The 550,718-nt window shown below is 41.0% G+C and overlaps 7 protein-coding genes and 1 long non-coding RNA gene across 12 annotated transcripts; 3 read left to right on the top strand and 5 right to left on the bottom strand.

Annotated features, from left to right (window-relative positions):
- Positions 1-66,930: 66,930 nt before the first annotated feature.
- On the bottom strand, positions 66,931-71,679 carry CD24 (CD24 molecule). The gene is made up of 2 exons (XM_083856321.1): positions 71,528-71,679; positions 66,931-68,967 (listed from the first exon to the last, which is right to left on the bottom strand). Exons 1-2 carry the CDS (start codon positions 71,600-71,602, stop codon positions 68,782-68,784), a joined length of 261 nt encoding a protein of 86 aa, XP_083712447.1. The 5' UTR covers positions 71,603-71,679; the 3' UTR covers positions 66,931-68,781.
- An 11,933-nt stretch (positions 71,680-83,612) lies between these two features.
- On the top strand, positions 83,613-88,529 carry MTRES1 (mitochondrial transcription rescue factor 1). The gene is made up of 4 exons (XM_083858535.1): positions 83,613-83,698; positions 85,683-86,115; positions 86,926-86,998; positions 88,019-88,529. The coding sequence occupies exons 2-4, from the start codon at positions 85,691-85,693 to the stop codon at positions 88,193-88,195; spliced, it is 675 nt and encodes a 224-aa protein (XP_083714661.1). The 5' UTR covers positions 83,613-83,698; positions 85,683-85,690; the 3' UTR covers positions 88,196-88,529.
- Positions 88,530-94,893: 6,364 nt separating this feature from the next.
- On the bottom strand, positions 94,894-115,214 carry BEND3 (BEN domain containing 3). Of its 2 annotated transcripts, none has more exons than XM_083856289.1 (4): positions 115,168-115,214; positions 106,433-106,477; positions 105,753-105,973; positions 94,894-100,869 (listed from the first exon to the last, which is right to left on the bottom strand). In XM_083856289.1, exons 2-4 carry the CDS (start codon positions 106,464-106,466, stop codon positions 98,599-98,601), a joined length of 2,526 nt encoding a protein of 841 aa, XP_083712415.1. In that variant the 5' UTR covers positions 106,467-106,477; positions 115,168-115,214; the 3' UTR covers positions 94,894-98,598. The 2 variants fall into 2 exon arrangements, with proteins under 2 accessions (XP_083712415.1, XP_083712414.1); XM_083856288.1 differs by lacking the exon at positions 115,168-115,214 and adding an exon at positions 113,612-113,717.
- An 11,908-nt stretch (positions 115,215-127,122) lies between these two features.
- PDSS2 (decaprenyl diphosphate synthase subunit 2) lies at positions 127,123-240,527 on the bottom strand (the record flags this gene model as incomplete). Its single annotated transcript, XM_083857722.1, has 8 exons — positions 127,123-130,362; positions 139,250-139,285; positions 142,855-142,986; positions 145,094-145,267; positions 153,657-153,731; positions 170,567-170,765; positions 193,657-193,788; positions 240,301-240,527. The coding sequence occupies 8 exons, from the start codon at positions 240,525-240,527 to the stop codon at positions 130,204-130,206; spliced, it is 1,134 nt and encodes a 377-aa protein (XP_083713848.1). The 3' UTR covers positions 127,123-130,203.
- Positions 240,528-240,662: 135 nt separating this feature from the next.
- On the top strand, positions 240,663-253,888 carry LOC310906853. 2 transcript variants are annotated; one of them, XR_014589492.1, is made up of 6 exons: positions 240,663-240,991; positions 242,041-242,229; positions 247,884-247,977; positions 252,580-252,810; positions 253,186-253,283; positions 253,701-253,888. It is a non-coding gene; the product is annotated as an uncharacterized lncRNA (long non-coding RNA). The 2 variants fall into 2 exon arrangements; XR_014589493.1 differs by lacking the exon at positions 253,701-253,888 and having other exon boundaries at positions 253,186-253,526.
- Positions 253,889-257,803: 3,915 nt separating this feature from the next.
- On the top strand, positions 257,804-370,447 carry SOBP (sine oculis binding protein homolog). Of its 3 annotated transcripts, none has more exons than XM_083856452.1 (7): positions 257,804-257,964; positions 267,110-267,248; positions 269,075-269,260; positions 281,367-281,518; positions 321,231-321,326; positions 355,821-357,775; positions 370,335-370,447. In XM_083856452.1, exons 1-6 carry the CDS (start codon positions 257,869-257,871, stop codon positions 357,771-357,773), a joined length of 2,622 nt encoding a protein of 873 aa, XP_083712578.1. In that variant the 5' UTR covers positions 257,804-257,868; the 3' UTR covers positions 357,774-357,775; positions 370,335-370,447. The 3 variants fall into 3 exon arrangements, with proteins under 3 accessions (XP_083712578.1, XP_083712579.1, XP_083712580.1); XM_083856454.1 differs by lacking the exon at positions 257,804-257,964 and adding an exon at positions 260,202-260,260; XM_083856453.1 differs by lacking the exon at positions 321,231-321,326.
- A 38,590-nt stretch (positions 370,448-409,037) lies between these two features.
- SCML4 (Scm polycomb group protein like 4) lies at positions 409,038-451,589 on the bottom strand (the record flags this gene model as incomplete). Its single annotated transcript, XM_083857789.1, has 7 exons — positions 451,356-451,589; positions 442,842-442,971; positions 440,108-440,308; positions 436,795-436,992; positions 422,256-422,522; positions 413,534-413,679; positions 409,038-409,163 (listed from the first exon to the last, which is right to left on the bottom strand). Exons 1-7 carry the CDS (start codon positions 451,554-451,556, stop codon positions 409,038-409,040), a joined length of 1,269 nt encoding a protein of 422 aa, XP_083713915.1. The 5' UTR covers positions 451,557-451,589.
- Positions 451,590-487,831: 36,242 nt separating this feature from the next.
- SEC63 (SEC63 homolog, protein translocation regulator) lies at positions 487,832-545,956 on the bottom strand. Its single transcript, XM_083856287.1, has 21 exons — positions 545,815-545,956; positions 528,901-529,000; positions 527,987-528,101; positions 524,271-524,383; positions 521,920-521,981; positions 518,591-518,649; positions 517,740-517,790; positions 515,150-515,258; positions 512,589-512,683; positions 509,884-510,016; positions 508,624-508,716; positions 503,753-503,907; positions 501,776-501,923; positions 499,918-500,000; positions 498,238-498,297; positions 497,854-498,012; positions 496,872-497,030; positions 495,953-496,054; positions 490,963-491,061; positions 490,049-490,153; positions 487,832-489,488 (listed from the first exon to the last, which is right to left on the bottom strand). Exons 1-21 carry the CDS (start codon positions 545,936-545,938, stop codon positions 489,345-489,347), a joined length of 2,268 nt encoding a protein of 755 aa, XP_083712413.1. The 5' UTR covers positions 545,939-545,956; the 3' UTR covers positions 487,832-489,344.
- Positions 545,957-550,718: the final 4,762 nt, after the last annotated feature.

Genomic DNA, 550,718 nt, shown 5'->3' with positions numbered 1-550,718 from the left:
AGAGCCGAGTGGGTGGTGAGATGATGGGAAAGAATGAAAAACAGAAAGAAAGCTAAAAGTATCCCAGGAAATAATTTACCACCTCTCTTCCAGAGTTCAACTCAGTACATGCATTTAATTAGTGATACTTGTTGAATCTGCTAGAAAGAAACTTTGTTGGAAAGCTTTTGTTGTTGCTGAAATTTACTGTGAGGTGAGATGTCCTTCTTGTCATATCCACCCCAGTCACAATAAACTATTCATTCCCCTACAAAAATCTATTTCATTGACAAAGTTTAATTTAAGAGGGTTTTTAGGAAAATGTTTCCCAACAAGTCAGGTACTTTTCTGGCAAATGCAAGTTTTATACACTCAAATGCAATTATCTATTACTCAAAGAAACTTTTACCTATTTTAGATTTAAAAATAATTCATTCCTCAGACATGTAATATAAATGAAAGTAATAAATTATTATTGTACTTATTCTAAGTTTTCCACGGATTGTCCAAGTCAGTTTACTCAAGGGAAGTAGTCTTTCAGCTATTACAGCAGTAGATACCAGTGTAGTACTTGTAGACTTTGAATAATTAAGAAAATAAGGTTTTACAGGTCAGAAAATTATATATTTTCTGAAACCAATACTCTCACAGCATGTAAACACATTCTCCTTGGTCTCTCAGGGCAGAGCACTGGTCAGACAAATACAGTGGCCAACCTCCATTGAACCGGTAAGCTCCAGTAAACAGTAAAATTGCCTGAAGTGTGCACTGTTTTCTCAAGGAAAGTAGTTAAATTAGCCTATCGTGTTTGTCTTCTGAAATCAGAAGGAAGTGAGCTATTCCAGAGGTAGTACAGATATGGAAAATAATGTGTTTGTGCATAGGTACACTTGCAACCAAAATATTAATCATCAGTTTTTTAATCATCTAACATATTTATAGAAGTTCTCCCAACGTATCACAGTCAGGATGTGACTAATTTAAGACTATCAGAAAAGATACTATATGCTGTTGAAGAGAAGCATTATGCAACCACTGAAAGAGTCTCTTCTTCACCCTTAATAAACAAAATTAAACAAAGTTTAATTACTGAACCCTCACCTAATGGACAGAAATAACTTATAGGAGCTGTAAAATACTTCCTGATCCTGTTCACTGTAAGTTAAACATCTTTCTTACTATGGAGTACCTGAACATTTACATGTTTTGAGAGCTGACAGAATTATTTCCAAATCTTTTATTTATTTTTTTTTTCAAATCTGCAGGAAAAACAAGCAAAAGGTTTTGCCAAATCTACTTCAGGAATATGTTTATCCTCTGATTTTAAATTACTGTGATCTAGAAGAGCAGCTAAAAGCAAGTCTTGCTTCTTACTGTCCACAAATTCACAGGAAAATGGTGTACTCTAAACAGCAGCATTAGCTGTAGCAACTGCAAGCAGAAGTAGGTCAGGTTAAGCCCCAGTCAGCTGTTTGTAGTGCATTTGTTATGTTTTTGTATATTTGTAATGATGTTTAAATGAGGCCTTAAAAATATTCTTGCAGAGACAAAATTACTCTCTTCTACCTACCCAACAATAAATTATGGAAATATTTCCAAGGTTTTGAGTAGCCGCTATCTTTAATTGTTTTCTAAATTGAAACAGGATCATGTTATTCACAGTAAATGGAATTCTCAATCTAAAATCTTAGCTGATTCAGAAATGAGTAAAAAATTACATTGAATTTGGCATCATAGTAAAGATATTTATGTGAATGGCTGCAGAGAGTATGATTCCTGTTTGCCACTTTTACAACACTAATTTTCATTGTTCTCTGCAAAAACCTATTGAGTTTTTATTGCACAAGTTATATTTAAATTATTTTTTCTTATCTATTCTGCTTTGCCTGCTATTTTGCATCTGACATTACCCCATTGGTCAAAGAAATATTCTGTGCATGTGCTGATAAGCCTTATGTCCTCATACCTAAACTGATCTGTGCAAAGTCATTCCTCCTCTCAAGAAGGTGAGAAAGAGCATTTCTTCCAACACAGGTAAGAGCAGATATACTTGGGGAAATGCGACATTTGTACTCATGGTCCTGATCCGTGGACACCAGTCAAACCAGTAACACATCACTGGTTTGAAATACTAGTGATCTGGTCTCGTTTCACAACCAGCCATGGGTGTACTCTATTTAGTTAATATTTAAGTTATGAAAAATATAATTAAAGTCACTCCCAAATCCCAAAAGATTGACCAGTTAAGCATAATCACAGGTTCTTGTATTTTACACAGGCTATAGGTATTTTAGAAATCAAAGTAGATGTAAAGTGTATTTCAGTGTGGAACTAATGATGTTTCAGATCCTTTGCAATGTAAACTCTTGTTTGATCAAAGTCAAGACTTGGTGTCTCAACAAGTAGAAGGCACCCAATCTTCTAGCATTGTCTATGACAGGAACTCAGAGACCCTTTCTGGAGGAGTAAAATCTTTCTCAGCTGTTTGTTCATCTGGGCTCTCCAGCCATAAGGCAAAAGCCTTCAGACAACACCCATGGAGCCTCCACTCCTGCTCTTCTGGACGATTCTGCTCCTCATGTCTTTTCTGAGTTCTCACTCAGTTCTCCTCCTCAGTTCTGAATGCAGTGTTTTTCTCTTTCCAGTTCCACAACCAAGTAGTGAAATCCTCATTTTATGACTTCCCTGCCTGCCCAGAAAGTGGCAGCAACCTAGTAACCCTTTGCAGGGCTGGTGGTCTCCCCTATTTATAGGCTGCGAAATGAATGTTTCCAGAGGGTCTGGTTATGACTTCTGCACAGAAATTTCCATGCCATGCCCAAGTGAAATGGCATTCCATCACTCTCTTGCACAGCACACTTTGTGAAATCCTGAACTGATTTTCCCAATAAAGCACATTATATTTACATAGTCATTAAGTTTTCAGAAGGTCTCCTCCTCACCTCTTTACCTGGGGTAGAGGTACAGCACTTAATGCATAGTGCAATACAGTGATTTCATGGGTAAAGCCTGTCATCCTCAGCTGTGGCTTAACACCTTTTTCTTTAGAAGACAGACTTTCTTGTTCTTATCCAAAGCCTAAGGCTCCTCACACTAAAGATGAGTGCCTACAGAGAAAAGAGATCCTACTGAAGATAGATCCTTAAACCGTAACTGCGACACACACACCACAAGGCAAGTGGAGCAAGAGATGCTCCTGAAAATAAGCAGTAGCTGATCACACCCCATCAGTACACAGAAGTACAGACCCCAGCCCTTCCAGCCACGTTCTCCTGATCTGCTCTCTCTACCACAGCAATAAATGCTGTCCATGTCCTGGGCTGGAGACACACAAACAAGCACTTTGTTCAGCAACTCTTCTTCTGTGGGCAAAGAAGGAATGGTGCTACATAAAGAAAGAAAAAGACAGGAGAAGAAAAATTAATCAGTTTTTCAAAAGTTATGAGAAAGTGAGACTCCAGGTTTTCAAAGTTTTTAAATTTTTAATTATTTCTGAAAAACACAGCTGAACTCCTATAAAAGAGTCATGCAGAATCAAAAGAACGTATTTGATTACCTTAATTCAATGAAGTGTTAATCTAAGAGTTAATTTATCAGGGTATTAGGGACACTTGAAAGTAGGAGAATCTGGATTTTATGACCTGTTATTTGGAACATTAAAGCAATGTACATCAGACCCTATGAGTCAATGTCAGTAACACTTACCACAAGTAATTATTCACAATACTTTTTAATAGATTTTAAGTCCCAGAGCAACCTTTATATGAATTCCAGCCTTTCCTAAACAGCAAATATTTTACTAAATTAAAGGCTTTTTATAACCGAATAACCACACATGCTTGTGTAAGCATTCTCAATGACCTTATGCATTTTATTTCTGGTATAGTTCTTCTAGTTTCAGCACTAAATTTTCTTACGACCACCTTCTAAGATGAGGAGCTGTAATATAACAACTCATGCCTCCACAAGGTAATGGAAGTTTCTGGACAACACACTTGTTTAAAGTGTGCCAGCATGCCAGGTGCAATGCCACCAGTAACATCGCCAGTAATAATGAATTGCTGGGTTTTGACCAACTTTAGCAACATTATATTCTAGTTTCATTCAGTTTTTGTTTCACTGCCTCCATTCTCCAAGAATGGGGGTTCTGTTACACTGTGGAATCTGTGACTATTCCTGTCTTTTGAGAAAGAAGGTACTGAAAAAAAAAGTGTATATATATATATATATATATATATATAAAGAAAGCTCCACAGGTGAGTAGAATGGTCTAATAATTGCAGAGCATTCTTCAAGATGTTTGTGCATGAGGCAGAAGACAGGGTTAAAAGTGTATCACACCAATGTACCCTGCAGGTATGAAAAGATCCAGCTTTGTAAGAAAGTCCTCAGTAACTGAGAACACACATAAAAAGTTAATACAGGTTTGGTATTACTTAGTCATCTCCTTTTCTAGCTTAAAATAAGATTCATAACACTGAACAAACATTTTTCTGACATCTTGGCACATAAGACAAACTATTCTAAGAGAAAAATACATTACGAACAAAGTGAAAAAATAGAGATATAATCAATCATACTCAGTTATAATTTAATTCTCTAGCATTCAGTCTTCTTCTTTCCCTCTCCCCCAATGTTGGCATGATTATAAAAATCTGCAGCACATTTAAAATCAACAGGAGATACTTTGGGTTTTATCTGACCAAATTGGGGTCAGGGAACAAACCTAATGCACAGAATATTGTTGTTGAAATTCTAACTACTCCTCCTTTCTCAGGCAACATTGGATCTCTAATAGAAAATCCAGCAAACGGATTTCTTGCCCATCAAAATCCCCTTATTCTTCCTGTTATTCCTTACTCTCTCCTGGCCAACTGATTTGAAATCAACAAATGTTGTTTCAGAGAGTATACAAAACCCTAATTAATAGGGACATAAAACAAGAATTGGAAAAAGGAATTAGCAAAGACAAAAAAATTAAGTAAGATCACATTTTATGAAAACTATAAAATTAGGAGACTAATAGATTTCCTTAGGTTACATCATTTAATGGTTTTAAACACAGAGTGAAAGCACAGTTCTTTCTGCAATTCTTTACAAGATTTCAGTAATTTTACCTCAGAACTCATAAATTTTCCAGATTTCAAAATCTGAATATCTAATCTTTTGAATTACTGCAACCAGTGAAAAACTTGAGGATAAAATCATCTTCTGCTGGCCATATTTGTGATATACTACTTCCTTCATATAGAAGCCATATGGTCCCATACAACCACAGCGTGGGAGACCCACTGCCCTACTGGCGCAACACAGGAAGGCTCTGTATTTCAAACACTCTTCAGTAATAAAGAAATTGAGAGGTGTCATAATGTATTACCAGCCATTTCATGGCAAACTGGTTTTCCATTCAATTCTTTGCCCCAAAGTTTTTGGGAAGGTTTTGGGAAGATTACTGCATGCTGAACCTTTCTCTTCCTACTTCAGAGAGGTAACAAGGGAAGAAGAGGGGTGACAGAGGGTACCAGAAAAACCCATAAGATTTTCCAAAGCTTGCTGAAATTAGTTTTCCCTGAAGAGGATTTCCAAACTCATTTCACCACCCTTCCAGTTTCCTACAACACTATGTCTGCTAAGTAGAATTGCCTATTTTGCACAAGAACCACCTTTATATCTCAGCTTCCAGCACTTTTTTGAGCCTGCCATTTTGTGCACTTTCAGTCAAAATGCCATTTTAATTTCAAAACAGTCAGAGACATCTTGGGAGATCAGGCTTGTCTGTGCAGAAGATTCAGTCTTTTGAAACATTTTTGTCTCCAGCACAAATTCAAAACTCTATCAGTATAAAAAATATTTAGTATTTCCACCAAAGAACCTCTGCTTGGCCCAGAGATGTGGGGCTTAGAAAGTCCCAAGGTGTAACACTGGGTACCTGACAGATGAACCAGTGAAACAAATTGTCTGTAGTCCAAATAAAGACAAAAGCAAAGCTGATTCATGGACACCCATGTGTCACAGGCACTCAGGCTTCTGAGTTTTCTCTCCAAGTCCAGCCATACAGGGAAAGAAGATACTGTTTCCTGGGATTTTCCTACCTGAGCACTCCCTCATTCCTCTAAACAACCAAGCTTATTCCCCATCCACCCCTTTGATTTACCAGGATTGATTTTGCAGGACAGGCCTTAGGGATCAGGAGCTCAGCTGGGACAGCAGCCTCTGGCAGAGGAGCTGCATCAACCCTTTAATCAAGTACAGTGGTCTCAGGAGAAAAAAAAAAATCTATTTGTGGCTTCCACTGAATCAGAACCATCTCTGCATAACATTTTAGTTTTGACTAAAAATCAATAAATTCTGCTGAGTAGGTGTTATATTGATTATTTTTCCCCTAACCAGCTGTACAATTGCTAAGAAACTGATGCACTATCAGACATTTCGGTGACTAAGTAATGAATAATTGGCATTTAATTCAAGCAACTGTCACACCAGACAGTCTCTGAAAGCCTGCTCACAGTAAATACTGGGTTTGAGTGGGAAGTTGCAGGTACAAATATTCCCAGTGTGAGTTTCTTGATTCTTTCTGCTTCAACTACTGCCTCCAAAAAGCTCACCTCTCCTTTACCTGTATTGCAGCATTTTAGTACTGTGACATTTAAATCCTATCAGGTTTTCAGCCTAAGATTTTAAATCCCACCTGCAGAGGTCTTTATAACAATACTTAAATATTTGATTCTGCCTAGAGAAACATCTAGTAATAAGCTTATCATCTGATAAATGACTACCTGTCAGCTCTCCTCAGATCAAGTTCCATATGCTATAGCCATTGATTTTTTCCACAGCTATTGCCCACAACCAAATTTGTGGCTTCATTTGAAACTCTGAAGAAGAGCAAAGAGACAGAGAATTAGAATTCTGGGTCTCTGAAGCCTTCAAATTCACTTTCCCAGGATTATATTGGTTTTAATATTCCTTTCCCTGAGTGCACCAGAAAAACTCTTTCATGACAAAAAAAAAAAAGTAGTATTGTATTGAAATATGAGTCCAAATAATTATATGAATTATCTCTCCAGTTATGTCTTGCATGAAAGAATATATGGAGCAGTAAAGAAAAAAAAAACAAAAACAAAACCACCAAAACCAATAGCTCATATTCATGTAAAATATTTAGAATGAAATAGTCCTTGTATACAACAGAGCAAACCTGATAAGGAAGAAGACTCTCCAAGTTTCTTAAGTTGAGACAGCTGGCTGCCACATATATCCAATGTATCTTACAGCATAAAATTTGCCCCTCTCCAGTTTCTCTGAGAATGGACAAACCTCTCTACTTAGAGCAAGACACTGCTCTCACTCCACAGACACCTCCTCATCTCCATTATTTTTAGTGCCTATGTTTGCAGCAGTTCATTGTAGAGAAAGCTATTAAGGAACAACTGCTCATTTCCTTTAAGCTTGCAAGGTAATTAGACTGGCAAAGCAGTTAGAGTGTTAATTTATCCCTGGCAGATAAATTAACTGCTTCTTTGCAGACACTGGAGGAATGACTCACATCATGAACACAAGTTTATTAACCAGAGTCTTTCCCTCTTTCCTGCCTCCCACCTTCTCCGTTGGGCATAAAATTGAGACTGGAAGGTCAGTTTCACCGTGTTTCATAGCATTCTCACTGATTATCTCTGTTTTCTATCCCCAGTCCCAGAGTTCAGCCTCAAAAACATTTGGGAACGACGTCTGCTCCCAGTGCAATTGGATCAGCTCCACTGAGAGCCTTAATCTGTTCATCACTTTCCACAGTCATAGCCATCAGCTAAATATCAGCAATACCTTCTACACCACAGCAGCAAGTCTGCCAGGAACGTTATTTAGGATCTGATTTTTAGGTGTTTTTACACAAAACACAGCTAGGAAAGTTCCCTACAGACTGAAATTAGAGGGCTGGGTCCTTTGAGCAGTCATTCACACAAGCAGCCCTTACCTGCAAGCTTCATCAATGGCACTATTCACGTGAGATTTTATGGTTTAGAGGATTAGACACTGTATGTAATGTCTCAGGCTGAGACGCAGCCCCATAGCCACATGAGGCTGAAAACAGGCCACACAGCACAGTTCTTCTACCTGCTCTCCATCAGCAGCTGAGAGATTCAGAAATACAAATATATTTTTGAAAGTTGCCCTTTAAATCCTCAATTTCATCATCGCTCAGAAAAATCCAACTGCTTGGGATATGTTTGTAGACTCTCTTTAAGCCCACCATGATGAATTCAGCCATCAAACAGGCCTGTGTTGTAAATTGTGGTAAATGAATTGCTGCTAGCCCTATATAACCAGTGAATTCATTTTCTAGGCTTGCCAACCTGACTTGTTTCAACAAGACTTACATTCAGTTTTTCCAGGTATCGTGTTAATATGCTTGTATAATTTTTTTCTTATATGATTCCCAGCATATTTAAAAACCTCCATCATTGCAAATTGCCTCTTTATCTTTGTCACGGGATCCTTCTTTTATCTACAGGCCTTTTGGCTCAGGAAAATTAACCTCTTGCCACATCAAGAAAATTTCAGGTTCTGTTGTTTTTTAGGTTAAACAAGATGCTATGGCAACTCCAAGTAGAACCTGTTGTGCTGGCTCAGGTCTGCTGGCAAGGTATGCAAGTTTCAGGTGCTCACTTAAATTAACAGGGATGATGAAGGAGGCACTTGTACTTTAACTCTCTCTAATCCTTGTGGGAATAAAACTCTTAGAGCTTGCATTTTGCTGGTGATGTTACCATGGAATAAAGATTAATTCTCAGTAAGTTAAAATATTGATTACCATGTCTGTTGAATGATGTCTGCACTTCATCTGCTCTTGGACAAGCTTCTGTAATAAAGTGAGATTTTCTCAGTCCATACACTGCTCACTGACGCCAGTGCTGTGCCAGGTGCAGCAGATGTCTGACCAAACTGCCACACCCTAAATTAGGCCAAGGGAATGAAACATAAAATCCCCTTCATTACTTACAGAAGAGCACAGGGTGCTGGTGTGGGCAGTATCCTTGCTGGGAGAGCCCTGTGTGGGCTGTCTGGGGTGCAGCAGCAAACCAATCTCTTCAACACCTAACAGCCTAACTGCAAATCCAAGCTCTCTAATACTCTCATCACTGCCCAGAGACAGTGGTACAACAGTCTCAAAGACAAAGCTTTCTGCCCTACTCTGACACCTAATTCCACGCACAAATTCTAGTTCTGTTGACCTGGAATGCTAAATAACCCCAACCCTTAGTCCCTGCTGTTAGCATAATCTGACTGCTAACTCAGCCTACATGTGCTTTTTATTTGCCCATTAGCATCAACAAGAGAATTGGCAACAAATGAGAAAAGAAATGACACTGACTATAATGACCTGCAGTTCAATTAAGAAAAAAAAAACCCAAACCATTAAGCAACAGGCTCCAAAAAGTCACAGTCATTTGGCATACCAAATCATGCTGAGGTAACAGGATTACTACTCCCACTGAGATTAAGGATAGGTTAAGATTTATTATTTAGGAAAGTGGAGAGTAAAGAGTTTGATTTGTGCTAAAGAGAAGGTCATACAAGTATGGCATGGTTTAAAAAGCTTTACTTTAGCTTTTAGGTTGAGGAGGATTTAAGGTTACTGCCAGTAAGGTCTAAACTTTGCAGGTGGCTCTGAAAATTGCAAGGACCAGTGTAAGATCTGTATGTGAGGACTAAAGCTTAACTCAGATATAAGCAGGTCTCATTGTGCTGGCAGGAGGTAACAGGGGCTGGACAACGGGGACAAAGACAGGATGAGAAGCACAGGGAAACCTGCTGCTGTTCCCAGGAGGGATGAGAGAGCTCCCCGCTGGCTAATGAATTAGCAAAGGTTCAAAACCTGGTGTGGAAATGGGCAAGGTGGTGTATTGCCTGGTGCCCTAAAGTGGCAGGAATATTAGGGTAAAGAATTGTTGATATTTGTGTTGGTCCAAGTGGAATTTACTGGAGTAGTTCTAAGGATGCTACTGTGTAATTCTACAACAGCTTGTTAAATCAGAGCTACAATATGCTTTTAAAGTTCATCCAGTAATCATTCCCACATACCATGCACTGAGCTGCACTGTAGGCAGCTGTGGTGCACACAAACAGACTCCTTTCAGTCAAAACAGACCTGGAAGGGCCTCTCCAAGTGTACTTCCACCCTTACAGGGGCTTTTGGGTCTGTAGGTCTGTTTTGCTAATGCCCCGAGGTCTGCAGGACAGCCTGTTCTTGGAGATTCCTGAGCAGCTGGTTGCCAGCTGCAATGGGAGGCATTGTTATTCACGTGGTATTGTGGGTCCCAAAACAACCTGGCTAGATAAACTGCTCTGCAAGGACCTGAGAAAAAACTGACCTTGTAGGAGAAAAGGTCTTGCTTGTATTTAATCTAGCTCAGTAGGAACATAAACTGGACAGAGGCAGTTCAGAGACTGTAGCAAGTTTAAAAAAAAAAATCAATCAGAGCAAGATATCCATAGTAGATGCGATAAAACCTCTGACCAGTATAAAAAACAGTTTTGGATAATACAAAGGAACTTGTAAAGAGAAATTGATGAGAAAAGATGAGTGGTTAAGAAAACTAAAGATAGATTATCAACATCCAACTTCATGGAGCACTGCCAGAGCCTGAGGAACAGCACTAGAACCTCTGATATTCTGTGAGGACTCAAAAAATCTGATCAGCCGGCATTTATCCGCAGTTTGCCAGGGTTCTAACAGATACAAAGTTAATCTAACATAGTTGTTGGTAATAAAGTTGCCCCTAGGTGACAGGTGGCTGTATGACACTGTATTTGCACTTTGAAGTGCTCCAGCTCTTCCTCCCTCTAGGGATTCTCTTGCCCCCTCTCCAAAGAGTTGGCAGCTCTTGGCTCATCTGCCTGGCCCGGCTGCTGAGGCACAGAGGCTGCAGCACACACGGGCATGGGGGTAGCTCTGCTTGCCCCCAGCCAGGCACCAACTGGACTGGATTCCACAAAAAGCACCATTATTTTCAAAGAACTCAAGGAAAGCAAATACCTGCATAAGTTCTTACTAATTTTCTGCTTTTGCTACCCAGAACTAGAGAGTTTGAACAACAGCTTCAGGGATCTTTAACACAAAGACTACCAGTAACTCATTGTTACTGTTAGTGCTTGTCTTCTTTCTGAAACAAAAGGATGTCCAGGAGATCTGTAAGCAGTTAATCTTGGCTGTTTTCTTGCAACAGCTGCTGTGTTTAAAGGACTGAGTCCACCATGCTCTCACACCTTTGGCCAAGGAAAAACTCAGAGGAAGGGAAACAACCATGGTGTCACATGTAGGGCAGGAAAAGAATGAGCTGGAACAGAGATAAGGCATGAACATATGCAGCAATAGAGGCAAGGCTCATTTCTGCATGGTCCACTGATATGGAAAACAAATGTGGTCAAGCAAAGAACAGAATAACTTCCACTTTTTTTTCTCGTCCAGGTAGATATTTCTGCATTATTGTTAGGTTTACAGCCAGAACTAGTGCTGCAGAGAGGGTTGCAAAGTGGAGGCAATTAATGGTTAAAGTAAACTAGAAGGCACTCTGAGTTGGAATAAGGGTGAATACTGAAATCAGATTGTTGTTGCTGTTGCAGGAATCTATCTGGTCCTAAGCAAGTCTAAGCTCAGGACAGGCTTAGATGTAGAGCTCTGAACTGGAAGGATCAAAATCTTAGGACATTTGCTTTAGTTTTTCCCTTATTTTCCAATTTCTAGAACATTTGTGAAAAAAGTTTAGGCTACTTCATATGGTTGTAGTTACTGAGAGCAGAGGCAACTTTGTCATGTCACATGCAGAGGATTGGGATAGAATTCACATTGGAAAGAAACTGGCTTAAGTTTAGTCAGAAGTTCATCTCTGTGGCTAACGTGGTCTTTATATCTCTTGAAAAATTATTTACACCTAGGATTAAGACTGGAGAGGGGATGAGAGTTATGGAAAAGGGGCTGAAGATCTCTAGTTAGTGATGCAAGGGCCACTGCTGAGGATGAGATGTGGGGCCATGTGTGGTTTCTTTGTTACTCCAAATTCAAGGGAACTGCAGAGAAGCAGCTCTGGGCTGTATAATTAAGACAAGATTCAATTGAAGAGCTAGTTGGCTTCACAGATAGTGAAATGCCTGTGGACTGGACTGCTACCAATAGGAAAATATGCCCTTTCTTCTTGTTTGGAGAAGTTGTTTATTATTATTAAGCCTATGGCTAGGGTTTGTGGTTAAGGTTAATTTACCGAGTCCTCATTTACTGAAGGGCTAGGATCTTGTCAGGGCTGGCAGATTAGGATGAGGACTGACACCAAAAAGAAGCAAACTCCTTATACTCCTTATCCATCTGCTACTGGGGTCTCTTGGTAAAACTACTGTCAGGAGTGTGTTTACTGCACAACAGTGGTGGGGAAATTATTCCTCTCTGCTGTTCACTGTAAAAGACTTGCTGACAAGACTTTGTCTTAGACTAGTCCTGCACATTAAATGTATTGAATTTGACATACCAAAACTTTTGACTTTATTCCCAACCCATAAAGTTAGGCTTTAGTCTTAATACAGAGAGGCCTAGCTGGAAACAAATAAACAAGATATTCCTCCCTTCTAGCAATGGTTCTTGCTATAAGAGATTAAGCCTTAAAGACTGTAGCCATAAAACCTGAAATCTTCAGGACCTGCTGTCAATAACTGTAGGGGCATCCGTGGATGGCAGGGAGAAGGAACTCTGTAGAGCTGAGATATTCTAGAAACACGTGGGTGTATTGCAAGGGTCGTGGGTAAAAAGGGCTTTGTCTTCAGCCACCAGCCTCGGCTGAAGGGAAGCCCCAAAGAGAAAGGGAGAGAGAGAGGGTATGAGGTAAAGGAGGTAAAAAAGCTAAGAGAGGTAAGAGCAAGAGAGAGCTAAGAGCGAGGTAAGAGAGAGGTAAGAGCAAGAGAGTAAGAGAGAGAGTACCTTATTACAATACATTACATCTCCTTTTGTGTTGAATATTCTAATTTACAGTGACCAACCGGTGCAAGATACAAAACCTACAAACTTTGCATGCAGCCTATGAGAACTACTATATTACCATATCATCCTATATTCTAAACTCTAAAGACTACTTTCCTTATCTACTTTTTCCTTGATGCCTTGGCAGGGTGGAGAGGGGCTACATTCTTGGGTCCTTTCGTTTTCTGTCCTTCAACCTATCTCCAGCTAATCACCGTCTTCCTGCCTGCCATGATCACATCTCAAAGCTGGCTTTCATTTCTATTTCACTGTCAGGTTTTACATCTCCAGTATTTCTTACTAGGCAATCATACCCGCAAGCCCTTCCTGTCCCATCTTTCCCAACAAATAACTGTCCCAGTCCTAGCACAAGGCAGATTATTAACTCTTTCCACAAACACAGAAAATCAATTAATAAAGTATATACACACACATATCACTTATATATGCGTGTATAGTCTTCTGAAGAAATCACAGTAATATGAAGACCATTCAAAACCATCAAGATTTTGCACAGCCCTTTGTCCTAGACAGAGTCTTTGTGTTCTCAGATTAAGCCAAACTTGTAAGGGCCTGGTAGACAAAAATCCTAAATACAGTTGGAATAGTTGTAGACTGGATTATGAGGCTACGAAGCCAATATCTGCTTGATTCCTAGACACGGCACCTCTAAGGAGACAAATAGCAAACCAGTATTTCAGGATCTGCTGTTTCCAACTGTAAAATTGATTATATCTTCGAAACCTTTCTATAGACTGTAGAGAGGTATGAAATATTCTTGCCTCCTGGCACAAGCCTGTATCTTAGCCCACAGTGCCTTCTGTATTGCACCTTTAAACACTGGTCTTCTGGCCCTGCTATTTCCCTAATATGACAGCTGGCCATATTTAGAGTTAGGTTCTTATCATAGCTTGAAAAGAGAATGAGCTCTTACCCTCTGGCTACCAGACCCAACCCTAAACTGCCACAAAAATATCTACTTTCCATCAGGCCCCGCTAGCCATAACCTCTGCCTTAGCTGAAGGCCACAAAAAGGCACAAAATAGGTTTCTCTTTTGCAACCAGCCCTAACCAAGGCCAGAGCAACATTCCTTCTGCAGATTAAAGCCTGTCCAACCCAGTTGTCCATTGCCTTAAGGGGAAGCTAAACTTAACTACAACCCCTGAAACTGCTGTTGCAGCCCCACCCCAGTCTCCCTTCAAAAGTAGTTTTTGACACCCAGAAATACCTAGCATTTGTATCTCTGATGGATCTAAACAGTAAACAAACCCAAAGCAAAACCTCAACTACACCCCAAGTGAACACTACCCCACAGATAGTTTACATCATTAATATGTCCTTTTCGGGCACCATTCCTTAGTTCCAAACATGAGCACTTGGCCAGACCTAGTGATAAAATAATGTCTTCAACACTCATCTTCCAATCCCAGACCCTGGTCTCAGTCCAGTGCTGGCACCAAACAAAGCTCAGTGACTGCCAACACCTTCATAAGGGTTTTTTTGTATCTGCTGCCTCCCAGAACCAGCCATATATACAGCACTGTAAGCCTTGAAAAGTCTATCAGTGGAAACAAATTACTCTGCCTCATACATCCAGAGTCATAGACTGGCAGTATTTTTAGATTATGAAGATGCTATAAACTATATTATGAAAGCCAGCAGATTCTAACTTGCATCAAAACCAAGTGTAAATCTGTGATTCTCTCAGCATCACCTTCAGCAATAGTTCAGTGACTTTTGCAGGGTAAGCAATAAAGTTGAGTATTTGGTTCTTTATAGTTAAAAACCTCAAACCCAATATTTATATTGATGAATTCAGAGACCCCTCACAACAGATATGCTCTAAATGAGGTCTCCTGGAATAAAAGGCTTCTTGTGGGGGATGATGAGGAAACAGATGTCCAAGCAAAGAAAACTCAACACAGCTGCCTGCTAAAGGGATTCTTCGCACTTACATGTGGTTGACATTGACTTGGCATATGAGGGAGAAGGGGTGTTGCAGGGTTTCACAAACTGGCTTTGCTTCTCTTGAGTTTGCAGTGCAAATATAGGCAGTATCACAGGGCATCTCAGCACTCAGCACAACACAATTTAGGTTGTTTTGGTATTTGAACCCAAAGTGATTCCCAAACATTTTTGTTATTGTGGTTGCAGGCAAAAATGTGAAGTCACAGAAGATGAGGCACAATTCACTTTAAGTCTGATCTAAATAATTATGCTGCAGATGTCTAAATACTCTGGAACTCTTTTGTATCTGATGGAGGGCAACAGGTAGTCAGAAGGAGAAATTCCTCTTGAAGTAAATTTAAAAATCTACTCCAAGATGGCATGAATCATATTCATCATGAACCTATTACATATTCAACTGTATCTCTGTGAAGACAGCTGAAGGTGAGTAATTCATATATAGACATCTACATTTGGTCAGATAAATCTTTTAAACTTTCTTACTAACCTGGAAGATCACGTTCTTGAATAATAAGCAAATTTCCATACATGCTGCCTTTATAGCATTATGATTTATTGCGTCATAAAAAGGATTTTAAAGGGTATAGCATGACATGGGATTTCTTGTATCTGTTCTAAGAAATTTCTTTTATTATTATTATTACCTTTACTTCAGATTTAAATCCACCTGTGAACGGAAGGAGAATTCTGTCTATTTAAATGTTTGCAATATTTTAAAAATTTGTTTAGGTCCATTGGTCAGGTGGCAAAGACTGGCCTAGCAAGGGTAAAACTGAGCAAAACAGTGAAAACTTATAGTGTAAGAGCATCTGGCCTGGCTCTGTTTCCTCCCACCTCCCACAAACTAGAGGTAGGAAACTGGGAGATCACCATTACCAGGAGTGGTTACATTTCTTAAAATCACCTTTGGGGAATGCTCCAGCATCTGGGAATTGTAAAATTGTTCCTCTACTCTTCATTAGGGCTTAGTCAATTGCTGTATGTAATACACACTTCTTGCACATTACACTTAATTACTTAGCTGAAAAGAGCCATCTGCAACACCAAGATCAGGGCTTCTCAGCTGATTACAGAAAGTAATTTCTTTATGCTCATCCTTTCCCAGACATGGTTGATTAAATGATGAGATTCAATATAATGTATGGTGGGAGCACTGACTGCTCCTCCTTGCAGAGTGTCTGATTACAGGACACACAGCTGTAAGAGTGAGCAGTTTCTGAATATAAACTTGGTGCCTATTCATTTGCCATGGACCATTCAAGAGGCTGATTTACAGAAATAAGTACAAGTAACACAGCGATATTTCAATTCCATTATTCTACCAATGGCATGTAATTTCGCTGCCAGTGACAATTAAACTAGCCAACTGTAGTTTTATTTAGTCTCTAGTACCCCAGCACAGCTTTTTCCTTGCTTTGCCACCAACTCAAAATCCACATCCTCTCCAAAGATTATATTAATATCATTGTACACAGCACTCCAAGCCATACTATTTTACTGAATATTCAAGGGGGGAGGGTGTTTGTGTGAGTGATTACCTCTCACTGAAGCCATGACTTACACTCCATTTAATATCTAGGAAGCAGAATTAGCTCCCAATGAATATTCAAAATGCTACCCATAAAACAAATGTTATGACTATGTGAGTTGCTCAAGTGCAGCTTGAGCAGAGGTGCCTAAGCTAGCTGGATCAAGCAGGTGCCACATGTAAAACCCCTGAAGTGATACTGAGGACAGCACAGGCTGCAAAACCTTCTTAGGCCAGGGATAAATGACTTTACTTCAATTCCATGCTGCCTCAGTCATATTATCAGCTATGCCCAATTAACTACCTTGAAGCTGAATTTATCTTATATCTGCCTTCCCATCCCAACCTTCTCTTTTTTTTTTCCTAGTTTAAATTGATTAAATGAAGAAAATGTGAACTAAAATAATTGAACCATTGCACTGTTAAATCAGGGCCAATGGTCATTGAGGAACTGATGTCCTCTATTCTAAATACCCATGTTTTTCCCTTCAGAGGAGAAATCAATCAAATAAGGAGAAATTCAAAGTACCCTTGCAGATAAGTTGAGCTTCTCCATGTTCGCTACATATGAGAGAACTTTTCTGGCTGACGATGAAAAGCAGGAAACATTTCCTTTTCCCAAACCATTATTAACCAATTTTAAACTACTCTCAAAAGATAGGTAAAACCAGAGCCACTTAGAGATAACCTGTGGAGTACAGTATGGGGCTTGTGGACCAGAAAAACAGCCATTATCTTATCTTTTAAGTTTGCCAGAAGGATTTTAAGTGATAATTACTTTAAAATCACTCTGAGGAAAGCGAGATTAAAAATAAAAGCAAACAAAATCAAATAAAGTCATCTGTTTACAAAATACAAACAAACAGTACAGCTGAACAATTTGTAGGCAAAGGTACAAAGGAAGACAATAATGGAAATAACCATCTAGAGATTGGATGATGCTTAAGGATGCCAGGCCCTCCTGGAGCTGTATGACAGCAATCAGTGATGGGCAAGGAGAGGAGCCAGAGCACTTCTTCTACAGGCCAGAGAATGAAGTGTAAGCAAAGAGAGGAAAAGACTAGAACACAAGGAGCTGGCAAAGGTCTGGGCTGCAGAAGGAAATCTTGCTTCCCTTCTATAAATGGATACTGACTGATGTCAGAGTACTGAGTACTCCTCAGATGGAGCTGGTGTGAAGCAACCTCCAGATTGTCTACCATGTTACAGAGACTGTGAGACCTTTAGCATTAGGTCCAAGTACATTGAGATGTTACACTAGTTATTTAGACTGGGATTTTTCTCTGTGTTCAAAACCCATTAGCAAACCACCTCTCTGTTTTGTTCTATGCATAATGGAAATTAAATTACCATAGTCAGGTCCTGGTAACAAACATTTTGGTTTACAGCAAGTGCTGAGGTAGCAGGTTACTACCTTCTCCAAGACAGAGTTCCACAAACATTTATTTACAACACATTGATAATAATTTTTTAAGGAAGTGCTGATTACAGGTTCAGCAGGTTCTCTTTATTTAATGTTGTGCTCTGAAGAGACACCTTCTATTAAATCTCCATGCAACCAGCTTTCAAACAGTCTGCCAACCTCTTTAGTGAATACATCCCATTTCAGTTTCCCTGCTTTGAGTAAAAGTACTGAATTGCCAGGGTCCTTGTGTGCTTCAGAGATTATTGTGATAACCATGAAATAACCGTATGCTAACTAATATCTCAAAATCACTCTTAGCACTGGCCAGGATAAATGCTTTCATTTTCTTTTATGGTTATTTGCAGAAGCCAAAAGCAATAAGGCAGTTCAAAGGTTTGTTAAGTCAGACATGAAAGAAACACATGCTTAACTTGATTAATGTCTATATATCTATCAGATGAGCTGTACCTGAGTATTTGTCATTCTCTTGCATCCCTCAAGATATGAGCTCAGGAGGGACTCTCAGGTTCTTGAGCCTATTATTTCTTTTCCTTTCAATTTCCAGGTCCTTTCTTGAGTTCCCCTGAAATTCTGTATGCAAATCTCACCCTTGCCCTGGAATGATACTATTCTGCACTTCATTCAAGAGGTAGTTTTGGTAATGTGTCTCCCAAACCTTGCCTTGATGATAATCAGAGAAACAGTTATTTACAGCCTGATTCAAGATATATTTTCACAGTCATATGAGGGGACACTATTACTGGATGGTTGTGTAACCACTCATCCTGCAATGTCTCTGTTGCCAGTTACTTGGATAAGCACAGCAACCCATTTCCTCACATCAGTCAGGACCATTTCTGCTGGGCCACACTTCAGGTCCCTTACTCATATTTTTTCTTGGCCTCTGCAGCCATGGTAGGATCTTCTCTCATGTAAAAGTATTTCACCCACTTTACTGTGAGCTTTATCATAGCTATTCATCTAGGTATTTTTTACATATCATTTTAATTTAAAAAAACTTAGTAAGTAGTATCATTTTAAAATTCAAGAAGGGTGTTGATAGAGAAAAAGCAGCGCTTAAAGGCAAAGTGGCAAACTGCCATTAAAAGTTAGAATTTGCATTTACTTTCTAGAGAATTTAATTTTTTAACTATACAGTTTTAGACCCTACTTTAAAATCCCTTAAAATATGTTGGCTTTTAAATTCTCTCTATGCTTCATTGTCTTATTTGAAGTTTAAAAACTAAAAGTATTTTAATTTGTGGAAACACTAACAATATTAATTTTCTTTTTTTCCCCCTATGCACTACATCATTCACATTTAAATATGAGCTTTAAACAAAAATGCCTAGGAAGTGAAACATAGCTGAGCATTCACCCTTGAAAACTGAACAGAACTGCTTATAGATAATTTAAGAGCACATGCATATTATGTTTGGCTTCCTTGGGAGTTATCAGAGAGATGCCAGCTCGTTTGCCAACTATTTCAAAGTAATTCAATACATAATGCATTCTAAATGTATGACACAGTGTGTGGGAAAATTGGCATTTCTGTAGTAAGTTCTTATCTAAAGGAAGAGGAAAAAGAAATTATGACAACTGCTTGTCAAGACATTTATTCCAGTGGCATCTGCCAATGTGGAAATGAAAAAAGAGCAGCATCAATGAGGTGTTCTTAAGATGTGATTTAGAGTGTGGGAAGTGATGACAAGTAGTAGAAGAAATTTTCTGCCATTAATATTCCTAGTAATTTTTTAAATACCCATGATGCACTGACTTTTACTTTAAGCTTGAATATATTTTATTGGATAAAGCTTTCTGCAGGCTTCAGATGAGATTTTCAGTCTTGCTGAAACTGTCCTGACCAGCTGGCCCGACTCACTCCACAGAGATTGCTTGATAGGAATTTTCCAGCACAGGGCAAAAAATATCACAAATGTTTCTGCACCATTAAGGAAAAAGACACAGTCCCACAGTATCTCTTGCCTTGTCCCTGCTGGGTGTCTGTGCTGGTCCTGCTGATGGCAATGACAGTGAAGAAGACTCTACCTGAAGAGGTGTTCAGGAAGTGATTGGAATCACTTGTCAAAACCTAGAATATTCAACTGCAAAAGTAAAAAGCAAATGGAATATACCAGCCTCTGCATGGCAAATACAAGAACTGACCTCTAGAAAATGATAGATGGGTGAGAGCTTTGAATGAAGTGACTGGCAGGTATGAAGAGTGCAGCAGTCCATGGTGCACAGAGCCAAATCTGGCATTAGCTATGCTGTTTATTGTGTGAGAGTGAATGCAAGTCAGCAGATAAAATGCCAAGGTAGAGGGAAATGAGAAAAATTGGACCTGTTCCTATTTCTTACTCTGTGCAAGTTCATCAGCCTTCGTGCCACAATTTCTTATCACATCAAAATGGGGGAAAAGGAAAAAAAGAAAAAAAAAAATCTTCCCTTATGCTTCTTTATAAACCAATGAAATTTACATAGGATTGTAGCAGTCAGCTCAGGGTAAGAATCATAAGAATCATCTCATATAAAACATAGAAAAAGAAGAAAGAAAGAAAGGCAGGGAAAAAAGGAAAAAATACAACCCAAATGGATCTGTAGCAAGTTGTTTTTCCAGCACTGCCTCTGACTATCATTTACAGATGACAGCTTTGTATCAGGATTCAAAATCCCCATTCTCAGTTGTTTTCTGCAATCTTCCTAGGTTTCTAGAAATTATGAAAACATTTGTAGTGAAAACCCTTTTTGCTTTTGCATGGAAAACTGCACTTAACACCTAACTCGTAGTCCTCTTTTGTTATTCCAACAGGAAAATGAGCCAGACCTCCAGTCCTGCTGTACTGTACCAAGAATTCTCCTTTTAATTCTGCAGCAGTTATCTGATCCATCTGCCACAGCCACTGAAAATTGTGGCTCTATCATGAACATCATTTAAATCCCAGGCTGCTCTTCCTGCAGCAAAGCTTGGCTGTACATGAGGACACTGAAGGGGAAAGCCTGCAGTTTTCCCCAGAATATGGCTTTCATTTACAGTTATGGAGTGCTCCTTTCAGGTTTGCTTTTCAGCCTATGTTTCAGGCTTCCAAGAAACACATGCCCAAGGAAGTCATGTGGATGTAGCTTGTGTGTACAGCGAGTCACTACAGTGAACTTCATGCTGCTGCCCTCAGAGAGTGTCTGCTGAAGAGGAAATGCTCATTTAGGAACTTGTAAACAGCCACCTTAGTTGCAGAGGCTGCTCCACAGGAAGAACTCCCACACATAGGATGGTGACATGTCAATGTGCAGTTTTAAGTGCAGCTTGAGTACTGGTTGCCACAGCTCAAAACTGGTTTAACATAATACACAGGTCTGAGGATAAGTTTTTAAAAAGCTGCTGAATTTTTCATTCTTCCACAGCTCAATGTATAAGAAGGCAGATCACCATAGATTTGGTAGGTAAGAATAAGGTAAGGTGGGGGAGGGGGAAAAACCTTCATTTATTATAACATTTCTTTATTATTTGGCTTCACATATTACCTTCTTGTACACTTTCCCATGAGGCACTTATCAGTTCAATTTGTACGCTGTGACCTTTCAACTTTAGCAGGGAGAAAAACAAAAGCTCTGGGCTTTCTCTGGCTCAGCCTGTGAAAACTGGTGGACATTTAAGCTTAATATACTAAAATTTCAGTTCCAGAGACATGCTGCACAGTACTTGCCAAATAGAATGCCAAGACAGTCACAGGGAAATTGTCTTTCTGACAGCACACTGTATAATGTCTGCTGGGGTGACTCCAGTTCCAGCAAGTCATAACTAGAGGTCACACAGTCTGGATGCACTCCTGTGTCCAATGTCTGTTTTCCACCAGGCCTAATCTCCAATGAGAAACAAAGGCAAAACACAGACATTTCATTATCTGAAGATTGAAAGAATGTTAATATAAGAACAGAAAAACAGTCACACTTGGGGAGCTCACAGGTTCATATTTTTCCTTGCTGTCTCCATCAGTGACCCACACTGATGTCCAAGAGGAGCTGTGTTTGCACTGAGCTTCCTTGGTGCATATCCCAGTCCACTATGCAAGGGTCTCTGGGGTCAAACCTGGCACCTCTGTATCCTTTTCTTTCAAGAATTTATCCAGTTGCATTTTGAAGAGTTATAAGCTTCAGACTTCCACAAATTCCTTTGTCAAAAGTTCCCCAATTTATTTGCGTGTTTCCTAAAAGTTATTTGTTTTGTTTGTTTGGAATGTGCTGAGTACAAGTTTTGATTGAGGACTCCCAGGTATAGTGCTGCAAGGTACAATAAGCATTTTTCCCTAGACTTGCTCTTCATACCCACTAGCAATATTATAATATCTGCCAGACTCAGTCACCTTGCTCACAGGTTGAAAAGTGGCTATTTAGTCATTCCTTGTTTGCTTTCAGCCCTTCGCTCCCTCTTCTCTGCCTTTCCCAGTTCTATTATACCTTTTCTAGGAGCTGGAAAGGGGTTGATGGAATACAGCAGGAGTATGCAACAAGATGATGGCAAAAATCCACCCTAATCTGTTTTGTTCCCCCTTCCTAAGTTTCTGACAATGTCTGCAATAACCCCAGTGTTTCTTTTCAAAAAGGGCAGCTCAGATTCCAACACTGTAAAATTAGAAGTGGGTTTTGCCTCCCTTGATATTAATCTATGCTGAATTTTACCTGCTATTTCATCACACAGAATTTGGAGATCCTTCACATTTAGCACTTATCTTTGCTATCCTGAGTACCTTACTGTTCATTTGATCACTTTGTTCAGAGCTTTCACTGACCTTGAGCACCACTCTCTCCCAAGATAAAGCTATATTAATCTCTGCTGGCTGGAATTCAGTGTGAAAACTCTCCAGGACTCCTAACTTCTCTTTCCTCTTCATCTAGCTAGTCATACATCTCAAAGATGAATGTCCACAGCAGCCTGGTTTAAAACCTTGTTGCATGCCTTTTGTTGGCTGAGCAGCTGGATCTCCTATATCAGTATCCCTGCTGAACTCTTCAGGAAAGCAGCTCTGACATGTTTCTGAGGAAAAAGCTTTGGCAGTGTTTGCTCATCCCCTATATATCATATTTACCCATGTGTATACTTTTCTTTGGTACAGGTCCTAATGATTTTCCTGCTACAGACATAGCAGATGTATTTATCTATTTATCCATTGTATCCAGATCTCTTCTGAAGCACTTTCAAAAATTGGTGTCATAGTTGAAACCTTCAACTCTCCAAATGCATAAACAAGAGGCTGTGGATCACAGTTAATTCAGTTCTGAGCTCCTTCAGAAAACAGTGTGTTATTAATAAACATAAGATCCCAAGTTCCCAAGACTTCTTGGAAAGTTTCAAAGGAATTTTAAGTTCCTACTTTTGCCTTACCAAACACCATTTCTATCACCGTAGATGCCTTTCATTTGTTGTTCTTCACTCTCTGCCACTTTCACATTGGACTACTTCATGCTCCTATTTGACCAGGGTATTTTTTCTAAGAAATTCACTTGCATTAGGGGAATTTGAATACTGATACTTCTGTCTTGTGCTGCCTCATGCTTTTAGTTTCTTTTCTGCTTTACTCTTTTTTTGGCGAAAACTCAATTAAAACATTAAAAAATATTTAGTGCTTTTGAAAACTGTCTGGCTAAGAACACTCACAATATTTATCCACCAACAAAGACTGCATGGGCAGCACCAGTAAATCATAACTTGACCTGAAGGAACCTGGAGTGGAAAGTGAAATCCATGAAGATTTTTAAAGCTAGCATTGTAAGTATCAAGTCAAACTCCTAGCATAACTGATGTCAGCTGGGGTTCTGGTTCACTACAATCTTTTAATCTGAATTTCTGCATTTAAATGACATTTTGCAGCACCAGGATTATGCCAATCAATCTGCCCTTCCTATTCTGTGCAGTCCTTGCTCTGATTCAGCAGCCACACTTTTAAGTGGGACTGTGTATTTCCCCATGTAAAGATATTGCGTCATGTTTTTTTAAAAGACACTTTTTCAGTCCTAGTTCTCATTTCCTAACCCCGGGGGATTATCTGGTATTCAGGGTTGGTGTCTGGGTTGTTACAACCTTAAAATCAAAAGCGAGGTGTAACTCTAGTAAGACCAGTGGAGATGACAACCATACAGAGCACCTGTAAGTATGCAGAGACTATGTTGCCCAAAAAAGATCCACACTTCTCATCCCAAGAAATTCTAATTTCCCTCTTCCAAGCTTCAAACCCACTGGCTACTTTGTCTGCACACCTGATCAATAGGACTGGATTCTGAAAATACCATTAGAGAAAAACAAATGTCAACAACAGAATTAGGGCCCTTTCATTTCTCCCCAGAAAATAGAAAACAAACATTGTAAATTGCCCATCAATCACTCAAATGCAAATGCTAGAAGTTCTTTTCCCTGTTGCAATTATAGAAGCTCCATGCAATAAAAGGTTATTAAGGCAATACTTAATGGCCTTATTCATAATTCTGAGCAAGCTTCATTTAAAATTTAAACCTACCAGGCTGTTTGAATGTAAATCACAATGCTCTAGAGTAAAAAAAAAAAGAAGTGAGAACACCATAAATTTCAAGTATTTTCAGACATGTCTCTTCCCATCATTTCTGTTACATCAGCTTTACCGCTCACTCTTTCTCTCTCAATTAGACCATTCAATATTCTTCTCGCAATGCTCTCAGTGTGTTTTTCCCATTCTTGGTTGAATGACTCTCCAAACACTGCCATAGCAGTGGAGGAGGGGTTGCCTTCCTGGAATCTGCTTACTTATCAGAATGGACATCTAAATGGTCTCAGAGCAAAAATTAATGCTATCAGGCCATTACAAGAGAGCCTTCTGAGATCATTAGGCAAAGCCTGACCGCAGCTCTGCGTGCACAGAAGCACTTGGTTGTACAGCCACTCTCAGTACAAGCACCCTTAGTCCTTTCCTGTTGAAACTTTGGTCGGAATTACAAAAGGTGTTTTTGTTGGTTTTGGGTTGTTTTATTTTTTTAACATTGTTGTGAAAGGCAGAACTCAGTTTATGATTAACTTAGCCAGACTGTAGACCTTATCTCAACTCATAATTAGCATGGCTACTTTTTGGAATACAGCCTGGTAGCAAACCTGCATACACAAGTAAATAATTTTTCCCACTCTGAAGACTTTGCCAACTTCACTTAGGAAGCATCTAAATTATTTGAGCTAAGAGATAACAGCATGTGAAAAGGACATGAAAATAATGAACTCCTTAATTTTTTCTTTTGGTCTCAGAAGCAGAAAGGTTTCCAGGAATAGGGCATGATAGGGTTCACCAGTTTCAGTCTGACATACAGCACATCTATAGTTGGAAAACGTCTTTTGATAGGTTCCATGACAAATCAATAAGAATTGCTCCACAGGAGGTTCAGCAAGTACTGGAATAAATCCAATTAGTTGCTAGGTAAATGCATTTATCTTTGTCTTCTAAACCAGTTTTTTCTTTCCTGAATGGTCTTTCTGGACAAGGAGCAACGTGAATGAACAAATGAATGCTATTGCAGCCAGGGCAATCTTTTGATTAAGGTAAATGTGGGCTTCTCACCTCTGCTGCTACATACTGATGGTGTGAACTGCGCTGTAAATATCAGTTCAAAATTACTTTTTGTCTCTTCTGTCCATTTCAAATTAAAGACAGAAACTGAAGACTGACTGCAGAGTATCTCTACTGTGCACGTGAAGAGAACAAAGCTATTTTACTGAGGGACCCCACGTTCAAGGCTCAGCCTCTAAAAGAAAGGCCTCAAGAATCCTGAGATGTGGTTCTTTCTTCCCTATTTATTAACCAGCACAAACATACAAACAGACAGAGAACAAAAACTATACCCCACAAAGAAAAAAAAAAAAAAAAAAAAGGACTGCATTATTTTTTACTACTTAGAATAGTTTTTATGCTGTATCATAGAAAAATACTATTTTTGACAAGTTAGCTATTACTATTTTTACATGTAGGACCCAAATTAATTTAGTTTATCTCTAGACCAAAAACAATACCTTAAAAATAGTTTAAGAAAGTTATTCTAATTCCCAAAGCAAGTACCATGAGGTTAGGTTTGGGTACAGAGATAAATATCTGCTCCTTTTGAATCATTCTACACTGAACCACAAAAGGGATGTGGATTGCAGGGGGGTTTTTGCCTGCCATAGTACTGCTACTGCAATCATGTTATTCCTTTTGAAAAATGAAGAACTTAATTCAGTTTATATGAAGAAGGTACAACTGGAAGCAAGCACTACATGAACAAGAACATACTTTGCTTAGGATTTTATTTTTCCCCTTAATGATCCATGAGATCCACACACATGTCCAAATGATTTTGAAAACTAATTGAAATCAGTTGTCCGGCAGCGGCCACAGAGATGATGAGAGGTCTGGATCATCTCTCTTATCAGGAAATACCACAGGAGCCAGGCCTGTTCAGTCTGGAGAAGAGAAGACTGACAGAGGATCCCATTAACGCATGTAAACATCACATGGCAAGTATCAAGAGGATGTTGTCAGATTCTTTTTGGTCTTGCCCAGTGACAGGACAAAGAACTCAAGGAACTCCACCTCAACATGAGGAAAAATTTCTTTACACTTAGGGTGGCAGAGCACTGGAACAGGCTGCCCAGGGAGGTTCTGCATTCTCCCTCTTTGGAGATATTCAAAACCCCACCTGGATGCATTCCTGTGTCACCTGCCCTAGGAAACTCCACTGTGGACTACATGATCTCCAGATGTCCCTCACAACTGTTCTGTGATTCTGTGTTTCTGTAAAATGAGTGAACTCAGTCAAAAAAATGCCCTATGGAAGAGGAAAAGAACTTTCAGGATGCTACAACCACTGTGCTACAAACCTTATGTCTTACCTTCAAGAGTTTAAGAAGCCATTTTTCAGATGCAAAATTAATGGATATTCAGTTCTATAGAGGGATTAAGAACATTACACAGAGAGCTTTTCTAGTGAAATTTTGCATTTCACAAAGGAAGACCTCTAAGGGCTATGTTCCATTTGCCGGTCGAAATGCAGCCCCAGAGATGCATGAAGTGTTGTCCAGCACATATATGATGTAGCCTCACTCTTCTCAATTCTTTCTAAGATTCAGGCAAGTTTCAGAGCTCTGTGACTCACTGTCCTCAGAGAGGCATGTTTATGTCACCTCACTCCCTGACTCCTTCAAAGGGCATTGCCACACGGGCATTGGTTTCAAAGCTCTCATTTTCAAACTCCTCCACATGCACTTCAAATACCACCTTCATGTCACCTTGTGAGATGATGGCATTATGAGAAACAGAGCCAGAAGACAGAAAATGGAGTAACGCTCTTCCTTCCTTCCTGTGATGCTCCCTTTCCTGGCTGCTGCGTACAGTGGGCGAAACTGAGAGACCTGCATGGTCAGTGTGGGGATGACACTTCTGGGAAGGTAATGTTCTCTAAAGTACCAGAAATGGTTTTTACCTTATTACACATGCACTGGAAGATGTTACAAATCAGACACTCTAGACGCAAGTTTTAAATCATGGTATATACTGGACGTGACAGCAAAGCTGAAGATTATGGCAACTTTCACAGCTGACGTATTTGCTGACTTGTGACAGTTCTCACTGGAGGAGGAGGAGGGTTCCAGGACATAACAGGAGACCTATCTCATGCCAGGTTGTTTCAGTATGGATTTTCTTCTTGGCTATTATGAAAATCCTTCTGTTAACTTGTCAGAGACACGATACCTGTGTGGAGGTGGTCAGAGCAGAGTTTGCCTCTGCACCAGAAGCATCTTCAAGATTTAGCAATTAGAGCATCCTTGCTGTCATTTATCCCAATTACAGGACTACCTGTCCAAAGGGTAGCATGTCTGGCAAGCTAGGTAACAGTCTCACTGCCATCAGCATGGGCTGCATTTTGGAAAGAGTGCTGTACTACATCATTCATGACAATTCGAAGGTCTAGTGGGCTCACTACACACACCAGGACAGAGGAAAGAAGTACAAATGGCTCCTCCACCTCTGTGTCCCTGGATGTGGGTAGGTAAGTCCTGGAAATTTCCTTGTTTGCAGGAGAAATTTTACCAGAACTTGCCTCCAACTATTACTTACGCCACAGCTTTAATTACTCAGTTTTGCCATTAAGCCATGGGCCATCAAGTTTTAATGCAATCTTACATTGTTGATTAAAACATTGTGTTATTTCCTGAATGTCAAACAACATATGACAATAAAGTAGACATAAAAGATCAGGAAAACAAATGTTCAGCTACTTCAGCACTGAATGCAAAGCATAAATAACTGATCTTTGAATGCTTTTGTATTTGCTTGAAGCTTTATAACAATAAAATTGACAATAGTAATTAGTTTGCCTTTCAGAAAAATGAAATTTGAATATTCCTGGATTCTCCAGAGCCCAACAGCTTGTAGCCAAAACATATTAACTTGCTTCCATTGGCTCTCCTATTACTGTTGGTGACGAATTTTTTTTTAAAATCAAAGACTGAAATAGCCCCAAAACTCTTACTATTTCTTAAAGCAAGTTCAGATCTGCTGATGAACAGTTGTTTTATCTAACATGAACATGAAGTTATCCACATCATCCTAATCTTCACATATACACAACAGAGAACTACAGATACCTCAAGAGAATGACTCACAAAGTGATGTAAATTAAGTGGGTCTGATGAATTACCTTCTCGAGGGGCCTATTTCTCTCAACTGATATAAATAAATCTTAGGCTGCCTAACTTGGGTTTAGCAAGGTGATGACATTCAGATAGACACATTAAATTATATCTATTTTCCAATTTTCTTAAAATATGTAGGGTTTATACATTAGAGCACTTCAAATTAGAAAAGATCTTCAAAAGCATAGGAGAGCTATCTGGCTTCAAATTTATTATCTCAGTCTCTTTAAATATTTAAAGAATATAGTTATCTTTGCTCCTGATACTCTTGCAGTCATGTCTGCCCCCAGCTGAATCCCTAGGTCTAGGAGGAATCAGAGGCACAGAAGAAACACAAATGGCATTGATCTCTTTGACTTTGATGAATTTCTGGTTATCATCCATAACCAAGATTGAGAAAATAACCCCCCAAAGAACAGAGCAACTCAGGTGTTCCGAAATGAAAACATCTCTGGAAAGGGAGGCTTACGTCATACCTCTCATTTTGTGCCTGCAAGCAGCAGTCAGCAAAAAGAAAGACCACCAGAAAGACTCACCATCTCACAGCAGCAGCTTTCTTCAAGTTTTGCTATATACCATCATATATGCTACCATCAGCTTGTCAGAAACACTGCTGTCATTAAGAATCCTAATTCTCCCCCTCCCATTTCTCACATCCCTGAGGTTATTTCTCATCTACAGCCAGGTTATTTACTCTGAGCAACCACTGACCTTCCCAGAACTGAGGAAGATCTGTCAATTGTTGAAACTAGGAGAGCCTGTCTGAGACATCACCCAGCCTTTCCCTAGGTGGTTGGTTTTACATGAGCATATTTCACTATAATATATCATGCCAACAAAACCTCAAATCACCACCAGTTATTTTCGATACTGTGTGGAAGAGAGGAGAGGTCTGCAGAAGGCAAATTTTATACAAAGAAGGAGATTGGAATGCCAGAACAGACTGACTGGTAGCCCAGCAAAACAAGGGAACAATCAGTCCACATGTGCCCACAAGGTGACAAAGGGATCAAGCAAAAAACCCAAATAGTTCTGTTTTGCCAAAAACTTACACCAGATGAGTCTAGTGTCCTTTTCTGACAAGGTAACCAGCCTGGTGGCTGAGGGGAAAGTTATATACATGACTGACAATCATCTCACATGACACTCTCATAAACAAGCTTTAGCAACATGGTCTAGCTGTAACCAGCCTCAGGTATGGGCAAAAGGAGTTGAAAACCTGCTTTCATCACAGGGGCTATTGGTGAGTCACTGTCAGATGGGGAGAGAGAGGCTGGCAGCTCTCTTTCACTCAGTGTTTTTATCAACAGCTAAATGATGGTACACAGAGTGCATAACAACAAACTGTAAGTTGCAAATGCCTTGAAGGGCAGGATTAGAGCTAAAAGAGATCAATAATAGCTTGGAGGGAGGGCATGAAAACACTATGAAGAAATTCAGCAAGGACAAGTGCTAATGCTACACTGCAGAAAGAGAGAAATCAAGTACAAAATAAGGATTGAAAGAAGATGTGAGCTGTAAAATGGGTCCAAACTTTCCCATGTATGAGTAGCATGAAGCTTTGCCTGGGGCACACTTGAGAGGGCTGCCACTTGTGAGAGACAGGAGACATAATTTCACTCTTTCCAGCACTCTTTTAAGTCCTTTTGGAGTGTTGCACTTAAAGGCCAAAGGGGAAGCCCATCTGGAGAGATTTAAGAGGGTAATAACTAGTGCTGAGAACATCTGTTCCATGAGGAAGGTGGATGGTGAGGCTTCTTCACCCCATGAGAGCCCTGTCTCAGGCTGCTGCAGCTGCTTGTGCCCTCAGGGACTGTCTCCTTCCACAAGGCTCGGGCTCTTTCTTTACAATTCACCTTTCCACACTGTTCCCAACTTTTAAATTGTTCCTTTTTCTCATTTGGCAAGGAAGGACACACTATATCTTCCTCCTGAATAAGGGTTTCTAGCCCCATTTGGTGTTCTCTCATCTGGGCTTCCCACTGGCCTTTCCTTGCTCTTCTCACCCTTTGCTGGAGCACCCCACTGCCCGGAGTGAGCTCAGGTCACCTTTCATCATGTTCTTGCATCTCTACTTCTAGGTCACCCATCACTTCTCATGTTTCCATGCCCCTCTTCTTCTCTTTTGGTATATGAAAAAAAGGGTCAGCAAGCCTGTGGCAAAAGCTGGGTAAGGAAAAATATCAGCCAAAGTAACTGATGACTTGGCTGATGGCCTTAAAAAATGTTTCAATATTTGTGTGGGCATGGCTCCAACAGCATCCACAAGAACTATTAGGAAAGGGGATGGATTTCCCACTCAAGAGAGCGCACGGAGGACTTTTGCCTCTCAAGTGACCTATATGCTTTTGGATATTACATCTTTCTAGTCAACTTCACAAATATATTAATGTTTCTAAACTGTGCAGTAGGGATTTTGCTCCCGTGGTGCTCTGGATCCATAGCTCATTGACACTTCTTCCTGCACCACCTCAGGGGCAAGGGGACATCAGGGGGCACCACCCTGAGCAGCAGCTGACTCACAGCTATGCTCCTCCCTCACCTGGCCCCAAAGGAGACCCAAACAGAGCCCTGGCAAGCCCTGTGCCAAGGACATACTGGAGGCATGAGAATTCATCCTGCCTGTGTACAGCACTGCCTAGAGATCACTGCTTGCTGTCATGCCACCAATGGTTTGCATTCCTTGACAGGGAGAGCCAGGCATTAGAAGTCTCTAAATGTGGCTGCATTGTTGTTTGTAATCCATGGCCAAATCCACCTCAGTTCCTGCACTCCACACAGGCTGCACATGAGGCAGGTTCCCACACCTATCCCCCAGGGCTGACACCTCTGTGCCATCCTAAGTAGCCATGGCACTGCACTTAGTGGAGTCCTGCCTGTGATGGCTGTGCCAGAACAGAGATGTTGGGGCTGCAGGAGGCATGACACAAAGCAGAGGCAGCAAGAGGGTGACAGGTAATGGTCAGTTTTCCTTAATGGACATTAACTACTACTGTAGTTTTCTTTTTGTCAGCTTGTACTTTCAGAAATTCACAGAGCTTCCTCATTTCCAAGGCCACTTTATCTTGGGGACAGGACAGAAATGAAAACAGACTCACGTGTTTGTCACTCACAGGCACCTTTACACAATGTTCCTCATACTCAGTGCATGCGTCAAGTGCTGCTCCTGGGCTGGAGCCTAAACGTCCTGTTCACGCAGCTGAGCGGGGTAATGGCATCCAAGTGGGGAAGGAAAGAATGAATCATTATTCCCTACACAAGTCCTGACCCCACCACCTCCCTGGCAAATGAATGCAATGCTTTCCAGGGCTCTTACAGTGATACTTTTGTGAGCCATCAATTATTTATGTACCTAGTCAATAATTTAAATGTCCTGGAATGTGCATATTACAAAATAAATGCCTTCATTCTTTAAATTTGCAAGGATACCCTGCTGGCACTAGCACAATTAATGACTTTATTAAGTCTTAACAGCAACATTGAAATACTGGATTCTACTGCTTTGATGGTAACTCAGCTGCATTCTACACTTTAGAAAAGTTATCCTTGAAAGAACACACATTAGACATGTGCAGAAGTTTTAGTAAATTAGGGGTAAGGTACCTGAGGGTTTGAAAGAAGCTGTTACATTAAAAAAAAAAAAACAAAAAAAAAAAACCAAAAACCAGTCACTTTCCCTTAATATAAATTACACAGAGAGTAAGAAAATACTTCTAATAGGGCTCTTGCTACCATACCCATTTGCATATGAACCTCAGTGACAGTGGAGATGCAACAAGTGTGATGTGACCAAAAATGATGCTATTCCAATGAGGCAGCATCTGCAGCAGGTGCAGGATTGCAGTAGGCTTGGGCTCAGCCCTGAGCAGGGCACAGCCCTTGTGAAGGCTTCCTGCAGCCCCCTCTTTCCTCCTCTCACATCCCCAGCTGGATATAGGAGGTGTTCATCTGATATTGGCAATTCACACCAATTCACTTCCTCTAAAAAGGTGTCCAGGTGACCATGCTGTCATTTTAACAAGGCACCTGGACAAAGGGTGGCTTCTGTTTGCTCACAAGTCTTCTATAACTGTTCCATTATGATGTATTACAAATCAGAGTTTCAATATAATTGAAGAATTAAACCTAGATAAGCATTTGCCCTAGAAAATGAATCAGTTTGTCTTCTTGAGGGTGTTTTGGGACTGTGATTCTTGTGATCTGAACTCCTTTTTTTTTCAGGGATGCTAATGAATACTAGAAAAGGAACTGCAAGCCATTTGTAACAGCATCTTTTCTAAAATCTTGCAGATGGTAGATGAGCTTTTGATCAGTAAAAACAATCCTCCCACCCTTCATCTCAAAAAAAGTTATCAATGGAGCAGATGAGTGACCAGCCCCCCTTCCCAAGAGCATTTCAGGGTAGAATGCTGTAGCATGAGTATCAACAAGCACCAAAAATGTTTACAGACAAACTACACCCTTTCAGAAATGTTTATCAATAAAATTTCTTCTGTAATGAAAAAGGGTCAGTACAATTTTATGTTCAGGTCCAGGTAATGATGTAAATCAAGGAACAAACAGGAAATTGGTCCATCATTAATGTGTTTCATTAAGAACCATAGGATGTGGAATAAACAGAGCAAGAGGTAGGAGTTCTGTGAGGTACATGGGAACCCAATGTACTGCGCATCATGAAGGTAAACAACAGCATGGACTTTCTGATGGCTAACAAGGACTGTGCCTGTGCTGCAGCTTCCACCAGACCCGTGATGGTTGCTCACAGCAACTCTTTTGACAAAGTCAGAAGGAACCTAATTCTTCAAATCTTCCTGTCAGACAAGGTTGGAATTGGTCAATATGTTTAAATTAGCTGGGGCAAGAGGAGGACAGGGCTGGTTTCCAGAAGTCTAATTTCCTGTTTTCTGAATTTCTTTGTAAAACCATTTTTTTATTACAAAATCTTTATTCCACTAGTATGCTGTTCCTGGGTAGAAAACACAAAACTGCTCTTCTCTGTTTTGTTACCTAGGTAAGGAAGATGAGATGCCATATGAGGAAGATAGCAAACCATAAAGGATCTTCTCTCTCTCTCTTCCTCACCATCTATTTATCCCTCTAAACTCTACACTTGACTAACAAGAAACACATCTAAGGGCTTGGGAAAGAGACCTGCAGAGTGACATTATTCCCCTCCAGGTGCTGTGCGGTTTCATTTTTGTGTGTTTGTCACAATGAATTCGTGGCAGTAGCACAGTTCCTACCCTGCTGATCCAGAGGACTGCAGGCTGCAATGCACCCTGAGGGCCTCTTGGTACTTGCAATACCATTATTCACCTTCTTTTGCAAACCTGGTGGTTCATGCCACCTGCCTCTCAGTGGGAAGCCAACCACAAAGTTGGGGTATTTCCTTATCTCCTCTCATTCCTGTCCATCAGTGCTGGGTAGGTTCCCCAGGAGTCCTTTCCCTTCCAGGCAGGAAACACTGAAGCTTCTAAACTCAAGTGCAAACTCTACCACTCTCACTGGCACTTTTCTCCCTCTCACACAGCAAAGAATCTCTCTGCCTTAATCCACATTTGTTATAAAGCAAGTGGGGTATTTTGTATTTCCACTAACGTGATGAGGATCTTTCTGACATATAAGGCCATGTTTAAGTCTTTTTTAAGGATATACAAGCAGATTTCTGCTAGACGACTTTGAAAGTACAGGACTTTTGGATACTCATTATCCCTCTGTGAGTTTATACAAATATTCTTTTTCTGTGTTCTAATCAGGTAACTTTATTTGACTTACATCTCAATTTTTTATCTTGGTTTTAAAATAGTTTTGTATCTTTTATTTAGGAAGTTAGAGTACAAAAGCTCCTTGCTGAGTTTCAATTTGAAAAAAAAAAAGAAGCCAGATGGTACATTTAAACCAGAGGCTGGTAAGAAACTTCTATTTCATCTGTAACTGAGAAGGAAAATAAATAGTTAAATCTAAACAAAACTTAAATGTTTTTAAAAAAATTCTATACCTGAAGTAATGTATCCAAATATTAAAAAGTGTTGGTCAAGAAATTATACAGATCAGACAATATATCAGTTATCAATACTTCATTGAATATTAGAGAAGTTCAAAAGGTTGGAAAGAGTCCTAAAATTGTGCCAAGATTTACCTAAGAAAATTAAAATAAATAAAGACTGCATCAGTTGGGCAACAATCCAAGACAATATAACTGATAACCTGACAGAAGAGACAGTTATTAGGATGTAAAAGTAGATGAGACAAGTAATGCCAGTAATACAGATTTAAGGAAAATCAATTTTACCAAAGAAATTTGATTACCTTTTTGTGATATTACAAGTTTGGTTGTTAAATTAATAGCACTGATATATTAACTTCAGGTATTTTAATATAGTAAAAAGTATTGGAGGAAAAAAGAGTCAACACTGAACATCAGATTGAAAATTACAAGCACAGGTTCTATAAACAAGATACCATAACTGAAGGGGCGGGTTTCTAACAGGTTCATGAAGACATTAAATCTGCAAAATGTTCAGTGGTGAAATGGAGTTATAAAACTGATACTGACCCAAGTATGCAAATGACCTGAAGAACAGAGAAAGGGAGCAACTGGAGTGACATAGCAAAAGGGTAGAGAGGAGAAGATACAAATATTAAGATAGTGAAAGTTGACATCCTTGATGCAGCCCGTTTACAATGCACACAGCAAGTTGCTCTTCACAGAGAATTTGACAGAAATATTTTCTTTCTCTCCTCACATACACACACACACACACAAATAGTGAACTCTGCAGGACTATGCTTGCAGTCTCATCAAATTGCTTAATTGGGTTTTCTAAAACTAACTACTGCCAGTCTCCTAGCTCTGTGATTAGTAATGTATCTAAATCCTCTTTGGAACCTTGTGAATCTATTAATCTTCCCAAGAAAGTATATAAAGCTGATTAAACAACATTGAAATGTTCCATGAAAAACATAGCAGTAAGACAAAAAACCCTCTGAAAACTTATGATATGTATATACTCACATGTTCAGCCTCCTAGAGAAGAGAGCTAATTCTGGTACACTGAATATCTTAAGAGATTATTTCTCTCTAAAGTTCCTTTTTCATCACAGCATTTTTGTTTAACTAGTTAAGATAAAACCTATCAGTCATGGAAGAGCAGAATGGAAACGGCTTCATTAAGGCGAACCCTCTGATAGCTCCCTTATTTCTGAAAGTTAAAATCTCTTGAAAAATTAATCACAGTGAATCTGGAAGAACTAATTTTAAAATGCGAGAACATGAGAGATGCTCTACTTCTAGCCTCGAGTGAGATGAGATCAATATGTTAAATTAAGTCTACATAAAACCATACAGGAGAATTTGTATAGGCAACACTTATTCCCATTTGGGAGAGTAATTGCAGTTTAGACAGTGAAGAGAAATGCAGTGAAGAGAGATTTGGCAAAAATATCACTGGCTAAAAGTAATGACAGAAAAGAACTGCACTGAACTCATTCATTGCCAGTCAGAAGTCAGTATCTGTTATATTAACTTTTAATCTTCTGAAAAAAACCACACAAATACACAAAAAAACAGAGCTGTGAAATGTGAGCTGGCAAATACATGAAGAAAAGTTCCCCAAACCGTGATGCTGATTCTAATTCCTAGAAAATTTCTACCTATATCCAAAAGGAAAATAATCAAAGCTGCAGATATTTGGGAAAAAGATTACAGAATTGATCACGAATCATTAAATTTTGATTTGATTATCATCCACCTTGTATACAAATTTTATAATTTAATACACACAAACACACAAAGGGTATACATATGCACTATTTAGGCTTTCAAATAATCAAGGAGAAACTAATGGCTTGCATTATTGTTTTGTTGGGAGTGGAAAGAACAAGCAGAGTCATTATGCTGTTTTTCCCTACTGCAGTTTTACTCACAATAATTAACTACTAATTGAGCACAAGTAGCATTAACAGCAAAAATAACTCACACTGCTGCAGAAAGCAGTGGTGCTCAGGCTTCCAAGAATTTCTCTTATATCAGTGGTTCAGATATTTTGATGCTTTAACCTCTTCCCAACTGCAGTGTCTGGACAAAATTCCCAAGCTTCCTGTTTAGCTCACTTTTCCTCCCTTGTCTTAGTTTGAAAAGACAGGAGTCTGTAAAGGAAGGCAAAAGCCTCCTGTGAAGTGGGAAAGGTAAACCCCCTCCCTCCTTCCGAATTACCACAATTTCAAAATAAAAAAAAAACAGCTCTCAGGCAAAGGTATGGGAATGGGAATAATAGTTATTTACTAGAAAAAACTAAAATAGAAAAAAAAGAACAACAAATGTAATTAGTACAAACAAAACTACTGATACAGTCAGAAAACTTGACACCCTGAGGAGTCAGGGTGTTGGTAAAAGTCCAGTTGGATGGTGGCTGTGCCTCCTGCAGTGGCAGATGAAATGCTGCTGAAGCAGAGATCTTGTAGAAGGGTATAGTTTTCTGTGAAGGTCTGGTGATAGAGTAGATGGGCTTGGTCCTCTTCTGGGAATCCAGCAGGGAAGAAGCTGCTTCTCTGGGAATCCAGCGAAGATGGCTGCTCCTCTGGGAATCCAGTGAAGAAAACTGGGGGCCGATGGCTTAGACCAAGCTTATTTTATGCAGGTAGGAATGCTTGGTTCCTCCTTCTGGGTGGAGCATCTCACAATGGGATGATGTACCTTATCAGTCATGCAGTGAGTCACTTAATGGCCCATTAGCAGGAGACATCTCCCCGGAGGGAGACATTGTTCTTGGAAGAGATAAAATAACTGCCCCCCACCTCCAACAGATGGCAAATAGAATACATTCTTATCTCACAAATCCAAGACATCCCTGAATCCAAGTTCCTGAAATAAATTGGAGACTATGCCATGATCTGTGCCCCCCGCTAGTTAACACATGAATTACACAGAATAACCCTACCTGGGCTGTGCACCCACCCCTGTGCCAAGGGCAGGTTTGTGTAGCTAAGGGAATTGCTGCATTACAGCTCTGACCAGATTGGATCCATACTGACAGGGCAAAAATTCACTTCACCCGAGGCAGCAGAAAACCCCAGCTTCACATTGGACTGTGTGTACACTGCCTTGGTCACCAACAGGAGACCCCAAAAGGATGCTACTGATAATCTGTAGTCTGTAAAAGGTAGTTTTAAGAGGATTTTTTATGTGCTGTCAACAGATCTTTTTTTCATCAAGTAGTTCATCATTCTGTTAGTTAGCTATACTTGAAATATTCAGATCACTGTAACTAGAATTGGTCATTATCTGCATACAAAATATTTAAATGGAAGTCAATACAGGAAACAAGCATTTCACCAGTATCTTCTGCTGCTGCTGGTGATATGGTATTAAACAATAGTAACAGCAGAATAAGGTGGCCACAGTCATTCTCCCTTCATTAACTCCATGGAAGATGATAATTACGTTTCATAGACTACTTTTTCTCTAAAGGTCTGATATTTTTAGTAATAACATTTGTAAAAAACCACTCCCTCTCTGGTTTCTAGCAAGCAAGCCAGAACTGTATCTCTATTGTGTCTCCACTGAGGACCATGCCAAGAGGGCTGTTGCTGCCCATGCCACAAGTGCAGCATTTCCGCAGCCTGCAGCCACCTGTGCCAGCAGCCTTCAGCTACCAAAAAAATCTAGCTACAAAATCCCTACTAGTGGCTTCATGGTGCTCACTTAGAAAAGTAAGTCTATGTATGCCATGCACTAGTCCATGTGCAAGGTATTTCCAGCTGATTTTGCACCTCAGAAGGCTTTAGGGGATCTAAGCAAACCAAAACACAGGTGGGAAAAGTGAGCTACCAGGCATCAACCCCTTATTTTGCAAGAGAATTTTCTTAGGGAAATGTTCTTTAAAAGGACAGACAGCTTTGTTTTGAGAGAAAGTTGGAATGTAAACACTCTCTTTAGAAGTAGCATCTGCTCTTTTTGGTTTTTTTAGCATATGCTCTTTTCATTTACAAAAGGGTTTGTGAAACTTTTCCAGGCTTTTAAAATTTGTATATTCAAAACTTTCAAGACAACCATCAAAATCAGAACAGGTTGACTTTTGTTTACTTTTTGATTGTTTTCTTCTTTTTTCACAGAAAAAAAAAATTCTTTTATTCTAGACAATTTAGTAACAAAGAGCAGGTTTGGGAACCCTTGGAATTTCTCATGAGAGGAATAATCAAACTCCTGCCAAAGTCATTCCCAAAGAGTGCAGCCTTCAGCACAGGGGATATAAAAGACTGAAAAAACGTTTGGTACTCATGGTTTCAGGCTTCATTCTGGGTTGACAGATGATATCTGTACTTTCATGACACAAACCTTCACTTGAAACTGGATGTAAAGACAACACAGAGGACACTGCAGTCAATCCTATATCTCATTCTGAAAAAAATTAAAATACCAGCCCCCCTAAAATAACACGAATTTCTGAGCTTAGTGAAGTCAGTGAGAACATTGGCTTTTATTTTGGTGATGAATAACAGCATAAACCAGTGATGATATGCCTGGCCTTTCTTGTGAGGAAGAGGGCTGGAAAGGGAAGGAGGCAGGCAGTGCACAGGCTGAGCTCCAAGGCAGGCAGGACAGCAGGGGGGCAGGTTTATTGCTCTCAGGAGAACAAAAGCTCTCCTACCCCACATGAAGAAAATCAATACAGGAGGAGGGGCAGGGCGAAGTAGAACGTGCTGAGTATGATTTAATCCATGCAACAGTTACATAGACCTAAACAAGGCACTGTATTTACCCAGGCCCTGTCTTCAGCCTCTCTATCCTTCAAAGCAGTAAGAGGGTTGCATTGGGAAGCAGTGCAGCAGCAGGCCTCTAGCTGTGTTACATTTCTAACAGGTTTTCCAGAAATCTCCATGCTTTCTCTGGGAAAAAACTTGGGGCCCTTAATCATTCATGATGCCCATAGATGTTTATGGCTTCCTAGCACCACCACTTCCCACCTGTATGTTCATGGATAAAACTTACACATGATGCCAGAGGAAGAGCTTTCTGGTGGAGTAGCTCAGTCCATTGGTGTTTGCAGGCTGCTTGAAATGGCTGGAAGGAGGGGAAAAAAAAATCTCTTTGTTTTATAAAATGCAGCTGTTCCAGGGAGAGGAGCAATAGTTACTGCTCACATGAGAGCAGATGCCACAGTAAGAACCGGTAGCTTATTTTCAAAAAGATAAAGTACAGATAGTTCAGTGAAAAGCAACAAAAATTGTGTAATGCCCTAGAGAGGCTGATTTAACAGGAAAAAAAATCGAGAAAAACTCTTAGGAGTGTATGAGCAAGGACTGATAACACTACAAATATGGGAGCAAAACAACCTTTGTCAACACTTAGGCCCTAGTTGAGGAAAGACTATTTACATGCACACAAACACACAAGCAGGCAGCTCTGACTTACTGCTGTTGGCATTTTCCTAACATTTGATCATCTGGTTGCTAAGCGCACTGCTACATTACCACTTGACATTTATGCTTTATTTCCAGTTTATTACTAAAGGTAGGAAATGAAGCACTCTCCTACTCTCTTAAATTATAGTCATCTTGCTAATAATACTGCTAAAAGCCCCATTCCATTTCATTTAATGAATTTAGAATACCTGATAAACATTCAGATACTGACAAGCAAACCTATTGTCTTCTGCCTGAAGAGGCAGGCCCTGCTGAGAGCGTTTTCTCGTTACAGAAAAGGGTTCCTGAAGTAATCCTGCTCTTGTGATCTGCATGGAAACTCACTAGAGCCTTCCAGAAGAGTTAAAAACATACAGTAAAGCAAACCTACAATAGCCTCAAGTTGCAACATCAAAGAACTCAGCTACTGTAATCCTAAAGAACAGGTAGGGTGTTGTACAACTGAGGAAACAAAAGCAGAAATCACCATGTGTTTTCTCTGCCATCAGTCAGCAGGGCAGTAAATAGCAGAAGCAGTTTAATGTAATGCAGTCCTGAGCATCTGACTGTGAGGCCAGCCTTCCCTGCAAAGGTAGTTTATCAGTCTGATGAAATATCAAATGTAAATTTTGCCAGACTCATCATCTCTGGAAGATTTTGACTCACTGGTGGCTGCAGTATAAATCACTTAACAGCTGAACTACCCGGGTCTTCTGTGCCAGAGGAAAACATGTGAAATGAGAGCTTTATCTTATGTATAAATAAGTGACTAGGGTGACCAGCTCAGTTTCAGATGTCTGACTTCCAGACTGCCTAGTTAAGCATCCCACACCTCAGGGTCCATCTAGAGCAGTGCTGAGTATCTCCAAACTCCTCCTGATTACAGTGGCAACTATAATTTTCCAGGTACTGCCAGCAGTGAGAAAAACATTATACTCTGATAAAGGCCTCAGAAATATAGTTGAAATCTTATTCCTAACTCCAAGCAGACAGGAGAGGTGGCAAGGATAAGTCTTGTACCCTGGAAACTCCCACTGTAATGGGCAGCCAAAGCCAGAATATAAGCATGTGCCCATCCCCAGGAGAACACAAAGGCACCAACTCTTCCACACATTTGAGTGGGAAACAGGCAGCAGGGGCAGCCCAAGAGCCATGGAGACTTCTGTAGCTCTCCCCTTGCCTGGCAGAGGTGAGCACACAGCTGTAAGGATGGGTGCAGGAGACTGGGAGGCAGTTGTGGTGTGGTTCGAGCCTTCTTCCAAGCACAGAGGAGGAGATCCAGGAGCAGGGCCAGTTCAGGGCAGGGCTGGAAATTATATTGTAGAACAGGGAGTTTGCCTATCCTCTGTTCCCCTTTAGTCTCTCCACACTGGTTTACCCAAATCAACACATAATTTTTCTACCCCCCCTCCTTATCTGTCTCACAAATCCTCACAGTCCTGCATGTCCCGAGTGCACAACCACAGCCCTCATTCATCCTTGCCCACTCCCCTTCTTTCCCCTGACAGCCTCTGGTTCTCACAGGTCTGACTGTCACCCTGTTCCTGCAGGCAAGCCCAGCCTAGGAGCTGCTGGGGTAGCAGGGAAAGCTTAGGAGCTGCTCTCTTTCTTCCAGATAAACAAGTTACCACCTGCCAGATGCTCTGCTGTGACACACGCAGCAGCCCACACACAGGTTCTTCTCTTCTGCAGAGGAAAAACAGAGTTTAGCCCTACACACAAAAATAAACCTGCAGGAGAAAAGCCTGCAGATGGGGCACACTCCTGTTGCAGCTGGGGCTTGGCACTGCCACTGTGCTGTGGGAGCTGGAGCATGAGGGACTGCTGGGTCACAAACATTCCCTTGGATGGCAAGGAGTGACCAGAGATGTTTAGAAGAGGACAAGTGGGAGCATCAGCAGAAAGCAACAGCACAGAGACAAGGATTTCTCTGAGTGGGTGGATGATTCTGGAAGAAAATATTCATGTATTTTCCAAAATAATTAGAGTTCTCCCGAAGAACAATTTCTTTTCTGGTAGAAAATATCACTGCTATTTAGTATTAGTGTGCCTTGCTGAAAATCTACCTAGTTTTACCTCTTCCAGCTTTACAATGTATAAACAGCTTAAGCTGTTAAGGAGGCTTTGGAAAGTAGAACAACAGGTCTGTGCTCAGAACTGTGACAGAGTGAGCCATTGCCATCAGCACAGCGAGCCAGGGAGGCTGCTCTGATACCGCACAGGTGCACAGAACTGGCATTCACAGGTTTCAGCAGGTAAAGCTGCAGATCACTCCAAGTTTAAGCCCTGCAGAGACCTGAAAATTGTCATGTCACTCCTCCTGCCTGTGTTGGTCAGTGTACAAGCACAGTGTGAAGCACTCGTGTGAGCTGTGCAGAGTTGTAAGCACAGTCCAGTACCTCGTGGTCCCAAAGAGGTGCTGCAGCCATTCTGATTTTCCTGGTATCCACATGAATTACAACTATGGCCTGACAACCAATTTTTTAAAAAAGTTATTGATAATAAACATTAAAGAATAAATAAAAGAATAAACGTTACATCAGTGACTAAACTGCCAAAAACTTCTATATGTCTATAAACAAGGCCATGTCAAGATCTCTAATTTTATCTTTTGGAGCTTTAACACAAAAAAAAAAAAAAAAAAAGGATTTTTCTTCTTTATTATATGAGGTAGTTTTATTGTTTGGGAAGGGACAGCTGTCAATCAGCTGCAGTTTTGGTCTGTATGGAAATGCCTGGTAATACTCAAATGTGCAACTCTGGTTATTTATGGGCTAATAATCCAATATGTGTTGCAGTTAGTCCTCATAAACACTAAGTTTTAAGAAAAAAAGAAATAGTATAAGGTTCCAATATCAGTGTGTATCAATAACATTGCTTTTGCCTATGTGAAAAGCTGGTACCTGAAAATTTCTTATCTAAAGCAAAGAAATCAAATATTCAAAGTCCAGAATTTTTTCTTAGATTTTTATCTCATGGCCTGAAATACAGATGGCAGATGTGACAGCAATTTCCATCCTTCATCCTTTCTATCTAGGGCTTTCTAAATATCTCTTAATTATATGGCACACTTTGGATTGTCAGATTAAAAAAAGGTTTTGTTCATGATTTTTCTACATTTCTGCCTAATTAGATCTGCATGCCAGAGGAATCTCTGCACTTTGCCACTGCACTAAAGCTAACAGCAAAACTTAGACCAAATCCCAGAAGAACTGTGAAGAATATGCGCTTATTTTGCAGCTTTCTAAGGGCTTCAACACGCTTGTGTGACTCCTGGTTCCTGTCAAGGAGTGGTACTTGGCAGGCCCCTCCAGACTGCACTTTGCTAAGTGAAGCAGGTGTATTGATTCCTGCAACAGTAGCCCAACTTTTCCCCAGTAAATGTTTAATCTAAGAGGAATGTACTGTATCGTACAGTGGCAGGTGCAGAGAGCCTCCTCTACACTCCCACAAGTTTTACCAGTCCAGCTACCACTGTAAAAGGCAGCAGAGCACTGGGCAGTGCCTTACAGGCAACTCACCCGTGCTGAGGAGACACAGCTTAGACACAGGAGAAGGGAGTGTATCTAGCATCTGTTTGAAGAAAGAAAATAACAAATAATTAGGGAAGAAAGTGAAACTTCACTGAAGCCAGGAAGTAAGTTCAGCTCCACATGTACTGACTCCCGAGGCAAAAGGTTTCTAATTAAAAATTTTGTTGTGGGAATGCATCGCCAGGCACCAGCTGGAGGGAGGAGAGAATCCCTGTGTGTTCAGTGAGCTCTCATCACTCTTCAGCCTTCCCTCACCACATCCCAAAATAATCACGGGTGGTGGGTGTGGGGCCTCCTGGGAGTAGAGCTCCAGCACATACACAGGATCTGCAGTCAAATGGAAAGTGGTACCTCTTTCACAGCTACTTTTGCCCAGTGATTGCCCATGGGCAACCTGGAAACCAGTATTTTTCTAAATTAAGGTCTCATTTCAATTGCAAGGTGGCATTTTCCAAATGGAAATGTCTTACATCAGAGGAACATGATGGTGCACTACGGGAAGGGATAGCTTCCTTCATTTCCACACTGCCTCCATCTCAGGGACAGGAACACCCTGTGTGAGTATCACGCCCCAGCAGTTGTGTCTATCGTGTACCATCTACAGCTTTAACCAGACCATGACCAAATTGTGGCCAGGTGTGGTACGAATATAAATGAGATCCAGCATTCCTGGGATGCCCTAAACAGTGACTCCAGAACAGAGGCAGTTTTTAACCCTTGTTTAGTATAATGCAGAGAGGCAGAACTAAAGGAACTAGGTCTAAAGGAAAAGGAGCACAGTTGGCAGAAGCCAAGTAAATATACAAAGGTTTTGTATTATCCTTGGTTTTGCCTTACCCACTTCTTCCTCATTCTCTTGTTCCCTGGGATAGCAGAGGAACAGGTGGAGGTTAAGAAGAGTCAACAGAGACTCACATGTTGTCTAACACATACAAATTTTACATCAGTGTTGTTAGGAACAGACTGAATACTTCAAGCTCATGTTTAAGAGCTGTAAGGAAGAAATTACCCTTACAAACCTGAGTGAGAAAATATTCTAGATGTATTCAAGCACATTACTGGGCAGCAATAGCATTTTTGGGCAGCACCAACAGAATCCCCTAAGTAGGGAGCAGGAGTGGGTCAAAGGAGGGGACAGTTCTCTTACAAAAGGGTAAGAGCCAATAGTTTTAAGAGAGATGACCACATCCATGGAATATTGTTCAGAGAAAACCCGAAATGAAAGTGATCCCTCAACTGCAATAACAGATGGACTTTTCATCTACAGAAGTAAAAGCCAGAGTGCTTGCTGACTTCCCATAATGGAGTGTTCCAGGAAGGAGGACAACAGAAAACACTGCTGTGTATAGCAGAGGAATGACACTCAGCTCTTCTTTGTTACAACAACAATTCTACCAGCTCTTCATTGTTACAACATCTGGCCAGCATGGATCCTCTCACCCACCCAACATCCACACCTGAAATCTGCACAATCACATCACAAGCTTTATCAAACCATGCTGCCTTTTCCAGCGTCTCCAGGATATTGATCCCATTATGGAGGCCCCAAAATTCTCACTCAAGAAGAGTTTTTATTCATGAAAGCCCTTACAGACACATACAAACACACACATTCACTCTTTCCTGCTTCAATAGGGTCTCCTTTCCTCTTTCAGGTCAGCCATGGAGATCTGAGCCATTGAAGTGGCCCAGGTGAAGAAGAAGGTTGTGAAAATTCTCGTGTTCCATTGACTGAGATTTTTGCTTACATTTCCACCTCTAAAATTTCAGACATTTCATTTTCATAGAATGCTTTGAGAATGGACCATAAAGATTGTCTAGTTCCAACCCTGCTGCCATGCACAGGGACACTTTCCATTAGACCATGTTGTTCAAAGCCCTGTCCAAACTCAACTTGAACAGTTCTCCATCCAGATTTCTTTTAGACCCCCTTTAAGTGCTGGAAGGCTGCTGCAAGGTCTCCCAGGAGCTTTTTCTTCTCCAGGATGAAGAACCCTGTGTCTCTCAGGTTGGCTTCAGATCAGAGCCCCCGATCATCTTCATGGTCCTCCTCTCAACCCTCTAGTTCAAAGACTCTCTTAGATTTTACTCTTCTGGATTTTATGTTGGGAGCTGCAGCTCCCTATAACCCCACAGAAATCTCCCTCTTTCTCAGTCAAGCTGTCTTTTGTCACTGAGACTGCTGAGCACGCATATCAATTGTCAGTGATGTTTTCTCTTCACAAACTCAGCATAACTTTGGATCTTGGATGGGAATCATGTGTCTTCTTCATCAGCATCATGTGCTTCATCTCCTCCATCATCAACTCCTTTTTTTGTTTGTTCGTTTTAGTGATTGTCTGTATTTCAAGATCAATCGACACTATTAAATGATCAGTTCCTCTTTTTTGGATGGTCACCCTCCTCATTAAACTGTTCGTGCTCTAGGTGGTTTTTTGGGGAATATTTGAGCACTCCTTCAGAAAATCTACACATCTCTCTCTGCACTCCACAGTTGCCTCCAGTATCATGTCTCTAATCCTCTAATCCTTATTTTCAAGACATGCAGAAGGCTAAATTTTATCAGTAAGTAGATTTTGGCAGAAACTCACTCTAAGGTAGTACATGGCAGAACGTCTGCTTACACAAGTACTTCTGGCTGCCCCTGGTCACTGTCTCCCATTAGTCTGCTATTCCTAGCCCGTGGCCCTAAAAAAGAAGAGGACAGAAATCCCACCAGACTTCCTAGGTTTCCCTCTTCCTTTCTCAGAAGACATGTAGGCACAAAAGAAAAAAAAAAAAAGAAAAAGAAAAAGAGTGGCTTACTTATCTGAGTGTGCATCGTATTACAGAAACCTAATAAGAAACACTGTCCCAGGCTTCCCTGATCGCTGACATATGAGCCTGGTGCAAGAAAGGTGTCAGCATTACCTTTTCTCCCTGCTGCCTAAAGGATACTGCCACCTTTGGAGTCCTTTCTGTAACCATCTTCTTTGCAGAGTTTTGCTCAGGCCAGGCTTTCAGGTAACTAGAACATTGCCAGAGCAAACAGACATAATTTTAAGAAGTAAAATAAAAACAAAATTTTGGTCATGTTTTCTTGTTTTATACAAGCATAAAACCAACCAAACAAATCAACTACAAGTACAATAACAAATTCCAAACCAATTATTCTTCAAAATTTTAACAATAGCTTTTTATTCCCACCTTTCAGAAGGTGCTTTTTTGGTCATTTTCACATGCAGCAGCTTCATTTAGTTTAGTTTTAAATTGACAGCCAAGATTGCCTGTAAATTCCTGGTTGAGAAAGCTGTGCTGCCAAAACAGCAGACTGACTCCTGTGTCCATCTGTCCCAGGCACCTGGATCTTTTCTTCCTCTTTACAGCTGGCTTAGAATTATTTTCAGTCCCATATGATTACAATGAGCTAACAATGTTTTGGTGTCTTCAGTTCATAGTTATGAAAAAAAAAATGGATCTCTTTGAAATTTGGAGGCTGGGAAGGAAGGATATTATCATTTTACTTCCAAGTTGTTCTCATACTTTCACCTGAGACTTCTCTATGGAGCAAATTAGCTTGTATTGAATACCCTGTACAATACTGTTCAGCAAGGCCTCAAAAATATGGTTGATAGACACTTTTCTTGGTGCTTTGCTAATAATCTTCTCCTTTAACTTTCCTCAACAGCTCAGATCTAATCCCTCATTATTTCTGATGCAACTAACATGCTATGTCATACTTTTCATGATTTTGTCTCCTCACCCATTTTTTGCAAATAAAAATTCAAGTAGAAAATGGGCACTGAGTATTTTCTTCCCTCTTACTTTTTCCATTTACTTTTCTGGTTAGTGCTTTGGAGAAAATGTAGAAACCTATTTATATTTAGGAATGATGGCCTGTTCAAAGTACTGAAATGCAGTCACCATCCCTGGATGTGTTTAAAGGAAGACTGGATGTGGCACTCGGGGCCATGGTTTAGCTAAGGTGTTTAGGGCTGGGTTGGACTCCATGATCTTAAAGGTCTCTTCCAACCTAGTGATTCTGTGTGATCCTGTGTGTGATTCTAGGCACAATTACTTCCACCCCCTTTTGCAGCATTCAAACCTTCATATTCCCTCTCTGCCTTATCAGTTCTCCAGCCTGGATGATGGACAGTACATATTCTGACAAATCTTGCCCCAAGTAGCCACCACACCTCAGAGTACCCTTCTCATCCATACCAAACAAACAAACAAACAAACAACCCATCCAAACAAAAATTAAAAAAACCCCAACAGGTCAACAGGTAAGCTCTCAGACTTTTGCATATCAAAATAAATCTTCAGTTCCGCTCTCCCTCTCAAATTGAATTTTCAGTCCTTAATTCAATCAGTGGAGGAAATGGACTACCCTCCTCTGGGCAGAGGAGAGGGAGGGCAAATGGGAGAGCTTTCTTTCAGTAGTAGTTAAGGGCATTCCAGTAAGAGTTGTTGCACAATAGCAAATGGCATTTTGTTCTTCAGATGCTGACAGTTTTCCAGATACTTGGATTAAATTAGAAAGGCGTAGTAGGTCTGTACAACAGTGCAGGGCTTGAAAGTTTAGTTCGGTTTTGCAGCAGGCTGTTAACTAAAGTCATAAGCAAAGCAGCAATAATTATTTAGCTGGAATGATACTTATTACACACACATTTAGCAGTTTTTAGTCAAAATAGCAGTGGCAGAGGCCTGGTTTACAGGCACCATTTGGGATAATGCATTCTGAAGGGATGTTGTCAACATTTTGCTCCTTGCAGAGAGGCTGAGTAAAAGGGTTTAGCCATTTCAGTTGGGCTGTAAAAAGATTTTCTTTGAAGAAATGAAGAAAGTCCCATTAGCTCTTTGCAATACCTGTGGTGTCTCAGTCTTTCTTTAAGCCTCCCTTAATCTTCTGTGGCACTCCATGGATACACTGACAACAAGGATAACAGTAAGTTGTTTGGAAAGTATTTCAGTGACAAAGAAAATGCTGTGTAAGGGTGGCAAACAGAAAATCTGTGCCATAGCTACTGTTAGCTACAACAAGGTTTTCTACACACACCCATGTGCTGGGATTACCCTCAGACCCCCCCAGGTGCCATTCCATCTTTTGTCATTCTGAAATGCTGGCATGAAAACCAGGAGTTTGCTCAGTCAACCCCTTGCAGGCATCTCCATGGAGCACAAACAGACACTATTGGGGAGTGAATTCTGGTACTGAATCAGGCCTTTGCTGAGAGTCCTGCAGGGAGCAGAGCTGGAGATATATTTCACCAAAAATCTTCCAGTTCTTCCAGAGATTTCAGGTGGGTTCCCCCACCTGATGTTTGATTCCCCCTGAGATGTTCAACAATTCATAAAGCATGTTCCACTGCCTTTTGAAAAGGACACTGGTGAGGACAAACGTGTCCCACTGCCCCACAAAAAATTCCCAGTTCTGTGTCTGAAGTCCTGGCAAGAGCCTCTCAGGGCAGGCACCCAAATGTCCCACAATTGTGTCAGCAGTTGCACACTGGCAACAAAGTTACATCTACAAGCAGTTTGAATGCACAAAGCATTTTTTTGAACTGTCAATAGTCTTTGATAAATAATAAAAATAAAATAAATCAAATCAAAACAGCCAATCAAACCAAAACAAGACAAAAACCCAGCAGGAGCACTTAGATAATGATTTTTGCAGACAGGCACCAAGCGTGCTAATATAAGGGCTGAGAAAAGGCAGACAAGGCTGATTCTCAGAAAAAGCTTTAATCAAAAGCTTTGGAGCCGAATTCTGTCTCTCTCTGCTCTCAGCTTGGATGGTTTAGTCTCTTCTCCCTTTCTCAAAGTGCAGGTTTCTTTTTCCTTAGACTGGCTTAGAAAATGCCCTTTTCAACCAGCAGCTATCCATGTATTTTCATAGCCGTAGAAAACTCTGTTCTAGTAATTCAAGAAAACAACCTGCATGGGTTTACAGCTTATTTTTTTTACATTCAGATTTCATCTGCTCTCTTTGTTGTTTTTTAGTTTACATCATCACCTTTTCCAGTTTTACTTTTCTTCCAGTCTTCATCCTCAGCAAGAAAAGGTCCAAACCTTTTCTTCCTCTTCCAAAGCAGAGTGCTCAGAAACAGGCACTCAGGACTTTCCTTTCTTACTTTAAACGAGTAATTATTTTCCAGGACACTCACTGAACTTATAGGCAGAAAGAGAGCAGTCAGCAATGTGCAGGAGAGCTTGTTTCCCTTCTTGCAGCAGAGCACTCCCAGGCAAGTAGATGCAACATTTGCATCTCCATCCTGCCCTGAAACACGTTAATCTGCCCGTTCCCAAGGCACCATTTGCATAAAGAGCAATCTACAGGAGAGCCACCCAAACAATCTTGCCTCTGCATCAGCAGTATAGCTTTTTTTTTTTCTCAAAGGAGCAAAGCACCTTTATGTGTTAAACCATTTCAAGTAGGAGGTATCCCAATAAAACATTAAAGGTATTTTAATGGGAGGGCAGCCCACTGGAATTTTAACTACTATTCACAGAGCAAAGTGTGTGCAGAGAAGCAAAATATACAGAAGCACAGGGCAGAATATTCAGTCAGCTTTTTAAAGGTGTCAGTGAGATCCGAAAACCTTACATGACCTGCTCTTATGATAATAGCGTAAAAAATAAGAACAGGAAGAAGCACCCACGAACCATCATCAAGAGATTTAAACATAACACTATGCATAAAAAATAGCATTGCTGTATGTTTTATTCTTACTCTTTCTTTTGTTGGGGTTTTATTTAACTGTCACTCCCCCTTAATTCTTTCTTTGACAGTCTCTGTCCATCTGCCTCCCACTCTTCCTTTTGCTTGTGCAGGAGCAAACCCTGGATGGTGCAGTAAATCCTTCTCACATTTCCTTCGTCACACTGGAGACCAGAAACTGACCCCGAGCGCCAGCCTTACAAACACTGGCTGTGGTTAAACGGGGAGGAATTTGGAACACCCTGATACAGCCATGGCACTAACAGCATGTAGAAACGCAAATAAAGGGCAGGATAAAACTCACAGGGGAAATACCCCTTTGCATATTTTCTAACAGCCAAACAACTGTCTCTGTGCCCTCGATACAACTTTGGTAACATTTATATAGGATGAACTGGGGGTTTCTTCTCTCTGTCAATCTACCCTGTGCTTAGGATACAATTTGTGAACTGACTGCATCAATCAAACAAAACATTAGTGGGGCCAAAGTAAGTCCAGCACCAAATAGTTCCTCAAACTGTCCACTATTTATTTATTCTGTTTGCAGCCAAGAAAACTTAGAAACCCATTCTCATTTGTGGTTTTGGATGGCTACTCTGCATCACCAGTGGCAGTTTCAAAATCCAATGTTATTCCCTGAGGTTCAGACCTTGACCTGGCATGAACAATCCATACTTGTGCTGTTGTTTTCCTGTATCAAACTTAGGAAGTGTGTGAACAAGAGGTTATTTCTTTGGTGGGAGCAAATGCCAGGACTGGTTTCTACTATACATGAAGTGTTTTAACCCATTTCAGCTGAACAACTGTGCAACAAAAATTGCCTTGCTGTGCATTCCAAGATAATACTTTAGCCATCTGAACTTTATTGTACCCCGAGCTGCAAAATTAAGGGCATGTAGGAATTACCTGTTGTGGCACACAAGTAGCATCTGCCTTTATTAAGTTCAGGACAATACACCTCTCCAAAGTGCCCCTCTGTGACACCTCATCATTTCTCTTGGCACAGTAACCTATATAAACGTGTACAGAGCCTGGTTTACCTCCCCCCAGCCAAACCACCTTCAGTGTATGAATGAAGAATAAATACTTTCTGCTTTCTCCTACTATCGAGATCAAGTGAAACATCGCTTTGGTTTTCCAAACAGTGCGAGTGCTTTTTTTTTTTTTTTTTTTTTTTTTTTTTTTTTTTTTTTTTTTTTTCACATTTTCTTGGCAAATTTACTTCTAAAGAGCTCTAAAGAGCTTTCTCTCTTTCTCTCTCTCTCTCTCTGTCCTACGCTCAGCACTGGCTGCAGCCCTGTGGGCAGGACGTGGCGGTGGCCCTGCCTTCCACCTTGGCAGCCCTCCCTCCCCTCCCCACGGCATCCTCCACACCGAGCTGCTCCTTCCCACCACGGGGGACAAAGGAGCCATTGTGTCCTCACCGAGCAGCAGCAGGGTTTGTTTTCGAGCCCTCCGTCCCCCGGACGATGCAGCCAGTCCCTCCCGGCTCCACACAGAGCGGCCCCAGAGACACCCACGGCCCATTTCCCTCCCTGCTTCCCCAGGGCCGCCCACCACATCCCACCACACAGTCACTGGGATTTGGCTCTAAACTGGCAGCTCTCCAGGGGCACGAGCTGCCCTGGAGCCAAGTGATTTCCCTGCACACCTGAGAACACGATTTTGTGCTTGTGAGCACATCAAGTGTCTCTGTCAAGCTTTAGCACCTGTACAAAAACAGGGAAAATACAGGAGAAGAAGAAGCCATGACAAGGTATTCTCTTGAATAATGATATTTCTCCCTTCCAAACATTATCACCTCTAGATATGTCTAGGTATGAAGGGATTTCCTTTTTTACAAAATGCTTCCTGTCTAGGTTTTGCTCCTGACTGATGATAAAATTGCGAGGAGTTTGTCAGGCATCAGTGTAGCTTCAGCCTCCCATGTGCACCACAGAGAGAATACACAGCAGTGTGCTGGAGCAAGAACATTTTCTTCTGATGAAATATAACTGCAGGAGCACTTCAGCCAAGGACAGGCTCTTTGATACAACCCTGTGTACTCCTATGGGCTGGCCAGAACCCTGTGTCTCTGGGTACAGCAGGTGATTCTTTGCTCTTTGCTCTTGGTTTCTATTGATGCTGCTCAAATGCTTTCTCTCCTGCATATATTTTCTTAGACCATATTTCCAGTTTTACTGTTCTGTGTCTCTCTCACCTGCTGTTTGGTCACTGCAAAACTCTGCGTGCACATGGTTAAACAATACCCTGGGAAATCCCACCAAAGCTCCATGCTTTCAACTCCTCTGTGAGCAGTCTAAATCCAGAGCTCACATACTGAACAAGTCCTTTTTTCTTTTTCTTTCTTTTTTTTTTTTTTTCTGCCCAGCTCTGTGTTTATTGCATTTATTCATAACAGAAGGGCAGCCATTTCACTCACCAGCTCCAGTCAGTTTAACCCAACCCATAATACCATGATTGTAGTCAGCTTGCTGAGAGCTGGAAAAATTAGACATACCTGTTTGTAATGAATGCTGATAATTACACAACAAACAAACAACAAAGCAGTCTGCTAGATCCTATCACTTCCTCAATTTGGACACATTAACATTGATAATTGCATACTGTGGAGGCTCAGAGGCACTAAACGAGATTTCATCCTCCATACTCATCATAAAAGACATCACCAGAGCAGAGAAACTTACACTCTAGGAAGGAAAGGACACATGGCATTGCTTCTGCAGATGCACAGAACCAACCACTCAGCCAAAGATGTAACACAGGTAGAGCTGGAACCAAGTTAACTGAGTGCCATAAATACCTGCCACTAGCTTTGGCACCAAGCCAGCCTTCTAAGACAACTCCTGGACAAAACCAAAAGATCTTGTGAGAATGTACAGGATCCACAAATCCCATTTCTATGTGTAACAATTTTTTAAAATTTCCTATTTTTCTATATATGAACCATCAAGACTAATGGAGCTTTTATATCTCACTGTTCATGTGATGAAAATGAAATATTTTTAGTCTTTATGGGGAAGGATGTACCATAGACAGTGACCTTTACATCCAGATGCTCCATTTGTGTATAAATGGTCCAAAATCCTCAATAAGCTTATTTCTAGATTCCTGATTTTCTGTTATCATCAGTACCTGAAAGTGTGATTCATAGAGAGATGCTTTGCTATATAGATTATCATACCTGGAACAAATCCATGAATTTCCAAACTTCACCAACTTTGACCTTCTTTTTTCCCTTTTCCATAATACTGAACAGTTATTGTAATTGCACTAGATCAGAATATGAAAATTCTCCTGACCAGCATTTAATTCTGGTGAAGACAGACTGATAGAGCAGGGGTTGCTAAGCCTGTAGAGGAGACAAAGGTCTCCTGGTACCTAAAGGGTGCTTGCAAAGAAGGTTGGAGAGGGGCTTTTCATGAGGACATGTATGATAGGACAAGGGGGAATGGCCTGAAACTGAAAAGGGCATGTTTAGAATAGGTATTAGGGAAAATTTCTTGACTGTGGGGGTGGTGAGACACTGGAAAAAGTTGCTCAGAGAGCTTGTAGACTCCCTGTCCTGGGAGGTATTTAAGACCAGGCTGGATGGGGTTGTGAGTAACCTTATGCAGAAGATGATCCTTAAGGTCCTTTCCAACACAAACCACTCCATGATTCCATGATTAATTTGATTTATGCTTCCATCTCCAAAGACTGCACTCTCTCAAGTCCTTTTTATTCGTATAATACAAAAATAATGCAATCTACACAAGTACAGATACCTTTTAAAGCCATCACTGCTTTCCACAGCTTGCACTTGCAGTGGGATGAAGTCTCATTTGCCCTGCATTTCACATCAGCTACAATTATGAAGACACATCAGCATGCTTGCAAGGCAGCAGCATACAAAAAGCCTGATCTTACAACCACTGATGCTGGAGGCTGAAGAATATAGAAACAGATTTGTAATAAAGGGCTGTAATAAATACTTGATTTCAGTGCTCATTTTACACACTGTCATGAAAAAATCCCATGTGCTTTAGATCCCTCAGCAGGACACTGGCAAACTCACCACATGCCCAGGAACTTTTCAGGCACAGTACAGAGGTGCCTTGCAGTGCAAGACGCAGACAGTCTGAGCCTTGGGCTTTGGGCTCTTAAGTCTCAATTTAAGCAGGATGGATTCTGCACAGAGCTAACACCTTATTATATGTTCATGTTCCTTTTCCAGGTCATTCATAATTCTTCACCTATCAGGTCTCCCTACTTCAGTTCCTCTCATCTTGGCACATTGGCACCAAAAACATAGATCACTTTAAAAGTGGTATTTAGCCAAATATCCCACTACATCAAAGATGAAGCATCTCAGAAGAACATGAACATTTCAAGAGAGTTTTGCTTGTGACCAAAATGAAACCTTCCAATTGGATATCTGAGGGCTTTGATCTCAAACTAGGCATGTCAATGAGGGCATTCTTTCACAAAGGCATTTGAAAGGCTCTGCTTTGTATTTTGTTCCCACAAAAGATATAGAAAGACTTCAGAAACCTCAAGAACTTTCCATGGGATGGAATGACTGTTCTTCATCCATTCCTGCTGTAACACTTCACAGGGGAGGGGGTCAGGGAAGGATGCTCATGTCAGCCATGTTGGTCATTCAGAAAAAAGAGTGACTGGAAATATATTACAGGTTCTCCTCACTTTCCTTTAAAAAAAAAAAAAAAAAAGAAAAAAGAAAAAAGCACTGAAATTATATCAGAAATCACTAAATGTTTTGCCTAATTCTCCTAAAAAAGCCAAATGAAGAAAGAAATCACTGTATTAAAGTCAGGTTCATGATTACAAAGTATCTGGGAACCTCTTGTATCAATTTTTTCTTTCTACACTGTGTCCAATTAGTCCTTAGTTTGCTTCAATCTTTTATATAAGGAATAGGGTAGCTTGGTTCTTGTCTTTTTAAAAGACACTTGGTAGACATTTTGTGCAAGTAATTACCGAAGTTGCAATAGGGAAAAAAAAAAGAAAAAATAAAAGAAGGCTATTTCCTACTCCATTACTGTACATTAATATATCTTCTCTGACATTTACTGTCAGGACTCAGTTTTTCTTACCATCAATCTACTTCACAGAATTTAGTCGCTTATTGGATGGAAAATTTTGAGACTAAGAATATCCCACAGTCCTTCTGTTGCATGATGATTCCTACCACTTTAGGTGTCTTTTTTATCAATCACAAGAACTAGAGACTTTTCTGAACAATAAAATCAAAAGTGTGAATAAGATTCAGAAAATGTTGCCTTTGCAAGACGTGCCCTCTCAGGGACAAAGAATTCCCATTTACTATCTACCTTTTGGCCTTTCACATTTCTTGAGTGTAAATTGAGTTTGAAATCAGGGCAGAATACAGGTTGAAGCCCCAATTTTTTTTCATTTTAAACAGATCACAAGTTATTCTTCTGCCAGGTAGACTCTTGTATTACTCTCCCACTTCCTCATTACATTGCAGACAGTTTATATGGTCACATGAAATTACTATCAGGATAAAAAAAGTGTTTTGTTCCTAGTCTTCTGAACTTACTCATCAATAGCTTTCTGCTTTGCATGTATCCAAATGACTCTTTAATGGGAATGAAGCACAAACTGGATTATTTCAGCCCAGAAGGGTGAAGCCAGATTACAGGAGAAAATCACTGCTGACAGAAGGTCATGCAGCTCAGGTACCACTGCACTGGGTCAAAGAGGCCTCTCAGCCTGCTGGGCAGACTCAGACCAAGCTGCAGGGATGGCTCTCACACTTGCCCCACACCCAGAGCTGTGCCAGTGCAGAAGGATCATTTCCACATCCCCCTTCATCTCAGATAACATATTTATGTATCTGCACACAACCAAAAGGGGTTACAATGAATTATGCTCAGAAAACGCCTGAGAGGAGCTGTCAGATAAAGGCTCCATCATTTTTAGCATCCTCAAACAGTTTTCAATAAAGAAAGAAATGGATGGATGTCACTGGTTGAAGGGCTCACTTCCAGCAGTGAAATATAAGAAGGTAGCAACTGAGAGGGTGCTGAAAGTTTCTGATATTTTTCATGCCACCCAAAGATAAGAAGGATACAGTTTTCAAAGCAAAGTTATAATTCCTATTCACAATATCAGGAAAAATCAAGAATACTCATTTGATAATTCTGACAGAATAATCTGTCAAATGTGAGGGATTGAGATTAAAACTGAAGAGTGAAAATTAACAATGCAGTGCAAAAAGGCAGGGATCTGTCCCAAAGCAGCAACAGCAAATGGTAGCTTCTTCAGGAGTAAGGTCTTTGCAGCAGGGGCATCTTGCTTGTTGCTTATGCAAGAGGTAGCAGGGTTATAATCCATGTGCAGTGCTGCTAGTGCCACTTGTCACATTGACTAGTGACAAAATGGGCTGCACAACTGGCAAGTCTGGAAGGTGAAAGAAATTGCTAGGTTCCACAAAAGATTGTCCAATTCCTCTAGAACACTTCCAAGCCCATGAGAAAGGCTGCTTGTTATCTCACCTGATCAAAGGACCTTGCATTCCATAGGAAATAGCAGGTGAATAATAATAACCCACCTGAAGAGGAGGGACTCCATCAGCAACCACGAGATTTCTCCTCTTCCAAAAGGTGCAAAGTGGGATTCCTGTGAGGAAAGGAGCTTAAATGTTGTGATGTCTCCTTTGCTTAAGCTCCAGCATCAGAGGCAAGCTGCTCTAACATGATGAATCAAAGAGAAAAACAAAAAACAACCCCCCTAAAAAAACCCAAAACAAAACAAAAAAAAAGCCCCAAACCAACACCCCCCACACAGGGTTCCAGTTTAGAAGGTGCAAAAAGCAACTGCACCAAATGAAGAATTTTATATCCTTGATTCAAGTATCAGTGCCTGACTTCTTGGTGTCATCCAGGATATCACCACCACTCACCTCCTCCTCTCCCTCTCTATCCCCCAAAAAAGGCCAGAAAAAGTCTCTGCACTGCAAGGAAATACTATGGACAGAAGCTTAATCTGTCCATTAGTGAGGTGCAATATCTAATAGGTAACTTGGCCTTCCCTCATACTCCCACAGATCAATGCAAACTTCTGGTTATTTGTAAGATAAAACATCATGCCATTAGCAGAAGCAACTCATGACAAACAGCTCAGGCGTTTAACTTCCACAGAAGAGTAGATGTTGATTTTCGCTCTAGCTCCAGCAAAATAGTGATTAATTGGAAGCTATTCAGTGTTCCAGTGCCAAGGTGGATAAAAAGCACCAAACAACATCTTGTGAACATCTTTGCTCTCTGTTATTAAAAGAAAAAACTGCACATGCAAGATAGCTGTCATGGTCAGTTCTGGTGACTTCATTTCTGTCTCTCTTTTTGAGGCACAGGCTAGAGGCATTTGATATAACACCACAGTGCATGTTTCTCTATTCAAGAGTGTCAAAGAGTGCTGCCAAAGCAGAGATAGATATGCCATGGGCTTAGACTCAGGAGGAAATTCAGGTGCATTTTCAAGTAGAGCTGTCAGCTTCCAGAAGTTTTTTCTCAAGGAATGGAGCAAAAGAAGCCCCAGAGCACAGCCTCATGCTAAGCACAAGCCCCTATGACCCCAGAAGCAGCAGCTGACCAGAGAAATCCCCACTTTTCCTGTTCTCCAGCTATCTCATTCTCCCCTGGGCAATGCTTGTGACACAGAGAGATGTAGATAAAGCTCTTTCAAAATTGCACCAAAAAAAAAAACAACTGGAAGGTTGGAAGGTACAGGGGAGAAAAGAAGTCAGACCACATTAGAATTATTCAGTCTTCTGACCTGGCCCACAACAACTCCTCTCTTGTGAGCAGCCTTCACTTACTGCTCTTCTTGCACACACGTAGACAAGCCTGAGAACTCATTTGTCTTCCAGGGATGTCTTAAGCTGTAATGAATGTTTTACAATAGAGCACCATAAGTCTTTAGAATGAAAGGAGCAACATAAACTCAAATAATTTGCTAATGAAAACCATTAATAATAAATGTAATTGCAGAGCTTTTGTAATGACTCAAGATCTTCAGAATATTTCAACATCTGCATTATCCATTTATGATTTTAAAACAGAGGAAGATAATAGAATTTTCACAGAAATCTTTAAAAGGGATGAATTCTACATAATTATTTAAAAAGTAAGAGTTTCTCCTGGAGGAGAAAAAGTCCAGGGAATGGAGAAAAAAGGAAAGGGAACAAGTCTTCAAAAAATTGTATCAGTTTCTAGGCCATAGAAGTATACGCACAATTTAAGATTGGGTGGGAGGAACATTATGACTAACTTGAATAGAGTCAAGACCAACCATGGATTATGGCAGTGAAGATCACCATGGGGAAAAAAAAATCATCAAAATTTAAAGCAAAAAAGTAGCTAATAAAATGGGTGAAAAAAACAAAAGGAGGCTGTTTCCAAAGAAAAAAAAAAAAAAAAAAGAAAATAAGAAAGGTCACATAAACCAAATAACATATAATCAGAGAATCTTATATCCCATTTATATTCCTCCTTATGTCATCACATTTTCCTTACATGATTATGTTGAATGTTACACAATATAAACATGTGCAGTGGTGTCGCTCCTCCTTAGAAAACTTCCAGGACTTTTCCAAATTATTTCTTTCTTCAAGACGAAGAGGTTTTTGATTTTTTAACCACTGCACACATCATGAGTCAAGACTTATTAAATAAGCATCCAGCAGTACCAGACACCAGAACTGAACAATTAACTGGTCCATTTCTTCTCTCCATCACCTTTTCTAGCACTACAGTCTTTACATACTGGCTGATAAATCAGAGCTTTTTTATAGAATAAGAGCCACCCCCCAAAGAGAGTTTCCTCATAATAAATTTTTATGATACCAGGTTTTTATGGTATCTTCCCTGCCTCTCTTTTCAGGACCCAGCATATATTCTAAGTAGACTTTTCCTCTCTGTTGATGCATTCTAAAAGTGTTAGTAAAATGTAAGCAAAAACAAGATTAAGGGGAGGAGCCACAAAAGCTTTAATCAACCCCTACACATTGCAAATAATTAAACAATTGCTTCAAACAGAATTCCATGCTGCCATCTTTGACCTCAACAAAAACCTGAGTCAAAATTACAAAGCCAGGCCTCAGTAATACCAAATCTTCAGCAATGTTATTTATCACTAGAAATCCAACAGGTATTATTTTAGTTTGAAAAAACAAACAATCACCCCCCCCCACCCCAAAACAAATCAACCCACCAAAAACCCCAACACCCTCCCCCCCCCAAAAAAAAAAAAAAGAAAAACAAACCCAAAAAAACCCAAAACACCCCAAAATTATTTTGCCCCATTTAATTTTTGGAAGGTTTTAAAATTACCACTAGTATATAATGATTGCCACAAGATTTTATGAAAAGTCGTGGTCTGTTGCTTGTATTCAACACAAGTATTTTCTAGAGAAATGCAAGTTGATATGCCTGCTAGATGTTCACAAATCATTTTGAAGATGAAAAGTAAGAAGTGCTAAACATTAAGCTAGTCTGACCATCTTCTCATTACAATACAGATAGACAATCTCTCAGAACAAGAAAAACGAGACACAAAGCTGGTCTAGTGAGGATCCTGTTTTGCCTTTGAAAAATGTTAAAGTAATTGATAGTTTCAATAATACATAGTTTCAAAGTATTAAGCATTCCTTTGCTCAGTGCTTCAAAGGGGTCCCCAAATGCCTAGAAATGCAACTATTTTCCTTTTCATGTTTGATAGGAAAAAGTATTAAAAAGACTCTTAAAAATACAAATAAAGAGATCTATCTACTTTTTGATCCACCTTTATCTGAAATTAAAAAAGAAATTCGAGTGCTTTACATGTCCCCCTGTAACGAAAAGCCTCACAAAAAGACTCTGATGTGGAACTAATTTGCATTCTGAATGTGCTGAATGGACTACAGAGACTATAGTAACCTTTAGAGAATCTTTGCTGCATTAAAGAAAGCAATTCATATTCTACCTCCTTCTACAGAAAATAAAAGGTTGAAAGATGTAAATTAGACAAAACAAACAAACCTTTCATAGTATATTATGAGCTCCAGGTTTCCTGTGCACCTACAAAAATTTCAGTAACTCCTCTTCCAATTTCAAGCAGAGTAAATTTGAGCTATTTGACAAATGCCTTATCACCATTTGATTTAAGTGTTGCTACATACAGAAGCTTATTTCAAGAAATAAAGCTTTAAGAAACAACTTCTTTGAACTTCCTGACTGTCTCACTTATGCCATCAAAGGGATGATAGCTTTTTTATTGCTTAAAGCTCCCATAATGTCTAGCCTGTCTAACTGACTTTAAGCTTACATGACCACACAGTGCATGTACATCTTCACATTTCCTTAATTCAAGTGTTGGAACCCGCTGACCCATGCCTACAGATTTTAACAGGGTGGTCAAAGCCATAAACAGAATTAAATTCCTGCTCATCCCATGAAAAAAGAGGGTTAAGGAAAAGAAAAGCACCTTCTAAAAGCCTTAATTAAGAGATTGGAAACAATATACACTCGTCCCGTGTGAGAGACAGTGAGCCTTTCTGAAGACTCAGCTCACTCAGAAAGTGTGTGTTAGACACCAGGGTTCCCTTGGCTTCAGTGTTCGTGGGGTTGTCCACTAAGGAGCAATCAAGTTAACTTCAAAAGTAGTGAAATAGTGATTTGATAGCAATTCCTTATCCCCCCCATGCAGCATCATTGAAATTATCTTTCATCCACACAATTGTTCTTTCCTTGTTTACCCCTGTCCTTATAACAACTCTGGCAGTCCTACATAACGAGGCCACATTGCTTCTCCAGATGCCCCAAATCCTTGCATCAACACTACTATCTTGGAACCAGATGGGAAAGGCGGGTTGTGAGAGGCCCTCCAGCCTTCCTCTTGCCCAAAGGTATGATCAGCTAGATCTGAATTGTTTCCAAACGGTGTTTATCTAACCTGCTTTCAAAGCATCCTCAACCTTCCCCAGTAACCTCAGTCAATGCTTATGAACGTGACTCTTATCTTCAGAGCACACAGGAAGGACAGGCTCTGTCCCTCCACCTCAGCAACTCTCTTTTACCTACAGGTTTCAATATGCTTCCTACTTTTCTTTTTGTTTCTAAATACGCTCTACTCTTTCTACTTTTTTTCCATCTACAGCTGTTGTGATTTTCATTGCTCTACTCCTGAATATTAGCAGTTGATATCTATTAATTGCAGTGCCCAAAACTGGACACAGCACTTCTTATTTGAAGCTTGCAAGATTTCTTTTGAAGGGGTTGCTTTAAGCATTTTTCAGAAGTTGCTTTATTTTTTGCAGTGTCTTTTTCCCCAGCAAATCCATTACCTGCTAAGCCAAGCCTTGCCCTCTCCCCAGTCGCCCAGATGCCCCACCCTGTCATGTGCGGGACAGCAATTAAACTCCATTTGTTTCCTCCCTTCCTCAGATGGAACAAACCCAGCAAGACTGCAAGCTCTTCAGGGCTGAAACCATCTTAAAAGGCACTTAGCTAGAAACTATTAGCTATAATTTGCTATACTATCTATATAAAAATATATTAATATGGATATATCATATATGTATATATTAACTATAATTAGCTATACTCAGCTGATAATTAAGAGTAAATACAGTATTTCAGTGTCACTGGAAATCACATTTGAAGGGTCTGGAAAAGGATGCAATTTCCCATATTGTCAGTTTATCAGCCTCTCACTCAGCCCCTCCTTCTTCTTTTGTCAGAGATCGATATAAACCCATCATTCTGCTCTTCAGTGCAATGATTGGCTCAAGCCCAAAACTGAGGCTTGACTGGGGCCCTCAGCTGTCCCTGGGCTGAAGTGCCAGAGGAGTGTGGCTGCAAAAGAAGCAGGCACACAAAACAGAAGAGAAAAATAAGGAGAGATCCCACGAGGATCCCATAAGAGCTTTCAGCATAATACACCGATTTTACACAGAAGGCCACCAGACTACAACGTGCAAGTACACTGATCTGAACAGGAATTCAAGTCAGGCACCAAATTACCTTTGAAGACCTGGGCTTTAATTACTGCTGTTACAGAAAATGGTGTAAAACCTGCTGACAAATGGCTAATGTCTACCAGGAGTTTTGCAAGTTCTCAGCACAGACTGCCTCTGCTCTGAGGAACACTTCTATCAGACTGGAGGGAAAGAAAAAAGAATGAAGCAGAATTTGAGCAGTGTCAGCCTGAATTGCTGAGTAAGAACAGACCTGCTAAATGCAAAGACACTGAAATACTAATTAAAGTCACAGACCCCCCATTAGCTGCCTAGCAAAATGCACCAAATCCCTAGTGGAATGAATCACACATTTTGGGATCAAAGCTGACATCTCAGTCAGGTCACAGGAGTATGTGTGGCTGCTTTACCTCTCATCCTGTTCCTCCACCATGCTGGCAATGTGCTTTTGCTTACAGTAAAACTGTGTCAGAGGCCTAAGGTCAGTGCCAGATGAACAGGGCTAAATTACTGTGGAGCTTGTCTTCTGAAAATGTTCTTTTGATATTTTAATTTCAGTAAAAGCACAAACTAGCAGGGAAGAAAATATCCTGTCTGTCGTCCTGGTAATGCTCATTTACTGATGGCACTTTGCAAGAGGACACACCTTACCTCTCAGGACCGCCTGAAAATTTTGGAATGGAGGCTAATTCCAATGTGAAAAAATCGCTGTGTTGCATGTAATTTTGTGTTAGTTTCTTGAAACAGGAAAGACAACAAAATCAGAGTAGTGACAACAGCCTTAAAAAATTAAGTTGAAGATACCATTGGAAATATAAAAAGACACAAAACGCCAGCAAGTTTTAGAAAAAATATTTTAAAAAATGTAGATAGCAGATACGTGACAGTAAATGTCATTGTCTTGTCTCAGAATAATGATGCCATCTCTTCTTTGCATTACTCACACAGCCCTGCCAAAGGACTTCCCTTCTTCATTGTTCAAAAACTTATTTGTACTTAAGCATTAAAACACTGAAACTGCCATGTTTGAGCAAAGATTCAATCAAATCTATATTCTAGATCATGTTTTATGATTCAATGAAGTCCATTTTCATTCTGCTAACATGCCTTAGACTGTTTGTAATTGAACAGCTACCAGATAATCTGCTTTCAGAGGAAATTCTTCCTGACTCCTAAAACAAGGAAGGTTCTCACAACATGCTTTCTACCCATTTTAATATTTATTTTTTAATTCTTGCTATTATGGTTTTAATTGCTATAATGAGTTGTATGTACTCAGTTTTGAATCCTACCAGTCCAAGCAATCACACGACATGCATTTGTTATTGTACTCGGGTGTATCTATCGCTCTGAACTCAAGGTTCAGTCTTACCCCTCAAAAACCATCTGTGAAAAAAAACTATACAGTTTTTATCATGTGAAGTTTACATATTTCAGCATAATGAACATGGACTTTAAGTCCAGGTTATGCACGCTAAGCAATCTGAAAAAAAGTCCACGCTGTGCTTTCAGTGAGAGTGGCTGAAAAGCGGGAAACAGAACAATTGCTTTACAGAGGCGTTGCTTCCTTTAATAATTTGTGCCACATAAAGAATACTTTTCATGCTAGGTCATTCAAGAGAGATTTTGGTGGAATGCAATCATTCAGTTTATGCAGCAAAACCAAGCTACCACGATTTAATTCTGCTGTGTGCTCAAATTTTATATTGTACAGCCATCAGTTGTTGAAGCATAGCTCCTGCTAAGCTGAAAGCATAAAAGAAAGAGTCTCGTTTCACTTCTGAAAAGCCTGAAAATGTTTTATTCATGTATTTGTAGCACATACATTGCAGGGAGTATTACTGGATTCAAGAGAGAATTGAATGACCCTTCACAGATGAGATTCTATTAGGTTAGGATTTTGACTGGGCAGTAAAGAATCTATCAGGTTTTTTCTTCAGCTCCAGGTCATTCATTCTGGACATTTTGATGAAGTCTAAACCAGAGCAATTATGCATTCATGAGCAGGATGCTGAGGGTTTCACTTGGAAAACTGAAGGCTGATAACCAAAGTAAGGATCAAGTATCTTTCCTGAGGCTACTGCATAATGATGAAAAGACCACGTCTCAAAGCACGTATTGCAGAAAGCCTAGTGCTGCTGCTGAAGCTGTTGTAGATAAACTGATGGATTTAAAATAACCAGCCCCTTCATCTGTTGGGGCTCAGTGGACCTGTACAGTGCATCAAACATAATGTGCATTCTAGAATGAAGAGCTTTGTGCTGCTACGAGGCAGAGCTGACAGCTCCTGTTTCAAAGTTATCTTTAATGCAAAAACAAGAAACGTTCCCAATTGTATCCATTACAATAAAGATACTGGATGATATAGTCTGCTATCTAAATCATTTCAGTCATGTATGGGAAATCAAATCTCTATAAGCCTGAATGCACACAAAATGCAAATCACTCTGAACTGCCTCTAATACAAGCACATTCACATCCATCCTCAATTTCAGATACAAGGTGTTATTGTGAGCTCACTGCAGAGCCTGGTGTAACCCGAGTCCAGGGAAATGCTGACTTGGAAAGATGTGTGACAAAGAGCCCAGCCCTGCAAGTGTTTGTTCCCATGAGCCCTTCGAGAGGCCAACAGGCTGCATAAGAACGACTCTGGGGAGAAATTACTCCATACTAAACATCGTACTAATAACATTAGAGAGCAGGCTGCTGTCTCCAGCTAGCTTGAGAATATTTGCGTTGTACAGGCAAACCCTAATTTGATGGATTCGGCTAAAAGCTGGGAATGGCTTGTCAAAATAACCCTGAGTTCATTTATTGAGACATTAACAATGTCCCATCCCCACGTGGACAAAGGGGGACTGCCTTTGATACAACACAGCATTGCCTGCACGCTTTTCTTGTGTGGAGAAAGGCTCAGGGGACAGGACTGCATCTTGCTGAAAACAAGGAGGCCACTAGCAGTGGTGTTGGATCTGGCCCAAAATACTTCACCTTGTAGAGATTTTTGCTGAATGGAAGTTGTTCATTCAGAGTCCCTGTGGATTTCTAAACTAGCTGAAAACTGCAATTTGGAAAAATTTAAGGGCTATTCAGAGTATGATGTTGAGAAGGAAGGAATAGTAAGCTGCACACAAAATATAAGTGCTCACTTTAGGTATTTTCATTCAAATAATAACACTATACTTTATTCAGGACCTATGTGGCTATAGCATATGTTTACAACGAAAGCAGTGCCATGCATCAAACAGAGCAGTATTGTTTCAGAGTCATTGCAATATACACTATCCAGACACACTTCAGCTGGACAGATCTGTGAAAGCAAGAGGCAGAGGTAAGAGCTGGCTCTAGTTATTGTAGGTGCCGTTTAAAAAAATTAAATAGTTGTGAAGTGCGTAGGCTCCATTCTCCTCCCTCCCCTTCCACCCTCCCTGCTTTGTTAAATACATCCATCACATCCTCTTTCCCTGGGTGGATTTCTTTATCACTGATTCCATTGTCCTGTGATGGAATGGAACAGAACAAAGGTTACGAGATCATTTTTCTCAATCACTCATCTGGTCTGGTGAAAACTCTAAAACTGAAGAAAATTTAAATAACTTAAATGCTATTAAAGAGCAATCTGGCTCTATTTCTCAAATTAAAAAAAAAATAATAATTTGAAAAAAGCATGGTACCAATTAAGTCAAGCATCTCATTTTGTCTGAATATTTCACAAAAACTTCAAACACATTCCTTTACTTCTTTTATTGTGCTGACATATCATAGAATTAAGGCCCCCTTGCTGCAGCCTTTTTCCTTGTTTGCCTGTCTTTGGACAGAAGTTATTTCTAGTTTTATGTTTAAAAAAAAAAAAGGTACACAGCTGGGTTGGTTGGTTTGTCTTCCTGCTTTCTCCTGGAGCATTTGGAGAAAAGCTAAACAAAGGAACAATGTGCTTTGATACTCCCTGCACGTTCCAAGATTTAGTTGAACAGTGAGCTTTGATAAACTTATCCTGCTCCTTGGGTTTGCTCAGCCTACTGGAAAAGCAAAGGAACAGAAGCAAAGGAACAGAAGCAAAAGCCTGCCACGCCACATTCCCTCTAGAGCCTTGGGAGGCCTCTCCAGGGGCCTCTTTCCCACTGACAAATGCAGGTCCATGTGCAGCATGCCTAAGTGCTTAGGCACTTGTAAATGCGTTTCTCCGCATGTAGGGAGTGAAGATAACCACACAGAACAACCTTGGGCCTTTAAAGGATATTAGAAAGGAACATACCTGAAAACAACACAGACCCAGTTTTGGAATGTCACAATCTACAGCTATTTGTTACTGAATGCTCATCTGGTTAATTTTTGCTTTGCAGCCAAGTTTTGCATAAATTCCTACCTCTTCCAGCCTCTGTCCTTCATCAAGCATGGTTCAACTTGTATTATTGGGATATACCTACTGTGATAGTGTTGTCTGTGGGAGTCAGAAACCTTAAGCAGCTAATTCACATTGCTTGATAACCAGAAGCTGAGAAACAGTTTTTGCATTATGGGAAAATTGTGCATTGCCACCAAAAGAAATAAAGGAAAACTCTGTCTAAGCACTATTTGCCTAACATGAAAACATGGTCATACTTTAAAAGGGAAAAGGCTGTAATAAGTATGGAAAACTTACTACATTTAGTAGAGGTGCTAATCAAATCTCACTCCCTGGTTTCAAAGCGAAATCCAGACTCCCAGTGGCACAAAACCTTCCAGAGAAATAAAACTAATTACACTTCAGCATTTCTAGACCTTGAGGTTTTTAATCACATATACCATCTTGCTTAACAGTTCATTCACTTAACACAGGCAAGGTACAAGTTTTTGTAGAAGTATCTGGAAGTGCATGTAGAATGCATTGCCTGTCCACTGTTTTATTTACAGGTTTTTTCAATGAAAATCAGTAGCTAATAAACCAAAGCATTATTACACAAACACAAAATACAATCATTAACATTTTACTGGATACAAATGATAAGCATAAGGAAATGTCCATGTACGCTCACTGACATGAATTTGTGTTAGCTTGCTAATAATATATGATACTGTGAATTGGTGAAAGACAGATGTGTATTAAAAAAAAAAATTAGAGAGCCACTCATGTTTGACATGATCTTATACTGAGATAAATATCTACAGACAGTGGTATGATCGTGTACACTCACATGTGATCATATCAACATAGTTAAATTTTTTTCTGACAAGGTATCATCATCAAGGTAGTTGAACCTCCTCAACAAAGCTTACTTTGATCAAGTACCAGATACTATTTTCTAAAATGTTGGATGATACAGAAACAATCTGTGCAAGTATAGCAATTTTGATTCAGAAAAAAATTTTAAAAAGTTGTATTTACAAAGGTAACTTTTAAATTCAGTGATTAAATTAAGACTCCAGTCTTCATTTTCCAAACACCTGTTCATTTGATTTTTTTTTTTGGCGATTTGCTCTCCTCTCCCCATTCCTTCTCCCCACCACAAATATGAGCCCAGGTTTTAAGTAGACTATCACAATTAAAACTCTTCAAAAAACAGTAAGTTATTCACCTTGTGCCAAAAAAAAAAAAAAAAAAAGGAAAAAAGAAATGCAGCACTATAATAACATTACTCATAAGATCTCATAAATCCTTCATAATTAAGGAAAGTTCCAGGAGCAAAAACACTTACTCAACTTATAGAACTTGGGAGGAGAAATAAAGGAAAGAGGAGACATACATCCATTGACTTTCTTTGTTTGTTCTTTTCTGAATTTCATTTACAAAAAGCTCCTGGTACTTTTTTCTAATGTTTCCACACCTCCTTTCGCTGGCACATATGGTTTAATATACAAACAATTTAAATAAAATGTCAAATTCAAATTCCCACCATAAATTATTCAACTCTTATGAAAACTGATGGGGTTTTAGCTATTTCAAAACTAGCCCTGCCTGGCTAACCATTTGGTCAGGAATCAGGCATTAAATAAGAGGCTTCTTACAAAAATTTGTTATTCTATTTTAGCCTTGTAACAATTTCATACAAATGAAATCTAGAAGAAACCCTTCTCACTGATGTTGTTTCTTTTTCATACATCCTAATACCCACAAGTTATGACCATATAGGCTCTGCAAGAAACAGAACTATTTGAGATTTTCTGTGTTTTCTAGGGGTTTTCTGAGCCTGTTGATGTTTTTGAACTTAAACAAAAAATAAAAACTCTTGAAGACCTTATTCTAAATGGTGGATAAACTCTCTGGCCTTTTTTCTTCACAGAGTGTTATTATCCATTCTTATCATAAGATACTGTGTTTCTTCTCAGCTTTAAATTGGGTTTGTCGGTACAGTCTCTTTTTGTTTCCATCTTGTTTTTCAGATTCCAGCTCATAATTTTACCTCCTTGCTGAAGCTGGTCTTTTCACACTGGTCAGCTTTGAAAGTCAGAATACTGAGTGCTCCTCTAGGTCAAACTGGTGCTAATTTGAGTATGGAGTGGAACCAAGCTGGTTTTATGTGGTGTTTGGATTGATTTCTTGTCATGCTGGGTTGGAGATTGAGCCATCTCAAGTGGTTCAGGAAACAGGGTGGGGAGTGGTAGCCATTTCCATGCCAGAGTCTCTTAACAGCAAAAATACAGAAGAGAAACAGAGAGAATGAAAAAAAGACTTGTGGTTGAGTGAAGAGAATTCCCATGTCCGTGAGTGGTGGTATTGTTCACTGAATTTGTGACAGCTGACAGAGAAGTGGAACTTGCTGAAGAATTGTTTGAAGGTGTTGGACTTGTTTCATTGACACCACAGTAGATCTAGAATGTGGAGAAGAGGGGAAGTAACAAAAAAGGGTTATATTGTCTCTTGTTAAAAATCAGAATACATATTAGTAGCAATGAACACTGAGTCCCACTCAGTCACAGCACTCAGATGATGCACACAAATGCTCACGCCTTTCATTGTGCAGTTAAGGACAAAGACATTTTGAATGCACATGTGGGATTTGTTAAATAAATAAATCTAATATTTTTCTAAATGCATTTACATAACTATTACTTTATGGAAATCCTTCCCTAAATTAGAAGATATATAGGTTTCAAAAAACCTCACCAAAAAAAAAAAAAAAAAAAAAAAGTGCAAATGTAGAGCTCTGTAAAGGCAAACCTTAGGATAAGAAAGATTTTCAAACAACTGCATGAATTGCAGTCTGCGTTTGCCACAACAAAAATGAAGAAACAATGATCAAGAATCTACTGATACTGTTTCTGGGGCTGGTTTGCTGTTTCCTTTGAAGCAATGGTGGGGTTTTATGCGAGTGGATTTAATACTTCACCCTCTCTTATCTTGCTGTGGCAGCACTGAACTGCAGAAGTTAGAACAATGAAACCATACTGACTAAATCACAACCTATTGGTATCCTAGAACATACCAAAAAAAAAAAAAAAAAAAAAAAAAAAAAAGGTGCAGTGAAAAGACCATATATCAGCAAATTTTAAAAATGCTCACAGAAAGCAGGATAAAAAAACCCCCACCTTTTTCCTCTCATAACTCTGCATTATAGGGACAGAACAAAACCTTGCACTCTGTTGAACCTCAATATCAAGTGATTCCCTACATATGCACAGGAAAACTTTCAAAGATAACCTCAAGCATTTTTATTTCAGTGAAAAAAGAGCATGTGAAACACAAGGATGAAAACAAACTAAGAATCACATTATCTCATCCCCAAAAAAGAGCATAATACAGAAAGCTTAGCTTCAACTCCATGGCATCAAACTTGTATTCTACCAGAGCACTCCTGTAAGCTCTTAAGAGTTGATTCAAGTAAAAACATAAATATTTTAAAAGAGGTTAGTTAGTTTAGTAAGTAATTCTGTCCATAAAAGGTGTTTTTATTTTCTCATGTTTCTAATGCTGCTGAGAAAACAGACTAGCAGGAAAAAAAAAACCCCAAAAAATCCATCCCTCAATATTGAAGCAATGAAGTCTATGCTAAATTAATTGGAAAACTGCATAAGCACTTTCTTTCAGTATTTCCTACTAAAAAAAGCATATAATAGAAAAACATAAGAATGGTGTAAGGCTTCTGGTAGTTAGCATTTCTGGCAATCGGCACCGTGCTGGAAGCAATTTAGGACTGCAGGATAAAAATCTCTGTGTTGAAGTTTCTGTTAAAACCGGTCTGAAAGTGATCAATAGTGAATTGCTGAGTTAATAACCTACAAGGCAAGTCTTAACCTGCCCTGGAATTTTTTTTTTTCAGTCTTCATACAAAGACTCCACCACAATTCCACTCTTGGTTATGTGTTTTTTAGGCTTTCTTAAGTTCTCTTGGTTTAAAACAAAAAAAAAAAACAACCCTAGTCTCTCTCCTCTTTTTTTTTTTTTTTTTTTTTTTTTTTTTTGGTGGAAGACAATGGGCTTATGTCCAAATTCCCCAACGCCACGATATATGGGACCCCAGAGATTTTCTCAGCGTGAATGTGACAAATGCCGGTAACCCAAAGGGTCTGATCCTGCTCTCACCACTGCCAAGGGCACGACTCCACTGAGCACAAAGGAGAAGGGATAATGCCCTTCCTTGCAAACAAAGAGGAGAGGAGGAGGGAAGACGATCCAGCGACGCCGTCGCTGTTTATTTTTCTGATCCCATGTTACCCACCCTTTGGGAGAGGTGGTCCCTAGGAACAACAAACACAGCGATGGGCCCGGGGGTGCCCCGCTCGGCCGGGCCGCTCAAAGAGCAGCGGATGGCTCCTGCATCCATTACCTTTGTGCCAAGGGCAGGGCTCGGGCAGCGCAGCAGCCAGGGGCTGCCGCCTTTGCTTCCAGCCCCCAATCTCCCACTCCTGCCGGGAACCGAGCCCAGGACGGGACACAAAGCCCCGCAGCTCCGCTGTGAGGAGGGTCAGCCCCGGGTGCCCCGCTAAACTCCCGCCTTCCCGGAGCTCCCTGGTTTGGAGGAATCCTTCTCCCTCTAACCAGCGGGGGAATGAGCGCTCAGCTGCCGCTCACACCGCGGGGCCGCGGCTTCCCCTCGAGGATCCCACGGGAAAACGGAAACAAAAAAAGAACCGAAAAAGCGGCGAACTCCAACTTGGTCTTTTTTGCTTTGAGCGGGATAATGCACGGCCCCGGCACGGCGGTCCCAGGGCTCCGGGCTCGCCCCGCCGCCCGCTCCCGCCCATCCCCGCCCGCCCCACGCCGGGGCTGCCCGGGCTCGTCCGTCCCGCCCGCCACCCGCGGCCCGGGGGAGAGCCCGCCGCCCGCGGGGCTCCGGGACGGCACACACCAGGAGGGTCCTCTCGGGAGAAACCCGCCCCTCCCCAGGGTCTCGCCCTGCGGGGGAAGGCGCCCGGCCGTTCCGGGGCTCACCTGCGTGGGGAGGAGGAGGGCAAGGAGCAGGAGCCCCAGGCCGAGCCGCGCCGCCAGCGCCGTCCCCATGCCCATCTGATGCTGCCCCGCCGCGATGCTGCTGCTGCTGCTGCTGCTCCTGCCGCTGTGGCTGCGGGCGAGAGAGATGTGCGGTGCCGCCGCGCCCGGCCCTTTATAGCAGCGCGGGCTGCCGTGCCGCCCCGCCGCCGCCTTCCCCCTCCTCCTCCTCCGCCCCACACACCGCTCCCGCCCTCCGTGCCCGCCGGGCCCTCGCCCCGCTCTGCCGCCGCTCCGCTCCCCGCCCGGGCTGTCCCGGGGCCGCCCCTCTCCACAGAGCCCAGAGCTCCCCTCGGGGTCTCACGGGCGCTGGCCCCTCTCTGGTGCCGCCGTCGTGTTCTGGTGTGGAGGGACTGGCACGGGGCTGTGGCGCCCGAGCTGCAGTTACTCCAGGGAAACGCCCATGTTTATAAAAACACCAAGCTTTTTCCATTAAAAAAAAAAAACCAAACATGAGTGAGAGAAGGAACGGTAAAAACGGCTGTAAGTATTTCTAAATGGCAGGAGCAGTGGAAGAAAAGCTGGGAGGTAAGATCCCATCTTGTTTGGAGCTGCCTTACGGTTAGTGCTCAGGCTTCAGACCACAGGTTGCAATTTCAAGCACTCTTTGGATCTAAATATTTTATTATTACCATTATTCTTTAAAGAAACCTGTGTAACAAGTGGAACACAAAGTTCTTTCAACTGTAGCCTCTGTGTGGGTGAGGCTCCACTTTCTGGCACAGTAAATGCTGTACTTGAATCACCCCCCTTGACTGACTGAAGATTGATTTGGTGAGGCCCTGGCACAACCTTTCAGAGGTCTCAGTGTATGGACAACTGAACAAAAATCATCTGCATCCACTTTATAAACTACAAAAAAGGGACACCAATGTGCTGATTCTATTGTCTCAAAGCAGCTACTTCTATTTAAAAGAAAAGCAAGATTTTCTGTTGGCTCAGATGAATCAACAGTTTTCAAAACTGGATAGATTTGTGTTTATCTCAGAACAAAGTGCGAGGAGATACCCAAGTTCACTCATTGGCCATTGTCAGGGGCTGGATTGCTTTTGAAGATCTTCCAAGGGCACTGCTAGAACTCAGTCCAAAAGCACAGGATATGTGGAGAGATGCACTGTAGAACCAGGTGCTGGGACTTGTGTTGGACAAGAATATTTTGTTCCAAACTAAGCCTTACATTGATTCCTCTAGAATGCCTGACAAAGCTATAGTTATTTCATTTTTTCCAGAAATAAAGGCTGTACCTTAATTTTTGTAAGCTGTACCACCCAAGACATCAATCCTTATTCTATAACAGGATGAGAGAACTGTTGAGAGCTATGCTGTCTGAAGCACTTTTGAAGCAACATTTCCCTCATTCTGATCATAGTCATAGTCTAGTTCTTAACTATAAGAGACACAGTCTATCAACAGAGTAACTATGGGAACAGCCATCAAATTGATGGTCTTATGTCTCTGAATATTCACTGGTTGTCTGCTGAAAGCTGGATGCCAGAAGATGAGTTTTCATGATTATGGAGATACAAGGAGAGAAAAAAGAGGATCGTGGTGGACTTACAATGACAGAGTGACAAAGCTGAAAACATTTCTGTCACTACTTTCCCTTGCCAACAGTTAGTTTTGGTTGTCATAGTTAAATGAATGACAAGGGGGGGGGGGGTGGGGGGGAAGGTCACCTTTTCATTCAGAAGATAAGCCTAACACTACAGAAAAGTGAAATTCCCTGTGAGAGAAGTCACGTGAATCACAGTAATAAAGTCAGGGCTCACATGATTCTGACACCAGGTTCCCTGGAGGAGATGAAAAATGAAGGGAATCCAGACAGGGCTCTACAATAGCTAAAGCAAAGAATATTCTAGTGTAAAGCTGACAGAGATGGTTTCCATTATTATCTCTCCCATCTTGTTTGGGAGAAAAGGAAGTGATACAGCTGTTGCATGATCCCATAGGGATCATAACTGGCTGTTCCAGGTTGGAGCAGCAGCTGAGACACTTAAATGTCAACACCAGGACAGATGAGAATGAGAAAATAACAGTCAGATGGCCTTTCCCATTCTCTCTACCTGTGCATCTTACCTGAGGTCTGTAACTGTAAAAAAAGAGGATGATGAACAGTTCTTGTAAGAACCAATACAGCATGATACAACTGACAATTATTTTTATTATAATTATTATACAGTGTATTGTACTTCTGGTGTTTTAACAAGTTTCAGTGAAAATTAGGGTGTCTTTCTTTTTGCTAAAAATATTGTAAAGTCTGTGTCTCTATTTAAAAACAAAGAAAAATGCCGAGGTTTAAAAACATTTGGCAGAAATTATAAATTTTAGAAATAGTAAAACTCTGTAAAGCTTATGTTTGGATGCCAAAAAAATGCCTTTCTGAAATATTCCTGAAATACTAATATAAATAAGGAAATGTACTGTCAGCAAGGGAGAAATGCTAAAAGTATTTTAAGGCTAAGCTTTTCATTAAAACTTTTGTCATTGGAAATTATAATGCCTAACAATCCACTAGATTTATACAACCAACTTTCCCCATTCAGGAAAGCTGCACTATTCTTGATTCCTCCTGAACACATAAATCACCTGCACTCCTAATCCCAAAATCTTTTTGTTACAGCTGAAGTCTGTCATGAAGTCTACAACAGATATATCAGAGCAATAGTCCAGAATCCAATATATGGATTTTTCGACAAGGCAAGGAATGCTGTGAGCTGAGAACCGTATGAAGTGAAGTACTGCTATCTGGTGGCCAAAAGGAACCTCAGATAATTTTTCTTTCAGAAAAAACAATACTCTCCCTCAATCAAACACCCTTTGGGAGCAGTGCGTTCTTAGAGTTCTCATCATATTGAGATACAGTGTTAAATATTGTTAAATCCTCATTGTTTTGCTTCCCCCTTTTTTTTTTTTCCATAGGTCAGCACCTCTCCCAGTTAAATACATAATATTTGATAAGAAAGACTAGCAAAGGGAAGGGAAAAAATGACCTTGATCTTTTGAGTTAAATGTAGGTTCACATGTATATTCCACCAGTGACTTTTAAGTTGATTGAACTTTGCAATAGGCATAGCTCTCCTCAGTTCAGTGAGCAGAAGCAGAACTTGTGCTGCTTTGCATAATGCATTGGAAAACAAGATCAGCTAAAATGACTGGCAGAAAACCCCAACAGCTGTCTATAAAAGGAGGTAGAGAAGTCTACAAGACACATAACTAATTTATTCAAATACATTACATTTAAATGAAAAGCCTTAGCAAAGTAAGTGTAGACAGAACATTAAATGGAATTAATGAGAAATAATTTTGATTTAACAATTTATTTAACTCTTACCTTTTAGATGCTAATCTTGATCCATCTAAAATATTTTAGGAGCATCAATTGCCAATGAGAACCACTGGATCCTGTGCTCTCCTAAGCAGCTCTTCCCTCTCCTAGGCTGTGCATGGACTAAAACTTGTTACTTATGTATTAGAACTTACTACACCTTGTGGATCCTCTCTGTGTCTTCATCCATTTCAAGCTCAGGCTAATGTAGCTCTCACTACTCACCTGAGTTATATTATGAGTAATTTTAGTTAATACTCACCTGTGAACTTGTGTATTTATGTATTAGAACCTGATGTTTTTTTCAGAAGACAGATTTGGAGAAATCTATTTTTGCAGTGTTCATCAGCTAGCCCACGTAAGCTGATCTAAGTTGACATCATCTGGTAATGTTTCCTTGATATCCATTTTTAGCATATGTTATACCTTGAGAAATTCACAGGACAATATTTGCTAATATTTACCAATATTTCCTAAATTTCCTAATATTTTCTAATATTTCATTAGTTCGGCTGGCCCTTCTCTTGCTGCTTGTTTAGTGGAAAGAACCTGTGTTGCAGCAGCTCCAGCCATATAATCAAAATTTGCCAGATATTTTGAAGCACCCTTCCTTACAGTTGCATCTTCACTATCATTGCAGAACAAGACTGAAATACTGGTGGGACTGGTTGAAACTGATTTTAGACAACTGGACAAAGCTGTTTGGCATGTGTCTTGGATAAGAACTTGGAATAGATGTTGAGGATTGCATTTCTTCTTCCAGTGTAGGGTTCATATTAAATTTTTATTAGTAAAGCTTTTAATGGAAGGCATGATTTGTGGTAGTGTAAATCTTCATTTATTGGTAATAAATGTTCATTAGATTCAACTATACATGTCTTCAAATACAGGCCTTGCTGCCATGATGCAGAGCCGGGATTCCAGCAGTGGCACTGTTTCCCTCCTGTGTTGATCTGAGACAAAGGTATTGGGCTGGTTAGTTTATATAGTTATGGGAGTAAGCAAAACCATGATTTCCAGTCCTGGAATCATAAGCCTGGACGTTTGAGCAGAAGGGAAATTGTGATTCCAGAAACAGTCTCAAGAAGAAATGTGTAAGCGTTGCTGCTTTAATGTCTGTGGATCTTTTGACTTCAAGGGATGGTGTCAGCCTACACAATTAGGTGTGGCTTCAGATCTGCTTGAAAGCACACCTTTCTCCCTAAGTCAAACAAACTCTTGGGTGACATCAATACAAACAAATTAAATGGTAGCAGAGCCTGTTCTTTGGCCTTCAGGCCAACTGACATGTCTAACCCTGTCCACACTATTAAACTTTCCCAGTCTCCAGAAAATGGAGGCTAAGTCTAAACTGCCTATTGGTAGGTGGCTGTCCCTGGCCTGAGCCAACCCCTGAATCATGGTCAGGAATTGTTTGGGATCATGCTACTTGGAATAGGATGAAACCAAGACAGAGCTTTCCTTCACTCATGAGGCATAATGTCAGTTAACAGGTCTACAGACATGAAGAAGTAAAAAATGACCAAAGGTTATTTATTCCATCTTCTGATTTGAGGGAATTTTAAACATTATACTCAGAAAAAAAAAAAAAAATCAGTGAAGGGTATTCCACAGCCTACAGACCTTCCGTTTGTTTGCCAAACGATCTTTGCATAATATTTCTCTTATGTCTTCTTTGCTGCAAGTTTGCATTGCATTGCAACAATTTATTGCATTGCATATTAAAGTACACAGATAATAATGATGACCAGATTTGTAACAAAGTGTTTACTGGTTGAAAACATATCAGACACTTTGCACTGAGAGAAGGAAGAGTTGCACGACAGTAGCCATCTACATCTAAGTGAGTCTCCCTGGAAACCCCTGATGGATGATGAAAGGAAACAAGTGCTTCATGACGTAATTAATCTCATTTCAACACACACATCTGAAATAGATTAATCACTTCCTGGAGATGCTGACATCTCTTCACTGGCTCCTAAAAGAGTATAGATGAGTCACTCTGACATTTGCCACTATATTTTCCTGTAGTTTGAGGAACTGATTCAGTTCCTTCAAGCAAGCTTTCTTCACAGGATTTTAATGGGTTTTTTGTCACTTTCCTTTATACTCTCTCAAATCTGTCTTAACTAGATCTTGTTTTCCAAAGTAGCACACTCTACTCAAGAGGAATCTTCAGCATGCAACAACTCCATTGATGCAGCTTAGAAAGAATAATTTTTCCCACCTGTTTTGTTTTGTTTGTGATTTGCTGCAGTTTTGAGATTATCTCACTCCAGTTCTTGAGCAACAGTGCAATGTTAGCACTTTTTCCATTTCCCCGAATTTTCCTTCCATGATAAGAATTATTAGTAATTGCAATTATTGCAGCCAAGTTCTTCTTACATTATCTTGAGCACTAGCTGTGATTTCTTCTACTGGATTTGATATTCCACATTACCTCTCTTACCTGAGGTTATATCTTCATACTATACTGCTACTTCACTGTGATTCTTTTCAAACAAATGAAAATATATACACTGAAAATCTCACATCCTTATTAGTAATTTTAATCACCATCATTAGTTTATGACTGCTGGGATTTCTTCTATCCCTGACTCTTCACAAGACCTATGTTTTCAGCCCTGTATATGAAGCATTTTTTCTGATAGCAGTGGAAGTCTTTGTCTTCTTTTGAGAAATGTTGAATATTTGTACCTTGCAATTGAATCTTGTATTCTTTTTTTTTTAATTTTTTTTTTAATTTTTATTTTATTTTTATTTTTATTTTTTTGGTTTTGTTTTGTTTGCTATTGTTTTCTTGGTTTTGTGGTTTGGTTTTTTGTTGTTGCTGTTTATTTACTGCCTTCTCTTTGCCAGTTAAGAGGGCAGATTTTTTACCCATAGTTTTCAAGAAGATAGTCTGTGTAAAAAGAGAGCTGTCTTATGGAGTACTCAGGTGCAGAGTTCAGACTGCTGCATGGCATCCTGAAGGGGTTATTCTTTTGTAACCTTTTCTGGGTAATTTCTAGTTTGAGTAGAGGACAGGCAGAGATAATAAAGAAATGAGAATGAACCATAGAAAAATCTGATAAACAGGAAGATCTAAAGGTGGATGGGAAGACACAAAATTATAAACCAAAATAAGAACAACTAGGATTAAAACATGTGTGAAGTAGATCAGCTCTACTTCCCATTTCATAATAGAAAAAGGGACTCGTCTAGAATTTGAGAATATGAACTGCTGAAAGGAAACATGTATCATGTATCACTAGGAGTGTTAAGACTTCATGTATCTTTTAAATGGTGAATACTTTATCTCAGGGTATCATTATGCAAGGTGCAGAGAAGGAGTGGTCACACAGTGATGACAACACCCAGAGTTTAAACAACTAGTGTTGCAAGGACACGCTTCCCTGGGAGATAAATCATCCTGGATCTTCCTACTGTGTGATTTACACATCTTTTACACTTCTGGAGCTGGACATTGTGAAAGGGCAGGACAGCCATGACACCAAGTATTCTGACATTCTATCCCTCCTTATTGCACATTTATTGATATTATTTCTTTATGTGTCTGTGTCTGTGTGTATCTCAAAAGTGCATTGAAACAGATACATTTTTCTGTTTATGGATGTTAATCAAGAAAACTTGGTCCCTGAGTCACACTGGAAACTGAAGTACTTTGCTCAGCCTTTTTTCTGCTTTTAAAGGCAAACTTGACACAAAACATTGTTGGTTTGGTTTGGTTTGGGGCTTTTAGTTTGCTTGTTTTAAGGAAACTAATTATACACACTAATTATATGGAGGAACAATTGAAATTTCCCACTGGAAATTAATAATGCTAAATTTGCATGTGGATATCTTGACTTAGTTGCTATCAATTTGAAAAGAGAACATTATTTTCTAGTAACTAAAGACATTAATCTGAGCAGAATACAGAGGAAACACGGAAGTAAACAAATAATTCAATCTACTTAACATTTGCTCATGGACTATGTTGTTTTATGGCTAATAAATAAGGTTCAAATAATGAATGCTTAATTGATTGGTTTTGTTTTTTATTGCATTTGCCACCCACTGTTAGTGTAGCTAGATAAATCTTAGAGCAGCAACCAACACCAGGAGGACCTGAACACGTTCACTACAGAATGAATGAAAGTCTCAAAGCCTGTCTTAGGAAACAGCACAATAACTTTTCCTACCAAAAAATTACTGTGTTTTAGACAATTACTGTGTTTTAGACAATTAGCAAACAAGAAAGTGAGGGTGAAAGAACAAAACAAATCTCATTGCAAACCTCTTTTTAAACTGGGAAATTAAAGAATTAGCAGTGAAACTGCAGAGTTTTTAATGCTGGTGTAGCTGGATTTAATATCAGACTGGCTGAAGGAAGTTACTCACTGCTCTCCTCCCATTTGCTTAACCACTGATGTAACACCAGTTTTCACTGGCAAGGCAGTTGTGTATTTCTGGTTTAGGTGGTTCACTATGCTCTGACTGATGGAGTGGCCTGATCACTTTTTCAGTGCTGGTCAGAACAATCTCCACTATCCACCTCCATCTTCTTTCTTATTAAGGCTCAATGTGGCCTCCTACTTTAAAAGACAATAGGAAGACAAAAGCCAAATTAGTCAGGCAGTGAACAGGATGGGGAAAAAAGAGAGAATGCTACATTAACAAGTGGCTGTATCTCCATTACTTAAAGAAATACAAAACAATACCTGAAATTCATCCACCTTCCTCTACTCCCCCTAATTACCCATCTTTAATGTCTAAAGTGGGTTTTCAAGGAATAAGTAAATTAAAAGTAAAGGTGCTTTGTGAAACCTTGCTCACTTGTGGAAAAGAGTTCTCTGTGCAGGACACCAGTGTGGCTGCAGGAAAAAATGGACAGAAGTTCATAATGCAGTTGTTACCATAAAAGATAAAATGGCAACACAAAGAGTTGGTAAGTCAAGAGAATCAGAAGTTTCAGTGTGCTGGGATAGGAGCTGAATACATTAAAAGTGTCCTAAAGAGAATGAACACAATGTTTTATAGTAAAAGACAGCACACTGGGTTTAATGGGCAAATGCATGAGAAAATGAAGTTTAGAGCAGTGTGTCAACTGAAAAGGCAGCACAGGAATGGCTAGAAAGGGAGCTTCTGCTGCATGAAAGGTTATTTTTCAGAGGGGGCTTTAGAGAAAGAGATGATAGGATTGTTTGGTCACAGATTGCAAGTACCAAGCTAGAGGAATTGTCTCTAGGCTATGGATTAAGAAAAAATAACACCTAAGCAGTTACAATAGGTGTGACACTGGAAGAGGTGAATTAGCAGTCAGGAAGCTCATTATTCAAATGAATATGGACAAACTTAAAGGTGATGCTCATATGGGAACACTCTGTTCAGCCAGGCAGCATAAATATGCATAGAACACTGTCCAGTCACCTCCTCACCTTGAAATAAGAAGTATAACTTAAAAGTGTGAGGTCTCCACAAAGCAATGCTGAAGCCAAATCCGTAGAGACAAGTAATCTGATGAGATGTGCATTGCAGAATGTTAGTCAGAGCTACTCACAGCACTCAAATGGCAGCATGGGGCTCTTCATTTTGAGATGCAATGAGTGTCAGCCGATCCAGCACTGTCACTTGACTCACCTTGCAGGAAAACAAAGGTAACAAAAACCCCTAGACAGTGGAGAGGGAATTCCCAGTTACAGATTCAAACATACAGGTCAAAAGCTATTGAGAATTTTCTCTTTGAGCTACCAAACCTAAAAGAATAACCTCCTTGTGAGTGAATGGCATAGGGAGTATATTGAAATACACAAAATGAAAATCAAACAAGAGAATAATTACCCTTCCTAGAGAGGAGGGGTAACTCCACTGGAAAAAAAAATCAATTTTATGAGAATAGCCATGGGAAGAACACATCTTGGTCAGACTAATTAAAAAAAAAAGTTAGACCACCATGAATCTGCCAGAGATGAATGATCACTTTCTTACCAAAACTGAAACTTCTGACTGCATGTTGCTGAGGTGTCGTATTTAAAAAAAAATAAAAATAATAAAAAAAAAAATCATCTGAAAGGAGCTTAAAGAACATCCTGCTCAGAGACAGGTATGACTGATCCGTGCTTGAGCAAAGCCTCTTGTGCGGGAAGCCCGAGCCCGTGGCAGCTTTGAGAGGAGCTTTTCGCTGCCATCTAACGGTAAACTGGGAGAAGAGAAAAATCACGCTGTGGTCTTCACCCCCTCTGAACGCTGTGGTTAGAATTAGAGTTCCATATAATTAAAGCAGAATTAATCGTTCTAAGCTTCATTTTTGCATTTTTTTTAATTTAAAAAATTCATATACTGACCCAGGCTGGGAGTTCGCTTTCACGGCCCTTCAGCTCTCTGGCACAGAGAGAGTCTGACAACAAGACCTGGGAGACACTGAAGTTCCTCTACAGTCGAGGGCTGAATGAATCCTGGGGGGTGGGGGGGAAACCCAAAAAGCCTTGGTAGGCATCTGCTTTCATGACTGAGATGTAATAATAATATGATGTGCCTTCCAACAAGTACAACTGGAACAGTTGCCCTCATAGTTGGAGTAGGAAATTGAGCAAGTGTAACAGAGGTGATGTCTCTGTTTGGGATTGCGAAATGATGAGATAAATCAGATTCATGATGTCTGTTCATGCCAACCAAGTCACATTTCCTCTGCATCTGATTAATTTCTGCTTCTGCAAGATGGAACTGTATCATCATATTTTAAAATATAAAAGATGGGGTGACTTGAGGCACACTCTTTACCTTGCCTCTCAATATGAAGGTGTAATAAGGATGTGTGATACCTGAATAACATACAAAGGCACTAATAATTATATTTTTGTTTACCAAGAGTAAGTTAACTTCACTCTCAGCAATGTTAGATCATGACTTTAATCCTACATGAGACAAATCAAATTCCAAAAGATTTGAAGAGAATGGGGTGTATGGAAACATAGGCTTGAGATGGTTTTTGTTAGGTTTTGGCTGTGAGTTTTTTTCCTCCTTAGAGAAGGTAGCATTTCTGCTTAGGGAATCCACACTGCTCTTCACATTCTTTTCTGCTCTGACTCATTATGTGCCACTATGAACGCAAGAAAGTTACTCTCACTAATCTTTTTTTTCCCCTCAGTACGTATGTATGTATATCTTACAATATATAGGGGGAAAGTGCTTCAAGAGTTAGAGTCAGTATTCTCAACTGAAATTGGACAGAATCGCACAGAACTCGGCACTGGAACATTCAAAATACACAAAGACACAAAGGTGTTCAGAGATTTCTTCCTAGCGAAGTTTCTAATAGCTTTGCCCATGGAAATAGAATTGCTCCATTAGCAAATATCCCTGACACAAAAACCTTCCATTCAAACATTTTGTGACAAAGTTTATACAGGTGTAAAATTAAGCAAACACTTAAAATGCCCATGCTACTTGCACAGCTGGTCTTCAGCAGTAGTTCAGCAATTATATCACTTTTCAGTATTTTTCCAAGGGACGACTGGTCTGTCAGGTGAGGTGGCTGGCATTTTAAAGCAGAACTGTAAAGCTGAAGAGCTTTTCCATCTGTCAAAATTGCCCTGAACCTTGTGCAGCCACTTACAACAGAGCAAGATGTTACTAATCTGGTTGCATTCCATGCCTGTTCTGTATGGATACAGAGAATTCCCCAAATGCTGAGAAATCGGAGCATTCGGAAGCACCAAGAGATTGGTGCACAGCATAGAGAAATCTGGGAGAAGGCAGAAGAGGGAATGAACCTCTCCCAGTTTCTGAGCTCCAAAAAGAAGGAGTTATGAATTACCACCAGTAATGGAGATGCAGAGTAAAAGAGGGAGATGTAATGTGAAGGAAAGTAAGACAAATAAGGGGAAACGTCGGCCACAGATGGGTTTGGATTAGATTGTCATGGTGACCAAGCCCTTCAAGTCAAATCTGTGGTTGGAAAACTTGCACATCTACTGGTGTGATTTCCCAAGTGAGAGATTTTCATGTTTTTCTGTTTTGGGCATGTGGTCAGAGCATGAGGGGCTGAAAACACAGAAAAAAACTTCCCTAGAAAGCCGGGGAAATTACAGTGGGAAACAGTTCCAGCATATCTTGGTGGGGTGGGAGACCATCGGTGGCGAGGCCAATCTCCCAGCAGAGCCCAGGGTGAGGCTGGACAAGCACAGAGGGCTCCTCCCGTGAACAGCCCGGTTTGCTGAGGAGGGATGGGCAGGAGAACCCCTCCACCCGCTCCCTTCGGCCTCTCCCGGCTCCCTCCAGCTGCTCCCAGCCTGGCGGGCACAGTGCAAGGAAGGGCACAGGCAGCCCCAGGTATCCAGAGGGAGGATGCCAAGAGGATGGAGCCAGGCTTTCCTCGGCCGTGCCACCTATTAGGACACGAAACAACAGGCAGAGAATGATGCGCAGGAAGTTTCACCGGCACACGAGGAAGAACTTCTTTACTGCTCGGGTAACCGAGCCCTGGCAGAGGCTGCTCAGAGAGCGGGTGGAGCGTCCTTCACGGGAGATGCTCAACAGCTGCCCGGACACAACCCTGCACCTTGCGTTCCGGGATGACCCTGCTCCAGCAGGCCCAGAGGAGCCACTGACCCCTGCGGTGCCCTCCAGCCTTGCCCGTTCTGTGTTCTGTGGTTCTGCCGGCGGGGCCCGGGCGGGGCGGGGAACGAGCGGGTCCGCCGGGCCCGGCAGAGGGCGCCGAGCGGGGCTGTGGCGGCTCCGGCTCCGCCTCCGGCGGGCGGGACAGCGGCGGGGACACGGCCCGGGCCCGAGGCGCCCGCGGCCCTCAGGTAACGCCGCGCCCGGGGCCGCCCCTGAGGCCGGGCTGAGGCTCCGAGGTGGCGGGGCCGGGTGGCGGCGGCGGGAGAGCGGCGGGCGGGCCCTGCGGCCTCCCGGGGCAGCCGCCAGCCAAGGCGGGGCCGCCCCGTCCCGCCGCCACCGAGCGCCGCACGGCGGGTCAGGGCCGGGCTGAGGGCCGAGCTCTGCCCGCCCCGGGGGGGACGCGCCTCCCGAGCGGGCTGGAATCGATCACGGCTCTCCCGGGCCGGGATCACTCAGGGCTCTCCCGGGCCGGGATCGCTCACGGCTCTCCCGGGCCGGGATCACTCAGGGCTCTCCCGGGCCGGGATCACTCTCGGCTCTCCCGGGCCGGGATCACTCAGGGCTCTCCAGGGCCGGGATCGCTCACGGCTCTCCAGGGCCGGGATCTCTCACGGCTCTCCCGGGCCGGGATCACTCTCGGCTCTCTGGGCCGGGATCACTCTCGGCTCTCTGGGCCGGGATCACTCATGGCTCTCCCGGGCCGGGATCACTCATGGCTCTCTGGGCCGGGATCACTCTCGGCTCTCCAGGGCCGGGATCACTCTCGGCTCTCTGGGCCGGGATCACTCATGGCTCTCCAGGGCCGGGATCACTCTCGGCTCTCCAGGGCCGGGATCACTCTCGGCTCTCCAGGGCCGGGATCACTCTCGGCTCTCTGGGCCGGGATCACTCTCGGCTCTCCAGGGCCGGGATCACTCACGGCTCTCTGGGCCGCTCGGACCCGCCGGTCAGCGCCGAACAAACTGAGGTCGAGCGCTAAAAAGAAGCGATAATATTTGTTTACACGTTGGAATAACTGTTGGAATTTGCCCCCGAACTGAAGAGAGGCCTGTGTCCTCTGCGGTCGCTGTACCGTCCTGCAATTCAAACTATATGTCGTGTGTTTAAGTTCACATATTTAGATATTTTTTAAAAAGCCAGCGGAGGTATGGTTATTTTTATTTGGCCAGAAATTGGCCTCATTGATCAGGGCTTTTCTCTCAGCCGCAGACACCGGCTCATTCACCTTCCGGCGGGGTCGCTCTGGGTGCGGGAACCAAACCAATCCATGGGGAAACACGTGTTTCCATGGATGTGAGATCACGGTAAAGGCAGCGCAGCGCCCAGCTACAGGGACTGTACATCGGTTCCTGAGAGCACTGAGAGACGTCTGGGGTGTTTTGCGGGTGTTTCCACCTGTTTGTCCCGGGTTAGAGCGAGGAGCAGCAGCGCCGGGCGCTCACCCGGTACCTGCTGTCCCTGGTGTCACTGCTGGGGTCACTCCTGCTGTCCCTGGTGTCACTGCTGGGGTCACTCCTGCTGTCCCTGGTGTCACTGCTGGGGTCACTCCTGCTGTCCCCGGTGTCACTGCTGGGGTCACTCCTGGGGCGGTGCACGGAGCCTGGTACTTCCCCCGAGCACCAACACGGGCCAGTTCCCATTTGGAGAAACAGGGGGGGACATTGTGCAGCGTTTTGCCAGGAGTGTTGTGGTCCAAGCGGAAACTGAGGTTAAGCAGCTTTCGGCTTTTCTGGATTTGCTTGCTTGCAGCGTTCAGCAACTTGCTTGTATTGACAGTGACTCATGATAAATAGAGATCTGCCTGCGCGTTTTATGACCCAGAATAGCGGCGTTTCTATGTATTTTGTGAATTGTGTTTCAGAGATAGAGAGGAAAGTGCCACAAGTATGTTTGGACAGTTAATGTTGAACACCAGGAAAGGAACTACAAACAGAGTATTCCGCTGGGCTTTTCTGCGTTAGTTTCTTATCTGGTGTCTTAGCTCATTGTGGTGTTGGGCAGTGTATGAGAAAGTCAGATCATAAAGCCACCTAAAGCCTTGTGCATCGCTCTATGGGGAACTGGGTACTCATCTTTTTGTAGTAACTGTTATGCCATATGTGGGGAAATCCTTCCAATCCATCAAAGCAGTTGCTCATTTTTACATATGAATGTTTTTGGGGTTTTTTTTAGGTTATGCTATGACTGGCTTCAGACTCCCCATCAGCACTTTCAGAAAACTAAATGCCTGGTTTGGACTGTGGGAGAAATTTCCCTCAAATAAACTGTATCCTGCTTGGAGCAGAAGCTTATTCTGTAGCTGTCAAGCAAGCACAGTAAACTATAGAAGATGTTTCATTTTTTCCCCAGTCAGACTCAGTGCACTAAGACTCTCCCCAGAGTATATCTCAGCACTTTCTCTGCGTAACAAAAGCAGCAAAAGCTCTAAAAGGAGCAGACAAAGCGTACAAGAAGAGGAGGAAGAAGAGGATGAAGATGAAAGTAGTTTGGAAGATGAATTTGAGAATGACCCCTATGTAGTAAAAGATTACAAGGATCTTGAAAAAGTTGTGCAGTCTCTTCGATATGATGTGATTTTGAAAGCTGGTCTAGACATGGCAAGAAAGTAAGTACAGAAGAAACAGCTTGCTAGTGAGAAGGATGTCATGCATCTAAAATTTGACTTTTGATAACCTTTTATTGCTGGAATAACTCAGTATTTGTGGGGGTTATTTTTTGGTGTAGTTTTTTTGAGTCTCTAAATATATGTTTTGGATGTATGGATGTTCCTGTTTATTTCACCCTACCTCCCCAGCCTGATTTTGCTTTTCCCTGTCTGCAGTATTTCTAAGATTGCTGAGGAGGCATTTTGTATCACTTACTATTTATTTAAAATTAAGAAAATGCAAAATACTGAGTAATATGAAAAGGTCTAATTGGAGATTGAGGGAGTAAAATAATGCACTACTTAATTAATGGAGAAGTAGGGGATGGTAGGTATAAACTTCACAGGTCCATCAGGTAAACGTGCAGTCTATAAATGTATCACACTGTTTGATCTAATGCAACCTGCAGAAGTCTGATATCATTATGTTGTTAAAACAGAATATTAGTATAAATTGATCACTTACAAATTATTAAACTGGCTGGTGCAGGAAAGGGGACATTATTCATTGGATATTCAGGAGGCAGATCTCTAGAAACAGCTTTTCTGGTACAGAGCAGCTTTATGCTATTATTTCATTTATTATCTGTGAAAGACCTTTACTTCCAGTTCAAGTCTGTCCTGACCTTAAGTGAAGGTGTCCTTTACACACAAATTAGAGTTGTGGAAATGTGCCTTGCCCATGAATGGTGGTGTTGTGTTTCTGCAAAGAAACAATCGCATTTTGTTTGCTGCACACCGTAACTGCAATAAAACCTTGTTTTTCTTCAGTAAAGTAGAAGATGCATTCTACAATAATGAACTCAGGCTGAATGGAGAAAAACTGTGGAAGAAAAGTAGAACTGTAAGACTTTTTAATTATTTTTATTTTTTTTTAATATAGTGCAAGCAAATAGCTAAGGCATGATCTTCTCCCTCTAGATCACTGCAAAGGTGAATGCACAGCATTGCTAACGCTACTTCCACCTGGGGTGACTATGGTTGCCTGGGTAAAACGTTATTCCCTAAGGCAGACAAGAAACTGGTGTGGTTGGAGAGTCAAATCTAAGGCTGAAAATCAGGAGAAGGCAGCAAGGACAGAACAATTTAAATTGCTGAAGGAAGCGATGATATGTATGCAAGGTTGATGAAGTAGCAGTGATTAAATCTGAGATATTGGTGGAGCAGGCACATGATTAAAGAAAAAGAGGAAGTTTGATGATAGAAAGGGGTTGAAACTGGGGTAGCAGAGGGAAGGTTGTCGTACCTGTAATAGAGCACACAAGACCAGTTAGGAGAGAGCCAGAAGGGTCACCAGATATGTCTGCCAACCCTTTCTTTATGTGAGGGTGATCCTCGGTGGTGGCTACTGTCATCAAAGGGCAATATGATGAGAAGTTTTGATTCCTGATCCCATAGAGTTAAGGCTGGTTTATGAGAAGTGTACTGCATCTGTGACCTTTGAGAGGAGCACAGGCAGTTGCTGAGCACTCTGTTCTTTGAAACACTTCAAACTGTTTTAAAGGCACGAGGAGGAACTTTGCATTTTGCTGTTTTGTGTCTGTGTTGACAGAAAAAGATTGGTGGGAAGCACACTTCAGGAAAAAAAGACATACATGAAACCTTTTTCAGAGAGTTAGGTGTTGGTTGTATAACACGGAGGGCGAAGCTCTTGGCAGGGAAGGTCATGAGACAAGTAATTAATTGCGTATTGCCACGGGTTTCCTAGAAGTTCATAGCTGGAGGATCTATAATAGGTCTGGTACTGGCTGCCTTCCTCCTCTCCTGTGAGATAAGAATATTAAGTGGAAAGAAAGGAAGATTGCGGGCATTTGTTTTCCCCAGGGTATGTTTATAATCTCTCATCTTCTCTTTCTGTTTCCAGGTGAAACTTGGTGACACACTGGATCTCATAATAGGTGAAGATAAAGAAACAGGAACTGCTGTAGTTATGCGGGTAGTCTTAAAAAAATTATCTGACAAAACTGAAAGTGAAAAATACAAAGTCATTTTGAGGCGCTGGAAAAACTTAAAAGTGCCCAAACAGGATGTACTTAAGTAACAAGAGGTTGCATGTGGCAGCATAAGATTTTTGCAGAGAAACATATTTTTTTGTTAAATATGAATTTTGGTTGAACAAAATTACAGTACCCTTTTTTAAGGGCTTGTGTCAGAATGTTGTCTCGCTCTCCTGCATACATCAATAATCATGCAATAAAGCCCGTCACTTTTTGCTGTTAGCTTTGTTTTGTGGTACTGTAAGTTAAAAGATCCAACACTTATATTTCCAGGAAGTTTCTTATAAATAATGAACCAATAAAGACTGATTTGATCACTATTTAATTGCTGTCAAATTGTGTTAATCAGAAAGGTTACATTAAAGCTGACATCATATGAAGCAAAATGGCTTTTTTTTGTCTTATTTCTATATTCATTATATAGTTAGGGCTAAAGCCCTCAATTATGTAAAATTGCTTCCTTTTTCATTATTTAATCTTGATTAAAGGTTAACAGTACCAACTTCATGCTTACATATGCTGCTGCTATACCAATAATACAGCAGGATACTGACTGAAGTGGTATATTTCTAAGCAGGAAAACTTCATGATGACAGAGGATCATAGAATAGTTTATCTTGAAAAGACAAGATCATTGAGTTCCAGCTATTAACCCAGTACTGCCAAGCCCATCACTAAATTGTGTCTCTAAGTGCCACATCTACATGCCATTTAAATATCTCCAGGGATGGTGACTCCACCACTTCCCTGGGCAGCCTGTTCAATTGCTTGACAACCCTTTCAGCATGCCCGCTGCGTCCCTGGCAGAAGCTGAGCTCCTCTCCTGAGCTGATGTGGGAGATGAGTCTGTGCCTAAAGGTGTGTGAAGTCCAGTGGTGTGCACCCCAGGCAGTCTCACCTGGACTGGTCTTGGAAGATGACTCCTTTCACTGGAAAGCATTAATATATATTATCTGTGCAAAAGATTGTGTTGACATGGGTTCCACACTGGAGGTGACTGGGATTTAGTATTTAATGCAGTGATGCAGTCCCTCATGAAGAAACCTTTCCTAATGTCCAATCTGAAACTCACCTAGTGCAACTTGAGGCTATTTCCCCTTGTCAAATCACTTGTCTGGGAGAAGAGACCATCCCCGTTCCCCATCACTCTCTGGGTCCAGCCATCCAGACAGGTTTTTTTACCCAGTGAACAGTGCACCTGTCCAAGCTATAAGCAGACAGTTTCTCAAGAAGAATGCTGTGGAAAATGTTGTCAAAACCTTTACTTCTGTCCAAGTAGACAACATCCACAGCCTTTCCCTCAACCATTAAGGAGGTTGCTTTATCACAGATGGAGAGTTCCAGCCAAAGTTCTCTGTTCAGCCAGGCTAGTCTCCTCAGGTGTGTCAGGAAGCTATGAATAAATCATGGCAGTGATACTCTGCTCTCATGGAGAAGACAGATCATTGTGGAGCTCTTTGTAGTACCACTGATTTTTACTGTTCACTAACCACACAGAGAAAGATGAAATCTCAGACTGTCATAATTTCATTGTGGCATTTAGGTGTTTATTTAATACTTAGGCATTGTAAGGAGCTGAGTGAAAGTCAGACCATACTGGGGTGAGAAACTGACATCTGTATTAATTCAGGAAAATACTGTCACTTAGGATAGGCATCTCAGGAATAACCACTTGCACTGGTGACATTAAACATGTGCTTCCTCTAACAGAACCTGTTGGATGAAGTGTGAAACACACAGATTTTTTGTTTATACATGTTTAGACAGTCACACACAGGTGTGTGTCAGCAATAAAGCTGGCCAGTAGGAGCAGGTAACTACTGTTCATTCAGTCTGGGTTCATCCCAATCTAATCTGGAAAGTCCAGAAGAACAAAGATAGCCTTGAAGAGGCAGTAAGAGCATTTTCCAGGATATTTTTTCTCTCATGGCAACAGCTACTTAATAGTTGTGTTTAAGCAGGTTTAAGTTGTGTATTAAGCTATATTTGTGTTTAAGACACCTCTCCATACCCTCAAAGTGATGGCTGCTGAGTGAAGGATTTAAAATAATTTCTTGCTTTCTTCAGGCATAGCTGAAATGTCTGCTGTTTTGGTTTTGTTTGTTGGTTTGGTTTTTGGTTTTGGGGTCTGCCATGGTCCAGTGTGTCTCGGGACCCCTGTCCGCGTTTCCTGGCCAGCCCTGGCACTGGAGCCACAGTGACAGGTACGGTTCTGTGTGCTGAGATACATCCCTGATCCTGTGGGTTCTTGCCTTCAGCAGAAGTGTGAACAGTGGCGAAGAATAAGGGAGGACTCTTGTGAGAAATTCAACTGGAATTTATTAAGCCCATGCAGACTTGTACACACCCAGAGAGAGCCCACAAAAGTGGGTTTTTCTCTCTGTACAGCACCTTAAGTAAGGAGGCAGGGAAAGGGGAAGGGGACAGCCTGGAACCAATCCAATGGGTGAGGGGAGTGGCTCAGAACATAAATGACAGTCAACAGAAAAAATCAACAAATCAAGGGCAGGAAGAACCGGGGACCCTGCCAATCACTCGACATCCTCACTAGAATCTTCTAGACATCAGGGCGACACTGTAAAGTGATGGACAGGACCCATAATTGTGATTGACACCTGACAATCACTCGGGGGAAACATGGGGGTATGGGACAAACCATTGTAAAGCAAAGAACAGATGCATACAGAAACTGGTAAAACCCAAAACCACACGACAACAGGGGTTCTTGGTTTGTTTGTTTTTGTTTTTAGTTTGGCTGGGTTTTAGCTTTTCATTTTGTTTTGCTTAGTCTGGGGCTTTTTTTCCTGATTGTGTAGATGTTTAAAGATGGAGATCCTGGAAAGCTTCCCTAAGGGATTTTGGTGATCCTTATTCTGCAGAAGTGAAAGGACTCTGCAGAACAAGCACCCAGAGGAAGACAGCAGGCTGTACTTTCATTGTGGGCATTGCTGTCACCACCCTATTGGAGCTTGCACCAGCTGCTATGGAAATAAATGAGATGCAGCCTCTGTTCCCCAATACCACTTTTTCTTGCCATTCTAAGTGGCTGCCATAATCTCCAGGGGTGCTGAGAGAAGCAAGTAGAAAGGTGTGTTGTAATATGTCAGTGAGCTCCAGCTGCTGGTCAGCAACCTGTCAAATGCTTGTCAGCATGTACACACTACCTGTCACCTCCACCAGTAGCAGCTGACACCTAAGCATGCAGGACCAGGGGAAGACCCTACTCAAAAAATGCCAGGAATGCTCTGGGGCTTGGAAATAGCTAAGGCATGGATCTGAAGAAATTCACTTTCTGAAAGGGTCTGTTCTGTCCAGGAAACAACAAAAAAGTCAACACCTTCCTGGCATCCAAGATGATCAGGGAAGCTGCATCCCAGAGAGCCATTAACATAAAAAAGAGCACTTAGCAAGGTAATTTCTTGAATTGGACAGAATATAAATACAGTATTACACCAAAAAGTTAAATTTTTGACTTCTGGAAAAGCCTTTTGGAAACTAAAGACAAGAGCACAAGCAATCAAGACCTACCCTGCTCCTAATGATGACAGAGACTTTTCATTAGAGCCTGTAGTGACAAGGGGCACTGGTTTTAAACTGAAAGAGGATAGATTTACGTTGGCTATAGGAATTTCATTATTATTGTTGTTGTTGCTGCTACTGTTCGTTTGTTTGTTTATTATGTTGAAGGTGGTGAGACCTTGAAACAAGTTGTCCAAAGACATTTGGGATCCCCCATCCCTGGAAGTCTTCCAGGCCAGGTTGGATGGGGTTTTTAGCAACCTGGTCTGGTGGAAGATGTCCCTGCCTATGGCACGGAGTTGGAACTAGATGATCTTTAAAGGTCCTGTCCAGCTCAAATCATTCTGTGATTATGACTGCCACCAAAACCGCGTCCTCACTGACAGTGGAAGGTAGAAACAGGCTTTCCGAAATTTTAAGAGTTAATCCACCAGTGGTATGAGCTAAGGAAAAGAAAGGCAGACTTCCTAAGGAGTCTTGTGATGCGTGAGACAGCCCTCTGTGGTTTCAGGACTGAAACAGTTGGAGAGGGAACTGTACCCGTGTGCTTCAAAATAGAAAGCTTCAGTCACAAGGCAGGGTGATCTCAGAGGACAACTATGACAGCAGGAAGGTGAGTAGTGGTTCCGCTTGGCTACATTGATCTGTCCTGGATAAAAGCTTCTCTACTGATCAGACCTTTTTATTGGGGTCAGACACTGTTAAGCAGGTTGCACTTGTTTCTGCAGCCTTTAAACATCATGTGAGCTAAAACTGTGACCCAAAGAAGGGTCAGCAGCGGCAGCACGTTTTCTGGGAGGTGTAGTAACAGGCAAGTCACATCCAGTTTTTGCTGGACTTTCAGGGGACATGTAAAGTACACATAAACTGATCTGAGAATCAACCACTCTGTGTGGTAGAGGAACTATATGAAAGGGCTTCCTCATGGAGATATTGCTGAGAAGTGGAAAGGGGAGGCGTGGACAGCTTTAGAAGTCACTGACAAGTTCACAGGAGGCTGCCCAGATGACGGTGCTGTCCAAGCCACCTCTGTATTAATCACAGGCAAACCCAACTTCATGCTGGATGTCAAGGCATGGACCTGCAATGTCCAGCCTGCCTGCCCTTGCACAGATGGATGATCTGACCCAGATGACTTTGCCTGGTCCCATAAGAGGCAGGCACTGCGAGACTGTTGGTGGAGAACCCCGTTGTCCCTGGCACAGCCTGCAGCATTACCTGGCAGCTTTGTGTGTCTCACCTGCTGCAGGAGCAGTGCTACACAGCTGCAGAATCTGCTGCACATGGGCCAGCCCACATTATGGAGCAGGGCATGTGACATAGAACCCTGTGAAGGAATAGTGGGGAATTGCTCCCACAGGAGTTGTACTTGGGTCTAGAAGCCTGGTTATCTAAAGCAGGCATATACTGACACTCCTGAAAGGGTTCTGAGTAGTGCTGCCCACAGACTGACAGAGAGAGGCAGGGTGTATTTCCCAACCCCTCAGGCCACACATAATAAACAATTCTTCTAACAGAAAAGCACTGAAATGTTTCTGGTGGGGAGTTGGGTTTGGGGGTTTGTTAGTTGGTTGGTTTGATTTTTTTGTTGTTGTTTTATTTCTTGGAGTTGGTTGGTTTTTTTCCTGTAATGGCATGTCAGAACAGGACAGTTTGCCTTTGTCACCTACCAAATTACAGCACTCAGCATGGAAGGGAAAGGAATGCAAAGGGATGCATGTGAGCCATGCACATCTGAGAACTTGTGAAGCTAAAATTCACTGGTTTCCAGTGCTTTTGCATACAGACAAGCACTACAGGGAGCATGACTCTCCTTTGTTTGAACTCTTGGAACAAGGAGAGATAGGGATCAAGAGACAACAGACAACATTAAATGACAAAACACCTAACTCTTGGTTTTATACAGATTTCAAATCTAAGATGCAATCCTACCAAGTGACTCATTCCCAGTACTGACAGTTACCTTAGGATTTTCTTCTCACAGGAAACATCTGTGGACCTCGCTAGCACACCACCATGTGAGCTAACCTAAGTGGAACATTCCTGAAAGGGTAGCAATTACAGAAATATTTTGCCTTCCAGAGAAGTGAGCACTAACACACAAGACTACAAAATGCCTCTGGAAACAAGGACAAACAGTTGCTTTGCTATAATGAAATTTGTGAAGGAAATTGGGAGTGATTACTTGACACGTGTGTGTGTGTTCTGTGTGTATAGATAATAATTAGCTGATCTTCCTCCGATATCCACTAATAATTTGTTTCCATCTATTAAAATCAATTTTAGTGTGATTGGACATGTTATTTCAACCATTTTATGACTGGGAAGTCAGTTTCATTTAATTTTAAAACAGAAATTAAGGAAACATAGCTAAAAATTGCTTGATTAAATTTCATTTTGGGATGTGAGAAGTGGGAAAAGAACAGTTTTATTTCTCTTCCTTTCCCACGGGAATCAAAGTTCTTCCTTCTGAATTGTTAATCGAAGAAAAATGTTCAGTGAGGACCAGAGTCCCATGATGGAGTAGACGAGGAAATGGAGAAAGCAAGTGTTCTGCTCATGTCACAGGCTTTCGTGACTATTAGCTAGAAATTACAACATCCAGAAAATTACAAAAATGAAAAGGAATACAGTGGATAAAAAGAATACAGTGTAAGGGCTAATCTCCTGCCAGTCAGATGAGGTACGAGGAAAATGTGAATGTGGTGGAGGTTTGGTTTTGTTAGGAGTCATCTGCTTCCAGCACTGGAACTGGCAAAGCCAGGGCAGCTCCTTCAGCTGGCAATCTGCTGCAGGAGAGGTGACCTCTCGGAACAAGGTTTATGTGAGCTCTGACAAAGACAGGTATTATATATTCTGTGAGACACTTCTCTAAGAAATTAAGATTATTACTGCCAGTGAGAGGTTTAGATGAATGAATTTTAGAACAAAACGAGGATTTGAAAGCACTATTACCATTAGAAATGTATCCGTCTTAACATTTACTACAACAAAAAAAGTAGGTAAGAAAGGATGAAGACAAATGTGTATTTCTTGCTTGTTCTGCCTTTCTTAGCAAAGTCAATTTTAAGACAGAATTAGGAGGAAACTAAACCATCACTTCATCTATTCATTTTTATCAACTTCAGGCACATTAAAAAAGGTATTTTTCAGAACGTTTCTGAGGAAAAATCTGTAACTCTATTGGTGCTAACTTGCAATAATAATGGAAAAAAATCACGAAGTCAAACCAAGGCAGTAAAGAAATATTTGCAATGACACTGATGGAGTTTGTTTCCTTTACTCAGAAAAACCTGCTACATTTGTTCTTCCATAAATTCTAAGTGCAATCAACTAAAATGTACTTTTCTAAGTAAGAACACTTGTCAATTTATGCCCTGTCCTCAAGGGAGGTTTAAGACACTGAATTTTTCAGCTGTTCCACATTGCTTTAATCAGCGAAACAAAATCTGTATGAAAATAAATTATAAATAAAACCTGCACATTATTTTCTGGGCTTCTTGGGGTGTAGAAATCATCTTAGCCCCCTTCCAGCATGCAACTGGACCTGGTGTGCCTTTGTAGAGCATTGAGCACACAATTCTGTTTCTCACTGCTATAATATAAACATCAAACAATAATTGAAAAGAGACGAACAACAGGTTTTAAAAATGTACCTAGAAATAAATTATATGCATTCTGAAGATAATTTTAAAAGTGACAAACATTTCTTAGAACATGAAACACTGTTGGCTGTGCTGCATCAGCTTAACAAGGTGATTTCAAGTAAAGATTTTTCTCATTTGCCAACACATTTGTTGTTGATTCTATCACCTGTATACACTTAACAAGCAATAAACTGAGGTATACTTCACCTCCCTTTTGATGTGCTGTTCTAAGGAAATGTTTAAGTTGTAGAAAATGCATAAGATGCAAAAATAAAGAATTATGATACATACTACACTGCGTCTTTTAGAAAGCTTAGAAATGGGCTATTCAATACTTATTGAAAGCTGATCTATTTACACTGTAAGAAGCAGAGACATTTGATACTCACCTTAACTGGGTAGGTAGAAAGTAATGATCATCCACAGGAAGTCAGTGTGCATGGCTACGTATGTGTCCAACACTTCAATAAATATCTAGCAACCCTCCTATCACAGTTTCACTTTCAAAATTTTAAGTTTATGCCTTTAAACAGAAGAAGTCTGAACGACAGAATAATATTTTTAAATGGCTGCAGCAAACAGGGGTGTTTTCCTTTATGTATTTGTCTGAATAGCTAAGGTTATCTCAGACCTTAGCAAGAGATTTTATAGGAAAAAAATCCTGCTTGTACCTGAACAATCACCAGACAACATTCCTCTTGTATGAAAATAATATACCTTTAATATATTTACAAGACTGACCAACTGGATGAAGCAGCTGTACTTCAGATGCACTGCAAGAGCTTTTGTTAGTGAACTATGCCACTATTTATATGTCTGTATTTTCTTGATATCAGTTATAAATCATACAATCAAATGAATCATGAAAGGGTTGTGAAGAGTTGGACAAAAGCAATGTACACAGCAATAAGAAGAGAAAAAAAACACAACAAAAATATTTTTATACCCAGTTTCAAAAATGATCATCTTTATGGTAAAGTTGTCAAACTGTTTTTTTCACTAATTTTTAGGTAATATCAATTGACTGATCTTTTGACTTAATATCAACATCTACAGTAAAAGCCAGTATGTCTCAAACTTGCATGCTAGCTAGTAACACCTATCCCTTGTAAAAAAGTTCAATATATATCAAATTCTTCTGGGAGCCTTGACATCACTAAGTGGTGAAATGTATGACATTAAGATAAGAAAATAAAATTGTATTTCTTACCTTTTGGCCAGCCATTTGCAACCACAAATTAAACAGCTGTTAAGATCTTCTGTAATTTTATATATCCCATAAAAGTGCATGTAAAAAAAATTCACAGAGTTTCTAGGTAGCAACAAGAGTCTTGGTTTTTGATACATTCAATTTGATAAATTTATGCACTAAAATGAACAGATGCAGACATTGTGGTATCAGTTCTTTATCTTTGGTAAAATGATTTCGATTTATTATAGCCGTATTTGCTCTGATATCCATTTTGAGTATGGTCTGGTATTACTTAAACCAACAGGAAACATTTAAATGGATATAAACAGTATCAGTGTGTTATTTAGTACATTCATGACTTTTTTCATACATTCTCTGAGAATGTTCCTAGCATATGGGCAAAATGAGCAAATGCTACTAACTATGATTTACTCCCAGTTTAACACAATACATTTACTAGTTCTTGCCATCAGGAAAAACCACACTGTTTTCCTTTTAAAGGGATCAATATGAGCCTAAGAACAATAAATTCTAAAAATCTGAAGTAAAAATATCAAATATTTTGTACTTCCTTACAAATGCTAAAATAGAAAATTACACTGGAACTGACTTAAAATTTGCTATGATCCATCTAAGAAAAAACAGAAAAGGACCACAGAGAACATCAACAATTGCTCCAAGGTATTCCAGTGATGCTCTGTAGGCAACCACTGTCTTTACTGTATTAAGAATCCATATTTGACTCTCTCTCACCATTTCTATCAGTATTAATTTTTTTTAAAAAAAAGAAAGAGAAAACTAGTTTTAAAGTCGCACTCTCCAGTGACAAGTCATACACCAAGTTCGTATTGGGGTCTGGGTGGTCTTTGTTACACCTGAACATATTGATGCAAACTTGACCATACGAACCTAAGTTATACATACACAGAGTTATGTCTCCAAATAGCTACTAATTACACAAAAACAATTTGGCAAAGTGAGGGAGTTCAGTATCCCTACACCTAAAATATCCAGACGCTGCTGCATTCATGGAGAGAATGAGTTACATTACCACAGCTCATATGCTGGGACCCTGAAACACTGGATTTCACCACAAAACCAATCTTTGCACACACTTCTTATATATGCAATTCAATATCAACACTGGAAACCTTTGGAATCATGATTTTGATAGAAAGTAAGGTCTAAAAATTTTTAAAGTTCTTGTTTCAGGTCTTTTTGATGTTGCTACTGCTTTTACTATTTTACAAACAGGGTGGCAGGCAGGTGATGGGAAGACATTCCACGGGTATAGGCTCGGGTCTGTTCTGCTGGCTTTACTCAAGATGAGCAATTCTCAGTCACTCCAGCAGTTACACTGGACAAAACAATAACAGAACTCACAGGGGCAGGATAAAGCTTGGGGTGTCAATACAAAAAAACCCATCCACAGAGTGTCTATGCTCATGTCTCAATTCTTCAACAGGAAATTCCTGATTCTAGAAATAAAACCAATGTAACAGTCAAAAATGCAAATGACACCATTCTGACCCACTCTTTGACACAGTATTATAACATTCAGTACCTCAATATCATGAAGAACAAAACAAGTGTGAAGCTGCAGTTACTGTAGAAGCAAAGTCTAATATTCTGATGATTTCCAATGAAAATGGCACTTTCAAATTTAAATTAAACTTAGTCTACACATTTCAAAATCCAAATTAATTAAAAATACTGTTTATAACGGTATAATGAAAAACTGCTCCTGAAGAGCACAACCATTAAAAAAAAAATTCTTTATTATTAGAAAGTGATAGAAAAGAAAGATGCAGAAATGGGGAGTGGAGCAATAGTTTCAATACATGTATTTGCACCAGTGAGTATCATGCTCTTGGCGAGTCATTGATAGCTGTCACTGATGGTTTTTATCCATGTACAAATGTAGTCAGCCACTTCCCACTGCTGCGGTGCCAACAGAAACGCAACACACACACTGAAACGCAACAAATTTAGTGCCTGACTGTCCTACGTGCTGAGAACCCTCAGCTCCCAACAGGCCCTTCAGTCTAAACCAAAGCATACCCTTGACAATAATTTAGTGGTCAAAGTCTTAGCAGTTTAAAGAGCCTGTCACTTTTTTTGCTTTCTTAGCTTTTTTCAGTATATCACACTTTTTTCTGTTAGGACGCCGGCACCTTTCATCGATGCTCGGTATACATTCATAATGCCACACTTCTTCCATTTTCTCCACAGGATAAACTGCCTCCACATAATGACGGATCAGTCTCAGTCTGATGGGATCAAGCTGTTTTTTATTACAAGCACCTGAATGGTTGTACTGCAGTCTCAGATTCTCCGGAGTAAAGAGTTCAGGAAAGAGTCTCACGAGAAGCCTGGCAGCAAAGTTGCCAACTGACAGGCTCTGCTGCACTATCTCTCTTATCTCCTTATCCGACAGCAAATACAGAGAAGGCACAGGGAAGTCTGGATTAGGAACAACAAGTTCATCGAGTGGTATCTTGCAAAAATCCTTGCTACTTCTTTCCGGTGGCAGTGGCGGCCCTTCAAATTCTTCCCGAAATCTCTCAGGGTTTATTGCATAGGTGAGAAATTCCCTCCTGTCGGGCCCTGGCACGTGGATTTTCCGTTGCTGTTGGTACGAGCGCCTTTGCTCCGTGTCTCTGCGTCGACACCTCTCATCAAGCTTCCCAACAAACTCCAATGTCCACACTCTGTCATTCTTTGCTCTGGGGTACAGTATCTGCACATAATGTCGAATTAATTTAATTCTAGTGGGGTCGAGCTGTTTCTTGCCTAAAGAGCCGCTACAGTTGTATTGCTTACGTAAGTTTTCATGAGTAAATAGTTCTGGAAATAAGAGAACAAGCAATCGAGAGGCAAAGTTGCCTATGGAAAGACTGCTTTCATATATGCTTTTAATCTGTTCTTTGTTCAACAGGTAATCCGGGACAGGGACATCAAAATCAGGAGGGGGAAAGTCAAGTTTGTCAAAATCTATGGGTACAAGCCAAATTTTTTTTGACCGTCTGCCAGGCTTTTCATATTCAAAACTGTCTTCCACTTTTATGATTGATACATCATCTGGTAAACTAGAAGAATCGTAACAGTCATCTCTCATCTGGTCACATTCACTTCCATCCATATACGTACTTTCAAGCTCATCATTTATTCGCTGAACACACTGCTGCAACCAGGCTTCTTCTTCTTGCACATCTGGAAAGTAAATTTCAGTGTACCTACGGATTATTTGAAGCCGATGAGGATCCAGCAGTTGTTTTCCAGAGTCTCCAAAGCAGCTGTACCTTTCAGCTAATTTTCTGTGGTCAAAGAGTTCTGGAAACAGTCTGTGTAACAAAAAAACAGAAAACTCCCCTGGTGAAGAAGCTTCATCTAAAAATTCATTGAGATCCTGAGCATCCAGCATGTAATCTGAGGCAATGACATTACTCCTGTCCAAGGACAGAGCTTCTTCCTGCTCTTTATCCTCGATAAAATGAGAGGATTCGACCTGCCCAGTCTCATAGAAACTGGATGATTGCACATTCTGCTGACTGTTTTCCATTTCCCTTTGAGCCCAAAATCTATTGAAAAAATCATTGACTTGAGGCAAACACTCCAACTGCCACACAGCTGTATTCTTCACAGAAGGATAACAAACTTCCACATAGTTACGAATAAGCTGCAGATGAAGAGATTCAAGTTTCCTTTTGTTGAGAAAGCCACACGCACTGCAGCTCCTGCCAAACTCATCATCACTGAAGAGCTCTGGAAAGAGCTGCACGAGCAACCGGCAAGCCAGGTCTCCGCCTGATGTGCTTTGATCCATGATTTGTTTGAGTTCTGCAGAAGTCAGCTGGTACTCCGGGGGCGGCTTGAAGTCAGCAACGGACTCTGCTGGACTGACTTGCTTTTTAATTCTGCTAACCTCCAGAGACAACAGGTCAACTTTACTGTGAAGCTGAGTCATATTGGTATTGAGGGTGTTCAGCGTGTAAAACATTTTCTGTATCAAAGAATATATATTTGATTCTGAATCTGCTGTGGCTGCTACTGCAATGGCTGTGGCCGAGTCTCTTTTGCGTTGATCGTTCAAAGTCCGAATTTGCGAGGGACTGCTGGGGTTGATTTTTTCAAACAATTCGTAAGAAGCAAACTGCTCTGCTCCTGGTGGGTTCTTCTTCTCTGTGATTTTATGTGAGATGCCATAGAGAGGTTTTTTGTAAGATGGAGTGATTATGTCACTGAAGGATTCTTCTTCACAGAGCCATGTTACATTAGAATTCTTGTTCTTGTTTGGCTGCTCTGCATTTACCTGAGTGGGTGAGCCAGCATCTCTGTTCCTCATGTTTGAAAGGGAGCCCTTCAAATGAATAAATATTGTATTAGTAAGACTGCCTTAAAGATATTAGCTATAAATATGTGCTCCTTAAGCAGGCATTGTTACATAAATATGCAAAGTCAAATTTTCTCCAGAGGATTTGTGTTAAATAATAAAAAAATATTAAATTCACTAAGAAAAATAAAAATACAGTAAAGTATTATTTAGGTTTCCTTTTTATTTTCCTTTTTTTTTTTGGCTCATGGTTTTCTCCATGGAATAGAAATGCAATAATAATTCCTAGTACTCTACCCACAGAGCTCTAATTACTCCCTCAAATTAAGTATCATTAGGCTTCACCTTGCATATGAGGATCTTGAGCTGTAGAGAATTTGGGTGGCAACAAGTCAGCAACAGAGCCAAGAATAGCATCTAGATTTTCTGACTCCTAGTCCTGTGACCTTGCCATTGCCTCCAACAACTGCATTTAACATTCCAGCACTCTCTTTAGGTTAGCTTTTGAAAATGTCACAAAGGCTATAAACCACAAAAAATATGCTTATTCTTTTTTTTCTGATGTGAAAGGTTTATATACATGTTTTTAAAAAAATCTTTATAATGGTGCTACTAAACAAATCCTAGAAATTACTTGATTTTTAAAAGGTATTCTATTTAAATAATAAAAAAGTGTAAAGTACCTCGGTACTATATCTTTTTAAAAAGGAAGCCTAGCAGACGATTTCTTTATTTCTGAAAGGCAAGAAAGTTTAGACTCATGGATTTCTAACTTTCTAAATTATTTAAACTATATAAACTTATATGTAATATAAAAGCAGTAGTGAATTCTTAAGGACTTCATGTTCTCAATTATTTGTAATTATTTGTTATTGCTTGAAATTGGAACCAAGCATTTTCATCATCTCACAGCAGATATGCAGGGCCTGGGTGATTTGGGGGTTTTTTTGAGAACACGTGGATATTGCAAATAATTTTTAAAAGTTAAGCAGATACAACAGAATCAAAATCCAACACACAGAATTCAAACATGAGAAAACACTCCCAGATTTGTAAATGTTTCCATACTGAAACAATTTTCTTGGCTTGTTCTATAGAACATCAATTAGATAAGAAAACTAGCGAATTTGTATTCAAGTAATAAAACAAATGAAACACAGACTTCAGGTCTGAGCTGAGAGCCACAAGAAATTTGAAATTCTAGTGAAGACTCCATTACGTCCTAGAGTGAGGAACTTGAATTAAGGTTTCTTTCTTAAGAAACAGAACTATAACTCATGAAATCAATGTGGTCCCTATGTGTACTCACACTTGGCATCTGCTTACTGCAGTGACAAATTTAATCTAATTATTTTTTAATTTCTGATGCAATGTATACTCAAAGGAGACTCAGAAAGAACAAGCTGGTCTCCACTTCAAGTTTAGAAACCAGCATTCAATTAAACTGAAGCTGTTTCCAAGTTCTGCTCTCACTCACATCACTTTACAGTACATACAAAACCTTGTGTTTGCACATCCAAAGCTGTGTGGAGAGAAGATGAAATGAAAATGCAATGCCAAGGTGATGCATTTCTGTGTGCAGAATCCCTGGCTGTCATGGTCCCTAGGATACCTAACTTCCAGGTCCCATTTAGAAGACTGTCCCACTCCAGTCCTACTCATTAAAAAGCCAGAACAGAGGCTGTGACAGAACTGTGAGCGGACTGAAATCTACATTGTCCCCACCTAACTGCAGCTCTTAAGCTGGGACTGAAGTCCTCATGTGCCACCTGGACCTGTCAGTGAAGAAACAGAGGTAGTTCCAGGTGGTAACAGAGCTCTCTGCCACACAGACATCACCTGAAAGCAGGCCATGAAAATCTCCACTGACAGTAAGCACAATACTGCTCCCCAGTCAGGCACCCAACGTGAATTACAAAGCTTTTTACTATTTTAGATCTAAAGAAAAAAATCATAACATTTCTTAATACAATGCCTGAGACCTACCACCTAAGTCACTTTTTCATTAACACTCCTGTTAACTGAGTATACCAAATATTCCTTCAGGAACAGCATATGACTCTTTCCTTCTCTACTACTAAAATACCTTGCTACTAAATAGCTTGCCATGGGCCACCAGGTATCTGTCAGTTCTCATCTGACTTCCTGCTGTTTATCTTCCCTAATTAAGTATATAATAAAACTTGGCAATATGAGGGTAACATCTATTAATGTGCACCCCACACACAAAGTCAGGTGAAATCAATATTAGAACGTGTATTAAAGAACATGAATTCATTATTTTGATAGTAAGATCATAAAAGTTTGCAGTCTCAGTTTGGGACATGGTGCTCTGGAGCTCATGCTAAGAACTACAGCAGATTTTCAATACAACGACAACTGAACTTCTGCCTTTACTGATGCAGCTCCCAGTGGCTGCATCTGGCTGCAGGATGGATTTGCATTTCAGAAACACATAGCCAGTGTTCTCCTAGCAGATGACAAAACATTTGGGCCTTAAAAATATTTAACAACAATTTAGTTCAGATGCATTCTCATTTTCTTTTATTTTGCTTTTAATTATTTTGTCTATAGTTTCCATCTGGGAACAGCACTATCCACACCATAAATACACGGCTTTTGTAAATTCTCCAATTTAATTAATTACTTTTCTGTAACACTAATCTTTAAACATCCATGAATTTCAGATAATACTGCACCCATTGAAGATGAGCAGTTCCAAAGTACTATCAAAAAAGAAGCAAAGATATTGTTCTATGAGACTCAATGTATTAACAATAATGCTGTTTTTTATATCTTTTATACTACAGTTGCACAGCAAGTTTTTATGTTCTAAACATTTCATGAATATTTGCAAAGTCCAGTATTTTGCAAAACATGGACCAATACAAGAAATTGTGAAATAGGCTCTCTCATTCTCTCTTGGAATCCTAAGCCAAGTTTTAAAAGTTGTTTAGTTATTGTTCTGTTCAATGCTTGAGTCTATTTATGACCTTTGTTATGCTTAATAAACAAAGTCTAAATATCTGTAAGAATACAGTGCATAGTATTCAAACACAGGAGTAAAGAATAAATAAATACATTAGCAAGAGACATAGATTCTTTCAGACACATAATATGGAAAAGTCCTGTACATAACTTTTTTAAAACTTACAATCTTCTACACTTTGTTTTTTCAATGAAAATCACGTAAAATTAATCCCTGATTATGAAGTGGCATTCAATTTTTTTTAAAAAAGTGAAGTCTTCAGATAAAAAGTAATTTAGTAATATAATTGTCATCCCAAAAGAAATATAACTCTGTTTATATCATAGATAGATGCCTATGTGACGTGCAGTAAAAATATACAAGCACAACATTCTTTAAAATAATTAAGATTTTCCCACCGTTTAAACAAAAATAGTTAATAAAGTCATCAATTAAAACAACATATTGGTTGTTTTAGAGAAGTAATTAACTTTAAAAAATGCTGTTAAGATTGAAGACTATTTCTGGTTGGTTATTTAACTAAACATGCTGATTCATTGAGGTCAGCCAAGAATGAATTTCCATCATTATTACTGGGTCAACTTCTGATATTATAAATCCAAAGTTATAATTAATTTCAAATTAAATTTTAAAATTTATTAATGGCAAACAGGAAAATGCAAAGCAAGCACAGTTCAGAGACCATTATAAAGCTCTTTTAAGAATCTGAATGTAAGGAGAACAATTGTAAAAAGAAAAAGAGAAAGGAAAAGAAACAAACCGTGTAATAAGATTAAAACCTACCTACCACAGGCATTCAGGGGAAAAAAACAGCCCTAAGAAGTCAGAGAGATGATAGTCAAGAAAAAGAATCACAGAGAACTATGGCTATAAAGGAGACAAGAAATGTGCAAATACAACATGAAGTAACTGGCTAGGTAGCAGAAGAGCAGAAAAGGATACGTGCATTAGGATAGGTCACAAACTAAATATAACCCAGGGCCTGAAGTTATTCAAAAGAGGATGAATTTGAATCTAGGTTATTTTAATAAAGTGCTGAGTGTGAAAAACAGGAGGTCATTATACTGCTCTAGAGGGTGGCAGGAGAGATGTGACTATCCAACACCAGACAGTAGTCTTTCTGGACTCTCAAATGGAGCAACAAAAATGTAAGGTGACTCCTGAAGAAGAGCTGAAAAAAAGAATTTTAATCTCAGAAAGGAAGGACTAAGTGTGGACAACATCACATGAATTTTCCCACATGCGGAAGATTTTTATAGGAAGAGATGATCATTGCTCTCCCTACTGAAAAGAACAAGGACAAAAAGAAACTTGCTCCATTTCAGCATATTGAGCCATTGCCAGAGAGGTGAAACACAAGATCAGGTAAAGGAAAAAGACTGGGCATCTCCTTCACTGGCTAAAGAAACATCTGGATTGTCCCAAGTGAGATGCCACAGCAGATGCTATAATACATTCCACACTTGATACGGCTGAAATCTCCTGCATCCCTGAGTTTTCATCCTTCAAATAATACACTAATTTATACTGGTCTCACTGACATTAAATCTTTATCCCAGAAGAAAGAATTACAGCCCTGATTCTACCACTCAGGATCCAACTGAAGGACTGTGTGACATGAGAGGGACTGTAATCAGTCATGCCCAGTTACTCCAAATCATTGCCCTTTCCTATATCATCTGCTGAACAACAAAAATATAATTCACATAAAAGAATTAACCTATAACTGTATTTCATAAATATGATCACTCCCATGTCATTTAGAGAATACCCAGCTGTGTACAAATGCCTTAAGATTAGCCACACCAAACTCATTACCAATACAAATTTACTTAAAAGACTTGTATTCTACTTATATCAGCAGTGAATTTAGCCTAGGAAACATGAACCAAAAAATCAGAGTCATGTATAGAGAAGTCACCTCTTGCGTAAAGCGCCTCTTCTTCACGCTGGGTAAGGCATCCTGCTGGCCTCCTGACCCATCACAGCCAAGGGAGGTCTGCTTCCGTTTGTTGGAATCCTGTAGGCAAGTCACTGCACCATCCAGTGAGTGTTTCTCAGCAGATCTGGAAGTTACTGAGCAGTCTAGAGCTTCATCTTCATTTTCTGTTTCTACTTTCACGGTTTTTTTAGGAATTTTTACTGAAAAAAGGAAAGGATTAGAAAGGTAAAGCACCCTCTCCGGAAAGCCATGACATCTTTACTGTAATGTTCTGTGGTTTGTTTCTTTTTATGAAAAATTGTTTTGAAGAACTTCATTATTTTTTATTACTTTTATGGCAAGTGTATACTGGGGTCACCTCAAAGTCAAATCATTCAGTTTACCAGCAAATTATAGTTTCTTCTCCAAAGAAGAATCTAAACTATAAACAAATAATGTTACAGGAGGATGATTTTTTTGGAAGGGAGGAAGGATGCAGAGCAGAAATAACTAAGGATGTAGAGCAGACTAACAAAGATAATGCCCTATTTTAAATAACTTTAAAAAAAAATTAGTGTAATTTGTTTTGATCCAACTGCAATCTTTATTATGTGACAAATGCTTTAAATCAACAAGTATTTTTGCCTGATGAAAAAATAATACAAAGTATAGTATTTTACCTTCATCATCATCAGTGATTTCAGCTGAATTCATCTTCTATCTCACTAAAGAACAAAACAAAAATACAAAAATAAATACCAGCACCTTCTGGAATCAGGAAATATCTCCTCCTGCAATTACTTTTCATCTGGAAATATTGAGTTAACAGCCCACAGAAAACTCCCAGTCTTTCCAGTCTGTGTGTTTGTAATAACTAGTTATTGTCAATAACCTTCATGGCCATCTATAGACCCATCAACATACAAACTACATTGTTGATAACATACAGCAGGCAGAGAACTATTTAAGACTCTATGTCTTTTTCTGGTACAGAAAAAAGTAAAAATCATTCTAACCTTCTCTGTAAAGTGTCTTGGCAGTATATAAATGGAAGTTAACTGTATTAAAGTCTTCACTCTGTACAAAACCACTATTATTACAGTCAAATGTGTTCATATTGTCTTTGTGGTTCACACAAAGTCATCACAGAAAGAAAACTCATCATAAATAGTAACATACATGCTGGAGTAAGTTTTTATTTAAAAATCTCTGCTCTTTTGATATAAACTGCATCAATTCAAGCAGAATAATGCACAAAGATCTACAGTAAGTCCTTTTTCTTTGTCAGCCTCTAAATAATGTGGGTTTTGTAGGGAAAAGCAAATATATATATTATGCTAGCATGAATTCAGTGTTACTTCTCATGTGAAAAACTCAGCTATATTTCTGTTTACTTGAAAACATCAGCCTCTGGATATGTTCCTAAAATATATTCTAAATCTTTGGAGATCTACAAAGTGAACAACTTAATCAGATATCCCTGGCCCTTACAGGGCACGCAGCTGCAAACTGACACTCTCAAGTGGTGAGTGGGTGACTGGCAAACCGTCACGCTCTGCTCTGCTCCTCTACACACAGCACTGCGCTCACCTGGCCATACATTATTGCTTTACAACTGCAAGTCAATAAAACCAGTCAATCAAAAGTGTACATACAGCCCAGAAGTGGGAATGATAATGGAATTAATGAGAAAGATGAGGAAAGACAGAGAATCTGTTGTGGGGGGAAAAACAGTCTGTACCTTTCTCCTGAATAACGCTGAATAATAATATTTTTTTTTACATCTCAAAATACTGTTAAAAACTCTGTAAACACTTGAATGCTGTGTAGATATGAATGATATGAATTTCAATTTCTAGGCAATTTGATTGCTGTAATGGTAACTATGAGGTTCCACTCTGGATTAGATTTTGTATGATTTACAATGGGTGGCACCCAAACAAAAGATGCACAGATTTATAAAATCAGCTTATACTGGGCCACCCTTGAAGCCAAGAGACTCTTTGATGTGCTGATCTTCCACAGGGCCCCTGTATACAGCCTTGTAAAGGGCATCCTCAAGGGGACAACACAAGATTGTCTTCATCATCACATATAAAAATAAGTCTCTCTCAGTTGGACATAGAGCTACTACAAACCTCTCAGATACCTACTCCTTTTACCGACCATAATTTGCTACATCAGGACTTGCATTTATTAATTGATCCATATAGCAATTATATCAGTCTAACACTACTATAATCATGTCACTTAAATTTTTGCGAACTCTATAGAGACATAACAACATGAAACTAAGTGGCCCACACTGACTTCTAAACCACCTGGTAAGCCCTGATATGGGTTAATTCCAGGTCTTACTAACTCAACAGTATTTATAGATTTAGACAAAGCCACTACGGCTCTTCATGAAAAATCCTACAGCAGCCTACTTCTCACAGTACCATCAAAAAGCTCCCCTGGACGTTAAGAAAATCCCATAGTACTAATGGTCATTGTTTTGCCCTGATATCCCACATACACTGATAGTCACTGCCTGGATATTCCTTGCACTTTTCCATTCCAAGCACCAGGCTTGGCTCTGAGGGCTGTGCTACAAGACTAACATGTGCCAGTGCTGAAGGAGAGTGCGACAGTCTTTTTGTGAGGGCCTGAGGTGACAGTAAGCAAATCTATCAATACCACTACTGAATATTCTAAAACAGAGGTCAAAACGATTTTTCAGAAAATCCTAAACTGCTGTACCAGAGCAAAACAGTTAACCACAAAGCCAGAAGAGAAAACTAAAAGGTGGCAGTGGATGGAATAATACAAAATATTTAGAAGGGAATAGTCCAGAATTATATATTTTTAAATTCCTTCTGTTACTACTATTCAAATAGGAAGAATGCTTTAAAATAATTCCTATCAGAGAATAAAATGAAACTGAAGGGAGAAGATAAATGGGATAATTATCTGAAGAGTGAAAATTAAAGCAAAGCAACAGTTTTCTGAAGGAAACAACATCAGGAAGGCCAAAGCTATCCTGAATTCAGGTCAAATAATATTGAGTCAAAACATTGTTTCACAAATTCAAAATAGAGTGCTAACTTTCGATTTTTTTAAAATTTGAAATCGGCCAGAATACGATTAAAAGTGAATAGTCAAAACCAGTGTCAAAACCAATGAAGCCTAGAAAGACTGTGTTTCATACCTGAGCTTTCTGGTGCCAAAGAAAGCATGAGCTCCAATTTTTTTCATTTTTGGGAGCCCTAGTGATAATCTCTTTCCTTATCTAGCTTTCTGTCTTCTTTGTGAGATTTGTAAGAACTCTGGTATGATAAGAAAATGAAGCACATTTAACATGTAACAGCTTCTGTTGAGAGACAGGATTCAATTGTCCCTTTGATTTCCTGCCTCACAGCCCCACCTGCTCCCTTGGTCAAGCATGGGTGCCCACCTTAACCTTCCATCTTGATAAACTGTCAGAGAACAACTCACTTCTTTTTTTTTTTTCAGGTTACTTTCCTTGTAATTCAGAGGTAAAGGGCCTAGCTCAGGAGTACGCGCAAGGTTTGGGCTGGAAAGGATGAACTAGAATCTCCCCTCATACCAGCAAGCTACTGGTTTGGTTCAGCTGTTTAATGATACCTTATTTATTCCACTATCTTGCTTCAAATTTGGGTCACAGTGGACCCACTAGTGACCAGTGAGCCAACAGGGAGGCTCCAACAGAACAATTGCATCATTGCTTCCATAGGAAATTATTAGGATTTATGGAAAGGGCCAAAGTCTGTATCTGTTCCCTGAGTATGTCTGTACATGCATGCCTTTATATGTAAGATTAATAACAATTTTGTTGCTCGTTTCAAGTCCACTAAATATAAAATATTTCATATTCATTAAAATACTGTTTTCTGTGCATCAGCTTTTACGAATAGTAATTATTTTCTCTTTAAAAGAGGTAGCAGTGTCAAAGTCTTTTTTAAGGTAGCAGTATCAAAGTCTGTTTTAAGGTAGCATTCTGGCCCAGACTGCGAAAATAAGCAAAGCTGGGGTAAAAAAAAAAATCTAGAAGATCTTGGGGGAAAATACAGCAAAAAGCAATTGAGTAAGAAATACATACAGCAAAGCACACATCCAACAGTTGTTTCTTGCCATGCTGAGTATACAAAATGTATTTCAATCTTATATGTACTTTTTTCAAAACGTAAGATAAATATACTTATCATCCTCAGCCTAATAATTACTCAATACTATCTAGAGGACAGCTGTTAGCAAGTTCTAGGAAAGAGTGAACACTCTGTACTGAAGCTGGGAGCCCACACCTGCAACTGTGACTGGCAGAGAAACCAGTCTTGGCAGCTTTATCTTGCTGGGATACAGACAGATGCTGCACTACATCCTGTTTTCCAGTGAATCCTCTGGAAGAAAGATTCCAAAACAAACCAAACACCTACAGCAGCAGCTACGTCAATAGCCAGATCCAAGGGAGTAGGGAAAGAAGGGGGGTGCTGGCACACCTTGTCTGTCACTATTGGACAAATTCCCTTCCCACAGATGCAGATGCACTTCTCTCTCTCCCTTCTCATCAGACTAGGCAATGAACAAGACAGTTCAGTCAAGGGACTTTACACTCCCTACTTCTATTACTCTCACTTAGACATCTACCTCTATCCCAAAAATGTACCAGCTCGTGACACTTAACTGCACTGGTGTTTTACTTTGGTAACAACATTCCACATTGAAATGGTATTGCCCACGGTTAACCGAGAAGCTCAATGCATAGGGCAGTGCTGGCAGTTCCAAGGTATGGAAGAACAACTTAAAAACAAGGTTTTGGAATGTTTCTCTGTGCATTTAGTGTTAATGAACACCCTGATGCTGCTTTTGCACGTAGAATGAACCATGCAATCCATTTACCAAAAATGCACCAACCCAAAATATGCACTGAAGCCTTATGGATCTAAAGCACTGGGTACAGCAGATTTTATGAGCAACAGAGTAAACTGCAGCTCTTACTCAGAATGTATTTCAGTCTCATACCATCTAGTATAATGCATATCGTTACTTAGAAGTAGCATAAAGGTGTGTCTAGTTATTGATACACAAAACAAAACTGAATCCTAAGTGATTCATAAGTTAAATCTTCCCACATGTGCATTCTCCTCCTCCTGTTTACCACCTAACAATCACTCACGGGTTTGCCTTGTAGGATGCTTTCCTGACTCCTCTAATGATTTTGACCACTATAAAAGCACAATGCAGGGAGAAAAGATTCTGCTCATAATGTAAGATAAAGTTCTCTGCCTTTGCAATCATTCTTAAGAAAGTCTGACTGATCACTTTCACATCCTAACTTTAAAATGGAATGAAAAAATTCCACCAGAAAAAAATACGTCTGTTCTGCTGTTTGTAACTAAAGAAGTAACTCTATACTCTTTGAACTCCCATTTCAAATATACTAAGTTCTGACAAATAAAAAAATAGTGTGAAAACCACATAGGAAAGTGTACAACTGTACACATGCTGCATGTGGAAAGCAATTTGGATTTCATCACACTTCTTAGTGCTAATCATAAATAAAAATTAACCACTACCTTAAACAAGATACTAAATAATAAAACAACAATAATTATGTTATCAATTTTGTAGAAGCTTGCTGTTTAGAATTAACTCCTTGCATAACACTGTACTGTTCAGTTCACTAATGCATGGTATTGTGTAGAAGTTGCTTCTTGGATGCGCATCGTCCCACTACATATTTTAGCTTCTTTGTGTAAATTGGAGGAATGTCCCTAATTCTTCATTATTGACTACAAGAATATTATTAAAAACACATCAACTGAGATATTGTGTATTACGTTTATTCCCTTTAAAGCCTCATGGTGGTACATTGCTTCATATATAAAACTCAGGTCATAATGGGAAGTGTTCTTAAGTGTTGTTTCTCAAGAGGTCAACTGTTCTTTTACATTTTGGGCAAACATTAGGACATACATGTTTGCTAGTAACATTAAATATGTGTTTGATAACATATGTGGAATAAACTGCTCAGTTTCCTCAGCTTTCAGCATGTGGTGAAAGATACAACACCCCTCTTACAGCATACATATCCTAATAAAGTTAAATAAATGAGAGCCAAAAAAAGAGCTGACCTTTTAAGGAGATGACACTAGCAAAATTTTACAAGATGTGTACAACAGCCAAAATTACTACCTCCTCTTACACATACCATCCTCTAACAGGACTTTATCACAAAATTGCAATAGTATTACACTACGAGCCAATCAAAACCACTGTACATATATTCTCAGCAAGTGACAATGATTAATCAATTAATCTCAGAGAACACTCCAGTGTGAGATCCTGCTCCCTGTGTCTGAGTCTCTCCCTGTATTTCATAACATACACTGGGTGAACCACAGAAAACAACCAATGCTTCCCATGGGAAGTCCAGAGCCTTGAAGGCTGCTGTGGGTAGGTGGAAGCAGTCCCGTTCCACGCAGCAGGTGAGCAGAGGGCTGCTCTGAGTGCCTGGCAACAGTGGGGAACTCTGTCCCTTGTGACATTTTAGAAGAATGATTCCTACAGAACAGTTGGAAATAATGAGAGGAAACAACAATTCTCAACACTCAGCCCCACAGTCCCAGAGTCAAAAAGGACTGGAGGCGTGTGCCCTCTGCTCAGGCTGCCCAGGAGCTGCCTCCTGTTCAGGGTATGTGCTGCTTTCCAGGCTGTCTCTTGGAAAGTTCTCCTGCTGGGATGAGAAACAAACCTAGAGAACTGTGAGTTCTGCGGTCTGCTTTGGGTGCCAAGTAATCTGCATCTTTTATTTCCTAGCTGTAGCACTGGGTTCAATAATTTCAATATTGCAATTATCCTCAGGGTAGATTTGATTCCTCCAATTTGTAAAAAACAATGCAACTGAAATTCAATTGAACTAAATTAGACATAAATATCGCTCCAAGACTGAGACGGAAAATATATTTCTTAGAGGCAATGTTTGCCTTTTGTTTAGATCTATGGGCCAGTGATTCGATTTTACCTTTTATAATTTTGACAAGGCCTTATAAATTTTGAAGAAGCAGAGGGTTGAAGAAGTCAAATACCTGAAACCACCTTAATAAAAAAACCCTACCAAACAAAAACCAGGTAACTTACTTGAAACTAGCCACCCATCTTAAAGAAACTGAGATCTGAATTTTGCCTCATTTGACTGAGAGAAGAGCAAAATGCAAGTAGACAGTATATCAAATACTAAAAGTGAATGCTTTCTCTTCTATTCATTTTGAGGTAGTAGGGTGCTGCAGCGTTATTTCTCAATAAAGTCTGTCCTTCATATCCAATACTGACATTTGTAATACTAAGTGCCGTAGAAAACAGTATTCCAACATTACAAGCATGCTGACTACAAAGACACAAATAGTGAGTTCTAAAACTACAAAGAAAAAGATTTTAAGGAACCAGTAGATGTTGTTGGAAGTACTACTCTAATGGACAATAAAAATCCCTATACTTAACACAGTTTGAAAACCTCTTTTGCTGCCCTGTGCAGGACACGAAGCCTCAAGTCTCCACTGAAGGCAGCCTGCAATAAGGGTGTTTTTCCAGTAGCACTTAGAGGGCATGTTCTTAATTTGGGTCTTTCATATTTTGTCTTAATTAAGTTGAATATGTAGATTAAATAATTAAAAAAAAAAAAAAAAAAAACACACAAAAAAAAAAAAAAAAAAAAAAAAAAAAAAAAAAAAACAACCACCCCACAAAATCAGTCTTCTCAGTTTTCTCACAATTTGCCTAAAACTGAAGTTTTCTCAATCTGTCCTCTGTACTTTTCTCAAACAGCAATTTAATCTTGCAGGGGTCAGCAAAACACTAACCTGGTTTATTTCCAGCAGTAATGCATGAATTTGTCTTTTCTTCAATCACGTGTTTTCCACTGGTCTATTAAAAACATTTTGCTTTCCTCTCTCCCCTCTCACTCTGCTTTTATTGTAAAATATTATTCCATCTGAACTTTGTGCAGACAATTTAAATTCTCCTCCAAACTGCATTCAACTTACGTTTATTTTTATCCACTGAACTTACCCAAACTATGAAAATACTTAGCAAAGATAAAACTTCAGTTGATCCAATGCTGAATTTGATTTAGCAGGGGAGAAAAAAAATGTACCAGCATATAAGGGGTAATTACTTGTTTTATGAGATGTAAATCATTCAAGCTGGAAACAGTGAAAAGGTTTCTCTTCCCCTGCTCAGATGTCTCTGCCCCATGGGTCAGGCATACACTGTGTTTATAGGTGGCAGCGGCAAACCCTACTCACACTTCAACCCAAAAAAACTCTGGGACTGCGTCAAAGCTATGTGGGAGCCGTCACATGGCTGTTGGCCTGCGGCCGGCTCGCATTCTGCTGGTTCAGAGTTTGTTCCCTTCTATTTACAAAGGGCTGTGTGGACACACCGCAGGGAAAAGTAGGGTAGAGGCAGCGGGCGCCCGGGGCAGGGGCAGCGGGCGGTGATGGGGGCAGGGGCGGTGAGCGGCGGCCCGGGCGGGGGCAGCGCGGGGAAGCCGCGGGTGACCCGGGGGAGATGATGGGGGCAGGGGCGGCCCGTTCCCCCGCAGTGCCCTTCACCGGGCCCCTCTGAGCGCGACCCGGCAAGGACCGGCACCAATTCCAGCGCGACCGCCCGCTCCTCCCGCCGCGTACGATAGGACGGGCGGGACCCTGACCCCGGCCGCGGTTCCCGGCGGACGCGTGGCCCCGCGGAGCCCCGGGGCGGTGCCCGGGCGGGCCCGTGGCGGGGAGGGCCGGGATGGGGCCGGGGCCGGGGCCGGGGCTCCCCCCGCGCGCTCCGAGGGGCGGCGGAGCGGCGCCACGTGGGAGCGGCGCGCGCGGCGGCGGCGGCGCGAGGCCCCGCCCGGGGGCGGGCGCTGAGGAGAGGGACGGCCCGCGCGCCCCGCACGCGGCGCGGCCGCGGCCGCTTCCGCGGTCAGACCCACGAGCCCGAGGCGGAGGCGGCGGTCGGTGCTTCCGGTCCGAACCCTGCCCGGGCGGATCTGTGTGGCCGGCGCGCGGGGGAGGGGAGGGGGGAAGGGGTTAAGGTGAGGCTGGAGGTGACGGCGGCGTGACCGTTCCACCGTCCCCCCTCTGCTCCCCGTTGTCCCTCTCCCCGAGCCCCGCGGATGGAGGCGGCCGGGCCGGGCGCGCGCCACCCGCGCCGCCGCAGCGCCGTTGGGAGCGGCGAACAAAGAGCCCCCTGCCCGCGCGGCCCCGGCCCCGGCCCGCGGGCGGCCGGAGGAGGGGCCGGCCCCGCGCCTCCCCCGCTCGCCCCCCCCCCCTTCGTTCCTCCCCCACCCGCCGGGGCGGCGCTCCCCGCTCGCCGTGGGGTGCGTGGAACGGCGCCCGTCCCCGCCAGCGGCGGCGGCGAGGCTTACCTCTGCTCCGCGCGGGGCCACGGCAGCCCCGGGGCGGCGGGGGCGGCTGGAGCGGCCGCCGCTGGAGCCCGCGCTTCCCCCCCGCTCTTTGTGTGCGAGGGTCCGCGCGCTGCGCTCTCGCGTGACGTGACGGGACCGTGTGTCATTTCCGCACAAGGACACCGAGCCCCGACCCGCCGCGGCCAGCGCCACCCGCCGCCCCGGGGCAGGGGCAGGGGAGGGAGGGAGCGGGGGTGGGGGCGAGAGCGGCCCGCTCCTCCCCCGTCCCCTGGCTCCCCACCCCCCGCCCTCCCCGCCGCTGCCACTGGGAACGCGCGCGGTTCCCACTGGAGACCCCGCGCGCCCCCGCTCCGCGCGCGCCCCGCCGCCCACTCGGTGCCGCGCGGGCAGAGGCCCCGCCGCCGGGGGCTCCGCGCGCCCGCCCCGCGACACGCCCTCCCCGGGACCCCGGGGCCACCGCCGCTCAGGGACACGGCCCCGCGTGACGGGCCGGCCCCGGGGCGCGCTCGCTGGCGGCGGCCCCCGCCGCACGGAAAACGCGCTCCCCCTCCCCACACCGCCCTCCCCGGCCCTCACGCGGCCGGGCCGCCCCGCGCGGTCTCGCGTGGACCCGGCGCCCGCGAGCCCCGCAGAGCCGGGCGCGGGCCGCGCACGTGCGCGCGCGGGGCGGGGGGGGGCGCGTGCCCACGGCAGGTGGCGGCGAGCACGTGGCCGCGCGCGGGCACACGGTCCCGCATCCCCCCGCGCGCGCCTGCCCAACACCCACCCGCCACGCGCGTCCCGCCGCCACCGCCGCCTGCGACACAACCGGGGCAGAGCCGGGCAGAGCCGGGCCCCGGCGGAGGGACCGCCCGGCAGTTCCCAAGCCCCCGGCCGCGGGCGCACCGATCCCGTCAATCCGTCCCCACGGCGGCGGGTCAGCCCGGGGCAGCGCTGCGGGCGGAGCCGGGGACGCGCCGAGAGCTGCTCGCACACGGGCTGTGACACCCGCCCGCAGCCCCCGCCCGGCCCGGCAGGCCCCGGCCCCCGCGCTGCCCGGAGCCGCAGGCACCCGTGGGTGTGTGAGGAGCGCTGCCCCCCGCCTTTATGTGACCTTAACGCGGGGTTCTGTGCATAGCGCCAAGTAGGAAACGCCGGTGTTTGGTGCTGCGTTAGGCTTAAGCCCGTACTTTGAAAAAAAAAAAAAAAAGTTACTAAAGTAAGTTGGTTTAATTCATATCCAGGGTTTTTCCCACGCTGGTTAAACACAAGACCGCTTCCGTGCTCCGCGTTTGGGGGGCAGATGGCAGCAGTGATTTATAAAACAGACATTGCATTCTTTTTTAATTAAGTATCCTTGTAGATTTTATCTTCCCTGAAATTGACAGGAGCGCATAAGACATTACATTAGTCTGCCAAATCGTACGTGCCCTTTCCACTAACAGCTTGTAGAAAACCAAACCGTTTCCCAAAGATCAGAAAATAAAATGTGGGAGAGCAAAATCTGGTTTTGTAACCTATGGCCAGTTCTGGCAGTTATGTTTTTTGGCTGTATGTAACATACCTTTGGAACTTGGCAGCTTTGCGTGGAGTGTTGTACTTACACAATGAACCCGGCCAGTGCTGCCGTTCCCAATAAATAGATTAATTTTGCTGCTAATAAAAGTACCCAGCCAAGTGCTCTAATTATATTGTAATTGCTTTACTTTTTTTCCCCCTCCAGAGTAAAAGAAGTTCAGTCTAGAGATGTTTATAAAAGGTGTTTATTATGAAATAAGAAGGTGAGGGCTGATGGTGGACTCTGTGTAGCATGAAGGATGTATCCGGTAGAGGTTACAAGGCGAATACACACCATGCAAGTGGCAAGTCAATGTGGAGTTAGAACTCGTGAGCTCTGAGCAGTGCTGTGAATGTAACAGATAAATAAAGCTTTCGTTTGTTATTTCAAACTTTCTTTTTTAATTCAAAAGCAAGACAAAGACATGTAAGTCAACTGAGAAATAACTGTAAAAAACATTTCAGATAAGTCTTGTGCCCCATAAATAGCTCAGTACTTTCCTAGTCACATGCTGTTTCCTCCGAACTGAACAATACAGAGTGCCTCTTAAAATGAAAAATTCTCACCATTTCAGATTTTTGGCGCTTTCTTTAGAAACAGTTCTCTAAAATTCTGTTCTTCCACTTATGTCGCTCTTCTAAATTTAGCATTTGGGACTTTTGGTATGTTTACAGTGTCATATTCCATGAATAATCCTAACAGATAATAGTTTGTTGATTTTAACTTTGACTGCTCCTTTTATTATTGCGGTTGATAGACAGCTGTTAAGGAGCCCTTAAAAGTGGGAACTACCAGCATTGTAACTCTTGGATGAATCAGGATACATTTATTAACAAGACAAGTGTTCTGCAGTTAGTGCATCATTCTCTCTTTGGAGATAAAGAGCACTTCCCGAGAACTTTTCCGAGCCTGTTAGCGCTATGAACACGCAAGTTTGCAGTATAGTTTGCCCCCTCCCTTTACTGTAAGAATAATTGGGGCTTTTCTTAAAGGGTACCATGTTTTACCACCTGGCCCAGCTGCTAAGGAGCGCTAGAGCTCAGCTGGATTTTATTTAACGCTTTACTTAGTGGCACTAAGGAAAGGCAACCATAAGGCAAGAGCAAGCCAGTGGAATCCCAAACTCAAATTCAGAGCCCTTGAGAAAATACTTTGCGAGTTTGAACTCCACCTCATTTCTGCTCTATAGTGCTGGCCTGAGGCATTGTAGCTACTAGGGACTCAAGCCCAGGAGGAGACCTGAAGGGCCTCAGCTAAGCATAAAGTAGCACGAGCATATTGTTGCAATAACAGTATTCAATGGAAAGAGAGCGAGCCAAGTTGTCTCCAGGCAATGCAGGTAGCAAGCTTAGATTGGCTTCCCAGCCAGACAAGTCCTATTTCTTTTCACCATTTGAACTTGTGCTACACACGTCATTTATTGAAATGTTCATCTTCCCCCCACTTTGTGCCTTTGGCTCAAAAGCCACTCTGTGACACTGCGGCAATCTCTGAAAAATTCCAGGTCACCGGGGAGGGGAGTAGTGGTGCTCTAGCAAGAGAATTCTTCAGTAAGAAAATCACCACTGCTCTCGAATACAATGGGCCATTACTGACTTGACCAAACTGCATGGAGACTTCAGTCATGCCATCAACGCCGATGTGCTCAGAAACCCAGGGAAGCTGAAAGCACTGTCGGTTCTTGTATGGGGTTCTCTACGGGTGGACTATGGCGGGTCCCTAGACCTTTACTTGTAGAAACTCTAATGTGCCAGCCCTCCCCGGAGAATGCCTTCTCTGAGTTAGTTCAAAGGATCTAGTCGGTTTGAGATTCCCCTGGGCAGGGGCGAGGAAGCACCACGGTGGCTGGCAGGGGGGTGGCAGTGCTTGTCCCTGAGCTAGGACTCAAAACGGCTCCGTGTGCCTGGTGCTTGGTATGACGACAAGGAACAGAAGAATGAACCTAAATTTAGAAGCCTTTTTGCTTGCTGTGCTGCAAACATTTGGGATAAGCAAGAATCCAACTTGAAACCTTCGGCAAGGTTTCTTTCTTGTAGATCTTTGCAATAACCTACAGAACTCAGTAGGCATGAGATGTCAAAAGCACTTTCAGCAGGAACTAATTTTGGCAATTTCATTCTGTAAAAAGAAAAAAATACCATACATTGCTATGGTACTAGTATATCGTCTGTCACTTCACCACATCTTGAAACTAGGCTGAGGCATAGATTTAGAAGAATTAAAGATTGTAGTCAAAATAGATAGTGCTGAGATAATGTAGCTAGAACTTCCCTTTTGCTAACAGAAGCCAGACTGAAAGAACTGATAATCCTTGGAAGGAACCGATCAATCAGAGGAGCTGTCAAACTAGGGCTTCTGCATCCTGAATAATCAATAGACCCCATGAATACAATACAATCATAAATCAAACAGTCCTGGGAAAAACAGGATTTAGCTGTCACGAAGACAATCTTACTTCATCATTTTGGGACCCCACCCCATTAAAAAGACCACCGACCCATTTCAAAGAACAAACTACGCATGCTTGGTGGCTTTTTGGGCTAATTACCATACGAAGCGGGGAATGGGAGGTATCAGAGCTATGAATATGCATTTGTAGTTTGTGTATTCAATACTTCTGTAGATGAAAGGCCCTGTGATGATCTGTAAATTGCGCGTGTGTTTCTGGGAGCGATCCCGCACGCTGCCCGGCGTCGTAATAAACATACACTTTCTAACTTTAAACTGTTAGAGAGTCTTTGTCCGTCATAGTTGGATATTGGTATTAGATCAATGTCCATAGTTTTTTAATAAATCAAGGCCACCTTGTAGCCAGTCATGGAGCTTGGAAGGAAAGGAGATGAGAAACAGTGGGGTGTGGAGCTAGTTCCTAGAAACTTACGTTCATTTTATGTTAAGACTCTAATCAGAAAACAAGCCCCTTGTGCAAAAAGACAAGCTCACACCTGTAACCAGACTTCCTTCTGCTCTTGGGCTGACTTTTAGAGATTCCTGGCCCAAGCTTCTGGCCACACTGCGTGCAGCCGGCAGGGGAGGTGCCCCTTCTTGCAAGGCAGCCCGGAGCCATGCTGCTGTTTTCTGGAATACAGTGCCATTTCTTAACCTGAGGGTGGTTCCAGCCTTTGCTGGAAGGGTGCTTGTCCCTGGGGAGAGCCGGGTGGATGGAGTCTCATATTTACTGCGGGTTCCTGCGGGCTGGCTCGGGCTCAGCTGGGCTGGATGGAAGGGGCAGGATTGCCCTCTAGAGGGACCTCAGGGGGCCCGCGGAGCTCCAGCGGTGCCAGGAGCCAGGCACTGACTCACCCAAATCGGGCAGATACTTAAATTAGGCAGCTTGGAACTCACCTTAAATTATTTAGGCATGTATTCGATATAAATAAACTTCAAAGAGACGAAATTAATTAGGGGAGGAAAAAAAAATGTAGGTTCCAAAATCTTCTGCCTTGAATTAAATGGGTCTGAAAAAAAAAAATCAGTCAAACTAACTCATCTGATTTGCAGTAAAATATGTTCTGCGGTTCAAAGTTTATAACTAAAATATTTAATGACAAATAAAGGAACCTGATAAGAAACTTAGCATACCTCCATGCTCTTCACAGCCAGTCCAACTGAAAGGACATGTATGGACACATTGCACAGGAATATTTGGAGCCTCTTTTGGCCCACAGGCAACAATACTGAACAAGTAACATGCTGCAGGCAATATCCATACATTGCTGTAACCCAGGCAGAGATGAACAGTGGCAGACAGCTGAACTTTATTTATATTTTTAAACTTCCTGTGGCTGCAAGCAGTGTTGGAGGGTTCTGCCAGCAAAATACTACACTAGTTGGGAAACACTGGTTTCAAGTGCCAGTTAATATAATTGCCTTTTTTTTTTTTTTTTTTTTTCTTCTTCTTCTTCCCTCAAGAAACAGAATTGTTACATGATACTCTGGGGTCTGGGTTGTTTTTTTTTTTAAATTTTACAGCAATTTTTGATAATTTTATGTACTGCTTCTCGTTCTTAGCTACAATGATAGATGCCGCTGGAAACTTCAAAATTTGCAGTTCAGCTAGACTTCATAGAGATGGGCAAGATGTGTAATTGTGTTACTTGCTGAATCAAGGATATCAAAGTAGAGAATATAAATGGCATCTGTGGATTTTAAAAACAAGTCGGTTCATTTCCAAGTGCATGTGGGTTGGAAAGCTTAAGAGTTTACCTCACAGAGAAAAAGTTTTTAAAAAATGAACACTCATTATAAGAAAACCCTTCTCTAGCCTAAGTAGCACGAGAGTGTACTGACAAGACAGCAGATATATAACACTTGAGCACTAAAGGAAGAAGAATTTTATATAAAAGCTTAAAATAAAAATCAGATTGAAGCCAAAGTGGAAGAGCAGAACAGAAATGTAAAGGAGGGTCAAGAACAGAGTAACTCAACCCAGTGAGCAACCTAAATTCTTCCGTGCTGCAGCAGTTTACTTAGACATCAGTTGCATCCATAACTGTTTAAAAACTGACAAATCTGAGCAACTTCACTCTTAGAAGCATAAGGCTCTTTTAATCCCTTGGAAATGAAATTGCAGTTCTCTTCACTCTGTGTTAGTTCAGCCAAGAACTGCACCATGGTGCGCTATTTCACAGCTTTGCATTTAAGAAGAAGTAATGCCCACTTAATGCACAGTCATCCTATTATCAACACCACAACTAACTCTGAATGATCAAAGATTTATCCCATAAAGGTCTCTTAGCCAAGTTCTGTTTTACATCCAGAAGAAGTAAATACAGCCTGGAAAGTCCTTTCTCCCAAAGACATTTTTGTTTGGGTTTCTTTTTGTCCATAAACATCTATTTTTCTTAAAGTAGCAATATTCAGATTGTAGGAATCCTCTTTGTTTCAGGTCCCAAAGCTGAAACAGCCTTTCTAGGTTTTTCAAGGTCCAGCTGCTTCTGTCATGGCCAATGTGTTATATAGTCCTTTTCACAAAAAAAGGGCACTGTCTTAGAAGCAGCTAAGGATCCTCCCTTCTTGGTCTTTACCTTCGCTACTGTTGGGAAGCTACTCCCGAACCTTGCTCTTTGGGTGGTTAGGAAACTTCCCTTCTGAATTTGCATTAACATGGATCTCTGGCTCATGGCTGCTTGATGCCGTAATCCACCTAGTTATTACTCATCTAGTATAACCTAGTCATACCCTACAGTAGTGCCTTAGAGAACAGTCATGAATTTAAAAGGTGAATGCATATTATCCAACAGGAATTTCCCTTTGATATTCATGAAAATTCAATCTGGACTGAATTTTCAATTAAAATTGTAGGTGTGGGGACCTGGGTTTACAAGATGAAAAAACCCACCTGCTTAGTGGTTATTATTACTACAATAGAATGTGATTGAAAGCAATAAATTTTCACAAAAGTTTATGTAAGAAATACTTCTAATCATTAATAATGTGACCACTTTTAGCAGCAGCAGTCATCTTTAAGAAATACTAGATATTTAAACCCTGTTTATTTTTCTGCAAAGATATCTTAGCATATTCCATCTAAAAGCCATGTATATTGTTTGTGATCTTACATAATGTGAGGAGAGGTAGGGACATTGACAGTTTTTGTACTTTGGATATAAATAAAATTGTTTGATTAAAAATAAACCTTACTAATACAGACTTTTTTTTCTGTAATGTTCTCCCGCTAAACCCATTTTTATGAAAATAATGATGCAAGCAACTAAGTGTAATTGTAGAAAATTATTGCTAGTGATTTGCATATGAAATACACACCTTTTACAGCCTCTAGTAGCATTGTTCTACGAGCTTATAAATAGTACAGCTGAAATGCTGCAAACAGAAAACAGTTTTCGATGGGCACATGCTATGAATGAAGAAATGTTCAGACACAATGTGCAACTTGGAGAGCTTTCATCAAAACTAGCCAAGAGGGAAAAATGCCTCATTTCCTAACCACGCTGTGTTTCGGATAAACTGGTCACATAGAAAAACCATCACGCTTCTCTGCAGAGAGTAAAGCTTTTTAAAATAAGGGTTTGTATTTTTTTTCTGGGGAAAAAAAAATCTAATATATTGGTACTTGTTGAGATTTTTCTAATGGCTTCTGCATAACATTTAATTTCCATAATTTGACATTTAATAACTACTAAGATTTGAACCTTGCAATTGAGGCCAGTCATTTCCTGTAGTCGTTGAAGGCATAAAAAGTCTAGTTTTAAGATATTGTTTCTGTTGCAAGTAAAATACTTTTGTGTACAATTTTAAAACTAAAAATGATGAGCGCTGTTCTAATAATAGAGTATTTTGTGTCTTTGATATTTGGGGCAAGGAGTGAAGGGAGGAAGACGAAGTGGAATTGGGTAAAGAAGGAATTGTCAAAGTAAGATTTTTTTATAATGTTGCTGCAAAATTGCAGTTTTCACACACAATATATCAAAATATGCCTCAAATGGAATTTAATATAGAAATTTCTTAAAAACCAGATAGATCTGAGAACTACAGTTTTAGTTATCAGTGGGACACCTGCCTGTCAGTATTAGCCAAAAGGAATATTCTTGTGTGATGTTCTTGCGTCTCTTTTCACCTGCAGACAGACTTGCAATTTCACCATGCCAAGTCGGTAGAACTCTGCTTTCCAGTTTAGTAGGGAAACCGTCTTGTTGCTTTGTTTTGGAGAAAAAGGTTGCCTTTCCTCAAGAGATGCACACTGACTAAAGCATTTTGCAATGAATTTGAGTCAACTTCACGCACTGCAGAGAAGGAATCTCCTACACAGGGGGGAGCCCGAGCATTCTCCGGCTGCAGTCGGGGGCTGGGAATTCGGCAGCAAGGCCGGGAGCTGCGGGCAGAGCCACGCACAAGTGCAAGTGCGTGAAGGGCTGGACAAAGGTGACTGCACGACGCTTTGGTGCATTGATGCCAATTTGTTTGTCACCCTCTTCTCCCCTTCACAACTCAGAGCAAGCTCCGTACTTTTTGTTTATTTTAAAGGCATTTGCTGTAAGAATTTTAGCTTAACGGCAATTTTCTCTTAGCTTTAGAAAACCGGGCTTAGCCTAAAAGAGAAACACGTGAATGCTAATTACGTAAATAATTAATGCATTTGAGGGATTGGTTTCCGAAAGGTGGAAAAAAAAAAGAGGATAATTTAATTCAAAGACCGTCAGAACAGATGACTTTCAGAACTGGAAATATTCTTTTCTTTGAACTGCTTTGAGAGACTGAAAAGCTTTAGCTCTTTATTTTTTTTAAGACACTGTGCAGGTAAAAGACTTTGAAGACTACAAAGAATAAAAAAAGTTTGATGCCTCACTTCTCTGTGAGATTGAAGTAGCTGACAAGAGTAGTGACAGCCAGTGCTCTGACCCAAAAGCCACTTCCTTGACAAACCTGCAGCATGGCACAGTTGCCTGAGTTAGCCTTTTGTGCTGATGAAAATTCAAATACTGCTCAGAAGAAAAAGCCACGGGGAGATCTCACCAGCAGATGTACCCCTGAGAACACTGGTCTGGCATCCTTAGCACCGTTTGGGGCAAGAAGCACCCCCCAGCAGCTCCAGAGAATGCTTCCTTAATGTTTCCATTACGCCAAAAAGAGCTTTTCAATCTTTTAGCTACTTCTGTCAAATTCAAGACTAAGTCAAACATGGGCCACGTGTACATTCTTTCTTGCCAATAAGGCAAGGCACATGGAGGGTTACATTAAGAGAAGTAGAGGCAGCTGATCAGGTGTGCCAGGCAATCAAATCCATGCAGTCAAATCAACCTGGTAATCCCTTTCCTTCTCCTGGCCAGAGGCAGAGTGCCTCAATTCCTGGATGGTGTATTCATTACCTGATCCATTTTCTGCTAACCAGAAGTTCCACACTGGGGTCAAAGGCAGTATTGGTCCTTCTGCACTGTCTGGGGAACTGCTCAATAGCAACCAGACTGGTAATTCTCCTGTAAGGGCCCTTTTTGGCCACCAAATTCCTCACAATTCACACACCCCAGCTGCTCCATTTGAGGCATCCCACTGCCCTGTGCTCTCCTCATGGTAATGCAGACAGAACCACAGGGTGGCACACAAATGTGCACATGGTACCCTCCCCTCTGGGAAGAAAACAGCTCCCTTGTCAGCCTAGATGGTGGCTGGTAGGGAGAAGGAGGAAGACACATCGTCATTGAATAGCTGGAAATGTTGGGACAGTCTCTCCTCAGCTGAGGCACAGACCTGCAGGGGAGGGTGGGAGAGAAATTCTCTGAATTGCTGGAGTAGACTGGCCAATCTACCCACAGCTGGGGCCTTGATGTCTGCCCAAGTCACCAGCACCAGGTGCTGGCATACGATGACTGTGCTCCATACAAACTTCCACTGCATGAATCACAGGCACTGGATTTCATCCGGGTCTTTAGATGCCTGCTTGTTTTCCAGGCTGCTGTAGATCACCTCTACCACTGCTAATTCCCTCAGAGACTGGATACTCTCAGTAGCTCTCCACTCTTTTGTTACTAGTTTACAAGACCTTCTTCAAGGGGATATTTCTTCACACTCAACACAAGCTGCCTCCAGAGGCTGCTGATTTTTGCTCCTTTTCCAATCCTTTTGTTGATACCCCATTTCCTTGTAAGGGATCCCAGCTGCTGGGCTTCCTTGCTCTCTAATTCCTAACTATTGGCTCCAGTAGCACAGCACTGCAGCAGCCAGCTGATAATTAGCTCACCAGGTTGATGGCTATAATATTTATGTGTGTCTTGAAGCTTACTCAGGGATAAGGAATTGATGATTTCTGCCTTGTACATGATTTCTGTCTCTTTCCCCTCATGCTCTTGTGGCTGTTCTGCTGCACAACAAGATGCCTCTCCAAATCCTCCTGTTCTCTCTTGGGAGAAGCTTTCTTCCTGATTGAGGCAATTGACTTCTGCTTCCTTTGTTTCTTCATGGCTATAGGGCTAACCGATAGAGTTAGGTGGATGTCCGGCTTAGCCATGGTGCTTTTTGTGTGTCTTCAGACAGAGAGACCATCTCTGTCCTCTAAGGGTGCTGAAGAGTTCTTACCAGAGTCAGGCCAGCCCCAGCACAGTGAGAGAATTTGCAACCTTTTAGCACAGCCAGGGCACCCTTTTCTCAAGCGTACTATCACGTTTTCAGGACTCTGCACTTGTTTGGCAGTCAAGTCCCACACCATCAGAGGTAAAAAAACTGTTCTGTTCATACCTTACCACCCATGACTGCACAACCTCAGGGCACATCCCTGTGTGATATTCCTAAATACTCAGTTAATCCTAGGAAAAGCTGGACACAGATTCTTGAGACACACTGATGTGAACATTCTGATTACCCAGGAGTCTTCAAAATGCTGAAGTCATAGTAACAAGGTGGAAAGCAACTACCCTGCAGGAGGCAAAGGGGAAGGTGCTGTTGTTTCCTCCACAAACTGTCAGACAAAAAGAGAGAAAAGGTGTAATTGTTAATTATCTCCACAAGATGGTTCCCAAAGTACTGTGGGACAGCAGCAACGCAGAGCCCAAATACCAGATTAGGCTCAGGGCCAGTGGTTTCATCACAGTTCTCCAAAGGAAAACACAACCAAATGCTACACAGCACAACAAACTGCAGAAGACAAACCCAGCCCTCAACAAGCTCTCAAACCATCATGTTTACTGTTGAGCATGACAGGGAGTGAGTAAGGGAACCAAGAGACCTGCATTGAGAATGAGTAAGTCAACATCACAACCAGTAATAGCTAAACAGGCATAAAAGGTTCCCTCTAGCACACTCTGGTAAAACATCTTATTATCATGAGCCCTATGTGTCCCATCCTGGGTAGCAAAAAGAATTGTGTTGGATGGCAGCTAAGCACCTCAGAGCTGCCCAATCAGTGCCCCCCACCACGGGATGTACTGTGGGTTTTTAGTGCTGTATAGACAAAGGATGGATACAGCCCCTTATAGAGATATTTTCTGGGCTGAGATGAAGCACATCTGGGGTTAGATATGCCCAACCAAGTTCAATGTGGTACATCCCAGCCCCTGTGCCCAGCACAGAGGAACAGGAAGCAGCATTCCTCTTTATCCAGTGTGAGGCCAGAGGCAGGCAAACAAGGGATTTTTGTATTTGCATGACTTGCTGCTTTACTAAAAGTAAATGCAAAATTAAAGAGTGTTTACAAGCAGGTGATGGGGATCTGAAGAGTATAAAGGTAGTCCACTAAAGTGCCTTATGATCAAGGCCTATTTCCCCTTGGTATTTGCTGGTGCTTCAGCTCAGTGAGCATGAGTGGGGGCAAGGAGACTCAGACCAGAAGAGAAAGAGCTTTGTACTGAATTTACTTCCATTTCCAGAACAATTTAAGGCTACAATCCTAAAGGTCAAAAATATTGTGGGAAACTGATGCCACCAATAAAAGATACATTTTTAGTAGATTCTTCTAAAAATCCCTAACCATTAACAGATAGAGAAGTGTCTCCACACTCTATCCCAGAGAAGGGCAACAGTGAGAAAATTTGTGGGTTGAGTTAAAAACACTTTCATAGATAAAAGGGAAAAAATGGAAACAAACCCATGAAAAACAAGCAAGGAAAAAGCAATCACTACCAGTTAATAGATGCCCAGACAGTCTCCAAGCAACAGACCCCTGGAACATCCCCATCCCCAGTTTTATTGCTGAGCAGGATCCTGTACAAGCATAGACACTCTCTGAGGTCAGCTGTCCCAGCTGTGCCCCTTCCTGCCCCATGCCCACGACCAATCCCTCACTGGATGTTGGAGTGAGGAGCAGAGAAAGCCTTGGCACCATGGAAGCACTGCTGAGCTCAGTGGGTGAGAAATGCTGCTTTAATTACACATCCAAAACATGGGACTGTATAGGATACTATGACAAACATTAACTCCATCACATATGGTCTGCAGTAGATCAGGATAACTTTTTTATTTTAATTTGGTTTAAAAAGCAGCTGGGACCTTGTCCTGTATTCTGTGCATCTGTGGAATGGTGCAGCAATTCCATACTGGTGATAAGTTCAGAGGAGCAGCCACCAGGAATGTCTGCTTGAGTAGCTGGGTGACTGAAGTAAATGGTGTGAATGCCTTCCTCAGACCACAGGCCTCCTTCTCTCTGACCTGCTTTAGAGGTAGGTGGGGACAAGGAACCAAGGAGACAAAAATAAGACTGTGACTGGACCAGAACAGCCCTAAGGTTACACGTTGCTCAGAAACTGTATGAGGTATGACAAGTACATTCGTACACAGCAATGACTAATTCACCCAGAGTCTGACAAAGGGGTACAATAATTTGCTTGTAGTTTACCTGGAGGACACAAGACAACAAAAATTTCTGAAGAATTACAGGCAAAGACATTAAATATAAGATTACTTGATAATATTGATAAGGGACAATTCACATTGTTCGGTATTTTTTTAAATTAAGGTTGAATTATTTAAGAGCAATCAGAACATTCTGGTGATAAAAAAGTAATTAATTTTTGGAGATTCCCCTTTATTGGTAACAAGTACAAATAAAAACTTGTACTTGTGTGAAAAAATAAACAAGGTGTACATAGTTTTGCAGTATGTTTGGTATTTCTCTCACACAGCTGAGGTGAAGTGACTCAGAATAGCTCCAGCAGCCCAAGCTTCTTGCAGCCCTAAATAATTATGAACCAATTAGCATAGATGTAAGACAAAGAAAAGATGATGAATGGCTCTTACTTTATGTAATATGTAAAAACAAGAGCCAAAGAAAGCTGAAATATGACTCTGATGGAACTTGGGTAGTTCTTTCAAAGCACATTTTATATTAGGAGAACTTCAGGGAACTTCATGGGTAACTGCCTGGAATAAACCATGCTTCTCAGTGTTTCTCTTCTGTCTTCAGCCTTCCTGGTGCAGTAACAACAGTAACTCAAGGAGAAGTGCCAGAGTCTTGGGAAGAGGGAAAATGCCAGGGCAGGCAAGAGAGAATGTGCAAGTAAGAAGGGGTCTGCTGTTGAAGCCATTCTCCAGAACAGAGTCCTGAGTTGTGGATGCTGCTCCTAAACAAAGATTGTGACTAAAGGTTGCTTATTATACATAAAATAGCATGGTATAATGTGGGCAGAATGTTCACAGAATATTATATACCTTAGACAGGATGTATTTTCAGTATATTTTTAGAGGATAGAGTTTTTATTTATATTTTGCATTTGGTGGAATGCAACACGCTGATCTATGATAAACAAGCTGTGTGACGGGGAGGGAGTGCAGGGAGAAAAGGAGGGAGGAGAGAATTTAACAGAAATAACTCCACTTAGTGTTTGAGTGAGGGATGTAATGAAATCTGTTTGCTGTGCTAGCTGTCTCCAGATTGGGCTGTAATTACACCACAGAAGGAAGAAAGGTAGCTGAGTCTCAATCTAGATCATTTATGTAAACTCAGCCTTCTTGTCAACGGCATTCTCAGATTGCACGCGTGCAAACCACAAAAATCATCTCCTATGAACAAAACAGAGACGGTCTCAAATTGCAGGCTTCTGATACACCTTATAAGCTGTCTGTAATTGGACTTGAAAATCCAACACACTAAGGTTCAAAGCTTCTCCAGTATTTTCTGCATTTTATTCAGTGAAGTGACTACTCACAGAGGAGCATTCCTGCTACCTTTCTGCCAAAGGCTCATGTCTAGCCTTACAAATTAACATTTATTTGGCTTAAATTAACACAAGTGTCACGAACATAGGAAATTATTTTGTGTAAGACTGTTGAAACAAACTGCTGGATCTGAGGGAGGGATATTCCCTCCCCCAGAAGAGTTGGAAAAACCTCATCCTTTGACCCAGAGCAACATTTTACATAGGCGCAGTATAAACTCCAGGCACTCAGTTCCCTTAACAGAGCCAAATTAATATTTGATTAAATATTTTAAAGCTCCTACTTACCATGCTTGACACATTTTCTCAGCAAGTTTCTCAAATACAGAACTCATTAGGCACAGGGTAATTTTACATTTGAATACATAAAAATAATGGGAGGAGACATAACTGCATGAAGACGGAGAGGGATTTTCCCCCATTAATCCCCCAAGCCGCCTTTCCCCTTGGATAAGGGTACATTCATTCCCGGCTTCGGCAGCTCACTCTTTCTGGGCAGGTTTGAGCGTGTTTCTCATGACACCTGGATCTTCACACCCTTCCATCCCTCCCTCCCTCTATCCCTCCCTCTGGTAGGAAAACCACCGGCCTCCGCCCTGGCGCCGTCCCCGCTGGTGCCCAATCAATACCGACTTATTTCCTGTCCATTTGCTGAGGTCACGGAAACGGGACTCATTAATTATTTCTACCGGTGCAGCCTCAAGTGCGCTTCTGGCACGACAAGCGAAAACCGTCTGTGACCTTTTTTCTTTCCTCTCCCGAATTTTGCTGGTGGCGGCGGCGAGCACGCCTTCCTCTGCTGGGATGGGATGAAGTGATCGGAGGTGTGAGGCAGCATCGGTGTCCCTGCCGGGTCGCTTCCACCTGTGGAGGGAGAGATGCTCCTCCCGGAGCGGCAGGTCAGGGAAATCTGGTCACGGCATAGACAATGTTGGCCAAGGCGTCCCTGGCCTCCGAGGGAGGGAATCGCTCCAGGGCTGCCAGTGCTCTGTTTCCGTGGCAGCGGCAGAGGTCGATGGCAGAAGTCACACCTTTGCCAGCCTTGATTGCTTCCTGCAGCTGTTGGAAAACACAGGCACATTGGTGTGAGGGGGTTTCAGCCATGCACAATTATCTCTGGGAGCACAGGGCTTCTACCGCCTCTTCCCGAGGTAAAGGCAAAGCCAAAGCCATCAGACAAAGCCCTTAAATCCTCTCAGCTGCTCTGCTTAGCTCCCCACTACAGTGAAACTGTGTGTAATGTAAACTGCATCACCTGTTACTTCATCACCTGAAAGATGCTGGCTCGACAAAGGGCATACTTAAACTAAACTAAAAAATAAATTAGATTTTTAAATATCTGAACATCTCATACCTCAGTGCTCAGTCACTGCCTGAGAGCTTTTGTTCAGAACTGGCAAACCAGCCATTCTCTCACACTCCCGTTTTCTACAGTGAAATCCTGCATTTTATGAACACTCATTCCATCTCCTGCTTTCAGAAACCCACATAGGATGATACGGGTGGAATGACTGCATTTTGTAATAGGGGTTTCTATTTATAGACAATGTGATTACATTGGTCACAGTGGACAAAAGCAAATTTTGTCAGTAAAATGGTAAACTATCACACTGAACTCATGCAAACTCCATCTTATCAGTAAGGCTATGGAATTTGACAAAGGCTTGGTGATACACCACATGAGAAAGAAAATACTTTTATGGAATAACTGACATTTCACAGCAAGTTGCTGAAAAGATTTGGCATCTATAAAACTTGGGCAAATGATGGGTTAAATTTCCTATTAAATAATACAAGCAAAATTGACAAAATAAAACATGTTATTTTACCCATACCTGAACTTAGCAGAAGCTCTAAACAGCTTTTTTATTTTAATCAGTATTATTTCTTTTAACAGCATCATGAGACTGTCATGAAACACTATTATATTTTCTACTCTAAAATACAGATGTTCCCAGGCCAACTCCAGCCTGATGCCAGAGCCTGGAAACAAAGGCCAGGTGGATCTTTTGGATTTGATTTTTCCAAAACCATTACAGCACTTCATGATCTTTACCATGCCCCACACGGCTTTCACAAACGTCTTACATCACCAGCTTTTTAAAATGGCTTTTCTTAGACACAGGTACCTAAAGTAACAAACTATATAGGGCTTCCTAAGTCATGTTTTTCATCAATATACAGGTCAGTGCCCAAGTTATTAAAAAAATACATCAGCATGACCTTACATATCCAGTTTAAATCATATATATAGAAACAAATATCTTTAAAAAAATCCTAGATATGACCAAACTGTAAGTCACCCACTTTCTATACATACTTGGATTCATACAGAATGAATGATGCTTCTTATCTGAAAGTGGATTCATTATCTGTAGTTAAAGATGAAATTAGCTGAAAGCATATTACAGCACTTGAGTGTTCAAGTCCCAGTTCATAAAAATTTTATTCTCCTCTTCAGTTGGAACCTTCCTGCACTGTGTGCTAGAAAGGAACTTGCCCCGAGGCATAAATGCATCACATAGCTAATTCAACATGTCTTCTAATGAGTGGGAATCAGCCATATTTCCAGAGCTGTGCAGCAAAGGTGAAGATAGGTGAGATGAGGGGCTCTAGCAGTGTGCAAAGGTGTCCCTTCCTCTTCTTTGAGACACAACCTTGTGGGACAGTAGAACCCACACATCTTGAAGCAAACTCTGCTAATTTTCTAAAGCTTATTAAAAAGGATTAGGATAACTACTAATAGTCATGGAAGTATATACTGGGATGTAAACCGGAAAGAAAATAGCTCCTAAAAAGTCTTCAAATTGGTCAAAATCCACAGAAGCTTAGCTTAGGCATATATATGCTCACACATACATACCATGACTTAGTTGAAAGCACAGAGTCTGGAAAGGGGGAGAATCCCAACACAAGGACACAATCCATTTACACGCCTGTCTTGTGTAAGCCCTCAGACACATGCACTGCTTTGAAGCCAATACAATCACAAAGCTCGTGTCAAACTATAGGCAGAGGAATCACTACACAAAAATCAGACTAATCTGCTGTTGAATGTTTCCCAGCAAAGTTCAAGGAACATCCAAATGGAAAATACCTGCTTATATGGCAAGCTTTTCAGTTAGAGACCATCCTATGTAATGAACAATTTATAGCCCTCAAAAACTTACCTGTTTTACATTCCATTTGCAGAAGTAGCTGGTCAACTCAAATGAGCATACACAGAGGAAAAGCAGCCTGAACTAACCAGACTGCATGCTAGCTCTATCTCAGCTGGGGTTGCAAAAGAGAAAAAAGAAGTACAAATCTGGCTTTTTGTAGTGGGATAGTTCTTAAAGAAATACAGGAAATAACTCTGTAACAAACCAGGCTTCAGCAGCCCTGCTGTATGTAAAAGCCCCCCAGTTTAAGACTTTAGCTGTATTCTTTGTTATATTACAATTACATTTTCAGACTCTCTCAAATTTTGAGCTTCAATAATTTTATGTAATGAACTTAACAAACTAAGTGCACAGAAGAAAAAAAAATCAGTGTATCCAGTATGGATGCATTATTTTTAAATTTGGATAGGAGCAGCTAATTTTTGCAGCAAATTAACAGAAAAGTAAAATTAACTGCTTTTATTTTTTACTTTACAAACTTTATTTAAGCTGCCTCATTAATTTCTTCTAAATATAAGAATCTGCTCTTTTAGTCTCTACTTATATGGCATATTTAATTTTGTGCGTATTTCCACTCGTAGGAACAATTTAATCCACACATCCTTCTTCAGAATGATATTCAGTAATTAAAACTGAATACAAGTCAAAACACAGATTGCTTAGCTACACTTTTCTCCAGTTGAACTGCTAGATATGCTGGAATACTGCATTTTTATTTTTAAGCTTTTGTTCAGACCATTGGCATTAAAGACTTACTTCATTCTAGAAGTGCCAAGACTCTGAAAAAAATCACCAACTGGGTTTTGCTAATTTAAATTCAGCTTAAAGAATAGTCTTGCAGTAGCACAGCCAAGCTGAGGCTCAGATGAGATGTGATCTCCTCCACAACATATCTGCACTGTTTTGCAATCTGTGCCCTTGCAGACCCTCAAAACTTTACTGAGCAAACCCATACTGGCTCTGCTTTGAGTGAGAGGCTGGACCAGACATCCCCCAGAGGTCCCTTTCAACTTCCATTACTGTATGATTCTGTGAGTAGAGTTTAAAGTACCATGTTTCTCAGTCTGTTTTTTTAAAAAAGGCAAAGAGAGGATTTCTCATCCATACCACAGAAGTGAAGGATTTGCCTTTCAGACCAACTGGTCTGGATTGTTGTTGGACAGAACAGCTGGTCTGAGGGCACCAAGAGGTCAAAGAGGAAAGCTATGAACTGCTGGATTTTGGAGACTGAAGAACTAAAGGAGTCAAAAACTAAGCAGGTGTTCAAGTACAAAGTCAACTAATTTCAAATCTTCTCTGCTGAGACATTTCTGCTCCATGAACCAAAGGAAAGAAGATTCCTTTCACATAGTGCTACCTGTAGGGAGCAACAAATTGGGGGCAGGGTGGGGTGGGAAGACTCACTGAATATATGGTGAATATTTTAGCTATAATAGACTTTATATGCAATGGCAGAAAGAGAGCACTGAAATGCTTGATTTTTTTTTTTTCCACGCTCCAACCTAGGATTAATTATTTCAGAGGGAAAATATCAAAAGTAACTTCAGATTTTTTTTTAATTTTGTTTTAGAAGGATGCTCCTATACCAGATATTTTGTTATCTAGTGAAATCTTTGAATATCATGCATCCTCTCTGATCCTAAAGTGAGCTAAAATATTCTACGTTTCTGAAGTGCACAGTACTTGCTGAAACAAAAAGAAACCCTCAAACCCAAAATCTAAATTTATCTGTGGCCAAGTGATGGAATAATGCTCATAATGTCTGCAGTGTTCTGCACTGGGTTTCCTAAATCTGTTTTCCCTTTTGTGGAAACAGCATGCTTAATAAGCACTGGTGTTTTAGACTGCTGTAATGTTAACCTTAAAAAAGTATCAACATATTTCATAGGTGGTAGATCAATTCTGTTGATTTTTTCCTTTATTTGCTGAAGAAGTACTTTGGAATGTTTCAGCATCCATTCTTGTGGCTGGGTGTAGGGTTGAGCTCTTCTTTCTCAAAAAACCCCCTGGACAACCACTTATTTGCATCACTTCACAACATCATAGGAATTTTTTTTTTTTTTTAAGTTTTTGTTGGCTATATGCAGCAGGATATGCCAGCTGAAACTGGAGCACAATTTATCAAATATTTTATGAGAAACTTTTTCTCTACCAAAGGTAAAGAAATGCATCTTCAAAGTGCCCAAAAGCCCTGCAGAAGCCTCCATCAGTAGAGTAGAATTTATTTTCTTTATTCGTCTGACAAACAGAAAAATTTTCTTTTTACTTCAAACTGAAACCTACCCTACAAGTAGGATGAGACCAAATGTGGGGAGGGTCATCCCCAACAGGAGAGGAAAGATGGCTGGCTTACAGGGAACACTGCTGTTACACAGCTCTTATAATACTCTGCCAAAAAATAACAAGCCATCCCGAGACACTGATTGATTGTACAGATTCATTATTATCTTACAAGGGACACCAAAGCCTTTCTATGTCTTTCACAATGAACATAACAAGACCCACTAGCTTTTAAATCTAAACAATGGCAGTTGTGAAGACCCTTTACCCAAAAGCATAATTTTCTTAAATCCCATGAATGTAAATAGTCATTGTTAATTGCCATCTTAGCACACAGAAGCAATCAACTTCATATTTATGTCAAAACATGTGATGATTATTCGCTTTAATGAAACAAAAGTTATGCTGGATTCTCACCCCAAAGAAGTGGGAAAATACCCACTGATTACAAAGAAAGATGCAACTGATTGTTGGTACTGGATGTACACCTTGATAATTCAGGTATTAATTTTTTTAAAAAAAAGAAAACTGCTTCATCTGAATGGTTTTGGATGCTTTTGTAGTACTACAAACACATCTAAAAAGCCCCATTTTCATTAAATCACTGACTATGCTGTGCTTTTTATCATACATAACAAAAGGCAGTGGTTGCTCCAAAACAAACAAGATAAATCATGCAAAACCAACACTGGTCATAAGCATCCACAAACAACAACTTTCTATTTTTAACTCTTTGCTGCATTTCAGGAGCAAGAGGGTGAACAGCCTGTGGCCTACAGTCCCATAACACACATCATGATGAGTCCCTAGCACGTTAACAAAGCCATGGGATGACTGTCCCTTACACTACGGGGCTGCAGACCTGCAGTCAGCACTGCACAGGATGGCTGCACTCGCCGTGGCAGTGGGCAAGGGCAGTCTGCATCTCTGGCTGGCACTGTGCTATTGTTATTTATTAGCAGCATGGCAGTAGGCTACCACTGAGAAACCTTCTTGTAGCCAAATGTGACCTTTCCCATTTTTCTTCTCTCTTTCCTACCATATGGGAAGTCAAGAGTTTAGTGCCACGCAGTGTATGAACAGCTGGATCTACCCCATCCTCACTCATCCCTTTCAGCACTGTACAAACTCAGCTCCCAGTGTTGATGTAGTGCACAATATTTCATATACAAACCAAGAAAGTATGTCACAGCATACTATGGCAGACTATGCCATGCTTTCAATGCCAGATTAGATGAAAGGCCTCTATAACAGACAGCTGAGCAAATGGACAGGGCTACAGTAAAAAAAAAAAGTTTTGCTATGTCCTCTCTCACTTGACTTAATTTATCTTTTCTGAATATTGCTTTAGAAAAGTAACAAATCATTGCAGAGCACAGTCATCGGCTGCAAAATAAATGATTTATTTTTTTATTTAGTATTATAATTTTTCTAGAGCCTTGGCCAGAAAACAAGAATTATTCCCAGCTTGCTCATTTCTGCTGCTAGATGGGCCTTTGTTACACTCCTTTAACAAGCCTGTATAATGCCAAGCACCATTAAGGCCTCAACTTCAGCAGAGAGTTTTTAATCAATATTATCAAGTGGTAGCAATTAAATTGAGAATCTCAATTTGTTGTTTGAGAATTACAGAGCTTATCTTGCATGCAAGGTATATGTAACATGAATAAAAGCTTCTTGATTTTAAGAAGTCTGAGATTTTTGCCACATACAAATGAGGAGGACAGGAAAGTTGCTGTTTCTTTCAATGGCATACATGAAATTTGTCACTCACATGCATTGATACTTTCCCTTTTGTTATCTGAGAAACACCACAAAAACAGCTGAAACAATTCTTTCATCTCTGGAAGAGACTTTCAAACATTACTATGATGGATCAATAATTTGTCTGGATGCAGTGTGATAGCATAGGAAAAGAGAGTGAAACACTCAGATACTAAAGTGAGAAAATATATTCAGAACACAGACCTTACTGCTTTTGTGATATAAAAATCCTTCTGATAAAAAGATGGAGCAAAGCTGGGATGAAAAATCCCTAAAAAATTTTGCAGAACATAGTGACCTTACTGACATGACAGTATCAGACCTAAACAAATTAATAGAAAGCATTTAATTTCTATATTTGTGTCAGAGACCTCACTAAACTTGCTAGTACAATGCAGGTATTTTTTTGCCAGTGAAAAAAATCAGGGCTACCATTTTAATATAACATGCATCAAAAGAACAATTCAAAATTCTTAAGTAGTCTCAAAACTGAAATAAGACTTTTGCCTTTTGAGAAGGCATGTAAATAAGTGGATCTCCATTTCTCAAATTTATCTTCATTATTTGAATTGAAAGTACAGCAAGCAAGGTAAAACTTTCTTAAGTAGGCTAACAGCTTTTGTATACATATATTTATGAATTTAACTAAAGGAATAATATCTTTATCTCAATTAAGTGGCACACTAAAGTTCATAATAAAAACTAAGAGAAGAAAAATAATTGAAACTTTCAAAAGTTCTACAGCTAGTTTTGGTGATCTATTATTAAATTAAAGGGGAGTTATTTCAAAGAGAAACAAGCTCCCAGATTTGATCAGGAATGTGAAAGTAACTGTATCAACTGAATTGAAAGATGAGAAGGGACTGTGATGGTGAGAAGAAAAGACTGAGCAACATGCAAAGCACTAGTGATGCAAGAGAAAAGACAACACAGCAAAAAGCAAAACAATAAATACAAATTTGTACAGCACAAGATCCCCTCTAATTGGCTGTGTGCGTGTGCTGGTCAAGTTATTCTGCTGGGGACAGCTACAGGTTCCTGAGTTCATTCAGCATAAATATAACTAATGACCACTTTTACTTAAATCCAAGAGAAAAGAGGAACGTGGTAGCCTCGGTTTTTGAAACTGACTTCTAAAAAAAAAACCCAAAAGCTACTGTTGTTTGAACTCACAAAAATCATGCACAATTTTTCACTATCATTCACCTCATAATATCTGTGCTTGTGCAAGAGATAATTACTCAAAGCCAGCAAAAATCATGAGCCTTCTGGCAGAAGTCAATTGCTCAAAATACAAAACTTGAAGGGCTTTCTCTTCTCCTTTACCTTTTATTCAAGTGTCCAAGTTGCTTAAGCATAATGTAAGTTTTAAAATGTCATGAGAAGGATCCAAGATCTGAAATAATTTCAGTCAAAGTACAGAATACTCTTGAAAAATATTTGATTTAGTAAAGCAAATTTAGATGCTTTTCTTTCCCCTTTGCTTTTTTTTTTTTTTTTTTAAAGTATGGAAATGACACTGTGTGGATCACAATTTTAACAATTAAAAGGAGAAAACTCATTCTGGACTTGCCAAAGTAAGCAACCTAGCTTAAACAGTCACAAGAATGTCCCTGAGACACATCTGAAGAATAAATTTGGTGCTCTCAGTGGTGAAAGAAAAAAAAGTGAAGAAAGAAAACTGATACAAGTGTGACTGGTGTAGAGAGCAACCTAAAAGCATAATGATTTTAAATAGCAAAGTAAGTTGAGATCCTTCTGACGTTCTAAGAGGAAGGAAGGGCGGAGAGGTTTTTTAATAATCCAAATTGCAATTTTTAAAAAATACAGAATAATTACAATAATCTGACCCATACTTGTGTGTTAGCCTTCCATATGAGCAGCAATCAGTCAGAGCTGTAACACTCTTCAGGCCCCACTTCAAGAAGCAATTCCCAATCATGCATTTGGCTCAGTAATTTATATATTATTTCCCACTGATGCTGAAGAAAACTGACTGGACCTCATGATCTGCTTAAGACTCAGAACAAGTCAGGCTCATGCTCAGTGTCCTGGGGACACAGTGTCATCTCTCTTCACCACAAGTGTGCTGTGTTCCAATATTTAACCAGGGGAACCTTGCCAGCCATCTCCTGCAGCCCTTTAAGAGTTTTAAGGTGTCCCAGCTACTTCCAGTAAAGCTACTTAGTTCAGGTCTGCCTTTATTATAGAGAAGTAGCAAATACAGTGCTGTAAAGCTAGAAGTTGTCATGGGGACTGGAAGAAACCAAATTATTGTATGTGTATATTTTTTAATAAATGATATGGGACTAAGGAGAGATTTAAAAAAAAATTAGTAGTGTACTCTACCAAGAGAGAGAGGCCACTGACAGGATCTAACCTGCAAATGACTCCAGGAAAAAAATAAATAAACCAGCAAAAGCCATCAGAAGCCTGGTCTGAAAATCAAGTTTGGGAAAGTAAATGGGAGAAATTACAGTAAAAATGATTATTCAATAACTACATTATTAAATTACTATTATTAGATACATTATCAAAATACTATTATTAAATAGCTACATTGTATTGTTACAGTACTGCTGTCTATTAGTAGCTTTTTAAAATCAAGAAATTGCATGAGCCACTCCCCCTTCCTTCATATACACACACACAACTTACAACCTAGGTTTAATAAGTTTCTCTCAACTGCCAAGAATATTCTTGAAAATATTAAAAATGAGATATAAATGAAATTTACCAACCTTCTTATAGTCCACAATGTTTCCTTTTCCTTGTGCCTTAAAAAGAAAGAGATTTTATATCAGACACTACATACTACAAACTAGAGTTGCAAGAATAAAGAATGCAATTAAATGAGCTACTACTTTAAACATAACTTACTTTCTTTAGGAATCTGATACAGAAAACCCTAAAATACAACCAAATGTGTTACCAGCTTACACTACATAGTTCTGTTTCAGATGAGAGCTGCAGATACTCAGTGTAATTTTTAGTCTTTTTTATTATGACTTGTAGTTAAACATTTGGTGAATCCAAAATGTTTTGGTCTTAAGAAATCTTGCTGTTTGCATTAATTAATCTCTCCCATGAGATTCTGAAATAAACTATGCTTCCTATCAGCAATAACAGGATTTACGTTCTTTAAAGAGAACTCTCTGTATAGCTACAGAGACAGCAGTCTAAAGCTCCCAAAAGGAGCTGTTGGACTCTGTCAGAGCTGTTACACCCAGGTTAGAGGCGTCTTTGATTTAAGTACCAGCATCACCTTTTCAGTAAGCGACAGATAAATACGACCTGTAACTCTCAAAACATCCAGAAAGAAATACAAATAATTTTTAAATTTCTTCTTGCCCAGATGTAGGCAAATATGTAGCCCAACTTCCTGAATTTTGTCACAGAATAATATAGAAGATGTCTTTCTCACTTGCTGGCAATGCTCTGACAGAACCAGAGCATTAGCGCTTAACTAACCTGAAAACTCTTCCCTGAGATCCGATCTGGGTGGGCCATTATCCAAATTCATCCAACTCCAGCTCTTCTCTTTCCAGGTTCATTGAGAGAAAAAAAAAATCTCCTGTTTCTTTCTCTCTAGCTTCCTCAAGGGAAGACCCCAAACCTCAGTTCTTCTGCAATGTGTCTCCTCAAAAGATGTAGATTAGGACCACTACTTCTCCATGTCCTCTGGGGGCTTCAGAGATCAGCCCAAAGGAACAGACCAACTGGGATAACAAGAAGAGCTGAGACCTGCCCTGAAGAGGAACTGTGTGGCAAGTACAGCTTCAGAGAGATGTTGCCAAGATGGCCCAGACTTGAAAAATTAATTAATTTTTGTAAAGGAGGAAAAATGAAATAGAGAAAAGAACTGATGAGAGACTAAACAAACTGAACATGAAGGAGAACAGTAGATAACAGAACTGATTCCTCTAAAGGAGAAAGGGGATTGATCCACAAAACTCTGTTGCTTCTCTCTTTAGTCTTCTCAGAGCAAGCTTTTCTGGAATGCATGTTAAGACAGCCTGACAGCATTTGGGAGTAGCAAAACCACTGCCAATCACTGTTTCCTTATTTGTATAGTCCCATCTTTGATTTGTTAACTTTTATTCACCTGATTGGATCTTATAGCTTCTTCAAAATATATCTAGTAGTTGTATTGTATATTAGAACAACAGAAACATGTTACTTAACAAGTGATTGCCTATATGCAGATTCACACTGCAGCAGAGAATCTGACAACATGTTTGAGGAAGATGCTTTTCAGCTGCAGCAATACCAGGAAAGGTGTGCTCAGTGTGCCTCCTCCTGTGCTTATTCTCATTACCAACAGCAAGAATATTTTCTCATGATCTGCTCCTGTCAAGCATTCAAGTCAGTGGTTGTTGTGCTCCTCCAGGAAGCAACCTCATCCAATCTGACTCCTAAGCCTTTTTTACTACAGCTACACCATTGTTTGTTGTTTTTTTTTTTTTTTTTTTTTTTTTTTTTTTAATCCTCACAGTAGTACTTTGCCTCTCTAACTTTTTCTAACCCTCATCTCATTCACACAGATGGGGTTTTTTTACCTTTTACATCAGACTTGCTCAACTGGTTAAGCTTCTGACGGCCTGAGTGCATTGCAAGTACTTTACCTATTAAAACCATACAAATGACACTGCACAAGGAGGTGGCTTATGAGTACACCCTTATGAGCACTGCCAGCGTGAGGAAGTCTCTGGTTTAAGTGCTTGGCCTACACTGGATGTCACATAGTGAAAGTGACTGTGCATGATATCACAAAGAGCTTGTAGTTAATCAAAGATAACTTTCCTCTCTATACCAACACAAGCCAAGAAAGGCCCCTGGACTAGGTGTTCCATACTGTAGTTGGTACTAGTGGTAGCATAATAAATACCATGTATAAAGTATACATATAATAAAAAAAATGTATGAGGTACAATAGTTCTAGTAGATAGCAAATAGTTTTGCATAGTACATGTCACTTGGCACCTCCACTCTGTTCACACAGAACTGCGTCATTGTTTCTATAATGCCCACTTTTGGTATGAAAATCTAGTAAGCAGACAGACGGCACTCCTGGAGTCCTGCAACCTCTTCTAGATTCTGCAGATGGGAAATTGTTTCAAAGCTTTTATACACTGTGCTGTGGAAATGCCATTATTCTCCAACTGCAATCATCCAAATCCATTTACATTCAACTCACAAATGAGCCTTGTGTTGTGACTGTTGAGTTCCAAAAATCCTCATCATGCTTTATGAACTACCAGTCCCTAATTCCAAAGTGACAATAGGTTTGCTTCATTTTAAGCAAAGGAAGTTTATACCCCTCCTCTCTACTACTGTAGGACTGTAGATTCTGCATACACCTCCCAAGATTTCATGGCTGTAGAGACCATGCCTCTTGCTTGCAATATGTGAAGGCAGGTTAGAGTGCAGAACTAGGCAGAGGTTTAGACTCCACATCCTGTACCTGATTCCTCTGCTTTCAAATCAGCAGAGAAAGGAGCCACCAGCAAGCACATCTTGAATGAATATGCCTGCACATAGCCAGCTTCTTATTGAAGGCAGCAGCCTTTCTAACAAACTGTATAACAACAAGCATGAATTTCCAAATGGCAGTCATCACTGCTGTTTAGACAGACAAAACATGTCCAACTGATGTGGGAACTCAACAGAATGCTTAATTTTGGCCATTTTGGTGCTTCCCCCTCCCCCTTGCTGTCTTCTACAGTTATCTATTTGTGCTTCAGCAACATCCAGGAAGCTATTCATGGACCTGAATCTTGCTGTGGTACCTGATAGTTACCACACAGTTATTTTATTCTTACTGCCTTCCTCATGTAAAAATTAGAGGAAAAGAGTAGGTAAATAAGAGAATTAAGAACAAGGGTATCAGACAGCTAGATCTCAAAACTATTTTGTGGTGGCCAGAAAGCCAAGCCTCACAGATCTTTCCTCTTCCACTGAAAATTACTACTCCCAATGTTGTGTTGGCAGAAGGAAATGTGTGCCTACCTTTCAACCATTGTGATGGTTGAAGTTCTCTGCTTTAAACTGCCAGTGAAAGTAGCTTTACTAAGACGTGGGATTGCACAAGCAGTGCAGAGAAACACACATATGCTCCACACAAATGAATCTGCCTGTTACATTGATATACAAAAGTCTGACAGAGCTTGACTGTCAGGTCCCTCAGCTTCCCCTTGTTTAAGTGTGGATGAAAGAGGTATTAAGCAATGGAGAGCATAGGGAAACCTCTTGTTAATTTTTAAGTTCCTTTGCAGATTGAAAGTATAGATAGGAAGAAATGAACACATGGCAAAACCAGGAAATTATGAACAGTGCTTTATTTTACCTCTCTAATCTGTTTAAGCCATGCCTCCCTTCCACGGAATTCCTGATGAAGGATTGCAGGAGCAGAATTCAAACTGAAGGCTATGGTGTCACTAGAACTTTCTCTAACAAATGGCTGCAGGTCCGAATGTAGCTGAAAAAGAAGAACACACACAATTCAGTTCCCAGGAACAGTTGATGCATATCCACCCACTTCTCAAATTGAGGTCCACATCCTGATTCTACACCTACTCGCCACTTCCTACTTTGACACTTGCACTGTAGTTGCACTTTTTCAAGTTTGGGGGAGGGATAGAAAGATATTGAAAGCCTTGCAGTGGTGGAAAGATGTGGCAAAGAGAAGCATGTACAGAGTCTGCAAAGATACAGATAAAGGACAGCTTGCAGAACTGGGCAAGCCATGGGACACAGCCAGGTAGGAGACTGGAGTGGCAAGAAACAGACAAAATATAAAGGAGAGAATGATCCAGTCTCTGGTGGGAAGAAGATCAGGTTTAAATCTGTGCAGAGTACTACATTCTACTTTTGAGTACCTGAGGAAGCAGATACAGTATGACCTTCCTTCTGACAAAGTTAATGCTACATAGCTAGGAGCTCTCTATGAAAATTATGCAATCCTTAATACACAACTATGTGTCAATGGTGAATATATTAATATTAAAGCATACACAAAATATTAAGGATATAACTGCACTTGAAGTAATTTACTGGTAGAATTGTACCTAGTAATAGCATATAGTAGCATTTCTGTGGCAGTAAAACTGTGCTTTATAAAACCACTTCCTTCTCCTGTAGGAACTAGAAACTGCATAAATCAACTCAGCTGAAGCAGATGGGAGGTCTGTCTGCCTGTCTCAAGCTACATCTAACCTTACAAGTGATGCAATACAGCAGAAGCAGATCTGTATTTTCCTCTGGACTAACTCTAGCTGCAGACCCAATGTCTTCTAGTGGAGGTCAGAGACCTTGTCCAGGAAATGCTACTGCTGTAGAGGTGTAGGATGCTCCTGTCCAGATGTGGTGACCTCCCTCCTTATCTTCTAGGTGCCCTCTATGGAAGTTCCCTCCACAGCAGTTTATTCAGAGGGTATATGGCTCAGCCCATGCTGCTGCAGACAATTGAGCCTCACAGTACAAATCTCTGCATGGCAGCAGCCAAGACCCAACACATGTACAGACTGGGGAACGAGAGGCTGGAAAGCAGTGCTGCAGAAAGGGACCTGGGCATCCTGGCTGATGACAAGTTGAACATGAATCAGCAGTGCCCTGGCAGCCAGGAGGGCCAACTGTGTCCTGAGGGGCAGCAGGCACAACATCACCAGCTGGGCAAGGGAGGGGATTGTCCCACTCTACTCTGCACTGGGGCAGCCTCACCTCCAGTGCTGGGGGCAGTTCTGGGTGCCACAATATAAACAAAGGCACTAAGTCATTAGAGAGTGTCCAAAGGAGGCTACAAAGATGATGAAGGGTCTTGAGGGGAAGCTGTATGAGGAGCAGCTGAGGTCATTTGGTTTGTTCAGCCTGGAGGAGACTGAGGGGAGACCTCACTGCGGTTTTCAACATCCTTGAGGAGATGTGAGGAGAAGAGGAGCAGCAGGCACTGATCTCTTCTCTGTGTGCCCAGTGACAAGACCCAAGGGAATGGCTTGAAGTTGTGCCAGAGAAGGTTTAGGTTGGATATTAGAAAAAGATTCTTCACCCAGAGAGGGGTTTGGCACTGGAACAAGCTCCCCAGGAAGTTGTCACAGCACCAAGCCTGAGAGAGTTCAGAAGTGTTTGGACAATGTTCTCAGGCACAGGGTGTGACTGTTGGGGATGGTCCTGTGCAGGCCCAAGAGTTGGGTTTGATGATCCTTGTGGATCCCTTCCAATTCAACACACTCTATGACATGTTTCCTCCTGCAACTCCTGTTAATGGGACATTTGATTTAGGAATAATGTAGGAGCAGAGAAGGTAAAGTTTTAAGCTGCTGCAGAAAGATGTGCTAGAAGGACGTTAACAGAGCCTTTAATGTAATGAGCTCCATTGCTCATTACATTTTGGTGGTTCACAAGCTCTGTTCATACCAACAGTTTCTGCAAACATCTCACTTCATACAGCAGTCAAATTTCTCAATACTCACCGGCTGGCTAAAGTCTACATCATAAGTCATACAGTATACAACAGAGCTCACGAGCAACACGTCTTACAAGCCTTTCCTTCTATGCTTAAGCTCCCAGAACAAAAGGAAAAGGTGTACCTTATGACTCATAGACATATGCTTCCCATACTGGAATGCCATGTCCTGGATCTCAGCGCTGTGCTTTGCTAGCTCCATTGCAGCCTGGCAGCTCTTTGCCAGCAAGGCACTGTGTGACAGGAAAACCTGCTCCTTCCACCTAGATATGCCAATATCATCTGTGAGGCAGTTCTCCTGAAAATGAAACAAAGGCTAACATGAAAACACCAGAACTACACATGTCAGCTCACAGAAGTTAATAGTGTGGCACAGGTGAGTAATGGGTGGTAAGTAACAAAACAAAAAGAACACTGGGCGCCATGGTGCCAAATAAATTCTTTTAGGGATGAATAGAGGAAAAGTATCAGAATAAATATATTAGCAACTTCAAACAAAAACCTTTTCCATTCTCTTCTCAAAAAGTACAATGCAAAATATGTGGAGCTGTCAACAGATTCAACACAAATCTTTTTTTAATTACTGCAGCATCACACTGAACATTAACAGCCAACGATAGCCCTCATGAGGGACTGGGGAGAAAACCCCTCACAACCAAAACTTCAAAACAACTCCAAAAAGCAACCACCCCCCTGCTCTGCCCCAGAGTACACCTGCACTTCAGCCCTTTCCCAGTTACCAAGAACCAACAATCCCAAACAAACTTGAGAAGTCCCTACAATTTGTCCTTTGTAGTCAAGGGAAAAACTCTAACAGGTGTTGAAAATTACAGACTGCACTGAAAAAATGAAGGGCTGTGAGAGAGGACTTGTAGCTCTTCTGCTCCCACATTAAGGGTGAGGAGTGACTGAAAGTGTTAAAAAAATAGAATTGTGATTTAGAAGTGTCAGGGATTAATTAACTTTCTCAGAGGCTGATAGAGGCATCTCAGTTATGCCTCTACTGAACTTTACCACCTTGACTGTAAGGTCAGAGATGCTCAACCCATCTCAAAATCTTTTGTATCCAAAGTATTTATTTGGATTACTTTCCACAGTGTTTTAATTAACACAAATCAAATACTTTCTCCCAAAATCCAAATTCAGCTGTCATTCCTTTGGCTCATAAGGTGTTAATATGCCACTAATTCACTCATGTCTTCAAAGCTAGACATTACTTTAATCTGTCTCACATACTGTCATGCCTTTAGGTACTCTCTAAGGAGGGGGAGAAACATCCCCAAAATCAGAAAAGATCTCAGCAGTTTTGCTTAGAAAAAATAAAATCAATAACGAAAAGATACAGAGAAAAAAATAAAGCACAAAAATGTTAAAAATTTTGTAATTTCTCAATTCAGCTAAATCTGTAACATACAGTAAGCCAAAAGATATTCTTTAAAAGAGTAATATAAAAACCTCTCTCATAAAACAAACCTTTTCCCTCAAAGTGATGTCAATTAAATTACTTAGAAATGAGCAAGTAATACTGTGTGACCCTATAGTTTTCTAGCAAGGTATTATCTGTCATGAAATCAGTAACAAATGAAATAGAATCCATCCGTTCAGCTCTAATTTTCCTCCCTTATGGATATCACCCAGAAGTGCTGTGTTACAAGGGAGAGGATAATTTGAGACTAATGGAAAAAGTAGGAGAATTCTGCAATGCCAAGTAACACAGAGCTGTATCAAAATGCCTTTGCTTTCAGACATACTATTAAGTTATACAAGGAAAGTGAAGAACAGAGAAACCACATGTTTGCTGTTATGCATACGACAACTTACAAAGTCAAGCCTAAACTTTCCTCTCTTTCTGTATTTTTGTTTTAATATCTTAATTCAGCCCAGAGCATGTGCAAATTCCCATGACTGGCAAAATGTCAAAATGAGCATTTAATTCAAGTAGTTTCCCATATATCAAGTCTCTTTTTTTTTTTTCATTTAGATATAGGTCAATTTATTTTAAATTTAAGATCAGGAGCTGTCGGAAGATGAAACACAATCTTTTCCTTAACAACCAATCTGCTCAGTGAAAAAACAGTATTTACTAAAATTCGCTGGATGATACTGAAAATTGGCAGTGATTTTTATAATCATTTGTTTTACATCCAAATAAGAAAAAAATACTCTAAAAAGGTATCCCAAAACAATTTTGAGGTTAACGAAATCTTTCAGAAGATCCATGTTGAAAATTATTGCTTTCTGGAGCCTTTGCGCAGCAAGAGCAATGCAGACATTATCCAATATCAACTGAAGGAACTGAAGAAGCTTAAACAGTCACTGCAATTCAAGGTATAGAAGAAAATTAATTCTATGATTTGTTACAAAAATATATTCCTAAACAAGTTTGAATTCCATTAACAGGATTGAAAATGATGGCAGAAAAAGTTACTGCCCACTACGTGAACATTATGTAAAAGCTTCAAGCACCTAAAATGAGCATCTAATGTCAAAAAACCCACAAGAACTGAACACATATTTGGAGACTGAAATCTTGAAAACATAAGTATTGTAAATCTCTGGGCTACAGAAACAAGCCAGTCGTAAAAAGGCTTTATGTCCATATGGATATGCTTTAGCATACGAACTTGCAAATGCCAGAATATAGCTGATTTTAATCACAGAACTTCTTATGACCACATACCCCTAAAGCTTCTGCTGCTTAAGACAGAGGCAGACACATCCTTTCTCCAGCAAAATTTTCCAACAATGCCATTTTTTCCCAAGCTTAACTCTCATGTTATACATAAAGTGCCTGCCAACCACACTGCATTCTTACAAGGGTATGTAGGACAATATCTAAACACTATTTTACAAACATCAAGGGAAAACCCAAACTAGTTCTAGATTGCAAAGGCCATAAAATCTGATATCATGACAACTCTTACTACTTCTAGAGAAATTTTCCCTGCTTTGTAAGCTTTGTTTTGTTTTGTCAGCAGTGGGTATAAAAGTGGACATTAGCTGGCCCAGAAGGAGCCAGCTAAAAGTCTTTTTATAAGACTTTCTTATAAAAAACTCTCTAAAGTCAAATGAATTCTAGTTGTAGTTGACAGTGCTCAGACATTTGATTAACTAATGCCTGTGAACTGACGTCATTCACAAACTCTGTCACCAAGAAATGGGTGCAGATCACAAGCACTCCTGATGCTGTCACTGTGGAAGGTGGTGGTGGATGAAGAGAGCTGAACCCCTCACCATCACTGGAAGAAAATAGACAACTCCAGACAGTTTGCATAATGTCAGCATGAGAGCACAGGGAAAATATCCAAATCCAGCTCTGTCAATCATCATTTTCAATGAGGAATGAAGAACAGCTGAGGGTGCTCCCATTTTACTATTGGCAAGGTGAATTACTGTCTTGTTAGAGATTGTCTAGTTGAGATTTTTTTTTTTTTAATTAAACTACTTCCATAATTTAAACTGTGTTTAAAACAATCACCTCAGGAAACAAAAAACTTCTAGAAAATGAAACTGTGGGACAAAATATGTGATCATAACCATCAGGAAGGGCAGCCCTTAGTGATAGTACCAAGGATCCCCAGTACAAAAGCAACACTTAAAATAGCACAGTTTGAATTATCTCACTAAAGAAGATTCTTAGATGAGGCCCAGCCAAAAATGTATTAAGGAAATATGACTGAAAAACATGTCTTAAAAGTGTACTAACCCATTTGCAAAACCAAGAAGAAGCAGAAGTCGGAGACTTTAAACTTTAGCTATAGTTTGTAACAGAGCCCTTCATTTATATCCATACCATGGCAGCTCTTTCTTAATCATCTGCTGTTGCACAAAATGATCCAAACATCTGAATCATTTATATCAAACATTAGTTCAGTTCTCAATGGGCAAAAAATCCACAGACTAACACAGAAATAATTTCATATTGCATATTCAAAGTTTTAAATTAGGTAGTTCAAGAACTTCTATCTTACATTAATAAAATCCAATGCAACTGTGAATCACTCTACCAGTAGCAAGACTCTGTAAAACATTTCACACATGGTTCACATAAGCTTTCAGCAGATGTATTCATACTTGCTGAACATGACAGGGCATGTTTTATTGGTCTATTAATACCTGTCTTCACTGCTTTTGGAGGAACAAGGGTGTCTGGAAATGGGTCAATAAAGCAAGCTACTGACTACTTTTATCATGACACTGTAAAAAAACAACACCCGGGTTTAAAAGAAAAAGTTTGTAAACTTATCATAAAGATTAATATCTCTTCACATCTGTTACTTTTAAATCTCTCAGGAAAAAATTAGTATTTAAAAGAACAAAAGCAGTAAATAAATAACACTGGCCTTCTTTCTAGCTATGCTCCTTTTCCCCCAACACATTTTCCTGCTCTTTTCACAGATGCTCTTTACTCAAATTCCTTATTTTATGTTTTTCTTTTGTCTTGCAACAAAAACATTTGTTTAAAAAAAGTGAAAACTCTGGCTCTGCTGCCCTGCTAAAAGGTGGTTTACATGACCCAAAATATATTTGATTTACCTCTTATAATAAAATTACAAACAAATCCCTTACTTATAATACAGACTCATAGCAGTCCAGTTGAGGGACATGTGCAGTATTCCAAAAATAACCCACAAAGCAGGGCCAGGACCAAACATCAAAGAAGCATAGGCACAACTCACTGTATGCAGCCCATCCTTTCCCAGAAAATAAACTAATTTTCATTTAAAAACCCTACAGTGGTCTAAAATAAATACCTGTTAATTCACTGCTTGATACAATGAGTACTTGCTATTAATGCCTTTATTGTTTAAACATGTTTTATATATTATGCACAGCTTTCACAAAAATGCATCAAAAATTCCTAACAGCTCTTCTGGCCATCAGTGGAACATGTTGGGAATGATCCTGTCTTACATAATAGCCCCACTTTAACACTATAATGAGCTTTGCTAATGCACATTTATCATCAGTTAGATATTCTGAAGAGAAGAAAAAATCACCAAAACCCTACCAAGTTATTTCCCCTCGAAGTCCCTCATGCTTTAAGATTACAAGAGCATTCTGGAAGGTTAAGCACAAGAGCCAACACACTGAAGTCCCTCTCTTGACTCTGCTGTTTGACCTTGAGCTTCCTTGTGTCTCTTACTCCTGTTCAGTGAATTGCCAGGAATACTAAAGTAACCCCCCCTTAGTATTTGTTAAATGATCTGGAATATTAAAAGAGAGGGGGTTTATAAATATGACAGTATTCTCTGAGTTGGTAAACATGTTAGAAGCCTTCAGCCTCCTAAAAGTTGAAAACAGAGACTCAGAGCAATGATTTTTTTCTGTTAAAACAGATAACTATGATCCACAACTGAAGGCCAGACTAGACAATTTTCACCTGCTTTTTACTCCCAAATTAGACCTAGATTTAGGGAAGGCAAATGGAACTGGGAAGAATGTCCTTCACTTGCAGAATTTTGGGCTGAGAGGGGATTTAGCACAGAAAACTGCATTAGTTTATCATATGACCCTTTTCAGCTCCAGGTTATAGTCCAGCATATAAGCTTAATATTGCTAATGCAGTATCTTAAAACACAGTAGCTGTTTGTTACTTTGAACATGAGTGACAAGGCTTAACCTTCAGGCTGTGTCAAAGCCTACACTTCGTAGTTTGGTTTGTCCCTTCAAATAATGATGTAAAGTTAAACATTAGCTTTTTCTTTCCTGGTTTCACACAGATCTAATGACTTACCTATGCAGAAGAGATGAAGAATGATCAAACAGAATGCACTAAAATGGGACAGCTGTAGGATTGCACATCACTGTGCAGAGGAAAAAAAACAGTAATGGAGCTGTCAAATAATTACATTCATTATATGTATTAAAGAGTAAATCAGGTCAGTCTTGTTAGGTCAAATGATTCTTTGAACTTTCCTACTGGGTTATCCAAATGAAGAAGACTGAAACTTTTTTTTAAATTCATGAACTTACGGTCTCAGAGAAGAAAGGTTAGCTTTGCAGAGATATTTTTGTATTTTTTTTTTCTGCCTACCATTCAGGTAGACATTCAGCAAAGTTCAAAACAACTTGGTGCTAAGTTAGTTTATTTTATGGTACTAAAGAGCTTTAAAACAACTGCATTAAGGACATTTAACATATAAAGTACAGTTTTCTTGCCTCAGAGAAAAAAAACCAAAAAAACAAGGTGAGAAGATATCCTTTTGCTTTTCCAAAAATTAAGACATTTCCAGCAATGAAAATGCCATTACTAGCATCCATATGCCCTATTCTTAAAAAGAAAAATAAGTTTGACATTTGAGATTTAGATGTGGAGCAGATTAAAGCATTTGTCTTACCTCTGGAAAATGTCGTTCACAATTTTGTTTCAATCAAATTGCAATTAGGGAACGAGAGAGGATGCACAAAGGACACAAATAAGACAGACCAACAACTGAACGAGTCTGTTTGCCAATCTTTGCCAAAGAAATGTGCAGGACATGAATGGGACACTGCCTGGGCAGAACAGTGCGAGGAGAGCAGCAGGGATATGTCTCAGCACAAGGAACTGAATTTCTCAGAGAACTAGACAGAAAAAATTAAAGCATATGCTACACCTTGTTGTAGGTCTCATCAGAAGCCACACATTACCCATTATAAAGGCTGAACTTCAGACACTGTCATGTAAATTACTCTATTACACCACCACACTAATTGTGTTTTGAGTTAACTGGGCTCCCCTTAGGAAGGGTACAGTGTACTTTCAACTCTCCTTAGACAGAAATAGTCACTGAAACAAAATAAGTCTTTGCTATTTGTAACTGGGCCAGGGCAGGGTAAATGTCATGCAGCTGTGCTTAGTTTATCTCACACTTCCCCTTGCAATCCACACGTGTGGAGGGCTTCAGTAAAAAGAATGACTAAGAAAGAAAAGATTAAGATCTTCTGCAGTGGCAGGAACCCAAATGAGTCCACAAGATTTCTCATTTACAGAGGGGCCATGGTTTCAATAAAATGCAGTTCCATTGCTGAGATGAACCTGTAGAGCTTTACCTCTATACATGACAAAGTAGAAAGTGGATGAATGTTTTTTTAATATATCTGGAATCTACTTGTACTTAGAAACCTGCTGGAATATGGAAAACAACATTTCAACTATTCTTGTCAAAAATCTCAAAGATGTCATCTGTTTTAGCATATAACCCTGAGCACAGTCCTTGGGAGCAACACTGAAGGCTGAGGTCAGTTTATGGATGGGTTAAACACAGCAGGTGCAGAAGCACCGCCAAGTTCTCAACGTCGCCTTCCTGCCACGCTTCCACCCAGGATCCACTCCTGAAAGGTGCCAGAGGACACTCCAGGCATGCCATCCTTTCTGTGCATGCCAGGGAGCCACGGGCCCCAGGCAGCTCCTGAGTGTGCCATTACTGCTGTCCTGCTGGAGGCTCTCACTCAGCTCAGCAGTGTGATCATTCCCTTCCTAACTGGTTTCAGTCAAAGTGACAGGGATACACCTCAGCAAGGTTAGTTTTAGTGACACGAGTTAGCTGCTGCAGAGCAGGAGAGACAGAGTGTCCAAGGGAGGAGCACCCTCAGAACCTGCTGTTATCCAGTGGCACTCTCCACTTGCCCACTGTGGTTTGCTTGGGCAGGAAGGCATCTACTGTAGCAGCAGCCCATGAGAATAGCATTTTAGCATGGTATCAGTTTTGTTACATATGACAACACAGCAATAGCAAACCAGAGCTGCAGTTTCAGTACACAACACCTGCTGAACCATAAGACTCAGGTCTCCAAGGCACATGAGACAATGCCACTAGAAGTGGATCTATCTGCCTCAATGGATTGCAAGATCAATACTCACATATACACAGTGTTCATCAGTGACTGAAAACTTGCTATGATAAAACCTGCAGAGGTTATGGCAACTTTAAATCACTGATTTTATTGCACGTGTTAAGACACAGTCATAGTAAACGAAAAATACTCTTTTTTGCTCCAACATGCAAGCCTACTTCAAGAATGGCCTCTAGAAATTTCCTTAAATATTCTAGTAAAAATACCGACATCTAAATTGACCAATTTTCATTACCGTTCTTGCCAAACAATAACACAGAATATCTGCAACTGCCTTTGATGAAATGCAAGATTATTTGCTGTAAAATGCTGGCAGCTATTATCTTGGCCCAGGCTGACTTCTGAAATATGTGCACAGTGACTTCTGAAGGAGAAGAACACAGTGCTATACTCCTAGCACTCCAGGACAAAACTCAGAAAAAAGGACCCGTTTTGAGTTTGGGAAGAAGCATTTTGTAAACTTCTTTGGGCTTGGAAACAACAGGTTTGACATGAAAATATTAATGATGTTGACAACACTGTAATGAATACCTCTAACAGAACCTTGACTAGGAACTTCTGGAAGCATTTGGAAAGCCTGTAGTAAGATGTGCCGAGAGCTCCTGGTAATTACACATGGTAATATTTTATTAAGCACAAAAATGAAATAGTTCCTCCTCGAGCATTTCTAGAACCTTCTATCAGAGCTTCCAGGTGTCACAGTGATGTTACTGCTGAAACCCATTAGGACTAACAAGTCTTCCTCCCTCTCCCTGCTTTTAAACAGGTGAAAAAGTAATTGTATTTACTGTAGTCACACATTAATATCACCAAATGCCTTAGGTACATACATCCAGTGAAATTCTTACCTCAGATGATTTTGAGTTTTCATAATATATCCCTTGAACTAAGTCACCAATAGCACTTGAAATGAGTTCCACAACCTGTAAAAGAAAAGGAAAAAAGCCTCACATCTTTGATTATCACCAAATTGACTAACAAAGCTACTGCCAGATTTCCAGAGAGATAAACTATGCAAAAAGCTAATTGTGAAACACTTCAGGATTTACTGAGATATATTCTGTGATACATCTCTGCTAAAACCTCTACTATGGTAACTCTTCTATCAAAGTTTTAATACAAATGAAAAACAAGACTTGTTTTTCCTATAGTGTGAACTATAGAGTGTATTCTCACAAGGACGTTCACAGAACTAATAAATCCCAGTTCATGAATATGAGACAGTACCTCATCTGGGCTTTGTTTTGTTTTGTTTTTTTCCTGCCAAGTAAATACTTCACAATACCTCTCCTTGGGAGCTGTTAAAATTCTAATCTTCGTGGATAATACAGAAAAGTCAGAATCCATAGAAAGGTAACCTTTCAAACGTGATCATTTGGTATTCAGGTGCCCTGGGAATGCACTGTGGATGTATTTAGTGCATGGCCTGAGGCTCAGCTGTACCACATACACTGAAAGTCTGCAACACGGGAATGTTTAAATCAGATTTATCAATCTGTATTATCTTCAGGGTTCAGACTTTTTATTTTATTGAAGCGAAGCCTAAAAATCTGAACTTGATCCAGAATGTAAAACAAGTAGTCCATGGTCTCTCTGGAACTACTGTAAAATTTGAAGTTGTGCACATGAACTGTCTTAATTGGAACAAAATACTCAGAGTCATTGTAAAATTAAATGCAGGCATTTCAAATAAGCACACCTTAAGGCTACCTCTTTAGTTGCTCACAAAGTTTTAATTTCTTGAATGTTTAATTTCCTATGCATATGAATCTGTATCTGATTCCTCTTTTTGCTTCCTAAAATTCAATGTAATTCTTATTGAATTAAAAGATTTCGTTTCAATTTTTATCATTCTTGTAACTGAAGACAAGAAGTCAAATGATAAAAGCCCTAATGGAAAGATATTCTAACATTTAGGCATGCCTTATTTGATAATAAAACCACATTTGTATGCTAGTTTTGAGTACTAGCAGAAAGGTTGTGTTTTCTTTTTTTTTAAACACTGCTTCATATACATATTCATATACACACAGCAAGCACTAACTTTAGAAATGGTGCTGATTAAAAGTCATGGTTTTTCTTGCAATACATATGGGTTAATTTGCAAGACCTACAAAAACAGCCTGGAAAAAAAAAATCACATTGCCCTTTAGGAAACTAGACACCGAAGAAATATTGTAGGCAATATGAGCTTTGAAGGAACTGAAAGGACAATGATCCTACAGTGTTACCAGATGTGTTGAGTTATTTAAGGGGGGAACAGAGAAAATGAGGGGCTCTTTTTTTTTTTTCTTTTTTTTAAGCAACAACCCTCCCCACCCCCCCTTTATTTTAAGGTATCAGATAAGCCTTATTCCCAAATCCAGGAGGACTGAGTATCGCCAATAGGTCTATGAAAGTCTGTAACTAAATGCCCAGGATCAGATTGTATTACAGTTTATACAAGCAACATCCCAAGATTCTTCTGATGGCTAGGACACATAATACAGATCAATCACTCACTCAAAAATGTTATGGTTTGTGAAATGGTCTGAGTTCAGAGACCTACACTGGTAATACGAAGAGGAATTTACAAAGACACAGAGTCCTACTCTAAATGTCAAAGTGATAGTATGAACTTTTAACAATGCAGCTGGCTCTGGATAACTAGACCTTTTCCTCTCTTGCCTGAAATTCTAGACTGAGCAGGACCCTGTTTTGGGGTTTCTTTTTTCCATCTCTCCTCCGTCTTTTTAGTGCAACTCTACTCTCAAAGGCAATTTTAACTGACTTAAAACAAGCTTGGTGAAACATTTGTGAACAATTGTACCTCTTCCTCTTCAAGTTTATAAAACATCTTAGGAGAATTACACATTGACTATTTAGAAAAATCCTTATTATATTAAATACCATTTAGTGACATATTTAGCAGTATTTTTAGTGAGAATTTAGTATTAATATTACTCCCCTTCTTTCCAAATATATATATAAAGAATACTTTTAAGATAAATGTAACACTATACACATCACTAGAAGGAATGAAATTCCAGTTTCAAGAGCACAGTGGGATGCTTGCATGAGGCTCTGTTACCTCACCAACCCTTAATCAGATCTATGAAAAGCATCTCCTGCTTAACATCAGTGGCCTGGGGTCCTGAGCACTGGGGAAAGAAATGAGAAACGAGGAAACCAGGCAATTTTCCTCTGCATCCCAAAACGACAGAGGAAGAAAAATTATTACAGATTCAGTAGAACTCATGAAATGATACACTGTCTAGCTCTTATGTAGCACTTTTCATCAGAAAATTTGAAAGCAATCAACATCTGTTAAATTTATTCCCTACTGTTTTATATAAGGGGAAAACTGCAACAGTGAACTGATTTTCCAGAAAATCATGCAGTATGCCAGTGTAAGAGCAGAAAACAGTATCCGAGCTGTCTTCATTCTCATTGCTGCCTTTCTGCCTGACCAGTGCTGACATTTCTGAGATGTAAGTCTGAGGAGAAAGAAAGTTAGATGAAAAATGAAGTGCTTTCAACTGCTTCTTTTCTCATTTGACAGTTGAGCTTCATATTTTAAAATGGTTCAGAGATGAGGAAAGAGAAGAAAGGATTAGTGAAAGGATTAGAAGAAAAAAAAAAAACAGAATTAGTGCTTGAAAAGAGTATCTCAAAAGAGACCCAAGGCAGCCTATTCATAACCTCTCTTCCCACTGTTTTTTACTCTTCAATATGTTTTTGGGAAGTCTGGTCCCTTATAGGTACTTGGGATGAGCAGGAGCAACCACATATTTAGAGAAAACAAACTTCCACTCTGTTTTTCATTTTCCACTCTGCATCAGCATCTCCCAAAGTGCTGTTTTATGCTCCTCCAGTATCCCCACGACTGGGTAGGCCCAGGGGATGACCCATTACTTGCAGGTGACAAATGCACATGCAAGTGATTTCATGCCCTTTAAATACGTTTTGCAATAGTTGTGCCAGTGTTTTGTGGGTGTTTTTTTTTTTTTTTTTTTTTTTTTTGTTTGTTTGTTTGTTTTGTTTTGTTTTTTGTTTTGTTTTGTTTTTTTTTGTTTTCCCCCGTAAGGAGGTATTAATTCAACATTTTTTGTAGGGATGTGATCTCTTCTGCTTTTAAAAAGTCAACACAAAGGCCATCCATTTAGGAAGAATCCAGAGAAAAGAGAAGGACTGTTAAAGCTAAAATCTCTCCATCTCTCCTACAATTTACGCAGGAGACCAAATAGACTACACACTATTAAGTGTATAACATGAAGTAAATTTGATTGCTCATTCCACAGTAAGGTAGAACACATGCTCTGACCTCTCAAATTCATTTAAATATGAAATAGTCCAAAAGACCATGCTGTATTTCAGTCCTAGAAGAGTTCTGTTGGGTTAAAGATTAGAAATTTAGTGAAACTTAATGTACCCTTTTCTGGTGTAGTAACTTGTTTATCAAAAAGGCACAGCTTTAGCCCTTCAAGACTCTTTAAATTTACTTTGAGTCTAATTACTCAAGCTTAAAGTTTCTACATATTACCTGAAGAAATAAATAAAAATGTTGGTAATTCACTTAGTTCAGAAAATTACTCAGGACATCCAATCAATCACTTAATGAATGCCCTCCCTAATGTTCCTGAAATCATAATTTTGTGTAGTTTCCTGAGGACTCAGAATTCCCAAGTCATCACATGTGGTGTCACAGAATAGGGCCGCATGTCCACTGTTTCAAGTAGCCCAGTTCATGACTGCAGTTGACTGTCGTGAAAGATTCAACTCTGTCTATAGAAAAAGAGGTATATTTTAATGGAAGTGAAACTATATGCTAGAAGGAATGCAGGGAAATCACAGAATAGAAGACATTTTGGTAGAATACTTTCTCCAGAGTTTAAAGATACGATTCAGACTATCAAGCACAGTAAAAAGAATGGATTCTAAGCCCCACTCATCCTTCACAAGGCTTTTAAACAACCTGGATGAAAACACAATATTGGTGCCATCAATTCAGCAACTCAAACACTTTGGTCTCTTCACTTGTCTTCAAAATACTTTGTTTAAAGTTTACTGCAACATAACACCACTTGATGGTTTTTTCCCTGGTTTTTCTTCCAGTTTACAAAAGGAATGACTCTTAGCTCCATTCAAAGAATGGTCATTTTATTTCAAATTCAGCAGCTGAAATAGAATTGATTACACAGATCACTCTGTTTCAGAGTAGTAACGTGGTACCTCTCCAGACTCTATTGGATATTTTCAATGGAAACACCACAGAAAGGATGAAGCTCTTGTGGGAAGACAGGAAACAGCACTCGGAGGAACACAGCAATGGCTATATCCTTTGTTCTTCATTCCTCACAATTTCTATTTGACAAACTTCCTTTCCTTTGCCAAATTCCTTCCAAGAAGGACCACAAGTAATTCCTTCCATCCTTATGCTGAAACAATATCCTTTCCTCACACATCTGCTATGACAGACCCTAATCCTTGTTGCTGATGTGCAGATTTGAAAATGTAGCAGGACTTCTCCACACAAATAAAGAAGAAAATTAGATGGTTAGGAACCATTAAATACACAGATAAAAAATCCTTCAGCTTGCAGTTCCCTTCCCCAAAAACCACTAATATAGGAAATACTACAACACTCAAAAATTCCACTGAAAGCCCTTAAATATCCTCCTGCCTTTGACCCAGCAACATTAGGACGCTAAAGACAAAATTCAGCAAAGAGTCGATTTTGGATTTTGATAGTTCAACAATGACTAAAAAAAAAAAAAAAAGGAGGCAAGCAAAAACTGTAAGGAGTGCCAAGAACAGTGAAATTCAATTTTCTTTCTTGGTAATCTCCTCAAACATCATTAGTCATAGAGGTAACCAAGTGTGCCAGCCCACAGAATTTTTTTTTAATCTAATGTTTACTGAATCCTATTGGATTTATTGTTTGAAATCATCTTGAGCTTTACTGCTTTTTGGCTCTGGCTCTCTCTTAGTAGTAAACACACAGGAAGGACAGTGATTTGCCTTTCTAGCAGGCATAGTGGTCTTGGAAAACACAGTTATGGTTTTCTTCCTTCTGTTAATGATGAATTAGTAGCAAACTACAATATAACAATACAGTGTAAACACAGCACTCAACTCCATTACTTGTTAAAAAGGTCTTTTTAAGCCATAAAAAATAATCAGCAGCCGTCAATTTGAAAATTGCTAATATTGTTAAATGTCTATCTTAAGGTCAGTCTGCCTTAGGGATTTTCACTGGTGTTAAGTTACTCTTTTTATGCTGATGCAGCAATATCTACAGAATTGGATTTCATCAGTGTAAAGACTTAGTGCATAATTCACTCATTTTCCTTAAGGACAATGTAACCAACAGAAGAATTATAATTTTCCTTGTCTATTTCCACATGATACCTTACATGGTTTCTAAATACCTCTGCAGATCCATGGCAGCAGATCCTTGCACTGAAGAGTACTCAACAACTGTTGCTGAGTGACCCAGCTTAGAGAAATACCTGATTGCTTCAGCTTGACCCTTTTGGATGGGTAATTTCACTACAACTTTCTTCTTTATGAAAGAGTGAACAAAGAAGGTATTGTGACTACAGGGCTCTGTGGTTATAAACTCCTCCCCATCCATAAGTGATACAGGAGAGCATGGCTACAAAACCCTACTCCCAGCCATGCTGCTGCAGACAAACATCAAACTGGGATATGTTCACACATGAATTGAAGATTAAAGTGAATAAAAAAAATTGTACCTGCAAGGAGCATTTCCTATTTTGAACAGTCTGTACCTGAAAAAATGTGAATTAGAAGTAAGACCATTTAGCTGAGATGGAATCAACTTAACAAAGCTGTGGATGTTTGTTAAACTAACAAATCAACAATCTCCTTTACCAGGGGTGGCAGCAATCAGATTCTAGACTCCAAGTGAAATGCTGTTGAATTTCAAAACACTAATATTAACAAGCAGTTACAGTCCATCCAGGAATTCAATATTCCTGCTAGCCAACAAGAAGTCAAATACATCAGCACTTTGATTAAAAATACAATTAACTCATTTTTATTACTCTAAAATTTTATGCATTTTACCATATAATTACACTGAAACCACTCCAGATGTTAAGGCACTTTTACAAAAAACTTTACCATAGAAAGGTGCATTCTAAAGACAAGCTCTATAGTAGTGAAAAGAGAGGGGAAGATATATTGCCCTATTTACATGGTACATCTATTTTAGCCTCTCCTACAGTACAATGGGTATGAACACCTGATGGGAAGGAATGCAGAAGAGGGAGCCAAATTCTCCTCAACAGTGCCCAGTGACAGGATGAGGCAACAGGAACAAATGAAAACACGAAATGCGATCTGGATACAGGGAAACAGTATTGTGAGGGCATCCAACAATGGATCAGGTTGCCCAAAGGGGTTGCAAAGTCTCCATTTCTGGTGATATTTAAAATCTGTTTGGACATACTCCTGCCTGGGTAACTGTCTCTAGCTGACCCTGCTTGAACAGGGGCTTTGGACTACATGATCTCCAGAGATCTCTGTCAATCTCAACCGTTCTGTGACACCAGCAGCTGCTGGAGGAGGACCACAGCTGATTTTACATATTTACATCTGCAGCACCAATAACAACTTTGCTCATCTTTGAAATAATACAGTCAAGGTTACAGAGCTGGTGACAAATATTCTCTTAGGTAAGAGTTAAGTTTACTGATTGTACTAGGAATAGATTTCCCTATTATAAATAATTACATTCTTGGGAGACTAAGAAAGGTCATGCAGACTAATTTAGATTGTTGTCGCTATTGCTAACAGCTTTGAATTGGAAACAAATCATCACAAAAATATATTTTCACTTTTAAAAACTATTTTGTCTGTTGAAGCCATACTAAGGTGGACAGCTGACTATATACTAACCACTGTAACCCCCAGTCCTGCAAAACTGTGTATTAACTGCCTTGTCATGAAAATATGCCTCTAGAGCCAAATATCCCGTGCATCCAAAGCTGAAAGTTAGTATATATTAAATACTCACACACACACACAAGAAGGTCTGTTTCAGATAATACTGGGACGGCATTTCACCCAATATAGATCTGATAGCTTTTTATCCTTCTGTGCACTCTCAATAGGAATCCTACTCTGTTTGAGAAACAGATTTCAAATAAAGCCATGAAAACAAAACTTGTGATCTTCCACTCCAGCTATAAAGAGAATGAAGCTGACATTGCAAATATCACTTCTGGAGGACATCACCATAGAATCAGAATCATTAGGCTAGAAAAGACATTTAAAATCATCATTAAGTCCAAACTAAACCCAGGACTGTCAAGTCCACTGCTAAACCATGTCTCTAAGTGTCACATTTACATATCTTTCAAAGATCTCCAGGATGGTGACTCAACCACTTCACCCTGCAGCCTCTTCCAGTGCTTTGCTGAAGAAATTTCACCAGTACTCTCATTTCTTGTGCCTGTTATGTGAAAATTCATTTTCATTTTATAATTTGTGTAAAGGCTAGAGCTATTGAGCAACAAATTCCTCCGTGATGATTATCACGGCTGGGAAAAAAAAGAAGCTGTAACAAACATCTCTGTTTAAGAAACACAGGCAGTGCCAATACCTATTCTAATTTAGTGGTGAATGAAGTAACAAGAACTGCTGGCTCTTGAGAGCCCTTTCCCACAGTATGCATCTCATGGTGAATGAAATATCATATCTCCAAAGTTTTCATCACTTCAATTTCTTAGAATAAATTTTGCTTTGTTTTGGATATCTATTTGCTATATATTCTGGAACTGATTTTGGATACATATTCTTGTTAAGAGTCACAGAAATATTAAATACAGACACTTTTTAATGTTTGTCTTAAATCTTTCAAAGGCAATTTCTCTGAAAAGTAAGGGGGTTTGACTTTAAAAAACAGAAAAAAAATCTTTCTTCCAAAATTTGGCTTTAACATTCAATTAAATTTATACACACACACACGCATATATATATACACACTAGACACACATATATATACACACACACACATGTAATATGCAAATCTCAAGGCTGTAAATATTTTTGACTCTTGAAGTATTTGTGTTCACCACAGATAACTGCCAATTCAGTGCTGTACATTAAGGGAGCAAATATAAGAGGAACAGACCCCAACTACCCAGAACTCATTTGTCAGGTAAAGTGATTGTCTTGAGATGATGAATGACCTTTGACTTTCACCAAATTCAGCCTTTCTTCAGTTTCTTTAGTTTTTAACTTCTCCTTCACTGATGTTTAGTCATCTCTGAAAAGCTCTCTCTTTTATGCAGATGGCAGATCTGTATTTTCCAGACCATTCTGTTAATCATGAGGCAAACAGCAGTTCTATAAGAAAAAGAATTACTAAACCAGGTGTTAGAAGCAGCTGTGCAGTTTACCTCTGAGGAAGACAGTATTTACCTGGAATAATGACAGGTATTTGGTTCATGAACTCAAGCAGTAAACATTGACTTCGGTCTGCTGGGCAGACCAGAGAAGCAGAAAGATGTCTGATTGCTACTATGAGGAAGGTGAATTCAGATGCAAGTTGATGAAATTGTTACTGAGATGATTCAGAGGCAAGAATATTGCATGGACTTTGTGCAAAATGGCGTAAAGATCTTTGGTAGGCCACTGAAAATCCATCAGAACTGAATGGAAAACTTCCTGAGACTGTCAGTTGCTTGGTCAACATGACATTGAGGCGGAATCTCAAACACTCACAATTCTGTTCTCAACAGCACCATGCTTTGGGGCTTTAAAAATATTATTGCAGTGTATTTTTGGGAAAGACTTTAATCTAGACTTGATGATACAACCATACCTATGATGACATAATCTGCTATCAGTCTCAATTTTAGTCTTTCCATGTTCTGCAGCAATCGTTCTGCTACAAGGTACTGTTTGTAAGTCACAGACATCCACAAGGGAAGTGGCAGAAATCACTCTTTCTTTTTAGAAGTATTTTTTCATGCAGAAGTGGGAGGACAGAAAACAGATTGAAATCTAAACATAAAATTTTCCAATAGTGCCATGGCCAAGAATCAAAGAAAAAAATACTCTTTCCATGCAGACGTATACTAACCCCCATGGAGTCTAACTTTGGGAAAGCCTTTTAAAGCATCAGCTTTAAAAATCAGTACAGGTGCAAAAGGCCACTAAGGTAAAAGATAAACCTATTTGAGGAATGCACTGATTAGGGAATGAAGGCAAAGTTAAGCAGTTTTAATCTCAAAACTGACATTCACTGCAGTGCAACAGGACTCTTACTGATCTAAAATGAGCTGGTTTCTAACATCATCACAATTACAGATTAAGCCTAATTTTTAGAATTTTAAATGAATTAATAAGTTAATAAGCTGTGTCACCTAATCCTCTAATTTAACTTCTCTAAAAGATTACTTTTCAAACGTATAACCACAGCCATTAAGGTAATGAAATTTTACAAATATTCAATTATATCACTGGTTTTACATAGCAAAAATGAAACAGAAAAAATCCTGTGAAATATTCAGAAAACTGAATGCTTCATTTGCTCAGGTGTTATTTTAGGGGCTATTTCTTGTGAACAATGACAAAAGATGCACTTGCTAAGAAACTGTTCCACAGACACAAGCATCAAAAGAGACAACAGGAAGAGTACAATGCAGTAATCATCTAGCATCATTCTACAGTTTTATTGTCATCATCAATATCATAATGATGCCTTAAGTTTTAACTTTCATGTTTTTCAGATTCTGTGCTGCCTCGGGGTGTAGTTCTGAGCCTCATATTAAGTGTTGGTAAGTTCTGTCCACAGAGTAGGCAGACAAAACCAATCCTTTCCCAGATGGAGACTATGGACAATGGTTACAAGTTTTCAGGCCTAAAAGCATAAACAATGGTGAACTGAAGAGAGAAAACAAGAAGGATGAGACTCTATAACCTGAAGCTATAATTGGACAATTAAACTCAATATGCAAATGGACCAAAACTTATAAAACTGTGAGACCACGTGATCGGTTGTACATTTTGTGACTATTTTGGGTCCATCCTAGGTGTAGCCCTTGTCAGGCACTGTCCTGCCCAAGGTGTACCCTTAAAGGCCTTTTAATAAATATCTACTTTATTATCTTAGCTCTGTCCAGTCTCTGTTCCAGGTCAGCCTCCCCAAGGCATCAATAAAAGCTGTTGCCCCTAATGACAGCAGAAATTCTAGTCAAAAGTTTTACTGCAGTTGTATGGGAAAAATTTAATTACCAGGTACTGATTCCAATGGACTTTAACCTTTTATCTCTAACATACGAGATTTTTTTTTCCCCCCTAATGCTTCAATTCTTTTACCAACAATTACAAAAATTGTCTTTTTCCTACCAAAGGAATTTCACATGATTACCAATAAAACTTCAGTAAATAAATCTTATTAAAAATCCAGTGTTCAAGAACATTTGGAAGAAAAATCAATATATGTACATAAAATGATCATAAAGTTTGTTTCAATTACCATCTCTCGTTTTACTTTACAGTAAACGAAACCTAATTTTACCTTTCAAAGGGTATGTAAATTAGTACATTTTGGTGCCATCTAAATATAATAATTATAACAAATAACTCTTCTCTTCATTATGATTCATACATAATTATTTATGTATTTCTCAGGACTTAAGAGTGTACTCCAATAAAAGCTATGGTAAATTGTATGACAATATTCAGTACGCATCTCAATATTTTAAGATGCAGAACTGCTTATTTAGGGTTGCCTAAGGAAGAGCTTTATTATGTAATAATACAATCGTGTTAGCTATGTTGTCGTGCCATCTCCCATTAGTCTAAACATTCAAAAACATCAGACTTCTCACTTGGTTTTCTTCTCCTCCAGTATCCAGACAAAGCAGTGTTTCTTAAGCATACTTTTCCATAAATCAGAACTCTTTAACTTATCTATATTTTTCAGTAGTGTCTGGTTTTGAGATGCCCCTGTGGCACACTAAAATACTAAATTAAAACAAAAATACTCAACAATATAGATACTATCCTACTCCCTACCTTGTCCAGTACATCATCATCAAACAGTGCCTCAGGGGAAGGTATAGCAAGAGACACATGATAAAATGCTTCAGAAAAACGCTGTATTCAGCTCTCTACATAAAAATTTGAAGGCTTTTCTTTTTTTTTTCCCTAAAGAAGATAAGATCACTATCAAAACTTAATCTAATTTGATCTAATCTGATTCCTGCTTCTTACCAAATTCCTGTCACCTAGCTGCTCTGTAAGTTGATAATTTTACAGATACTCATCTCCAGCAGCAGCTTGTATTAGGGAAGAAAAAGAAAGTCAATATGCGAGCAAAGGCAGAGTTAAAAATAATTAAAAATACATAAAAATTTTGAGAAAGGTTTTATCACCAGCTTCAGTTTTCTACATGAATGAATACTGTAACTGGGACCAAACATGTTACTTCTGGTTCTCAACGTTTCTCCATGATTTTTTCATCACGCTTTTTTTGACCAATAAAGTTACTGAATCCCAGTAGGAAAATTCAGATTATGAAGGTCTCTCTTTACATAAAAGATAATAAAAATATATGCTGTCAATATACTTAGCAGATATTTATGGTTCATATATTCCATCAGAGATAACAAAGAAGAATATCTTTGAAAATAACTTTCATTTCTCTGAAAATAACTCATCTCAACTAGATTTATGAAGGAGGACCTTCTACTTACCTCTCACAAAATGAGGCACTGTTCTGAGGGATGGTAATTTGAATCTATTACAACTCAGTAGCTGCTAATGGTTGCCTTTACACTGGCAACTATTAACATTTAGTTTCCATTAAAAGAGGGTATTTCTTGGCAGATTCGTGATGGGTCTTTTTTACAAGTTTATGTTCTTCTCTTGAAATTTTCAGGGAAAGAAAAAGTTTGATACAAGTAACACCTTTGTTAAATGACATGTAAAAACTAAAATTGTAAATTCTACCTGACTTGTTTGTCAATGCCCCAAAATGTCAATTTACATCAAAAGAGCAACTGGTGTAATTTCAGAAAGAGGATATTCTCTGTATCCTTCACTGGACACCAAGGAACCAAGTTGCCTAAATTCCAAACTGAGCCTTCCCCATAGGACCACAACTGACGCTACAGAAGTAGAAACCATAACTCATGATAAAGTTTTTATGTGAAGTGCAGGGCACTTTCCGGTGGGTGCAACAGGAAGACGGAGGAAGACTTAAATGAGTAACTTATTGATGTTTATGTAAACACAAGGCTTATTTGATAAACAACACACTTATGCCTTTAGGAATACATAAACTTAACATAAGGAAATTGAACCACTATATAAGTACTACATCTGTGCTACTGTTTATTTATGAACAAATAATACTTAATAAAACAATGTTCTACAATGTGGTCTTCTGGCAGAGCTCTGCATTGACAGACAAGATTCTTAAATCCAATTCCAAGCTTTCAGCCTGTAGATTTTGAAGTGTTTCTGTGAAGAGTTTAATCATTTCAAGAAGAATTTACTGAATTACAGTGGGGAAAATTGAGTCAATTCTTAAGATTTCAGTAAGTACTAGAGAGAACACTTCCATAACACGTACTTCAGGTTTTTGGGATAAGATTTTCTTCTTTTGGAGAGGTTTATTTTTTGTTCTGTATATGTTCGGGTTTGGTGATTTTGTTTTGGTTATTTGGCTGGTTTGTGTATTTTCTTTCTTTAAATGCAAAGGGATGCCTTCTAATCAGTTTATGAAGTTGCAAGAAATGCATTTGCAGTTTATTTTATAATTTTCTAGTCATTACACTAAAATGCATAATTTCAGTCTTCTGAAGTTCTATGTATCACTCTCTTTAGAGTGTAAGAGCATCAAAACTGGTTTTAATTATGTCTTTTAAGCACTTGCTCTATAGTTTCGTAAGACAACTGATGATTCAGATGCTCAAGGAAGCAACAGCTTTAATGCTGTGACAGACTTCTTCCAACTTCTCTGTTATAAACACTGAAAAAGCACATTAGTTGATAATATCATGGTCAGTATCCCTACTTCACTTGTGTAAAATGCCCATATCCCACACCCACATGGCAGGTGACAAAAATGCCAATTAATGTCAGTTACTTTTGCTATGTTTGCATCTGAATGCCAGCCTAAAAATATTACAGGAAGTGCAGGTTACTCAGCAGAAATCAAAGACAAAGCTAACACTTTTTGCTACCAGAGTCAAAGAAAGACTTTCATTCAAAAGACTTGCTTTTAGCAGTTTCATTCCCACATCTTTGGCTCGGCAAACAAGATAACAATTGTTAAAGACACACTGTCTTCAGATGGCAACAAAGAACCACCCATTAAACAGATTGTTTTACACTTCTTAATAATTTATTAGCACATTTATTTAAAACTGCTTATGGTCACATATCCCACAGGATAGTTGGGAGGTACCCTATTTTGTTAGGCAAACATGATTTACTTTTCCTTCACTCCCACATCTACATATTTACAATTCCACATATATATTACATATATCTTATCACGATCCTAGTATCAGAGCATTGCAACCTCAAAATGAGAAAACCTACCAAAATAACCTTGCCATCCCATATAAATACCCTCCAACCCAATAAGTCACCACATTACCACACGCAACTGCACTGTTAGCTAAGTAGCAAAACACAAACATCCCCTTCCTTGCCAAAGATTCACCATACCACTGTTGATAAAACAACTACTAAAAGATCCTAAACCAATTCATCTTTGAGCTCAGTTCTGTTCTAAAATCCATGCATTAGCAATAAACAACCTGCTACAGGATGCAGCTCTGAAGTAAAATTTTATCCATATAATTTTCAATCAACAACATAATTCATCACTGCAATCAGCAGGCCAAGAAGAGCCACCAAAAGGTTAGTTTATATAAGGTGATCAAAAAGTTAACATGAATGTACGAAAGAATTGTTAACACATGTGAACTGATCAATCTAATGTACTATAAAGGCATTTGAATAAATTAGTGTTCATTCTCAACAGTTTGTATTAACATAAAAAATGTAGAACTTTGCCATGATTACAAAACTGTAGCACACACATGCGTCTGCCCTTCAACATTTTAAGCCTCAGTTGATACCAACTTTGTATTCATAATTAATGTGTCATGATTTCACAAAGCAGAAAATGGGAATGCTTTCCTCTGCATTGTTATGTGTTCAAAAAACAAAATTTGCAATGATTTTGTAATAGCACAACAGCAGAGTTTACCTTACAGGAGGCTTTCTAACTGACATTTCAAGAGCTCTAGAGTCCTTGCACCTCAGAGATAAAAAGCCATAAAACCCAAAACACCATCCCGAAACCTTCTTTGGCATAACTTTAGCAAACTTATGAGAGGTATGAGCACTAGTTTAAAAGAAAACCCCAAAAACACAAACCCTGAGCCTTGATTCCTGTTAACATCATTACAGTTATATTCTATAACAGTAGTAAGAAGAAGAAAATTACTATGAATTAACAACAACAATTCCTATATTTAATGTTATTTAAAAATCAAAGTGTTACCTAAGGCAATTACCTTGCAGCCTTTTAATATCTACAGGGAAAAGCCTAAGGGAAAATAATTGACTTTGCTAATTTTACCCTTGGCAATTATAAAATAGCTCTGCATTTCATTATGACTACAGAATTTCACGTCTAATTGTCAGCCCCGAGAGAAGCAGAGAGATAAATGCATCATACACAAGCTCAGACAAGAATTTAACAGCACAATAAAATTATCCTGGTAGCAGTGAGTTCAGTTATGTTAAAACCCCTTTTAATTTAAATTCTGGTCTATACAATAGCCATGCATGTCTATGGAGGTTATAGCTACCACGGTCAGTACCATGCACGATAAAATGCTGCTCATTTCATTAGCCAATTTGCTAAATGCCAGCAAAAAAAGCAGTACTGTGATTTTTACTTTTTACATCAAAGAACACAAAACATTATGAAGAAAAAAAGTCACAGTTATTTCACACTGCTAAAAAACAGATGCCAGATTTGAAAATTCATCATTTACAAAAGAATAAATACAGTATGTTTAAATCATTGCACCTGTCAAGAGATTTCTATAGCTAGTACTTCGATTTTTCTAACTTTGCTAGTACGGTTAGATGTATGAAAAAGAATAATTTACTAAGTCAATCAGTTTCCATAATGGCATCCCACTTATCGTATGTAGAAGCTATGAAAGTATTTAGATGTCAGAAAAATGAAAAAAAGTGCTAAAATGTTTTGGCAGAATTTTCCAACATGCAGTATAATGATTGCTTTAAAAAAAAAGTATTTCTTTGCACTTGTGCTTCATTTCTCTGTAGGCTTGTTTCCTGGCAAGTCTTCAGGGATTATACATTCCTGCTGCAATACTTAATGATGTACTAAATACAAAGTAATAGTTGCTACATTTTGTAAAAGTTTCCTCTTATGTTGAAACAGAAAATTGATGCAGGGTTAAATCCTTTGGTCTGTCTTGAGAAACTTCCAGGGTACTAAAAAAATGAACCAATACAAATTTATAAAAATTACTAAAATCAATTACACCCCATTTTGGTTATGGTATGCACTATTTAATTTTTTTTTCTAATACTTACTACAAGTTAGCCCCATAATGGCTTAACCCACTACTCCAGTAGATTGACATCTAATTTTCTGTCTCTTCTCTTGAATCTCAGCTCTGTGTTAGAAAATGACACCACTTCTGAGAGAAACTGTCATACTTATGATCAAAGGAGTACAGAAATACTCAGCTACCACCAGGAGAAAAAGCAGACTCCTTAGGCTCCTAATTACAATTATGCTGATTATTGACAATTGCACATGACAAACATTTATTTTACATTACAACATGGCAGCAATCTTCAAATGTATGAAAAGCACCTCTGCAAGAGTACTTTTTCCTGTTTCCACTGGAATGGCACACTTAGCTCATCAGCCATACATGCAGTTAGGTGTTAGACTGGGTTGGCACAGGGATGCCCAGGAATCTCTCTCCACCACAGGAGGTTTTAAGAACAAGCTTGATAAATGCGGGTCAAGAATGATTTTGTGTAGCTCATCCTATCTGGCTAAAAGAAGAAATCGCTAGAGAGAGGATCTCTTAATGTCTCCATCAGTCTCATTTTCTAAGATAATACATATACACAACTTGTTTCTCATTAAAAACATCTCCCTGTAAAGTTTCAAACAGTTTGGCTAAGCAGCTGGATTGCAGCTGTCCTTTAGAAGTCAGTTTATTCATGTTAGTAAGACAATCCAGTATTCAGGCACATACAAATTCCTAACAATATTAAAAGCAAAAAGTCACCTGAGACAAAGCAGTAAAGCCTTTTGCTCCCCAAACTAAGACAGAAAACCTTTCACAAAGTACAAAATAAAAGAAAATAATAGACAGAACATGTCCTTAGCTGGCAGTTTATCAGAGGTGTTGTAGCCTGACATGTCATGAAGATGCCACTGCATATGCCTTAAAGTCACCAAATTAACCACCCATCCATTACTACAGTGCTTCAGAATGTGTACAAAAGACCCCACCACCGTAATTCCATAGTAGAGTGGTAAACATGTTCACAGCAGCAGCAGCCTTTCAAATATACAGCTATAACGTAAGCATGCCAATTTTTAAATGATGCTCCATACATACATATATAACTGCTGATTTTTTTTAGGGGGCCTCTCTTTCAAAATACTTGCTAATATTTATTCACTTTGGCAGTAGAGGAATTTTTTTCTTTTTACCTTGGTATTTTGCAATTGTGCAAGGCTTGTGCAAGCATTTGCTAGAAGAAAATCTCCACTCAAAACAGCCATTTTATTCCCAAACTGCATATCCTTCAGTGGGCCATCACAGGACTTGAGCTCACCAATGTTTACTATGCCACGGTGCACCAGAAAGGCAGTATGGATCAGCTCTGTAATCTCAGCCAGACTTCTTTGACTGAAAGAAAGAAAAAGCACAATTATGTTTGATGCTATGAACAGAACAGAGATTGTTAGTGGAAATAAACAAACAACCACATATGTTAAGCAGGTATTTTATTAATTATCATGTAGTTCTTCTATGTACTTCTAGAAGTACACAACCAGGAGGTGTTAAACACAGAGAACTGTCACTAAGTATTTCCAGGCAAGCCACAGGTACCACAAGTTCCACCTGGGAGAATGCTGCCCTTTGTTTGAATTCTTTCACAAAATAAAGCAAAACAATCAATATAGTCCTCATGGTGCTTTCTTTTTCTATTTTGTCTACCAGAAGCTTGAGGGACAGTGACATGAAGAAAATGTCAAGTAGAAAGTAATGATGGAAAGAAACAAAGGACATATAAGCAGGGGAGTCTTGAGCAAGCCAATCCAAACAACGTAAGAATGTTGCAGTCAATGACTGCTCAAATTAGAGTTAAATTGATAACAGAACACCTTGCAGCTCAATACTACCAAAAGAGAAGGGTTCAGGCAGGAGAGGAAAAACAGTTGAATGTTTTAGAACTGTGTACTAATGGTATTTCACTGGTGGTTTTAGTCAGAAGCAGCAAAGGTGACTGTCTAGCAAAGGGGTCAATTTTATTGGATGGTTTTACAAGTCACTTCTTACTTCAAGACATAGTGTGTGATACATTCTGGGTTTGGGGGTTACGAATCCCTACGAGAGGCTTACCACAGAGGTTATTCCATAGAGGCTTGCTCTCTATTTTAATTTTTTGGAAAAGGCAAGAAAAGTATAGCCTTCTCCTCCCTCCCTTCTCCCACAATTCAACCCTGTAGCCCCCAACAGTGACTGTCACTCCAAGGAGCCCAGAGATGTCACCTTAGCTCAGAACGACAATGGGGTGTTGGACAGACATAACAACTGAGCAGGGACAAGGGGATGGGAAATACAGCAATGTATTTAGCATCTTTTTAACGCTAACAACACACAGGATTCATTCTTACAAAATCTTCAGGACATTCACATCTTTTCTGACTCAAGCAGTTCCCTTTATGCCATGGAGATTTCACGTATGAACAAAAATGCAATCCATGCCCTCAACTGAACAGATGACCAAAGGTCTTAAGTTCTAATTAATTACAACATAGTACAAAGGCATGTTATGTTCTCTGTGCTAATTCAGAAGTGGCCAAGCACTGATTGATTGAGTAATCAATCTCTTCCATACCTTCGTGTACAAATACACCTGCTGATACATGCTCAGATTAGATTCTGCTTCAGTACTAGCACTGTGCTGAGCAAATGAATTCTGTTTCCTCTGCACACTGCACTTCTGTTCCAACTGCCCCAAACCATATTAATCTAAAGTCACCTTCTGCCCCAAATATATGCGACCTGTGAACAGCCCTAGCACCACCTGTTTCAGGGCAGAGGTCTGTGCTAAATAGCAAGGGAGAAGAGCTGGGATAGTCATACGACCTGGGCAGGCACACAAAAGGCAGATGAGCTGGAGAGAGAGGATAAATAGAGGTTCCCGAGGTATTTTGCCACGCACAAAAAACCTAAGCTGTTTTAAAAGCTGCCTTTATAATTCACAAATTGTTGGCTCCATGCAGACAAAACCAATCCAAAAAGCAAACAGTCATTCTCCAAGAAGACAATAAATTTGAAGGCTGAGGCTGCTTTTCAAAGATGAGAGAGAGAAATTCACACAACCCAGTCACAGTATTGTAATCATGCTTGGCTCGGCTCTAACAAAGGGTTAATAAATTTTCAAGCTCGGAGAAAAAGACTAGCAAGACATCCCGATGCTCCTGCTGTCATTGTCAGGGCAGCCCTCGGAGGAAATGTCCGTATCAATTCGGTTTATCAGATGGACAGCTGATCAACATTAAACAGACTTGCTCTGGGCAGATTGAGCCGAGCTACCTGTTATGAATAGCAATGAGAGCCCTCTGCTCCCCGCTGCTGAGCTCTGCCATTTCTGACTGCCGCAGATCCCAGGACATATGGGGATCCCTAGTGACGAGCACATAAAGCTGCAGCTAACTCAGGGACGGCTCATTTCCCCCAGCTGAAAGCAGGCATTAATATCCTGAGGAGACCAGGCCTGCCTCTGTGACCCCCAACTATTGAAGCAAAACAACGACTGTCCTATTTCTTCATTTAATAAGCTTTTAATGAAGGAAATCAAAATCCCCTCTTCGACTTCAGCATCGCTCTTCGTGAAAAGGTTACACAAATACATCAGTGTCATGCTTTCCAAATGCTTGGGATCTGGATGTTTTCATTTCTTTTTCTATAATCCGTTTGTTCTTCAAATAATATTCACATTATTTGTGCTAACAAGAACCATATTAGGCAGATAATCTATGTCTAATTCTGGTCTTACATACTGCTCTTCCACTCTCTCTCCCTAGCAGACTAAAAATACAAGAATCAATGCTATTGCAGAAATCTCAGACAATCCATTTTTTAATGCTTTTTGTGATGATCTCTAGAACACCCAGGAACAATAACAAGTCCACAGTGCTGCAGATACAGGAGGGCCTCTGATGTGATCCTCCCTGTAAAGACCAGTATCCAACAAATAAACACTGCTGTTATGAAGTTACTGCTAAGTGGCTGAAGAAATACTATGCACAGCTTTCTCCATCTGGAACACAATTCAGATTAAATAATTTTGTATTTGAAAGCAGCCGATCTCAACATGCAAAAAATAATGTTTTAGCACTACTGGACTTAGAAACAGGGCAATGGGATGACAAACTGACTGCTTCCATCCTGTTTTCACTCCAGAGCCCACAGTCACAAAAAAAAGAGAAGTGTCTGCCTCAAAAATTACCTGCACTTACCTTGGTACAAGGTAGTACTGAGAAAAGAGTCAACATATCTAAACACACAGAGTTTTTAAAAGGAAGTGTGCTAATAATCAGGAAAGCTTTATCACCAAATGCTAATACACTTCCAACGGCTTTCACCTCTGAAGCAGGAACTCCCTGCAAACCACCACCAAAGTTCCTAATTTCAAGTCCTACTCTAAAAAGAAATAAGAGAATTCTGTAAAACATATGATAAATGAGACATATTAAACAGTATAGATGTATTGAACTTGAGTTAGTTTACCTTTCTTCACCAGCTAACCATCAGAACTACACTGTGCTTCTCAAGGGATGACAGGTTATGCAAAGAAATATATAATAATTAAAATGTCATTTTTAGGCATGATATTTCACAGAAATGGGCCAAAGACTTAAATTAGCCATTAAAAACCATATTTGAAAATTTCTGAAGCAACTGCAATGAACAAAGATAATGAAACTGATAGATCAAGAATTCTTTAAGAACTCTTATCATTGAAGCTTTGAATTAAAATGACTAACAGTACACACCCAAGATTTGAACATTTTCTTTGTGATTGTCAATTCAATAGTTTCCCTTCAATACAAAAAGGATTAATTTCAATGAAAAGACTTACATTCAGGATAAAAAAAAATTAAAAATATCAGCATCCATTCCATTTCAGTGACAACTATAATAATCTTTATATACATACACCTATGAATTTGAAATAAAAAGAAATAGTGTCTTTAATGGAAAATTACATATGAGAAAGCTTTAACCAAAGAATCAAAGTAATTATTTCAGGTACTGACTATTTATTTGGGCAGCACTTGGTATCTGATTTTACTTTTTTTGTGAACAGTGAACACAAAGAAAAGTTCTATGAAGACAAGAAGGTACTTAAATTACATTCAAGTTGATCCTGTATGCTCTGAGTACTGGGTGGTGCTGCACCAAGACCATTCACTTAGTTACACAGCAAGAAAGGACAGTGATTTTTACAGTGCTTTTTCCTATTCACCTGTCAAAGTCAATGCCATGGTTAATAAACCATGATTAGAGGAACAATGCAGTGAGTAACAAATAGCATCATGGTGACGGGAAGCCTCATTTCCATCTTCTGTGTACAGCCTCTTTTATAAGAAATTAAATGGCAGGGGTGCAGGTGGTTAAGCCACTCAACATGTGTGGCAGATGCTGTGATTTCACTAACAGGGAAAATTTTCAGGGTAAAGCAGCAGATTTGAGGAGAGCACCAAATATTCACCACATTACCTGACTCATGTATCTGTTAATCAGCAGAAAATATCTACCCACTCCTATCCTTTAATAAGGTTAAAGACCAAGACTTCTGTGGTTCCTTCTATCTTGGTTTTAAGACATAGGAATGTCTTCCACCTGAGGGATAAATCAAGCTGAAAGACATCAGGTCTATAAAGTTTTTTGAGTGTGCTGTTTAACTGCATTCCTAACAACCAGTTTATTTTAAAACTGACTACATATCCTACCTCTTTAATCACCTTCCCTTTCTAGTATCACAAAGTTTTTGAAGCAAAATTTCTACCAGTGTTCCTTAATGAATTTTTCTTTATTTATTTTTGAAAATATCTTAAATTTTCACTCTCCGTCGCCCCTACCACTGATTATTGCTTAGGTTCTTTTCTGTATTTTGTCTTAGTGAGGTCTTCCCTCAGCCCATTATGGGATTTGAAAATGTTTTCTGATTTTTAGTGGGCAGACATTCACTTGAACTTGGCAAGCCAATTTCCCTAAGCATTGTAGGTAGCTGGCAGTGGAGAGTGAGAAGCTTGACTTGAAGTCAGGGTCCTGTTCCCTTCTTTAGTGCAGGAATTTTTAGAAGAAGCATTTTTGCAGGTCTTGGCTTTACTGTTAGGGTTACTCCAGAACAACCAATTCCACTTTGTACTCCAGCAACATAGAAGTGAACCAACTTGTATCAGTTTCTGACTGGTGCCACCAATGTGCCAACACGGCCACCACGGTGTCACCATGGCATAGCCAGGAGCCCTCCAGCCTGAGAGCCAGCTACCCATACCAGATGGCAAGAATCTACATTTGCACCATCATCCCTAAAAAAACAAAGCTCTAAGTGCTGAACTTGTGTCTGGCTTACTCCTACAATCAGCATCAGTGACCAAAGAACAGTGATCACAACCTATAGCACATTTTTCTTGGGTTGGATGGCCTTATCATGGCATACTTCAAGTCACACAGCCTAAAAGAAAAACAGTCCCAGCCTGGAAACAAAAGCATCAATTATGGAAAATAGGTGAGAGAATCCAGACAGATCCTGGTATGGATCACTACCTCAAGCTCAGTTTAAAAGGAAGAAGTGTTAATCTGAAAAGCCAGGAGAATACCACCTGAATCACTAAGTCAAAGAGATGTTTTCCAGTTCCCAGAGGCAGGCACGCAGGCTGGGTCCAATAAAGAAGGGAATATCAAGAGGAAATCTGCTCAGTAAGAAGTACCCAGCTACTGTAAGATCCAGTGACAGTGCAGCTGTGTGAACAATGAGGAACAAGCAGGCTGGGCTGACATGGTAAGAATCCAGATACACTTGCTATACAGACAGATCTTGTCATGTTGGGACTTTGTTAGCAAGAAGAATACAAAGGACATTTTGCAAGGGACAGGTATTAAAAGAACAGTGATACGGGGTGGCAGGCCTAGGTATGTTTTTTAATGCCCACAAACCAGGATATGTGAAGCTTAAATAGTTTCGGATCTTATTTCAGTTATTACAGATTTCATAAGCGCTAGAAACTGTTAAAAAGGGAGGTATCAATTACTTTTCCTGTTCTCAGAGATCCTTCCTACACTGCTAGAGAAGAAACAGACTTGAGACATGAGCTAGTACTTACATAAGTATTGTAAAAAAAACCCCAGCTTTATAGCTTAGGTTTTATGGCTTTTTTTATTTTTTAAAGGAAGGATGGCTAGCTTAACCTAACTGATCAAGCCAAAGGAAAAAAAAGTGAGTATTCACCTAAAGATAGAAAGAAAAAGTTATCTGGAAAAAGACTTCTTGGATTACTTGAACACTGATGCCAAAAATCAATAATAAAATTTAGAGCTACTAATTTATAAGCATATTGTCAAATTTATAAAATCACATATCATAATCACATTTTAAAATCACTGGTTATCCCTATGGGAGGATTCACATTTCCAAAATGAAGTAAAGCTGTCAAATGCAATATTGTGTTTTTATAAGGCAATTATCAAGATTTAAACTTCTAATAAAAGGCAGGTTGAAATTCCAGTTGGTATCTGCTATAATATGAACAGCTATGTAGACTATATTAAGTACTTCATCAAGTAATAGCACAAGCTAAGATGTTTACTTTTTCAAAGACCTACTTCTCCCATTTTGTAAATAATGATACAGACATTCAGTGTTCAATATGCTCATGCAATAATGTATATTGGGAATACCTGGGTATAATGACAATGTATTGACACTAGATTGAATTTCTAAAAGGAATTTTGCTAGCTCAAGAAATGTTGCATTTAGCCTAAATTCTCTATATGAAAGATTCAATTTGCTACAAAGACCTCATATCATAAAAATTTAGGTACAAGTGAATGTGAGTTCAAGACATTTGTTACATGAAAACAATATAATCCAAACCAGTATACAAACATTCTTTACAAATATGACAGATTATATTCACAGGCATATATTATACATGAGTAATATTTTCAATGATAAAACAAGCTGAATCAGTTAGATAAATTAAAAAGAAAAATGTGAATACTTTTTGGAAACTCCTTATGAATATTTTGCTATATGACCAAAAAGCCACAAATCCCCAATTAAAAAGACTAAGCTGATTAAACAAAAAGCAAAAAAATTTTGGTTTAGACAAAGCTGAATCGGCTATAATTCCTTCCCTATCGAGCTCAGACAAACTGAAAAACTGATAGGAACAAATACAAATCAGAGAAACTAGACAAGGAAGAAAATTGATAAAGGACTGAGTGAGAAAATGCAGAGATGGACAGGGAGCTGAGCAAAGGCAATTTAAAAAGATATACTAAAAAAGCCTCAAAATCAAGAACAACTTTTAAGAACTGCATTGATCCATTATGTAAGGTTAGGCAGAAACAAAATCGCATAAAGGCAAGGCACTGCAGAAAGCCCGTTGTATTTTAGGCAACATATTTACACAAGCAGGTGTTTATATCTCTTAGCCCAGAAGTGAATACTGGTCATGAACAGCAGCAGTGGGTAAGATTTTGCAGTTAGCAGGTCCAGAGAACTTACACTCAGGAGAGAAGGTGACAGAAAAGGAAAAACACAGTTAATAAACAGCAAAGAGAGCAAATCATCCTTAATACAGAGTCAACTGAGCTGGTTCAATACACTTTACTCAAGTTAAAATATGCAATGCAAAAAAAAAGATCAATCAAAAGCTCTCAATGCAGACCACATACATACAGGACTACAGACTCTTTCAAGAAGAAAGCACCCAAAGTTTGGAAAAGGGTGGAAGGAAGGTAAAAGAACAAATCATCTGAGATAATCAGCTAAAATACAGAATGCAACTGTGGTCAAATAGACCAGTGGGATCCACAGATGATTTAAGCAAATATTGGCAAAAGTAGTGTTTCTGTAAACCCTGAGTTTCTGATACCAGTAAAAATTATCACCTGAAAACTTCTCAAGAGGAGTTTGAGAAAGTATGACTCTTTTCAACATTTTTGTCCTAACAGTCAAAGCAAAGAAAACAGGTGAAGTGAGGAACAAAAGTAATTTTATGCATGGAGAAGGCTGATATTGAATCAGTATATTTGGTCACAGATATTTAAAGAAAGTTTAAGCATCTATACTACAGAAAACAAATTCAACAGAATATGCTGCTTATCAAGCAAACATAAAATAAGACCAGTAGCCTGAACCTAAGGAAATCCAAAAAGAATAAAATGGAAGGCACTTTCCAAAATCTCTTACAAAGAGCAACAGTGGACTCTCCATCAACACTGCCATTGAAGGTAACACCTGATGAACACCCATTGCAAAAATATTAAAATTTCTTCAAGTTGGGGAAATCCTATGTTTTGTAATACCAGAATGATATGTCTTTGTTATTTATATATGAATGAACAGTAAAGGCAAGGAAAGGAAACTTTTCAGATAATAAACATAAGCTGATTTAGCAGCATATGTTCGTCCCTCTATCTGAAAACTTACCATTGGCCAGAAGCCCATTTTTCTGTAAGGAGGTATAAATACCTACAGCCCTGAGATTTACAAATGCATTTATTTCAGCCATGTTCTTCAGGAGAAACACCAAAACCAGAGTCATTCAGCCCATTAGAGTTACCTCGCATTCCCAGTGCAGGAGCACAGAAAACCACCATCAGGCAGGGAACTTGTTCTATTACAACAGGTGTATTAATTCTATCTTACTGTGCATAGAAAATAAATATTTCAAAATGTATTTGAAGCAAGTTCCGCAAAAGGAAACAACCTACATTCAAGATTCATGTCTGTCTTTGCATATTTAAGTGTCCACACTGGTAATGCAGTACTAACCTGGGAATACATACAAATATTCCCACTAAAAACAGGAGATAAAGAAAAGCAGAGACCTTCTACAAAATTATTTTATGGATATAAGGGTGTGTATTTTACATAAGCATACATATTTTATTTAATTACAGTTTTCCATATAACCATTAGGAGGTTCTAGCCATGCAAGTCACATTTATTAAAGGCAGCATGTCAAATAAGAGTTGACAATTACAGGCTATATCAATACACATTATGCCAGATGGTAATGAGCCGTACACAGAGGGCCAGCCATCCAAAATAATCACACCATTTTCCACAGAAATGTTGAAGAGGTTATGGTTTATTACACAGTGCTCATTAGATATACAGTGGCAGCATTAGCAATTTTTCCTTCATTTTTGTCTCATTTAAGACTCTGCCCCCACAAGCCCATTCAAATTAGTACACAAGGTTATAATCATTATGGTCAGTGGGAAAAAAAAATAAGTTTTATTTTTATTTTACAGTAATGGTAGATCAAAGGTCCCCAGAATCTATTATTCTCTCAACTATTATCTAACACAGGATATAAAAGGAATGAAATTCATTGTCATTTGCTGTGAAGAAAGACAACCAATTTTAAATGGATAAATTTGGTATTTCTTAATTAATAACTGAGAACAACAGTTAGGTTGTGACACAAAGTAACAAGTCAGAAAACTAAAAGTTGAAACTGAACTTTCAGCCTTGGCTTTGAACTTTCTCATCTGCTTTTCAATCTGCTGCTTTAACAGCACGGAAATATTTAAGTGTCCAAAAGGCAACTCATCCTTCACAGCAGGTGGAAAAAACAGTTGTCTCAAATAACTAGAGTGTCATCTCTGAGAAAACACCTATAAGATGATTTAAAGTACCTTTCTAGTCAGCTGCATATGTTGACTTCCAGTTAGAAAATTACTGTTGCAGACATTTATTTTCCTGCCTTCTTGTGTTTATAGATGGTACAGGAGTGAAAAGATGTAATGAGGCAAAAGCAAAAATTTATCAGCACAAGCAAGGATACATTTATTGCTTAGAAACAGGCCACTGTCCCCCAAACCCCAAGCGACATCCAGCATTTGGAAATCATGAAACTGTGAAAGAGAGGAAGAACTTAGGTACTGGACGTGCCACCTGACAACCTGATTGCAGAGAATTGTCTTTCCAGTCCAAGTCCCTCTTTTGAAGCACCCGGTGCATCACTTGGAAATCTGGGTGTCCCATTGGGCAGCCACTCAGCTCTCCAGGCCAGGGCATCTCCACACCTCCTACCTAGGCCACTCCTGCTGAATTGCTCTGCTATTACACAAAACCTTGAATTATTCATTCAGCCAGATGGCAAAAGAGTGAAAAAAGTTAGTATGCCGGAGATTATGGGAGAGAAAGGTGGGACACCTGGACTCCAGATCCTGCTCTGCTAAGTAAGTTACCAGGAGGGGAACAACATTACAAACTCAGGCATTCCTAACCCAGATGTCCTTTATATCCCTGTGTTTAGAGAAATTTTCTGAAAATTCAGACAGAGGAGTAGTTTTGCATCCTTTCAAATTCTCAAGAAAGCCAAACCTGGACTTCTTGTATCCTCTCAGTGAATGCTTAGCCAGTGGCTAAAGAATACAAACCAATGTTAATAGCACACTCCAAATCTGACAATCCACTTAAAAAATTCCTAGTTAAACTGACCAACAAATTCTATCTGTGTTTTGAAATAATTTGAAAGACAAAAAGCAAATTTTATTTAATAAAGTCTTAAAAAACGGTTTACAAAATTAAAAAGACTTTCATTAATTCCAGGCAAAGCCAGTCTTATGACAACTGAACAGATACTCTGGTAAAAAAATGGTTTGCTACATTTAGTTAACAACAATATTTTGCAAAAAGGTCATCCTATTACCTGCCCTTTGTACAATTCATTTTATTACTGACAAAACCATTTACCCTAACAAAATGGCACTTTTTCAGGCAAACACCAGCAAATATGAAACCTGTGCAATGTAAAACAAAGCTCTGATTCATTATACAACACAAAGAGCATCAGGCTAATTTAAAGGTCTAAACAGAACACAGCAAACATCATACAGAAGTTTTATAGAGTTATTTCCACACTAAGTTTCCAGGCAATTCAGGCTACATTTAAATTCTGCAATGTTAATTCAAAAATGAACACCAGCAGCCAACTCCAAAAAAACTGCTCACAAGAAAGCCCACCTCTGCACAACTGCAACTGGTTTAGAAACAACAAAACAACCGCTGTTTCCTTAAAACAAATGTGTTATATTTCTAATAGTCAAAGATAAAAATAGGACATTTAAAACTGATGGGGTGAAAGAAGAGCAAGCCAAAAGAAGAGGTTGCAATGGAGTTAGCACGAAAGCTTTCCTTTTGGCTTACTGAAGTGGGCAAGTTTTAGGTATCGTAAACAAGAGTCAAAACACGGCAAGACAGGAGGTGATCAAAAGCTTTGGCAGCAGGTACTGTAGCATGGCTTTGGGAAAATGTGATGGTAGGATACACAATGCAAAGATAGACAGTAAGACTCAGAATTGAATAATGCATGCTGACCAAACCCTCAAAAGATGAAGTATGAACCAAAGGATTCATTTGTAGACTGGATGGATGACCTTGCTATCACCACAGCAGAAATCATGAGCAACATGATTATAGAGAAAATCACGTATTTTGTTATGGAAATGATCAACCTTCCTTCCCATATGATGGTAGCATGTGTCAGCCAGACTACTTGTGGGCAACATCCAGGGTGCCCATCCATCCAGAATTACCCATATTTGCTCCATAGCCCCTCAACAACATGTATCCTCATAACAGCTCATGCATATATTCCATAAGAAATTTCACATCATGGTTTAAAAATAGTTTTGACTACTCTGTGGTTTATTTATGTGGAAAATATTTAAACACTTGCACTAAAAACAGCTAAAAAGATACAAAGGGGAAAAAATAGGTCTCACAGGTAAATGCAAGAAACAAGCTACTAACAATTAATTTTATGAACATACTTTTTCCTACATTTTATTAGTTGCTTCTCAGCCCTGCAAGACTGAAGCATGTCTATAATTTTATTTGTAATGACTATGGGAGACAGTTTGAACCACTATTAACAAAAATTCCCACTCCTGTGCACTCTCAGCTATTCTGAGACCACTAGCTTGACTTATTACTTCCAGTTTTTCTCTGAAATCTCTCTGAAGAGTTTGTCTGTAATTGTATTCAATGTAGCTGAAAGATAAGGTGCACTAACCTTGACATTAAATCTCTAGTACTAATGACACCTGAAATACATGGAACCTTTTTATGTGAGAGCAAAAAGAAGGTAACCTTTTTATGCCATGAAGAATGAACAGTTGATAAATGAGCAGTCCTGTTAAGAGAATAGATTGTTCATATCTAACTGCATGAGAAAAAGGCATTAAAAAATAAAATGTGAATTACCAGAATGCAGTGTACCAGATAGGGTTGAGGTTTATTTTATAACTATATATATATTATATCATACTTATATATCAATTACTGTGTATTCTGAAATACTCATAAATATCCAAAATACAGAGGGGATAAAAAAAAAAAAATCCAAACATACTGGTTGCACACAGATAGCTCATTCTATGAAATAAACCTGTCATATTCTGAACAGCTGTAACTACATTTCTGTTAGTGAGCAATTAAAAGTATGGTTATCACAGGTGCTCTTCTCTCCCCTCCTGAACCCACAATGTTCAGAATTGGATAGGGACATTAATACCATACATTAAAATGGTTTTTTATAGGAATACTTTTGCTTTTCACAAAGCAGAAGTATGCAGCAGATGGATATTGCCTGCCATGTACAAGGAAAGAGACTAATAGCTAAAGGGAGACAGCAGACTTCTCAGAGACCTTGTCCCTTACACCAGGTGTGTTGACAGAATTGCCAGCAGGGAAAGGATAATAAACCTTTTGGAGCAAGGCAACGACTGCTGCTTCTGGGACCATACCAGCATAGTAACAAGCATTTGGTGCTGTTGAGGTCTGCAAAGTTTTGTCATTATTATTCATATACACTTTATGCAAATGGCATACGGTGTGATACTGAGAAAAATGCGTTCTTTAATTAAAAGAAGACTTATTATTATACCATTGGAACAATTTTCATCTATTTTTACCTTATTAAAATATAAGGTGTCTAGAAATTTCATTCTTTCTTCCCAGAATGAGTCAATCTACACATTTTAAGAAGGGATAAAATGACATCAACCAATTCAAGCAACATTAACCCCAAGCAAGTGATGATGGAGAGACAGCTTTATGCTAATAAGACATCTTCAAGAACAAACTTGATTTCTGCAGAATTCCTACCAGAGTCCACAAAACAGGATTCTTTCCTGACTGCACCTAATTCTGGAGCTTTGCTAAAATTTATTTTGTCTACTGGAACAGCTATGAATGTAGCTGAACTTTTTGCACTGGTTTTGTTGCATAGATATCAAAAGCCAGAATGAAATTTCAGCTGTAAGAGACTGAAGCAAGCTGTCCATGCAACAGTGTCTAGGTGAAACAGCAATTATGAGAAAGAAATCAGAAATACTATACAGTATAAAATAGAACTTGTTTATGTATCTTCCCTTTCTGGCAATAACAGATGCATAATTTATTTGGCTGCATCTTCTCTTTCCACAGAAAATGTACACAAATTTGGCCAAGTCTTTGGAAAAATTAAAAACTACAATTCCAAATACTTAAATGGACTTCAGGAACCAGGCAATCAAGCTCATGAAATCTCACATGTACCAAACGTGCTCCATAATCATGCTGGCACTGCTGATCATAAGTTTTCAATTGCTGCAAACCCTATGAAAAAACCACTGTCTTTCTGATTTCTCTTTTGACTGCATAAGCACCTTCTCAAATACAACACAGTGAGAATACCATATTGCATTCATATTCTTGAAATATTTATCCCTAGTTCTCCAGCTCCTTATTTCTCTTCTCAAATCATCAATCACTCTTACCTATGCACTCATACACCCACCTTTATACTGAAATATAATAAAAATAACCAAGTTTTGCTGTCCTGGAACACAGTGCCCTGTCTACACTGCCAGCATATTATTGCTGCCTTTCTTTTTTATTATTGTTTGCTCTAGAAGCATCTCAGAGCTGTCAAATTGCACATGAAAATCCACTGAAGGTTAAAGGCCAGATACCAATGAAGCCACAAGAAATATTCATTCACTTAAAGTGATTAGGGTCCAGAACATGTCATTATTTCAAGTGGAAGAGAAAGAACATTGCATAATCTTTATACAGTCTCATGTTTTCATATACATATACTCACACAGTTCTCAACTCCAGCCCAGCAGATGAAAAAAGTTGTAATTTCTTCAGTTACATTATATCAGAGTACCGACTGAATCATACTAAGAAAATAAATTAATTGGTGCACTATGCCCTGTAATACTTAATTTCATATTGCTACAATTTGCCAAGAACTGCAGAAATTTGTATTGAAACTGGATAACAGCATTGTAAAATATGTCAAGGGAGACATTAATAGGACAGAAAGAGGACAGGTGGTACTTCAGCAAGTAGAAAAGCAAGGGAAATATTTTGGGACTGTAGGACAAATAAATTATATAGACAGTTATTTAAGAACTGGAGTGAAGCAATTGGTCACATTGATGTTATAGTTCTGATGGATAAGCTGTTGTGTGCTTTCATCACAGCACTGGACTGCACTTAGGTGATGGTTGGAAATTCCTCTTCACAAATACTACTATATTTTTCATAAAGGAAACGTGCAAGTTCCTAAGTAAGAAAACTGTTGCAAGGCTTTACAGCAAAAACAGTTCTGGTGAAGAGCTCTGGTGTGTGGCCATGCCATGTCTCAGGAAGGCTGTGCCAGACCTTGTTACCCACAGGTCACCTGGCCTTTCTTTGAAAAGCTCCCACTGGGGTGAAAGCAGGGCTTTGTTGTTCCCACAACTGCTCCTGACTCACTGCAGAATTCCACCAGTGCTGCTGTGGTTTTGTATGCTATGCTGCAGTCCAGTTCTCACTTCACAAACAGTGGGAGGAAGAAGCTCCAAGAAAAGGGAGGGCTGGACAGACAGACAGAGGCGACATTACAATTTCTCCAAGGTAAACCATCCCTACCACGCTTTCTCTGATACTGAAAATTACTTATTTTTTAAAATGAAAATCAAACACACTTTGTGCTGTACATGCTGAGTTTACCTTGCTTAGCTATCTAGTGCTATAAAGACTTATTTAGAGCAAGATTTGAGCCCATATCTCTGAACAGCCTTTGATCAGCTCTAATGCAGTGCCTTTTTATTTATTCTACAATGTAAGGAGAAGACCTTTTCTTATTCAACATATAATTGCTGTATTTGCACATGCTAAGTATGCTGAAAACAATAAAAGTTAATGAAGAAAAGTACTGGTAGTAATGAATTAGTAATATTGTTAGATTTGTATTTGGAGATGATTTTTATTGTTGTGGATGGAAGATGATCAATAGGAATATGTAATCAAGTTGTATGTGCTTTTCATCTCCTGAGACTCATCTCATAAATGAGATGATGAATCTCACAGGATTTATCCTGGAGAGAAAAAACTAAATAGAATAATTTAGAATAACTACTTGGATTTCCTCTCACTAAAAGCTATGGGAAAGCTACCAAGGACTGGGAGACAAAATTATGTACTTCTTAAAGATTATAAAAGACATCATTGCTCATATTTTGACATACTTTTCCCATTATCTTTCAAACAATTTTGTCAAGAGCATTGTACTTCTTAATGTACTGAGATACTGAATATTTTAGGACTATGCATTTTCTCTACCAGTTAATTAGCTAAGCTTCCAAAGTACTTGTTAGTTGGGATACTGTACCTTTGCTGAAAGCCAGCCTTCCATAAGATAGAAATAAGAACAGTAAGTCCCAAAGGAAATCATTTTTATGATAAAGAGTCCTAATGTGCCCCAGTAAAGGTGAGGATTGATTGTTATGGCCTATTGTTACTATAATTAGAAGTCAAACACCAATTAGCAGTTCCATTAATAAGATGAATCTCTGCAATATCTGCAGCTGAGACCCAGGGCTTGTGTGCAATAAGCCAGTGTGAATTTAAAGTGCAACAGCTACACTATACTAAAACTCCCAGACTGAATACTTACATCACACAAAAGGTAACACTTCTGTTTTCTTCGAGTTTTGAGTTCCTACATACACTATTGGTCTTGCTACATTTTTCTCATTTGTTACTTTTAATTTTGTTTAAACATGTTCTACCATGATTTAATAGTCATTGATGGGGATAGGTGCAATGGAGCATGAGGTCTTCCAAACTTTGGTTCATAGCCACTTCCTCTGTATTGCACCAGGTCAAGGTAAATTTAATTTAGTTTCCATTACTAGTAAACTAGAAAAGTAGTAATGGAAAAATCCCCCAACTTCTTACAAATATGAAAGTACTCCTCACATGACAGAAGTCCATTGTAGAGTTAGGAATCATTTTTTTATTTGAAAATATGAAGGTAAGAAACAGTCAAATCCAATCTCTGAAGTTAACACCCTATGCAGTTCAGAGTACAGAAATTGAAAGAAGGGCAAGATCTGAAATGAGGTGAAGAGTCACACACTTGTGCTCTTTGTATTTTTGTAGGTACCAAAATCGTAATTGATATGGTCTTTCTCTGGTTTTATTTCATTTGTGTTTTACCTTTTACAATAACTCTCAAAGAGAATTTATCCCCAGATATACCTACACCATGAGTTTATCCCCAGATATACCTACACCATGCAAGGTAAAAAGAAGGCTTTTGTAAAATTTAATAGCAAACAGGTCAAAGCAATCTCTAAGTGTCATTTACACTCTAGCAATACAATAAACCTCACCACCTTCACCAAACTTTACTTTGTTTCCCATGGCTAATTAGCCAGGAGGCCTTGTAATGGATTTGCTTTTTCCTTTATTTCTTTTAAAGGGGGACTATCTAATTTCTTTCCATAGATTCCTTTGATAATCAAATATAGATTAATGCAGAGACACATTCCAGTTGGAAAGCATTTAAACAACTATTTAAAATTACAAACATCTTTAAACTTGTCTACAGTATAAAACTTTACGGGTGAGCTGATCAAGTGAAGATCCAGTTTACACAGTAAAAGACCTGTTTTGCAGAGAGCATTGACCTGTTCCTAAAGTAGAAGGCAGCCCTTTGCTACTGTAGCCATCTACTCTGAGTGGAGATGTGACAGTCACCTGAGCATTATCATCTCTCAGCTGTTTGGCTGCATTCACAAGAACAGGACAGAAGCTACTTGCCAAAAACTGGAGCTCTCAGGGAACACAGGGCCAAAGGTGCATGTCCTCATGCAGTACTTATTCTGTTTTTCACTCAACGTGGAACACCTTTTACATTTTCTCAATTTCCAGAGATGTGCTCACACCTCACATGCTGTTATGCTAAATACATAAAGCAGAGTATTGCTATCTGAGATCCTTCTCATCCATAAAATCCCAGTCCTACAGCAGTCCAGACCATGGCCGTAAGTAAAGTCAACCAACCAATATTCATTACTGCTTATTGTTGCAAACTGCAAGTCTCAAAAGCATACTATAATCAGCATATTACCTCTGAGCTTTTGACTACACTAGCCCATATTTATCTTTGCTGACTGAAGTTGTCCAAGGATCATCATTCACATAAGCTTGGATTCCCTAGACACAGCCTGAGTGCTCCTCGTGCATACAGCAATTAAAGACTACTCTAACAAGCACAGCATCACCTCTGCTACGGCTGCCATGGCAAGGGTTTTGGAGAAGAACAGATAGAGCTGCAGATGGTGAGCTGTCACCTGTGAGAAATAGAAGAGACTCCTAGTGTCCCCATTAATGCACAGCAATTTGTCCCTAATACACAGTGGCATATCCATAAGACATACAAGACCTTTACACTTGTGTTCTTAAAGCTGGCTTTGGCACAATCACGATTTCTAAATCCAAAAATCCTGGGATGGAAAGTTCTTTGGATACTTCAGCTTTCAAATGACCATAAAGACACATAACAAGCTAAATTATGCCAACATCATCATAGCCTCTTGTGAGCTCCATAGTCATTAATGCACACCAATGACAGCATTAGATATAGAGCTGAGGCTACAGGCTGGGGGTAGAATTCTCACTCATTTGTTTAAAACACATCTTAAATATCACCTTGTGAAGAAGACTCTGTTTTTGAAAGACCTGACCTTCATGAAGAAAGCTAGATGAGTCTGACCTCATTGCTAACTCTGCTTTCAGGAGGAGAGTCTACAGACCTCCTGATATCCCTTCCAACTTGAATTATCCTGGGAACCTAGATGTACTATCAGCATCATCTGGTTAACCTTAAAGAAGGTTAATTAACGGAAGGTCAAACTCTCTTTGAAGATCACATAAAGCTCTTTGGGATACAGGGAAAGGAAATTAAGTTAAGGCAAAGCTTTGTATATCTAGCAAGAAGCTGGGAGAAAGCTAGATAGAACTGCAAAGGGACAGAGCAGTATGTTCTCTGTCCTTACAGTCCTGAGAAAGACATCTACCCCCTCTGACTTCTTTACAATCACAGAAACATTCAGAGAAAAATAAACCCAAGGGTGAATAAATTCTCTGGTTAAAATCTGGATTTAAGTGTTCCTTATAGTAGGTTAGAACAAGATGACTGTGATAATGGCCACAATGACAAAGAGCATGTTAAATCACTCTGTGACCCATGTGTGCCTCCAAAAATGGATACTCAGGCAACTTAGTATTGGAACATGACAAGCAAAAGACCAACCACCATAACAAGGAGTTGGCATCTGCTGCCAACTTACTCTTAAACTGGGTTTTTATTGGCAGCAGCATCAATGCTGGTTCCAAAATAATTACCAAAACACTAAGGAAAAGGAATCTATGTTCATGATTCCTGTCACTACAGTATTGCCACCACTCTTCCAAGCAGCAGGCATGATTCTGATTTTGAGACAAGTTTATCCAGTGAGTACATTCTTTTAGTAAAGCACGTTCATCTTGCAAAGTAATGAATTTCTGGAGCCATAAAGGTCAGCTGCATCATCCTGAAGAAGAAGGTGCAAAGACAGAGCCCAGTATCCATAGCCCAAACCCAACCATCTGCCTGATCTACCAGGTTTTAGTAGAACTGAAACAGTATTTTCTGTATTCCAGTTTCAATATTCCATACTGATTAAAAGGTCTTTGCTTGTCAATGACCATAGGATTCACCAGTGTGAATACACAGGCAGATTTGTCTGGAAAAAGGATTGTTTTAAACCTCTGACAAGCATCCAAGGAAATCTGCAGAGCTGACTCAATGGATGTCAATACTAGAGGGTTATTTTTAAAATTGGTGCTAATAGGGAAAAAAAAAAAAAAAAAAAAAAAAAACCCAGAAGAAAAAAGGCAAAACAGAGAAGAAAATAACTTACTGTGTTAGAGCCAAGGATACTGAGAGCTGAAGAAATGGCCCAAGTTTGTTTTTTGGCATCACTTGCATTTTAAGCTGCAATACAGAGGCTATGTCAGGTATTCATTACTCAATATAAAGCCAAGGAGATCCCTCAGTCCCCAGGCAGTAGTGTCTGGCAGTGCCAGACGTGAACAGAAAAAGATACCCCTTTGGGTACTTTGATGGAGGACCCAAGCCAGTCTTGGTATCTTCAACTGTGAGAATGTAGCTCCACCATGAAGCATAAAGCTGTCAAGTGTTTAGAAACCACATAATCCTGGAGTTTCAATTACAAACCTCACTTCTAGCAGCAGAGTAAAATAACAGCAAGCTGTATATTCCATATTTCATATATCCAAGTGAGTTTTGCTCTGAGAGAAGGCAATGCAGTGTCAGACTCCAGGATAATCACCGGTTAGGAAATGGATCTCAAAGCCCTTACTAAGTTCTAGCCTCCTGTGTCACATCTGAGGTTCTCTCTGATAGTATTAGCATGATAAATTGTTAACTCGATTCTGTCTAAACTCAAATGTGACTTCTGCTTTCTCTTTAGCACAGGAGTAAGGAGTTTCAAGGGAATATGGGATGCATGCTTTGCCTGAGTACAGGCAATGACATCAACTCTTACATGATACTGTTTGCATACTCTGTAGCGAGCACCACAATTGATCCTTATATTTGCAACGCTGCTGCAGCCAAGGAAATATTTTCTTTAATGCTAAGAGACCAGCAGAAAGTTGTAACTTAGGAAATCTGTCCAGCAGCTGAAATTGAGCTGTTTATCATGCTGCTACTTCTCTTCATCCTCTTTTGGGATCACTGGTGCTGAGCTGGAAGTAAAGCCAGGTTCTTTTCCTCGCCAATAGGAATGAAGTCAGGTTGCTGCCAACACGACAGGGAGGTGGCTGTAAAAGCATGAGTAAAGCATGCCAGGCAGGCTTTTATAACATTTCCTCCCTTATCTTCAGCATGGCTCATAAGGCAACCAGCAGTTACTATGATACTCTTGCACACAATGACCCCCACGGCCCCAGATTAATGCAGGCAGATCACGACTCTTGCAAATTATGAAGTGCTAAAGCTGAAGGCAGTGCTGGCCAGAGGCAGCACCATTTAACTACACTAGCCCTGCTCCTGTAACTACCTAAATTGCAATCCTCATTATTCTGGAAAAGATTGTTCTCTGGTAGCAGGCGTTGGTTTTGTTCCATTGTGTACCAGTAAAAAGCAGATGTTAGTTAGGAAGATAGATTATCTATTTTTGTACATTTAGGTCAATTGTCCCTTGAATTGACATATCTAGACAACAAGAGACTAAGATATTTTTTTTTCTATTCCAAATTCAACTCTCAGTATCTTTCTGTTTTAATTTTAATTTTTGTATTGCTTTATTGTGATTTAAGAATATGAAATAATGATAAGAAGTTATGCAGAACATGCCAAATTCCAGGATGAAAAAGTCCACCATGGTTTTTTGTGGTTTTTTAAAATTAAATGGTTATCACAGTGTTACATCTTCCTGGTCACAGATTATACATTTCATGTAGTACCAGTTACAGAGGACTGATGTAACTGGGCTATCTACTGCAGGACTGAATATTTAAATACAGCACAAAAACTGGTTCCAACACAAACACTGGGAAAAGAAAGACTGGGCTGGTGCAGTCGCTGACAAGTACTGGAACAACTTAGCTCATGCTCAGATTTCAGAAATGCAATTAATTAATCACTACTAAGTATCCTAAAATCAAGTGAGCCATATCCCAGCTAATAGTCCACAATATAATGTTCACAGCACGTAAGTATCAGGCAGTGAAGATGCTCATTACAGTGCCAGAAATAATATTTCCAGCAAAACATTATATATAAAGATGAAGTAATTATATGGCATGGCAACAAAAAGAGCTGTATAGATTACAGCTGAGCTGAAAATCTGTAAGAATCTATTTCCAAAAAATACTATCCAAAGCTGGAGACATACAAGCAATAAAGGATTAAGCATATTTCTTCACTTCATATCACTGAGGGATATACTTTGCCTTTGATATATGTGTCCAATATACACAAACCATACATAATTACATTGCAACCAAGACAGCAGCCAAAAATGCACTAATGGAAAACAACATCCTTTTGTTCGCCTTCAGGAGAGGGCAGTTTGTAAAATGCTACTTGTAATACATGTTAAAAATATCACAAAAACCCTCTAAGACCACAACTTTACAAGCTGCCTATTCTCTTAGCTATATACAACGGAGAAATGGAAGCCAGAAATTAGACTCACATTTAAATAACTGTAGTTGGAAAAGTACCTTAAATAAAGAAAGAACTCCAAAGTCAAAGTCCACAGCGACTTCAGCAGAAGCCAAGAACTGACCATTATGACACAAAATTAAACAATGCAGTGGCATATTTGCTTGTATTTACACCATGCTGCAGGACTTAAAGTGTCATTGAAAATCCATTTAAATTAACAACTCCACAGTCATCACTTTCGCAGACCATAATGAACCTTAAGTGAACCTGTGTGGGCGTATTCAAAACTGCTTTGTTTTTGGCACACCTTTGTAACTCCGAACTAGATATTATAATGGCTATTGACTTGCTCAAACTTAGATTATTAGGCTAGATTTTCAGCTGGTTGAACTGGCATCGTTCCAATGATGTCCATTTACACCAAATGGCTCATTATTAATTCAAGGTCTTATTTGCTCCTTAATGAATACTTCCACTAGTCACCTTCCCAATGGCAGCTTTAAATGCTCAAACTTTACCTCCGTGGTCAGAATCATCATACTCAAGAACTTAGTTATCAAAAAAATAATGCCTTTTCTCTCCTTTTATGAGGCATACTTAAGGTAAACTTTTTTAATCATTTACAAAACAAACTAAAATACCTCCTGTGCCATAATTAACTAACTAGAATTATGCTTTCATACAGCACCATTTGCATATAAATATAAAAATTTTACAACCCTAAGGGGATGTTATGGATGAAACAAAATAAGAATGGAATTCAACAGCTAAAGGGACAATACAGCTCTCCATAACAAGCCTGCTTTACAGCCTTGCCCTTATTCTTATTTACTGTAATTTCTGCCTGTACTAACTCATATATATTTTCCTTCTCTGCTATTTAAGATACTACATAGATTTTAAAAATTTTATTTGTTTGGTCTTTCCAGTTCTATGATACTACCTCTGCATTTTGAAACAAATCAGGATGCAAACATGTCTCTAAGCTCGTGCATCTTCATTTAGTATATTACAGAGGTCAGAAACACAATTAACAAAAAATACAACAGGCTTGTTTCCTCAATCAAGCAACACACAGTTTTTCAAAAATATTTTTAAAAATTCAAATTTTACGATTTTTCAACAGACCTCATTACTTCAATGGAATAGTTCACTATCAAATATACAAAGGAGAGCAACCACTGATTTTCATTACTGTTGTTACTAGAATTAAGAAATTTAGTTTAAAAGATTAAAAAATATTTAGGAACTCAAGGAAGCTGAAATATCTCAGTAAAAACCTAAGGAACCATAAAGGCAGATTCAGTAAATCTGCTGTGACATGTGGGAGATAAAAACTTCATTCTACACTGCTGCTGCATGGGAAAACACCCTTCAAACAGGCTACACAAAAACTTCTGTGCTCAGTGAGACCAACTGATGTCCCACAAGGCTGCCATCTCACTCCCAAATTTCTAGTAAACAGGTGTACCCAAATAACATTGGAGGAAATCAAAATGAAAATACTTTATTTAAAAATATTAAATAAGAGTAGATTGAGATACACAATTAAGATACAATAAGAGCTGCACAAAGAATAGGAAATGGTTTTCACTGTGGAAAGCTTATAAAAAAGAGAATAAGCTGGAGAACAAAGCTTTGTGATTAGGTAAGTTCTGATTTTCCTTAACAGGTGAACAGGCCACTTACGATGCTTTGAGACCACCAAGAAATTGCCCATCAAATATACCTTAGCATATCATTCTACATACCTGGAATAAATTCCACTGACCATGTCATGCTGGAACGAGAGATCTGCTGTGCTGGGTCCAGCAGCTTTGGAAATCAGCAGCACGACCAAACCTCGCATCTGTAAATTGTTTCGGCTATCGGACACAAAACCCCTAAAACGGGAAGAAGAAGAAAACAAAGAGCATATTTTCACAATTCATGTTTACTGGTTGTACCAAAATGGAAAAAAATACTTAGACCTCAGGCTGCCATCCATTCATTATGTCTTTAATATTCATGTTATCAGGGATATAAGTTGCAATTATGAATCATGATCTTTGTCATCCTTTACCTGACACTTACAATGAAATCCTACTATTCCAGAGAAAAACAACTATTCAGGATTGAATTAAATCTTGATTATTTTCAAGGAGCAGCATGTCTCTTGCATTTCATGTCATGTGACGACAGGAATATTTCAGAATAATTCAATGTAATCTACTGTAACAGGAACATAAGAGCTTTCAGTTTCTTGTCTGAAGTGCAAAAAAACAGCCAAAAGAAGCCTCCTACTTCATGAGCAGAAAGGCAAAGGAGGAAAGGTACAGCCAAAATCTATAACCTGCTGGAAGAAAACTGTTTAGTGGTTGTGAGCAGAGGGCAGAGTACATAAAACAGGTCGAACTATAGCAGGAAAATAATGAAAATGCAGAAACTGTTGGAAGATGTACAATAAAAGTTAGAGATAAATGAAGTAGAGATGAGCTGGTTTAAACAAACAAACAAACAAAACTGTTTCAAATACTACAACTTCAAATTTGGGGGCAGAAGGAAACTTCCCCCAAAATCATACTTATCGAGAGCAATTCCAAATGATCATGTAGATATAACACCTCAGAAGTTAATTTGTTTTAAAGTGAGCTTAGATTTCCTTTTTGACTGCAATGTCTCAAATTGTATTCTTCCTGTCCTTGTCAAACTTGCTTTCTACTTCCTATATTCATCAATACAGCTAATTAGCTAGACAAAAGGATAATACACTCCAGATGCTACTAAATTTGTAAACTAATTTCCAATAAATAAGACCCAATATCTCTGATATCATCTAAATATTTTAAAGTAAATTACATGAACTACATCACAAATTACTAAGCACTTAAATTCATTTTATTCCAGAGTATGATTTTAGTCCTAATAAATGAAGAAAATCAAAACAGAAATGTCTTTAAGTCAGCTGAACGGAAGCGACTTAGATGTTGATCTTGTAAGTATGTTTGAACAAAGAAAACAGTGGATGCAATCTAAAGTTTCATTTGGACTTTTGTCATTACATGTACACTTCACAATGCAAGTGTACCTTCTGTACACTACTTCATTAACACAGACACATAAACATGAAGAAGAAGCATTTAAATAGCACCTTTCTCTGTGAAAGATCCTGTGTTACTGCAAATAAATTACTCCTTGAGTCTTTAAATCCTGTTTTACAGTGATGAGGAAATGGTCTGAACTATGTTCAGAGAAGAATGAGCAGGACCACCCAGGCAGCTGGTGCTAATCAACTTCTGGGATCGATCTTCACATCCACACTCACACATCCAATTCCAGGCTAATGCTCCTCCCTCTAGAGATCCCACTCAGTGCAGCTACACCCTACAAACGCCACGATCAATTAAGATAAGAGGAGGCCAGTATGGCTTTTTACCACAACCCGCAACACTTTTAGCTCTGGTGAGATCTAACTGGCCAAATGAGGCCGTGACTTCTGTGCCTTTATAATCTGTCCACATCCTATTTGCTTCACCTGCAGGCTGGCAAGCTGGCCCACCCTGCACAAGTCAGGTGTGCCCAGTGAGCCTGGCAGCTCAGGATACCCCATGCTCACAGCAACCCTGACCAGAACAACATAAAAAGCAGGAGAAGGGAGCAGAAATTCTATCTTTTTTTTGTTGTTGTTGTTTTTTTTTTGTTGTTGTTGTTGTTGTTGTTGTTGTTGTTGTTGTTGTTGTTGTTGTTGTTGTTCAGTCCCCCAGTACTTCCCAGCCACTCAAACCCATGAAAGATTGCACTGCTCCGATCTCTGCTCAAGGGCACATGCACTGTGGTCTGAGACATGCACCTTTATTTTGTTTACTGGGTACAGGGGTAATGTAGTGAGGGATTTTAAAGACCTGCTTGCCTTCAGCATTCTTCAGTAAATTCATAACCTGCATATTTGTATTCTCACCAAACACACAAATATATAATTTGTTTCTTACCATGCTCCAGTACACAATGCAGAACTCAGCTGAGGCAGTTATACACTTAAAACTCTATAGATTTCCAAAGTCAGAGCCACAATGAACATTAGACTACCCAGGAAAAAGACAGAAAATACATATAATAAATAATATATAGTGTGTGTGCATCCTGTACACAGAATTAATAATTGTTTGTGGTGGTGTAAGTACTTCACTGCCTTCAACTTCAGTTGACCACATTACTCACAACCACAGAAGTTCTACAGATGATGCAACTGAATTAAAATATACACTCAACACTATTTAAAACTCCAACACTATTTAAAACCCCATAATTTTAAAAGAAAAGTGGTTTTAGGAAAAGAATTGCTTTTTTCCACATATGCATGTGGTAAAATCAGAATGTATTACTAAAGACAGAGATATCATGAGAAATTAATAATGCTTTTAAAAAATAGCAAATTATAGTGATGCTCTGAGCAATCAGAACACTTTGCTTTTTATGCCCAGTACTCTACAGCTTGTCAAGTGACAGGATGTTACAAAAGTAAACATACAAAGTGCCCATCACAGGAACGTGGAGCACTGGCCTGTAAATAAACCACTGCATAGACAGACACTAGAAGTGAAGCACTTTCACCTGATCCAGACTAGGTGAGGAACAGCAGAAGAATATTACCTGTGTTGAAAATACTGTCTGTAGCAATAGCACAAGCAAGTGTCATGGGATGTTCAGGGGATTTGAAACAGCACTAGCAATAAATACCTTACATTCTTAGCAGAAGACTGTTAATGAAAAGTGCAGCTGTTGGGGGCGGGGGTGAAGAACAGAACATAAAAATCAAGTAATAAGGAGCAATATGTCCAACATTGCTACACCTAATCATACAGTCTCTACATTACATATGGTTTGGATGTAATTTTAGATAGGATTTTCTATGAATTACCAAACCAGTAGTCAAAGTTGAACTCCATTTTCAAAACATGTTGTGTTACTGACATGTAACATATCCACACGAAAGCAAACCGCATTAGACTTGAAACAAATAGAGCCTCCGGTGATTATCCTTTAGTCACTAGAAACTACTGCAGCTACTTGACATGGCTTCAGGGGTCACATTCACATTCTGAATTAAGCTCCCCAGAGATACCCGGCACAAGTAACAGCAACACAAAAGTCTTCCAGATGGTGCAATTAGTCTTGATGGGTATGTGGCAGGAGACAGGTGCCTCCAGGGAAAAAAGTGAACTAAAAGCAACCCAAGTGAAATTGCAAAAGATACATCAAGCTGACACTCTCTTGGAAAACCTCTGCTTAACAACACGAGTGCATGCATAGGGTACCCAAAAAAACCCCTCAGTCATTAGCACAATTTTGCTTCCTCTTAAGTTTACAGGCTGGGTATCTGCAAACGACATACTTCGTCCTCGGGGGACTGCACACCAGAAAAAGGTTTGGAAAGTCAGACACCTCTGCGATTCCGTTTTGGAATTCAGCATTTTGGGGAGGGAAAGGCATTTACTCTAGATATTATTCCATGTGACAGAGTAACCCAGTTGAAAACTGGCAGATTCACAGTTTTAAATACAGCACAGTGTTCACCAAAAAAAAAAAAAAAAAAAAAAAAAAAAAAAAAAAAAAAAAGTCCATCTTGCAGCGCAGGGGAGAAGCGCCCGGCTCCGACACATGCGCGCTGTGACACCGCACACGCACAGAGACTCACACCACCCACTCAGGCAGTGACACTGGCTAATAGCTAATGTGCTGCAAATTACACCTCCTACTACCAGGGGCCGTCTGCTGCACGGAATAAATCAAGCAAACGTTTCGCTCAGTGCTTTGTGTATTGCTCCGCACGTGCAGACATTTCAGTAGAATGTCCGATGGTTTAATTCCATCGGTAATTTACACTTTTATTAAAACAAAAATCTGCTATTCATTGCAAGTGCCATTTGTATTAAAATATTTAAATACCACAAAATTTTAAAATTATTTGCATAAGACAAAACCACGTTCATTGCACTTTTTTTCATTATATTAAACTGTGAAAATAAACAATAGAGAGGAATTATGGCAACTATAACAGTTGCTGTAAGGAAGAGCTGAACATAGGGGTAATTTCACGGTACCAAAAGGCAGCAAAAAAACCCCTGCACAGGCAACTGTAAAGCCAACTGACCCTGCAGGTGGGTGTAGCAGAAGAGACCATACTTATGGGTACTAGTGCTACTTCAAATTTAATTATGAAAAATGCAGAACAAATTTCCCAACAAAACTGATGTGATAAGGTATTTTGGGAAGGACAAAAGTGGATGTTTAGATAAATGTTGTTAGTATTTCCCAAATGCTCTCTTCATGACCCAAGCAAGTAGGAGCTGTGGGGCACACAGCCCTTTCATCAGTTCCCCCACAGGAGCCTCTCCAGCCCCAGCCAGGCGTATTTGGTGGCCACAGGACTGCTGGTAGGGGCTGAAGTGGACAGATCACTGTCTTCACCTCCTCTGGTCACTGTCCTCCTCCTTTTCCCTTCCCTTTCCATGCATTCTATTGAAGGTGTCCCACTGACAAGATCAATCGTTTCGTTTCAGGCCATACACAAGCCCCGTGTAGTTAACAAGAGGAAGGAAAACAGAGAGGAATTCCATTCCTCTACCTTCCCTGTTCAGCTGTCAAACAAAAGGAGGAGAAAAAAATGATCTGTTCACACAGCTCTAATAAAAAGCAGCTGGGAAAGTCTATCATGCAACCAAAATCAATTACACTGATGAAGAAGATTTATAAGCATAGAATAGTGTCATTGAAAGCCCAGGCTAGTTTTAGGCTAAATTACAAACTATTCTGAAAAGGAAACCCCTCAATTCAAACTGACAATCCCAGATGTGACAATATAAACAGAGTTTTCAGTCAGTAACATCTCAGGAAAGTACCTTCCATTTTGCTCAATATATAAGGGTTATCAGGATGCACTCATAGTTACAGGTGCAGGTACCTTTTAAAAATAACACAACCCATTTTTTTGAAATTTATTATAACAGACAATTCTATAACAATCACTAGAGGTAAGGCATGGAGCTACTTGGCAAGATTCTTGGCTTCCTTATTAGAATGTAAGAAATACCAGCCTCAGGGCTTTTATCCAATTTGCTTTATTAATGACTTGTCAGAAGTAAATAAGAGAAAACTCTCTGACATACTCATTTTTAAAATGGATGTTAAACCACTGTATTATTGATGTGCATATCTGAATCATAGGATTCACCATCTGACCATATGATTGCACTGAAATATTTAAATACTGAGAACATTCAAAGTTATACATTTGGTATATACTAACAGCAATCTATAGCAACTTGTTTTCACTTGCTACTCAAGTTTCAAGTATTTATTAAATATCCTTCTGCATATCTTTCAGGACACATTAAAAACCTTGGCCCATTCCAACTTCCACAGTCAGATATGTAGAGGAGAATCAGCCTTGTCATGACATGTGCTTTGAGCATGATTCAGAAGGGGAGAGGAGACAAACTTACTTCACATGGAGAGAGCAGAATTAAAAAATGGGATTCAAATTAAATACACAGCTGACAGAAAGTGACAGAAGGGGAGATGCTCTGCAACCCACATGCCATCTCAACTGAAAAGCCCACTAGAGGCTGCAGATGAGAATGTTTTAGAAACTTATTCTTGGATTTAGACAACTAAGTATCTCTTTGCACATGGAAAATCAGTATTGAGGTTTGGGGAATTTCCTTACCTGAAAAACAGTCTTGTGAAAAATAGGATGGGGCTCATCACCATTATGTAACTGCCTGGTGATTAAAGGGTTTATCCAGTAAGAGCAGTCTTGTATAGTGAGTCACACCAGGCTTGGAGGAATTGCAACTTTGCAATATGCTCTTAGACCAGGTTACAAGGGAGTCTTTAACAGTCCCCCCTGCTCCACCTGCATCTGAGAAATAAGGTGTCTCACCCCATTAGCTTTGTGAAGCCAACCACAAAGAAACACAAGATTTCACAGAAAAAAACACCAAACAAAACTCTGGAGTAAAGAAGACAAGGGCCTGTCTCTGCACTAGCTTTTCATCCAAAGGCAAAAAAAAATTAAAAAGGTAATTTAGAAGTGTGGTTTTCACTTATGACACAAGGAAACTTTTTAATAACTTCAACCATTATGTGGTGTGATGCTTGGAGAGTTAAAATTAAGCCAAAGCAGTAACTTGGTCATGTGCAAAAAAGAATGGTTGTGGTCGAGTGAGAAGTATTGAAATTTATGGGTTCATATCTACACATCTACAGGCAGAGTCATGAAAAAGTAATACAGAAAATGTTGTATCTGTGCTTTCACTTGGCTACTCTTAGACTTAGGAGTACTTGGGAGTGAATTGCAACCAAGGTCTTCAGTAAAAAACAGACCTCAAAATGCTCAGTTCCACAAAAGTTGCAGCATTTTTTGAGATGCAAAGAACTGTATAAATTTGGGTACCTTTTCTTCCATTTATGAAGTCTCAGACACCTATTTGTCTGGAGAGAGTGAATAAAGATTATTTAAAATACAGCTTGTACAAAATTCAGGTGTCTAAGAGTTCCAGAAATCCACATAAAGTGTGTCATTAAAATATTAAATATATTTTTCACAAACTGAACAGAAACATAACAAAGATGAGCTTTGTTGCTTCATGAAGGATTGCAAAAACACAGTTTCTAGAACAGAAAACTCCTAGAAGAAAACTCCTACGGTCCTTTCCAACTCCAGTGACTCCAACTGCTCAATTTTCATGGGATATACAAGGAGAAATATTTCTTTAATAATGGTGAAAAATCCCATCTAAAGTTTCATCGCTCTATTGTCTATTAAATGTGATCTTCAGAGGGACTGGGAGTGTGGAAAACTTCAGTCACAGGCAGGAGGCACACTGAATCTGGGGTCAATTGCATCATTCCCAGAAACACTTTATCACAAGATAAAGATTTGCACATAACTTTTTCAAGACTCTCAAGAAAAAGCCACAGAACCCTCCAAGACTGGAAGAGAAACTGATCTCTTTCTAGAGCTGCTACATGCAATCATTTCTTCAGGCTTTAGTAACTATCCCAAATATTGCACTACTTTCAAGAAGAAAATTCCAACAGCTGCTAAAACACAACAGTGATCACAACAGATGGAGCCTTCCAGGAAACGACAAAAGTCAAAAGGTTAAATAAAATTGTGGAGGTTCAAATGGGCAAGATCCCACAAAACCCAAATCTTATTCTTAAGTTTAAGAAACTACAGGGTTTTGATCAGGCACAAAAATACAGGTACTTGGCCGTGGTAACTTGGAGTTAATTGTAATTGAGCACTTGCAGCTCCTAGAAATCAATACAGGGTTCGAATTCTTGAAATAAGAAACCACAAAGTTTCCCCTGGAGTCTGTAGAACCCTATTTAGACACTTGTATCAGTCTACCGTTGAGTGCTACTAGGTTTATTTGATTTCCCAAAAAGGCAGAGGTTATTTGAATCATTCCCCCATGAAGATTAGCTACACAGATGCATATTATTTTCAGGGGTTTTGATGCACTTATTTCCTTGAGAGTAGGATATTCCTGAGGATCAATGGGAAGAGCTACTTTTAGAAACAGAAACAATAAACAAAGAAATAAAACCAATCAACTAAAAAAACCAAACCAAACCAAAAAAGCCAAAAAAACAACAAACAAAAACCCCCAACATCAACAAAAAAAGCCCACACTTTAACAACTCCCATTTTTCTGCAAAACTTACGACCAGATGAAGACAGAGAGGAAAAAGATTTGCTTGATGAGAAGAAGAGAACAAAATGCACAGGAACGTTGGACACTTAAGTGTGAAAAAGGCTGTTTTGAGGTTGCATGGTCATCTAAGATCTGAAAAATACCTACTGTGGACACTGCAAAAACCACACTGTAAAAATAAAAGGCAGCTATAATCAGACATTTGTCTCAAAGACATTGATTATTCAGTAAAATAATTATTTACTACTATTATTAGTTTAAGTAACTCTACCTTCCACCCATGAGATCCTATGAGTGCTAAAGGCAGGGGAAAAAGGACCACTTTAAGGATGACAATAAAGGCACCACACAGGAAACAAACCACCAAAAATGTATTTTTAAACCAACTGCCAGTCTCCACTGTTTTTCCTGGTCAGTGACTTGATTTGGAATGTGATGTGGGTAGCAGGCAAGCTAACATCAAAAAATGCAGTTAGTATCTGAGTGCAATTACTTTGACCAGGAGTAGCTTGCAGGTCTGGCACCCTTATTTTTCTGACCACAAATACTTAGACAGAAGCTTAAATCTTGTGTGTCTGATTTCTCCATCAATATTTGCTTTATTTAAACCTTGTGGGAGGTCTAACACCCCACTGCCAACCAGTATCAACAGGTGGACTCAAGCACAAGACTACCTTTCTGGGAAAAGGCTCTCTCAGACGCAGGAATAATCTGCTAAGTGAAAGGAGTAAAAATATTTTGCAAGAGTTCAGTGAGTGACAGACAGATGATTAGTTCAGAAAGCTAATGAATTCAGACACCTCTGGAGGTCCAGTGTCACTTCAGCAATATTGTAATTGTAGAGCCTGTCATAAAAATGTATTTTGCATTAAATAAACTTTACTAGGAAAATGTAACAATGAAATAGGTCAACTCCGGGCCATTATTTCAGACTGCAAATGCTCACAGCATGCTTTACAAATGGATGAAACATAAAAAGGCAAAAATGATAGGTTATGTATTGCCGTGACAGAATGATATAAAAAGTTCTTTTAACCTTCCATACTGAATAAGATTTCTAGATAAGAACTTCACTGATTTTCAGCACTATTCAGATGAATTAATTTCAAATATTTCTTCCCTAAATACACTGAAGACTCTTTACTAGTAGTGAGAAAGAGGTTCCAAATTTTGTGCTTCAATAGATGGTTCTCCCTTCAAGTAACTCAAGCCAAATGCATGCCAAGAGCACAATAAATGAAAAGCTTTCTTCTAGATAGAAATAGAAATTAGGTGGTTGAAACCCAACCAACAGCATTACTCCAAATGGAGCACCTCTACAATGTCACTACCTAGTAGTTAGGTGGTTATAGACAGCAGAAGCCCGTGGGGGGAAAAAGCACCTAAAAGTACAGCAGATTATTACACAAAGGGCAAGGCAGCCATATGAACATAGTCTCAAATGAGAAAAAAAAAATACTACTAGATTCTACAATAAATGTATATACTTCTAAATACTATACCTGAGAGTTTTTCAATAGTTCCAAGTAATCAAAGTAAACCAAGTAAAAAAAACCAAAACAATTTCAAGCCCAGAGTAGAGACCACAGACACACTTAGACTGTAACTCTTAACAGGATTATCTCCATTTGCAGTTTTTGTTCAGATTTTTGATTCTAGAGAATCTTTTGTTTTTCAGTGAGATCCAAGTGACCAACTCTGATAATTGAGATGAATCTGGGTTTTACTTAGGTTAAGGAGTATTTTCAATGTGACCTCCACGCAAATTCCATAGTTGTCACTCCACTGTGTCAATACCACAATTGGGCTTTTTCATCTGAACTAAAATCCCTCCTTTTACAAAGATCAATCTAAACCCCAAAAAATATCTGTCACCCTTTCATGGATGATTGCTAAGTATCAAATAAGCTCATTAAGTTACCAGCAGCATGCTATAAATTTCTCAAGTCTTGAAAAAAGATACAGCGCAAAAATACTGGAAGTATTTTACAGCAAAACAACTGTTAGGAAATATAAATCACTGGAAAACTTTAGATATTTTCAATTCTTTTTTTCTCCTCAGAAAATGCAAGACTTTAGAAGGCCTGAGATTTTAAGCAAACACTTGTGGTTTTGGAAATGCTGGTTTCCATGGCAACCAGTAAGGTCTTCTTTATATAGCATTATAAACAGATGGTAAAGACCGGTCATGTTTGCTTCTTTGCCAACATATCAATAGAAGTGCTGTACTACTCTATCTCTTGTATTAGAGTTATTAAGTAACTTGGGTATTTGAGCAAGAAAATCTACAAATCAGACTTGCTCAACTAGTATGAGTTTTTTCCATAAACACATGAAGATTCTCAACAGTAAAGTCACTGTAGTCTATATAGGCAGATTTCTTTGGCAAAGCTTTTTATAAATGTTTTCTCAGCACTCGCCACGTAGGGTACATTACTACCACAAATATGAATCTGACGGGGATTAAAATAATGAATTCAAACAAGAAATAGAAATCTGACTGTTTACATCCACTGGTGTTAAAGTGTACTTCAGACTTGTTGTATTGCATTTGGAATTATTCAGAGAAGACATAGCAAACTGTAAACTCATCTTCATTATGTCATAATAAGCAGAGGTTATTCTTGTGGGTGATTTGTAAATGAAAGAAAATTTCTTTGCATTTAAATCTTTCAGTTATAGCCAAGGCACATGACATACAAGTGGTTTCTTTTCCACAGATGGTTTGTAGTATCAAGAGAATTTGATTTGGTACATTATCCAGTTTGGTACCTCTCTGAAAAAGTCTGAAGTACCAACTGCTGGCAGTGCAAGCTAACATAGATTTTTGTGACAGAATTCAGCTGATTCCTCCAGTGGTTTAGCTGTTTAATATGTTTCATGCCAAAAATGAGGGGGAAAAAGAAAAAAGTAAGAAGAAAGGTAGAAGCAGAACTCACATCAGGTTTTTGACTGCATGTCAGGAGCCCAAATCACACATTTCAGATCAAACTATTCCCCTGTATTTTAACCAGATTAGAAATTATTTTATTATCAAAACACTATAAAAATATCAGTATTTCTAACCCAACTTCCACTGTAATTCATGTCCTTTCCATGAGGGCTGGCACATAAATTCTCTATTGCTTATTTTTGTTAACTACTTTGTGGGAACTTTGTGGTTTAGTGGGGTTTTTTCACTGAACAGCAACATCTCAAGGACAAATGTAGTATCTAAAAACTTATCTTTATAGCAAGTACAAATTTCCAGGTCCACTCTTATCCAATCTGCTCCCAGTATCACACCAGTTATCACTAATAAGCAAGATTCAAAAAAATCACCACACAACCCAAAGTTTTCAAAACCCACTCAACTTCATAAAACAACCAATAGTACATTTTGGAAATGTGTGAACTCCAAAGATGTGAATATGTTTGGCAAAGATCAAGAGGATAACAAGCATTCAGTATGCAGAGAGAAGCCTGAAATGTGCTAGGGTATGGAAGAGAAGTCTTCCTGCACATCAAATGAGACTGCATTAAGCAACAAGTTCTACAGATGGATAATCACACACAGTTTTTGTGTTGGTAGTTGTAAGTTTTTCTGTTTGGTGCCAGGCAAATGATACACAAATACAATCTAACAGTGGGGTCCATTCCACCAAAATCCCAATAGTTTCCAATAGTGCTTAAACTGTAGATACCTAACACTACTTAGCATAAAATTCCAAGGGCAGTTTGGTTGCACAGCCTGTTCAGAAGCACACATTCAGATGACAAGAAGTCCCTACTGTTGTCTATGTCTTCAAGGATCAATCCACTGGCCACTGGCCATCAACATTCCAGCAATCCCAATGCACCTTCGTCATTTTAGGATACTGTTGTTCACCTGCTGGCTACACCAAATCTCACCATTTCCATGTTCCACATGATTTAGGTTCATAAAACATAAATCTAGTTTGATCTTTGTTATAGAAACTTGGTCAATAGCAGGTGAATGAGGGTAAGGTTAGTGAACTTACAAACAAGTCAGATGTGCACCTACAAGCGCTGAAGAAACTACCTAACATTATTGCCAGGGCACTCCATGATCTTTAAAAAGTCATGGTAATCAGGGGAGGTTCCCAAGGACTGGAAGAAAGCATCACTCTTCTCAGAAAGCATCATTATGTTCAAGAAGGACAAGAAAGAAGCTGGAAATCTACAAAGACAACGCAAAGTACACACGTAGGGTAAAACCTTTAATTAGTATTCCAAATAAATCAGGTTACAATTTAACAGAGCCCTTTTAAAGGGGATGGCACTGCAGAACAAGCATTGAGTAAAGGATCTGAACTTCAGTTTAGCAAGTATATGGAACCATGTTGAATTCAGAATGGGGTGGGAAGTGAAAGGCAAAGCCATGTTTTTATCACTCAAAAGGACTGGAGGCTTCACCTGTAACACAAGACAACTCAGCCCTCACACCAACTGCTTTATTTGCATTGGACATAACACAAAAAGATGGGTCCCAATTCTAAGACAGAACACCAACACAAGGAAAGAGGGAGCTGCTTTACTGAAGTTGCAAAGTTGTACGAGAAAGGTGTTAGTGGTACTGACCACCCCAGTTTTTCCTAGACTGCCTGGTGCCAGAGTCTGAAAGGCAAATTAAGAAACTTAAATCTGTAGGAATATCTGGAGTCCTCGAGAAAAACCTGGCAAGAAGAAGTAGTGCTGGAATGTGAAGCAGGAACCTAATTTCTCCCCACAACTCTCAACGATTTTGACAGCATGGCAAACAAGTAGAAGGCAGCACTGCTAACAGAGGCGTAAAAAGAGCCACTCCAGAACTGCCAAAAGAGAGCACCTTACTAAAATGTCATTCTTGGAGTAGAAGCAAGAGTGAGAAGAAAAATGAAAAATGGATGCCATGCCACCCTTCATCAATTCGCTTTGAAGAAGCAAATCTACCACGTCAGGTACCTACAGTACAAGGAAAACTGTTATTCACTATACATGTCAGGCAACCTTGGAAAAACTTCAAGTAACCATTGTAATAGGAGAGGTGAAAATAAAGGAATCTTCTTTAGCTGATCTGAAAATAAAGGATTTCCAAGGTCCACCACCTAGGGAAAGCTAGAGAGCCCAAGGTGAAACTGCCAGAAGCAAAACTGTCCCAGAATTAAGAGTCACAAGGAAGGAAATTCAAGTCACAGATCTGATCCTGCCTCTAAGAGATATAGAAACAAATAAAAACGAACTGGCAGGTCCTGACAAAGGAATACAGCACTGATATTAAACATTTACTGAGACAAAGTGCAACAGGAGTGAGCAGAGAGAAACTTGAGACATGCATGAAGATAACAATTTTTTTTTTTTTACATTTAGTTTACATGTGGGATTTTTATTATTATATAGATTATCCAAGTATTTTACTCTAACCTGGCACACATCTCGCCATGTAGCTCACAAGAGTAACAGTTTCTGCAGACTGTAACTCAGAATAGCACCTGCATTTTCAGCTTAAACAAATCTTAAATGATGATCGAATTTGTTATATTAAAAATGTCAACTCAAACTACTACAGAAGTCCACCTTATTTTGAAGAGTATCTATTTCTTCTTTAAAGACATAAAAGCATCTTTATGCTTAGTATTAATAATCTTAACTCTTAGAATCTTAAATCTTAAAATATTTCTAATTTTCCTTAATGAAGATCAACAAAATGCTGCTTTCAGTCATGCAATGTAGTATTATCCAAACCAACAACATCCTAACAACAAAAGAATACAAATATTCTGAAAGTAATTTTGTATGTATTTTACATATTCTTTAGCTATACCAAAAGCACACCGTTATTATTGTCAATGGCAAAAGGCATCCATGTAAAGCTGTAACTCACTTGAAACTATGACAATTTCCAGGCTTTTTGTTCTCCTGGGTGTACTGACATTTCAAGAGAAAAAACGAGCAAAAGCAATGATAAAAAAAAGAGACAATGATTTCCAGTGTCCCATTATTTCATCTTTTAGTTTTCCAGATATATAAGCTACCTCTGGAATGAAATACAAACACTCTTTTATGACCACTTCTTGCAATACTCTCAAAAAATTAAAGCAGAACCTTAAAATAAAAATAAATAACAAGGGGGTTCAGATAAATCACCACCACCCTCTGAAAAACCAGACGTGTTTGTTCCAAAAAACATGTAACAACTATGGTGCAGATCTGGCAGTGCTACATCTCATCTGAGGAAAAAATTACACAAATGTCAGATTTCAGTATCTTTTTTAAACTTCCATCCCAAATTTATCAGGTACTATGAAACAGTTTTTCCCAAATGATACTTTGTCAATATTAATAGAGTGCTGACTTAGAGAAACAAGTTACCTGTTAAAATCGGTTTTTCCTCCACCAGTTTTCCAGCTGTTCTTTTAGCTAAACACCAACTATGCCTGACCTCACTTAGTTCACATGAGACTATGGAAAAGAAGACAAAATCCAATACACACATTGCCTGATGTGCCGTGACTTGATCAATCGCCACAACGATGCTAACGACATTCTGCTTATGACACGCAACTACAAATGTTCCCATAAGTAAATGTGAATGAATTTAAGACAACAATCATCTCAGCAGAACCACACAGCCTTGAAGCTCCTGTTTCAATTTCTACATCATTCTATAAGATTTCAGCAACAGCCATTTTGTGCTGCTTACACATAAAATCATTTGCTTGAGTTTATGCTTGATATGATGAACGAAAACCTCTATACATAATTTCAGTCTGGGAAAAAAACATTGATTGTATGCTCAAGATTTTAAATTTATGATGGGTGCCAGTCTGTTCCATTCTTCTATTTGGCTATCCTTGGTCAAAACAATATCATGCATTCAAATAAAATTTTCTTAGCGCTACACTTCTTGCAATAGTGCTGTTTATTAGCTCTAATGTGTGGATGTCTAATTACTAAGTTTATTTTAGAACACAAACAGCAGAGCAAATACTTCAGAAATACTTCTGATAAACTTGACTTTTAAAAATAAGATACTTTTTAAAAATTTAGAGAGAGAGCATGACAAAAGTGGTAAAGAACTTTTTTCGTTTGTTTACCTCACATCTGAAGGACGGAACTTAACTTTGGACCACAGCCAAAGAACTTCTAGCAAAGTTGCTAAGCTTTCACCACAAATCCAATAGTCCAGTTATATCTTTCCTGCAGTTTGCTGGCAAGTTCTTGAATATGGTAACTGTGCTCCCTACCATGCCAACAGCGGGATACATTTTAATACTTGGAGGAACCATATGCACTTTCCTTGGGATATGTTAGCACAAGAAAAAATGAAAAAGGTCGTTCTCATAAGTGAGCCTAATTTGCACATACAAGCTTGCAGCCAAGGAATATGTTTGTGTGCTACAACATTTTTTCCTCAATCCCACTAAACATTTTTTTCTTTACTCAAGCGCACTTCATCTGTGATTTCAATTTGCCATTGAAAAAAGCGTATGTAAGATGAGCTGTAAAATTACAGGATCGTAAATTTAAATGTCAAAATGTAAATGAAAAATGTACAGATATCCAAGAAGCATGCCGCTGGAATTACACAGAGCTTTAAAAAAACCCCACCTAATCCAGTACCACTACCATTATACAGTGCTCTCAACAATTTTCTTTGCCTATCAACTTTGCTTTTGCTAGTTGGCAAATACTGCTTTTTAGCATTGTTAGATGCCAGTCCAAAAAAATCTCAGAGATCTCATTTTCTCTCCTCACCAGACTAGGAGGTAGCCAGCTAGAATGCTAGAACCTTTCTGTGCCTCCAGGTCTGTGCTCAAACATCTTCTTCCTGCCGATGAGGCCAGCCACAGCGGATCCTGAGGTTTCTAAAATGAAACCTGATTAGTATTTTGTGGTGAAGTATGAGTGATCAGAAATAAAGAATAGGCAGAAAGTGAAGATATTAAGTTCTCTGCTAAAGCCCAGTATCTGTTTCTATGCTTTATTGTATTTTCACTACTCATTCCTCTAGAAAAAAAAATTATAAATGTCCTTCCTTTCACAACAAACTTCTGCAGAGACATGCAAGCCTGCTGCGAGGAAACTGAAGACACTTTGACTTCATTGAAGAAAGTAGGAACTGTAAAAAAAAAGTCTCCAGACACAATGAACAGTCTGACCCAGAGCAAGATATAAGTCACAAAAATGCGTGTATATTCACTTCTGCCCCTCTACATTCTTCTTTAACACTTGAGCCTCTGGAGAGGTCCTTATGTGGAAAGACAAGTATGGATCAGCAGCCTCCTGCCACAAACATTATTCAGTCTCTTAGAAGGTAAAAAATACCCAAGAACACACACAGACAACTGTTTTCTATAATCCAGGTAATTCTTTAGATACACCTGCAAAAGTCAGAGAAAAAAAAGGCTATTCACTATATACTGAGGCTTAGCCTGACTTTTCTGTGTAACCAGCAAGGCGAGCTTTCAGTTCAACCCCAATAAAAGTAACTTAGTACTACTTTAATGAGAGGCTGGTAACACCATTGCAAACTTTATTCTGGATTTCACTATTACCACCCTCCTTAACTTTCCCAAAACTTACAAATTCAAAGAACAAACCTGGTTCTTTGCACACATGTTCGCTCCAAATGGTCTCCACTCCCAAAACAAACTTACAAGAGCTTTATTTTATCAGCAGACCAGAGGCCAGGCAGTGCCTCCTCAGCTTCGACAAGCTCCCCAGCTTACTTCCTCTTTCACCACATAACAAAATACTGAAGAGCAGGCTTTTAGTAGCGAGCCACAAGGCAAAAAACCACAAAACAAAACACCAAACCTCAACCCCTGAAACCCTGAAATCAGTTACTAGTCAGGTCTCCTACTCTTTCAGGACTGGAGCAAGACAATAAAGCAGATAAAAATCAAATGATCCTTCGGGCCAGTTGTGGGGTTTGCACATTTTGCAAGACAAACATCCTCACTACAGAAACAGACTTCTGCTGAGTAGTGCTACAGAACAGAATGATAGTACCGTTGGTGACACTTTTCAATAACCAGCAAAACTCCCAATAAGAACATCTTTGAAGAGAGTGACAGTTTTGCCCATTTTGGACAAAGAACAAACTTCAATTTATTGACAGTCTGTAATATCACAGGGAAGACTACATGGTTATATTAACTTACACAGAGTGAATATACAGAGAACGATATCCTTAAGCAAAAATATTTCACATTCTCAACCACCACAAATACATATATAGAATCATCCATTGCTTTGAAAATAAAGTAACTTCTGAGAGTACTTTAATATTGTAGTACGATCTAGAACAACAGTAAATGCTAACTAAATTTAAGGACAACAGTGGTTACTAGTTCTATTCACTGAGCAGAATTTAGGATCAAATTAAATAGTGTACTCTTTAAGTAATCCGATTCTTGCTTTAGACTTAATGACTGCAAATGAAAATTCAACTGTCAAGGGTGCATCTGACAGCTATAGGTAAGTCAGCCATCTGAAAATAAGAACTTGCAAATGTTAATAGACTGTATAGAAAATGTCAATCCTGGTGCAAACTCTCAACAAGTAAAGTTTAATTAACTCCCCTTATTGACCTTCACAGAACTGACTCCATAGAGCCTATCTTTTGATGAAAGAACAAAAGCAGTATATTCGTCCTTCATTAGACTGAAATTGTGTGCCTGTGTTGAGAGGAAATTTCTAATGCCATCTAGAGACTCAAATGACAATGTCCTGATTTAATGTACATGATTCTTCCAGGCAGCAAAAGAGGACATGCTAATTCCTGGTGTGTTACATCTGCTAATTTTAACATTAAATTGTCTAAAATATACTACCCTCGACCACAATTACAGCGCACCCTCATGCATTAGGACAAACTCTCTTTCCAAGACTTCCTATTGAGATAAACCAAATATCCCACCATCTTTAACCTGTATTTGCAAATACCACGAGTGACAATGATTTTGTAGAACTGGTGTTCTTATCAGGTCTATAATACTTGCAGCAGTACCAGAACCACAAAATTTTAAAATACTCTTTCTGTAAAATAATGCAAGAAGCATAGGACAGCATTTATATGATAACATCTAAATATGGAACATTTCAATTCTTTTTTTATCAGTCAATATTGCTGCATGAAATTTACCTCACCCATCTTCAAAATCCATAAAAACAAAGACTTTGGAATTTGTAACATTTAGAGTTCACTCTGAAGCAGAGAAGCATTTGAGACACCACATCAAGCAGAAAATTCAAATGAGCTGGTATAAATGACAAGTAACATACATAATATGTAATTCCAGGTATATCCAGAGTCATCAAAATGTCAGACTCTGATGACTTAAATTACTTCAACAATTTATAAAACAGCACAAAGTCTTTCTTTTTACATAATTTCCCATTTTCATCATATAGAATTTATGTAGTATTTTTATACCTACATAGACTATGCTTGTTATAGTCAACTATAATAGTAGCCATAAACATAAACACTTAGAATAGAATTTTACTCTTGCCCTATATTCTGTTATTAAAACCACTGTAGTAAATATACAGTGTGGTAATGGAAAAATAACTCATCCAGGGACTTTAATTCTTCCTTTGAGTCAGTGATCTTCTTTCAGCTTCACACAAAAAATGGTTTATAGTCATACTAGCTTTCCAGTTTCAGGCTGAAGTGCTTGTGACAGTCTCCTAGAAGTCTCTCTTTTTAAGGAAGTTTTCAATGTAACTTACAAGATAAGCAGAGACGTGAACAAATCCTCCCTTGCTAACCTTTTAATTCCTTCCGATTTTGCAGAGACAGTAGCCGCATCCTGTAACTCTAACACAGTGATTTAACTACACATCAACAGGACACTGTTCTCGTAAATAACATGTAGTAAAGCACACAGCAACTCAAATTAGATCTTTCCCAACACAACTTAAATCTCTCTCCTGCCTCTAGGAAAGTGCCTTTTATAACCAAGGGTTATGAATAGCCAAGGATGTTGGCTCATGTTACAAGCCACTGCAGGTCAGTGATCAGCAATCCTATTTCTGAGCAAAATAATTAAAATGTTAATGATGGGCAGCAAGTAAGTGTGTTGTTAAGTCCTACTGGTGATGTAGGATGTCACATCATCCACACTAACGAATCAGGGAAAGATTTTTTTTTTCAAGGGGACCAAAACATCCATTACACATAGGCACAGCTGATGTTCCACTGGCTTTCCTCCTAAACCCTATTCACAAAATTTTCTATTTATCAGGGAACATGAATACACTGGAACATATACAGAAGGGATTCATTCAGTTAGGCATAGGGAACCACATACCACATCCTGAGCATCATCAGGCATCAACTGAAAAAATGAAAACTGTTTTCTCTTACAAGAAAATGGAGTAAACTGAAAGATTAAGTTTATCACCAATAGATAAAGAGCAGTGATACAAAACATTTGCTGACCCAGGAAAAATGTTCAGCAAGCTGGCCTGCAAAGTGTTATCACAGTAACTTGCTCTCCATATCAGTATAGCAGTGGCAGCATCAGTTTTGACTTTTTCTTTCCCAGGGATACAAAGAATCACAAAGGCAAGATGTTCACAAGATGCTTCTTTGAGGACCACAGCTACAGGTCTTTAAACTATTCATGTCTGCAGCTACAGGCAAACACCACTTAAGAGAGCAATTTTAAGTAATTGGTCTGTTCAGCAAGGACAAGAATTGGTCCAGAATAAAACCACTTTTACTCTGTAGGAGAGTTTACACCCTACTCCAAAATAGCTGCTTGCCCTAAAGTTATGCCAAGCAATTGTTGTGCGTAGATAACGTGCCACCACTATGGAGGTTCCTATTAAAAACCCACCAAAATTCTACTGCCAGCAAAACATGTTCAAGGTCTTGTGTGTTGGTTTTATGTGGAGAGTGGGGGTTTTGAATAGGTTATTTTTTCATTTAAGCAATGGATAGCAATGATCCTTCTGTCTTGTAGGCCAAGGGCAAAATACTGTGTATTACTGGATGTACTGTACAGTGTTACATCAGCTACAGAGTACAACAAAAATTCTTCCTGATGTAAAAAACAATGAGCAGAATTTGGATAAAAAATTATTATTGGAAGTATCGATGAATACAACAGAGAGGCAAAAGCTCAATTAGAACTAAAACTGACCACTTCTGTAAAGGATAATAAAAAATGTTTTTATAAATACATTTATAGCAAAAGGAGGGGCAAGGAAAGCTTCCATTTTTTTACTGGATATAGTGGAGAGTGTAGTTATCAAGGATGAGGAAAAGGCTCAGGTACTTAACACCTTCTTTTCCTCAGTTTTCAACAATAAGCCAGGTCATCCTCAGGACAATTGGCCTCCTGAGCTAGTAGATGGAGATGGAGAGCAGAATAGCCACCCCCGTAATCCAGGAGGAAGCAGTCAGCAATCTGCTAAGCCATTTGGATGCTCAGAAGTCTATGAGACTAGATGGGATCCATCCTAGAGTGATGAGAGAGGTGGTGGAAGAGCTCACCAAGCTGCTCTCCATGATTTATCACCAGTCCCAGCCCACGGGGAAGGTCCCAGACGACTGGAAGCTGTCCAGTGTGATGTCCATCCACAAAGGCCAGAAGGAGGATCTGGGAAAACTACAGTCCTGTCAGCCTGACCTTGGTGCCCAGCAAGATTCTGGAACATATCATCTTGAGTGATCAAACAGACAGGACCTAAAGGACAGCTCTTGGATCAGGCTGAGCCAGCACAGATTTAGGAGAGGTAGTCCTGCCTGACCAACCTGATCTCCTTTTATGACCAGGTGACCCTCTGGTGGGTAAGAGGAAGGCTGTGGATGTTGTTTACCTGGACTTCAGCAAGGCATTTGACACTGTCTCCCACAGCACACTCCTGGAAAAGCTGGCAGCTCACAACTTGGACAGGAGCACTCTGCTGGGTAAAGAACTGACAGAATGGCTGGGCCCAGACAGTGCTGCATCCAGTTGGTGGCCAGTCACCAGTTGTGTCCCCCAGGGATCTGTGTTGGGCCCTCTCTTGTTTAACATCTCTACTGATGATCTGGATGAGGGGATCAAGGGTATCATCAGTAAAGCTGCAGATGACACCAAGTTGGGTTTGACTGTCAATTTGCTGGGTAGGAGGGCTCTGCAAAGGGACCTGGACAGGCTGGACTGATGGGCTGAATCCAACAACATGAGGTTTAACAGGACCAAGCACCAGGTCTTGCACTTTGGCTGCAACAACCCCCTGCAGCACTCCAGGCTGGGGACAAAGTGGCTGGAAAATGGCCAGGCAGAAAGAGACCTCAGGATGCTGACTAACTGCAGACTGAACATGAGCCAGCACTGGGCCCTGGTGGCCAAGAAGGCCCAAGGCATCCTGGCCTGGATCAGGAATGGTGTGGCCAGCAGGAGCAGGGAGGTCATTCTTTCCCTGTACTTGGCACTGGTGAGGCCAGACCTTGACTGCTGTGTCCAGTTCTGGGCCCCTCAATTTGGGAAGCATGTTGAGATGCTGTAGGTGGCCAAAGGAGGGCGACAAGGCTTGTGGAAAGACCTGGAGCACAAGTCCTGTGAGGAGTGGCTGAGGGAGCTTGGAGTTGTTGAACCTGGAGAAAAGGAGGTTTCAGGGGTGACTTATTGCTCTCTACAACCACCTGAATGGAGGGTGTAGCCAGGTGGGCTTAGTCTCTTCTCCCAGGCAACCAGTGACAAGATAAGAGGACACAGACTTAAGCTGTGCCAGGGGAGGTTTAGGCTGGACATTAGGAAGAAGTTCTTCACAGAAAGAGTGATTTAGCATTGAAATGGGCTGCCCATCACCACCAAGGAGGTGATGGAGTCACTGTCCCTGGAGGTATTTAAAAGACTGGATGTGGCACTCAATGCCATGGTCTAGTTCACGTGGGGCTGTTCAGTCATAGGTTGGACTCAATCTCAAAGGTATTTTCCAACCTAGCTGATTCTGTTACTCTGTGAATGGGCTTACACTGCTTTTTCTTCAGCTAGAGACCCTACATAAGTCTCAAGAGGTGTTGAAAAACAAGTAAAGCTGTTTCAGAAGAAAAAGAAGGCTGCCTTTTTTGAGCTAAAAGGGGAAAAAAAACTGCAACAAAACTACAAGTGTTCTGTAGTTCAGATTTCACCTACAATTTTACAGAAACATGTTTCTTCAGAGTAAAACTGGTTATTTTCCAGGCCAAAACTATGTTTTCAAAGCAAAGTCAAGGAGCAGGAGAACATGGATGGGATTCTGGAAATAATATTAAAAAGGAAAAAAAAAAAAAAAAAAAAAACAACCCACAACAAAAAAGCCCCAAGACTAAAAAAACAACCCAACAACCAAAAACGACTGTTTCTTCACAGTAAAGCTAGAATGCTTTCCTGAATCTTTCAATAATTCCCCAGGGATGCTGCACACATAAAAGTGTATCATTAAATCATCCATAACACATTATGAAATATCTCATATGTCCAGAGATACAAAGAATTTTCAAATAATTCGTGGCTAACTTGCTAACATAGTTTTGAAGTCCAGTTACCAGTGAAGACTTTCTTACCTCACTTTTTACTTTGTCATGTCTGCATGAAAAACTATGGCATAAATCCATTCCCATTTGAAAGCAATTTACTTGGTGTATTTATTCCTAGCTACAAAAACTAGACTGAAGTGTTGGAGATTTTGAAACACAATCAAAGGCATAAACACACTGAGACTACCTGGCACATACCCCCACTAGCTAAACTGAGTTATTTGCAAGTGTGGGGTTTAAAGCTTCACACAAGGAATTTTCTAATAACTTGTGAAACTAATTTTCATGCTAGCTACATGTCATTTTGCAAATTTAGAATGTAGCAGTATAATTCTTAGTCTCATTATGTTACACATTATTTGAAACAAGGTAGTGAAATTCCTGCTTTTCAGCTACACTGGTGAAAAAATGAACTTCAAAAATTTGCATGAACTTCCGGATGTGACTTGACAGTATAAGCTACAAATTTTTCAACTGGTATCTCAAGCTGCAATGACCTCTCACTGCAGAACACACAGTAAGGAAAGCACATACCATAAAAAAAAAGAAAAAAAGAAAAAAAGCTGCTACTCACATTTTGAAAAGGAAAGTTCCAGAAGCGCATTGCCACAACAACTACCTCAGCATACAAACTGACAGTTTACTTCTTAAGCCTATCTAGAATACTTTCCGAGGAAATTAGCAAATCTATGAATTTACAGAGCACAGAAAAAACAAGTGTCTCAAAACTGGATATTTCTTTGTTCTAAACGTTAAGCCTTGAGTACTGAATCCCCAGTTCAGTGACCTTATTTGGAGTCAGTGAAGGAAACAGACTTATGAATTGAACTAACTTTCATAATGCCCAATAAAAATTACACGAGTTTAAAGAAATAGATGTGATATTTAAGATGTAGTTCACCCAATACCACAAAGGCAAACAAAACTTGAGAACTTCACTTTAGGCACTAGTATAAAGTTTTGACCCTGCACATTTAAAATTCGGCATCATTTTCCCACATTATCAAAAAGGGGAAAAGGCAAAAAAGCTCCCAGTGCTACTGATACAAAGTTACTTATCTGTTTTTAGTTTGGGGATTGTTCCTAGAACTGTTTGGACTGTAAATTACTGAAGCCTCTGCACAACACCGAGCAGATGCTTAGTGCTGAACTTCAGATTTCTAGCAGGTGACTACCACTGCTGCCACAAGCACTTTTGGTTTGTAATCCTTTGTTCTACCCCCAGTTCCTTGCTTCCCCACTAATAACACAGGATGTAACCACAAAAGCAAGTTACAAAGAATTAAAAAGTTATTACTCAGCCAAGCTGTGATTCCCGTCCACTTTTAGCCTGAGGCAAACCTCGGCTAATTATACTCAGGTTAACCTGCAATGAGAAAAGGTCAAGCTACATTGCATTATTTTGCATTTGCTTTGGGCTACGTGAATGCACATTATTCAGTGTTCACAGCTCATCTTATGAGCAGTCACCTCACTGCATGCCCTTTATAAACAATTCTGGTTTTAAGACTCAATCCCATGTGTTGAGATAAAATACAGTTACAGTACACTACCACTGGCCATACAATGGCCAGAACCTGAAAATTTAGCACACAGTTTTGCTTTCCTGGTCCTTAAAAAAACCCCAAACAAAAAACCAAAAAAACCCAAACCAAACCACAAAACAAAACAAAAACAAAACAAAACAAAACAAAAATAAAAACAAAAACAAAAAAAACAACAACAACAACCACACCAACAGCACTATTGTGCAGCTATAAAACATGCTAAAACCATGGAAGGAATAAACAGAATTTTCACTGTAAGCACCACTGGGAGACCATTTAACATCTGCCCACCTCTTCTCATGTAGGATTTAAATTTACTTTGTTGTTGAATTGGTAGAAAAATGACACTGTTTTTGTAACTGTAGATTATCATTTCAAGTGAGATACTCCTACAATCTGCACCCAAATGAACACTGAAATTAATTTCATGACAATTTGGAAAGTTCCACTTACTTAAAGAGAACAGACTTTTTCCATTAAAGCATCCTTCAACTCTGCCAGATTTAAATGTCCATTTTATAAATATTTTATTCTATATGAATCCACACGCGTCTTTGGAGGTCCAAAGACCTCAATAAGCTCAATAGTCCACAACCAGGAAAAATCTCCTCTGCTCCTGGTCAGAGCTCTTCATTTTTTCCTTTTGGAAAGCTGTTGCAGAAACCTTTTGAACAATATGCAACTGTTGAACAGCAGAATGTGCTGGAGAAAAAAAAGAAGAAAGAATGGGGGGGGGGGGGGGGGGGGCGGGGAGTGAAGTGTAAAAAGTGTCTTAAGGGAGTTAGTTCTTTGTTTCTTTGTGTCCAAAAGAGATACCTCTTTTTACAAAAATGCATCAAAACATCATCCCATCAGGTCACGGTTCCCTATACAGGACCTCTTAGAGGGTTCTAGAGAAAGTAAGAGGAAATGAGAGTGGCTCAATTTACATTTTAACTAGGAATCTACACAAGGAAAGCCCCCTGTCTCTCTGGCTCCAGGGCTTGCTTGACTCCTGCTCACAGAGCAATCTTCCTCTTTTATCAGCTGGTGCTTCTCTCTTTGGCTGAGTGAAAGCTGTGTGTCAAGAGAGTGGCCATACACTAGAAAAACAAACTCAGTTTTAGGACATTCACTACTAGCAGGATTCCTGCAGACATGAACAGAGTTAGAATAACAATTAAATATATATATATATATATATATATATATATATGAGAAAAGATAATAAAAAAGGCACTTCACCTAGTTAATTCTTTCTTTTACAGGAAAAGACAAAGAGCAGAATAAAGACACAAAGAAGCTAGGAGATGAAACCAAAACCCTGAACTCAATCCAGGTAGTCTCTTTCACAGCTATGAAAGGAAGAATAATTCTTTTTTGTCAAATTATCTTACCAGAGTTGAAGAGAAAAATCTTTTATCTCCCTCTATGCTCTTGCTTTGGAAGAAAAGTATCAAAATGTTGACTAAGTTGCTACAAAAGGACCCTACTGCTTGGCTTTTTAAAATATCACTTCACTCATTGCAATCCAAGCACAGCACAGAACAAGTAGCGACTATATATGTATAGCTCACTTACAAAACTAATTACTGGTCCTAATAATGTCTAGAGCAACCCTCTGAAATTCTCACAGTTTGCCCAGTAGGTTCATCCTTTAATAACTGACAGAATGTGACAGACATTCAGCACCAACACGTGAGGACTTGACTACACCATTCCCACTATGAACACTAACTCGCTGCTGCACTCTTGCAGGCTGCACTGAAAACCTTCCCCACCTTGTCATTGTGAAGGACTAAATTACGTCACTTAAGACTGAGAGGAAAACTCTTCTAATCAAGGATCAACTTTGGCATCTGCTTTTACCTTCATACTAACCTCACTTTTCAGTCTGCACACATTCATAGGCAAATTCTTTTCAAAGAAAATAATTCAAATTAGAGGAGAACTTGAGCCAGAAGTACATCTGTTTTCATTACAAGAACTTGCCTAATGGAATTAATCTCTTCTCCACAAGCCCTTGGAAATTAATTGAGAGAGAGCTTATATACACACATAAAGCTAAAGAACAGTAAAGAATAGTACGCATATCCTTAAACAGTGCAACAACTTCTGCTATGCCCAAACTGCTTTACTGATCTGAAACCATTTATGATTTCTACTTAGATCTATTAACAACAAATAAGTACTGATTTCTTTCAGACTTTTAAAATATTTGAAAGGACTTTTATTTCTATAATGAAGCAGCACAGATGTCACATACAACAACCTACTGTTTGAGACTGTTCTTAATCCCTGTATGCTCTTTAAAAAACCAATAATAGTCTAAACTATAAAGATGTCATCAAAACAAACAGGACACAAGTGACAATGAGAGTCAGCATTATCCTGCAGATTAAAATACACAATCACAAGAAATGGACTGGTGCTTCCATGTGGAAACATCATTCCTGGTCTCTGCTTTTCAAATGTGAAGAATGATAAAGAACCCAATGGCAACATTCCTGTAATTAGTCCATTTAGCATCAGCACCATTTCTACACATTCTTGCTTTGTGATAATGCTTGATCTATGTCAGAAATTCACTTTCACATTTTATCATGTTGTATTCTATATTAAATAAAAATGGGCAAAATAAAAATGCATAGCATTCCTTGGAGAACTCAAAGCCAGGAGCATACTACTTCAATATGCATTATGTACAAAGACTGCACGTACAATACAGCTAAGATTTCTATTTGTTTACTTTCCTCTGGTGGCTGTTAGGACCAATAATTCACTTCAGAACTTCATTTTTAGTTTGGTCCAAGCAAAAGAACTGCGGCAGAATTGCAAAATTCTTAGAATTATGAAACATAATACTAGGTTAATCAGGCCAGAGAAGCATAGTTTTTCAATAACATGCACATGTAGTTGTACTACAGTTTTTTTTCTTTCTTCTAAACAAGCAAAAGCTTACTTCAGAAAGAAATTCCTACAAAGTAAGGCCTTTCCCTCTCCCTGGTCTTGCTACCTTTCTGACTTTCATCATCAGAATAGCCTCATGAGTAAAGATACTCTTTCAGTGCTGAAACCACTTTACTAACCCAGCTTCTGTTGTGCAGGTCTTGGTATCCCTTCTGTGGTGGTGCATATATCTGGGGGAAAAAAAAGTATTCTCTTTTTTTAAGGTAAAGATCAAGAGAATCCCTCAAATTCAAGTTCTCTAGACCAACCGTGTATGCCTGACTTATGTCTGATCTCAACTTCTATAGCAACTGTCTTCGATGGACTTCTGGTATTTCCCTCCCACATCCACTTCCCTACACTGATCCAAAATGATCCACTCATACAAATAAAGTGACTACTGAACTTAAGATTCAGTAGTGATGCCTGTAGACCTGAAACACCTAAAACCTGAAACATGGATCCTCCATTTCCCTCCTGCATAGCTCCTCAAAAGGCAACCACTGAACTTACATAGCACAGGATGCCATGGTTCTCTCTGAAGCATTCATTTCCCTGTGCTCATTAGGAACTGCCCACAGCAATGAGCTCTGATACAGACATTTACATAGTAAAAATGTAACTCCTGACAGACATGTAAACACACAGGCTGAAGTTTTTGTTCCAAGTCCATAATACTCCAAACATCTACATGACTCGTTTTCCACGTACAACAGATACCTACCAGAAAAGTCTTTAGGCCCAAAGGGACCTGCCTCTTTGGTGAGACCAGTCCTGGAGAAAGTTCTGCTATGTATGACTTTCACTCCAAAGGGCTCCAGTGTGCAAGAAAGCACAGCAAGCAGCCACAGCTTTCCCTCTGCAGCTTCCTCCAGCCCTTTAACACATGCTGAACCCCACAGGTTCAGGCACACGGCAGATTAAGAACAGACACCTTAGCTTGGTGTTTTGCAGAAAGTCAACATAGAAAGATTAGATTCAACTTGTGGCAGCCAGTGCTGCCGGCATGACACACAACGAGACCCTAAACCAGCTGGCGCTCCAGAGGAACTGCAGGCTTTGTGCCCAGGAGTATCACATTACAATAGTCAGGAGAAAAGTGATGAATAGATAAGTAATTGAGGTCAGGTCAGCCTCTGACAAGGGAGAGTTTTCTGTCAGCGATAGGCAAGAGAAGAGACTCTTTGTGAATGCTAAGCTCTTGTAGAGCAGATGGGGACGCTCCTGACAAAGCCACATGCAAAGCACACGGCAACTTTGTAGGGCTTAACAATTTTCCAGATACCATCACCATTATCACCTCCATCTTACTCACATTTGGTTTCATTTTACACTCCCTCTTTCCCGAAACCTCAATTTTGATTCTTCTTGGTTGTTATTTATCTTATCCTTTCATGTATACATCATTTGCCTACTGCCAACACACACACATCTACAGTCAGCCTGCCTACTGGTCTATAGAGGAAAGAATTCCTTTCTAGTACCCGAAACCAAGCAGGAGAGCTGCAGATTTACATCATTATTTCTGTTGTGCACCTTTACACAAATGCCGATGGAGGGAATAATAGAAAAATATTTAGGATCCATCACGCCTCTCTGAAGAGACAGCTTTCGAAAAGCAAGCACAGCCAAAGAGCCAGTCATCCCAAAAACGCTTCCTAATGGATGTGTGTTCTTACATGGCTGATGCTTCTTCCAAGAAACACTTCCAAGAAGTGCAAAGAAAGAAAGCCTGGTTAAGCCACTGGCTACTGCAGAAGCAGAAAACAAAATGTGTGGAGAAACCTCATGACACGACGTATTCCCACCAAACCTAATGCTGCTCACAAGCTGAAAACGAATTGACACATACATTGTTATGTAACTCAGCATGACAAAGAAATTGTATTTCTTCAGGTTTTGTTGGAGGTAACACTTTCTTCTTTTCTTACTAAACACTGCAAACTGTCACTCAAATTTCCGTTCCTCTGGTCTTCCTGCCTGTTCCAGTAGTAATCCTGCAGATGGCACTGGGGACTAAAAAATTTATTTCATTTTTTTTTTGTCGGAGGTCTTTTACTCTGTATTCATTTCTTGTTCATTGAATTGTACCATTAAACTCTTTTAAGCACCTTGATTACCTTCAAATAGATAAAAATTACCCTGTCCTCCTGCTGCACCTTTAAGATCTCTTCAGAAATTTCAAAAAAAACCCCTTTATTCACCAAATATTAGGCAGATACAGAATAATACAGATATTCTATCTGTAATAGACAGTATAAAATAATGAATGGATAACATTAGTAATTTAAGTAAAATGGAATATTTAACAGAGGAAACAAAGCCTATTATTTATACATAAGACTGAATAACAAAAAAACTCACATAGCAGACTTTAAACTTAGGATAGTGCACTGTTGCTCCTTTGAGATACCCAGAAGATGAATTAATTCAAATTTCATCTTTCATGCTTTCTATGAAGCTATTCCTATAAAATTTAAAATTCACAGTTCCCATAATCATCTGTGGCTTGATTATCTCACAGGATGCAGCAGACTCATATGAATTGGAAAGATATGTTTTTTCTTGCTCAGTGCACCTTTTTTAGCTAGACAGATGGTACAGCAGTTTCAGAGCAGAAAGTTAAGTATCTGACAAACAGCTGGAAAATTTTAAGCATCCCACTTAGCCTGTCTGGGAGGGTAGCCATTCTCATCTCAGCTTATCTGAGATTCTTCAGACAAGATATTTAAAAAAGAGCATTGAAATGTGTTCAGGTCCTAAGGCAAATTAAATTTCAGAAAAAATATAGAGGTGACTGACCATGACCCCTGTTATCCTTAAAAACAAAACAGAGCTGTAATCTTGTCTTTTTATGGCCAAGACAAAAACAGTTACTAAAATATTCAAGGCATACTTGGCACCTGTTCACCTCACAAGGCTACACAGCCTGTGAAAGACAAACACTACTTTCCTACTGATCTATCTCTACATTAACACGAAATGATAATGAAATAGAGAAGGATTGCTCCTGGCAGATGCCAAGAGTTGAGCTCCCTTACTGTCCAATCACCGAGTGAGGGGGTAAACAGAGAAAATTTAGACAGAAACCTGAGTTCACTATTTAGAAGTTCTCTTCATTGGCTGTTGCAGAACTACATTCATAAACGAAACCAATGTGTAGTAACAGCAAAGGACAACTACAGTATGTAAGGCCATTCACCCATATTTTGGAATTAAGGAAAGAAACAGAGAACTGTATAAGCTTTTTTCATTTTGGCTAGAAGAGAAACTAGCAGAGAGTTGGAGGAACCTCGGGTGGTGCTGCAGAGTTTAGAAGCTCAGCTGCTACTTCAAACGCCGGGAAAAGGGCGTCCTTACAAACCACCAACACAAAGGAAAGTAGCCACTTCTCCAGAACAAGGCAGCCTCACTAAGGAACCTAAATATGCACAGAGAGTGCACAATAAACCACCTCCATCAGTGAATTAGATCAAACAGAAAACACACCCAAAATGAAGAAAACACCTGGGTTTTTTTCCTTCTGGATTAGGGAGTTACAGTAGTTCACAGAAAGGTCAGACCAACATCACACATAGCCAAAGCACAGGAGAGACAGGCAAGAGCAGGGAAGAAAAGAGCATCACCTCTCCCTTCCAGCAAAGGGCCAGCAGACCAACTCAGCTGCTTGTGAAACCACAACCCAAGACCTCTGGCCAACTCGGCTTCTTGCACTCAACACAATGAGCCTTAAGCCTCTTGTTAAAACTATCCTACTGCATCACTTAAGAGCCAACCAAAACAAAAAGATCTCTTGCATGTTTTCTATGCAGTATTTCCAGAAAGAATTTCAGTTAATAAAACTGTTTATCTACAAGTTCCTCCTGAATCATTAGAAAACAAGCTCACAAAAGTATCATGTTCTTGTAGATGCAATTTTTTTTTTATTCTGCCTTAATTTTTTTTCTTCCCAAAAGAGGCAATTAAAACTCAAAAAACAATAATACAGAAATTATAACAACTACATCCTATGTATTAATCCTATACAGTACAAATGGTCTTGATACTAAACTGAGAAAAGAAAAAAAAATTGGTTTATTTCTGAACTCTAGTGTTTATATGGGTCACTGACACAGTGATAGACACAATGGCCTGACACAAACAACATTTTCCATAATAATCCTCCATTTCCGTACAGCTTTCATTTGTTGTTCACAAGAATCACATTTATTTGTGTTTTTCTTGCTCTCTCCCATTTCTCCTTTTCCACAGAGTTCTTTTGAACCAGAAGACTGATAAGCAAGAATGTAATAACTAAGGCAAATATAAAAAGGAATAAAACTTATCAGAACCCACTATAACCAAGAACTTCCTTTGCTGAAGGAAAAGCTTTGCGAAAATTTTTAAGTGAAATAATTGTTACAAGAACCAATACAAGATTTCAGATGAAGTATTAAATCCCTCAGCAAATCATGAGTCTAAAATTGAAATCACTTCACTACAAAATAGAAAGCCAATACCTTAAATACTTTTAAGTCCCAACCAACTAGGAAAGCACTTCCAATTCCTGCAAAGAAGTGTATATGCAACATGCTAATGCTTGGTCATTTGCATGTTCAGGCACTACCAGGACTTCTGTATTTTTAATTAAAAGGTTCTTCTTCCATATCGTTCTTCTAGCATATTACTCATATTCCTTTTGAATTAAAAAGTTACATTGCATTTCTTTATGTATCATATGTTCTCTGAAGATTAGTATGAAAAACACTAAGTATTTGCAGCTTTACTTGACAGGTACATGCTGATGCTGAAGAAAGGCTGTCAGACTGTATATGCACAATTCAGACATGCACTGCAAGACAAATTAAGTTCATGAACTGCTGTCCATAAGGGGAGCTGCTTGTGCACTGAACTACACCTTTCTGTTGTTTTCAATTTAAAGTTATGAAAAGAGCATGTACGGTTCTTAGCTTTCAACAGCACTATAAAGCCAAAAACCTCTTGGAACCACTGGAACGCTCTGGATGCAAACTGGAATTGTTTCATGCATCTTTAACAAGCTCACTGTGATGAGTCCTCAGTGTGCACACACTCCACCCTGACTCCTCTTCAATCTGACTTCTGTAACATACACCTCTTCCTTTTCCTTCTGAAATCTGTGGGTTTCTTAGCCTCCTTGACTCCTTCCTCCCTCATTAACTGTTTCTCTAATAATTTAGTGGTAACACTCCAACTCCCCACTCGCAAGGAAATCTGTCAGGAAGATTCTCCTTTGCTTGAAAACCTACCTTGCCCCTGGCGTGGCACATTTCATCCAAACTGCCTGATTTTCTTTTTGCCATTATCAAGCAATCAACTGAGTCAATTTTTGCCAAAATTGAGCATCAAACTTCCTTCCCAGGAGACCGTATGCTTTTTTTGTTATTCTGTGTAATATATTTCAGGTGTTAATTGAATGCAATATCATTAATAGCAAAATACATAACTGTCACTTAAAAAAAACTAACACAAAAAACCCCAACCAAACAAAAATAAAACCAAGCACCTTTTCAACACTTTCATCAGCAAACAGAAGTCTGCATCTAGTGCATTCAGACTATTTGCCTCAGGCAAGCAAGACCTCTGCATGGTATGCCATCATTATTTTGTGCTTTAAAAACCATCAGTGGGGCATGCATCCTTAAAATAGCATAGAATATAGTTACCTGGAGATTACCTTCTGCCTCAGTCTGAAAATGTGTTAGGATCACTTGTGCATGAAGCAAAAAAAAAAAAAAAAAAAAAAAAATCAGATTGGATGCAACTTTCTTTACATATGAAATAAACAAATACTTTTTTCTTCTCCTTCTGATATCATAGGATGCCAATAAAAAGTTCCAATTTACTTAGCGTTATGACTTTGAACATCTCCGTAAATAATGTTTCCACTAATTTACATCCCAAACTGCGTTTATATTAGTAACCTAGTAATACTGAGTTTGTAACAGCCAAAGCAATCTTACATCATTTGTAGTGAAAAAAAAAAAAAAAAGCATTTTCCAAGTTAACTGTCAGTAGTATTTGAACAGAGGAATTCACAATAACAGATAGTAAAAATGTAAAAAACAAATCACCAAAACATCACAACAAAACTGAAGTTCACCAGTTGTACAACACCATGGTTGAGTTCCAACCACACGCAATTTTAAGTTTTTCATGAGCTTTCAGTTAATATTTCAGCTCTTGCACCCTGCTAAGCAGAGGCTCCAGGCTAGGACACTGACATCTTTTGGCTCCCCAGGGGGAGTTCCACAACACATGGACTGGGAAGCAGAAGGTGGACACGTGTTGTGACCTCAAGGTATGTGGGGCATTATGCTCCTGCCATGTTCTGAGTCCACTCCTATGTGGTGCTGTGCACATCAGGTTGCCACCATTTGCCCAGGAAAAAGACTTGCCAACAGCCACACAGACAGAATGAAGAACCCAGCCTGGGCCTCTCATGTGGGCAGCCAGCACTTCAACCATGGAATGCTGGGAGAGCACACCAAGTTCAACAACTGAACTCATCTAACTGAACATCCCACTTTAGAAAAATACAAAAAATGAAAATATATGATACAATTTAAATTACAGGATAATTTTGCTCTCTCCCACTGGCTGCGGGCATTGAAATCTGGTATTCTGGAAGATTATTAGGAAACTAAAAAAACTTGTATATTAAAAAAAGTACAAAGATGGGGATTTTAAAAGAGACTCTTCTAGTGATATCTCTCCCATAAGATACTGTAAGAATGTTCTCACAAAAAAGTCTTTGCTAGAGGCAATTTCTCCTCCCTCTTGTTCTTCAACTAGCCTCCAAAAAAATTCTTTCATGTAATTAACACAATTAAAGGCACAACGATGAAAGCTAGCTTAAAAAAAAAAAAAAAAAAAAAAAAAAAAAAGAGGTTTAATGGCTGAACTCTTTACCCTACTTTATTTTGTGAATATATCTTTTACTGTAACTTAAGACACTACAAAATAAATTGCAGCTTGGCTACAATAGTCACACATGGGAAAACACAATTTAGGTTTGTTATTCCCCCTTTTTCATAAATCAGTCCCGGGCTCAGTTTAAACACATGCCAAATATGACCTAAATGTATCACATCTTCAACAAGTAATCATACACGAGAAGAGGAAAATAAGCATTGGTTCAATCCCTGCAGCCCACAAGCCAAGGATTAGGTTACCTTCTTGTAATTGTATCTAGTTATATACATACATGAGAAATAGTTTAAGCAAAGGAACACGTACTGAGATCAGGATATGAAACTAACACTGATAAACCTGGCTCTGTATTTTGTACATTTTCTACAAAATTTCATACATTCAGTTATCAGTGCCTTGTTTGGCTTTACATTAAATTTCTGTGGTCCTCAACAACTTCAGAAAGCAATGTATTTCAATGGGTCCTAATCTTTCTCTTCCACAGCAGTCAGGAAAATATGTTTCTGGTGATATCTTCTAACTGTCCAAGCTGATCCTCAAAATGCTGGACACAAACCAGAAATTAAGAGCAAAATAGCAGACTTGTTCAACAGAGCCTATTAGAGAATTATGCAGCAAATATTATCCCTCTCCACTGCTAACATCGTAAAAGCTCCTCAAGGAACAGCTTAACTCACCTGTAACTTAATTTAAAATTTAAAGATTTAAAGCCTAAAGTAATTAATTAAAATAATTTAGATCTCTTGTGAAAAAATAATTCATCATTCACAGGAGAAGAATTTCAAATTCTTCACATCAACAAATGATAATGTTTTTGAGGTAATTTAATGCAAAATTCAATTTTTAAATAGAATTACATCAGGTATGGAAACACAATAGTCTACCCACGCCATAACAAGCCTGCAGGCTTCTGCCTTTTGTGTCTCAGTAGCAAAAATAAACGAATAGTCAATGTTTTGTGAGTTCATAAAAATAATAAAAGGGGACTTTAAAGCTAAAAGAGAGCTAGTTCACTCTTTCTTTAACTCTGTCTAGAGCTAGATAGCTCTGAAATGTTTATTTAACACACAAATGAGGAAAGAGGTTTCCATTCTTGATATGGAAGAGTAAAAACCATCTCCGAATTACTCATAATAAGGATAAGACTAAACATTTATCAGGTCTGAGTATCTCTTTTCTCTAACAATACACATTTGAAATTATAACTTGCACATCACCCCCTGAAGTGGAAGGGTTTTTTTGGTTGGTTGGGTTTTTTTAAACCATATAATTACACCCTCCCAGATATCAGCAACACCTTCACAAGTTTCACATTTACAGTACACTCCATAACATGGCAACATTAATTCTATGTAGATTTAAACTATTAATTTGTCTTCAAATTTCTTCAACATACTTTCTTGTTTCCCTAATGCTTACATTTATAAGAAGTGCTTGTACCTGTTTGTCTCCAGATTGAACACACAGGGAACAAATCTCGAGAGCAAAGACACTATACAACAGAGACTTTTGCTTTTGAATGTCTTTGAAAAAAAGTAAGATTGAAAATTGTTTCATGAGGATTAATGACAGTAGTTGGTAAGCATTTCAGTTATTCATGAGCTTAAACAGATTTTCTTCACAATGTCAGGACAATGGTTCTTGTCAGTAACGCTCACTGTTACGGTTCCTTGTCTATCACTCCTGTTACCATAGCCAGTGAAAATCAGGACAAAGGCTTAAATGGCAGATTTCCTAAGGCAAACCAGCGTGAACATGCTTCCCAAACTGCTCACTAAGACTTGTTTACCCAGAGCTCCATCACATGAGAACATGAAAACAGCTTTCAATATTTAATACCTACATGCACACCCAGATAATCTGAAGCACTAGTACCACCCAAGGACAATATATTAATCCAGACTAGATATTTCTAGGAAGTAAATCACCTAACAATTATAACAGAAGAAGGAAAGGGAAGGGAACAATTATTGTCATGAAGACACCTCAACTCCTAGTTGCAATACAAGTTTACATCTTAGTAGCTACCTGAAAAAGTGTTTTTTGAAATTAACTATTAGAAAGATGGCATATATGAAACAACACTGGGGACTGAGGATAAGACCTGTGAAAATTAGAAACCAAAACCTTCCAGTGAAAACACATCCAAAGGAGCTAACTGCAGAACATCTGTGCAGGCAGAGCAAGACAGCCCATCCCATTTCTGCATCCATGCTTTGAATGTGACACAGAACTGTGCTGCCGACCACCTGCATTCAGAGTTATGGACAAACACTGTGATTGTGAGCTGCCTCCTTAAGAGAATAAGCCTGGCTCAACCCCAAGGAGCAGCTCCTCCAGGCTTGGATCACCATGCACATGCAAGGAAGTGGAGGGATGAGGGATACACATTCTCCCACTGTGAATCTCACTGTTGCTCTGGGAAGCCTTGGAACATTGTGCTGCAGGATGGCATAAACCAACAATACTATGTTTGTATTAATTAGAAAAAGAAAACCAACCTCTTGAAGCTTCATTCGTGATTTTCGGCTACTAAAATTTTATCATTCCCTGACAAGCCCTGGTAAAAGACTCGGAGAGATTCAGGGGAAGTCTTAAAGTCTTAGAAGTAGAAAAGAAATCAAGAAGGTGAATTTTCGCTTGGTGCTTTATTTGAAAATAAATTCAAACAAGGAAAAATTAACTTCAGCCCTCTCAAACTGTCACAGGAATGAGGATGACAAAAAAAAGCATAACCTCATGCATCTCCTCAAACAAACACGGTGTAGGACATAAACTCCAGCCCTGCTCCCCCACAAAAATCCACCGGCAGAAATGTGATCCCAAGTGATTCACAAACAAACAAATAAGGCCATGTTTCTGTTGCTATAACACAACACACAGTACTTTTTTTTTTCCTCTGATGTAATTTTTATAACATTATTTTGGAATCTGACTATTTTAAAACTTGGTTGCTACGACACGTTATAGTCATTATATGGATTCATTTCCTACTTTCCAACTGGCAAGACTACTTGTTTCAGTTTTATGAAGTTATATCATGGACAAAAGACATATAAAATATACTGTAAATTCTAATAGTAGAAACTCCTTTAATGCCTTCCATTCCTTGAACAAATGAGAATTGGAATTGCCCCCACAATCACTCTAAAGATCTCCATACTTCCAGCCTTCTCAAGTTTTCTGAGCCTTATTTCTGAAAATGGTCTTTTCACATTATTACTCCTACGGAGCAATGACATCTGATTTCTTTCAGAGCCTGTCAATGACTCCCATACTATCTAAACTTACAGATAATCAGAAAGTCACAAGTTCTTCCAGTGGACAATAAAACATGGAATACAAATCCTCCCTGGTATTTCTGGTTTTAACAGCCGGGATGAAGAATAGATGATAAATTGGCCCACTTAATGCTTCAGCTTCACTTCCATGAGGCAACACAGGTTTGGGGAAGACTTGCTTTTTCCTGTAGATTAATTTTTAATTACTGAAATACAGTCATACCAGACAGATCATATTCAGAAGCCAACTTCTAAAAGAAAACCAAATATGAACTTCATAACGTAGCATTAACATCACCAAAATCCTATTAAAATATGCATATAGCATACCTTCTTCTTCACAAACCACATTAAATGGAAAGCATTTGGGAATCAGAGACTGGAAGGTCACTGGGGTAAAAACTTTACCCTTTTATAACTAGCATAAACACAAGATGCACTGATATATCAAAGGAACCTTCAGTTTTTAGCTTATGAAAATATATGAATTTCCATAATAGAAAAACACAGTGGCTCTGCCATATTCAATCTCCAAGTTCAACATCAACACTAATTTAACAGGAAAACAATGGATCTTTTGGAAAAAAACCCACCCACTAACAAATGAATGCTAGCACAGTCATTTTTCAAGTGTGCAAAGGAGGCAATTTTTCCACTTGTGGATTTGCTTGTGTATTTGGCCTAACAATTTTAATTTAGCTCTTAACAAGTTGAACTTTCTGTTAAGTCTGATTAAAAGCAGTCTTACAAATCAGCTAATTATGGTGCTTCTACTACTGGCTAATCATTCATATGCCAACCAGCCACAAAGAGTGTTGGCATGGACCATTTACCCTCCAATTGCCTTAATCTGGCCTATGCACTTGCAGGATGAGTCTACACAAGCACAGCCTGCTACAAACCCAGTCCTACTTTATGACTGAAACACAGAATCTTTCTTCCTATTTTTTTAAGGTGCAATAGGTAAGCTATTTCCAGGAGCAATGACAACATATGGATGTATCGACCCTTTGATTATGATTATTTCATGCAGAGTGCTGTGCTGAACAGGCAGTTAATGAAAAAAACAGTGGTCATACAATTAACTTTGCACCATGAGTGTGAAGATCTAGAAAAGAAATAATGGGAACTGTTAGGGGGAATGATTTTTTTTCTTTAAAGAGCTCAGATTCTATGAAACTAATTAATTGTACATGTTTAGTGGCAGCTATCAAGTCAATCAATTCACGCTTATAGGATCATTTAACCAACAAATTATTAAAACTAATTTCCACTTGCCCTTGAAGAAATCTACTTTTAAAGGCAGTACTTTTTGAAACAAAATGGAGATAAAGACTAATGGGTTTGCCTGCTCATATTTTTCACTAGGAAAATAAACCTGAATCAGTAGTGTCAAGGTGTATGACTTCTTTCTATAGGAGGGAAAAAGTTGGGGAACAAAACAAACTAGATGTAACAAAGCATAAACTTTCATTTTATTAAGAAACAGAGGATTACCTTTACGACTTTCTTTGTTTTTCCCCAAAATGGAAGAGCTGCCATAGGATAGAACCAACTAGTGCTATTTTGAAGAAAGGAAATGAGAACAACCACCACTTGTAATTTATGTGGGAAAGAAATGAGATAGATGAATGCAAAAGCTGGAGCTTCTGATGTTTCTTTAGGAATAGCTGAGGATTGAAGAAAAGATGACTATGGCACACCTAAAGAACCACCAGCAGGCTGAAAAGGTCCTAGAGTTTCTCAGTAAAATGAAGTATTGAGGCAAATTTCTAAACCTTATCTATCATTATAAGTAAAATCTAGGTAGTTCACAGCATGTGTTTGATAAAAGCTCATATATATAATGAGTCTCAACAGTTTTCCTATATGATCAGTTTTTCTTTCCTTAAATGAAATTCTTTCATACAGCAACAGATAAAAAAAATCAAGCTAAAGTGATTGTCAATGTCAGACAACTGGCAGGGACAATTCAAGGACAGCAAAGCAGCTGCTATAGATTTTAAACTTATTTTTTTCTAATAGATCCGATTTTTAAATTCACAGTGTTCCTTTAGTCTGTCAGGTTTGTCTCTAGCAGGAGTTCCTTTAGGGCAAGCACTGCAGACAGTCTGCCTACCCTGAGGGAAACTAAGACCCTCAGATGTGGGGTAAAGGAAAGATATTAATAATTTAAGACAGTGGTCTGCCACACCTAAGACAAAGCAATATTGTTAGTATGGAAACATCTACCTCCTGAGCTTACATTTGTCCTCCCTGAACTTGTATTTTCTTCAATAGATTTACAAAGTGCTGCAGAGGATACAGTGTAACCCATGTTTTTTGGAGGAGCTCTGAACATGGTCATGGTTAATGATACCTCCTGCCACTGCCAGGACCTCCAGAGCAAGGAGAGAAGTCATCTTGGAGGCTGCACCAACAAAAGGCAGCACAGCAGGGAAGAACACTATTTGTAAGCTAGAAACACAGACCTCAGAGAGAGAAAAAGCCCTGGCTAAAGTACTTTTTCCATTATTCCTGTAAGGTAAAGAGGTTAACTTAGCACTGCCAAATAGAAGATTCACTGAGTGAAAACCACTTCCTGTAACCCAAATATTAATTTTGATTACTCTCTGAAATTGGTTCTCATTTTCATTTTATAGAAAGGCATATTTGGCAACTCTCTTCAGTGTTACAGAAGGAATTATTTTGAAACTATTTCCACTCATTCAGTACTCTTTTCCTGCACTGAGCAAACATTGACCTAACAGTCATTCACTAGTACATTAAACTTGGTATTCAATATTCACATGCATTATAAATCAATTGTACTTGAAAGCAGGAAAGAACAGATGTGAACTTTAAAAATTATCTTAATTTTATATTGGACATTATATATTCAGTTTCTTTGTCACATGCTTGAGAACCCAAGCTTAAGAACTCCCCGTCTTTCATTTAATCAGACCGAGTTGTACTGGAAATTCTGTCGAAACCTTCAGACTCCCTATGCAAAATACCAGAAATTATCAATATCACAACAGCATATTCGTTTTCAGTATAAACAATTCCATCAGAAAATCCCAAACATAATCACCACCTACTGAGTAGACTTTGTTTACGAAGACCACTCTACATGCTGAAATAATACATTCTTCATAAGCACAGAAACCTGGATTCAACATAGACATTTAAATGAGAGTCCCTGCAAAAAACCTAATTATTCAAGAGAATTTAATTTGCAGCCTAGCTTTTGCATCTTCATACTGCAAATTTCCTACTCAATCCTACTTTGCTGATTGTGGCAAAATATTCAGCAAAACTAAGTGTTGTAATGTACAATTAAACATCCTTTACATAATTTTTTCCACACAAATACTATGAATGATTGACAAGACAAGAACTCAGCACCACTACAGCTGAAAACCTGACAACGGCTACCTTGACTTCTTGAGCTAGGATTTACTAATAAAATATGTGTGTGTGTGGATAGATAGATAGACAGATAGACAGACAGACAGACACACATGACTGGCTAATATGTTTTACCTTCCAGAATGAGATTATCACTGCCAAACCCAACAAAGTGCAATGTTTTAAAGAACAACAAAAAAAGAAAGATCCCTTAAACATGAACTGTGAACTTGGAACCCAAGTGTACAAATATTGATGCAACTCTCATCTACTGACAGCTCTTTGAAAGAGCAGCAATAACTGACAGATATGAGCATTTAAGTATATGAGTGTAATATTTATTGTTGGTGGAGAAAACTAATAAAAAACATGCACCAGTGAAAGTAATGAAGGATGAGAACTGAAACACAACATTTGTAAGGGAGAACAAAAAGCACATATCTATCCCTCCCATTCTACCTGATTATGGCATAAAGGAAGAGTGGGACCTACAAAAATGGATTCTCTCTTCCTTTTAACTGTACAAGACAATGTTAAGTGGTGGCTGACTGACAAGCATACTGAAGGCCATGGGAACAAGGAATAATATGGAAGTAATCAGAAGGAAATTTCAGTCCATATATGAACCTGCAATGGTTTAATTTCTTTCATGTCTTTTTACCTTCCAAAGTTAACTTTACCACAGTAGCTCTTTGTGAATTCATTCAGCCAAAGTACACAATAAACTGGTTTTGGTATCTAAGAAAGGTTTACTTGATGGTGAGTATGGTAGCAGAAAACCCTAGGGAGTAGCAACATTTCTAAGTTATGTAACATGATGAAGATTTTTCAAGTCTATCACAACTGAAGGGGAGATACTCACAAAAACTAACTTAGCTAAGAGGTGCCAGCATTCCTTGATAGACAAGTATTTCTTGATAGAGTGAGTCAAACCAAAACTTAAATTGATACTTCAATCAGCTAGAGCTCTCCTGAAAAAAAACCCCGTTTCCATCAGCTATACACAATGCTTTGGGAAATAGTCTTCCTGGACAAAGCCAGACTTCCTATAACCACCAGTATATTTTGCAAATAGTATCAAATATATCAAGCAGGAAAAAAATATTTCTGATATTTCTGCATTTCTAAAATCACTATTAATACTTCCTGCAGAAGTGTCCTGAATGCCAGCTGTGGTGGTCAGTTCTCCCAGGAAGTCAAACAGATTTCTGCAGTGAACACAGGAAACAACACTGCTGCCATATCACAGCTAACTTCACAGGCATTCTGACCACAATTATAAAAAATCACATCTCTCTACTGCAAAAATATTTTTTACAAAGTGTTATAGCAGGCTGAAAATAGAATAAAATTTAGTGGAAGCCAATGTGTTTTAACTTCTAATCTGGCAATTGCAGGAGAAGGACTTTATGACCCCACAACCTAATTATAGATTAAGCAACTTGGTAAAACTTAAGTAGTAGAAGCTCAGCTTTGGCCAGACCTTCTGCTTATCACACATCAGTGTCCAGCTGCCTGCTGTTTTCAGAGAAAGGTACCTCATTAACCACTGTCAAGTAAATAGATGCTATCATTTTTTCTGGCTCAGAAAATAAAAATTAATTAACATTTGAAACAAGTTGCTAAAAAGCTACTCGTAGTCACTCACAGCACCTTCAATTATAAAAAAGGGGATGATTTTAAGGTTACCATTCTGTTAAGACAAAATATAAATTGGCAATAACAACTCTATCAAGAACAGGCTGGAGCAAATGCCCACATCTATCTGAAATCGGTCACCTGCATAGGAAGGCAGATGCACACAACACCTGGAGATACAAGATGTGACACCGAACTAAGCTATCTCAAGCTGATAAAGAAACAGAACTATCAGGAAGCAAATATTATCAGACATTTTAAACAAAAAGCATGTCATCTTAAAGTGCTCTGGATCACATTCTTGGGCCTTAAAATGTCTAGAGATCTACACCGAGGGGGCTGCAACAGAACAAAGCCTGGTCTAGCCAGTCTTTTTATTTCTGTAATAATCCAAGAAAACTGTAACCATGTCTACTTAAACATTTATCACCAACAAACAATTCTGACAGAACTAAAATATAATCATTCCTCCCGCAGGCTAATGAGAGAATGGCTGGAGCTAAATGGCATCCCATAATAATTTTACGTGGATGGAGTGTTCCATTTCATTTAGTGATATTATAAAAGTGATGCATTGGCCATAACATTTACTGTTTACAATCTGCAGCAAGCTATACCCTTCTCAAGGGAGATTAAGTAATCAAGTAAATGTTATTCACACTATGTATTTGAGAAAAATAGATCACTGTGCCAATTACAGACTCTTTCCTATACTAAGAAGGATTTATCCTAGCCTAGAAAGGAGATGGGAAAGAGAAAAGACAGGAGATTTGTTTGCTTCTCAAATGGAAAGGAGGTCATACAGTCATGCATTGAAAAAGTTTTGCTTTAGTCCAACAAAGCCTGAAGAGAAAAAACCCAAGAAATGCTAGTTTTGAGTAGCTGCTGAAGACACTTCATTATAGCAAATCTTAAAGCCCTGAAAAAACCATACAGTGACTCACAGGACTACAAACAGAAAGATCCAGAAATAGTCAGATTGCAATTTTGTTTCCAGAGTATCCATTAGAGGCAAATTTTTAAAGTAATAGCATTTCTTTAAAATATTCTTTCTTAATATTGCTTATACACCATTTTCCACTGAAAGATCACAGTGATCGATACAGGCTGCAATGAATGAAGTGCAACATCTCCAGAAAACAGATGCTACATTATTCATTTCACAGATAAGTAAATGCAAGTATGAAAAATTAAGTGACTTGCTCTAGTCAGAGAGCCAAAAGCACAGCTGTGAATCTAATCCAGATACCCCAGCTTCCAATGATCCATTAACCACTAGACATTAGCCTTTCCTAAACGAAATAGAACCTTTTCCTCACATTTCGCCCTCCTTCTAACAAGTCTGGCAAAGCTAGTACAGGGGCTGTTCACTTCACGTGAATGACTTTCAAGAAACCAAAATCTTAGAAATAAAACAGAACTTAATAAAATATAAACTCAGCTTTACTGCATGGATTACAGAACTCCCAAATCCGTCACTGTAGGGCTCAGTAACCCATCTCTGCCCTCCCTAGAGGAGGGTCAGCAACAGCTCTCAGATTTAAAGCTGCTGGCCAGGCACAAGCTTGGTAGGAGGTATCAGGGTCACACATCATCCCAGAAGAACACCTGCTGCAGTCCTGATTCACAGCAGGCACTTACACTCAGGAGCTGCCAGTGCTGCATCCAAACAAGAGGAAGAAATGGATGGGATCATCAGGGAAACGTGTACTGGCCCAACAGCTGTTTCTCCACATGTCCTGTCTCACATGCACAGATACCTTTCAGCTGCCTTCTTCAAGGCTCTCAGCACAGGCACTGCACTGCAACAGCCTAGTGAGCCAAAGCTTGGCAAAATGTTAAAAACACTCATCAACACTCTGGTTCCACTAAAGGCTTTCAGTGTGGTGGCAATTATGTCCTATCCTGTCACAGCTCAGAACTTATTACATGCAGACAAGCATTGGTAGAGAACCCTCTGCTTTAAGAAATCCCTCACGTTCTCAGGAAGACTTCAAAAGCGAGCAAAGCCTTTAGGCAGGAAGGGAGGGTAGACACAAAAATACTGATGACAAAATGCCACCAGCCAATGAAGGTTTAAGAAAATTGTTTAGAACTGACAGCGAGCAATCAATCTGATTGTCACCACTTATAACCTCAAAAACAAATTAGTAGAAACTTGAGAAACAGCACATGCAACTAATCAATTTTACAGCACATATTTTTCAGTTGTTTCCACAAATACAAAAAAGTCCTTAAATGTTGGAGTACTTCTGAGATATATATAGCATTTACTCAGACAGAGTTTCAAAGATTAGAGTCCCAGAACATATCAATCACTTAGGTATTTAAAAAAAAATCGCAAAATAAAATATTTCAGATACCCACGCTTTAAAACATTCGTCTGAACACACAACAGGAAACCTTGGTTACTTTTTAAGGATGAGTAATGAGACAGATTTAAGAGCATTCAAAAAAATCCCATTATTGCAAAATCACAACCTGTTTCCTAAATTGCTATGCTAAGACAGGGCATAGATCTCAGACCCAAAACTAAGATCATTCACATTTACATTGAAACATACAACACTTAAATTTCAGAAATAAATTATCAAGATTATTGAGAAAGAACATGGTCAAGTTTCACCTTATTGCAACATCACACCATAAAACAAGGTGAGCAAGGTACAATTTGCGCATTACTGTGGGTGTACTAAAACCTGTCAGCAGGATATTAACTCTTCTTAAGTCACAAAGGTCAAGGTCATCAGAAATCCCTCAGCAACAAAGCCCTTGGAAATACCAGGGAAACCAAGTAAGAGGATCCAAAGTAAGAGCACAGAGTTTCAGGGTTTTTTATGTGAGTAAATTCTTTTTCTTTCCAGCACAACACATCAATTTAGTAGTGCACTCTGAAACATATATTAATTTTAAAAATGATTGTATTTATTCCTGCTGAGCCTGGGCACAACTATATTTCCTACTGGTGTTCCACAAGCCATAGGTTTCTAGAATTAAGCCTGAAGCAGCCCACTTAAAATAATAAAAAACCCCAACAAATCCTCACATCACAGCTCCGCCACAAAATTTCTAACCATGTCCCAAAATACTGCATTTAAGTTTAATCCACAAACAAACCAGCAACTACCACACATTGAACAGGCACTCTGAAGTTCCACTTTCACACTGCAGGTCTCTGTGACACTTCTGTGACTGCAGTGCAAACTCAAGAGCTCACGAACATTGTGCTTTGCTCCTCCTATTCCCTCCATTCCATCGACTGACCTTACAAAGACAGAACATTTTCTTCTCATCCCTCCTCTTTATCATGATATCACAATCTTCAGCTTTAGGAAGTTCAACAAAATCCCCTCCACCACCATTTTCTAAAGTCAGGTGTTTTCCATTTTTATTAACAGTTTCATTTGTTTCTTCCAGAAAAGTCTACTTAAGGCCAAGGTCCAAATCCCCTTCCTGAAAATCATGTTTCTTTAAAAAAGCTGTTTGTCTCCTGTACTCATTTTGTTCACTCAAGACAACCAGATTTCAAGACGGAGAGCTAGAAAAACAAATCTTGTTTTTATATCATTACAACACTGTGGATTTGCCAAGGATCACTAAAGAGCTACAATTTCCATTTCTTAAAAGAAAAACTGAACATCCACTTTAACCAAATGCTCATTTTTGTCTTACACCTGTTAAAAAATACTGTGCATACTAAACTTGGATTCTATTAATTTTACTATAGCTGCAGTTATAGCAAACACAGATCTAGCAAACAAAACCCACAACCAAAACATTCAAATCCATAACCAAAAGTCTTCGGAAAACTGCATTTTTATTTTTTCCTTCATTTTGGTAAGCGTCTGAAGTTTTATTTTATAAAAACTCACTGCCAATCAGTTCTTGTTTTACAGTCAAAGAAAACCCTGCTCAGCAATCCCAATTTCTGCTTATTGGCAGGAATGCAAGACTTCCATTAGTTTGCCTTAAGAATGAAAAGCGGATAAACAGCTTAGCAACTCTAAAATTCTCAACAATACACAAAAACTGGCATCTCCCAGCTGGATATCCCAAAACACTTGGGAACAAAACACGCGGTTCCGAGCAGCGTCATTTCGAGTTTTTAAACTGAGTAGTCTCTCTTTTTTCCTTGTTTTCTTTGCAATATAGTTCTTAATTACAAAAGAATACATAACTATTAGCGAGGCAGCCGCACTTTCCAAGGGATTCATATTTTTTTCCCCGCACCGCACGGGGGAAGCGCCGCACGTGGCATCACAAGGAAGCAACTTGGGAATGACAGCGGATTAACCGCAGGGAAAACCTGTTGCGGCAAGGGAACGAGGATCCCGGAGCGGAGGCGAAACCTCCCGCCCTCGGGGCAGCCTTTCCCTCACGGCACGAAGCCCAGAACTCCCCAGGAGCCCCGCCAAGGCGGCCGAGGGCTGCGGGCGGCCCCCCCAGCGCTTACCGGGCGGTGTCGAGCAGCGGGTGCTTGGTGCCCACCAGCTTGCGGACCTGCATGGCGATGTTGCTGAGCTCGTCGCTCAGCAGGCACCGCAGGCTCATGAAGGACGTCGGGTAGCCCACGATCTTCTCGGCCTCCGACACCACCTGGCTCCAGGGCGGGCCGCCCGAGGACAGGCACCGGAGCCCGCCGGCGCCGCGCACCCCGCGCCGCACCAGGGCGCCCCACATGCCGCCTCCCCGGGGACGCTCCGCGCGCCCGCTACGAGCCCCGGCGGGGTCCCACACACCGAGTAGTGGCGGACGAGTCCCGCTGCCGGAGGAACGCCCCGGCCGTGCCCCGGCCGGCCCTGCCCGTGCCCCGCGTCCCCCTCGGTGGCGGTGGCCGGAGTGGTCTCATTGTGCCCTGGGGGCGGCCATCTTGGGCGTCGCAAAACGCGGCGCGCCGTAAAGCGAGGGCGACGAGGCGGGGGTGAGGACGCGGGCCCGAGTCCCGCCGGCACCGAACGCTGCCCGCCCTCCTCCGCCCTCGGGGCCGGCGGGGGTAAAGCGCCGCCGCTTCTTCCCCCACCCTGCCCTTGGTGCCTTCCAGAGCCGTGGCGGAGGGTCCTGCTGGGGGAGGAACGCTCCCCGCGCCTGGTCCGGGCTCCCGGCTGGCTGGGGGTGTCCCACAGAACGGGATGTGCTCTGCCAGGGTGAGGTCCCAGCTAAAGTGTTCGGCCTGTAGTCTTTAGCTACACAGTCATGATTTCCTTGCATTTTTTCGGCTGTTGGGATGGTCAGGCATGGGAATAGGTTGCCCAGGGAGGTGGTGGGATCACCAGCCGTGGAGGTGTTCAGGAGGCAGCTGGATCTGGCGCTGGGTGAGGGGGTTTGGGGGCGACAGTCCCGTCTGGTGCTCGGACTGACGGCTGATGGTCTGATCTTGACGGTCTTTTCCAACCCTGATGATCCTATAACGTCTATAATTGCAGCGTATGGTCGTTCTTTTTTGCCTCTTCCCGGGGTTGTCTGGGGCATGGCATGGACAGCCCTTTATTTACTGCATGCTCTGCCTTGCTCGGTAGCTGTGAGCCAGCTGAGAGGGCCAGGAACTACCTCCTTCTGAGCTGAGGAAGTACTTATAACCAAACAGTGAACATCAAAAGAGACTGCTAATTTTGAGTGCCCCAGTGAAGTCTTCAAGGTCCTGGAGTTCTACAGTGTGGTCTGCTGTATATCATGTAGTCTTTCCTTGAGTCTGAGCACATCCATCACCGATGCCTCTTTGCAGGCACCTGCCCCCAAAACTTCTGAATTCAGAGAATAGCCTTAACAGAGGAGAAAAACACTGGCCCATCTTCAGAAATTGGGTTTAAGTGACTTCCTCACACCCACAGATACTTCAGCAAGAATATGATCGGTTCTGTTTTTACAATCACTGACATCCATTCCTTCTATATTTTCAAGGCTTTGTTGCAACAAATCAGGCAAAGTTTTGAGGAGAAATCTGTGTTATTGACTACATTCATGTTGAAAATGAGGGTGTTAACATTTCTTATCTTTGGAAATACAAGATACAGGTGACTATTCTGTTTGCATTATTCCACATGATTAAAGAAAGTTACGTTGAAGGATAATATAAAAGAAGATGCAAATAGAAAACAATCCCATCACAAAGAAAGATGTCCAGGAAAGCACAATATAACTCTTACACTTGCAAGGGAGAAGCTGCTAAAAAGGAACACCCTTCCCTGTTTTTCAGTAACAAGACGAGATGTTTGTTGTTTTGGCACCTGAGACAACTCCAGCACTGTAAAAGGTACTGTCCTAAGGAAGGACTTTGACTGTGGAGTCAACAACACCTGGACATGCCTGTGGCATGTCATAAGTGGCTTCTCCAAATGGAGAGGGGGGAAAACTAGAATAGAGAAAACCTGTGAGAACTGCAAAGGTAACTTAAGAGTTAAGATTCTGGTGTCAAATCCTTGCTTTCTGTGCTGCCTGTCTCAGAGAATAAAGCTTTGCTTTGAAGGAGCAGTTTAGTTATCTGGTGTCACAGAACAAACTGTTGCTAAATAGGGAGTTTCAGCTCATAAACACAGTTTAGAAATGACAGAATGCAGTGGCATGTTTCTGTGCAGAAAGCCTAAGTTAATGAAAATTGCCGGAGGGATGCACTTAAGAGGAGCTACCAAGGCACCTCATCCTGTACCGGTGACAAGTTCCTTGATTCATTTCCTGAGCCATATCCATTCTTGCACTTAATGTGGTTAGTGTTCTGTGAAAAACTTAACATGATTATACAATTAAAGTCTGCTTAAAATAATAAGTATAAACTGGGGAGAATTAGGGTTCTATGGGCAGTAAACCTACCATCTCCTAATGCGTGAGACTTTAACTTTTTTTAATTACTGTTCTTCATGTTTTTCTGAAACACTGAATGCCTCTGTACTCTTTATGTAGAATTCTTCCAAGCCCAAATGGTTTTGAACTCGAACAAGACCCTTGATATCCATAACGCTGCACACTATCACTAGGGCTTCCTCAGGATTCACCAGCACTAGGCTGATGTTCTTTAAAAGCAGCAATCGCTAGAGGAATAAAGAAAATATTTTGTCAGTCATTTTCCAGCCTTTTAAAATTTTTTTTTCTTGACCATAGAGACTCTTTGAGAAGGTTGTACTGTAATACCTAAGGACTTTCTGTCTCTCAATCTCAGCCCAATGCCTTCACCCCTTTCCCTTCTCTTGGCAACCTAAGAGTCTTACTTCAGTAGTTCATTTTTTACTCCTGGTCCAAGTTCATAGTTTCTTTCTCCTAGTCTCCTTACTTCTTTACTTCAATCCCACACACCATCCCTACAGGCTACTGTTCTTTCAATCTTGTCACAGCCTTCTCATTTCACCCTCCAATAACCCTCTTGTCTGCATAGCCTGCATCCTAATCATAGGCTCTTCTTTTCATACACGTTTATGGGTGGGACCCTCCAATTCCTTGGCAAATCCTTTGCCAAATTTCAGGTTTAGAGCATGGAGAGTTTCTCAGTCATGCAACTCAATGATATTTTTTAACACAAGGAGAATGTATTTTTTTTGCTAACCTAATTTTTCAAACTGAGTGAACTATTTTAAAAATCAGCTCCAGGCTGGCACACCAATCACAGGAAAAAATCATTACAAATTAGCTGATATTTGACAGTTACAGGCATCAAAAGCCAGCGTCCTATAATAGGCAATGATGGACTAACTTACCCATAGGCATTGCTGTTTGTACTGCCTGGATCTGAAACAGAGCTTCTCAGTTTTCCTCTCAAAAAAAAACCCCAAACCATCAGAAGCAAAAGTATGATGTACTTACCACATCATAAGTTGTGGACAAAACCACATGCCTTTCTTTTTTCTTTCTTTGCCCATTTCCCCACAGGACTGGAGAGAAAAACCCACACTATTTCAAGAGCTTCAGTGGCTGTACAATAGACGTCTATTTCTTTAGAGTCTTAAGCAAAGAAGAAAACTGACACTCTTTTTTTTCTGTATCAATTGACTTTTAAAAGCCTCCCTAGGAGGAGAAAGAAGCCACTGGACGGGGCCAATATCAAAGTTGAAGAACAAAGAGGACAGGTCAAGAGACACTTCTGTTTACATCAGCATGCTCTGGACCAATGTACCAGAGAATACATCAAAGCCACTACTAATGCCAACTCTGGATCTCTTTTCTAGCACATGAAACGAGGAAATATTTTCCTGACTGCCATCTAAAGTAAAACAATTGCAAAGCACTCTCGTTTGATTGGGAGCATTTGAACTTTCAATTTTTCATAGTTACCCTGGCCTTGTCCAAAATAAATGGTGTCTTATAGGAGAATGATACTAGCAATGTTAATATATTGTAGTAACTATAACCTGTCTACATGACCAAATCTCCTAGACGTCCCTTAATTTTTTAATATGTTAAATCCCAGGTGCACTCTAAGACTGTTTACAAAAATAAAAGTAAAGAAAAATATGTCTGTTCCTTCCAAAGCACCCATGGAGTTGTTCTCACACACACCTATTCCTCCCCTTTTTCCTCCTTCCAAGAATTGATGTACTCCATGGCATCCTGGGAAAGTAGAGAGTTATGATCATTTCCATTTTGGAAGTCAGGAGGTTTAACGGAATGGTTGTGTGATTTGTCCAAGGCTTTGCAAAAGCCCTAAGGCAAACTGAGAAAAGAATCCACTTCTCTTGACCTCCTTGTCTGTGTCTTGTCTGCAAGGCTGCCTGTCTTCCTAGCAGCTGACAGAACTACTGACAGTGGTGAAGGCTGTATTGATCCTGTAGTTAGACACTAAAAAAACACCATCATTTAGCATCAGTTGGTTTCAGTAGGAGTCACGTCCCTTGGACAGAATTTGACACTTAGACGTATTAATTTTTAAGTCTAATTGTACCTACTGTGATACCAATATCAGACCTTGATATGTTGCTGGTTAATAAATGATAACAAATGCAAAAGATTTTTTTCAAAACAAATGAATATAGCTGTGATACACAAGGATCCTTTGACAGAAGGTGTATGTAACTCCACTCTGCACACCAGGGTGAGGGATACAATGTCTTGTCGGTTCTTGGCACGGATGGGAAGCCAAAGATCCTGCTGGGTCTCAGCAGCGCGGCACAGGCAGTGGGACAAGCCCCCCCATGTGCCACATGCCCTCAGAACGCAGCTGCCTCCTCACTGGCTCATCAGTCAGCGCTGCAAAAGAAAGCAAAATCAATTGAAATCCCTCCATTTCAGCAAGCTGCATATGAACAGGAGTAGACGAGTGTGCTGCTGATAACGCGCCCCTTTCGTAGAGTCACCATTTGTTCACCTCCCCACCCAATTTCCATTGTAAGAGCCTCTCAGGCCATCTCCTCTGACGGGCAGTGCTCTGCTCAGGGGAATTTGGACAGAGACTCAGAACAGCAATGTTTGGAGCTGCGTAATCTACAATAGAAGGAGGAGGAAGATAAGCACATTGTTAGTTTCTGCTCATATGCAATCAAAGCAGACAAAACATCCATCATCCTGTACAATATTAGTCTTTAAATATTCAGCTTTATCAGTTCCCCCATTCCTAATCCATCATTAACCACTCCATGAAGTCTCAGCTGATTAGCCCCACCTCTGCAGCACAGCAAACCATTAACTATTTATTATTTGTATTTAATTGAAGATCAGTAGCAGTAGAAAACTCCAACCAGACACATTTCAAAACCAGAACAAAGGAGATGGTCCCCTGCCTGAGGAATTCACGGTTTGGACAAGAGTGAAATGCAGCAAAGAGGAAGTGACAGCCATGCTGAACAAAGGCTTACCCATGTACCCTCTATTAAATTCCCCACGCCACAAATTGCTAGATTTTCTATGGATTTTTTTTTTTCAATTAATTCCATCTCAGTATCCCTTAAAATCAGAGAAGATTATGTGATTTGGGAGGGTCCTGGAGAAAAAAAAAAGAGATTTTTTAATGTTGGGTGAAAAATGGTTTGAAAAACTCTACCTAAATAATGAAATAGTTATCAGGTAGTGATAGAAACCAGGGGTTATAGTCACAGTATGGCCAGGAAACTGGCAGACGTACTCAAGATGCACATTTTATGTGGATTTGGATAAATAAATGGAAACATTTCTCAGTTAAAATGCTTACTTCTCAGGGATTAAATATATGTAATTTACGAAGTGTTACTTATATTTTGCTGCTTGCTCTTCACATGCATAATCAAAACATAGATACGATTCTAATTTTTTTTTTTCTGCTGGTGATCCTGGGTTTTGACACACCTTTCTTTCTCTTTTTACTACTTAGACTGGAAGCTAAGGCTGGCTGCACATTTCCTCTGAAGTAAACTCTGTAGAAACCACTGGTGTCTTTTTTACCTCCACCTGGGTTTCTGTACCTTTCTATTTATGAGTCCCCTTTGAAATGTGCCTGAAAGATCCAGTTCCCAAGAAAGCCACTACCCACTCCCTGAGCAGAGCTGCATAGCACGAGCACACATAGCACACACAGCACACACACGAGCACCAGAGACTCAGCACTGGCTGACTGTTTACTGATCAACTTTAAAGCCCAGAGCACTGGAGGAAACAGTTTTGTGAGGAACTCTTCTACCTCTCTGCCCACTCACTGTCTTGCTACCAGGTGGAGAGTAATGCCAGCCTGGGAACCAAGCTCAGTATATGAAAGTGAACATGGATGATACAGAAAATGTTTTTTCAATTTGAGTTGGAAAACTCAAGTTAAAACCATTTGAATCCATCCTTGTAATTCTGTGTCTGAACAAAATAAAGTATTTTAAGTAGCACTGACTAAATGGCTTTGAGGAAAGTAAAAAGGTATCCGTCTATAATATACTGTGCTACCTATACACTTTACCCCAGTCTAGGTAAACACTTCTGTTAAAAATAGGTATTTTCCAGTACTATTCCCTCTGTTTTTGAATTTATCCTGATGTCAATCTGTTTGTGACAAAGAGTGACGACTCTCAGGGTACAAGGGGTGATGCATTTATATTTACCTAGCACTTGACTCACTTGTATTTGTTCTCCTTTTAATCCCTGTAATTAAAATTCCCGCCTGCCTCTTCAGTACACACTCTAAAATAGTTCATATTTGGACATCACAGCAATCATAGGTACTGCTGCAGAAGGACAAGAGGAAGAACAATTGACTTAGGCCAGCATGGTTAGATAACCTATAGAAGGGAAAAAAGCTACTAATGCAAAATAGAATGTGAGAGCATTGAGTCAGATGGAAGGAACGTTTAAAGTAGTACAGCCTGTCTCCCATAAGAGCCAGAATGAAATTATTAAGGCAATAGAATGAGAAATGACACAAATATGGAGAAATAAGCTCTGTGGTATGTCCACCCAGCTCCCACCTGACTGCACTTTGGAGACTTCTTGAGCCAGATGCTCTGTCAAGTCTATCATGTTTAATAAATGAAAATGGAGCCATTTCTCAGATCTTCCAAATCTGGCTTTTCCAAGTTCTTCTTTGAAGCTGTTTGGACCTTTTTCCCTCTGAACATCCTGTGGACATTGTGTTCCACAGCTTTTTTATGTGTTATGTGGAAGAACCCCACTTCATTTCATTTATTTAAAGTTTCCTATCTGCATTCAGAAGCAATGAGGCAAGCCCAAACTAGCCTAAAATGATCTTGAACAACATGTCCATCCATTTCTGTTTTATTAATTCCCCTCATCTTCCTTCTTTCCTCTCTAATGCCCTCTTTCTTTTATCCCGATTTCTGGAGGGTGTTACAAGCCATAAAGAGATCAAATTTACAAATGCATGCCTATCACATACTGAAATTCAAATGACCGAAAGCACAGCAGTCCTTCAGAGGCAGTGTCTTCTGCAATGATGTCACTTTCTTGTAAGTTTAGTCTTAAACTTTGGCACCTCAGTTGCTTTCTGAGCTCTTGAGTGACAGTGACCTGATTTTCAGAGGTGCTTAGCACCCACCAGCTCTCCGGGGGAGCTGCAGGCACTCCACAAGCACAAGAGAACACTTTCATGCAAAGCATCTGCCTGACTCTGGGCACTCAAGTATTAAATTGTTACTCTGGATTCAGCTTCACAGTGTAGTGACACAGGAAATCGTCAGCCCTGGAGTGAAATTAAGAGCCTTAGGACTGGCAGTGCAACCCTTACTTATGGTGATTTAAGGTAAGTAGTACTCTTTAATTAAATATTACTAAATGTGAATCTTCCCCTTTTTTTTCAGAATCTGTGGCAACTGCTACAGAGGAGAATCATCCTACAGGTTTCACCTACTATAAATGTACAGATTTGCTATATCAGGAGTCCTGCTGGAACATCTGATTTTCAGCTTTGTATCTGTTTCCACAGTAAAACACCAAAATTTCAACTTACATTTTCACCTGCACAATCATCTAATAGATACACTTTCCATCTACCCTATAATTTTTTCTCTTTCGCTGTTCCTCTCTTGGAACTTTTTCAGACCTATTCTCTAGCCAAGAGTGGGTGGGTTTTTTCCCTTCAGTGTACTCCTCTTTGCATTTCTTTTTGCTTTCTCGCCACCTTTCCATGTGTCAGCCTTGTTCCACTTCTTCTCCCTGGTGGCATTCAGAACTCCTGCTACTTTTGTACACTCTCACCATTTTAAGCTGCTTTCCCACATGCTGCCTTTCACAGAACACCTTCCATCCACTGATTTCCAAAGCACAGATGCTTGTTCGCTTTCCGTGATGGCAACAACAGCTCTAAAAGAAACATATCGTTTCCCCTCCTGCAATTCATGCACAAATGCCTGGCATGTGCTGCCTGGAGAAAGCCTTTCAACTTTGAATTTCCTTGCTTTTGTGGAATCTGTGAAAAAGTCTGATAAATTACGGCTTTGGCAGTTATTTCAAATAACTTTATTTGCAGCCAGCTGAGGCAAAATCTGTCAATGATGCCATCCCCGTGTTCTTTCAAAGGTTGTTGGTGTTTCATGAGGGAGCTCAAAGTCAAGCTGGTTCAAAGGGAGGCTCACATTTCATTTTTTTCCAAGAAGCTTAGCTTACATGTTCTAATGGTGACAGGACTGTCTAACAAGACATAAGAGCTGAGTTCTAGTTGAGGCCATGAGTCTCTTCCAGTACATGTGTTTTGTCACTTTATCTCTCTCCTGATGATTTTTCATCTGTGAAATAGCTATAATACTAACCGGTAGTTGTAATATTAGTTAACAATAGACAAGAAGATCCCAACTAATCATGTGGGTGGCAAGTTGGCCTTGGACCTGGTTTAAGTGTTGGCAATTTGAGCAAAGCCAGAACCTCACTTTACAGCTCCTCTCGCCAGGGCTCAAGAGACACCAGCTGTGACACACAGTGTGCAGCAGGCAGCTTCTCATGTTGTCCTGAGGGTCAAGAGGAAGAAATTATACAGAGCCTTGGCTTTGCAAGCCCCTGCTGTCTGAGCCTGCAGGAATGGTGGTGCACCTGGGAATCTCTAGTAATATTCAGAATAAATGCCAGCATGGCAGGGTTTTCTGTGTGTGAGCAAGATTTCATGAAAATAAGCATGGTGTTCATGACCCTCTACTCCCAGAAGTTGTCCAAAGCTGAAGTCTCATGGCAAGTCTTTGCTGAGCCATCTGAGTGGGATGGAAGTTGTATGTGACTGTGTCCCATCTACACCACTCTGAAAATGAGTGGTGAGAACATGTCAATTCTGCTTTAACCAGTAGCACTGTGAAGAGAAATCAATAACCATACTTCACTTCAAGAATCTTGGAGGGAGAAGGATACAAGCACTGATCATGTTTTAAGGCAAAAGATCCTGCCTGTGTAGAGAAGGATTCTCAGAACTGCCTTTGAGCAAAATCTACTTATGGTAAGAGACATAGATTATTATCATTAATGTTACATGCATGATTTAATTAGGAAAAGCCACACAGTTCATGAAAACAAAACATTTCCAGCTAATAGTATTACTAATTACCTAAAAGATCATAAATCAAAACAAATTTAATAAGATGCAGGAGAAAAGGCTGACAAGAATCTCATGAATTTCAGCAAAGAAATGTGAAATCCTGCATGCAGATCAGAACAATGTTTGTAGTAACAAAGCTGTGGAAGCAGCTAAAAAGCAGCTTTGCAGAGGAGGCCCTGGGGACCTTGGTATTCAACAACCTGAACATGAGCCAGCAGTGCAGCCTTGCAGCAAAGATGGCTGGAGTGTGTCAGGAAGAGCACGGCTGGCAGGTTGATGGATGTGATCCTTCCCCTCTACTCAGCTCTGGTGAGACCCACCTGGACTGCTGGGTCAAGATCTGAGCTCCACAATATAAGAGAGACATGGACACACCGGAACAAGGACAGTGGAAGGCCATGGAGATGATAAACGGACTGAAGCATCTGATGTTTGAGAGGCTGAGAGATTTGGGATTGTTTAGCAAGGAGAAGGCCCAGGGAAGAGATGATCAATGTGTATAAATACCTGAATGAGGGGAGGCAAGTGGAAAAGACAGAACCAGGCTTTTTTTAGTAATAGGTCAAAAGGCACATGGGCACAAATTGAAGTGTAAATTCCATATAAACACAAGAGAAAGGTTTTTTTTTTTTACTATGAATATGGTCAAACACTGGAAGAGGCAGCCCAGAGATGCTATGGAGCCTTCACATTTATTCAAGACATGACTGGACACAGAACCAACTTGCTCTGCTTTGAGCAGGGATGTTGGACTGTACACTCTCCAGAGGTCTCCTCCAATCCCAGCTATTCTTTGATGTGCTAAATACGTGCCCGGTTCTAGTCCTGAATATATCTCTGTTATGCATGCTCAAGATACGTTTGGATTTTTTGACAGACTTTTCACCACATCAATGTGAAGGCATTGCCATTATATATTAGGATGTGTAAAATTAATGTAAATATAACTGAGAAGATCAAGAGATTGAATCACATGTCATGTAGGATTCTGGGGAGATGCTGGCAGGAAAACAAGCATTGCAGTAGAAGAGTAATTGTCAAATAATGACATGTCAAAGCCCAACTTTTGCCAACTCTAAATCATTTAGTATATATCAGTATAGATACCTTGACATGTTTCTTTGGGTCCAGGAAAGAAATTAATAACCCACTGGATCTTGTATATGCAATGCAGGGGGTAATTTGGACAAAATGATGTAATGTTTTTGAAAGCATGACAAGAAAATTAAGGATGAAGAAACTCCAGAATGACTTTATGAATGAAAAGAACCTGCAATTGCTTTCCATCCCTTGACAGATGTTACTTAAACTGACATACTATACCATGCAACAGGGGAAATACAGGATTATAAGAAAATGTATAAACCACTATCATTGTTGTAAAAATTTCTTTTATTCTACACAGAAAGACAAAAAGAGGAGGGATACTTTTTAGGAAGAACTTGATGTAGAGCACTGTATCAGTATTTTCAGGAATCAATAAAACTAATCTATTTTAAAAAAAGAGTAAAGTTAAAAAGAAGGGAGAACTTTCTGCTGTATCCTAATCCCACACAATCACTCCCCCTCTTCTCCTGCCATTGTAGTATCTGGCAGACTTGCCTATTTATTAAACTAAATACAAGAAGACTCTCTCCTGCCTTCTGTATGGAGAAGTAAAATAATCGGAAGCAGAGGAAACAGTCATTGTCAAGAAATGGTAGGTGAATAAATGTATATGCCTTGGCTATAAACATTCTCAGTTCACCTCAGAGGGAGGTTTACAGCTTAGGACTGTTCCAGAGAGCACAAGTGTCCACCTCTCACTGGTTTTGCTTCCAACTTTGACAGTTCCCTGCTTTTGATGTGTGTAGGAAATGGGCGCAGCACACACAGAGTTAGGAGGGTCCCTCAGTACTTCAGACCTTTTCCAAAGCAGCCTTTTGAGATCAGCATTTTGGGTGTCAGCCCCAACCAGAGTGGAAACCCTCAAGAAAGTAGGGCTTAGTATATGCTCTTACCAACCTGTGTGACAGAGCAAGTAGAGCACCATTTTGGACCAAATGAAACTTCAAAAGATTCGCAAAATCTCTTTTAAAAAGATTCATTTCATTCTGAGGTACAGACCTTAGCTGTAATGAAGCTGCAAACCCATTGTTTGTCACAGCCAAGTTCAAGTCTGGTATAATGTGTCTAAGTTTTTTGGTCGTCCATAGGTCCTTTATTTTTCTTTACCTGATTTTTGGCATTGTATTCAATATGAAAGCATCACAGAAGCATCACTGAGTAACCAAAGTGGATAGACAGAGTGTAGCAGTAGACACATGATAAAGATTTTTCCCCAAAGTCAATACTGTTGTCCAGGACATATTTTTACTAATTTGTTTTTTAATGCATTGCTACCTTTTAGAAAGGTTTAATATTGATTGATTTTTAATAGCATCGGTGTTGTCTCATGCTAAAGACTTATTCTTGCTTACTTTTGTTGTAAGGAACATGAGAAAAACAAGAAACAAAAAAGCTTTTTAACAGGAGACTTGGAGGTATTTAACAAAGAATCATAGAAACAAGTTAACTTTTCCTTCTGTTTATCAAATCATGTGAGCATTCAGGCCAAAAGAGCAAATGTTATTAATAATTTAGTAAGTTAAATAAAGTTTCTCCTTTTTTGTCAGAAGTTTCAAAAAGCATGAACAGTGTTAAGGCACTGTCTTGCCATTAATTAGTACAGATTTGACATTGATACCCTAAAGCAGCAGCAAAAAAAAAAAAAAAAAAAAAAAAAAAAAAAAAAAAAAAAGAGGAAGAAGTATTCACCAATATTAAAATATCTCCAAACATTTCCAGACCTTTGTATTTGGAAAACCGCCACTACTCCCATTTCAGCTGCCATACTGAGTCTGCTTTGGAAAAGCTACCTCTTGACATTTTGCAGAACAGCCTCTAATCGTCGAAGGAAACTCTGGATTGAGATTAGTATCCAGAGCAGAAAGGAATCTACAGACGCTACTGTGTGCGAGTAATGCTGTGGGCGTTCATCCAAGCTCAGGAACGAGTGGAATGTACCCCTTCTCCAAGGTATGGGTGAAAAAACATCACTGAAGTGGAAGTGGGGTTTGGGTGGAACTGAAGCAAGAGAGAAGCTCATATATATGTTTTCCATGTGTATGAAAATTGCTGTCTACTTATTAAAAAAATATTGGGAGCCAATATTTTAATTATTCACTGCATTTATTTGCTTCTGATGGCATAAATAATCTATCATCTTAGCGTGCCACACAGAAAGTCAGAGGAACATTTCCACTTCAAGTCAAATGAAAAAAAAAAATAAATCAACGTAATGGAACTTTTCTGTGAACTCACATAATGAATTTCTTTGTTTAATTAAACACTTCAGCAAACCAAATACCTGAATTTAAATTGCTGTTTATTATGGCTTCCCCTCGGATACAGGTGAAAGACTGCATAGACATATGTTTTCCACGGTGACTGGCATTACCAAGCAACCTGATGGAGAGCTGACAACACCTTGGCAAGCAGAGAAGAGCACGGTAAATTATCAGCAATATTAAGAGAACCCAGTTACGAGCCTCACCTTTACTTTGGCCTGCGACGTCTGGGGCTGTTACTTGGGAAAATAAAAGAGACAACGGCCTCCCTTTTTACCTTCAGCTTTCCCCGTGTGGGTGGACGTGTGGGTTTATACGTGCATAATCGCACGCAGGCCGGTGCCTAAACACGTTTCGGTGTCCGAGGCTCCATGATGCGTTTCCCACCGTGCTGGGAAGGAGCGGGACAGGAGGGGGAGCTCTCGCCGCAGCCGCCGGCCGGGGATGGGATGCCGCTCCTGGGGCCGGGGGCGGCGGGGCCGCGGCCCCTTCTCCCGCTTCACTCCTCCTTCCCCGCGGCCCCGGGGATGGCCCCGCTTGTCCCGGTTTTGCCTCTGAAAACCGGCACGTTGTTCCCAGAGTGTCCCCAGAGCGCCGTTCTCTTGTTGCTGTTGCCTTCTAAAACCTTTCGCTTTGAAGCCGTCGTGCTGCTTACATATTTAGCAGCTGGAAAAATCAGGCCTGCTTGTTTATCTCGTCCTCCCCAGCAGCAAGAAAACCGAAAAGAAATAGCTCGTTAATAATTTTAAAGAGACTTCTGTATTAATAAAGGCCAAAATTAAGAACTTGGAGGAAAGTGTTTCTTTTGTGTTACCTAAAAAAGCAGCTCTGGTATGTGGGTAGGTCCCCTTCTAAAATATTTAAACACTAATAAATAGGACTATGAACAACAGAATATAAATTAAACCTGGGGTGACTTATTTCAGGCAACTCATTTGTGCATGTGATTTTATGAAGGATACTTATTTTTCAGAAGTCCAAATTACTGTGCTTGCAAAAACCCAAGTGCAAATTCAGAGCTGGAGACAAATCTGTGATAGAACAAAAATATGGAGCTTGGTAAAACATAGAGCCTTGGGTGTAGAGCATGTGCTTGGGCAATGGAAGGAAAAGCTCAGGTTCTTGCCATGGCTTAGAGATGAAATCCTATAGTTTCTTCCCAATTTTAAAAGTGACCAAAAAACCAACCAGCTTCAAACCCTTGAACCATCATGACAGCAAGAGACTTTCTCTGCTGCATTGTAGTTAGAGCACACACTCTAATAGATTGTCTTTAAATCGCCTTGGAAATTGCACAAGGAGTTTTGTCTCATTAAACTCAGGAGTAAAATCTTCACAGATTCCCACAGGATCAGGGTTTCATCTTTGGCTGCAAACTGCTTACTGATACCACATACTCCGGTATCTCTGTCTCATAGAATAAATCTAAGCAGTTCTATTGATCCAATCAGTCACCTTTACTCACCTGTTTAAGATGTTTGCAGAATCCATATTGAGAACTACAGAACCAGGATTCTTTACTGAAAATACAGGGTTTTATACAAAAAATATGTGCTGTTGCCACAGTTCAGTAAATGTGTTTGATGTTAGGGTGCCTGTAATGTAAATAGCAGATTTATTTTCTCGTAACTTTTCGGAGATGTTCAGATCAATGCCATTGTATGGCTGACAAATGCGTGGCTTCCACAGATTCTGATATTCTGCCTCCCCTTATGAATTCACAAGTTACCAGTAAAACCTGAAAGTGTTCCTTTTTGGTAGTCACTACCTCCTCCTTAGTAACAAGTGGAATAATTAGATGGTTTCCAAAACTTATTTCGGTACCTCCGATGTGTGTCAGATAACGTCTGAGCACTCTAAATGCATGAACTTCTGTGTTGACAGTTGATGGTCCTCCATATGCTGTCACTAGAAGAACAACTTCCCAAGAATATGCAGTGTAATAATATGCAATATATAAAGGTAATAAGAGCTCTAGAAAAGTAGGAATCGTGACAGTTGCAGAAATAACCTGCTGTCAGATGGAGATATTATTATTGGGACACAGAGAGGTAGAACTTTTGTGTCTGTCCCAGTCCTACATTAAATATGGAGAAAAACAGGGTATGTTTTAAGACTGTGGCTTTCATCTGGTGGTTGACAAGGTACTGGGGGACTGGAGGTTCTTTTTAAAGAGCTTACCAGAAGTAGCTGAGAAAATGAGCCTACTGTCAGAAGAAATAAGTTCACATCTTCATTCAAAAGCATTCTGAAAAATACTGTGAAGAACCCCAGCTGAATGCCATTACTTTTGGTGATCAAGAAGTGAGAATCAGCATTCAGAACTGGTAGCAAGAGGGGTGGGAAGTGCTTCAATTTGCAGCCAAACCTTCAGATGCTAGTCAGGAAAACCGGAATGACAGACTCGATCCTGAAGAAAATTCATTCTGGTCTACTCACTGTAACCTGCTGTAGTCAATTCACATCACCTAAGCTTGCAAATACCTTCTCCAAAATATCTTCCAACATTAAAGGAAGTTCTGTTTACGCTGGGAGTTTGAGATTAATCTTTTTGTCAGATTGTCAACTCAAACTTGTTAAATTTATGCTGTGCTTAATGAAACAGTGCCAGTGCTTTATTACAATACACATAGTAAGTGTTGAGTAGTAGTCCTCTGATGTTTCACTGAACAAGAACCATTTGAGGCAATACTCTGTTTGGCAGAAGTTTTAAGGTTTTCCTTAAAACTCTTCCATCGACTCTACAGAGAAACTAGCCATATGTCTAACACAAGAACTAGTTTTGTCTTTTTCATTAGAGTGCCTTAATGTATCAGCAAGGTGGCGGCTGTTCAAAGCAGAATAGTCACCTGAGGTTGGCTGGCTCTTTCCAGCCAAAGGTTTCAAAGAGCCATGTGAGATTGTGTTTAAAAGCAACTTCCCCTTGTGCTGTCTTATTCTTATTGTGTGAAAGAATACACTGAGATTCTGGGAATATCTCCTGCACTTAATGAGAGCTCAACTGTACTGATTTGTTTGTAATAGAATACGCTAAGCAAAACAGGTTGCTGGTGGTGGTGGGTGGGGCACAGGAGGAGGGAAACCTCCCTTCTAAGCCCCGTCCTTTGAAGGTTACCTGTAGTCGCAAGTTAGTTTCCACAAGTTTGAGAAATCACTGTATTTTAAAATACTACAAGCAAGAAAAAAAAAAAACCACCTTGGTTTCTTCTCGTGTTTGCTGCTTGGAGGGTCAGGGAACGGACTGAACCCACAGCACAAGCCTCTGTTGTCAGCAGAGCTTTCTCCAGGGTCTCTGCGAGGTCCTGCTCTGCGAAAAACAAGCGATCAGGGCTGGGTTTTTCTCAACATCTGCCTGATTCTTTCAGGCACCGCGAGGAGCGGCAGCACCTTCGCCTGGCAGTGACCTTACCACTGCGGATGTGCTCTAGGATTTTTCAGGGTCAGTCCGGTCGCTATCTCGTCTTTTGATACTCGATGGCTCTGACACCCGAGACCGTGCAAAATCCCCGTTTCTTCTTATTCTCGAAGTCACGGGGGAAATGTGCCCCGTGTCTGCAATGGCTCTGACAGGCAGGCAGGGAAGGCTCATTTTAGTAACGAAACCAGCAAAGTTGTGCTCAACTTTCCATGTGAAAAAGTGCCAGTGATTTAAAGCTTCGGAAACAGAGAATGTAAATTAGGCATTGTTGCACGTAAACCGAGCTTGTCTTAGACAGGCTAAACAGAGATTTTTATGGGGAGCCTGCTCATGCCCACACGGAACGCATTTTATCTTTTTACTGTGGGTTTAGGTGTTTTTACAAAAAACCGTATCATTTTAAGGTGCACCGCAGTCGTGATTTGAAACCCCGTCGTACGATTGCAATTTTGACTATGGGAGAAACGGGCACCCCCGTGCCGTAATGTGTGTACCGGGTAATCAGGGGCCGCCAGGGAAAGCGGGAAAGCAGAGCCGTGGAATAATCAATGTATCGCCCACAGTGTGTGCTGTAATCCGGCACCTCCTCGCCGAAGCGCGTCCCACCGAACCATTCATCCGCACCTCCCCGCCGCAGATAAAGGGAAAAACAGGAGCGATGAGGGAAGAGCCTCGGCTGAGAGCGGCGGGGACGGGACGGGACCGGACGGGACGGCAGCGATCGGACGGGTCGGGTCCGCCGGGCAGAGGGGCACAGGCCGGGCGGACCCCTCGGCTGCTCGTGGGGGCACCGGGCCCCCTCCCCATCCCCATCCTCATCCCCATCCCCATCCCCATGCCGGGCCGGGGGCGGGCGCGCACCGCCCCCTCCTCCCGCCGCGCTCCGCTCCGCCCGGCGCTCGGCGCCGCCCCCTCCCCGGCTCCCATGGCGGGCAGCGGCGGCCCATTCGGTGCCGGCAAGCCCCGCCCGCCGGCGGTCCGGGGCCGGCCTCCCCCTTCCCTCGGCCGCCCCCTCGGCGGCAGCCCGCCAGCAGCGCCACAGCAGGCGCGGGGCCGGCTCGCTCCGCGCTGCCTCCCGCCCGCCCGCCCCGCCGCTCCCATGCGGGCCGGCGGCGAGGCAGAAGATGGCTGACTGGCCGGGGCACCCGCGCCCCGCGCCGCCCGCGCCCCCCGCCCGCCCGCCGCCGCCGCCGCGCTCCCCCCGGGCCCTCCGCGGCGCCGCCCGCCACCGCTGAGAGCCGCCGCCGCCCCCCGCGCCCCTCCCGGCCCCCCCAGAGCACCAGCAGCCATTTCATCTCCACCACCACCACCACCAAGTAGGCGCAAAAAATGGCAGAAATGGAGAAAGAAGGGAGACCTCCCGAAAATAAAAGGAGCAGGAAGCCGGCTCACCCGGTGAAGCGGGAGATCAACGAGGAGATGAAGGTGGGTGCCTGTGATGGGGACGGCAGCGGGGTCCCCCCCGCACCCCCCGCCTCCGAGCCTGGAGATGAAATAAGAAAGGATCTCTTGTCATTTTTTTTTTTTTTGTAGGATGCACTGAATGTGTCTCAACTCCGCCTCCTGGGCTGCAAACAGAGACGAATTCACAGGCTGGAAATCCTGTTCATTGACCAGCTTTATTTATTTTTTTAAAAATAACTCTCTCGTTGGGCTTTTAAGCTCCTCGGGTGCCAACGAAGAGCCTATTTTATTTTTTTAAATTTTTTTTTTTCTGTAACCACCCCCTCAGGTAGCTGGGAAGCCCTTAAAGTTAGGAAAGAAAGGGATCTCTTTTAAACGCTGTATTTCTGTCCTTTTTTCAGTAGCCAGCTGCAACTGTGTAATTAAATTGTCAAAGTGAAACGCTGTGGTGTGAGCCGTGCATCAGTCTCGCACTTGAGCGCGGAGACCCCTTTTCTCTCCCTCCCCTCGCCTCCTCCTGTGCTGCACCGGCGGCTCCCGGCAGCGCACAGGGGTCCCTGGAAGGTGCCTTGTCCGAGGGCTGCTGTTGCTGGAGGTGTATTGACCGCGCGGAGGGCTGTCCTGCCCCATAGGAACCGCTGCCGCTCCAGCTGCGCTCTGGCGGCCGCTCCAGATGTTGGGATGGCACAAAACCGCTATTTTGGAACTTCTTTTATCGTTAGGTCGCTCTTGCGGGCTGGACCGGTCCTATTTTTTAAGCCTGTTTTCCATGTTTGTTTGATGTCTCTAATTCCCCAAAGTTGTTAACAATGTATTGCTAGACTTCGGCTGAACTTATTAAATCTGTTAAATTCGCAGATAAAGTGACTAAAACAGCCTAGTCTGGCTACGAGATAAAGCTGCTGAGATTTAATTTGAATATGTCATTTATTAAAAGGCTGATCGTAAGTGGAAGACAGCCTGGAAAATGTCACTCGTTCACATAGTATGTACACTATATAGGCGAGTGTATAAATATGCAGGATGCCTAGTGAAAATATCTTTGCTTTCTGATTGATCTCCCCATATAGATTTAAACGGGAATGTGCCGTCCCCTCCTCTCTCCCTTCTTTTGCACACCACTAATTTGGATTAGGTGCCCTTTCCTGCCCAAGGCAGGCATTCTTGTTCTTGCTGCCCGTGTAACGAGCCTGTACACGGTTCTGTGTGCACTTCAAGTGTAGATGTGGGTGAGAGTGGTATTAGGGGCACAAACAAAATAATGTGTTGGTGCATCCCTTTGGAAACAAACTGTAGTAGCTTCGAGTCCAAAGGAGCAGGATCTTTCTTTGTGAGATATGTGACACATCCTATTTTCGGAGAGGGCTCTGTGCAGCCAGCGGAGAGTCATTGCTCATTGTAATCCCACATAGTTTTGAGGACTGCAGAGGTCTGTAGTGCAGGGCATTGGCCCCTCAGAGCATCGCCTAATGCCATCTATATGGATTGCAGCTTTTAAGTTTCATAGGTTCTAGAATTACAAATTAGCTAATTTTAATCAAAACATGTGAAATGTTATCCTGGCTGGATATAAAGGCTGACTGTGCTGGATCCTCTGGGTTTGTTTTGTTTACTTTGGCTGCAGGCACACTCAGCGGTTTGGGAGATAGTTGTTCTTCTACAGTATAACAGATGTTTGTCTGAAAGGGTGAGGAAGAAACAAAAACAACATTGTGTGAAGGAGAAAAATTACACAATTTTAAACTAATGCTTTGGTATTAAGCACTGGCATTAACCTTCATGTAGAGGGTTTGTCTTTTTAAATCATGGCTAACTGCTTAACGTTAGGAACCTCAAAATTTGAGCTGACTTAAAAACTCAGTGTGTGTAGAAAGGACATTTTGAACCCATGTAATTTCTGGTTGAGGGTGAGACCGCTGATGGCAGAACCTTCCACAGCCCACCTTTCAGCATAAACTATGCTATATATGCTATGCATTTTTAGGGAGACAGTTGACTGCTGTCATCTAAGAAGGGAAAAAGAGGGGGGAAGAAAAAGAAGTAGTTTGAATTTTTGACTGGGTGAGAAAGTTAAAATCCTGTGGCAATCATTTACCCTTTTTCTTTACTGATGAATTAAGACGTCTAGTTGTTCGTAATAAACTCGGCGAATACAATAATGTAACAAATTGGTTACAGTGTGCAAAATGTTTGCAGTGAAATGACAGAGAGAGCACAATGTGCCCTTGTGTAAGTTTGTATCTGTAATGTTCAAACAGGCTGACTGTTTCCCTTCATCTGAACTGCTTTCATCTGGACCAGTGTAAAATAAGCTCTGGTAAGTAATCACAGCAGAGCAGAAAGAAAGGAATGTATACAGCAATAGACAGCCTAAGCTGTAAAAACTGTAACCTGAGTATCAGCAGCAGATCAGATATCAAGGCTTTAAGGTAGGGGAAATGAAAGAGATGAAGGGGAGGAAAAGAGGAGAGACGGAATGGAAAAGTCAGCTTGGAAAGTAAAGTAGAAGTAGGAGGGCCCCCTCGGGGAAATTTGGCTCAGGGGTTAGGGAATTTTATCATGGTGTACAGTGACCTACTCAGGTTTCAGCCCACGTTGGATCGAATTGCCTCCCTTTGCTAGCAGAAAGAAAAAGGACTGGAGTATATGTGATTTCTTTTTCTCCCCCCTTCAGATAATAAAAAGGCCTTTGGTACAAGTGTCTATTTTAAGTACAGTAAATTCAAGGCACTATGAATGAGCAATAATATTACCTCATCACAGAGACTTCCTTTGAGATTTGCTGTTTGATACAGTCAGATATTTACTCGAGAAGGATCACAACACCTCACTGCTTGCTTTAGTGTTTTCCAACAGTAGTGTCACAGCTTGGTTTTAACATGACTGGATGGATATTCAGGTTGCTCACTCTTTCCTTATGCCAGATATTGAGTTACGTTTCTGTTATCGCCAGCCTAATGTACATGATGGTTATAACAAATTTTAATTTGATACAATGTTGTGTGCAAAAAGTACATGACTCTGCACAGTTTTCTGATATTACGTTTCAATGAAAAATATATTCATGAGGAGCTGTTTTGTTACACTGTGACTTTTACAGCCACTCTTTTGTATTTTCTTGTTGTTTTTTTCTTTTTCTTCCTTCCTCCTTCAGATGAGACTTTCTAGTTTTTCTTCCAGAGGTAGCATTCACCTTGTGCCTTGGAAGAGAAGCAGATAGTTATTCTAAAATTGAGTTTGGTGCCATTTTTCACTTGCTAGTGCATAACAGAACACCTCATAGATCCAAACCTATTGTTATCAGGGAAGCCACTACTATTCTAAGATCAAAATATTCGTAAAAATTTAGTCAATGAAAACACTTGTCTAGGCACAGTGGTGGATCCCCCATCCATCTCTCCTCAGCTTATTTCCATTTGCCATCCTGCTGCCAGGAAGCAGTGCTGCTCAGGAGGAATAGCTAGGTACTCTGCAATGCTGTGAAGGGAGGTTGCGTCCAGTGCTGAATTGCACTGGAAGTTCTCCTGCACAGATGAGGCAATGTATCCATGTGTCTCTAGTAGTTGAAAGGTAAGCAATTAATTTGTGTTGTAATTTCACAGGGCTGGTCCATGTGCCCAAGGAATTTGGTGTCCATAAATATTCTCAATAACTAATTTGTATTTAAAATTGGGCATTGTTCCTGCTGCCTAAAGCTTAGGGCAGACCCATCTGTTATCATTTAATAGTAAACTCATCAGAATATCTTTCAGTTTAGTGTTTAAATAGTCCCTGTTTGGCATTTGAAAGTACTACTGTCAGAAGGAGGAAAGTGGTGAAGCAGACGTAGCAGCGCAGTGCCTGGAGTGAGCCAGTTTGCTCAGAGCACTCGGAAGATTCCAAGGAAACTCCTCCCTTCTCTCCTGAAAAGCAAAAAAAATCTTCTGGAAAGTGGAAAAGCAGACAGACTTTATCAATTGCATTACTTCAGGAGACCAGGGTTTTCTGTGGAGTATGCATGGAAGTTTTGTGGGATGGCTGCAAAGGGGTTGTCCATCTGCACAGGGAGCCCCACCTGGCAGGGCACTGCAGAAATAGTGCTTCCCCAACCAAAGTGGGTTATACAGAATCAGACATACATGGGAGGATAAAGGAAAGTAACGCATCATGGAATTTTGCTTTCTGGTAGCATAAAGGTCTAATCATGGCATTCAGTATGGCGACAACATAAACAAGCAAAGAATGTGAGCGCTGGAAAGAAAGATCCAAGTTTGTGTAGTGCCTCTAGAAACATTTTTATTTCCTTGCTGCAGTGAAAGTGAAAAGTGAATTTGTGAGGCTCTGCACTGAGTGGGTTATGCAGGCAAGGAAGTGGAATGGAGCCACTATGCTTCCTCCCAGATCTGAAATAAACATTCAGCAGTAAAACCTAGAAGAAAATGAGTCTGACAGACTCATTCTCCCCTGTGTTTCCTGCCTCCGTGTTTGCCAGGCCTCATTTGGTGAAGCCAGGCCTTGCCCCCCGTGAATGAGGTTCATCGAGAAGGAAAGTAAAGAGATCTAAGATGGAAAGAGACGCATGGCATAGCTTGAGAATGTATTAATTAGCAAAGATTTGGGGAAATGATGCATTGTAATGTAAAAAATCAAACTGTAGGTGTACTGTTACAATGAAATGAATCCTAAAGTGAGAATAAATGTGATTATATTTTTACTGCCTAGCATATAAGTCAGACTCAGAAAGGAGGGAAACCGCAGTCTAGCGAGTCAATGCACTCTTCTTCATCTTTCTGGGAATAGGGAGCAAATTCAAATAGAAATACCAATGAGCATAACAGTTAGTTATCCTGGCTCTTCCAGGAGGGAAGATGTTTCTGCGTAGAACAAGATTAGAGAAATCATACAGTTAAAACATGCCAATTACACATTGCCCCACAGTGGTGATAAGTGGTTTGGGACTTAGCAATGGGCAAAAGCTGAATTACCATCTATTGGGAAGGAAGGGCTTTGGCTGTGGTGTGTGACTGGGGCCACCGGAGCGTTTTCGTGCCGGTTTCTTTGGTAGGCAAGAGCTGGTTGTGCCACAGCTGTAGTGACTGCTTGGGCAGTCAGCAGCTGTAATGGTGCTCTGTCAGCTGGAGAAGGGCAGGAGGTTTGGCTCCTGTGGGATGTTAACCATCTGAGTGCACTGGCAGCTGCAGAGGGGACTGGTGTTTCCACTGTGGTCGTGAGAGCTTGTCTGCTTGGTGCATGGTGTGGCAGAATGAGCAGGGAGGGACGTGGGACAGGATTTCTGTGGTTTTCTTCTCAGCTGTGATACTGACCCACACTGTGGGTGGCACCAGGGCTCAGTCTCTTGTTTTCGCACAGGGGACTGAGCATTGCCTCCACACCTGGCTGAAGTTAGGTTCCATGGTGTACATTTGCAATGAAATCTGTGGGTCACTGCAGGGGGGCTCCCTTTGGGCTGAGTGGATGTAAGGGTCCCAGCTTAGCACTGTGATTGCTGGCCTGAGATTTTATTGATTATGAGCAAAGTTTTCTCTCTATGCTTGTCTTTCACATCATCCCAGCCCTTTGGCACAGCTGTGGGGTTGGGTGGCAGCCTCATCCTGCAGACACTCCACATCCTTTTGGGGAATGAGTCTGAAAGAAGGCATGGACTACCTTAATGCCTCTGCTGTCCTGTTCCTGCCAAAGCTTTGAATTGCAGCTCCTTGCATATCCTCCATCTGGTCATCCGCACCTACCTTCACATCTTCTCCCTGGTCTTTGGCAGGTCTATTATCTTGCAATTCCTCTGACTCCTGTCGTCGCTGCTGCTTCTGCTTTCGTGCTCCAATGTTGAGTCCACATTGCTGCTTTTCTCACGCCTCAGTGTTATAGTTGTCACCCTTCCTTTCACTAAGCCTTTGAAACTTCTATGTCTTTCAGTGACGTTCAACTCTGCATGTACAGGTTGTGTATTAGTATGCTTTCTTCCTTTCCTTAGGTTCACCAAGAATTGGTCTTTGTCACTCCTATTTTTTTCTTTTTCTTCTTTCCCCTCTCCCCTGCATTCACACAGAGAAAAGTTATCTCATCATTTGTGTTTTGACTATTGCCACCACACTGGTCTTTACAAATCCAATCTTGTTACCATGTCTTGAATCCATGTGTATTGTGTCTATCATTGAAATGGAAGAAGGGAAAATACATGAAAACAATGAATTAATACTGGTCAGCTTCAGGACAGTGGCTTCAATGTGATCTCAGCTGTCAGGGCATTAGACATCTCTGCAAATGGGTGTTGCAGTCAGGAGTCTGAGGGAAGGTGATGTTGTTCTTTGGATACCCATCTCTGCTAGAGAGTCAGTGTGGAAAAAAATATTTCTTAGGTTTGACAGCTTGCTGAAGATGGGGCCGTGCTTTCCTTTTGCTGTGCATAAAGTGTGGTGTAATGGAGCTCTGGCTGTTAGTCACTGTGAGAATGGTATTAAGGGTGACTTGCAGCATTGTAGTAGGTCAGATAAATTATGGAGGAAAAAGGCTTGGGCTTTTGTTTTGTTTTTAATCCAAGTTGCTCTTTTTGGGAAATTAGTGTTAAAAAGGTGCTTACTTTTGTTATTGCTGGGATGCAACCTCATTGTGCTCTCATTGAAGTTAGTAGAAAAGACTCCATTGATTTACTGTTTTATGAAAGTCAGATCTCTATGATGAGTGATTTTGAAATCCAGTGTATTTTTTGTCAGTATGAATGTTCATTTTGGTGCATCATTTATTGTGGGTAGTTTAAATGAGACGTGAAAGCTACTTAAATTTGGTGTCATTACAAACACAACCATCATTTTGACTACATTTCGAAGGGACAGATACATGAATTTTCAGGAAAAAACAAACATATGTGCAACCTTGCTTATGTATTCCTTGACAAGCAATTAGAAATTATTCACTGTCTGAGTTGATCAGCAGTGCAAATAAAACACAAAGCATCCACAGGAGACAAATTTAGAGCTACTCAATTAATTTGGTTGCATGGGGTTTAAATTGGTAAGACTTTGTCAGTTGATCTCTACCTTGCTAGATTAGTCTCTAGGGCTGTATCTCCATAGTTGAAATTTAGCAAAGCAAGGGAAGCTGGAAGACCTTGCCTTCGGGCCTTCAGGGGCCCTTTCAGGTCATTTTGGGTGAGGTGCAATGGCGAGATTTGACTCCCTACATCCAGGTCATTTGGTTATTGGCTTCACATGGGCTACAAACAGGGTTAGTGCATTGGGACTCTTCAAGGCTAAGAGAAAAGTTTTCTAAAAAGCTAAAAAAATCTCTCAAACAAAAAAAAAAAAAAAAAGAGGAACAACCTTTAGATTTTTTTTTTTTCATTTTGCTAGTAATTAAAACACAACACTGCATCATTCAGATGATTTAGGTAGTTGTTAGCCACATTTACACTGCATAGTACTCATTGAAAACTGTTGTAGTGGCATCATTCAGATATCATACTTATAATGCTGAGTCTAGAAGCAGAGATGGGATGATGGAATATTTTCTAGCAATTTGAGGCTGCACAGGACAGCCACAGAATTGTGACTTCTATCAATGGTAAGGTGAAAATGCAAAAGGGAAAACCCAAAAGGAAATTGGTGCTTTGGGGGTCTGCTCTGGTGTTTTGTTTTGGGCTTTCTTTTCCTGGAATGTGTTTGTAGCATAATTGCACAGATGATACTCTTGGAAGAGTACAAATTGCTTGTGTTTATTGCTTATAGCTGCTTTACAGTGCTCCTTGAGTGACAGGAACACCTATGTAATCTGGTGTGATGAATGAGCCAGGAGCAGTGCACCTCTCTGAGGTTCTGGGGCACAGTGCCTGCTCTAGCTTTGAATTCAAAAGCAATTATCATCTGATTAATTTTATTTATTTGTTTAAATGACTGGAGAATTGCTGTGTTCTATCATTAGACTTTCTCCCGCTCAAAAATTAAGCTAGAGCAGTTACTAGACAAAATCTGGCAACCTGCAAATTTGACATTTACCATTTGTCTGAATTGGTGTTGTATTTTCCTTATTCCTTTGCCAAAGTCCTGGGAGACAGTGCCTATCAGAATCATTATTTTAGAAGTCAAGATGTTGGAGGAATATGAAATTTGGAATTTGTTTTAGAAGAGTGTTAATAAAAAAAAATAAAAATGCAGAAACCAAATAGAAAGGCTCTGTGTGTGGCTTTTTTGTTTCAACTTATAGCTGTCATACTACTTTAAACTGATCTTTGCCATTGCAATAATTCATTAGCTGGTTTCCTTTGGTAGTTTCCTAAATCCATAAGCTGTAGAGCTCTGTTGCACTATTTGGTTTCAGAAAGCTTTGTTGCCTGGCTGCAGGTTTCTTAACTTACTCCACTCAATCTCCTGGCCCAGTAATGAGCATTTTCTACAGAAATATTTTTGCCTCATGACCTAGAGGACATATTTTTAATAGAAATTGAGGATTATGACAGTCATGTTCCATACTTTACATTTCCATACAAACATAAAATGTAACCACTCAGCCGCTGGGAAATTGGCTTGAAAATAAATACTGATTTGAAAATTGAGAAAGGTTTTCTTAAAGAAATATAAGAAATGTTTGTGTGAAAAATGATAGTAGAATGCTTTCACTGTGAAGAATCCTTAAGTGTTTCGACTATGGAAGGGCTTATAACTGAGAAAAAACGTCTGCTTTGATTTTATTTGATTTGGTTCATGGGCACCTCGAGGAGCTGTAATTGTGTCAGTGACCTGCTCCAGCTGAAAAGACTGTAACGCAGTAAGATTGATTAACTGCTGGTTGAAAAAAAAAGAAAATCCTGGTTTTCTGTTATTCTCTTGCTGCAGTCTTAAATATTTTATGGCAACACAGAGAAGTTTGTGTGAGGAATGTATGTTAAAATATTTCTGACATTGAATGTCAGAGCAAAAGTCATAAATAACTCTCTTTTTCATTTTCTTTAAATTACAGACATATGAATCTCTGTCATAATTACATGTGCCAGTCGAAGATTTAAATGCATTTCACTTTATGCACTTGAGTTATGAAATGAACATTTGTCTTTGAGGAGGTGGGCCAAACCTGACACTTCCTCATGTAGCACAGATACGGTTCGATTTATGCAGTCCTCCCTTCCTTCCAAATGGATATTGATTACATAAATAAGTAGGTAATTTTTCTCTTTCAGAACTTTGCTGAAAACACTATGAATGAGCTCCTTGGCTGGTATGGTTATGATAAGGTAGAGCTGAAAGATGGAGAAGATATTGAATTCAGGAACTATTCAGCAGATGGGGAAAGCCGCCAGCACATTTCTGTTCTCAAAGGTAACGAGACTTCATGTTTCTATGTTCATGTAAAGAAGGATTAATAGCTCAACCTGTCTGGTTGGTGTTGATTGTGAAGCATGTTCTGCTGCTCGTGTCTTGGTTGCTTTACATAAAAGTATCTGAGAGTACCCTGTGGCACAGGGAAGCCGATAGGCTATGAGGAAAGTCACTTAACAAATTTGCTGTTAGTGTATTGATATATTGATATATATCTTCACAAATAAAGCCTTTTGTGTGTCAGTTGAAAGCTGTGTGCCTGTGGTATCAATAAACAGCTCATAAGTGGAGAAAGGAGGTAGTACTTTTTTAGCAGGGTGGCCTTAAAGGAGCCTTTTGCTTCCCATACTAAGGCTGGTTGGCCTACAACTTTCTAAAATATTGAAAGATTTTAAACTGGAATATTCACACATGTAGGAACAAGAGTGAATGCTCACAAAAGGCTTCTCATCCATGTTTGTACTATACTGTCTTCAGCACAGAGGTTAAAATTTTCCATGGATGGAATTTGCTTGAGACAATTCTGAATCTTTGTGATTCAAAGATTCAGGGAGCCTGTTGGTTTCTTCAGTCATTCAGTTTTTGCCTTCTGACTCCTCAGTCTCAAGGAATGGATAGGGGCTTGTAATCAGAGTGAGAAGAGTAGAAAATTGCTGCGTCTTGACTTATCCAACAGGAGTTCCTCAAAGATGAGGTTTAGAGAAGAAATTCCAGCAGCTTTTATGCACTTGGAGTGCTACTTTTCACTGTGTCATGGACAGCAGTGTTTGGGTTTTCTTTCTGGTAGCCAGCAGCAGCACTATATTCAGTGAGTGTTGCAATGAGTACTGACACCAGAGAGACCAGTGCTGAGGGACAGATGGCTGCTAGAAAAAGGGGAAAAAAATTAGAGGTAGGGTGAAACAGCCTAATTGAGTTAAAATTGAATGTTTGCAGCTTGTTAGTTCTATAACAACATTGGCGATCAATATTTATTTTTCATTGAAAACATAATGTCATTAAGCTACCTTTGAAGAAACTTGTGCCTGTGTAGTAATGCACTTAATTTATTTCTGTTTTAATAAATTTGTCTTTTACTGAATGATTAGTGGCTCCAATCTATGCTTGATGAAATTTGTGGCATACTTTTTTATAGACCCATGATACAAATCATATGTTTTATGTACCATAGATGTTGAATGCTGGTGATAGGTAGAAATTTTTGGTGTACACAGTTTTTGGGAGGGGAAAAAGTACGTGTATTATTCTGAGAGATGGGAGAAGAGGGAATCCCATGGCTGAGATATATTAGAGAAATTCCTACAAATGAGAATCCTGTGGTGATTTGGGATTAAAGAATTAGAATAGTAACTGTCATCATTTTATGCACACTTTGCTGTGATTTCAATATTTTGTTCTTTTTTAAAAATTCCTTTCATTATTAATACTCATATTATTTATAGAGAATAGGAATTATTTTATTCTTCAGTTCATGCTCCTTGTACTGGTGAAGTCACGGCACACTGAGCGTGATCACCATGCAAACAGTAGAAATGAAGTACAAGAGCAGGATGCCATTGACTAAATCAGGCATACTAAGGCTATGCATGACAAAATAATCCCACCTTTCACCTACTGCAAAAAGAAAGTGTGAGTTTGATTTTGAAAAAAATGGAACGCTTCTGTAGATTACTGGAAGGTATCAATTTCTTTAAAAGAGAAAATACCTGGGTGTTTTGTGCACTATTCTTATATTAGGGTAAGTTAATTAATGAAGGTGAAAGTATGTAGGACTATTTAAGAAATTTATGTGTCATACTGTACAATGTGTTCTTTGTGTTTTACAGAAAATTCTTTGCCAAAACCAAAATTACCTGAGGACAGTGTTATTTCACCGTACAATATAAACCCAGGCTACCCAGGGCTTGCCACAGGAAATGGACTATCAGACTCACCAGCAGGGTCGAAGGATCATGGGAATGTACCTATTATTGTCCCATTAATTCCACCACCTTTCATAAAGCCACCAGCAGGTAAATCCCAACAAACATGTAAAAATGGTTACTGTTATTGACAACATCCTGAGGTCACTGGATCACGGTGTCTTAGCAAGAGGACTGATTTCAAAATGATTGAAACCCAGTCACAGGGAACTTTAAAAATGAGTGGGAGAGTAGCTTTAATCACTTTAATGTTCTTGAAAAACTCCTCCAAATGCAATGACAACAAGCTTGCATTGTTTGTGACACTTCTCATGCTGGATTATCCTCTCAGCACTTCAACAGCATTTGCTGGACAAAAAAGTAAAGATTTTGTTATGGTGAATAAAGCCTTTGACTAAATTAATGGAAGATTATTAAATTAAAAATAGGCTGCATGAAGGAAACAGTGAAAGAGACAAAGCCATCAAATCAGTATCATGTCTTTATATCAGGTTAACAAGCTCATATTGGGAAAACTGTCTCTTGATTCCCATTGAAATCCCTGACCGCTGTCTCTCAAGAGTTTAATATGATCTTGACTCTGCCCAGGAGACTGCACTGAGATGTTTTACATTTTCATTAGATTTTTATCAGGAGTGGTTTTCTAACATGCCATTCCTCAGAGTTCACATGAAAAATGATTTATTCCCCTCTGCATGCTGCTTACTGTAATCTGTGAAAGGAGCTCTTATGGCTACACCAGGGTGATTAATTGCTGTGTTATTGTTTACTGCTCCACATGGTGTGAAAATTGGTGAATCCAGATAGGAGCAGGCTGAGTCCTGCTTCCGTGGGCATCCCTGGGTGGTGTTGTGGTTGTTTTTGAGTGACCAAGGCACTGAGGAATACAGGGTGACATGCAACTCCTACCCAGGAACATCAGCTCTCCACACACACGGCTAAAGAGATGCCAGCAGGTGCCAGAACTGCTTGTAGGATCAGGTCCCAGGTGTTGGATGGTCACTTCTGCCCTTTGTTATACTGTCTGAATGTTACTGTAAAATACTGATTGATCCAAGAAAGTATTTGTCTGTTGTTGGGTGTGTAATAGACTACAGTTGCCCCTCCTAAATTATTGTTATGCCATCGAGTTTTATCTCTAAAGAAGTATATAATATGCTATGAATAATTTTCAAATGTTACTCAATACACACTCCTTGCCAAAGACTTTCAATCTATTTTATATGATATTTGCTAATTACCAAAGCTATTTGGGCCCATTCCTGCAGCCTTTACACAGCTAAAGATCTCAGGCCATATGGGCTGGATCCTCAGCTGTTGTTGATTTGGCCCTAAAGCTTTAATCAAGGGCTTGTGCCATCCCAAGCTATTTTCTCCTCCAATCTGAGTCACAAATGAATCCAGAATGCTGAATTTGTGGTATGTGAACACAAGGCTATAGCATGCATTGTGCAAATTGCCACAGTTGCTGGATTTTTATGACACCAAATAAGCAGGAGGAGGTTGAACTATGAAGTAGAAAAACAAATTACTGCAACAGTAGCTAAGTGGACACAAGGGAATCTTGGCCAAGTCAACTGCCTTCTGTTCTTTGCCTGTCCACCTACAACATATGATCCTGTGTTCAAATGTACCTCTAAGGGTAACGTGTAGAGAAAGCTTTTCATAAGTGTTTTCCACCTTTAGGTTTTAATTAATTTATTAACAATAAATATCATTGTTGTACCTGCACAAGAGATATGAACGGATAATCTCTGCCTCCTCTGACTTTATCCCATGATTGGTAATGAGCACTAGATTACCATGACTTCTGAGCAGATGAATCTATTTATCTCACCTTTGCTTTAGAGACCAAAGCTTGGGAGAATTGGAGGGGGAGGAGAATCACCACCTTTGTGGAATTTGCAATAAGCATGGGTAGTAATGGTTTTGTTTTATCTTAGGGCGTAGGTGCCCTAGCCATGACCACCCCAAGGAGCCTGGCAAGAAACAACTGGTAGGAAAGGGAGTACAAAAGCACCAGGGGAGCCAGTGTGCAAGGCAGTGGTCTTGGCACTGCACTTTGACACTGCTTTGTGGGCACTACATCAAAGCAGAAAACTTCAGAGTGATACAAAGCCAGACAAGAGTAACTCTGGGGATGTTTTCTTGGAGTCCCTCGCAAGCATAGGGGATGACTTTGGAAACAGCACAAAGGTGCTTCTTTCACTTGAGCAGGCAAATGATAAAGACTCACATCATTAATTAATTAATAAGGTGAAGGTCAACATTTTCAGCATGGGGGACAGACAGGCTATGACTGATCTGCCACAAACACCAAAGCATTTATCTGAGTTTGAGTGGATAAATAAAGAAGGGGACAGGAGAGGGAGGCAGAAAGAGGCCAAGAGAAAGTTTCAAGGATGGGCAGAAAAAGGGATCTTTGCAGCATGTTTTGTGGGGACACACAGAGGGCAAAGTTACATTACAGGCCAGAGAGAGCACCAGGTAGCAATGCACTGTAGTGACTAGGAGGCTAAGAATTAGTCCAGAGTTTGTGAATGGTTGAGGAAAGCTTTTAGATATCATACAGGAGAAAAATCTACAAGACTTCAGTATAGCTGAAAAGAGAGTGCCCACAGGTGAAAATGATACCTAAATCATGAACCTGAAGGACAGGAAAGATGGTGCAGTCCATCCTTATTGAGCAAATAATATGGAGTGAGCACTAAGGGAGAAATTATTAAGACTTTAATTCTTGCTGTATTGATCTTGAACAGAAGGGTCAGCATGAGTAAAGAGGTCTCAGAGAGACAGGCTGAGGTATTCATTTGGACAGGAGTGTAATGGTCTGAAGAGGATAAGCAGATCCATTGAATTATTAGTTGAATAATATTGCTGATAAGATTCAATAGAGGTAAGAGGAAGGAGAGCAGAGCATGGGGGATGCTCACAAACCTGAAGAGAAACAAGGATACTCAGCAATGTGCACTGACATAGCAATTGCAGAGGTAGAAAAGACACAGTCCGGAAGCCACGGGAAACAGGATTTCTAGGAAGGCAAATATGATTCAAACAGCTATCAGTTTGAAAAAAAGGAGGAAGGAATGCTGATCCTAAACTGTCTAGGAAGCTGTCATTGAAGATTTCAGGGGACTAGGTTTTCCTTGAGCATGCTGGAGAGCTTTGAACAAGTATCCTGTTTGCATTCGTGTTTTGTATGAGCAGGCTAAAACCTTGAAGAGTTAACAAAATTACCTTTCCCACTCTTCATGCCTATTTTATAGTAAAGTGTTTTTTGTTTTGGTGGGGGTTTTCTTCCTTGTTTGTTGAGTTTTTTTTTTTTTTAATTTGAAAACCAAATAATTTTGAGCAGTCTGACTAAAAATTTATTTTCAAGCTGTTCAGATTTCTGTTTTAGTCAAACGAAATGTTAGGTTCCAACTTGCTTACATGATTCTGGAAAATGTTAGGGTACTACTAACCAAATATAAACAGCTTCAATAAAGGCACTCAGTCCTTGTTGTACCTCATAATTAAACCCAAAAAAGGCTGAGTTAAATGCATGGGCCCTCTGTGGTGCACTGAGTGTCTACAGACTCAGGTTATGGTGTGTCAGTGGAGGATGCTAAATCCAGTCATGGGAAGCCTCCACCAGGAGAATGCAAGTTACTCAGATGTGGAGGCTATCAGCAAGAGCACTCCCCTGATCTGCAGCACCTGGCAGATGGACCACGCTGGAGCAGTGCCAAATCAGATGTGAATTTTTAAGTCAACATCAAGCGTCCAACCTGCGTCTGGAAGCATATAAGTAGTCAATGCAGCCTCCAGAGAGCTGCTCTAAGAGTCTCCTTGTGGCTGGTAAGAGTCTATCTTGCCCAGTATGCTGGTAACTACATTTAAATCTGGTAGCAGATTCTGAGTGATCTTCAGGGTTAGTCTTGAGTACACCCTATTGTAACAGAGTGATCCTAAGATTAGTTCTGCTTGGTGTTAGAAAGTTCTTATTTTCTGCACAGCAATGTAAAGAAGGCTGGTGGGGATTTTTTTGTTTGTTTGTTTGGTCATTTTTTCCAACTTAAAAGTCAGATAGAAATAGAGAGGAATAGAAATGCAATGGCCTGAAATGACACAGAACTAAAAATCTCACCACAGTTGTGTGGGGTAGATGGCCTTAGTATGTGGCGTGCAAATCTTCTGTTGTTCTGCTGCCTTTAATGATAGAGTAAATTTGAGAGGGCACTTAGGGTGACTCTGCCCTTTTGCTCAGGCAAGTTTGGACAACTCTTGTTACTGGGATGAAGGAGGGCTGAAATCAAGAGTAGTCAAAGAAGAATGCAAAAAATGCTTTCAATGCGGGTGAGAACAAGCTGCCTCCTTCCCCTGGCACCTGCTGGAGGCTATGGTGTCTCAGTTTTCCCATTTCTTTGAGTGCTCTTTGATTTACTTTATCTTGTGATCCCCATGGCAGTGCCTTGGTAGGGGAGTACAACTGCTGGTTGGTCTGTCCTTTGAGCATGAGGGTTGACAAAATCCTTCCTTTTCCTGCCTCCTTCTATGTACAAGTGATGCACAGAGTGCACCAACTGCTGTGAGCATCCCAAACAAGAACCAGCTTCCTGTGATGCTGTGCTGCAAGGGGAGGTCACTGCCAAGGGACACAGTAGAAGGGGAGGCAGAAAACATGATGTCATGTAGTTGACTGAGCTTCCCACAGAGGAAAAAAGTACAAGGGAAAGATAGTGCTCCCTCCCAAGGTTTCCACAAGATACCGAGTACATTTGGAGAAGGAAAGGGATGTAAATACTACAACCCACAGATGTCTTGACATAATGTTAGGTTCCAAATTATAATGACTGGAGTTGTACCAGAAGTTATCAGAAACTTGTGAAGGTGAAGGAGGACTGGGCTGAAGGAATGGTATCTGATGAGGCAAAATGTCTTAAAGGAAAAGGATTTCCAGTGCTGACTTGTAAAATCAGCCTGTGACCTAGGCTGGCAAAGAAATACCAGATTCAAATACTAAAGTAAGTATTTAGTTATTTTATAGAAAGAAATTAGTGATTTTCTGTTATGGTTTAGCATTGCTTTAGAATTAAAGTTTATAGGAGATAAATACAAGTGCAGATGAGTAAATTTGTGCAACATATGGGAATAAGCAGAGTTCCTGCCCTACAAACATCCTGGAACAGCCTGCTGTAACCTCTCTCAATATTTAAATTGCATTGGAGGAATCTGAAAGCATAAACAATGTTTTAAATGGTATTTAGCATGCCAGTTACAAGGAATTCCAAGATCATCTGTCAAAATTCACTGAGGAATTGGATCTAGAGTAGCAAGAAGTTTGATTCCAGGCAGAACCGAGTGGCAGTTTTTCTTAAGTAAAGAAAGTAAAGACCACTTTATTAGATCTAGTTAAATCTATATATGGAGGAGACTTTCGTTTTACTGTGCTCCAAATCCCTCTTCAGTATTTCACAAATATCTTCTGGTTGCTGAGGAGTGCTACAATTTCTCTAACTGTAAGTTTAGCCCTCTGATTAAAGACCACTGCAACAAATCCTGTAGTTGCTACTCTTCAGATTATTTCTCTTGTTTTCAATTTGAAACATCATCAAATTTACACTGATCATAGGGGTTATTACTGCCTGGGTTTTTAAATGCCAGTGGTTGCCAGGATGCCTGCTCCATCTAGCCCACTTTTGATGTCTTTTGCTCTCTGTGGAAGGCCAAGTGTTTCCTTTGTGCTAAAAAGAAAATCATAAAGTCCATGTGTGCACCTTAATAGCATATATTCAAAGCACACAGGGAGTTCCCTCTCTGTTAGCTGAGAAAAACCTGCCTAAATGCCAGCTTTTGTGTTGTGCATTCAGTCCTTACTGAACTATGCATAAGAATGTGCCTCAGCTTATGCATAGGGAAACGTAGGCAGGCCTGGTTCCTCAAAATGATTTTTTCAAAAGGGGCTGGGACATTTTGCTTTATTGGCAGAGTAGTGAACTTAAAGAGACTGGTCCTTAAAAGGAAATGCATTGTAGAGGCTCTGATATTTCCATAGCGATGGCTGCGGCAAGCTTTCTATTGTCAGCCCTATAATCTTCCTCTGCTAATTACTTTTTTAAGGTACTTTTTTACCTCAAGTTTGTCACATGCCTCATTTGTTTAGAGGATCAGTGCTGAAGGTGATATCACAAGGGGATCTGCAGCAATGTCTCAGGAGTTTTGTTTCTTCACCTTTTTTAGTTTGAGATTAAATTGGTAAAGCATTTCAGGTGTAAGAAAATTGACTGCAATGGTGCTTCTGCCTTGCTTGGGATCAACAACCTCAGGAATTACTTGGGGATGAAAAATCTGAATACATGCTACTTGGTTTTCTTCAATGGCGTTCTGGGATTTCAGGAGCAGCAGGCGGGTAACTTGGAATTATCTAATTCTGAAATCCTGGCAGGTCCCAGTGGAAACAGTGAGCCCTTACTGTTATTGCTGCAGATGCTCAATTCAAGTTAAGATCTAAAGTCTTTAAAAAGGAAGTTTTGCAGCTTTTCATTAGAAAGTAATAGTGAAAGCAGATAAAATATTTAAAGATGTGTATATGCCAGTGGATTGAGCACAGTTCCCAGCTCAAAGTAAAGGGGCTATTACAGCTCCCTACTCAAGAAACCTGGGATCCAAACTGCCTGCGTGAAGGAATGGGATGCAGCAAAGAGAAAAAGAGAGGAAAGTAGATGAGAGTAGTAGTGGAGAGACATGGCTTCTGATAGTGTGATGGAAGGAAACTCATGCCAGAGATGAGTTGGTTGGCTGGGAGACATGGAGAAAGGATGGGATGCCAAAATAGGTTTGGATCAAATCATGGATACAACCACATTCAAGGTATAGGTTTCACAAAGGCTCACTCAGTTCAGGTGCTGTACTTGAGATCTCAATCCAAAACACTCTGTCCTCCTGGACTTCCTTCTCCATAGCAGTACTGTGGTTGGGCACCTTCAGGAGAGATGTTATCCTCCTGCTGGAAAAATTCAGTATCTCCTGCTGAATTTCTTGCAAGGACATATGGAAAATAAGATTTTGAAGTACCTGCCCTTGAATCATCATAATATGCAGGATTAGAGCTGTAGCTGCATTTATTTTCATTGAACGTTTTGAAGCTAGAGTTAAAATTGAAAACATATCTCAGTTCAAAACAGTATTAGTGTTGAGTGTTGCAACCTAAAACTTAGTAAACTGATCAGGATTTAACTCCAGAATTGTAGGGATTTTAGGACCATTGCACTAAACACCATAGATCATGCTGATTTGCTTATATAAAGAGACAAGGCTGTTCCTGATGGATTTACTTCATTGTACTCCTTGCCTTCCTTCACTTCCCCCCACCTCTTTAAATCATGGCTCCATATAAGATCGATTAGTGTAAACTGCTGCTCACTGGGTTAAAGAGGAACAATTTTCTGCAGCTCCTTCACACGGGTTTGAAAGGAAAAAAAATACCAAACATTCTGCTTAATTAAGACCTAAAGAGGCGGTGCAAACTTTTGATGATTAATTGAAGCATGCTTTAGACTGATGCATATTTAGTTATTATAATGTGATAATTTTATCTTGTTATACAAACTACTCCCTTTGGGAACATGATTTAACACTGCAAACACTCCGTGTTTGTTGCATTGTTCATTATGAAAAATACACAGGACGAAAACCACAAGGAGATATAACTGAACAGTATCTGTGTGGTGGGTGCAGGGAGTACTTCTTCCACCTGTAATGACACAACCCAGAGGCAGAAAAACTCAATATTGTAACTCCCACAATATCTCTCTCTGTGAAGAGTTGAGAACTCAGAAAAGTAGAGACTGGAGATCTAAATCTTGTGCCGTATGTTGAAAGAATTTATCTTTCTATTACCTGGTCTAATTACAGAGGGTAGCAATATGTATGTTCTACTGAATGTCCTCCTGTTATTTTTCAGTTGTGTCAGTCCCATCTCTTCTTTGTCTCACCTGTAAGAGTGCCCATGCTACCTATCATAAGTGTGACAGCTATGAGAACATGCTAAACACTTTGCAAAAGCAGGTTGTTAAGGTCCAGGCCCAGATGGAAGGGGAAAAAAAAACAGTTATTAAGAAGTATTTTCTTTCACTTCAAAATTATCTGTGCCAGGACTTTGAAATTATATTTTTGTACTTCATAAACATGTGTCAGCATAGCTATATGAGTCCTAAAAGTGATGGTGAATGATCTTCATCAGAAGAGCTGCTCCAGTGGGAGCTCACATGATGGATGTAGGCATGGTGTCAGGATGAGCTCATGTTACTTTAAGCAGATATGCTAAGCTACACTACCAGCAAAAGTCTGACTATGAGCAAAGGAGACCACTGCCAATGTAATAAACTGATATAATTATTGTGGAGAAGCTTTCTTAGTGCAGTTCTAATCAGGAAAATATTAGAATAAAGACTGAAGACAGCTAACCAGTCTTAAACTACTGGATTTGAAATTGCCTGCTTCCCAGTGATCTCTTAGCAGCAAGTTCTTCTAGCTGAGCGCTCTAGGAACAGGGATTTGATACATTTTCCTGAAAGCAGGGCAGGAATCTGGTAAAGTGATTTTCAAAGAATTTGGCCTTGAAAAACAAAGGTCTGTGAAAAAGTGAGAGGAATTTTATCTTGAATGGAATGCAAGATACGAATTTCTGGTTTCAGATTATTCCACCTTGTGTTTAGCAGATGACAGCACATAAATCCCAAGACTCTGTCTTTTCTTATTTCACACAGTCTTAATATTTTAGGCTACATTTTTGCTTCTCACTGCTGGTAGAAATACATGAAGTAATACTTTCTGCCAATGTTGCAGTCCTGATTTTTGATCACTAAGCTTAATACACTGTAAAAAAACATGTCTATTAGTTCTTTTCACAAGGTCTGTTTAGATCTCTACCACAACCGGCATGAAGAAGGAAAGCACACAGACAGGTTTGGACCTTCATCATTGTCCCCAGCTGTCATCCACACCCATAGGGCACAGTTCTGTACTCTCCCAGGTACCAAGCATGGCTTCCTTTCCCTGCTATTCTTAGCATCACTTGTAGCTGAAAGAAAGGATTTGATTTTAGATCAAGTTTTTCCTCCTGTTAGGCTGGACCTGTTTGATGGTCCATAGAAATGTGATACTGGATGTTTTCTATTTCAGCTGGTGAACTGCTTTACAAAAAGTTAGAGTTGCATCAAAAATTGATTTGGGCGAATGTACACCTGAGGGAGCAAAGATGACTTGAAAAGTGATGTATTAGTGTTCTGTCCCAGGAAGTGTGTACTCTGAATCCCCTTCTGAAGTACTGCTCTTTCCTGGCTGCTTCACATGCCCATACTCAGTTAATCCTTTTGTAGTGTTCCTGAGTCTATTAGATTGATTAGTTCTATTATTGCTGCTATTCTAGTTCTATTATTGCTGTTACTATGAAATGAAAAGGATTACATTTTTTGATGACTAGGATGAGAAAGGAGTAGAATAGAGAAATAGTTTGAGTTCTTTGTGTGTAGCTAGACTATTTCTTTCCCCTTTGCCCTTCTGTCTTTCAAAATGATGAGCATTTTGACTAATATTAATGATGCCTCCTGGATATCACATATCACTTGCTGGAAGTGCATACAGTGGCTGGAAATATTAGTTTGCAGGCCATTCTCTGCTATTTTTTTTGGCCATCAGATCCATGGACCATAAGTGAAGCCATGCTGCTTCAAAGGATTCTCTGTGAGATGGTGGTGAAGTTCTGCTGGACAGGACATGGCAAGGCAGCAACTTGACACAAAAGGGTCCCTCTCCCTCTCCTCCTCTTCCTTTGCCAGGGTGTATCTTAGAGGGTCTCTGGTAAAAAGAGGTGGCTGAACCTGACTGTCCTGCTGTCCTGCATAACTACCTGGAGAAAAGTGCAGAGAAGTGAATCATGTGGCTTTTCCATGTAAACAGCTGCTGCTGGGAGCCTGTGTAATTAGTAATGAACAATTTTGTGTGTCTTTCTTATCATCTATGGAAGACAGTTTGTGTGAATTAGTGAACAGGTATTGAACGACAGCTGAGGTGTTCCCCCTACCAAATCACGCATGAAAGCCCCTAAGAATCCCAGTGGTGCATCTCCGTGTTTCCCCTTAAAAACTATGCCCCAGACAAGCTAACCTGCTTCAAAAAGAGCTACTTCAGCACCTACTTTGTCAATGAACTCTCTTTCATCTCTGTAATATTCTTTTTTCATTTATAAGAGTTCCTCTCACCAGAAATGAAGGCTATTAGAAAGGTATCACTAGTAGATCTTCTCTTTTCTAGAGATAAAATGCTTCTTATCAGTAGGGGAATATATGTTACTGTTATCTGAAACAAGAGTCTGCCTTCTGGTTCCTTTGATTCAGAGGATCTCCTGTTGTCCTGGTACATTCAAAGGGGCAGGTTCGGTCTGTAAGGAATTGGTTTATTATGGTGCAAAAGTAGCTGGATCAGGGTGCCTTTGCAAAAGATAAGTACTTCAAATGGCTCAGGATAAGAATGGGGGGAAGAGCTCTTGGGCTGTGCTGGAGTAGTTGGCATCCTGGACAAGACCAGTCTGCAGAGAAAGTGGTGATGACCCCATGCAAAACCACCAGAGCAGCACCCTGCATGCCTGTGTGCCTGACTGATGTTACAGCCAGTTCAGGGCAAGCTTTTTGACCCTAGAGATTGCTAGTGATAATTTTGGCCAAATTGTTTTGATTTCCCTTCGTGTTCAGTTCAGGCGCTTATAATACCGGCAAATCCCACTCTAAAGGGTAATTGATACAATACATTAAACACAAATCTGTGCTATAACTTGGCCTTAAATATAGGTTTAAAGGTAGACAGTCTGATTAAAACTAAAAGGTCGTTATTTTACATAATAGAAATTTAGAATTTGTAGCTGTAAATCATAACACAATTTGTGGAAGGAAAAAAGTTATTAAACTGGCAATATTTATTCCAATAAGGTGAGTAAAATGCAGCACGTAGTTCTGAGTTATGATAGTCAGGGAAAGGAGCCAAATCACTCTGCTAAAAATTAGTTTGCCAATAATTTTACAGAACGATGACAGCGTAGCTTCAAAAACAAATCCTTTATAGGGAAATAGGATGGCTGCATGACAGAATCTCTAAGCTATGAATTCTCCACAGCTCATGGACCAGGAACTGCTTTAACAATTAGTCTCCAGGGATATTTTTTCCCAGAAATTAGACAATGGCTGCTGTCTGTAACTGAAAGGTCATTCAGTATCATAAACTGGACATAAGAACTGAAGAATCCTGAGTTTTAAGTCAGAAAAATTCCTGCTAAATTATTGACTTGATCTGTTTAGTAGGCTAACTTCTGTTGTCTCTGAAGCTGAGATGAGAATGATGACCACATAAGGATATTGCTGCATTATATTAGTAAATAAGCTTTAGGGTATTCTTACATGGCAGAAGGCACACATGCCACATTTGTAACACATGTTAGAGAAGAGCTCGAAAGAGGCTTGGGAACTCTGCCTGAGTTAAAATATGACCAATGAGTTATAATGATTGAAAAGTTACCTGGCAGATCTTGCTACAGTGCTGCAACTTCTGCCTTGCACAAGTCTATGTTTCTGTGACTGCTGAATTCACACAAAAGCTCCCTGTTTTGTATGCTAGTTATTTCAAAATAATACAGAAAAGGCATGTTTTATGTTCCTTCTTATTTTTAGTAGAGGGCTTTAGTAGAGGGCTTTTAGTAGAGACCTGCCTTGGTGCAGCACTTTCTGGCTGTTTTATCACCAGCTTGCTGAGCAGAGCATCTCAGGGACTCACTGCTGCAGAATGTAAGTAGCAAGAACAAAGTAGCAGTACCCACTAGACCTTCAGCCTTGGTTACTCATTTAATAAAGAGTTGTGTGCTCTTAAGTGTGCTAAAAAGTTCTTGAGATTTCCAGACATTTTCAGCAGTGCACAATTTTTGATGCTAATCATCTTTTCCAGCCATTTTAGAAGCTTTGCCAGTCTGCTGAGTCTGGCTGGCACAGGTCACTGCCTGCCTGAGGACGAAGCTGGTGATCACAGGCAGGCACAGTTCTGCTCTCTGACAGTGAGGGAGTTAGAAATAAGATGAGTTGGTGCTGCTTGTATCTAAGAGTAAGTGTACAGATGTCTGAGGAAGGTGTTTGCATCTCATGTAAACATTGTTCTTATATTTTTGTTGTAGAAGATGATGTGTCAAATGTACAAATAATGTGTGCCTGGTGCCAGAAAGTTGGAATCAAGCGCTATTCCCTGAGTATGGGAAGTGAAGTGAAATGCTTCTGCAGCGAGAAGTGCTTTGCAGCTTGCCGAAGAGCATATTTCAAGAGAAACAAGGTAAGAGAAATAAGGAAAGATGTAACCCACATAGACATGGCTTTAATCAGGCCCAGCCTGGGTCTCATTCAGCATCTAATAGAAACTCTTTTCTTTTGTTTTCTCTGTTTCACCTAGTCCCACCACTTTCCATCTGTATTGTCTGTTGGACTGTCAGCCCTTTACTAACCTTCTTTCTTTCAGTTTCTCTCAGCTTGATACTTGGGCTTTGTGAGAGTCAGGGAATTTAAATTCTAATAAGCATTAACATAAGACTCTGAATTTGGCCTGAGAGTCTCAGGATACTTCCTACACATACACAACTAAGAGGAAAGAAATAGAGTAGAGAAAGGTTGTGTATGACAGTGCCACCAAGTCCCGTGGCATTGGGATCATGGCCAGTGGGTAAATGCTTTTAGGGCCTAAGTCTCAGTCCCATCACAATACTGGACATCTTTTCACTGCTGCTAGTGACCTCTAGTTTCATTCTTTAAAAGTGTATAATTTTTAATAAAAGTTTATAATTTTTAACTTACCATTGCTACAAAATTCAAACACTATACAGTTTTTGGGTTGGGGTAAGCAATGTTAGAACATCTAGAGTAATGTTAAAGGCCCTCCTACTCAATTTAAATTTAACTCCATCTAAAATTAGAAAGCAATCCTAATATTGAATATCTACAAAAATTGCTGTAATCACTGAAGCACAGTGCCTGAAAATGCCCTCTAGGTTACTTCATCAGCTGTTTTCCTGCAGCAGAATTTGTAAAGAAAAATAGAGAAGGAACACCTCAAATTTTTGGTTGTTAAAAAAGTAACCATGTCTTTCTGATGCTTAATAGTGTGAGCCTTTGGGTAATTTCATTGCATTAGAAATGTCTATCATTCATAAAATTCTTCCCATTTTGGTTTCCTAAATGATGCCATTTACCCTCATGCTTCAGAACATTCCAAGCCTGTCAAGTTCAAACTCACTTCAGATCTCTAAATCTGGTCTTTTACATCTGTCATAATAACAAATGAGTACATATGGTTTCTAGAGTCAAGATGCAATGTTATAGCAAATTAACCTCATTTATAAATTTGGGTCACATCATCCTAGGAAAAAAAAAAGAAAAAAAAGCCTGAAGAATTAGGTTGCAAAAATCAGTAGAGTGGAATTTTAGTGGCAGTCTTGGAGAATCAAGCTCGTAGTGTCTACTGGAGCAGACAGGCAAGTAAGTCACATGAGTATTCTGTGAAGAGTGTTGTTTACATTCTTTTTATCTAGAAAAAAGAGTAGAGGAGGGAAATATGTGTTCCTTAGATGCTCCTCATTTGAGAATAAATTGGCATGGATGTGTGTGCAGGTGCACACGTGAACTTCTATCACACGCAGTTCAGTGTGCCTTACAACGTGCCAGGCACAGTCCAGACACCCTGGGCTGACAGGATACAGATCTCTGTCAGCTGATGCTCCTGTGACTTCCAGTCACAAATTTACATGGATAAGATACTTCCTAGTAATGGAGGCATTGTCAGTGATCCTGGTTAGGTGGTCCTGTGTGTCCAGAACTGATGAGTACCAGACAATTTTGGAAACCTTGGAGAGGCAGATGAAAGAACTTGGTGTATTCTTTCTCACCTATAGCTTAGATCCTGAAATAAGAGATTTAGATCCCTGCTAAATGAAAATAAATGCATGTTACCATAATGCATAGGTGTACTTAAACCTTCTGGTAACCCATTAGTAGTAGAATTCAGTAATAGTTTATGACCATGAATTCAATCAGTGAGGCAGTGTATGAAAAAGTTCCCTTTTACCTGACTTACTATAGATTACCCTTGTGCTTTATTGGAGGCCTCCTTGCCCTTGTATTATGCGAAAGGATGAATTAGAGCTTCACATTCCCCTTGGTTCCTTTTCCTACACCTCTGTTAACTACTTCTAGAAGATGCTGAATATTTCCATCCAGAAAGCTCTCTGTATTCATTATTTGTATGTGTGTGAATACAAACACACACACACACACACACACACACACACAGAGGCACATATATACATCTATAAACACAATAGATGTTCCTAGTATTTTCATATACCAGCATATCCCAGTGAAAAGTCCTATTATTCACTAAAGAGGTTTCAAACTAGCAAAATGTCATGTGGGAGGACTTGGCAAAACATGGTGAGAAAACATTATCATGTTGATTGGCTCTGCTTCAAAGCTAAGCCAGTGAGTTAAATTTTCCTTTTGGACCTGTGGAATCTGGAATTTCACAGGATCTAACTGAGCAGAGGAAATCTGTAGCTGCCCCTTGCATGTATGTTTATGGCATTAGATGATCCGTGGACAGAATATTTAGGAAGTGCTGCTGTTAAATTAAGACAAGCATAGTGGAACTCAGCAGACCCTCACGCTTCTGGTTTTGCACTTCACCTGTTAATAACAGAGTGGAGTCTTGAGGAATAAGATCAAAAGAACCAGGATGCAATAGTTTCAGATTTAACTGCTGACCTTTGCTCTGTTACTGCTATTCCAACAGCATACCTGTCTTCTCTATGACTCTAATGCTTATTTATGTATTTTAAGGAATTATGCCACTCTACACTTTCTCATTTTTCAAACAGAGGAGCAAAACAGTCACGTTTCACCTGCCTTATGCATGTTTTAAACAGTGGATCTCTGCCACAATATAGTGTTGTATTACATTAAATATGTACAGCTGCTGCATTTCTGGGAGTGGATAGGACTTTGTGGTCACTTTATTTAAAGCTTGAGTTTCCTAATGGATCACGTTAAGCAGTCTTCCCTCCCTCCCCTAGATAAGAAGTGCTGTAATAAGTGCTTGCCTCAGATGATAGGACTGTTTAAGCAGTAAAGAATTAGTCATCACTAATGCCTCAAAACAGCACTAAGTAATGCTGTGAATTATCCATTCCTGAATGACAATTGCTGTGTTCAGAATCCTCATTAAAAAATCTTTTCCCATACACAGGGCAAGTGCACACTACAGTGCTGTATGCCACTGATTCCCAACTGTGAGAAGGCTTGACATGAGCCCACACTGAAGTGCCCTGAAAGTGCTCCACAAAGCCCAGGTCAGCTGGGCACTGGCTGCTCCCAACTTCTAACTCCTTCCCAGGCCTTCCCTGCATTAGGTTTAGCAAGAGTAGCAACACACTGCAATAAGCTGGTACCTTCCTGGCCTTGGGAGCTTTGAACCCAGGGATTTAAGTCAGAGGTGCCCGTCAGGCTTTCCTGCCTTTTGTCCAGCTGGAGTCGTGTCTATTTTTTGCTCCAGAAGCTGGGTGCCTGTATCCTCTGCATCCATGCATAGCCAGGGTTGTCAGGGAGCTCCATGCCTGGAATGGGAAGTTTGTAAGGAAAAAGACTAGCGGAACCTTAAGTTGCTTTTCTTATAAGAAATGCAAATTTTACTCCAGGTATTTTGAAGTCATGACCATTTAAAATTATGTCAGCCAGCAGCCATGCCTTGCAAGAATAGAAATATATATGTTTTGAAATTATAAAGGCTCTCCCAACAGAATAAATTTGTCTGAATTATCAAAGATAAATGATATATGTTTTGAAATTATAAAGGCTCTCCCAACAGAATAAATTTGTCTGAATTATCAAAGATAAATGAACAAAAATTTGAGGCTTTTACCCCATTAAGCAAAACCCAAAGTATTTAGACAAGATCCAATTTAGAAAGAAACTTAAAAATACCGCCACTGCCACCCCCAAACAAAAATAACCTAGATCTGCATTTCTGCTCCTGTTTTGTCCAGTTTGCCCAGTCAAATACACGTAATGAATACTGTATAATGAGAACCTGTTGTGTATAATAATACCGATTAAAAGGAACCATTGCCAGAAAAGTGAGAATTTGGGACTAATGTTAGTAACCAATGATAAAAGATTTGGATGCTACCTTCTTAGATTTAATTTTATAGTCCAACTAATACAAAGTTAAGTACCAAAGAGTCACATAAGGGCAAAAAGCACTAGACCACCAAGTTTCAGAATATGAAATTTAAAGGGAACAGTTGGACTCATAATTGGATCCAGTGAGTCTGAAGCTTGAAAAGATTAATTTTGAAATTAAGTTGTTTGACTCAATGGGTCAGAAAACAAATTTATTATGAGCAAATAGCCAAATGCAGAACTAGGACTGACTTCACAGAGGTTATAAACTCTGTTCACAGATATATTAAAAAATAATTTACTTGATTTGACTAAGACTTTGGAGACATAGTGACTGCAAGGTTCTTAGGCAGTATTTTATACTTGACCTTGTCCCTGCTTTGCACTGCCTCCCAATTAGGAAGAAAGATAGATGTTTTTGTTTACAGTGCAGTCCAATTTCATTCATACTAATAAACAAAAAGGCATAAATCAAAAAGTAAAGGCAAGCCACTCTTTAGCACCCTAAAGATGTAAACAAGGATGACCCTTTTCTCCCTGTAAAATACAGTGATGGGGAAATACTGTGTATTAGTAGTGCAGACAGGGAGTGTGGTTTAGGGTCATTTATCTCATCTTTGTGGCAAAAATGAATGTGAACTATCAAATAGAGCTGTAAGAAGTCATACACATTAATTTAGTTCTGAGTTCTGTTGCATTAGACAACTCCTCACATTTTCAAGCTATATTTAAAGATGATAAAGACCATGCAACATCATATAGCTCTAGCACTTTTGCTTGCATCATTTTTTTTGTTAATTAATATCTATCACTAAGTGGTAATATGGGCATTTATATACAAACATGTATTATAAACTGGGAGTAAACAGCAGCTATCATTCCTCAGAATTATTACTGAGGATTGTCAGAGAAAGTTCTCTTGATTTCAAGCCTAATTGTGCAGCCTAACAGTGCATGAGAGATATTTAACAATCTCACTGTTAAGTCAATGAGTAATGGCAAAAAAAAAGCCACTTTCATCTCTTTCTTACGCATCTACAAAATTTAATTTGTAAAGCGATCATTATTCATTGAAATTTGGAAAATTGCTTAAAGCAACTTGATGCAAATAATGCCCTGACAAAAAAACCCCCAACTTAGCTGTTCCTTTACACTGCCTTTCCATAGTTGAAACACATGGGGCTCTGAATAGAAAATCTATTTCTCCTAGAGATTTAACTTGCATTAATCAGGTGTTCAGAAAGGTCAGTGCAGAGCAGGTGTCCCACCATCTTTGCATGCAATTGTCCCTATTTGGTTCTGTGGAGCTGTATAGAAAAGCAGGATTTAATAAATGGTTCACAGAGTTGCTTCTGCTGCTGTGGGTTTGCGTAGAACGTGCGTGCGTGTATTTGTGTGTGCACATCTGCGTGTGTGCGTGCGTGCATTTGCCACAGCAGCCAATTAAAAAGGTTTCTTGCAAATGTTTGAAGGTAGAGGAGAAAAAGACAACAAACATCTCCATAGCTGTGATTGCTTTGTTGAGCTATAAATGAGCGCTGATGAGTGAATGCAGATGAGACGCTGAGTCTGCAGGGGAAATAGCTCAAGTGTAGGGCACAATTGCAAACTTCTTTGAGGAACTGGATGGAGAAGGAGAGATAAGGAAAATAACCTCATCCAGAAGACGTTTATAAAGTTTGTGGAGGGTTGAAGGCTGCAGATAGTGACCAAGAATCTGGAACAGAGACCAAAATATTAAAAAATTCCTGAACTGTGAAATAAATGGGTGGCATTGGACATAAAGAAGATCAGCATCATTGTCTTGCTGTCATCAGCTGGCCTTGTTATTTACAGGATGCTAAACCCAGAGATCTCATAGAACTGTATCCCTAAACCAGAGCTAGGATTTTTCGTGATTAGGAGAGGCAAATGAAATTCCAAATTAACCGAAGCCATCAGTCAGAATATCTCACTGCTCACCCACAGCAAAGCAAAATGTATTGCCATTGCTAACAATGAAATGGGCAGCAGCACCTGACTGATGCCACCAGTGACTTAATGAAGGGATCTGGCAAACCCAGCATGCTTGTCGGTTTGCAAACTCGATGGACATTTTAATGTCCATCTGCTGCCATTTAATACTATAAATTTGAATCAAATTCCCATTGTCTGAATTACTAGCAGGTATCCAATCCAATTAAAAGGCGTGTAACCACCGTGTCGCATTACATCAGTCGTGTTGCATTCTGGCTGCTTTGGTTATATCAAGATGAATATGCTAATTACAGCTGCCTCCTGGGGAGGGCAAACATTTGACTCAAACAAAGCTACCAGTTTATGCGAGGTGTCCTCTCATCAGTTTTGGACAGCTTCAACGATTGCACTTTCCCTTTTTCCCAGAAGCTGGTTTTGTTTACATACAGATGGTGCAACAAAAACCACTAATTGTGTTAGGACTTGACTGGAAATGCTTTTAAGTTTTTTGCATACTGGGTGGATGCAGTTTAGAGCAATGATTTGGATTTAAATAGATGTTCTGACACTTGGTATTGGAGAAGTGAAAGAAGTTGCTACCTGCAGAGTGACTGAGGGAGAAATATGGCCAGCAGCCATTTTTCTGGAGGTTACTAAAGAGTTTTACTGAGGTCTTAAATCACTTAGGATGATTTTTTGAAGGGGAGAGGAGGACACTAGACTAGGCAATAAACAGACGCCTTGCTCCTTTAAAAAGTTTGGCAAGATAGACTTCATGGTCTGCATCCACGACATTTTTACATCACCAAGGGATTTTTGATTAATGAGTTTCAATGAATAACAATGATGAATTCAGAAAATGAGCAGATATAATACACACCGATGCTTACTTCACCTCTGAACCCCTATGGTTCCAACCTATGTGAGCTAGCCAATTGCTCAAAAAAAATTTGCTGTCCTTTGTTTCATGTCTCAGCTCAGGTTGCCTTAGATTCACCTTGGCTTTGTATGAAATTAGGCACCTTCCAATTTCGTTTTTACATGCTCAACACAGAATGAGCAAAAGCTTAGGGTAGATCTGCAAAGTGAATCTAATTTGCACAGACTGTATTTGGTGTCATTCTTCCCTTTCCTAATGAACACATCAATCATTAATACTAATATGAGCTGGGCAAATAAAGAAATGCATATTAAATGTTTGTTCAAAAATATCATGACATTTGAATAAATTATTGCCTTAATGGCATCTGTTCATTTATCAGTCAGCTCATTAACTTAGGGAAATATTGAAAAGGAAGTTGAGTATTTTTTTTCACTCTATATATTTTTATTTGAAAACAAAAATTAAGCAAATATGGTTTTCAAAAATGTGTTTGGATTAGGAACAATGTTGTGAGCAACACCATTTGTACACACTTCTGAAAGGGTGTGTGGAATACAGAAATTGGAATTAATGGCATAGTTTAATGGGGCAAAATTCCACCCAGGCAGGGTAGCAGAGCAGGCAGAAGTAAAAAACCTGAGGGGCCCAGCTGAAGGTAGAAGGTGATTTCGAATCCTAAAGTGTCTCAGGAGATGACATTGCTGTCACATTTTGCAAGTGGCAAAGTAATTTGTGCAGGTGAGGCGGCAGTTCAGTGGTGTTGCGACATTTCGTGTCAGCTGACAGTCTGTATTCAATCACTCTGTTACACTCCCAATGTGGTGGCTTTCCTCCCCATCAGCCATAGAAATCTTGCAGTAAATTCAAGGATGAAACTGAGTCAGACCAAGGGAGTAAATCACATTGTCTATCTTTTTGGCCCCTTCTATCCAGGAAAGTTTCGTCCCTTTTAGGTTTGCTTGCAAATGTCTGCTGGTTTATGGGAAGACTGAAGAAACCCTTACACCCATTAACCTTGAGTCTGGCCTTGTGAGTTTAAATGAGGCTAGGAGAGGCCAAATGGATATAACTTATAATCTGCTGGATGAACAGGAAAATGTACTACTGGGGATTGTTAGTTGAAGTCAGTTTCTTGCCATATATCAAGCTGTGCTCGCTGTGCAAGCGTTAAACTTGATGGAAGAATGAGGTGGGTTTTATAGAGCAAAAGTCTGAAAATGTAAAATGTTTTTCCAATAGAAAATAGTTTCTCCAATAATATTTGATCACTTGGTGACCAGATAAATTCAGTGACTGGCTGTGCTCTGTCAAAACCCCAAGCATTTTCAACTCACTGATTTGAATTTAAGTTGAAAGTAAACATATGTTGTGAGCTGTCAGACTTGATGCGATTTTGTATCTAAAATAAATGTACTCATGTGTTTAGTAATATTTAGAAACAGCAATTTGATGGGTTTGGAGGTGGGGGAGCATGTGTCTTCAGGTGGTTTTAGTTTATTTACTCTCCAGCCTAAGAAGCAGGAGGTCAGACCCTGCCTCTGTCACACAGAGGGGCTGCCAGAGATGCTCAGGCAGGAGCCAGTCCTTTGGTTGGCTCACACAGGATGAGAGGGAGACGTGGCTCTGTTGCTGTCCTTTTATTTCAGAAGCAGAGGAGAGCATCTCTCCAGCCCTTCTCTGGGCTCTCTGAGGGAAGGGGTCTTTAGTGGGGCATGGTAGCCTAGTGCAGCTTTACTGGGGAGTGTGAGAAAGCACCAAGGACTCAGCTTCTCCATTAGACTGGCTGAGTGCAGTAATTTTCCTCTTACCCCATAGAGGGATGCAGCACTGCAGTGTCCTGTATGCCTGTGGTCCTTCTTTCCCTTGAGATTCTGAGTCTCAAATGGAAAAGGAAACCTGTTGAGTTAGAAATCAAACAACAACTCAGTCTCAATAACTCTTATTATTTTTAATTTAGCCCCCAGGCTTTTACAGTTATGGTGCACAGTGCTACTAAAAATTAGGTGGAAGAGAGCTCCTAGAACTAAATATAAGTCTTAAAAGATTAATCTAGAGATTAAACCAGAGTAACAACATTTAAATATTTATGGAGAGAATGGTTTGAATTACTTCATTGTGTAGTATTAAAATAATGGTCGACTTTGGCTATTGTTGGATGGTTCAGTCTCACGCCTCCTTTTGCAGAAGCAATTTATCAGTATCACTCCCTTGATAAGGCAACTCCCTGAATTTTGACTAATGTACAAGCATTAAAAGAACTATAGTCAGGAGTAGCTGTACTCTTATATTCAGTGTGTGAAGGTGGTAACTTCATCCTAAAGGAGAAGGACCAGGAGCTGTGAAAGAGGAGGTTCTAAAATACCAAGAAAAAGGGTTAAACAAGCGAAAGTTTAAAAAGGGGGAAAAAAGAAGCATTGATTCTCTCTGGAGGCTATTTAAGAACACCATATTAGATGCACAGATGGTATGTATACCTCTGAGCAAGGAAAAGTAGAAAGGGGAGAGTAAATCTGGCATAGTTAAGTGAAGAAGTGCATAAGCTTAAAGGGACACTGTCAACTTAAAAATCACACTTTTACTGGAAAATTTGTTACCTACTACTGTTACAAACAACACCTATGATTAGTGTAACTGAAAGATGAGACAAAAAACTCCCTCTGCTTTTTTGTCTGCTTTCTTTGGGCCTAATCCAGATTCCATTGGCATCAGTGGGTGACATCCCATTGCTTTTAATGAGCTTTAGATCAGGCCCGGCGCATATTTGCCCTGTATGTTGTGTACATGCAATTCAATTATTTTGCATCTGGTCTGTTTTCCTATTGTTTCTGTGGTTTTTCACACAGCAAGAGAGGAAAAAAAAAAGTTTCTTTCCAAATTGGAAGTGTGGTTTTTAAATGATGGAAATGCCACCAGGGTTTGAGGCATACATGTAGCAGAAATACCAAATGTTTTGCCTTTTAAAGACAAAACATTTCCTTAAAAATTTGAAAACACAATCAATCAATTATAGCTAAAGGTTCCTGAGGTGAAGTGCAGAAATAATCTGAAAGATGCATGTACCAGGCAGTGTAGATTTAGAAAAAGTGGCTCTGTAGAAAACAAAAAGCCACCTGTAAATCCCCTGTGCCTGTAGACCATCCAGCCATGACTCTGACCTCTTCTGAAAAAGTGGAACAGTAGAGAAACTAAATTAAATTTCCTGTGTCCATCTTCACCACAGAGGATGATGAAGAAATTCCTGTCCCAAGGACACTATCCACAGGAAATCAGAGTGTGGCCTTATAACAGAAATTGAAGTCTCTCAGGACGAAGTTGCAGAACAACTTCAGCAACTCGAGAGCAGTAAATCACCAGGAGCAGATGGTACTTAGCCGAGTGTTCCTAAGGAAATAAAAGTGTGAAGCAGCAGAGATATTGACAAGGATCTGCAATATATCATTAAAACCAGCAACTGTTCCTGAAAATTTGGAAGTCTTTTGTATGGTGCTTAAAAAAACAACAAAAACAGAAAAAGAAATGGACACCTAAGAAGGTTACTTTCTTCTTGAGCACAGGAAATGAGAGTTCCTGAACAATTTTTATTTAATCTGCTTAACAGCAGAATAAAGTAACATCCGTTAGGCATGATCTGGCAGGTAGTAACACTGTAAAGAACAGCTGGGATATAATTTTTATACATAACAGCTTTTAGACAGAGATATTTAAGTAGTTATTTGGACACAGGATCATGTTTGCTGGATAAGATTAGTTGGTTTTGATGGGTTATTTGATGTCTATGGATAGTTTGATGCCTTCCATGGAAGCAGTGAGTGCATTTTGGTATGACAGCATACCTCAGTCCACGATTTCATAGAAAGCTGGATATTTAAATAAGAAACTGATTGCACTGAAAAGGACTCCAGTTTCCTGCCAAAAGAAAAATTACTTTATAATGCTGAGGAATGTTTTTATATATGCTACACAATTTTTAAATTCAATTTGCTTGAGAAAAACGAATTGGGTTTTTTGAAAAAAAATTGGATTTTCTGACAAAAGGCAGATACTTAATGCACAAACCTACTCAACCACGTTCCCATTTTCTGCAGTTATACCATATGGGCAAGGAGTAGCAGACGAGTGCAGAGGTTTTGCCAAGTGAACACAGCTAGCATGTACACACGCACGGAAATCAGCTGAGGGAGGCAAATTAGAAGTTCTAATGGATTTGAAATTTAGTAAAGCACTTGAAATGGCATCTCGTGAAATCTTACCCTCAGATTAATTCAAATTACTTTGGATATGAACATTGTCAAGTGGCCTGAAAACGGCTCAAGGAATAAAGTAAAGGGTGGTGATAAAGAGCAGCATATCAGGTTATGGATAGAGAAGTGCCAGGGGGACTTTCGTGAGGTTGGTCTTGTTTCATATTTCATTAATGATCTCCAGGAGAGAACAGAGAACACGTTTACAAACTCTGCAGCTGATACTGAACTAGGAGTTACAGATACCAGGCAGGACAGAAAGTAATTCTCTGGAGGAATTAAAAATAATGAAAAAACCCAACTTGTACTTTTACAAAAGTGAGTTAGTATGTCTCGGGGGGCAAAAAAAAGCAACCTGAAAAAAATATCTTAGGGGAATGAGTGAAGCTAGACAACAGCCTGAGGCTGAGGACAGGAGAAGGGCAGTAAATTGGATGATGCAGATATAATGGTAGTTAAATGGGCAAGGGTCTGAGGTGGTGGAGTGTTGATGAGGATAGTTGAGTGGTTGCTGTAATGTGGATAGAGCAAGGAGTGGCAAGATTTGGAGAGAGTTTGGATGTGCAGAGTTCAGTGATCAGAAGAATCAAAGATGCTTTAGGAAATACAAAAATGTTAAGCCTGTGGAGAAGGAGGAGAGGGCTGGACCAGAGGTTCATCTTTTGCAATTTTCACGTATAATACTTTGAGGTGTTAACACTTGTAACTAGGGCCTGAAATGAGCTGGTTTGCTTGGGACCAACTAAGCTGGGAAAAGCAAACACTAGTAAACACTGTGGCTGGCACTGGCAGGGGGAATGTGTACACCATCCTCTGCGTATTTTCTGTCTCCTGCAGAAATGAAAGGATAGCATGCTTGGATTTAGCAGGAGTTATTACTTCCCAGAATTACACTGCCCATTTTTAGACTCAACTGTTACAAATAGTTAAAGACCTGAGCAACAAGCTGCTGAAATAAACAGGACTGCTCTGTTTAGAGTAGCAGTTGAACTGGTGGTGAAATTAAATCGTGTAGTTACAGAGGTTTGATAAAACTGATTATTATTAGCAAAGTGTATAGCTAAACCAAGCGAAAGAGCAATAGAAACCAGATCTCATTCATGAGAGGTGTCGCCGTTGTGTCCACCCCAGATGCATCCTATAACCGTGTAGATTATAGGATATTTTTCATTCTTTCCTTCAGGTATTGGCTATTGTCAGCTGCAATTTGCCAGATGAGGTGAGCAAATGGGCTGATCACTATGGCAAGACCCATCTTCCTAATCAGAGTGGTTGCACTGCTGGCATAGCAAGCACGAAGGGCTCTGTGACATAACCCAGATCCAAACTGATGTTTCCCATTTGGTTGGGCAAATATGTAGCTGGTGTAGGCTTTATTAAAATAAATGGGGCTTCTTGGATCAGCAGTAATTTTGGCCCAATGTAGGAGTTGTAACAGCTCCATTTAGTTCTTACTGGGTCTGCAGGAGCAGTAGGTTTGGTATAGTCTTACTAAGGAGTTTTTTGTTAATATCACTCAAATGAAAATGTTTTGTCTCACTTTCAGTTATTCTCAAGTCTCTCTTAAAAATTTTCAGCCTTCATAATGCTGTTTTCAGGGTCACCACACTGCTCTTTTGGAGTATTTTGAAAATGTCAATATTTTCTAGTATTTGCTGTTGGTGAAAATATGGAAAGTGTAAAAGATTTTTTATAAAAAGACTAAAGCAGTATGTGAGGTTATGCTCAATCTCACACAATAAGGGCTGTTTTTAAAGAATGGTCATGTAGAGCTCTAATTCATTCTATCTGGACATTTCAGCCTAAAATGTAATGTGTAGCAGCTTCGCTATGCCTAACTTTTCCAAAGAACACAATAGAGATATTATACAGCATAACACCTAGTTTGTGAGTTGTTTCCTAAAATTGATTTCCTAAAGACAGCTTACAGCAACTGTGGTTATTTTGACCTTTTTATTTCTTCACCCCTAAACTTAGGCATGAGTAACTCAAAACAAATTGCAGAACAGAATATGCAATAGCATACTGACCACCAGTTTCAAAACAAAGTATTCTGGTCTTGTGAGTGTCAGGGGCAATATTTCCACTGATGTCAGTAGGATGAGAACTGAATCACAAACGTCAAGCTAGTGGTGGCATTAGAACAGGAAAAATGAGGAATTTGATATTTGTGCTCTACAACTATAACTTCTTGCTGATAAAGCTGTATAAGGTATTTTAAATTTAACCTAATTTATAGTAAATAAAATAAAGCTCAGGTCTGCCACAGTTAGGCTGGGTAGCTCTTTATCCTCCAGTAGCCCAGGGCAGGGAGGTAATGCACGTTTTTCCTACTTCACCATTCTGCCTTATCCTTTCCCTTGCTTTATTAAATGGAACCTTTCTAGCCTTCACAATACAGCTACCAAACTTTTAACCTCTCTCTGGCTATGTCTTCCTACATTTCCTATCCTCTTTCTGCATTTTCACTGGTGAGGTTAGGATAAGGTATGGCATTTTCTGTTCCCTGTTGTGTTCTGTATTTGCAGCATGTCTTGTATTGTCTTAAGGATATTTTCTTAGGTTGCTTTTTTTCATTGAAAGGTACCAAGGAGAGGAGATTCTCAGTTGTTTTTTCTCTGTGCCCTTAATGGGGTTTAACTTACCACCCCATTAAACAGTCATTTCTTATGTGCAGTTGTGATTGCTGGAATGTAGGCTGCTATTATTAATCATCTTCCCATACTTGCTGTTACATTAATCATGTGAGGAGACATGGGCATAAGCTTGGATCCAACAGGATGACAATTTCTTGCTCGTGGTGATCCGAAATTCAACCCGTGAAGCAAAGAATGACTTTTACAAGTCATTTTCATGTTTGCCAATTTTGAAGGCAGCTCTGTGCCATTTTGCAGTATTCCATGCTAATTATGACCCGTGTGGATTTAGGGATTTCATGAATAATACAAGAGAAGCAGGAGCAGTTGGGAAAAAAAACCAAAACCACCCGGTTTCACACGTTGTTTGTGTCAGGGCTCGGTAATGGATTTACCCTCGAACACAGTCAGCACTAAGGAGACATTCTGGTTTGCAGGGCCTCACACTGAGCACGCAGGAGTCATTTCAGTTTTGCGCGCACGGCGCTCTGGCTGCTCTCCCTTTGTTTCCAAATCGCGCGTGCTCCGCCGCATACATGTGCCCTCACATATTCCTACACAAAATCGACTTTCACGCCCAGGAGGGAGAAAGTCTAGCACGTTTTCTGCGTGTTCCTTCGGGAAGCAGACAAGCAAAGAGGACAGTACAGCTGTAGACATTCTGCACGGAGATAATCAGTGCCCCAGCAGGAGCACCTTCCCCACACAGCTGTACAATTCCCTTTGCTCCCTAGAAGGCACTGCACCCTACGTGCAGTTTCCAAGCTACATTTAACACAATTGCCCATCAGCACTTAGGAAGCAGTTACCACAGAAACCCAGCAGAGACCAATTAGTCACATGATTAAATTAATTAAAATAACCCAGGGTATCTGCCATCTTGCTTCTTTCTGCTATGCATAGCACATGACCCAGGCAGAGATGTAATTGGGTAGCATTATTGTGCCTTTTAATCCTAGAATCATCTTCATACTGTACTGTAGGTGGTCTTTGATTTTTTTCTTTTTCACGCGTCTCCATAAATCCCTTCCCAGAGATCTGTCTTATTCCCTTGCTGCAGAGACGCTTTATTCATTTTCTGGAGATCTGTGTTATTACACAAAAAAATTCTCCAGCCCCCTCAATAAGCCAAGTAGTATCGAATTTACAAAACATCAGATTTAACAACAGCAAGATTTGTTATGTTTGGGATAAGAGGATTTGGAAACATTTTCAATTGCACAGCTAAGACTTTTGGAGGTCTTTAATGACAGCTCTAACAATACTTGCCAGGGAGAGCTCTGTAATATGTATTAGCACTTGACCTGAGAATTGTAAAGCACTAAGAAAAGACTGTATGTTGTGTCTTCATTTCACAAGTAATACTGTTACTGCAGTGGGGTGCATTTAAGTGGAACAAGCTGTCTGCCTTGTAATACTGCTTCCTGGGAAAGGCAGGCAGTTTGGTTTCCTCCCTTATTTTTGAAACCTAGAAGTGCACAGTCATATTCTAACTTAGTAAATCAGTGCTTTATCCTTGGTTGTTTGGCTGCCCTGATGATGGCATCCCCTGAATATCCATGTCAGCTAGGGTTTTCTTCTATTATGTCACAGTTTGGTATGCACACAAATCATCTCTACCTGAAGCAGCAAAAAACACAAAACATTGCAATTTCCATCTCATCAGAGATTTGCTGGTGAGTGGTCTGAAGTTACCTTGATCCATAGCACCAAAAGAAAAGAAAAATTAATACTATTTCTGGCCCCAGAGTAGAGAGCAGCTTGCCTCTCCAATGCAGATTCCATACAAACAGACTTGACAAAATAGCATGCATAAATTACACGGCTCCGATGCATTAATTCGTGCCTAACAGAGCAAGTGGCAACAACACTACATCTACAATGGGTGGGTATAAGATGGAAGAAATGAAGTCTGTGGGTTAATGTATAAATAATCAACTGTTACGGAATTTGCAAATATTATGGAAGAAAACTAGCAGGTTTTGCGTGTGCTGTATTGCTAAAGTGCCGTGCACAAACACATTTGCCAGGCTTAACTGGCTCTGAGTAGCCTGTCAGGAAGGATGTACATGTTTGGCAGTGCTCAGGCACAGATGCTCCAATACAAGATAGGGCCCAGTTGTGAGATGAGGTCTCTGTCTACCAGAGTAATGTCAGTGGCAAAAGTGAGCCTCCACAAAGTCATAGTGCGTTTCCTGAGGTGAAACGAGACTTGTGCCAGATATTATGTGGATCTGTGGTTTTATAGACATTATCCCCAGCTGGCCAACATCCCCTGCATCCAGGACACATGCATGAACACAAAAATTACCAGGCATAAGTGACACCAGTGCTCTAAGTGTTTCCATTTCTCTTGTGTTTCACTTGTCATCATTTACTTTACATCATGGGCTGCTGCAGTGTGTACAATACCTGTGGAAAAGTTGACTCTCTTGCTGTGTTTGATCTTGCTGTTTTTGCAATAAGTGACAATAGGAACACTGGGAAAGAAATTCTCCATGGAGTCACCCTGTTTTACACTTAGTAGTTCCATAGAAGTTGGTTTAATTGTGTTTCCATAAAACTGAGGTTAACTAGAGGCAAATCTGGTTGAAAGATTGTTGATGCAGCAGCCACGTGCTCTTGTTTCCAGAACTAAAAATGTGTCCCATAAATAAAGTCATGAAAAGAATCATGATAAGAAAGCTTTCTGCTCTGTATTTGAAGTACTGTTTCAACAAACCTGCCTGTGAAGGTCTCAAAGCTTTTCTTCCTTTATGATACAGAACAAAAGTTTTTTTTTTCAGACTAGAGTGAGGAAAAGTTTTGACGGTGTTTTCTTGTCATGCAACATAAAATACACGTGTCTGAAAGCAGAGAACAGGCTCTTCTGTAACAGCTAAAGTGACAGCAAAGGCTGAGGTGGCTGTTTTGAAGTCTCCAATATAAATAGGAAGGGAAGGGGTTTTCTTTGATGTGCAGGAGCACAAAATTTTTCTTGATACAATTTTCTTGGTATGGTTTCTGGCTTTTCTCAGGGAACAGACAGGCTTCCTTACCTGAGTATTACAGAGGAGTGAGTAGTGATGGAAATATGGGCCCCTCTCCCGGTTGTCCTTGGAGTGGGGTTCATAAAAGAGAGAGCGGGGACTGAAGTGGGTCAGTACGTATCTGTGCCATAGCCGCATTTGGGAGGGATGTGCCAACCTCTTCCTGAACCAGGAGATAGAGCAGTTCAAAGGGACCCTTCTGAGGTACGGTCACTGCTTCTGGAATGGTCACTCCAGGAGCAGACAGATTAGAGGTAGGGATTTCAGAAAAAACAGAAGCACTGGAGACTGAAGGACATAATGTTTTGATTGTGGAGGTATTGGGCAGGATTAACAGGATTCGAGGCTTCCTTTGTAAAAAGGTGAAAAAATTATATTTGGCCTCCTTGAAATAAGAAAATGGGAGGATATAAAAGGAAACTTGATAAATCCAAGTAATTTTGAAATAACTCTTGTGAATGAATGGCCCGAACACACAGAGAATTGCGTGTGAAAATAAATGAGAGTGAATCAATATAACAAAAAATTTTTGGTGGAATATTTTCTGCTTATCACAATAAGCAAAACAAAGAGTAAAGAGCTTTATCATAACAGTTAGATTTTCCTAGATGTTGTAAACATCTCATCTTCCAGGAAGTGTGATGGGGCTTACAGCTAGACATCCACATCTAGGAAAGTCAGGTCGTCTCTAGCCTTTAGTTTGAAGGCAGGCTGAAGTCAGTATAAAGCTTGAGCTGAGTGGCAGTAAGTGATAAGCATTTGGCTTACATGTTTTTAAACAGGAGGAATGGATAAAGCATGTACTCCTGAATTATTTATGTATGAATTTTTTTGTGTGGTAGAGGACACGTAAGGTAGTCTTCAGAGCCTAAGTAAAAAGTCTAATGCATTGCATGAGAAGGAGTGCCAATGAAAGAGAAGTTCAGTGCTCTCTCAGTCAGGAGGAAGGTAATCTATGTGATAGGAGGTTAATTTTGGGGGATTCCTTTTTGAAGGAAATCACTGCTGCTGGTTCAGAAAGAGCTGGTGAACCCACAGCAGTCTGACATCCAGAATTCATCTATTCCTAATCTCTCCACTCATTTGTATTCCTAAAATGGCTCTGACATAGAACTAGTTAGGGCAGAAATAACCTCCTGGAGGTCATCCAGGCATTTCCCTACAATGCAAGAGGGTTTGTTTAATTTAATCATAGTCTATCATCATAGTGTTACTAGATAAAAGCATATGAAAAATAGTCTGAGAGACTGTAAGGAGGTACTTCACCTTTTGATATATTTCAATAGCTTTCCGCAACTCCTTGAAGTTCAGAAAGTTTAAAAGATTAAGTAAAAGTTCACAAACTTTCTCAGATTGTGTATAGAATTGTGGGGTTGAATTCTGGTCATTCTAACCAGTTTGTCTCGAGTGATTTCAATAGAGTAAGGGATTTTTTTTTTTTTTTTTTTTTTGAACAGCTGTATTCACAAGTGGACCATTGCTTTAAGCCTGTTAGTATGAAGGATGTTGCTGGTATTCTTGATTAGAAACAGCATAAAATTTTGGACAAATGTCAGGTGAGAACTATCTAGCTAAAAGCTGGGAACAGATTCCTAGTCAGCTGGGATAAAGGAAGGTCCAGGTGATTCCAGTTTAGACATATTCAGCTTGTTCTGAGGCCATTTGGAGAGCACCCAGTTTCCATATCCACTATGGCTTGTGTTATCATTCAGGCTTTATGTGAACTGGAGGAGGAGTCATTCTGCTGTTGTCTGTTTCTCAAGAATTGCTTTGTCTGAAAGTCTAACACTTTTTACTTCTCTCAGAAGCATTTCCATTAGTCCTGATTTCCTGTGCCCATCCTTGTATCCCTCCTGCCAACAGCTTCTGATTACTGCATTGACTTTCCCTTTCTGTCATACCTGCTCTCTGTATCTGCCCTCATGGACCCCAGCATTTCCTACATGCCACTGACACCTACTGTGAATTCCACAGGAAATCACATAAAAACTGTTTCTAAATTCCATATTACTAAGGCTTTTTTCCCCCTGGAAGCACTACTTTGTCTTTTAACCTATATTTATGCTAATTCCTTGTGCTCCGAAGTTGTAGTAACTGTAACCATTATTGCCCTGGTATTGCCAGTAGATTGATAATATGATGGCAGCACAACATGGCTCTGCCTGAGGAGCTGACTGCCACTGCAGGTGGCAAGGGGCAAATGCCAAATAGGTGATGCTTTTATATATGTGCTTTCAACAGATTTTTAGGGGTGTTACTGTGTTTTGCAGAAAAACAACTGGTCCCCGTGAGGAGCAAATAGTGGCTTGAAGGAAAATTTTATTTTATGAATGTTGTCTGGATTGTCATGCCCCTTTTGCTCCCCTGTGGTCCCAAGCACCACGGCTGTCCTTTTCACAACTTCTCCAATGTAAATCCTGGCCTCTTTGAAAGTCAAAGGTAAAATTCAGTTGCAGATGGGCAGGATTTTAGCCCAGCCACTGAGCAGATCTCAGTCCCACGTTGTGGATGGGTGTGTGGGGCTCTGTCCTGGGATGAGGCAGTGTTATTGTAGGCCTCAGAAGCAGGCTGAGTTAAGGGAGAGTGTGCCAGTGAGAGGCAGAGGAGAGGCTGAGGACACTAAAGCAAGATGTGTCAATGTTATTATTGCTGCCTTTCTGAGCTGCTTACAACACTGCATGCTCCCCTGTCAATTGCACTCAGATTAAAAGCCGTGATGGAATGTTCCTTTTTGTGCTTCTGAATGGGAAATCAGAGATTACTTAGATACCTAATATGTATCTGAAAAGATAAGTGAGGTTTTTTTCCCCCTCCTTTGAAGAGTATTGCTAAAAGAAACAGCAGTCATCAACTATCTATAAAATTGTTTCCTTCTCAAGAGAGTTTATTAACCTTCATCTTTCATTATCCTAAGATATTTACAGGTAGCATCTTCATTACCTTGAACATTTCTGCATGCTTCTATGGGCTCACAGTGCACAGAGGCTTAGGAGAAAGGCTCCTTAGTGCCCAAAGACAGGGTATTCTCATTTACTGTTTTCATTTCACTGCACCAAGCTGTGGAGCTGCAGCATAAGCAGCTTCGGACTTACTCAGCCTGTGAGACTCAGCGACACAGAGAGTTGTGACTGGTCACATTACGTGTCATATTAAAGAGCCTTTTGTCTCCATTCAGGCTTTCTGAAACAAGACAAATTATGATATTTTCCTGTTAATTTCTGTTAATTTCTTTCCTTAATGAGTTTCATTAAAATCAAAGCTTCCAGAAGACTGAGCCATGACAGCTGTCTAAAGACTGTTTCACTTGCTATGGGCTGTTTGGGCTGAATAATTATTTCAGCTTTGTGAGGATTATTTCTTTAAATAAGAACAATGATGCTCTGTTTGGGAAGAGAAACAAATGCTTAGAGTGGTACAGTATAATTTCATAGCTCTGACTTGTAGTACTCAATGGCTTTAGGAATACCTGGGAAAAACACATCTCTCTCTCTGTCTGACATGTTTCTTAATGATTTCACTTAAGGATACAAAGGGAGCTATTTCAGCTGGCAAGAGAAAGAGGGTTTTGGCTTTTAATGAAGCAAATCAATTCCACAAAAGAGAAAACAGCTTATTCTTTGCTCTTGCATTGCTGTGAATGTGACCCAATAAAGAAAGGAAAAGCAAATCTTTCTGGCTTACCATTCATAAAATATTCCTGAAAGTTGCAGGCCTGATATTTTGATAAGATAATGGCAAATATTTCAGTTCTTTCATATTACCAGCACTGTAAAATCGTAAAGATGCATTGTGTGTTTCACAGCTACTGCAATTAAAAAGACAAGGCTTTTACAAGATAGTTCAGTCTCTTTGCTGAGCTGACCAAATTTTTTTGACATGGAAATTCTTAAATCAAGGGGTGGGAAGATGGGAATTTTACAGTAGTACACTACTTCCCAGTCTGAACTGGACACTCACCACCTGTTTTCATGAGCTGTTGCACCAAATTCCTTGTCAGAGTTGCAGAAAACCCGGCTGGTTTGACAGAGCTCGTGTTCCTATTGTGAGTCTCAGATTTCAAGACCCAAATAGTAGATTTTTGTTTGGGGAAAGTGAGCATATTCTGAGATTTAGGGACACCTTCTCAACTTCCTAAACCCTTGTTCCCTGACCCCGGTTTCTAATCCTCTGTCCTTCCTGGTGCTGATTTTATCACACTACTCTTATTCCTTGAAGAATAGAGGCCAGTGACCTCTGCTTAAAATGAGATTGTAGTTAAGAAAGTGGTTATTTAGCAAAACAGCATCTTCTTGTTTAACAAAGAAATGATGCGTGCTCTGTGTGCTTCCTGTGTTGACCCAGATGGATCTCGTCCCTGTCAGTGTGCCTGGAGAATGACCAGATGCCTTCCCACCTCAGTAAGAATCATCAGGGTAATGGGCAAGAAAGCCTGACACGCAGATTTTTTATTACCAGGAATGAAAATCTTTAAAAGAACACAGTTTAATTTTTGGGTTACAGGTTGATTTTATAAGATAGACAGCAAAGCACAACCCTGTCTGGCCTCAGAAAGCCCCTGCTATAATGTTAAACAAAGCCCAGTGTATCTGATGTAGTAACCGTCAAAGGGGGAGTCTTTCAGAACTGGTCTCAGACAGCAGTCACTGCCTGATGGATACTTGGGACACAGCAGGGGTCAAAGTGTTTAAGGTAATTGTGAACTGGCCAGCTGACAGCTGAAGGTCTGCAGTGAATTTGCAGCTTGGACAGTTTCACAGGGAGGAACCTCTCCCACCAACAAAGGGCTACATATCAAACAAGGATGGGCTTCTGGCACTTTGCTTTCCTTTCCAATGTACAGCTGTAGCCGTCAGAGAGGTGCATGCTCTCCTCAGGAGAGGAAAAACACCCACAAAGGCACATGAAAGCCAGGTGGGTGGTCCTGCACCACATGAGCCCGTTCCTCCACAGAGCACCCACAAAGGGAGCCACCCCACAGGGACACCACATCTGGGCAGCCCTGGTGCAGCTGGGCGTTTGTAACCTGTCATCATCACAGCTCTGAAATGAAGGAAAGTGTTTCCTTTGCTCCTTTTGCCAAGCCTGAAATTTCTGAAAGCACAGAACAAAATTAAGCAACTGATTTCTCTGATAAAAAATAAAAATGGACCTTGTTTGCTTAACTTATACCAGATCTTCTGAAAATCCAAGCCCAAGTGGCTTTGTTAGATGGAAATGGCATGGGCTCTTGACTCCAACATTGTTGTATAAATCCAGAACCACACCATGATCTCCTTCTGTCATGTCTTAATTACTGTTGTGACATACAGTATGGGGAATTTCAGCAAGAAATCAGTTCCTCTTAAAACTTTCCTCTAATGAAAAATGAGAAATAAATAAAGGAAAGAATGAAAAATATTAGTATCATAAAATCAGTCACAATTAAACACTTTTCCCAAGATGCATGCTGTCTTTCTAGTCAGTTGTTGGTTTGCTTTGCTTCAGTTCAGTTCTTTGCTTCTCTGCCTTTACTGTTTCATGATGTTTTACTGCGGAGACTTGATCTCCAACCATGAAAGCTATTTCAGATTTGCTGAGAACCCCACAGCTTCTGTGCCCTGGGAGCCTGTGGAATGAAGGCCTTTGAGTGCATGATGGGCTTGCCTCTGCCACTTCCTGCTCCATGGCTAAAAGTAGCTGGCATAAAAATTTGCTGCCTTTCTTATTGAGTGGCAGCTTTTAGAAATCAGCCCGTCTTTTGCGTGTTACGTGTGTACAAACATGAAGAAGCTTGGTGCTTTGTAATCAGAGAATTGTAGTGTGGTTTGTTTTGGAAAGAAATTTCAAGAACATTCAGTTCCAACTCCCATGCCATAGGCAGGAACACTTCCCACTAGACCAGGTTGCAAAGGGTCCAACTCCAACCTGGCCTTGAACACTTACAAGGATGAGGCATCCATAGCTTCTCTGGGAAACCTGTGCCAGTGTCTCATCACTCTCATAGTGAAGAATTTCTTCCTAATCCAGTATAAACCTACCCTCTTTCAGTTTAAAGATAATCCCTCTTCACATATGGAGAGAAGGTACCCTTAGAGGGATGTTTAGAGTTTACAAAAGTGTTGGTCACTTTTTCACATTAATTGCCATTATCCAATACCCAGACTGGCAGATAAACTCCAGACTTCTGTGGTTTCATCCTCAGTGGGTGAATCTGGAACCCAGTTAGTTTTAGTATATATTGTGCATGGATGTCTAGCTCATGGACATAGAGGTATGGATGTGCCTCTCAGTGATGTGGGAGCACTTAATTGAATGTAATCCACGAAAGATTTATTCTCCCGATCAGCTTACTTGTGATTTTAGATTCATCAGATTCCAGCTGTTGCTTAAATCCATTCAGCCATCAAGCCTGTCAATTTTATTGTTGAGTATTCCACGTCTGTTCCCTGCCACAGCCTAGATATGGGTCTCCTATTAGTCTGTTTTACATTTAAGTCAATCTGTAATAACATAGGTTTTCCTGGTATCTGTGGGGATGAGCAAGGATTAAAAAAAAAAAAAAAAAAAAGGCTGGTTCTGATCTAGTTGATCCAACAAGGGTGGTTTAGAAACTCCTTTTCTGTAGAACTTCTGCTTCCTGCAGTGATTTGTCTACAGCAACAAGCACCTGGCGACCAAGAGGGATGAAAAGGATAGAAAAAGGAAATAGAAACCACGTAGGCTTCTTTGAACTCTCACAGGATTTGACCAGCCACAGCTACGTGTGGCAGCTCCACCCTTTTGTGAAGCAACTGTTGTAGCTGCGTCACAACAGTTGTAGTTTTAGGATGTTTAGGATGTTAATTAACTTTTAAGTTTCTAATTACTTCCTGTGAGTGATGGAACTAAACCTAGAGATTGATGTTAATACATGCATTTATGTACGTAGTGAGGCCATTGTATCTTTTCTTCAGAACCAGCTAAAAAGAAATAGCATATCTTGGCACAGCCAAGGGTTTTTCTTCTGTTCCATTATTACATTCTACTTTCCATGTCCCAGAACTATGTAGATGTTGCCACATTCCACCTGTAACTAAGCATGTGACTGACAGTAGCAAGAGGCTGTGGATTTGGGTATAGAAACTGATGGAGGTATTGAAGGTACTTTCGGAAGTCCTTTACTACTGGTAAAGCTGTAGTATTAAAGTTTATAAAAAAATGTGTCCAAGGCTAATTGTTTGGGGTTTTTTTTAATCCCTTTTTAGTAAAGCATGTGTTAAAGATCCTGCTGAGGGTCTAGACAAATTACAAATTCATTTCCTAGTATCTCCAACTGCCCTTTCCCTTCTTGTTCATATATTTTAGGGAAAGTCTCTGAGTAGTTAGTAATATTCAAGCAAGCTGTCATTCCAGAAGTGGTGTTTTCCAGGATGCTCATTTGTAATTGTCTGAATTCCTCTGAGCAACACTGTGTTCCTTAGATTGAGAGAGAAAGATTTAAACCCCTGCTGAAAGCCATCACAAGAGTGATGGCATTTCTGGTTGCTTCATATGCTAGGAGTGCAGTCTAAGTTGATTTCCTGGATGGCTATGTAATTGGACTCAGAAATGCAGGTAAAACTGAAGAAAAGAAAACTGGGAGTCAGAGTGAAATTTATTTCTGTTGTACTCATTATATGTGCCTGTTTTCCTGTGGATATTTATGTGTTTCAAATCTAGTTGTCTCTTTTTGGCTCAAGTCAGGATATTCAAAGTTGTTGAATTTCAAGAGTGCTGAACTTCCTCACAACAGGAGTAGATTCCTAGAATTTTTTTTGTGGTATGAATGGACAACTGGAAGGCCAGAAAAGCTGTGACCTCCTGGCTTTCAAAAGCCCTTCAATGACAAATCTTTCCTAGAGAATATATAATAAGAAAAGCTAGTCTGTGTCCAGTACCATCAGGAGATACATGCTTGTGTTTTACCCTTCCACCTCTCAGACGAAGCTGTGTTTGCTGTAAAAGTTAAATTCAGCTCCCATCTCTGAAGTCTCTTACCAGCCTCAGAAACAAGTCAATTACCTTTTTTTGGAGGCAGAAATGATAGCCCCGATTAATTTCCATGTGTTTATTTTAAGGTTTGAAAACAGATCCAGAGTTCCCATTTCCAAAATCAGTTCCTAGGGTTTGACTGCAGGAAGGCCTGAGTGTCTGAAAACTCCAGCTGAGGTCGCCCTGCAGGCCAGACTGATGGCTCCTTGCATCGAGGCCATGTCTCCTGGTTCCTTGGAACTACTCTCATGTGGGAGTGCTTGTGCTCATGAATCTGTCCTTCCAAAAGGCATTACACTCCTCCTCATGGTTTTCACCTGCACACCACCCAGCTTGGGGACTTGTTCTGCAAAGAGTTATTTTAAAGAATTTTTTTTGCCCATTTATTGAACTTCTAGCTTTTCACATTGTGAGAGGCAGTGGATGGTTAATGGATAGCTACATTTGTTTGGGTAACAAAAATATGGGAGGGTTTTTTTTTTTTGGTTATCATGAAAATGTAGCATACTACATAGACTACTATCACATCCATTGTCTTTTTTTTTTTTTTTTTTTTTTTTTTCAAGTGGGTAAGTCCTTGTTATTGAGTATCTTACGTAAGAGCTGTTCCAAAACTCTGATTGCCTTTCACTGATACTATTTCCTCTAGTGCAGACCATGGCCAGGTTTTAAGGAGCAGTCTGCCATGTATTTAAATTATCTTTTGAAAAAGAAAGTTTACCCAGTGTGGAGATGCAATTAATGTCAATTGTTGAAAATGAACTAACATCAGCAGTAATTAGAGCTCGAGGCAAGAACATGTTTTCTTTCCCTTCCCTTGTTTCTCTTTTATTTTCATATATTTAATAGGAGAGATGACAAAATGCCTAACCAGGCCTTAAATTGCACTTTCTTGTCTGTCTTTCCCCCAGAGTGTGACAGTCATGTCCCCCTTCCCCTTTGCTATGGAGTAGCCATGTTGTCACCCACAGGGCTAGGGAAAAAGGCAATGGACACTGTGCAATGTAAAAGCCATGCAACTGCGTCCCCATGAGATGAGGCTAAACCTGGCTGGGGGTTGTATTTCATCCCCTGCAGGGCCAGTGCCTGGCTGCAGGACTCCTGCAATGACATCTGGGTAGCCCAGGTAGCCCTCCTGAGTTTGGAGGTGCCATCATGACTGTTGGAGGAAGTAAGTCTCCTCACCGCTGAGGGATGTGGGAGCAGCTAGATGAAAGCTTCCTTGTGGAATAACTCAGCTTCTGTTGACAGGAGGGTTAAGCTCCCCTTTTCCCTTGCAATCAGGTGGGATCCTGCCTGAGAAAAATAAGTTCCCGTGAGGAGCAGAAAAGGGTGTGATTCCCCTGGTGAGTGCCTGTGGAATGTCAGTGTGCTCTCCCACCATAAGGTGCTCTCCACATCTTGTGTCTGTCAAGGAAGCTGCTGGAGCCAGAGGCCCACCTTGAGAGTTGGTATCACCTCAGGCAGTGGAGAGGCTGAACAGGAGGGATTTTTTTTCTCTAGCTGGGGAGCCTTCACAGCATCCGTGGGAGGAAACACAAGTCAGCCCTGAAAAGTCCAGCCAGTTCCAGTGTGAGGAATTCCTTCCTGTGGGATCAGGATGCAAGTGTGGTGACTCCAGTGATGGCTTTCTTTCCAGGGCAGTTCCTCTGCATCCTAAAAATGCCATCTCACCTGCATTTCCCTTCTCCCTTTTGCTTACTCACCACACTTCCTCTGCCTACACATACATGCACATATGGAGTCCATCAGTAGGGAAGGAGATGTACTACGATCTCACCTAACTCAGCACTTCGCAGAGATAAATGTAAAAAAATCCAGGAACCATGGACACACAGGCCAAACCCACTTATCACTTTTACACACCCATTCCCACTGCCCTCAGGGCAGGTCTGTACCTCTGGAAGGACTGGTAGCCCTTTGCTCCTCAGATTCTCCTCAAGAGAGTGATACTGGTTGCAGCTGGAGACAAGCCTGAGCTAAGGTATCTTAGATTTGACCTAGAGTGGCCATTCTTACTCAGATTTCGATAGAGAGGCCCTGTTTCAAGGTTGTGGTGAAAAAAAAACCCTACGAGACATCTGTTTCAACCACCACCTGAGTTTCCTACTATGTGTTTCCACTACCTTCAGCCCAATTTGCAGGGCAAGTAGGGAATGCAGGAGTGATCCCAGCTTGAAGGCTGCTGTGCTGGGTGAGGAAGAGAGGCACAATTGCTTTTTGACTCCTGCCCACCCCCTCCTTGAATCCCTTCCTAGCACAGGCTGCCTGCAAGCACAGTGGGACACCAGGGGGACGATTTGCCTGTTTGCTTCAATCACTAGCTGGAAGCTGTGCACTGGGATAGGGAATCATTGTCCTAGAACAAACCAGAGATGCTATTTGTGACCCATGGCAGTGAGTCCAAAACATGAAGTTAGGGCTGACACTCCCTCTCTAACTTGAGCCACTGTGCTTTTCATCATGATGCCAGGAGTTGTCAGCTGTAACTCCGTCTTTTTTTGGCTTGTGTCACAACCTAATAAGTTACAGGCCAGCTTCTCCTGTCGATGTTTTTGCTGCACAGAAGGCTTCACATTTTGTAAGCTTTTACAGCACAGCTGTGCTCAGAGATAAAACAGAATGTGTATACAGTACAGTATGCATTCAACTGATGCACTAGATTCTTCCCACCATATGTATGGAGTGGTGTGCATTTCACTCCGATACCTCACTGCCAAAACTGCCAGAAGCAAATAAACAAATGGCGGAAGAGAGACACCATATGAGGCAGTGCCAGGCACATGACCTAGACTTCCAGAAAGACACCCTGGCTGCTTTTAAAGGCTTACAGAGCACCAATTTTTTTAAGCCTAACCTCCCGCCGTGTGGAATGTTCTGCCAGTGTATGCTGTGAAGTGTGCTGGTTGTTAAAGAGCACTCATAGATTTCCCCTTCCTGCTAAGCAGCTGATGTTGTGGCTTCTTGTGCTCAATACTCATTTCACCTTCCTTCGATGCCAGTGATTCCCCATCAAGTTTCTTGACTGAGCAAGAGGAACAATGGAGATGTGTGAAACAGTCTAATTCTGGAAGGAATGCTACTCTAAAAAGACAGAACACATGTAATTAGGATAATGAGATTAATAATATTAGTAACAATTTAACGATTAATATATAAACAATGGAAGGGAGACAAATGGTTGTTCCAGCTCGTTCCCCACAAAAAAGTCACTAAGTTGCATTTCACAGCATCGATGGTGAAGATGCCAGTAATAAACTGACACGAACATTAATTACATAGTTAGATGTAAGTAATTTAAATGGTAATTCTGTTCCTGGAACTCACACTCTGAATATGAAAAGACGATTCCTCAGCTTCTTTTCTCTCTGACCAGGCTGTTGCTAATGAAAAGGTGATTGCTACCACCACAGTCCTCCTCCTGCTAGTAGTGCTGGGAAACACAGACGGATTTTCCTGTCTACTGGCCTCAATCTTATGTTAGGCTGAACATCTGTCGCTACTCCAGTGGTTATCTTGCTAGCTTTGGCCTTTACCTAAGCTTAACTTCACTCATGATTGTGTGAGGGGCAAGTAGGTGCTTTTGTCACTTTAGAGTATCTGTAGGCACAGATGAAAAAAGTGCACTAAGAACAACAGAGGTCGAGACCATCCCTGTGCTTTACAAAGCCAATGGAAAGTGGTCTGGATGCAGGCAAGAGAATTGGGCTTTGAATTTTGATGAAATAAATTAGGGAATATAAAATTATGTGAATTTTTTCAGATAGCAGCAATATTGAGTAGAGTAAGAGTGTGCATAAATTGTTAAGAGTGGGTTCTTTTGCTTGATGCAGTTGTACTTCCATGTAGTGGTAATAATTAGAGCGCCAGTTATCTCCAAGCCTTGCTGCCTCCTAACTGCAGTATACACTATGACCAAGACAGAGACTCTACATCTCAGTCAAACAATGGGGAACTTGTGAGGCTGTGCACAGTGGATGATAGACCAAAGGCCACATTTCTGCAGGTTTCTCCAAACTCTTCTTAGACAGGAGCAGCCTTTCAACTGAGATAGATAAATCCCTGTGCTGGAGACAGAAGAGGCAAGTATTCAATGTACAGCCCGGGAATGGAGAAGCATCAGGAGTACTTTGCTCTCTGAATATTGCAAAGCCTACCAGGCTGCTTAAAGTCCAGCCCTTGAATGGAGGACCCAGGGGTACTCACAGTGCAGGGGTGTGATTTTGGCAGCTCCGAGCTCTTCAGCTGTGGTACCAGTTTTGCAGAGGAGTGTCCTATCTGCATATTTTTTCTTCTGCGTTGAAGCAGTACCTCCATTTTTGAAGAAAATGGGACAGACCTGTGGCAGCAGACCTGTTGCATAGGCCAACAGCTGGATTTCAGCAGGCCCAGCAACACAATGGGTGCCACATTTGAGGTGACACTGAATAGTCCACAGAATAGTGAGGAAATATTAAAGAAGGTCAGGGCTGTAAACAAGGTTATTGCCTAAGCATTTGCAATATATATTGGCAAGTAGGAGCTATCTAAGGGGCAAACACATAAGAGCCTGGGATAAACACATGGAAGCTTTGAAAAGCTGACAGTGCCACCATGAAATGGTAGGGGTGGCATGTAAATACTCGTACATATGCCTGACGAGACATCAGTGCTAACTGGGAGTTTGCAGAGTCTGGTGAAGCCCTAAGGGATGCTTTTCAAGACAGGAGCTGAGAGTGAGAAAAGAGAATCATAGAATCATTAAGGTTGGAAAACACCTTTTATGTCATCAAGCCCAACTGTCAAAATCAGGATTACAGGATTACATGGCAAAACATGCAGACTTTTGCTGTGTGGTAAGGGGCCAGGTGAGTCAGGGGCAGAGGCATTTGGGTGAATGCAAAAGACAGAAAAATATGTTTCTTTCTGTTCAGTTTTTGAGTGGAAGCATCCCCCTTTTTAAAGTCTATCTTTAAGAGTTAAAGTACTATAATTTTTTTCTTTCTGTAATAGCAATATACAGAGTTGGAAAAAACTATAGTCTGATAAAACTTGGGGCTTGAAGTAAACTGCTGGGAACAGTTAGAAGTGGATTACTTTAGATTCAGAAATCTGGCCAAAGATCTACTTGCAATGGCTCCCCATGGAGGATGGTAGTGAAGAGAGCTGGGAGGACAGGTGTTTTTCAGCACATTTCATGTTATTGTGACAGAAAGGAGAACTCAAAATGGGCCTTCCCAAATCCCAAGGCAAGTTGGGAAGATAAATTATAGTCGATTGTCTTCCACTGCCTGAAAAGATCTCTGTGCTCTGAGTTTTCTTATGAGTTTGAACAGACAGTTTCCTGGTTTTAAACATGATATATGTTATTGGAATCCCTCCAATGGCAGAGGGTTGCAGTGGGCAGTAGAGAACACAGGCATGCCATTGTGATTTAGAAATAACTTTCTGCCAGTGCTGGGAGCAAGCTCAGAGGTGTTTGGGTTAGGTCCCATTTGTCAGTGAGAGCGTGGCATCCCACATGATCATGACTTCTTATTTAAAATAGAGTGGGAATCCTGGAAAAGGAGAGGTGCCTGATTTGGACTGTATCAGCCTAGTACTCTGTGAAATGTCTTTGAAAGTAAAACTTTGAATAAAAGCCTCAAAAAAAGGTGGCAGGAGACGAGGAAGAAGTGCTGTACCTGGTGTTAGACCCAAAGGCAGGGGTGATATTGTGACCTCAGTCCCTGACCTCTGCCTGGGCTGCTGGGAATTAAAATGAATGGTCCTCACCACCAGGCAGGTTTTGCTTTTTTCCTGCTTGTATGTGCCACTATCCCACCTTTTATTGCAGCCATTCATCATTGGCAGGATGACTGGGAGATGATATTAAGGTTGTAGAATATGTCATTTGTATCAAAGCTTTCCCTCATTTCTTTTCACCCTCTATTTGCCTGTTCTTCTGCCTACATTCCGTTCCTGTTGGGTTTTGCCCCCCTCTCCAGACCAGTCATCCCTTGGCCCAGCTCATAAATGATTGCTTTAATATTATTACAGCCCCTTCATTTTCATGTGTGAATGACCCAAGTGACATGTGGCTTGTAACCAGACCAAGAAGAGATTTCTATTTTCACTCTTCAAAAGGCCACAGAAAATTCAGAGAATAGGATCCTGCCTGTCTTGCAGTGGCCCCAGACAGGCATTTATGGCTGTGCAGTAGCTTGCAGACACAGCCCATTTGAGGGAAAGCTTTACCAGCCAGACCTGGCCATTGTTTTTCCTTCTCTGCATTTATTCAAAGCTCAGAACTGTTTATATACCACAAAGATGGGAATTGAAGAAAAAGAGAACATGTAGAATTCACCAGCTGTTTAAGTCTTATTGTTACCTTCTGTATCGATCAAATCCTTTGCCTCTTAATTGGATATTGACTGTTGTGAGGCAAATAAGGCAAGCTGTCAGAGGGGGGAGGGATGGGACACGAGGTTTATCTTAATGGTATGTTGATCATGAGTAGTCTATAAAAGCCAGTGGGAGAGGAGTTCATTAAACCAGCCTGCAATTGCTTTAAAAAAATATGCTCTGAGTCAAGATGATTAATCATATATGTGACACTGCAATCAGAGAAAATCCGCATTGTTGCTCTGGTATTTACAATGCAAAAACTTGAAACACGCGAATGCATTAAAACAAATTCACTAGGGACAGCTATCTGTTTGGTCTGTGAGCCTTAGGTAACCCTTACTAACATCTGATGGGTTGTTTTTGGGTTTTTTTCTGGTGTTTGTTTTGGGGCTTTTTTTTTTTTCCTCCTCCTTGGTGTTGTGTTTTATTTCCCCGCTCCTGTGGCAGGAAATGTGTGCTTCCCCTGTGCCCAAATCTGTCACCTGGACAGGGGAACCCTTGTAGAAAAGGCAGCAGTGACAAGGGATACTTGAGCTACCTGACAGTGAAACACACAGAATACTTTGGAAATTGATTTTATCTCATAAATGATGATAATCAGGGAATGTGAAGAGAGAGGGAAAGCTTATTGACTACGCTGCTGTGAGCTACCCATTACAAAAATGGAAGCTACTGGCAGGTCTGTAGTATATTTTCATTTCCTTCCTGGCTGTATTTTAGGCTGGGTATTGAATCTGTTGCAATAACTGTCAGGCACGGTCCATTAGTGTCTCTGGATCAGGCCTGTTGTGAATCAGGAGGGAGATTAGCAGGATAGGCTCACGTTTATGAAGATCCCACACAGCATTGACTTGTTGAAAAAATATTCAAAGGAGCAATAAACAAAGTTTATTTCAAATTATTTCAACGTTATGTGTTTGTTATTATATTTATTCTTTGGCAATTTGGAAGTGGTTATAAAAAAATTATGATATGGTTAAAGGTTTGTGCAGTTTGTAAAATTTTCTTTTGAGGCAGCCATCTGAACAGTTCTCACATATCATCATGCCATGAACTGTCAGAGGAAAGGTAGCACAGTCCTGTGGAAGGTGGGAGTGCTGCATAAACTGCCCAAAAACTGGGTATTGGCTGATAGAGAAAGGAAAAGTGCCTAAGTCTGGAATGCAGTGGGAATATGAGGTTTAATGCAGAGTTTTCACTTGAGAGCATTAGACAGTTTCCTGCTTGAGCAACTGGATTGAGGCTGTACCACCTTGGCCTGCTTGTGGGCTGGAGTCACTTAACATCTCAAACCTTCTACTCATATTCCTACAAAAATTAGAAAAGAGGTCCAGGGCAGTAGACACTGCTATTTTTAATTCAGTTGCTCTTTCTGGGAGACTGAAAATGATCACCAATTTTTTCTAGGTATTTTATGACCCTGGTAGAAAGGGCCATAAATGCACAGCATTGCAAACTGTATAAAAAGAAAATCCTGATTTTGCCTGGAAGGGTGAGAAGTCCAGCAGGAAATCAGGGTTTTCCTACTGAGTATATGAAACAAAACTGGGGGAAGGGGAGGAAAAGTTTTATAGAATCCAGAAAGCTGAATCCATTTTTTTGGTGTAAGTTTTAAGTGCAGTAGGATGGAAGTTATTACTTTAGCAGGTGCTAGAGTAGTACTGTTATTAGTATTTCCTTTTGATCCACTTATAATATTCTTTACATTATAATAGAGTTTGCAGCTTGCATTTTAAACATAAACCATGGAGAATTTTATACCATGAAATCCTCAGTGAAAAATTTAATACATAAAGCTGGACCATTGAGAACCATAGCCTGTGGAAGACAAGCATTAAAAAAATTAAAAAAAAAAAAAAAAAAAAATAATATCCCTAAATAACTAGTTTTCAGATTTACAGGCACATTTGTTTGGATTTTTTAGAGTGCTTCAGTTATGCAAGAAAATGATTGTGACAGTCCTCAGTTGCTTTGACAAGGATAATTTCAGAAACACTGCCCTATCATTCCACAGTTTGGCACCTTCTCCTTCTTTGTTGTAATGCATTTTTTCTGGGTTGGCTTTTCTCAGCAAAACTGCCTGTTTGTCAGAAGATTTTACATGTGTTTAGAAAGGAATGATGAGGTGGTGTGGGCTGGATTTGGTTAGAATAGCAGGTTTGACCTGGTGACTATTTATTTTTGAAGTCAGGGAGTATTTCGTCTGTCACCACAGTGGAGAAGTTTGCAGGATATTTAGAATTAGATATTTTCTCAGGGCTTCCCAGATAGCTGGCTCCTGAAGTCACTTCCACACCAAACCTTGTCCTAAACATGAGGATTTGAGATGTTTTTCTAATCCAGTCTGCCATTAGTGGTTTTGCATTCAGGTTTTGTATTTGCTTTTGAAATGGTAACTAAAACTTGAACAAAGGTTGGAATTTGGGTCTAGATTCATCACTGTCTGTACTGGACATGTCACAGTAAGGCAAAAGCAGCTGTGAGCAAGAGCTGTGACAACAACAGGGAGCGTTGTCTTGCTGAGGATACCTGCAGGGGATTGAAACTCATTCTCTCCTTAGGGACTTTGCAGGGACATTTGCTCCTTCTTAGGGACCATATAACTTCCCTCTGGGAAAGGGACTCCACAGTTGTGGAGTCTGTGCTGTAATATATAGGAGCCAGGAGCAGTTGAGTGCCAGGGAGAAATATCAAGGAAGAATGTGGAGAGACCCCAGGCAACAAAATGACAACAAAAACTCTCTGCTGCAGTATGCCCTCTTCTCAGGACCTGGAAAGAGCTGTATGTGCAGTCCCAAGGTTTGGCTTGTCATGGTGATGTTGTTCTGCTGGTTTCTATCGACTGGTGATTTCTTCCAGCATAAACAAGGTCTCAGTTCCTAACTTAAGGAATGGGTGGAGATGTGCACATGTGTGTTGATGCATGTGTTTGTGTGGCTTATTTGGGGAGAGAAGAGGAGGCAACAAGTCAGGAAAAGCCCTTCTGGTTTTCCTTTGAATACTTAATAAAGAAGTTACAAGAGGGCATATTCCCAATTTCTTTTGAACTTTGTAGATCACCTCCAGTAGACAGATTGTCTCGCAGACCACTTCCCCTCCCCTTGGCGATCAAATAACATTCCTGTGGTGACTACAGCAGTTGCTTACATGGAAAAATAACATTAGGAAAGTATTTAATGTATTTTTAGCTGTCTTTAAATGCATTTTAGCAGCTGGAAACAAGGGGACTTAGTAGCACATGACCTGCAAGTTCTCCATAGACTACCACCAAGTGTGCAGAGGGTCACTGCTGGTAAAGAGACCCCAGGCTGGAAAGTGTTGGGTAGGGTGGTCACCTCTAACCTGTACTGATCACTAGAGGTCAGGCTAAAGGGTTAACCTCAATTTTTGTGGGATGTTAATGATACCAACTTCATAAACAACCAGTGTGATTATAGGTCCTTTCTTTTCACTGATCTGAGTCTTGGGAGATTTTATGAAACCTTGTTTTGGCATGTTTTCAAAATACCTGGAACTTTTTTGAAAATCTTGAGAAGATTTTATTAGTTTGGAGTGGTGAAATATTACAACTGTAGAGATTAGTGAATAGAGTGCAGCTGAGAGAGGCAACAAGCAAATAAATACCGCTTATTCCATCACACTGTGATTCAGGAAGATCTTGATCCTTGTGAAGAGCAAACCTCTCATCAAACATTAGTGGGAGCTTTTCTTGAGAGAAGACTTTCTCTGAGCTGAGGGCTTGCTCATTCTTGTAACTGTGTGGTTGCTGAACCAGGGAACATCCTCTCTGGACCATCTTCCTTGGCCCTGTTCCATTCCCAGCACAGCACCACCACCCAGGGCCCTGATGTTGGGCTCCCCCACCCACAGCAAGCATGTTCATATTTCTGGGAAAAATATACCCAGCAGGTGGAAGTTTAGTACTATTTTTACTATTGCTTGTACAGTGAATGTAGAGAGCATGATAATTGATTATCTGGGACAACAGAAATGCACAGGAACTAGAATTTCGAGGATTAGGGTCTCCCCGAGGATTTCCTTCGAGTTTCAGTGAAAGGAGAGATAACCTTTGTGGTGGAAACGGAAACAGAGCTTTCAGTTCCCATCTGCAGCCAGGCCCTGGAGACAATAGTATTAAGAGTGATGTGAATTTCCTCTGTTCATCGCCACGGGACAGAAGCCTCGACGCAATTATCTGCACTTCTATAGCAACACTATTCAGCTCCTTGCAGCTTATTCTCTGTCCTACCAGAGACATTCAGCTAATGCCTGCTGCTTTTAACATATCTAGGGGTAACATTCCCGTGTTTCATCTTTTTCAAAGGACGTTTATGGAAATTAGGTGGCAATTTTATCCCGAGTAAGCAGACTAATATTCTGTCACTCTGCCTTACTCAAGTGACTGTTGCTCTTAATGTTAGGTGTTTTTGGTTAAGTGGCATTTAGAGTTCTGTGGACTAAGCAGTAGGATTTTGTTGCAAATGCATTGTCCCATTTTATTGGAAGCTTTGCATTAACAAGTTCCATCTTAATAAATTATTTGGTTCAACCTGCCTTGTGACTTATACTATCATAAGATCCTGCCCTTAATATTAAAATGTAAGCACAGATTTCCTCTCCCAAGGCTAAAGCTGCATAAAAAGACTTACACTGAAGCTAAGAAATCCTCTGGATCAAGATAATTTTTCTCTGAGAATAAGGAGAAACAAATATCCACACGCTTTGGAGAGGAGGAAATTCTGATGTAGATTGTTCTTCCTCCGTTGTGTTAAAAAAAGGAATCTTGACTGAATATATAGTCTGTTTCCAAACTATTGGCATCTTTCACAAATATAGGCTGGCTGGCTTACGAACAAATAGCACAGTTTCTGTAGCCAAAGATAGTTGTCATCATGCACTTATTAATGAGTACACATATCTCTGAACATCAAATGTTGTGCTATTTTCAGAGAGATCCTTTCAGATCCTGTTTTCTGGTTTGGTTTTTTTAATTTATTTTTTTTTTTCCGTAGCCTCCTGCCATTTTCTTTCAACGCTCAGCAGTAGAAAGCAGAGAGAACAGGGACCTAGGAAAGGAGATGCTCTCATCTGTCCAGCTTCCCCACAATCAGGAGCTACTCCATGCGTGTCATTCCTGGCAGATGTTTGCCTAATCTGCTCTTAAAAAACTCCAGTGATGGGGCATTGACAGTCTCCTTAGGCAATCTGCTCCAGTGCTTTGCTGTACCTGTCATTAAGAAGGGCTTCCTGATATCTAACCTGTAATTAAAGGCCATGATTTCCCACACAACCCATCATCAGGCTGACCTTACAGCCAAACTACCCCCACCAAGTCAACTGCAGTTTCCTCACTAGATCATCTTTGCCAACCAACACTGCTCCTTGGGCAGTGTGCTCTACCCTGGCAGTAGTAGTGAGGTGGGGTGTGTGTGTGCGCCACTGGTCATGTCAGATGTCCAGCCCGGTGTCCCCAGGGGCTGGCGATGGGCCAGTTTCCCCCTCGGATCCCATGCTGCTGATGGGAAGGGAGCTGTCTGCCAGTAGAGGGTGTTGAATTAGGAGATTCAGTAAATCCCAGGAGAGGCACTGCCACAGTGAAATTGCAGCAGTTTTGCACTGATAAAACTAGTGGTGCTAACCATGGTTCCAGGCCTCACAACACAAGCTGATGCCTTTTTTTTGTCCTGGAACAAAATGTGCTATGAGAGCAGTTGTCCCTTATATTACATGTATGCAATCAATCACATCTAGCAGTTAGTATGTACATTTTTTTTGATTAGAGCATTTATATAATGATTTTAGCAGCATTAAAGCATTTAGAAAAAACAACAGTGATCACAGATTTGGCTTGGGTTTTTTTGCAGTCGTTTTCTTTTGAACAATAGCATCCTGTGGCAGCCAGGCCTGATGGCAAAGCTGTAGATGCCAGCTTGCTGTGAGTGAGATGCTGGGGAACCGAGGCAGTCACGAGGTGTGCAGCAGTGATTGAGAGTGGGTCGTGTAGGCACAGATGCATCACAATATTGCCATTGCAAGATAGATTCTGAGCCACTTTTTAAATATGCTTAGTACAGCGATGAACATTTTAAGAGTGTTCCCTTCTTCGAATTATTTATAACTGGAAGATAGTACTAATGAATTAATAGAAAGATACTGGAGAATTAGTCCTGACTGCTCAGAATAGGTGTTTTTTACAATGGAAAGCAGCTAGCTAAATTAGGTGTATTTCTGCTGCCTGAGCAAATTATGGTAGTATTTGACTAAACAGGTTTTGAGACTAGGAAATTTTAGTGTCATCTGAAATTAAATAAAGCAAGGTTTAGATCAGTAGGAGCAGGAGCATGTTGCCATCAACAGGGGTGAATAACCTTTGTGCAACTGGCGATTTTGGTAAGCGGGTCAAGGTTGATGGGGTTTGTCTATATTTTGACAGATGCATTACAAACACCCTGATACCCATTTCATTTTACAAGGTGTGTGAGTGCACCAAGATAACACTCCAGAGGGTCACTGGCAGGTTACAATGTGCCAGCCGTCACATGCACAATGCATTGCATGGTGCCAAGATACAATTTCAGGGGTCTGGGGGTACCAAGAGCCTTCAGAGCCTCACACAAAACCTGTGCCCCACCAGTATCTCCCTAGCTGTCCATTGCTGAGCATCCCATTGGCATCTGTTTTCCCAAGCTGGCAGGTCTATTTCTATTTGTGCAAGGCATTTTTAAGGTATTCATCCCCTAGTTGTCTTCTGGATGACCTGGAAGAGCTTCAGTGAGTTGCCCATATACCTTCAAGGACGAAAGGAAAGGACAAAGTTTGTTCTCAAAATGAGAATTTTGAGGTGGTTTTTTTTTAGACAACTCAGTCAGATTTGGACTTTGTATTCCACACAGCATGGAGGTAGATCTGTTGTGTAAGAGAGGTTTCAGTTTCAAACTAATAATTTCAAACTAATTTCAAACTAATAAGAAGAATACATTTAAACCTTTGTCAAGTGACTTCAGATGCTCAGGAATCCCCCTTTGCTGTAGTTTTAAAGCAAAATTTTAAACATTTTTCACCCCACAACATTGAGGACATTGAAAGAAAATACCTATGAACTGCTAGGAAACATATAGAATAAGCTTTTTTCCTACTTCCCAGTTCTTATAGTAATCATCACTTTTAAGTACTTCCCAAAATACACCTTTGGACAAATTTTGCACTGTTAAAAATGGCATTTTCTGTTGGTAAACTGTGTTCAGGCCTCGTGGCTGACAAGCAGAGGCCCGAGTCAAGGCCTGCTGGATCAAGGGGCTTGCGCTGAGGTGCAGACCCTGCATGTTTTCCGAAAAATCGACAGTGCTGTTAGCCCACGTCTCCCCTTTCCCAACCCGTCTCTTCGGGGAGAGGCAGAAGCCTGTTTGAAGACAAACAAGTCGCAGAGCCTGCAAGGTGTAAATATCTTTCACAAATGCCAACGCCGAAAAGCCTGAGCGCCGGGCGCGTGACACGCGACGACAGGCGGTTCTCGCTGCGCGAGGGGCGAGCAATATGCCAGCGCTGCCACAGGCACAGAGGTGTGCCCCCATTGCACCTGGCCATCCCTGGACACCCCTGCCCTGGGAACACACACCGGGCAGCAGCAAGGATGGGCAGGAGAGCTGCCTGCTCCTCACCCCGCTGCCCCTGCCCGCGCCCCTCGCCCCCAATCCGGTCACCCTGCTTCTGCCCTCCTCCTCTCCCCAGCTTCTTTGGGCTGGGGCTGATTTAAATAGGTTGGCAGGGAGCCAGGAGCTCATCATTTTAATGCAGTGTAAAATGGAATGTGCATAATTATATGCAAGCCATATGTGAGGGAGACAGCTCAGCTGTGAATTTTGGGAGGCTGTGAGAGGGAGAGAGCGAACAGTCAGGAATCAGATGAGATGGAGCGGAACGGAGTGCAAGTGTCACTCAAATGAACAGTGTAATGAGCGTATTGCTGACACTCCTCCTTTCACCTGCTTCTCCCTTTTGCTTTAACTCAAAAGCAGAAAACGCTCGAGATGAGAAGGGAAAAATACTATAGGCAAGCAGGATTGCTAATGGGCTCTGGTAATGTCTCCATTTAAACTTCAGCTTTCTTAATTAACAGTGTAGTTACAAAAAATAACGAGTAACTTTTAATGCATCTTTGTCATTAAATATTTTGACCACATTTGACTGAAGGATCATTGTTCTCACTAGATGATTGCTCCTTTCAAAGCTTCACTTAAGCATGGAGGGGGAATCCATTTATTTGTTACAGTATTACATGTAAATTATGAGTATGAAAACTTTTTTTTTTTTATTTTGGCCTTACTGTTAAACTGAAAATACAAATACATTATCAAGGGATTGCTTAAGCATGTCAAAAAGTTTAAATGAGTACATATGTAATGTAATCCTGAAAAATGCGATGGAGTAAATTGAAACCCTGAGTTACTCAGTTTCCAGCTCAAATATTTCATTTTGGTTTTGTCTTTTGTTGTTCTAATTATTACTCCACAATGAATTTGCATGTTCAATCTAAGCTATGTAAGAAAACAGCATCCCAAGTTCTCATATCTAAAAGGTGTACTGACTATTTAAAGAAACTTTTTAATAATGTTGTATTTTGGGATTCCCGTCTGTTTTAATGATCTGAGCTGTTATGCTTTTAGCTATTTTTTTCCTTCCATTATTTGTAAGTCCCTAAATAGGCCATTATATTTCCCTTCAGGCTAGAGATGAAGATGGACATGCTGAAAATTTTCCCCAGCAGCACTATGCTAAGGAAACTCCAAGACTTGCCTTCAAGAATAACTGCGAACTACTTGTAAGAATAACATACTTACAACAAGTCTAGATTGTTACTTTAGCACAGTGAAAACCGTTTTTTTTTAAAGGCTTTTGTTCATTATGACATACATTATGAAATATGATAGGTTTTTTTTTTTTACTGTTTTAGCGTTCTAATGCTAGTTCTGCTATCCGTGAACAGTTTAAGATCTCAAATTGCTTGAAAAATATCATATATTTGATGTCAGCACATGAATGGCCTTGTCTTACTACCTTGTCTTGCACTGGTAAATCAGGGAGAGCCATGCAGGGAGTGGCTGGTGATGCACGGAAAGCCCCCACCCCCCCTCCCCCAAAGCACCCCAAAACTCACTCTTCCATCCACCTTTTAGCTGTGCCTTGTTTTCGGGGGGTGGCGCTGCATTTTGTTCTGCTAACAGGCAGTTCTCCCTTCAGAGCTCGCCTATTCCTCCCCTTCATAGCTGCATGCAATCCAAAGCATCCTTTCCTCTCCACTCCTGTCCTCTCCATTCCTCTCCTCTGCTGTGGGGAAAGAGCAAAAGCCAGGAAAGCACATACAGGGAGCCTGGAGTGTTTACAAGCCATAAGAGAGATGATATCAGCTGTGAAAGAATCTCTGTTCCAAGGCAGGGTTAATTCGGTGTTCATTTTAGCATTTGCAGCTAGACGAGATTAAAAGCAAGCAGGAATGCCTATTATATTTCTATTAAATGAATCTGTTGGGACCTAATGTTCTTGATTAGCTTGCGAAAATGAGTGCTCCACCATGAGTTTTTCTGTTTGCATAAAGTAAACAGAGGATGAATTGTCATACATTTAAAAGAGATTCATGCATGGCTTTTGAAATGGGAGGTTTAGATACATCGGCAGATCTCTCCCTTGCATTCGCCTTTCTTCTCATCTATACTTAAGTAAAATCATTTGGCTAAATAGAATTGTTTATGGAGAGTCAGTACACGGGGTTTTACTTTGAAACATTTCTTTTTTTTTCTCATTGTAACCAGAGAAGAGAGGGGTGGCAGTGGAGGAGCAAGCTGTGTTTTATGCGCATTAAAGCCCATGCTTGCCCTCCCAGGATGCAAGGCCAAGCACTACTCTTGGTGCCCCAGGTCCAACAGGCAGTGAGAGTCCAGCTGATGACCCCATAACTCAGTGCCAAAGTTGGCCTCCAGGTTCAGTCAGCTGGCCAGAGAAGCCCAAGCAGGAAGCAGCAGCCCAGGGCTGGTGGCCAGTCCCTGCTCCCCACACTGGCCAGAGCACAGAGCATCTTGGCCACACCTGCACTACTGGCCCTGCACTCTCCTACCCCACAAATGTCCCCTGTGCTGAGCCAACCCATGGTTGGGTAAAGACAATGCTTTTTACAGACAGAGGTGTCACTTAGAAGGCTCTGTTTGTTACCAGTATAATTCTCCCCAGCCAAAAGCAAAGTGACCCCTGAGATCTGGTCTTGGTTCCTCTTAAACCCTTTGCAAAGCTCCTGGTGGTTTCAGGGATAGCAGTGTTACATCCTAAGGAGAGGAAACCAGACAAACACAAAAAGCAGTTCCCTGGTGTACTCATAATTCCTGTGCCAAATAAATGAAGCTCTTTCTTCAAGGCCATGCCTAATTACTGTGCTGTTAATCAGGCCTGACAAACCATCCCAGCACACCAAGATGCTCCCAAAGTCAGTTGGGCTTCTTGGTGCTAGAGAAACTTAGTAATAGAGACAACATGATATAAGTCATGTAATATTTCCATTGAAAATCTGCTTTATATTTAGTGCAAGCCATCGATGAACCAATTAGCCCACTTTGTGCTATTAAAACCAAGCATTCTTTTGATGCCCAGTTGCTTATTCCTCTATTAATATGCATTTAAGTTTTTGCTTTATTATATCACCACTGTGTCTGGCAAAAGCTCAAGTCATCAAAGTTAGTCTTTCATGTGCTTTTTTGGACAAGTTTCAATTCTTGTTTAAGGAAGTAATAAAAGCAATTTGTTAGAGTTTTATTTTTCCTATGCTATTGGAAACAAAATTGGCAGGGATGTAATATGCACTCAATTTGTATGTGGAAAAAAAATAGCAGGCAAATAATGAATATGTACCTCTGCTATCTTTAAAGATGTATTTTAGGAACTTTCAGTGAAAATATGATGTTGAGCCTAGGTGTGGGTGGTGGGAGAACTAGTGTTATTTGTTTCTATGTGTTTCACAGGGAGATAGTGTTATTCCTTCTACATTTTACTTGATGGAAACAATGCTATATTAAAATGTGCTCAAATTTCAAAAGCTAATTTCACCATAACTGGCCATCAAGAAACCTTCTTTCTCTTAAGGGCTAGTCGGTATTCCTTGAGAGAAGAGAAGAAAAAAAACAAACCCAAGCCATGAAAGAAAGGACTGGGGACAGCTGATCCTCTAAAAAAATATTTTCAGAATGGTGAAAACTTACTCAGAATCTAACAGCACAAGTCAGATGCCAGCTGAGTGAAAAGACAAGATTTTTTAAATAAAAGAGAAACTGAAACTTGTTTCTGCTTCTGAGAATGAGGGAATCCTTGGAGTTTTCTGGGGGCAATTCAGAGTAAATAGAGTAATAGTCTGTCAGGTGAAATTGGAGGCTTCGACTAAAAAATGCCTTCTTTGCTTTAGGGTTTAGCTGCCATTTTCCAGTGAGGTTTATTTCGGCAAGGGCAGGCTCTTCTGTTTGGGAAATGCTCATGCTGGGAGAGTGCTGCCAGCCAGGATCCAGGGCTGGGTTGCTGCTGCTGGGTCTGGATGCCAGGGCTCTCCCACAGGAGCCAGGCTACACTGGCTGAATCTTAACATCCCAGGTCACGGGCACACACAGCAAGCTTTAACTCTTCAATACCTGGAGAGATTTTAAAGCATGGTAACACAGGGTATTACAAAAGTAACATGGAGTATTACAAATTGTGTGCTTTCTTCATTGCTTACACACAAGAGGAGATAATTTAATGAGGTACAATTCAGCTTTTCTGTTTGTTCTTTGTCTTTTTTGAATGTGAGCAAATTTGATAGGAAATAGAAGAAGGAAAGGTATAATTTAGGCAGAGGAAACCCCTGAAGTGTGTTCAGTAGTTTGGATTATTAAGAAAAGCAGTGACAATTAAATATTTTGGTTAGTATAGAAAGCCATTTTGCAGTTATGGGATTGGAACAGGGTATTCATTTCCCAAGCTAAATCCACATATGTTGTGCCCTGACATTTGTTGTGGGGCACAAAACCCGAAGTGGTTAAGATGCTCTAATCAATGAGCACATCAGATTTTCCTTGTGGACTTTACAGTATTTTTAAGAATCATGTTGTCTAAAGTTTAGCTATCCATGATAAATATTGGGAACCACATAAAAGAAATCTATTTTTAAAGAGCCAGGTCAGCATGCTGTCTTGGCCAGCCATCCATTCTTCTCCCATAGGCACTGCCTCGGGATTTTAATTTCTTATTCCATGAGTGGCTGGAAGCTTTTCTTTCAAGCACATCTCTTTGTTTCGAGAAGGAAAAGGCAGAATTTAGTCCCTGCTGTAAGCTGATTGTCAAGAAACAGTACAGTCCAGCTAATAGTGGATGTGGGGAGAAAGATGGGATTAACTGCCGAGAAAGGGGAGGCTGGAGTGAAAAGGCCAGCAAGAAGCCCACAGCCCCAGCTCTAGCCGGATGAAATTCCTGAGCCATTGCCTAGAGAAAGGAAAAATCCATCTGGCACCTACCCAGGTTAGTCAGGGTAGGAAGAGTCATGCTTGATTGCCTTTTAACAAAAGTGGGAAAGAAAAACCAGCAGTTTGTCCTTTGTCCTTTCCCCCCCCCCCCCGCCTCCCCCCCGTTTACTTGGAATTTTGAGTCAAGGTTTCAGATTGGCATGCTGCTGTATGGAGTAAGGAGGGTTGGATGGGTTAAGGAAATTAAACATCAGGTTGCTTTCCAGATCATTTGTTTATGGAGATGATATGAGTACCACCCATTGCTATGGGATTATATGTAAAGCAAACAAATAACCAAACAAAACCTGAAAAAAAATTAATTTCCAGTCCTACACCCAGTTGAATCCATGCTTTTCCTGCAGTAAAATCATGATCTTTTCATCTTTGAAATCAAAAAGTCTGTTCGTAGTAGTTCTGCTCTGAGAGGATAAATTTGTGAATGCAGTATGAGATGAATTATAAGTCCTAGTGCTTGGAAGCTATTATGTAAAAGACTCAAAATAAAACATGCTTGCTATTGGATTTAATGCAAACTCACCTATGGCCAGTTATCTTTAATCACTGACAAAAAGAGGCAGAGAAAACTCTGAAAACACATCTACAATGGAAACATGAAATGCAAAATGTTCTCTTAGGAGCAAAAGGCATTTGGGGAGGCTATGGCAAAGCTGTGGCGAGCCAGAGCTACAGCTAAAGCTTTGCTTGTAGTTGTGTCATTGTGCTCTGCTCTTCCAGCAATAAAGGCAGAGTCAGGACAAATGGCACATATGAGGCATCCAGATAGGGCAGCAGGGATGCAGGCAGGTTAACTTCAGAGTTATGGCACTGGAATGTGGGAAAGATTTCATACCTCTTAGACTGACATTAAAAAGTATTGAGAGTATTTGTGATCAGATGAGGCCAATAGGTTTTGCTGTTGTAGATGAGTTAAATGTAAATATACATATTGGTATCCTTTGAAGGCCATGAGAGTTTTGGCTTCAGAAAGTGAGGCTTAAATTTTTTATGGTGTCTGACCTGCTTACTGTGCCCTAGTGTCAAGCAAAACTGCTCCCTGTTAGGGCCTCATCAGTAGAAGAAAATACCTCTCAGTCTATTTAAAATCACAGTGCCTTCAAAAAGGAGAAATAGCTTTTATCCTTCTGTCTCTGGCCTTTCCACCCTTTTTATCTCACCTGCTGTCTCCTTATTCCTAGCAGAGAGAGAGAGGAAAAAGTGCACTTCCCCTTGTGCTTTTTCCTGGCTTTTCCTTCACCCTCTTGGGTGCAAAGCAGCATAGAGAGAGGGAGACCACTTCTTTAATTCTGGCCACAGACTGGGGATGTGCAGGGCTTTCAGCTTGAAAGCTGGAACAGGAGTGCTGCCCAGCAGCTCGGAGGGGTGCAGGGGCCACACCTAGCCTGTCAGGTACAATCCTGTGGTCAGGAGAGGAGAGGAGGAAGAGACCTGTGACACCTTGTGGAGTTCCAGATCATAGAGCTGTTGAGCCTGATGAGAGTTTAAAACTTCCACAGCCATGTTTAAATGCTGTTTCAGCATCAATCAGTGTTTGTCTCACTAGTAGTGCAGGTTTTTGGTGGTTTTCTGATGGATTTCATCAGTTGCTTGCTCAGTTTGCCATCACAGTCTGAGGGCAACTGGTACTACTGCATCAGTTGCACTGTGGCATATGCAGTGATTCAAGCAGATGACTCTGCAAAACCTCTAACAGCCATCGGAGAGCCCACTGTTGGTTTCAGGGACTTTGGATCAGGCACAAAGAGCTATCAGAGTGGTGGTTATGGCCCTGGAACAAAAATATGGAGAAAAGCAATTGTAGCAGTGAATTGATACTGATGCTCTTAAAACCTCAGTAATCCTGGCCACATGAAATTCAACCTTTCTTGTGACTGAAATAACAGGTCATATGGTAGATTAATCGCCTGTAGTGTTTAATTTTCAAAAACTAAATTGTCCATGAGCAATGGCAGAATATTTTGAAATGAAACTCCTCAAAACCCCGCTGAAAACCTTGCACTCTGTTTTTTTTCAAGTAAGGGCAACAAACCAGGAAAAATTATTCTGAATGGTTTTTTTGTCCTTGATTGCTGCCAGGCTGAATGAAGGGCTAAGTGGTGCTCGCCTTGTATACATGTTCCTGTTGAAGTCAATGCACGCTGGGTAAATGCGCTGAAAAAAGGCAGCACTCAGAGCCCTGGGGAGGGACAGCCCTGACACCCAGCTCCAGCTGGCCCTCCCTGCCTGCTGCCTGCCAGCACAGGTAGGCACCGCGGGGCACTGGGTGCCTTGGCATCTGTGTTGTGATTGGCATCTCATGGGGATAACACAGGACCAAACACAGAGCTGCAGCCCGCCAGCCACCCCGCGACACGCTGTCCCCAGGAAATGATAGTCTCTGTGCCTGTCTGCACAGATCTATTTACTGCTTTAGAACAAATGCAGCCACTGTCTTGCCCAGCACACAGGCTATGTCCTTCTTGGCCCTGCCTTTTAAATGATATGTTTTTCTACCCCACAATGGAAGTGAAGCCATTCCTCACATTATGACAGCATGGACTGGACCTGGGGGGTTTTCTGGGCTGCAAGAGATGGTCTAGGGGGTCTTAAAAGGAAATCTTGGTCTTTCAGGCCTTCTGCTCCCCTTCTGCTATCCTGCACCACCATGCTACTAAAGTATTAAGCTTTTATTTCTTAACTCACACCATGTTTCAGGCTCCACAACCTCTGATCCAAAGCCCAGTGAAATCAATAGGATCCCTCCTGTTCACTTGAGGTGGGTTCTGAATGATGCTTCATGTTCTGTAAACAAAAAAAGATGAATGACTGCTTTGAGATATCTTCCTCCTGTCTGACCAAAAACTACAGTAGGCCAGCTATACAGCTGATTTGAAGTGTAGAAAACATGATCTTTATTAATAATATCTAAGCTGAAGGCTGGTATCACAGACCTGTTGTAGGAACTAATAGAGAACAAAGCCCTCTCTTGGCAAGTCTGAAGTGGGAGACTTTCTGCTGGAAACAAGACCCAAACCTCACTCCTTTTACACCCCGGGGTGAGCGAGTGACCACGACCTACAGCACTAAGGAGGGCGAGGGATCCCCATGCCTGCTGCAGAGGTGGGCAGGGGAGCACCAGCCACCTTGAGAGTGTCAAGGAGGACAAGGCTCTGCCAGTTCCCAGCAACATATAAAATACAAGGTATAAAATTCACAGGAGCATGAGGGATGGGAAGAAGGATGGGAAAGAATGGAATAAAAGAAAAAACTCTCCCCCCGTGGCCAGGGATGCAGCTTCCTCCCCATCTTTTCAATCCAGTGAACCGAACTAAGGGGGATGATTTGAGTTAAGGATGATTCAGGGCCCTAAAGAGATGGACTAAAAGGTGTGACAGTGAGAGGGGTGAGCAGCATGGGAAGAGGGGCAGTGGGAATGGGACAGATTTGGGAAAGACCATGCCTACAGCCAGTGAGTGTTTGGCCTTCTGGAGCCAAGAGTGAGTCACATCCCCTTTCCCACTGCACCCAGTGGGAAAGGAAACAACTTTGCCTCTAATTTAGCATTTTCCCTCATTCCAATGCAGGAGCATTATTTTAGGACGTGGCATTTGACACTTTGTGAGCACAAGCCTGCCTTTCCTCAAAAGGAGACATGTTTTTAAATTTTTAACATCACTGTTATTATTTTTTTGAAAGAGAAGAAAAATGCATTTGTTAAAAAGGAAAACAATTAAAATCGCATTACAGCTCCAAATCTGTCATCTTCCTTCCCAGGACAAGCATTAAAATTTTCATTAATAAATCTGCACTTACTGATGACCTCTGAATAATTTCTCTAACCTTAATTTCTCCTTACTGCAATGCTGTGTGGTATTACTCTGGTTTTACTCCTTACTTTCCTTATTTGGTGTGTTTACTGAAGTTGTAATTTTCATATTAAACATGTTGTCACTGAAAAATTGATTTTTCTTTAATATTAAAAAAGTGCCCCACAATCTTTTTTGTTTAACACAAATTTAAACGTGTGAAAAGGTAAGAAACAACTAGATGAAAATGCATTTGTTTATTATCAGACTGCTTCTTAATGATTTCAATAAATTTTGAAGTATAAAAGCCTGGAAAAAATTGTCAGACATTCCCCCACCAAAATCTGTATAAATCTATAAAAAAAGAAAAGAAAAGAAATGGAGATTCATGTCTCTTGGAAAGAAAACTAGTTGAGAATTGTGGCTTAGCTTTAGGAAACTGGCATTCATAACCTGTGTCAGGCATAGCATCGCCAGCCAGGCAAAGGAGGAGATCGTCCCCCTCTGCTTTGCTTTGGTGCAGCCTCACCTCAAGTCCTGGGAGCAGTTTTGGACATCACAATATAAGAAAGACATTAAGCTATGGGAGAGTGTCCAAAGGAGATCAAAGATGGTGAAGGGCCTTGAGGGGAAGCTGTATGAGGAGCAGCTGAGGTCATTTGGTTTGTTCAGCCTGGAGGAGACTGAGGGGAGACCTCACTGCGGTCTTCAACATCCTCATGAGGGGAAGAGGAGGGGCAGACACTGATCTCTTCTCTGTGGTGCCCAGTGACAGGGCCTGAGGAAATGGCCTGAAGTTGTGCCAGGGGAGGTTTAGGTTGGATATTAGAAAAAGGTTCTTCATCCAGAGAATTGGTTCGCACTGTGTTCTGGTTTGGGTTGAATTAGGGGAAACCCTCCAAGGAATCCCCTAATAACAAAACCTCTACCACCCCTCCCCCCAACCCTGGGTTTGGGAAGGAATCTCTTGAACACAAAGTGGAAAAAACCGGTTTATTAACAAATGAATAAACACCCCCCGACACAAGGGAAAAAAAAAAAGAACAGAAAAAGCTCAGGTTACTGTGAGGGGAGGGGCGCGCAGCGTCTTTTACAAGCCCCGGCGATCTTCCTCGGACTCCTCCAGCCAGATCAGCTCCGGGTGCCGGTCCTAAATCTTAAAGGGGGGGGGGGGGGGGAGGAGAAGAGGAAAAGGAAAAAAAAACAAACAGAGCACAGAGGCGGCAGAAAGAAAGGAAGAAAAAACAAAAGAACGAAAGGGCAAGAAACTAGCAGAAAAATTTGCGATACAGCGAGCGACTAGAAGCGACTAGAAGCAGGGAAGCCAAAAGCCAAAGTGGAGCCAGCCAGCAGGCCAGTGCCCGCCCCCCCCTAAAGGGGACAGAACACCTCTCTTAGACATAACAAGGGTGTCCACGATATGGGATTATGGGATAGAGAGCACTGTCAACCCAGGACACACTGGAACAGGCTCCCCAAGGAAGTTGTCACAGCACCAAGCCTGAGAGAGTTCAAGAACCATTTGGACAACACTCCCTGTGTTCTCTGGAGTGGTCCTGTGCAGGACCCGAGTTGGATTTGATGTTCCTTGTGGGGCTCTTCCAAATAATTTTATTTTGTGATTCTGTGAAATAAAATTCAGATAGTTTTTTATAGAATGTTAAAGAACAAAGATATGTCTTGTTCCAAAGGAAGCAAAGTGTGATAAATTAAAATTCACTGGAATTCCTTCCTTATAAATTGGAAATAAAATTTCCCAAGTCATCACCCAAAGCTGTAAATATTTTCTTCTTGGGGCCTGTGCAGGAGATGCAGATGACTGTGGAATACCCTAGTAGCTGCTGGGGGGAGCCACCCCTTGCAACACATGTCACCACCACCATACCTGCAGCCCAAGGTCAGGCCATAAAACTGGCTTTGATGCCCAGGGGTCAGGTACTTTTTCACCTCTGACCCTGGGTCTCAGTCATGCAAGGTGTTAATTAGAATGGGTTTTATCAGGTCTGAACAGGTGCCTACATTAATGAGTGGGACTTTTTGTAATGATGCAGTTGGCTTATGTCTCATCCTGCTATGTGTTGTCTTCCCCACTGAAAAGTGTTTGAAGGCTTTGGTCACTTGAAGAGCCAACATACAGCAGTAAGAGAGTAGGGTTTTGAAAATCAGGAGACTGTTTTTATTTCTCAGAATTAAAATCCAGCCAATGGGAAGGAGGGTTGAGAAGAGATTGGCCACCATTCAAGTAGACTGCAGGGAGGTTTCGGTGTGCTCTAGTATATTGTCTGACTCCATCTCATTGGGAATCCCAGAGCTTCCAGGAATGCCATCCCAAGAAGGAAGATTAGTGCCACACAGTTATCTGAAGAAGATCTGAATGCTAGGAGCACATAGCTCACTGTCTGTGGCAGACACTCTTTTTACATCTCAGCAGTGACATGTATTATATTGCTTTTGGGATGGGAAGAAAAACCCAAAATATAAATCCTGCATTTTATTATAGAAGTTAATACCAACAATTACATAAAATCTAATGAATTTCAGTTCTCACTTAATTGCTTCTGAGTAGTTCACTTAACTTATTATAAAGAAGCAAGGACATATTCATTTAACAAGCAGCAGCAGCCTTGGCCTAGCATCTGCCTACATTCTCTTTTCAATTAATCAATTATAGTCCAATGGTGTGTAATTACACATTAAAAAAGTTATTGGATATCACAGCATGGCTGTCCCAGGGGGCTCATGAATACACTAATATAACACACCTGTAATGACCTGTTCTCATATCTGCAAATTGCTCCCATTTCTCTCTCTCTCTCTCTTTCTTTCTCTCTCGTTGCTAAATGAAGATGAGAGCAATTACCATTAACTTTTTGAGTCACATCTAGTCAATGAGAGAGAAAAAAGATCCCTACCAGCATTCATAATAAATCTGTCTGTTGGTACTCGGAATTTTAACTGTACCAGGCATCAGGCTGCAAGGCAGTAAATGTGCATCAGGATTGTAAAGGGTTGTGGGGATCCCAGGCTTGTTCTGAGCACACCCTACACCTGTAGACAAGAGAAACAGGCAAGCAGGAAGGTCTCCTCAGATCACATCCAGGCATAATTTGCCCATCTTGGTTCAAATCAAACCAAACTCTGGAACTGATCCCTATGCAATGGCTCTTAAGTCTTTGCATAGCAACTAAGCCGTGTTGCTGTTGTGTTGGGTTTTTTTCCGAATGCGAGAAAGAACAAAATTTACTATGTAATGGCAGAAAGGCTTTGGTTGTGTGAGAGGATACAGGTGCCAGTGCTCTCTTATTAATGCATAACAAATGAAACCAAGGAGAGGCTCTTAATCTGCATAATGGAGTCTGACAGATTCTGAATTGGTGATTCAGTCAACTAAAGGGTCCAAAAATGCTCCGTGGAAGTGAGCTTTTGATGGCTCCATAAGTCAAACAGGGGATGATATCTATCAGCATTTTTATAAATGTTGTCTTGCACAATGTCATTTTGATGTGCTGTTGTCTCTCACCCTGGGAAGAAGTGTCTGTTTCCCTACAAGAAGTTTTCTTGTTCTTGCTTTCATTTGCAGACTGGGATCTTTTGGGTGGGTGTACATGCAGATAAAAGCACATCAGTATTTTGAGCACAGCTTTTTGCTTGTAGTAATCTGAAATATTCCTATGCTGTACACCTTTCATCAGGATAGCCCTAACAATTTCATCTTGCCCAAGGTTGCTTCTCTGTTTGAAAACCATGCACATCTCCTTGCATTTGATGTCTTTCAGGACAACAGGATAATCCTGTGGCATTCAGGTGATCAGATGTTGTTCTCAGTTGCATTCACAGTAAGGTGATGGATGTTTCAGTCTGAGCTTCAGCTGGGTCTACATTTCACTCTGGTTTTCACCAGTGCCACATTTCTTCCCAGTTCCACAGCACCCTTTGGTTTAGGACATGGTTCCATTGACATGGCTGTGGCATCTCAGGATTTGACATCCAGGCTGGACTCTCTCTCTAGGTCCTGTGGTTAACAGAGGAAAGCAAGCACTTGTAGAGTGGGATTTACTCAAAATAATTAGGTGTTGATTTAGGATTGGTTAAACCAATGTTTAGACATGCCTGTATCTGCTCATTTTCAAGATGAATACCTTCCATATGACACCTATATTTTAGGTACTACAGTCATTAGCTGAACTGCATATCCTGCACGTGTCTAATGTCAAGCTTCTTGCAGGCAGAGCCATTTAGAGGACTGCTTGTATGCTTGAAGTTAGGTATCTGCTAACTTTATGCTTAAATGTCTACTCTCCAGCTTTGAAATGAGGATGCTATTATTTAATTGCCTTTGCATGCAATTTGAGTTTAAAATGTTAGAAGTGCAAAATGTTATCTGTTATTTAATGTTGTTATATTCCGAATAGTGAACAACCGCATCCTTGGTATTTGCAAATTTCATTTACTATAAATTATTATTTGATGCAGGGGAAAACAGGTTCCAAGATTTACTTACAGGTATTTAAAAACAATTTGGCTGCCCAGACATAGTAACTGAAGTAAGCAGAGCTGTGAGTGGATCCCACAAAGTGATCAAAGTATGCATGTGCACAATTCTGCTCAATGCACAGCTTTTCTTATGCTTGGGACCAAATTTGTGCCTTTTTTTTTTTTTTTAACCAATGCCTGAATAATCAGCTAAAAATGTTTTAAACAGAGAAAGGAGCACAGTTATAGTCTAGAGCTTTAATATACAATACAATATCCAATTGTACAGGCTGGTTAAATATTGAACCTAAAATACCTGTCAGTTGCCTCTCCAGCTGTGCAGCTGTGTATTTTCTGTGTGTCTGATGGGGAGGAGGGTAGTATTTCACTCAGTTTTAAAAATTTGTTTTGAGCTGTATTCTCCACAAGAAGCTGTAACTCTTTGCATGTCACTTTCCTAATTGAGCTATAAACTCTGTATTGTACTAATACATTTTATTATGAGGAATAAACATACTTCTTCTAGACAGGCAGAGAAATAATTGACCACCTGTGGCCTATCCCAAATGAACATTACTGCACATGACACTGAAATTAATGCCTCCTTAGTCATGATGCGAAGCAGTCGTTTTCTGAGTTTTTTAGTGGTTGAGAAGGTAACACATCCCAATAAATTTCTGCTTCATAACAACATAGATTCCTGACTGCCAAGGGGAGAAGTGCTTGGTGTTCACCTGGCTACTGCCCCCCCCAACCCGTCTTTGGCATTCAAACAGCAGCTTCATTTCTTCAAAACATTAAGCAAAGGACCAGGTTCTGACCCAAGTTAGGGATGCCTTTTCATCACTCTTGCAATTGAAAGAGGCCTCAAAAGTTGGTGCGTATTAGGTGGCCCCACCACTTAGGTGGCCCCTTTCAGCTGCCAGAGTTGTGTAAAGGAGCCTCACGGTAGATGAGAATCTGTCCCAAATTTAGGATTGTGTAATGCTGGAAGATAGCTATAGGGACATTGTACTGTATTGTTTTACCAATCCATAAGGGCCAAAGGATGCTGGAAACTGAAATATTAAAGAGCTAAGAGGTTGACTCCATAAATAGAAATGGTAAATGCTTCTCTTATCAGTTATTTTGCACTTTGTATTAATAAATCTCTGAGATGGTATTTCATGTAAAATCACTAGATCCTTCAGGATCCAGTCTCTTCCTTAAACTGGAAGCATCTGGTGCCATAAGCAAAGCAAGCAGGTGAGATTCTCAGGTGTACTTGCACCTGCAGGGCTTTTTTTTTTCCCAGAGCAAGTGCCCAGGGAGGAATGAGGTCCTCAGCAGGGACAGGCACACTCTTACACACACAGGGGTTGCACAGGGCCAGGAAAATGTGTTCAGTTTTATCTTATGCATATCCTATTTCTTCCTTTCCAAGAGATTGCAGGGGACTTTGTTGAGCAAGCGCTGCTCTCCCCAGTGGGTCTGCTCGCTGGATTGCCACAGGGCTCTGGCAATTGCCTCTCTGCACTATGTTCCTTCTTTGTCACCGCATCATGCACATTTAATGAGGGGTTATAGCTCATGTGCTTGCGCAGTCCAGCAGTCCAGCTTTAGTTCCCTTTTCCCTCCAGCACAAACAAGGGCTGAAACTCTCCCCAGCAGAAAGGCATGGCCAAGGACTACATGAGTGCAAGCTGTCCAAAGTTCAGATGAGATTAGCTCAAGATCACTGTGGTCAGTGAGAGGAAAGGCTTGTATTCCTTGCAGAAATGGAGATACTGGTCCATATTGGTTATCAAAATTCTTCTGTTGGGATCTTGCTGAAATCTCAGTTGCCCTAAGTCACCACACAGCTGCAGTGACCTCTGTGTGATGGATTTTCTCTCTAATGCCACCCTGCTGAGATGTGTTCCTTTGGTATCTCTGAACTGGTGGTGAGAGCTGAAGTAGGGGCTGAGATGACCACAGAGAACTGCAGTACCTTGCTCATGTATTTAGAAAGCAGTCTGTGCTCATCTCCATGGAATTCACTATAATCCCACCACTCTGCCTCCAGGTCAGCTGTGTCAGTGTGGGCTTTGGGAGAAGCCCCTATGTAGAGGAGTTTGGCCCAATTTCTCCCCTGTGCTGTTAAAAAAACCTGCTGGAAACAAATCTGATTAACACAGCAGAGAAAATAGTTCAGCTGTAAAATGTTGAGGATTGCCATTAGTGCAGGTAAGTAGTGTGCAGAAGGTGAAATGCCTTTTTGAAGGTTTATGGACTAATAGGAGCTACAATTCATGCTCCTTGCTGGCTGTTTTGTAAGTACCTAGGTGCTCAGCTGGCAAAATCATGCATGGCATGGGGAGCACAGTTTTTATTTTCAGAGTGCCTTTCTGAGTGGCAGAGTGACAGCACATGGATATCATGGTGCACTGACACAGCAGGAGGTACTACATCCCTGGTGTGTAAAGCCGTGGTCCAAAATCCATCGGGATGAAGGCAGATATTCATGACAGAGGGGTAGGGTGCCGTGGGTATGGGGGCCTCCCAGTGCTCTCAGGGTTTGAAAACTGCAAAGAGGGCAAATCAAAAATAGCCTGGACCTTGTTGAACCTTCAGTAATTCCATGTAGCTCTGTCTTAAAGGAAAGGTTTGGAGAGTGCCTGGATTGTGGCTCTTGGAGGAAACTAGTAATGTTTGGACTTCATGTTTTATGTTTTCTCACTGTTGTTTATTTCTTGGGTGGGACTTGCTTCTTTTCATAGGTGTAAACACAGTGCCCAAATGAGTTCTGGGAGGAGCCTGACTTAAGGCAGATCACCCTGAATTTGAGATAGGTGCTTCATCTGAGTATATATATACAGTGAAAAACCTAGAAATGGAAAGGTTCTGTTACTTCCTCCAGAAGGTGCTTTGATTCTAAAATGCATCTGTATTGTACTGTAGGCTGACACAGGGGGAAGGGAAAAATCACTCACTTTTCTGTAAATGCAGAAGCAATGATTATTATGATCTGGTCTGGGAGAAACCACTCTGCAGTCTCCATAATTTGTGCTGCCTTTTAGACAACCTCACTCTTCAGTGAAGGCACTAGGGGCATTTTGAATCTGTGCCTGGTGCCCCTTGCCTGTAAGCATGACAGAGAAAGAGAACAACTGAGAGGGGAAGAGAGAGAAAAGGGCACAGCCTTTTGGTGAGGACAGGGAAGTGATTTCACGTGTTTGTGACACCACATGAACTTTGTGTGGTTAGCCTCTTCCTAAGCGTGGTATACCCTGGAGGGTGGAGGAAATGGGAACAGGTAGAGATGTGGTGGAAAGAGTGAGGACTATCTGCAGATGTGGCATCTAAACAAATCCAAAGACAGCGCAACTATTTTTAGCAGAAGTGCAAACAGTGATAGATGCCACGGGGCTGCTGTCACTAAAATTTGTCTATAAGCAACATATTCATATTTAAACAAGTCAGCTTTGCACATTGAAATGAGCAAACACTGTCTCTGTGCTTGTTTGTTTGTTGTGCAGAAGCCATCAGCTTTCACTCCTTATCCCTTTGCCATGGTGGTGATGCAGAGCCATGATGATGGATCATCTGTCTAGCTTATCTGCAAGGCCACAAAACATTTATATCTTTTATGGCATGATAGGCTGTTCTTATGCAGCAGTGGAAAATAGAAATTTGGGGCTGCCCTTGCAAAAGTACGATCTCCTGCACAGCACTGCCATTCTGGTAAGCTCACTTGGCACAGTTTGTACAGCTAAGTACATCCACTGTGAAACCTAACACCAGGGTGCACATGAATAAAATCACACAAAATCAGGAGAGGAATAACCATCAGAGAAGCTTTTGAATGCAGGGGGCAAAGCAGCAAGGATGGAGTTCCTGCAGTTTCTCTCCTGCTTAGAGAGTGCCTCTGTCACCTCTGGTATAAGACCTCCAGCTCACACCAGCATTATACTTGGCCAATTATCTTATTTAGGTATCTCGTATATATTTAGGTCTTAAAAAAGGTCAGCCACATAGCGTGTCTGGGCAGGAGTTTTTGAAGCTGTAGAGCTGGAAGCTTTTCTTCTAGCATTGTTAGAAAATAATTGCTTGTGGATGTCCAGGGATTTGAATCTACATGTTGGAGCTCTGAAAAGGAGGGCAGGAAGGTTTAAAACATTATTGAAACAGCTACTGCTGATGTTACACTCACTTCAGATGCTGAGCAGGGAGCAGGTGGAGCTCATCAGTGGGCATGGCTGCTGCCCCTCACCCACCTTGGTACCCTTGCATTGGGATTCTGTCTCCTGGGCAGCTCCTCCTGTGACTGTCTCCAGCACAAACAGCTCTTCTGCTCAAGGTTCATGCAAGCTGGTACATTTTTATTGAAAGTGCAGTGAGGCAGGGATTATCTGTGTCAGCTGAGCTGTTTTCACCTAAGTGTACCTGCTATTTTTCCATTTAAAATTACTTTTGACCTTTGTTTTTGGTTTCCTGCTACTTGCAATTTTTTTCATATGCTTCTCTTCCTCCTCTGAATATCTCTTTTTCTCCATTACTTTATTTTGTTTCTTTCAATTTAACTATCTTCTTCCTCAGTTCCATCATAAATCATGTATCTTTTTTTAAGCCCCCACTTGTTCCTGTAGTCTTTGGCTTGTAAGTGCTGTTAGCTGAGGAAAGTCCCTTTCCCTAAATATTGTAAGGCCCAGATGTTACTAAATGTGAGTTTTGCATCTAAAAGCCTGTCAGTTACCTGCCACAGCTCACAGCTTGATTTCTCAGTATGACCAAACTAGGTGGGTCTCTGAATGCAAGCCCTGAGTTTTTTGCAAGGAAGATTGCCCCAGTGCATGGTATTAGATCAGTCCTTAATGAGATGCCTGTTCTTTCCTCAGCTCTGTTCCAGCATTCCCTGTGACCCTGGCCAAGTCACTTTATCTCTCTTTGTCTCTGTTTCCATTCATAAAATGGACATAATTGCACTTCTGAAGCTCATGTGGAATTGTGACAATGAATTCCTCCTCCTTGCTTTGCCTTTACCTCATCCCTTTTGTCTGCACAATTGTCAGAGGGGATAAAGCGCCACCGAATCAGGGTGAGCCACTGTAGCACAGAGCTCCAAGCAGCTGGCCCGGCCTCCCTCCATATCCCAACAGCACTGACAGCAGAGAGCCACATTTGTTACTGCAGTCTTGTCTGCTTTGAGGAGCTTCCTGTGCTCTCTCCAAATAGTGAAAAGAGATGTCTCCAAAGCCGGGTGCTCAGGAGTGCACAGTGGTTGTTGCAGGATGAAGAGGTAAAATGGCTCCCTTTGAGGGCTTGCTCCACTGGATCCTTAGCAGAAAACATGGGGCCTTAGGAGAACCAGAAGGAGAGGGAGAGAGGCAAGGTAAACACTCCATTTGTAAAACCCATCTCTGGTTTTCCTTCCTGTTGTCCAGCCTCTTTCCCTTTACCATCCCCCATTTTGCTCTGTGACAATAATAAAATAAAGGAATGCAAGCTAAAGGCATCCTTAAGGCTCTAATTGTTACCAAGTAATCCTAGCAGCACTTTCTCTCACACACCTGCCTCTGAATGCTAATATAATTTAATTATTGTGATGTTGCAAGTGAAGGTGCCCACAAACAAATTCAGTATGCAATGCCAATTAAACACACACCAAAAGCAAGTGGTGTATTTTGGATTTGTCATCTGATTTATTGCCATTTACCTCACATACCTCAGAGAGCACCACCTGAGTCAGGAGCAGAGAACCAGTCCTTTGTGTGTGCAAAGCTTTCTCTTAAATCTACACTTCACAAGATAGCAGCAAGTGACATAAAACATCTGTTTTTAAAATACAACTGGGAGTGTAGTTTTGAAGCACTCTCTCCATCTCAGGCAAGGAACACAAGGGAGGTATGACTTTTGGTAGACAGATACATATCTCCAGAAGAAAGCACTGCATACAATACAGTTCACACACAGAACATATGTCAAAAGGCGTTCTGTGAGAATCCAAACTAGGCAGGGAAGAAAAGCCAGTCTGCAAACAGTTTAAATATGTTGGCCAAATCAACTAAGATCTGCAAGATTGGGCTTCAGTAGCTGGGGGCACATCTGCCTACCAGATAGTAACTGAGGGGGGTGGGGGTGTGTTTCAGGTTTTGGCTATCTTCTAGTATTACATTTTTCAGTTCCAGTCAGTCAGCCTTGCATTTCAAGGTGAGCAGCACAGTGCCAGGGAGGCATCTTGCCTTGCTGTGCAGTCTGGACACATTCATCGTGTTTTCCTACTCTCCCAACCTGTAAAGTCCTTCTTTGAATACTGTGCACTGCTCACCATGCAAGCAGCTCATTATCCCAGGCATTTCAAGACTAATTTATAGGACATTTGGCTAATTTGCATAAGCTATCCAGTACACAGAACATGTCTCCACAATAAAGTAATATGCCAAAATCAGGATTTATGTGAAAACATGAATATGGTGGGGGGGATGGGGGTGGGGGGACAGGAAGGGACGCACACAACAACATTTTTAAGAAGCTGTTGTTAGCACCAATCTTTAATTGAATACCCCTGACAAAAAGTCACAGAATCCTGCCTCTCCACCTACTGTATCTGAAGCTCCCATATAATTTTCTGCTTTGAATCTTGGTCATCTTTTTATTAAGTAAGATGAGGTTTGATCCTTAAAACAGCCTTGCAATATGAATACTTGGCACTGTTGGCTTTGTCTAAAAATGAAGCAAAATCCCCCAAACTGAATCCAAATCGAGGGCTGCACATTCAGCCATCGCTGCGAGGAGCCTCGCGCATCCGCTGCTCTGATTATTACCTTGACACCAGAAACAGGGGGACTTGTAATCCTTGAAACAGCTGACATCTGAAGCACTGATTCTTCCTGTGCTTTGAGTTAGTTGCTCCTTGATCTCTGTGCCTGGCATGCAAGCCTGGCTTTCATTGAAACCTGACCTCGTGGTCCCTTCTTCTGCAGCCCTGTTTGTCTTCTGCCATTCAGAAATGTGCAGCTTCTGTCCTCGGGACTCTGAATTAGAGCTGCACAGGTCAAAGGAGCAAACAGGAGACTTGTCATTATTGGATCCAATGCCTGCCCTTAATTTAGGTGTCCTTGCATTAGTTTTTTATTTTTAAATAACAATTACTAAATAAGAACGTGGCAAGGTATTTTTTAAGCAAACCTTTCCTCTCCAAGGTGACACTGGCTTTCTGTGTTCTCTAATGCATGACTGCTTCACCTACAGTACAGATGTTTTTGCTCCCTTCCAGCCTGGGATTTGAAAGTCAAGTTGGTTTCTTTCTTCTCTCCCTAATATGTCTTCTGCCATTATGAGGCCTCTGAAGAGCACATTAAGTCCATATTTACCCATGTGCAATCTAATTAACTTCCAGAATAACTGTGCAGGTGTAACAGAGATCTCAGTTTGAAGGCAGCTTTGTTCCACTTATTCTAATTGAAGGAACTGTTTGGCCAGCAGCATTTCTATTAGTAGTAATTCTATTTGAAAAGGAAATAACTTAGTTTTGGGCTGAATTTCTAGGAATAGCAGCTAGAATTGCATGAGTGAATGCATATATATCTGCTTACTTGCAAATAGAGGCTAACTGGAGCTGGAAATCACACGAATAATGAACATGTAATCTTAATGCCATTGCTACAAATTCATTTCCCACAGCAGAGCTATGGTTTCAAGCACCTATTTCAGTGTTTTATTGTTTTGAAGGTTTCAATGGTGTTGGTTATGCATTTTGGTGCATCACATGTAGTTCCAGTTAGGTGAAACCTGCTGGGTGTTTAATGTCTTGTTCAGCTTGAACTACAAGCAAATAGAAGGAAATAATGTATTGAGAAAGACAAAGACTCTAGATAAAGATTTTTTCTTCCTGTTCTAGAGTCTGTTACTCTGTTACATGTGTTAGTCTAGGCTTTGAGATTAGTATTTTTTAATCTGACTGTACTACAGGTTACATGGAACTGACAGCATTATCTTGAACATAATGATTATATTCAATAGGAAAAATATATGCAGTTTTTCATTTCACTGTCTTCCAACTTGAATCCGTTTTTACTATTCTAAGATGTAAGAAGCACATTTTTTCCTCTGGGGATTTACATTTTCTCTTAGTGTTTTGATTACTTGTGAATAATTTGATAAAAAACCCCAATGGTGTACAGCATGTAGGTTGGACTTGGTTTTTGACTGATCCCTAATAGCTGAAGTTACTGTATACAACAAAAACATTTGTAATGCTGTCAGACAGGAACAATCTCTCTTCTGCAACTTGACTCAAATTTGTTATGTGTATAGCTCCGTGAAGTTCACTAGATGTAAATACAGATTAATTATTTAAAAAGTAATAGGAATGAATGAGCTTCCAAACATGTAGTGTTTAATTATTTAAAACCTGTAATGGAATTTCAACCCTCGTGCATACCTCAGATCTCTCGCTGTGCTTGGACAAGTGCCTGAGGTTAACTGGCATGTCCCCACCTCTTAGTCACATCCCCTCCTATAGCACAGGGTGATAAATGTGCCTGCTACGTGTGAAGAACAGCCAATATTCTCAGTCATGTCTAATAGTAAATACACTATACTTAATTCCTTCTTCTTTTCCCTGCTACTGTGTTGCATCCTGCAGTAAGCCATTCCATACACCATTCCATATAACAGGAGTGCACAATTGTACCGAGCCACAGAGAACCAAGTCCTAAAGCCAGAGTGTGAGCAAAGCCCTGCTTGATTTCTGATCCCAAAGGGTGGAAAGAGTCCCACAGGGATGCTGCGCTTTGGTTGTTTGATGGTGGTGGATCAAGGCACCGGCTTTGAGTGACTGTACTGGACACTGTACACACGTGTGAGAGGACCTGATTCCCATTTCAAAACCCTCATGCTCCAAGTAGGTTAGTCAGATCTGGGAAAGCCTTCTCCCAGTTGTAAAAGGAGGATCAAAGATACATACTGGAAATAAGGAACATAGAAGCCTCTCAGCTTTAGAGACTCGCTTAGTTCCTCTGACAGTGGGTGGACAGAGAAGTTCTGCTGGAACCAGTTCAGAGCCTTAGTTACGTTCCTGTTTTGTTGCAGCCTTCAGAGATGCCTACCTCCATTCACAGACCTGAGCTGGGCAATCAAAGTTAATATCTAAAATTGTGCTGTTCAGATCATTTCACTGTCTGCCCTTCTCCTTGTCTAAAGTTACTCAGTAGCTTTGTCTTTGCAGAGAATGATTAATGCCAACCTGGCAAGTCCTATCTTAGTGCCGTAGCTATGCAACCTTCCTTCTTGTACTGCTCCAAGTCACTGGATGAGGAGCACTTGACCCAGAGTGTGTGTTAAAATAAATGTAAAGGAAAGCTCTTTAAAGAAAAATGAACACTTCGGTTGCATTGAACAAATGCACAGTTAGGAGTCTTTGTATGCAATAGCTGCAGATCTTCATTTGACAGCCAGATCTCAGCTGGTCTGATGAAGAATATTTTGAGTCGTGCTCTACCCTGTGAGATTGTTGTCAGAAGTAGTTTTGTGGGAAGACCTAGGGGAGGAAGAAGGCTGGAGAAAGCAAGACAGAGTCGGTCCTCTTTGTGGAGGAATCTAAGGGGCAAAGCATTCTTGAGAGCTTTGCAGGGTGATGGTTTAAATGTGTTGATTTCTTTTGTCCTGGTGTGCTGCTTCCACATAGCTGCTTTGTCGTGCATGTCATGCAAGGAGAAAATCATCTGCATGGTCTTCTAAGTATGAAAGGCTTTGGCATGATGCATTTACATAATAGAATCTGTGCAGTCGCAGTGTGCATCGTGCACCCAGGCAAGGAAGGAGTGCCATCTACAGTAACACAATGCATTGCTAAAGGGTCCTCTGTGATTGTGTTCTTTACTGAACAGTGAGTCTGATGCCTTCTGCTGTAATGTACCCTCCTTGGTGAGAAATTAATCCTTTGTGCCAAATTCAGCTCTCAGTTACATGATTCAAATTGAAAAAACAACACTGGCTTCAGTGGAGTTATCCCAGATTGATCCCAGGATTACTAAGAATAGATTTGATTTATGTAAATACCTTAGTGTCAGGTATGTTCTAGTGCTAAACACTTTCTAAACAGAGGGATAAGTAAGACCTTTTCATCTGAATAAGAAAGATAATTTTTTCACTTCCATGCCTTACGTAGAAAGAAAGAGGTATCAATCAGCAAGGAAGAAGAGACATTTTGCATTTCTTGAGAACCAGCAAATGTTTTGGGCCTGAGAAAAGCATCATAGTGGGCAAGCAGGGTGTGTGAAGGCCTGGCCTTCCCTCCCTCAGGTGTTGCACATAAGTAAAGCTGGTTGCTGCCCATCACCCTCACAGACATTGGCTCCTGTCAAAGGAAGCCTGGCTTCTCTGCAGGAATGTTCTTAGCAAAACAAGAGAGGCATTAGCAGAAGAAGACGACAAGGAAGTTTTCACACACATTAGTTCACCATATGTTTGGCTCTAGGCCGCAGTTTTAGACCTTTGTAACTCCTCATTTATTATTTTCAAGGTTAAAATCGTGAAAAACCATGGTTTCAGATAACTAGGGACCATAATATTCATGGTAAACCCTACCTACCAGAAACAGAGTATTCTTTTTATTCTCTCCTCTCTCCTCTGAGAAGATAGATGTTTGAAGGATATGCAGCCTGTTACAATCCTTGTCTCTTCTGTTCCCTGGCTATTATTTCAGTCTTCCTTGCTCCATATGGGAGTGACCAAGAGTAATTCTAACAGTTGCTCAGAATAAGCCTCTCTCCGCTGGTGATTTTGTGCTAATTAGGAGGGGGAAGGGGAGCTGGGTCTGTACCAATGGGCTCTGGGTTTCAGCCAGGATCAGTGCCTTGCAGCAAGAGAAAGTAGAGGACTCAGAATGTTTCCTCTGTGTGCGGCAGAGCAATTTTCCTTACTTGGCTTCATTTTCTCCAGCCCCCAACTCCAGAGGAAATGGGAAAATGAATTCCACTCTCAGTGCCCAATCTGCAAGAGATGTGACATGTCTCAGTCCTGTGCTGAAACTGACGTGACACATGTTTCCCTGATCCAGGCAGATTTTGGATCTGGCCCAGGGCTGTTCTAATCAAATGTGGTTTCCAGAGAGAGGGCTGCTTTTTAAACTGAGCATACTCTGGGATGCAGAGTGGTGTGTACCATTACCAGCAGTGAAACCAGCAGTTCTCAAAGTGTGAATCACACGCATTCAAATCTCAAACAGCTTTGACTCCCTTCACAGTTCTGTAGCCTAAAACCCAGCAATGCCTCTCTTGGGAAGTTTTGTGGGGATTTTTCATCCATTTTTACTAATGGTCAAGTCAATCTTTCCCTAATCAAGTCAATCTTCCCCTAACGTTATTTTTTCAAGTCAGTGGCTGATGCAGTCCCTCTAGGATTTTTATATGTTTGGGGAAGGTGGGGAAACTTGCAGGGAATCTGTGTCAGGTAGACTGTGAGACCCAGTCAGTTCTGTTGCAACCCGTGCTATGGTTATGTATATGTTACAGCACATAGAGTAGTGGGTCCTGGCCTGCAAAAATTACTACATGATAAAGATTACTATGTAGTAATAAAAATTGAAGATCCCTGAGCTATATAGATAGGGGAAAAACAAGCACACACACACACACACACATATATATATATATAAATATTCCAAAGTACCCAGAGACTTGAATTCTGTAAGCTTCTTGCTTTCACAGGCGTAAATCAGAAGAAACAGTGCACCAGTCTGAGAGTTATGCCACTGTAAAATGGCAAATAGGTGTGAGGGAGAAATTGGACTTAGAACCCTTCATTACAGATAAATAAAGATTTCCCAAGGTTTCAGATTGCATTCCTGCTTCCTATTCTAAGGACTAATGAAATCTCAAATCTGGATTACAGTACTATTCTCTAGACCCAGTAATATTACATTTAACTCTGAGTGATTTAATGACTGTTCAGTGGTGATTTTGGTTTCAGGTGAAGTGGTATAGGCCTCCAGCAATGCCTTAGGCTAAAAGCATCATATGTTAGCAAAAAACATTAACCTGCCCCTCAAACCTCCTCATTATTACACTTACAGTTCTGTCAGCCAATCTATGAGCAACTGGAGTAGTAACAGAGGGGGTTTTATTGTTATTTTTATATTCTCTTGAATATTAAAAAGAAAATATACTGGGAAAAAATACATATAAGATATTACTAGATATAAATTCTAGCCAGATGGATAATTTTCTACCTCACAATGTCTGCCATATTATCAGAATAAAGTTTTGATCAGAAAACAAGAGGAGTGAACATGTTTATTCAGATACTGAATAAAAAGGTGAATTAATAAGAGAATGTAAATCTTCATCTGGCTTCTGAAGTCATCTGTAAATTTGGTTGCATGAGATTCCTAAGGGTGCAGATTTCTCATTTGGAAGGATTTTGGTCAATCAGTGAGATACTGATTGAGCCTAGTAAAGTGCCCCTTTCATTTTTACTCTTTAGCTTTTCTTTGCTTAACACCATCTATATTTCTCAAAAGAATTTGATGGAAGAATTTGCAGTGTCAGTTGCTGCCTTTCTTTTTCCAGTTGCTGGGGCTGGATGCAGGGAATGCTGTAATGCCTAGTGCATACAGACTGTCTTTCTCACCACACTTGTTGGCAGCTGCTCTGCAGAAGAAACCTTCTGGGGCTGATGTTTAGTCCAGTTCTCGGAGGGAGCAGCCCCTGTGTAGGAGTGAGGAGTCCCTGGCATGACAGAAGTGCTGGCCCTGTTGTCAGCCTGGGCACTAGTGGGACTCTGCAGCTTGGCCATCCCAAGGATGGAGAAGCTGCTCTGCTGCCTCCTGTAGCTGAACATGTGGGAATGTACATAAAGAAGGTCTCCAAGGACATGGAGATGAATGTCCTCCTGAGGAAAGAAATACATTTCCACTCTCTGAGGAAGAGGAATGAGGGTATTTCCTAGTGGAACCTTCCCCTGCTGTCCCAAAGAGACGACAGAGCCTGGACAATCTGAGAAAGTGTTTCTATGGCCCAAAAATGTTTTTCCAGATGCTAGCTTTGATTTCTTTCTTATGACTAACTGAATATTCAAAGCCAACATTTCTTGTCCTGTTCACAAGGTGTTTGCAATGCTTCCCCACTGCTGATACTTTGCATAACTTTAGTGACAGCAGTTTGATGAAGTGAAGCTCCTGCTGGGGCACTAACAGCTTAGGGATCTTAAAGCAAAAGCTCCTGTTGTGGAAAGCCACAGGTTGTAGTTCACCAAGACTCCCAGCTTCACCTACTCGATGTAGTTCTTGTTTCTGACTGCTGAGTTGTTTCCCACCCTCATCTCAGGAGCAGGGGAATTTGGGAATGCACATCATGAGAAGTCTTGGCCTGGAAATCAAGTGTTGAACATGAAGGAGACCAATGCCTACATAATCTAAATCAGCTTGACTGACCAGCTGATGTTTGCACTGCTTTGCCAAGCTGGCTTCTCATGCTGCCACCCAGGAGCTGAGGGCCATGAGGAGCATGGTGAAGATATCCAGTTGGTTCCACAAATCCCTCAAATTATGTTCACAAGGAAGATGGCTACAGACACACTTGGATGGTCTCCTGTCAGACTAGGTAAATTCTGGAAGAGGAACTGTTTCCTGGCTTTTCTGTGTGATGAGGCTTGATGAGAGTTCAGGATCTGAGTGTAGGACTTGATGGCTTGAGCTGTGATTTTCTCTGCCCCACAGACTCCTGCTTGCTCAAAGGCCAATGCACTTGGTGTGGGATGAGGTTTCCCAGGCATGGGAAGCCCATGGCATGCCCTTTTGGAAAGGGCATTCAGACTGAGGTGTTCTTTAGATGTTTCTGAAATATGAGTCTTGGTGAGACAGACTGTCTGACCTACTGAGGGCATTTAACCCCCAGCTCTCCTGTTCTTACCCTCCATTTATCTTATGCATAACATTAATTTTATTTAGGACTTCTGTCACTGGTGCAGTGGTGGACTTAGCCAGTACTGAAACAGCCTTTCAGATATGCCCTTTAATCTGCTTTACCCCTGTAAAAGTCTTACATTAAAGATTTTAGATTTAAATGCAGTTATTGTCCCATTCTGTGTTAATTTAGCCAGGAACATTTCTGGGGAGAAGAACTTCCCACTTGGCAAACCCCACCTCACACTACATTCATTTTTTCTGAAGTTTCACCCACCATATTTTGGGCTTCACTAGTGGTTTTAGATCCAGAGTTCCTTCCGTGGTTTCAAAGCCTCAGACTGAAGGTGAAAACACAGAGCTCAGCTGTTTATACACAAAATCAAATATGTAGCCACTCTGATGAAACAAGACCCAACCTGGATTTCCACCAGGCATTAGCATAACTCACATTCATTCTTTTTGACTGGGAACATTAAAAAGCCCCCCAATGCAAAGGAACCCAAGGGCTCTGAAAAGCCCTATGTTTTAAATACCACAGATGACAACTGCAATGATTCAAAAAATAGAATCAATTTATCATTAGCTATTAATTACCAAATAATTCTATTTTCTCCTTATGCTTCATGTAGCTTAGACTTTTGCATAATTAGGATGAAAAATGAAGACAGAGTGAGTCTTGCATTTAAATGACATGAAGTCAGTATTCACTCAGAAAACTGGTAAAGATTTTTGAAACAACAAGACGTTTAGGAGGGGAACGTCAGGGAAAGAAAAAACAATCAGGCAGGCAAGCTTTGGTATCTTTTTAACAGAGAGAAACTTGTCACAGGACAGTTTTAAGTTGTAGGCAACTGCAGAGTTCTGTTTTGTCAACTGTTTTTACACAAAGCTCCAAACATTGTAAAAATCTGTTTTCCTTCACACCTAGCGTAGCTATGAGCTATATTGTAACCACATTCACAGTGTGTTGGAGCCTGCCTCAGGGTTCCTTCGCAGCAGGTTTCAGCTGGAATGATTCTTTTTGTTTTTTATAATAATCGCTCCATTCAAATGGAACAATCAGTATAAAAAAATTATCACAAGCCATCTTGGATAGAAAAATCTTGCCACAATAAACATGCTGAATGTTTTACAATAAGACATCAAAAATGGTGATCGAGGCTGGATAACTGCTTAGAGCCACACTTAGGATTATGCCTGTTACAGTATTGTTTGACATTTGGTAGCGAAAGAGCATCAATTCCCAGTCATGACAGCTGAGGCAGAGACTTAGTCATAATTGTCTTCAAAGCAGACACTGTGAACTGCCCTCCCCCTTCAGGGACAGCCTGTGTGCCTGCGGGGGACCCCCAGACAAAGGGCCCAGCCCCATGGGCCAGCACAGGGCGGCTGCAGTGCTGGACATGCAGACCCTGCACACCCTGCTCAGGCACTGGCTGTGCCCCAGGCTACCCAGTCCATCTCAGGAGGAAGCCTGAGCGTGGGCGTTTTGGAGGAGGATCAAGTAGAGAAATGTGGGACACTCTAGTGAGCGACAGCAGCTTCTGGCAAGGCTGCACCCACTCTATCTCTTGGCGCTGGGTGCTGGCAGCTGAATACCTTTTGTGATAACTCAATTAGCTGTGAAAAAAGCACAACAGCATTAGGATATTATGCTGATTATTGCTTACCTCTCAAAGGAGTTTGTCATTTTCCATCATCTCTGGGTGGAACACATTACCCCTCTCTTCCTCACTCGACCCCATTCTTCTGAGCACGGCTGTGTCTGTCTGCAGATCTTCACCTGCCCACCTTCTCAACTGGCATGGCAGTGTGCCTACCTTGCTATTCTTCATATTTGTCTTTTTCTGAGTCAGGAAATGCTAGAAGAGGACTTTAATGCCTTGGAACAGTCTTTGTGTCAAACAATCGGTGTTTGTGCTAAGAACTGAGCCGTGCCCTCAGAGCTCAGTGGGGGCTTTGGCTCCTGAGGGGCTGTTCCATGGTGGATTACCCTTAGAAGGTGAGCAGGAGAGGAGGTGAAGATTGATACAGACTCAAACTGAAGTTTGCAGGAGGTCTAAGTCTGACCCAGAGCTCCCTTGGGGCCACAGCTTCTCTGTGTTCACAGGTGTTGGATACATTAATACTTGAGGTACAGCTCTTGTCACAGAGTTTCTCTGTTCTTAATCAGGCAACAGACTGCAGAAAGAGGGCTGTTTGCCAGATTAGCATTGGGATCTAGGAGGAGATTACCTTTTAGGTGACCTGCTCTGAAGAGAAGCCTTGTTGGTGGATAAATAGAGAAAAGAAGGGAGGGTGCAGATAGCCACATTGTCCAATAAGTTTGGGGAGCTGTTGAGGACAGCGGAGGAGAGGTTTCACACTTCTTTAGGGACATAGGTACATAGGTACATAGTCCTGCAGGACATACAGATCTAGGTTTCTTTCCTTCTGATTGACTGAATTTTCCCCTAATGTCCTGCTGGGAGTGCTCACAGACCTGCAAGGGGGCCTGGGCCTCAAGGTGCCTTGGTGTCCATGCTGCAGCAGCTGCTGGGTGTTCAGCAAAGGGCGTGACTGAGCTGTGTGTTAGAACATTAGTTGTGACTCATTAGCCTGTATACTGGAAACCTCTGTATGTGTGTTTCTAGCAACTTCCTAATTTCTAGATTTTTGCTGTGTCCAATGTTTTGCAGACTTCAAAAAACTTGAGCCATTGCTGAAAAACATATGGCTGGTGTGTCGGGTTCTCACTGGGCTGCAAAGCAGGAAGATGTGTGGGGGCAAGACATTGTGTCCTCACCTCATGGCTTTTGGGATTGGGTGGGAGCCTCTGCCTCCATGCCTTGCACATCCTGGCTGGGTTGCAGTACTGGAAACTTCAGGGAACTTCCCAGACCCTTCCAGGACCAGTCTGGGCTAAAAGGAAAGACAACCAGGGCCAGAACAGGATATAGGAAATGTGCAGTGGTGTTCGTGAAGTCAGAACATATGCCTAAACGTATATAAAGAGACAGCACTTGGATATCACAGTGAGAAAAGGAAGCAGGAACTACTCAGCAAAGTCGAATACATGGATTTTGTGCCAAGAAGTGAGTCTTTGATAATCTTCAGCATCTGTTCAGCATCTTTGATAAAAGTCTGGTCCTCATATGTGATTCAGCCCCCCCTAGTGCAAGATATACCCCAGTGACATTGTTGTGAGCAAGGAGAGGAGCTTAGTCAGTCACCCTCTGGTTCTGGAGAAGCTGAAAATGGCATGTCTTTGCCCTAGTGACCACTTTCTGTCCTCTTGCTAAGCTTTACCATGGAGCTGAAGGTCGTCCAAAGCATTGTGTAAGAGGCACAGGGTCTCTTTCATCGCAGCAGGGTTTTTCCATTGCTACTCATTCCTGGTTTCTTTAGGGCTGATGCAAATACCTCTGCAAACAGGTTTTGCCAAGTGTATTTCTTAATGAAGTAGTGTCTGATACTAGATTATTCTTCAAAGGTTAGTGATGGACTGCACCAATGTGTGAACTTTGTGCCTGCATTTGACAGCCAGTTGATTTAGGTATTAATTACCTGGTGCCTAAAGTCCAAGTGCAGCCCTTTCAGGCACAGCAGGATCTGTGTTGTGCCTGCGAGGCAGCCTTGTAGCCATGTCTGGACTCCACTTTGGATGTTTCTATCAAAATAAAGATATGGATGCCAACAGGAATGGCTTTATTCCCACTCTTTGTGTTAGAGACATATGAGTGTTACAGGATCCCTCAGTCCTGGCTTCTTTGGTGTTCCCGTATCGGGCACGAGTTGTGTTTCTGCTGATGCAGTGTCTTCTGAGTTGTCTCCTGGTGTAGATTGCTGTGTGTTTCACAGGAAAGTGGATAACTGATACCAAGTCATTGAGCTTATAAGTAGCACACTGGCAACCTGCCACCAAAATATAAATACATTAAATGTACTGAAGGAATGTTCATTCTGTTGTTTAGCCTTGGATATGCCCCAGTTAGGTAAATTTAATCTTCTTGAGGGTTGTTTAGTTACAGCTGAATGAGATAGGTCATTATCTTATTACTGATCTTTCTGTCATTCAGGATTCATGTTCTGGCATTCATGGTGTGAAGTGTGCTTGCCCCAGAGCAGTCCTAGAAGTGTTTTCCAAGGGAGGTGAAGGTGCATAGGGGATCTGTTAGCACCTTGCAAGTTTTGACCCTCTGTCTTGGAAATGTTCATGCTCATGGTCAGTGACACCACTACTAGTCCAACCTCCTGTTGGTAGAAATGTACAAAATGGTGGCTTTGCCTATGTTTGTTAGGAAATGTCTGTAACTCAGTCTCACAGCATTTATTTTCTTCCCGGGTATTTCTTCTGCAGTTCCTTCCAAAATCCCTGTCTGTGCCTCTGCTGCTGTTGAGGTTGGGAACAAAGCTCTTGATGACTGGGGTGAGCAGGGCCCAGTGTTAAGAAACAGACCAAAGCTGATGGCTTGTATTAAAGAGGAGTCTCTTCATTGTTTCCCACTGGTACTGGGTCAGGACCTCCAAATGTGGTCCTACAGCATTAATGGTAGTGACTAATCCCACTGAACCCCAGGGAGATACTCCTGCGTGTAAGCACTACCAAATCCAGTGTGCGGTGCTAACAAGCACTCTGCTATAGTTTATCTCTTCTCTTGGTTGTACAATGAAGGGAAGGGATGAGGCAGGAAAAGGGAAGGAAAGGGAATATATGAGCAGAGAAATTCTAGCTGGTTGTGAAGAACAGTGATGTTCTGTACAAAATTCAAGTACTTAAAAAAATAAGACATCAGTTGTGTGCTCTACAGATAAGAAAATGTTATTTTATTAAATGGAGAGATATATAGGTTTCACCTATCACATCTGAACTGATCAGTGTAGGCTTTTAGAAGAAATCTGTAATTACTCTGAGCATGTCATTAGTTAGATGTAAAATGAATGATATTGCTCCATTTTATTACCTCTAGTGATATAGCCATTTGTATCATAAATTCATTGACCTCATCTTAAATGATCAATTCTCTAAGACAGACTTGATTCATTAATTCTTAAGTGACTTTTTTTTTCTCCTCCAGTAATTTCCTCATTGTTGTAGAAACTGTTTTTCTGTCTTTTAGTATGGTATTGTGAGGTGTCATATTACCTGCATATGAGTCCCACATTTTTATACCTTTTATTTTAACTAAGCAGCACAAACTGATTGCTTATGTAAATAAAAAGAATGAGAGAAAAAAAAAAAAGAAAATTATGAAATACATGAATGTAGAAGATGGACATTTTTCACTGATGTTGTAGCTTCAACACTTTGAGATATTGCATTAAATCAATGAGATATTTATTGAATATTTGGTCTATGCAGGATATTCAGAGGAACAGATTTGCTGCCTTTAATTTCTCTGGCTTTAATTAATTTTATCTAGTGATAAAATATACAGAAGGTCTGTGATCAATATGTGAGTGAGGCAGGCATGCTTCAGAGTTTCTTGTTCCTTAGTGAGTTATTGAAAACTGGAGAAATCAGTAGAGAATTTGTAAGCAGGATTTCTAAATATTTTACCAAGGAAGAGAAAATATTTGTTTAGCCAGGAGAGACACAGGAGCCCACTGGAGATAAACAAATCAATACAGCAATAATACAGGGAAGTGTTTCAGCGAATTTTTCAAATGCTAACTAATAAAATTAAATATATAGAAAATATGCTGTAATTTTTTGTGGGGCTGTATTTCTCCTTCAGTCCCTTTAATTAAGGTCATGGATGGGGCTCTTCCTAGAAAGATAAGGAGACTGGGTTTACTCTCTCGTATTTCTCAGGCGCTTCTTTGGCAGCAGGCTTACAAGGTGGTTTACTTCCTTGTCCCAAAGGAAAGGAAAGGCTTCACTGCAGCTCCACCTGAAGTTGTGCTCCATTTTTTACTGCAGACGCCTCTGAGGCCACTCTCCTCCTTGTCTTTCCACTGCAAATAGATGGTGATGGGCCAGGGTAGGCTTCATCCTGCCCCAGCCTGCCTCAGGAGCTGCCTGGGAGCTCCTGGCGTACATATGGAGACCCTCTGCATCTATGCCAGCCTTTGGGGCAAGAGTATACTCTGCAAGCAGCAGGAGGAGTGTGGTTCAGTACATCCTGGTTCCATACATGAAAAATAGATAGCATTTTGTGGCTACAGGAGTGAGCTCTCGCTCAGAAATGACTTTAAGATAAATTCAGCAGCTCCACTGAGTTAAATAGTGTCCTATTACCTCCGTGTGTAGGCTCACAAATTCCCCTTTTGTCTGCTTTGAAAACAGTGGCAAGCCAGAAAATTCCAGGAGATTGATTATAGGATGGTTCCATCATGTGTGTTGACTTGCCAGGTGGGTGGCAAAACCCACACTCTTGCCAAATATGCGGGATGGTTCAGTGCCCACTGCTGTGTGTTTGCACTGTTTGCAGGACAAGCTCCAGGGCTGTCTGTGATAGCCATTGAGCCTTTCTGTGGGGAGCAGACGGAGAGCTGATACCTGATAAAATCCAGGAGCTGTTGGAAGTGGGATTGCCCCCTCTGCCCTGCTTGCTGCACTCCTGCTTTCCCATCTGCCCCACGTTTGGGGGGATGCATGCACCATGGCAGTGCAAGCATTTATCTCAACAGTTCTATGCGTTTGACGGCCTTTTTGTCCACATATTTAAGGGTGTGACACCGTCACTGTGTGCTCAGTGCAGGGCTGGACTTGTTTGCACCAAGGAATTTCTTTTCTTGCAGTGGGGCACCATGCTGGAAATACACCCTTGCTGATGCCACATGCACCAAGCAGCACCAGCACCTCCTCTGCTTTATCTCCTGGGGCACAGTGTGTGTTATACCCAAGCTAAAAGTCTGGGTCCTGCATTCCCAAACTTCAGGGTTGACTTAGGAGTTGCTACTTCTCAATTAATTATTTAGCTTGATTTAAATGTTGGGATAAAAGAGAGGGAGTGTGTGCATGTGTGTGTGAATGGGGAGAGGAGCAGGAGGGAAATAAACCAACCTGACAGGACAGCCAAAAGGTGGAGGAGTTAAATGGGTAATAGCCATAGCATATAGTGTGTGTGTGTGTCTATATACATTAAAGATATATTACTGAAAACTCAAGAATGTCACCACTGTTTATATTAAAGGAAAGCTGAGAGTTAAATGAGATGGGTAATCAGATGCCCAACATATGTTGTTTTGAATTGTTTATATGGCCAATAGTTATTAAAATTAATTATCCTTTTAATGCAGTCTTTTCACAATCATAGTCTTCTTTGGCGTTTTTAGTGTATTTTTTTCCTTTGTACAAAAGATAGAGTCATTTCAAAACAAGCTAATACGGGCTATTTGGAAAAGGCAGAACAAAAAATACCAGGATATACTATGACATGGTCATAGGCTCAATGTGCTGATAGAAAGCCCCAAAAATCACTGTCAGTGGAGTATTTTGAGAACTAATGTAAATGACAAAAATGGGGGGGGGGGTTGTGTGTGTAAAATTCTGTCAAAAAAGTGAAGCACTGAAAAATCTGACATCTGTTTATCTGTTTATAGCTATGGCAAGATTACTCATATTAATTCTTGTTTAAAATGCCATATGAAGGAAAGGCATTTGTGCAAACAAGAGTCATATTTGAATTGTAGATCATGTCTTCACCATCTGTGAGAGCTGTTGGTGTTGCAAAATTAATGTGTTAATGAAATCACAATAATTTCTCTGAAGTAATGCATTCTGAAGCCTAGAATGACTATTTTTTGAACTTTGGTTTCTAGTGGTTTACAACTGGGAAAACCTTTCACAGCTTAATTAGTTCTGCAGCCTTATTTAAAAAAAAATTGGCTGTGCCTTCACCACACCAATAGCAACATATAAAAGGATTAAATGGAAAGCAGAGAAACAAAACAAAATTGAGCCCGCAATGCAAACTTTTTGCCATAGTATTTGAGAAGTTGCTAAACAGGTCCTTGCTTGCCAAGAAGTTTTACTCAAAGTGACTTGTACACAAAAGTGGGCAAACAGCTCAGAAAATAATTTCAGCTTGCTGAAACATCACAAATTGGGACTATTTGAACCTTACACAAATATCCTGACTTTTTCCAAGTTTCTCCTTGGAATGAAGGGCAAAGAATCAGTGATGCTTTTTGCTTTGTGATGCCATTTTGAAATATCACACTCCTTCCAACTTATTATTTGATACCCTTAGTAGAATACTAAATGTTACTGTGTGCTGCAGTTTAGCAGAAAATGGTTTGCATTCATTTCCAGCAATTTTCTGAGTCCTTTTCCAGTTCTCACACTCCTTGTGTAGTATGACATCTCAGATGGCACAGGCGTGCTTAGATTACCACCAAGGAGTAATCACAGCCATACTCATATGGACTTTGCATACTTACATATGTGTGTTACAACAGTTTATGCCAGCTGAGGATTCTTCTCTGTGCTATGGGTTTAAGATGCATAATACATTGTATAAGGTAGAACTGAGATCATAGGAGCCAGAAAACGAGTGGCATTCAATTCATTAATATGTTGGAGAAAAAAAGGTGCCATTTTCACAAATGTAACTTCTTTTTTTCCTGTTAGAAAAATAATGCATTTAGCAACTGAAAAAATACTTTTAAAATAACACTGTGAAGAGAAGATTGCTTTTCTTACCTGATTTGATTTTATTACTGTGTTGTAGGTATGTGACTGGTGTAAGCACATAAGACACACAAAAGAGTATCTGGATTTTGGGGACGGGGAAAGAAGGCTTCAGTTCTGCAGTGCAAAATGTCTCAATCAGTACAAAATGGACATTTTCTACAAAGAGACACAGGCTAATCTTCCAGCTGGACTGTGCAGTACATTACATCCTCCAGTCGAAAATAAAGCAGAAGGCACTGGGGTGCAGCTGCTGACTCCAGATTCTTGGAATATACCGCTAGCAGATGCTCGGAGAAAAGCCCCATCCCCAGCGTCTGCAGCTGGCCAAATTCAAGGCCCTGGACCATCAGCGTCTACCACTGCCTCTCCGTCTGACACTGCCAACTGCTCTGTCACTAAAATCCCCACGCCAGTTCCCAAACCTATTCCCATCAGTGAGAATCCAAATATTCCACCGGTTTCTGTCCAGCCACCTGCTAGCATTGTGCCTCCAATTGGTGTCCCACCTCGCAGTCCTCCCATGGTGATGACAAACCGTGGGCCAGTTCCTCTGCCCATATTCATGGAACAGCAAATTATGCAGCAAATCCGTCCACCATTTATTCGTGGGCCACCTCACCATGCCTCAAATCCTAACAGCCCTCTGTCAAATCCAATGATTCCTGGAATCGGTCCCCCACCAGGTGGTCCCAGAAATATGGGTCCCACCTCTAGCCCCATGCACAGGCCAATGCTTTCCCCCCATATCCATCCCCCCACGACACCTACCATGCCTGGGAATCCTCCTGGCTTGCTGCCGCCTCCCCCTCCCGGAGCTCCTTTGCCCAGTCTCCCCTTCCCCCCTGTCAGCATGATGCCAAATGGCCCTATGCCTATGCCACAGATGATGAACTTTGGATTGCCGTCCCTTGCCCCACTGGTGCCACCTCCAACTCTACTAGTGCCATATCCTGTCATTGTCCCGTTGCCTGTTCCCATCCCCATTCCCATCCCCATCCCTCACATCAATGACTCCAAACCCCCAAATGGCTTCTCCAGCAACGGTGAAAGCTTCATTCCGAGTACCTCCAGTGAGACGCCTGGGGCAAAGCCAACCAATAGCTCTTCATCCCCTCGAGAGTCAAAACAAGGATCATCCAAATCCTCTGACTCATCACCAAGCTGCTCAGGCCAGTCCCTTAATCAAGCTAAAGTGCTTCAGGAGCACAGTAAAAATGAAGTTGTTGATTTGACTGTCAGACCTAGTAGTCCAGTGAACAGTAAATTTGGTTTCCCCAGTGTGCTGCAGGGTCCACAGGATGGTGTGATAGACCTAACAGTAGGCCACCGGTCTAGGCTGCACAATGTCATCCACAGGGCCCTACACGCCCAAGTGAAAGTTGAACGTGAACCTAACAGTGTTGTAAATTTGGCTTTTGGTAGCTCAGACAAAAGGAACTGCAGTGACTGCAGGGACAACTGCAGCCCAGTTGACTCAAAGACGTTACCATGCAGTGACGGAGCTCACTGCTGTCCCGTCTCCTTGGCCTCTGGCACGCCGGGACTGGAAGCTGGCGCAGCGGTGTGCAATGTCATTGTGAATGGCACAAAGAGCACAGAGGGTTCCAAGAACCCGGAGCCGCCCCAGGAGCCAAAAAAGCCCCAGCCCCCGGAGGAGCTGGCAGTGAGCGAGCTGGAGTCCGTGAAGGAGAACAACTGTGCGTCAAACTGCCACCTTGAGGGAGAGGCTGGCAAGAAGACTGGGGAAGAGCCCCTGGCTGGGGGAGACAAACAGGACCCGAACCTTAACAACCCAGCAGACGAGGACCATGCATATGCTTTGAGGATGCTGCCCAAGACAGGTTGTGTGATCCAGCCTGTGCCAAAACCAGCAGAAAAGACTGCTATTGCGCCGTGCATTATCTCAACGCCAATACTCAGCACAGGGCCAGAGGATCTGGAGCCACCATTGAAAAGGAGGTGTCTCCGAATTCGAAATCAGAATAAGTAAAGGTTTGTGTAATCACTACTGCCTTCTGTGTGAATAGAATTCAGTATTTTCAGGTATGAGGTCAAACTCATGTAGATGTGTCCTTTATGAAACAAAAAGATACAAATTCCAATTTATGAGCACTTTCAGAAAACTGTCGGTATTTGTGTTTTATTATTGTTTTTTGTGTTGTATTGCATCTGTACTTGTCAGTACTCCATTCATCAGCAGCCTCATTACACTTTTGCTCACAGAACATGTCATGATGGTTCTGGCTGTGAAGTTATTGTGCTGTGTATGTCAAAGTCAGTGCTTTTCTGCCTAGAATATGGTACAGGTCTGGGCCATTAATGTGCTTACTTATTCCAGCTGAGTTACACAGCAACTCAAGCCTTCACGATGACTGCAATTCCCCTGCAGCACAGCATAGAGCCGGATGACCCAGCAGCTTCCTGCTAGCTCAGAGCCAATGGACTTAGCAAATGGTCACCTCCAACCATCTTACCTTGGTCTGCCTCCAGACTGCACCCTGGCTTTCCACTGAGCTGTTCTCTAGAGACTGAACTCTTCTCCCTGAGCTTTCTTTTCCCATGTATTGGTGCTTAGGGACTGCCTGCTGTTTGGGACCTGCCCACTATAGCTTATTGCAGCAAAACCTCTGCCATGGGGCTTTACTGCCTTACCTGAGGTATCTGCTTTGGTGCAAGTCTCCTATCTTAGAAAAGCAGCTGAGATTTGCCCCAGCCCTGTGCTTGGTATCTGTTTGTGGCTCCTGGTAGTGGTACAAAACAAGGCAGAGATATGGGTAACTCCACCAAACTCCATGCCTTGTCCAAGGACAATGCTCCAGATGCAGAAACCTGTCATCCTTTGTTTTCAATTTCCAGCCTACTGAATCCCTCTGATAGCATAGTGTCTTTGTAAAACTCTTAGTTTAGTATGTATCTCACTCAAACCTTTGAGTGAGAAACTGTCTAACGAATCTTCCCTGTCTGACCATCCAAGAACGGCTCTGGCAGTCACTTTGGTCCTACCTGAGCTGAGACAGAAGCCCCTCCACAGCCACACATCCCATACTCACACTATCAGACCAGGTTTCCTCACTGGCTCAACCCCAGGTTTTCCATAGCAAGGTTCTCAGAAATCCCAATCCTTAAAATAATTTCATCATGGTGCAATAAATAAATAGCAAAACAACAGCTCAAGCTTATGCCTTTGAGTAGGGAGCCAGAACAAAGTAACCCCTGGGCTTTTTTACCTTCTATATCCTCACAGTCTAAGCACAGGAAACTCTGGTGGTTGTTGGGGGTGTCTGGTCACCCTGTGTCCTTTTTTATGAAAAGGATCAGTGCCCATTCCCATCCTCTTGCCTGGTGCCCAGGCTTGGGCTCCTGTCCTCCCAGAGCTCAGCCTGCAGCTGGCACTGCAGCTGCACACTGAACTACCTGCACTGAATATATTCCTTAACAAAACTAATGTAATGGAATTTATTTAGATGCACAGGCATGGAGAAGTTCTTTCAGGAAAACGGGAAATGGTGGGTGTTGCAAGAAATCTGTTCAGCAGTAAAATACTGATGGTTTGCCGGATGTGGCTTGGTGACATGCCAGATTTCATTACAATCCGTGGAATATTCTGTAGCCTCCAGTAAATCCCTGTCCCTGGTAGCACAAATAGTGACTGCAGTGGTGTTTGGCACCTACAGCCGCAGATAGCAGCAGCAGCAGGCTGTGTAATCTGGGCCATTGCAGTATCTCCCAGCTCTATCAGTGTGGGCTAATTGCACCATCAAAGATATATAGTATAGTCAGGACTCCCTCCTCAGTTGTTAACACTGCATTCCCTGCGCTGGTTCCAGGGCTGGAAACATTACTTCCCTTGATCACCAACAGTATATATTTACTTTCTTCAGTGGAACACAACCATTATTTCTTTTCTCTCAGCATGTGCTGACACATTTAAAAGATACACTAATAAGAAGAGAGGACAACTATCACATTCTTGGACTAGTAATCAGCATATACAATAACTCAGCAGTCAAATGAAAATTTCAAATATTTACACAGTCGTAGGTCCTATTAGTGGGGATCCCCCTACCCACCCCTGAGGTATGGAATGTATGTCCCCCAGCAGTATTATCTTTGTTGCAAACCCCAGTGTTACCTTTGGAGCTTGAAAGATCCTCTTCATAAATGTTTGCATGCTTCTAGGTAGGGGTAGTGATTTGATCTAGTGAGAAGGCCACTATTCGGCTGTATACTTTTTATTAAATTTTAGGAGAGCCATGGTTAACCCTTTCTTTCCCACTTCGTTGAAGCTCCTCATAGCTGCTTATTTCAAGACAGTGCTAGAAGACTTGCACATTTATGTGCTTACTCTATGGTCAAAGACAGGCTGATTCTTAGCATCTATTTATGCTTGCCTAGACCATCCAGGCTGCACCAATGCTGCCTCTTCCCAGGCAGCAGTCCCAGTCCCAAGGTCCCAGTCCCAAGAGGAGTTTAGTATTGTTCAAAGCCGGAGCTTAAACACTCAGAAAGTTCTGGCTTCACTGAGTTGTGTATTTTTGCCTGTTGACATGATTATTCATGACATGACTTTGTGAGTAGTATTTTAGAGAGAAAGTGGGCAAACTGAACAAGCTGCATTGGAAAGACAAGGATTCTTTATCATTCAATTACTGTCCTTAGCCCTTTATGTTCTCTAAATGTCAATAACTGCCATTGTGATTATCCTCAGGAACAACCATTTTCCCTTTCATCCTGAGTTTTACATATTTCTTTGCCTCAGTGTAAGAGTTGTCTTACAGGAAAGTTTTCAGGTTGCCAGACAAGATTAATCTGACCCAATATAGACATCTGTAACACAGATGCAGCTGAGCTAATTGTCTAAACTCTCTTTAAAATCAACATAGAGAAGCAGGCACTTGAAAGAGACAGCTGAGCTCATCCCAGAGTCAACAACTAAGACAGCTCAAATGAATTGTGCCCTAGGAGTGCCTATTTCTGCCTGCAGTGAGGGAAAATTAGGGTGACTGGCGCAGACATAGCTGTCCACATAGATGCTGGAAGTTAAGAAGCCCAGCCTAGGTGTCTGCCATACCTCTTGTGCAGTAGCATAGTACGGCATGGTGAGGGTTATTAGTCTGTGTTCATTCCCTTGTTCCTCCAGAAAAAGAAAGAAATAGCCTCTGTGCAGAAGATATGGGAGACCAGGGACCTTACGTGCTCCAAGGGAAAGAGAATACTTCCAAATACTCTGCAGAAGTAAATAGCATGGTAACCATCTCATTCCAGTGGGTACCTCAGTGAAGTGCGGGTGGGTTTTGAGCGTCTCAAGGCACGCACAAGTGATTTGTGCGGTTCTGATGATTGATTTGAGGTGAGGACTCTGTGGTTTCATGCAGAGCCCTTCTTTCGCTATTTCAGCATTGCTGGTCATAGCCAGTCTGGGGGGAGCAAAAGGGCTCTGCCTTAGATTTCTTCCCTCCCTGCCTGTGAGGACTGAGCAGGACTTAGAGTCTGTCTATCCAGAGGGGGCGACAGTGGGAGGAGAACATCAGTGTAGCCTCTTGCACCACAGCCCTGACCTCTGCTGTGCCCACGGGTTACTTTCTCCTGCCCAGGCCTCGGAAGGCAGGGAGATAAAACCCTTCTCCTTCTGCAATCCACTTGTGGGGAGGATACCTTAAGAGAGATTCCAGCCTCATAGAAATTCTAGTAAATTGCAAAGAGGATAGAAGCCGCACTAACAAATATATTGATTTGGGCCCTTGGAGGTTTGTATTGATAGCGCTGGCCACACTTAACTGGGAGAAAATAAGTCCAGCCAGTTGTCTTTTTCTCTCTTACTTCTCACTTACCCAAATTGGAAAATCTGAACATATTGCCCTAATGTGCAACTTTTCCTGGATTTTATTTCCCATCAAATGGTGTGTCAAGAAGGAAATTAGCCAAATATTTTTATGCTAGAGTTCTGGACAGACAGATTGAATTCATGTAACAGCAACACAGACTCTCTAAAAAGGAATCAGTGCAAGCATGACCTTTTCAGGCAAGTTGCCAGTCTCTGGATTATTTAATGTACCAATTACTTGATTATTGGAAGTGCTAATCAGCAACATAATCCTTGATGTTAAAGTTTAGTTTCTCCATCAGGATGTGGACTGTCAAGCTGTTCTAGCCTGATGCAGTTTGAAAAACTATCAAAAGATGTCTCAGTGCCAAAGTTCTGCTATGATAAAGGAATGAAGCTAGGAAGAATATTCTGTTGAGTGTTACATTTTCGAGTTTGAGCAATGTGAGTTTCTAAAATTAGCAGTGTTAGTGTTGCCTGCCTACATGCTTTATGCCCTGGCGGGATCAGTTTTAACCCGCTAGCTTTGATGTCAACGTTTCCTAAAGCAAAGAAATGAAAACACTGAGGTCTGCTTGGATTTAACATGATAGTTATGTTAAACTAAATGAGAAAATGAAGTGGCACATGCTAAACTCACAACTAGCTTCTGTGTGTGCATATGTGTGTTTGTGTAGAGTAATCCTGTGCTGGGGACAGAGGGGTCAGAAAAGGAAGGAGTTTTTCTGCTTGTGATAGCAGAATTTCTTCCAGAAATAATGGAAATAGTAGGTGTATGGCCACATAGAGAGTCAACCTGTATGTCCCAGGGTCAGCATCTGCTGAGTGAAAGGCCCAAACCTTCAGCTGTCTAGTCCATGCATCGTACTCTTAAAAAAATACGGCATCCAGAACACTCAGTTCAGAGCAGAAGTAATATATATCCCACTTTGAGCTTCTCGGCCTATAATGGTCCAGCACAAGATTTCTTGCTCCAGGGTCTGGATTCCTGAGGCAAGGGGCATAGCTATTAACCTCCTTTTTTTTTTTTAGCCTAAGAGGTTTTATCTCTCCTCTGTCACTGTGGTGTCTGTCTATCAACAACTTTCTTCTGCCCAGCTTGCTATGATCAGGACTAAATTTGATCTTAAAGATATACTTGAAAACAGTTTTTCCTATATTTGAACACATTTCTATGCTAGTCATCTTTGTTGACATGGTAGTATGGGCCAGAGCCTTAGCTAATTTTAACTGGATATAGTTCCACTGATGCCAAACTAATTTAAATCAGCAGAGTAATTGGACTCATGCATTTAACACCTACTCTTCTGCTTCAGAAGTTTTCCTTCACCTGACTTCTTATGAGCCTACAGAAATTTTCCATTTGTCCAAAGGAGCAGAGGAGAGACTTAACACCACAAAGCCTTAAACACATTTGCTTGAAACTGAAGCTTTGCCCTTGAGAGCTGCCTGACTCTAGCAGTGTGATCTTATGTTTCAAAATTGCCTGTATACCTTCTCAGGTATATAAAATCAGAAAAAGGATTTCCCAGGAAAAAAAAAAAAAAAAAAAAAAAAAAAAAAAAAAAAAAAAAAAAGGAAAGAAAAGAAAAGAAAGGGTTCTCAAAATAGTGAAGTATAAAATGACATACTTCCAGGGTAGCTTTCAGCTCCCACATCGTGCTGCCGGGGTGTGGGAGTGCTAACTTCCGTCTCAGTGGCAGTAAATAGCAGGCTCATGGTACGCTGCCATAGATCACTGCACACTCTTTGAATCAAAGGAGCAAGTGCTGGTTTCTGATGGGCTCCTCCTGCTTCTCTATAAAACCTCCTAGGGCACATGTTTCAAATACGAAATCTAATCCTTCAACTCCGTTTAGAAAACAACTACACCTGGTCTGATTTGTAAAGGTAATAATCATCTAGAGCTGTTGGCAAACAAAACACATGGCCAGAACCTGACAGCAAAGAAAGGCACAGCTCAATTGACAGACCCACAGAAATCTGAAGAGCTTATGACACCTACAAACTGTAGTCTACCTGACAGCTCCCAGGACCTCAGACCACCGATTTCAGAGATAATTTTGGTGCTTACTTGCTGCTGATAGTTTTAATTGTCTTATGAAATTGATATCATTTGAACTGAAATAAGCACCATGCCATTCCCTAAGTTGGTACAATCCACATTCATATTGAAACAATGAGTTGCTCATAATTCTTTGCCAGGCTTTAAAGACTGATCAGTTACTTTCATAGGTATAAGGTCTAAAATGCTCCTTTTATTTAAGTTGGTTCAAAGCAGATTTGGCTGCACTGAAAAGTGTTAAGTGTGAAACAGCCCTATGGGGAGACTCGAGCTCTTCATCAGCCTGTCCTTGTGCTGTTGAGCTACTGCAGTCAGTGGTGCAGGGAAATTTTATGGGGGTGGGGAGGAAAGCACAACTCATAATTAAATACAGAGTCCCTAACAACAAAGACCATAGTAAAACAGACTCTTGTAAAAACACTTGTAAAAACATCATCTAGACATCGATTGCCTTGACATGCAGAGGCCAAGATGCTGGATGGTAGGTGTCTGATTGCCACTGAAATCTGATGAGGAGGTTAACACCTCACAGCCTTTGTGAAGCTTGGCCCTGAAACACTATGGCCGACTTCAGTGCGGAGCAGTGAGCTCCAAACAACTGTGAGGAGCTTATAAACTATTTAACAGTACTATGAGCAATACCTGAAAGTGGGAGAGAAAAGAGCAAAACACTTTTGAGGACTGTGGTTGTGAAAAAGTTGGACATACTCAAGCAGTGAGCCATATATTCCAAGATAAAATTAAATTATTGTTTAAAAACACAGTGGAAGAATGAGGCAAAGTAGAAACAAAGCTCTTTGAGGAAGAAGTCAGGAGGAAATCAGACAGTGGCAAGCAAGACTTTCTGAAGTAATTTTTGCTTCCAGATTACCTGCTGAGTCTCTCCTGTCTATTTTTAAGTCCCATAAATGTAAGCATGTTTCTGGGTGCCTCCACCAGTCAAAGCCTCACAGCTGAGACCTACTAATCATGACCTTATTTACATTATTTTGATAATGAGCTGCAGTGCACTTGCAGAACTAAAAGTTGTCTTTGGAAGTGTGTGTGATCATCTCGTGAGAGCCATGAATCGAAGTAACCTCTAACATTCTGCAGAGCCCTCAACTATTTAATGTTTGCCTCTACCATGAAAATTACAGCTGATTAAATATCTGGGCTTGATCCTGCCCAGTACTGTGTGCACTCAGTTCTTGGTGCCTCTAATGCAAGCTGAAGGCCCTTGGCACGTTAAAGATCCTGCCTCCAACTCCTTTGCATGGCTTTACTTCCCCAGACACAACTTTGGTATTTGAAAAGAATGGTATTCCTGTACAACATGTGTCTCAATTTGTAATGATATCCACCCTGCAGCTGGCTTGCTTTTCCAAGTGTTTCTGAAACATTGCTGCCTTAAATTCAAGCCAACCTTCAACAACAAATTATCTAAAGGCAAAGAGGCTGAACTGTGTTTGCTGAGAGGACACCCATATTCCCTGCTGTGCTCCATCTTCTAGTCCCAGTTTTGGACTTTCATGCTGTGTAATTTAATCATCTTCTATGAAAGCAGATATTTAAAAAAAATAAAATTAGGAAATAGAAGGTTTCGGGATTGGGTAGTGTTGAGTGAAATAACTATGGAGTTCTGATCTCTCTGGAAAGATCTGCATCCCATCATCAGGTGATTGATATTGAAACCCATGGTTAAAGCAATTTTCAGCCACTTATTTGGAGCTCACGTGGTTAAATGTAAAACTTTGTGTCGCCTGCTTATACTCCAAATATTTATAAGGTTTCATGAACCACTTGTGCTGCCTCTTCTAAGTTCCTTATCCAAAAAAGAGGAGGGGGAAAAAAAGCCCTTTCCCACAGGAATTCTCCAATTGAGAGAATCTTGAACACGATTAGAAAAGATACGTGACAAAGTCACTGAAAATTTGAATTCTGACCCTAAATTTCAGAGATCAATTAGAATGCCAATTCAGTTTTATTTGAAGCAGTTTACCAATTATTGCTGAAATGGTTATCTCGGTGGTAAAAACATTGTTCCTCTCTTCTTCAGGTGAGAAATAGAGAAAATCTAATGCCCAATGCAGATTTTTCAGTGCCCAGTTCAGTGCTGAGGATAAGGGAGATGCCCTAAGGTGCCTGGCACTGCACTGAGGTCTTTGCCAGGTCTCACCCACTTGTTCCTTATGTGTTCTGGATGAGTTCTTCTTCTTCTTTCTCCCACGAGATAATCCACATGACATTTCTGCCACCTGAGCATGCCGCCTTGCTTTTGGATGAGTCTGCATCTGTTCTTGTTTAGACCTGAAAAGAACCAGAACAAGGACTGTGAAAACCAGGGAGAAAACCCTGTGGGGACAGTGCCAGACATGCAGTCCTGGATGGTTATGGACAGTGGATTTGTTCATGGAAAAATGGGAAAATGTCAATTGCTTCCTGATACAGGATGCTGAAACCTTTCACTAAGAAGGTTCATTGTTGCTTCAGAAAGCTTTGTTATTGTAATTCTTATAATTTTGTGGCCCACAATAATGTTTCAGGTTAAAAAGCCAGGCCCAGGTGTAGCTCAAGTGAGGAGGACTTTCCCAGGGAGGTACAGGCTGTGGCTCAGCAGGACACCCATCCTCACCATCCTCCATACCACAACCAACAGTTAAACTGCCTTTCTCTGGCTATTTAACTGGTTTCACTGGAGAGATCAGGTAGAATGAGAAAATTGAGAAGCACCTTGAAATAGCAGTTTAGGCCCACAGGAGACTGCTGAAATGCAAGTTGAAGTTACTAATCTAATTCAGACAAAATTGGAGGTTTAAAGAAGGGTTATCACATCATAGTGGTTGCCTGTTTTCAGGAAGGGAGAGTAGAAACTGTCTGGATTTGGTTTACCTTCTATTTCAGTTTTTCAGTTGTTGTTGTTTTTTTTTTGTTTTTTTTTTTGTTTTTTTTTTTTTTTTTTTTTTTTTTTTTTTTGTTTTGTTTTTTTTTTTTTTTTTTTTTTGGTGGTTGGTTGGTTCGGTTTGGATTTTTTGTTTGGCCTTTTGGGGGGGGCGTTGCTTTTTTGTTAATTTTTTTTTAAATACCTTGCAAATGTTCAACTTAATCCCAGCTTAGAATGGAAGAATTTGTTGAAAATTTGGCTCATTTTTTTCAGAGGAAAATAATATCTTCTGCCACATCTGCACACTGGTGGGGCAAAGCACACTACTTACAAGGCTGGCAAACACACTGGTGCTGCACTAACTGTGAGAGACTGAGCTGTCTTGTTGCTGTGGACATATACCAAATTACCCCAGTGTAAATCAGGACTGGCCCTGGCAGGCTCTGTGGTCTGCCATAGGGGTCACTTCCAATGTAGAGAGATTAGAAGTCCAGAACTGTGATGGCATTTTCCTCTTTGCATGATCCACATACATACCTCAGAAAATATAAACTAGAGACCCTCCCCCCCCGCCCTTTCCCCCCCCCCGTCAGTAATAGGCTGGAGAAAATGGTGCAACAATTCATAGAGTTTGGGGTGTCCTTACCACTTCTTCTGCCTAGGCATGAAAGGCAAATCCCAGGGCTCTTCCCCAATGCATTCCTTAAAGCCGCAATGTTTGCTAAGATTGCAGCTCATGTTTCAGTAGAAGAGAGAGCCTGAGTTCCACAGGTGACCCAAAGCTGAGGAGGATCTTTAGCTTACAAGGTCAGAGCAGAAGGAAATCACTATCTTTGAAATCCAGAGTTGATGCTTAAAGACTCAGGTTGTTTTCCCATTTCTGCTAAAAGTCCTCCCTGTCTTTTGCAATGTGGCATCCCTTCCATTAGCTCATGGAAAGATAAATCATAGAGTATTCAAAGGGGAAGGTTTTAATGAAGAAGCTTGAACTGCTTTAAGAATTGTAAAAAAAAAAAATTAGAAAATTACAGAACTATTACAAGTAACAGATGATTCCTGAGTATTTCCAGGGCTGAGCTTGCTTCCATGCTGACTTTAGCTGCACTCTTGTGGTTTATCTTCAGAGCAGTTTCCCTGAGAAAATAATTTCAGTGCCTTTACTCTAGGGCCATGCATGTCCCAGATGAACCAGGCCTCTTTTAGCACATCAGCGTTCATTGTCTGGGTGAATTAAGTGCTGTGCTAAATTATGGAAACTCTGCCATGCCAGTCCACATCAACAGTTGTTTCAGCCTTCCCCACCCAGTCTCTAATTTTTCCTGAACAATAAGATGTGAATCTGGAGACAGAAATGTTCAATGGAGCATGGAATGACAGGGAAGCAACCATGGAAAAAACTCTGTGTGTGCCTGGATGTGTGTATGAGTCCAGAGCCATGTGAATGACATGGGCCCTCTGAGGGAGCAGGACATGACTGGGGGGGACACTGTGTAAAAGCAGCAATTTCTGGTGGCCATTAGGAGCATGCTGCCATGCTTGGCTGCTGGGGCAGTGCTGGGAGCAGATACACAGGGATCAGTGCTTTGGTGTGGGGGAGCAGAAGAAGGACATGTCCCCACAGCTGAGGGGACATGTCCTGCCCCAGCTCCTCAGCATGGAGGGGCAGGGAAGTGAGCATTTGGCTCAACCAATCTTCCCACCACAGGACAAAGGGCTGTAGCTCTGCAACAGCCCCTGGAAATACCTGGGTAACTGCAGAGAGGGAGCAAAGAGTGGGAAGGCTTTTCCTGAGCTGCCAAATTGACCTGCCATGCTCTAATTCTGTTCTGCTTCTCTGAGCAAGGATTTAAATCCTCACGTCAGGCATCAGCCAGAGAGGAAGCTCTGTGTGGGTGGGTGCAGCCTGTGTCGCAGCTGCCGGTTGCTCAGGTTTTGACTAACAGCCATGCAGGGCACCAGTGCAGCCGTCACCTGTTGTATGGAAGCACTGCATCACTATCTGAGCCCACACAGATGAACCTCCAAGCCACCTGGTTGAGCTGGGTCATCATCCAGTTGAGTTATTCTCCTTCTCCCCTTATGTTAACAGTAGGGCAGAAATGAGCCTTCTTACTTGTTCTCTTTCCCTCATCTTTTCCATGCTGCTTCCTGGGTTTGAACTACAGCCTGCCTCTAACTTCTAGGTGGTCTTTCAACCCAGGATCAGCCCAGCCCTACTTGACTTTGGAAAGCAAGCAAACCCCAGTGTGCTTACCTCAGCACAACTCACATAAGCTCAACTCCATGGCTTTACCCTGATGAAAATTCTTTTGTGGTTGATGCAATTTTTCTATCTGATCAGCAATATTTGATGTGTGTTGAAGTCAGGTTCAGCTAGGGTGAAGAGCATATGTTGCTCTCCTTAAAAGTAATTTGGGTTTTTTTGGGGGAGATATAAATAGCTGACTTTATTGTGTTGGTCATGCACGCTAGTGCTGGCACGAGGTGCATAGCATTGAACTCTGAAACAGTGATGACTAGTGTGTTCTCATTTCTTTATAGAACTTTGCATGCTATGCCTGATACAGATTTTTATTTTGTAACTTGATTGCTACAAAGATGCATTCATCAAACACGATTACTGCCATATGAGCCAGTCAACAGAGAAGATCCTTCTCACCATTCTGCAAACCCTGTTACACTGAGTCCATCTGCACCAGGGGGAAATAGACAGAACTTACACAGCTAGATAGATGTCTGCTCCAGGCAGAAAGCATCAAGAGCCACTGAACTTCTTTATGCCTTCCCTCACAAGTCCCGTATTGGTCTGTGCTGTACCATGTACCATGAGACTGGTTAGTGAGGGATGGAAATTAATGTATGGATGATGATGTATGGAAAGAGAGAGCAGCGTGAGGCTTCATACAGACATTACGGGTTTAATTTTCTCTGCTTCCCTTTTTACACCAAGGCTCCAAGCCAAAAAATGTGACAGAAAGCAGTCGTGTACTTCACCTTAGTAGGTGGATACATCCCAACTCTCAGTCTAGTTCTTGTTCACAGCTCTCTGTACACACAAAGAGGCTCATCTCGCTGGGCACATTGCCTGAAAGCACAAACGTTACTCCTTAACCTAGATATCATGGTCTCCATGCCATGGAAGCTTATGCTGGTCGACATATTCCATGTGCCTTCCAGCCTCTGCTTTAAGGAGGGTGGAGGTTTGGCAAGGGGATACAGGCACATTGTTGAGAGGGATTGCAGAGGAGCCAGTGTGAAGGGGAGATCATGGAGCAGACTGAGAAGGAAGATACGCCCCAGCACCAAAACTAAGGCTGGTAGGCTGGTAAGTACTGCACAGTTTCAGTCCAAATCTGTAGGGAACAGCAGATCCCATCCAAGGAGATAAAGTCCAAAGCTCACTGTGTAGGGCAACAGAAGGGACAATCCCTGCTAGGTAGCTAACATGGCCAGCTGACAAGGGAAGTAGAAGCACACAAAGCAGTGGTGTATCTCCCAGTAGCCCCTAGAAACACTAAGACTCAGGAGTTTATGACTGCCAGGCTGTTTTTGAAAATGAACTATAGTTATATAGGTTTCCAGCTTTTTATCACAGGAATCCCTCCATCTTCCTCTTGGAGGCTGTGTGTCCCAAAGGCCCTTGAGGCACAAGGGGCAGGCGAGGCTGGAGCAATGGGCTTGTGCCTGGCTGCCTGTCCAGCGTGAGGCTGTGTGGGACATGAGCTCAGGCAATGCCCAGCCTGCCTGCAATGAGCCTCCTGCTGCTCACCCTGACCCTCTCTGCTTGTCTGCTTTGCAGGAGCGCTCGCTGACAGGGTACCTTGCATGGAGAAAGGGAGCAGAGCAAACCACGTCACTCCACCGAATGACACCAGCTGGTCCGCTCACCACCCCCTCTGGCTGAAAGTCCAGCAAAGAAAGCAGCTTCCTGTCATGAAACCTCTCCAAGGAAGTCTCGGTCCCACGGGTGCCTTTGACCCAGAAGACAGCACATCATCGATCCACACAGTGTGCTCAGCATTCCTGCAACCACCCCTCTTCTCCTCTCGGAACGCTTTTTCCTCTTGGTTTCTTGCTGGGGGGGATTTTTCACCCGGGTTTCAAAAACCACATGGACCAACATAGGTACTTTACCCTCACTGACTTCGAAGTTCAGATATTTGAGACTGGACAATGATACGGATTTTTTTTTAATTTTTTTTTTCCTTTGAAAAACTGCTGTGGTTTTGCTGCTACACTAAGAATCGTGATTTGCATTGTATGGTTTTGGACCTATTCAAGTTTTGATGGGGGAAAGGGGTAATACTGGAGTAGCAACGCTTCAGAGTCATCTCTGTCCTACCCATGATGCACTTTTAAATGAAGAGTTAGAATATTTTATTGGCTAATATACTTTCCTTGTTATTTTTACAAAGGCCACCTTTATCCTTTCTAATGCCATATTTTCAGTGTTACACTTTTATGGCTTTTAATTTTTGATTTGACAGATGTAAGAAGCAGCATGAATAGTTTATACTGTGGTTTTTCAGAGACTGAATGCCAAGAGAACTCAGTAAATGTTTATTCTTCTCAGCTTTCTCTTTAAATTCCCCTAAATAGCGCCCCATTTGGGAACAGAGCAAGAGTGTTGAACTAAAGACCAAAATTCCCTCAAGGTGTAAAATAATCTGAGGGGAATATTTGCTGGGCGTCACGAAAGACTTGGATGAAATTTCAACCCTGATGGTTTTCAGTGATCCAGGAAGGCAGTGAGACAATCTCTCCATATGCATAGCCCTTTCATGATAATTAGAATGGTATGGACAAACCAATGAAAACAAGGGTAAAGTGAGAAAGATCCCCCATGATTCTGTTTCACTGTTTGCTTTCTCCTGTCATGGTTAAGAGAAATGTGCAATTTGATCCTCAATCAGTGGGTGGAGGATAACAGGGTAGAATTTACTTGTGTGCACTTGTACAGTTGTAGCCAAGAGTCCAAAAGTACACTAGAGCATGTTATACTGGCACTGAATTGGTAAGAGAGTTGTGGAGTATCCCATTCTGACAAATAAAAAAGAAAAAAAAAGGAAAAAAAAGAAAAGAAAAGAAAAAAAATACAAAAACCCATAAAAACCCCACAAAAAATCAAAAAGAAAGAAAAAACTTTAAAAAAATCAGATCACCTTGTGATTCAGTGTAACTGTTTACTAACTCGAATAAAGCAATTGTTCACTCTTGAGTGTTCAGAGTACACCTTTTCTATAAGGCTGCTGTGGGGAAGAGAGGAGCAGTTTGCAGAATCAGAGTCTCTGTGTCAGCAGTGTTGGGTGCAGGGCAGCAGAATCAGTTGAACCAGAGCCTTGTAGTGATGGTGCACTATGAGCACTATGTATATACTGTATTTCTATATTTTCCTTTGTACAGATTCACTTAAGTCAAGCTACTGTTTTACAGGTGCTCCTTATTTATTAGAGCTGTGAAAGCTTGGAAATCACACCGGGCGAGTAAGCTCGCTTTTTAAAAAAAACAAAGAAACAAACAAACAAAAAAAACCAACAAAAAAAAAAAAAAAAAAAAAGGGGGTGGGTGGGGGGATTCCAACAACTCCTGAGTCTAGGGAGAGAGCTCAAAGACATTTTGATGAAACATCTTCAAGAGAGCAAGAATCTGAAGCACCCTCAGCGTGCTCTGCTTTCCTTTTGGTCTTGCAACGCTTTTCTCTCTCCCTGACTGGTGTCAGATTTATTAAAACAAAATAAATCTCCAAGAAAAAAAATGCACTTAAATGTGCTGTTGTTTTATTTTCCTTTTTTGTTCCCTCTTTGTGCATGCAGTTATTCATTTGTCTACTTGCCTGGTCACAGACAAAAGACCCCTGAGTCTGAAGCCACAAAAAATATGTGTAAGTTGTTCTTGAAAGCTGTATCTATGTCCCTTCCATCTTTGTGCCTCCCTTGACACTTCTCAGTTTCTCCAGTGTTTAAGGCATGGGGAGAAAAAACCCTTAGCACAGTGAAGAGTTAGGTCCTGATCTTGGAGAAGATCCCTGGATAGATGCAGTGGCTGCATCTTCATTGATTTCAAGAGGATCTGTGCAAGCACAGTTTTCTCATGCTGCCTCTGGGGCAGTGTACAGAAAGTATTCTGCCTGCCTTTTGTGAGGATGGGGCTTTTCTGTGCATGAACTCCCCCTGGAGGTTCTTCAAAGGACCAATCTCCTCCCAAGTGCCCCCAGACCTCTGCCACAGCTATCTCACACAATAGCATTTGCTTTCCAGCTCTTGGCCAGCACAGCCAGCGCTGCTGATGGAAGGCTTGGAAATGTCCAGTGAGCTCTGGAACTATTTGACTGATTTCATTAACCAGCCATGTAAGGCAAACAACAACTGCCTAAGCATGCCTGCTTGGAAGGGCATGTAGCTTGTCTCCCCGGTAAACAGCTTGCTGCATCTCTATTTATTCATCTGAACTTGGCTGTAAAATGAAGGCCGTGTGTATTGATTTTGCTTTTGTCAGTGGTCCAGAATTGTTAGCACACATTTTCACTCTTCTGAAAAACAACAGACTCTTTAGAGAAATCTTTCTCCCTGGTGAACTGGTTTTCTTTTCTAGAAATGGAATCAACTTGTCAAAAATCATCAAGACAGGAGAGGTAAAGAAAGTGATCTAGGCTAGAGCTGGCTTCACACATTTCCAGTGATCACAAACCTACTTCTTTAGCTTTCTTGAGAATTTTCTCACCTTATATTTTCTTAATATCTTACCCCAAAATTCAGAATGTGAACAACTGCTTTGGACAGCTGAATCAGTCCATTGTTTGCCATTGAAAAAATATCTCCAGCTGCATATATGGGGAGAAATATCCAAGTATACATAAACCTTGAGGAAAATGCAGACCAAATGGTGCAATACATTATTCAAGAGAAACCTGCTTTATTTCTGAGGCCAAATCCATCCCTTGTATGATGCCAACAAAATGAATGGAATTACACAAAGGATGTAAAGGTCCTTTGCAATTAACAAGAACCCAGAAAACACTTGCAGAATGGTGCTTGCTTGCTACGACATTATTTATTAAGCACTAAGACCTAATAGCGAAGCCAAGCTCTTTCCTGGAGAACTCACCATCAAGGAGCCAGACAGAAAATCTTGTGCACTGGGAGATACAGGGGAAGGTTCCTGCATGCAACAGCCATCGCTCCAGCTCCTGCTCATATGCAGTTTTGGGATGCAGGCACTGTTTCCATCAGCAGAGAGAGGCAATTTTGCCTCGGGTCTCAGAGCAGCTGGCCGTGCATGCATCCTTTCACACTGCTGGGGCAGAGGGGGAGTTTGCTGTGATCAGGCTGCATGGGCTCTTCTGCTAGCACTGAATTCTTGCTGTCAGCGAGAATTTTGCCCTTGTGATAAAAGGGGGTCTGCCTACTGCAAGCATTCTGCATTAATTTCCTCCCCTGTTGTCTTAGATGATTTTGAGAGCTTTATTTTTTTCAGAACTACTACACATGACAGTTTTTTGAGTGGCCCAATTCCGTGAATAAGGATGTCCCTCAAAATGAAAACAATTTGTGCTTTTTCCATGCTAGATGATAGAAATAAATTTGCTTTGTTCAAATAAGTGCTGTGAGCCAAATTTGCAAGGATGCTTATCCAAGTGAGATATCCCATTCTGAGGTCCATATTTGGACACTCAAATCAACACTCAGCCAAACACATGCATGAGGCATTTCAATGCCATTTGGAGTGTCCATATATAGAACTGGATGCCCAAACTTCATTGCCTTTGTTTTAAAAATAGACCTGGAATATAAAGACATCATTTAATAATAACAACTATGACAAACATTCTGTGTGCAAACTAAGAGCGAATTTGCTGATGCTGGTTCAGGTTGATTCCCCTAGAACTGCTCTTGATTTACAGAGGTGTAACTCAGAAAAGAAGCAGTTTCTTAAGTTGTTTTGCCTTCCACTCCCACTTGATATTGAGACTTGACTTGATATTTGGGATCTGTGAGTAAGGAAAGGTGGCACTCAGGCAGTATCTATACATGTGTGCAGCAGGGGGAGAGAGAATCCAGAACAGAGTTGAACCTGCTTCATAATGAACATAACAGCTCAAATGCTTTGCAATGGGGAGAACAGTTTTACACAGGCTTACACACATTTTAGTTGTCATTTCTGTGGTACTGGGCAAAGAAATGCATTGCTACCTTGAGTAATACTGGGACATTTTGCACAAAACATGGGAAGCACCAGCAAAACACAGGGAGCTATGAAAAACATAGCAGAACAGCAGCTTCTGGCTGTTTGCTTCCAGCAGTGGTGGGAGCATGGCTCCTCAGAGGTGCAATGGATGCTGACTGCAGGGCACTGCTGCACCCCCAAGGGGGACAGGGTGTCTGATACAAGGGTGCCCCTCTGCCTGACGTGTTGACCAATCAAGACCTGCTGGGACTTGAAGTTCTATGACAATATGAAGAACAGACTGAGCCACAAGGAAGAAGAAAAGAGTAACTTAGGTTGTTGACACTCTCTTTTCTCCAAGCTTTTCCCTGGTCTCTAAAGTATCACCTGTCTGCTGGAGCAGGTGTGTCCCAGCCACTTCACCCATTGCCCTACTGAAATAAGTTTTCCAAGGATATTCAAGACACAGAGAGGCAGTCAAATGCCAAATGCCCAGGACCTTTCCTTACAAATGATGCAAACAACTAAAAGTTGTTCCTATATCAATAGTCCAGGCACATGACTGTCACCAGAGGAGGGGCAGCCTCACCTGCTCCCTCTGGAGCTTTCTGGCGTCTGGGCAGCCCACACTGCAGGTGGAATCCTGCCCCAGATGAGAAGGAAAGCCTGGTCATTATTTGCTGATAAGATAGCTGAGGACAGAGATGTGTTGTGATTCCCAGCTCTCAGCAGGTCTGTTTTTGAAGGACCTTGCTAGACCTGTTTAGTAAAAGAGAAAGGCTTGAGGAAGAAGGAATGCTGCCTTCTTTTGCAGAAAACTGTTATACTCTGGGGGTTTGCCGAGGGACCAGGAGACTCAGCTTCACTTCAGCTGAAGGAATCGAGCCCACACAGGCACATGCACAACAAGTTGTTGAGAGAGGCAGTTATTCCTTCCCATGTCCCAGGCCAGAATTGATGTGATACAATCTGTCCTGGCTGGTCTACTGGGGCACAAGCTATGCCAAGAAAGGCCGGAGAGGTTCTCCTCATTTCACAGGGAAGAGACATGAAGATGACACCCACAGTGCCAGGAAGAGGAAGCATAGTTCTCCGGTTAGCGCTTGAGGCTCTCTCCTGGAACAAGGGCATCTGCTCCTCCTCCCAAAAGAGCTTTAGAGTTTTTGCATTTACTGACCCATTACAGAGCCCACTTCTGAAGCAAAGGAAGCCTCCCCTAAGCCAGTTCCAGGAGTTCACTTCAGTGTGCTGCAGCCCCACTGTCCTCCACGCTTCCCTGCTGCGCCTTCAGCACAGCAGGACAGGGAGGGCAGGCAGCCAAAGAGCTCCCTGGGGCAGCAGCACTGGCAGCATCACCCAGGCAGCTTTGGAGCAGGGGAGTGTGCCAGGCTGGCAGGGCTGCCCCCACACGTGCTGGTGATGCCGACCCTTCACATTATCTGTCCTTTCCTGAGTACCTCAGGACAGAGATGTGGTTTCTAGTTCTTGCCAAAGGAAATTGACTTATTGCATCCTGGTCACTAGCATGGTCTTTGGCATGATGGATGTTATGTGAAGCATAAATGTTTCCCATTTGGAAATGTCCCAAACAATGTTTGGGACACACATACAGAGGACACAGAGGACTCGTGAGCAGCCCCAAGTGTCTCCCAAAACACATGGCTGAGCAGGCGCCCGAGTGCTGAAGCACGGCTGGATGCTGGGGAAAGCTCCCTGTTGCCTGCACACCCTCACTAGAGGTCCAGCAGCGTGATTTATGGGCAGGGTCAGGTAGAGGAGCTGACTCAGACGGGTCAGAGAGGATGGGTGCCAGCCCACAGGCTTATTGTCAGTCGACATCCAGCGAACGAGGTGGGAAGAGGGGGGAGCATGAGTCAAATTCCTTAATAACGTGAATTATAAAATCATTTCCTGTGTTAGGGGTTAGGAAAGAGAGCGCAGGACCCGGAGATCTTCTAAACAGAAAACAGCTTTTGTTAAGGCTTTTGGCCTAAGGAGTTTGAGGAGGACTGGGGGGGCGGTGGGAAGGGAAAGTGCTGGCACATTTTTGGCTGGAAGCCTCAGACAACATATTTTTTATTCTAGTCTTTATTTTTCAAAATAAAATTATGGCAAAGCAGCAACAAAGAGGGGGGAAGAGGGTGAAATTAGGAGGAACAGTACCCAAGTATTTCCCACTTCTTTCTGTCCCTGCCATTAAACACACAGGGTGTCCTTTATTATATACAGTAGCGGGATTAAGTCAGCAGCCCAAAGGCTAGGAATGCAACAAGATACTTTTATACTTATTGATCCTTTTTGGTTTTTTAGGGAGATTGTTTTCATGAAAGTTTAATTCACCTTTTCTAGCTTTTGAGTCTAACTGCCACGCATTTTATTCCGCTTCTTTGTGAAATGCTAAATCCATCGGTAGGTTTTAGTTTTCCTGGTGTAACTTTTCAGAAACTGTATATCTGCATAGCAACCCCACTGCAGGCAGCTTATGTCACGGTATCACATGTCAGAAAGATGAAAAGAACTCCAAATCTGAGCTGCTCTGCAAACTTATGTCCCCCATTCTCGGACATATATCTTCTGTACTTAATATAAGTGTCAGGAAGGCAACTTCAAGGCCAGAGAGGTGCAAAGTTTTATCTCTGAGATGACAAAAAAAAAAAAAATTACCTCAATTCAGCCTTATGCGGACAGTCAAGTGAGAAACAAAGATTGTCTTTTTCCTCCTCTCCCCACTCCCCCTGACCCCCACCTCCCTGTGTCCCTGTTGTCTGCTTCCAACTGCAACCTGAGCCTGAATCCTGAGCCCAGTGTCCAGATTAGAGATTGTTGACTCAGATTTAGTGGTGAAACTTGAGCCAGGCCCTGTTGATGGCATAGCCTTGAAGGAGCAGGTTTACTTCAAGCCAAAAGAGAGATTACATGTCAGACGAGAGCCTGCCTTTTCTTTATCACAAACTTCCTGATCTCCCTCTGTTCTAATAGTGTGTGTGTGTCCCTCCGCCTTGTGCCCATTTTCAATTCCTTCTATAGGGTGTCATAAATCAGGAAATTAGCAAGTGTGTAGCTGCCCTTTGCCACAGGCAGAGACAATGAGCTTGCTGTGTTTTTAACCAGTGGGTAGCACTTAACATAATCAATTGAGAGCTATGTGCAGAAAGGATGAAAAATTTGGTCTCAGTCTGACCACTTACAGGGTATTTCTCATCACCCAGGCAAGCTGCTTTTATGAGAATATGACATGCCCTGGAAGCTTGCTCTCCATTTTGCAGGAGAGTCATTAAAAGAAATCATTACATGTTTTTTTTTGTTCCTTGGCACACACGCTGCTTTTCCTTGGCTTCTGATTTCATCCATCTTTCAGGCGCTTCGTGCCTTTAGTAATTTATGTGCAAGATTTTTCCAAACCTCCAAATGTTTTTCCATTTGGCAAACTGTGGAAGCCTCCACAGGATGTAACTGTAGAGTTTTCTTGTACTTCAAAACATGAGCCCTGTTAGCACAAAGATGCATCTAATACTTGTAATCCTGTACATAAAAGCTATAAATTCATCTAAGACAATCAAAGACATCGTTCCTTCTTGTGAGTCTTTACCAGCTTTGTTGCTTTAACCCCTTCCTTTTTACATGGAAAAAGAATTTCTCTATGAGCATTGTTGTTTTCTTTAACTATAGTTTTTGGAACCTTTATGGTGCCATATGGAGAACTATTTTATTCTGCTGCTGGTAGCTTTCTCAGTACAGGCTATAAATTAGATAATTTTCCTTGTGTCTGATAGCCACACACTATCAGTCAGACACATTTGCTCCCACAGGAAAATCCAGGAGATTTCAAAAGAAAGAGATAATCTTCCCACCATATAGAATCTAATGGAAGTTTTTATTCCCCACTCTATTACTTGCAACAGTTGATTAAAAAAAAGTATCATGTATTTCACTGTCCATTAAGCTCACAGGTTTGTAGACTGCTTTTTACAGAAGTCTCCTCACATTGCTCCTGTCCAGCCCCTGTCTTTCAACAGGGATACATGCTGGCAGATACTCTGGTTGTGCTTTTTAAAGGCTCCTAAGGAGATCAAGAACTCCTATGCATTTTCAGGAGATGTAAGGAGGTCGCCCAGCAGGGTAAACATGGCCTCAAGAAGCAGTTAGGCTGCCATGAGTTGCAATCTGGGCTGCTGTGGCTTTCTTCGGGAATGCAAACCCAAAGGGAGATTCATTAAATGTTTTTGATAATGCAGTCCAGTGAGTGACATCCCAGAAACAGCAGGGTATGTAACCACGAGAAAGGAGATCTTTTTTCAGCCATCCATGCTCCTGGGAAATTATCAGACATTGAAGAACAGGAATAGTATCTTTGCTTTTATTTGTTTATTTTCAAAATCCCTAAGTAGTTTACAAGGTTGCACTATAAAACACTTTCATTTGCTGGAAGTCCCAATTGGACCAAGTTCCTGAAAAAAGAGTCTGTTTTGCCAGTAGAAATTGGTCCAGTGCAGGCCTAATGTATTATTTACACAGAGTTGTGCTCCATCCTTGCCTTCTCAGCATGTACTGCCCTGCTTGACCTGGAAATAAATTCTCACTGAGACTATAGAATAACTGATGGGATAAGAAGCTTCAACAGTCCTTCACCCAAACTCCGGCATCTAAACTGAATTTACATGGGAAGAACTTTATATGTTTCACTTAAGAAAGGACACCACTGTGGTCTGACAGTACAAATCCTCCAAAATCAGTCTGGATCTACCTTGGCACAGGAGAGAGGTGAATCAGACCAGCGGCAGGGACATCTTTTTTAAAGAAATGAGGCTGAACACTGAGAGCTTTGACAGTCCATTCCTGTCTTAGTGTCCATCTGTGTCAATTCAAATAAAGTAGAGGGAAGGACCAGTGAAATTCTTCCAGGCAGTACTGCTGTGATGAAGAGCAGAGTTAGTCTCTTATACGTCATTCCCCAGACTGCCAAACTATGATGACATTTCTCTGAGACACACATGACATCTGCATTAACAGCTGAAGATGTCATTGCAATCTGAGCTATTATGGTGAATTTATCGCTGTTATATCACTTTAAAATAAACTATTCCCTCACTAAATCAAATTAAGAGTACCTAATCAGTGTGGGTGTGAGACACATTTTCTTCTCATGATTTCCTTCCTCTTAAGTGACTCTAGACTCTTGCTTATCTTATTGGGTTGATAAACTAGCATGCTCTATTGTCAACATGCATTAAAAAATACTGTCTAGCTGTTGAGGGAGAGAATGTCTGGAAAAGACCAAGGACACCTGGGCACAAGTATTTGCTTTGCCCAGGCTATTAAGCTGCAGCATTTTACCATTTTCACAGGTTTTTGCTTTTTTTTTTTTTAACCTATTTTTTTTGGGGTTGACTGGCTGAGTGCTTTCCCTGCTCTCTCAAACTCCTCTGCATTGCATCCAGTTTGCTCTTCCAGAACTGATTGACTAGTACAGCAGGTCACCACCCCTGCTGAAATCAGCCAACAAGCCGACCATAACCCCAGCAGATGTTTGTGGTTTATAGGCCAAATGAGAGCCCCGCAGACGGGTGAAATACCAGCAGCACAGATGTGGAACCTGGCCACTCGACACGAGCAACACAAAGGCCCGTCCTGCCCAGCCGGGCTGGGACTTGCAGAGGAGCAGAAGGTCTGAGAGACTGATTAGCCTGCAGAGCCAACACGCTGGCCTGTGCTCCATCATTCCGCTCGGCACAAAGTCCTTTAATGAAACGCCACAGGAGTGAAGTCAGATGAGGCCCCTCTGTATCTTCACCTCGGAGTCTGGCAATCACCTGAGTTCGTGATGTCCCCAGAATGTGCCAGCCAGCTCTGCCAGGCTCTGCCGCTCACCCCAGCTGGGCTGGGGACGGCCAGCCAGCCTCATTACCACAGTCTGCACTGCTCCTGTGCTCCAAATGCAGTGGGGACACAGAACCATGACACCGCCGAGAAAAAAAAAAAAATGTATGTTGGGGTTTTTTTCTTTTTTAGTTACAGACTCTGCTGGTAATTACTGAGGAAAAAAAGACCAGCAGCTCTCAGCTGGACCCCAAAGAGATGGAGGCTGGCCCGGCGCGTGTTCCACCAGCCTCTTTTGTGCAAAGCACTTGCCATTCCTCCCATGAAAAAGCCAAGCCACATTCTGTGCTTTCTGACAAGACAGACACAAATGATCTTTGTGGTCAGTATTAGCTCCCGAGATCTCGAGGCTCCCTGCGGTGCAGGTTGCCGCTGGGGCAGGGGAGGGTGCGGTTCAGAGGGAGGGCAGGGGAGCAGGGGCAGCGCCGGGAGCTCGCCCCAGGCCCGTGTCCTGCTGCCGCAAGGGGCCCTTACCCACGTCCCAGTCCTGGCGCCGAACGATTTGAGCCCACAGGAGCCGGGTGGCGGGGCTGAGGGGCGGGCGGCAGGGATGTTCCCTGCGGAATAAATGAATAAGCACATGAGGGAGGGAATGAATGACCGCGCGGTGTCCGAGCGAGCGCGGCCCTTCCCCGCCAGGCCCGGCCCGGCCCGGCCGCGCTGCGGCGCCCTCTGCCGGCCGCACGGGGCACCGCGGGTCCCGGGGGAGCTGTCCCGGGCGCGGCCCCGGGCCGGGATCCCCCCGCTCCATCCCTCAGCCCCGGGCCCGCTCCGGAGGGACCCGCGGCCGCCGCCTGTCGCTGCCCGCGCCCGGGGCCGACGTGCGGGCCCGCAGCCGCCAGGTGTCAGCCGCGCTCCGGGCAGGCCCCGCTGCTGGCTGCGCCCGACGGCGGCTCCGCGGGGAGCGCGGCCGGGACCCGGGGGGGTGGGAGCCCGCCGCCCCTCCGCCGCTTCTCCCCTGGAGTGATGGACGGCGAGCGGCCTCCTGCAGCCCCTGCTCTCAGGATCGCCCGTAAGCCCTCAGAGGCCGGCCGTGGGTGAGGCCGGGGCCCGTCCTGCGAGTGTGAAAATCTCGGTGTTCAGGGTAGATCCATCAAACTGCGGAAAAACCTACTTGCGTCAAAGGCAGCGAGATCTCCGAGAGGTTTCAAGGAAGCGAAGCACTTCAGTAGGAATTAGAGACCCAAATGCTGTCAGTGTGTGTGGTTCGGGGGCAGAAGTGCCACCGCAGATCTCTGGGACCAGTGCTGAACTGGCAGCACAAATCCGCCGGCCCTGAACCATCATCACACCGAGGTCTGTGGGGCTGCGGGGCTTTACACCCGCTGTTCTAATGACACACTTGGTCTCCAAAGGAATGACATGGCCAAGATCCCTCTCATTCCTGCAGGCAGCCCTGCAGTCTTCTCTTCCCCAGGCCTCGATTCCCTGCTGGGAAGCTGTCACACAGGACCTGGCACCTCCAATAAACCTGGAGCCAGTGAGCTGGTGGATTTTGCCAACATGATCCAATGGTTCTTTGTAAGAATCGAGTGGCTCCGTTGGAGACCAGTATGCACCATACTTTAAATAAGTCTCCTTTTATTGGTAGGAGACAGGAAACAACAGAGTGATTAACTTATTCCTAAAGTATGTGCTTAACTCATGGAAACAGAGAAGCTTTTTTTTTTTCTTCCCTGCTTTGTGTGTAGTTATTTATGATGTCTACTGAGGAGCCAGGTCCCAAAACAGTGTTCCTTGTCCCCCAGGTAAAGAGCAGGAAACTAATTTCTCACCTGTTCTTCATTATGCACTCTAGAGTTCATTGCAGATCGACATTGGCCTCTACTGTGCATAAACTCACAGCTATCCCTTTGCAGGACTGTGAGCAGTTAAATGATGCCTCAGAAAGTGCTTTGTCTGCACCTGGAAATGCAAACCCTGGAAGGGAAAGCAGAGCATATTTAAAAGGAAATGATCCCATTCTGTGAATGTATCTGGTCCAAAGAATCCTTTACACATGACGATTTCTTGGATTAGCTCTGTTAATCCCACATGATGTCAGGATGATCTCTCCATGGCTCTCCTTTTGAGTTATGCTTGTAGAGCAGGGGGTGAAGGCTGCTTCTCCCATGTATGGTCTGTTACAGCTAGAGAGCTGAGATGGTGTTTTTGGCAGAGGATAAATCTGGATTGTGCTTCCATGTAACTGCTTTTATACTCTGTTCTCTAAAGTATTTAAGCACAGAGAATGCCTCACTGAACAAATTTCTTCTTCTCAAACAAAAAGGTGTATGCAGATTTCCTGCAGATTATATTCCATAGAAGCAAAAACAAAATCAAAGAAGATATACATAAATAAGCCTTTTTCTAGGATGCTCTGAGTCAGGTGGGGTGTGCAAGGCACCACAATCCTAAAGACAGGAACTAATAGAAGAAATTTCACTTCAGGATCAGAATTAACCTAAATTGGATGTAGAAAGAAACTTGAAAGTGTCCTGGGTTGCAGTGTAGGATGTACACAAAGTATTTATTCTATCACCATCTTCATGAACTGTTAAACCAAGTGGGGCAGTGTTTTCCCAAGCCCCTTTGGGCTGTCTTCTGTTAATGGCCCATTAACGCCTTGCCCATGACTCACAGACAACTTCCTCCAGGAGTTATCTCTGTTTAATGGGCCATCAAGGACCCACTTCACAACTCATCATCCCATTGTGAGATGCTCTGCCCAGGGGGAGGAGCCAAGCATTCTCATTTGGATATAATCTGGGATTTGGGACAGTACAAGCAGCCTTTACCCACTGGATTCCCAGAGGACCAGAGCTACCAAACTTTTCTACAGGATCACTGCTTCAGGAAGAGCCCCTCACCTGGACTGCTTCCACCATCCTGCTCAGGTTGTATTCTGACTCTGTCAGTGGTCTTTTGTATTATTGCATTTATTTTATTTTACCTTTTTTCCTTTCTTCTTATTAAATTATATTTCTGACTTGGAGCCTCTCACTCATTTTATTTTCAAACTATGACAGAAAGATAAAAAGAAACTAAAAATAAATATTTCTCCACATGCAAAGACATATTATTATAAATGCGAACAGAAAAAAAGAGTTATCTTCACAGTTCTAATAAAATTACGAAGGAAGCGTAGATCTTTAAACAGTAGTTCCTACATATTCCTTTGGGATTTTATATGTAAAAGTTCTGTAACCTTTCTGTATCTTTAGCTGTACTGTTAATCCCCATCATTAAATTTAATTAACAAAATACCAACCAATAACCACTATTTTTAAAAGAAAAGAAAAATAATAATGCATGAAATAGGATTCTCAGGCCAAATGAAATACTTTTCTGGACCTTTTTTTTAGTCCAGGACTCCTTTCTGAAAAAGTACAAGAAAGATTTGGGGTGAAGAGCAGTGATGCTGTTTCTTTGAAATACTTTGCTCCCCCTGTCCTGCCCTTTATTTTTATGGCTTTCCCCACTTCTTCTTACTCAGTGGGGAAACAAACCTGATCTTGTTCAGCACACAACACCGGGAAAATAATGCTGTGACCCCTAGGCTACCTACTTACAGGTGTGTGCATCTTTATGGCTGTTTCTAGGAGAGGCTCCATCCCCTATAGAAGAAATCCTTCCTCAGCAGCTGTGGATAGCTTCAGAGTGTTGGAACAGAGCGCAGCTAATGAATTGCCTGCTAATGCCCCATCCATGCTTATGACAGTCAGTAAAGGCACTGGTGACAAGGTAATTTTTAATAGGATGAGCAGTGTGTCAGAATACTAATAAGGCACTAAAAGAAGTGATTTCCAGGGCAGTCACCTCATTGCTCAAGTGAAAGAGGGGACTATTCCCTCCGGCCCTTTCCTCAGAGTTCCCAAGGACTGTCACCTATAACGATCCAAATTCTGCAGCCTCTTCTGAACTACTGCTTAATTGGGAAAGTACTTCAGAGAAAAAAAAAGAGACAATCCTCCAAGCCACCAAGTTTCCCAAACCTCACTGAGCTTAACTTAAGCCTTGCTTAAGGGTTTGGCTAGACTTAGAGGTTTCAGCTAGTTAAAGGTTAATTATTTGAATTGTCTACATAGTCCCTGTCAGTGACTGAGCCCCTCAGGGTCACAGACTGAAAATAGAAAAAACAATCTAGAAAATAGGAAAAAACAATCCAAAGACCAGAATAAAAATATATATTCCTGTGATACATATAGACTGGCACAGAAATACTATGAAATAGTCCATACTGTGGTTGAGCTGGACCTGCTCACCTGGACATAACTGTGGGGAAAATAAATGGGTACTGAGGATGGGTAGCAAAAATGGTTGGAGGTGTAAAAAGGTTTACATGCAAAGGACAGGTAGATGGATACCTCTATCTTTCAAGGAGAGAATCACAGAATGATGGCAAAGGAGGGGTAGGTTAAATAGTGCTATTTACCTTTCACAACATGGAAAGAAATAAAGAAGTCAGTATGAGGATTTCTTAGCATTGCATATTAATCTGAGGATACCATTGCCACAGTACTGTGAAGGCAGAGGAACTTTTAAAAGGATAAGGTTTACAGAAAGACAAACAGAGTTAGGTTTTCCAGAGCACAAGCCAGCTGTTAGCTGACAGGAACTGGCAAAACACCTGAGTATATCTGTGTTTTTTGCATCTTCTCCTGATGTTTCCATTGGGTGCCAGTCAGAGAGATGACACACTCTGAAATGGACTTGGAGCTTCTAGGCAATTCTGCCATGGCTAAGGCAACCACTTGCACAGGTAAAAACCACACTAAGTCAATCCTTTGACGATACAACGATAAACCCTGAAGATACACACACTCAGTTGTTAGCATTTTGTGAGCCTTGTGCCCTTATTTTTCACTCATTGGTGCAGTAAATGCAGGGTGCAAGATAGAATAATATTGGCATGTTATTCCCTTGTGTGGTGGGGAAATCATCATGTCTTACCTGCTGGCAGGAAAGGTATGAAGGACTACTCTGTAGAAAAATGCTGTCTGTTGTAGGTCACTGGCTTAATAATGGAAAAGAAACACACTGACCCCTCCATTTGGAAAAGTTACTACATTTTATTGCAAATGTGCCTGAAATACATTGCAAAAAATGTGTCCCGGTCAGATTTCTTTGGAAGAAACATTACAATCCTCACTTCTGCAAGGAATCCCACCATAATCAATGAAACTATTCAGTTTAAAAGCTTATTAATGTGAGAGCACATTTACTTTACAGGAACCAGCGGCACGAGTCCTCTCTTACCAACCAAAGATTTGTCTACCTCACAAGGATTTATTGCTCTGAAGCTAAGGTTGAAACATACATATCTGTATATCCCTGTAATTACAGTATGTGTCCTTTCAATTGCTTCATATATCTTAGAGACTCTGAGTGGCCTGATAGCTGTATGTCAGCAAGACGTGAACGGCTCCTCTAAGAGCCTTTGTGCTTAAATGTAATGTTTTCTAAGCACTTGGCATCCTTGATATCCCTGGTTAGAATATTAGTATCATCCTGGTCACAGGTAGGGTTGTTAAACAGTAGCCAGTCTGCCCTTTACAAATGATAACTGCTTTTTATTATTATTTTACATTTTCCTCTAACCTCTGCCAGCAGCCCCAGCTGTTTGTTCCAAACCTCTCCTGGAAGCTTTTAGCCCTGACTTGGATTAGCTCTGCAAAAATTGCTGTTTGGTTCATCCTGGGGGAGGAAGGGATTTGGAGGAGGAGGAGGAGGAGGGGAGGCAGAAATGAGCAGTGAAGCAGGGGAGGCAGCAGCCTTGTGTCAAGCAGCTTCTGACACAATAGAACTTTCTCCACCCATAGTAGATTTGCTGTTAGAGGATCTTTTACCCTTTCTTTCCCATACCTCAGTTATGTTGGATGCAAAATCAACTGTTTTTCTGGCAATCCTCAAGATGTGGGGCCAGGAATTTCCCTCTTTTAAGGGGACAAGAGGATCAACACAAAAACGATCATTGTTTTGTGCTATATTCTTCCAAATCAATGATCAATTGCATTTGCAGAGCAAAACTGGCAGCTGTCACCACAAGTCTGACTTACTTATGATTGACAGACACAAAAAACTGTGTATATCACTATAAACCAATACTCACCACCTGTCACCACCCAACCTGGCCTTGTATGTTTGCAGGGATGGGGCATTCACTACCTCTCTGGGAAACCTGATCCAATATTTCACCAATCTCATTGTGAAACATTTTTTCCTTATATCTCACCTAAATCTATCCCGTTTTAGTTAAAAACTCATTGTCTTATTTCTACAGGTCCTGCTAAACCTGATAATGAAGTTTGTCCCTATACCTTTCTTATAAGCTTCTTAGGTACTGGAATGTGCTCTGAAGTTTCCCTGGAGACTTTTCTTCTCTGGCTGAGCAGCCCCAACTATCTCAGCCCTCTCACTCTTTATAGGGAAGGTGCTCCAGCACTCTGATAATTTTTGTGGTCCTCCTCTGGATTTGCTCCAACAATTCTGTGTTGTTCCTTTGGAGACCTGGATGCAGCACTCCAGGTGGGGTCTCACAAGAACAGAGTAAAGGGGCAGAATCCCCTCCCTCAACATCCTGGTCACAACTCTTTTGACACAGCTCAGAAACACAGCTGGGTTTCTGGGCTGTGAGTGCACACTGTTGGCTCATGTACAGCTTCTCAGCCACCAGACCCCCCAAGTCTTTCACCACAGGGCTGCTCTCAGTCCTTTCCTCCCCCAGCCTCTGTTGACACTGGGAGTTTTCCCAGCCCAAGTGCTGGACCTTGCAAAGTAATGAGGAAAACTCTTTTATTTGAATTTTTGAAGTTGAACAGCACTGTAAAAGTTTCAGCCAAAATTTTATTATTTTAAGTGACAAATACTAAATCAATATCTTGGTTTTATCTGAATGTGATTCTCAGGTAACAGAGTTACAAGTGATGATGAGTGAAGTGCTGGTTGGGTTTTCCTCTCCCTGGAAGCCACTGGGATAGTGCTGTGCAGTTTTGAGACCATACAGTTCATGTGGATTGCCAGTGGGGTATAATATGAGTTTAATTTTGATGATCCTGGTGGGTCATCAAAGCTTCTAAATCAGGATATTCTATGACTGTAACCTAGAGCACATTTTACTTCTACACGTTGCAAACCATCCAGCAATGCAGAACACACCACGAGTCTTTCTCAGAAATCCTAGCTGGTTATCTAGAGCAAATGCAGAGCTTTTGGGGACCAAGGGTGCCTACTCCCTGAAATGGATTGGCTGGACATGGTGGAGCTCTGTTTCCTTGTCTGGGGCTGCTGTGGATAGAGTTGTGGTGGGAAAAGTCTTGGTGCACCCTTTCTCACTGGGCTGGGGCGCTGCACTGTGGCTCATGCTCTTGACCTTGCAAGGTCAAGGGTAACCTGTGAGGAAAAATGAGCCAGGAGCCAAGGTCTGCTCGTCTGAGTCTGCTGGGAGTCCAGCAGTTTAGCACACAACAACTCTGTCTCCTGTCAGGCAAGGCTGAGTGTCCTTTCCATGGAAACTTGGCAGGTGGTGGGATGGCGGGTCCAGGGAAGCTGGCCAGAACTGCACTGCTGGTGCTCAGGGATTACCAGACAGGATTTTTTTTGCAAACCAGGAATGCAGAAAGCTCTTGTCCTGGGCAAGTCATTGTGGCCTCTCACCCCAAGGTGAAGGGAAATAAATCCTGGGCAGAAATAACATTCTGATTTACAGATGCAAGCCCCTTCCAATATGGAACATGGCAGCTTGAGCAGCTCTCCCTGTCTCGGGGGGCTCAGCCTGCCTGCAAACCACAGCGAGGTCAGGAAAGGCCCTCTTTGGGTTAATTAGTCTACTCCAGCCTTGCTTCAGGAAAGTTTTCATTAAGGCTGGAACGTTGGTGACAGCTATAACTAAGGCTGCCAAAGTGTTTCCATTATGTTATATCTCCCTGTTTTTACTTGCTTGCAACTATCCAAAAGTTTCACCTAGAAGGCTGAAATTTTCCAGGCCTCCTCTCTAGCTGGAGGGGAAGGGTTTTCTGGAAAGTTGGAAAAAAATAGAAAGAGAGGGAAAAAATGGTTCTGCTCTTTTTGAAATGGCAACATCCAGGCAGAGGTCATAATTGAAGAGAACAAAATTTAATAAAAGCAAACAGTGCTATTGTGCACTCAGAAATTACTGACACTTAGAATTTTGTATGAATCTCCAAAATTTTTTTTTTAATATTAAAAGATACAACTAATTTTTACTTTCCTTTTTTTCTGCATCCTTTTCTTTTAGCTCAAGGCATCTTTAAGCAGTGCTGGGTGCCTTGTGCTGCTCAGCCTCCACCTCCCTCTTCTTTCTGTGCACGGTTCCAGGCTCAACACACGCTCTGTGACTTGAAGCTCCTCTCAAACCCCTGAGCCAGATCCTGGATCGTTTCTGTGACCAGCAGGGCTCTTCCCTCAGTGCTCCTTAGCTTGCTGCTTGAGGATACGTCTGGTAAATTTGGGAAACCTCTGTTGTGCTGGACTCTGTGTTGTGGAGGGTCTTTAACTTGCAGAATTCTCCATGTGGAGCTTTAGTGCAAGCATCCGTTCTGAGCCAGAGGTGGGCTGCAGACTGTTTAACCACATGGCCATGTAGCATGAAACTCTAGGTAATAAATTTACAGTACAAAAATCAATTAACAGGAATAGTGTTTTTATTTGCAGAAAATGTAGGTGCTGGGGTTTCTCTGGTAAGCATGCAAAGCAGAGAACGTGAAGCTAAGTAAACTACAGCAATTAATCATGCTTTCTAATTCAGTTTACTTCTTAAACTGGAGAGCCTCTTACTCAGATTGCTCATTTGAAATTGGTTCTGAGCTAAACCAGGGTTGCAGTTCTAGGTCATTGCAGCTGGTGTGTGGAACTATATAGTTGTCTTAAAATGAACCAGTTCACATTCGAAAACCCCTACTTCACAGTTCTCTACAAAAGACACAATCAGTTACCTCATTAACCACCAAAGGAAACCCAGAGTGTTCCATTTATTCTAATGGAGGGTTTTTTCTTTCTAATATAACAGATAGCCTTGGAGATTTGCGCACTCTTTTGGGTAGTTTTTCTCAGGAGAAGGTGGAAGACTACTGCTGCCCATGGCTACTGTCAATGCTTCTTGTTCACAGGCAGTAATAGGACATGGGCTTGACTGTGAAGGACCTATTCTCAGTCCCTGCTGATGAGGGATGGTGGAGCCAACAAAAATACTCAAGTCAATAAAATCAAGACCAAGTTGAAATACTTCAAACTGGATAAATAAAACACAGGAGACAGCTTCATGTGTGGAAATGGAAAATTAAGACCTGGAAATTTAGAGAAAAACCACCCCCTTCCTGCCTCCTTCACAGTCAACTCTGAGTTTGTTGATTTCAGATGAAGGTTTTTTTGCAACTCAGCTGGGCTCTGTTAAATATGCAGGAGGAGATTTGTAAACCATCCATTTCATAACAGTACTCAAAACACTATGATCTGACTTTTATGTTCCTGTCCCTGCACAAGATGCCTCTTCATTTGTGAGTGTGTGAAGGCTGAGATCTTCATGAAGCTTGCTCAGAAGAAGCATTACAGACAAGGGCTCATCTTCAATTTTATGCCCTCATCCCAGAGTAGGTGGGTTCTATTTGCTGAAGGAGGTACTTTATTTCAATTAGGATTCATAGCCTTAAACTTCCTGGAACTAGAGGCCAAAGCATTTTTGTTCACAAACTCAGAGAAGAGCCCAGCCTTCCAAAAGACAACCTGGTGACATGGTAGCAGGTCTTTATTTGGCAGTTTGGTGACTAGACGGCTTATTGAGGTATGGAATATGCCATCATAAATTTACAGCCCCAGATGATTTCTCTGTTTTGCAGGCTAACCAGTGAGGTGGTTAGAATCTGCATCTCCCAGGAGAAAGTTTTAAAAACCCCTGCCAGGTGACATAAGGCAGAAGGATATTTATTTTGTGTACTTTGAAAGTACAACTAATATGGAAATTCTTATTTTAGTGTGGGCTCAGAAACCACTGCTCATGCTCAAAATCAAGTTGTTAGGGTCTCCAGGACACTTCCCTGGTGAAGGATGTGGTCCTTTGGGACCTTTTAGTGGAAGTGACATTAAAAAACAGAATCACAGTTGGGGACATTTGTCCCTCAAGTAGAAGTAGCTGCTCGTGGCAATGGACACACCAGTCCTAGTGAGGCTGGCTGCTTCACAGAGAAAGGGTTTTGTATCAGTGTAGGGACTTCATGGGTAAAACTTGAAGGATCTCAGCATCACTGAGCCTCTACCCTCTGGCTGAGCTGTGCAAACTGATCAAAGGGCTAGCAGGTAGAATGTCAAAAGGCGATAGAAAGGGAAATATTCAGAAAGACAAGCTGGAAAAAAATTCACTGGCATGGGTTCAACTGAAGCTCTTTTAGTGCAACACATGGAGGCAGCAGTTTGGGAATGCTGAACACTTCGTCAATCAGGGTGCCTGGGAGAGACTTCAAATAGAAACCAGGTTCATCTCCTATCTCTGGGATGTGCAGTTTGCTGTACATGGTGACCACTGCATTTGTGTCTGTGTATAAATATATGTATTTGTGTCTCCATATAAGACAACTTATCCTACTTCACTGTGCCTAATTTTAAGCTTCCAGGGATCCACCTGGAAGCAGATTTTCTTGTGGAAAATACAAAGCTGTAAGAGAAGAACTAAGTTCTAAGTGAGGAGAGCAAGGAACAGGGAAGCAATGATTAATATAAGGTTAGCTGCTAAGTGAAGGGAGGATAGAGGGGGGCAAGCAAAAGTGGGTAAATGTGTGCAGAAAATGCAGAAAGTAGAGCACAGCCAAAAAATACAGAAATACAGAATTCCACCCAAAAGGAAGCTGTACATAGCTCTAAGAGAATGCAGAAGATGTGTTAACAGAAATGAAAGTGAAGAAGAAAACACCAGACATCACCAGCCGGCATCATCCTGACTGAGAAATTCACAGGCAAGTTTTTCAGTGCCAAGAAAACACAGCGCCAGGGATTCAAAAGGCACTTTGGTATCAGGCTCTGACCCTCTGGTCTTGAGCCCTTCTTGATTTCTGACAGGCACTGCTTGCTCCGGTGAGGATATCACAGAGTACACAACATATTTTGTATTTTCCTGGGCCACATATGCTTCTCCTTCAAAACAACTGTTGTCTTTCAGCTTTTTCCCAGTGGGGGAAAAGCTTCTCTTGAATCAAAGCACTATATTTCCTGTCTGCTGCCCGTACGCCATTACACCACCCATCCTTTCCCAGAGGATCATGGCTTTCTTGCATGCTCCAGAAAGTGGCCGCCCAGCAGCATTGGGAAAAAAGGAACAACAAATGCAACACTAATGGGGACAGAGAGGAGAATAGGGAAACACCCCCATCAGCACCAACAGTGAGGGCCTCCTGCCTGCCCTCACCCAAGCACAGAGGCTGAGCAATATGCTCTGCAGGCCAACCAGCATCCACCAACCCTGAGTGGGACCATGGTCACTGCTGTGGGGCTGGCCTGTGTCTGCCTGCACGTGTGCACCCGGTCCTATGCAGAATTAGGAGTGCATGGCAAAATCCCTCTCTTACCAACAGCTCAGTAAGTCTGAAGCTGCTGCTGAAAGTCATGGAAGAGTGTCAGGCATGTAGACACTTTCTTATGAGGTAAGTGGACAGCAGTAGTGAGGCTACCGTGTCCCTGCAAACCTCATTTGGCACAGGAGGGAGGAGTTTTGCCTAAAGCAGCTGACTTTTGCATGACTGTCTCTGGAAATGTAGATTAAGAACATTTCATACTGGAAAAAAGCCCGGCTGTCGAGTTAGCTATTGGCAGTCTTCATCTTCCATTTCCAAGCAACTGGACAGATTCTGAATTTGGCTGTGTCTGGGACGGGGAAAGCAGTACAAAAGAGACTGGTAATCACCAAGTGCCTCCAGCTCTCTAACCATAATAAAACTCATTTTTGTACTCTTCTTTGGACACTGATGGCAAAAATCCTACTCTCTAGTAAGAAAGTTAAAATGTAGAATGATGATTGCATCAGTGGAAGGAAGCCAGATTTGCAATGCTGTAAATGAGCAAAAGATCTGGATGACAATCAAGATGCAGCATTATAATGAAACTTTTCAAGTTGTTTTCTTTTTAATTTTGTCTTGTGACAGGAGCCAGTTCTGATTTCACTTACATCAGGTTATGTCTGACTTTAGGATGCCTCTCATGCAGCAGCAGCATGCCTGAGATCAAAACTAAGCATCCATGGTTTCCATTCCCCTCCTAAATATAAATTTCAAGGTGGCAATAAATACCAAAACAAAATAGATATGTAATTTTAGTGACAGTGAAGCAAATTGATGCAGAATGTGTGTGACATTTTTTCAATTTTCCTCTTGTTTTTCCTGATGGTGTTTTGTGCTAAACATTACATTTGCAGATGCAAAATTTAAAGAATACTTTATCTTCAGCACCGAGAAACACAACATGTAATTTGCAGCTTCATCCAAGAGTGATGGCCTTATTAGTAATGGGAATTTACTGATTAACTGCTGTTAGCAAAACATCATCTTCAAACCCGTTAGTCTCAAACTGGCAGCCGCTCTGTCGGCAGGAGCTTTTTTATTTCGTCTCAGGGGAGTTCTGCAGAAATATTTCTCATTTAAACAGCTTTAGCCTTGGCCTTTCAGTAATTTTTATGGTCTCCACTAATAGGTTAACAATTGGTTAAGAGCAACTATCAGCTTAATGTCAAGTCATTCACAGGGAAAAGTTCAAGGAGGGAAGTAACACTATTTCAAAAGAGGGCTTATTTTTAAACAAAGAGCTCCCATCAGTTTAAAAAGCCAGAGGGATGAAAATGAATACAAGAGAGAAATGGAAAAATCAGCACTGGGGAGGGAAAGCCAGGGAACTGAGTGGGACCAGGAGAGGAGTGCCAGGGTTGCTAGGTGGGGGGTGGAGGTACACCAGAGTGACCTGTGCTCACTCCTCAGTGGCTGGCATGGTGTCACAGGGAGTGTTTGTGGGCTGGCAAGGCTTCCATTCCTGCTGCAACCAGTCCTGAAATGCTACTGGGGGGAGCTTACACAAATTCAGTCACTGCTGTTCACAGTTCTTCATGGGCGCTCCAGCTCTCTGCAGTGATTCCCAGGTTCAGAGAACCCTAGAAACCAGCATTGTCTTCTTACAAACCATCACAGTCTCTTCGTCCATAGTTCCTTCACCAACTTGTCCCACTTTTTATTTTTGTTTGCATGTTTGTTTCAGCATATTCCCATTTCGCTTACAATTCCTGTCTTTCCTATTTTCTCCCAGTCTCAGGCAATACCACCAGATCCCAGTCTCTCATTTAGTCCTGGGGTTTGTCCATTCTCCTACTAGCCTGTCCCTCAGACCCACCTCTGCAACTCTGCCCAGGATATATGTTTCTCCTTCATGCTCTCTAGGCACTAACAGGACACTGAGCAAGCCTTCAAAGGACATGTATGCTCTTGCTCTTTGCTTCTGTGCCAGATGTCAAAGTGGCCTACACACAGCTGGGAAGGGAAGCCGTGCTCAGCCATCGGTGGCAGGGGGGCAATGAAGAAAGCAGTGGCAGATAGATGCGTTCATCGGAATGAGTCTCGTTGCTGGGGCATGAACAGGGGTTGTTTTTCCTCCCAGAGCTCTCATACAGACAGATCTTGGAATTATTTACAGTGCTGCAAAAGTGCACAACATTGCCTCCAGAGTAAATCTCTACTGAACTGGGGCTCTCTGATCCTTCTCCTGGATGTATAGAGTGGGGCAAGGGCATGAGAAGCAACTCCTATCTCCCAACTGTTTTTTCCAGCTTAATAACTCATCTTGTCTAGACATAATTTTTAACCAGAAGTTTTCCTCAAAATAGCAGCATCATGAAAATCCTTCCCAGATGTACTCAGTGTAGATTACCATGGCAAAGGTAGGCAGGCTTTCCTTCCAGAGATCTGAAAAACCTGGAACCACCCTGGCACCTCCCCTTTTGCCTGGTAATACCAGATAAACAGTCTGTGCAGAGGGCATCAATCACTTCCCATATCCCAGCTCTTGGACCACTGTTGCTAGAGGACACAAAAGAACTACATTCACCCGTCAAGTTGAGAAATGAGGAGAGAAGGAGGAAGTTTGTTATGATTTGGGGTTTAAATAAGGTTTTGGATTTGATCAGAGATTGGGGAACAGGAGTAACATTTCTCTGACCCCAGTGGTCAACTTAGAAGTCCATCAATTTGTCCTTCCCCCTGTAAAGGAATGCATATTTACAAAATATCAGTCTTGTTTTTGTTACAATCATGAGAACTCCAATACAAGAATGCAAAAACATCAGAAGGCTGAAAAATTGGGGCGACGGACCACAAGTTCCTGACAGATGTGCAAGAGGCAGACAGCTGCATGAGCAAGCAACTCATACGGTCTTGTATGGGGAGAGTTCTTATATGGGGAAGGACATCCAAGCCCCTGTTGTCATCACACCAGGTAATCAAGGGAAGAAAAACAAAAATAAAAAATTACATAATACTTATAGAAGGAATCCAGATCTTTTGTTTTGTCAAATGGTGTTTTGTTCTCTCCATATAGTGAACATATATATTTTTATAAACGCATCTCTATATGTATATACACACACACACATATATTCATCCATTGCCCAAAATCTAAATCATGGTCTGTTTGCTGTGCAAGGCAGGAATGCTGATGTCTTATTTCCTTGTGTGATTCCTTGTGGAGCAGGGATGTGAGGCCCAGCTGGGATCTTTAGACAGAATAGTAAATTAAAGTACCTCATGGCCCATGTTATTCAGTGATCTTCAAGATCAATGCTGGCTTCCTGAAGTCCACTCTACTCTATACACTTCTTATAATCAAAGGAAGGAGCTTTCTCCCTCCCCCCACTATTTATTACAGACAGTGTCTGAGCTTCAAACTGAGACCACAGAGCCCTTTGCAGACACATAAACCAGTGATGAAGTTAAATTGCTTCACCTCAGAAACCGGGCTCTAAATGACTTCAGACAGCTTCTAAATATATTCAGTCTGAAGGCAAACTTTCTTCTGGCTTTAAAGCCTGGAGATAAAAGAACTGTCTGGTGAAAAAAAGGCAAATTTCTGCTTGTCAGAAGAGCCAAAATACTGCACTTGATTGTTTAAGGGCACAAGGGAAATATATGGCTTAAGTCAGGCTTGTTGTGTGAACTAGGACCTAGTTTCATGACTCACTTGGAATATGAGCATCCATACCAGGCAGAGGAACCTCTGGCCATCAGCAGAAGTTGGCCCAGGGCCTCCTGTCAACTCTGCCAAGGCCTTTGGCCTCTCAGAACTGTGAGATGTACTTTCCTGCTCTTTCTTCTGTCCCTGGAATAGAAGCACAGCGACAAGCTGGAGATGAACAGCAGCTGGGTTGCTCTATGTCTCACAACCCTTCATTTTTGGTCTTAGCATACAAACACATAGCATGAGAAGAAACACCTTTAAAATGTTTTGGGTTTTTTAAGTCTGCCTTAAATTCAGGATTCATAAAGAGAGTCCCGAATCAATGAAATCAAGGGGCATCCCGATTCATCTATTTTTTCTGTAACATTAGTTTTTGCACCTGATTTCTATTTGATTAGGGAGAGCAATAAGAAGATAGGACCTGAAGACTATCATCCAGGGTCTGTACTCAGTTTCACTAACATGGATGGCAAATTGACTTCAAGGGAAACTTCATCATGCTGTAGAGTTGATAGCATTATGGAAGAAAGTGTAATTAAAGGGCAGAAAAGAGGGGAATCATCCAATGCAATGTATTTCTGGGATAGCTAGAGCTGACTCTACGTAACAGGGAAAGCATTTCTTATTTTCTAGGGGAAGTTTTCTAATGGTATTTGAGCTGAGATTTTTCTGGCTGTTTTTCAGGCTCTTTATTGAGACCTTGCTAGAGTATTCCACTAGCTGCTGAGGATAAAGGGGGCAGATCGAACTTGAAATATTTTGGTATTGGGACAACTCTTGCTCTTGTTTTCTCCCCAGTGTAAATCCAGAATAACAGTAACGACTTCAGCTGAGCCACCTCAGATTTACATCAACACAAATGAGAGCAGGGCCTGCCCATGCAAAGGCAGCCTGAGGGATTAAAAGTCTGCCTGTGTATTATACCCTTGCCTCAAATTGACACCCCAGCCTTAATTCAGTGGAGAACCAAAGAAACTGCTTGCCCTGCAAATGAGCATTGATGCTAATGTATTGCAGAGGGGATTTATCAAAAGGCTTGGCACCTCAGTATCCATCTCTTATTTGCATAGCAGAGAAAGGTGAATAAATACATGAGATTAGTTCTGCACTGGGCAGGATAGGAGGTAATTCTGGCTTTAGGAGAGCTGCAGGCTCAGCCTCGGGGAGTATGGTAGGTAAAAGTGCTTTGTGTATTGAGCACAATGAACATTGCAGATGCATAAAGACTGAGCCCAGATCCTTATTTAAAAAATAAGGTTTATTAGAGAAAACATACATAGAACCAAGTAAATCCAATTCTTTATTAAAAAATACAGAAATAATTTTGCAATAGTAAAAGAAAGTACTGACTTTTTCTATGAAACATAAATCTGAAGATTTAGGACCTTTTTACTTTATCACAGCCGGCCCCCTTCCATACTACACTCTTAAACAAATTCCATCAAATTGTAAAACCCAAGCAAAAGTCTGCTGTACAAAATTAAGAACATTTAGACCAGAAATACTCAGCTTATTTAAGATGCAAACAGTATCATAAAGCACATGGAACAGGCAATATACAGCTATACATTAAAACATGCCTCTAAATAGTGACAGAGAATCCACTGGAAGGAATAAGTTGCAGTTAATAAGGAACAATGTCTGAAGAAATAGAAAAAGAATCACAGTTTGACACTATATTTGGTAAATGGCTGCACGTGTATTGAAACACTGTACGTATGAAGAATGAATATATTGAACCCACCCGTTCAGAACATGCTAAATTGAGTTATTATTTGGCTCAGATGCATGAATATGTATGATGTGTACATATGGTGGGCAGGTGCATATCTGTGTACATACATCAGATCAGTGCATACACACACATAGAAAGGCACACACCTCCACAGCTGAAGACAAATCACTTCAATAAAACCCTTTGAGGCAGGGTGAGAGCAATACTAATACACTGTTTGTCGTAATCGAGCCACTCCTGGGACTCCAGGCATTTTATTTGCATGTTATCCCCACTTGTAAGTTCCACATTCATTTTGCCTCAGCTCTCCCATGTTTGCATATTGGCAAAGTGAATACAAAACTCTTCAATATAATGCAATGTTCACTGTTACAGATTATTTGCTGAGGGAGGATTTGATAGCTGAGAAAAAGCAAAGTATGAAAGTGTTTGCACTGTTTTTCCAATAAGTGGAACTAAGGGACAGATGTCTTTTCCCTGATGATTGCGAGCATCATGTGGTAATCCTGGCATAATTAACAATAGATTCTGTATGTCACCTTTAGCAATACTTTTTGGTCAAAAATGGAAAAGGCTTGTATTAATAAGAGCCGTAGGCATCTAAATCTATGTAGGCATCTAAGCAACCCAAATTGTTTATTATGTCCTGACAATATGAGAAAAATAATGTTAAAATATGGTGCTAAGTTAAATGAATGGACAGCAGAGGGAACATTAGGCTTTCCAGAATCAGAAATTACCTATATTCAGCATGTTGAGCATTTAGCTTGACCCAAAGCTCGAAACTTATGGCAATGATACAAATATTCAGGCTTGGCACTGACAGGCACAGAACTGCAGTGCCATGTGGGAGCCTTGAACTGCTCACAGGCCAAGATGCTTTCTTGTTCCTCATTGAAAGAAAGCAAACAAAACAGTGGTAAGGCAAAGATGTGTAATAGATGAATACAGAAACCCTGACTGTCAGTGAGTGTGCCATGGGTAGCTTTGCACTGATGCTGATGGATATGATCTGGACTCATACCAGGAAAGAAATATTGAGGAAGATTTACACAACAGGACATGCTCAAACACCCTGTAAAGCTATGTGTGATGCTATGGACTGGGGATAGGGTGTGGAAGAACACCGAGAGGAATCAACATGGTCTTTTCTTTCCCAGGGGGCACTCAGGCAGCATCACTCCTGTCAGGGCTGCCATTGGCAATGCTGTACTGCCAGTATAAGCAAATAAATAAATACATAAATAAACAAGTAACTAACTAACTAAATAAATAAATAAACAAATAAATAAACCCCGCTGCCTTTTGCCAGCAAGAATAGCATAGTAGAGAAAGGTGAATTAATGCTGGTGACACCAGCATGGCAGTACCAAGTAAAACCTCACAAGACAATGAAAGGGACAATCTGATGACTTTCGAAAGTCATCAGCCTCATACACACCTCACATCAAGTCATAGAATTATAGAACAGACTCATAGAGTAGTTTGATTGAGTTGTCAGCATCATTCAAGCCCAAATCTTATCATGACAGCATATTTTTAATAAATAGGAAATCTAGTTATTTACATTCTATTTTTAATATGCAGTGTGGCAGGTGAAGGAATCCTGGTGAGCTACTGTATGTGAACTGATTTCTCTGTTTTGAGAGCAGTCACTGAGGAGAAGCCTGTGCTGTGTGCTGGACAAGCTCCTCTTATCTCCTATGGGATTTGGATGAGAGCAGTCACAAATACGGTTTTCTAATGATGTGAGATGTGGAGATGTTGTGTCTATCAACAGTAAGTGGTATAGGCTGTAATAAATTTGGGAGTGTCAGAATGCAAGACTGTGAGTTTGAACTCTTGATTGTACCAATTTGCTTGTCTAGTCAGGTTTTACTCTCTCTAGTAGATATTATATATGCTTGAAAAAAATTAAAATAACTATATCATCCCTTGATATCTGATGCCTGTTACAAAATATCTACTCCTAAGCTTGTACAGTAGCAGAAAAGAGCTGTCATTCCCCTTTTCAAGGTTAGTAAATATACAAAAAATTCCAACATTATAAAATATCTGCAAGATGTGATGAAAGATGCCCTACCTCCATAGCTGCTGCAGAAACTGAGGCTTATCTAGCAAATTACAGAACATTAAAAATCAAAGCTAACACACTTTGAGCCCAATTAGCAATACAAAACCTGATAGCTATACATACATCAAAAAAGCCCTGTACATGCTTCACTAGCCCTGGAAGCTAACACTGAGGAGTTGGAAGAGAGCTCAGAGCATCATTTAAAGAAAAAAAATTAAAAAGCATGAGCAGGAGTTGCTCTGTTTTGTGGCCTGATTTAAGGCTGCCACTTCCCAGCTGGATAGAAACTGTTCTGCTCTCATCCTTTGCACTGTTTGGAAACAGAGACCCAGAGCCAAGATCTGATCTCATTCCTACTGGTAGAAGTATGCAGTAGCCCCACAGAAGCTACAGTCATTACTCTAAGCTCACACTTGTGTGCACCCATGCGTGCTCTGCCCTGCATTATTGCACGTATTTCAGTATGAAGGATGATGCTGTAAATATTGAAATGCCAATTGCCACACAGATTTTTTTCCTGTTCTTAATGTAGGCTTACAGGAATGGCCTTCCCTCACTGCTGATTTTGTCTATCTCACCACCGCCTTCCAGTTGGCCAACATCACTTCTCTTCTTCCTCCAACTGGATGGCTCTTTTCTACCTTCTGTTGCCCTTATCATTGGCAATGAGCATCTCTTCTTTCCAACCAACTTTCTGCTGCTGGCTGAAAGCAAGCTGGACCTTCTCCAAGCCTGGGGAAGCAATGCTAGTGGCTCTGTACACATCAGTGCTCACACCTGCCTAATGGTGTGCCATTCACAGGTCCAAGCCTGGTCCATGTGGCCATCAGCAACAGGGTAGGAGCCAAGGATTCATCCCAGTGAGCAGTGTAACAGGGGCTCTTCAGAACAAGGAGAATTTTAGCAGCTTGAATATCAAGAGGCAGTGCATGAAAAGGGGAAAACTGCACTCACCCTTCATAAAAGTGCTGAGCCTTTAATGAGATATTTATTGCAAATAGTCATCAGCCAACTAGTTAAAGACCATTGTCAAGAAATGCCTTTCATGTTGGTGAATGAAAGCAATGGAAGAGTTTTTGTATGAGATAGTGTGTCAAAAAATGTACAGACAACCTAATTCAAAGATGTCAGTGCATGGTAGTCTCTGTCACAGCAGAACTGGTACAAGATTATCCTGTAAAGGGCACTTGATTGAAAGGAAAAAAAGGGTTGCAGAAAACCTTTCCCAGACAGAGGGGAAATAAAAGAACAGGGAAGAGCCAAAAGGTAGAGAAGAAGTTGTGGCAAGGGTGAAGGAGACACGTACACTGTTACTGAGAGAGGGAAAGAAAGGAAAAGAAGCAATGCTGCAGGAATGGAAATGGGGAGGAAAAAATGAAACTAACTACAGTGGGAGGATAGGAATGGAAAAAGATGGGAAGCTCCAGGGGAAATGACTAGATAACAGAAGAAGACTGAGGTGGAGAAGAATGAGTGCAGGGTGAAGGACTAACTAACATCTAAAGGCCCATTTGGGTGCTCTTTTCCAGGTTCATAAGGATGTAGTTAAGGGCTGTGTGAGGACACAGATGTGTACAGCACTGGTAGAAAAGCCAGAATACAGTGAGAGTAAAGGGTCTTGTGGGTAAGGCACTAGACTCAGCCAGGAGGCTTGGGTTCAGATCCCTGGCTTCACCAAAGGCCAGCCTTAAGAGTGTTGGGAAGGAGGCAATGCTGTTCACCTTCATGGAAGTTTTGCTTCATTTTTCTCAGTGCTCTGATATTTTCCACTCACATAACTGGAAATTCACACCATTGACTTCTATTTGTTTTCAGCATTTATCTACAATAGGAAAGGAAAACTGTCTCTAGGAAATCCTTCTCATTAGGTTGTCTCTTTTCCCTTATGAAGCTGCCAAGTCTCCAAGACAGGCTGAGCATCTCACAGTATCCCGGCACAGCACTGGACACAACCCTTACATGTCTTTGTGACACAAATACTGATAGTGAGTTTTGATAACAGCAGCCAAGCAAGTTTGCATTTAAATTTCAGTATTGTCAGAGGACAGGTCTATCAAATGAGATATGGATTTTCTTTATACTGATAAAAATGCATAACAACTCTACTAAATTTACACTGTCAATAACTCTACTATATTTAACACTTCCATTCAGAGGGTAAGTGGAAGACTGGAATCTAGATTAGCTTCTTGTATATACATAGGCCAGGTAAGCAAAAGATTTTTTTTCCTACTGGGTTTCTGAGAGGCAAAAAATGAAAAGCTGAGTATGTTGATCTGGTACACAGCTGTGGCTATAGCTGCTTTCTGAAGTTTTGTGCCATAAGATTAAAAAAAAAAAAAAAAAGGAGAAAAAGAGATGTTTTTCTTTAAATACTGACTCTTACCAAGCTGATCAGAAGTTTTCTGGATGCTACAGAATATTAGAAAAGCCGTGAAGAAGACAGATAGTTTTTAGAGACAGTCATTTGGTTTGAGTGGAACCTGGACAGGCAGATCAATTCACTGCACTGCCACTATAGCAAATGCTCAGGGCCATAAAACACGTTGCAGATCATGAAACCATCAAAGTGAGGGATAATATTAATCACTAGTCTTCCACTGGCTTGCATTCCCTTCAATTCAGAAGTTCTTTTTCTCTCTTTCCATGTTTCATTTAGAAGACACTGAAACCCATGAAACTGCTCCACTCTGAAATGTCCTTATTCCTGTACCACTTGGACTTCAGGTGTTTGCTATTCTCCACTCTTTTAGAGATGTCTGACAAAATGGAGTTGGTTGCACATATTTGATGTTCACAAAGGGCAGCATGATCCTAGTTTTATACAACACTAAGGGAACACTCTGGGTAATAAAGACATAATGTGCTATGCAGGCCAAGTTCATTACAGACCTGGAGACAGGGCGCACACTCCATGGGAACCCATGCCAGGAGCTTTCCCATTTTTAAAGCCCCTCCTTCCTAGTTGTTCTGTCCTTCTATTATTTCAGCTTCATTATTTCACTTCACAGCCTGTCTCTGCAGCTAGGCAAGCTTCTCTGAGAAACATAGAGACACTAACACATTCTCCCCAAATGCTGCTTTTTGGCAGCTGCCCATAGACCAAGAGGAGCAAAACTCTGTAGTCAGAGATGGAGTCTCTTCTGAAGTTCTGTGAGCTATTCCTGTCCAATTATGGCGCTACCAAGAGACTTGACCATTTGAAGTATGATGAAGTGTGGTGGATGCTGAAGGAGCCAAAAGCTGTGGGTCACTGAGACTCATTTTGAAAAGTTTTATTTTTAAATTCCACCTCAGCCTTCGCCTCAGGAACATGCGGAAATCTCCCAGCACAGTCATGTTCAAATCAGTGCAAGTTTCTGCCTCGTGGCACAGCCGAAATCCTCAGGGCATGAGCTTTGGTTTGCTCCAAAGTGGAAAACCCAAACCACCTTCCATGAAACTCATAGCTAAAATGCAAAGCTAACAGGAGAAGGTGTTGGGGTCAGGTAGAGGTGCAGCTGGAAGAACTCTCTTCCAGTAAGCTAGCAGCTCTCCTGGGAGCAGGGGAGAGGGGGCTGGCCAGCAGCGGCTGTCTCTGCTCCTTATAAGAGAGGATGGAATAGCTCGTTAGACTCTGGTTACTATGGGACATGGCTGAAGCTTGACCTGGTTTGTGAGCCAAGCCCCAGTCTTATGAATTCAATAGCAAAACTTATGCAGATCTCAGTGGGACCTGGGTTTGGCTTAACATGCTTTATTTAGAGTCTTGAGTGAGGGAAACATTTTTCTTTAGATTACAGTTGAAGGATTCTTGGGTTTCAGCTTAAGTCTTATGGTGGCAGTGTATTGCACACTCATATTTCTTTCTTTTTCTTTAATAAATCACTTTTCTCCTTTACTTAGCCTCTGACCAAAACCTGTCTGCTTGAGCTGCAATAAACCTGGCTGGTCAATGATATCTGTGCTGAAAGCAATCTGCTCCAACTACCCCATGCATGCACTGGCTGACGCCCAGGCTGCCACATCCCCCCAGCCCCAACCCCTCTTGCTCCAGGTACCTGGTGGGGAGCAGAGGCTTTGGGAATGAAGGGAGACAGAGACTGTAAATACATCTTTCTGTAGCTGTACTTCTGAGGCACAGGGATTTGCTGGAGATGGGGCCAGAATAAGCAAGCTGTGTTTGAGTTTATCAGATTTGTGAAGTACAGGTGTGATAATTCCGCTGCAACCACAAAAGAATTTACAACAGGAAGTGTTGCAGCTGTTGCTTATTAGCATTAGTACAAATTACATGAAGCAAATTGTTAGCAGTCATGTTTCCATAATATTTAACTCATGGCAGTGAATAAAAGTGATCGTTTTTCGAGCAAAATTTTAGATTTCCAAGGGAATTGATTCCAGTTGTCCATGAAGGGAACATGGACTAGAGAATGGCATGCAACTACTTCAAGGCATCAGAGGCAGTGTGTGCAGCTACATGCTCACCTTCTCTGATAAAGGTGTATGAATTTAGGACCATATGAGTTTCTTGGTGAGAGAAGGAAAATCCCTATGGCTCCATAGGACCCAGTTGCCAGTGGCAAGGTGTGATGGTGTGTAGGTGTCATGTTTTAACTCTACCTCAGCCAAAAACCAGCACATTCTGCCACATTATGGAGCTGCTGAGTAAAGTTCTGCACACAGAAGTGCCTGGAAAGGGAAGGAGGATCTTGGTGACCTGCTGTTTCCCTGAATTTTTATCCTCAATGTGCTTGTTATGACTTACTTTCCTAGCAACCCCAAGCTCGTTGATGTGGAAGCAGCCTGTGCCAGCAGAGCAGTTCCATAACACAAGCTCAAGAAGGTGGATTTGGAGGCAAAATCTACACCACAACAGACTGAACATGCAACTGACTGAAGGTGCAGACTGAAATGCTGGGGTGCAACCTCCATGTGTCTGACAGGAAAATCCCCCAGAACAAATCCCTGGGCATGACACCTCTTTCCACCAGCCAGGGGAGCAGCTGGTTTTGGTCCTTCCATACCTGCTGCCTTGCTGGATCAGGCCAGTAGCAGGCAGTCCTTTTGGGCACCTCCTCTGTTTCCCTCCTTGCTGCTTTGGGAAGAAGCGAGCAACAGGCCCCGTGGAGGGAGGCTGTAGTTCGAAGAGGGGAAGGGCCTGAAAAGCATTTAATTTTGGTTAATAAAAAGGAGGCTTTTAATTCTTGCCCGCCTTTCCGGTGCTGAGGGAGGATCAGTTGTATCCAGGCAGATGTCTGACCCTGGAGATGCTTCTCTGTGGGGTAGCCGAGGGGTCATTCACAAGCTGCTTGAAGGACCTGGGGGATCTCCCTCATGATGTCTTTCTTTCAATCAGAAGCTATTCAAATGAAACGAAGGCAGGTAGAAAAAAAGGCACTAACTAGTTAACTGAGTGTCTTGGGTATGTTTTGGGGCAGTAAGAGGTGATAGATTTCTCCCTGAGACTGTGCAGCCCCCAAACAGTGCAGCCAGTGATGGGGGCGTGCTGCATTCCATGGGCAGGAATAAACCATGGGGCCGTGCAGGGTGAGAGGAATGGCTACCCAGGGCTGCTGCAGTCAGGACCAGGCTTTGGAGGATGGTGTGTGCTCCTGCTGCTGATCCAACAGAGCTGTTTTTCCACACAAAAACGATCAGCCATTTTCTTGTTGTTTTACTAATTATTGCTGGTTTTGCTAATAACTTTCCGTTTAATCTCTCACAGCCATCCATTCTTTACAAAGGAAGGAAATGTAACTCATGAAGACTGCTGACAACCTGTAGAAAATCAGCCATCAGTTTAAGGCCAATAACAGCCCAGAGTGATGCTTTACATGCCGGTCCCAAGGGTGCCTGCCTGCATGAATCACACTGAGTGAAGCTGCTGACGCTGCAAAGGCTGCTGCACTCCTCAGCCTGCCAAGCAAGACAGTGGGCTCAGAGAGGTGGAGGCATTCCCAGAGGCATTTTTTAAAATGCTCTTAGGTCTGGCTGCAGAAGGAGGTGTTTGGTGGTGCGAGAGAAGGGGCTGTGATGGCAGGTGGATGGGAAGGCAACGAGGCTGGTCTGTGTTGGCAGCTGAGGCTGAGCTGGTCAGCCACGCGAGATCCAAGAAGATGGATCTGCCAGGGAGCACTGGCTCTGTGCTCCCAATACTCTGTAACCACCACTCAGGCAAGGGAGGAATGGTCCTCAAGTCCTTGGACTTCAACTGTTTGCTTTATTAAAAAAAAAAAGTGAAAGCTCACAAAGAATTGAAACTGCCTGAAGCAACCAAAGCGCCTTTTGATCACGCTACAAGTGCTTAGAAGGGAAAAAAAAGGTGCATGTGTTGCTTTTAAAGGTATTGCACATCCACCCACCTGTTGGGAACAGTTAAAAAATACAACTGGGTTGGCTACAGTCTGAAGGGAGAGCTGTGAAAGGAATAGCAAGCAAAATAATTTCTACAGGCAGCTCTTAAAGCAGTAGCCAATGGAGAAGCAGCTGACATACATACTCTGGTTCCTTAGTGCCTGTTCTGGGGAAACAGCCTGACACCCCCAGCAGAGCAGAGCTGCTTAACTACCCTCACTGACAAGACTTGAAAAATAAAAATTAGGTACAATTTCTATATTACAGCAATCATAATAATGTTTGTCTCCTAATTGCCTCTCAAGTGAAATAAAACAAAATAACATCATGCAGTGAGGAATTTTGTCATAAGCATTACTTACATGTAAAAGGACTCCACTAACTGCCTCCCCTGTGAAAAACAGAACATTAAATATCGTGGCCTGGATGGTCCTGATGTACCTACAAGTGTGATATCAAATGACATGGCAGCACTGACTGTGTGTGTCAGATGCATACATGAAAACTATCTCAGCATGTTAAATCATGTGTATGGACACCATTTCCACCATGGAGTCTCTTCACACTGTGTTGGTATGATCAGCCCCCTCAACTGGAACATCCAGAGTAGGGGCAGGGAGTGGAAGAAAGAGGTGAGACACAGAACAGGGATGAGACACAGAACAGAACTGGAAGGCTTCATGCTTAGGAAAGTCTAGTTCTGGGTTGTGGTTTTTCCCCCCCACTCTAAGAACAAAATGTGAAGCTACAGATCCTCCAGGAAAATACAATAAAGTGCAAAAATATTCTTGGAACAAAAATGTTCCACTTCCAGAATGTCAAAATTATGTTTTGACACTACTGAAAGCTGTAGTTTCAGTTAAATAGAATTTAATGTTAGAAAGTGACACGCTTTTATGAAGAGTTTTGATTTTGACAAAGTGGGATTTTCCAGCATTGAAGCCATCTGATAAAGTCTAAACAGCTCTGATTATTGATATATTACAGCAAGGTGGGGTTTTAAGTAAAGGAATTAAAATCCCATTTTGAAAAAGGAAGAGAGGTTAACTAAGTTAGTAATTATGAGGGGAAAAAAAGATTGAGGATTCTCTGAAGGAGATATTACTAATACAGCAAGATTTTTACACGTTTTGGGAATGTAAGAGTGAAAAATGAACTGTACAGGTTTGCTCTTGATGGAAAGTCACCTTTGCCTCAACCAGAGAGCTGACCAAAGAGATTTCCATTCTTTATACCACAGACACTAAGTTATGTGGATGAGTGTTGCCTTACAAGCATTGGCAAGTTTAGGGTTCCCTATATTACGTCACTCAATGACATATATGACTTTTCATTTAATACAGCTGTTCAGCTATTCCTATTTAGGGTGTTTCAGCATGCAGACAGGATTTGCTGAAAGCTGGTCAGTCCTGTAAAGATCCAATCCTGCAAATTTATGACAAGTTTTTAAAATAAGGACAGCAGTCCCCAGGAGTTTAGGGTAAGTCTTGTAGGATATGGTTTCTCCTATTTTAAAGGATTTCCAGGAGTAGGCTCTTGAATGGGCATCTTTTTGTAGGAGTTCTAGTCTAGCAACATGCATCAAGTTGAATTTTATTTCATGAGGTATTTTTGGTAACATTCTTTTCTACGTAAACAGGGTCAAACAATCGTGCATATTATCAGGACCCTGTTTCTCAATTCAGTTGGGCTAACTAGCTCTAAAATCACCTGCATGACTTACAAACAGTTGCTACCTCTTCCTGTCATGCACTAGGGGTTTGAACTATATGGATGTGTCCTTTCATAGTCATCCTTTGTGGATGAAAACAAGGACATACTCATTCCACAGATTGCTTCCTCAGCCTGAGACCTCTTTCGTCCCCCTCAGTTAGGTGGAATGTCAATAAGCACCTTTTAGATTTGTGTAAGAGGCAGAAGTGAATTTTTAATTCACTTGAGGCAGAAAGTTCAACACATCTATCCGTGCACTGAAAGCCACAGAGCCATCAGGAACCAACCCTACAGCATTTGTCCTGGTCCTGTGCAAAGTGCAGAGACGTGCCCAGGTCCTTGTGAGGAACAATTCCACCCGGCTTCCTCGTTTTTGAAAGATGCAAACAAAAACAAACCCAGAAATTCAGATTTTTCTTGGAGTGCCACAGGGTGTTCGCCAGACTGAGGCGGCTGAGGGAAGGGAGCTGACAGCTGTGCGCGCCAGACACCGTGGGAGCCATCCACCCCCTCTTTGGTGTGACGGGAAACATCCTGTCAGAAACGCTCGCTGCATTTGGGCTCTTCTTGAATTAATTATCTGTAAACGGTGACGGGCGCATCCTGCTGGGAGCCTGTGATTCCTTGGCGGTATTTATGGACGGGTCCGATAGGAGAGTCGGGATGGTCAAAGCTCATCAGACAGAAAGCGCCGCAGCATCAGAGCTCCAGCCACAAGTCTGCTAGGGCTGCTCCCTCTAGCGGGAAAAAGTACTTTAGCTGGGGAAAAAATCTTCCCCTCCCTATATTTTTTTTTTTTAAATTTCTTCTTCTTCTTTTTTTTTTTTTTTTTTTTTTTTTTTTCTTTTCCTTTGTTCTTTTTTGTTTGTTTGTTTGCTTGCTTGTTCATTCGTTTAAGTGAATAATTCAAGTTGTCCGGAGAGTGCCAGACACGGGGCAGTTTCCATGGGACAAAAGGTGACCAAACGCTGCACTTTTCCAGCCCCTGAGCACAGAGAGTGGTGCTGGTGTCCAGGCAATGCAGGTCAGCGACTACTCCCCATAGGAGGACCCGTGGCAAGTGAGGGACTCTTGGTTTGTCTTCTAGCAGTCCTATGCATATACTGTAGCTGTGTTTGGTTTTGATTTCCCACTTCTGATTACAAAAATAGGACTTACTATAATCATAATAATATTAATGATATAAAATAATTATTGTAATTATATACTTTTTGGCAAATTATTAACACAAAGCAGCCCAAAAGATCCCATTGGATTAAAAAAAGGTGACAACGCACAAATGTTAAAAAAGACAAAGTCTTTGATAAAAAAGAGAGAAAAGCAATCTGCAAACAAATGCATTTCTGTAAGGCAACATGTTACCTTTAGTCTTCCGTCTAGATTTAGTTTGGATCCTGTTGTTCAAGAAATTATTAGAACTTGGCTTGCTTGAGCTTATCAATGTGGTAACATAGTTTCAGTGCTGGTCCCAATTTCAGCCCCAGGTATTTCATGATCATGTCGCTTTTCAGCAGTAACAAAGCATTGCCATCAATTTCCTGGTTTCAAAAGAGAGGAAGAGAATCAAAATGTGTTAACCCCCCTTTAAGTGCTGTGTCCTGACACATTAAACAAGGCGAATTAGAAACAGCGTGTCATTAAGGGTAGAGCTATCTGAAATGTCATGCATTTTGAAATTTCATTTAAAAAACTGAAATCTGAGGTGTTATAGAAAGAAGCTGTAAAGGAAGGTTTAATTAAATACTACTTTTTATTCTTCAAGAAACTGTAAGATTAGTTTAGGTTTTCAATTTATTTTGCAATTAAAAGTAGAATTTTTTAAAAATCAGCCTTGCTTAAAGTGCAATTCTGAGAAAAGACAGTCAGCCTTGAAAGAAAGGTATGAGTGATGGAGACAGCGAAGGATGTAGCCACATTAAACTGCTAATAGAACACCTCTGGATCTCAGTTTCAGCTTTGTCCCCAGCTATCTGCATGTTTTACATATCTCCAGTACAGTCATACCCAATGATGCAAGTACATGGTATACGTGTGTGTGTATTTTTTTTCTCAAATAGAAGACAGTAGTAACTTGCTTATTTAATTGCATTTATTATTACATTTGCTGAATTTTAATTTAACCCTCATGTAAGTGGAGGAAATTGCCACCAAGTTCAGCTATTTATGCCAGAGCTGTTGGCTTGAAAACCTTTTGAAATTACGAAGTACTACTGCAAAAGTAGCCTGAGCCCACAGAGAAACAGATTTTTGTTTACTATGGGCTGTAGAACACAGAAGCTTTCAGCTGTACTGTCCTTCCTTGGACCCAAAGCTTGCCTGTTTTTTTCTGACTGTATTAGTGGACCTGCCAAATAATACTACCCATCCCCACAGCTTCCAGCACATTTACACACTTGGAGAGCTAAGACATCACAAATGCTATGTGTGTGTGTGTACACATACACAGAGACACACACACCAGTGCTGTCTACATTGCATTGTATGGTTTTGGTGGTCAGATCTTTCCACTGTGATCCATTGCCTACTTATTAAGCAACACTATGGGTCCTAATTTGCCCTGATCATTATTATTCCATTCACTAGGTGATTTATCTGATGAACAGTTAAGGTCACTTTCTGATTAACTCAATCAATTAATGCTCCTCATTTTGCACACCCCACTCTATCCATAATAGAAACTGTCTCCACCTCCCCACTCTCCTTGCCATTATTTTAAGGAAGCTAATGTAAAGTAAGAATAAGTGTTACATATAATTACTATTTGCATAGGAAATAAAATAAGAACTCCTTTAACTCTGATGCCATTGGGTAAAAACACTGTCAAGGGTCAGGTGTGGAGGCAGCTGTTTCTAAATGTCGAGTTCAGCATTTTATTATTTCCATTATTATTACTGTGTAGGGGTCAAGATTAAACTCCATGACAATAGTATGCCAGAGGGAGCATTCATATCCAATTAAATATCCCATATTAGCCATTTCCCTGTGCAGATTCTTGGCTTGACTTCTTTACAGTATTACTGTGTCAGCCCTTTTAAAAATAATTTTAAAAAAGAATAGCATGGTTCCCACATGTACATTAGCCTCAGCAGAAGATCTTGAACCAGGTCTGGAACTGGTAACATTCAGTGCCATCAGGGCCACCTTTCCCCTTCTCCATTTCCCTTCCTCCTATCTTTTGGCCAAGTCTTTCCTGCTGATGGGGTCTCCACAGGATCTCACAGAGTGCTGCCACAAGGTCCCTAGCCAGGGCAGTGGCTCCTTTCCACGAGGCCAAAAGCTCTATCAGTGATGAGCTTGGCACACAGATGTGCTGAGGGAGCCGCCCAGAAGAGCTGGTAGGAAGTTTCTCAGTCTTTGGTGGACACTCTCAGGAGCTACCTGTGACAGAGCTCCTTAGTTATCTCAGCAAGAAGCAGAGTTTCTGCTCCTGGTGGGAAGAGCAGACAGAGCCAGGACATCCTGCAGCGCCTTTTGGGGCAGTGAAGGATGTGGGCTGCAGGCTGGAAGAGCTGGCTTTTAGGACTGAGGTCAACACCCAAATGGCCTGCTAAAGCAGTAGGAAAGCACACTGCCCACGTTCAGGATACATCCTCCAGCTGTTTTCTTCCTGCTGGTCCCAACAGCCTCTCTCCCCCAGCTCAGATGAGCTGATTGCCAAAGCAATGATTTCGGGTGATAGCTGGGCCTTGTCAATGACAGTAAGTGCTTCTAAGTAAATTATGCACCTGCTTCACAGAAAGATTGAACATACAGGAAGATACGGCTGAGGTTAATGGACTAATCACTTGTCTCTCACCCCTGGGGTCTTTGTGCTAATCCAGATGAGGTTTGAAGGCTGAAAAATTGCAGGGATATATATAACTCAAAGGTGTAATTGAATTGAGTTGTGTGGCAATCATACCCAGGTTCTCACACCTATGGCATATTTTACAAGGAAACCAATGATAAGTAGAGCCCATGGGTGCTGGGTGTGCAACAAAGGATGACAGGGACAGTCTTTAGTGGCAATTTAGCTTGATCTCTTTGGTCGCAGAGCAGCTGCAGTATCATGGCATTCTCCAGTGCAGCTGGCCCATGACTGCCTGGAGTGTTCCCAGGTCCTGCTGCTACATAAAAGCATACTTTGCTACAAATGGAAACTAGACAAAATTAGTGCTTTTGCACTATCCATATTTACAAGACAAACTTTAAAAGTTGAGGTTTTTTTCCTTTTGGATATACCTGGGTGCTTCAGACCATGTCAATTCTTGCTCCCTTGCATGAAGATTTTCTCTCAATGCACAGCCCCTCCTGGTATTGGCAGAAATTCATTCTCAAATCTGAAGGTGGCTTGTTTATCTGCCTGGTTGTGCACATGACCAATATAGGCCATGCTTTCATTATCAGTTTATAAGGCAGAAGGCAGGAAAGTAGGCCAGCACCTGACCTGTACTTGCAGATTTGGCCCTACTCTGCTATGCCCACTGTTGTCCTCACCACACAGACCTGTCTACACAATGGCAGATGTCCTCAATACCTTCCTAGGGTGAGCAGACATCAAGGCTGCCTGTTCATTTTCAGCTGCTCCTCAGCCACCTCCTCTCCTGTATCTGGAAATCCTGGAGGCAGAGCAAAGCTGGAAGCATTTACCTCCCTCAGCTCTCATTCTGCAGCTCCACAGCCCCGCTTGCCTCTGCTGGCATAGGGGCAAGGAGGGATCAAGCCCTCTTGTTGTCTCTGCAGCACTGGCGGTGCTGGTCAGGACTCAGGGCTGGGGAGCAATTCTCATTTAGACCTAGGTCCAGGCACTTACATGAGAACTTATGACCTCCAGTCAAACACAAACAAGTCACTTTTAGGGTAAAATCCATTTTTCATAGCCAGACTGAATTGATTAAGGAGAGATGGAAAAAATGATAATAGATACATTGGTGTCAACTCCATATACAGCAGCAGAACAAGAAACTCCAGATCAGACAAGTTTACTGTCTTCCCCTTTACTAATTAAGGATAATATAATTCCCATCACTGGAGATTATCCTCTCAAAAGCAACTATTCATATCCTCTAGAGAGTCAGCAGGTCTGTTAAATTTGGTTATGTAGTTACATAATACTGAGGGGGAAAAGATTAAAATATTGGCTGGTTTGGGTTTCTCCCACTAAATATCTAGAGACACATAAAAAATGCTCTTCAGAGAAGAATCATATATATCCTGTGAAAAAATGTCATTGAAATGAGTCTTTTTTTCTGCCAATCTGACAATGAAAAATGAGCACCAGATCCTCAGTGCTTTCTCTTAAGCTTGGCATAGAAACAATTTATGCTGGAGTAGCTGGGAACAAACAGTGAGCATTTTCTAAAGACACTGTTATGGTTTCCCTATTGAAGTATAAATAAATAAAGTAGCATAACACAGCACAAAACAGAGTGGAGTGGAATGGAATGGAATGGAATGGAACAGAACGGAATGGAACAGAACGGAACAGAATAGAATAGAATAGAATAGAATAGAATAGAATAGAATAGAATAGAATAGAATAGAATAGAATAGAATAGAATAGAAAGAACTGTTTCAGTTGGAAGGGACCTACAATGATCTAGTCCAACTGCCAGAGCAATTCAGGACTGACCAAATTACACTGTGTTATTAGGGACACTTTTTGAAAGCCTCTTAAAACTGACAAGCTTGGAGCATTGTCCACCTTTTCACAAAGCCCATGGGTTTGGTTCCTGTTTTTTAACCATCATCTCAAGGAACAAGTGAAATTTCTTTAGCTCAAACCCTCCAGAGGTGCTGAACTCCTTGCTATGCCCTGCATTCAACCTGGTTGAGCAAGCCCAAGGCAGCTGAGAGGCTGTGTGTGACATGCTGGCTGTATCTTATGACTTAAATTGCCTAGAGGTGGCAAAGGTAGCCTTCTACATACGTGTTTTCTGAAGAGCTCCACATGAGGGCCTAAAGCTTGAGGGTCTGCATCCTTCACAAACCAGACCACATCATCCACTGTCCAGGTCAAAGGATTCTTGCTTGATGGCCGAGCTGCATCTTGTCGTTCAGGTGAAGGACTTGAGGCTATGGGTACAAAAAAGCCCACAACAACAGTGCATTACAATGGCACACAGAGGTTTCCTGGTTTGTGACTGTGAGTGTGCAGGGCTTTGGCAGCCTCACTGCAGCACTGGACACTGGATCTGTGCATGCTAGTACTGAGATGGCAGCATAGGGAAAAAAGGGGGCTTGAGGAAGTTTCCAATCTGACTGCTTATTGGAAGACATGATCCCAGCTGGTGAATTGTGTTAAAAAACATGAAACTCTTAGGTCCCTGCTGAGGAAGGAAAAATGTGCCAGCTGCCAGGCTCTTAAACCAAGCTGCCCCTGCTGTCTGATCTGCAGCAGCAGGGATCTTGGCTCAAGATGACACTACCCTCACACCTGGAGAGAAAGTTCTTCAGCACTAAACAAAGGACTTTGCCATTGAATGTGGAGGCTAGAGGATAAAATCAGGATTTAGCAAATAGGGTTTTTTAATTTGCATTCAGATATTCATACTTCTTTTAGAGCTTAGCAGAAGGTTTTCAGTCCATGTCTTCCTAATCTTAGTCTCTCACAAAGCTGATGGTCCCCAGTGAATGCCAATTTGGAAAGTTACTAAAACATGTGAAGATGAACATTGCTCATGTGACTGTTTAATGGTATAACCCCTCAAGGATTTAAGGTGACTTCAGCTTGCTGTAGCTTTAAATCAAGTGAATAAAGGCACATTGGAACGAAAATGCATTTATGTTTTTATTCTTAGTCTCTGCAGAATTATAAATCTCAATCTCCACCTGAATATAATTTGTACCCCCACTTACTCTGCTGCTTTACGATGAGAACTATATTATGTTAGGTTACAGGAAAGCTGTTTCCATTTGTTTATATCCACACCAAGCAGACTTTGCATTAGCAGGCAGCAGCACACAGATGCATTAAATGTTACTTGCTCACATCTGTTCATCTTTTTCTGTCAAGGCCCAGTTTTCAATAGGAGAAGTGCAAATGGAAAGCAAGTATACATTACAGAATACCAGCAATCAAACAGAAGAATGTGTGTAGAAGGAGATCACAGGCACCAAAATTAGAGCCTGGAAATGCCCTAAGTATCCAAGAGGCAATCAGAACTGCTGAGGAGAGAAAGGATGAGCTCTCCAGAGAAATACTGAGCTTATAAAGACACAAGGGATGTGTAAGAATCCCCTTGCATGGCTCAAGACACGATCCTAATGCGCGTGGGTAAAAGTTCTGGGTGGGTTTGGGGTTTTCCATTGACTTCAATAGAGCTCTGGTGATTTATATTAGCTGGGACTCTATCCATATACACCCAATAATGGGCTTATGTGCATATTTGTCCTTTTTTTCCTTGCCACCATGCCCATCTTACAGTATAATGTAACGAGGTGTATTTGCAGTTACTCAGAATGAATTCCAGAAAGCAGCAATGCTATGAATGTGCAAATCTAGTTTTCATAATGAGATGAGATGTAAATATCATGATAATTGCACTCTCATTTGCTAAGTCACTGTTCTGGATACAAAGGACAAGGAATAGCCGCAGGTCCTTTTAATTAGACAGCAAGGACCGAGGTGTTTTTATGGACTCAGGTGACCCTGGGCTCCTCTCACAGAATAAATGCAACACACAACGGTACTGACACCATCTGGAGCCTTTGGCATGAACCAATGGAGACACAGAGTGCTAAACAAACAGGGCAGTCTTGGCCAACCCCTGGATCAGCAACAACATTGAGGAACTCTGTCAGGGACAAGTGGGACATCTCCCCTTCATCATCTGTCAATGGTTTGGGTGAGAGCTGCTGTGTGGAGGTATTGGCACAACACCATCTCAGATCAAAGGTCGGGAAAAAGACCAGGCTTTTGCAAATCAGTCAGAAAAAAAGACTGAGGAGAGAAAGTTATGGCTGTGATCAAAAGCCTGCAGAAGTTTCTCTGCTACTGCCATAACATGGTCAGGGGAAATGTGCCACTACCAAGAGGCAGGTTTTTTCCCCTTAAATTTATATAGATGTAAGGAAAGCCCAGAGGACTTAGTCTGGGATGTATACCAGGAACAGAAAGGGCAGCCTGCAGCTCACTGACTCCTGCCTGCAACCTGCCCTGGAAAGGGCAAAGGGGAGAAGAGACCCCCAAGTGCCGCTGGGAGCCTTCACAGGTATTGGAAGTCTCTGTAATAAAAGGAAGGGGGATGAGAAGAAAAGGTTGAAATGACAGGAGGAATCTATTCACTCCTTTGCAATCTAGCAATCAATAGCATAAATGTGATTTCTGAAAGACAAATATATAAATGACCTTTCTAAAGAGACTGCATGGCAAGAACTCCTCCAGACCCTAGCAGATAAAGATAACCCTTTCAAATCCATGCCTGCGCAATAGTATAATATCATAATATATACACGAGAATTATGTGTCAATACTAGTTCTTCAAATACCTTTTTTGTCTTTATTTACCTACCTAGTATCAAATTTTGGATTATCTGCTGCTTTTTCATCTGTTAATTTACTTGTGTGAAAGGAGCTATCTTTAAATGTTATTAATAAAACAGAGATACTCCCAGTTTGCAGCAAAATATCAGGGTTTAGCTGTTGAATCTGGAAATAATCTGTTTTTTAATATATTTTCTATTTTATAATTTATTTTGTTGATTAGTTTATTTGGCTTTTTAACATTGTACTTAACATTGTAGTTTAGCCCTCTGAGTGTAGATCATTTCATGTCTACACAAAGACATGAGGTTTCTTTCAATAGCATCACTTTGGTGAAAGATTATATTAAGCACAAATGTGTTTGATGGCAGCAGGGCAAGTACTATACATTTTTTTCATATCTGAAGGTATTCACACTTAACCTAAGAATTAGATAAATGAGGAAGTCTCATGTCTCCTGGGTATCCTATGCCATCCTGTCATCAGAATTAATCAAGATGATAATGAATACTCAGATTACAAAGAGATGGGAGTGCTTGCGACCAATAATTATTTTTAGAGATCATAATCTAGGTCAAATCCAATTTCCTGTTTTTGACAGGTGGCAAAAATTTGTCAAATTAATGGAATGGGATATGGAAATTTAGGTAATCAGAGGGAAGCACTTTCCCCTCCTGCCTCAAACGATATTGGGGAAGGACAGTGACGAGGTTCCTCTGCAGGGGAACAGCTCCAGGCATCCCAATCAAGACCACTGCCCCCACAAAAACAGCTGGAATTACCAGGTCAGTGGCAGAAGGTCAGTGAAGCTGAGGGAAAGAGGTGGCCTGGCTCAGTCTGAGTTTTCACCCTACACTTTTCTCTGCCACTCATCTCTAACCTCTGCACCTTCCTGAGAAGAAGGATGGAGACAGAGCCAACAGCTAAATGGCTGCAGAGGCAAGACAAGGAAATGAAATGCTAAAATGGAGTTAAACCTGCAAAAGAAGGAAAGACAAATAACAGACTCCCTAAATATGTTCTTGGCAAACAAACAGAGCCCAGAGGGAGTACAGTCATTGATAGATAAGAGTGGAAAGGGAGTGACAGATGAACTTTAATATTGCTGCAGGCCTAAATGATTTCTTTGCCTCAGGGGAAGGGGGTGGGAATGAAATTTTAAAAGGTTCTCTCTGATTGCACTGGAGCAGATAATAAAGAGCAGCAGATCTACTGAAACTAAGCAGAAGTAGCAGACCCTCAAAGGTGCAGAGAAATGGGAATTATTTAAAAAAACAAATCACCCCCCACTAGAAACAAGGAAAGGAGGAAAGCTTTAAGATACTTTTCTGAAAATCTCCGGCCCACCAAGCAGGAGAAGAAGAGATGCATCAGACAATCAGGCACCTGGGGGAACACAATTACAGGATATTTGGGGCGGGGCAGGGTGTTGACAAGCCATGATCAGCAGAGAGCTCTGCAAAGATCAGGCTCAGCATCTCTTTGCGCTGGCAGGACCTGTGGGGCACCACCTGCCTGGTGTCCTCTGCCTTGCCACGCGTCACAGCGGAGTCCCTGTCCCCCAGTGTGGTGGCCACCCCCGCTGACAGCACGGCAGGCCCTGTGCGAGGATGCAGCATCGCAGCCCTGCGTCCAGCTGCATGAGACGGGACATTAAATATTTATCCGGACTTTTCTTGCTTTGCCTCTCCTTTGTAGGGGAAACGAAAAGGCAGCTCGCTGGAAGCACTGGAACTTGCAGACTGAAATGTCCTCGAAAATTGGTAGGCAGGCTGTATTTGCTGGATGCAATGCTGAGACTCACATTGACATCAGCAGCTCCTTTGCCTTGGGGAGGTGCTGGAACTGCCCCTGTTAGCTGCTTGCAGCATTATTCTGGAAGAAGAAAAATTTCAACCCCCATGCCCCCAAATGTTTTCAGAAAATATGTGTACTAATAAGCAGGACTGCCTCGTTAACAAAGGCCCTCAGGTGATAATAATTAACTGCTATTACTGGATAATAAAATTTCCATAAAAATAACAAGCTACAGGGCAAGGTTAAGGTTATTATATTGTGGTTGAACACACAATGCTTCATACTTGGGATAAAGGCTTTGTCTGTTATGTAAGCAGGCTTGGAAAGGTTTATGATGTCCTTGACTATTCCTTCCCTAATTTAAAAGCTTCAATTTGGCAAATGATGACAGGAAAGTGCGTGTTTATCTGTTTGCTGCCCCAACTGGCTTTCTGAAATGAGATTTTTTTACATCTTTTTTTTTTCCAGAATTTTTTAGCATAATCAAGGAGAATTAGGCATTGAGCTTCCGATCGCATTAATGAGAGCTTTGAGGTTTAATCTCATCCATTCTGCTTGAAAGACATGTTCTGCTATGCACTGAGATATGTTTTATGATTATGGCTTTTTCCATGATATTTGCCCACCATAATAAATAAGGCAAGCTATTTTTCAAGACTATCCATAAATAAACAGGATTCGTTTGAGGTTTCAGAGATAAATTCTTCCTCTTTTTAATGAGCCCATCTCTGCCTCATAAGTATACAAACTGAAGAGGATGAGAACAGAGACTGACATGCACCACTTACTCATCTTTGCTTACTTATGATTCAGCAACATATAAATTATGCCTAGAAAGAAGAAAAACACATACACAGATTCCAAAGACCTTTGCAAGAGAGAATTTGTGAAGATGGTATTAAAACTCCAGTGTGGCTCCACTATGGCGGTTGCAGAAATGAGTATTTTAAAACTTTGGGTTTGCCAGTAGAAGTGGAAGCAACATGATGGGTGAAAATATGGTTTCTTTCTGTGAAGTAATACAATCTCTAATTTTAAGGAGGAGTGGGTAATGCTTTGCAAGTTTCTGGTGAGAATTCCAGTGTTAAAGAGCTGACACTATGGGATACAGTGAAAGAGATGAGACCAGGCTGTGACTGGAAACATCACAGTGTCCTAATGCTTGAAGGGATATCACAATGAATGTGTGGGCACCTTGACTTCATGGATGCCACTGTATTGCCCACCACAGCCACCAAAAACTGCCTGGCCATATCGGAGACCAAATGTCTCTCCTTTGCCTCAAGGCACCCAGCTTGAGCTATGAACTATGGGAGACTGCTGGAGTCTCCAGAAAGCAGCTGAGAGGATTAGAGGAAGTGTGATGGATGGTGGTGGCACAAACATGTGTTGGCTGTTTGTCTGTGCTGCCGTACACTGGTGGAGTACAGGGGATGCTACAGGGAATTGTTAGGGACATTGGCAGCAAACATTGTCTGGATTTGCAGGTGCCTTTGTGGTAGACCCTAATCTACAGTGGGTGATACCAGGACTAACAAATGCCTAAAAATTAGGAAAACTCCAACAATATCAATGAATTCATAACCATTTAAATTATAGTCACTGCATAAATTTCTGTTTTAGGAAGCATTTACTATTTAGGTGGCCAAATGACCCAGAGACCTCAGAGAAACTAGGCTATGCAAGTGTGAAATGATTGTCACATAAAAATTACTAAGCTGTTTTGGGATGAGTTCTGTTAACCCAAATATTATGACTGCTATGAAGTCATATGAAGCAGTCACTATGAAATGACTGCTTCAGAGGCACTCATGTCATGGATGCCTGGTTCAAAAGCAACCTCTCCCTCTTTGCTCCTCAAAGTGCTTTTAATGGTTTTAAGCCAGAGAAATACAGGAATCTGTAAAGCCTATTGCATGACCACTCAATGGCTTTTTTGTTGATTCAGTTCTGGAAAAAAACATGAGCCATATTTCAGCCTTTCATTTTGTAAAGACTGTGGATTTTGTGGTCAGTCATGAAAAGAGAGATGGAGGTGTCTCCTGAAGCTTAGCTTCCTGCTCAGGACCACGTGAAGGTTTCACAAAATATTGCCAAGACTGGGAAAGAGTGACATTCAAAGTAAAAAACAAAAAGGGAAAACAATTCAGCTGAACAAGCTTAAGAAGCTCTGATTTTAAGCTTCAGTCCCTTGAACATAGTTTCTGTCCCCTGATACTAAGGGTTTTCTCCACACAACACATTCTTACGCAGGATGTTTTGTGTATTCTGAAAATGCACAAACTATTCAGTAAGCCACCAAGTGATTCAGAGAACAAAAATCTGTGACGGGTTACTAAATATGAATCTACCACCTCTGGTTGGAAGTTTTTGAGCCACAAATTTCTGAAGGCAGAGAGGGTAGTGGAGATGCACCACCATCTCTGCATTTATCCCTTTCTTTGGGGCATGCTGCTGTTTTGTGCTGGAGACAAGATGTGTGGCTAGACAGACCTTTGCTCTGAACTGCCCTGGCTCCTCAAATGTGCTACAAAGAGACAATGACTGATCTCAAGAAGAATGATCAAGATTTTTAAGGCAAGTAACAACATTGTTGAATCTTGGCTGCTCACAGCTGCCAACTATAAAGCTTGGCAAAAGAGTCCCAGTTCTGCTAAGAAGCTCTAAGGAAGTGGTGGGAGAGGGGTAAATGAATCCTCTGCTCAGTGAGCCTCCTGTCCTCCCAGCACCTGATTATGCCAGCCTGAGAGGCACTGGGCAAGATCTGAAAGAAAATGGCTTTTCATTTCCTTTCCTTTGTAACTGAGGCCACCAGTTCCTAGTGACAGACCTTTACAAGTTGTTTGCACTGTATTTCTGGACTACTTTGCTTTGAGTAAAGTTGACTCTGTAAGTAAAGAATGAGATAATTATGAGAACCAAACACTTATCTATAATAGAGCAACACAGGGCTAAACCAGGGAAGCAAGTGTGTGAAAATCATAGCAAAGTCAATGATAGTTTTGGGTGGGTATTGAATATTTAAGAAGGCAAAGTTAGATAAACAAATAAATACAAGGATAGATACTTGTAATACATATTTTGGAAGAATAATGTTCTAAAATATTAAATAGTGAAAGTTCAGAGACAAGAAATAACACAGGTGTTGGGGAGGTGAGAAATGTGAAGGAATTAAGCAAAGATTAAGCAAAGGATACTGGAACAATACTCTGGAATGGCTTCCAAGCAAGAATATGCAGAATCAGTTGAAGGGAATTTTCCAAGGGAAATACAAGGGCAAAAGACAGTGTAATGAGCTACTGGTAGACAAAGGGGCTAGGGGAACCAGTAATCTTCTGCAAATATATCAAGATTTTTAAAAAAATAGTACTAGAGTGGTAGTAGATTCCATTAATAAATGAGGAAGGGAAAATTAATGACTTTAAAATGGCTGAGACATTCAACTCCTTTGTTAGATCTATCATCAAAATGAAAAATGCAGACATGAAGTTTGAATCATTAGTAAGGGGTGAAGACACTATTGGCACCACTGCTGATAAAGACTTGTTGGCTGAGGATTTGGACAATGCAAACAAAGTTAACTGCAGTTTAGTGAAATAACTAACCTGTCTGATAAACTTGGGTCATTTTTAGAGGAAAAAAAAATCATGGCCAATAAGAACTGTAGTGGATGATTAGAGACTGCCCCAGCAAATGGTAACTGAACAAAAATACAAAAGAAGGTAAGAAGAATCATTGAATGCAGTGGTTCCCTTGATATTTCTTGAATTTGCAGATACACTTCTTGTGACTTTGCTTCCCGAAGAATAAAAGAGCCTTGAGCAGTGAGCTGAATGATTTTTAAAAACATTTGTTTTTTTGGGGAATCTTTCAAGCAAAATCTGGCTTGGTGTGTAGTTAAAGGGACAGGATGGGCACACAACTAGGAAGCAAAACCTTTGGCTAAAATGCTTTGAGGTGGGCACTAATATTTGGGTTTGCTCTATATCACATCTTGTACAAAGCTGGTGTCACACAAATAACAGGTACCTGTAGGCAGTATAAATCTTTGGGAGGAATGTCTTACGTATTAATGTCTGTATGTCTGAGCTGATAATAACAGGTGTGATTGCCACACAATTATAGATAATACATATGTTTACATAACAACAGCATTAGAAAACTTTCACCTTTTTACTTAATGGTGAACAGACTGATTTGGTGTTTACACAGGTTATTGTTTCCCCTTCTAAATGGAAGCAGGAGTGGTCTGGATGGCTTTCATCACAGAACCACTTATTAATTTTCTTGGGAATTTGGGAACGAGTTAAGACTCCAGCACAGCACCAGCATAGCAGCACACATTACTAAATGGAAAATGTTACATTACCACTTCTGTTTCCTTCAAGATAGGCCCCATTCCTAGTTGGGCTGGAGGTCTGGTGCCGCAGGCCGGTAGATGAGGACCCCCCTGAGGACGTCTGGGCAGGACGATGGCCACAGGAGGAAGAGGAGGCTCCAGCAGGGTGTCCATCCGCAGGGCTCTGACGCACGGAGTACACGGAGCCCATGGAACCCAAGGCAGCGTCAGCAGGATCTGCACTGTACTGCTTCCTGTTCGGAGCATCAGCCAGGTAGTCCTCAGGAATAACTGTCTCTGCTCAGGAAGCCCAGACACAAAATAAACATCAGTAAAGCAGAAACTTAAAATCAACTCTTGGAAAAAAATTTTTTTGGCCAAAATTCCCATTTTCTGGTCACAAAGTGTAACTCTATTTTCAACTTGCTGTACAGACAGCTGGCCCCAGGAGAGATCCTTGCTGAGAATTAATAAACAGTGAAGGGAAACTCAACCATTCAAAGTCAGTAGAGCCACAAGAGGGAAACCATGGCTTGATATGAGTCATCCATGTCAGCTTGCAATGTTATTTTCTGTAAAGTCCTGGGCTATTTGGCCCAGGTCCAATTGGACTTGTGGTGCTCCTCAAATACACCAAGACTAGAGGACTGAAAGGAAGGAGGCAGAGGAGAACAAAGGGACAGGCAGTTTATTGGGTTCATAATGCCTGGCAGCCAGTAGGAAGGAGTGAAGGTAATAAACCAAAGCATTCTGGCTGCAATTACCAAAATTAATCAGAAGCATCCTCAGCTGCAGACATCCATCAGGCCCAGTATCCTGCAAGGATACAGGCTTGATGACTGATGAGCACACCCAAGGCTTATCATGGACAGTTATGTGTTATGTGTGAGTCACTTGGACCTGACTCAGGTTCAAACGTGCCAGCATCACAGACAACTGCAAACCATCGCTACGGTTCCTGTCCTCTCCATTGCAATTTTCACTCTATGCAAGAGCTAAATACCTTGCTTTTCAGATTCCTGGCAATAAACCAAATTTTGCACTTCAAGACTTATTTTGGAGACTTACATTCCCCTATGCTTGGGGGTCTCATTCATAGGCATGAGGCAGGTCTAGCCCCAGGTGTGCAGCATGCAGATTTTTTTTGTCATTTCCCCTCACACTTAGGCTGAGGTTTGTCACGGTCTGGACTGGCACTTCCATGCCTGTGTCACTGTCTTCCTTCTCCAGTCTCCTCATATCAAAGTCTTTCCTATTTGCCTTTTTCTCTCTTCACAAAAGATGGTCACAGGTCTTCCTCCTCCTCCTGCTTTTTCCCACTGCCGTTCTCCCTGCAAAGCCACCCCTCATGTCACCCAGCCCCAGTATCACTACAGGGATACAAGCAGAGCCCGTGGAAACCTCTATGAGATCCCAACCATCACAGAACCCTGCTGGAAACCTGCATTTTAGAGATTCCCACTCCCACTGGGTGTTAACACCTGGCAGGTAGGGAGCCCCTAGATTAGGGAAGTGCCTTCCATGAAGTTTTTCTGAGCTGTTGAAAAGGCCACTTTCCTCATCATGTGTACCCTCCCCCCAGAGACATCTGAGCAGGGTGAAATTTCCCCCATGGTGCTGCACATCAACTTTCTGGCCAGAGCAACACTCTCCTCCTGATGGATTATGCAGCCTTATGGAGTAACAAGAATTTATGCTGTAATTTATGCTATAAGACATTAACTCCATTGCTAATAGATGTTGAGGCTCTATATAACAGAGCATTCCTTTTAATTTACATTTTCACTCTTTTCCTTGAAAGAAACTAAAAACATTACTTGGCAGCTGTGCTCAGTAGCTGATGTTAAACTAACATGATTTATTTCAACAACTCAAATACTCAGGAGTTGTGCCATGCCATCATCTTGGCTTGTGTGTCAGGCCACTGCACAGATTTTTGTTACATTGTTCTCTTATTGCTTCTGTCTTTTAAAGTTTTGTCGCATTCTGGGTCAAAGCTGGACTCACCATAAGGCAAACATCAGATTTGAAGGAAAGCTGCAAATGTGAAATTTCCTTGCTTTTGGGCATTTGCCTTTGCAACTGCAAGTAACTTTCCTTCAGCAAGTCTTTTTTCCCTGAGATGATCTGGATCCTTACAGCATGCATTCAGGTGTCCTGCTGCTTTCTGCCAGGAATTTCTGAGCTTGATTCTCATACAAATACAGATAGGGTGCAATTCAATTGAATACAAGGGAGTTCAGATAACGTAACACATAAGAGAAATGGGAATCAGACACTGTGAACCTTTCTCCCTAACCTCCAACAGATGCCAAAATTATATAGCGATTGAGCTAAATACCTTGCTTTTCAAACTCCTCCCAATAAACCAAAGAAAATCCAATCAAGCCTCCTCACTCAAAGGAATTTAATTACTGTGTAGAACACTTGCAATAAAAGCCTCTTATGCATAAAGAAGATGCCTCTTTCTGCAGCATCCTGCCTGCACTGCATGGAATAATTATGCCTCTTGTGAATCATTACCTCTTTATTCCAGGAAAAGAATGCTTTTTTAATATGATTACAATATGAAGAAGACATAGACTATCAAAACAACAAACAGCACATTAAAAGAGCCCTGCTAAATAAACAGCATACAGCTTTTATTGCCATGGATGTAAATTACTCCAAAATTTTTGAGCAGACACCAGGGATTTTTTGATGGATGTCAGATGGTTTCAACATGTGTGTGAAATAAGACATGCACAGATACAATCTCCATGCGTTGTGTACAAGACTATAACAAGGAGCCAATCTCTGTCAGTTCTGTTCCTAACCTTGCCTAAGACTCTTTTCTTGATCTAGATCAATTTATTCCACGTCTCTGCTTTGGGCTCCAAAATGGGAGTAATGATGCCTATTGCCATGGAACAAGCTGGAGCCTCCATTCATTATTGTATGAAACGTTGCCCAGTGGAAGGTGCTCTGGGAACTTGAAAAGTCATAATAATGTCTTCATTGGACTGGGGAGAGCAGGGATCGTCTCAAGAGACCCACTGCCCAAAAACTAAAAAACCCTGTGGAAGATCTTTGTGTTCCTATTTTTGCAGGTCTCTGTAAGTTTGTAGCACAGAAAAGCTGAGGTTCCACTGACGATGTGCATGAAAATATCTGCATTTTGTAAATTCCCAGAAGTCATTGTAAAGTGTATGGCCACCACAGCTTCTAATCCCACTTTAGCCAATTAGGAAAAAAGCATCATTTCTAAGACAACAGAAGAAAATATAAGTCTCTATTGGGGTTGAAAATGCAGTTCATAAATCTGTAGCTTAGCCCTTCTGTATTCTGACTCACGTTCATATTTTATTTTGTAGGAGTCAGTTCCACATATTAGTGAGAAACTAGTACACAATGCGTTAAAGCAGGATTTATGAGAAAGCTGCTTCAAGCTTTTGCTCTGAGCACAGTAGTCTCCATTACAACTGCTCACCACCCTGAGATGCTTAAGCCATTTTGGCAGTTTTCCTTTCCATGAATGGTCCACAGGCAGCTGGATTGAAAAGCCCAAGGCTTTTACATCCGACACACCTTAAAATGCAACAGAGAAGAGAAAAAAGCCACAATTGCCTTCCCAGTTTAAAAATGTGCATTTCTTTAGCTGAGCTTCTTGAAAGTAGCAGTCTGTAAGATTCTTAGACAAATTGCTGAAGATGGGTCAGCTGAGAGTTAAAAGAGCCTGAGTGAGAACTTGGAGCTAACATCCCAGCTCTGCTGCAATCCTCTGGAGTGACCTTGGTCAGGTTATCTGTCATCTCAGGACCTCAGTTCTCCATTAGGAGGAAGGAAAACACTTGTTTTGTCTCTCACTTCTGCAACACATTGTGTTCTTTGCCCCAGCAGTACTCATTTGCCACTGCAAAGTGCCACATGGATGATACTGCATGTGTGAATGCAGAACACAAACACTGGGCCTTTGGTAGCATCTGGGAAAAGAAATGCTCCAGAAGGACAAAAGAATTTACTCTCATTGTACATTAGGAAAGCAAATGAAAATCTATTTCAAGTCAAGCAGGAAATGAAGAATAGTATATATACAGGAAAGATGATCCCTAGCTGACCTTTTCCTGAGCAGATCTAATATCTTACTTTTTCTTCTACATCTTAAAAAAAGCCCAAACTTAGTTTGTTAGAATCTCTCCTATAGGCAAAATCTCCATGTACACTCCAGAGACACCATTCTGCCTTCTCTGCTCCCAGGCCAAACATGTCTGGCACTGCTTTCCCCACCTGCTGCTGCTCCTCCCATATTGCTGCTCATGTTACATCTTTTTCTTCCTTTACCTCTCTCAGGCTCCATTCCCTTATATCCCTCACATGCTTCTCCCTCTGTTCTTCCCTGTCACCTCTTCCTACTTCTTCTTCCATCATATTACCACTGTCTCGACCTTGCTCTAACTCCACTTTCCTCCACCTACATCATCCTTTTCCCATTTTGCCAGTTATTTCCCTGTCTCATTTTTCTATTTTCTCTCCTCCCCACACATATGACTTTCATGGCTGTTTTCTCCACAGTTCTCCTTCTATCCATCTCACACTTTCATTGATCCAGCCCATGCATTTTTCCGGGTTCATCCTCCCAGATTGCTGCTTGGACAGCAGAGCCCAGGTCAGGTCAGTGAACTGGGACTAGATTCTCTTTTCCCAGTTAGCAAGCTATATCCTGCACAGCCATGAAGTGGCTGCATCTGGGTGAAGGCTGCATGGGGCACTGCTGGACACCCACATCCCTGCTCTGAGCATGCTGGGCACCAATCTCCAAGTCAGGGAGGTTCTCTTTTACACACCAGTAGCTTCCTAGGACAACTGCCCCTCCTTCTAGGACAATACTTTCATGTCATTTCATAACCTTTACCACCTGCAATGCTCAATCATTTGTATTTACTTTAATTAAATTCCCCATTAATTTCTTTTCCTCACAGTCAATACAGATTTATTTCTGTCTTTCTTTTCTCTGCCCCTACTATTCCTTTTTTGTGTCGTCTCCTATTCCTCATATCATTTAGTGATGGGCTTTGCCCTCTGACCCTTCCCTGTACCTTTTAAAGTGCTACCATATATTGTCTATAATGGGTTGACCAGATGTGAACTCCATATTTTAAGCAGCATGATATCATACTTCTCCTTTCTCCCAGCCACAGATAGCCTTTTTTCATCTCCCAGTCATTTTGAGAGGAGCCAGCCACAGTGTCAAAATCCTATCGAGAGGCTCCTTCTTTGTATGGTTTTATCTTTGCCTGTATTTTATAGTTCCTGAGCCTGGCTCCTGCTCCCTGCACAAGAATGGCATTTGCCCTGTCGGGGAGGTGGGAAGGGTGTGGGGGGGGAAGGGGAGGGGACAGTTTTAAGCAGCATCTTAGAAACCCTACATCTCAGCTTTCAGGAAAGGGAAAAATAGAAGTAGGGAAACACAAAAAGTGAACACTGAAACGCAGGAGGAAATCCTTCAGATGAGTTTAACCATCAGTTCAATCTAGCATGAGCCAGAGAGGGAGAGAGTAGAAAGGTATAAACAGTATTTAAGATTGTGAAAGATATGCATTGGCTCTGAACAGCTATCTTCTGTTTTAAACATCAACTCTTAAAAGATTTTAGAAGAAAATTTTCCGTGCCTTCCAAACAGCCTCACACATTTCTGTCCAGTCAGGAATGTACCACGGCTCTTATCTTCCCTGCAGTTTGAGCCTGTATGCGTGTATCTAAAGATAAGAGTCTCCTGTGATAGATTAAGACTTTCCAGCTCTGGCTGCTGTGATCTGTGCTCTGATTTACTCTGGGATTACAGCACCAGCCCATTCCTTTTAGCTCCATTGCCCGTCCAGACATTCAGGACAATGAAAATATGATGTCACTCCTTAGCAGATGTTTCTTTATCGTGTCAACATCACTCTCTGGTGCCTGCATCTGCCCCCTACACAGCTGGGCAAGGGCCAGGCCTTTTCCACACCAACCCGTGGCTGCCACGCTTTGGCTGGACAAGGAAAACATTACAGGGAGTGACATCTGGTTTGTGGCAGCAGAGCCGAGCTGCTCACTGCTTGCCAAGGTGGAGTGGCACAGAGACACCTCCCCAGGGAGTCCCAGCATCCCTGAGGCTGCTGCAGAGAGGCAGAGAGAGAGGAGGCAGCCCAGGGCATCCACCAACAGCGGGCCTGGGCTGTCACGCCTGTGGTTTTTAGTCTATAGGAGAACATTTGCATGGGTTATAGGAACACACAGTTGCATCCACAGGGGAAAAAAAGGGGGGGCGTAGTAGTCAGTCAGAACAGGAAAATGTAAATATGCCTCGTTCACTTGTGAATGCAGATATTATGAACACTGAAACTACGGTCACACTGTGGAGATAAAACCTGCAATGAATTCTCCAGGGTTTAGTCTGAGGCTTTACTGCACCATGTATCATCTAGCTCTGTCCTAGCTGCTAGAAAATATCTTGCAGTAACTGAAATGCTGAGTCCCCCAAGGAGAAGCTGCCAGTCAGTTAACATCAAGAATCTAAATTTTTTTAGAGAATTTTCCAAAATCCAATGTTGTCCTGATTAGGTCTTCAGCATAAGCAATTTTTTTTTCATTATTTAAACAATTTCCCTTGAGTGTTTGCAGCCCAGACAACAGCCACATTGTGTTTAATGCAGTAGAACCAGGCAATGAAACCAGCTGGGAACAGATCAACATGGTTTTATTGTCCAAACTGAATAAAAAGGTAGAGTAAATTCAAAAGCTAGCTGCTGACAAATATATTAGAGTTGATAATAAAAGGTGCTTGTGTGAATAAATAACCCATTGAGGAATTTTTTCCATTTTTAAAGTGCTTGGGGAGGATTGAGTAAATGTATTTTGTTACAATAGAGAGATTTTAGTCCTATGTTACAGCACAGGCAAATTGTTTAGGCACACACACGAGTGAAGGCAAAGGGATTTCAATGACACCGGGATCTAGGCTGTAGAAAGTCTTCCTTCTCTACCACCTGATTTCAGACCTGCTCCTCCTTTCTCTTCCCTTCTCCCTTGCCTTTATGTTATACCAAAGAGTACATCATGAAAAGGAGATTTATCAGGGTTGTATAGTTTTGTGTCTTAGCACAACAATGGTTCTGCAATGGCAGAGGGAGATGGGAGAGGCTGCGATCGATCTTTTCAGTTTCCAGCTTCTAGCAGTAGCTAGAGGGGTTTTTCTGTCAAGGTAGTTTATAATGCACTCTGTATCCCTATAAATCAGCATTGATAGAAGTCACAAAAAAAGCTGTATATAGAATAGACTAGATGAAAATGACTGTGTTATTTGAAAATTTCAAGGTATTATATACTGGGATTCTCTGCAGATGAAGTACTTAGTGCATTTCTGTTTTGCTACCACCATGATGAATGTCCCTGAATCATATTGCTTAGTACTAGCTTAAAATATTTAACTGTAATATTTTATTGTTTGAAAAACAAATAACTTGAGATACAAGAAGTGAGATGTCTACAGCAAAAATGCAGTGACTGCAAAATAAGCTGTGTTTGTTCTTTAATGAATAAAATAACCTCATCCAGAAATTAGGTAGAATAGTACATATAAAGCATGAACCTGTTCATGTTTGTGTACAGGTATAAGATCTTTTATAAAGTTTTGCTTCATTTCTCCCTGCACAGTGCTGCTGCTCTGCTGAACTTTCTGATATTTCTTCTGCCATATAAGTAAGCATATATGAGCCCTGAAATCTTAGTTCTCCTTCACAAAACCTTTGTTTTCCTGTCTTCTCTGCTTCTGACATCCCTGACTGACCTCAATCCCAGCAGCTAGGAACTCACCAATCCCTCTTTGTTGAGCCTTTTTATCCCCTCCTCTTTCCATGATCCTACAGAGCCAGTTTCCCTCCACATCACTGTGCTGCACTGTGCTGTGCTGCTGGGAGCTGGCCTTACCCTGGGACCCTATCCTAGGACTCATCCCCAGCCTCACTGCATTTTCCTTAAATCTGCCTTCTCTGATGAACACCATCAAGCCACTGCCACCTTTTTGTTTAAGTCACTTCTGTAACCTTTTCTCTTCCATGAACAAACCCACAATAAAGTACCTGATTCCCCCAGCCACCATTTGTAGCTTATTTTCAGTCAGAGGATGTACTTCTCTTGCCCAGTTGCTGGTGGTGCAACTCCTTGCCTTGCACCCTTTCCTTGCTCACTGCTGCCCACAGCCAGCACAAACACCAAACTGCACGTCACCACCAACAATTTGCTTCTGGTACTCTCTTAATTGCTTTAATCCCCTGCTTTGCACTCATTTTGCCAACAGATTAATGTTCTTCAGGCAGATGCTGTGTGTTACTACTTTCCAAAAGGCATTTTGATGTACTCTGTATAATTACTGCAAACAAATAAATCCTAAGGAACTGAGGAGCGCTGTTGATTAAACAGCAGCCAAGACTTTTCAAGAAAAACAGTGGATGTTTTATTTCCATGGAAATGGAAATGCCACTGTGTGTGACTTTCCATTTGTTTTGTAGTGAACTGGGAAAGGATATAAAGAAACAGAAGGTAGATAACGAGAGATGAGGGAGGGGTAATGATAAAAGGCTAAAAAAGAGAGCAACATGAGGAAGGTGAAAGAATGAGCTGAAAAACGAAGAACATCCAAGCAAAAATCAGTAATGTCCCATTAAAAAAATTCTGACTCGTGTTTGAAACCTGTTATATTCAAACAGCCTAACTACCAGATTCCATTCCCCACTCTCAGCTGCCTCTGCTTCCTGCCATGGAGGTGCAAACCCAGGCCTTGCCATAGGCACCTCATACCAGGCAATCCCAGAAGCAAGGACCCTCTCATCTAGATTCACAAGGAAAAGCGCTCTTTCTTCCAAAACCTTGTTTTATCTTTTATTTAGTTAGTGCTGGATCTTGAGGTTCACCTTTATTCCCACTCACATCTTTGAAAAAATAGGTGAGTCATATTGGCTTATGTTTGCAGCACTTGCATAGGTTTTCCATCACCAGTTCTGGCTTGCAGCCTGCTCATCTGACTGCTTGAAGTACTGGTATATTGGATCACAGGTATTTGGATCAATTTTTTAAAAGTTTAGGAATGAAAATTCCTGTTTCAACTTTAATTAAAGCTATTTAAAATAAAAACCCGGACTACGAACTTCAGATATCTTCTAAAGGAATCATATTGCTCTAGGGAAAGGTCTTAACCAGCTAAAACAAAGTTAAAGCTAAACCAGGAGCTAAAACAGACTGACAATCACATGATTTACCTGACTAGGGCTCTGAAAGTGTCCGTGCTTCCTCCACTCTGCTTGTAAAGCTTGAATTAAATGCATATACCCAGGGGTATTCTTTTCTGTAGTGGATATGATCTCATCCATCATGCTTCATGCATTTATGCCCATCATTTCATCCACTTTCCTTATGAATACCCTTTGATATGGAGAAATAAAGCTTCCTTAAATTCTATTTCATAGCTTGGCTCTCTTTTCTAACCTCCATGGCTGCAGCCCAGGAAATATCCAGCACTGCTGGTGTCTGTGCCATGGCACTGAGCACATCTTGGGCTGAAGGACAAAAGGCCTTTGGGTTTTTCCTTATTCACTGCTGAGAGCAGAGTGCCTACCCCCTCAGGGATTACTTTTCAAAAGGGATGAACTCTTTTGCACCCTCTCAAGCCAGTGAAGGTAAAAGAGCCCAGCAGAATGTGGGAAGGAGGATTTCCCTTGGGCTGGCCGCTGAAGAGATGTCTGCTTACAGCTTCATTGCTTAGCATCCACAAGTGATGCTAAGCAATGAGAGAGATACTATTTCATAAACTTAAAAAAAGAGAGAGTTTTCATTTCTGAGTTAGCAAACAGTGATTTCACAACTTAATGGTCAGAAAGTTCAATTTATCCAATTCTGCCAATTCTATAGAGTCCAGGCAAAATACATCACAGTTGAATTTTCTTTCTTCCATCCATCTCTTATTTTTCTTCCTGCCAGGATTTGCTCCTTAGTGAACATTTTATTAGTTTCTTCTCATCTAGCCTTAAAGGGCTAAAACCTCTGCTACTACCCTCATGAACTCCTCCGCAGGAGCACTGACTGACTCTTTTTTTCAACCTCCTGCCTTTACTTTATATGCTTTGGACCATCCTAAACTGTTCCTGACCCTCCTCTGGGTTGCAACGTGCAGCTCCAGCTGCAGTCGCCTCTCCCATGAGCTCTGCCACAGAGTTCCCACCCTGGATGCCTCGTTTCAGGAAGCCAGTCCTTGGGATGGTGCTCCAGCTGCAAGCAGGACCTCAGCACGAGGGTCCTTGGTTGGATGCCTTGCCATGTGGCCAGTTGTGTCAGGTGGGGAGGGAGAAGGCACCCAGCCTGTGGAAGGAAGGAAGGAAGGAAGGAAGGAAGGAAGGAAGGAAGGAAGGAAGGAAGGAAGGAAGGAAGGAAGGAAGGAAGGAAGGAAGGAAGGAAGGAAGGAAGGAAGGAAGGAAGGAAGGAAGGAAGGAAGGAAGGAAGGAAGGAAGGAAGGAAGGAAGGAAGGAAGGAAGGAAGGAAGGAAGGAAGACCATCCCAGCCTTTCTCAACTGTACTGCAGGCTCTGCCATCAATTCAAAAGCCCCAAAGACCATATAAACTTTTTATATTATACTTTGTTGTGGCTGGATGGCTCTGCTCCCTCTTTAGGAGTGACCTTAATGTTTTATTTATTGTTTAAAGGATAATGATCATGGTAGAGGAATATATGAGGCAATAAATGGCCTTTGCAGGTAATTAAATGCTGAGGAGCACTGAAGCTGTTGATAGCCATAAAAGCCATTTATTCAGAGTGTGCTGAGAAGCCAGGAGCACTGTTCCTCATAGCACACAACAAGAGAAGATTAAACAAGCCATGGTACTAGAAAAGGGAAAGACAACATTTTTCTTACCCTCACAGGGCTTGAAACTTCTGAGCTGCTGTTTATTTGGTGTTTGCAACAGAAAATATTGATTGCAATAATATGTGGGTTTCTATCATATTATTCATTTTTTCCTACCTCTTTTAGAAGGGCGTTGCACGTGTTGGTAAGAATTATCGTCCTCCTTTGACAAATACGCAGATAGAGGCACAGCAGGGAGGAGTGGCTTGCCCACGTAGGCAATGGGAAAGACTTACAAAAATCCCGTTCCCAGGCCAGTGTCTTGCCTACATAGTCACACTCCTATTGTGCATTGCTACTGTGTTTGTCATACTAGTTTTTCAAGGGCTTCTGGATAGGAAGAACCCACCTTCCTACAGAGAGAGGCACTAACATCCTCCTGTGCTTCTGCTCTATATAGATCCCCACTGCCAGCCAGTGCCACAAGAAGAGAAGTTGTTCTCCTGTGGATAGTGGTAGGGAACTCTACATGGTAACTGTGTTTCCAAATTTGACTTGGCCACGGGGAGAACAGCAAGGTTGGGGACCTTATTCACAGGTCTTCCTGTCTTCCTCTGTGATAAGAATAATACAGGGTGGCCACTAAAGTTCTTGCATAAAGTTTTGCTGCAGCCACATGCGGCCATGCTCTATGTGGAGACATCAATTGTCTAACAGGACAAAAGAGCCAATCCCCAAGATCTGGGACAGAAAGAGCAAAGAAAGGATTGACTGAAAGGGAAAGTAGATGTTTATCAAGCTTCATGCTTCCCACATAAGAGAAACTTCTTCCATTTCTATGCCGACCATCAGGTCAGATAGAAGTTTTTTTAGCAAACATAATTTCCTCTGAAGAATAATCTAATATCTCATAGGTGCATGTCAACAGCATGTAGGTGTCCTAGAAATGTACCTTTCACATGCTCTCATCCAAGCCTCCATTGAGACAAATGATGAAATCCAAATGCAGAGTGGAGCCACTTTACAGGATCTCTGCTGGCTTAGCCCCTGCCCCACTTCACAGAGTTTTCTGCACAGGTCACCCAGGTCTTGCCATCGTTTTAGCTCAAACTGCTCTACCCTTCCCATGGAAAATTTGGGGGTGCAGGTCCAGAGGTGCTTTGAACCCCGGTGCTGTGGTGACAGGTAACATCTCAGGATTTGCTATAATGCAGACCAGAAGTTGGGCATTTCCCAGATGAAGGTCTGGGAGTTATCCCACAACTTCTCCCCATAGATCACTCTCATGAGCCAGAAAGTCCCTTCACAGCTAAGAAGGAGCCCTGGGGAATGTCCCATGTGAGACATGAGACAGGTGAGGGGCTTTGGCAAGACAGACAGAGCGTGGGGCTCAGGTGCAGGGAGGGTAATGCACAGCCAGCAAGGCTCATTGCAGAGGGCAGCTCTAGGCACAGCCTGATGAGTGTGCACTTCCTAGGCATGTAAAACATAGTTGTAAGTGATATATGCATATGTCAACAAATCCCACCTGGCCTGTACACAGCCATTAGCATCTGGCAGCTTGCTGTGAGCACAGGTGAATTATGGCTTAGGGGCATGTGCTTTGGGGCAAGGTTAAAAGGTGACTCCTGTATGGGGTAAGTGGATTAATATGACTGGACACGATGCTGGCTTCTCCTCTCCCTTCTGACGGTGTAAATCAAGAATAACTGCACCAAAGTCAATACATGGATTAGATTCATTGGTGCAAAGGGGTTGAAAAGCAAGCCTTTTTAAAAGAAAGGATTTTAAAAGAAAAATCTCATCTCAATTACAAGACAAGGAACAGAAACAATGAAAAATGTGGCTGCTTTACATGGCTTTTTGTGGTATTTTTCATGGCCTTGCTCCTTCCACATGAGTTTTATCCCAACAGGTCTCCTCACAGACCCATCTGCAGCAGAGCTCCTGCAGTCCTCCTTATCACTGCTCTGTGGGCAAACGCTGTCTCTGCTCTGCATAGCAGAGGAACCTCTGTCCCCACCTTGCTGCAGAGAAATGCTGGCTCCTGGGGAGGTGGAAGGAGATTTAGGCAATGCAGCATTAAACATAGACTCAGTGCCTCAATCCAGCCTGGCCTTGAACACTTTCAGGGATGGAGCACCTGCAGCTTCTCTGGGCATCCTATTTCAGTCCTCACCACTCTTGCAGTAAAGAATTTCTTCCTCATATCTAATCTAAACCTACCTGACTAGCCCAGGCTGCCCAGCCCATGCTGCTTCTGGGGAGCTATTGGTTGCACACACACACCCCACCCCATAGTGGGAGACCCAGGAAAGAAGCCTTGCCTACACCCACATCTCTTGTCTAGTCTGCAGGAAAAAATAATGTTTTGTCCATCCTCAGTGTCTGGGGAGATCCAGTGCGGATGGTGTCAGGGACATCTGCGTTGGAATTTTGTGGGGAGGGAGATGCTCAGAGTGTAACAGCAACTGTAAAAACTCTGGTTATGGAATTGCCTTCTCTCACATACAGCCCTGCAGTGAGAAAGTAAATACAAATGTACATGCAAATTAAAATGCAAATGCAAACGCAAATGCCAGGCCTCCTGGGCTGCACTCGCTCAGTGCTACAGAAATCCATTGACCTCTCAGAAGCATTCAGCTTGCTGCAAATGTCCTAGTGGAGGGGAAAGAAAAATACTGCTTTCCAATCTGGGCTCCTGCCTTTCTTCTCTGCCTTTCTTAATGTGTAAGAGTGGCGGTTGGATTCCTTTGTACAAAAAGACAATTTCTGCACCATGTGAGCAGCCCTCTTCCAGCTTTGGTGAGAAAAGCGCACACCGAGGATATTCTTGGCAAACAAGTGATTCAGAAATCACGATTGTGGACACAAAAACACCTTTCTCTCATCTGCCGGCACGTATCAGCCATTAAACTGAATGCGTGAGAGACAGTGTCCTCCCCAAACACCCACAGTGTTGTTAATAAAAGAAAAGGAAAAATAATTTAAGTCAGGAGGAAGTCTGCAAGTGAAATGAAGGCTCATGCCCATAACTTACATCTTGCTTTTTTTCTAAACTAGCTTTTGCAATGCCACAGTAAGGCCCCAGGGCATTTCCAGCCTCTGATTGCAGATGGGGCTGCAGGCATGTCCCAGCTCCATGGGGGCTGTGTGGGGTCCCCAGAATACGAACAAGAAGGAAGCTCAGGAGTGCCATCCTCTGGGAGCCCAGTGCTGCTCAGGGCAGGTGCCCCTCAGGACCACTAAAATCCTGAGATGCATCTGCCTCCTGCCACAGCTCCTCCAGGCTTTGCCCCACATGGTCAAGCACTAAGACAGGGACCTTGCTGGTCCCAGAGGGTTTTAAGCTAGGAGAAACATCCCTGCAAGCAGCAAAGCAAACCACTTAGCAGTTACAGCTCATTTAGGTTTATACTCAAGGATGGAGGTGGCAGATTGGGATCCAGGCTGTCTGTGTCACAGCTACCTATATGTACCTTAAGTTTGTGTTAACATAACATGCTGGCCCAAAAATTCTCTACTGGGTCAACCCAGTACTGTGGTTCTCATCTGAAAATCCTCTATAGCCACTGGGAAAATACCACAAGTAAGCTCCCTCTGGAAGGGTCCCACAGAGGCCTGAAGTTCCCTATCATACACAGCACACCACCAAAAAAAGAGCCAGTCATTTCTTCAGCTCTATAAAATCTTGAGCCCAAGGTGATGAAGCAGCCTACCTGCCTCCATCCGTCTGTTCTCACACCCCTCTGTGCCCTCTGTCACGGCTTTTCCGTACTGCTGGAAGGGCTGGTTGCTGAAGAGGTTGTCACACAGCAGGCTGCGACACAGCTTCTTCAGGAAGCGCAGGACGTACCCGATGCTGTTCACTACCAGCAGGCTCTGCAGATGCTGCTTCCCCTCAAAAGAAGCTGAAACTGGAAAGCAAAACAGGAGCAATTCAATATCTGTGGATGCATGACAGAAGGGAGAATGAGAGCAGGGGAAATGACTTTACTCAAGTATTTGCATGTCTTAAAATATTTTGCAAAATTACCCTACCTGAGGCACACAATAAACTGGAGGAGCTTCAGGAGCTGAGTTTGTGCGACCCAGATCACCTTCCCCCTGGAAAACTGAAAGATGCTGACTGGCATGGCCAGCAGTGCAAGGTTTTCTAATATATGCATCCATCTGAAAATTGTATTGTGTGATTAGAAGGAGGCAATTATGATACCCTGCTCTAAGGAAGGGGAAAGAATGTGATCTGCAGTGATCATCAGTAGTGATGGGCTGTTAGGCTGACTTCAGCTGTACCCAAGTTTTTAAAAGATAATGGGGAGATAAGAATTAAAGGCATGGTTGGGAATGAATGGAAGGTACCAGGATTGTACTGAAGAGAGAGGTAACAGCTTCATCACTGATGTTTATTTACTGAGCTAACTGCATTTATAGGCAAGGGAATGTTGGCAGTTGTGGTTTATCCAGAATTCAGTAAACGATGAGAAATCTTTGAGAGGTGGGTCAAGAAATGACAACGGGTCTGGTGGCAGGAGACACCAAGACCCAGAGAGAAACCAGCAGCAATCTGTGCTGGCACAAAAAGATGTCATGGATACTGCAAGCTGGCAGACATCATAAATGGAGAAGAGGCCTGGGAGATTTCACAGAAAAGATCGGCTGATTGTGACTTCTGTGATAGTAAAAATGAGAGAAAAAAAATCTGGAAAATAAACAGAAATCCATAACTCTTTGAAGAGGCTCAAAACAACCTGATGGGAGAAGAAATGATAATACTAGCTTACCAGATGCCCATAAAGCAGCAAGGTGATGCAGTCATGAAAAACTCAGATATATTTTCAAAAGGTGTGGAACAAGATATTTCCAGGAGAGAAAATGGAGTGTTAAAACCACTACACGAAGTTCTGGAGAAACCTGTATTGATGGGCATCATTCTGGTCATACAGGCTGAAGAAGGGTGAATTCACCCTTGCAGAAGTGCACAGGCAGATTGAATTGATGTTTGGGGAACAGAAATTTTCCCTATGGCTCTGCAGCCACCACCATCCTGCTGTGTGGGACTGTGGCAAGACACCTGCACTTCTTTCACTGATCCAGTGATCTTTCTCACCTGAAAGGAACTGTGTATTTCAGCCTAGCAGGGTAAGAGTGGCTCTCTTAGAAATACATCTAAGGGTAAGAATAGAGCAATTAAAATTCCTGCTTAAACCTGTCAGGGGATGTATTTAGCCAGGAAAAAAAAAGGGCATAAAATCCCAGCCATGGGAGGGGTGGAGGGGTCAAAACAGACCCACCAGGATCAGTTGTAGCAAGACACATTCAATTTCAACAGCTTTGCAGGGAGGACAACATCATATAACCCTTCCAGCTGGAAGGCTCTTTCCCAATCCTATAGTCTCCCATCACTACTAACAAGAAAAAATTGCAACATTAGACCTACAATTTGGGGATAACTTCAGAGATTTCCTGAGCTGCTGTGAGGGATCATGCTCCACAGCTGGTTGAGCATCTGTGAGCCAGGCCATGGGAAGATTGGAAAGCCCCTGACAAAACTCTTCTGCGCTGCTGGGAGTGAGGTGCAATTGCAGAACCATGCCATGACTAGGAGGTCATTCACTCCTCTTTGATGACTAGAAGTATGAAATTAGGAGAAATGTTGATCGGGTGCTTTTAGTTCAGGTGAAGCTGAAGCTGAGCCAGCTCAGAGGAACTGAGACCAAGGCATTTGGCAGGTTGGTGTATAATATGACTCTCCTGATTGCAATGAAAATCATATATGCGGCACAGAACTAGGCAAAAATGAAGCTTTGCAATTGCTTCAGTCTTGTGTTTCTGTGAACAAGTCTGGATCATTCTCAGAGTATTTTTGATGTCCCTTAGGGAAGGCACACCTGTGATTACAGAGAGCTTGAGGGGAGGGAAGAAGCACAATTTATATGCTGCACAGAGGGCCAGAGCCTGGGCTCCCACACAAGAAGGTCCCAGTGGCACAGCTGAGCATCTGCAGTCCCTGTGAAACTGATTGGACTTGCAGTCCTTGGCTTTGTGTTCCTGCCTGACTCATCTGCAGCAGCTCATTGGAGAGTGCTGTTCCCATATTCCCATTATTGTTTAATTCCCACTGCATTCCCCATATGCCAAAAGAATGTTGTGACAAAAAACTGTTGCTGTGATAGAAGAAAATTTCATGTTCACAGGAAATTCATCGTGGGACATGGGAGGTTCATCAGGACACAGCAAGAAGTGCCACTGCGGGAAGATGAGGAGCTGCTGGGAAATTCCCCTTGATCTTTGATTCTCTCTGATATATTTGTGTAGACTGGATGCAGTCCTGTTGCATGGGGAACTGCCATGGGACTTTTGCAACTCCTGCAGTGGAGAGCTGGTTTGGTTCATGAACTGCAGGCAGAGGACACACCAACACCTAAACTCCATAAAGATGTCCTTTTGAGAAACACAGAATCATAGAGCTATAGAAAGATTTTGGCTGGAAGGGACTTTTACAGGTCACTTAGTCCAACCCTCCTGCAATGACCAGGACATCTTCAGCTAGCTCAGATTTCTCCAAGGCCCATCCAACTTGACCTCGAATATATCTGAGTTTGGGGCATGCACCACTTCTATGGGCAACTTGTTTCAGAGTTTTGCCACCCTCATCACATGGGGCATGCATGTGTACTCGTGGCAAAGTGTGTCATGAAGTGGGCTGGCACTGCTGTCCATCCTTGAACAGCTGCATGACAGCAGGTCTCATCTCTGGCCTCAGCACTGCTCCAAAGAGTGGTAAGAAGCAGACTTTGGAGTGCATGTTTCTCACCTGAATCACCACTGCAATACCCCTTACCAACAGTCTGTCTTCTGACACCAAGGTGATTCCCGCAGCAGGTCATTTGACAAAGGCATAAGTGAAAATCAAAGCTGGTTGCTTCCCACTGATGGGAACAGGACATCCAGGGCAGTCAGGACTGGGGAACATGTTAAGACTTCAAGTACTTCCCTACTGGCCAAAAAGCCCTTACAAAGATGCTTTACCTGACACCATCTCTCCTCCATAGCCCTGCCTGATGAGGGAGAAGACCACCTTTTGCTGGAGTGCACAGTCGATGCAGGCTTGCACTGCTTGCTGCAGGGCCGCTGACGGCCGCTCCGGGCCGAAGTGCTCTGGCAGCTGCTGCACCTTTTTCCTGTCAAGGTACGGCCCCAGGTTCGCTTGCTTGTTGACATAAATGCAGACTGTAGACATAAAACCCCAACAAGGTTATTACAAAACAGTCCTGAGAGCATCCTAGAAAATGCTAGCATTCTACATTTCTATTCATTTCCCAAGTTTTTCCTTCACTGGTGAATTGTTGCCATTTGTGATGGCAGAGCGACTTTTCTGTGCTAGTGACCGATTCCCAAAGCAAAGCAAGCTGAGTTTACCTCTAGCTCAGTGTCACAGGCTAGGATAAGATACACACATCTAAAAAAGCTCCTGTATGTGCCTGGGATCTGCTCTCTTGGGTCTACCTTGTCCATTAAACTTGCGACCAGAAAAACGTACTGGGAGTGCAGAACAGTGACTACCAGCAGTGACTTCACAGTAAGGAGGGAATGCCAGCCTGAGGTGTGTTTTCAGGTTGTTTATTTTTTTTTTCCTCTGTTTTTAGACTGGTTGATTGAGACCCACTGTGAGAAGCCCTGCTCTGAGATGACTTTTGGAAAGGCTTTGGATCCTTTCTTCTTCTGACTCTAATGCAGCTGTAATTTCTGGAGGGTTATGCTGCACAGTGCCACGGCAGAGAATCTGGTCTTTGTGAGCTAACCCTCCATGTTCAACCTAACACTCTACAAACCACATCAAGCTGAGGGAAACTGTACATGGTGTGCAGTGCAACATTTTGGGACTCCAACAACGTGGCTGTGCAGCACAGGGATCTGTGAAGGAGTCTGCCCCAGCCACTCCACAGCCAAGTCCTGCATGCCTCATCTCATAAGCTGCAAAGGCAGTTTTTCTACATGCCATCAGGCCTGCTAGCAATAGCCAAAAAAAAATGAGTGTTCTCCTCACTCCCATGAACTTATTTTAAGCTTGGCTGAGGCTAACTGCATCTCAGGGGAAGCAGGGATAGCGCTGCGGTAACTAAGGGCGACTAAGACACAGCCTAAAGTCAGGCTAAAGTGAGATGTATTATAATAGCTGGCTGAGAGTGCTCGAGCTGTCATCTCTCAAACAATATAACATTATCTTCTGACAGAAATCAGATATGTGACAAAAAAACCCCATCAAGCAGAGTGGAGGACATGATGACAGCTGTGTAAAGTTGGATATAATTTACAGTTTGCATCACCATAATGAAAATCTAGTGCAACTGTCACAGTGCACTCTGCTCCCCCATCTCGCAGGGACTAGCAGAAGGGGCTCAGGCAGTACATCCTGGATAAACAGAAGGATAATAGCAATCATACTTATCATTATTCCACTTCACACCTTCCAAGTGCCAAACAAACAAAAGGATAGTGCACTGGAAATACAGCAGCAGCACGCCGGAATTGCAGGGGGATGTCAGAGTGCAGCTTTCCCAGAGTGCCACACCTTGACAAATCTGCAGAATGTGGCTTCTGACAATCCACTGGTTTTGTCAGGGTTCAGCTGTGGGAGGGACCCTGCAGCTTGCAGGCAATGTGCTGAGTCCCTGGCACTGCAGAGCTAGGGTCCCTACAGTCCTTTGGAAGCAGAGAGAGAGGTAAAATCTGGCTTGAGCTTCCCTTTATCTCCTGCCAGCCCTGCTCTGGTGGGAATCTGCATGCACTGTTGGGAGCATGCTGGAAGGAAAGGTGCCAGTGTCATGAGGATGGGCAGACAGAGGTGTGGGGCACTGCATCCACTGAGCCTGAAACGACCCATGGAGCCCCTGCCTTTGCAGCCACCCTGGTGATCTGGCAGGGCCGGTGGACTCTGCCTCCCTGTCCCTCTCCAAAAGCAGCCATGAGCACAACTCTCAGGGCACTTCCATCCTCTCAGTTGGTGTTTGCCAAGTGCTTTGCAGACTTTGCGTATGAAGGGATAAACGAGAATAAAATATATTATTGTCATTGTCACTAGGTTTAGTATCATTCTGCCACAGAGCAGATGGAAAACTTCTCCTCTGTGCATCCCAGCTAAGAAATAATGGGATTTATATGTTGTGTTTAGATTCTAATGTTATCTAATACATTTCTCTGCTGAAATCTCAGGGTAAATCAGCTGTCTTGTTGATTTTATTCGCATTTACATCATTTAAAAGCCTTGACCTATGTTACTTCTGGTAATATAAACAAAAAAGAAGGTGTAAGGCTGTGTTTTCTGACTACATTTGGGAATGACCATGCCTGCTGCTGTGATAAGGCATTGAGGTTTTTGTGCTGGTAGCCCTGCCTACAGTCAGACCATGGCTCCTCCATTCTTCTCCCCACAGCTGTAACAGGTGCTTCATGTTCACACAGGGATTTAGGTTGGTCATTGCAACATATTAGATGGGGTGAAAATGTTATGCATAAAATGGAGCATTCATGGGTTTTTGATGTTCACATTTCAAGAGTAACGGAACTGACATCTCCACTAAACTCGACACATGGCAGTCAAAATGCAATCTTGCAGGATAACTCTGCTCTTTGTCACTGGTCGCTAGACTATTCTGCAAACACCCCATTTTCATGAGCTCCCCCAGCTTCTGGCTGTGACGTCTGGCTGTCAGCCCATGGCTCCTGCTCACCCCTTGGTCAAGGAGCACTTGAGGCTGAGTACCTGTGAGAGCCTGTGGGGCGTCCGAGTTGGGTACCGTAGCTGCATCCTGGGGGATTGAGCTAATATCCGGCTCCGGCGTGCTTCTTGGAGGAGAGATTGCTAAAGGAGTCATCAGGACACGAGATTTCAGCTGCAAAAAATAATGGAAGTATACAGGAGATATTCCAACTTTATTCTATGTATGTCACGCCCCATGAACTCCCACTCATTAGCAATCTGCTATTGCATCACTTTCTCCAGGCCAGAAGATCCATCCTGCTCCCAGGAGGATACTGGAGCCTGAAGCCTGACTGATTTGCAGCAGACAGCTACGCCTTAAGCTACAGGATGCAAATATTATGCCACCCACCGGGTAGTTATTTACACCTGAGCAAATTGAGCCTAACACTCCAACAAATCAGAGCAATGGCATTTTACGACCCATTTCATGTGGGTGTAAACAATGCTCCACAACTCAGAAACATGGGGTCTTTAACTGCATCATAATTTAGGGCCAAATTCTGCTCTTGGTTGCAGAGGTGTAAATCTTGTATAAATCCAGTGGCACCAAGAGGCTACTCTGGGCTGACACCCATGTAAATAAGCTCACACTGTGGTCCAGATTGTGTTATTATCAGCTAGTAAATACAAACTGCTGCGCCATTGCACCTAGTGATCTTTGTGACCTGCAGCCCAGCTTGGAGAAGAGAAACATGATATGAATTTATGGTGAAATACCACTTTATGCTGCCAGTACCTGGCAACATCTCACCAGTCAAACGATTATCAGGTCCTCATATTTAAAAAAGACTGATGTGATGGATGTGACCTGAAGGTACCACTCTTGTTTTTCCTTTTGCCAAGAAGGAAAGTAGGGAGAAAGCAGAGAGCCGAGCATACAGCTTGCTGGTTTACATATTTACATGTCCTACGCCAAAGTGTTCTTCTGACAGGATTTCTTTCCTTTTGTTGTTTTTCAGTGAGCAATGTACAAAGTGTATTTTAAGTAGAAAGGAAGCCAGACCACTGCCTACAAACCAAACCTTGAGCAATCCCTGGCAGAGAATAGAAGTTGTTTTGGGTGAAGATTTTAGTGGTACATGACTATGAATTACAAATGCCTAAAATAATGCTCACTGTTTTGGTATAATGGCAAAACCAAAAATCTGGGGAAAGGAGAGGGAAGTATGTAGGACTTAGGGACATCTAAGTGAGTTTTTACCACTATCTCCCCTGGGGCAGGCTAAATCCTTTTATTTTCAGCCTGAAAGAGGGAAAAAATAATAAGTGCATCTGAGACAAGCTATGGATTTGACCTCCTGCCATATGGCAGTTGTAGAGTATGAGGGACTCTGAGCTGGCCCTTGGCTAGTGCCATTTCTCACTTGCCTGTGTTGTCCTGTTTTTGTAGAGTTGTCTTGCCTTCAGATTGGGATCAAGAATGACCACCGACAAAGTGCTGTCAGTTTGTTTTCACAGAATCACTGACTGTGCTGAGTTGGAAGGGACCCACAAGGACCATCAAGGCCCTGCACAGGACCATCCCCAAGAATCACACCATGTGCCTGAGAGAATTGTCCAAATTGTTTTGAACCCTGTCAGGCTTAGTGCTGTGACAACTTCCCTGGGGAGCCTGTTCCTGTGCCCAGTCATCTTTTGGGTGAAAAACCTTTTTCTAATATCCAGCCTAAATCTTCCCTGACACAATTTCATGCCATTCCCTCGGGTCCTGTTGCTGCTCACCAGAGAGATCAGTGTCTTGCCCCTCCTCTTCACCTCACAAGGATGTTGATGACTACAATGAGGTCTCCCCTCAGTCTCCTCCAGGCTAAACAGACAAGAGACCTCAGCCACTCCTTATACAGCTGCCCCTCAGGGTCTTTCACCATCTTTGTTGTCCTCCTTTAGATGCTCTCCAATAGTTTAATTTCTTTCTATGTTGTGGCACCCAGAACTGCCCCCAGCACTCAAGGTCACCCCAGCACAGAGCAGAGCAGGACAATCCCCTCCCTTGCCCAGCTGGCAATGCTGTGTTTGATGCACCCCAGGACAGGGTTGGCCCTCCTGGCTGCCAGGGCACTGCTGACTCATGCTCCATTTTCTGTCAACCAGGACTCCCAGGTCCCTTTCCACAGCACTGCTTTCCAGCCTCTCATTCCTCAGTCTGTCCGTGTATCCAGGGTTGTCCCATCCCAGGTGCAGAATCTGGCACTTTCTCTCACTGAACTTCATATGGTTGGTGATTGCCCAGTCCTCTAATTTGTCAAGGTTTCTCTGCTGGGTCTCCTGGCCCTCAAGGGAGTCAACAGTTTTGTATCATCTGTGACCTTCCTCAGTATCCATTCCAGTCCTGCATCCAAGTAATTTATGAAGGTATTGAAGAGCACAGGGCTAAGGATGGAGCCCTGTGGGAAACCCATCAGTGACAGGTCACCAGTCTGATGTCACCCCTTTCCCTGTAATCCTTTGTGCCTGAGGGCTGAGCCAGTTGCTCACCCATGGCATGACATGTTTATCCAACTGTGTGCCTGGCATTGTGTCCAGAAGGATACTGTGAAAGAAAGTATTGAAAGCTTTACTGAATGGGAAGAGAACAGAGTTTCAAAAATCAAGGTCTCCATCCAGTTTGGGATTTATTCCATTTAAGAAGGTGAGAAGCAGCATGATTTATTATGTTCTATAGCAATATGTCAATTATTCACTCCTCTATGGCAAAGTAGGCTGGAAAAGGGAAACTTTGGGTAGCCCTTATGTTAGGCTTCTGGCCTTGTTTTTGATCACATAAATATAAACACATATACAAAGGATACATATATACATATATACAAAGGATACATATATACATATATACATATATACATATGTGCATTTGTGCACACGCAATATTTATATAATATATATATATTTATAATATATATATATATTTATAGAGACATGCATATATACTTGTATGTATAGAATCACTAAATCATTCAGGTCAGAAAAGACTTCTAAAGTCATTTAGTCCAATCATTCCCTAACGTTCCCAGGACCACTACTATCCCATGTCCCTAAACACCTACACATCTTTTGAACACTTCCAGGTACAGTGATTCCACCACTTCCTTTCTTCCAATGGTTGATCACCCTTTTAGTGAAGAAATTTTTCCAAACATACCATCTAAACATCCCCTAGCACAACCTGAGACCATTTCCCTTTTCCCTGACCAACCCTGCCTGGCTACATCCTCCTGCCATGTGGTTGTAGAGAACAATAAGGTCTCTCCTGAGCCTCATTTTCTCCAGGATAAACGACCCCAGCCCCCTCAGCCACTCCTCGTAAGACTGATGCTACAGACCTTTCACTGGTTTTATTGTCCTTCTCTGGACAGGTTCTAGCAACTCATGTATGCTCTCACACTTACATGTCTCTATACAGATACTATTTTTGAGGCAGTACACCTGACAAATTCTGTTTCACTTGTGTGTTGGCTCCTTAATAACCTTATTGGTTCACATTCCTATGGTCCCAAACAGAGTCACAGAAGTCCCCTTTTCAGTCCCTGAGCCTTGTGAGTGTGTGCTGTCCCACCAACACTGTGTCCTGCCTCACCAGCACCATCAGACCTTATTCTCCTCCTAGATCTTAGAGGCCCAGGCAAGCTTAAGTTCAAGAGCAAATAAACAGAGGGCAAGGCCTGTGTAAACTCTATAGTGTGGAAGCCCCTTCTTGGCAGTTTCCTGTTTTAATGAACAATTTACTGCAAAATAAATTGCAACAAAATGTGCTCTACATCCTCTGGGTATAGATAAATGTCATTTTATTAGGGGTTGTAGAGAACTGGCCTTTGTTAGATCAAAATAAAACAATGCCTGATTAGTGCAAGATAGTACACTAAGCAAACAACAGCTTAGCTACCTCTTGGATATTGAAACCCTGAGTAGTCCCTGAATATAACAAAGTGTAAATCTCAAAGTATTTCATTTAAAGATGTCTTTTCTTGGACTGAGCCTTCTCTATCGAAAAGCCAACCCAACCAACCAGCTGACTGACTGAGAGCTTGCCAGTAGAAAGCACATATGTGAGAGAGTCAAAAAAAGCAATGAAGAAGAGAGAAAGAGAAAGAGAAAAGGAGACAGAGGAAATCTGTCAGAGCACATTGGGAAATCCTTGTGGTAAGGCATTTGAATCAGCTTTTGACTACCAAATATTGTAAGTTTTAATATGTGCAGCATGAGATGTGAAAGTGGTTGTTCTAAAACAAGATCTAGAAACAACCCCCCACTATTATGGACTTTCTACCATGGAAGTGAGATCAGAGAAAGCTGATCAGGGATTTTGGGTAGGAAAAATAAGCATGTCTACTTTATCAAAGTCACCATGCATTAGATGGAGAGAGAATGGCCTTTTGTGCCTTTGATGCTGGCTACAAGTTTGAGTATGCAGTGGCTAGGGATGACTCTGGTGAGTCCTGGAATTTTTGTTACAATCTGCACACCTCTTCAGAGAAGCCAGGATTCATCTAACTGGTATTTATGTCATCTCCCACCAAAAAAAATGAAAGAGGGTGAAGAACATCTGCCAGGCAACATTTTTTTTATTATTATTTCTGAAGATCTCTGCCAGCTTGTATAATAAAATACATTGGAAAGAAACATGATGAACGACAACACAATCTTTCCCTGCAGTTTTCTTAAACCACTTAGATGCAGGTTCTCATTTTTATGGCTCCTTGTTCCCCTGTACCAGTTGTCCCTTGTCCTGAAAAAACAATTGCTAGAAAAGGCTGGGGTTCATCCCATCCCCATGGGCCTTTGTCCTTCCAGACAGGAGGGAAGAGGCACCTTCGGGAAATGAGAGCTTTTGCTGCTGAAGAGAGAACCATCTCCAGCCCCTGCAAATGTGCAATAAGGTGAGTGTCTGAGCCAGCCTGGTCCTGCCATATGAACTTCTGATGTCTGGACAGAAGGTGGCCTTTAAGCCTACACTAGGGAAGCACAGAGCTTCTGAGCATATGTTTTGGGGTCTTTGGCTCTGTGCAGATGGCTGTAAGTGAGGAGACTCAGCATAATACAAGCCTAGTCACTGAGGGTGAGAGGGGAGGTCAGCTAGCAAAGGGAAACACAGCCCAAGGTCTTTCCCACCTTCTTGCGTCATGCAATAACTTTCTTCTGCACAGCAAATGATCCTACATCCCATCAGCGTTTCACACTGAATGGGGCAGGTAACCTTGACAGGAGTGTATAAACCTTGAAATTCAAGGCTGTATTGGAGGACAGGTGAATAAACAGGACACTTTAAGGTTGTCTGTGCAATCTCATTCCCAATGTGTCCAAATCCTGACTGCTTATTTGTCATCATTAGTATTGACTCCTAGGGCAGCAGGGGAACTTATGCCCCATAATGGAAACTGTCACTCCACACGTGTGCCTCTCGCTGCCCACCACACCTGGCAGGAGCTTGCAAGGTCCTGGCTGATCTGGGCTGGGGCCACCTCCCAGGGTGGGATCTGCTTTGGTTGCACAGAAGGACAAACTCCCCTTGAGCTGCCCAAAGGAGGCCATGGCTTTGTTGCCCTCTGGGAGGGCCATGATGGTCTGTGCTGCAGTGCTGCCCCATGCGCGTGTCCCTGCAGGATGCTAACAAACCCTTCCCTTGTACAGGCTTTCTAGGCAGCTCTTCAGGGCTGCTCTCACTCACAGCCAGAGAAATAAAACCCATCCATCTACTAACCTCCCCCCTGGCTGCCAGAATAGGCTTTTTCCCAGAGATTTAGACAATCAGAAAGAATATTGTATTTTGGGGAAATGTAACATTTTATGGCAAATAGCTCCACATAAGGTACAAAACAGTTTTTGGAAAAACAGCTGATGAAATTTTATAGCCAAAGCTGTGAAAAAATAAACAGGATAGCAAGGAAAAGGCTTTTTCTTGGTGATGAAGTGTGATGAAATGCCATTTCAGGAAGACAGAGATATTTGCTTTAATATCAGTGAAAAGAGGCAATGGGTCACCTGTCTGTAAAGAGCATGTGATTGAAAATGTCTGTTATTCACATCTCAGTCAAAATAAATTTAAATCTAGGCTGTAAATTCCTGGTTTCTTAAAAATTCAGAAGTATTTTTCCATCTGTTCTGTAATAATTCAGCTCTCTGGTTGCTATAAAGAATTTGGTTGTCTGCCATTTGGGCAGGGAATCATTTTTTAAAATGCATTTAAGTCTCGTGGTATCTGAAAGTCATACAATTATCAAGCTAATTAAATCAAGCTAGAGTTCCCCATCACAAAATGTAATCTTTGCCTCACACTGGGGAAGTGCTTTGGGTGGAGAGGGGTTCACCCCAGCTAAGTGCACAGCGTACAAAGACACCTCACTGAAAGCGTTGTGTATGAATCCTACAGCACAAATCAACAGCACCAGGCCAGATGCCACGGGTGCTGCAGCTCATGAGTGTCAGCTCCATCCACCTAAGCCATAGGTTATAAAAGGGCGCTTTTTTATGTGCCATGCTCACCAAGAAAGAACCTCATCTCAGATCCACTGCCGAAGGAGGGATGCTGCTGCCTCCTCACTGAGTGCCTGGGGGCAAAGAGAAGAAGTGTGTGGTACCCAGCCAGGGATAAACGTTGGAAGAAGAGGGGAGCACAGCCACCAAATGCTTGGCCACACAGGTCCGAAGCACAGTGTTATTGCAGCATTTCCCGGAATTTAAGTCTACCACTTCTCCCATTTATATATATGTGGTGGTTGGTGAAAGACTTTTTTTCAGGTGGATTGGGTGCATTTGGGATAGAACAGAATATATTCCCCAACATCTTCTTTTTTATCAAATTACAAATCAAATGTAAATGTGTGAGGAAGAAATGAGGGTCACCAAGACAAGCAGGAACAGAAGGGACAGGGTCGGAAAAACCCTGCATACAAGATCATTATGGTATTTGGCAAATCGCTCAATCTCAAACCTCAAAGACCCAATTTCAGCACATCTCCAAAGTATTATTGTCCAGACTGGATGGCTTTGATCTGAAGAGTCTACAAGTCACCCAGCTTTACTGATAATAACTAAGTTACTTGAAATAAATACATATAATAAATAATAAACTTGAAATAAGAAACACCTCAAATGAAGCAATTCAGATGTTTCCATCCTGAAGTTTTATCCTGATATGGAAACAAAAAAATAAAAAGTATTTCCATATCCCACATTTTATGAAACACTTGAATATTTGCCCCAGTCTTAGCTTGGAGCTCTATTTTGACCTACTGTTAGACAGAGGTTAGGGGATGGGAGGAAGAGAGTCTTGCAGGAGGTGAAAAGGAGGGAAAAGTAAAGATGAGGGTAACCTGCTCTAGATTAAGCTCAAATCCAAGGATCACAGGAATCAAACAACTGGTCCCTGCGTCCAGAGCTCAGACAGCAGCACCATGCATGGGACATTGTTGCCACCTATGAACCAGGAGATATCCATGGAAGAGCCAGGCAACACCTGGATAAGACCTTCTCCAGGGAAGGCTGGGTTAGCCTTGTGCATACCCTGATTGTTTTATTCACCTTTCTGTCTTGACACCACAAATTCAATCAGTTCTGATTTTCAAACAGTCAGCAGTTTGCCCTCCCTGTGTAACAGTCTGCATGTCTGTGCCAGTGCCTCTTCAAAACAAGGAACAAAGGCAAGGCAAACATGTTTAGTGCCCCAGGCTGGGGAGGACAGAGACAGAGAGATTAACAGAGCAGTCTGCTGACTACAAGACCCCTTACTAAGCTGTAGCCTAATTTCACTCCCCAGAACAAATTCTCCTTCCCTCAGCATCACAGTCCCATTTTTGCCTGGTGTGAGGCATTATAGTGGCACTGCTCCCACTGGTGCTGAGCCCACTGGAAGTGGTTCTGGTAAGAGAGACCCAGCCCAGCAGCAGCATTGGAAAGGCTTAAGGCACTAAGGGTTCCTGTCTTCCTTTAGTTCTGCCTTTGCCTTAGGGCTGCACAGAGAGCTGGGCAGTAAGTAGACAAATAAAGTGAAATCCAATTATTTTTCTCAAATGCCCTTCTTTTCTTTTTTCCTTTGGAAATTAGGTGGGGTTTTTTTTTCCCTCTCCTTTTATTTCCACTCCCCTGTATTCCTTTCCTTCTCTGTTCAGTTTGTTCAATTTCTAATCACTGTTAGTGAGAGAGAAGAAAGTGACAAATGAGAAACACTTCCCCAGAGGTGTGCAGCCAACCCTCATGACACTGTGGAAAACATTTTCAAACAGACCAAATTAAAATAATTTTAACCTTTGGGAAAATATACATGGTGTGGTTCTTGGGGTGTCCTGCACAGGACCAGGAGTTGGACTCAATAATCCTGATGGGTCCCCTTCAACTTAGAATATAATCTTTTTCTCCAGCTCAGGTAGAAGAGAAACCATCTTCTCCTTTTTTTTTTTCTTTGCATTGCTCTGGGCCAGACTTGCACAACTTTTCCTCTGTTACCGCATTTCGGCTGAAATTCTAGAAGAAAACGTATGAAAACCAACAGGAGGTGGAGAAGGAGTGTTAAAGTCATGCACCTACCTTGTGCCCAGGTTTTCTCCCTCTCTTCTTTGGGATCTTCATGACAGGCAGAGCACCGACCGGCGCTGGGAAGAGGTTGTGAACAGCCACTTTGATGGGCGCCGGCTGGAGCGGGGGCCGCCCTCGCTTCTTCCCTGCCATCCTGGGGGACTGCATCTCCCCAGCAGCCAGGCTGGGGTCCAGGCACGGTGGGTGGCTCATCTGTCCTAGGGAAAAGAAAAAAAAACAAAGCAAACCAACTCTTTATTTAATTTTCATTATAGTCCTTTTTAATCCAAAGGCAAATTGCTCAATGCTATCATTTTCCCTGTTACCACTGATCATAAAGCAGCAAGAAACACACCTGAGTGGGTGTGTTTCACCCTGGTGGGATTCATCTGACCATAGCTGGTCCAGCTTCTCCAAAGCTGGACAAACCTCTTATCTTTCCCATTTCCCTCTCCTCACCACGAGTACTGTAGAGGGAGTTGCCCAACTGGTGAGGCTTCTATTGCAGATATCCAATAGGTGAATCCCACACCAACTACCTTGACCCTACATACTGCAGATAAATGTGATGAAGGCTTGATCTTGCAGCCATCAGTCAGTGTCTGCTTTCAGATGGCATTTGGAGTAGATCATCTCCTAAAGTCCCTGCCAACCTGATTTTTTTTTTTTTTTTTTTTTTTTCACAAATTCTGTAGTTCTGCAAATCCTGCCTCACCTCATAAGTACTACCAGTACTGAAATGGACTTTCAGAGCTCCTCTTCATCTGCAGCACTCCTGAGTGGGGAGGCTGGGCTGGGCCATGAGGCTGCCAGCACAAGGTAGCCCTGCTAGAGGGTAATTGCCAAACATTTCCTCTGCATTTTTATAACATCTGTTACCATGCACATTAGTAGTGGGCTTTTGGATGTACTCCATTAGTGCAGTTACTTCATCACAACTCCATGCAGCTCCTGAAGTTGAGCAGGGGTTATGGAGTGGAATCAGGTCCATTTTCCTCTGCCCAGATTTAATAAAGAAAACAAATATACAACCATACACACAATACCAAGGGAATATACAGCATCCTTCACAGCTTCTAGTAAAGGTTAACCTATGAACAAAGGTTAATTAGAAAAGAAAAAACCTGTAGAAATAAGTTTTCAAACGTAGTTTTGTTCAGGCATTTGATTTCCTGCATATGAGCAGAACAGTAGTCCCAGTCCTGCCTGCATACACAAAGTGCTATACACAAAGGTCTAAGCAATTCTCATACTTTTATGATAAGCCTTGCAATGGCTAATATTGTCAAAATTGTGCTCCCTCAGGCCAGTGATAATGGAAGGCTCCCTGTTTTCTAGGCTTTTTTCGCAGAGCAGTCTCATAGCTCTCTCAGCTTCAGAGAAAACCCAAAGATATGGTTCAAGAGCATCCTCTACATAAAGCAAATAAAGGTGTGTTTATTACTACAAACAACTACAATTTCTTACAAAACCTATAAATTTTAAAACCCACGAATTTCTCAGGGCACTTCAAATTTCACAATTTCAGAACCCAGTGTGATCAGCGCTGATGTTGCTGGGAATGAAATTGGGATTGCTCACTCACATAGTGGGAAGGGTACCACTTGATAGGGGTCCTCTGATGACAAGTATCTGCAGCTGGGGGCTTCTTTGTTTCAAAGGCAAGTATGTTATGCCTGGTTAAAACTCTGTGACTAACCAAAAAGAAACCCACTTTTATGGTATTTTCCAGTCTGTAGTTTACACAGTCTCCTGTAGGATAAAAAAATTAGAGGGCTCCCAGCCTTACCCTCCAGTAAATGCATTTATTTGCGATATGTTAAAACCCGTGTGTTTTCAATAACGTTAGGGGTATCTGCTCTATTCAGATAGATCCACTACATATGGGGGACTTATAGACTGATTATAACATTTCCAGTTGTCAACCCCACCTGCCTTAAATTCTTATGCAAATACTGAATATCAAACACCAGAGCAGAACAAATTTGCATTGCCTGATTTACCATATTGTCCAGAGCCATTAGAGTTGCACTCACTCTCCAGGCTAAGCCAGCTTGGAAACCCCATGAAAGCCTGCCAAGAGGCTCTGATTTTTACCAAAGAAAAGTCTCATGTGTTTCCGGAGGGTGTCCTTTCAGGGTTAAAATCATCAGGCTTGCCACAGCAGGAGTTAAATGGAAAGGCCCAGTTTATCCTGAAAACACTGCTTTCCTTCTGTCTTCAGCAGTGCTCATTTTCCTCCCTGTAGTGTGTTCTGACAGACACCCTCAGTGCCTCTTCCATTTCCCAAAACAAAACATTCCCAGGATCTTCCATTACAGGCAGTCTGTAGGCAGGGAGTTCAGCAGGGAAAGGAAATGCAACAATTACACTGGATTTGGCACCAAAACACACTGAAAGCCCAGTGCTGCAGGCTCTGCATTTTAATCTGCTTTAAACAAAACCTGGCAAGATAAACCTTTGCAGAGGAGCTTGGCAGAGGCTGAGGAAGACAAATCCAGCCCAGGTTTGTTCCCTGCTTGAGGAAGGGAGTGGTTCCTGCAGAAGGGGCCACTGGAGGCCATGGGGCTGTGAGAGAGAGGCTGTGCACCTGCATGGAACACCACACTGCATTGTCTGTATCATATTCTCCTCTGATTGTAAAAGTAGCTGATGGCACCTCAGAAACTCTGAGTTATCAACCCCCAAAACAAGAGGTACTGACCCAGAGCACTTCTTTGTCTGAAATGTTCCTTTCTTTTGCAACTGATGAAGTATTAAATACATGGTGGTCAGGAAACACTAAATTTTAACAATCACAGTTTTTTGTGCTATTTCTGCACTCCCAATACTTGTGACACTGTGCTTTGGCAAAACCTCTTAGAGCTCCTTACCACATGAGCTGAACACAAGACCCAGATGAACTGTGCACAAAAGGATCTCAGTGTAACATATTTGATTTGTTATAGCAAAGGCATTGTCAGCTTCAGCATACAAGCTGTTGTAATTACATTTTATTACAAGCCCAACCGTGACTTGATTCTCCTTTCTTGTGTGCTAAGGGAAATGTGAGTGCTTTTGGTGGCATTTATTGTCATGCTGCTGCAGATCCTGTGAGGCAAAGGTGCTCCCCAGCAGCAGGGAAGGGTAGCAGACATGCAAAAACTGCTTCTGCCTGACAGTGAGGGGTCACAGCACAACCTTCCCTGACAGCCAGGAGGAAGCTCTTGGGCAGGCTGGAAAAACACGCAGTCAAATTGCAGGTTGGCCAGAGAGGTCAGAGGGGCACTGGGGCTTGTCTGAATGCCCCCCAAACAAAGTCAGGGTTTTACATTGGAATGACTTTCCTAGGGCAGCTCTGACTGCTCCCACAGCCTGGGTTTGACCCAGAGCTCAGTGCTGGAAAGCTTGGTGGGTTCAAGGCAAGTTAAGAGAGTTTGATGAAATTTAAGGGCAAATACAAGGAAGCAAATTACAGGCTACTAACAAAGCCATTGCCTCAGCTCAGGAAATCACTGTAGAACAAATAGCTCGGGAGAATGCTATGGGAGGGAAATCAGTATACGTTTGCCCTGTCCTTGTACTTTTCCAAAGGCACTAGCTTTGGATGGCCAAGGATGGTGCAGCTTCAGTCTGACCTGGGTCTATCACTTCTGTATTCTTAGTTTAAAAATAATAGCAGGAAACAACATTTATAGGTTCTCATCACTTAATGGAGGGCTGGGCACAGGATAACCTCTCCTGACTTGTCTCTTAAACACTGTCATTTGGAAATACAATTTCTAACCCTGCCTTCCACATTGACCCATCAGATCCCAGAAAGGAGGCAGCAGGGAAACACCTCTCCCCATCTTGACAGCTGGGCAAGCACTGCTGTCAAGGAAGGGTGAAATATCATCCCCTCTGGCAGCAGAGGTTCAGCCGTGACTTCAGAGGATCCTGAGGAGTGTCCTGTGGACAGCAGTCCACCCCATGGAATGCCAGGGGTGGGGAGAAAACATTCCCTAGGCCAACACTGGTGAGCTGTAGGAGGTTTCTGACAGGCCATGCTTTGCACCATCCACGCCTTGCACTTGTTGCTGAACAATTAACAACACAGATTACTGTGCTGGAAGCTACAGCTGAGAGCAGAGGGAGCTACAGTGCATTTCCTCCCAAGCTGAGTGTTTTTGATGGACTGCAAAGATCCATTCTTAATAAAAGTAAATGTCTGCAATAAATGCAGCTTTTAACCTGCACTCCAGTAGCTGCAAGGACTGAAGGTAAAAATACCACATTAAATTTTATATCGGTAATTCCGCAGGATGATCATTTAAACTTGGTTTATACCAAGTCTCATGCAAACCTGTGCCTGGACAGGCACAGGGACGACACATAGGGAAGGAACAAGCAATTCCTGCTCTAAGCCAAAGGAATGTGCAGGGATGCAGTCAAGTAGAAAATGTGCCCGTTCCTCAGCAGCTGAAGGAGATTGCCCTTCCCTCTCCTACACCCATTGCTCCAGCTGCAGACAGACTGACCAGTCAGCATTTGCAGCCCTGCCTCCAATTCTTGACTCCTGCAGAGCCTTGTGTCTCACTGATCTACATCCCTAACAGCTGAATGTGGAAAAGAGATAAACTTCTTGTGATCTTGTCTGTCTCATCTTCGAGTGTTGTTCAGGAAAGCACGTTTGTTTGGGAATATCACATTGTTAAACAAGAGGGAGGGGATGCCTTTCAGTCAGTAACATTACTATTTTCCCCTCTTTCTCTGTGCACAGCAGGGCAGTCCTTTGACTGTGACTGCTCAGAGGTGATGGTCTGAGGAGAAGGTGAGCAAAAAGAAAAGCATTGTCAGATCTGGAAGCTGAGCTTTAAACCTGCCTGCTCCTCCTGGGGAGTATTCAGGGACATGAGACATTACACATCTCTTCATTGTGAATACCAAAGCAGCACCGCAGAGTACATGAAAGGTAAGAGTTTAGTGAAGCAGACAGTAGGAATTTTTTGCTAATAAAAGCATTGAGCCAATATTCTCTGCATGTCTGCATGTGATTGCCTAATGACCTCTCATGGTGAACACCCATTTCACCATTGCTCAAAGAAAGGTCAGGATAATTTTTATCTGTGGCAGCAAGTTCTTTTACAGTGATTTGCAAACCTCTTCTCTTTTCTTGCCTATTGCTTTGGGGATTGAAATGAGAAGCTGCTTCTCTGAGGAACTTTTTTGCCCATTTTGACCCCAGGAAGAGTATTTCTATACTAAACTCTTGAGACTGTCTAGCCAACAAGATGTAAGTAGACAGGCCTTTTTTCCCAAATCAATCACTCAAGAAAAAACCCCAACACAAGTATCTGTAGTAGCTGTGGGAACCAAAAATGGGATTCATTCCACCTAATTTCAAATCCCTGTTTATCTTCACCTCATTATAAGTGCCTCTGTTCATTTTAAGTGCTACCTTGTGTCACATCTGCCCCTAGATGACTATTTTAGACAACCAGACTTAGGTGTAGGGAATAATTCATTAACAGACTAAGATACCTAAATGCCTACATTCAAACACCTGGACACAGATGTCTCTATGGGTGCTGGATGTCCGATGTCCCATGGTGTCAGGAGAGATATGGTCAGTATGGTTGAAGGTGTGGAGATGTGTCCAGATATAAATGGTTAAAGGTGTCCAGATATGAATGTAGTTTGTGGTGGCTTCAGTGGCTCTAGAGTCCACTGATCACGACCAGTTTGTCTCTTCCTTGTAGACATCTGCATTTAGGTGTCATAAACCAAAATTCATCCCATTTCTGTAATTTAGGTTTGCCTTGTCTATTTTATATCTGACACTAGGGTGAAGTTTATCATGTCCTATGTGTACTTGCTTCTTCTGATTATAAAATGAGTCTGAAAAACAAACTCATATCTACAATATCTGTCAGATATCTACAATGCCCTTGTGAATCTCACACTTGGTTGCTCATGCCTGTTTACAGTGGCCAGTTCTGCACTGTTCTGTGTTCCTGGTTAATAGTACATTACATTGCAGAGGAAAGAATTGCCTTTTTGCAAGTGAAAACTCAAGGTTCCTGGGTAAGAAAGATGAGATTCCTGGGCTTATTTCAGCCTCCTTGTCAAGTTCCAAGCTAGGAACTTACTATCCTTTCAGTGTCTCACTTCTCCCAGATGTCCCATAGCATCCCCTCTGGGGGCCAGAAGACAACCAGACATGCAAAGCAACTTTCCTGGGATAAGGCCAGCTGATGGCAGGATACAGGCTCCTCACACTCCCATCACCCATACCCAACCACTGCCACATGTTGTTTCTCAAGGAAAAGTGAGCAAAATATTTCAGTACCTCTCATTTGAATAAATTAATGCTTCCCCCCATAGTTCCTTGAGTGGTTTACTTTTGCCAACTATTTTAAATTCAAACATATTTTCTGCTTGAACGCACTCCCAAGAAGATTGATCCTGAGGTACTCAAGGAGGTATTTGTGAGTTTTCCCTATGTGGAGCAGTGCTACAGTGAAGAGTGTACATAGGTACAAGAGGGGTGAGTGTGTTTATGTTCTGGGCTGTAAAAACACAGATTTCTAATGAGATGTAGTCTCTTGTTAGAGGTGGTAGCCCCAGCCCCATATCACCACCTCCTTGCAGCACAGAAGAAATTTAACTCTCCTTGATAGAACTGAAAGTGGTTGCAGTGTCCAAAACAACATTTAGAGGCATCCATCACTGCATAGACTTTGTGTGCCTTGCCCTGGAGCCACTGTGTCAACCAGGGACACTGGGAGATGACAGTTTTCCTTCAGTGACATCACTTTGTACCTGAGACATGTATGGCAAAAAGCTGGTTCATTTATTTAATCTACTTTCCTGCAGAGTAAGAGCTCATGTATTCACAGACTCAGGCTCTCCTTCACTCCTTATATGACTTTTGAACTTGTTGATTTCTTTCAAACAGACCTGATGGAGCACAAGAGCAAGGGGTGCAAAGGTTTGCAGGTGTAGTGGAAATGTGTAAAAGACAGAGATGTGAGACCCTAGATGTGCTCTTCCAAGACAATGAGAGCAGAATACACAATATAAAAGTTTTGATGCAGGGAAAAAAATCTTGTGAGACCTTACACCCTCTCAGACACCAGAATCAGGCAGTTACAGGTCACCAATGTCACCAGTCTATAGAAAACCAAGCATCCTTTTCTCTTCTGCTCAGGAAACTACCTGTTTCTATAAATGCTGTGATTGACTCTGTGCCCTGCCCCATGGGAGCTGAAGGAGGTGCAGCAGACAGTCTGAGCATGGGTGGCACTCTTCTGGTTGGCTTTGACATCTTGGAAAATGGCACATTTCCCTTTGCAGGTGGTTTCAGGCCTTTCCACCTGCATGTCTCCAGCCTGTGCTGAAGGTTACCCTGCAATAGCAATTGTACAGTGCTCCATTAAATAATCTGCCAGAGGATCCAAATCGAAGAGTTAAAACAAGGAAACACCCTTTTACACTTGCTAACATGTCTCAGTGCAGCAGAAGCCCATCAATGTGTCTGCCTCAGGTGCTCTGCTGGCTGCTCCAGGCTCAGGAGTGGCAGAAGGGGTCCAGCAGCAGGCTTGCTCTTCAGATGCTGAGAGCAGGTCCTAGTCTTTCAGTTGCTGCAGTGGAGTAGGAAAGGACTGGGCACCATGGAAGCAGTGTCTGTGCTGTATCCTGCCCACTTCTCCCTCTCACCATCTGGGTGCCGTAAGGAAGAGACAGGCAGCTGGTAGAAAAAAACCATAGGATAATTCAAAATCCAGGCAAAAATTGTTGATGCCATCTGCCCCTTTTGTTGTTACTAAGAGAAAAAGAAAGGGAAAACGATTCCCAGTGTCTTCTTGGAGCCTGATTTTTTTTAAAGTTAAATTCATCAGCAATGACAGTGCTGTCCTTGAGGAGGTGTTCTTTTGAAGGATAGCACCCTGGTGACAGCAGGTAGAGCAGTAGCTGCATGCCTCTTCTCACTCAGGTTTGCTTAATGAGCCAGAAGAACTTGAAAACCCTGTCGAGAATGGGACCCCCAGGAACAGCCGAGGCCAGCCTCGCCTCCTGATCTTACCTTTCTTCATTTGGCCTGACGTTTTTGTTGCAGATGTGTAGCCTGTAGCAGGGAGTTGAGGGAATGAAACTTTACGGAGAGTGAGTGAGCACAGGCAGAGCACCAAAGTAAAGATGTGAAAAATGGATGAGCAAGGCCATGTGGGTGGCAAGGGTCACCCTGCAGAGGTGGTCAAGACAAATGTGCACAAAGAAGGGACAAAGCAAATGCAATTCCTTCCTTCCTTCTCTATCTCATAAGGAGTTAGTGGCCCCACTTCTGATATTGCAGAGAAACAAGAATAAATAATAAGTGGACTTAGTGTCCAGCCTCAGTGAGCTGCAGGTGTGGGTGGGGTTCCACCTGCAGACCTTTGCCTCAGACTGTGGCTAACCATTTGCAAGAAAAAGTCCCAGAAAAATAACTTGCATCCTTCCCCTCACAGTCCTGAGACCTTCTGTGTATGCACAGGTGCCGTTTTGCTTTGCTAAAAAACCCTCTTAAAATCCCCTGTCCTGAAATACTGAGCATGGTAAAATGGACAGCTGGGGTACCTGTCCAGGAGCCATGCAAAACTCCCTCTGGGATTTTGGAAAGGCAGGATGGAGAGCTAAAGCCAAGGGATGAATATTATAAGTTTGGTACTTATTATACAAGTAGATGGTCCTGCAGACTTCCAAGCTCTGCTTGCCAGGTGGGAATGGTGCTTCCTATCAGCCTACCTCCATTTCCTCACCTCCCCTGCCTCATCGGAGCATCCTCCCCTTGGTGCTGACAGGCTGCAAAGTCTCCAAAGGAGATAGGTCCTCTCCCCCACTTCCTCCACAGTCATTATACTCCTGCTTAGGTGGGTCATGAGACCCTGCATCTTTCCCCAGTGTAGGATCACCCGTGGATGGAAGGGAGAGGGAACTCTGCAGACCTGAGACATTCTAGAACACGTGGTTTTATTGCAAGGGTTGTGGGTAGAAAGGGCCTTTCCTTCAGCCACCAGCCTTGGCTGAAGGGAAGCCCCAGAGAGAGAGGGAGAGAGAGAACAAAGGGTAAGAGGTAAGAGAGGTAAGAGAGGAGGGAGCAAGAGAGCCGGAGAGAAGTGGCAGGGGTCAGAGCACAGGGGTAAGAGAGTGAGATCCTTGTTACAATACATTATATCTCATTTCTTGTTGAATATTCTAATTTACACTAACCAACCAGTACAAGACACAAAATCCTATAGAATCTACATACAGCCAATAAGAACTACTACATTATCATACTGTGTTATATTTTAAACTCTAAAAACTACTCTTTAGACTTTTCTCTTTTGCTACATTGACCTTTGGATCCCTTAGCCAGCAGAAGGGTATTGTTCAATCAAAAGGGATTCTCCTTCAGCTGGTTAGGCTATTGTTTTCAGGTCACATAGTAACTAAGACTCGGTATCCTACAACTCAAAGTAAGCTTTCATTTCTATTTTGATTGTAGGTGTGTTCAGAATCTTTTGCTAAGCAATCATATTTATAAGGTTTCCCTAATTCATCTTCCCCAACACCCCAGCATCCCTCTGGATGTAGGAATGTGTAATGGAGGGCTGCTCCCTTTCTAGCCTGCTATCAGCCTCCATCTGCCTCTCTGCCACCCTGCCTTTGACCATCTGCAGTCTGGGACCAAAGGAATTTTCCAGTGTCTGGGAGGACTGTAATGCAGAGCACATCATTCCTTTCTCCCTGACCTACCAGGTGCGATTTTCAACATCAAGATCCTCAAGTTTCAGTTTCTCCAACTCAAACCCCAAGTGTTGGAGATGCAAAGATGCCCAGTATGTCTGACAGTCTAACATTAATTAATTATACAACACTGAGGCTGTGATTTTGAACCAGCAATTTAATTTAAACTGGTCTGATCTCTGAAATCATCTATAATTAACAGAAAGAATTCCTGGAACAGAAACTGGAGTCAAGTTGGAAAACTCCCTGTCTTCCCCAGATTCAGTTTAATAGGAATTATAAGCAAACTTTATGTGATAAAATCGAAAACAGTCATGATAAACAGCTTGAAGTGGTCTGGATGTTTTGTGTTGGTATTTATTGCCTCCTGTGCTACTCTCAATGTTTCATTAGGCTTACACACTGCCAGCTTGAGTTACCTTGCCAAGTACGTACATTTCTAGTACAGAGACAGCCCCTGTCCTGAGTACAGTTGCCATCATTCCCCACCTTTCTTGAGCCCACAATATGGGATAGGAAAATCCATTTTTCCTTCCTTGCTAGATTGTATCTACTATGTGAAATCACCAGGGCTAATGTGCCTATTTTGGGTCAAAGACATGGAACTCTCCCCTCTTTCCCATTGGAATACACTTTGCAGGCAGTCTGAGCACTGAAGCAGCAGACCACTGCTTCTCCAGCTGCACACAGCTGATATCCCAGCAGCATGCTGGGGAACCCTGGGCTGCTTGGCAGCCGTGTCCAGCTCCCCTGCTCCTGCACCCACCCCTGTGCTGCCTCTCACTGCCCCAGCCACTGACTCCGTGAGGGTTCCTCACCAGTGCACCTGGCTGGATCGTGCATACCAGACCTGATGTGCCTACCACAGATATCTGTCCCAAGAAATAAATTAGCCCCCTAAATCTGAAGAGCTGATATTACAAAAGCCAATAGGGAAATATCTTTTTCTGGACTGGACAGAGGGCAGAAATTTCACACATTTCTCACATAAAGTTAACTTTATTCCTTAAGGATCTGATGCACTTTTATATTACATTTTGAGAAATAATACTTATAAAAGATTCATCCTTTTCTGGCATGAACTGGAGTAGCTCTTATGTTTCTGTCTTTAGAGATTTCAGGGACCATGGATTCTGAAGATGTTGAAAGCTTCCACTTCCACGCATGACAGATACATTTATATTCAGATCACATTTTAACATTTTAATTGGACAGCATGAATGAAAGGATATTAATTTAATAATTAAGTTCAGGAATAAGAAAAGCATGTGCATTACTCACTAGAGCCTGCTGTGTTAATCTGGACTGTTTTGGAACAGGATGGTCACCCCAGTGCTACTGCTTCCCACTCCAGCAGAAAAACTCTGGTGCCTCAATGATCACCAGGCAGGCTGGCAAAAGGCAGTGGGGAAGTCTCAGACCACCAGCTGTGATTTTTTTGCTGGCACATCCCTCTTAGGAAGGTGAGTTCTGGCCATTCACAGGCTTGCTGTCTTCCTGGACACTGGATCTGTCTTTGGGGAAGGCTGCAGGTGTCTCTCAACATGCAGATTAGATACATCTGGGATAAAACATGGTGGGAAACTGCAAAATATTCTGGACCTAAGATTGAACCATGGGAATATCATGCAGCAAGTTAGCAAGGAGCAGCTCACTGTGACTGGGGAGCAAAGCTTTGCTAACTGGGACTGATTATAAAAGGATACAGCACTCTAGAGTAAAGTTCACCCCATTTGACTATATCTATAATTCATTTTCTAAATAAACATATAACCTTTACTTTTCAGAACTGTTTTGATCCATTTCCTCCTCCAACTAACCACCATTTTCTGTTTTCTCAATGATTTTTACATTGTGTTTGGCAACAACCCTGTTTTCATCACCTAGAAACTCAATATTCAGAGCAAAACCTCTCCAGCTGGCTCGTGTGTCAGAGTCTGCATACCTTCAGCAATATAATCTGCAAAACTGTACTGGTTAAATGTCTGCTTTTCCTGCTATTTAAAAAACCACACCCCATATGAAAGGTCCCTCTGAATGAATTTTCAGTTGGTTTGTGCTTGCAAGGGCCTGTCAGTAGAAGGCACACTTCCAAACCTGATCCGAGGGAAACTAAGAGAAAGTTTTCAGACATTTAATGGAACCAGAGTTTGGCCCCTGTGTAATTCTGACAGTGGCTGGTGAGAGCAAACACAGAGCCCTAGCAGATGGCATATGTGCTCCTGCAGTACAGCTTAAACCTCTGCAACAGGGCTCTGTGGGACCAGAGAAGAACTTGCATTGCATATTCAGTCCCTGCACAGGGATTTTTTCTCAACACACATTGAATTGTTTACTGGCTCTCAAGGTGTCACTGTTTTCATATTTTCTATGTCTGTATCACAGTTTTGGAAAGAGATTTCTAGAATGGCAACATCTTCCATTCCTAGCTACATTTCTTCTAACTGATTGGGACAACAACCCAGGCAACAAAGACAAGTCCTCACAGTTCCATGGACATACCAGGGGCTGGCAGGGAAGAAATGGCTTCATGCACAGGCTGAGGCACACAGCAGCCTGAGACTGACAGCAGCCACCCAGAGCAGCATATTCCAATGCATCACTGTATGGATTCTGTATTTGGGAAGCAGAATTCTGTACTCTGGGAGCTGCTTGGTGTCTGAGGGCTGTCCCACTGCATGAATCACCAGAAAAGCAACACCTGCCTTCCCTCAGGGAAACCTCCCTCCAACTCCTGTCAAGCACCGTGGGCACTTGGTGAGAAGGGCTCAGAGTGCCTGCACAGAAGGGTGGACTGTTCTGCTCTCCCATTACCCGAATCCCCTTAGTCCAAAGCCTTCATAAAGCCTCTCCATGCCCCAGGCACATTGCTTCCCTGCAAAAAGTCATTTCAATATTGTTTGATAAAACATTTCAGCTTTTAACCTCTTTCTCCTGCCAGTGAGAAAGCACAAATGATTATGAGACAAATAAAATATCTACAGGTCACAGTTCATTCTGCCTGCCCCTCTGTAGTGGATGGTCACACTGGATGGAGGTAAGTCATCCTTTTTTATTGTTTGTATGTGGGACCACATCACTCATGGACAGATTATAAGCTCTTTGAGGCAGCGTTTGAGACAACTAGTATGTATCTCTTCATGAAATCCCTGTGATACTGCAAAGAAAACGAAAAGGCAGATTGAAAAGATGCTTGTATCTCTCTTGAAAATCCAAACTGGTCTCTAAATGTGGATTGTGTGTGTTTCAGATGCCCGGAGTAGAGCAGGCAAAGTGACCCACTGCAAACTCCTCCCTCCGCATCTTAAAGTCCAAAATCAGATTTACACTCTTGTGATGTAATTCATGCAGGATCCTATACAATCAATGTCATCATCCCCCAAATTCTTTGTTGGAAGCCATTTTCTCTAGTCAGAGTTTATCCTATTTTCCCCTGCAAGTTTTTCTTCTCCCTTATCAGGGGGCTGTGGCACAGTGCCATCCATAGCACATGAGGACTGAAGCCTCCTGAGTACCTGGAAGAATTTCAGACTTTATTTGTTTAATTTTCCTCCCATTTTCCTCTAATTTAATATTACCAGTTAAATTAATCTCCTGGCCTTCACAGGCCACCTTTTCTCATGCTTGAAAGCACCTGCACTGACCAGCCTGAGCTGCCCCCTTTAGCAATCACAGTCAGCACGACCAGAGTGTCAGGCTTTTCACTGTCCCAAAATTAGCATAAGAAACTGGCATATGGCCTGTGACTGTAGGCAAATGTGACCTTTTCAGAGGCTGACTTTATTTATTTATTCTGCTGCCATTTATTTCTGTGTTAAAAACAAACAAACAAAAAAGTCAGGGATGGCAGTGCACTGTCTCCTGGACCTACTAAAAATAAATAATTACAATACCTCTGACTAGCAACACCTCTTCATTGAACAGTAATTAAGATTGCAGTCACAGCTTGGGACACAGGCTGGGTACACAGCAAGACCATCGTTAGCATTTCCAGTTCCTCTGCACTTTCATTTAGCTGGTAAAATGCCAGACACGAGTGCCCCCGTGGCTGTACATGTTTCTGCATGCTGGCACCGATGGGAGAAAAAACTCAGTGGCACAAATGGCCCTGTTTGCCATTGGACCTGTACATCACATGTTTCTATAACCTCACATTGTTTTGGGGAAAATCAGCTTGTGTGAGGTCTTAAAGCACACAGATGGGCATGAATTGTAATTTTTTGCCTGCTCTGGGAAGCTCTCTCCCTCTTTGGCCTCAGGGACCATTTCCCTTGGCACAGCGTCCCCCAGGGCTCGCTGTCAGCTGCGCTCTCCGAGTTGTGCTGGAGTCCCCCCGAGCGTACTTGGGAGGGGTTGGAGCCTCACTTCTTTCTTCTCCCAGCTCCCTACCTGCTCTGAAGCTTTCACCCAGGGAGGAGGATGGGCTTCTGTGTGCTCATCATCCCCTCCCGTATGTCCCTCTGCATGAGACCTCTGTCTGCAGAGCTAGATATTAATGAGTTTGAGAGAACACACCAGCTTCCAAATTAATTAGAATAAATCACCCACCAGAAGTCTCAATCAGTCCTGCTCTCCCCATTTCACAGAGGAGGATGTTCCTGCACGCCTACCTCCACATCACATCCCCCAACTTCCCTTCATTTTCTCCTCATCATATGGCAGCCTACTGCCTACCCTGGTAAATAAATACTACAGCATAGAATCATAGAAACATTTAGGTTGGAAAAGACCTCAGAGGTCATCAAGTCCAACTGCTAACCCAGGACTGCCAAGTCCACCTCTAAACATCAGCCCTTCCCTGGACAGACCCTCTTGCTCCATGTGTTCAAAGTTCACAGAGAGACAAAAGCCCTGGCACAAGGTTAAGGTACCTCGCCTGAGCAGATCTTTCTTTTTGACAAAGACAGATCCTTGAGTCTCTTTGCCATCTCAGTGTTGGTTCCCGCTGTCGGCAGAGGCTGCCACTGCTAAGCATGTAAAAATAATGTGTAAAGAAAAAAAAAGTCATAATTTTTGCAGTATTGTCTCCCAGTTTAATAACCTCATTTAATTAGAAATCAGAGGTAACAACCGTGGCAGGGGAATTTAATATAAATTCCAAAACATCTGAGATTGAAGGAATTTCACCACCTCTAATAATCTTGTTAAGAAAAATGTCCCTGAAATTGCAGGTTTCTCCCAGGTGTCTCTCCCCATACCACACAGCTCCATCCCAAACTAACCATCCCAGAGGGCTGGCAGAGGCCACCAGCACATTTTTGTGTCTGCTGCAGGGTGCCCTGACACCCGAGCTCAGAGTGCAGGTGTAGAAAGCACACAAACCTGTGGTCATGCAGGGTCAGGAGCAGGCTGAAATGGAGACACCATGGTCAGTCCCATCAGCCCAAAAACTTGATTCTTTTTCATTCCAGAGCAAATTTGCCTTCATCTAGTCAGCTGTGAACAAGAGAAGAGCTAAATTTTCTGGTTTTTTAACATCACCCAAGAAACCCATATTCTGAGAGGCAAAGATATTTGCATAGCCTTTACTTCAGCGACCTGATGCCATAGCAATTCCAAGAGGAACACAACATGCTAACGTGTATCCAAAGGTTTGTGAGCCGAGCTGAGGGCACAGCAGGATTTGCACCCTCCAGAAACACTGCTGACTTTCACACATATGGAAAAGGTGGAAAAAAGCCATGCAGAGGGGGAACGCAACAGATTTTTTTTTTTTTTTTTTCCCAGAGTACAGCCTGCCCATGCCTGCAGCCTCTGCAAATGAGGCAGGACCAGCCCAGCAGCCCCAGAGTCTCCAGGAAGGCAGCAGCAAAGCTCCCAGTGTGCAGGGGGACATCCATTTCTGTGAGAAGGGAGACACACACAGGTGGGTAGAGCCCAGCCATGCTGCTGATGACCTACACGAATGGGACTTCCCAGGTGAGTGAGTGAAGGCAGGAGAGCCAAGCCTGACAGACCCAGAAGGGTCACTGCAGCCCCTCCCGAAAGGCAGCAGCATTGGGGCACAAAACACAGCCTTTGGATGGGAAATGGGGAGCACTCCCAGCCACACTGGGAGCTTAACAGGGACAGGGGAACTCATCCCTTCTTGCATCTCACCGAGCAGAACTGCCTTCACTCCCATGCAAAATACCAGTTCAGCCAGGACTTAACCCTGAAAATCTTTCCTCCTCTGTGTCTCACTGAAGCCTGAGGGGCTGCAACCACCTCCAAATGTGTGCCAGCTCAGAGGTGACACAACACCCTACACAACAAGCAGGACCCTCTCATCCCACATTTTAAGGAAACCTGGTCATATATCAGCACCAGCGCGGTGTTTTAGATTGCCAAAGCATCCTCTCGAATAACTAAACAGCGGTGAGTGATATGTATTTACATACGTTATGGGCTATTCCCCCAGTGGAAGGCGATTTGTGCAGATACCTTCCATTAATGTTAAAGGGAGTCATTCACATAAATCCTCGGCACATTAACAGCCCCTGAGCCTCCTCTGTGTAGTAGTTCGTGCTGCTGCATTTAGCCAGCGCGACAGAAACGTGGCCAACTTAATATGCAAATAAATTCAAGTATTTACTGAGCCATAAGAGATAGTTACTAGGCACATCTCATTCATCGTTTACAGGGAAATAGATGGAGGCTGCCAGATTAAATTGGGAGATAAATGCTGCAAACATTTTTTTTAAGGCAACAGTGTACTGAGTCTCCACATATACATAAATAGTGATCATAAACAGTTTCTTGAAGACATGCTCTCTTCTATTTGTTTTCACTCTGTGAGTGTCTATGCTATGTATCTGAACTGAATCACTGTTTGTTGCATTGCTGTTGCCTGACATGGCACTGGAGTCCCTTCTGTTCCTCAGGGACAAAGGAGCATCCCTGCTCACTCACCACCTCCTTGGCAGCTGCACAAGCTGCAGGAAGGGAACACTCTCACCTTGAAAAGATGGGACACCCACTGCAACTCCCTTTTTCCCTGCACCAAAATGTGAGCCCTTCCTTTATTGGCTCCTGGTGCAGGAAAGAGAGGTGAGACTTTTTGTGCCGTTTCTTCTCACAGATGTTCTCTTCAGAATCTACATTGGGCATTTGCAAAACAAGAGCCCTCACCAGGTCTGTGCTTTTCCGAGGCAGAAAACAGGCAACTTCTGTGGGAAACAGATCTTAAAAATATATCAGATACAGTATTACTGAAGTCCTCCTTCAGTTCCCTCTGCATGATTTTTAAGATGCTATGCCAAATGGATGTGTCCTCTACAGGACATTTCTTCCTAGGGATAATGAATGAAGTAACACTGATTTACTTTATTCCTTATGATGGAGAACAAGGGAAAATTCCCTATCTCTACTTCACAGTTCAATAGGATAGTTTCCATGCACATACAAGCTCATGGAAATATGCAGATACATATATTAAAAGGCCTTATCTACCATTAGATTCCACAGCATCTGCTGGGTTGCAATCCTATTGATGCTGTGGGGTTTTTCGTAGGAGTCACCAGCAAACCCCTGAAGTGATTCTGGAATCCCTGTCTTGGCCCTGGGCTGGCATCTGTCCAAGCTGTAGAACACAGCAATGAGTGTATGCAGGCATTTCCCTGCAGAGACAGAGTCAGTCAGAGTGGCAGCTCAGCCCAAAACAAAAATGATAGCAGAGACAAAAGAAAACCTCACAATCTCTCAGGTTCTTTAGTATGGAACCCCTAAATGTAATGCTGCCCTTTGGATTTGTCCTTAGTTAAAAACCCAGAGCTCCCTTTTGCCCTGTTCAGTGCCTGTCTCTCCTTCCAAGATCTCTTCTGAGCATCAACTCTAGCCAGGTTTGAGGACCTGTCCCAAACCTTTACTCCTGCCTCCAGTCATGTTTCTCTCCTCAGAGTGTCCACAGGTCTCAATGGCTGCAAACCACTGATGTGTACCTTGGAAATTAGATCCTTTTACACACTGATCCTGTAAAACAGGGGTTCTACCAGAAAGCAGCTTTTGCCCCCTTGCTGCCTCCCCAGGAGAGCCTCCACAGCTGCTTGCAAGGTGCAGTGCTGATCTCATGGCTCAGGTCTGCCCATTCTGCCTCAAACCCAGGCTGCTCTGCGGGGCCAGGGAGCAGCAGGTACCCAAGAGACGACTTTGGCAAGGGGACCAGACATGGCAATAGGACATCCAGCAAAAAAACCCAGTGGTGTCCCTCATTCCCACCTTTCCTTTCTCTCGCCTTGATAGACTGAGTGTTTAAGTGGCACATTCCCTCTGACTGTGAGTTTATATAGTGTGTGAGTGTGTGTGTAACACTGACTGGAGCCTTTCAGGATGACAACCACCATAATTCTCAATAAATCTGTCTGTGGTGCAAGACAAGGTCTTAAGTTAAAAACCTACCTGTCTATGGTGTCTTTCCTGGCAGGCAGGCAGGAGGAAATCATTGGGGGCCAATGCTGCTTACAGGCTTTCAGGTCAACAAGGACTTATCCTGCATTTTGGGGACATGGTGGTTTACATGTTACGCACAGTTAGCTCTTTCATTGAAACCTCAGGTGTGTGACACCTGCAGGAAGATGGGCTGAAACAAAAAAGCATCTCATACCTTCCCTGCACCTCCCACCAAGTAAAATGCAATACAACTTATGCTAGCTCCCTCACACCATTGACACACAAGTGGAAGCATGGAGAGATGGAGGCAAGCACCATGAAAAGGTATTTACACAAGAGAAAAGCAGGGTAGCTCTCAGAGACTCATCCCTCTGTGAAAGGCAGTGCATGCACACGTGCTGCTCATGTCCGAGGAGCATCACAGAGAAACAGCTGATTTTTTCAAACTACTTGAGATCACAGGGATGCCACAAGGAATTGCTTATCACAGCACATGCTGTAGGATGAACTTTCTGCAGTTCTCCCTGAGAAGGCAAGGCTTGCACAGGTGCCAGCAGGAGTCCAGCAACTGAGCAGATTCTCCTCCCTGGCACTCTGTGCTGAGGTGGGAGCAGCGTACAGAGTCAGACACGGCTTCAGGTGCAGCACCAGTTCCAGCTATCAAGGAAAGTGCATCTCTACCAGTGTGTATCTGGGGCAGAGCTGCAGGTGGCCTTAGCCAGCTGCCCATCTCCTGAGCCAGGACCTCGGAGCTGCAGCATGGTGGCAGGAAGGTGGGCAGTACCTGTGTGCCAGGGCAGGGTTAACAGAGGAGTGAGACCTTGGGCCTCCCCCTCCTGTGCCAAGTGCAGCCCCTTCCCTCCTGCTCCTGCTGCACCAGAGCTGTGAAGGCACCCAGCATCTGCATGTGGGACAGGTGAGGAGGGGACCCTCTGTGAGGAGCAGGGTAACCAAAGCACTTGGAGCAATTTAAGGCACAGCTCTGGATGCTCCAGCTCAGTCACACCTGTCATAAACAAAGAAAATGCCAGGGAATACTCCTGGGAGCCCCATGTATAAAAATACTTGAAGCAACGAGAGCAACAGCTGGCCCCTGTGAAAGCTTTTGTCAGTCTGACATTTCAGATGCTGAGCACACTGGCACCACTGCACATGCCAGGGAAGAGGAGCAGGAAATCAGACACGTATTCCTGGCTGCACTGCCAACTGATGTTGGAAAGGAAACCCCATTCCTTTGCATCTTACACCCAAAGTGAACGGAGTAACAAACTCTTACAGGGGAAAAGGGAAAGGCTAGCATTTATAGCACCATTTCTTCTGTACGATGAGAATCACCCTTAAAGATGAGGTCAGTATAAACTGCAGGGCCACAGCAAACTGTTCCATTCAAGAGGAATTATTCATCCTTCAGTGGAATATAATTACACATCCAGACTCTCTCTGGGCAATCCTTTATTCAAGCCAAATTTACACTATTTCCTAAAGGGAACAGTCAATCTTAATGAATGACTTACAGGTTCATCATCTTTAATAAGGTTTTATTAAAAAAATAATGTCAGAAGTTTGGAAGCTTAATAAATTTTAACTCCACCTTCACTGTACATCACCTTTCCTTTTGTTAACTTCTTCATTCTCATCAACAGAAGAACTTGGTGCAAAGATGCTAACTTAGATTATAAATTCTTTTCAATTTTATTAGTCAGTAGCAAATCATCCGGTACCTTTAGTGCACCAATATATCATGATTGTGTACAGCAGAGCAATGTGTAATCTCCTGACACACAATTTTGAATCAAGTTTCTTTTCTAAGATACAGCAAAATAAAGAGAAAATTTTGCTTCCTTTGTACAGGAAACCAATTCCTCATGAGGCAACTTGTTATGACAGAATTAATACATGTAATAATTCTTCCCTCCAAGGTGAGCCTTGAATATTTTTCTTTGCATAAAAAAAGCAGTTATTGTTCATTCTCACTGTGGAGAGCCATCACCTGTTAAACACTGTAGCTGCTCTTAATGGTCAGCTGGAGAACTCAGCTGGGAATGTTTTATATAAATAAAGCTAACTCCTCCTTTGCACCATTTTAAAGCTGTAGAGAAAGAAGTAGGGTAGGATTTTAGGGTATTGGGGTATATTTCCTCATTGTTACTTTTTTTAAGAGACACCACATGGCCATTGAGTATAGTTTATGAAAGTGAGCTAAAACTCCCTGGAGAAAACAGAGCTTTGCTGACTTCAGTGTTACCAAATATAAACATTGAATTTCTTTCAATTTTCAACAGAAATTGTTGCTGTCTTGTTCTCATCAACTATTTCCTGGTGGTCTTCCTTACCCCAAAATGTGCTTTTATCCCTTTTATTTACTTGCCAGGTGTGTGTGTGGGCTCCCTGCCATTTGCAGGGGGAGAGCATGCCTCCACCTCCAGCTGGAAATACCCTGGGTGTTTCCAAGGTAGTGCTAAGAATATGGGTTAGCCTTAGTGATATGAGTTCAGTTCTCTGCAGGGAAGGAGCCCACCAAGAAGTGGTGATGCTGGGGAATTCGAATCATAAAATCATGGAATATCCTGAATTGAAAGGGACCCACAGGATCATTAAGTCCAGCTTCTATGGGTCAACTTAAATGGGATAAATTATCCCATATTTTACTATTGGGTTTGAGCCTGCTCCCACCAGAGCCGGGTGCTGGGGATGTCCTAGGATGCTGACAGGTGCCAGCATGGCCAGGGATGAGCAGGATGGATGCCTCCCCATTGAGGCCAGCCCATGTCCCAGCAGAGAGGCCCCAAGTGCCTCCCCACAGCAGGGCTGGCTGGGGGAGCAGGCAGGAGCCCAGCTGGCAGGGCTTGCCTGTCTCCTGCTACCGGGATGTGAATGGACAACTGTCCCACACCCCACTGCCTCATTCACCCTACAATCTGACCTCTCTTGCTTTTTTCATTTTCTTTAGTATTACCTAAATTTGAGGGAGGGAAAGATGTTGAGGAGACATCTGTGTAAGGTCACATCTCAGGCTACTGAACCTCTGCTACCATGATCAGGTGCTATATCTTGTTTCTCTTAAAAAAAAAAAAAAAAAAAAAAAAAAGTTTAACAAAACCCCAAATCTTTGGGTCATGCATGGAATTAAGGCAATGACTGAAGGAAAAGCATCTTATTGCAATTTCTTCTTTCTAGGTCCCATAGCCACTGTCAAGCACCTGTGCAGTCATGTCTCAACCCTGCAGGTGAGAAAACTCATGGCAACTCACTGAATGCCCAAGAAAGAAAATTGCCACTTTCTACCCACTCTTTTCCACAAAACATAAGGAAGTATTTGACTCAAACATTTGCAACAGACAGAATAACAGAAACATCAGAGTTACTGCACTCACCAACAAAGCATTTCTCAAGGTATACCTCCTGCAAGGTTCTGATTTAATTCAGCGCATGTACTTTTCCTGTTGGTAGATTTTTTTCCCAGTCCCTCTTTCACACTCAATCACTGAAAAACTCGTGCCCCTGGCAGTCTTTCTAATCTAAAGAACAGGTGCATCAGCTAACTAACTTTTATGATGGGGCAGAGGGGCTCTGCCTGACGGAGAAAATCAGTGTGACATCCGAATTAAAATACAAAGTCACCTGCAGCCAGAGAGAACTGGAACGCACCTCATCTAAATAAAATTACAAAACCTGAACTTGCAAATTTCCAAGCCATGTCCTCAGCTGGTGTCAGATGAGGCTGGAGCCAGGGAAGTTATGCTGATTTACACCAGTGGCTGACTGAACCTGGTGTGCTGAGCTGCACCAGGAACCGGCAGCACGGTGGGGTGGAGGATGCTCTAAGTACTTCTGTAGCACAAAGACACTCTTTAGATTCAAGCCCTGCTCCTTCAAAAAACAACATCCCTTTCTTTGCTTTACTTCTCCCATTGTGCCTTTATTCAATTTGAAACGCCCTTGGTCTGTCCTTGAGAAAAACGCCTTCAGAAGCCTCTTTGAAATAAACCCAGGATTAAACAGCAATCCCCCTCCAAGTAGAGCATTCAGGCAACTTTCCTTCTGCAGCTCACCGGGGTAACTTTATTTCTGCCATAAGCCCCGCATGCACCAAATCCAAAAGCAACTTCTTTCTGCCAGACCGCCGCTGTCAGTCGAGCCCCAGGCAAAGCAACCAACCCCCACAGGCATTCACCAGCGATGGAAAAGTGGAATTACTCACTGAACCACGCCGGGCTTCACCCTCTGTCAGCAAACGGTGGGTGCGGGCTGGGGCTGCAGGGCTAGAGAGGGACCAGCAGGGCTAGCCAGGTGCCCGCAGGCACTTCATCCCCCTGCTCCGTCCTCCCTCAAAGTTAGCTTTAAAACACCTGAAAAGGCAAACACGAACAACTCCGCTCAAGTGTGCTCCTCAGTGTCTCTCAGAAGCCAGAAGCCTGTTGGTCTCGAAGGAAAAACCCAGCCTGCAAACGGTACTGCTCCCTCCAGTTTTCAGTTAGGCATAAAAAATCAAGTTAACATCTGGTTTGAAGATATGAGGAGATTGTAATTAAACTCATTGCTCTATGAACTATAGTAAAACCCCAGCACATGTGACACATATATTGTCTGCTACATATATTGCAAGAGAAGTTGCTTTTAAAATGGAAGAGACATTTACCTTGGCAGAGAAAAAAAAAAAAAAAAAAAAAAAAAAAAAAGGCCACTTAGATTCAGGTTTGGAAAAGCCCAAAGCCACGCTGCATGCAGAGTGCTCTGTAGTCAGAAGTCTTCACTAAGTCACACACCCCCCACACAGACACAGACACGCTCCCGTGCAGCGCACGCCGGCAGCACCGGCTGAGCTCTGCCTCTCTCCCCACAGGAACTGCTCCCAGGGCTCTGCAAGGATCTGCTTTGGGGAAGAGAGTCTGCAACTGAGGAGGTTCAAAGTTACCACAGACAGACAAGCAGAAGAACTGCTCTGACAAGGCTCAGCGACAAACACCAGGCAGAGAAGAAGGAGAAGAAGAAGAATGTTTCCCCTTACCTATTGCTTAGGCTAAGACACTGAGCAGAGTCTTTAGAGAGCCTGGGCATTGGGACCCAAAGGACAGAGGACTTTCAGCACAGTCACAAGGACCCAGCAAAAGCCATCTTCTCCCTGTCTTTTAGCAGTGTAAGTCTCCAGCAGCTCAGCTCTACAGCTGCAAACATCTCATTAGACTAATGCATTCAGCACAGGCAGAAAACTCAATTTACCATAGCTACAGCAATGAATTTCCATTACGATGACAGCTTCAACCACATCATGTCCGGATAAGCAGCCAACCACTGCCTTTTAAAGAACACACGCATTTTACACGCAGAAAGCGAGGCCTGCGTGGCGGGTTTCCTTTCCCTTTGCAACTACATTGAGAAGAAGAATTGCCATTCCTTTTTATTTTGGAAATTCTGCAACCTGAAAGGTAAAGACGTTTGGACTCTTCCTGCCCCCTCTCCCCCCCCTCCCCCCAAAACAGCACTGTCTTTTGCAATACAGTACATTGGGCTGCGGTGAGAAGAAGGGGTGTTTGCAACATTTCTGGTCTCACTACCCCTCCTCTGTTGCCATGGAAACCGGACTGTAGCATCAGCCCTTTGTCCCACTCCTGCAGCAGCCTGGCCTGATGCTGAGCTTACGTGGTGTGCCACGGATGGGAAAGACCAGTCACTTTGGTTTTGATAATTTACATGGAAATTGAGGGAACAGTGCCTGGCATCTTTCTGCCAGTGACACTGAGGGTGTGTGTATAGTGTTGGTCACACACACACACATGCACCTGTACACAAACCCACAAAGTCAGCTCTGTGGAGAATCTTACAGGTCTGACCAGGCAAAGATATCCATAATATATAGAAATTATATAACCAATTATGGCTGCCATGCTGTGCCACTTGGGCAGAATGCAGGAGTGGCTTGTCGTTGAATTTCCAGTCACTCATCACAAAAAGTACCAAGTTCCCATGTTTAGCAAAGCACTAGTAGCTCTTACCTAAAAGAAAAAACCCAAAAATATCAACCAAACAAAAAAAACCCAAAACCAACAAAAAAACCACAAACAAAAGCAAAAAACCACCACAACAAAATTCTGTAGTACACATGATAAATATTGATCGTAATAATCCTGCCATGCTCCATTGACTGCACCAGATCAAATTATCCCAGCAAAGAGGTTTGTCACAGTTGTTTGGGAGTGTTGCACAGCTCCCTGCTGCCCACTTCACACACTTACATATATTGTTACTCAGTATTCATGGCAAGACAAATGTGCTGCTCACCCCTCTTTCTTTCCAGTCCCATGAATGCCTCACCAGACAGGTTTGCAGTTGTGGCCATCGTTTCTGCTGGTTTTGTGGTCCCTGCACACTGCTTGTGTGATAATTGGGCTTTCTAGGGTTTAGGGGAGTTACTTCTGACTTGCCATCACAAAAGATGGGATAAACATTAAGCTGTTTTATTTACCAAGGAAGAAGAGGAAAAGCAGGGAAGCAGAGATCCTGGGCTATTTGTGGCAATAGGAGCCAGGGCTTTGCTGGTCTCCTTTCCTGTCAGTGGGGAGAAGGACAAGCACGTGCCCACTAGTGACTGTGAGCAAGGTGAGATGCTTAAGTTCATTCCAACAGCCCCTTGCAAGCACAAGGTCAGGAGGATGGCCAAGGTATTATTTGTTTTTTAGAGCCATGGACAGAGAAAAGCTCTCTGAATTTAAAGGAAAAAAAGAGGTTTGGTAGATCCAGGAGAAACAAGGTGGTGTTAAGTCTCTTCTTTGGTTTGTCTTTTTTTTGCTTGCCGTGCTACAAGCTTGACAGATACTGTAGGTGTGAAAAATATTTTATCAGCACAGAATTGGAACAACTGTTTTCTGTCTTCTGTAACTGGTGTATGAAACCCATGGTGCTCACAAACATGCTGAAATAACAAAGCACACAAATGCTCTTCATCCCAGTCTTCATCCTGGCAAAAACCTGTAATCCCACATTTTCCCTCTTCTCTCTCTTTTTTTTTTTTTTTTTTTTTTTTTTTTTTTTTTTTTTTTTTTTTTTTTTTTTTACAAAATCAGGGTCAGTGGGCCAGCACTCATGGATTCCCTTACCAGAGTAAAATAGAGGGAACAGGACCACCATGCAAACTCCTGTTTTAAGTACCTAATGGGATAAATGGGGAAAAGTACTAGTAATTACGAAAAATTGTGACAAAATCCTTTAAAAAGCCTTTCTACTCTCGTAAGTAATTTAAAATTTTGAGCATGAGTCTTAGCCATCTCCATCATTTCACATTGCCTCTGCAGATCCATTGCTGCTGTGGCTTGTCACACCCAGTGCTGTTGTTTGTGTCACGCCATGTTACCAATGTCATCTAGAACGGGCAGGCTGGCACAACCTCACAGCATGGAGGCATCAGCTGCGGCCTCTCACAAAAAATATCATATTGATACAATGCAACACAAGAGCAAAATGTTGGGGGGTGATTGGAAATTTTGCTTTTCATCACTGCTGCTATTAATGTCATGTATAATTTTGCATCCAAAAACCAAACCAGACTTCAAACCAGCCAATTCCCCACTGCTTTGGGAGCAAACGTTGCATGGTGAAGGATTGCAGAGTTCCTTGGAATATGCTCTTTCCAGGGCTTGTTTGACAGCCTCGAATTTAAAGTTCAATTTAAAGAGATGAATTTTGGTTTAAAACATATAGCTGGTCTGGAAAGCAGCTTAAATCACAGCTAAAAGCAAGGGTGGATGAGATAGTGTTGGGGGAATGGTTTGAAGTGTTTACATCTGCTGTGGAGCCAAATGCAAGGCTGATCTCAGTCTTCCCAAGAGGGGTAAAGAGGGCTGAGCCAGAGATGGAGCTGAGGGGTATGTTGTGCCCTGGATGGTGCAGGGGAACTTTTGCCTGCCTGTGTTCCTGTGACATGTTCACACAAATGTCACAGTCACCTGAGCAGCCACAGCCACCCGCTGGTGGCTTCAATCCAAAGCTGGCGCTTCCACAGAAAGCTCTTTCACACCACCCTCCCATGTGCATGCCTGACTGTGGGGTGAGGGGAAGAGTGGATGGAGGAGGCAGGGGAACTTTAAAATGCTGCCCAAGTAAATCTGCCTACCAAACGCCAGAATGTGGCTGGGCAGTGCAATCACTTGCCTGATTTCCAAATGAAAGTGAAAAAGGTGATAAAGTGGTGGTGGGGAAAAGAAAATGTCGTGTTTGCATGTGACACTGGTTGTCACACAGCCTTAAAACCATTAAAACCCTTTATTCTGTAAGCATAAGGTTTTCAGATGAAGATGGCATTGCAGAGAAATATTAAGGATCTCTACACAGAGAGGCAGGCAGTAGCAGAGCAAGAAGCACAGCTGAAGCTTCCTGCTTCCTGTTACTGCTTCCCCAACTCTTTGAGCCACAGGCTACCAACAATCTCCAAAATTATTATTATTTTTAATACAAATCCTATTCATGCTCTTTTCACCAGTGTCCTGATATTTGTATTTTGTACTGATTATATTTCAACCCTTTCTTCTACTGCTTGTCTTCACAGCCTTCTCTGAGGAGGAACAGATCCCTGACATGAAAGTGAAGCTTTTAGGGCAGGTGATGGCCAAAGGACCAGGGCTTTAATGACCAGGCAGGAGGCAGGCTGAGATCCAGGGTTTGGACACCAGGCAATCCACTCAGCAATGGGGAAAAGCCCTTACCCCCAGGGTAATTTCTGCCACTCCCCACAATACCTTGGAAGAGCCTAAAAGAGGGACTGAGCCACCACCGACTCTTACGCAGGTCATTTCAGACAAAAGACAAACCTGGCAACGGTCTGGGCTCTGCCAGGGAGGGATGAGTATCACACAGGGTTGCCACCCACTCAGGACCATGCTGGACCCCAGCCTTGAGCCACTGCCCTTCCCCAGCCTGTGGCTCCCTGGCACAGCCAGCCCAGTAGCCCTGTGCTGGGTATGATGGCACACATCACTCTGCTGCTCTCCACCCACCACCAACATTAATAAACTCCCACAGATTGTCATTTTATTTCAAGCATTACCCCATAATTTAAATAATTTGATTCTTTAAACAATTACATTCAATTACCTTCAGACTTCCATGAAATCAGAAAGCATTCAGAGTAAGTGAGAAAGGAAATTAAATATTCCAAAACAACATAAATGTGCACAGGCCAAGCTGCTATTTGGGCAGATGATCGGGGTGGGGATGGAGCTTGGAGCATATCTCTGCACCTGGCTGCAGCGGTGACATTCACCCTGGCAGTCACTGGAGCACAGAAGATATCAGCAAGTATTTTGGGGCAGCTGCCTGCCCAGGTGATGCCCTGTATGTGATTTTTCCCTGCATCTTTATTAGGCATTTCAGTTTAACAAGATTTTTATCTATAAATCTTTCTGGATGATGAATCAATCCCATGACACCCGCCCCGACCTTCTTCAACCCTGACACACTTGCACAGACACCGTGGGTTAAGTTATGATGGAGTCCGGTTTAAGGGAATGAATTTAAACAATTACCTTAATTACAAGAGCAGTATCATCTTTCAAGAAAGAGGGTCTCCGGGGAGGACAGCTGCTGAGAAGTCATTTAGATGCATGAACCTTTGAGAACAGCGGTGAGAGGAGCTGCGACTCCTGCCCTGGCTACAATCACTCCCTGCTCCCGCCCCAGCTCCTTCCAACTTGCCCAGCGAGGGAGGCGATGCGGGATGGCAGCGCTGGGGCAATCAGGAACCCCCCAGGCTGCCAGGACCCGACACCAGCCGATAGTCCCGCCCTGCCCAGCCCGGTCCTGGAGGTCACCTTTTGTTTGGGCTCGTTGCTAAGCGGGAGCGAAGCCGCAGAGGTTTCAGACGCGCTCCAGCAGCCAGCTCAGGAGGATGAGCTGAAAATTAAGCACATGCCTGAGGCAATGAGAAACCCCAGATTTGAGCCTGGCAGCAGCCGAGATGGGCAAGGGGTGGCAGGGAACAGGAGTCCCATCCTGCTGGGACCCCTCCCAGCCCAGCCCGTGCCCAGTGACCACCCCACAGCCCCCTTTGCCCCGGGATGGGCTCTGGAGCGGCTCTGCCTCCTCCAACCCGGCACAGCCCCTGCAAGGTCACTCCAATATCTCCCTACCCCAACTCTCTGCTCGCTTGAGGACATGATTATTTCCCAAATCACTAAACATCAGGAGCAGCTTTGTAATTTGCCTGGCTCTTTATTACATTTATTGATTTTAAAATATTTTAACGGCTCGTTTATTGCTGTGTTAAAGAGCTCAGAAAGGCAATAAAGTCACACAGCATCCTTAGTGATAAAAGAAAGAATCCCTTGAGCTGCCAAAATCATGCCTTCTTCCCTTCTGAGCTTCTTTCAAGCCAAAAAATAAAAAAACCCTGAGAGGAACTGCAACCCAAAAGGGCAAGTGCCTGGGCAAAATCTCATGCACCTGGAGAGGGTAAGTAGTGAAATAAGCTAAATAAGCTGTAGCTAAAACAGCAACCTGCTGCAGATAAAAAACAAAGAAACCTTATTCATCCCTGAGTTTAAGGTGCTGGACACACGTGGTCATTCGTTAAATGTTTGTTTATACAACTGAGGTGACTTCCCAAGGCCAGGGTCAGCAGTGATGCTAAAACAGAGCTGAGCCTCCAGGTCCAGAGCAAGGAGCTCCAATCGATGCTTGCTAGGGTGTGAAACACTAACTTTCTCATCTGCAAATATCTAGGAGCTCTGCCCCCCCTTCCAGGCTTGGGCCCACTTCCCCCCTTGTACATGTGTGATCCTGGGGGGATCAGGCACTCAGCACCCGGACACAGCTTCCCCCTGCCATGGGCAGCCTGGCAAACCCCCTGTGGAGGGGATGAAGTGGCAGAGGGATGGCCCCTCGTGGACCCATCTTTAAGCATCTCTCTCAAATAATTTGTCTCAAGCAGCCTCACTTTTTGCACTAGAAATAACTAGGTCTGAGCAGTAATTAAAAATAATAATAAAAAAATCCTCCAGGTGAGGGGTTTTGTTCTTTGAATTACTCCTCTGTTTCTGCAGTCATTTCCATCCCAGAGCCTCCCCAGGCACTTAACCAATTAAACACCTACAGCGGCTGCCGGTGGCTCTGCTCTGCAGCAAGAGGTCCCGGCCAGCAAGGACCATTCCTGTGTGAAGTACCACTGGATTTCTTTATCAGCCCCCATTTCAGCAGGAGGGCAGCACAGAGGTACTCTGCTTCCCTGTGTGCCTGGCCCTGCTTTGGAGATGCAAAGCCCGAGATGTTGGGATGCCCTGGCTGCATGGATGTGAATAAAAGAGAAGAAATGACAAGCTGTTGTTCAGCGGAGGAGGTGGGGGGACAGGGGCGTTCTCCCTCCCCCGCAGCTGACCAAGTGCATGCCATGCCCTTGTGTGAGCCCTTTCCCCTCAGCTTAGGGCAGGATCACACCCTCTCCAGCCTCCTCCCTTCCTTCAGGCTTGGAAAACTAGTCTGACACTTGGAAAGCAGATGTTATTTCTGCCCTCTCCCCAAAATACGACATTTCTGAGAGCAAGTTAGCACAGATATTCTGGAAGAAATAGTGTCGAAGATGTAGGCAGGTAATGTTAATGGGCAATGAATGTCACACCTGAGGGGATTGAAGACCAAGAAAACCATTCCCAGCCAGGGATTCAGTCCCAAAAGTCTGTCATTTAGTAGTCATTAAGACTCCCGCCAGGAGGAAACTATGCTTCCACCAGAATCCTCCACAGCAGCCACTGCCCAGCCCTGTCATAGGGAAAGCTCTTCTTCCCCAGACTAAACACTTGCTCACACACCAGAGAGACAGGAAAGACAAGGTGTGATGGTGCCATCTCCTGCCTCCTGCCAGAGGAGCACTGCATCTCATTAGCAGGATGGGCTCAGCTGCCACCTTCAAGCAAAGCTCATCAGAGAGAAAGACATTAGTAGCAATTTCATATAATAAAATTTTATCAAATGTCCAAGTCAAGTAGGTTTCATTTTCCTCCACAGCAAAAAGAGCAGTAAAGATATATGTCTCTAGATAAGCTATGTTTGCATACTCGTTTTCCTAATTCAATAAAAAAAAAATAAAATCAGTTGCAATCCAAATTCACTGTAATTATCTCTGTTTTTCTCTCGGCAAGTGCTATTTTTAGTCAATACGCATGCATAGCCATACTATAGCATAGCTATTTTTTAAATTACATATGCCAGCATAGTTTATAGATTTTAATTTGCCAGGGAGTTGTATAGCCATCAGCAGTCAGGAGCTGTATGTTGTTTGCATACAAACTCAGTCGAGAAACTTCCCCACACAGCATCTGCTTGTGCAACTGAGGAGGGGCAGACCCTCCCCGGGAGCCAAACCTCGGGACAGTTTAGAGCCTGTTCAGCCAAGGGCTCAAATTTCACGGCTCTTGGAGGAGGGAAAGGGAGCCTGGGTGGAAGAGGGTACAACAGTGATGAGCATGGATTTAGGAACAGAAATACACCAAAATTTCAGCACTCAGCTTTGGAGTATAATCTGTATCTGGACTTTATTTTACTGGGTGGTAGGGAAGTACTTTACTATAGTTTAGCCCTAAATCACCCCAAAGTCGCATGAAATTCAGAATCCCAGGACAGACTGTGGTCCTCCATCCACATGTACCTCTGCAGAGACTTGTTGGATCCTGTCACAGGTGGGCAGATAACTGAACTAGTAAAGGTGATTTGAACTCCTCAAGTGGCCTCTGCTGTGTGCCAGAGGAGGCTTCTTTTTTTCAGATGTGAAATAGCTGCCAACAGAAAAAAAAGGAGAAAAAAAACCCTGCCTAGAACCAAAAGATACTTCCCAATGGTATTCTGAGATAGCTGATTAATTGCTTGCATGCTAAACTTCAAAAATCATATTGTGGTTATAAAACTAATCTTATTTTAGTAGTGATACCTTCCAAATAAAAGGTTTAATTTTAGGGTTTTCCTCCTATTTTCCCTCTGCTGTTTTGACACGTACATCATTTTTGAGGCTGGCATGATGTGCATACCAAAAAGCCTTGCCTGTGTCTAACAAGCTGAACTATTTTATTACTGCCTAGCCTGCAACCTCGCATCTACAGAGACCTGGCTTACAAAGGCTGGTGTCAGCTTCCACATCAGTGCCGTTGAAATGTTTAACACCGAGCACTAACATAAAGATTCAAAGCAGCATGGTGATTAATTGCTGTCACTCCTGCGAGTCTCCCAGGCTCACATTTGACCACGAGGTCCATGCTTCCCTTTTAAGACACAGTGGGGTTTGAAGAATATTGCTCTATTTTTTGTTTTAATGGGCTTTTAGCAGTAAGTGTGGAAGATGCTGTTCTGGGCAGTGCTGTCCAGGAGTGTGCAGCCAGCTGGAGCTGACCCGCAGCTGCTGCCGGGCACTGACACCCCAGTGACATCCCACAGGCACCACTCACAGCATCAGATTTGGAAGAAGAGGTTAGAGGTACACTATGCAGGGATAATGTCAGCGTTGATGTTGCAAGGAGGCAATGGATGGGACAAACTGAGCTGCTTTCATCCGAATTATTTATCTTGTAAGCCTGTTGCTTCTCCGAGCTCATAACAAAGATGATCCCCCTGATATTGCCACCCATCCCTCTCTCTCCTTGTCTCATTGTTCCCACAGTGCTCAACGCAGCACCCTGCCTGTTGTTATGTGCCTGGCAGAGCCAGTTCCAGTGTCACTGCAAGGGGCACCAACATCATTGCACCAGCACCCAGCACCCCTTGTCCAACACCCGCTTTCCAAGAGACAATCCTTCACGTGGTGGGGGCCACCATCCTGACTTTCATGGCTACTGGGCAAGAACAACAATGGGGAGAAAAGGTTCTTCACTCATCTATAGGAGCCTGACCCCTCCTGTGACTGGTTCTCAGGATGGGGATGGGCTGGGGGACAAGCAGGTGACACAGACTATTTGTACTCCACTGTAAGATCCAGCCCCAGCTGCTCTGCCTGAACACCTCCAAGTCTTACACGCTTGCTGAGAGGTGGGACAGAAGAAGTATGAAAAGCCCATGTATAGCCATCTCCATATTTCAAAAAATCAGTAACTTTTAGTGTACTCACTATAGATTAAATATGAATTTGAATGTAAAACATAACGGGGCAGCTTTTCATCTTTTGAATGAATTCTTCAGTCCCGACTGAATGAAGGAGGTAAAAAAATAAAAAAGGAGATCAAATACACCTAACAAATCTACATCAGGAGGGAACCATAAAAAGATACAACCAAGATAAAACCTTATGTGGGGAAGTTAACTGCAAAGAGTAAATCCTCATAACTTCAGGAAGAAGTACCTGTATGCAGCAGCCCCTTCTGCCCCAAGATGTTAAGAGAGCTAATGATGTAAATGAGGTTGCTCAAATTGCCTTGAAATGAGAGGCTGACACTGCCTTGTACGTGAGGCCAAGACAGCACTAGGCTCTCTGAGTCAGTCTGAACTGATTCAGAGGGACCTGCACAGCTGGGCCATGTAACTGGACTAACAGCTGGCTGCAAAATGAAGCAAGAGCTGTCTCATTTCAAGGGAGCAAACTGATTGTCATCTGGGCCTCCCAATCTCACCACCCTGTCATGGTCTGTGTCTATTTTACAGCCATTATAACCTAATCTCAGCCAGTGTGATTTACACATAGTAATTAATGGAGCTTCAGTGGTGAGGAAATTGGTCATTCAATTTGAGTTTAATTTACTGCATGTGCATACATTAGGAATCACAAATTCCATAGCTGTGATCTGGGCACAGAGAAAGGGTTGTGGGCTAGGAAGGAAAAAAATAAAACACCCAGTAAACAATTCACCACTGGCCTTTCACACCTCCCACTCTGCAAGCCTCTCCTCGATGGGAGCATGACACACAAATACACCTGGACATCTCAGGTGGAAGGCAAAGTCTCACTGTCATTGCTATCACATTTCTCAGCTGCAGGAAGCATTACCCTGGCATACTGGTGAGTATGGCCTCATTCTGATCCCTGCTTATGTTTGAGTGTGTTTCCATCCGAGAGGACAGAGTGGGTTGATGGAGTTCAGCGATACGGGGTACAAAGGCTACAAAAGATGTCTGTGAAGGAAACCATGCCTAAAAACCAGGACACACTTTCACAGCAAAGGCAGCGTTGAATTTTCGGCTACCTTAAGTTAAAGGTGGCCTCATACCAGCCCGGACTTTGGAGCACCTGATAACCACAACCCAGCAAAGCCAGAAGTAATGCCTGGGTGATCCTCACTGACCATGAGGGACTGGGAATGGCCCAGAGGGATCGGGGCTCTTTCAGCTCACGGACTACCCTGCAGGAGGTACCAAGAAAATGTCTAGCTCTTCCAGGGTCTCTCCCCTGAATGCCTCCATGCCATGAAGCATCTAGCTATGTTGCTTGCATAAAAAGAAAAGCAGTCTTAAAGGAAAGGTGGATGAATTAAAAACAGTCGCTCAAGGTGGTCCATGCAGCTTCCTTTGTGATGTTAAATTCCACACATGCAATGTAAATGTAATGTCTTCCCTGTTTAATGATTAGAGCATGTATGTGGAAGGCTTACCCACAGTGAAAGGCTGAAAATTATTCAGTGCTTCCTGATTCAGCACACATTAGAAATCAAATTCTAGGTAGAGTGTACACAATTTGGCTTTAAAATGTTATCATTAGCTTTACAATCCATTGTGATAATTAGATTTATTAATAGGTTTCATTGCCAATGATAGTTCTGTTATTGAACTGAATGAAAAATATAAACAATTTTGGCACAAAATTATTTCTACCAACTCAATAGTGTCTGCTGGCTCAAACTGCATCTTAAAACAAAAGATCATTGCATAAAAGAAATTAGGCGCAACCATGAATACCAATAGATGTAGTGTGAACAAATTTGAAATCTCAGCTAGAGTTCAATACTGAGCACAAGCTACCTAGTTCCCTTTTCTCTGCCTTCTAAACAAGCACCTGCTTTTATTCAGCATTTGGGTGCTCTGCCAAGCCCTCAACAAACCCTAAGAAAAGAGATTTTAAAGATGCTGCTGCCAGGGGCACTTTTACATATTTCTCTACACATCATTTAAAGCTCAAGTGATCACAGTGTGCTGTAGGTGCCCACAAGGCACCCCAGGTACCCCATAAATCAGCTCTTCAAGGTAGGGGCATGGTGGGACCAGCTCATGTACCTCCCTTTGCAGAGCTTAAAACACAGCTGAAGTGCAGATGCCTTCACAATGATCATCTTCTGCACACACTTTCCCAAAAACTAACACAAAGCAATGTTTAAAGCTCAAAATGGACCCATTAACACCTCAATTAGTGCTAAGAAAGGAAGCTCTGGCTTCCTCAGGTTTTTATTTTAAAATAAATTCAATAACACACTAATCCAAATATTTAAATGGGTCACTTTCAGCAGGTTTTAAATGGTCAGCAAGGGGACTGGGGGAAAACAAAGCACAGAAAAAGATATAGAAATCAGTAGTTTCTTGAAAAGAAAAAAAGCAACTTCCATCTAATCCCTCTTCCCCACCGGAAAGGAGGAGCACAAAAGTAAATCTACAGCTTAAATACGATAAGTACCCTTTGGAAAAATCCTAGGATTTCCTGAAGAAATCCATGCCCCTGTCTCCCCCTGCTGAACGCGGTCGGGAACTGCGCCTGGTTCTTGAGAAAAGCACCTTCTCTTCCACTAAGCTCAAGGGTTTTCCCACTCACAGACACCTGCCAGTTATTAAACTACTTAATTTCATATTAATCAAACATTGTCAACGCTTGTTAGGAGGAGGAGGCAGAGGTTTAAATCATTACACAAAACACCCAAGAGAAAACTTCATTTTTATATCTTCTTCCTTTTAGGTACACTTACCTATTTCAACAAGCAACATTTAGCAGCCTAAATCCAACTCATGGTGCCGCCCTCTACTGACTGCAGCCACAGCACCCTGCATCTATCCTTGAGCAGGACCAGGAGGAACAGGGCCAGTCACACCACATCACCCTCCTGGCTGCCCCAGCCAAGTCCCATTTTTACCCCTTGGAAGTGGCACAAGCCCTGAAGGTATTTGCAGGTTTGGAAGGTATTTGAAGGCTGGGAGGACAGTCGGGCTCTGCACAGCTGCCTCCTCTGGCCTTGAACAAGGGGCTGCAGAAAGGAGAACAGCAGCAAAAAGGCAGAAGCAAACCTGTTCAGGCTGAAAGAACAGTAGCTACTTCCCAGTTATGCCTGAGTCATTATTGCCCAGGGAGCACAGCAGGAAAGCAAATTTTATTTCCAGAACATTTTTTGGTGTTGTTGTTCTTCAGTTACTAGCCCAAAGTTTCAGAACACTTAAGTAGAAAATTGGCTAGACTGATTCCTAAACCCTATCAAGAAGTGAGACTTAAACAACACTGGATGCAAAAAGCAGCTTCTCCTTGTAAAGTTTTACCCATCCTGGTAACTGTTATTCAGGAGGGAGTTGATCAATGTTTGAATGACAATGCATCTTGTTAATAAAAAATAGTTATTAATGGACGCACCGTGCAACAAGTCAATAATGTTGGGCAAGTGCAGTTGAGTGGTTTTAACTGTGTGAAGCTCTTCAATACTTCCTTGGCCTCCTTCTGCATCTCTTGAGAGGTGGTGTAAAACCATGCACAACTACATAGCTGATATTTCCATGAGAAAAAGTATCAGCATGCCTTTCTCACATTATCAACATTTCCAATACCACCACCAATTTTCTCCTTGCATTTTTTACTAAGTTACCTTGACTATACAAGAGACACACCTTTGAAGTATTAGATTTAGCCTTTGTTGGCTCAACAGAATTACCCCCAGTTTGCAGACTTTAATGTTATCCCAGTTGTCATTTTCATTCTTCAAGAAGAAACCACTTCAGTATTCAGATTAGGGACATGATTATTTTTTTCTTCTTTTTAAAATAATTTCAATGCTTTCACATCTTGCCAGTACATATCTTGGCTGTTAACAGCAAAATTTAGGAATCAGTGGTCAGAGTGCAGCCTAACCCATCCAGAATGCTCTTATTATCAACTCTACATCTTGACTCACCACTCTTCTACTTTTAACAACTGCAGACTTTCACTATGAGTTGTTCAGTCATCTTAGCATTCACCTTGCCTACTTGCTTGAGGAAGAGTCATCAGACTCTTCCTTATCATTTCTCTCACCAGCTCAGTATTTGACTCAAAAGCCTATGGAATACAACTAGAGATTTTTGTGTTACTATTTCTCTGCTGTATTTTGCAAGTTAGAACTGGAGTTAAAAGGCATCAAGTGTGCAAGCCATTTAATTTCAACCTAGCCTTCATTCTTTAGTTTGAACATCTGACATTGCTTATGGTTTACAAGTTTTTTCTGCACAATGTGCACTTCAGAAGTACTTTGAAAAATACCATAATCTCATTAGAACACCTTCAAAATTTATTTGCATCTATTGTAATTACAAAGAATATAACAATATAAATTTTATTTTAAAGTGACAACCCTTTCTAACAAACAAGGTCACAAATTAGTGTGCACCTATTCTGGCTTTGGGCAAATTTTATAGGATGGAAATTTTCCTGCATGAGAATTTGTGACATTTTACAGCATAGTATTTTCACAGTTCAATACACAGGAACAGAAATACATCCATTCCTCCTTGCAGAACACTCCTAAGTATTTCTGAAGTATAGAAATACACAATTTCATTTGTTTTACTGAGAGGAAGAAAAGGAAGAATCCATCCACGGCCTTTGTCAAGCCTCATAGAATACACTAATAGTCCTGATGCTCTCCTCCCTGAATTTACTCTCTAATTAGACTTCATTTTTTTTTTCTTTAAAAGGGCTAGGAATAGAATCACTGTCTTGTTTACAACCTTGCAGAAGACATGGGTAGGGAAAAAAACAAAACAACAACCTCAGACAAAGATGCACACTATTACAAATGCAAACAGCCATCAAATTATCCAGTTTATTGATGGGAATTCAAAACTGATACAAAACATGCCCTCTCTGCATGTTGTATTTTACCCTTAAAATGTTTCTGACGGTGTCAGGTAGATTCAGAATTAAGAATATACTTCGGCTTTCAGCATGTACCTTTTATAAAGGTATTACACAAAAGCCACTAACTTACATAACATGTGGTCCCAAAATTACTTACAGACATTCTGTTTATCAAAAGACTCAGATCTTCTGCTGATCTGATGAAATAAAGGCTTAAAAATGTTTTAAGCCATTAAGTATCCTATGGCAGAGTCAAGAAAGTTTATGATTTCCATTATAATCTTGGGCATAAAAAGGCAACAGTCCTAAAAAAAGCAGCCCTCCGGAATATATGGAATGTGGCAACGGATATGATGCCAATTTGTAATGATCAAGTTAAGTAAAACAGATTATTAAAGCTATGAATGATGTGAGCAGTATCACAGCAAAATAGTTAATGAATACCACAGAACCAATCAAGTTTGAAAGTTGAGCAAATGTTGTTTCAATCAACAGAGATTTGTAATGTCAAATATACAAAAACATTTTCTAAAATAAATTCCTAATGCAGAAAAATTGATTGAAAGTTTGCTCCTAGCTAATAGTACCTTTTATTTAAATTGGACCCTAAACTCATCAGACAATACATAGCCCACACTTTTGGACATTTATAATAAAAAAGCTTTTATTTTCAATTGAAACAAATGCACCATCCTGCACTTTGAAGGCTATAATGAGCCATAAACATATTCCAAGGTGTATCAATGGCAACAGATTTGTTTCACCTCCACTGAGAAGTTACATAATGCACTCTTAATTGGTAAAGAAAATTTAAACTCAGCCTTCTCAAAGCTTCTGTACTGTGTTTCTTGGTTAATTGTACAAGTTCCACAGTCAGACCAAGAGCTCGCACTGTGTGCAGATACTGTAGTCATTCAATAGTATGTTTAATCGTCATCTTCCTCCTCTTCCTCTTCCTCCTCAAAACTGTCTTCAAAGCCCTCACTGTCTTCCTGGTCCTCATCACCTTCTATTGCTGTATCCCATTGTGGGTGATTTTCTGGCACTGGTTTTGCTTCATGAACTTCCAGCTGTAATTGGATAAGGAAAGAGAAACGAGGGGAAAAAAAGAGTTACAGACAATAAACAGCAAATTGGGAAAACAAACAAATCCACACACACAAAACACACAACCCACAAAAAAAAAAAACAGTTAAAAAAACTCACTAAATAACAAAACAAATCCCATCTCACTCTCCAAACCAAAACCAAGAACTGCTTCCAGAAATAAGGCATGCCAGATTATTCCCATTAACTGGATGAATCTAGGACTAAGGAAGGGCAGGGAAATGGCACGGCAAACATCAAAGTATAAAAAGACACAGCCAACCATACTGCAGAAACTGAATGAACATTAGAAAAAACATGAATTAAAATACACATGCATGGGAAAGCACCTCGAATTTTGGTCCCATTTAATCCATCATAAAACTACCACTGTACATTAGGCAGGAAACATTTCTAAGTCCAGCCTTCCCACTTGTTTTAAAATCAGGACAGGTTGAATTCTTATAAACACGTTCTGGTATTTTAATGACCATATGAAGTAGCTTTTGATGTAATACAAGTATATAACACAGTCAAACATCACCTTCAATGGTTTAATCTGGTCCAGTCCCATATATGAGTCCGATCTTAAATAAACTGTATACTGATAGTTTCCAGGCTTGCCTGGTGCTGGGAACTTCAGCTCTACCTACAAAAGAGATTTCATACCATAAAGTTCTTAGTGCTTTCAAATGACACATTGAAACAAATACCTGAGTCTCCACTGAACACTACTACAGAAAAATAGAAAGTTTTCGTTTCTTACTAGGGACACTTCTTTGAATATCTCTATGTAATAAAATACCTGCAGAAAAGAGTCACAATACTCACACACAGTAACTGTCATGAAAGCTGAATAATCGAGTTATTCAATCTTTTTTTTTTTTTCTGAATTAGGCTAAGTAACTACAGTTTAACCCTGCTGTATACGCTAAAGCTCGGAAACTCAAACAAGTTAAAGTATTTAGTCTGCTGAAAGTTTTGTCTGATTCCGCTGTTATTTGAAATTGAATGTAACATCTAATTTGGAAGAACAAACACATTAGGTCTTCATTTTTCAGAAAAGTGGCAAGAACACCGCTGAAGGTTACAGGTTCAGTAAAGTTCACATGAGCCAAAGCTAATTAATTTGTTACAGTCTCTGGTGTACAGAAAAAGAATACTTAATATTTCTAACAATTTTAACAAATGTAGGAATTTCACTGTGTATGAATACTGCTTTTCATCATCTTTTGATATTGGGGAAAAACACGCATATTCCACAAAGAAACTTCAAAGTCATCTTAAATTACTTTTTCTTTCTCCGCTATCTTTCTCTCTTTCTATCAGGAGAGTAAAATTTGTTTTTCATCGTAAGAGGTAAGTATGAAAAAAATTAAAATCTACATGTATTTGCATACCAGAGACACTTCAACAGTTTTGTAATACCCCAGAAAGAAAACTCTCCAAGTACTTTACCTCTTCTTTATCTTTTAGTGTACAAACATGATATGGCATACATATTAACATCTGCTCCTTCCGATCTGCAATATACAGCCACCACCATTCTTGTTTTTCCTTTTAGAAAGAGGAAAAAAAAACAAAAGTAAAAAACCACCAGGATTATTGCAGTCATAGAAAAAGATGCCCCTTACACTTTTTGACAGGCAATTAGGATTCACTGGTCTTTGTAATACAGATGGAAAGGAAAGGTTTGTGTCTGGTGGCTTTTTTAAACTCTTGGATGTGCATGAATAAAATACATGGTGTACACTGCACACTGAAAGCAAACAGGTTATCACAAGTAACTGCGTGTCTCCAAAGGCTTCATTCCATCTATTCAACTTTGGCTACTATGTAGGACATGGAACCACCCTGAATAATTGTGTCCACTAAAGATTAACAAGCAACTTCATGCAATATAAAACAATGTTAGGTCCTTCAATACGAATCCAAACTGGATAAAAAGCTGAGCATATAAAGAAAGGAAAATGTAAAGACAGATAAAGAGCTCTTGGCAGAAAAGTCTTTTTCAGGCAAGTATGCTCTGCCCCACTGCTTCCCCCTCCGAAAAGTGAAACAACATTTGAACACACTGAGATTTCACTTCAAGGAATAGACTCAGTATCAGTCAATATTTTTAAAGGATTCCCAATAACTGCTCCCTATCACACACAAGTTTCCAAGTAACTGCATGTCTCAAGGTTTTGCCATTGCAGATGCTAAAGCAGAGTTCCTAAATTAATTAAATTAGTGTGGTCCTCCATATAAGACAGCAACACTGTACAAAAATAGTGGTTTTTTCCTTCAGCTGGAGTCTGAATTTTAGGTCTGTGGTGCAGTTCAGCAGCACAGATAACCATTCTCAAATGGTAAAGACAGTTCTTTAACATCAACTTCTTCATTTACACACTACACCTTATTGGTTAACCCTCTGACACTCGTTTTAGGCAAAATCCACTTTGTTTTAATAGAAGCTGTAACCTTTTTATTGTTTAAAAAAAAATTTAGTACTGCAAAGTTACTTCCTGTTTCTACACCTCCTAAAGCCTTTTTTTTTTAAATAAGTGAGAATAGTGAGGAACAAGGGGGAATACTTCTATATGGTTGTGAAGAAGTATTTTAGTAGATAGTTAATAATCACAACAGCATTATCTTACCCTTAGGGGAAAAAAGTGAGCACACATTCTTTTTAGACAACCCAAATGCTGAACTGTGTTTCCAAACCAACTTTTATCCACCCCTGATGGTTTGGTAACTTACCATGTTTGTAACAGTCTAGAGCCCTAAAAAGTGCATCTTATCGGAGTTACACGTCGAAGCTCCAAACCAGGGAGCAAAGTTTTATACATTTACACCAAAAACAATCAGGCAGTTGCCTCAGTGTCCCATAAAAAGTGGTTGTTTTGTTTAATTTTTAATCTAATAGCACTAGAAGGACTGAATGAAAAGATTAAGTGAACTTTCAACACCATCTGTGAGCTACTTCAAAACTTCACACTTGGGAAGCAAATGCTGTTAATACCTAGATTTTGAACAATTTTTTTCTCTAATGGAAGAGTTACAAGTTCAGTAGTTTTAGATTTTTTTAACACCTTGGAAGCCAGTGTTTGGTGATCTGAGATTTAAAGCATGCATGTTGAAAAATTACAATTAACCCCTTTTTTCTTCTGAAGTGACTAATTGTTATACTATAACAATCTCACTGAAATATTCAACTATTTACAACAAACGAGACACTCACACCAACAACTAAAAAGACTGATTAGCACTCCTGAGTTCTAGAACTGAGAAATGTAAAATTAACTCAACACGTTGAATTTCCTATTTTGAAGCACATAAAAGTAAAAGTATCACATTCCCTCGTGTTTTTGGAACGGGCACAGAGAACAGGACAAAAACCTATCCATATACTATTTAAGACCAGAATGTGCAGAATTATAAATCCTTCTTACAACTATTCCAAGTGATTTTCTTTAGGAAAAACCATCCCATATGATTACAAGACATAAGTTATTTTATCTGTTAAGTTTCAACAGTAAATATATTGTCAATCTTCTTGACAGCTGTAGCAAAGAAGACTCTTAGGCAGTCGAAGTGTTTATTTCTTAGCCAAGAGGCCTCTAGGAATAGAAAGATGAACAGTATAAATAGTACAGATGAACAAGAGCTACAGAAGCAAGATTCATTACAGAAATGGCTAATCACCATTTTGGGCCTATGAGGACTGTGACTATAATAAATAGGACCTGCAGTTGTATCAATATGTTATTTTTGATTTTACCAAAAATTGTGCTGACTTACTATACATTGTTCTTCAACAACAACAACAACAACAACAACAACAACAACAACAAAAAAAAAAAAAAAAAAAAAAAAAAAAAAAAAAAAAAAACACCACCACAACAACAACAAAAAATTCCTTGCTGTTGAGAGTGATGGAAACAGACAAAGATCAAAATAATCAAATGGCTTTTCACAAAAACTAGTAAAAATAAGAGCCAAGTGAGAAAAAAATGCCAGTGCAAACAACAATCATTGATCTAAAGTTCAAAGGATTCTACAGAATAAGATTTTTTGAAGTAAAACTCCTGACCTCAAAGTGCCATCACTTTTTTACAGAAAGAACAACTGTGCAGGATTCTGATTTTCCTCTTGCTTATTGGGTGGAATTTGAAGTTTATGCCTGTGAGAATCTGGCAAACTAACAGGCAAGCGGGCAAAAATCCCTTTAACAGATGGGTGCAAGGTTTGGCATGCCAGGGAACCAGTATGTTCATGAAATTGGAACACCAAGGCCAGTTTCTACCTAAAAAATGTCAAAGCTACAATCTGTGCAGTTTCTGGACCCATGGATGCAGGAGCAGAAGATAATAATCTAGGAACCTGCATAGATTAAAGAGATCTCTGGCAGAGTAATCAACTGTCCCAAAACTTGGATGAAACAGCATTAAGGCTGCCTCCTGAGAACAAGTATTATTATGCTCTGCTACTACTCAAACATTTTTAAATTCTGGAACACAGCATTTTATCTCTAACTTTTTATCTCTGAACTGCCATGACCATAGTACAAATAATACTCTAAACAGATGAAAAAAAATCCCAAAACAGAGTATGATGGTTTTTGTTCCTCAGATGTTGCAGATCAACTCTATCTGAACATGCTCCCACTGCAGCTACGGCACAAAGTACAGTTGCATTCAACTTCCATGAAATCAATGAAGAGAAGTTGGAAAATTTACAACTGCAGTACCATGAGAGGATATGTGTGTATCTTTCAAGTTCAAGCATTCAGATCAGCCCTAGATTTCTTTTTAGCAGCAAGCTGTATTTAGGTCTTTTATCACAAAACCCATATGTAACTTGGTTACACACAGCTGAAGCTTATGCAGCTTTATACAGAGTAAGTACAATCAAAGTCTCTGAAAGGACCCTTACTTCAATAAAAGAGAAATACAAATATTCAGCACCCCTAAGGCACTGGGCATGGCACTTACTGCCTGTGAGCTTCAACTGATGACCAAAGCCAGCTGCCTTCACAGCAAGGAGGTATTAAGACTCTGCAGCACATTTCACATGATCTAAGGCAGCCAGAAGAGCAGAATGCCAGCACAACTTTTAACATTATGCTGGTGTAGTGCTGGGAGCTGTACTGAGAGATGGGAGTGCATCCAAGTGTCAGGAAAATACAGCTTCAAGTTCAGCCATTACAAAACTAGCTGTCAGCTAAGGCCTTCAGGAAGACAATTTATTCGCCTTACGTCCTCAGGAAAAAGTCTTGCTTCCCACAATTTACTTTTTAATGCTGCTAGCAGGTAAAACCAGCAGGAACAATGTGATCACCAGCATGTGGACAATGGCATATGTTTGCACATGCAACAAGCTGTACAGGGTATGGGTATAAAGTGCCCTGGGCACTGAGGAGAGGGAGCCAATATACACTGTGTCTTCCTTTTCAATTCATATTTTACTCTTCTTTTCCACCTTAGTTGTCTTCTTTAAACCACAAGAGGAAGCATAAGCCTTGCATCCCATCCCCGTTACTGGAGATTGCACAACAATAGAGAAGAGATCCCAGATTAGTCCCTTAGTCAGACTGCAAGGACGCAAAAGAAACCTCTGACCACTGGCCAGGAAAGAATATGTGGCCAAATACTCCTTTCTCCTGGTTCCAGTCAGGTCAGCCCAAGGACCTGACTTATCTGCTTAGAACACAAACCTCCACTTGGAAAAATCCCCTCTTTTTCAAGCTTCCACTGCTGTTAAATATTTCTCAGACAACTACTGAGTGACTAGCTGTTAGTGCAAGTAACAACTGATATACCAGATAATGCTTTCAATACCAAAGGCTTTGTAAACACACCTCAGCCTATACTGAGTCACCACTCTCAAAGACATCATTTCCTCTGACACTATCCACAATTGGAACTTGCATTTTTGAGCTCTATAAAAAAGACAGTTCCACAGTTGCCTTCCGACACATCCAGACTATGCTGTGGTGGCAAGAGACAACTTTGCCAACCAATCCCATCTCCCATAGCTGCAAACTGTGCTGCCACCACATTGCTGCATTGAGACTTGAAGTCAACCAGTAAGCCAAAACTATCTGCTGATCTAAATGACTCCCAAACTCTCCTGTGATTACTGTGATTACATAGGAGGGGTCAGGACCTCACCAGGCACTTGCAGTTAGATGTTAGAGTTAAAAATACCTCAATATTTCACCTTAAGTTTTATACAGGTTTGCAAGTCTCTGGGAACTGGGTAGAAAGAATAATGAAGAAAAAGGTTTTAGAAAAGTATCTGAAAGTGTTTAATTTTAGAAGTTAAGACTTTATAAAATTAATATTAGATTTTTTTCCCAGGCACTAAGCTTTCTAAAAGGCACAATACTTACAGTAAAAATATAAAAGGATCAATTAATATTAAATTTCATGCTTTACAACTGTAACGTTTTTTTATTACTGACCTCAGGAAAAAAAAGACTGTAAACAGGATGTGTTATCTTTGACTTCGTTTCAAGAAGGGCTCGCTCCTTTCTCTGTATACTTTGCTGTAATTCTTGCCACTCCTGTCAAAGATAAGATTAAAGAATTACTGTGCACAAACCATCTTTCACATTAAAAATACAAAAAATTATCCATGAAAATGGTAGATGTGACTAGTTCTTGTGCAATACTAAACATAAAAGGAAAAAGAAGATCTGTGGAGTTTGCACACATTCTTCAAAACTTGATTTTACAACACTACCTATATAAACACTCTGTACCTCAGCCATAAGAGTTCTGATTACAAGTTTGATGATTCCTTTCCCATCAGAAGCTTAATCTCACCCTATATGAGCCATTCAGCTGTCACTCAAGTCTTTTAGTGTAAGACCTGTGGTGCAGAAGTCATCTACCACCACAATGTTTCACTCTCTATCACACTATTAGTTTCAAACAAATACCCTGACAGTTACTGGAGTTCAGTAAGCACCTGTACAAGTTTGTTCAACTATGGCATGTTTAGTATGTACTTTGCAGCACACAACAGCCACTGCCTGTAAAGAACACACTTCAAAGGAGAGACTTTAAGTCACAAATCTGTAGGAGATAGTAATCAAATTCAGCTGAAAGAAATATTTTTTTTCTCCTGAAGTTTAGCAATTTTTTCTCATGTAATTTCTAAGTTTTTTGAGCATGCTGAAAAGACTCTTCACTACTCACTCTGAAACAAACTTGCAATGACAAAGCTCTTATACCAGAATGAGGTCTGAAAACCTCTGGAGAACAGGTATTACTCCTTCATCCTAGTGTTGCCTAGCCTGAGGGGATGCTGGAGGATTAAAATGCATTTTCTCTCAATCCCATAGGCAACATTACCCTTCAAGAGAAAGTAAGGCTTACAGCTTCATCGTCTTTGTTTTGCTTCTCATCTTGTTCTCTGTCAGAGTCTCTGTCACTTCCATCCTCTTTTTCACTTTGTGAGTCCCTGTTTGTTTCTTCTTCTTCAGATTCACTTCCTTTATCAGAGACCTCCTCCTCCTCTTCCTTCACAACGACTTCCTAATGGGAAAGAAAAACAAAAACCCAACACCTCTAACTTAGTTTGTCCCCATTACTGTAGTACACAGAATTCACAGCACCTGCCTTAAGGTTGGGTCACACATTTTACACTGTTCTTGTGTCACAGAGTTATGTCTACAGTGAAGATTAATCCTTTTCATCTCATTTGCTAAGAAGAGCATGGAAGCCATTTTACTTCTCCATATGGCACTTGCAACAGGAATAGGAAAAAACAGTATTTGATTCCCAGATTGGATGTCCCATCCCTGCAAATGTTCAAGGCCAGACTGGATGGGGCCCTGGGCAAACTCATCTAGTGAGGGACACCCCTGTCCATGGCAGAGGGGTTGGAACTAAATGCTCTTTAAGCCAGATGATCTTTCAATCCAAACCATTCTATGACTCTGGGACTGCATTTCATAGTGTCTTAAGAAAAATACAGAGAACTTAAGAAAGTACAAGCTACTTAATTTATCAGAAGAAAGTCTCATTTCAGTTTTTATCTTTAAAGAAAAAGTAGAAGCTCCAGAACAATTCACCTCCAAGAAGGCAGCATAACAAGAGCTAACAGTAGAAGGGACTACAAAGCAAATTTTTTTAAATAGTTGAGCAGAAATTTCAGCAGGCCACTGCAAACATTACCATGGTGGTTCCCTGATTACTTCACTAGTAATTGTTAAATGTAGAGAAAACAAATGCTGTTTTAGAAGACACACTTCACGAAAGCATAAACTGAAATGTAAGACACAGATACAAAAGCCCCCATCAGATTACAAGTGATAAACTGAATAAAATTATAAATATCATTGAATCTGTGAGCTACCCCATTAGCTTGTTTTTGCTTCTGCTGCTTCTGTGGTTGCAATGAAGGTGGCACAGGCTTCTTTTTCACTGGCTTCTTTTTCTTCGATTTTGAAGCTTTCTTGGTTCCTTTATTCTTTTGTTGCCATCCTTTGCTCTTAACTTTGCTGGCATCTCCTTGCTGCAGGAAATCAGTATTAAAATATTTATTCAGTTCATAAAATTTCAGTCATTCAACTATAATTTAAGTGTTTTAAGCTGAGAACCAAAATTAGAAAGCACAGCTCAAAGGACACTTCAGTAGGCATTTCTGAAAAAAAGTGCTTGAGAAGCACACAATTAGCAATTTAAGACCTGAAAGAAAGTTCTCTTTAATTAGCCAGAGGAACATTCACTGTTCACTTACCCCATCTTCTGCTGGCTGCTCTTCTGCTGCACATATAGATTGTTCCTTTTCAAACACTTCCTGGTTAGAGAAAGATGTGAAAACAACTAAGGCCTCTCTGTACCAAGAGCAAATTATTATTTCATATTTGAACTTAAACTAAATCACCTTAATCAGGTCTGAATATTTTACTCATGGCAAATTTTTTTATCAGTGACAGACACAACAGGGGATTAACAGATCAAAATTAAACACTATTTCAAACATTTGGTCTCAGATTTTTCCATCACTAGTATTATAAAGAAATTTAGTAGCAACATGTCATCTTGTTCTAAAGAATCTACTTGTTTTATAAAGCACAAAAATCCTATATCACAAAAGCAAGCAGTAGTAAAATGCTAATTCTGCTCCAGTTGTCAGAGCATTAAAAACTTCAACAGCTGCTCTGCTACTCAGGGACAAAGAACAACAAATCAAACCAGAAATGTGAAACATTAAGACACAACACAATTTTAGTATTCTGTAGACTGGGACACCTCTATGTAAATGGATTTTTTAATGCATTTCTTTCTTCTAAATATACTATATGCCATTAAAAGAAAAAACAACCCAAACAAAATAGTCACAAGGAGCTGTCATATATAAAGATGGCAAATAAGAAATAGCACCACAGAAAACATGCATCATACAAAAGGCTAGCTCTCATCTTACAGTCATGTGTTTCTATGAGAGCACTGCCTAGTGGAGATCACACAGGAAACATCTTAAATGAATTTTCTATACACTGTTAGACATTTTAGTTTCTAAGTACAGTTCAATATCCTAATAATCTTCAGTTTCCTTCATTTTGCAATTCCAGTATAGTGATACAGTGCTTTTACTTTCTACCTACTGCACCCTCAGCTACCGAAGTATGAGCACATGGAGCTTATATATACAGACTTTCTGCTGAACTGCCTTCAACTGATCTCCCCTGTAATACTCAGGCTTGTGTGCCTTACCTTAGAGGTGTAACTCAGGCCTTTTGTTTACTTAGACAATGTCATTAGTACAGATGCAAAAATTGACATTGTAGTCTTTGACACATCAAAGTTTGTTTAGGTTCTGTGTATTAAAGTTTTTTGTTCAAAGAAGGCCATTACTGCATTTTAAGCTAGAAAACAGGCACAAGTCACAAGTTTAACTGTGAGGGTATAATATTGTTTTGGTTATGCCACACTGTTTCCTACACAACAGTCCACTTTATGTGACACTGGTTACCTCCTTTATATTAAGTTATGCATATTCAGCATTCTGCTGGACTGTGTTTCTTTCATAGAAGTGTCTAAAACCCCCAAGAGATTTGTAACATTATGAGCCCACATAAAGCAAAATCAAACACTGTCCTGAGGACTTGAGTATTTCATTTTAGTTAAAGAACCAAGTTTCTGAATGTCTCTTTTCCTGTTTACAAACCTCAGAGCAGTATCATTTGCCATATTCTTTTACCGTTCCCTAGACAACTGCAGTGGTTCAGGCTGAACTTTGATTTTATTCCAGGAAAACTTTCTCATTCAGAAACAAAACCATAAGGACAGATTAAGAGCACAAGTTTCCAATTTCAAATCTTAACCTCACAGTTGTGTTTACAAAATAACCATGCCTTTTTACTAGTGTACACCCAACAGTTACCATGAAAGAACAAGTATTCTTAATACTTACTGCCATAGTCTGTCTTGTTAGTGTGACCAGAACAGTGACAAGAGAACCTACTGTGATGTTGTTACTGTCTTCATCATCCAAAACTAGTGCAAAAAGAAAAGCAATACATCTATTAGACTTCTTTAGAGCCTTTTTCTCCATTAAACATTGTTTCTGCTACTTCTAAATGTAAGCATTCCAATTCCACAATTTTTAACAAAAAATAATTTCAAAGTATTATTTAGTAAGTCTCTTACAACTTCAAATATACTATCAGAATGAGAACTGGTAATTCAGCAACCTATAAAACCACAACAATGAGTTTGAAATTTTAATTGCATGAAAGTTAGAAAATTCAAAGATATAGCTGCTGTGGGAACCATAACCCTGTAATACTGGGCATTATATATTAAAGCATAAAACTTCAGAAATATGAAATACCACACACGACCAGAGGGACCCTGTTATATTTGTTCTGGGAATCATAATTTTCATTTTCCTGACTTTCATATGATTAACAACTCAATTTCAATGCCACATTAACAATCATGCATTTAATTATTTTTAAGGAGAAGACAAAGGAAAATAGAAGAACAGCAATGATTAGTTTAACTAAAACATCAAACAAACCCCACAGGGGAGTCACTGAGGAATTTATACCTCCAACCTATAAACTGGAGAATGTCTCAGGTAGGAGAGGAATATCCCAGTGTTATATCCCAGTGTAGACATTTTATTAATTCCCCTCCAGTCCCTCCCTGAGAAAGCAGTTTTACTATTCACTAGTCTTACATATATATTTTCTATAATGACAATACTGAGCTAAACAGAAAAGTATCTGCATGGTTTAATCCTCTACACCACACTTGAGTGCAGCTGTGTGACAAATGAAGACTACAGGCAGGAAAATGTTGTTTGTCAAAATATGGGGAGGTACTTCAAGATTGAATTTTAAGCAGATTTACAAAACCACATGCAATTCTATGCTACAACAACAGAGTTTTCTGTTTGTTTAAAAAAAAACCAACAAAACAACACAAATAACATTCACAAACACCAAAATCAGCAGACATTTGCTTCCTTAACAGGTATTTCTTCTAATGTTTGCTTTTCACAGGGGGACTACACATAAGCCAAATTACAGTCACGCTCCCCAAACAAAGCATATCACATTTTGAATGTGATCATTGCTATCACAATGAAAATATAAACTAGAAGTAAGAATTAGAACAACCTTTCAAATACCACACATTTACTAGCACTGACCTTCTACAAAGAAAAGGAGACCACAGAACCAATTCATTTTTCACTGCAAAGATGTCTAAGAGGAACTGCTTACAATATACCTAATCTTCAGAGAGGGAGAGCATTATACATTCACTAAAACAGTGCACACAAAATGCAGCTAAGCACAGCTTGGACAAATTCTTCCAGATATAAAAACTATACCAGGATTATCACAAAGAAACCCATGAATATTTAGTCATCAGTGTCTCCAACTCAAAAACCTCACAAATGACTCTGCACACTGAAGAAAACTGAGCATAAATTCTGGAATAAGAGTAACTGTTTAAGATAGCTAATAAAAGTGGTATTTCAACCAGAATTCTACATTGCTCATGAAATATTAAAATCAAAGATGAAATTTCAGATAAGCTCCTGGATGAGAAATGACTGCTGGCTTGGGAATACATGGAATGTTTCAATGTACTTTACTCCTCAGACTGTAAAGAACCCACCACTCCAAAGAAGTATGTAATTTCCAGGTCACATAAATAGCAGTGAATTCTGTTTCAGCATCCTCCAAAAGCTTACTGCCAGCAGACTATCAAAATGTCAGGAGAGTGACATACACTGAACAAAAGGACCTCCCACTCACCCTGTGGTTTTATATCCATAGTGACATATGGAAAGCTGCCAAGGACAGCCATAACTTCTTCATATTTCTTATCTTCTAGGAAGTGCAGTAAATTGCGACGATCTGAGCCTTTCAAACTCACCAAATCTTGAATACTTTTGATTTTATACTGAAATAAAAAAAGAAGAAAGGAAGTCCCATGGTAGCACAGAACACTGACTACAAATAAACTCTTGATAAAACATCAGTGGTGTCCCCACGTTACTAATACATACACCCCACTACATCTGTTCTTATAAAAACCCCACACTTTAGGAAACTAGCAGGCCTATGTTTTGAGAAACAATAAACAAAGAGGCTGCACTCAAACCTACTAAACAGAACTGCTTTGAACACTGGTGTGTTCCTTAGTATGTCACCCCTTAGAAATGGCTCTTTGTAGTTTCATTATAAAACTGTTATTTCAAACAGGTTTTTCAGAAAGTTGAGCCAAGAAATCTTACCAAAAGGGGCTTTTATCTAGATAGAATACTTGAGTGCTTTCAGATTTACATTAGCAGAAACAACCAAAAATATAAGTTTAGGGGGTTTTTTTTGTTTGTTTTTTTTTTTTTTTTGTACTGAACTGCAAATCTCAATCTACTCCTTCTAAGATTTGCAGAGCAGAGCTAAAAGGATAAAACAAACACAGATTTGAATACTTGATTACCTCACCATTATAAATGCATGTACTTTATTTAAAAAATTCATGCATCCAGGTAGACTGATCATACTGCCAATCTAAGGCACTGTATTTTTGAAGAACTCAATGCATGTGATCCTGTACAAACTAGCCCAAAAAAAGAGGGTTTTCCCCTCTTTCACAGCAAACAAGAGATAGGATTACAAAATAGCCAAATTATTTAGTTTTTTACTTAGTTACAATGCACATCAAAAAATACACCTAAAATTGCTTATTTTTTCATATGTCCTCTGTAGTTTAAGACTGGATTTAAAAAGTAAGACTTTAATGATACCCGTAAGAGAATCTTTTACTTTATCCAAAGGATATGACTATTTGAATATTTCATGAACAAGCTTCTTCAGAGAGGATTAAAAACATGCAATACCTAAGAATTCTTAGTCTTCTAATTAACACAGAAGCATTTAAACATCCCCTAAGGCTGTAGTTAAAGCTAAACAAAATTTCCATCAGGTAAAAATAATATTTTCATGATTCATCCAAATTAACCACTTTAATAAAACTATCAGAAAAGTCAACAGCTTCTAGAAGAAGCAAAGGGCTATTTCTAACCAGGCATTCCCAGAAGATACACTAGATTCACACAAGCAGGTTTAAATGCAGAGGCAGTTGGTGAAACAGAGTGAAGAAACACATGCAGGTAATTCAGACAAGACTATTCTTTTCATCCTTACATTCTACAAATACCAACACTTACCCAGCTACAGTTACATAGCAAAAGCTTTGTGAGACACATTCTTTCACACAAAGGATCACAAAACCTGAAATGTTTCCCACAGTAACTGATTTTTTTTTCTTTTATGAACCCCTCTGTGTAAGCTTCCAAATATATTTTCTATCAAAGTACATTAAGAACAATGTAAAGCCAAACAACCCCTCCACCCCACCCATCACCAGAAAAAACGTCCCAGTAGGATATTCCTGACACATTCTGGAAGAATATTAAATAGGAGATAGGACCTTTTAAAAAGAAAGAAACTGTTTCTGTTGTTTGTTAGGTCAATACAAATTGATCTTTTACACTTATTTACACTTAAGAGATCTCTGATCCTAATTCCCACCTCCTAGTGAGATGGTCTTTAAAGAAACCAAAAGCAGACAGAACATCTAGGAAGTATTGTATTGAGTTCCTTAAAAATAAATCTATTTTTATTCTCTTAGTTCATTCATGACCTTGCTTCCTTATGCACAAATAGATAAAAGAAGTAGCAGATAGCATTTTAAGGGGTTACCAAGTATCATTTGTATTTTTATACCTTTTTATGATTGGAAACTCTCCTCAGATTGTCCTCTTCAATGTGAGGCAGCTGTAGAAGGGGAGACTTGAACTGCTGAAGTCCCTGGACTGTCATCTGGGAAAGCTTCATGCAATTTTCCAAAGATCCCAAAGATGGGGCACGGAACTCCCTTTCTTGGGGAGAATGAAACAAATGACATAATTTTTAATTTTTTTTTTCTTCTTATACTTTCCAATGTACACCTCTATTACAGAAAACTTTATTTCTAGTCCACCAAGCAAAAGAAAGAGACATCTTAAAATGTTCAGTGTAATTAACTAGCCAGCCTTTTTACTCTCACTCCAGCCACAAAGACCAGCAGACATTTTTTCCCTCTATTTAGGATGTCACAGCTGAACTCTAAGAAAGGGAAAGACTTCAATCTAACTGCATAATGTGTCTAAGTAATTACTATAGACAAAAAATTTCACCAATTCAGTTAAAAAAAAGCAGCATCAAACAAACTTATTTTATATTTGTATGTTTTATGTATGTGTATGTATAATGTGTTTGGTGTATCATTTAATATAATTTACCATTAAACATTAATATTTTACAATATAATACATTATTTGTAGCATTTTAATCTTGAGGAATGAACATATAGATAGCAGCCTATCACATGCAAGAAGAAAACTACATTTATAATTGAAGCTAAGCAGAGCATTATATTATGTTAGAAGGCAGTAAGAAGTGTTGTAAAAATATCAAATGTACGACTTAGAAATAAACTTATTGGTTAAAAGAGGTGTCTCAGCAAATACCTATTGGACTTTTCTTTTAGAAATTACCTATAGTTCTTTCCATATTTTAATATACAAAAGGCCTACACTCATAATTAAAATTATTATAAAGTAGACAAGGAGAAGAAGTCTTAGCCAGAGCAAAAGAAAAACACAAAAAACCAATTAAACACCCCCCCACACTTAGCAATTATTAATACTCAGCACATCTGCAAAGAAATGGACAAGCAAAGCAGACACAAACTGCAGCATAACTTTGTTTGACAACCATTCATTCATAAATAAAACTTCTCATAAATCCTGTTTCAAGAACATTTCAGACCATTTATTATCTTGCTGCAAATTTCTAAGCAGCTATGAGGGCATAGTAACTGCACATGAAAGATCAACGTTCCCTCTACTTCAGCTGCCCCTCTGCTCTTCAATTTGTTTCTTCACTAATTACACCAAGCTATAAATACCATCAGCTATCAAATCAAATCACATGGAAGGACGTGTGACAATTATATGCAATGCAAGGAGAAATGTAACACACAAATGGAACTACCTGGCTAGACAGACAGGTAACTAAGAAAGATGTAACCTCGATCTTTTAAAAAAAAGACGTGGCAATGGGAAGATTAATGTCCCAACCAAGTAACACTACATTTACTTTCCATCTTACCCAGCTTCCACCACCCCTGTAATTTTTTTGGATGCTGCTGCTAAGGAAAGTCACAGGATTTTCTTTTAAGTTAAAAAAACACATTGGAAACCAAGTCAATAAAAGAATCCTAAATAATCTCTGACAAACTGTCTTTTGCAGGAAATTCACCTAGAGCTTTGAGACCACAGAGCACTAGTCAGAGTAGAAAATACTCTCTTTCTTAAAGGATTGACCCATCATCCGTATGACAGTAGAAAAATATTTTAAAGTTGGAAAGTTATTACCTTGGTTTCCTGACAAGAACACAGGTCTTTATATTCCCTGAGAGTGAATGCAAGGACAGCATAGCTTTTAACATCCCCCAAATGCCCCTACCATAAAATTAATGTCATTGCTGTACTTATTTCGACAGCTTCTGATTGTCAAATTGCACAATACAAGAAAGATGACCTTTAATGTAAGGTTATTAAATTGACTGAAAATATAGAATCATAAAATAGTTTGCATTGACCTCAAATATCATCTAGTTCCAACCTCCTGCCTTGGGTAGGGACACCTTCCACTGGACCAACTTGCTCAAAATCTCATCCAACCTGGCCTTGAGCACTTCCAAGGATGGGGCATCCACAGCTTCTCTGGCAACCTGTGCCAGCGCCTCCCCACCCTCAGCAGCAAAGAATTTCATATCTAAAAGCGCCATCTTTCAGTTTAAACCCAACATATGACATTAAAGTAGTCAATCCCAAGATTAAATGCAGATTTTAGTTGCTTGTGAAAGAATGGCATACACCTGGGTCAAGCCACAACCTCTTCATTACACTGCAGCTTCCAGCCTGAGTTAAGGAACATGCTTTGGACAGCTGAACGGATGCCTAACTTCTGCAGACACTGGAGCACATCCCATGTTTTTGGCAGCAAACACCTCACTTGGCAAGGCAGCTATCTACTTATACTTAAGGATGATCTCAAGGAAGCCATGAAAACAGTTTACACCTGCTGGTTCCTAGGTATCAGTTAAATTGTCATAGAACAATGGATGCAAGCAAGGGATGCCACAAAGCAAAGCTAAGTGGCAAGATCAAGAAGATTGATATTAACTCTTTCTTCGAAAGACCGGATTACAAGGTAAGGATAAATTGCTGCAGACATTTTTAAGCTTCTAACAGTAAAAAAAACACTTCAGAATATTTGAAAGACAGGAATGCAGCACAAAATGAGACTTCTCCTCCCAGTATCAATTTCAGTTTTGCAAAGTATGATTTGTCCCCAAAATATTTCTTTAGGTAGTATTAAGACATGTCATTACCGTTGTACTTTGTAGCATGTGATCCTTTTATGTACTATGTCAAGGTTGATTTAAGTGAAAACTAGAACTAACCCCAAAACCAACTTGCAGTTAAGTTTTAAGCCACTTAAAATTACGGTGACAAATACAAACTTAAGCAAAGCAGTCTCTTAAAAATTTCAATATCTAACTTCAATTTTATTCATCTCAAAAAAACATAAATTACACAAAACCAAACAATGCCACCTTTACAATTTCCAGTTGTTTCGCAGGGCAACGCAGTTCTCTCCCCCTGCGCAGTCATCAAAAACAGGGTCAATGCCTTACGTTTGCCAAATACATAGTAAGTAGTAAGAGCAGCGACTTCGCTTTAGACCAAAGACTAAAATTCTGAAACCAATTTCATTACCATTGGCTGTTAATGGCAACTGTTGGGTACCACCTTCTCTTTTAACACCCTGTGCTGAGAGCACTGGCATGGAAACAAGAGGAAATTTTTGGTTGTTCGGTACAAATTTCTGGCTACAGCCACTTTCAAACTTTGGAAATAATTTTGAGAAAAGCTGCTAGAGAAATACCAGACAAGTCCTCAAGTATAACTATGATACATACCTACTTTTTCTCCAAATCTAGGGAAGTAATTTCTACCATACATAATGACAGCTATAAATTCTCTTCCGCTTTCACAAAATGATCGAGGCTGGAAGAGGTAATGATAATCTCTGGAAATCATCTGTGGTAGCAGTTGTTCAGATTTGGTTTATAAATAACCATTTCACATGCTAACAGAAAATTAGTTTACACCACTGTATTTCAAAATGCTGTCTCCTTTTATTTTAATTTAAGTTAAAATCTAAAGTTCGGGAAACTTCAAAGCAACTTATTAAGAGCAATGCATTTATAAATTCAATTAGTTTGAATTTTCTTTCAAATTAAGAAAGTATCTCTGTATATTCAGAACTAGAGGAAAAGAATAAGCTACCTGAAGGTCATTTAAGTTGCAAGGTATGTAATACATTCTGTTCAGTATCGTTTCAGCTTTTACAGGAAGAACTATAGGTGTTTCTCATTTTTCAAAGACTTCCAATTCTGTGGCATAAAAAAGTGCTTCTGCCTGTGTTGTTTTGGTTGCATTTTGCACAAGAGAAAATGACTACTTGCTAATTGACTAATATATACAAAGGCCATCTAGGCCATTTCAACAGTATTTTTCAGAGCCTTGAAGTATTTTACAGTATCTCAGAAGTTCAGGTATTTTTTATAAAACACTATCCAAATTTAAAAAAAAATAATCTAAGCTAGCACACAACATCCTTATCTGCTCACATCCTCTCTCACACTTCATTTTATTATGGAGCAGAATTTCCAGCACCACTTGCAATAGTTCTGGAAAATATCTTCCCCAAAACAATTTTTACTAGGAGGCTATCAATGCTAATTTAAAGGAGTTTTGGTCTAGTAAAGATCAACCAGTAATTATTGTTTAATAGCAAAAAAAATGGTCATCAGTTTGACATAAAAAATGCCTTGACTGTGTTTGGTGCAATAAAGGAATGATATCCAAATCTTTGCTTACTCACACTGCAAGGAACCATCTTCTGATTAACTGCTTTTTTACAGTGGAAAGAAAAATGCTTAAATATTATATTTCAATTAAATTGTAACTTCTATGGCAATTACAGCTAAGCACCTGTCCCTACAAGCTCAGAATAAAACTACATAGCAGGCTAAAGAGCATAAAATTCTGATATGGAGAAATATGAGCAACATACAAAGAAATAATGGCAAAGAAATTATCTAAAAAACAAGAGGCACTCATAAGAGGAGAAAAAAACTATAGAAGTGCAAATGGAAAGAACACAAGTTTTATACTAAATGTTTTGCTACTGAAAACGAACCGTATCTTCAAGAAAAGGTTTTCAATTGCAGTCAAGGAGAAACTTTAATTGCAAAAATTACAAGCAGGACACACATACTCAGGATTTCAGAGCAGAGCTTGGCGGCAGCAGCACCATTTTAATCCTCAAAAACTCCCATTACAGTAAAAAGAGCAAAAGATTATTTAGGCATTTCTAAATATCACAGGCTAAATTTCCCACAAGAACCAAAGACTTTACAAAATATCACAGTGAAGAAACATATTTACTGGTTTTAATTATACCATTTCTTATCTTACCTTCCCTGCTTCGAGCCATTATTATTAGTTGGCAGATCACATTAATCATTTCTTGAAGTAGTGCAGGACTCTTCTTAAGGATAAACTGCTGATCTGCAAGATATAACTGGCTGCAATTATGCTGTACTACTTTTAGGAAAAACAATCAGTTCACATGGACTGGACCATTTAATTGGCATGGTCTTCACTTCTATTCATTCTTGTATTATGGCAAAAATGCTGCTTTATTCTCACTGACATGTCCATCTATAACATTCATTTAAAAAAAAAAAAACAGGAAAATGCAAGCGCTAAGAGGAAAAAAAATTGTATACCAGCTTCCACACCAAATGAAACAATACTTATTAGATCCATCTGAAAAAAAGGCAACAGAAGGGCATAGACAATTTACCAGTCATATTAAAATTGCATAAATTCTTTCTGTAATCCCAAGTTAAAAACAGGATTTTTAATTTTAACTGAAACATTGTTTTACAAAAAACATTATTTGCAAGGTATCAACTTCTTTTGAATGCAGTTCTGTGAAGTTCTAAATACAAACGGTAAACTAAGTAAAGGAAAGATATTTTTCATTACTTTTTCAAACTCACTATTTTTCTTCTGAAAGGAACTGAAAATTTTGAAGCAAAGCACTTTCCCTGGTTTGTTGGTTTGGGTTTGTTTTCTTTTATTTCTACTAAAATGTAGAACATCTCAACTTTTCTGGTCAGCCTAAAACTATCGCTTGCATGGCTGAAACTTAAGAAATGCATTTAGAAACATTTTGGTTTGAATATTTACAAGTATTAAAAATTCCAAAACACAAACCAAAGGTAACTGATATTTAAAGTTCTCATCTTGTCATCTTTACTACACATAGTGGGCTAAAAACCTCCAAAAATAAACACACATGGAAATGCTACAAGCGAGCAGCATTATGCTGATCTTGGATTTCCTTGCTCTGAAAAGCAAATATACTTCACGTTAAAAAACTTATTCTATTACTAAAATCAAGAATTATTGATCGAAGCCACATTTGCAGCCAAAAGCATTAAAAAGTAAAATACCAGTATTGCAGGGCTGTCAGGAGAGTGAGAAATGCTGAGTAAATGCTAAGTAAATACTCTATAGGGTCATTGAAGTCGAAAAACTAAGCAGCCTGCATACAGACTATTGAGCAGAGATTCACTCAACTCTTTATATGACAAGAATCAAAAGTACTGTAGCATGCAGCATCTTGCTCTGTTTCCAGTAATATCCAGTTAGGGGCGAAGCCATTACCTTCTTCAAGGACCTCAGGAACTTGCATCCGGGCAAGATGAGTCAACAGCAGAACTCTGGCTTTCAGACTGTAAGGGTAGGTGAGAGGAGGCTCATTCTTCTTTAAATTTATGCCACCAATTTCTCTGATTAGCTAAAATAAAACAGTTAAACACAAACTGCTATTTTATTGCTAAAGACAAGCAAATACAGGAGAGCAGTTCACAAGGAAAAAGAAGCATGTTCACAAAAGCAAGAGTTTAAGTAACCTTTCCTTGGAAATTTCTCCAGAGATGAACATTAGCCATTTTTATTCAAAACTCACCTCCAAAAAGTTTAAAAGTGTCTTCATATGCCTTTTTTCAATGTCCAGACGAGGAGGTTGTAAAGATTTGCATGCAAGAAACTTGTCTTATGCAGTGTGTTAAGTAAATTTGTATTGACAGATAAATATTTTTATCTGATTTTATTGCCAAGGTTTACTAGATTCAACCATATTTCTAAGGCATTTACATTGAACTTAATATGCACAAGCAACAGCCTCACCTTGAGACCTTTCACCCATCTAAAACACAGCAAACTTCCCTAAGAATAATTTCAGGTAAGACAGGAAGGAGGTTTACAAGCCTGAAATCCCTGGTAGGCTGAAGATCAAGTATTTTAACTTCTTTATAAGGCACACCAACTTGAAAAAAGTGTAGTGCTCTTTACTCAAGGATAACCTTTCCTAATCCCCACAGGACCAAAACCCACAGTTCAAACAGGTCTGAGTAACAGTAGCTCAGATAAAGCAGCATTAGTACACGGCCCAGAAGCTTCACTTTTTAGCTCAAAAAGTTACCTGAGGAGAGAGAAAAATTCCAAAATCTCAAGACAAAAAGAGAACTTTGGGTATCAACAGCTAAGCTATACCAACCTTTGACCAGTCTTTCCCCACACTTGAACAAAAGACCTTCTGACAAGAAGTTTCTTATAAGCACATCCTGGTGTAACCTCAGATCAAGAGCAGTAAAACTTAGAAAAGAGAATTTTGTGAAAAATGGGAACATGGCCCCAAAAGCAGGATACACCAGCAGAAGTTATTAGCAATACCCTTCTGTACTGATGTGTCAGTGAATTGTTCTGCCATATAGTCAGAAAAAACCACAGGTGACACTGAGTACTGGACCTTTAGAAAGGAAACAAAATCTGCTATAAAATGCAAAGTCATGCACTTCCATAATAACAAGAACTACAGCTCAAAGATGGGAACCTGTTAGCTGGAAAACAGAGATACCCAAGATGGGGAAATTCTGAAAACTTACTAATCCCACTCTATTTGCACTAAACCACCATATAAAACAGCTGTGGAAAAGAGTATGTTGAACATCATTCCCTGCAGAAATACAGGAACAGAAGTGCCACCAACTAAGGCGCTGTTAAGACCTAGCATACTGGAATACTGCAGACAACTCTAAGCAGATTAAAAAAATGTAACATTTAGAAATCTATCAACAGGGAACAGTTCAGTACATGGCAGGAGGAGAGAAATGAGCCTTTTGGAAAAGAGAGGAATGAAAGACAGCAGCTTTTCTAGTTTAGCAAAACAAAGACAAAAAGATATCTAATGGGCCATTGCTTCTGTCTACAGATGCATACAGATACACACAGCAAGAATTGTTTAGACTCCAGAATAGTGATGATAAGAACCAAGGATATAAATTGGTCACAAACAGGACTCCTAATCACTAGAACAGCTTCTCAGCAGGATATGGTTACAGAAGGCTTGATTGCCTTTTAAAAACTGAATAAATGTAAAAGGCCTTGCAGAATGCCAATACCAGCAACAGCATGGGTGAAGAAGCACTGATCAAGGTGATTTTTTCCAGCCTTTTGCTCCCATTGCTGAAAACCCCCACTTTACTGCAATTCCATCTTCTACTCAAAGTCCACAACAGGATAAAAGAGACAGAGACAATTAAGTAAAAGAAAATAGACTGATATACCTCTTACATTTGGGTCATGTTTAAAATATGAAAATTCCATTGTGTGCATGCAAAGGTTAAATCTGTAAGACTATTTCCCCCTCTTTTTGCCAACTAGAAGCATTTTCATTGGAGCATTTTGTACACTGTGCTTTAAAGTTCTTAAAGCATTAGTCTCTGATAAATAAGATTTTCTAAAACCCTGTTGGTAAAAATTATTTGCCACAGTATTCATTTATGGCATCTCTGATGCCATTGGAAACATTGGATGGAAATGAATATAAATGGCATCCAGAGGGGAACAGATATTCATGAAGGAATCTTCACAATATTTAAAGACATTACTAATTCAGACATCAGATAATAATTTTATTTTATCATGTTCACACACTCAACCAGATTTGTGCTAATGATTTAAAAGAACATCCAATGGTGATCACATCCTTATGTCAATACTCAAAAATTTTAAGAATTAACACTCTAATTTCCTATTTACTTCACCTCTCCTCAAAAGCCCAATGCAGCAGTCTATATACTAAACCAGTTCCATCTCAAATAAGCATTAGCACCATTAATGCTATCTTTTCTTTTTAAAAAGTTTAAATCAAGTCTAGTTTCTAATTCCTATTTCTGAAGGGATACAGTTGCCTCTCTACAAAGTTAATGCCTGAAGAATTTGAATTCTGTCAGCTGGTCACCCAGAAACATCACCTCCCTCTTCCCTGAAAGGGGTCACTTAAACCATCTCTTGACATAACTGACCTGAGGAATCTGGATGTTGTCTGCTGGTCTGCTCGTCGCATCTTTATTGTACTGAGGATCAAATTCAGATGCCCCTGCTAAAACCATGATGAGCCCTGCAAAGATAATTGGAGTCAGACAAAGAAAATGTCAACATCGTAAGCCACCAACTGATTTCTTCAGAACCTTCAGCCATAAAACTTATTCCCATTCCTCCCCCAACAACCACAAATACCCATGTTCTCTAGTTAATGGATCAGTTACTGCCACAGGGCAAAGGAGGCAGGAATCAATGTCTGGCATCAGACAAAAGAGATCATTCAAGGCTCAGTTTTGCATGGTATCAAGTCCACCATTTGACACTTAATGTCTTGAAAAAAAACATAATTAGACTTCATTAGGACTAGCAGACATCACTGCACAGCAGTTTGACTACTTCTGCATGCTCACAGAACCATTCCTCTCAGCAACCCATGTGCCTGCAGCAGCACCATGATGTGTATGGAAGAGAGAGGCAGGAAGGATAAAATTTCAGCTCCATTTTCCGTTCAGTTGGCATTGAAACTTCACCAAAAAAAATCTTGTAATTATTAGAAAAGCAGTTCAATAACTAATCCTACAAACAAATTGCACAAAGATGATGGACTGCTCTTTTCTTAATGTGATTAGGAAAATCCATATTAATACAAAACATTTTGTAGTGTAATTAAAATTAAAGCCCTAGACAACTGAATATTTTAGTCCCATTGTGAGCTTCCTGCTCATGAACATACCAGACCCCTCAGCCACAGACAATCTGAGAGAGCTCAAAGAATCATTTGCTCCAGTTAAAATAACTTCAGCAGTAGTTACTCAAACTTCCTTCTTAAATTTTGAGCAAATGCTCTTACGAGCAAGTCAAAATTATTTTTGCCTACCTGCAGTGCCCAGTGAATTCAAACTACTGACAATGAGTCAAGTTCCCTGAGCAACAATTTTCATTTCCATGCTTGATTATCTATTCACTTTCTCAGCACAACATATTGAAGACTTCAGATGACTATAAATATCTTCCCATTATTTAAGATCAACAACTGTAAATCTCCAGGAAAGGAGATTCTGAAAGTTTGTTTGTCCTGAAACTTGAAAAAATACCTTAAAACAAGGAAAGTCATGGAGATTTGTCTCATCATTTCCCTAGCCTGGTTTGATTACATTTGCTGACACTGATATACCACACTACCACTACCACTGGAATTCACAACCAAGCAAAAGCCTTACCTGATCACTGTGTGGTTTGTCTAAGCCACCTCAGCTGCACCTTAGTTTTCATTCAGACTGAACAACAGACCTCAGTAGAAAAAAATGACCTGCCTCTGATCCTGGAACTACCTAGAAGTGTTGAGTCCTTAAACAAGGCCACCTAACCCTCCAGTTAACTTTTTAACCAACCTTTAGGAGGGACAAGGCAATCCTCAAAGCTGGGTTCTGAGCAAGGTTCAATATGAAACTACTGTTAAGAATTAAGTCTGAAGAAAAAAAGTTATCTCCCCAGACTTCTTAAGTCTCACCTACTCTCTCTTTTCTCACCTAGCTGAAGATAGGAAGAAGCATAAGAGTATGACAAAAGAGTATGAACCAGTCTGAACTAATCCCACACACAAATCCATGTCTCCTGTGAAAATATGGGTAACATCTTTCCATTCTCTTAATCCCTACACCATTTGGATCATCTGTGAAGCATTTCTGCTCTGTAGGAAAAGGATGGATCAAAAGCAGATTTCAGCAATCTTCCAGCGAATTTAAAGCTGAAAAACAGTGCAATTCAAAGGAATAAGAAAATATATTTATGAACCTTTTTTAGAAGGTTTTGGGGAATTCTTCTATTCTGCTTTTCAATTGCCCTGAGCATGCAATCTAGTTAAATCCAATCTGGAACTAAGTAGTACTGTTCCAATTCTTCAGTCTCATTCCAGCCCCCAAACTGAAAGATACAATTTTTCACCAAAAAAATATATCTACAGTTTTCTCCAGAAAAATGGGGGGGTTATTCCTTTAAAATCAGGGAGTAGACAAGAAAAGTATATATAAATATATTGAAAGCTACAAACAAGTAACAAAATAACACAGAATTGATAGCAAAATATTTTAACAGAAATTTAGCTCTCTATTCTAACATCCAAAAACAAGAAACGCTATTTCATTCTTTAGGTGTATAAAAATTTTATGAAGCCCCTAAAAAAAAATCCAGTCTGTTTTTTGACACCAACAGAAGAAAACACACAGAGAGAGGTTGGCTCCTGCTGGCAACTGAGGGCTACAGGGAGATCAGCATTCTTTTCCCAACATACAATACTCCTTTTTCTGCTTTTTTATGTATAGATAGACATAAATATAGATCTATACAATTCCCTCTCCCAAACATATAAGCCTTCTTACAGAGTATTCTTTGCCTGCAATCGAATTAAGTTTTAAAAACACTCTAAAGGAACCAGAAGCATTGCTTTAACCTAATTAAGGCTTACAAAACAGAAGTATTTTAATGTCAGCAGACTGACACTTCCTGATGAACACATCTACAGTTGAAGATGCCTTTTACTTACGTTTCATGTCCATGTTCCGGGTTTTATAGACAAAATATGTATATATTTGAGTTGTCCGAATGAGAATCTGATCTCCACTGTATCGTATTGATCGGTACCACCAAGAACCCTGAAATATTCAACAAGAACAGACTGATGTCAGCTAAAGGAAGCATCAAAACAGCCATACTGCATGACCTCATGTCTATCAACAAGCAGGTAACTCAGCCCAACTGATATTATCTATGGTGACATGAACTGAATTTCAGAAAGGAGAGAGAAACAAAATATATTTGCTGACACAAACTTTAAAAGCACACTGATAAATTCATCTGAGAGAATCTAATGCTAAACATTTTTAAATGATCTTTAGCCCAGAGAAATCTTCCCTAGCACATATATCTGCATACATATACACTGCTTGGTTTATTTCTGGTGTTGTTTTAATAAATCCACTAAACAGCAAATTCACTCAATTTACCATTTTTTATATATGATGTGGTAACTCCTTACAGTGCAATTCAGCATTCAAATCCAGTTTAGGCAGGCCAAGACCAAACCAAGAAGAAAGAGATTTCTCTCATATGAGAAAGTTTGCAGAACTGTGATTGAAGTCAACTGACTACAAAATGCTTTTCAGAAGGGAAATCTGGAGGTGGCATGGGGCGCTCACTGTAAATTTTCCAAATTAAGCCATGCACCTTCAGGTTGACAGAAGAAGAGCAACACTGACAATTGCCTAATTAGCATTACACCAGTGACTCAGATTACAGAACTCACTCTACAGTGGTTGTGCTCTCAAATATATTTTCAGAAAAATGGTGTGCTGGGTTATAAACTGCAATCTGTTCATTAAACTCCTCCCTGTAAGCAAAGCTCATTTAACATAAGAAAACATATCAAAGGTACTCCTCAATCTACTGTGAAATTTACTATCAGTGAAGAGCAACAAGCAGTAAAGTAGTAAGTGATGCTTACTACTATTAGTTTAATAATAATGAATTCCTCCACTATGGAAAGAATTCGGCAATGTACTTACTTATTTGGGAAATACTCAAGGTCTGGCTCTAACAAATTTTTTAATAAATTAGGTTTGATTCCTCCATGAATAGATGACTGCTAACACAAAATAGTACACAACTTTCTACAATGTTTTTCTGCATAAAAAATTAATTATAATCCCATAGTTATCAAATATTTGTATGAGTACAGGTATTGGAAGAAAAATGTAAAAAGCCAGTCAAAATTTACATGAAAAAGGCTGCCCTAACTGCTTCTGCAGATACAGCTCCTGTCTCTTGCCTCATGTACAGGACATTATTTAGGTCAGTGGAAGTCTGGAAAGAACTACTTATCAGTACTGTCCTTTTTCATTAATCTGGATTCAAAGGGTGGAAGTAGCCTTACTTTATTTCAGATGCCTATCAAACATAGGATGACTACACTGCAGTTAAGTTTGCCCTTCTTTATTGATTCATGAAAGAGAAACAGAAACATTAAAGGCATGAATTATCTTGTATACCTACTTTAAAACAAAATGATAAAATAACTTGCTTCATAAAAATGACTATTCCTCTTCACTGGCTTATAAAAGAAATTTACAGTGACAAGTCTGAACATACAAGTCTACATCTGGTATGGGAAAAGAAGAGGCAGAACATTTTTTCTGTGCTCAGAAGAACATTCCTTTGTACCAACAGCAAAGTTGTTTTCCTTTCATATGAACTATGATAAACCTGGTGTAAATCACTAAAAGTATGTGTGTACAAAAAAGCATCAACTGAATCCTAAAAGGAAAGGCATGAAAAAATTTTGTATCCTGGATTTTAGACATTTAACCATTTGTGGAAGTCAGCACATTTAATCTTCTAAACTAAATTTTTAGTTACACAGAAAGACTCAAAGGGAAGGGATAATGTCTCTCTGAGTTTCTGCACACACTGATGCAAGCAGCTGCCAAGACCTCAGGACACTTTTTCAAATGAAAACCTTCTTCTCAAGAACATGAGGGGTTTTCAGTGTCAGTTTTCTGAGTCTTGTTTCATGCACCCCAAATGCACAATCACTGGGCAAAGGACACTGTTCAAAAGCAATACTGCAGGCCAAACCCAAGCCCTGAAACAACACTCACCTACCAATTGATTCCTCACACAAAGCAATGTCAAGGGCAGACATCTCATGGTGTACAGAAGATCAATAAAAATTCAAGTTATGAAAACAAAGGCAGCCAGGAAAAACCAAATCAACCACCTGCTCTGCCTGCAGTAATCATTCTAGCACCACCAGCTAGAGATATCTCAGTCTTTACTATAACACCACTGAATACCCTCTTGAGCTCATCACATCATTAATTTTCTTGAGAAAGAAGCTACAAGACAAATTACATAGCTTAATAATTCCTGTGATATCCAGTATTTTCCCTGGAGTCCCCTCTCTATCATGGCACTGCATTTTTCTGGAAACTCTACAGCAGCTACACTTTTTTCACAGTAAAAAAACCCACACCTTTAAAATCAGCTCACTTGGTGAAAGGCAAGAATGAGAACTTTATGTCTAAGACAGCTTTGTTCACAACTTGGTTACAGAGAGTAGAATATCAGATACTACTTACCACAACAACTGGAAGAATAACCATAAATGCTAATCCATACACAAACAACACCTACAGAAAAAATACAAAACACACTGTATTAGATACTGTGGCTATTTAATACCGCTCTTGTTTAAGCTTTATGCTAAAACACAGTCAAGTAGTACTACCACAAGCTTACTAAAAATTATCACAAGCTTATTGCATAATAGCTGTCATTATTTCTGAAGAGAAACTTAGCAGTAATATAACTAGCTATCACTTCAATAAGGAGTGTCAGTTTATTTATTATTTAGTGTGATTCACATATGAATCAGTTTAAATGATTTACACACTAACACAGGTCAGTTTCTTTAATAATTAAAATGATTTACACACTGACACAGGTCAATTTCTTTAATAATTAAAAAGTTGGCAGCTAAACTGTGATGTAGTGGACAGATGATTGAAAGAAATCAAGTGGCTAAGAATAATGCCTTGCAGCATCAAATACAACAGGAAGAACATTTAGAAACTGTATGATTAGAGCATCACTAGCAAACCAAATGGAACTAGAGAAACCCAGCACACATGTGGTTAGGGTTAGGGTTTCCTTGCAAGAGCGAACACACTCTTTGTAGCAGGGGTGACCACAGTAGAACCTCACTGCCAGTGGAATGAGATCCATACAAACATATTCATACTTTACTCTCAAGAGTTAGACTTAAACTACTCTAACACTTACAACTCCTGAAACTGGCTTCAAAGATGTACACTTGGACCAAGGTATTAATGTGTTTTGACTAAAAATGTGCAGTATTAAGCAAATACTCTTTTTTGCAAAAACACTTGAAAGATCACCTTAAAATATTGAGCTAAGCAAGCTGACTCACCAAAATTGAATTTTTCTGATCCACAATCCAAGCTGGCAAAGCTATACCGAAGCTTGTAGCTGTAGGATGAAAGAGAAGAAATTCATTATATCGAGAAACGTTTTCAAAGTCACATTATGTCCAATGGAGAAACCAAACCACCGACCCACAAAAAACCTGTTTGTGTTTATTACTTCAATAGGGAAAATTTTAACAAATATAGCAAAATCAAGCAACAAATTAGAAATACGCCAAGCATACAATAACAGGACTTAAATCCAACACCTCAAATACCAAATATTTTAGCTTAACATAGTGAAATACATAGGCAAGACTTTTATATATATAAATAAATTCCACAGATTGAAAGATTTATGAGTTTTGCATTGCAGAGTTTTCAGCAGTTTAAATGCATATAGTTAAGTAAGCAAATGAACTGCAAGAAAATGGTCTGAGCAAATTACTTCTATGGGAAGTTCTACTGGTTTGTGCCTTTAAGGAAACAATCTAATCTGTAAACACAAAACCCTCTGTCAGTTCAAATTTCTGTGTGATTGGTAAGAAAGAAGAACACTTTCCAATTCAAAAGAAGTTAGGCTACAGAAAATAGAAGACATGATTCTCTAACATCTCCAGCATACAGATCTGAATAGAGAGCAGCATAAAATAGCTCTTCAGACACAGGTGGTAATAAATTAAATTTTGCAAACACTATCTATCCCAATACTAAGAGTTCTATGAAACCAACGGGGGGAAGAAAAGAAAGAAAAACTATATATTTCTAGGACCTGCTTCAAAGTAAAATGACATGCTTTACTTAGTACTAGCAGTTATCCATGAGGAGCAATGCCTTGAAAAAGGATGGGCTAGGATCCCTATGCAGTCAGGCACTACTGTGATGCCATCTCCAACAGACTGTGACAGCCATCAATTCAGATAACCAGATGGTATGCACAAGCCTAATGTGACTTCTCTAAGTAGAAAATTACTATTCCTTGAATCTCCAAACATCTGACAAGCCTGACCACATCTCAGACTTAGGAGTTCAACTAGATGACATCCAGTGAATTTACCACATTAAGTTACAGGAAATGCCTTGCTCTGGAGAAGGAAGATCCCCAGACTCTAATCTGTTAATAATTATGGATTTTTAGAAGAATCTACTAAAAATATCTTTTACTGATGGAATAAATTTCAGTTTATTACAATATTTTTGACCTTTAGGATTGTAACCTCAAATTGTTCCAGGAACAGAAGTAATTCAGTACAAAACTCTTTCTCTTCTGGTCTGAGAGTCTCCTTGCCCCCACTCATGCCCACTGAGCTGAAGCATCAGCAAACACCAAGAGGAAATAGGCCTTAATCATAAGGCATTTTAGTAGACTACCTTTATACTCTTCAGATCCCCATCACCTGCTTGTAAACACTCTTTAATTTTGCATTTACTTTTAGTAAAGCAGCAAGTCATGCAAATACAAAAATCCCTTGTTTGCCTGCCTCTGGCCTCACACTGGATAAAGAGGAATGCTGCTCCCTGTTCCTCCATGCTGAGGTGGGATGTACCACAGTGAACTTGATTGGGCATGTCTAACCCCAGATGTGCTTCATCTCAGCCCAGAAAATACCTCTATGAGGGGCTGTATCCATCCTTTGTCTGTACAGAACCACTAGACTAGAGTAGATAGCTTGGGTACATGTTTTTACACTACAGATGTATAAATAAAGACTAATTTCACTAAATTAGAAAGCCCCTCACACTTTAACGTGGAACAAGGTTAGAGAATAGAGGAGAGAGACATAAAATTTCAGGGACTTCTCCCACCCTTCAGATGTCTCAAACAATAATGAGAGGTCTAGAAATAAACCAGAGAATTCTGATTCCACTGGAGTCTGAAGTACAGTTTTCAGAAGAGCAGGAGGCTTAACACTCACAGTATGAACTGCCAGCCTGCCAAAAAATCATTTCAGTTTGCCCTCTGGGGATCCAAAGTCTCTTAGGTTTGTGAATACAATCACTAAGCCAGCCAAGGATCTTCATGCCTTCTCAAGTTTTGGCTGAGTTGTCTTTTGAACTCACAGCTTCAGGTCCATTCGAGGACACTGACACAACTGCCTAACTTCAAATCCTGTCTTGTCAACACTAAGTGAGTAGTATATGGATGTGAAAAACAATTTAGCATCCAGAAAGATCCTAGAAAAGCTATCAAAATTTACGGTACCATTTTGCTGATATTGTGACAGCATTTCTGAAGAAAGATTTTATCTGTATTTTGTAGCAAAAGGGATAGAAACCTCTTACTTGCCAAGCAAAGGAAGCATTAGAAGTTAGGAGCTGATAGAAATCTGTTATGCTATAAAACACAGTGATTAAATAAGCTAATCCACCTTCCTAGTCCATTAGAAATGCCTTTTTCAGACTGTGATATAGTTGGCAGAGCTGTTTTTTTGAAAGGAGAGGGAAGATTTTTTTATTTCTTTGAAACACCAGTTCAAGGGCTGGGGTTGGTTTTTTTAACTTTAAAAATTAATGTCCTATGTTGGGTGGACATAATTCAGAAGAAGAATTTACAGTACAGACAACAGAGCACCCTCATCCTGTAACCTCAAAATTAAGATACAAATTCCATTTTATTATTTCCAAGCTGGCTGTAACTGATTCCACACAGATATGTTGCATAACTTGCCTTAACAAATGGCAGGTTTTCATTTAGTCTGTAATGAGTATCAGCCAGAAAAATGCAATACTTTTCCTTAGTAGGCCACTTAAAGAATCACAAATATGTTTTATAAGCAATTTGCATAACTGCAAATAGGGAAAAAATTAACTTTCAGCCTTAAATTCATTTAGTTTGGATCACCTGCTGTAAAACTTTGACACACCGTCACCAGGATTATTTTCATGTAGCTTCCTGCCCAGAAACAATATCCCCATGTATATCCTTTCAAAGTGTCTTTATTGTACTATGGGTAGTTATTAATTTTTCAGTGTACACCTCTAGTATTTGATCATAAATACCAAGAAATGTTTAAAATCGATAGGTTTCTATTTTTTGCTTATACCTCCATTAATATTGGCAAGTCTCCCTAGATACTTACTGAAGCTGACTAATTAAAAAAATTCTTCTCTTTTTACCATAATAAAAAATTTGAGAAGTGTAAAGGAAACTCTTTCTTGCCTTTCCCTGCCACCACCCCCAGAGCCAGTTTCACAAGCAAAGAAGTGGTCAGATGTGTTGCTTTAATCACAGGAGAAAGTTATTATATAAAGCTCTAAGTGCTTCTTGACTGATCAGATATTACACATCTCAAGGTACAGCGATTACAGGACTTCGGTCATTCATAATTGTTACCTTGTGGTCCATCTGGATTACCAAATTCTTCCCAGTTTTTTCGTGACTCTTCATCAGTTAAGCTAGTTACAAGAAGAGATATTAAGTTAATACAGAAGATGTTTCTCTAAAGCATTAACAAACAGAAACTTTAAAATGTGGCAGTCACACTATCCTTTAGCGGTGGTTTGAAAAGCTAAACAGATTCTGGTATTTTTTTGTATGAAATCTAATAGGAAACAATACTGCTGTACTCCTCCTTGATACACAAGCAAATTCTTTAAGGACTCTGACAGGAAATCAGACACAGAAGATGCACTTGCAGGAGATGGCACAATCACATCTCCCTTTCATGACGGTGACTGCATACCCAACAGCACACAATATTTTTTGATGCCGGGTTACAGCATAGTAAATTTTGAAAGACTGAGGTTTTAATTTATGTCTTTTTTGGAAGGAAAGTAAATATGGAAGATGAGTTGATTGATCAGAAGTAGTCCATATGGTCATTTATCTTATTCTAGACCTTTAGCCTTTGACTGCCTGTGTTTGGTTGTGGTTGGGTTTTTATCCTGGAACTCCCAAGTTTCCTAATGTAATACTCTCTCATTAAATAAGACACTACCTCCTAAATCTTACAGTTTCTGTGCCTGTTCAGTGATGACAGTTTTTTGGCAATTGTATGCCACCTTGACAGAGTTCCTGTTACTAGAAGGAAGACTACTGCTTTAGAAAACAGAATACCTGGCTTTCACTGTATGAAAGATTTTGTCTCACATAAGAAACGCAGTGAAGAAGCCAGGCCTCTCCTGATCATTTCTAAGTCTCCCATTTGTTGACAAGCAGACTCACCAAATGGGCAGCTCTTATATTCTTTCAAGACAGCATGGCTAAGGAACTTCACCATCATTTATCTCACAACGTACCCCTGCCACAGCCCATTCACTAGGGTTTGAAGTATCAAACCGTAGCACCAAGTGCTTGAGTACTGGCTTGCAAAGCAAATAATTTATGTGTTTCAGGAGTTCAAAAAGGCATACCAGAATTTCCAACTGAAGGTATTTTCAAAGAGATACAGATGTGTTTAAGCAACAAGTATTTGAGCATGATGTTGGTTCTCCTTCCCACCTCATCCCAAACAGGGCTCTCCATCAGTAAGGTTAACCACACACACAAGTGACTTCAAGCCAGAGATCACCAACTTCCTAGGTTCTCTGATGATGTGACTGACTCAATAAACCCCAATAACTGAAGAAGTCTCAGAGGTGATGGGCAAGAGGAACATGTTGTGAAGCTCTGTGTGACCACAGTGACTCAGCACAGCTGCTGCAAAGAAGCTGACTCCTCCTCAGCACAAAGAGGACAAGAAGGTGGCCTTTATTTTACATTAAAAAACCTATCAAGAGCTGAGGGGATCAACTGGTGGTATAAACATTTCTCTTCAAGTACATCAAAAATGTATGAATGTCTCAAGTTTGAGACACCAGTGTGGGGGTAGTAAATACCTGGCTCAGTCCATCAGAGTATTAAAAACCAGACAACTAGAATTCTGTAGAGAACAACGGGCTCCAGCTGGCTTCAAGCTACACATGCCCTCCCACCAGCATTGTGACAGTGAGTGTATTAGAGACACCAGTAACGGGAATCCCCCTGGTATTTTGATTGAACTGTGTATTGAAATTCCTATATTTTGATTTCCTTTATACAAAATTCTCATATTAGGCATCACTCAGATACTAAAAAGAATAAAAATGCTCTAAGAGATAAGACTGAAAAATACTCTAGAGGAAAAGCAGATTCAAGGACTCAGCTTTTAAGAACTACACAGATATTATCAAACAGTCACCAAGTAAAAAAATCTGGACTGCATGGCAAGCATAACTGGAAAGGGATAGGGGCAAGCTGAGAGAAAACAGCCAGATCCAGAATGAAACATCCTCTTCATTGGATGGACAGTTAAAGTACTATCTTTTGCTCTTTGGCTTTACCACCAAGTGAGATGAACAGTATATATATTTTCTAAGCATCACTTCAAAACTGTTGTAACAGGATCAGTTGATTAAAAACCACAACATGCATTTTGTTCTTTCTCATCTTTAAGATTTAATATGTGTTATACTGGAAACACTTTACCTAGCTGACATGAAAGTTAACACAAAGAACAAATATCTTACTGTATTCTGACAAGTGCAAAACAAATTATCCTTCCTAACTCCTACAAAGCAAATACATACTGCAGGAAGACATATTTTGCTTTTTGTTACATATCGGAACACACTTTTTCCTGCCTGCTTAGGCCATCTTTGTTCTTACTGTAAAGGCTGTTGATGCCATAATATTGTGATTCCCTTTTTTTCATAAAAGAAACTTACGCTGCATAGGCCTTAGCAATCCTCATGAACATAACTTCATCTCCTCCTTTATCTGGATGGTATTTTAGGGATAGTGCACGATACTGCTTCTTTATTTCCGATATACTTGCTCCCTTCAAAAGGAAAGGTTTGCATTTATTAATAAACACCTCAAATAAAATTCATTCTTACATATAATCCTAATACACATTGCGTAGTATTTTTCGAACCATTCACTGAAGAATTATATTCTAACATAGGATCATGAAACTATATATATATTTAATGAAAACATTATTATTATTTTTCTGATAACATTCTTACAATTACTATGTTTTTAAATGAAGACAGAAGTCACAGTCTAACTAAAAGACACTCAGATGACGGAATACTGGGTTTTTCTGTATTATTCTGCTTATCTATCCATAGGAACAAAAAAAGAGGAAGGATTATTTATCTGAAAGATATTCTTATCCTTATTATGAATGTGTTTAAGATTTGGCGAATCTTAAACATATTCATGAATACAAGGAATTCTCACTTGCAATATTCCTCTATTTAAGCACAGTTCATAGATCAAGTATGATGGTCCACTTGCAGTTTGTATGCAGAAATAAATCTGTCAGTCACCAGGAACAGGAGATTTCCATGCCACTTTAAAATGCCTTTGACTAGAATCATCCTACCCATAAATTATTTCAAACTTCTTGAACAAAGGGAATACATTACCTATAATTGAGAAAGATTGATTTTTATTCTACACCACCATATTGTTAAATGACACCAACACAATCCCCTGTGCATTAACTTCCAGCTTGGACTGTAATGTACACTACTCAAGAAAACCAAACTATAAGCAAATAGTTTTATACTATAAACAAAACTTTATAGTAAGTTCAGCTAAAGGTTTTTCTATATGTTATCTGCTAAGTTTTGCACAATTACCGCAAGACTTTTCAATATTTTGTGCCAGAGAAGCCTAGCATGCTGACCTTAACTCCACAATAAACACACAAGAATTTATTTACAGATGATAGTACTGTTTCAATAAATCTAAAACAGAAATTAAACTACCCTGAGGCTTCACTTGCTGTTACTTTATCTCACTTTACACAGTCTGCCATATCCCAACACTATTTTTCAACAGCATGCCTGCCTCATTTAATGCACAGGATGAATTTACTCCATCATAAATTAGACTTCAACTAAAAGCAGGTGTTTCAAGACTAGATGACAAATGCCAGATAGGGAGCAGAAGCTAGAAAGCAGGGGAAAAAGAACAAAGGAAGAAAAAAAAATTCCAAGCTGTTTGAGTAGAGATGTGTTTTCATGGCTCACATGAATGCTGCCTGTAAAAAAACAAAACTGATTTTTTCTCTGACACAGAGGGTGCACACAACCCCTGACAAGTTGACAAGTTTTCCATTTCCATTCCATTTACATTGCTTACTCCTCATTTCCCAAAGCTAGGCTACAGAGGTTAAGCATCACTTACAGAAATGCTTAGTAGCCTTGGACAGCTGATGTCAGTCTGCTTGGAACACAGAGCATGCCTGCATATAATCACTTTTGAGATTCATCTTTATACCTCGGATCCCATCTCTAAAACTGCAGTACAGATACTTATTAAATAAATCATTAATATCTGAGCATCTTATGTGTTAGTGAAGTCAATTGATGTGCTTCAAAAAGGGCTAGTCTATGTTGAAAACACGGTGCTGATATTACATATAAAATCTGGTAAGTACATTATCTGGACTTCATTGGTGCTGCGGTTCTTCTCTGGAGAAAAAAAGCCTCTTGTTATAAACTGATATGCTACCATATAATAAAAGAAAAATCTTGACTAGAGTGTGAATGCAAAGAAGAAGTGAATTACTGTGCATTAAAACTTTCAAGTGCTTGCATCTGCAACCATTTTAATTTTTTGCTGGGGACTTGCTGGTGTTTGGAGTTCTTTTTTAACAACAATAACAATTCCATTATCTAACTACACTTGGGCATCTGTATAGCTTCATCACCAGGACAGCCTATAACTCTCGAAGTTCCACTTGAACGGTAACAGAAGAAATCTGTTCATTTTTTACATAGTCCGAACTGAAAGTCTTTCAAGAGATTTAAGAGAAATTGCCTGACAGCAAGAAACACACTCAGATTTTGAACTCTTATCTTGATCCCTACTTGAACTATCTAGCTTCAAAACCATCTTTTCATCCCCCTTCTCTGGCTTTCATTCAGCTTGTCCTTATGACAACATGCTCCAACCCTCAGTTCCTGATGCATTCCAGAATTGGTTTCTTTGCCTGGGTAAGTTGCACGTGTCTTGAGCATGTGCGCAAGTTTTCATCAATAAACAAAGCTATAGCTCACTACATGCATTCCTTTCTTTCCCCTCTGGGTTGTTACTTGTAGAAATTTCCCAAAGATAACAAAGGAAAATACTCTGATGACCTAATCCCTAGTCTGATTTGTTTAATCAAAGTTACCCCAGTTGTATGAACATTGAAATTGCATGGGTCCAACAGATACCATTCAACAGTAAAAACTTGTATTGCTCTTCCCTGTGCATCAGTGAGAGAACTCAAGTCAGCAATGAGCGAGTAACGGAGGAGCTGAGCAGGGGCTGAATTGTAGTAATTTGGCTCTAGACATGACAGGCTGGTGTTCTACCTGTCTAGTTAGAAACAGGCTACAGACTACTCCTGCTATAAATGCCTTTACAAAAGCAGCACAAGGTGTTGCTTTTCTCTGCTGACAAGTCAACATCATTTAAAGGCAAGAGATGTATTTGCTAATGTTCACATACATACTAAGCTCTCTCACACTAACAATGTACATCATGTTTAATCAAAACAGGTACATTCAAAGCTCATTCATGTTCTGGTGCTGAGCTGGATCCTTTAGACTTGAGAGTGAAACATACCTCAGACTCCAAAACTGGAAAGATGACTCTACTGTTATTCAGAAGAGGAGCCTTGGATCAGGAAATAATTAACCTAAGAGAATCTGCTTGAGGTATTGTGGTTAAGATTAAGAGTTGAGTTTAAAAGAAGTTCAGAAAGCCTGTCCTTAGGATATGTAATTTTTCGCATCCACTTAGAATCAGTTCTTCAGTATAAACAAAGCACTGCATCTATTTTCTAGACAAGCACTATGTCTTTTTTTTAATCCCAGCTTAATAAACCTACTGTTCAGAATTTGTTGTCAGCATTCACAGATACAACCAAGATTCAAGCTAGCCTGCACTATGTCAAAATGTGCATCACCAACACCCTTCCATGAAACCTTTCATTTACAAATATTGGTCTGTACAAAAACTATAAATCAAATTAATTCACATTCTTGTTTATATAGTTTCTTCACCATCCCTAAAAGTGCCTATAGAGAAGATTTACACAGGGCATGCAAAGCAGATTTTTTGTTTGTTTGTTTTCCTGTACAGAGAGAGGAAAACAACATCAGAATACAATTTTTAAAAGCCCATCTAACTACATTACTAGAATTTTGAAGGAGCTAGATACAAAAGTTATAAATTGGTACAGATATAGGCAAAAAACAAATAACAACTGACTTTATAACACGCAGCAGCAGCTATTTTCGCATGCCAAAAAACCCCAAAAACACTAGATAGATTCACTAAACTTACTTTGTTTGAAAAAACAAGTCTAAGATTAGATAACTACACACAGAATAAACAGTTACAGTACTACAGACTAGTAAAAGATGATATTACTTACAGGATCCAAATGTAGCACTTCATAAGGGTTGTATTCTTGATACTCTCTGTCTGTTTTGGAAACCTTGTATGCAAGGAACAAAAATAATGCCCAGCCAGCAAGGAGGACTATTTTCCTGTTTGTAAGAAAAGAATTTTTTAAATACACAAATCCACTTCCTCTAGCACCATTCTAATAACCTCAGAAGCCATCTTATTATCATTCTTCAAGAAACAGTATTAAAGCAAGAAACACTACACCGGGTATCAGTAATTCAATTTTCAGAAGAATGCCATTTTTTCTCCTAGTTCTTAACAAGGACAATCCTCTACCACAAAGTCTCTTTCCATTCTTAAACTGTCTGTCCTCAGCAGGTATACATTATTATTTCCTATTTTTAAAGGACGTTTTTAACTAGATCCTAGAGAATGTGTTAAAAAGAAAAAAAACCCAAAACACAAAAAGCTGACACAGGTGCATAACAGACAGCAAAACATTTTGACGGTGGGAGTAACAAGGAACTGATGGATATAAAGCTTTCACCTTCAAACATACAAAGTTATTCTTTTATATTTGAGTATATATGTTTACATATTAAATATTGAAATCAAAAGATTGCACTTGCACTACTAATTTCAGTGAGAGAGAATTACTTTTTGAACAAATAAGTACATTGTTTACTTTTTCTACAGCTGAGGCTCACTGGTCTCACTTCTCAGATATTTCATACAGGACAAACAGCATGCATCTTGATTTCAAGCCTTACCAGACAATAATGATTACCTATTAATTATTCAAATTTAGCAGATTGCAAATATCTCTTTAGTGACACAAAAGTAACTAATTCCTGCTTTGACTACAAAACAATTTACTTTTTTTTTGTTTTAAAGTACAAATTGCTTTAATAGGAAGTCATGCCAATGAAACGTACGTACTTCACCGTAGGAATTATGTTCTGCTGTGGCTTTAGCAGTCGCAAGCGGTACCACAAACACCTTCCATACACGTTCCTTATATTCTTTAATCGAATTTGTTCTATAAAAATAGAGAGAGTATGATTAACCAAGCAGACAAAACACAGACCAACATGCTCAGCTCATCCCAAGCAGGCAGTACAAGGTTAGCAGAACTAAGGTCCAGCATGACCAGAGGAAAGAATGCTTTTAATCCATTTAAGTGACGCTTGTCGTGCATAAACATAAGAAGTTGGTCAGATTACTCTTTCTACCTAAAATGAATCCATTCTATTTTCTATATGTCACAGAGTAACCATCACATATGAACCCAGCCTTTGCCTAACACGCACCTGTAAACTTTGCTTCTGCCACTCAACTCCAAAAGTTTCCCATTTCACTATGTCTGCTATCACATGCAGGAAAAACAAACTAACAAACAGAATGCAACCCACAGGCAAACTGGTGTTTGTATACAAATAAAGAGTACACCAGGAGCAACAGCTCCTTCCTCAATTCAAAATATCATGCATTTTCCTCCGCCTTGTGACATCTGCGTTTATAAGCTGCCTTCATTTAGGTTTTTCTGCTTTAGGGTAAAAGGAAGGAAGACTGGGATAACAGTCACTTGTAAACCATGCAGCTCAGTAATACACACCTTCAGCAAGGGAGTTTTCACTCCCTTGATGGGGCTGGAAGGAAATTGCACTTATACTGTCAAACTCACCATGATGAGGCATGGAAACTCATGGAAGTCAAGAGAGTTTTAATTGTATAGCAGAGCTAATCAGGACTTGGTCAAGGCTAAGGAATTCTTTTCTATTATGAAAAGTACACTGAAAAGCAAATAACTTGTACAGAATTTCTCCATGTACTGAATTTATCCGCTATAATTAAACTCCTGTTTAAGTAACTTGTCTATCCATAACCTACGCAGTATGACCTGTAACACTTCTGAAGTTAGGATGTCACTGTAATTACCTAACTTGAAAAAGAGTAAGATCACTCAGCGCTTTTCAGACTAAAGGAAAAAGAATCAAAACAAAAGAAAATTCATTCTGTGTCAATACACTTAGACATTGCTGGTGAACAAAATTTTGAAAAGATAATCATGAATTACATAAATACAGGAATTACATTAACAACTTTGATCCAACACACATGTCAGTCACATCCAACTAAGTCTTAAATCTCAATTTAGCACTTTTGACCAGGTGATGCCCTCATGGAATCACAGGATGGTTTGGGTTGGAAGAGACCTTCAATATCATCTAGTTCCAACCCCCCAACTATGGACAAGGATGCCAACCACTAGACCAGGCTGCTCAGAGCCCCATCCAGCCTGGTGTTGACCTCATCTTAATTAAAACAGCAGTTATGATACATGAAGACATTTTTATCTGGCTGATTTCTAAAAGGTAATAGTGGAAGACAGTGACAACCTCTATTTAGTTATTCTGAAGGTGTTGGAAGGTGGGATATGGTGCTGATCTACTCGAATTTCTAAGCAAGCACACAATTCAGATGAAACATGTAGAATTACCAAACTCTGAGACCGGAGAAACACGACCATTGTGCTCCACACCAACCAGGAGTTCAGATTTAAGGCAGATTAGATGTGAGCACTGGATGGAATTTCAAACTCTGGCTGATTTGGCAGAAAAGGAGTGGGAACACAGATGACATGTGGCGACCCATGAACTAGTAAAGCAGACAACTATTAAAAGCTTGTACAGAAAAGGTACTGGAAGCAGAAAAAAGTGTTATCAGCTTATTCTGAACTACCTAATTATACAGAGCATAGCTTCCCCCAAACTTGACATGACATTAAACAGTTTGATGCAATTCCTGTGAAGATTATATTAGTAGTTCCATCACCCCCAAAGACAGAGAAAGATAATCAAGGATAATTCAATCCCCTGCATCTCACTGAACTCTTCCCATCCTTCAAAATAAGCTTCCGAACTTCTCTCACTGTTTTGTGCAACAGACAAACAACACAAGTATTTTACAGCTCTCCTGATCTGCAAAGATTATTCACATACCTAAAGTACAAAACTTTCTAAACAAAAAAAGAATATGACTAAAACTTGGTTAAGCAATCCCCCACTTAGTTTTACTTATGTAAGGCTCTAGAAAGCACTGTAAAGGAAAAATTCAGCAGACAATGAAAACATTGAAAATGCAACACTCACTCCCTACCAGTAGAATGTAAATTAATTTGGCATTTTGTCTTGGCTTTTTTTATTTTAAGAGAATTGTAGGAGTTGTCTCTTGGTTCAAAACTGGATTCATCGCAATCAGAAGCTAATTGTTACTTAAAATTAAACTACAAACATAAAGCAAAACTAAAAAGACAGAACTAAACAAAGAATTGGCATTTCAAAAAAAACCCAAAACAACCCAACCAAACTTGATGCCATTAAAGACTACACTGACAATGAAGTCATGAGGACAAAAAAGCTTTGCAACAGAAACAGGGAAGAAAGTCTTCTGTTCGTTTTAAATAGTCACTGGACAACTATGAACCATACTGTGTTCCTTTTATGAAAAAGTAACTGATTATACTTGAATAAAACAGGCATCAGAAGACCCAAAGAGCACACACGTGCTTAAGCCTAAATCACTTATTTCAAATACTGCCAATAAATCAGTTGTTTGGTGCTGAAGCAAGATGAAATCAACCATTCATCAGTTCAACCACATGGATCCAGACGGGCACTTGAACCTCTTAAGTGTTTCTGCTGGGATTTTGATGTTTTACCAAGCCACACAACCTGCTGTGCCTTGACTTCAAAGACCTATGCCACAATGCCCCACTTCCCAAACCTGCCAACTTGTCCAGCCCTCCAAGGACCAGATGACCCTCTTTTTTCCCTGCTCTGCATCCTACCTCCAAGAACTGCCAGTACCATCTACTTCACTATGCCAAAAAACTTCCAAAAGTGCCTTAGAGGAAGGCACCTTGGAGAAACAAAACACAGTTGAGCAAGATAAACTGAAGGGCTGGCAGAAAGTAAAATAAAAACTGAGCACTAAATGTAGTTTACAATAATCACTGAATTGAGGTTTTGGAACAGCTTTCCAGTAACAGCTGCAGAAGACACGTTTTGTGACCAGTCTAAACAACAGCATCAAAAGAAAAAAAAAATCAACCTGAGCCAAGCAGTACGAGCAAAAACGAAGCCCTTTGAATACTCGGCAAGTGGAGTCCTGGAACTGTTATGTTGTACAAGGAGACCTCTTCAGCCAAGCACCAAGTTAAGGCACAATGCTAAGTAGCCACTGCATTTTTTACACACACATCTGAACAACTCTGGATCAAATTTAATTACAGTTGATCAAACAATATCAAAGTAAAAGCATCTCATTAATCTTTTCTTGATCTTCGGATAGCAATGGTCTCATTTGACTAACAATCCCAAAAGGAAACAGGGCACTAAAAAGATGAATGATTGTTTATGGTTATCTGTTCAGAACATAAAGAAAGAATCAAATCCTACCCAAACTGAAGTTGAAGTCCAGACTACTCAAATTATTTGGAGCTATCCTGAGGCACTTCTTCTGTCATATGTCATCATTAACACATGTTAATTTGTGGAATTCAAATACAGGCACCTACTTGGGAAAAAGAAGGAGCAATACAGACAGCATAACTCTCAGTTCAGGCAGAAAGCCACTGGCAAAATACCACACTAAGAAAGGTATATTCCTACTGTATCCAGGAAAAACAGGCTTCCTGTTTATTTACAGATAAAGCCTGCAACTGCACCAGAGAAAACACTTATCATATTAGGAAGACAATGGCTGCAGGAAAAAGAAAAAAGGGGAAAAAAATGAGAGAGTAAATTTTGAAAAAGAAAAAAAAAAAAAAAAAGAAGAAGAAGAAAAAAAAAGGAAAGACAAACAAACAAGGGCTTGCAAAGGACAGAATACCAGATAATTCCAGTGCTTAACAAAAGCAGCAACATATTACTAATGAGCAAGTTGTGGATAAAACAGATCTTTTTCGCTTTGCCTTTGTCTGACAAAAGGAGCCTCCTTTTTACACAAATGAATTTACCATGCCACAAAACTGTCACACTCCCCTGCAATATCCTGGCGACCCTGATCACATTGGAGTGAATACCTTACACAATCCTCAAGGTAAAGCTTTGCAGTGAAATATGAATTGTACTTTCTCTGAATCTCAGCTCTGGAATCCATATTCTGTCAGGGAAAGAGGTTCAGAGTTTTAAAAGCAGAGAAGTAGAGTTCTCTTGTTTCTTTTCAGTCCAGATCATGGCTTCCCATTACTGTGTAAGAGCACTTCAGACAGCATCCTTTGATATGGGATTACAGGGAGACAACTGTGTGTGGGGTGGGAGGAAATGCTTTTCCTCCAGTCAAAACCACTTCTTGTTCAATGGGCAAAATCCTCCACAATAGTGAATCTCTCCTATGGTTTTAGGAATAGGTACTAAAGAGCCTTGGAAAGCAAAGGCATAATGCACCTGTGGGCCTTTGAGTTAATCTCACTAACACTAACCCATGCATCAAGGTACTGTTAAAGCACCCCTCTCACATAAGGATTAGACTGCCACTTCAATCCTGTAAATAATCTGGGAAAGCATCTCATGCTTGCTTTATTTCCCTCCACATTGTTCTCGACACATCCAAAGTTCCTGAGATTCACAACCAGATTTTCCCCAATACAATTCTTACTCCCAAGGGTTCTCACAAGCGCATATTTTAGTAACTTAAAAAATGTATGCAAATGTCCAGCCAAAACGACATCTTAACATACTTTTCATGTTCAAGAAATATAACTAGTACTGATACAAAAGAAAACCTGAGTGCCATCTCTTTCATGACTTTGTCAGAGACCTTACAGAAGTTTAGGTAGATGACATAGGTTGGTACTCCCTTGTTGACTGTTGCAGTCACTTCTTTTGTATTCCAGGGATCAAAACAGGAATGAGTAGAGAACAAGTTAACAATTGACTTCTCTGATCAGAACTTATGCAAACCTCTTGAATATCCAGCTCTTTAAGCCAGAGGCATCTGCTTTTCCTGCATGGGTAATTCAAACCAGACAGCTTTTGGGTAAAACAGAACAACCTAACAGACTGGAAAGGGTGGAGAAGACCTCTAATCCAACCCTGATGCTGAGAGGAGAGCCAAAAAAGCAGCTGCTCAAGGTTTGGCTGTAGGCCTTTGGCGTAGCTTCAAAGACAGAGCTCACTGTGCCTCTGAACAACCTATTCTACAGTTTGACCATCCTCATGGGGCAAAAATTTCCTGTATCTGTGTCAACCTCTTCTCTGATTTACCGATCACCCAGTGGGTGAGGACACAGGACACACAGACACAGAAGGAAGCTCATCACAGATTGGATTTCCCATTTCCAGAGGTTATATTCAACCTGTGTTTACAACTCAGCCATGCCTGGCTTAAGTTTGAAGTTCACCATCTTACATATTTGTTTCCAAAGAAACAGGAGGATACATCCAATCCTCAGGAATGCTTGACAAATTATCCCTGCCTAGACCTAATCTTTTTGTTTCAGGTTCTGACAGTTCTAGAAAGTGCTTAAAAAAAACAATTGAGGGGAGATTCTTTTTCATCCTTCAAAAAAAAAAAAAAAAAGAGAAGACTACACATTTATTGTTACTGGAGACAGGCAATTCTAGAAGAGAGAGAATGGAAAGAGGTACAGCTGCAATTATACTGAGAAGTTTTAACCTCCAGAATCCTCTTTCAGCTGCAACAAACAAAGGTCAGTTTTAGGAAAAAAAATACCACAAATAAGACTATTTGCATCGGTATTTATATCTAAAGTATATAAAAGTTTTAAAGTACCAGTCAATTTTTACAACAGCCAAAAGCAAGCCAAAAGCTAATATCCAGAATACATGGAAGCCATCGGTTTTTCCATTATTCTACCTCAAACTGCAGCAAAGAACAGAAATACATCCTAGCCTCCTGTGTTCTTTCTACCTTCAGGCTACTAGCAGAAGCAAAGTCACATAGTCTAAAATACAGCTCCAGTGGATTCTGTTAGAAAAATAAATAGGAGAAGGTGCAAATGAAATATTTTGCCCACCAGTTGCAGACAATTCATCCAAAGGAGAATGATTTTGAAAGAAAATTACTTCTTTGAGCAAGGAACACAGAGTGACACTGTTCTGCAGCCCTAGGAAATGCCAAGACCATTTTAAAACCAGACTTTCACAAAACTCATTTGTAGCGTCATCCTCTCTCCACACTTGAATGGAAAACTTGTACCTGTGGAAAGCATTGAGAAGTGCAAGTAATACACACAGCATGCAACTCTTGAGTAAAGGTTACAGCCCAGGGATACCATGGCTCTAAGTATTACATCTGTTCTGTTAAAACTGAAGACAACAGGCTCAGTCAAAACACTCTCAAGAATTTCTGGGTTTGCTGGATTTTATTCAGAGTTCTATAGTTTTAAACCCCTAAACTGTACAATTAAATAGGCTCCTATTTACTTTCAACAGTTATGTAAATATATACAAAATATATTTTATATATATATGTGTGTGTATATAAAAAATATATATAATATATACAAAATATATGCAAAATCTGAACTCCTGGGCTTTTTTCTACTTCAACAATAACAGAAGATAAATAATTGTATGAACAACTTATTCACTGAGGTCTTGAACTGAGGCTCTCTGAACAAATTTACTTTCTTAAGCACATAACCATTTCTTGGATAACAGATGAAGTAGGAAAAGGCTACCCTACTGTTTCATCAGGCCATCAATGCTTAACTCTATTGACATTTTCCTTGATAATTATCATAAAATAAGACTCCACATGGATATAGTATGTTATCTGAGAATAATTTTAAAAGTCAGGATTAGGAACAAAACTACACACTTACTTTAAAAAAAGACACTGACAAACACTTAAAAACTATGTTGTAAAAGCAGTAACTCCTCTTTGCCAGCAACTAAGAGGCAGGATTGAAACTCACAGCAAACTCCTCCAAAGTCAGCAACTCCTCAGAAACACTGAGCTATTTCAACTTTATTATAATAGGATTGACTTCTACTCTAAACCCCCAAATTAAGAGGCATGAAACAAATTAAATTGATTTTAAAGTGTTCTGAAATGCTGTTGCTTAAACGCAAAAGCTTTCAAATAAGCACAAGAGTTCCCTTTAGGATTACTTAAAAAAAAATTAAAAATGGAAAGCACATTTCAGGACTTTGAATGGACCATAGCAGTGAAGAATTAAACCATCTGATAGATGCTTTCTAGCTTTAATGTCTATCATTATAAGAATTGTCCTCATTACCCTCATTATTTATCTATAAAGAGGTCATGTCCAGGTTAGCCTCTTAACAAAAACATTCATAGCTGAATAATCTCACTCTCATTGTTTTCAAAGAGATTTTTCTCTCTAGTAAATATTCATAGAAATAAGCCAAAAAAATCATCTGTTTTGAGTCATGTTAAGTATTAAAACCCCAAGCAGTTTATTAACTACAAAGAAACCTGTGAAAGACTTAAGAGCAAGACTGCTTTTTTCCAGAGCATGTTTTGCAGCAACTAGATAAAACTTAAAAGGAACAAAAAGTAACCTAAGTTTCCATTCCCACAATTCCACACATATTTGCTGACCAAAAGATAGCATTTGTTACTAACAGCTTAAAAAAACAGCAACATAAGACAATTCAGTATCTTGAAAATTCACTTCTTTTCAGAGTTTACTTACTCAAGCCTTCTGTTTAGAGTCAGCCAGGCACAGATCCACATTACACTACTGCTAATCAAGCCATTTCCAAACTTTGTCCTTCCTTTTAGTGACCTGTCACATTTGCACTGACAAAACTGTAATAACTATAATAACCTTTAAGCTCTATCACCTAAATTACCAAATTCATAGTAGGGTTGGTCCTATAGTGCATTGCAAAACTTTAATAGAATCTGAGAGGAATCAGAAAACTGAACATTTTACTATGGAACAACACCCACATCAGTCAAGGTTAACAATTTTAGATGAAGCCAACAACAACACTCTTAACTATTAGCTTAGTTTTATCAGTTTGGTGTGGGGAGGAAACCAGAACACATTCAATCCAAAACAAATGTGAACAAGTCTCTTAGCATATCACCAATCATTAAAAATGCTTGTAGTCAGTATTATTCTGATGTACACCCTGAAGAAACTCTAATGAAGGATAGAATTAGTGGACACAAGGATAAGTACCATATATCCATTTATCGTCAGTAGAGTTTTTGGTAAAGTCCTCTCAAGGAAGTAAAACATACGGAACAGATCCTGCTGATACAGTCTGTGGTTTCCAAAAGGCTTTTGAAAGGTTCCTCTTACAAATCTTTCAGGACAACCATCTAACTATTGCAAAAATAAATATGTGACTAGAAGACAGAGTGAATTGCCAGTTCTCCCAGCAGAAGGAAATCACCAGGAGCTCTGCAAGAATCTGTGTTGGAACTACAACACATTTCATTAATAAGTAATCTGACTAAAAGGGTGAGCAGTAAAATAAAGCTTCTGGATGATATTAACTTATTCTAGGTAACAAGGACAAGGGCATCCTGAAGAATTGTAAAGATCAAGCAAGTGCACTTCTGAATGGCACATGAAATTGAGAGTATGAACGTGTGAAGTGCAGTGGGGGCTATCCTAATTCTGTGTATACAAGGATGAGCTCAAGGCTGACCATTATCTCTCAGAAATGCAATCTTGGTGTTGTGAGAACCTGTTCTATGTAAACCTCAGCTGAATCCTTATTACTAATAAAAATCAGAGCATGTGTTTAGAGCATTCCTACAAGAAAAGCAAGGGATTATTACTCTACCACATAAACCAGAGGTATGTCCAACCTTGAGGCTGTACATACCTCAAGTATGATGCACAGTCCCCACCTCTTATAGAGGGGCAACCAGAAAACACTCAGGGTGAACAAGGGCCATCAAACATATAAAGAGATTTATGTCCAAAATATAATTTACAAATCTTCCAGCTGAGAGAGTAAAGTGCAAGGCGAGGTAATGGAAGGCTGTAAAAAACCTAAGTGACAGCCAGGACTGAATGTTTACTGCCTCTTCCAGCAGAGCAAATAAGAATCATTAAGCAACACCAGAAGCAGCTGCAAAACAAAGGTGATTATTTGTGGTGTGGGCAGCAGATACGGTGACTCCCCCTACACAGAATGGCATGGATGCTATACCAAAATTTACTGAACTCAAAACCACTGGAAACACAGAGAATATGCAAAGGAAGCACCATTTATGCTTGTCCTGCTATTCCCTCCTTAAGGCAATCATTTCTGTAATACCATATAAAAACCCCACCTGATCTGACCCAGTATGCCCATTCTTTTGTTTCTAAAGAAAAAAGGGTATTTGAAACTTCATTGGTAAGGTAAGTCTTTGCAGAAGCCACAGTAGTTACAAATAAGCTAGTTTCAAACAGTTCATCCAGCCAACTAGATAAAGGAATCTTCTGAATTTAAAATGCTTGTAAGCAATTTCCTATAAAAGATAGATACTAGGTGAAAATCTGAAAACACCTCTTAAATCTTCTTAATTGTATACTTATTTAAAAACTGGTGCAGAGACTAATCTTTTCACTCAGGAAAGAAACTGGGTACCTGTTTTGTGCTCTTGCACTTGTACCCTGCTCCTGATATTTCTACCCAACACAATCCTCCCCACCATGAAATGGAGATACGTGTCAGGTCTGGCTAGTAACTGAGGGAAGGCCTATAAACCTCACAATGGGAGAAAGCAGCACCACAGGGGGCAAGGATGCAACATCAGCCCCAGTAGAGACTTGATACAATTGCTGCAGATCAGAACCTTTCTTCATGACCATGAATTTGAAACACAAATTTAAAAAACAAAAAGGAACCACAACCAATAAACCAAAAAAACCCGAACTATGGAATCACTATTGATTCCATTCCTGGTCATTTACCTTGCTGCTCTCCCAAAATTCCTGCTCCTTCTCCAGGAACAGTTTAGCTGCCCATGAAACCCTAACTGAATCTAATTCTCTAAAACATAGCCTGTATATCCTAGTAGTTTAGTGTCATCTCTGTGAGTAGTCAAGATAACCTTGCAGCAACCATTAAATGAACAAGGCGTGTAATAAAACCTTCAGTACTTTGTTTTCATAAGCTTCCACAACATAGGATGAATTTTTTAAAAATAGAAACTACTTTATTTTTATGTACATGTAATGAAATATAAAGTTATTGTAATGGCTTGATCTTTAACTTGCCACAAAAAAGCTTTTCAGCATTTTGTATCCTGCACAGTCTTGAAGCTACTCAACTAATCTCTAATACAGGGCTATTAATTTAATTTTACTGCTAGGAAGCTATAGTGGTTACAGTAAGATTACAATACTTTTTAAAAATTCCATGAAAAGACAGGCATTTTTTTCCAAATAACAGAGTAGTTTGGATAGCTCTGTGCAAATGCTTTGTTTTGAAAAATATTTTAAGAGATAATTGCTTGGCATTACTAATGGCATCTCACGACATTTGCCCCTTCTTCAAACGTTTCTCAAAAAAACCCTACCCCTTCAAAACAGCAATATAGTAAAAAAAAATGACAAAACAAAGTATCACCATTACATCATATTCTGCCTTTAAACATTCACCTCATAAACTGTATTTTTCTGAATTTGAAATGGTTTAAGTCAACCATGGTACATGCAATTGCTCAAAAACCTCTATTTGTACATAATAACAGTCCTTAAATGCATAACTGAGTTTCACTGACTCTCCTCCCACTTCCTGACACAATGATGAAAGGTTGTATTAACAGGAAAGGATAAGCACAAACATATGGGCACAAAATGCTTATATTCACAGATATCAAGTTTTCACACCCATACTAATCCACCACATTAGCAATGAGCATGGCATCCTGTGGTTTTTATCTTGTCCTTCACCAGCATCCTGTACTTTATCCTGCATTACCAAATACCAAAATGCTGTGAAATACTTTGGAGCAAGGTTAATGAGATTTCAGCGAGCTGTGGGCAAGGACAAGCATCAGAGTTAAACCACTCCAACCAATCTTATCTCACACCAGAGGATTAGAAGCATCACAGAAGAATTTTACCCGGAGTGGGAGCAGCAGCAATGCTGCCTCCCCTCCCCCAGCTGCTGTGAGGTACAAGTGCTCATTACTCCATTACAGATCAAACCGAAGAAGTGCTGCCTGCATTCACTGCATTGGCTTGAGCCACATCCAAGCTGCACACTCACTGTTCGTCCTCAGCCAAATAAACTTCACAGCCTCAGTTCCCCTACCCTGCATCTTAAAGCAGAGGATTAATATGAGAATCTCTGAGGGCAGCCTCAACACACACCAATGAAAAATACACCAAAAAATTGCAGAGAAACCTTTATTATTGACACTACTACACAGAGATATCCAGTACAGTGGGCAGATATACTGAGAAGTGTGGTTCCTAAGACAGCAAACCTTTACAGAACAACTTTCTCAGGACTTCTGATCAAGGTTTTGAATGTGAGTGCCAACTACTATCTACAGAAGCATACAAAAAAGCCCTACTGCTTCAAAATAGCAATACAGTAAAAAAAATAACAAAATAATATTAAGTATCAACATGATACTATATTCTCCCTTTTAACAGTCACCAAGTAAGCTATGTTTTTTAAATATTTCTGTACTTTGCCCAGCCTCAATACAAAAAAGTCTGGAATAGTACTAGTGTTCTCTAACTGCCTATGCTACTTCCTACACGCATGGAAACTTCAAAGATTAGCAGAAAATTGCCTTCTTTAACCAGATTTTTTTAAGTTTGTCTTTGTATTAGCCCAGTATTCTTCAAGAAAACTTTAGCAACAACAACCACCACCACAAACAAAAACACCAAACAAATAATTTTTTTAAAAAATGAAACACCATAGACTTTGTATGGATTTCTATTATAATGAAAGTAAACTAAACAGCTTTTATCTGTATCATATCAATACTTTTTTCTAGATACAAAAATGCAGCCATTCATCTGGTCTTCTTCCCTTCCCTACAGTAGCTTTTTATGTTCCTAAACTTCAAGAAGGAAGATCCTGCAGTCTCTTTTCTCTCAGAGAAGATAATAGCTCCTACTGTCTCTTTGCTCTCAGAGAAGAGACTGGAAACTTTTATTAGCGTTATCCTTGGATGAACAGCTGTTATTCTTTGGGGTTTTTGAAATGTTTTTAACATCTTATTTTGTTCAAGTTACTGTAAAAAAACTCAGGATAGTTACTCTCATTCTATTCATCAGCTTTGTAACAAATTTTGAATACCCAATACCCTTAAACAGGATAATTTAGTGAATGTAGACCTAAATAAACTAAAAAAGATGAAATAGCAAGTTTCCAGATATATGTACTTATGTACAAAGCACATCACAATCTATGACCACCTGTTTCAGCACAGCCTTATAATTACGTGTCTCAGTCCAGCAGCACAGGTAGAAGTCAAAAGTACACGAAGTTCAGCAAACACATCAGCATTGTGCAACAACTGCTGTATTATCCAACTAAATTAATTCACCCCTTGCTCTCCATTTCCTTTCTAGATGTCGACATTTAATCTACACAAGCTTCAAAGTGAGTCCAACAACAGGAAGATACTTTGTGGACACTCCACCACTAACTGCTGAGGGAAAACAAACAAACAAACAAACAAACAAACAAACAAATCTTTCTCTTCAACTCTCACAATCAATTTTTTGAAAAACAACTTTAACATTCCCATTGCAGAAAATATCTTTTACTTAGGAATGAATCTGCACCAGAATAACTTTTTAGCAACCACTTTTTTTGTTCCAAGAGCAGTCCTTGCAATGGTTTTACTCACAGTAATTAGGCTAAATTTATACCAGTATTTTCCCAAAATAAAGGTAACCCAGAAAAAGAATGACTTGTTTTAAGTAATAAAACATATATATACACACATATGTTTTAAAGAAACAAGTCAAGGATAAACAATATAGCCTGAATCCATATTCACCATCACCTGAAACCATCACCAACACTGAATGAACCAGTTTTCTTTCCCTCAGTCACATCCTACACCATCCCGGGCACCCACAAAGTCTTACAGAGAAACTAATACACATTAAAAGTAAGACAGAAGAAAGAAAAAATTTAAAAAGGGTCAAAAATTCATTTTAGCTAAAATTACTTTCCTCCACTCCCATACACTGGTGCCCTATTTGGCACAAGGGATGGGGAGAAATACAAGACTTAACTCTGTCAGAGCACTGCTACTTTGATGCAATTATGAAACTTCAGTCTGAGACACAAAGCTGAACAATTAACCTTTTATAAAGGCCTTATTAGCTCTGGAGTGAACACCAATGAGGTAAAGTCATTTTGACAAATCCGGTTTACAAAGTCAATTACCTGCTTGCTTGGTTTATCAAAGCTGAGGTAATGAAATTATGGGACAGTTCACAGGGTGTCTAGCACACCACAGCAAACCCTCCCCCAAATATTAGCAGCAGGCCCTATTGCAGGATGCAGGGACACTTCCTATGGACTCTTTCAGAATGCCTGGAAAAAGCAGGTTTAGACACTCGGGGGAAAAAAAGCAGCTCAATTTTTTTCCCAGGACTTTAGAGATGTAAGTTATGTCATGCTGGTCTTCCAGACAGTGGTATTGAAAAGGCTTTCCAAAAGTTTATTATAAGAAGAACTAAAAGCAAAATGTTAATGGCTTGCCAAAAACTATTCTACTACAAATCTGACATAATATATTTTGGGTTTCCTCAAAGCAATAAGTTCCAATACAGATCCAGTCTTACTTTCCAGTCTTCACTATGGCAAAAACAAACACTGAGCATTTACTACAAAACTGCAGCAGAGAACAAATCCTAAGACATTACAGGCCATCAGCAATTCCCAGATTTTTGCTGTAGTTCTCCCTCCACTGGCACTCTGCCCTGTATCACACACCAGCAATCCACAGCACCACATCTGTAGATGGAAGCAGCAGGCACCAGCAGCGTGTCCTTCCCGTGGTGAGCATTTCACCCTTGTGTCAAGGCAGCTCTAGCCTGCTCTTACAACACAATGTGGCTGAAAAGCCCAGCTTTTACCAAAAAAGGAATCTGCTCTGTGTCTTTTGGATGCTCTGGTCTGCATTGCAAAGGAGTCTTGAAGTGAGGAGGCCAAGCTTCAGATTTGCTTCAAAAGCTTCTCCTGGCCTGGTCTTCTTCACTCCTGCAGCTGGAGCTGAAAGAGCTCGCCAGTACAACTGCACCTCAAAGGTCCTCACTTGTCACTAGGGGTGACAAAGGCTGGGATCTCTAAAACAGGTAGGGCAAAACAATTCCAGAAGAAAAATGCTACTTGGTCCTACACACACAGGGCAGAGGTCTTACTCTCTCTGGCCCAATACTGTGCCTCAGTACTGGAAACTCCACTCTAAACTGGCATCAAAATAACATCTCATATTAACATCCAGACATTTCTGCTCATCAAAGAAGTAGGAGTTATTAGTGTTGGAAGATTTCTCTTCTGAACACACAGGCCTTTTCTTAGCTTCTGAAATAAGAGGTTTTGCTGTTTTTTTAAACCAATGAATTACATTGAAAACAAGAAGCGGTGGCTAAACAATTAGCATTTTTCATCATCACAAGCTTTTAATTTATTTCTGAAATTTTGTTCAAATGCTGGAACAGGCACGCTTGAATACATACAAAAAAAAGCTGTGAGAAAAATACTGAGAGGATTTTGCTGGAAATTACTTGCCTAAGAGCCATACACTTAAACAACTTGAACATCACAATGTTCTACTACTTAGCAGATTTACTCTGTAAGAACTTACTTAGTAGATCAACATTAGTCCCAAATGATGATCTGCATGACACCTCAATTCTTTGTTTAAAGAGAGCCTGCAGAACAGAACTCAATCAAGAGACTGTAGGGATGCCATTAATGCATACACTAACAACTGGACTACATTCACATTTTAAAATCCATTAAGACAATTATGAGACAGAATTCATTCTTCCATCTCCCTTAATTTCCATTGGTGATTTTCACTTAGTTGACTCATTTCTTTGCACCAACAGCATAACAAAATCTACCTTTTGCTTTGGAAAGTATGGTTTGACGTAGCTTTGTAACTAACTACAACTGAATGCAGAATAATATGCAGCAGGGCATCCATATACTGGATAACGCAGGCTAGACAGAAAGAAACTAGTAATATATTTAATGGCAGGTCTATTTGGAAACTGGGTGAAATCCATACAGCCATATTCCAAAGTCAGGTTTTAATGTTCTGCCATTCTGTAAGGATAGCTGAGGATCAACTGCCTAAGGCTAGTAAAGTGCCTTCAAGTTTGACAGCATTTCTACAGCTTTTCTTGCTTCTGTCAGCCCCCTGAAACTGATGTTAACATCCCAGAGTGTCCCTGCTGGCCGCACCATTCTGCACAGCATCTCAGGCAAGTCACAATCATTTTCCCAAGAAGCAGCTTCAAGAACTACGGAGGAAGTAAAGCATTATTCAAGAGAAAAAGTGATTTTCTCCCCCACTGCCTCCCACTCTTTACTAGAACAAAAATAAAACAAAAATCTTCAGGTTTGGAAAAAGGTTACAGAAGTAATATTCCCTCTCTGATCCCCCGCTCCTCAAGAACAACCCAAAGATTACAAAACATCTTTAACAACAGTAACGCCTCCCTCTTGCAACAGTCAGGATGCAGAAAGAGGAGGCAGAGAAACCTTTCCTTTCAGCAGAGGGAACGAACTCCTCAGCTGTACAACAGGTAGTAAGTACCTGGAGGGCAGAGATGAATCCTCCAAAAAGGTTCTCCAGCCAGGGCCCTGCTAGAAGCCACAGGCATGTCTGGCAGCAATCAAGACTGTGAACAGCTGTGATTTAGCACCAAAACAACGTTTGTTCTATCCTACTCCTTACTAGAAGGTACAGGATTAAGATTTCATTGCTAGGTATTTCTTTTACATATAAAATTAAGTTAAGCAGCACCTGGCAAGCCATTTAAAATGGCATCAAAGCCACTAAGTAACCACCGGATACTGAATGTAAAAAGATGCAAGGAACAAAAGGGACTCTTAGACTGCAAAGCACAAGTGTTCTCAAGAGGTCGGTACGTTTCTGCAATGGGAAACAGAATCAAGCATCTCTGTTTTACTCAGCACTCACCACCCAGCCTTTAAACACAATTCCTACAGCCTTTTTAATGTCAGAACTGCTGTTAAAAATGTGTTCCCGTGCAGCCTCTATACCAAAACGCCTTCTCCTTCCAAGAATAGAGGGATGCAGGAGAGACAAAGTGGAAAATTACTTTGAAATGAGATTCTGAACTAGTCGAAGAAACTTTATAACACTGTTCAGGGATACAAAGCATCACCCCGAAGGGTGAAACAGAAACGCACCACTTCGGATATTTAACTGACTGGCAATGGGGAAAAAGATAAATCCCCATTTTCGCACTCGCTGTGACCTTATGGCACATAAAAGCCGAGCCCGGTAACTTTTCCTCTTTGTCCCCAACTCAATAGCTTGTTCTTTCCCCACGATCAGAATTTAGGTCATCTACCCCGAAACGCTCCGGGAAGGCGAGGGGAAGGCAAAGCCCGGACAAAGCCCGGGACCCGGCGCGGCGATGACTCTGCAGGAGCCGGAGCCGGGGCCGGGCCGGGCCGGGCCGGGCGCTCAGGGGGCGGCCTCGGGACCCTCCGCGGCCCAGGTACCGCTAAATGGCCGCCGGCGGGCGGAGCGGGGCCGCCGCCCCTCCAGCCGGCCCCGGGGGCGCGGGCAGGGCCCGACGGGCGCCCCGACCGCGGTGGGCCCGGCCCCGCGGTGCCGCGGCGAGGAGCCGGCCGTGCCCCGGGCTGGGCCGCTCACCGGCGTGCTGGTCCCGCGGCCACAGGTAGTAGGTGGCGGGGATGACGATGAGCCCCACGAAGCTGGTGAGGAAGTAGAAGAAGGTGTTGCCGCTGTCGTCGTACTGGAACTGCTGCCCCGCCATGGCCGCGCCGGCCGCCCGTCCCCGTCCCCGCCGCCGCTGCCGCCGGCGGCCCCCGGTGTGGCCGCCCCGGGATCCCGCGAGATCGCGGCCGGTCCCCCGCCCGCCCCTTCCCTTCCCGGGCCGCGCAAGGAGACGTGTCACTGCTCAGCCACCATAGCCCGGCTGGCGTCACCGCCCGCAGCCCCCGCCCGCCGCCCATTGGCTCGGCCCAGGCCCCGCCCCGCAGGGATCGCTAAATCCCGGGATCTCAGATCCGGGGGAGCGCGGCGGGGCCGGGCCGGGGTTGGGCGGCTTTGGGTGTCCGGGCCGACTTCCCTGCTGGAGCGGGGTTGTGCCGAGGCACGTACCATAGAATCACAGGTTCCTTAAGGCTGGAGGAGATTTCTTCAGCACCTGGAGCAGGTGACACAGGAACCCGCCCCAGTGGATTTGGGGTGTCTCCAGAGACAGAGAATCCACGAGCTGCCCGGGCACCTGTTCCAGTGCTCTGCGATCCTCCATCTAAAGTTCTTCCTCACGTTGTGGGGACACTCAGTATGTTTTAGTTTGTGGCCATCCTCACACTCGCATGGGGCACTACGGAAAAGAGTCTGGCACCATCATCTTGACAAATGCCCTTGAGGAATGTACATGTATTGATGAGATCCACTCTCCAGACTCCTCCAGACTAAACAGGCCCAGCTCTCTCAGTCTCCTCAGAGATGCTCCAGGCCCCTCATGATCTCTGGTGGGGCCTCTTCAGTAGCTCTTTGTCCCTGGTTCTGAGAAACCCAAAGCTGGACACAGCACTCCAGATGTGGCCTCACTAGGGATGAGTAGACTGGCAGGATCCCCTCCCTTGACCTGCTGACCACGCTCTTCCCAAGGCACTCCAGGCCACAAGGGTGCTGCCAGCTCATGGGCAGCTTGTCACCCACCAGGAGTCCCAGCCCTTCTCCGTAGAGCTGTTCTCTAGCACACCCATCCTCGGCCTGTACTGATGCTTGAGGTTATTCCTCCCAGGTGCAGTATCTGACACTTGTCCTTGTCGAACCTCATTAAGGTTCTCTCCACCTAATTCTCCAGCCTATCAAGGTCTTTTTGAATCCATTCAGAGGGATAGAATTGCATCCATATGGTTCTTGAGTATCTCCAGAGAGGGAGACCACGACCTCTCTGGGCAACCTGCTCCAGTGCTCAGTCACTGCACGTAAATACATTCTGACTCATGTTTGTGTGGAACTTCCCGTGCATCTGTTTCTGCCTGTTGCCTCTTGTTCTGTTCTCAACAAGAAGAGCCCGGGAACAGGAAAGTATTTCAGACATAATACAGTTCTCGGAATTTGAAGGGTGGACCTTCAGCAAACATGTGAGAGCAAACATTTAAAATATGTCTATTTCTGAATTTAGTTGCTGGGATGATCATGCTCTACAAGGGGTTTGACCCTAAAGGTGTGAAATCAAAAAGTGTGGTGATCCTATTCACAGCATTAATGGCAAGTTACCTCTTTGAGGTCGACAAGTTTGTTGATCATGCCCATTTGTGGGAATATGTCCATCTCTACAGATTCACAGTCCAGTGTACAGCCACTCGTAACTATGATCCTATAAAAATCTCACATCTTCAGTTCTTGTAAGTTCAGGCTATGGGAAACTGTGACACATAAATGGTGATGGCATCCCATGCAAGAAAAACCTTAGAAAGAAGATCTGTCCCAACATTAATGAAGACTGATGTGGGAAGTGGAGAGAAAGGTAACTCAATGCCACAACCAATGAGTAGCACCAAATGCCCTGGTGCCATGATATGGTAATCTGTGAAAGGATGCAATCTCTATTTTTTCTTGGAAATTATTTTGTGTTAATTATTTTTTTAAAAATAAAAGATTCTATTTTTTTTTCATTGATATGCTCTGTAATTGCTTCTGGTTTGATCCTTGTAGGGTTCATAACCAAAGTTTAACATATTTCCTTCTATGTCTTTTGCTATATACCCTGAGTATTGTACACTCCTTGCAGTGATGGCAACTGTTGCAGTAGATGTTTTGGAAGATCCCTGAATACATTAAAACTCATGTCCCTCTGAGTTTCTAGTCCTTAATGTTTTACTGTGAGGCAGTGGAAAGCTACTGTGCACAGTAATGAAGACACGACAAGTAAAAACCTACACATGCAATCAGACCAGTTTTGTAAGCAGAGGAAATGCTCTTCCTCTGTGTTCATTTGCTGAGTTTGCTACTTCAGGCAGAAAAAGGGACAGAGCTTTCAAAGACCATTATGCTCCTGCAGATTTTGTGAAAGCAGCCTGTTAGATGAGGAAGGCTTGTGAGGGCAGCAGCTTGAAGGATGAGCAGTGAGTGAGCCAAGATCTTACAAGGCACTGTAAAATCCACACACAAAGCAGGACAAGTAAATGCCCTGTTAAAAATCTCTGGTCAATGCATTCAGCAGATCACAGGAGCCAGATCAGGAGGAAAACAGGCACTGCTTCTGTTGCAGATCATCAGATAGTTTCTTAATGCCATTGTTTCTGAACCCAGTTACAGATTTTCTATTTGTTGTTAGCAACATCCCTCCTTTACCCCATTGGTGTGTGAGGGGATTACTTGCCTGTGGCATTAACTGACCTAGTGAGGGAATCATAAGGGCCTACTTTCAGCCTTATCCTGTCTCTGCTTTCTCCCTACCAGCCTGTTCCAGCTATTAGCCAGGAGCAACTGGAAAAGAGGGCCAGAGAAAAATAATTCCTACCATCAGCTCCAGTATGCAGGTTTCCCCAGCCAGAAGGAGGGATGCTCCATAACTGAACAGTAATGAGCAGAGACCATTCTAACCTAAACCTCTATGGTTTATTTGAGTGCCATTCCTTACATACTCAATTTCCCTATAAGAAGTGACATGATCCCTTGCTTCCCAGGAGAAAAGAAGAAGCAATGTTTCTTTTTCCACTCATGGCCTGTCTGGAAGGTCACCCAGGTAAAAACAACCCCAGCTCCTTGGCTTTAAGAAGCAATGTGGTCCACTGCAGGTGAAGATAACATTATAGGATATCTTGATTAGATAACTATTTGTGACCTAGAGGAATCTGATCTTCCCAACATGCTCTCAAAATACTTTAAGAACCTGTTACGTCAATTCACAAAAGTGCCCTTTGTTTGCAACACAGCCCTGTCATGCTACTAGCAGTGGTTGTGAGCCCTTCCACATGAGCAGGTGGATTCTGCAGCCATGGGGGCTATCCCCAGCATCTCATCGTGCACTTCTGCCATTCACCTGCTTTCCTTCAGCGCACTACACTAGCTTCAAATTACTCAGTGTCTCACAGCTGGTCATTTGCACAGGGGTTTCACAGTCACTGGCACCTCGCCTGCATATCCCCTGCTGGTGTTTCTGATCTTATGGGGGATTGTCAGCTGCTGATTGCCTCTACCACACCTTCAGGCTTTTAGCAGGCTTAGTTACAAAAGTGCAGGTGACTGAGTTCAATCTTACCTTAATCCCTAATCATACAAGCCAGGGATCCAAATTACTGGCAGAAGAAAGCGCGCTTTGACAAGGTCCCAAAATCTCTGCTGAACAAAAGCAGTAACAAACCTGGTATGGTGCCAAAGATGACAATCAGGCTAGTTTAGTGAGTAGGAATGGTGAAACTTGGAACAATTCAGCTGTAACAGATACGTACTTTCCAAACAAAACAGAAGATTTTATGACTGCAAAATGGAAATTAAAACCTAGCAGATATGCTGCACGCTGTGGGAATTGGTGTCCCACATGTCATGACCTTCCTAATCGTCTGTGAGGTGATGGGCTGCCTTCCCACAGTGGCAGACAGTCTGGAGAGCAGGGATCTCAGGAGGTAATGACTGGCCGGCAGATGGTGCTGTGGAAATTACGCATAGCAGGCACCGAACAGTGTTCGGCTCTAGGTTTGGGCGGAATCACTAAGTGGGAAACAGACTCTTCTATGAAGTCCTTTTTAACAGTGCTCCAGATCAAACTAGGCACCTCCAAAGATGGACCCAAACAAAGAAATCCCTTGGCAATTATTCCTTTACATTCTAAGTTCACCCTTCATGTGACAACTCGGACCAATGGTAATATTGGGGTCTGGGGTCTTCTTACTTTTTATTGATTTTCTTGCTGTTTTGTTCGTAGGCAGTTCTAAGGGGGCATCTCCTGAGACAATATACAGTGGTTCTGTATCCTGTTTCTCATCCTTTTAGGTGGTTTTCTTCTGGTCTGTAGTTAGCTACTCAGCCTGCTGTAATATGGATGTCACAATACATATAACACAATCTACAGGCTCTGCATACTCTAGCTATTAATGCTTGAACTGCTAGTGCTAAGTTGAACTAACATTTTCTACAAAAGTCCTCCCTTTGTTTTTATTAATTCTTTTATTGTTCTTATATGGTAGCAGAATACCCCTAAGGTGTTGAGCACAGTAAGTGTTACCACATTTAATACAAACATTATTTCAAAGATCATCATAAAAATTAATAACTTGTAAAGAATTCTTTTTTCCCAAGCTCCTAATCTGGAACCCAGGAAGGGAGCCAGTATTTCTTGCTGAATGATTGGTGAAGAAGTGACCATGATTCTTGGAATCTTGCTGAAATTTTGCCCTATTATATTTTATGCATCAATTTTACTTCTTCCCACAAATTTGGGCATTGGCTGAAGTCCTTTCACTTTGGTCTATGTATATGCAACAACTGATACTGCTAACTGTGCATGCCTCCCCTTGTGAATGTAAGAAAATTAAGCTGCTATCACTAGTAAATGTTTATATCCACATGCT

Source organism: Zosterops lateralis (assembly GCF_965231275.1).
Source record: "Zosterops lateralis genome assembly, chromosome: 3".
In the NCBI taxonomy this organism is placed as follows: domain Eukaryota; kingdom Metazoa; phylum Chordata; class Aves; order Passeriformes; family Zosteropidae; genus Zosterops; species Zosterops lateralis.
Note: the sequence above shows the minus strand (reverse complement) of the source record. Positions and strands in the feature narration are given on the sequence as shown.

Bases quoted from the DNA above. Each gene is read 5' to 3' on its own strand.
- SOBP (XM_083856452.1), top strand. From the start codon at position 257,869: ATGGCAGAAATGGAGAAAGAAGGGAGACCTCCCGAAAATAAAAGGAGC. The intron at 281,519-321,230 runs GTAAGAGAAATA...ATTTCCCTTCAG, and splicing joins CATATTTCAAGAGAAACAAG to GCTAGAGATGAAGATGGACA. The intron at 321,327-355,820 runs GTAAGAATAACA...ACTGTGTTGTAG, and splicing joins AGAATAACTGCGAACTACTT to GTATGTGACTGGTGTAAGCA.
- BEND3 (XM_083856289.1), bottom strand. From the start codon at position 106,466: ATGAATTCAGCTGAAATCACTGATGATGATGAAG. The intron at 105,974-106,432 runs GTAAAATACTAT...TCCTTTTTTCAG, and splicing joins AATCACTGATGATGATGAAG to TAAAAATTCCTAAAAAAACC. The intron at 100,870-105,752 runs GTGACTTCTCTA...ATTCATTTGAAG, and splicing joins AGAGGCGCTTTACGCAAGAG to GGCTCCCTTTCAAACATGAG.
- SEC63 (XM_083856287.1), bottom strand. From the start codon at position 545,938: ATGGCGGGGCAGCAGTTCCAGTACGACGACAGCGGCAACACCTTCTTC. The intron at 528,102-528,900 runs GTACGTACGTTT...TCTTACAAACAG, and splicing joins AACATAATTCCTACGGTGAA to GAAAATAGTCCTCCTTGCTG. The intron at 490,154-490,962 runs GTAAAGTACTTG...TCTCTTTTGTAG, and splicing joins CACTAAAAGATAAAGAAGAG to GTAGAGCTGAAGTTCCCAGC.
- MTRES1 (XM_083858535.1), top strand. From the start codon at position 85,691: ATGACTGGCTTCAGACTCCCCATCAGCACTTTCAGAAAACTAAATGCC. The intron at 86,116-86,925 runs GTAAGTACAGAA...GTTTTTCTTCAG, and splicing joins GGTCTAGACATGGCAAGAAA to TAAAGTAGAAGATGCATTCT. The intron at 86,999-88,018 runs GTAAGACTTTTT...TTCTGTTTCCAG, and splicing joins TGTGGAAGAAAAGTAGAACT to GTGAAACTTGGTGACACACT.
- CD24 (XM_083856321.1), bottom strand. From the start codon at position 71,602: ATGGGCATGGGGACGGCGCTGGCGGCGCGGCTCGGCCTGGGGCTCCTG. The intron at 68,968-71,527 runs GTGAGCCCCGGA...TCCACATTCTAG, and splicing joins CCCTCCTCCTCCCCACGCAG to ATCTACTGTGGTGTCAATGA.